Raw genomic sequence first — 576,716 nt, forward strand, 5'->3', positions numbered from 1 at the left:
TTTATTTTATGTTTTAGATTGTGTCTCACTGTCACTCAGGCTGGAATGCAGTGGCACGATCTTGGCTCACTGAAACCTCTGCCTCCCAGGTTCATGTGAACTTCTCACCTCAGCCTCCCAAGTAGCTAGGACTATAGGTGTGCACCACCATGCCAGGCTAATATTTATACTTTTTGTAAAGATGGGGTTTCCCCATGCCACCCAGGCTCGTCTTGAACTCCTGGACTCAAGAAATCCACCCACCTTCATCTCCCAAAGTGCTGGATTATAGGCATGAGCCACTGCCCCCACCCTTTCACCCTTTATTATTCTTTTGTTTGTTTCTTCTATGTATTTCCAAATAGCCTGTCTTTAAGCTCACTAATTCTTTCTTTTGCCGCATTAATTTTACTGGTAGGAGACTCTGCTGCATTCTTCAGTATGTCAGTTGCATTTTTCAACTCCAGAATTGAATTTCCGCTTGATTTTTTAAAAAAATTGTTTTAATCTCACTGTTAAATTTATCTGATAGGATTCTGAATTCCTTCTCTGTGTTATCTTGAACTTCACTGAGTTTCCTAAAAATAGCTATTTTGAATTCTCTAAAAGGTCATATCTCTCCCCAGGATTGGTCTCTGGTGCCTTATTTAGCTCATTTGGTGAGATCATGTTTTCCTGGATGATCTTAATGTTCATTAGTGTTTGGGTATTGAAGAGTTAAGTGTGTATTGTAGTCTTTGCAGTCTGGGCTTGTTTCTACCTATCCTTCTTATGAAGGTATTCAAAGGCACTTAGGTGTTATGATCTAAGTTTTTTGGTCACTGAAACTGTATCTGCATTAGGGAACACCTCAAGCCCAGTAATACCGTGGTACACTGTGGCTCTTGCAGACTCATAGGTACAACTTGGTGGTCTTGGATAATATCTGGATAAATTCTCTGGGTTACCAGGCAGAGATTCTTGTTCTCTTCCCTTTCTTTCTCCCAGAGTTTTTCTCTGTGCTTAGCTGCCTGGATCTGGATGGGGGTGGGAGTGGGGTGAAATAAACACCCCTGTGGCCACCACCAGTGGGGCTGTGCTTGGTCAGACCTGAAGCCAGCATGGTACTGGGTCTCACCCAAGGCCTGTGGTAACCATAGCCTGGCTGCTGCCTATATTTGCTCAAAGCCCTAGGGTTCTAGGATCATCAGGTGGCAAAGCCAGCCTGACTTGTGTCTTGTGTGATGAGTCAGTTTCCCCAGCCCCAGGTGCATCTAGAGATGCTGTCTGGGAGCCAGGGCCTGGAGTCAGAAACGTTAGGAATCTACCTGGTGCTCTATTTTACGCCAGCTGAGCTGGCACCCAACCCGCAAGACAAAGTCCTTCCTTCCCTTCCCCTTTTCACAAGCAGAGGCAGTCTCTCCTTGTGGCCACCCACTGTCTCATGTCTACAGGAATACTTCCTGGGTACTGACAATGTTCACTCAAGGCCCAAGGGCTCTTCTTTCAGCTTGTTGTGAACGCTGCCAGGCCTAGGACCCTCCCTTCAGGGTAGTGGGCTCACCTAAGGTCCAGGGCAGGTCTAGAAATGCTGTCAAAGAGCCAACGCCTGAAATTGGTGACCCTAAAAGCCCACTTGGTGCTCTCCTCCACTGTTACCAAGCTAGTGCTTAAAGGTGAAAGACAAGGTTCCCTTTACTTTTCCTCACCTTTCCTCAAGCAGAAGAGTTCGGCCCCATAGCCGCAACAGGTGGAAGTGTGATGGATCACACCTGAAGTCAGTTCAGCTCTGAGTCACATCTAAGGCCCACAGTGAGCTGCCTGGCTACTACTGCTGTTTATTCAGGGCCCAAGGGCTCTTTAGTCAGCAGTCAGCAGGCAATGAATTCTGCCAAGACTGGGTCTTTCCATTCAAGGCAGCAGCTTTCCTCTGGCCAAGGGTGTTGTCTAGCAATGTCATCCAGCTACTAGATCCTGAAATAGAGGCCTTAGGACTCTGCTGGGTGCCCTATCCTACTGTGGCTGAGCTGGTAACCAACTCTTCTTTAACCTTTCATCTCTTCTCCTCAAGCAGAGGGAGGAAGTCTGTCCTCGAACTGTGAGCTGTGCTGCCTGGGATTGAGGGAGGGCTGGTGCAAGCACTCCCTTGGCTGCCTTGGCTGGTGTCTCAGTAGGTTGTGTACCTCTCAAGTCCACTGGCTTCAAGCCCAGCTCAGCACCAGGACTTGCCCAGTAGTTGAAGTCCTTGTGGCCCAGGTTGCCTTTCAAGTTTATTTAGAACCCCAGGGCATGTTAGCCCACAGTGGCGAGCCTTGCCAGAATTGGGAAGGGCAATTCTTCTGTGGCTGGGAATGGTCTAAAAGCTTCCTCCATGTGCATCAGCTGAGCTCTGCCCAGTGTTGCTTTCTGCTGTGATAGGGCAACACTGAGTTCCAAGCAAAGTCCCATAGTCACCTCACTTTCCTTCCTGCAATTGCATAGATCCTCTTCCCATGCCATGGTTCCCATGCTGCTTGGGGGATCAGGGAGGAGTGGTGTTGGCAATTCAAGACTCTTTCTTACTCTCTTTAGTGACTCTTTCAGTGATAAGAAGTTAAAACCAGGTACTGTGATCTCTCATCTGAGTTTTAGTTCTTTGTTTAATTTGGTTACTTCAGGGAGGATGACTGGTGGAGCCTTCTCTTCTGCTATCTTGCCCTACCTCCCTTCGAATGAGGAAGCTCCTATATTTTTTTCATTGCCATTTCAAATGAGATATAGTCTACCATTATATTTTCTAATGGTTTTTACTGGGACACCTTTGGATTTTTACAGGGAGATAAAAACTCCTTAAATCTTTCTTTCTTTGATAGTTCCATTAATGTCAGAATCTACTTTTGTTTTGCCATTTTCAGTTCAAAAAAGAAAACTCTTATAGGAAGTGACTGACATTTATCTTGTTTAAGGATTAACCTCTTAACACTGTTCTCTTTTGGGCTGTTACCTTGATATAAGTGCTGGTCAATAGAGATACTTTTAAGAGTTACCAATGTCAATGTTGGCTTGTTAGCTGATTCTGCTGTAATGAAATGTCTGGCTCTTTACCTCAAAAGGCTTCTAATCACAAAACTAAGGCCATTTCAGAACTCTCTTGAAATTATATAGCCTCTGCCCTGGAATGAGTTCCTTCCTTAGTGAAGACAGTATTAAGGCCTTCTGGATGCATAATTTGGTGCCAGAGTGGAGAATCTTGCCTATTTGTTATTTCCATTCTCACCTTTTAACTCAGTCCACAGAACAGTGCTCTGACCATCAAAACCCATAGGATGTCGTATTAAACCATTGAGTCTCTGACTTTGTTTCCTTAAACTTGAATTTCTGCCAAGGCTTCTTATTTGGTGGCCCAGTTTCTCTAAAACTGGGGATTCACTTTGACTCCATTAGTTCTTCCAGAATCCACTGCTGTTTCTGAATCTGTGTCTCCACCATTGATTGCCACATACTGGGTGTCTTTGAGATCCTAGTTTGCTGCTGTTATATTTTCCTTATGTCATGCCTCACCCACTTATCTTGTCTTAGTGAAATGCAATGGTTCTCAATACTGTACAGTAAAATAACTTGAGAGACAGAGTTTCCAGATAGAATAAGATCTTCCAGTTAAGTTTAAATTTCAGAAAAGCAATAATTTTTTTAGTATAAGTATGTCTCATGCAATATTTGGGACATACTAAAAAATGTGTTGTTTATCTGAAATTCAAATTGAATTGGACATTTTGTATTTTTCTTTATAGAATCTAGCAACTTTACTTGGGAAACAGTTGAATAAGACCCATTCTTAAGGTCTACCACCTACTGTCATGTGCAAAGATTTTTATTTAATTTGCCTGTGGTGGGTCCTGAGTCAAGTATTTATATTAAACACTCCCTAGGTACTATTAATGTGTGGCCAGGATTAAAACCACTGCTCTAATTGCTCTAACCGGACTGAAATATACCCCTCCTACCGGATTCACCACAGTAGTAGTCCCATCCACTCTTTAGATACTGACTATCCCTGGCTATTTATTTATTTATTCATCCATCCATTCATTAAATACACTAGTGCCAACCCTAAGTCAAGTATATGGCTTTTGAGGCTTTGAATTAATTTCCTGCACACATTCTATGTGAAACAATATAGCAGTTTAGTAAAATTAACCCTCCCCAGAAGAAGTCCAGAAAAACTTCTGTATTTTGGCAGATGAGAAAAAAACAAAATCATGACTTCTATAGGTTCTAAAACCTTCCAACTCATCTTTAATTCAATTTAATCAGTTACTTAAAGACAACAGTTTATTGAATGTTTCCAATTATAAGTAAATCAAATGGAAATGCTCTATCTTGGTCATGGTAGATTTAGTCTTAAATTCCTATGGGCAGTCTTTGATGCAAAGTAATTACCCTTAAAGCACTTTGCCAATTAAACACATATTATTTATAAGAGATTCTCCTATGCAGTGTGTAAGTGATCATTTGTCATCTTGCCAGCGGGAGGAAATTAATCCCAACCTTGAATAATGACTGGCTCTCTTGTGCCTACCATAGATATAGTGCTATAGTGTTATTACAATGGAATGAAGATGACAACATACAATTTTACTTGAATGATTAAGCAGCTCTGCATCTTTCCTAGGGACTCTTCACAGATTTATGTCAAATTTTTCCCCAGAACAATAATTTGTAAATTTTATGATCACAATAAACATGTACTTTCACTTTCTAATCTGTTACAGTAAAAATATTGAAGGGACTTAAAAGAATTCTTAACTTTGTCAAGTATTCTGTAATGGAATATCAACTTCAATATAATTTCCTGCAATTAGTTGGTCACCCTTTGGAAAAGATTTGTGTGCATTTTAGAAGACTTTATGCATTTCACCTTAGAAAACTTGGTATATTTCAGAACATAATAGTTTATCATGTATAAGAATTTATAAATATATACACACCTACTATGTACTCACAAAAATTAAAAATTTAAAAAGTTTGTGGCTATGAACCTAATCTTTCATTTTTCACATTTTTCCCCATGTGGGAAAATTAGACTTGATGTATAATATTTTGAAAGATGGAAATTAAAAAGAAAATAGACCCATAATGTGAGGATGACTTTTATTTTATCTATGCCAGAAGACTACTCCTGCAATTATGTAGTTCTGAAATAGTATACTAGTTATTTGCATAAATGCAATAGCAATAATAACAAATCCAGAGATTAAGACTATCATAGAGTAAGAGGTTGTTGGTAGTGGTGGAGTTATATAATATAAAATTATTACTATAACACACACAAAAATCTGCAAGGAGAGAACAGAAGAGAAAATTTCAGGAGGAGTTCTCCTTATAGTTGTTAGTGTTTTCATCAGTTCAACTTGTGGATGTTTTCAGAATTGCACCTGTGTCCTGATACCTGAATGGGAGTGGGTGAGCTCAGTGAGTGGGTGTGCAGCCTCTAGGGTCAGTTAGGTCCTCCCACTGGCTCTACATTGGCCACGTAAGTCTCACAAAGTAGGGACCCTCTTTATTTCTAAGTTTTTCCATTTGAAATATAGGGATAATAATATCTGACTCATGTTTTTCTTTTGTTTGTTTGTTTTTGAGATGGAGTCTCACTTTGTCACCCAGGCTGGAGTGCAATGGCATGGTCTCGGCTCACTGCAACTTCTGCCTTCTGGGTTCAAGCAATTCTCCCGCCTCAGCCTCCTGAGTAGCTGGGACTACAGGTGCATGTCACCACACCCTGCTAATTTTTGTATTTTTAGTAGAGACGGGGTTTTGCCATATCGGTCAGGCTGGTCTCAAACTCCTGACCTTGTGATCTGCCTGCCTCGGCCTCCCAAAGTGCCGAGATTACAGGCATGAACCACCACACTCTGCCATGATGTTTTTGTGTGTGTGTGTTTTATAAGAGTTGAAGGAGATAATGCATGTCAAATGCCTAGCAGTGGCTAGTACTGAATTAAGGTGAACTATTGATATAAGTATTGTTTATGATACAGTAATAAAGCAAAAGTTACTGGGGTATCTTAGCATAAATTACTAATTGTTTATATCAGTAAGTTAACCCATCAAAATTTCCTTATATCCTCCCTCCCTTAAGAAAGTCTTAATTCCTTTCTTATTCTATACTAAAATGAACCCCTTCAGTGACCATTTCCATATCACCACTTTGTTTTACTTTCGTATCAACCAAATTGCATCTCAGTGGCTTCTGTTTATCGTGGGTTTTCTCTGTTTTCTTAAACATACAGTAAGAATCAAGTCATACTTCACTATCACAGCTCTGATCTTCTGGTCAGTGATGCTAGTATGCAGCACTTATATAATATTCACTACATGCCAGGCACTTTCCTAAGGGATCTGGGCATATTAACCCATTTCATCTTTGCAAGAACACCATGAGATAGGTGCTATCATTCTCCCCATTTTACTGATTAGAAAACTGAGGCACAGAGAAACTAAATAATTTGATCATGATCACACAGCATAGCAGAGGCAGGATGTGAACTAAAGTAGTCTGGCTCCAGAATGTATGCCCTTAACTATTACTGTATACTGCCTCTTTGGAGAAATATTAGGAGTTAGAAAACTGCAATACAGTGATGCTTAGACTCATAGGATTCACCCTACAGGGTGAGAACTCAGGCATCATGATTTTTCAAAGGTCACAGCAGGTTGAGCATCAGTGCTTCCTGTGACTATAAAACATGTTGCAGGAACATGGATGGAGCTGGAGGCCATTATCCTTAGCAAACTAACACAGGAACAGAAAACCAAACACCACATATTCTCACTTATAAATGACAGTTAAATGATAAGGACACATGGTCACATAGAGGGGAACAGCACACACTGGACCCTTTCAGAGGCTGGAGGGTGGGAGGAGAGAGAGAATCAGGGAAAATAACAAATGAGTTAATACTAGGTTTAATACTTGGGTGATGAAATATTTTGTACCACAAACCCCCATGATGTAAGTTTACCTGAACTTAAACCTGCACATGTACCCCTGAACTTAAAAAAAGAATTGTTTATCTATCCCAGGTTTTGTTTGTCTCCGGTAAAATGCAGAGCCCTGGTCAACTGACCTGAAGGGTCTGACGTTTTGCCTATGGTTTTGCTCTGTTTCATCCTTCATCAATTCTAGAAGACCTTCATGTTGTCTTTGTTCTTTTTAGCCATGTTGTGTGTGTGTATTTTTTTAAAAATCATTTTGATGCTGGTGAGTTTCTTGAACAGAACCAATGTCTGTACGTGGCTTTAAATCATCTTCAGAAAGACACAGGCACTCTGGTAATCTGCTCTTACTGAATTGAAAAACCTTTGGGAAGGGATGTTTGCGAGAAATCTCTATGTTCTGGTTTGTCCACGGGAGATGAGTTAGGAATTTTCAGTTCATTGTTTTGGAACTTATGGAACCCTGGCTTAGTGGAACCCCCACCAAAGTGTAAAGGATGAAGCATGTGGTAGCCGCATTCACGAACATGTCGATTTTCTGTAATCACTAACAACAGGAAGCGTGATTTTTGCCTAATTTCTTTTCATATTGTACCCAAACAGAGTGCCCTCATTAATTAAGAACAAGATTTTTTCATTTGCGTCTTTAGGTCATGGCTTCTTTTGGGCTAGGGGTTATATACACTTGGAATTTGTTGGCTAGAGTTTTAAAACAGATGGTCACATGCTTTTTTTTTTCTCTAAGAAACTTGCTTGATTGTTTGTCTTCTAGTTCTCATGGTAACCAAAGAGGGTTGTTAACACTTTTTTCTCACCAAGTAAAATCAGCAGAGCTGTCAGACAGTTGCAGCTGTTTGATAAAGGCTTGACCTTTTGCTGTATTTTTCTGTTTTCTGTTGATGAACTCTTATTACATTGAACCTTGTTTTTAGTGACATGTACTAAGAAAAAGACCCTAAACGGCGTATTTTTTTTCTTTTTTTTTTCTTTTTTTGCCTATAGCCTATTTAGTAATGTGGCATTGCTATCAGATAATAAAGATATTCCTACAATATAAGATCCTTGGTAATGAAAGCCAATGTTATATGTGGCTCACATAGATAAAACATGCCTAGGACCATTTAGGTTACCTTCATATGTTACAGATTTATCATCTCAGTTTCTGAAAATATTTAGTTGCATTGCATTTTAGTCAGATGAGATATGGAGTCAGAGTCACTTAAAAAGGATCTGGCTTAGGTACCAATGGTCAAATGTAAAATTTTACTAGTTGTGTATTTGCAGTTTTTTCACCATTATTCCTTGAAATGAAGTTTCATCTGCCACTGAATGACTGGGCACAGATTCTAGAAAGAGCTCCTTATGGTTCCACATGAATAAGCATGTAAAGTTGTTGGATCCTGGGAACCTACATTTAAATATGTTCATTATTAGAATCTAAATAAAAATCAAGAATTTACTGGAATCTCTTGATTTTGTTGTATTATCTTTTCCTGTAGCCATTAAGCACAGAGACTAAGCGGGATTGGAGAATCACTGCTGTTGACAGATGATAAAAATAGTGCTGCAACATAGCTAATGTCATGGGAAATCTTAAAACAGAATGGTCATTTGGAATAAGAGAAAATTCCTTGTGTACCCAATCCCATTTTTGGACTGGTAATTATTGTCACTCTTAGATTATCTACCACAGCCAACGTCCTTTTTGTTGTTGCTGTTGTTCTGGATACTCTTGTAACTTGCTTTGTTAAAAGAAAAGAATTATATTGTAAATTTGTGAGTGAAATCAGATTTATTTTTGTTCCCAAATCAGATGTCTGTAGATGAGACAGACCAAAACAGCGAGAAAGAAATAAATATATCCATTCTCCATGGTTATCTGAAAATATTGAAAGTGACGTTGGATGCGTTGTTTCCAAGGTGACTTGATGAAGCAGGAAACACTTTCTGGAGTGCTTTCCTTGAACCTGGGGGATACTATCTAAAGTCTCTCTACTGATATGATATTTTGCATAATCCATTATCACAAATAATACATTCTATGATAATATATAGGATGATTGTTACTATGGAGTTGTACATCAAATCTGGATGGAATTTTTTGACTGACCTGATGTACGTGGTGATTGTCTACGTTGTGTATATTGGAGGATATCTGCTATCATTTTATCACTTCATGTCACTTTGGGAGTTTACTTAAACCAAGCAGATATTTTCACGTTTTATAAAGACAGAATTGCAAAATGATTATAAGCTTGAGCTTTGGAGTCAGACTTGAATTCAAATTCTGGTTCTGCCTCTTAGTGTGATTTTTGGCGAGTACTTAAGTTCTCTAAGATTCAAGAAGTTCTTACGTGTAAAACAAAGTAGAAATTATGCTTCTTTCAGAAGGGTTTTATTAGGATCGAGGATATAACCCAAGTAAAGGGCTTAGTCATTGCCTGGTTGTTAGCAAGGATTCAATAAGGTGACTATAATGAAGAGAGTTAGAATTTAGCTCATCTGGTCTTTTCATCTTTCAGCATGAAAGATGGTGCTGATGTTAACAAAAAAATTATTCAGACATTTGTTAAAGACAGTATGAAGATTTTATTCAAGACAGTATGAAGATTTTATTCTATGGGATTACTGACTATAGTGGGGTTTTGCAGTAGGGAGGAGACTCAACTCAACTCAGAGAAAGGACAAGTGGAAATTTATCACCAGGGAGGAGAGTGGGGATCAGTGGATAGAAAATTATTAAGAGGAAATGGCAAGAATAGACAGGGATTCTTGCTAGACTGACTCAACTGTATTCTTGCTGAATAAAGGCAAGGGTGATAAGATAGAAAAGATGGGGAATGAAGAATTTGATAAGCTATCAAGAATGGGAGATTTTTGCTAAAGTGACCCAGAAGGATTCTTGCTAAAACGAGGCTAACTTGACAAAGACCCCAAGTTCAAGGCCTGGTAGAGAAGAGGGCTCAGAGGAGGCTGACTCAAGTTTGGTCAAGGAGAGAGTCTTTGTCACTGGCATAAGAGACATATGTACCATATAGGACATAAACACCAGCTAACATTTATTGAATACCTTGTGAGTATCAGGCATTGTGTCAAACACTTAGCAAATGTTAATTGTTTTATTCCATGCTTTCAACAACACTAAAGAGCAGGTACTATCAGTCTAATTTTACAAACAGGGAAATTGAGGTTCAGAATGGTGAAAGAGCTACCCAGGTAGACTACTCAGGTAGACTGACAAAGCTAGAATTGAAATCCAGAGTTTTCTGATTTTATTAACCAGCATTGATGTACACTGTTCTGTCTTGCACAAATATGGTTGTATGGATAGATGTAATCTCACCTTCAATGTTTAGCAAATATTTACAGTGAATGAATTAATGAATACTTGTAAGAATGGCCAATTACAATGATTTTCAATAGGTTCAGAGGAATTTTTAAGTGCTGCAAAAATTAACTTACAATGCCAAGATCAAGGCATAGACTACTTTTCAATCTCATTACCCCGAGTACCATAATGGCAGAAACCACAAGGTTTCATGCTTCTTTCAAATTACTGAATTGCCTGGGAGCTCAGGGCTTTAGTCTTTCCAGGTGCTAGTCATCTTTGCTTTTGATTTGTGTGAATCTGAGACTCATTTATTTTTGTTATGGCCACAATTCACCTTGAAAGCCAATGGGGGCATCTCCTTGAATAAGAAAAATGGAAATGTGCTTGGAGATGTGAGTCTGGCCGTGAGTATGTGTGTGCACAAGCACTTTCAAACAAGTGATAAAACAGGTTTGGCACATGTAAGTATATAAGTCATTGAGAAAACATCCTGGGTGTTTTTCCCTCTTCCCTCTATGGTATTCTGTGGGCACATATTTATCCTTTCATCAGCCATTTTCCTCTTCTTTTACAGATATCCTTGATCACCTGCTGCAGCACCATTTGAAAAAGTGTGGTCTGGTGCTGCATTTTATGTACAGCAAAGTATCTTAGGATAATTTAAAATAGACACACTATACAATTTTCAAGAGAGGGACTTTGAAGTGTTATTTCTAGAGTTACGGTCAAATCTCTTAAACTGAGTTTTATTTTAACTTATTTTAAAACTGGACTTTGAGACTCAATGCTTTTGTGAGTGATAGTGGCATTTCGCTGGACTGAATGTGCCATATTTTAATTTAAGACTCTTTTGTGAATAATTTCAATCTTTGTGATAACATAGGTGAAACACAATAATTTCTTAACTCAGTGGAAGTTACAGAAGAATACTTTAGGTAGAGTTCAAAAATTCTCACTGGGGAATATAGGGTTTTGATTTCTCTGGTTCTTAAGCATTCTCCCAAAAATTGGTATAGAGCCTGATTCACAGTAGATACTCAATAAATACTTGTGGATTCAACGAATACATTATTTTGGCTGTAAGTAAAATGATCCTGGGCCTATGACAGGGAAAGCTTTGTTTTTCCTTTGTTTAGGTTAGTTTAATGGAGTCACACTAAAGTTACATAAAGATCAATACAATATGAATGGCTAATTGACAAACATTTGTATTTCAGTGTTAGGAAATATGGTAAGATTAGGAAAACAATTAAGACAATGATTTATACAGAATTGACTAGTTCAGGCAATGAACTTCACAGATTACAGTTTAACAAGATTAAACATCACATATAACATACATGTATGACAAACAATGCTTCTGCTTTTGATATTAACATACCATCAATTATACACATGAAAAATATTGCTAGTTCAACTTTGGGTTATGAAATATATAATTTTTTGATAAGACATTTCAAATTACAACATATCTCAGGCAGCATGCAGGAAAAGTCATTTATTGGATGTTTGTTAGGACACACCTTGCAACAAGCTTCCAGTTTTTGGTAGTTAGATCAAGAATATAGAAACCATTGAAATGAGAGTATGGTTGAAATCAGCAGTTGTGTTTACTGGCTGAGAACATTTCTGGTAAAAATAAAACTCTGAAATCATTCATTAACAAAATGCACAGTGATCATAAACTCAATTCTTTAAAAATTGTTTTTCACAATTGTCATTTATTGATGATACAGCAGCTGCAAGAAGTCTGAATTCTGAGAGTTGGTTGTACGTAACAGCAGGAATTTATTCTTCTGTGGGCTCACATGATTACAACAGAGATGCTTACCCTTTGAAATCACATATAACAATGGTGCTATACAAACATCACAAATATTTGGTGTTTCAGAGTCTTAACAAATATTATGTTTTTTTTTTTATCACAAAGAGACTAGATTAACAGGCAGTGTAAATCACATATATCTTAAGATTTTAAAAATACATTTTATACAATAGGTTTCTAATTTCTTCACTAGCATTTCATTTTGGTGTGTTTTGTCTTCATACTTATAGTCCTAAAGGAAACTATGAATCTCTGGCTCATGCCATGAAAGTCAATAAGATTGATATTTCCTCACAGGAATATGGCTGAGTGTATATTGAATCACAGAGTCAACAAAGTAACATCTAATTTATAACAGATTACTTTTAAAATTCAAACAAAATCTAATTATTTTAAAAGACAGCAGTTTGAACAAAACTATAGGAGTCAAAATTTTTATTTACAAAACATTTGAGTATATTTTGAAATGGCTAGTTCTTGCTAACTGCACAACTTAAATATTCTTGGTGCACATAGTCTGTCAACCTTCTGTACAACATTGTTAGACTGCTGAGTTAACTTACATGGAATGATTAGGTAGGTGGGAAAATTTTATGGCAATTTTCATCCATTCAAAATGCTTGAAAGGGAATGTTTTGATGCTTTTCATGTTAGACAAGCTCTGTCATTAATATTGGTGCCTTTAATTTGAAAAGATTAGCTGAAATTTCCAAAATGTAATTTAGTGCAGTATAAGAATTACAGGAAAGATTGATAAATGTATCATCAAATGTTGGAATTCTAATCTAGCATTATGCAGTTGATCCAAATCATTGTACCTCTCATTTTCAAGGCTTCTGTGTACTACATTGGCTTAAAAAATATTTTCCTTAGTCCTTAGAAATACAAAATATTCATTTTCAAAAGATAAGGTGAGTGTTTCTTACAATCACATTCATAATAAAAGAAGATAATCTACATTTTACAGATCATTAAACAATGGTCTTTGGCAGAAGACTTTATAAATACCTCCACTTTCAACGTTTCATTTAGGTCATTTTCCTTTTTAATGATGTCAGGTATATGGTCACGTGTTCACTAATAGCAGTTAATAGGAAAACACCACAGATATAAAAATATTTGTTTAGTGCATATTTTTTGAACCTTAAATTCAAAGTGAATCGATTCATTAATACTAGAGAAGATATTTTATGCAAGCATTTCTAACAGTGTTGCTTAAGATCATAATTTCAACAGTATGGTCAGCAAAGAGGGTATGTGTACCTCTATTCCCCCACAAAATTATCACTGAAACACACTGAAAGAATGTGCTAGAATCTTTTTGATTATGATACATTGTGTTTCCCACAAAATGAGTAATATATGATGCATATACCATTATATGTGTGTGTGCGTGCACTCAAATGGCAAGTTGTAGAGATTACATTCATAGGCAGCAAAGAATAGAACCGGAAAAATTCAGTTAAGTATTACTGATATACCACCACTAAGGAATTTCAAAGTGTAGTGAAGTTATTTAAAAATAACTGTAGACATGGGAACAAACTTTAGGATCAACTACGGGAATATTAGGATTTCTTACGTCGTTTTTCAAGGTAACATCTTTTTCTCTGCATTTTTGCCTCCCTTCTACCCTCCCCCTGTCAGTCTTTGAAGGTCATTTGCGATGGGTCCTTCAAACTGTGAATACAGGATATGAATAGGCTATTCCCTTTTTTTTGCCCGGTATAGGAAATTCATGATCGCCTCTTAGGGAGAGAAGGTTTCTGGCAGTATGATATGCTACCCTTTTCTTTGTGGATTGACTGTTGTGCTGGCTCGGAATGAGTTCAGTTTACTATCAAAATGATCCACCAAGTTATTCAGTGGGAAACACGGTTGCCATCAGTAACCATCAAAGGCAAGAGAAGTTCTAGATTCGTTTCCTACCTGAATCTTCCCTCAGAGGGCCTGCCCCTCTGAGAACACCCCAGAGGCGCACAGATCAGTGTTCTGTGCATGTACACAGTACGTACAATATGCTAGTTCCTTCCTTTGCCCTTGTCCAGGAAGCTACCAATGTCTCCTCAGTGTGAGCTTCCTACTGTTTATAAAAATTAATAGATGGAACCCAGGCAAGTCCTGTTGTAATAACAGTTGTGCCAACAATTATTATTATGGCTTATTGGAAGAGTGTTGAATTGCACCACTGACCTACGAAAACCACCACGAATGATACTGAAAGGCAAAGCTTTTGTGGGATAAGAAACAATTTGCTGTTACCTTCCAATATCAAGACCTTTTTAATGGACCACACACATGAGGGTTTTGACAATGTGTAACTTTTTTTCTTAAGCTAAGAGAATATTTTAATTTGGGCTTGTTTCAAGATTTCAAGACTTGAACCAATACAGAAACCATAGACTGTAGACAAAGGCAAGTCCCCACTGTAATTTAGCCTTCAGCTTAAGAGTTTCATTAAAAAAGAGAAAGAGAAAACAAGAAACCAACCACTATGGATGGCAAAAGTTGGGAATGAGGTCAAGGTTCCGCCTTGTTTGAAATAGTCTGAGTGAAACCCTGTCAGTCTGATCCAGCTCCTTCCCCTGCAAAGATGTATTTCCCATCACCAAAGTGGCCAGAAGTGGGTGATTGTTCTAAGTACCATCTTGTTGGTGAGGCTTTAACTTTGATTAAAAAATAGGGTGTGCAAATGAAGATATACACAATGGTGGAAACACAGGAAGGAGTGACTGTGATTTCGTTGGAGCTATTTGGTAATTAGGGGTGAGTATGAGGAATGGGACAATGGGGAAAAGAGCCAATGAGAAAATGCTCTCAGTGACAGACAATGGACATTCAAATGCTGAAGATATGACCAGCAACAGGGGAGGGTCACAGATTTTAAAGCATACAGAACACAGTTATTCTAATTCCTGAAAAAGAGCAACCATTCCAAAATAGCTGACAAGTTTGTTTTCTCCTAAGGGAGGCCTGGAGTGACGGTTACAACATTTTTCTCTAGAACATCACTGTTACGCTTACATTCCAGCCTCCTTTTGCATACTTTGAATTGCTTTTCTGTATCAAAATGCAGGTATTTTAAGTATCCAAAAATGGGATATTTTCAGGTTAGAATTAAGGAAACATACATGCGTGTGCACACATACACACACATAACCCACAATCTTGAGTTCCTTTTCCTAAGCCATTTTTATAAGCAAAGTTACTTTCTGACTCTCTACTTCAGTTCTGCACCAATTCAAATGAGAGACCCTAGAAAGGAGCCTCCAGGGGACTCCGGCTACTGTATACATTATCTGTGGTTTTCAAGCTTCCTGAGCCTTGTGAGTCTTTGAAATGAATTCTAAAACTAAAAGTCACTTATAGCCAGCAATCCTTTTAGCTCAGTCAGTCGTACACAGCACCCTTCAAAACAGTAGACTGTGTCATTAAGTATAACTTAGTACTGTTACACAGTGGTTTAGCATTAAGGCAAATCAGCCAGAGCTAATCAATTAGAGAAAGGTGTCCAGGGTCATTTTCTAGGCCCTGGGGAAGTCAGGCAAAGTAGATCGGCTGTAGGGGTTTAAAAGAACTAGAAAAGCTGATTAGAAATCTCTCTGATTGGAGAGCCTGCCTGAAGCTGAGTTGTGCCAGAAAAAGACATAAGGATTAATGTCCCTTAACATTATATTTTAAGTCTGAATGGTGGACATATCTCCCATATATCTGAATGCATTGTCTCTATAAAGAACCTACTTTTTAAGCATTTAAACCTTTTCTTAAGGGAAAGCATAATTAAACAGTGGGTGACATTGTTTATTCTTGGCCATTCAGAATGCTGTGTCATGGATCAATGATTCTCAAATTTGAGCATGCATCAGAATCATCCTAAGGGCTTATTAAAGCCCATATTGCCGGGGTCACTCCAACATTTTTGATTCATAGATCTGGGCTGAGGTCTCAGGTGGGACTGGATAATTTGCATGTCTAACAAATTTCCAGTTGCTGATGCTGCTTGTTTAGGGAGAAACTTTAAGACTCACCAAAGCTGCCTATTTGTAATCACTCTAATTGCACTCTGGGGACAAAGCTTTTCCATGTGGAATGTGAAGGTCACTATTGGATTTCTCTCACCAGACATTCTTATAAAGTGGGTAAGGGACAGATTCTATTCCTGCTAGTTTTTAATTATAGAGAATCTTTAGGTTCAGAAGTTTATCAGTATATAGAGCAAAACTCTAAGTATAATATGATTCAAAGTGTGAGTCCCTACAAGCCTATTTATAGAAAATTCTATGGCCTCTATTCATAGAATACTATTTTAGTTATAGCGTTAAAATGATCTCTTGTCACATAGGTGATATTTTCTCTCTCAGCTCAGGGTTATTACCATAACAGCTAAATTTGGTCATAATTTCTTGAACGAACACAAACAAGGGTTTGCTGACTTGGTGTTTTTTTTTTTTTTTTTTTTTTTTCTTTTCTTTTTTAGTCAAATCCATTTTAAAGCATATCAAATGTAAGGACCTATATAAAAGAGTGAACAGAGGGAAGGAACATCAAGAGGCAATGCATGAAATTCAGTTGGTGAAAGATTAAGTTGAACAAGCTGTCAGGACATGTAATTAGAATCTGCAATTTGTTCAACTGCTAGGTGGATGTCGGTCAATCCAAGAGGCGGGATTGGTGGAAGAATTTGAGGCAGAAGAGATGAGTGTGTGTGAATGAGCAGCTGCCTGTGAGGAAGAAAGGCTAAATCTGTTCACAGGTTCTCTTCCTTAAACAAGCACCTGCCACCGATTGACAGCTCTACCAAGATTGCTTAAGGCAGACATCAGCTGAAAATGCTTATGGTGCATACTTGTTTTTAAAAAGATGGAAAACCCGCCTTCTCAATTTAGTATTTCCTAATCAAATCCGAAATGGAGGACAAATTCAATGTGAGGGATTTATTAAAATATGAAAATACAATCCTTACTGCAATAAAATAGCTCTATATAGAAATTTATAATGAGAGAAGGAAAAGTAAATTTATCCCTTGGCAGAAGTCTTAGCAATCACTGGAATTATAACAGAAATATTAGCTATTTGATTTCTTTCTCAATATTGAGTCTCACAAGATCACTTTATCTGTTGCAATGTCAGTAATTTTTGTTTACCTTTCCCCCTGACAAATTTAGCTTTGTGCCTCAGTGGTAATAAAGTTGGAATATATTATTGCTCTGATGCTGTAATAGTTTTACCATTTCCAATGACATTCTAACTGGGATTCCTTGAAGAGAAAGCTTACATTTATTCCACTAAAACATTTTTTGTTTATACAAGTAGAGTTCACTATGGTTGCTTTTTCTTTCTTCCTTTCTTCCCCCCATGGAAATGTCTACATTCTCTTGCCGTATTTTGTCTGTTGTGCAATTTCATTTTGCTAACGAGGCATTTGAGCTGTGGCCGACCGGTTTGATTGCTGAGGGTGAGATTTAAGTCTTTTGTGAAATCCTTTTGAGTAGTCATTTACTCCACGACAAGGGAGGCATTTAAAAGACAGTTGAATCTGTAGCAGATGAATTTTTTCTCATCTTCCTTTAGAATAATTATACCTTTAAATATCTTTCTGCCTGGTCATCGCACATCCTGTTTGTAATTCACATACTTTAGTAAAAAATAACTGGTTAGTTCTTTTTTTCCTAAAAGATTAAGCACAATGACTAAAAAATAAAAGTAGAATTACTATAAGAAACTGTATGAACTTAAAGTTTTCACTTAAAATAGTGGTTTTAGCCTTAAAAAGGTCACTGATTTGGAATCCATTCCAATCTCATTACATTTTCTACTGTACACTTCTTGAAAAGGGAGAAATTACTCATTCGTCTCAGGGAAGGAAGACTTTTTTCCCAACCATGCACATGGAATTATTTCAAAATAAATGTTTATATTTCTACCACACTTCATGTGGTTACATGGGCTTGACAAGTGCATTGATGACCCAATATGGGCAGCAGCTGGTCCACAACTTAAGGTACCTTCAACCCATACACATAAGTGGATGATAACAGGGAAACACTGATCATACAGGGCTTGATGTGTTCTGGTAAATCAAGCTAAAGGTAAAGTCCTCCCATTTAATGATGAGGAAAATCAAGTCTAGAGAGAGCCAAAGATTCATCGCCCTCTGAAACAATTAAAGATTCCTTTTCCAAAGAGAAAAGCCTTTGGGTCTTCTATCTGGTGACTTTTTGATGTTAAAATGAAGAGAACACTGTGTCCTCAGAGTTGGGGAGTGAGATCTTCTCTAGTTTGCTGTTAAAAGATGAGAGCTGGAGTTGTAGCTCACTGAAACAGAACCACATGCCTCCAAGTCCAAAAGAGCAACAGGCAGAGTTTAGAAAATCCAGTGATGAATTAGCATCAACAGCCAATAAAAAATTTCAGCAATGGTGAGGCAAATGATCTTTGTAATAAGATTTTCCCAACTTGAAATGTTGAATAAAAGGCCGTATATCAAACGTATATACACAGGTCTTGGCTCATGGTAATCTCTGGATATGTGTGTTGGGTCTGAATCCATTTATCTCATTAGTGGAAGACAATGTGAAATTAAGAAAATTAATATTTCTATTTCTTTTAGAGGAAAGTTTCTTGATAGGTTTCAAAATGGCCCCATTAAGCAATCTCAAATTGATAAAATGTCTGTAGACCAAAATGGAAGGTTAATTTAATTAGAATGCCATAACTGGACTCTTCCTGACTAAGGACTAGTGTTAATTTTCTTGTATTACTGTTTTGAATTCTTTATGCCATCTTAGGGTACCTAATATAACACTTTGTACAAAATTAATGCTTGATTTATTAAATTGTATGTCTGAAGAAATATAAAAGGCTCTAACTTTGATTTTAAAATTGTTTCACTCTCTTGACTGTATAGTTTGTGAGCCTATGATCCTGGAAGACACACTTGCTAAACTGACCCATTTTTTGCTTTTTTATTTGGGTTGATTTCTTTTTTATTCTTTTTCCTTAGGTATCCAGTTGATATTTATCTTGTTCCAGTCACTTTAAGGAAGCTGTTTGGTGAGTACAATGTTAATATAGAGACAATCAGAATGGTATGTGCTTTTGTACAAAACTTCTGGATCCATCTATGAAGCATCTGACATTTTTTCTTTTTTCTCTCTATATTACGCGCTCTGGAATGCCTGTTCTAATTCTCCAAGGAGAATTAGAAAATAAAAGGCCGAGTCTAGAGCTATGTCAGTATCCTCCCACAGAATGTGTATGGGGAATATTCCACTGGGAACCATGACAGATAAAATCTTGCCAGGAAGAGCAAAACATCAAGAGAGTCTGACAAAACCTCTGCCCTCCTCTGTAACCCAGCAGCCTCTGCAGAATCACCCTTTCTTCTTCATTGTTTTAAAATGTTATAAAATACTTTGTCAGTTGCTTTAAAGGGACCCAGGCCCATTCTGATTTTTTATTTTATTTTATTTTATTTTATTTTATTTTTTTACAAAATCCAGTCTTTGGATAAAGGTATAATAATACTATCCATAGATCTGATGTTGAGCAGTGGAGGCCTTAAGCTCTGAAGAAGTATGAACTAATTCTAAACAGTTATTAAGCAATTATTATTTTCATTTTACTAATGACATGACTTCCAGAGTTGGAGTGTCAGAATATTCTCCTGGAAGAAAAGAATGCAAGTGTAGACACCTCATCGCTAGGTCCAATCCACCTCACTGTGCTACTTTCAGTTTTGTAAAAATTGGCCATGGCAACACGTTTGAAATAATAGGTTCACTCTCAAATTGGCAACAAGCATGTGATTGAGCTGCATGAATCTTGAAAGGCTTGCCAAACAGAACAGGACGGTTCACAGCTGAAAGAAAAAGAATACTCCTGGCATTGTTCTAAATTCACAAACCGTATCGAACAAGGGGCTGAGCTGAGGTTGCGGTATGGCCCCAGTCCTGGGATTGGTCCCATCTACTCTGCCTAGTTCCTGACCACATCTGGTAATCCAGTGGTGATGTGATTATGACATTAACAGTGATAGGTTTCCCCTGTCCAGCTGCTTATTTGGTTGTCGATACTGTGTGAATGGGACAGGAGAGACAGTGGTTGGGCACTGATGTGTTAATGAATCCCATGTCTCAATAATTAACACATCCTCTGGATAGCTTTGCAAAAATGCAATCTTTGCTTCAGATTTGACATTTAAGAGCATCTCCCTTTGCTTTGTGTTTAAAGTTTAAACATTCAGTCCAAATTTTAAAGGTGATAAGCAAATTTAGTCTATTTTAAAGGAAGGAAAACTTTTTTCCTTTGGACTTTTCTCTCACCATGTACAGTTGTTTCTGAAGAATGTGTCTAGGGATTAAGAGTCAGAACTACCAGGCCGGGCGAAGTGGCTTATGCCTGTAATTCCAGCACTTTGGGAAGCCGGGGAAGGCAGATCACCTGAGGTCAGGAGCTTGAGACCAACCTGGAAAGAGATCCTAGAAGAATCACTGATACAAAACAAGTGCTCACAGCTTCTTTGGGTGCTAGACTCATTTAACAACCAGTTATTGGAAAAATTTTCAATCCTTTTTGATAAGAAAGGTTCTCATAAAAAAAAAAAAAACTGAATCTATGCAGAATTTGTGAGAACAACCTGAGAATATCAAGAGTATTTTAAGTCTCATACATATATTTATCAGACTTATCTGTCTCAAATAAGATCTGGAGTGTCAAATTTCTCACAGGATTACTGATGGCAACAAAAACCTTGTTCTCCTTAGAGTTTTGGACTGAAACTTCAAAGACAATATTTTCTTCTAAATTTAACAATAACAGTTGTAGTTAAAAATAACTTTCTATTATAATATGATGTTATCCTTTGCTTAGATTCAAGGCTACAAAAGTTCTGTTGATGAAATAGAAATAAAGTCTTCCCACTATTTCCAAGGGTAAGTGTCCTAGACGGGATCCAATATGTAATGCAGTGGCTGGTTAAGTAGTTTCCAGTAACTTGGCGTTAACATTACTGCCCCCTCTGCAATCTCACTCCTTATTCTGACATGAGTGCTCTGAGAAATCTCAGGTACCAACTGTTTGAAAGGGCTAGTTTGCCTGTTAGCAGGATCTTGAAGGGAAAATGCTAGGGACAAGATGATCAGTGTATATGAAAATTGGAGTTTAGCTCAGTTAAGAACATCCAAGCTAAACTATGAATGGCAGAGGATCCGTGTGGTCAGAGGTCCAGGTATGTGTGGCGGGACTGGGTGGGTCTCCTACTCCTCAGCTACGCCAAAACACGTGTTTAGAAAATGCCGATTAACAGCAGGCATGGTAACCTGCCTGCTCAGTGCTATGTTTGGAGGGAAAATATAAAAATCTCATGTTTTTAATCCCCCCGGGTTTGACCTTGACCAGCATATTTTTTTCAAGACCTTTTTTCAACACTTTCCCCAAAGGCAGAGGGCAATTAAAAGTCAGAAAGAAACTCAAATTGGCCCTAAAAATTTTCTGTCAGAAATGCTTGCTAAAAAAGAAAGAAAAATAAATCTATTTTAAAATAATACTTCCCTTTGTATTATAGAATATGTTTAATTAATATTATTCTAAGCCCTTTTCAAACAACTCTGAATTTGTATTTTTAGCTAAAGAGTGGGGAAATCAGGAATATGCTTCCTTCCATACCTCTCCAACTCTTTCTCAAAAGATACTGGATACTCACCTGATAGGAGCTTTTAGGACAATCCTAGACATACAAAAACGCAGCTGAAGTTTGCAGAGATCACCTGTTTTTACATGTGTGTCTCTGGGCTGTAGCAAGAGAGGGGATGGAGAAGATGTGGTGCTGACACAATGTCTGATCCTCACAGAAACAGTTTTCTAACTGTCATTATAAATCTTTTTTAAAATTTTTGCACCAGTTGCAATGGAAACTTTTAGTCAAAGAATATTGAAAACAACACTAGTATTTGCTGTGCATTAAAAAGCCAGTGTATCAGAGGCCTTCTGACTACTGATAGATCAGTCTTGGCCTTTTGGTTCATTTGGGCGAGACTCAAGCTCAATATCCCATCTAATGTATCAATTATTTACATATGAAAAATTCTGAAATGTAAAAATCAACATGGAAATGGAATCAGCTTTTCATAAATGAAATTGCTAAACTGCCAAGTTGTAAAATTTAGAAACTTTATGGCTTGAAGAAAGAGAAATTATTGAAGGTAATTTTAATGAGATACCTGTATAGGTCCGATGTATTCTACAAAATAATAATTTGGGAACGTGTGCCAAAAACATATTTTTCTTTGGTTGTCAAAGCCAAAAAGTATGTATGCCCAACTTCGATTTTCATATAAAACCTGAGAATATAAATTTAAATTTTACTGTTTCTGGGAACTGGGATTTCTTTCACTTAAATATAACTTTCATATATCTTAGGGCAATTTGTAGCAAAATCCTAGTTAACACATTTTTGTGCCAATTCTCTTGTTTTTAAATATGCTCTTATCAACAACACAGAAAATTCTCGCCCCAAATGCCATATTACTCAATTACATGAGCATTATTTGAATGTACAATCTTTCAAGATTTCTTCCTTGGAGTGTTTCTCAAAGTTGAACATTAGGATTAGTACAGGAAGGGAGAGCAAGGTACCTACAGAAAATATTATTTTTCTCAAAACTAGCTATCTGAATCATATCACTGTTTAATGTTTGTACAATTTAGTTCACTCTTTCTTTTTTAGGTGGAATTATGTCAAAAAGTGGTTAGTTGGTTACTTAATTGAACTGTTCTTTCCATTTGGAAAGAATGGGAAACAGAATCAAGTATCAGATCTTCACATTAGAGGGAGGGCCAAAAGTTCTCCTTAGCTAATTCATCTCTTGTTTTACTATGTGGCTTCAAGGGGTCTCATAAAAAGTTGTGTAAATTAAAAGAAGGTTGGGAATGTAAGGAAATGTCTCTGAAAATTTCTGGGCAGGATTCTTCTCGGTGAATAAGCAATTTCCAGTATGGAGGGTTGTATAATTATTCTAGTAAATTTATCTCCCCTGCCCCCAGTATATTCTTGGATTTAACTAGGTATATCTGTCTTTGCAGTCAACAAATTAGGAGGGCTGGGCTATGTTATTAACTGTCAAAGTAGACAGATTAACATTGAAGTTGGCTAATTTCTCTCTTGGTCTGTTTGGCTATTAATGTGAACTTTTCTACCATTTGCATATCAGAAAAATAATACCCACAGAGAAGCATTTGACCCACTCATATTTCTTAGAGGCATGGAAGCTATATATTATGTTTTTTCTAGGTTTACATGCTCCACCTTTGTAGACACTCTCATGAGCATCAGGGATGTGAATGTTGGTTCTCATTCGCAATCCACACCTACATATATTGATAGAATAGAAGGCTAGGTCGATGGGCACTGAAGCATAATAAATATGATTCAAGAGGTATAAAATAAACAACACTGTGGCAGTGTGTAACTGTAGGGTTTAATTGGTCCCGCTCATTTATAAAAAATTCCATACTATGTCCTAGTGACTGTTACCTGGGTGGAATGTCATTATATTTGATTTCTCCTATGATAAGTTCACTTTCAGAAAAACATGTCTTGAGCAATCACTTTATAGCATAAGCCTTTTCCCTATTGCCAAGAGGTAATAGTGAGGATCACTAAGGGTAGTTGGATATAACGGGAGTAGCCATCGAAGAACTGCAAAGGCTGAAATTAGGGAAAGATTAAGACTGCCTATTCCCAAGGGGAAAACTCTTCAACTCTTTGAAAAAAGGCTAGAGAAGCATGATCTAAAAAATTTGAACCACTGAAGCAGCTATGAATGACTGCATTGATAACAGATAGACAAGACAATTTTGGGCAAGCAAGTCTTCCTGAAAAAATATGGGTCATAATTTTAACTACTAACTCGTATTGCTTTTTGAGGTTGTAAAGTAATGCTCTTTCGTAAAAATAAAACAAAATAAATAATTTACATAACCACTGATTTAAATGTTTCTTATGAAATTAAATCAGAGAACCTTTGACAAAACTGAAAATGTGGACAGCCTCTGAGTACATGTGGACATCTTGACAGGCAGGGAAAAAGTCAAAGAAAGTGAAATACTTACCATTTTTGTGGGCTGGAAACCTGCAGCGCTTTTTCCCTTGGGAGTTCCACCTCTCAGTGGTTGCTCCTTCTATAGATAAGACAGTCTCTGCTTTGAGAGACGATTAATCATGGCCTAATTAAGCTCCCAACATGAAATATCTATTTCAATTGTTTACCCTTCCCATGCTGTCCTTGTGGGTGTAATACCATCAGGACCGCCCAACATTTCAAAATGTACTGCGTGATAGGAAGACAACGAGATGGTTAGGAGCAGTAAGTACATAAAGGTAAAGGGAATAGCAGAACTGCATTCTATTAGCAAAACTGTAGGTATATCTGAACAAAATCTAAGGATTCCACTTACAATAGCATGTCTCTTTTTCTGAAATAGGATTCTGTATCTTCTGCATAATGCACTCAAAAATTTAATGATTGGAATTGATATTTAACTTTGCTGAGTTTTACCAACTGCCTTGGCCAAGTGAAGTGATTACAATGATAAAAGCTGAATGTCAGTTGTAGGTCAGGGTGAGATCCAATATTACATGTTGTCAATCATAAAATGACCAAATGTTCTTGAAGTTATGAAACTACACTCAGAACTAGCTCTGGATGCAACTGCCCAAAATCATAGTCAGAAAGTCAGAATCAACAGAGAGACTTCATACCCTGAGCCCAAAAATATTAAAAGAAGTCTTAAAGGGGCTGATTTATATTCTTGAGAAGGCGAAGTTCTGCCACTGTTAGAGGATGGCGGGCATCATCATCTACCAGAGAAAATTTTCTAATTGCTTCCACAGAGTTATCAGATTTTTGACAGGTTAGGATCAGGGACCTTTTGCTGTGGAATCACCAATGAATCAGGACCGCTGTGGAAAATGCAATGTGAGTGGTGAGCTTTCATTAATAGTGAGGCCACAGGGGGAAGGCATGCATCAGAATCTTTGCTGCGGGGATTCTGAAACAATATTTTGTAACAATTTTATGTTTGAAAAGCAACAAAAAATTAGTGCCGTTAGGCTATGAAAAACAAAAAGCAAAATTTTATAAAACCCTCACTGGTTGAAGGATGGAATCAGAAAATTTGAACCCATTAAAATTTGCTTATAAGAAATTGATAATTATAGTCACAGAATCTTTCTGAAAGGTTGTTAGATGGTCAAGGAACTCTGGTCATTGAGTTATTCTTTTTGCTGTTTTGCTCATTTTGTTTTAAACCAAAGGCTGGTACTCAAGAGACATACTGATAGTTTGATGCAATAAAATATTTAAATAGTGCCTTCATTCATACATGAAAGTATACCATATATGACCACATAAGAATATAATGAGGAATACTAAAGAAAATTTTAAAGATGATCAGATGAATAAAGTAGCATTTACTTGTACATGTGGACAGATTATATTATAGTAAGAACTAAGTCCACTAATACTAATGTCGACTTCAAATAAGTACACAAATCTTAGAGGTCACAGTTTTCCCCCACAAATGCTTATTCCTTTTCTGATGTCACATCCTCCTATACTCTTTTGAATATATGATACATTAAGTCAATAACATATATTTAGACAGAAATTATTAACGCAAGGCAGAAGTTCTGCAAACCAAGAGGAATATAACATATGAAACTAAAAGAGCAATTTACTTAAGCATTCCCTTGGTGAAAAAACTGTACTACCATCAATTTTGGGATTGGAATTTTTTGGGATCGACTGATTTGATGTAATACCCTGCATGCTAAAACGTTGTCTGACGTATAGCTGTTTATGGGCTCATGATCTTGGATGCAAGAAAGGATGTAGATAGAGCGGTACTAAATAATGTAAAAAAATCAGTGAAATGGAGGAATGTCCAACATTTACCTCAGCACTGTAGGACAGACAAATATTCTGACACTGTGTTCTCTCGGGACATTATAAAGAGAACATTGCATGACCGGAGGGTTGACGTTTGCAAGAGTTTGAATACTTGGTGTTTGCTTTTTTCTGTGGATGATGATACCAATTGCACAATAATACCATTTTGGTTTTTATTTCTTCAAAACATGAAAACAAAAAATGAAGTAGATGACAATGAGAAAAGAGAAAACATTCCATACAGAATATGCTGTATCACTAGTGATTAAATCAGAAACAATTAGAAACTTTATTTGTCTGTGTCAGTAATGTGTACCATTTATAAGGAACAGCACAATTAGTGCACTTCCCCCCTAAAGCTGTGCACAATACACACAAAATAACAAATAATTTTACACAACTATAATAATCCTGAACAACCAGAATCATAGTTTGCTAGAACATGAAAATTTTAAAAGCAAACAAACCAAAAAGCTTTCAAATTGAAATTGACCAATGCAAGAATTTCTTAAAAGTTCTCTGTGAAAATTTGCTACAGGATTATCGACATTCCTAATACAGCTAAAAAATGAGTGCAAAAATTTTTCTAATGTTTAAACAACTTATATTCCTTGAAGATATTTACTTGGTGCTTCCAGGCTAGCTTTCCATTTAGCAATTCTAAAAAAAAAAAAAAAAAAAAAAAGGATGGGAAGGATGGATTAGAATGACAAAGAATTGTAAAGTATGGGCCATAGAAAAGTTCTATTGCCAACAAAGATAAAAGATGGGATACATTGGGCCTTTTCAGTGATCTGGATCACCAACATGATTGCCCTTCTTGGTTTAAAATGGAGAGATGTATTTATCTGCAAGTTGGTCAAGGATAAAGAGGGTGCTTTTCCAAACATATGCCTTATGCTCTCGTAGTTAAAGAAAACCTTGGGTATAAATACCATTTGGACAATTGCTTTGATACAGTTTCAGTGTGTTTATGTTAAAAGAGTTTCATAATTGTTTTTTCTTGCAAGATAAAAATCTTTCCATATGGCTTTCTTCACTTTTACTTATGAAAATAGTAATCGCATTAACTGTAACCCTTCTGAGGGCAGGGATAACTGTAACCCTTCTGAGGGCAGGGATAACTGTAACCCTTCTGAGGGCAGGGATCTAGACTGTTTTGTTCATGGCTTAGTCCCCAGAAAGTATCACGCTACCTGGCACATTAAGTGAGTAACCAGCATTTAATTCCTCATTCAGTCACCAAATGTTTATTAAATGATGGGTCATGGTTACTGAGTGAAAGAAGAAAAAATAAGTCTCAACAGATTTAATTTATTAAGTATTTTTGAATCAATACAGAGGGCTAGGGTTGGCTCCAGCCTGGGATTCCTTATAGACACAGAAGCCTCCAAGAGGTGACCAGTCATTCTATTTTTTTTTCTCATTAGTGGACTCACTGTTTTGGAATGTTGGGTTTATCCATGTTCTTTGGTATTTTAACATAGAAACAGCTATTCTTTTTAAAGGGTTAAAAACATCCCAGTCCAATCCTCCTGGGAGGTACTAATCTTATTTAATTGCCTTCTCTTTCAGCATAAGTAGAGGAGACACACTTTTAAAGGCCCGTTGGTCACCCTGGCTTCTTTCTTATTCAGGAACTACTGATACAATCAAAGGGGACTAGACTGGACAGTGAAAGAAACAGGGCTCAAAATAGCCTTTTACATAAAAAAAAAAAAAAAAAAAAAAAAAAAAAAAAAAAAGAACAAACCAGCACTATCTACCATCTGTGCCGGACAGTGCAGATGTGAAATAAATACTTTGCAGGGAGGGGTGTTGTGGAAAGGGTGGCTCTGAAAGCCTAGGCACATCCAACATACCCACGCCTCTATAAGGCCTTTCTCCTTGGCCTTCCTGAATTAATGGGTGATTTTTAGAGGCCTCTGATGTGTTCCACATGGCTAATTTTCCATTAAGGTCTTTGTAGTTTGCCTGCTATCCTCTCAATAACTTTAACTTCTCCCCACATGACAGTTATTGCTTCTCAGAAATGAATGTGCGGAACCATGAACAATAAGCCGTTTTCTGCTTTTATCCCTAGTAATTAATCAAACTCAATAACAACACAAAAGTAACAACTCAGGTGAAAAGAAAACTCACTTATGTCTTCAATGTCCAATCAACATTGCCGAATGGGAGAATAGTATGTACTATACTCTACTATATACAGATACTCTTTGTTTTATTTGTTTTTCACCATGCACTGTGTAACAGGTTATCACAACAACATTTCCGAACAGGCATATGAACAAGGAGCAAATGTTCAGTCATGGCTGGAACAGGATTGTGCAAGCCATGGATGCCTTTGAAAATAAAACTGACAGACAATCCCAAGCAACAGCAACATGGGACTGGGACACATATTAATGCAAATGGAAAATGATGATGTGTTTTTTGAATGGGGTTATTCTTACTGTTTGCATAGGGGATGGCAGGTGGACAGAAGGAACAGGGTTGGGATAGGGCACCTGGGGGCTTAGCTGGGCTGGATGCTAGATGAAGGACCTTGCTAATCATAGTCCAGAGCTAATGAGATAAGAAAGAAAGGATTTTGAATGTTTCTGGGAATCTAGGCACATTTTCCTTGTACCTGTTAACCGAGAGTGCCGGGTATCACATCTTTAAATACCAGACTATATCTAGAACCATCAGATTTCCTGGCTCCATTCCACTCTCATGCTTCTTCTTGGAGGCAGTTTCACCTCTGCTCACATTCCGGAGATAAGCATGAACTTTGGTAATACAATGAAGACATGCTTCTTTCTTCTTCCATGCCCAGATTTTTTTCTTAATCCAAAATACGTTTTAAAGTGATTGGGGGAGGTAAGGGAGAATATTAATGATTTAAATTTTTACCAAAACCCATTTACATTTGGATGGTTTCACTTCCCACAAAGAAAAGCAACAACCCTGACTCTCCCAACAAAACAAAACAAAACAAAACAAAATAACAAAAATAAAGCCAAACATTAACTACCTCCCCAGCCCCACTGAAAACAAAATCAAAAACAAGAAAACAAATCAAAGCCTGAAGGATTTATGAACCTGGTGAGAGTGCAGCCCTTCTAGACCGAGCTGCAAAGATGGCCCTGCCTCCATGCCTTGTTCAACATGATGATGCCCCTGGGAATGGGAGGTGATGGTTTTTGACTTCGGCCCTAGTACAGAGTATGCTCTTGAAGCTGGATTCCATCAGCAGGTAAGTGAACATGACAAATGTCAGTTTCCTCTGTCCGTTATACATAATTTTTATGTATATATATGTATATATATATATAAATTTTCTATATCTGATAGTTCCTTTAGAAGCCTTTTATGTGGCAGTAGGCCTCCAGGGAGGAGAAGAAAATGTACAAGAGCCATAGGAGCACAAAGAGGCAGGATGTGAGGAGCTTGGCAGTCCGGGGCCCACCCAGCTCACCTCCGATTTCTGGCCTCCGCCGATACAGCAGCACCCCCACATTGATGAAAGCAAAAATGGTGAAGAGAGTGACAGAGAAAGCTAGCGTGCCAGGGGACACTTTGAACTGTTCCCCATTGGCTGCATGGTAGATGGCAGCGATGGACCAGGCCACACCGATTCCCAGGAAGACGTTCACCGCGTTGCTGCCTGTGACGTTACCTATGGAGGCGTCTGCATACTGGTCCTGGGTGGCTGCCACTTTGCTGGCAAATGTGTCTGCAGAGGAAGAAGAGAAAGTCAATGACACTCATTCTTTTAGAGATGTCTTTTGAGTGCTGCAAGCTTCAGCTGTGTACTCTAGGATCCAACCCTTGATATAAACCCAGTGACCAAGAGATGGCTTTGATGTTCTTTTGAGTCAGACTCATGGGGTGGAAAGAACAGGATCTAGATATTGAGAGTTAAGGGTTCAGTGCTGGCTGTGTTACGGACTGAGAAAGTGATCTGGGTCAAGTTCTGTATCCACAGATACTGCAGTTCTTTGTAATATTGAGCTTGCAGGGCAGCATTTTTTCTGAAAGTAGTCACAGCTCACCTACATCAGAATCAAGTGGGGTCCTTTCCAAAACTGAGTATTGCAAGGTGCCATTCAGGTGTGCTGGGCATAATGACAGCGGCCCAGGAATCTATTTTAACAGTATCCTAAAAGATTCTAGGTCACTAAAGTTTGGGAACAGCTGCTGGAGGGTATTACTAAAAGATGCTGTATCAGCAGCTCTAGTTTATAGATGAGAAAGTTAAGATGTCAGGAGAGATTTTTCAAGATTCAAGAGCAAGCCAATAGTGGAACTGAAAAGAACTGAACTATAATAGTGTAGCTGACGGTTGCTTAGAGCCTTAAGAATAAGAAAGCAGATTCAGCTATAGTACTGCATGGATTGTGATGGTAATTTTATGAGGTGAGGGAACAAGGCTGAGGGATGAGAAGTAGTGGATGCAATATCACAACTAGGAAAAAACCATGTTAGGGCTACAGCTCCTGCTTCATGTCTTCAAGGCTAATACTTTCTCATGGCGTTCTTCTACCTTTCACTGTGCTGTGGGCACCAATGACCATTTTCAAAGCCCTTTATTTACTAACAATCCTGAGTGTATCTTTTTGTGATGATAGGAGAATCTTGGTCCACTACAGACGGTTGAACAACAGTGACTTAAACTTCTTGATGGGTAGAACACGGGGGTTTAGAGCACATTTGAGCCAGGGGACTTCAAATCCTGCCTTCGCAGCGGACTCTGTGACTCTGGAAGATGACTTAACTTCTTTGGGCCTCAATTTCCTAACCTGTTAAATGGGGATAGTGCTGCTCACTTCAGAGTGCTGTTGGTAAGCTGAAATATTACATGTAAATAAAATGCTTTTGATGCTTTTGGACACAAAGTAGGAGAGGCTGTTTTTGTTGTTTTGGAAACACAATATAAACCAAGCAGGCTAGATCAGTTTAAAAGTTGAGGTAGGATCTGAAGTAGCTTCCTATATTAAACATGTGAACAGAACTTGCAAGATACTAAATTTCTTGTCTCTATTATGCCTACTTACTGACATAAAAGTGCTGACTGGGCACAGCAGCTCATGCCTATCATCTGAGTACTTTGGGAGGCCGAGATGGGCAGATCACTTGAGATTAGGAGTTTGAGACCAGCCTGGCCAACATGGTGAAACCCTGTCTCTATACTAAAAATTCCAAAAAAACAATATAATAAAATAACCAGGCATGGTGGTACACACCTGTAATCCTATACTTGGGAGGCTGAAGCATGAGAATTGCTTGAACCTGGCAGGTGGAGGTTGCAGTGAGCTAAGATCATGCTACTGCACTCCAGCCTGGGCAACAGAGTGAGACTCCATCTCAAAAAAAAAAAAAAAAAAAAAAAAAGAAAATCAGACAAAGTCCTTTCAGCTACCTTGAACAGTAGGTTTATAGCAGATATTAATAACTGTCAAATTGAACTTATTTTCAAAGCCAGTAACAGCAAGCATTAAATGACTACAGGGTGTTGTGTTATCTGCTCTGGTCCTCCTGAGGTACCTGGACTAGTCTCTCCCCTCTGTTGTTATGCTATTGCCACCGTCCTTCCTCAGTAAACTTCCAGTGGGGAAGATATGTTCAGCATGTAAATTTAGGCCAGCCCATGGATTCTCCTGCTTTACAATGGCTAAGAAGGTTTTTAGGCTACTCAAAGGCTATTGCATCTGCAGTATCACATTCTTTCTGAAAGGGAGTTGGTCAGCTCTGAAGGCCTGTCTCATCAATTCTGCCCTCTGCCTGTGATGGAAAGCAGATCTGATTATCATTTCATAATTAAAAAAGTAGGCAAACACTGCTTATTCCATGCTAGGCACTGTGCTACACAGGCGACGTGTATATTCTCATTCAACTCTCTCACAAGCATTATGGGCTAGATGTCATTACTTCCTTTTCATGATATGTGAAACTGTGACACTGTGACATTATGCCTCTTGGATAGGGTCTTAGCAAAATGTGAATCTTTAAACCAAAGTTTGATTTCAGAGCCCATTCTCAGTCCACACCACATTGCCCCTTCCAGGAAGCCTGAAGTTTGTCTTTCCTCTTAGTTCATTTCAGGTGGCCCCTGTTCCTTTCACTCAGAAACTCTGAAGCAGGTTCTTTCCAATGCTCTTTCCTGTATCAGGAGAACAAAGATTGAAGAAGGTATGGGCAGTTTATGAATCCAGACTCCTGGATTTGTGCTGCTTTGTGCATTCATGATCACACATTCATGCAGCCCAATCAACTATCACACAGACTGGTGAGTAAAAGCAAAGTGAGACAAATCTTAATGGTTTCTTGTACTTCATTATTAAAAGTTAATAGAAACAGGGCAGCAGCAGTCTCAAAAAGAAAAAAGAAGGAAGTTGCTTTTTTTTTTTTTTTAAAAAAAAACGTCAGGCAGTGGAACAAGGAAAGTAAAAGAACAAGAGTCTGAGGCAGGAGAAAGCAGCTTCCACCTCAGCTAGAGCTGAGAAACACCTGAGATGTTATTCTAAGCTGAAATGACTGGTAGCACTGGCTGGTGGTGAACAGATGGCCATGTTAGGTGGGGCAGTTGCAGAGGTGGTAATTCCCTCTGTATGCTACAGGGACGGGTGACCTAGTGCTGTTCCATAGCATACACCTGCTTACCTCCCCTGGCAGCTGGTACATTGCACATTGGACTTCCTGGGTACCCCATATGTACTCAGAAACTCTGGGCTTTCTGGATGGCACCTTTGCTGCACCAGAAGGAAAGGAAGTTTAAAATCAAAGACTCCTGGGTCTGGGGACTCAAAGCACTCGAAACAGTCCTTTAGGCTGACATGGAGGGCATACCTGGGTATGCAGCGATTTCCTCTCCCTCAAGCCATTTATCAGTAGCCTATCAATGTGAATGTTGCATGAAGATTCTTACTTGTAATGATAATAGGTTCCTATTTTCAAATGTCTCTTTTTTCAAATGTATTTCTTTGAATTTCCTAAAAGTTAATAGCCAAAGTGACTAGCTTGTCACATACGTAAAACATGTTTTTGGCTACTTTGTGTCCCATAGGTTTTATTTCCTTGGGTTAGACATCAGACCTTTTGTCTGTTTTTATTTTCAATTCAAAAGCAATGTAAAAAAAATACTGCAGGAACACATGCAAATCCAAACCACTAACCTTAGCTCCAAGAGAGAGAGCTCTGTTTTCCAAATGAAGTGCGATGGATTCTCCCCAAATTACCTTTTATTGCTGCTTTGCTGCTCAACACATAGGGCAATACATCACATACCATATGTTAGGTGCTGCCAAGCCTTACCCTGAACACTAAGACTGTAACCTGCCTATGGTTAAACCAGGCAAATGCCATTTCCTAAAATAAAATCCAAGAAATAACTACTGCCTTGGGCTTGAAGGGGATATACTAATATTCAGAGGTTGGCCCATTAGATAAAAACATATATGGATCAGATTTCCAATGCGATTGACACAAAATATGTTGATAACAACATATGTATTTTTTCCTTCATATATGTCTCTGGCTAGGTTTTTAATAGTTTTTGTTATTAACTCCCACCTTGAATTCTATTTAATTTTAGATCAGTCATACCGTTTTAGACTTTTAGTCCTGTCTCCTTGATACATATGACTATAAATCAAGAAGGAAGACTGTCAAGGAGAGAGCATGGCTGGAATTAAACTACACATCACAAAGTCAGGACGTATTGTTCTTTGCAGGCCTGCCTCAAGTTCATGGTCTATAACCTTGTCCAAGTCATCTAGTCAATATGTAAAAATAGGACAATACTCCCCCTTTCCTACAGCAATTATTCTTTACCTAAATTTCTCAAACTTTATTGCTACTTATAGGCTAAGCATTAAACATCTCTTCTGTAAAAAAGGTCATTCTCACAGTCTCGCAGGATGGACTTACGGATAATGTGTTATCTGGAGCAAGGGTTTCTTTCACCCAAGATGGTTCATCTTATTCTTGGCTCTTAGAGTTCTTTGGAGACCAGCTGTTCAGCTCTCCAGTGCTTCATGCCCAGGAACTGACACTGGCAGTGGTTTTAATTGGAGTCCATCCTGGTTATGAAGGTCTGCTTGCTTCTCCAAGCAACCACACCTTGATGTATTCATTGACTGATAAAGAGGCAGCCAAGGCATACAGATCTTCATGGTGTAGTAGTGGAAGAAGCCTCATCAAAGAGACTCTAGGCTCTTCCAACTATCTGTATGTTCTTGGCAAGTCACTTCACTTTTTTAGATTCCAGTTTCCTCATTTAATTAGAGTATCTCTAAGACACTTTCTAATTTTACTGTTTGGGTGGTGCACAGAATAGACTAAAATACTAAATTTATATGCAATGTATGATTTTGGTGTTTTTTTGATAAGAGTTTGTACATATCCACTCTTAACAATAATTAACTGATGATTACAACTATCTTATTATGAAGAATAAATGACTTAAATGAAGTATTTGAAAATCCTAGGAAGATCTCAAGACCTGAAGATACTACCTTTGATCAAACTGTGACAATATTTATGGAATTAAACTGCATGGCACAGTCATTTACCTTTTAAAATTAGATAAGAAATGTTGGCAAAATTATCAACTTCACATCACTCTGACTGGCCATTCATTGATATGAGTGAAGCCAAGATGGCAGAGAGATGACCATGTTTCAAAGGCTGTGTCTAATGTTAATAAAGTCAGAAGTGCCTGGAGAGCTTTGCTTAAAAAATGTAGATTTGGGGTTTCACCCCCAAGCTTGTCCAGCCTGCCTTATTTTGTTGTTGTTGTTGTTCTGTTTTGTTCTGTTTTAGGTTTTTAGCAGCCTGAAGCCATGGTTTTTAGTTTGTCTCTAGTGATAAGCAGAAAAGAGCAGTGACGAATGGGTTTTACTGGCCCCACCAGAAACAGAAACTAAGAAGCCATGACTGTATTCTCTCTCGGACATCCCTGCTAGATCAACTTAATCAGACTCTCTGAGGACGGGATACAGAAATACGCTTTTTAACAAGTAGCTTAGGTTGTTCTTATTTATACCAAGGCTTGAAAACCATAGCTGTAAGACACGGGAAGGGGAGTTAGCACTCCAAGTGCCCAGTTTTGGGGGTTTTCCTGCGAGTAATAGATGTTTGAGTTTCAGGGAAGCAGTTAAACAGAAGTAAGGAGAATCTGGTTTCTCTTAGAAACATGGATGACCTTGGTTATTCTGCTGATAAAATGTGGGTAGGCATCTTGGAGATGCTGGGGCTGCTTAATTGTAGCTCCTTCCACTCACAATATGGTTATTCTCCTATTTTTCTTTTTAAACCCTGTTCCAGCTACCCTAAAAGGCCAAACGAGGGAGAATCTACCTAAATTGATTGAATTCTGCTGCTCTGTTTGCCAGGTTGGAAGCTTACCTACTTCATAGGGTTTTGAAGGAAATGAGTTAACATGAACAGAATAGGGTCTGGCACTTAATGGACGTTCAGTATTATTAGCTATATTTATAATACAACAGAGCCAGATCCCCAGAGAATCCATACATAGTAGGGAATTCTGACTATTGCCAATGATTCCATACTTTCAAGGAGTTATAACACCCTTGAAAAATTATTAACTTGACAATCTTTTGCATTTAGAAGGGTGATAGTGCTTAAAATTCTTAATTATTTTACTTAGAAAATTTCATACAACCAAAGTCATTAAAAGACATTAGAGCTCTTTTGATTTAAAGCCCAAATCTTACTAATGGCTGTAAGGTAGATGTCTTTGCTTAAACAGTGTATATATTCCTCTCTTTTTTCTTTCTTCTATACCCTCATCTGTCTTGCTCTTTTAGAATCAAAAGAGAAATATTGTTTACTTATGTACTTGTTCTTCTGCTGTCACTGAAGACCTTAAACAAGCTTTTGTCTTTGGTTGTGATATGTATTTACCCAAGTAAATAGAAAACCTCTCTCTCTCTCTCTCTCTCTCTCTCTCTCTCTCTCTCTCTCTCACACACACACACACACACACACACACACACACACTTCACTGTTTCATGTGAAAAGAATCACTTGGCTTCCAAGTGAAGTTCAAGAGGTAAGGGAATTGCTGATGTATGATTGATTAATAACCAGGTAGATGAGGAGTTGAAAAAAGGAAACATACTGAAAACTTCTGCCCATAAAAATTGTCCTTGAAGAGGGTAAAGAAGAAATGGAGATAGTGACATGACCTACTTTTAGAAGAGAAGGAAACAGAGATAAGTAAAAAGTTCAAGAGGACCTATATTGGCAGGATCAGGGCACCTGCTTCTAGTCACTTTTGTCCCCAGCTACAAATGAGAGTCAGCAGGATAACTTTTGAAAACACGAACTTATTAGCTCCACCTTGAGTTTCTGCTTAATCGGCCAGAGATATGACTGGAGCGTTGGTATTTATCAAAGCTTCCCCAACCAGATTGAGCTCCACTAACTGACCACTCCCAGCCCTGGTTTCTCTGTCCCTGTAAGGAGGACAATGATGCCTCCCTTGGATTAACTGAGGCAATGATGTATGGAATGAGTGACACGTAGATTTGTTTTTAAAGTAACCATTTTTGTTATTGAACAAATTAGCTATTTTTCATTTTTTACATGTTAACAGGAATGTTTGTACTTTGTGGGCTTAGTTTTCCTACTTTGTATCTGATACCCTGCTATATTTTAAGTTCAAAGAAAGAAACTTATTCTAATTAAAGGAGAGAAAAAATGGAGGTTTATTTTTCAGGGATCACAAAACAGAGAAGTGAAAGGATACAAACCAGCAGTGCAGCACGATTTGATCTGCTTTCCAAACTGTAATTCAAGTCATGTTCTCAAAGAAAATGATAGCACACTACTACACACACCTAGAATAGGATTATTTTTCAGTGTGATGTTCACAGGTGTCCAAGAGAGGATCCAAGGGGTGTTGACAAGGTCTAGATATCTGATACATTTGACAACGGACAGAGTCCAAGGAAAAGATCAAGAAGCTTCATCATGTTCAACTCCAACTGTGAATACACAATGGTAAAGCAGCTGATCGTGTGAAAGAAAATAAATACAATTATTCCATAGAGAAACATCAGGCTGACTCCTTTAGCAAATATGGATCAGAAACAGATTAAGAAGGAGCTATTTTCATGAAAGACTCCTTATTCTTTAATACCATTAATGGAGATAATTCTCTGATAAAGAAAATTACACTCTGACACTCAAGATACACACACTCACTTCACTGGTTCATGTAAAAAGAATCCTCATTTGGCTTCCAAATGATGAATAATTTTTTTTGATTCCTTAAATTCTTGGCTTCTCCTGGCATTACATTTAGGCTGTCTTTATAGTACTTTAAAATGGGCTGGAATGAACCTGCTTTTAAAATAGCATCAAGTTTTTGATATTTTCAGTTTTGAGCCATGATTCTATTACTTTCATAATAACCCTTATTTTAATAATGCAAAGTCTGTGAGGGCAAAAAAAAAAAAAAATCATAAGATTTAGTTAAGCAACATTTGGCTAATTTTGAAAAGGAAAAAAGGGCAAATTGAAGCTAAAAACAAATAGCTGAATTAATTGTCATTTTCCCAAGCCAGATGGTTTGTTATTAAATAGATATAACTGAAACTAACTTCCTGCCTTAAACACAATCTAGGGCTGCCCTGCACTGATCGGTGCCTCTGACTCCTCCCTTCCTAATCATCTCCCTCTTTCGGCTAATCCTCCTTGCATTTGAAGCCTAGTTCTGTCTTCTATGCTTTGTTCTATTTTGGGAACATCCATCTCCTATCCAAATCTCCTCAAATTCTCTTCTCTCTTATTTTAGAGATAGTAAAGACATAGGTTTTCCTGTTTTGCTAGAGCTAGCTGAGAAGGATCAGATAGAGAAACTGTAGTCTAAGTTGAAGAGAAATATAAAGAAAATAGAAACCATTCTCACAGGCAGGTAGCCTTAATGAGTTACAAGGAAACTTCGTTGTCAGCTGGATTATACTGGTGTGATTCTAAGTGTATGGATCTAGACAATATGCTGAAGACATGTGCCTTTCCCCAATGGATATCTACCCAGTTACTCATTCCACAGAGACATTTTTTGAAGGGGTTGCTTTGTGTATTATCAGTTCACAAAAATATTAACACTATTAAAAGTAGGCCACTGCATGCAACCTCAATCTAGCAAAGGAGGCAGCAGGTAACAGTTGAGGACAGGTGAGACTTGAATGGGTTCTGAAAATTTCTGATAATTCACTCATTTTGCCTTCCACCTTGCTGTGATTTGGTGTAAAATTTCCTCCATTAACCCATTCCTACAGATTAGTCATAGGATACAAAAAAGCATATATACCTATTAAAAGCCTGAAAAGTCTACAAACTATTTGGCCCAGCAATTCTCTACTTCTGAGGCTCTAGAAGCGATTTTACAAGCACACAAATTTATATCAGGGATTGCAGCAGAGGTTCTATGTTAGAGAAAAATTAGAAACAATTGTCTGTCATTTTAGAAAAAATAATTTGCAACTTGATATAACATGATATTGTGCAACTGTTAAAGTACACTAACAAAAACATTCATGACACACTGCTAAGTGAGAAAGCAGATTATATAACTATGCCTACTATCAGTGCATAGTATGGGTAAATATTTGCTATATATCTGTATACACATTTTTTGTGCAGTGTATTTAAATGTCCCAGGATTTCACAATTTTAAAGGTGCAAATGGCTGAATGTAGATGGTGGTGAAATGGCAGGATTTCTTTTTCTTGTTTGCTTATTAACATTTTCTATTTTACTTACAAAGAGCATGTATTGTTTATTGCTTGTGCTATTAAAAGCTAATAAATACAGGTTTAAAATAGATATATAAATACAGAGTCTATCTGGGAAGGAGTGAATGGTTGAATTTCAGCTTTTTCCTGGTCCTTTTGGTTAATTCAGCAGTCATAATTACATTAGACAAATCCTTGGATGAAAAGCATCCTACATACTACACACAGAACAGGTGCATCTCAAAGGGTGTAGCAGGGAGGAGGAAGGAGTGGAATGGAAGGGGAGGAGAAAACCTTGACATCAGGATCTGACCTGGGATCCAGCGTCAGGAGGGTGCCTAGGACAGTTCACAATATGGAACAAGAATCCTAAAACGCAACTTCACCCACTATGAAAGTTTGCCCAGCACCAGCTGTGAAGGAGAGATGATGTGTTTCTGTCTTCATTTTTTCCCATCTATTCCTGTTAAGCATTGAAGAACTGCAGAGTAGCACCAAAATCCTCTCAATTTTGTATTTTGTGCTACAAATACCTTATATTTTATTTACTAACAGTATGTTTCGGTGACTTCCACCCACAAAATTGCTTTGCATATTCACTTAACCTGACAAATACTGTTTACAAGCTTGTTAAGAGATTCATATCCTTGAGATGTTTGGGAAGGGGCTGCAATGCCCGTCTTTCATAATTTGCACTTGGGCTCTTACTAGATATGTAATTTGTAATGCAAAAAAAAAAAAAAAAAAAAAAAAAAAAAAACCCAGAAAATAAGGCATAGAGCTCTACCTAAGCTGCTAAGAATATGCCATTAGCCTGATTTCTCAAAATCTTCTCCTTTGTCTCTCTCCCAGGGATGTAGGACAGCTTCTTGTGGATACTTAACAAATATCTTTTGTTAAGTATCTCTTATTTTTATAGATTCTTATAATTTCCAGAGCACGTCCATGAATGTTATACTATCTGGCATGCCTGACAATTCTGAGGAGGAAGATGGGTGGGAACAGTTACCCTTAGTTTCATTTTGTCAGAGGAGGAAATAGAAGCTCCTTAGGGGTCAGAAGAAGGAGGGTACGAGGTGGGATTAGAACCCACATCTTGTAATTTCTGGTGTTCAGGTCCTCATGCTGCCAGTGCATTTCCAGGCTTCTTCATTAACTTGCCAGGTAACAACCCCATACTCTGAACATGATAATACATCTACGCTGAGTAACTCTCAGGGCTGCTGTGAGTATCAAAGAGATAAATTATAAAAACATACTTTTAAAATGATGAAGCTATACAAAGGTAGTTACTATTAAAGCATTTTTTTGTGTGTGTTAAATGCAAGGGGTCTGCCTTCCTGAAACCATCATTAACCATTGGGATCTTACTGCGATCATTTGTTGAATATTCCAAAGTCATCACTAATCCACTAATCCAGAATATTTAGAATGGGGGGAGAATATTTAGAATGGAGGGTCTGTGGGAGAAGAATCCAGGGCAGTGGGGTACCATCTGTTGAGAACAGAATTGGTAGGGGGGCTCATATGAGAGTACCAGGTGCCGGAGTAAGAAGAAAAAATAATTCAAAGCCATTTTTTGAAGTGGAAAGAAAATAACTTTTCAGTTTCTGAGACTAGACCTGCCTGAGTAAATCTTGGGGTGGGGGAAACACAGATTAGAGGTCTGAAGTATGATTTGTTAGAGATTAGTGGTGTAAAAAGTCAAAGCCCCCAATTAAAATACCCCCTCCCCCACATAAACACTCTCTATTCTGTGGCTCCATGATCTTGCTTTATTTTCTTCTTAACAATGTTCACCTTCTGTGCTACCTGAAAGTTTATCATCTGTTTATAAGTACCAGTCTTACTCCATGGGAGTAAGATGATGTCATCTGTCTTGTTTATCCCTACCTCTGCCATGCCCAACACTGGCCAGTACATAGCGGGGGCTCTTTAAGTATCTGAGAATGAATGAAAAGACATGCAGAATGGCTTGAAAGCCTATGCTTTGCCACTGGCTCATACTGCTTCCTTTGTTTTAATTTTTTAAAATGGTATTTATCTCTTTTTAAATGCCTTTATGAATGGTGTAGAGGAAAAACCACTTGAAAATTTGATGATCAAGAATGCCACATTGCTTTCAGAGACTCAGTTTGGGCTTCCGAGTTAGCTATTGGCATTATCAAAATACAGTGTTTCATTGTGAATATTTCTTGTCACTAGTATTCCACTGTAGACTCAGTTCAGTTATAGAAGCTATAGATGAAAGAACTTAATCTTTACTCTCAGGATAAGAATACTTGACATAGTAGAAATTATTGTCAGGTTCTTCTAAGTGGTTTGCCCCATTTCTCCCCAAAGCGCAGACTAAAGGGCAGGAAGCACCTCCAGAGACTTCCAGTGCAGCCTCATACTAAGTGCTGGTTCCCCTCAAGCGACCAGAACTGCAGTCCTCTAATGTGACAAGTGGGTTAGTTTTGGTGTTCTGATTTGCCATATTTCAACCATCTGAAGACTCATCATACATAGAATCCTTCACAGAAGGACATTTTCATGCTCACTTGGCATAGTTGTGGTTAGCTGTTGTTTTGCAACTATAACTCAGGAATCACAGGCTATGATAAATCCTCTGGTGGGCCCATCTGTGGACCCCAATGGGATCATTTTAGTCTGGAGCTGCAGCAAGCCTACTTGTTTTCTTGACCCAGGATTTTTTTTACAATGATAACCTAATAATAGCTTATAATTTACGGAGGACTATGCCAAAAAGTCCCCTGGGCTCCAGAGAGGCAGGATGGGGTGGGGAGCAAGCCAGGGAGAAAAAACAAACATGACACATAATTTCTTGATTGTAACTAATACAACCAAAATAAGCTGTTTTCTCCTTGAGCACAAAATACAGGATTTGTAGATGCTTAGCTGAAAAAGGTTATCAAATATGGGCACTAACGGAGTTAGTGTTTTTAGATCATGTGCTAGAAAAGATGGGTGAACAAAGCAAAGCATCTGATGGATTGAAATCCTTTTCTGGAATGAAGCAGAGTATAAACAAGTAATACAGAGCTTATGTTTCATTCCTGAGAAAAGGCAGGATGTGAGGTCTGTGTGCCGAGGAGCAGTGATGGGATTCCAGCTGGCACTGTGCATAAATGCCAAGCAGCATGATTTCATATCTATAATATGCACTACCCCAAACAGATATTAAAATTTTTTATGGCCACATGTAAGCTTTGCCTTTTAAACTGAGTTACCGTTTTATTTGTTCTTTTTTCTAAAAATACCAATGGGCTTAAATTCATTTTGTTTCTCACGCAGGGACCAGACATGGCAATGAAGTTTTGCTTTCTTATAGCCCCTATTTTCTTCTTTTGCGTTTAGCAACAATTTGTCATTCTTTATGTAGGGAGGTCATGCACAGAGCCTCTTATCAATAGGTCGTGGTCTCTGTGCTCTCTTTGCTCTCTTCCTAATGGTTGTGATGATCTGAATTGATTCAGGAGCCAACAGTCAGCACCTACAGTGTGACATGCTGGGCCATGAATGAGAGTAAGAAGCTGCATTTGTGACAGCTGCCTCCTTAGCACTGTGTTGTGATCAACTGACTGAACTGATCACGGACATTTGGCATTTATATATCATTAAACATATGTACTGCCCTAAGAGTCTAAGAGTTCACAGTGCTAATTCTAAGTGTCATTGTGTGATCCCCACCCCCCAGCAATTTGCAATGTATGAACCAAGATTTCTGTTGGGGGCAGGGTAGTGGAATTGTTTTAAAAAGGTGGACAAATCCATATATACACAAAGCAATGAACAAAAAATATCTCACTCATGTAATTGACAAATATGTACAGAGAGATTCTGTGATGAATAATTTGAAAATCTTACAAAATCCATGGTGAATTCTGACACTATCATGTAGAGAATCCTTGACATTTTTATATTAGCGTAGGTCCTTGTGAAAAATAGAGAAAAGACAAACCTATTGAGTCAGAAAGTACATCAGTGGTTGCCTGGGGCAGAGGGTGGAAATGAGGATTACCTATAAATGACTGTGAGGCATCTTACTGGGGTGATGAAATGTTCTAAAACTGGATTAGGGTAATGGCAACAAGACTTAGTGAATTTACTAAAAATCATGAAATTGTATGTACTACAAATGGACACATTTTATGGTATATAAGTGATACCACCCTAAAGTTGTTAAAAGATGCAGACTGAGATAGCATTTAATAAAAAAAAAAACACCAGAAAACAGTGGTCCTTGAGATGTTCTATTTATTTTTTTCAGACAGTGTCTCACTCTGTCACTGAGGCTGGGTGTAATGGCATGATCATGGCTCACTGCAGCCTTGGCCTCTTGGGCTCAAGTGATCCTCCCATCTCAGTCTCCTGAGTAGTTGGGACAACAGGCTCACACAACCATGCTCAGCTAATTTAAAACTTTTTTTTTTTTTTTGTAGAGACAGAGTCTCACTATGTTGCCCAGGCTTGTCTCGAACTCCTGGACTTAAGTGATCCTCTTGCCTTGGCCTCTCAAAGTGCGGGGATTACAGACGTGAGCCAGCACACCTGGCCACCTTCATTTCAAATGTGAAAAGGGACAAATAAAAGTCATCAACATTATTTACAAATCATTCCTTAGAGACTGACACTCTTGTGAATGTTTTTGTTACACTCGATGTTCATTCCCTTTGCTGTACCCCCTGAGCCTTGAGAAGGGGAAATTTACATTTATTCACATAACACATGCATAACACCAACCCTCCAAACACGAAACACACCAACACACATCTGTATGTTTGTGTTTCTACCAAGTGCCCTTCCTCTGGCCAACCTAGAGTATGTTAAGAAGGACTAGATAGACTAGGATAAAGTATTTTTAGCTCTCTTCTCTTATACTGTGACTTTTATGGGACTGAATAAAGTTGGCTGGTATGGGGTTGGGGCACTAATCCAAAGACTCTGCAGGACTTCAGATCGGGCAGGACACATGCTGAGCATCCCTGTTCCCTGGACCACCTCCTGATAGATGACATCATTGTTATCATCCTGGTTCCCCTCCAGCTTTGTACTCAATGCCAGGTGCCCATGCAGTACTGCCCTTTGAGAGAAATAAATCAAGGAGTATAACTACCAACAAATAACCCTTAAAACTATTTAATAAAAAATCTCTTCCTTTGAGGAGAAAGAATAAAAGATGCAAAGAGCTTTGAAATGGATCTTTCCCAGGTTTTTACAGATGCTTTGGGTCGGCCGCATGCAGCCTATTCCCCACTGTTTTTTTAGTATACGATAAGAGGCAGTTATGGTGCCATTTCTAGAGAAAATCTTGCAAATTCTGGTTTTTAGCCTTCTTTTGTTTCATTCTCGCCTCAAAAATGTTTGCCTTTGCAGGCTTCCTTTAACTCTAATGACATCATCTATTCGTGGGAAAGTGTGCTGGAACGTACAAAGCATTTAAACTCCAGACTGCTGCTTGCTGGAGTGAGGTTAAGATAAGGCCCTGTGGAAAGTCATTTGAGTGATTAGGGCTGTCCCGTGCTGCCCCTCTGGCAGTGTCCCTGGTTGGCCTTGCCTCTTGGCCTGACTACAGATCTGAGGGTCCATTCAGTCATACTGAACATTTTTGGTAGTAATTTGTTGCTTATTCGAGTATGTGAAAACAAAATATACTTGCCCTTTAGGAGCCTCTTGGGGAAACTGATACCATAGCCACTGGGAAATACTGGCTCAGGGTAAAGTAACTGTTTTCATTTCCATTTAAGCTGATGTGAAATGTAGCCATCCAATTAAATATGTATGCACACTGTCACAATGGCACCTCTCAACACTGTCTGTCTGACTTGAAATGTCAATGTTGACAGGAGAAAGCTCATGGTCAGTGAAATTGCAGGAAACAGAAGCACCTTTGGATGTGTCCACCTCACTAGAATTCCTAACATAGGGGAAAATGAAAACAGGCTGAAATTTACTTGGTTTTTCATTTTTCAATTGCTGCAATGTAGCTAAGGTAAATACCCCAGGAAGCTTACCTCGTTCATCAGTGCATTGAAATAGAAAGTAAAGGAGATCCAACATTTTTGAGGGTCTACTATGTGTGAGGCTCTGTGTTGGGTACCTTATAAATTCACTCTCATGTAATCCTCACTACAACCCTGTGAGATGGATTTTCATGTTCCTATTATTCTGGCTTAGAGGAGTTAAGCAATTTGCCGCTGGGGGTGTCATACATCTAGTAAGTAGAGGAGGGAGGGTTGGGTTTCAACACAGGTCTACCTGCCTCTAAAGCTCATGTTATTTTATAACCCCTTAGTGCATAGTCATTGTGCTAAGACTTTGCAGAACTTCTCTGAGACGGAGACTGTCAACTGTCAATCTATCTGTGAGCTTTGCACTGAGAACAACAAATCTGTTTGAAGTAGGATGGGATGAGAAGAAATGATGGAATTAATCTGATTCCCTGCTGTCCTTCAATGGAGCTCAGAATTCAGAATGACTGGACACAATTTCCCAAGGGGAATATGTTGTGATGAGTGGGCATTTTCGTGTTCCCTCCTGACCACATCTCTGCTGTTAAGTGAAGAGTAGACTGAGTGTGTTTACTGGTGAGCCCTTGGAATAACAACCTCCATGGTTCCCACTCCTACTTCTGCTCAGAGATCTAGAATACTGGAACGTAATTTCCAAAGCTGCCAGTAAGCCTTGGGAGAACATGACTGCTAGGAGGGTGTCCTCAACATGCCCTTCCTAGGCCCCACTGACCAGTACCTGGGTGGCTGTGTATCATAGCTATGTTTGGTCTAGCTCGGGAAGACCAAATCTCTCTTTGTGTTCAGATTCATTGGCAGCACAAGGCTATGCTGAGGAGGATTATCTTGGTATTCTATTTTTTTTTATTTTGCCAGCTGGGTCAGAACTGAAAATCTTTCAGTGGTCTTAGTGATTACATTTTTACATACAGGAAATGCTAATAGTTTATGGGTATAGAACTGGATCTTGATTCATTTCTGAATTTTTTCAAAGCATGGACTCCATTAGGTGTTTTTCATGCCAAATAGAATAATAACAGTTCCTAACCTTAAAGAGTTTAAATGTAATCTTACTGTTGCATGCCTTGAAAGTAAAAAATAATAAAACTGAGGTAAAGGGAGAAATTTAAAAAATTCTTAAAACGTTTGTAAGGCATATGGAAAAGAGTGTACGTAATACTTTAAAAATAAGTCCAAGATGGCACGATAGAGTAGCTAAGTACCAGATTATAAAAACAAGAGATAACATGGATTCCACAGTTTACCATTCATGTGAACTTTGACTAAATATGGACAAGTCATTTATTCTCTATGAGTCTTTTTTCTTCATGTAACATGAGGATACTAGTAGTTACTATCCTATAAGCTATTTAGTGATTTTAGAAAGGGCCGCTACAGTTACATCCAGGCATGTGGTACTCCATACATCTCCAGGAGGGTCACTCAGATTATGGGGCCTCTTGGAGTATGCAGTAACAACCATACAAGTTACTTTAGGGTCCACTGGGAAATAAAGCAACAGGACACAGTAAATTAAGTTGTAAAGTACTTGCTGTTTAAGTGTTCTACGGAATATCTTAGTTGTGAGAGTTAGAAGCCAGAAAATTAAAAACTGAAAAATATAAGCTATCAATAGCTGTTTTTCCCAATTACTAAAAATAATAAAATGTTTTATAGCACAGTGCTGAATAAACAGAAAAAAATCATTTTCAGGGGAAGGATCTAAGCATCAAAGCAAAAAAAAAAAGGTTGAAAGGAGGAAAAATCATTTCATATCACTTAATGACATAACCTAAGTAAGATAATAAAGTATATACAGTGCCTATGCCCAACATATAGTGGAGCTTTGTGGTAAATTTTAAAAATGTTCCCTCCCTGCTCAAAACTTTTCCCATTTATTCTCATTTTCTGGTGTTTTTTATTCATTTTGACTTTTTTTTAGAGTTGATCTTAGTGTAAATAATAATAGTTTCCTGTATTTTATGCCAATTTTCAGTTGATACATTCTCTGAGATCCATGCTGTTACTTAATCTTCTTGAAAACTTTGTTTGAATTGCCATGTATCATTAGGCTGATCTTACAGGCAAGAAAACCGAAGCTCAGAGAGTCACGAAATTGTTTAAAACCACACAGTAAGTAAGGGTTAGAAGTCCAGGTTCCTGAATTCAGCTCTAAAGCTCTCTTCTCTCTACCCTCTTGGTGCAGTCATTAACACCATGCTAAGAGAACATGGTGAATAACCAGGATAACCAGTTTTATCTATCAAGTTCTTCCTATGGAATTCAGAAGTCTAAAAGTGTTGTACTTTAAAAATGACACAATTTTCCCCCAACATGAGGTTTTATTTTATTAAAAAGGTTCTACATACAAAATTAGGGGGGATGGTAGAAACCAAAACTGTCTATCTTCTTCTCCTTCATGCCTTAAAATCCTTAGAGGGAAGTAATTCCTATTTGACAGAATCCAAGGGATAAAAGAATATTCAAAACATAGGAAGGACACAGAAAATCATGCAATGCCAGGGACTAAAGGACAGCCTAGTGTACCCAATTTTTAAGCTTTTCTGGCCAGGTAGCAACCAGCTGGTACCGGGAACTAGTGGTAGAAGTCAGCAAGCATCAGGTACAACCCCCACCAAGACGAGTGGAGAAAGATGAAGGTAAGACTTAATGGGGCAACCTCCCCCCCCACCACTCATCAGTATCTAAGAGTTCTCCCTGCAGTTAAAAGAGGATGCTTACTTCTATTTATTTGAACCCAATAGGAACAAGAGATGAAAGTCCATATTTTGAATCTGGGATATAAGCTGGAATGTCCTGGCCCAATATATCCACGGCTTATCCAAGTAAATAACTGTAAGCCAAAAGAATGTCCAATGACTAGGTGGCCCCTAGTCCAAAAAAAGACTGGGCTCCAAATACTCCTTCTTAAATTTCTTCCCTTTATTTTGAACCTGTTTTTCCATATAAATAATGTGATATATAACAGTTATATACTTGTGTTAGGTTACTGCAAAATTCAGCACTCCAGAGTATACCTAAAGGTTTTTGTTTTTTTGAAATGGAGTCTTGCTCTGTCACCCAGGCTGGAGTGCAGTGGTGTGATCTCAGCTCACTGCAACCTCTGCCTCCCGGGTTCAAGCCATTCTTCTGTCTCAGCCTTCTGAGTAGCTGGGATTACAGGTGCCCACCACCACGCCCGGCTAATTTTTGTACTTTTAGTAGGGACAAGGTTTCACCATGTTGGCCAGGCTGGTCTTGAACTCCTGACCTCAAGTCATCTGCCCACTTCAGCCTCCCAAAGTGCTGGGATTACAGGTGTGAGCTACCGCGCCTGGCCTACCGAAAGTTTAAAAAGGACTCGCCTGAGGTCTGGGTCTTGGAAGAAGAGATCATAGGAGAGAGAAGACCAAAAAAATACCTTGCTCCTCATCACAGTTCCCACCATAGCCAAAATTATGAAAGAGGAAAAATGTTTGTTCTGAGGGCCTCAGTTCTCTTAAGTTTACTTTTGTCCCCTCTTACGACAACAACCTTCTCAGATATGTCCTATTCGAGAATAAGCAACACTAAAAAACATCTATCTACCTCCCTCAATAACTTCAATTCTTAACTATCTCTAGAAGATATGAGGAAGAAAGCAACCTGATTGAACTAACTTGTACTAATGTGTAAATGACTGATTTGTACATTTATTTATATATACAACCCACAGACATACACAGATACACAATTCTGTGTTAGCTAGGCACCATTCTAGGTGCTAAAGAACAAGGTTTCTCTTCTCATGAAGTTTACATTTTAGTGGACAGAGTTAGAAAATAATAACATTCAAAAATAAAAAAATCTACAAAGTAATACATATATAAAATCGAGTGAAATGGTACATAAGAATGGGTTGACTACTTCACAGTTGGCGATTATAAAAGGCCTCTTTAAAGATATCATTTAAGACAAGATGTAATTGAAGACAAAGAGCCAGTCTTGTGTAAATGAAGGGGATATGAGACAGTTAGTACAATCCAAAGAAAGGAATGAGCTTGGTGTGTGGATAGAAAAAAAGGCCCACGGGCCCAAAGAACAGCAGGCAAGGAGGAGAACAGAATGGAAAGATAGGCAGGGTCCAAATCACGTTGGTCTTGATAAGACAGAATGATGCCTTTCAGAGTTTATCCTAAGTTAAATAAGAAGCCATTGGAAGATTGTAAGCTGTACTGTGGCCTGATTTACTGCTTAAAATGATCTCTAGCAGAAGCAGGGAGATGGATAGAAGGCTACTGCAGAGATCTGGGTGAGAGAGGATGTCTGTGTAGACTAGGATGGTGGTGGTAGAGACATAGCTAGATAGGCTCAATCAAGACACACTTTAAAGGAAAGGTCAACCAGGTGCAGTGGCTCACTCCTATAATTCCAGCACTTTGGAAGGCTGAGGCGGGGGTGGGGGAGATCACCTAAGGTCAAGAGTTTGAGACCAGCCTGACCAATATGGTGAAACCCTGTCTCTAATAAAAATACAAAAATTAGGCATGATGGCACGCACCTGTAGTCCCTGCTACTCGGGAGGCTGAGGCAGGAGAATTGCTTGAACCTGAGAGGCGGAGGTTGCAGTGAGCTAAGATTGCGCCACTGCACTCCAGCCTGGGTGACAGAACGAGGTTCCATCTCAAAAAAAAATAAATAAAATTAAAGGAAAGATCTGTAGGACCTTTGACCATGGTGAGGAGGAAAAAGCAATCAAGGATACCTGGATGGATGATGACTTGTTCTCCTGAGAAAGGCAAGATACAGAAAGTAGGATTGGTTAAAGGATAAGGCCACTGGGCAGTAGAAATCAACAATTCTGTTTTAGATATAGTAATTCTGAGCTACAAATTATATGTCTAGCTTCAGTACAGGGAAGGCAGCTAGTATATGAATCTAGCACTTAGGGGAAAATTGAGGCTGGGGATATACATTTGGCAGTCATTGGCATACAGATGTCATTTACACCATAGAGACTGATGTCCAGGAAGTGAGCATGGACCAAGATGAGAAGAAGGATGGAGACCAGTCTTGGGCTTACTCCAACATTTAAAGGTGGGAAGAGGCTATTTAGGAAGCCTCTTCCTCCAGACAGATAAGTCTGAAAAATGGTGATTCGGGAAGAGGAGGCCCTTTCTCTATTCACAAGCACGGGTCTTCAAGCTCTTGCCGAAATACCTAACAGTGAGGGTAAGTGAAAACCTTTATGAATCCTTCTCTGCCAGCAGATTATGAGCATTTGCTACTAGCTGGTACAAGGAAGAAGCTTTGTCTCACATGAAAATTGATAAGCTTTCCCCCATACACTTTGAATGGTATGGCAAAAACACTTTTGATGAGATACGTAGATACTAAATCCTGCCTTGAGGCAGGAGGACTAACAGGAAAGTTTTCAATGTCCGTCTGGCAATTAGAATCTAAGAATCCAAAAGTCTAACCTAGAAAGAAGCAGCAGAATATCAGACACTAGGAAGGGGCCCTTCTGTTTCAGGAAAAGTGTCAAAACATCAGCCTAGAGAAAACGCTGGGCGGCCCCAGGACCGCTGCTGACTAAATAGTAGGCTATAAGAGAAGGGAATTATTTTTCTTTATTCTTCTGCCTGTAGCAACTGGGCTTTGTCATCTAGAAACAATAGCATCATTTTTCTTAGGAGTCACGATATACAATAAAACATCGCTCTGAATCAGCGTTGAAAAAATCAGAAATACGATGTTCATCCAACAGCCTGTTCAATTTTCAGTTTTTGGAAAAAAATGTTTATATAGATATGATTATCTGAGATTACCTCTGAATATATTGTTTGGGGAGCTTGCTGCACAGTTAATATTTAGCAAATTATGGAATTCTCTCAATAACAGAGCAAAGAAATCTGTGTCCTGATGGAAAGCATTTATGGCAGTGTAGGGAAACTGTTTCAACAACGAATGATTCTGCTGTATTTTCCCCAAACAGATTTTCTTACCTCTTGATGTCTCCACCTGGGTTCTAAGTAAGTTTTAAGTGGCAGAACAAGTGACTCCTCTAAACATTAAAGTTTGCTGTAATCCATAATTCATGTTATAGGGAAAAATAAATTTTAATCATAAGGCTGCCACAATTTTCAAGAGTTTCTTAAGAAAGACACAGAGGCCTTTTGGAAGACTGACATTTAGAAAAAGCCAGCTTGAGGGTATTGGATAAGAGGTATTGGGGAATAAAAAACATTTTCAGGAACAAGGATTTCAGATAGGAAAAGCATTTTTTAAATCCTTTTGAGAACGAGATATATTTGGTTGGACAAACTGCTGATTTTGGACAATTGTTATGAGAGACATAATTTTTGCCTTTATGATCATTATTTGCACATATTCTCCTCAGGGACTAAACCCATGACCAACAGTGTGTGCTAACTTGGACACAATGTGATTCAGTGACTTAAACCTTAGGAAAAGTGGACTCCCAACACGTTTTCCTATAATTACCTCAGATAGAAGCAATGGACAACCACAATGTTTATTCCTTTAGTTTTATATATAGTCTCTAATCAAAACACCTTAAGAATATTTTAAGTTTTTATTTCTGCTTGGTAAATTTCTGGTAATTCTGGAAAAAGATGCAGAGAAAAGAACCAATATGGAACTGCTGGAATGTAGTTGGGATTGAGAGGAAGTCTGCTCTCCTCTAAGGATCAAGGGTCAACTGAAACACTTCAAACAGCCCTGCTTGCTAAGGTGAAAGTAAGAACCCTCTAGGTCTCCTAGCTCCTCCATTCCCTCAGTTGGTTACCAGAAGCATGTGGAGTCTTTAATCAGAACCCCCAGGCAGGCAGTCAGTTGCATAACACCATGCCTTATGGCTGATCAGTATAAATCGGAATACTTCATCCATGGTTAATGAATGAAGTGTCCAGATTTATACTGTTCAGATCATCCTAAATTATTCAATATAAACAATCACCAGAAATACAATTTTATTAATTTTTTTCTATGTCCCATATGCTTTACTAGATGCATAATTTGCAGGTATTTTTTCCAATCTTGACCATAATTCTGCATGTTAAGTATGATTATCTCTATTTTGCAAATGAAAAAACTGAGGCTCAGAGAGGTTAAGTAACTTGGCCATAGTCACTGAGACAATAAATAGCAGCCTGAAGAAGAATAATGAATTTGAGTAGAAAGAAATACATGATTTAAACTGTAGCTGTTTTCAGACTCAAACCAAAAGTCAGGCTTGCTAACTATGGCAAATTTTAGTAGAAAACAAAGTGACTATATCAGGACTGTCAGAAATATGGAAAGTGGAGAGTGAATAGCACCATTAGCACAGCTGTATTTACTTCTACTCCTGCCTTTTTCCAAGTCTACTGTACCGCTTTTTCCAAGTCTACTGTACCGCTTGTTGTTGGCCTGGTATTTAGTTAAGAACGTGGGTAGTGTTGTAAAGCCTATATATCTGTCAAGATGCTAATTAGTGCTGGAGAGTAGGTCCAGAATTTCAGTTACAATAAGCTCTGGTGTGTACCAGAGTCACTTGTGAGCTTTATAACCCACATTCCTGGGCCCTGTCACTCCTAGATCTTCCATAGGTTGTTGATGGTTTTCAGGCATTTGTATTTCTTGACAAGCTCTCAGGTAATTCTGATCACCACCAAAGTTTGAAAATTATTGCTATCAGTGTTGTTTGGGAGGATGATGTCTTATTCAGAAATCTGAGTGAACATAATAAACTACAGCTGTAGGTCAGAAGAAAAATTCAGCTTGTAAGGAGTGCATGAAGGGATGTTCATGAAATATACATTTGGCCTGTCCACTTTTGTCAGGATTACTTTTTCCTGTCTTGATCAATGTCTACTTTCTCTTTCCTCTCATTAATATTTGGGTCAAGAGAATATCAGGTCTCCAGTAAGTACATTTTCCTAGTTACCTAAATGAATACAGTTTCACAGAGATCATTAAAATGTTACCAAGTATATAAAAGACAGAAATTTGGTTCTTAAAGCTGACTCTATATTTTTGTTTTGTCTTTTCAAATGTGCTCATTGCAATGGGAAGCTGATCTGAAAATCTATCCATCAAATGAATCTGGTCTCCTACAGGCCATGGAGACCCTCTGGGGATCTGGGAATGCTTTCCTGTCATTGCAATGACACTGACCAGCTTCTGAACCTTGAGAAGGGCCATGACAATGTTCCGGCAGTGACACTGTTTATACCTCTGGGCTCTTGTCCTTCATAGGTCTTGGTTTGTTATCACAGCCCTTGAAATTGTAGGAAAGAAGGCGTCAAGAAGGCAAATGAACTTCTGCTACTGGGGGAATTATACATGAAAGTAATTTCTACCTGGCACTGATGTTCCAAGTGCGACGAACACGACTGCAGTCACAGAATCTTTCAGGCCAATGGTGCAGCCAAAGTGGGAAGCCAGGTCTCCAATGAAAGCTGTCAGTAGGCCAATCATGAGGATGGAGACAATGAAACACGCCCAGCCATTCCAGTATTCAGTAGGGGGGACGAAGGCAAAGAGGACCTTCCAGAACACAGTCAGAAAGTGCATCACGTAATCAAAACAGGAGGGCAGCTTCTCTTCCCCACATTCATCGTCGTCGTCATCTTCCCCTAGAGAGAACGGAAGGAAGCACATTTCATCACAACCTGTGCTACCGGGTCTTCCTCTCTCTCAGTCTCTCCTGTCTAGCCCGGTCATCCCTCAACTCTACATGGCAGGAGGCCATGAGAGGTGGGTGAAGTTTAGGGTTTTCCAAGAGTTAATCATAACTAACGAATTAATTATCAAGACACTGAAATACCTCTTACTTGTGGCTCATTGGTCAATGGCAAAAAAACTTAACTCCTACCCAGTTCTGCTTCCATGCAATCAATACACCCTTTCTACTTTCACATCTGGTGAGACTTGTCACTCGGAGAAATGAAAATGATTTCTTGCAAAAGGTTGGCAAGCCCTGTGTCAGCCTGAGAAAGAATGCTCTTTTGAAGAAAGACAACTGTAGACGGAGTTCTACCAGGGTTCTTTTCTTGCAACTTGAAGTTCAACTCTGGGTTATATAATCACCTACAGGATAATCAAACAGGGCCGTTAATCGTGGCTGTAAGCCTTGCATATTTCTCCAGCATCATCTCCTGTAACTATTTCAAACTCAAGCCTTGGAATTACCTGCCAAATAATTATATGCCAAAAAATGAAATTTATTTGCATTTTTCCAAACCAGATACACTTTCTCCTGCTTTTGATCTTTAGAACTAAATGTGCTTGGCATATCCTAATTGCTCCACCCTTATCCTTCCTCACCCATCCTTTAAGACTCACTTCTTCTGTGATGCACTCTCTGACCTCCCCTGAAACCCATGCTGGGAACTCCTTCTCAGAGGAACCTCCCAACACTTGTAACTCTGGATCAGTGGTCCTCAGAGTGTGCTTCCTGAGCAGGTGGCACAGAGAACGTGTTAGAAATTCAAATTATCAGTCCTACTGAAGCAGAAATTGGGGAGGGGCTGGACAGCAAGCTGTGGACAGCAAGCTGGGCTTGAACAAGCCCTCCATGTGACACTGATACATGTTCAAGTTTGAGAACTGCTTTTCTCAATTGTACATGTTCATGTTCCTCTGTTCTCCAGTTGACTGAGAACCCTTCCATGTCAGGAATTTATGCATTTCTGTGTCCCTGGTGTTTGGTACCATCTCCAGCATGTAAAGTAAGGTGGTTAAATATGTGTTAAATGAAGGAATGCATGCAGAAATTTCTATTGACTTTATATAACTATGCAATTACGTAATTATATATATATGTATCACAGTTTTGCCAATTAAGTCATACTATCAACATACAAAGAAATGCACAAAGCGTAATATTTAAAGGAACTAGGAAATCGATAATAGTATCCTAAAATGGAGATTTCACTTATAATGTGAAAGTAATGTCCATTGACATGTTTTAAAATGAGGATATTGAAAGTCATCTTTTCTTGAAGTGGTGGCAAACACATGTGTTATGTGGCCATTTTGGAAAGAAGAACATCTCCTTGAAGTCTTTGTTCACCCGTTCCAACCTTGTCATCAGGGTGCTACTTTACTTGGTCCCACTAGTGCAGCCGGCAGTAGGTGGGGCTGCAATTTTGACCTGAGATGGCCAGCATAGAGCACCTGTGTGTGGTCTTCGTGAGACACTGTGGTGGGCAAGCCATCGGGTGCAGATGATGATTGAGAAAACCCTCTGAAAGCACAAGAGATTTAAGGGAAAAACACCTCTCAGAAAACATATAAAGAGGAATGTCTGGATTTGTCTTCTGTCATTTTACAGGAAAAGAGAAGAGGCAATGGCCTGCTCTTCCGTGAGCACATGGTTGGAATTAAATAAATATACTTTGGAGGTCTGTGAAGAAAGCAGCCTCATCTTTGAGGGTTTAGATAAACTGCTGGGAGAAGCCGCTGCAGATGAGTGGAACTGCCTTTGCAGAACTCCCCAGTGAGGAGCTTGAGTTAGGTCAGCTCATCAGAATGTTTGTGAGTGTAAAAGCATTGCCGACCATTCCCTCTGCTGTTTATGCAGTATTTATTATATCAACTTTGCCTGGAAGCAGAAGATGCTTTTTAATAAAAACACCTGGTATGGGCTGCACTGTGCGCCCCCAGAATTCATATGTTAAAGCTCTAACTGCTAGCACCTCAGAATGTGACCTTATTTGGAAACAGGGCCTTTAAAAAGGTAATTAAGTGAAAATGGAGCCATTAGGGTGAGTTCTAATCCAATATGACTGGTGTCCTTATAATAAGAGGAAATCGGGATGCGCGAGAGACACCAGGGATGTGCGTGCACAGAGGAAAGACCATGTGAGTGTTCAGTGAGAAGACAGACATTTACGAGCCAAGGAGATTGGTCTCAGGAGAAACCAAACCTGTCAACACCTTGATCTCAGATTTTCAGTTCCCAGAACTGCCAGAAAAGACATTTCTGTTATTCAAACCACCCAGTCTGTGGCATTTATTATAGCAGCCCTAGAAAACGACAACAGCCCTTCGGAAGCCTCCCTATGTCATGACACGGAAATGTAGAACAACTACTGAGCGTTTCTATTACCTACTCTTTTTGTTCTTGTTTGTTTCCTTATACATTTCTTCTTTTTTCCTCCTTTTACTTTTCTTCCCACTTCTCTTTTACCCTACACTTTAGCTCCAGGTAGAACTTCATGTGAGAGAAGAAATTTTCAGGGTTTATTTGAAGGAGGAAGGAAGAAGAAAGCCACATTAATACATTCCCATTCCCAGCCTCTCCTCTTACCCACTCCCCATTCCAACTGGGGCTGGGAAGGGTACCTATACTCAGAAAAGTTGAGAAAAAACACTAGGTTTTCTAGTTGTATTTATTTTGGATCATATCCTTTTTAATTTCTATATTTGTGAACATTTTATAATTTCACAGGGCATATGAATAAAATGCTTTCGAGAACATTTTAATCAATCATTCACATGAAACATGAACTATGCTGCATTTTCTCCACAGAATTACCTAATTTGGGGCATCTAAATCTCTTAGTTTGAAGACGAGCAAGAAAACACATAAGCTTCTCAGAAGACATGTCACTTATAACTTGAGAGTAGACTTTATATTTGTCTTCAAGATGGAAATAACACCTTTCCCATGAGAGATGTACACAGGAATAATTAGATCATCTTTGTAAAGTGTCTGAGAATATTTCAAGGTAATGATTATCATGGTAGTTATCATTATTTCCCTCTATTTAAGATTGTTACTGTGTTTCTCCATCATTATTTGTTTAGTCAACATGCTGGGTCGTAAGGTTACATTCTAGGTTTTTAAAAACAAAAATTAATTTTGCCCTCTGAAATTACCTTCATGATCAGTTAATGCAAAATGTGTGTGTGTGTGTGTGTGTGTGTGTGTGTGTGAGAGAGAGAGAGAGAGAGAGTTCTTCCTGTAGGCTTCCAATATCACAAAGAATCTTAAATGTTTTAATGCATAAGTCTGGAATGGGAAGCCCATCTGCTTTTATAACATTTGAAAGGAAAAGTGGCCTCCCATCCTTTTCTCCCAGTGAGATTCTCTGGGATCTCACTGCTCTTTATAAATTTTAATCTCCAACTCAGACATCACTTAAATATTAAAAAACGACCACGGACTGCCATGCGTGATGCACAATTACCCTGTCTTGGGAAAGGACAAAGAAATATTATGTTCATCCATCACCATCTGGACTGCACTTAAAAGTCTGTTCTTTCTTTGGGAAGAGTAGTGAAACATTAAAAAATCCTAGGAGCATCTTTTGTGTGACAGCAAAAATGATGGTAGTATGCCTGTTCTGTGGTTGTGTATGTTCACCAGCCTGGGGTTCTTGGAGGCTACGTAATTCTTCCAAGTCCCTTCTCTGTGTTAGAAAAGAAAGACACATTGGTGGGTTTGCTTTTACAGAATATCGAGTAAATTCCTCATATCTCAGAATCATTCTTTTCAGCTAATGGAAAATAACCTATATTTGGTTAATCCTTCCTAGTGCCTTTTAAATGGCTTCCCTGATACACATGGGACTTCTTAAATATAACTACAAAATAACCAAATCATTAAAAATGCAGATAGTGCGCAGGGCGTCAGTTCAGCTATTGATGTAATAGTACTTGCATCGTTCCGGCTGGGAAGCATGAGAGCAACAGCATCATCAGCATGACTGACCGTGAAAGACAAACCCCTGGGCTTGGCACATATCTTTTAAAGTAAACAGGGGTTTCTTTACATCTCTCTCTCTACCTGCTCAGGGCTTGGATTCAGGGAGAGCTCTGAGAACCACAAAAAGAGACTGCTGGAAGGTAATGGACACTTGGGTCAGAAGGCTTAAGTCACTTTATAGTTCTGACAGCTTGTTCTGGGGCAGGACACTTAAATTTCCCGAGCCTCAGTTGCTCACCTGTCAAATGAGTTTCCTAACTCCCACCTCCCAGAGCTGTTTTGGGGACTGGAAGAAGAAATGCTCAAGTCCTTTATAAAACGGTATGCCTCTTTATAGACAAATGTGCCATATTCCATTATTGTTACTTGTCTGAAGGGAGGCAGTAAATCAATACAATGTGAGTATCCTGATTTCACTGAATCTATATTCTGTTCGAATGAACCATTACCATTCATTTCCCCAAGCTGCTTGCTTTTAAGAAAAGAAAGAAAAACAGGAAGGGAACCTGGTGGGGTGTCTCTTAAGTGACAGGCACTGAGCTAAATTCTTTCACACACCCGATCTTATTTTATCCTTAAAATAACCCTACAACGTGGGCATTATTAATCCCATTATACATATGAAGATTCTGAAGTTCAGAGAATTTATGTGACTTGCTAAAATAATCTCACATAGAATTTAAGTGACTGACTTGACATTTGTTCTAACAGTCCAGGGAAAATTTTACTGTAGAAAATGCCTTATGGAAGAAAGTTGGGGAGTTTAGTATCACATATTGATTCAAAGTTTGAGTCAGAATGTTTTTAATGCCTGGTGTTATACAGATACAGTGGTACCTTTTTTTTTTTTTTTTCTAGGAATGTGAAAATATTGAGGTGCCATAATTAGTATTTGTATTCTAATACTTTCTAGATATGATTTTTTGGGTTGTTTATTTCTTTGGCAGAGCCAGCCATATGCTCTTTCTCAGACTCCTGGGGACCAAGAAAACATGGGAAATAAAAAAATCAGGTAAAAGCAGGGGATCGTGGTGTGACTGTTTTGGAACCTCTATTTTTTATATTTAAACATTTGTTTAAAATTGTATACATTTGAGATTAACAATGTCATGTTATAGGATATATTTAGATAGTAAAATTATTATAGGGAGGCAAATTAACATCTATCATTTCATCTAGTTACTTTTTCCTGTGATAAGAGCAGTTGAAGTCTACTTATTTAACAAACATTTCTAATACAATTTCATTAGCTTTAGTCCCCATGTGGTCCATTCCATCTCTAAACATGTTCATCTTTCCTATCTGCTATTTTGTATCCTATGACCTATGACTCTCATTGCCTCCAGCAACGCCTGGCCATAGTAAGATGGTAACCACTGCTTCATTCTCTATCTCGGTGTATTTGAGCTCTTTTCAAACATACATATATTCCACATATAAGTGAGACTATGCAATATTTTTCTTTCTGTGTCTGGCTTTTTTCACTTAGCATAATGTCCTCCAGGCCCATCCATGTTGTGGCAAGTGGCAGAATCTCCTTTGTTAAGGTTGAATCTTAAGGAATCTCTCCTTTAGGGTGTGACAAGTTCTTATTTCCATTTCTGGTTGCCAAAGGTCAACCATCCAGTTCTGAATCAAACATCCTGGTTTGCCTCTAGCTTATCACCCTTGAATTTGGGAAAGTGGCCTGAATCATCACAAGTCTGTATGTAAAGCAGTCTGGAAAATGTATGCTGCTGTTCATCTGTGGATGTGTCTGACTTACAATTCTTTCCAGGCACTCAATAGGCTTTATCCTCCAGAATTATGACTTTTTTTTTTGCAACCTGACATACAGTAATTACAAATCAAATTCCACTCTCCTGTTATATATTTCTGTTTCTCTTTGCTTTAAAGGTTCTGAGAGAATCATAAAGCATAAAAGATGAAAGACCTTAGCAATCAGCTAAGAAAAATAAAACTGAGAATGGTGATTCAGTTGATACATTTTTGTTCCCTAGTTTGCATCTCTGTGTATCCGTTTGTGTATGTGTGAGAAACCGTGCATGCATGTGACACCGTAAGGGCTAGCGGTTTTTACTGTTTTGCCCATAAAATGATCTGAAACTTCTTTTATCTTTCTTTTCCCTTTTACATGCTTTTACCTTATGTCTAGTGAGAAAACAATTACCATCTCTTCCCACTCTTAATGGCCTCTGCCATTAAATTCAGTAATCCAAAGATTTATTCCCAAACAAGAGTTTATCTGTTGTTTTTTTTTTTTTTTTTTTTTGTATTTTGGAGATGTGCAATAAACATTTCTCTGTAACTTAATTGGTGGGAAGTACTTAACATATTCTCTGATGCAAAGTAGATGATGTGAACAAGTTTTCTTCTAAGTATATTGAAAGACACTTCCTATCAAAGACAGCTCAAAAAACAATTGGTTCGAATTCCTAGATCTATGAGTTGCCAGTGCACAGAACAAAAATGTAGGCATTTTCTTCTACCAACTGAAACGTGGGTTTTAGAAAATACCTGAACTTAAAACTTCAGGAGGGTTTTGGACTGTGCCAAGTTCAACCCCTGCTTAATGTGAATTTCTTTAAACATTCTCTGCCGAATGGTTACTTATGCCGCTTCTTAGAGTTTCGGCTATTAGGGAACTCATAATCTCAATCCAGGTTTAGAGTCTCTGGCAGTCAGCTTGGGCTGTTAGGTTCTACTCATTTGTCCAGGCCCCATTCCCTAGGCCAGTGGTCCCCAAACTTCTTGGCACCAGTGACTGGTTTTCTGGAAGACAATTCTGATGGTTTCAGGGTGATTCAAGTGCATTACATGTATTGTGCACTTTATTTCTATTATTATTATGTACTCACCATAATGTGGAATCAGTGGGATCCTGGAGCTTGTTTTCTGGCAACTAGATGGTCCCATCTTTGGGTGATGGGAGACAGTGAAAGATCATCAGGCATCAGAGACTCATAAGGAGTGCACAACCTAGATCCCTAGCATTGGATATCAATACTATTGTACATAAAATTTGAGTATTTGTAACTTGGACTACTGGACTGTTCTTGAATGGAGAAGACACTATACAGGCTCCATTAGCCATCCCCACCTGCTGCTTCCAAGCCACAGCTAATCTGTGGGCCATCCTGCTACTTCTTAAGGGGTTTGGGCCAGGTGATGTGTGACAGTATTGGAAAGGACCTCAAGAAGGCAACATCATTCTTAGCAAACTATCACAAGAAGAGAAACCAAACACCGCATGTTCTCACTCATAGGTGGGAACTGAACAATGAGATCACTTGGACTCGGGAAGGGGAACATCACACACTGGGGCCTATCATGGGGAGGGAGGAAGGGGGAGGGATTGCATTGGGGAGTTATACATGATATAAATGATGAATTGATGGGTGCTGACGAGTTGATGGGTGCAGCACACCAACATGGCACAAGTATACATATGTAACAAACCTGCACGTTATGCACATGTACCCTAGAACTTAAAGTATAATAAAAAAATGAAAAAAAAAGGCAACTCACTGTCTATTAATAACTTTTAAACCTGGCTGAAATGAATGAATATCTAGATGAAATCATCCACAAAGAACAGAATGCCTACCAGTTTAAGCCATTATGGTCTTTGTTGGGATGGTAACATAGCACAAGAAATATTTAATGTGACAGAAATATTTCTCAGCAAATGTAGCCAGTGTCAAAATGAAAAATTGATTCACTAAGGAGTTCTAGCTCCGTGCAAGTTTGATTATTACCAAAATGAATCTGTTTAAATCTGAAAACTGATTAGTGTCTCTTGTTCCTAAAAAAATTCCGCTATATGAATTGAATGCTCCTAATTAATTACAGTTTAACGTAATTAGTCATGTGTGTTTTTGCCCCAAGCTTGGTTGTTTGTAAAATAACTCCAAGTTAGGGTAAGAATCTTATCTTGAAATTCAGAGTGTTCTCTTACCCTTTACTAATTGTAGGATTGACAGAATTCCAAGCTCCTGAAATAGAGAAACATTCCCTGTATACTTGAATACCTAAGAAATAAGGCTTTGTCGAGTAGAATTGATACTCAGCAAGTGAAGATACTGCCTGCCAGTTTAGATGGTTTAGTTACAGTGGGTAGTATGTGGGCACACCAGGTTCTAAGACTGGCCTGAGGACTCTGATAACACTTTGTAAATATCAGCAGCTGTGTCTAAATCAGCCTCCTGTAGTGTGGGAAGTTGAGTCTTGAAGCAACTGTTTGGGCAGTGATAACCCTGTAATTTTCAACAAACATATCAATGTTATGTCCTAGAGAATGTTAACATGTATATAAAGGGTAGATGTATACCCAGGGCTGCTCCTCACGCAGAGGGGCATAAACACCGCCCAGAGCCTCTTAAGATGCTGCTGTGATTCATCTATGAATTCAGGTTCACTTACTGAGTGTTACTTTTACGCATGTAGGTAAAAGTGTACATCCCACTTAGTCTTTATCCTCCCAGGAGCCTGCTGCAGTAGGTATTATTTTCTCTGTTTTAGAGATGAAGAATCTGAGGCTCAGAGAATTTAAATAAATGACTTGCTTATGAGATCTAAAACTCTATCACCTCGCTACAATTACATGACCATTGTTTCCATAGAGAAAAGTCTCTGCTGTTTGTACAGCAAGAATTCATTCTGATAAAATGTAAGCTCATTTAGCATTGTTTTATGAAAAGTGTAACTGGGAAATACCTCTCCTCCTTAAATTAACTCTCTGGATATGATATAATACACAAAATATTATAGTGCTCTTTAAGAGAATGAATGGTTGGCTCAGTTTTATTCTTCCTAGAATTTTATTTTAAAAAATACATCTTTAGGCAAATCCTCTATTCATGATTTATTTCAGCCCCGCTGGGAAGTGGGATTCTCCTCATTTTGGTGGCAAACATCTGTCTCTCTGGGGAGCAAACGGAAAGGGCTCTGGCTCTTCAGCAATGACAGTAACAGTCTCATAACTCTTTTCCTGATCTCAGGATCACCTGAATGGACTCTGTTCTGAACATAGGGTTTGAAAGTTGATGTTCCAGCAAAGTGGTGGTGCAAATTGAGTAATAGTCTAATGATGACCTCGGTTTGCACAATACAAAGTGATGGCAGTTGCTCAAGGCACCCCTCATCTGCCTGTTCCTCTTTCCTTCTTTCTGTTGTGATTTTTAATGAGATCTCAGTAAACAGGGCCCTCCACTGACCGTAAGGTCCCATGATTTACTTGTTCTTGGCCACCTCACAGATTCTGTGTGCCTCAGTGTCTCCTTCTGGAAAATGGGCATAGCCAAAAACAACTTTCTCTTTTGTGCTATTGAAAAGGTATATAGTGGCCGGGCGCGGTGGCTCAAGCCTGTAATCCCAGCACTTTGGGAGGCCGAGACGGGCGGATCACGAGGTCAGGAGAGCGAGACCATCCTGGCTAACACGGTGAAACCCCGTCTCTACTAAAAATACAAAAAATTAGCTGGGCGAGGTGGCGGGCGCCTGTGGTCCCAGCTACTCAGGAGGCTGAGGCGGGAGAATGGCGAGAACCCGGGAGGCGGAGCTTGCAGTGAGCTGAGATCCGGCCACTGCACTGCAGCCTGGGCGACAGAGCAAGACTCCGTCTCAAAAAAAAAAAAAAAAAAAAAAAGTATAAACAAGACTTTTAAAAGAAGTTATATGCTTACCTATAGTCAATAGTATATGCTTATATACATACAAATAGTTATATGCTTATGTATTTTTAAGAGAAGTTATATGCTTACATGTAGTAAACTTAGTTTTGGTTTGAGGGAAATTAGTTGATTAGTTGATTAGGGGAATTCAGATGGAGAATCTCCTTCACTCACTGTGGGTGAACACTTCTTTTAGAGGGTAGGTAGGCTAAGGTGGGAGCTGATAATCTTGTTTGTCTGCTGTGGCTTTCTTGTCTCTCAAAAATAGTACACAACATGCATCATGATGTTGTGATGTTTTTCTTCAATATCAACCATTTGGAAAATCTCTCTTTCCCTCTTATTATCAATAAGTCAGTGACCTATCTTTTTTATTTGGTCAAGGCTTGGTGCATATTCTATTAAGTCTATAGGTTTGAACTCTAAAATATTTTGGGTCACTGTTTTGTACCTCAAGCCCAGGCTGAACCCCTAACCTGGAACTCTAGGAAATCTTCAAAGGGAATGGGGTGGTTGGAAGACTGACTTTCTTAGTGCCACTCATTTCTTTAGTAAGTATTTATTGCTAACTTGTGTGTCAGGCACAGTTCTTGGTATTGCAAATGCAGAAAAATAAGATCTCCAATCTCATGGAATTTCCATTCTGGCAAGGGGAGACGGTAATCAAAGTAAACAAATAACAAATATAATAATTTCAGATATTGATATGAGCTATGAATACAATGAAATCCGGTGACTGGGAGGGTGAGAAACCCCTCTGAGCAGTTGATAACATTGAGCTAAGCAGTTGAGCTAAGACTTCAGTGAGCAGAAATAACCAGGTATGGAGGGAAAGTATTCCATGCAGAGAAAATAGCTCATGCACTATTGTTTAGGGAACAGAAATATGCCTATGTTCTACTGGCATTAAACTTTGGGAGGCAAGCGTGACAAGATGGAAAGAGGATTGACTTGGGAATCAACCCTCATGGGTCAGCGTGGGAATCCCAACTTCTGTTTCTCCATTTGTCGTAAATGGGTTCATGAGTAGCTACTGCACCAGGCTGCTGTGGGGCTTGTGTGGATACGAAACAACTATTCACCAATTGTGAGACCATTCTCTCACTCAGTGCTGCTAAGGTGTTGGCCAGGAAAGCTTCAGTCTTTGCTTTGTCTAATCCTAAGGCATCACATCACCAAGAAGCCCACTGGTCAGTAGGTAACATCGGGGGCAGACATAGAGTGTCTGATAGTGAAGGCATTGGTTCTATAACTCCAGAAGAAAAATGAGCAATGTTGTATGGTGCAGCAGGAGTCCTGGGTTCTAAAACAGTCTCTCCGTGATCTTGGAGGAGACCCCTCTCCCTGTTCTCAGGTTCTTATTTGTTAAAAAAAAAAAAAAAAAAAAAAAAGAAAAGGCAAGGGGAGGTTAGAATCACAGCTCCTTTCCAGCTCGTTGCCAGGATTCTAAGATGCTCTGTGTAACAGGCCATAAGACACAACACCCAGCCAGACCTGACCAGGCAAAGGCAAGGCAAGGGAGAAGCATGGGGTGGGATGTATGAGCCAAGGTTTGTTCAGGCGAGTGGCTTTTCATTGCAGGAGTTGGAAAGACAAGGTCTTTATCAAGAGAGCAGACTGTGAACAGCAAGAAGTAATGCTGCCAGTCACTTTTATGTGGCTCCTCTCTGCCTATGGAAAGTGTTCGTATGTGGTGTTTTCTCCTTCCACTTCTTTGGATTAGGCTGCAGTGTTTCCCCTACTGAAAACAGTATACAAAGGCTCCCGACTGGGGATGAAAAGTCCCCTCATGCATTGATTTGCAAGCAACAACTAAAACTGTATTCATATTGCAGTAGCCCATGCCAACAAAAGAGCTCTTGGACCCAGTGATGGTGCATTGTTTGCAGAGCGGAGCTGCTGCCGCCCCAGACAAAGCCGCATTAGAGACACGACTTTGGGCTTACAAATAAGAGTGCTGAATCATTCCGGAACCCTTCAATACGGTGTTTTCCTCAAGATTTTATAATACGCAATTTAAGAGAAGAACAGCCCAATGAGCCAATATTCTTTTCAGAAATATCAGCTAAAGCATATCCAGGGGCCAGAAAATAATTGCTTTTTTTCTCCTACCCTCTCGTGCTCCCACCTGTGTTTCTGGCCTGCCTTGTTCTGGAAGTGGAAATTGTAGCTACCTGATTCAACATTCTCTCCTGCTACTGCTGCATTTTTAGATTGATAGATATCCTAAATTTGCTTTGCTCACCTACTAGTATGTCCCTAGAATATCTCCCATAAGTAGTTTCTCTCTGGAACTTACTCTCTTCTTACTCATGCCCTCTGCTTTTCCTCTTAGGATCATAATTATCAACTACATAACAGTGAAATTTTGCTAGGAATACTTAAGAACATTGACAGAAAATGTCATTTTATATTTGCATGTCCAATTTGCACATACACAGAAAAATATATCTTATGTGTACAAATATGTGAATGTTCACATCTCCATGTCAAGTGATGTGAAGTTTGATATAGAGAAAACAAATGTCTCAAAATTCTTTTGAAACATGGCGTGTGTATGTGTGTGTATGGATTTATGTAGATTGTTTTCTAGATCAGACACAGTATGATGATGTCTTTTAATCCAGTTATATAGGGATTGGAAAACTTTTATTCACAAATAAATGTATTCATTCTTTATAAAACAAAGACTTAGGATTGCCAAGCCCGTCTTATTGCCAAGCACTGTCTTAGGTGTTAGAGAAAAAGTGATGAAAAGGGCAGATTTGCTGCTGTTGTTTTTTTTCAAATTTAGATTCTTCCTATGTCTAAGAGGATTTGAGCAGATCTGTACCTATTAATAGAGCATAAGATATTTTAAGACAAAACAGGACCAAAAAAAGTCTGAAGCAGAAATAAAGGATGCTTTTAGTCACCTGAGTTGACTGAATTTTGAACACGTAGATAAAAAAAAAAGACTATGCTTTCCAATGGCCAAAGCAATTTAGAAACCATTGAATTATATAGTTACGATCTTCCAGTTGCAAGATGATAAAAATTAATTTTCTAGGGAAAAAAAACTTCTCTTTAGATTAGGAATTTATCATGTTTTCTTTAAAGTTTAGTGAGTGGCATTGTGAGGTTTTATAAAAGATAAAATGCTAGCTTTCAAATATTATACATTAAAGGTAAAAATTAAAATTACAGATAAGTTATACTCCAATGAGGGCAGTTTTAAGATTTACTTTGTGATATCCAATTCTAATCAAGGATGAATTCACTTAACGTGACCATTAAACAGTATATTTTAAGCATCAAATGTCTTAAGTGACATATTGTGAAGTCAGTATAATTACACACTTTAACATGTATTCTAAGGTAGGTATTGCATCTTGATTAAAGTTAGAGCCCTAAATTTCTCTCTTTTTATTAATAAAAAGGAAATTCTTTATTGGGGGTAAGACATTCACAGAAAGCATGTATTTCTTGAAAGGTACTTGAATCTTTTGTATCACTCTCTTACATAAATTCTGGTGAAGCAAACAACCTTCCAATATATAGTTGTTTATATGCAATGAATACAGGTTAGAAAAACCTCCAACATAGTAAAACAACAGATAAATAGAGTTAATGTGAGGCAGAAGAACAGGCATGAGACCTGTGGTTTGGATACTACCTCTGCAGTTTGGTTTTTTTTTTTTTTTTTTTTTTTTTTTTTTTTTGTTTGTTTGTTTGTTTGTTTGTTTTGAGACAGAGTCTTGCTCCATTGCCCAGGCTGGAGTGCAGTGGTGTGATTTCAGCTCACTGCAGCCTCTGCCTTCTAGGTTCAAGTGATTCTTGTGCTTCAGCCTCCCTAGTAGCTGGGATTTCAGGTGTGCACCACCACGCCTGGCTAATTTTTTTTTTTTTTTTTTTGTAGAGATGAGGTTTCGCCGTGTTGACCAGGCTGGTCTTGAACTCCTGGCCTCAAGTGATTTGCCAGTCTCGGCCTCCCAGAGTGCTGGGATTACAAGTGTGAGCCACTGCACCTGACCTCCTCTGCAGTTTTGAATAAGATGGGGTCTACCAAGAAGTGCAGGGTGGCAGCTTGGGTGGGACACTCAGCAAGAGCTAGACGTGTAATAATTAAATAGAAGCCAGGCATGGTGGTGCCTGCCTGTAGTCCCAGCTACTCAGCAGGGTGACACTGGAGGATCACTTGAGCCCAGGAGTTCAAGGGTACAGTGAGCTATGACATGCCACTATGATGTGCCACTGCAGTTCAGCCCAGGCAGCAGGGAGGAGACCCCATCTTTTTTTAAAAAAATAGAAGAGAGACTCTCCCTGAGATTTCAAATTTCCATTTTGTCAGTACATTTCAAACTGAGTAAATGTCCTAAATGAAATGAACTAGGTTACATTTTTAAAAAAATTATCATTGACAAGGGTGCACTGGATAATTTAAAGATATCTGTGAAGTAAAATAATTACTAATTTGTGTGATAAATTAGAACTGTAAATTTCAACTAGCAGTTACACGGAAAGCAAGTTGGCATTTTATTTATGGAACTGAAGGGTCCTTTAAGAGACCCTTTAGTATTTCCATGTCCCAAAGACAACTCACAGGGTCATCTCTTCTAATCCTATTAACTCACAGGGGAGGTTAGAGGTCTTGTCCGGAGCCCCATATCTAATTGGTGGCTCTTTGACCATTGAACTCAAGTATCTAGAGAAGCCAAAGATTCCAACAAAGAATTTAAACACTTTGTCATCTATGTTATATGCACTGTCTATCACAGAGAATGGGAATATTTTAGCTCTACACTGAAACAAGGAATAAAAGCTAAGTTGGATGGCAGCAGTGTTGTTCCTATCTCCTGTTGGTTTCAAATAATTGCTATTTGACCTTTGTTCCTACTTTTTTGCAAGCATGCCAGTGATTCTAAGCATGAAACAACCTACCTAGATAACTAATAACATCACAGAGAAAGACCAGGAGCTTGGAGAAAAGGCTGGGCATTGATTCCATTTTGTTTCATAAGACCTGACACAATTTCTAGCTCCAGATATAGATACAATTCCTACATCACAAAAACAATTTGGAAGTCCCTCTGCATTCTTTATGATGGGATTTAGTCTGGACTTTCTAGGAAATCCAGTAATGGATCCTGCCTGCTTTCTAGGACTGATTCTCTTCTTCCTGGTCTTTCTGCACTTTTGTCCCAGGCTTGCACACTCATTTCCAAACCCTTACCTTCCCCATGTGTAACTGAGATTAAAAGACTTGTTAACTTCATCCCTTTTGTCCTGAATTAATTCATCTGAAATGTGAGCACTTGAGACCTAAACTAAAGTTGTAGGAGGAACACCTAGGATCGAGTTGAAAGCCTGCTGGCATTGGACTCACAATGATGGGGTTTCATATTCCAGCTAACTGCTTGCTAGTCGTGTGACCCTACACAAGTTATGTAACCACTCTGGGCCTCAAGATCCACTGTTGTAAACTTTGGGAAAAACGACCTAGCTCAGAATATAGCTAGGAAAAACAGAAATAATGCCTACAAAGTACCAGCCATGTCATAGAAGCCAAATGGTAACATTATTTAAGCAAAAGGTGAGTCACAGTTTTTTTTTTTTTTTTTTTTTTTTGAGACAGAGTCTTGCTCTGTTGCCCAGGCTGCAGTGCAGTGGTGCAGTCTCAGTTCACTGCAAGCTCCGCCTCCTGGGTTCACGCCATTCTCCTGCCTCAGCCTCCCAAGTAGCTGGGACTACAGGTACCCGCCACCATGCCTGGCTAATTTTTTGTATTTTTAGTAGACACTAAAAATACAAAACAAGTTTCAACTTGTTAGCCAGGATGGTCTCGATCTCCTGATTTCATGATCCATCCACCTCGGCTTCCCAAAGTGCTGGGATTACAGGCGTGAGCCACCGTGCTCGGCCCTAGCAAAATTTTTAACTGCTTAAATTGGATTTTCAGATGACCAAAGGTTATCACAAGGGTTAAATAATGAGAATATCGCCCATAGTAATGATGTTCAGTAACAGAGGAGATGTTGAAAAGACTCCTGCTTAGACCAGATTTCATGGCAATCCCTTGAAACTCATTTGAGGTACCATTTTTATTAAGAGTTTTAGAGTAGATTAGTCTTCAGGCTGACAATTAGTCAAGTGAATTATTGTCCAGGGGACCACTGAGTCGACAGTATATTAAATAATTTAATTGAGGATATTAATCCACAGAGCATGCATGGATGGACTGATAACAGAAGCATCCTTTAAACTGGAACTAGTGTTCATATTGGACTGGTGGGCTAAGGTGACATGCCCTCTACTTATTATTTATTTAGCTGGAACTGGGTCACTTTAATTTGCTGTAAAGTGTAGTGAGTGTGGACAGGTCAGCTGCATGCACCAGCTGGGCCTCGTGTTGAATGTCTTTCCTTGTATTGTAGAAGATTCCACTGGTGTTCCTGAGTTCCAATTATGTAACAGGAAAATAGGCACTTCTGAATCATCATCATCTCACTTGGTTTTCTTTGAGGCTAAACTTTGACTCTCCTCTCATTCCATTCCTTCTAGAACAGAAGTGAAGTGTATGCTGCTATTGTGCTGAATATTTAGTTTAGGTAAGTCAGGGGATGGGCAAAGTGTGCTTTTCCATTGTCAAAATCAAACGGGCCATGAAGCACAATCCCCGTCAAGGCTACTGCAGGACTATAATGGGCATCGACAGAGCTCCCACGTTTCAGTATTGGACGGTATCTTAGAGCTAACCTAGTCCAACTCTCTCCTTTTCCTGATGATGAAACAAAAAATCGGAAATGTTAAATTCTTTGCCAAGGTTATACAGTTGGTAAGTGACAAAACCAAGACTGCTGGACTTTTTTTGGGGGGGGTCACTTTTGAGTATTCTTTCATTATAAAGATGCCAATACATACTATGTCTGATATGCAAATGAATATGTCAAAAGTAAAACAATTTCAGGAAACTCTTTAATGCTGGATATTTAATATTAGGTAAAAGAGGGAGGTGTGTGTTGACTTCAAATAATGTCACAAATTACTAGGCAGGAGAAGCCTATCAGTGCACCTAGGAAAACAAATTCTTCCCTTTGTTCTTTAGGGAACTGACTGGCATTCTCCCCAAGGAACTTATGTACTAGACTATAAGGAGACCTAACAAATACTGAGGAAAAAAACCCTTTCTATTTCAAGCTGCAGCTCCAATGTCCAAACAAATACCTACTATATAATGTGAATGTGAATGTCCACGTATGTGTATTTTGTGTATCTGTGTACGTGATTTGTATACATTTGTATGTGTGTGTCTGTATTCATGTGTGTTTGCACAATGCATGCATGTCTCTGTACCTGTGTATACATGTGTTCTACATATGTGTTTGTGCATGTGTGTTCACTCAGGCCTCAGGCACAGCAAGCAAGTGCACCCTTCATGCCGGAGAGCCTGTTGGGCTGATTTGTTCCCTGGCACTGCCCCTTAACAGTTTTCCTTCTTGAGCAAGTAGTTACATCGTTTTTCTGAATCTCAGTGTTCTTATCTATAAAATGGTATGCATAATACCATGAAAGAAAGAAGTTAACCAGTGTGTTTTTAGTCCCATAGCCATTTCACTAATTAAATTGAATTAACTGCATTTGCACAAAATTTGGTAATATTTTATTACAGGTTCTATGATAGATTTGCCTCCCAAATAACTAGCTTTGGTATTTCCATGTACAGATGGCCTTTGTGAAAATGTACACTGTTTAAATTAATCCTTATGGCAGCTCCATGAATGAAGCACAGTTATCTCTACCTTACATATGAGCAAACTGAGATCTTGAGGTGTAGTAATCTTCCTGGAGTCGCCCAGGGAGGTTTTGGAGGACAGGAACACAAACCCACATCTGTCTCTAAAGCCAGCCTTGCAGTCATTCTCTCCTTCGCCTCACCTCTGCCCAAAGCTGTTGTGAAGAACAATATGGTGGTCGTGGAATTGGCATCGGCATCCTGGTTCCCTTTATCCAGCTAATGTTTGCCCTTTTTTCTGACACACCTATTTCCCTTGATATCTCAGCTGGCACACAATTTTTTAAAGTCAACCCACCATTCTGCCCTGGTAAAAGGAGAGAGATTTGGGAAAAATTCAAACTGGACAGTGAATGCAGGCTTCGTGGAGAAGGGCATATTGCTGGCACATCTTAACAGCACCTCATGGTACTGGACTTGCCTTGCAAGCTTTTGACAGCCATTGAACTGCAGAACCCACTGCTCCTAGTGTTCAACTCAGGAAGAAACAGAAGGAGAACTGCCAGGATGTAACTGCTTAATCCCTTCCTAATCTCTGGATTCTCATAAATCCTTTAACTCTTCAAATATGGAATTATAAGAACTGGGTTTGCAGAATCATTATGGTCATAGGAGGCCCAAGTACTGAGCTATGAAATTCAGAAAAAGCAGAGGGCCAAGAAGATTGCCACAGGGTTGACTTTGAAACCAGTTTGAATACAGTTACTGAGAAAGAAAAGCAAACCCCTATTTACAAAATTATTATTTTTGTTTAGTGAGATATATTGAATCAATTTTGCACAAAAAATTGCAAAGAAACCTCTCAGCAGAGCCCTTTAAAAGCAATTTAATATTTGTAATAAGGCAAATATTTCTGACTCTCAACTATTTAGCCATGAAATTTTAAAATCCAATGAAAGTCTGACTTCAATAAATGCTGCTTTACAAATTTTATTGCCTATGTAATAGCCTAAAAATACTGACATTCTTTAGACACTTAAATTTAATCATAATGACAAATACTGAACTTTTAAAACTGCCCTTCATGTAATTGAGTATAATTTGGTGCTTTTAAAACATGGGTTTGTTTTTCTGGTACGTTGTCTCTCAAAATTGTAAATAAGGTTGATTTACCCAGCAGCCTGAGAATTTCTAAGCAATTGTGCCTTATTTCCAAGCAGTCTGTTAGAAACATAAAGCACAATATATTGTATGACAAGAAGACTTGAGAGGCTTCGCATCTCAGTTATTAACAATTCTTCAAAAGATCTAGGCAGGAGTTAGTGCCATCATGAAATGATGACACCATGGCCGCAGGTAATGTGATGTGGCCAGTCTCTCTGTGAGAGTAGGGAGCAGTTTTCCTCATTTTGGAATTTCCTTCTTTCTAAAGGGCAGTAGATAGCACACTGGACTAGTCTTCATTAGATATAGGATCTGAGCTATGTTCTAAGGACATGTTGCCTGTCTCAGACTCAGATTCTTCCTCAGTAAGACAAGGATAATTATAGTGTTAAAAGAATTTCATGAAACACAACATATGAAAGTGTTTGCAAGTCGAAATCCACCTCTTTGAAGTAAGGCAGTTTTAACGTCTTTATAGTTGTTTCTCTGTATACCTATTCTCACCAGAAGCAAATACGTGACACTGGCCTTGTTGGCAGCATAATCCCACTCACTGTTTAAAGCTTCCCTTTTCTATTGCCATAGACTGGTCATAAAATGCTTCCTTGTTCTTGAGAGTCACAGAACTCTGTGAATGAACCGAAGTAAACCACTCCACTGCTAGAAAAGCAAATTTGGCCTAACATGTCTATTGATGGGGTCATCTCGGCCATCTGTCTGAAATTGCAGACCCTATGCGTATTTCCTGTTCCTCTCCACAGCTTTGCTTTCCTCCATGACAAACTTATCATCATAAATACACTTTATTTTAATGTATCTGTCTGATTTACTGTATCCTCCAGTAGACTGTAAGCTCCACTTGGGCAGGGGTATTTGTTTCATTGGCTGTCATGTGCCTTGCACCAAGAACAATAGTTGACATAGAAAAACGAAGGAATGATGACCAGTTTATGGTTGTTGTACAGACGCTCATATACCTGCAGCTAAGAAAATCTAGAAATTATTAGAAATGGTTCACTATAAGGCTTAGGATGCTTTTAATGTTTCAATTCTAACATGTCAAGGCCCATAAAAGAGTTTGTTTAATATTTTCTACTATTGGCTTCGTCAGCAGTTTCTTATTCTAGCGATTTTTGTCTGCTTAGTTCTGTGAAGAGGGAGTATAGTTCATGCCTCACATATTAATCTTAGATTTACAGAAAAACATAAGAAATAAAAGGGAGTTTACCCCTCCTTCTATTAGAGCTTATATGCAAATTCCAAATCCACTCTCCTGAGCAGTTACCCACGATTTAATATTCATAAATTCCCACTGTCTACTCAATTGCAAGAAACCAAAGCAAGATTATAAACAGCACTAATAACAAACAGGCATAAAACTTTTACTACCCTCTGTTCCCACAGCACTTGGGAGATGTGTCAAATTACCCTGTGAAAGACTGGAAAGAGGGAGTTGGGGTAGAAATCATGGCCCAAATGATAGTGATGCAGTTTCCAAATTTTACAGCTTGGGAATCACTACATATTTAGGAAACTCTACCTTTGTTAATTAGTTGCAACTGTAGAAGATGAGCCTGCAGGGATCTTTAAAGAGAGCCAGTGTAGATGGAGCAGTAGAACAGGAAAAAAAAAATCCGAAGACAGCATTGCTTTCATGAATCTTTAAGAGGGACTTTCCTCTATCGTTATACAATCACACAAATAATGGACAGGGTTTGACAATACAGGAAGAGGACACTTCTCTCTGTATTTAATTCCCTCAGGTGTCTGACTACTTGAGTTTGAAAAACACTTCATTTTGTAGGATCTTCCTAAATAAAGCTCTGTACTTTGCTTGTGCAAAAAGAAACAGAATGTAATTCTATTTCTATTTCTAGAGCCAGTGCAAACATGTATTTGTTAAATGTTGTTGAAGAGAGTATAAAATGATGCAGATGGTCATGGTCAAGTGTCTTAATGTCTTCCCTTTCCACCTAGGATTTTGCTGCTTTCCTCTTGATCTTCACTTGGCCACCTTTGCGCTGCTTACAGGAAATTTTCCAGACAAAGCCTAGTGATTGGCTATTCATGAATTAGAGATACAAAATGCTTTAAATTTATCTTGTCTATTTCCAGAGAGAAAGATGCAATATAGATGGAGAAAAATGTCATGTTTGAAGACATTTGCTTCATCTAGTCAATTTAGTCTTTAAAATGTGCATACATGTAACAAATACACTTATTTCTCTCTTAATTTTGCCATGGAAGCCCTTTGGTGCTTTGCCATAGACCAAGTAGTCACAGTAGGAAAACTCAGCTCAGACTGGGCAATTGTAATTTATAATATGCAGAGAAAGGCACTCACCAGCACTGACAGTGATAGCTTCAATGAACTGTTCTCTCCAGCTGTTTGTCCCAACCACAAGGGCCAGGTTTGTCTTCTTAATGAGTTTGTCCACAGTACTCTAGAAAGATTGAAAAGAATAATATAATAAATGCTGGGTTTGTTAAGGCCTCAGGAAATCTAAGACCTTGTTGATTTTGAAACTCCAGAGTTATATAAAGGGTAGCAGATGTTAGGCTCAGAACAACAGTATTGACATCAAACACTGTTATGATTATGCAAACAAGCATGGTCCTTAGTTGGAAACATTCTGAAATGGAAACTTCTTTGTAGCAAATACAAGTCTCCTTCACTGACTAATGAAGAATAGCCTCAGTGTTTAGAATAGCAGAGGCTGCAAAAGCCCATCCATCCCCCCAAATGCTTTACCAACTTGCTTCTGAACTGGTTTTATCAGTAGTGTTTCATCTGCAAGTGAATTAATATATGCCCTATTCAGCACTACATATCTGCGAATAGCCGGAAGTGACAAACACATTATGAAGCTAAGAAATATTACTATTGTTTTTTGTTTATCAATGAAACGTAGCCAGATAATGGAGTCTCCAGGTTGCCTGCTGCATGGTCATTAATAAATGGATTTTTCTCTGGGTACTATTTTGTCAGCCTCTTGCCTGTTAGAGAATCCCATGTTCACCCTATTCCTATTGCAAACAAGAATAGACAAAAAGACAAGAAGAAAAGGTCAGTTCTTATGGTTTAGGGCACATTGCAGTTTACCTTGCCCTAAATCTACCCCGCTTTACTGGCGCCATGCTGCATACCCCTTATATTTCTTTGGAACTTTTTAAGCACCTTGTTTTGTACAATCAGCACTCTCTAGCTTTCTAAATTCAGTTAATGTAACAACAGGAGCAGCCAAACGTTCACTAGAAAACTAAGTAAGCAGATGCACTGAAAGCACTACCACAAGTCATGGCAACTACAGGGAGAAGGGGTCATTTCCAAGACACTAAGGCTGTTCTTCCCAAGAAACTACCACAGTGACTAGTCTACCAAACATCCACACTTATTGTCAGAGCATCCTCGAATTTCCACTAATTGCAAAGAGGCAGAAAACACATTGTTTGCCATAGGTCAAAATCTGTATGTGTTTTATGCAATGTACCTGAGTTGACTATGGTTTAAGAGAGCACATTTTCAGTTAACTGGGAGTAAGCAAAATGCTCTCCAAAGGGCTTGTATTAAGGCCAAAGCCAAATCATAATATCAAGTATGTTTGCTCCGTAAGAGTCATCGGAACAGACTTGAAACATTGAGACGATAATAAGCATGAAAGGGCCCATCTCCAACTGGCTCACTCTGTATTCGTGACATTATTCTTGGCTGAATTGTATGTCCTTAGGGTGATGAGCTTTTGGCTTCTAGCTTTGTGTCTAGAACTGCTGGTGCCCCTGATAACAGCTGTAACCATCACTGCTCTTGGCCACCATAACTTGAAGTACATAATCAGCATCCATCTTTCCTCTCTCAACTCAGCCACATCTCATCAAGTACTCTGACGATCCTCACTGATACAAATTCAAAGTGCCTTGTAGAATGTAGTAAGAAATGACCTCCATTTTTCCTAATGTAATGGAAACTTGGGGCAGTTCTCTCCAAAGAGGCACTCTTGGTGCTGAATCCATGACGGAGTATCCCATCACCTGGGAAACACACAATTGAACAGATAAACTTCTCTAACATTGAACACAGACTTTCCGCAAGAAATAGCTGCTAAAGAACAACTTTTTAAGATAAACTAAACTTCTCTGTGTAAAACCCAGGGTAGATTTTAAACTGTAGTTCATGTTAACCCTGGGGGATTATAGTATAGCCAAGGTTCTTCCTAGGACTTAATTTGTGTATGTATCCTTCCTTGACCTATGGGAAAAATGGGAGTGAATAAAGATATAGTTCAGACACCTGAGCTTGGACACTATTGTCTGTATTTACCTATGAGGTTCCTGAATGCTAGTGACCAGTTTTTCACTGCACTAGATTTTCAAAGGCTTCTGAAAACCTCACCCTCAGCCATGGGTGTTAGTAAAACCAGGTCCTCAGTCACACCATAGTAAACAAGAACTCAGTGGGTAAAGAAGAGTGGGCCATTGTAAGGTATCACCCAGATTTGGGTCTCTAGCACAGTTCTAGGAGCTCTGAGTAAGTTCTTTAAAATACCTATGTTCTAGTAAAAGAAATTTCTTAAATAATATAAAATCAAAGCTGATACTTAAGGGCAGTTCTAAAACATGCCCCTAACGTGCCCTATAGGTATTAATGGTAACTACACTGATGAACTTTGAAGAGATGACAGAAAACAGTCTATGGAAGCTATCCTACAAGGATAAGTACCCCAAGCAATTGGTTTCATGTAGAGACTCGGGGGACTTTCAAATGGTCAGATCATTGTAGTGGTTACCAGAAAGGACTTTGGACCCAAAAAAGCTTTGCTGCCTGGAAGACTGTGCCCTGCCTTATTTAACTTAATGCTTCTTATAGGAAGTCACTATGATTGCTCTTCCTGTCATGGGTGCATGGAAGGGGAAGGTTGGGGATTATCCCATAAGGTAGAGAACACACAATTCCCCAGGATAACCCAGGCAAAGGGCAGGGGCAAGCTTGCTTCAGGAATACCAATCCCTAGAATCTCTGCTGCAGAAAATGGCACCAGGCTCTCTGATTCCAAATGAAAAGAAGGTGAGTGAGGAAGAGTGAGGTTGAACACATGGAGAAAAGATGAGTAGATGGATCACCAGAAATGGACAGTCATATTCCCGACTTCTGGAATTGCAGGGAACTTGTGCACATTCCAGGCATGGTTGTGTACCAAGCCAAGTTCTGTGTCATATGGTGGGGTTCTAATGATTGGGATCTGCCTAGAAAGCACTGGTTCCAGTGTTTACCCCCCGACCCCCTCCTCCTATGGAAATTTGTGAAAGAAGAGTTAACAGATAGATTCTCAGTGGCCTAAAGTTTAATTGCATTTTTACCTTAAAATATTCCACTTTAATTTCAAAGACATTTTGTTTTCCACCTGTCTCCTATCAGGCACCTCCGTTTGTGAACTAAATTAAAACATAATTAATGGATCCAGCTAAAGGAAAAGAGGGGACTATTATGAGAAGTCCAGATAAAATCTGAAACTTCTAAATTTGTGGTCTGATTCTCTCTTTTGAAACCTTCATTCTGGTGTTTCAAACAGGAACAGTGTCTGCTTTTGAAAAGTAAGCAGGTAAAATACTGCTGTGCTTTGGGTGTGTAATTCTGGAAAGCAAGAGAAGGGATGCACCTTTCACATCCCACTGCAGAAGTGAGGTGTGGTCTTCCCAGATGCTAGAACCATGTAGGGGAGAAGGGATGGGAGGGGACACAGGGACAGAGGGAGCAGCTAAGGATCAACAGGAAATTTCACTTCAAAGTCTTAAGCTCCATCTCGAGGCCCACACATTCAACTTCTGCAAAAATGACTTTTATCATCTAGAGAACTGGGAATCCATTTTCATCAGCTCAACTGTAAGCTCTGGTTGCAGGCACTATACCTTCAGTATATCGACTGTACTAAATGTGCTTGGATCTGAAGAGGATGATTACATATAAATGAGAGCTTGTCAATGGGATGTTCCATAGGGAGACATTACTATCCCCATCCAAAACAAACCCGCCCCCTAATTTTCAGCAGTGTGAATGCCTTGTTCTGACAGATTTATTAGCATTTTCAAATAGAACTTGGTTTCTTCCACACATAATGATCTCTTAGGATTCACCTTTGCATCTTCCTTGCTATCCCCTCAGATTAAACCTTCCCTTTGGGGCACCTCTGATCTTGTGCAGTCATGGATGCCTCCTGCTGGGCCCTGGTTCTGATGCTGTTTGGTTTACAGGACTCCTCGGTTCCTGACTAACTCTATAATTCCAATTTGGCTCCAAAGGCTCTTAATTCATGAGCCTGTTCCTGAAATTACATCTACCATTCTTTCCATATGGACCTTATAGCTTCAGCCAACACCATGAACAGTTTCTGTCCCAAGATGAGCCTGGCTCCTGGTGGGCAGTGTTGGTGAGCATACCTTGAATTCATAGGATTCTTCAATGATCACTTCCAACTTGGTGTGCTCTCCCAGGATGGGGCGTCCCATTTCTGCAATGCGTCTCTCCTCTTCCTCTTTGCTGGTCAGTGGCTGCTTGTCATCATATTCATCTGTGAAACGGGAGTATCAAAGAGTGAGCACTGTGTTCTGTTTCATTTGAAAATCCCTAGATCCTGCCATAGGAAAGCCAAGGGGGAAGGAAGCCCTAATGACCTATTAAAGCGCCCTGGGTGAGATCATGATGCTGGAGGGAAGAGCTGGACAGACACTTGGCATGTAAGGCAGCATATCACTGTGACAGCAAGTGATTATAATAATGTCTCACAATCTAAGCTCATGCAAAAGTGCAACTGAGGAAAAGTAATGTATGGGGTATATCACTGAGAAAAGACTCTGCCTGTACGTTGTCTATGTTAAGGGAGTCACCCAGCTGTTCCCTGTGATGCTGGCTCAGTTGGCTGTTTGTACACATTCTTTCAGGATGTGACCACAGGGAAACACAATTGAAAGTGACCCTGAGAGATGGTGGAGTCTGGCCTCTTCCTCTCTACTTTCTAGGGACAACAGAAAATGCCTGAAGTCCAAAGAGATGGGGAATAGGAAATTCTGACTTTAGCCTCCCTCTTGCCAAGAGACCCTGTTGCAAGTTAAACAGCAAAACATCCATTCCATGTTTCTGTGGGATGCTTGGGCTCCAGTGCTGCTTTTATCTGGTGCAAAGCCAAAATTTGTTAGGAAAACCTTGTCCATGTTAATCTTAAAGTAAACAGGGAGGGTGAGGGTGAGGCCTTTTGGGAGTTAAAATACTCACTGACCATGTGAGCATAATTATTTCCAGAACCACCATGTAGCTTACAGTCCAGGAGAGGATAGTGGGTGCTGAGAAAATGTTAATGGAACCAAGAGCCCATTAATGAGGGGAAGCTCACAGTTGGCTCTCTCTGTGTGAAGGTCATTAGGATACATCCCAGACTGAAAAGGCCATGCACATAAGAAGGACAAACACTGGTCCCATAATTACCCTTATCCTTTAGGCCCAGAATGCTGAAACTAGACAAGCTACTACTTCTTAGATTTAAGTGGAAGGAACATTGTCTCCAATGAAACAGTGTCAGTGATATGGAAAGACCTCAGCCCTGATGGCCTCATTTCTAGGACCTCTGGACAAAGTGTCTCCAACAGGGGGCTGTTGACTGAAGAGACATCCAATAAAAGGGATGTTTGGTCCTGGCTTCCTGCCTGGTGCACTCAAACATTAGCTTCTGTAGAAGTCCATACCTCTCATTACCTCCAAAGACCCATGGCCTTGGACCGTGCTACGGTGGCTCCATTATTGCTTTAGCAACTGGTGCAGGGAATGGTTCCTCCTAGGCTAGCTGCTCACTGAGGGCAGGGAGCGAACGGGCTAGAGGCATTGCCAGCATTTACTATTTCAAAAGTCAAAACCAAAAGGCAAAAGCAGAATGTAGCATATTGATTAATTCTTTAGTATACATTTTATAGTGTCTTCCTAAATGCCCATTTTAAAATCTGCTTTCCTAGCCTCAGCGATTACAGGACACCAAAGAAATTAGACAAAGACTAAAAATAAATGATTTTGGACGGCCAGAAGCTGCTGAATGTTAGCAGAGGCAAAGGAGACGGGCAAGGATAAAAGTGGTAATGTTTTTTTATAGTAGGATTGGGAAGTTATGACCCAAGGGAGGGCAAAGGGTTCTGGTTCTCCAAGATTTGTCCTTGCAAAATTATGTGTGTCTAGTCAAGAGAGTTGACTGAGATACATGATGTGCAATTTATCCAGCACTGAAATTAATAATTTTGATTACCACTGCTTTCTGATCCTTGAACCCAGGATAATGTTATTGGTAGTTTTCGTAGCAGTAGTTTATGCTAGCATCTTTGTTCGAACCTTTGGCTGAACATGGATGAGTTGAAGATTTACATAGAACAAGAATGGTTTTCTCAGAAGAAGGAATATTACAACTTGGACACCTATTTAAACTGAAGCTATTGGGGGAGAATATTTATTATAGCCTTCTTTTTGTAGTTTACTTATGACAAGTTGCTTTTAATGGGACTCAAGGCAATCTGCATAGAAAAAAATAGAGAAATTACAAAACAAAGGTGATGTGGTAGCATTGTTAAGCGCGGCATTTCATAAAATTGAATTGGTTTTGATCATGGTATTAAATAACTGGATGTGGATTAAGTAAATGAAGTCAAATCATACAGTGAGTGAAAAGGTTCTTTCTTTTCCAAAAATCCTTCAGTCCTTCTGATCAGGAAGAAATGCTTAATTTGGTGCTGTTATGTCTGTAACTAGTTTCTAATATCTGGACTTGTACCTTTTAAGATAGACAGTCACAACAGTTCTCAGGTATAGAGCATTTGCCGTTATCTAGCTACAATTTAATAACTTTTTTTCCATTGTAAAAAAATTTTTAAATTTTACTTTGTATTTGTGGCAAACGATACCAGTTTTCCTGTGTTAGTGACTTAAAGTTTTCTTTTAAAAACAAACTCAGTGGCCGGGCGCGGTGGCTCACGCCTGTAATCCTAGCACTTTGGGAGGCCGAGGCGGGCAGATCACGAGGTCAGGAGATCGAGACTATCCCATCCCGGCTCACACAGTGAAACTCCATCTCTACTAAAAATACAAAAAAAAAAAAACAAAAAAAAAAAACAAAAAAAAAACTAGCCAGGCATGATGGCGGGCACCTGTAGTCCGAGCTACTCGGGAGGCTGAGGCAGGAGAATGGCGTGAACCCAGGAGGTGGAGCTTGCAGTGAGCAGAGATCGTGCCACTGCACTCCAGCCTGGGTGACAGATGACAGAGCGAGACTCCATCAAAAAAAAAAAAAAAAGTAAAGTACAAACATGAGGCAATTTAAAAAATTACATTAAGTAAATAGCATAATTAGTATGCAACCAAAGTGGTATGGGAATGACAAAAATTAAGGAAATATAGTGTTAACTTATTTCATATTAACCTAAAAAAGAGTAAGGCACACTGTTTCTATCATTTGCTACACTCTTGCTTCAAAGGGACTTGGATTTCTTAATTTCACACTTTTATCCCTTTGTGTATTCACCTGGAAAAGCTTCACAATTTTCATTTGGTTAAATCTTATCTTTCAAAACCCCACCACTTCTGGTATGAAATAACTATTTCCCTACTCATAAGTGTGGAGATTTAAGAACTGCCACTCTAACCTTATATTAATTCCTTAATATTCGTTGCATGTATAAAGCATGGACATTTTCATATACTGTTTTTAAAATTTTTAATTATCTTTACATATAAATATCCAGCACATAAACTCACTGAGATAGAACAGTAAGTTTCGTTTTGCTTTGAACCATCCTTGCATCCTCTGGCACCTGTTACACTATATGGAATATAGTAGGTGCTCAGTACGTATTTGCTGTGTGACTCTCCAACTCACTGTTAATAAAGCCTCTTAGTTGCTCAACCTATAAAAAAAGGATCCTTTTTTCATTGAGCACATGTCATTGTACTCCATACCTTGTCAGCACTTCCCCCTCTACTTTCCAGGAACTTACGATGTAAGGGGGACAGGAATATATGATGGACAACTTCTAGGCATGATAAGGACTAGGGGACCAGGGTTGGGGAACAACTCAGTTGGCCTAAAGAGAGTCAGGGAAGGAAGCCTTCCTTTTCTTAAGGAAGTTTCAGGGAAGAGGAGCTATTTGAAGTTGACCTTGAAGCACATATAGAAGATTGCCTGGTGAAGGTGATGGTGAGGATGGCTAGGAGGTGGTGGAATGAGGAGGTTCGTTTCAGGCAGAGAGAAATCAAAGTGCAACGGTACAGGGTCATGGAAGGGTCAGGGCCGTTTTGACTTTATTATAACTTTTATTTATATGTAACTGAGAAATGGCAGCTGTATAGATTCTATTATTGCTCTACAGTTATACTGATAAATTCAAATTTATGGTCTAGATTTTTTGACTGGCAAAAATGAGAGCTAAGTCTAGTTTTTAACAGAACTGTTTTCTGTCTTTAGATACTTTCTGTTGAATAGGGAAATGGTTTAACAGCATTTGTAAAATTTTAATCATCTATTTTGTTTCCTTTTCTCTTTGAGCATTGGATCAAAAACGGATCATTTTACTATGGTTGAGGTCAGTTTCATTTCTTTACTTCTGCAGAGTGAGATAACATGCTATGGTTTCAGTTTTGTTTCTCAGATGGAAAATATACTCTTTCTTCTCCTGAGTGTACATGCACACTTTTAAAATTCACCATATTTTATTGAGAAGTTGGGAATAAATTACATAACATCATAGTCTTAACCAGTCCAAACAACTTTCGATCAAATGCATAATTAACAGCCACTGTTAAAATCAATATTGACAGGACATAAAACAATCCTGGAGTAGAATCACCATTGGGGGATCTCCCTTCTCCTGAGTAATTGATTTTGCAAACAATAGCAAATAATGAAAGCTCATAGGTACCTGGCATCTGGGAAAACCAGCATTTTGAGAAAGTTGTTTCTAATGCTCTCTGGTTCAAGCTGCATTTTGAAGCAGTGTCAGTGTAAGAGATGAAGCGCTGGGAGTGTGAAAACAACACAACCCATAAGGTCCATCTCATTATCAAGATCTCTACCTCAGGGGACACTGCTGAGAGTCTTTAATGTAGTCACATTTTAAAACTGTACAAACAGTGTAGAATTTGGAGAAGCATACAAGACCAGTGGTGGGACAATTTGCTCCAGATCATTTTGATCCTCCACTAAGAACTAGGCTGACAAGTCAGAAAGCAGAGGTCTCTCTTGACAGTTTTTAGCACGTGGCTGGCCTCTTTGATTGGAGGCTAAAGTGACTGATGATATAGACCCAAATATCTCTAATGAGGATATTTGGGCTCTAAACCTATAATAGATCTGGGACAGCTGTGTAATCCTCTAGTCACCCCGTCAATGTCATTTATTTCCCCTATGGAGAAACCCCACAGATGTACTATCATCTGTGCATATCTGGCTAACATCATGTTGCCTGGGGGCAGCAAGGGCAGGCTCTGGGAAGAAATACAGCTCAGCTTTAAAAGAAACTTCATGGTTGGGCACTGTGACTCATTCCTGTAATCCTAACACTTTGTGAGGCAGAGGCGGGTGGATTGCTTGAGCCCAGGAGTTCCAGACCAGCCTGGGCCACATGGTGAGACCCCATCTCTAGAAAAATTACAAAAAGTAGCTGGGCATGGTGGTGCACACCTATAGTCCTAGCTACTCAGGAGGCTGAGGTGTGAGCATCCCTTGGGCCCAGGAGGTTGAAGCTGCAGTGGGCTGTGACTGATTCCACCATTGTACTCCAGCTTGAGTGACAGAGAGAATCCCCATCTCAAATAAAATAAAGAAACTTCATTATACTTTGGATAAAAACTGATGTGTAAGATGAAATGTTTGCAAGAAATCTGGAATATATTGAAACTCAGGAGAGAGAGGCCATGGGATCAGTCTTCTCTGCAGGCCGGTGCTGGCCCCTCCTCAGTGCTCCTTTTCTGCCCTCACGTGGTTGTGTTTTGTTGTGATCCACCGTACCACCGGCTGCCAGAGAAGCTGCAGCAGTATTTAGCAATGTTTTAGAGAGGAGAGGGGCTAAAATGCATGACTCTAATGTCTTTAAGATTAAAGAACTCTTGGAGGCTTTGGTTTTCAAGGATCATGATGAAATGAGTACCTGTAATGGTGATTACAGTAGAGAGAATCGGATGTTCTCTAGCATGAACCTTCCTGAAGACAGGTTGGCCTAGCAAAAGGACAGGCAGAAAAATCAGCAGAATGGATTGCATTGATTTGCGATCAGAGTTTTGTGGAATTAGTAAGCTAAACATTAAAACCAGATGCACACATCACAAGCAATGTTAGTTTGGGGATTAAATGGTCATAGGTCACCCCTAGGTAGGTCACAGAAGGGAGTTCTGGTGGAGGTTACTGATGGAGATCACTGTTCAGAGATGAGCGAGTATTTCATAAGCCAAACCAGATTATGTTAACAAACCACAAGCCCCATGGTAGTGAGTACAGCCAGATTCCTACAGGTATCTTAAACGATATACCAAGGTCCTTCAAGGTACCGCTTCTGGAAGCATCATGGAACATCAGAAGGTATAGTGGCACGTGTCTTGGTTGTGAAGCCGATTAGTGCCAACAATACAGCCTTGAGTAGGCCATTTCTCTAGTTTCTCCCCACGTAAAATGGTGATAATAGTACCTGCTCTATGTTACAGGTTTGTTTGAGGGTCAAGTAATACGACACCTGGGGATATGCTTACTACATTTATTTCCTGAGCAGTCTGAAGGGGAGAATGTTATGTACACCTTCAGGTTTTGCAAAGGTAGGCCATCATCACAGCAACTGTTTGGATAACCTAGGGTTAACCTAGGCCTACGGGGTTCTCATTGAACTCCTGGTTCAGCTGACTTCCAGATTCACTTGCTATTTGCCTCTACCAAGAGCTACCCATAACTGACCTGGGAATCATGAGATTCGGGATTCAGTGCCACCCCTGCCATATGCTTGTCATCTAAACTTGGGCAAGGCCTCTCTTCTCTCTCTCAGGCTTCTCAATTATAAAGTGAAGCTGAATTTGAAGGGGCTTTGTTCCTCCAGCCTACATACTGAAGTGATGAAAACATTTTCAACTGTCAGAATTTTCATAGTTTGGCTTCCTTAAAAAGGATTGTGTCTTATTAAGTCTATTATGTGCTGAGCATAATATGATTAGAGGAGTAATATTAAATAGGTATAACGACTGATACATAATTTTAATTAGAGAACTCTATAGTTATATATCTTAGAAGTTTTGGGGGATCAAACATACATTCTTCTCTCCATATTGAGCCAGAATACTTAATTTATTAAACTATTCATGTTTATATTGTCCAGTTTCTCCCTTCTGGGGTACTTCTCATTTTTCATTTAACTGGAATACATAATGATGGAATTTATTAGATATATGTGGGTTTTGAGTAGAAAAGGGGTTCAATGTATAATTTCAAGATGCAGGTAGAAATAAGCTAGAGGGGAAGAAACAGGACAGTGCTAATATTTAGAGTGTTATCTTGTCATATGACTGGAAGGCCAAGGGGGAATGAGATCATAGGCCAATGAGGCAAGATCTGGAAACAATAGGTAAAGATCTGCAGATTCTAAAAGCACCTCCAACACTTAATGTCCACCACTAATGAAATCTCTGAAATACTGGTATTAGGTTGTAGATCAGATGACTTTTTCAATTTCCATATATCCTGCTTCAAATTTAGATTTTCACACTCAGCTGCACAAGCCCATGTAAAAGCTGCAGGCAAACTCCCAGAGCTAGATTAATTCTTCTTACTGCCCCTGCATCTCAAAGCCTTGACTTCAAAGCCTCCAACTGACTTCAAAGCAAAGTTCTTTAGGGCTTAAAGCTGCTTTTTGCTGTAGACCTAAGTTTTAGAACTGTTTTCAGGGGCATCAGTAGAGAGTAGATTCTAAGCATTCTGGTTTGCTTTAGGAAAAGAAGGGTCATGTAAAGTGAGACAGTTTCTTAGAAAGTAGGAATGGACAGGCCAGTGTAGAAATTCCCAGAGTTTTTGAACATTCTCTTGTTCTAACTGCATTAATTTCAAGTCTTGGGAAGAGGTGATGGCAATAGGAAACTGCCATTTCAGATTAAAGTTTCAGCCGTAGGAAGAACTTAATGAACTACATGAAATGATAGAAACTTCTAGAGGAGGTGGATGCCAGATGTGGCCAAGGCAGGAAAAGTTGGACATTACCAGAGATATTACAGAATTTGATGCGAAGAAGTTCTGAGAAAAGAAAACTAGGATCCCATTACCTGAGATCCTAAAAGAGAGGATGGCTCAAATGACATAGAAGGAAGGCCCTTAAAACAAAATTTGGACCAGGTGCAGTGGCTCATGCCTGTAATCCCAGCACTTTGGGAGGCCGAGGCAGGCGGATCACGAGGTCAGGAGATTGAGACTATCCTGGCCAACATGGTGAAACCCGTCTCTAGTAAAAATACAAAAATTAGCTAGGCGTGGTGGCACGCACATGTAGTCCCAGACATTTGAGAGGCTGAGGTAGGAGAATCGCTTGAACCCTGGAGGTAGAAGTTGCAGTGAGCCAAGATCGTGCCACTGTACTCCAGCCTGGTGACAGAGCGAGACTCCATCTCTCTCTCTCTCTCAAAAAAAAAAAAAAAAAAAAAAAAAAAAAAAAAAAAAAAAAAAAATCCTGACATATTCAATAGTAAAGAAAACAAACATATTCAAACACGTCAACAGGTTTTAACAGAGCATCTTAGTAGCCACAGGTTTTTAGTTAAGGTCTCTTTATCAGATTTCACAGGATGGAAGGTGCTGTTGGATGGTATACTATTTCTATAATGGTTGACTTAAAAACATTATTACTTCAATTCAGTCATGAAAACTGGCTTGCCAAATTTCTACCTTCTTCAGATCTCCCAGGGATAACTAATTTATCTATCCTTGGGTGACAGAATTAGAGTATTTACAAGGGGATTTCAAGCAGTTAAAATGAAGGAATGAGAAAAAGGAGATAAAAGTTTTTTAAAAAAGGAGTATAAATTCCTGTACTTGATTTAAAAAAAAAAAAACTTTTAGTAGTGCAGAATTGGGGAGATCTGACCCAAAAGAGCTTCAAATGAATCAGATTTAAGAAATCCAACACAAAGACTTGTCCTGTTTAACATTTTTATCCCTTTCAACTTCTGTCTCTCTGAGAGTCTATGAATCATTTTGTCATTAAATGCCACGTCTGGAGAGAAGCAGCGGAGAGCAACAGCCCATGTGAAACTGCCCACATTTAGAAAATTCTACTTTGGACAGAATCAGATTGGAACTGCTTGTTCATGAGTTTACACTAACAGTGGATGAAGTTCATCCCAATTCCTAACATAGTATTTTCATGATCAGAAATTTGAAGTATATTTCCTTCTAAATATTTTTGTTCAGATCTCTGATTTCAAAATTTGGATATCTGCACAATATATTGGAAAAATTTGATATTGGCACAGTATATTGGAATATGTCACATACTGATATAGAATGTAGGCCATTAAAGACATCTTCAGCCTACAGCTTCAGACAAATCAGACCTACTGTTTAAATATTTATCTCTCTCTCTAAATGTGCACAGATGACTCTAAAAGGGTGAGAAGATATTTAGAGACAACAGAGGGTGCTATAAGGAAATATCTTTGCTTTGTACACAAGAACATAGTTTTGGAGTTGTACTAAATAATGCAATCAACACAGGCTGAGTATCATTCTAAATTTAAATGTTTGAAACTTTTTTTTCATTTCTTATTTTGAGTTTTTATAGAGATTTTGAGTTTTTATAGAATACTTTGTAATATACTTCAAATGGCAGAAATATTACTCATTACCATGTTATTAATACTAAAACCTAAGTCCCCAGAGAGACGCTCAGATTGGTGTGATGGGATGAGGGGAAGGCTCTGCTCAACATATTATATGATGTATTATAAATTATGCATTTACATACATAATTTATGAATTAAAATTTGTGTTAAAATGATGTATTTTTACGTATTTCCTCAACATGTATTTTTATGTATTTCCTCAACATGGCATTTATGTGTTATTAGGATCCTGAGCTTGGACCCTAGATCTATCTTGGATGTCAGCTCCTATGTTTCTCTGAGGCTAGCAATTGTGCCATCTTTATTCTGGTGCTCTTCGGAGCCTCTATCAGGGAACCGTACCTTATCAGCACTATGTGAACATGTGTAAATTGATCAGTGTCAAAATATGAACAATTACAGTTTCTCCATATGAAATGCTTATAAACACAACACATACACGTTATTAATTTGTAAAACGTTAAATGTGTAAAACCAGCAAGAGCACACCATGTGCCACAGTTAAATATTAATGCAAGTTATGTAAGGTGTGGGTTTGGATTGATGGTTTAAGGGTATTTGGGGAAAAATAAGGAACATTAGAAAAAGTCTTACCATACAGGTATTTTCCTTCATTAAAAGCAAATAAAAATGAGAAATGTTTTTTAATGTAATAACATCTCGTGAGAACAGACAATAAAAGTTAGATAGCATTAGACTTGAAAAATTCATACCTGTTATTGTGAAGCCACCTAAAAAGGAAAAAAAAAAACAACAACAAATGTTATAATTTAACTTACACTCTGCATAACAAATACCAGTGACATCAGACTGCCTGACAACCCACCCAAGGTACTTGCCAAATTATATTTACAATTAAGAAGACTAGGAAAACATTCATGACTGAATCACTAATCATTCTTTTAAGATTATGAGATTTAATGCACAAATTTAATTCTTGTGCATACCTAAGAAATCACTGATTTTTTAAAAGGTTGTACTAAATTAAAAATGCAATACCAACTATTTGACCTTGACAAAGTGAGGTCAGTGGCCCTAAACAACAATCTTGTTAGCAAGTGAAGAGAAGTAAAAGTCACAGAGCTACTATATCACCTGGCGGAAATGGAAAATAATCTAGAAAAATGGAAAGGAAATGCAAGAAATGAAATGCTTACCAAGCTCATTCAATAACAGGGCTGTGAAGGAAACAGACAAAGACAAACACAGAATAAGAGACCAGATGAATAATGAAAGTAAGAGGAATATCAGCAGAAAGAAATCCAGGCAGATCTGATTACAGTGGTAGGGAGCCACTGCTAAAAATGGGTATACCCCAAAGAAATACAGTGTTGGGAATATTTCCGAATAAACAATCCCAGCTGAAATTTCTGAAAATGTGTGTGATTGAATACGTATGTATATATATGTGTGTACGTGTGTGTATATATATATTTCACTTTATATTTTCTTTACGTTTCATAAGACATTTCTAGTATATATGTTTATACCTAGAATATAAATCTAGTTTACCAAATACAGTAGAAACATTGTATGAAATTCATTCTTAACTTGATATGAGTGAGGCTTCCTCATTAAATATTGCCTGGGATTTGATCAATCCAATGTATGGAAGCCTTAAATCATCCAGGATCTCGGGTATCACAAGTTTTATTCAGTAAGTATAGGTAGAACATCCTGGGAAATTCCATTTTAGGTTCCCTGCCTGGAAGGGTAGTTTAGCCCAAGGTAAAGCACTATCTTGGGATGCTCTATTTGGATGATACTTTGTCCATCAAGAATTGCTTATGTATTAAAATCCTTAAAGCTTCATGGTCCCAGGAATTAACACCTATGTGCGTCCTTATCTGTGACTTCTGTAAATTATTAGATAACCAGAATCCTTCTAGTGGACATATAATCCCAGGAAACTGACAGGGCGTTGGGTGGCGGAGAGGGGGATATATAATTTGTCTTTCAGGTTACGTGCTTTAAACCCAGAATGTACTGTAGCACTTTATTTTAGTAAAAGCAACCTTGCTAAATATATCAAATTATTTCCTGAGTTGAACATGGGAATGTTACAATTACTTTTTTGGGCCCAGTTTTCTCTCTAATGATAGTGGCATTAGAGGATACTTTCTAAAAAAAGTCAGTTATTTATAGTGACAATCCACTTGGAGGGTGTGAAACTGGATAGTGCTACTAAGGAATTTTAATTTGCTGTTACATGAGGGCATATTTTACTAAAATGGCAATTGAAAGAGCAGAATCCAGTGATGCTCCTCCTTGCGATAAAGTTCTTTGGTGGAATACATTTAGAAGAAAGTGCTTTCTCCTGTATGTTAAGGAGGCATTTTGGATCCCATCTTTGTAAGAAATCAGCACAATTTTCTGGTCTCTTTTTCTTCCGTCTACCAGCTATGGAGCAGATTAAATAGGCTACATTAAAACGGGTCTTGAGTGCTCCTTTTCCCATCACTCCAAAGACTCCTGTCGCCATCTTGAACTTGATTAACACAGAAACATACATGTTTTTTCCCACCATTGGACTCTGAGGCCACGAATGTGGGATACATTTTCCTATATGTCTACATAGCAATTAGTCCTATATATTTTATTTTTCCCTCTATATGTAAAAGCATATATTTCTTACAAAGTGGCCCATCTCATCATATCATACTGTCCTCACCAATTGTTTGTATGCAATTAATAAGAGCTATTAATATGTGGTCTGCTCATTTTACACAAGTAAATCACCAGAATTCCTTTTAAAATGGCCACTATTAGAGAATAATTATATGAAGCCCTATTAACAATTGAGAATAAGAAATCCTCTGTAAAACTGATACAAGATTGCTGTCTTTCCTATGAAATATAGGCCATATATTAATAATCAGTAAAATCAGTAAAATCTAGTTATAAAGGACACTATTTTTTTTCTATTATATAAGTATCAAGAGATTTTGGAGCATAAGGCTAGGTAGGTCTTCAGCAAGGATGAAATTCTTATTGAAGGATTAAATTCTTATTCTTCTGACCAAAGAAAATTGATATGACTGTGGTTTCATAGATATGGTGCCTTTTAAATGTCGTATTTGATGATACAAAAATATGCTAAAATGAGCACTAGAATATTGAAAACACTACTCTTTAAGGATCTTTGTTCTTATTATTTTTAAACTGTGTTCTCTAAAGAAGCCTGATGGTTGAATTCTGAAGTTTCCTGTTAGTTGCCATTAGGGTCATCTACTAATACTAATAGGTATTAAGCAGTTTCTTTTTTCCAGCTTTATTGAGGTATGATTAACAAGGTATCAAGCAGTCTTTATCACTAAAATTTTAGGGGAGATTTAATAATTGGAGTGACACTTTAGAATAAACCATGAGTAGTGAAAAACTAAACACATTCTTTTATATAATCATTTCTGAATTACAGAAATCCCTTTCAGTGTTATTAAATCTGGTTGCAATCAATGTTAGTTGGCATTTCCTGAAGAGAGTGGGTGTTGCCTGTTGCACTTGTGAATTAGGGAAGGGAAATGAAACTGCTAAAGCTTCAAAGGCAATGAAGTATAGTACTTGGAAGCTGAGGAAGAGGAGAGAGTTAAGTGTGAGAGTAGGGAGACACGGAGAGAGAAGAGTACAATTTCTCGCTGGTATGTCTTTGTTTACTCTCACACCTTTCATTCCTCTTCTTATCCATTTTGGTTCCTCAAGCACAAGGGAGAAACTGCACTCTTTCTCATATTCCTCACGGTCAAATATTCTAATGGTAATGATCTTCCTGTGGGAACACAAGACAAAGGCAAAACAAATGGTTGGAGTCACACGCTCATGCTCTTGGTGTCCACCAAGCTGAATGTTACTGTGATGTTATGGAGGGAGAACTGGCAGCACATGGGCCTCCTGAAGTATGTAAAAGGGCATCTTGGGTACTCTTGGCTGGCCCCCGTTAAGTTTTCTCTGCTAATTTATCACTTTCACGAATTATTCCTGCTTCAGTTAGTAGTCAGTAGGTACCCCAAAATAGGAAGATAAATCAGAACGTTGCCTTCCTTTTGGCATTGCATGGCATCTGCAGCAACTTTCCCAGAAATGGACACTTGATTGACTGCACTGAAAATTAATCTCTCAGACGTTAATGTGCAGCGCAACCAATGCTGGCTGATGTAGCTACAGGCCCGCCCACTGTGGCTCAGCATGAGATCTGTGCCCTGTTACATAGGTGGAGGGATGTGTGCATTGTAAGTCATGTTCTGAAGAGTGCAGGCATCCAGGGGTGGCACAGGCCAGCAGAAGCTGTTGGGCTCAGCCCTGGAGCAGCTCCCCCACCTTTCTTCTCACTCATCTCCACCAGGCGGGGCTCTCCAATCTCAAGGAAGAAGGTCTTGTTTTTCTCATATTCCTCATCATCAATTACCTTGACTGATATTGTTTTGCTGAAACAGAGAATAGAAATTGACGAACAAGGGGAAGAGGAAAGAGAAGAGAAGGAACATAGAAAAGAGGAAAGCAAGGTTAACCAGTTGCACTTTCAGACAAACAGTAATCGAGAAACTTCTGTACTGTGAGTTTTTTCTTCAAGAATGGATATCAGATAGGTATGAAAGATCAGAGATTTCACCCAATGCATAGCTCCCCTGCCCAGGGCCACAGAATTATTTTAGGCAAAATATAGCATTCAGTACTAATAGGTTTGTCATCATCATAAGGAGGAAAAGCAGAAAAACACAGATCACAATAAAAAGAGAAGAAAAACACATTAATTTAGTAAATACCTTAACCAGTGGATTGTCTAAGCTGTGACCTGGAACTTGCTACTTTAGAACAAGTCAAAAAATCCCATCAAGATATTAATAGAGTTATCTCTGGGCAATAGGCTTACAGGTCATTTTTTTTCCTTCGTTGTGCTTTATTATAGTTCCAAATATAATATTTTTATCATAAATTGTTAATAAATGAATAAAAATATCACAAAGAAAATACAGTCAAATTATCTCACCCCACCCAATGTCTTAGAATCAAACTCTTATTCAGGTTAGTCAGATTCTCCAGCTAGACCACAGCAGGAAGTTGTTCATATTTTGTTTGTCTTTCTAAAGATGGAAGCTGTGGCCTCGCAACAGCTGTTTTGAAAGTGGGGTGGCAGCAGGTGGGAGTCATGATGTTGTAGTTATTTTCATTCTTCCAAAGTTGAGTTTTAACTTTCTATGAAACATGCCATTTACACTACTTTCAAACGTCACCAATACACCAAGGTGTTTTGATGAGAATTCTTCCTGTAATCCAGCCTTTAACAGGTCTTGCCTTATGGTCCTATGGCTATGAGTGACTGACAGGCAGGGAGGACAAATGTGAATATGCAAATCTCAGGTTTCCATAAGCATTCTTGATTACTCTGAAAATAAACCAACCTAAAGTTACCTTTTAATTAATAAGGGCTTAAACACTTCATATACTACAACTTATTAGAAGCCTCTTAAACATTGATTTGTCTTGAAAAAATGTTTCCAATAACATTGGCCAAGAACAATTCTGATCAACGTTTTTGAAACAATGAGTGTTTGTAGACACAGAATTTTAACAGCATGGTCATTCTTTAAGTTTTTTTAGGTCTTCTGGAAGGAAATTGGTTTATAATCTTGTTTTTATTTTATTTATCCAAGCCATTAAGTTTTCATTCGAGCTATGCATACTAAAGAATATCAGTCTTCTTTCCTAATATGAAGGGGTCATAGGTAGAAGTTACTTTTAATTCTCTGAATTTCCCAGTCCCTAATGCCAAATGCTTAAGTCTTGCTTTTTGGCTTAGCATTGTAGACCTGAGACCAGATTATTGGTTCTGGTACCCTGAAGCCCAATAACGTACTCTCTGTTCCTCAGCTAGAGAACATCCTTGAATGATACTCACATTCCAACGTCTCACTCCTAAAAAGCTGCAGCTCATGAAACTCCTTTCCTTTCTCATATCTGTCCTCAAATACTGACACTAGATGAACAGTTATAAGTGACTAAAGCCACAATCATTTTTTAAAGAGTGGTTAGATATTTACAAAACTACCAACAGTATGATAATGTCCAGGTACATGTATACTATAAACAGCTCTTTCCTAACTTTTAGAATTATTTTTAAAAATCACCTCTTTATTTAGTATAAAAAATTAGCCTGCTGTGACTAAACTAGAATATTTAATTTTTCCCTAATATCCAAAAACTATAAAATATTAGAGAAGGCACAGGAGGATGGATGTATTAGAGAAGGCACAGGAGGATGGATGTAAGGAATGACGATTATTTGATCATTAGAACTGAATTTGATGTTGTAAAATAGATCAAATTTACCCCGCACAAAACTGCCATATGTCTATCCTCTTTGTCAACAAAATGTATGCATTTTGGGTATTCATTTCCATCTCACAGTCTTGCAATCTTAAACTTTAGTTGTACATTTCTACAAAAACAGCATGGTGAGAGCAAGGGTGGGAAAGTGTTGATGGACAATAAAAGGGCCATGCTACTGTTCTCTGGACTTGATGGCCCAACATCCATTATCAAGATGCTTCATTGTAGGGTACATCAAACTGAAATCCCTCATTGTGAGAGTCATGTTGCAATATTCTTGTTAGCATTACTTAAAAACATCTGATGTTACATTTCTCCATCTTGTAATTTGCAACCCACCCTGCATCTCATCACATATTTAATTGGATTATAGAAATAAAGCACAGTGGGGATGGTGGAAGGAGCCTTGCTAATAAGGTGAACGTTTGTGTAGAAAAGGTACCTGTTTCATGTTCACAAATCAACTTATTCACAAATAAATCAAACAACATATTGTTGCTAATCCTTGGTGAATATCATAAATATTTAAATCCTCTAATGGCTTTCTTTTCTTTCTTTCCTTTTTTTTTTTTTTTTTTTTTTTTTTTTTTTTTTTTTTGAGATGGAGTCTTGCTCTTGTTCCCCTGGCTGGAGTGCAATGATGTGATCTTGGCTTACTGCAAGTTCTGCCTCCCAGGTTCAAGCAATTCCCCTGCCTCAGCCTCCTGAGTAGCTGGGATTACAGAAGTCCACCACCATGCCCAGCTAATTTTTGTATTTTTAGTAGAGACAGGGTTTCACTATGTTGGCCAGGCTGGTCTGGAACTCCTGACCTCAGGCAATCCACCCGCCTCGGCCTCCCAAAGTGCTGGGATTATAGGGGTGAGCCACCACACCCGGTCTATTTTCTATACTCTGAGTAGCTGATGAGTGTGGGAAATACAGTTATATAGCTCCACACAATTTGTTTGCATATAAAATAAGCATTTATTATTTATCACTAGCATATCCCTATGCATAGGATCACAATTCTTAGAAAATTTTGAAGTACTTGATAACTATGACACTGAAAAAATCAAGGATGAAGAAAAAGGAAAAAGCACTTTTGTAAGTGCCTGGCAAATACATCTAAAATAGATGGAATTTGCATAATGGCATATCATTTCAAAATCATTAGTAATAGAATCAATAATGCTCCTGACAGGAAGAGCCACTAAATTATATATTGATTTCACTCCTCTTGCACAGTAAAGCTATTAATAGGAAACTTGATTATTAAAGGACATTTCAGTGGATCTAAAGTGGCAGGATGAAGTCAGTGCTTATGAATTAGCCCTTTAAATCAACAGAGGCAAAAATCAGAAGGCACTGGTAATGTTCACCTTTTGCTTCAGAACAGAACAATTTCTCCCCTTAGCAAAGGTAGTAGAGGTGAAATAAACCAATATAATTTTTAAAGGAACACATCCTTGGGATGTCTGCTTCTCACTTTCCAGAGCCTAATGCATGAAAGATATTGCCACCACTTCTTCCCTCACAGGGCATAGTATGTGAGACGGGGTTGGTTTGGTGAAGATGTCAGTTATTCTGGTTTGATAATCAGCAGAAGCATGTTCCTCACAGTTCTGCAGTAGAAAGAATCTCAAGGACTGACGGAACCTTGAACGTCCTCCAGTTGGCCCCATTGCCACACCAATACCATGTCCACAGGACTTTTGCATTGTCACAAGGACTCCAGCTCCCTGAAAACACACATCCATTTTGGCTATTCTGTTTACCAACGGGAAACATAGTTGTTGCTACTTCTTTTCTTTAAATTGACAGGTTAACAGAAACAAGACAGGAACTGTTGGGTAGACACAGCCCTTCATCCAAATATAATTCTTGCATTTTTACTGCACTGATAAAGAACAAAGAGAAAAACTGGTATCACACAGCTTCCAACTATTATAATTATTATAAAGACAGGAAAACTCTTTTACAACTTTTCAAATTTGAGCAGTATACTATAAAAACGGTAGTTTCTGGAAACTAGCAAAGCAGTTACAAATCTTACGATAGCATTAAAATATTTCTTATATGGCCAAAATTTTTATGGAAGTACATTTTGGTTTTGTTTCTAAAAAAAAAAAAAGAAAGATCAATTTATTTAGTGGAAAAATACTGATCATTCCTTTTGAAGTTTGCAGTGCCTTTTATTTGATGATACCAAACCAACATCTATACTTTACATCCCAGTCTCTCTCTCTCTCTTATCTTATGTGTCTCAAAGGACCCGAACACCTTCAAACAGACTACCAAGGAGTTCTTATATCTGGTTTTGACTCAGGCAGACAGTCAGAAAAGAAAGACATGGCTTTATTAACGAGGGTTGAAAAAGAAAGTCTCTTCGAAATATATTTTAGTTTCTCATTGTTAACCCAAAGTGGTACCACATTCTCTTTTTCAACTTAAGCCTCAATTTGTCCTTCTGTGGTTTCTTTTCTTCAAGACTGCCCTTGATGTTGGGAGAAGATGAGGAAAGGATGAACTGGAGGATTAAAGAGAAGAGACTCCTCCATTTTAGATCCTTACATAAAAGATTTTAGTGAGGATTTCACATATTTAGATGCTTACAGTTGCTTTTTGTCTTTTAAGATTTACCCTCTCCTTAGACATACTCAGAGACCAGTGGAATGATAGGCTCTTTGCATTTCTTAATTCACAGATCTTCATAACAGCCCAAGAAGTAATTCTTACTACCTGAGATTGACAGGGAAAACGACGACTCTCAGAGAAGTTGGTAACTTCCAAGGTCACAAAGTGAGTCTCCTGTGACTGGCTTCAGGAACCGAAACCTTTAAATTATATGACTCAAAATCAACCAGTAGGTCCCTTATTCATTCAACTGTGCAGTATTTTTATGGCCACTTTAAAGGATCTAGATCATTAATATCAAATTTTATTGTTTCATCTTTACATTAACAAAGAATGACTGTATGAACAATGATAGAATCTCAATTCTGTTTTTAAAAGGACTGCAGCACATGTTATATTCCATGATGGCTGCTTTAAAAAGTTAAATCATTGAGGAGATAAAAGTTTAATTAAAAAGAGCCATGAGCATGCAGTGGTTCACCAACTCTGAGAACTCTGAATAGTCAACCAGCAGTTTCAGTGTCAGCCTCACCTAAAGTGGGGGACTTGTTAGAATTGCAGAATCATAGGCTCCATCCAGGCCCACAAAATCAGAATCTGCATTTTAACAAGATTCCCAGATGACTCTTACGCATGTTGAAGTCTGAGAGGCACCAATCTAGAGTGGACAATGGGTTCTTGTTATTATGTTGGATGATAAAACCAAGAGGCTGGTAATAGTTGGGCTTGTGTTTTGGACCTGGCTGCATATTAGAATCACCTGCGAGATTTTGCAACCTATAAATGCCTAAACCCACTCCAGATCAGTTAAATCAAATTCTGCTTGTGGGACCCCCAGCATGAATATAGATTTTAAAAGTTTTTGGATAAGTGCAATGGCTCATGCCTGTAATACCAGCACTTTGAGAGATCGAGGTGGGAGCACAGCTTGAGTCCAGGAGTTTTAGACCAGCCTGGGCAACAAAGTGAGATCCTGTTTCTATGAAAAGTCAAAAAACAATACACATGCAAAAACAACAACAACAAAACCAAAAAGACCCCAAAAAGCAGCTGGGCATGGTGGTGCTTGCCTGCACCCCAGCTACATGGGAGGCTGAGGTGGGAGAATGGCTTGAGCCCAGGAGGTTGAGGCTGCAGTGAGATGTGATCATGCCACTGCACTCCAGAACTGCGAGACAGAGTGAGACACTGCCTCAATCAATAAAAATTTTTAAAAATCTAAAGGATTTTAGGTGCTTCTAACATGCAGCCAGGGCTTGCTTTAAAAAAATACATTAATAGTTTACAATCCCACCAACAGTGTAAAAGTGTTCCTATTTCTCCACATCCTCTCCAACACCTGTTGTTTCCTGACTTCTTAATGATTGCCATTCTAACTGGTGTGAGATGGTATCTCATTGTGGTTTTGATTTGCATTTCTCTGATGGCCAGTGATGATGAGCATTTTTTCATGTGTCTGTTGGCTGTATGAATATCTTCTTTTGAGAAATGTCTGTTCATATCCTTTCCCCACTTTTTGATGGGGTTGTTTGTTTTTTTCTCGTATATTTGTTTGAGTTCTTTGTAGATTCTGGATATTAGCCCTTTGTCAGATGAGTAGGTTGCAAAAATTTTCTCCCATTCTGTAGGTTGCCTGTTCACTCTGATGGTAGTTTCTTTTGCTGTGCAAAAGCTCTTTAGTTTAATTAGATCCCATTTGTCAATTTTGGCTTTTGCTGCCGTTGCTTTTGGTGTTTTAGACATGAAGTCCTTGCCCATGCCTATGTCCTGAATGGTACTACCTAGATTTTCTTCTAGGGTTTTTATGGTATTAGGTCTAACATTTAAGTCTCTAATCCATCTTGAATTAATCTTCGTATAAGGGGTAAGGAAAGGATCCAGTTTCAGCTTTCTACTTATGGCTAGCCAATTTTCCCAGCACCATTTATTAAATAGGGAATCCTTTCCCCATTTCTTGTTTCTCTCAGGTTTGTCAAAGATCAGATGGCTGTAGATGTGCGGTATTATTTCTGAGGACTCTGTTCTGTTCCATTGGTCTATATCTCTGTTTTGGTACCAGTACCATGCTGTTTTGGTTACTGTAGCCTTGTAGTATAGTTTGAAGTCAGGTAGCGTGACGTATGGCAATTCCTCAAGGATCTAGAACTAGATGTACCATATGACCCAGCCATCCCACTACTGGGTATATACCCAAAGGATTATAAATTAGTCTACTACAAAGACACATGTACACGTATGTTTATTGCGGCACTATTCACAATAGCAAAGACTTGGAATCAACCCAAATGTCCATCTGTGACAGACTGGATTAAGAAAATGTGGCACATATACACCATGGAATACTATGCAGCCATAAAAAAGGATGAGTTTGCGTCCTTTGTAGGGACATGGATGCAGCTGGAAACCATCATTCTTAGCAAACTATCACAAGAAGAGAAAACCAAACACCGCATGTTCTCACTCATAGGTGGGAACTGAACAATGAGATCACTTGGACTCGGGAAGGGGAACATCACACACTGGGGTCTATCATGGGGAGGGGGGAGGGGGGAGGAGGGAGGGATTGCATTGGGGAGTTATACATGATATAAATGATGAATTGATGGGTGCTGACGAGTTGATGGGTGCAGCACACCAACATGGCATAAGTATACATATGTAACAAACCTGCACGTTATGCACATGTACCCTAGAACTTAAAGTATAATAAAAAAAAAAAAAAAAAAAAAAAAAAAAAAAAAAAAATACATTAATAATATACACAAAGAACACATAGAATTGTAAGACAGTAATAGTCAAAACTAAATTTTAGATCTAATTAGCAAGGTAGGTGGAAACATGGGAAAATCATTTTGTTTTGTCTTTTACTCCTGTTCTTTTCTGGATTATAAAATGTACTTACAGTTGTTTTCCCCTCTCAGGAAATGATGGTCTCTGCAGGCAACCTTAATAGCACAGGTGAGAAAACACCTTTAGGGTTCAGGCATCAGAGTTTACACTCATGCACAGTGATTTCCTTCTCAAGAAAGTGATGGGAGCTCTGGTGAATGTTTTTACACAACAGTGATTATATCTGGGGAGTAGACATACTAAGCATTTCACTTTCCACAGAAGACAGTAATGCCTCATGTCCCCGCCACAGAGCCTCTGAGCCATGTCAGTGAAGGGCCATGTCAGGAACTGGAACTTTCCCACATGTAAGCCATCACACTCCCAGACTCCAGAAAGAACTGACCCAGGACTGACCACGCATGAACCTGGCAACTTCTCTGACCATAATGAGTTTGAAATTTGATCCATAGTATACTTGATGTTAAAAGCTTCAGGATAAACTTCTCCTACAGCTTAAAAAGACAAACTAACCAAAAACTAAAAAAAAAAAAAAAAAAAAAAAGGGCAAAGGATCTGAATGGCATTTTTCCACAGAAGATAAACAAATGGCCAATAAATACATAAAAACATGCTCCACATAATTAGCTATCACGGAAACGCAAATCAAAGCAACCGGGAGATAACATGTCACACTCACTAGGATGACTACGATAAAGAAGACAGACAATAACAAGTCTTGATGACAATGTAGAGAAATTAGAACCCTTGTACACTGCTAGTAGGAATGTAAAATAGTGCAGCCACTTTGGAGAAGCCCTCAAAAGTTTAAAAATAGAATTACCATGTGAACCAGCAATTCCACTATATGCCAATGAGAATTAAAAACATGTATTCACACAAAAACTTGTGCATGAATTTTCATCGCAGCATTATTCATAATAGCGAAAAAGTGGTAACAACTTACGTTTATCAAGTGATAAATGGATCAATAATATGTGGTGTATCCACAGAGGGGAATATTATTTTGCAATAAAAAGGAATGATGTACTGATACATGCTACAACATGGATGAACCCTGAAAACATCATTCCAAGTGAAAGAACCCAGACATAAAAGGCTACCTGTTGTGTGATTACATTTATAGGAAAAGTCCAGAATAGGCAAATCCAGATACAGAAAGCAGATTAGTGATTGCCTAGAGCTGGGGACTTGGAGATAAAAGGCTAGGTGGGGTGGAGGGAGTTGGTGACTGCTGATGGGTCACCTTTCCCTATATGACCATAATCATAAAGAGGTCTGCTGCCTTTGCAAAGTCAATAGCTCTGTTCATATTACCTTGAGCATTCTCTAGTTCTTTTGTTGGCATTTATTTCTTTCTACATACAAGAGATGATAAGCTTGCCATGGGTTGCCTTTGTATCATTTGGTTTAAATTCCTGGTGCATTTTAAGCCTTTTTTCCTTTCACAAGTTGATTGGTGAGTTACTTGGTGATTTGGGGTTAGGGAAAGGAAGGACCAGTCAGAGAAGATCCATGCATATATTATCATTTTCTGTTAAGTGACCCAAATCAACTCCTCCATCTAGTAAACATTTCAAATGGAATAAGGACAGGTTGCTATTCATATTATTTCCACGAATATTTTTACATCATTTTTAGATTACTGGTGAGATATTTTGGGCATGGATTCAACTGGGGATTTGCTCAATATCCCATACTAGGATAGTCATAGAAATAGGACTGAATCATGACTTTATTGTTTCCTTTCTCGAAATCTTGAGAGAATTAATCCTGAACTCACATTATCCAGGTTTGTAACTTGGCTCTGTTACTTTCTAGCTAAGGTATTTGGGTCACTTCTGGCATCTTTCTAAACATCAATGTTATAATCTATCAAATGAGGATAACAGAACTCATTTCACAGTGATTATGTTGTGATGATCAAATAATGGGTATCATCATTTATCAAACGTGGATAATGAAATTCATAGGTTGTTGCAAAGATTAAATAATATATTGTATGCAAAAATTATTTTGTAAAGAGTTAATGAAATGTTAGGTGCCGTTGTTGTTATTAGTTGAAAAGGAGTGGCTCGTTTTGCAGTTCTTACCTGCCTGTTTACCCAGTTACTAAAAGGGGCAATTGGCAGATGGTAGAGTTGGGGGTCAGGAAGTATTCAATGGAGTAATAAGCAATACCCTCAAATTCATTCTCATATATAACTTTGGATCAAATCTCATATAATGGGGCATCCAAGTCCAGAATCTGAAACTCAAGAACACAAGCAGCACAGCTCTGCCAGGTTCTCACTCACCACTAGCTGGATACACACAGGGATCTGAAGTCATGCTTTTCCTGGAGCTCCTGCTATGAAGCCTAGCCTGACAAATGGTGGTGGTGCTATTCTGAAATTTAAATAGACTCCAAGGACAAGAGTTGTTAAAGTAGCTAAACCTAAGTAATTCTCCAGGAGGCCTTGTCATCCATGCCCTGATCTTTTGGTATTGTCAAATGGTTATTGAAATCATCGCTTCAAGCAGAGCAAGAGACAGGGACAGCTAAAATCCTACTATTCCCAGGGAGACCAAGGGAGCTTTAGAGAGCTCTGGAGTTGGGGTTTTCTAACATAACTTTGCCCTATTTTATTTTCCTCTGCCCACTATGGAAACTTAGTGGCAACCAATTCATTTTGTCAAATGCAAAATAGGAATAAACTTAATTATTTAGTTTTTGTTTTTAGCAATCAGTTGTCAGCGTTAGTCTCAAAAAAATCTTTGAGCTACTTTTCTGTCCCTAGAAGACATTCTGGTTGACCACTTCAAAGAGATACTACAGGGATCCATAATGATTATTTCAATAAATAATAGGCTAGTCAGTCTAATATCCCCACAGTGTTCTATCCTATGATGGTAGGTTTCAGAGAAGATCTGGTGAGTAAGTTTACTAAGACAAAATTACATGGGTGTATTAAAAATTGACCATAATTTTGTGACATATAAAATGTATACCTTACCATTGCTTCACTCTTCTGCAGTTCATAAACTTCAGCCTTAAGGAGGGTAAAGCAATAAGGATCTTGGGTCTGTTACCTACACATGCCTGCTGAGACAATTTCTCTGCTCAGTGAAAATTAAAGTGGATCGAGCATAGGGTACCATGTTGAAATATGGCAAAATAGATGCAAATTTATTTTTTACAATTTAAAAATATTGGCATTGTGCAAATTCTGTGAGAGGATCACATTTAACAAAATGATTGCAGATTCTTGGCATCGTAAAACTTATTAGTTAACTTATAAGACTACATATTTGTCTATAATCTGAGATCTTTACTCCTTGAATGCAGATTCTCTAGAAAATAACATTTTAACAAAGTTTTCAAAGTTTAAGGTAACGTTCAGAATGATTTGTGGCAAAGAGCATCTTTTCTAGAAATGAAACACATCAACATCTTTGTTTGGTTCAGTTTTAGAAAGATCAGCTCTCCATTTGCCACTGCCTATTAGAATTCAGAATGACAATGAAATTGATGCTGCTGGATTTCAAACAGACTGCTGGTTGCCCATCCTTTTCAAAAGCTCTCTTCATCTTGAACATTTTAAACATTCCTGGATTGTCATCAGACTCGTTCCAGAGATTATTTCTACCTTTGGTCTTTCTTCCTACGTTACGTTTCTTTTTTCAAAGTAAAAAGTGTCAAGGAAAACACTGGAAGGACTTCACTCCTGGAATGTTATAGGACAGCAGCTAGAATATGCTGAAAGCATCTCTGTCAGAAAGAGGTCAGCTTTAAAATAAGAACACCAATAAATAAGCCGGGCTTTCTTAAGTTTTAAAATTCATATTCTCTTTCTCTCTTTTCCTTCCTTTCCTCTCTGTGTCCCTGGCCACAAAATACATAGTGGCTAATCAATCTCTGTCTGTATGTACTCTTGTAAACTATTCTTAAAGATGGGTACCAGATATTTTCTTGAACATGGCTAAAAGAAACCAATAATTCATAATTGATGCTGAGTTTTAAATTTCGCATTTTAATTTTATGTCTATTATGTTATTGTTTTTTCACATTAAATTAGGAGACAAGAGAATAGGACCTTAGGTATTAGTAAAGCTAATTTACTAATATCAAGGGGTAGACTAGTAGAAATCAATATCAGATTTTTCTTTAAGTCAAAATTTTGATGTATCCCTTTGGCTGTTGCTTTTCCTGATAACCTGGATTAAACTAAACTTGATTCTAAATAGACTTATGTCCTTGTTTATATGAAACATCATAAACTGCCAGAAGGAACAATAGTCCATATTAGCAAGCTTATATTCCGTGGGTTCTTTCTCACTAAATACAATTAAAATAATGTGGATTGCTTTAGGATAATGTATATTCTTTTAATGGATTTTCCTGCATATTATTATTATTACTTTTATTATTGAGACGGAGTCTCTCTCTGTTGCCCAGTCTGTAGCACAGTGGTGCGATCTCAGCCCACTGTAACCTCTGCCTCCCAGGTTTAAGCGATTCTCCTGCCTCAGCCTCCTGAGTAGCTGAGACTACAGTTGCATGCCACCGCACCCGGATAATTTTTGTATTTTTAGTAGAGATGGGGTTCCACCATGTTGGCCAGGCTGGTCTCGAACTCCCGTCCACCTCAGTCTCCAAAATGCTGGGATTACAGGTGTGAGCCCCTGTGCCTGGCCCATTTTAAAGTAATACTTGCTAATTGTTGAAAATTTGACAAATGCAGGTCACCCATAATCCTATCACTAGAAATTAACATTTAAAAATGTTTGGTTTTAGCTTTTAATGAAATTGCCAAGAATATTATGAAGTTTTGATATTTTTCTATGGATGAGCTACTTGGGCTTAGCTCTTTTAGAGACCAAAGTTTATTTTCCCTACAATCCTCCTCACATGCTTGGGCCCCACCCTGGACTCTTAATGTAGCAGGTAACGTTCCCCATCTTTTCTTTCTATTGGCTTGTATGGAAGTTCTTGTCTGAATTCTGCCATATGGAAAATTTGCATGTACATTTTTAAAAGGAGAAATTCTCTCCTTGGTCATTACTAACCTTTTGGCTGGTTTTGCTGGAAAAGTTTTCAGGATTCATCTGCCAACGTTGTTTCCCTAGAAGGCCATTCTGGCTACCTCGCTAAGCATCTTGTTTGTTCTGTAACAAATAATTCTTCACGCTAAATCACTCGCAAATGCCATGCTGCTTAGTGTCCTTCTGCTAATCACCCATTCCCAAGTTTGTCATCAAAATAGCATTAGTTATTTTCCACTCAACTTCAGCCATCATCTTCCCAAGCCCTCCACTTTTCAATCTAGAAGCACAGTCTCTCAATCCTTAATCACAGAAATCTCCCTGTTCACTTCTCATTATACACATAAGCAAACTGAGACTCAGTGAAATTAAACAATGCCTCAAAGCTAGTGGATGCCAGAATCAGGATTAAAACTCATCTTCAGACTCTGAATCCACATCTGTTATTTGTTTATTCTGCCATTATCCTAGTGTTTTTCTTCTTGATGCTGCTAAAATCAAACTCACCACTCTTCATAGAAAACTTTTCTTTTTCTCCTCTCTTTTGAACTAAGTAAAAACCAATGCTGATAACAGAAAGAAATGCATGATTTTCTTTGGTAACTCAGTACCATTTCATCATTGTCCGTCATGCTGAGGGATGCCTTATAAATTCAATGGCTCACGCAATGAAAACAAATACTTCCTTTAGTAAGGATGGCTGTGTTGAATCATGGCCTGAAGGATCTTTGACCTGAAACAAAACTAGGTAGGACATCCACAGAAACACTACATAAAGAGTTCAGGTAAAATAATAGCCAATCAAAATCAACCCCTTGTCTTATTATTATTCCCAAGTCTTCTGGGCATCACACTTAGCAGTTGCCCTTCTCTCCACTTTTCTTCCTTCTTCAAACAGAGTCATGGTATGCAGCCCCCTCTACCACTAGACGTGGTCAATGATTGTGTGTGTGTGTGTGTGTGTGTGTGTGTGTGTGTGTTCCCCTTAGAAAATCTATTTGCACTTTTAAGGGAATATTCGTTTTCTAATTCAAAAGGGGTAATTGTGAAAAGAACTGGCTCTGCAACAATGTGGTAAGCTTGTAGGCATGGTGAGTAGTGTGCCTCTATATGGTGAAATACTTCTTGAATGTCTAATCCCAAACAAGTAACAATTAAATATAGTATATACTACAAGTTAAAAGTTACTACCAACAAAATATCAAGGGTATCAATACGCCTCCTGTTTTTTTGCTGTTACTTTCTACTACTTGCAAAGTCCAGTGATGCACCCACTAACTGTGGACTCTCTGAATGTTTAAATCTTTTCTGGGTATTCCATTTGGCTTAAAAACATATCAGTTATCATTTTGAAGCTCATATTCTTGATAGAAGGGATCCAAACACTTTATAGGTAAGCATCACAAGGTAAAATCTGCAAGACAATTTAGCTATTTACTGGTACTTGCAATTTAAAGCTTGAAATTAAAATTAACCAGAACAGACTTTATTGGGTTTAAACTAAAATTGTGTTTTTCTTTCTTTCCCTTTTTTTGTTTCTTGTTTACGATGGAAGTTTCCCTAGTTAGACTTTATAGAACCAAAGCAGGTTTGCAGAATGCAAATAATGACACTGTTTAACAAAATTGAACCACTGGACCAAAGAGTGAGAAAGTACTTGGAGCAATTCCTGGATTAATTACAGGCCTCTGATGAGCTATATTTAATGTGCACATTGATTGCAGGGGAAAACCTGTAAATAAGCTTTGAAAAAATTTTTAAATTTTACTACGGATCATGTGTAATTCAGTTAGTGCTCAAAAAAGCAAATCTTCACCCCTATTTCAGCTTTTGACCCAGACATAATCTTATAGGGAAAGGTTGTTGTTTTGAGGATTTTTATTAGTTTGTAAATTTTGTAGGAAGTCTGTACTTTTGTTCAGAGAATCATGTAGGTAGAGAGAACCTATGGGATCTAGATTTGCATTTGCAATAGATTTATAGCTTTTAGCAGTATCATTTAGTCACTTCATATTTCAATTTAAATATAAAATAAGAGAAATTATATGTAACCCACAAGGTTAATATGGAAAACAAAATAATTTATATAAGAGATTATTTTCACACTTTAAGCATTTTCACATATGCTTTCATTATCTAACTTAATCTCATTCTTGCAAATGAGCAAACTTAGATATCTTGATTCCAACAATCTTTCCAGTAAGCTAAAGCTTCTTCAGCTGTAATTCGAAAATATATGTGGGGCATTAATATGAATATTAAAATATTCATTTTGGAAAATAAGAGTTTTCTGTGTGAATGAAAAAGCAATATCTGACACCTAACCATGGATCTCCTTTTAGAGGTTTTTTTACATTTATATAACTAAAGTCTTTCGAAATTGTAGCAGCAGATACAATCGACTGCTAGAACATGAACAAATGCTTTATTAAATATTTATAATTTCTTACTGAATTTTAACATTTCTATTAACTTTAATCATGGTGGAATTAGGTTTATCTTATAATATATGGAACACTAAAGCAAATGGAGAAATACGGGAAAGCTTTGCAGGGCATCTCAAGGGCAGGTCTATGTATAATGAATAAATCCTATTCAATAAAATATACAGTTTTAGTTTTTGTATTATTTAGACCAGGAAACCCTTAGAAGATTATTATATATTTTCCCCTACATATTAACTTGCTGTCTTGATGTCATATTTGTTGGTCCTGAATATTTTTTTTTTAATTGAGTTACTTTGAGTTTGTAGAATCATGAAAATCCTCTTAATACATGTAATTAAATTGCTTTCACAAAGTTAGACTTCCTGAGATAGAGATTCAAAGGCTGGTGAGACTGGTAATGGAACTGAAGAGAATCCATGGAATTCTATATATTCTATATATTCTATATATTCTATATAATTCTATATATTCTATAATTCCCTATAAGAGAATACAGTGCTGGGTCTTCAGATCCCCTAAGAATATCAACTGTTCAGGCAGTACTGTCTGTATTCAACAGTAACCATGCCGCCACGGGATAGGACAGCATTAACTATGGGTGCATTCCCTGTGACAGTGAGCACAGTGCTGGCACATAGTGTTTGCGTAATAAATGGTTTTGGTTGACTCACTGTCTGTACTTGAGTTTGTGCCAATCGATCAAGGTATCTTACATTTCTTAGTAAAAGGCAGCTCACATATGTTTTAGATAAAAAGATAGGGTTCTTAATGTTGATCTCACCATGACAGTAAACAAAATGAAGGGTGTGTAGGTGATTCAAGCTCATGACTTAGACATCATGAGGAAGGGCAAAACGAATTTATCAGACACATTTTAGATTTCTGCAATATGTTATTCCATTCAGCCATTCCACAAACCCTTACTGAGTATCCAATTTTTGTGGCAGGCCCACATTAGGCATTGGGGATAAAAAGAGGAGTACGAATTCACAGCTTAGAGAAGGGATAGGCATATAAACCAAAGATTATTGCACCTCCATGTGTGTTAATTGTAAGTATGGGCTCTGTGCTGTGTGAGCACAGTGGGTGGGGAAATAAACAGAGACTTGGAAAGGAATGGCATGTTTAAGAAGCATCAGGTTCTATCTGACTTATGTTTATGGTGTGCACATGTAAGTGGTAGAGGGTTGATGGGAGATGAGTCAAGAAAGAGAGCTTGGAGACAGGAGAAATGCTAAGTCATGTGGGCATAATTTTGTAAGAAGAAGCCAATGGGCCTTTTTGATTATGGACTGCTATTATCCAATTTAACTTTAACTTTTACTACAATCACTCTAACTCTGGAATAAAGCTTGTATTGTAGTGAAGGAGAGGGGGCAGGGAAGCAGATGTGGAGAAGATATTATCTTCTGGACTGGCAGAGCCTAAAGTCCCTGACTGAATAATTAGCCAGGTATCCCTCCAGCAGCATGCTTTAAAGAAGTGTCTGGCCCCCTATCTCCAGTCTAGATCTGTCAAAGCTGAATAAATAGAGAAAAGCTACTTTAATTTCTTTTGTGAAATTTCTTCTTCCTGAAAACTTGACTGTGGGTTAGAGAAAACAAGTTGAAATTGCATGAAATGCTTTCTCTGAATTCCTCTGCCAAGATCAATTTGTTGTAGCACGATGGAGGTAGTAAAATACGAATTCTGCTACAGAAAACATCATGAGATTGTAAAACTGACCTGATTTTCATGAAAAGAAAATCTATCTACCATAAATTCAGATCTGAGCACGTATTTCATTTTATTTTTATCAACCATGAGTAGGTTTGGCAAGCCTTATGACAAAATGATATCTGGGCATATATGTTAAGTTTTTAAATGAAATTATCAGAAACTAAGGTCTCAGGTTAATGAATTACATGGAAAATTGCTATCACATCACATTATCTTCTACAGTATTGGCAGGAGGACTGGTGAGAGAATTACAACCAAGATGATATAATGAAATGAAAATTTACAAGTTGAGGTGTGGGAAAGGGTAAGACAATATCATTCTTCTGATAACAATGAGCAATCACTAAGAAAAACGACTCAGGTTACTCAGTAAGCAATGTGTGTGTGTGTGTGTGTGTGCAAAGAAAATGAGAGGGAGAAGGAAAGACAAATTGAAAGGTAGAGATAGAATAAAATGTCTTGAGTTTTATGATGAGAAATAGCCACTTAATATTGGAGGCAAATGAGGTCTAAAAAGATTGGATGCATTAATAAAATTAATAGCACCAGTTCCTTGCCCTTCTTTGTGTTAAGCAGATAGGAGCAGTGAAAGGTTGAAGGCAAAGGTGATAGCAAGGGTTTAGGTAGCAGCAGTTATGCCATATCCTAGGGCCAGGCCTAGGACCACACAATGGGATGAGACAGGCTGGAAGAGGCCAAGACTGGAACTCAACTTGCCTGCTGGAGTACAGCAGGGAGTAGGATATCAGGGAGTCTGTACAAAGCCACTGAAGATGGAAGGTCCATTCCGAAGAAACAAAACATAGAACCCAGAAAATATGGAAATCTAGATTATATAGAAGCCAGGTAAACCACTGGGTGAGATGGACAAGAAAGCACGGGGCTGAGTGATGTAGAATGGAGGATAAAACAGGACAGAGGGCTGTTCATGCATCACGTAGCAGAGTTCTGTCATCATCTGTTCTCCAAAGTGACTGATCACAAGAAGAGTGTGCCTTCATTTAGGATGAACTGAAGTCTTGAAGTCAACACAGGGAAGCAGAAACCAGAGAGAAAATCAAATATGACTTTCAGGCAGATTTCAGGAATCTAGTAGTTTACTGCCTTTTTTTTTTTTTTTTTTTTTTTCCTGAGTATCTGGAAGAACATGTGGGATATGCAGAAATTTGACAGTAAAGTATCTGGTAAATGAAAGACTGGACTTTTGGAACTGGAGAATAGTTCAGAGACCGATGATCAACAGGCTCATTGTGATGCTGAAGCTCAGAGGAGAGCTCGGCTAGGGCTTGTGAAGTTCCTCCTGCTTAAAGTCACGGTGGAGTGGGGCTGAGAAAATTGGTTGGGATCAGTCCAGACTTGTGGAGAATCGGAGGAAAGGAATGAAGCTGAGAAAGAATTTGGAGAAAAATTGAAACTTTCTACCTGCTTCCTGTCAAATCTCTTCTGTATGATTATATCTTTATGATTATCTATAACTTCTATTAATAATTTAAGTAAATAGTGTTTGCAAGGGTCTGAACATGGGAGAAGGATAATATGGGAGGTGAGGGAATCTTGTGGGGAGAAGATAATTCTTATCTTGATATATTTAATCCAAGTCATGATGGGAAATGTCTTACAGAATGTATATTAATAGAATATTTGTGCATAACCGATCTGGAGTGAAGACGAAATATCTGGCAAGACTCTATATATTTTCATGCATTTTGAAGTGGTAATTGAAGGCATTGATGTGAGCTAATAGACTTTTTTCCAAAGGAGTGACCTTAAAAGAAAAATCTAAGAAATATGAAATCCAATACCATAATAATATCACTGGTTAGAGTGTAAAAGAGTAAAGGGAGGTGGGGAGAAGGGGAGACCGAGAGGGGTGAGTTACAGGAAGGCTGAGAAATGCTATGGTCCTTGAAGCTTAGGGTAGGATGTCTTTCAGCTTAAAGGAGGAAGTGCTAATATTTTAAAAGCAGGAGACTGACAACTTTATGGGGGGCGGGGGGAGAGTCACAGTTTGGGCTGAGAGGAGACTATTAGAAATAAAACCAAACAGCTGACTTGTGTTGTGATTTGAGGGGGGACAAGGAAACATTTTCAGGTAGTAGCGTTGGTGGTGATACGCTCAAAGAGTTTTAATACAAAAGAGGAGGTGAATGAAATGACACATGGTGGGGGCAGTTGTAGTGAGTGGTGACTTTCCAGAGAAGATGTCCTGAGGAAACTCAAGCATGCATTAAAACTTAAGAAGTGAATTCTCAGTAAATACAAGGCTCATTTCTCAAGGTGAAATGAGCCTCTGACCTTGTGAGGTCCTGAGTTTTATGGAAGGAACATAATATTAGACCAGTGGGTCCTTAGATCCAGCTGGCCACTTGAATTTCCTGTGAATCTTTAGAAACAAAGATTCCTTGTCCTTACCACTGAATCAGAGCCTCTGCATGTGTAGTGAAAGGTGAGCAGGGGGAATCTATAGTGATGGAAAGCTCCCCTAATATATCTAATGCAATGATCCATCAATCGGTGTTAGGGAGATATTTTACTAGACCTGCTCTTACTCCCAGGTTAAGAGGCTTAACAGCACTTATCATTAAGGGCCTTAAAAACAAATAAACAAAAACAAAACAAAACAAAACAAAACCCCAGTCTTTCATTATCTGTCTCACTCCCCACATTTAAACCACTCATGAAATTTACACTTTTCCATGACACTTTCTTAGATTGATCAGGTATCATATTCAGGGGATGAAAGCAAAAGGTAGTTCTTTGTGGCTCTTGTGGATGCTTTACACTGTATTTTAAGAGGTAAATTTTCTATCACGTCTACTCTCAGCGCATTGATTAGTGGTAAAAGTCCATTTATTATCTCACAGAATTACTAAGTCTGTAGCATATTCTGCAGAGGGGGTGTTCTTTATGGTAGATCGATTTGTTCTGTAACCTGCATAATTTTCCATTAGAAGATGTCATGGAAATGCTCCTGCTCATATCCCACACGTCAGTGGCTGCAAATCAAATGAAACCTGTCACTTATTACTATAGTACTGGACCAGATTTGTCTGATACTATTCCATGCCAAGCCATTTGCCCCAGGTTCCCATTTGGGGGCCAGAGGAAATTATTTTGAGTGCATTTCAATAGTGATATCCCTCCTGATAAATTTAGCATTTACTGAGGGGTCCACTTTCCATGCATGCGTGTAACTGCTATTTTCCCTGAGCTCAGAGATCATTGGCAGAAGTGACAGCTGGTGCCTCGGGATGGAGCTATAATTTTATGGTGCAGTGTCTACGGCTGGAAATGGAACTAGCAAACCACAAATGCCAAACACATCATAAAGGAAAATGTTCCTTAGGAAGTACTTGCCAATTTCTGAGCAATTAATTAGTCCCTAACATACACACTGACTTTTATGAATAAAACAGCCTAGGAAATTCATTTAATTAAGCAGACAGTTACGATAAAATAAGGTGCTTTCCCTCTTCAGCAAAAGATCTTTCTTTCATACCCTCTTCTGGCTTGCATCCTCACTCTCTGGTAGGTCTGCTTCCATTTTCCAAACTCTTACAAGGACTCTTAAGCAAATTCAGTGTTCTTAGAATGGGAGGAAACTGACTGGTTATTCCAAGTGAAACTGCCTGTCTCCAAGACGTTTTCCTGTTGAAATTTTCCCCATCTTGCTATACCTTTTATCCCCTTTCTGTGGAACCAAGAGAGTGGCAGTATCTGTGAGGTTCAAGATAGGATCTGTTGACAAAGCTCCAGGGAAGAATGACTGTCCAAAAATGCTCCTTGGGAATAGCTTTTGTGGAAAGCAAGCAGTGCCTCCACCCACATCTTTAGTTCTGGTAGCTGCCTATAGGACCAAAGTGAATATAGATCAGAAGGACAGGAGTGCATATCAGAATGGACCAGATGAGGAACAGCAGAGGAACGTAAGATTCAGGGCAGCTCCAAACTTCTAGAAGGATTTGCCAACTCTGGGCAGTCGAAAAAGTCATTATATGAGTATTTTATTTTTCTAAAATGAATGTGTGTTAGATTAAATGAAAGATAGAGGCAAGGGAACCATGTGAACATGGGTAAGATATAGGGATTAGAAGCAAAGGAGGGATTAGTGTTAGAGAAGATAATGGTAGCAAAAAACTCAAAACAATTGTGTTTGCAATCACATACATGCTGGTCTAATTGACCGGACATTCTTACATGGACTGCTACTAACCAGAGTTCTTGTTTGCATTTCCCAAGCCTAGAAAGATGATATATAAGTATCACCATTATACATTTATTTAGTGTGCTCTCTGAGATGCCCAAAACACTTGGTGACATATTTAATTAATTCATATCGCTTCTATAAAATATTTCAGGTATTTCAGTTGCTATAAGAAAATTATTGATTTCTTTTTTAAAAAAGACTGCATTTGATAAAACTGACCCAGAGTATAAATACAGAATGGAACCTGCAGTGAGAAATGAATTCCACAGTAATACAGATAACAAGGAGAATAAAACCCAAAGTCAGAGACCTTGATATTTGATTAACTCCAGTTGTATGGAATGCATGGTTTGCGCATGCTCATGAGAACACTGGGATGATACTGGGTAGGTTCCTTCTTTAAGGCAGTAACTACTCTGGAGAGTGACTCCAAAATGTGGTTTCCCACTCCCCATTACTATGACAAATCTCACATTAACTCAATTGTCAGACCCTTTCTCTGCCGATACAGGGCTGAAGGGTTGGCTTGGTCATCAATTCTTTGAGCTTCCAGAGAGATTGTGCAGCTTAATGGAAAGTAAATTGAAGGAAAAAAAAAAAGTTAAACTAGGATTTGCTCTAGGGCCCATAACATGAATGTTCTATTGTAAGTTTCTTGATGGAACGCATTATATTTTAAAATTCTATGGTAATACAATTAATAAATACAGAAAATGCCAGCTGATATAATAGAAAATTGTTCAAGACTCCAAAAATTAATCTGATCCCATTTCAAAGTAAGGCTAAAAAGATGTCCATGTTTTTAGTTGTGGAATTTAGAGTACGTGATGGGGCCTACTTGGAATCCTAGTAGACAGAGGAATTAAATAATAAAATTTGCATTACTCAGATCTATTGTAGTGGTGGAAGTAGACACTGCTCACCTTGGGAGCCTTGAATGAGTCAGTGTTGGATCACTGGCTTGCTATGGATGGAGCTTGGCAGGTGTGGTCTTCCTGAAGCAGCACTCCTCTAGAGCAACACATGATACTCTTATTCCATCATAATCATACTACAGAGAATAGATCTTCATACTGACCATAAATATTGTTTGTCTGTACTGTACTGCAGGTGATCCAAACTCTGGCAACCAATATGATTTATTTTCTAGAGGACAGATACTACTCCAAAACAATACTAGATCACAAAGGAAGGCTTTAAAAATTACACAGAAGAGTCTGTGGCAAAGATTCCTCTTTGTATGTCTAGGACTATAGGTATTAAGATTCGGAAGTAAGCAGAACAAATTCTGCTATACTATTTACTAGGAATCTATGTCCTCAAAATTCCTCTCCTCATTTAGAAAAACACAATTACAAAAACTCAGCCACAGAGTTTGCATTTTGACGTGTTGCTGATTCTACATGATAATTGATCACTTCAAAACTGACAGGACTTACATTAGGCTCTTGTTCTTAGTTTTAGTTTTAACAGGGGAACCAGTAAAGAAAGAAAGTATTGCTCATCAGTGGCCATATTTGGCAAAGGCAAGACTCTTCTCCCCACTCATTCATCTTGAAAGAGATGTGACACAGACCAGATGTCATTCCAATGTTAAAGTTACATTATTTTCATAACAAAGTCAGCTTATATCACTCTTCAAGAGATCACACTAATGCTCCTTTGTATACTGTTATGAGGAGGGTGAGTTAGATCTTTCCAGAGGACTTGCCAACCACAAACTATAGGAAGAGTAAAGATTTTCTAAACATTCACTAGCTGGCTTACAACCTGCATAACTATGTGTCTCTGCAGCACACAGAGGATTTCAAGTCATTGAGATACATATATTAAAAAAAAACCTTTTTAGTAATTTCTGATACTTGGAAGAAATTACAGGTACTTGTTCTTCAGGTAGGTTGAGAGCTAGAGATTTCATTGGCTAGAGCTTTTTTGTTGCTTATTTTCTTTGTCCTTTTCTCTCAGGTCATGGTGACCTTAAATTAATTTATGATTCCAATGCTTAAGAGCTTTATGTGTGCTATTTTTCCCATGTAACATCTGGAACTTGGAAGGTAAAAATTCCAAATCAAGGGCCAGAATCCATATGGGCTCAGCACATGTAAACCATAATTTTGGAAGCTTAGTCCCTCTTAGCCCCCTTATCGTTGCTGCATTCTCGCTTACTATATCACCTCTGTGGCCTTGATGGCGAGTATGGGAACTGAGAACTCCTGAAAATGCCAACAAGAAGTCATCTTCAGGGGACTCTAATAGTAAAATGCCAAATGAGGACATTCCTTGCTGACCAAGTCACCATAACTCTTAAACTATTGCTGTGAGCCAGAAGAAAGAATTTTTTTCTTTTAGCTTTAGAGACTGTCCTTAATTGACTTCATGCTTCTTATTACTCACAATATTCATTTTTATGTAGTCAGTTTATATTGGAAAAAACCAACCCACTTAAATATTTATATATGATAAAACCGGTGAGTATGAGTGAGATTACAAAACAAGTTAATATGTTTAATATTACAAAGAATGCTAATATTTCTTTATTTCCACACAGCACTCTCTTCTCTTTTTATTCTCTTTTTTGTCTTTAAGCAAAATAAAAAAGACTCAAAGTAAAGGTAGGCTGAGAATTATAATGCCAAAATACTCATGAATATCAGTCAAATCTTGAATGGAGACCCCCACTCCCTCAAAAAACAAAACAACCCCCCCTAAAAAAAACAAAAAAGTTAGCCATAAATAATGTACGTCTCCTCCAAGATTACTAGGTTATGTAAGATAAATGCCACCATTTTGTCCTCATGCTACTTAATCTAAGAAGTTTTAAGATTTTCTGTTTTTCAATTTCTTATGACTTGTCAAAGGTATGACTGGTTGGGGTCCAATCAGTATTTTGTACTCATTCAACACTAGTTGGCTCTAAAACCAAAACAAAACTAAATTTACAAATATATTATTTTTGTGGTAAATTTTAGATTGTCTATTACTCCAAACCAGAGATTTTAGTGCTAATGTTTATTTTGGGGAGAAATGGGAATTAAGCTTGATCTTGATGATCAACCACAGCAAAATTATCTCCAGTTAAGAAACACTGGTCTAGATTGAAGGTATGGTATGTTTTCACTTTCCCTGAATGACTGCATGGTATTTATTTTACTAAGCTTTGCCTTTGTAAATACACACAGAAGGGTTCTTGACTATTTTGGCTTGAAGAACTTATGCTGATATGAGTCATGTAAACCATGGCAGAGAGTCATAAAACTGGAAACAGGGAAGGCTGTTTGGTCATAGAAACAGCTTACCAGTAAAGTCCCCTGAGGAAGACTTCTTGTTAGCATTTGCATGAGTTCTTGGTTTCCAAACTTACCATCAAGGCCACAGAGGTAATAAAGCCAATGAGAAAGCAGCAATGATAAGGGAGTGAGGAGGTCATAATACAAACTATTGGAGGAGTTAAGATTTTCTCAGAGCATTCTCTAGCTGGCTTACAACCTACGTATCTATGTGCCTCTTTGCAGCACATGGAGGATTTCAACAATGAACATTGGAATATCTGACATATAAGAGCATGTGTATATGCATGCATGCTGGTGTGTGTACACATGCAGGTGTGTGCACCCTAGACCTTTTTTGCTATACTATCCTTAGAGGATGTGTTTCCAAACATTAGATCAGCACCATGGGGCAAAGTGCAAGGAATGAACATTAATCCAGTGTTAACAGCTTGATACAGTAAGAAGAATAGGTCAAAATGTTTAAAAATCTCATTGGGATCTATGAACAACTTTTTATGCTATAATGTCCTACTTCTACGTCTTTGCACGTCCAAGTCTTGTTCAATCCTTTAAGATACAGCTGTTAGGCCACCACTTCACAAACCCATCTATGATTTATCACTCAGAATTACCTCTTTCTTTTCTAAATTTACCATCAGAATTTTTCTGTAAATTCACATGGCATATATCACTTCCTGACTTATATGGTGATTATGCTTCTACCTGATTGTTAATACTGAACTATAAACATCTTCAGAACAAAATCCCTGTCTGCTTCAACTTTGCATTTCTGAATAGAAGAGGAAACAATCAAGAAATATTTACTGAATCAAAATATATAATGGTGGCCATATATTTTATCCTTTTCTTCTAAACTAATAGCATTTCTTCCACTCTTAAAAAGCATATGCAGAAATCAACAAGCGGGATGTGACAGCATAGCATTAGCAAGGTTTAAAAGTACAAAAGAGCTAAACTGTGGATACCCACACAAACAGGGAGACACCTGCCTCATGGTGTCAATGAAGTTACAGCTCTAAAGGCCAATATGTCATTTAATTTAAAAGTCACTGTTCATGAATTACAGTTACCCTCTGGCCTGCAAGCATGTGTTCATAGCCAAGAAATTTTCTCTAGGCCCAGGTAGAATATATTGCTGGCTTTTCCAGGGGAAACTAATGCCAAACAGAATGGCACCTACATAAGCAACTTTAGGCATGCTTTAAAAAGTGTCCCTGTGATAAGCCACAAGAAATGACAGACTATGTTGAGGAACTCAGTGACTCTACAGCCATGCTAGGCTTGGAGCCCACTCAGACAATATGGGTTTGTTGTTTTTAAGCCAATTGCTCACAGTCGGAAAAAAACAAGGGGATTAAACTTTTGACAGCCTTTCCCTATTCTCACTGGTTGGCTAATGCTAGTGCTGCTTTGCTCAGGCCTCCTTAAGCATGTTTACTTGCAATTCCTTCGTAAATGTCACTTACTAGAAACTCTGCGTTCCTGATGGTGGAGGTAATAATCCTGGAGACACAGCTTTCATCAGCTAATGGGAAATGACTGATAGTATATCCAGAGACAAACAAATTAAAGAGCATAGAAGATTGGAGCAAATGGCTAAAGAACTTTTTTGAGGCATATTTAGAAATCAGGCATTCCGTTCCCCAATAACATTATGCTATTATCGGTGCTTTCCATTTACTGGATTTGACTGCCAGCAAAACCTAAACAGAAAATGTTTTACATCCATAAACTATTCCCAAATCACTGGTCTGAAAAAATGCCATTCTGTAATATGCCTACTGCTAACACTTCCATTAGTTGCCCAAGAGAAATGCAAGAATAGCTTAGAGGAGTCTTAGCCAAAAATACATAATTCTGACATATGGAGAAAACCAATACAATACTTTACAAAAGATTAACTGTTAAAGTGCTGCTAAAGATTGGGGGGATTACTTTAATCAAATGCCTGCATTCTAACATGGTAAGGGTTATTTTATTTTGAGACAGGGTCTTGTCCTGTCACCCATGCTAGAATGCAGTTGCATGACCATGGCTCACTGCAGCCTCAACCTTCTGGGCTCAAATGATCCTCTCACCCCATCCGCTGGAGTAGCTGGGACTACAGGCATGAACTACCACACCTGTCTAATTTTTTAATTAAAAAAATTTTTTTGTAGAGATGAGGTTTCACTATGTTTCTCAAGCTGGTCTCAAACTCTTGGGCTCAAGTGATCCTCTCGCCTTGGGCTCCTAAAGTGCTGGGATTATAGGTGTGAGCCACTGTGCCCGGCTGGTGAGGCTTGAAAACAATTTTACAAACCACATTTAAGGGAGGAAGAAAAACATGTAGAAAGATCCGTGTGTTCTTCAGATGACATTTGAAAAATGCACATGTGCTTTTAAAAGCCATTTGTTGCAGTTACTCTTCAGGAGGTATGCTTAAATGTCTGTTCAGAAAACATCTTAAATTTGGGATACATTGTTCTGTCTTTTAAGATTGCTTTAGACTGCTACTTTATAAGAATTGTGAGATTACTCTAGGTGTATGTTTATAAAAAATTCAAAGGTCAGAAAATTCCTATAAGCCCATTAAGAGTATTTTAATTGTAGCATTTTTCCTATGATCCTTTAAGAAAATCAACTATGGGTTTTCAGATTATTTTTCCATCCCAGTTGAGAGTAACCACAATGACAACTATGTACTGCAATTTTCAGCAGAAATGACTATACAGTTCTGCCCTTAGCTGAAAGAAAAACAACCATATGGACCTTGTTCTTAGCCAGCGCTCCATTAGCTAATTAAATTTACAAAGCCCAACCAGTGAAAGAACATGGATTAGCCCCATTCTAATGACTCTATCCCTTTGGCGAAGCTAATGTTGTCTTGTTTCAGAGTAGACTAGAGAAACTTGACTTACTGTGAACAGGTCAAACAGGTTAGTCCAACAGAAATATAATGCAAGTCACATATATATGCAAAAAGATAAAGGTGAAAATTTAATAATAACTTATTTACCCAATATATCCAAAATATGAAATATAAAATTTGTTAAGATATTTTATACTTTTTTATACTGAATCTTTGAAATCTGGTATTTATGGTTACAGCACTTCTTAATGTGGGTTAGCCACATGTCAATGATTTAATAGCTACATATGATTAGTGGCTACCATATTGAATGGTACAGGACTGTGGTGAGATGTGCCATTCCATCTTCTTTCCATTGTTCACACTCATGATCTATTTCAAGAGTTAAGTGCTTCACTTTTCATACCTGCATGTCAGCTGGGCATACAGTCATTTTAAATTGTGAATTAACCTGAAGATGAAAGAACAGCAGCAGCCAGCCTATTTCCTCTTAAGAAAAACTCTCTCTAGTTAAAAACACAACATGCATAAATATGTGAGGTAATGTATAAGTTAATTATTAATAGCTTAATTTAACCTTTCCATAAGGTATACCTATTTTAAAACATGCACATCATAAATATATAGTTTTTATTTATCAATTTAAAAATAAAAATAAATAAAAACATAATTTATAAGCCTAAAAAGTGCTAGGGGCAAAATAGGGCCGTTCTCTAGCCTATTAACCCATTTTGAACTGAATGATTACAGCTGTGGAATGTTTCAAGGAACTTAAGGTATGATGTGACAGCTTGAGTTTGAAAAAGTCTTCTCTCATTCTTTTTTATGACTGCATGGTATTCCATGGTGTATATGTACCACATTTTCTTTACCCAGTCTATCACTGACTTTGCAGGGATGTGTATGGAGCTGGAGGCCATTATCGGTAGCAAACTAGTAAAGGAACAGAAAACCAAACACTGCAGGTTCTCACTTATAAGTGGGAGCTAAATGATGAGAACACATGGGCACAGAGTGGGGAATAACACACACTAGGGCCTTTCAAATGGTGGAAGGTGGGAGGAGAGAGAGGATCAGGAAAAAAAACTAATGGGTACTAGGCTTAATACCTGAGTGATGAGATAATCTGTACAACAAATCTCCGTGACACAAGTTTACCTATGTAACAAACCTGAACTTGTACATCTGAATTTAAAAAAGAAAGAAAAAGTCTTTTCCTAAATTTAGGCAACATTCGGTTTCAGTTCAGCTGTGTACAACTGGCCCATGGGTGCAGTGATCATGTTTTCCTACCTAGAAAGGGAAACATGATCTTACAAAGGACTTATATGTCCTTGTATGATTTGGTGACACAAAAATTCTCATTGAGGCATGAAAATAAAATATATTTAATGAAAAGATTTGATTGGAAAAAATAAAGTTATAGAAAATTAGGGTGAATAAACACTAAAGTTCTACTTCACAATTATAATTGAATCAACAAATGGACGGAAGCCATGAAGAACCAACTAAGAACCAATTAGGTTGTGTCCTTACCTAATTTCTGGAATGCTAGTGTGAGTAAGTCTGTGCCATGACAAATATCAGAACTATGGACAATTATTGGTCTTAAAATCAGGGTACTTTCCTCAACATCAACTTCTAGAATCAAAATATGTCACTTCATCACCTTGGAACATTTATTTTAATCTGTCCTGAATGTAATTATTTGATCAAGCTATTGTCACAAAATCCTATTAACTCAAAGAGTGATTGCATTATTCACTCCTTACTCATTTCTTGATTTCAGTGCTTATTAAATGAAAGTTTTCAGGCAGCCAAAATGAAGGATAAACTTAAGGGATTCTTCCTTCTTTTTAATTTTAGGAATTGTATACTGTAGTTTATCATAACAATATATCTAGGCTGCAGAAATTCAGGGAAGGCCTGAGGGTTTTAATAAAAATAAAAAACAAGACCTATCAAATGATCCAAACACTTCCTTTGCTTATCTTAGAACACAAGAATCAAAACAGAGCGTCAGAACCAGCAGAATGAGTTTTAGGCCTGGGACCAAAATGTCAGAGATAAAATTGGTATACTATTTTCACCCCTAGGATCTAACTGGTTGAGGGGGTTTGAAGGAAGTGAAGAATCAGATATGTTTCTGAACCAGGACCCAAAACCAAGTTTTATACTTGCAATATCTTAAGAGCTTCACGCCAATATTTTTCATTTTTTTCTTAGATTCTTTTAAGAGGTGCCACATTGTCAATGATCACAATGAAACAAAATGTGAATTCGTGTGGAAAAAACAGGCATTAATGATTCTGAATTGCAAAGTAATACAGAAGAGCTGGATTCTGAAAGGAAGAAGTCTTAACTAATTTACTTCAAAGTATTTTCCTTATTATGTATGAAAAAGAATAAGATAAAAATCTATTTAATTAAGACCAAAAAAACTCTGTAGGTTTAAATAAAATTGGTATGTGATAAGAAAGCATTGTATCATAGTCAATTATGGGCATTTTTTCTTGGTTAGCGATACATAAAATAATGGTATTTACAATCAATGCTGCCTTAAGTTCAATTAAAGATGATGTGACTCCTACATCTACTTTATTTTCTAGGGCCTTTTTTTTCCAAGTGATATGTTCCATCCACTGGGAGCAATTTTCAGCTGGCCAGACACCTTCCCATTATCCCTGAGGCTGTGTGATTTTATCCTTTTACATGAACAATGCCCTTAGGGAGAATGACAAAGATGCTAGCTCTCTGAATGGCAAGATATTGGATGGTCTTATCTGTAACTTTCTCATTTTTCCTACACAAATATTGGGTTCTATTTCTTGAATAAGTTCTACAGAAGTCATGATTACAGTTTCATAAAAAACTAATGATCTAAGGATAACAAAATTTTTTTTTAATCTTGGGTTTTCAATATAATTACTAGAAATGACTTTAAATGCTACACAAAATATATTTTATAGTAAACATTAAGAAGACGAAAATAATATAAAATGATAGCTCAAAAAATATGGGCATAATGTCCCCATATTATAGATTCTGGCTCCAAGTTTCTAAGTCATCTCATGGGCATCATGTCTTCTGGAAGGTTTGGTTTAATGGTGTGTAGTGCCAGGGCTAGAAAATGTGTTAAGCTGGTGAAGCAACTACCCTTTCCCTCTTTTTAGTATTTCTAGAGTGTTACCCTTTGGGGCTCCCACCAGTTTGGAACCGGTTTTACTTAGAGTGTTTTCTAAACGAAGGCACCAAAATATGTGCTAGGGCTCCTTTCAAAGTATGCTACAGCTCTGGGACATTGGGCAGATTGAAGTAACCTTAGGGCCCATGAACCAGACCTCCTTCACAGCCACAGCACTGCAAGAGTTTCCTCTCTCCTTGTAATCCAAGCAATCGAAGGTAACTGTTACATACATGTGTATTCACCTCTGACACCCACAGCCAAGGAATGAGATGAGAACATGAAGGAAGAAGTTGGGTGCAGGAAAAATAAAGGGTGTTAGTAGTGTCCAGCTTGCAGAAAGAACTCAAATTATGCCTCAGTCCAGTGAACACTGAAGACAGTTCCTCAAGTTTCTCTCTGGGCCTCTTGCTTTCTAGTTCCAGCTCTCTTTCCATAGTTAAGGTTCTAAAGGCCTACCTCCTCTCCTCATCAAATTCTTTTTGCAAAAACAGATCAAAAATCTCAGATATACACATGACAGGTAACTGCTTGAATTTCTTTTAGAAATCACTAGATACTTGTAAATCACTGCAGAGTCAACCTGAAGTCAAATGAATATTCCCTGAATATTAGCCTTTCAGGTACCACTGGCAGGAAAGGGAGGGAATGGAGAGAGATTCTGGCCCGTGTGTGTCAGAGGGAGGGCAGCTTGTCTGAAAACCCAATAGGAACTCCTTTTTTTCTAGGCATCGTCCAAAGATTTTGGTTACAATACTTGGAGGTAAAATTATATAGAGGGTAATGGTTTTCTCTTTGGCACATCAATCAACTCTGCTCTATGATCCTATAAACAGGAAAGAGTTGACCAATTTGGGCACCAGAGGAATCCTTGGGGCTCTCTGCAGTCTCCTCTTCTTACCACAATGCAAAGCAAACAAGAGTTGAAATGAGAAACCAGAGGGCAATTAGTGTCCTTTTTTTCTTTCTCCTCTCATGTATCCATTTAGGCTTTAATGCACTTTAAAGAATTCAGAACACTGAGCACCAATAAATTCTTATTTTTCAAGGGAAAAGAATCGAAGGATGTCAAATTTAGAGGCCTTTGAGATGGTTTAGTCCAGATGTCAGACATCATTCATTTAGTAATTATTTACAAATTCAGTAATTATTTACAAATACCAATTATGTGCCAGACACTGTTCTGAGGACTGGCTATAGATCAGTGAAAAAAAGACGGAAAAAAAAAAAAATTCCTTGTCCTGTCCTTGAGATGAGACAGGTGCATACAATATATAATTAAAGTATTTAGTATGCTAGATGTGCTACGGAAAAAGTAAAGGACAGCTAGGGAGATGAGGAGTAATGAGGTGAGAGATGGCAGTTGAAATCCGAAATAGGATCATCAAGGCAGGCCTTTCTGAGAATGGGACATTTGAGAAAAGACTGCAAGGAAATGAGCAAGTTAGCCATCTGGATATATGAAGCGGGGGGCAGGGGCGAAGACAGTACACATATGTGCTAAGGCAGGAGAGCCTCACCTGTGTAAGGTTTAAGGACATTTCTGTGGCTGTAGAAAAATAATCCTGGAGGAAAGGTGAGAGGTAAGAGTAGAGTGAGGGGAAGGCGGTTGGTGGGGCCAGATCACGTGGGCCATGTAGACTCTTGAAAGGATTTCTGAGCGAAATGGTGAGCCATTGGAGGATTTTGAGCAGAGAAGGGATATAATTCGACTTATGCTTTAGAGGATCACTCTAGCTACTCTGTGGAGAATGGATTGTAGAGATAAGGGTGCTATCAGGGAGGCTACTGTGGTTCCAGGCAAAGTATGATGGTGCCTCAGGACGGGATAGCAACACTTAGAAAGGCAGAGTGTAGAGTGACAGACGCTGGCCCTTGGGTAGATACGGTCATGGGAGTCTGCGGAAAGTCTCTTCTGATTGCTTCTATTTTCTCAGGGAAACAAAGCATAGCAAGATCATCAGCTGACAGTAAGACAGAGGAGGGGAGGAACTGGACATCTGAATGGGGAGAAGAAGGCTTGATTGAAATAGCTAAGATCGTGGCAGAGGAAATGGACTAGGGAAATACAGACTGACTTATGACATCATCAGGTTCCTATTACTTAATATTGCTTTTGTATCCACAGCTCTCAAATCTCCAGGCAGCCTCTATTGATTGATCCGAGTTGGCAGATGAGTTGGCAGGTGAGACAATGTGTATTTGCTAGTTCTGATCTAATCTAATTCTGCTTTAGTAAACTGAGACCTAGGGAGTGCCTTTTAAACATCTATCTATCTATCTTTGGGAGGGTTTAAATTACAAATTACCAATCAGCTATGGCTCCAGTAAGGAAAACACGTACAGTACCTATTTAAATATCATGCACCAAGAGGACCTGATAACTAATGCTCTTGGGAATTTATGCTGTAAGAGAAGGATATGAAGAGCTGCAAATGAGTGCCTGAAACAAGACCTTTTATTAACGCAGCAGGAAGAAGATACCTGCTGGCTGGATTTTCACTTAACTCATAGCTCTTTGCATTTGAGCTCAAGGTCTTAATCATCTACAAGTACTGACTTCAGTTTCCAAAGGTTTCAAGGAGATCATCCAGGGCTTGTCTTTTGAATAGATTGGCATGACTTTTAAACAGGACCCAACCAAATCACATTTGATTTCAAGAAATTGAAGGGATAATTAAGAAAGTGTTAGTCACTACTGAATGTAGTGTATATGCTTACTTTGGAAATTTAAGGGGGAAAAAAGGCCCATTAAGTCATCTTAAAAGGGCTCTTGCCGTAAAATGAAAGGTGGAGAAATGCAGATGACTTTCCTATTTCACCAGAAATTCAGTATTGTCTAATGAATGCTGAGTAATCGAAGCACTTATTGTTATTTCTGCACCCACACTGGGAAATGGTTTTTGACCTTTAGATTCCCTACTCTTCTGAATTGCTTCTCATTAGCTCTCTCTCTGCTCTCATTCCCACTCAGTTTACTTCTTGGAAGGCCCGTTGACCTTTACCTTTTTGTCATGTACAGAATACAGAATATGTATATATGGTATCATTAACATCATAAGGCTGCATGCAATTATAAAATAAGATGAGGGATAACTTACACAGGACACAGTCCCTGCTAGATTTTATCAAGACCTTCATTTTCTAGTGGTATATCATCTATGGAAAAGCCAGGCCATTCTGAAGTAGGTGTTTGTCTTTCCACTCTAGAAATAATTGTTAAGTTCAATGATAAAATGAATGGCTGCCATTGGCTGTGGGGCATGGAGCTAGTGGGCATCTCTCCAGTCATCTCACAACAACCTTGCTCGTCTCTTCCTTTTAATTATTTTACTGTGCATACTCATGAGATCTGAAACTCATGTAGTTGTCACCTTTAACATAACTACAGTAGTTCTTCCTATAAAGTTTTCTAATGATAGCGGAACTGTTAAATTCAGTTTTTGACATTTTATTGTTTTTTTGAGAAGCCAGTAGGACTTCAAAATGTTGGGCTTTTCCAATAGACAGCTAAAAATGTAGACCTGAAGTTTACAAAAATGATTAGAGCTAAAGGTATAGATGGGAAAGTCATCATTGCTGAAGTGATAGTCATTATGTGTAAATTTAGCAAAGGAAAGATACTCAGAGGCATACTAAGTGGCTGAAAAAGGCATCTTGGAAGATTTTCATGTCTAGATGGTGGGAAGAGAAACACAAGCCAGAAGAGAATCCCTCAGGGGCAATGAGAAAAGCCGAGCAGCAGACCCTCTGAAGTTATGGAAGTGAAATGAATAGATCCTGAAGGTATTTCAAATGGTTTGGGCTATTAGGGTCAAAAAAGAACTCCTGGAAATCTGGGCTTGGACAAAATCAGTCATCCTTAAGGGGCTGGATTCAGCAAAGAGGTAGGTGAAAAACCCAGGTTCTAGCATCCTCTTTTATTTCATGGGAGCGATACAGAATCTGAGTACAAGTGGAGGAGTGTTAGTCTTAGAAATAAAGCAAAATAATTTTTCTGAAGATATGAACAGTGAAGTGATGTGAGTAACACACTAAAAACATAAAAGATGATGCATGCATAAAATAGGCAACAGCATCACTAGTTAATGCCCGCATACTATCATAATTCTATACCTAATCCAAATTTGATGAACAAAATATATAGCATAAATAAAACATTTTCAGTGATTCATAATACTTTCTCCAATGTACTATATTTGTCTTGGTTTTAAAAATCCATTAAGATTTTATGCAATTTAAATAAGCAATGAAAAGAGGAAGAGGAGGAAAAGGATTTTAATATGGCCCAGAGAGAGAAAGAGACATAAATCCTAGTTCATCTAAGGGAAGACTTAAGTCATAGTTCCTCATTCTGGCGACTTATTTGTTACGTATTGCCAGGTGCTAAACAGAAGAGATGCAGTATCTTTTTTTATTTTTATTTTTTCCCCGAGACGAAGTCTTGCTCTGTCAACAGGCTGGAGTGCAGTAGTGTGATCTCGGCTCACTGCAATCTCTGCCTCCTGGGTTCAGGCAATTCTCCTGCCTCAGCCTCCCATGTAGCTGGGACTACAGGTGTATGCCACCATGCCCAGCCAATTTTTGTATTTTTAGTAGGGACGGGGCTTCACCATGTTGGTTAGGATGGTCTGTATCTCCTGACCTTGCGATCTGTCCACCTCGTCCTCCCAAACTGCTGGGATTACAGGTGTGAGCCACCATGCCTGGCCGAGATGCAGTATCTTGGAGGCATCAGGGACCCTGTTGTTTCTCTTCAGATCTTATACATCTTCTGCCTTCTGAAGGCATTAGGAACACCTCAGAGAAAGCAAGATGGAGCATTAAAAAGTGAAGACCCTCTTTCTTTCCTTTCTTCTTCCTTGCTCTTTTCTTTCTGTATCAAAAATTTCAAATTCTTGGGCAGAGTATAGCTTGAACTCAGAGTTCCTCTGTATGCAACAGTACTGCCTTCTGCCATCAACCACATGCAGACTTAGTTGAAGAGTCCTATGTGTAGATTTATAAATTTAGGGCAAAAAAGTGTATGTGTGTGTGTTTGTGTAGGGGGTTGGGTCAGAGAGCTAAGGCTAAGTTAGGGCCAGAAGTTGCCTATAAGCAGCTCTGTAGAGCACCCATGTCTGATTTGTGGAGGTGACATCATCATTAGCTAATGATGATGTCATTAGCTAATGATGATCAATTAATACTGACCAGAGTTTAAGTACTATGGTACTTAAATTAATAAAACTCAGATCAATACTGACCAGAGTTTAAGTACTATACCATAGCTTCAAGTCTTCATAATTTAAAAATAACTAAGTTGTCTCCTCTCTATAGGTCTCTACTCTGAGTTAGATGACTCCACAAATGAGCACAGTTTCATGTCAAATGTCCAGCTCTCAAATTCCTGTTCCCAGTGATATTGGTACCCATAGATAATTTACTAGTAAGATCAGAGAGTGACCCAGGAATGAAACCTACCATTGAAGATGTTTAGAGCTGCATCCACTGTCCACAGCCAAGGGAAATAGCCTTTTCTAGAATGGATATATTTGACCAGTAGATGGAGTAAGTGGATCCCAGAACCACTAACTAACCACCCAGAACCTGCTAATCAATGCTGTTATCTTTCAGTATTCTATCAAAAAAGGACAATGCCATACCAACAACTAAATCTTGAGCTTAAGGTGCATCTTCGGCAGGTGAATGTCATGGGTGACAGTTATTCATGGATGTATGAATAACTGAACGGGGCACTAGCCGTAGCAAAGCACTAAGATACTGAAGAAACTTGGGATACTTAACCAAAGTCCCTTCATTTCTTCACAATTATGCTTAATACCAACCAGCCCAGCATCTGAGAAACAATCCCAAGCATATTTTTTTTCCCTTCATCTCAAATATTTTTTTCAAAAGTGATCATTTTACTCTGTGTTTTGGTAGAAAGGGGCGAAGTCCACTTTGCAGCTGGTACAACAGAAAATAGAGCTGCATCAGTTCTCTCACACTGCCAAGCCTTTCTTTTGGCAGAAGTGCTGGGGATATTACACTGGGGATAATTCATCACACTTGCTTTGGTTGTTCCAAATTTGTAAGCTGTGGCTAATTTCCAGAGACTTCAGGGCAATAATCTCTGCTTTCCTAAAAGAAAAACAGTAACCACATCACCTTTCAATTACATGGGTCATGGAAAATGAATAGCCACAGATGATCACGGATATTCAGAAATCCTCAGAAAACCTAAGTGTGTAGCCAGTGGTAGAAATGATGACTGTGCGGCTGAGGAAGCCCCCTTTGATGAGGGCTAGGAATCTGGCATCTGCGTCTGCCTCCACATTTGTTTCTCCCTATACATTTTCCATGCATGAATATGCACATGTGAAGCCTCACATGTTCAAGACCAAAACATATTGCTGGATATTAACAAAAGGAATTATAGCCTCTTCAGTTATGAATCAGGTGAAGTTTTCCTCACAGTCTCTGGAGTCTGCTTTGCCCACAGAGAAGCAGACTGACCTCCTTCCCAGGTCAGTAAGCCATGCTGGAGAGTTGTCCTCAATGCTGCAACTCTCCCCAAATGTATCTGCTGTCTTTTATGCTTTCCAGCCCCGTGTTCAGAAGCTGTTCAGCAGATCATTTAGTTGTACACTATCTTTTTCCCTCCTCTTTTCCGAGACAGAGTCTTACACTGTCGCCTGGGCTAGAGTGCAATGGCACGATCTCGGCTCACTGCAACCTCTGCCTCCTGGGTTCAAGTGATTCTCCTGCCTCAGTCTCTCAAGTAGCTGGGATTACAGGTGTCCACCACCACACCTGGCTAAATTTTTTTTTTTTTTTTTGGTATTTTTAGTAGAGATGGGGTTTCACCATGCTGGCCAGGCTGGTCTTGAACTCCTGACCTCCTGATCCACCCACCTTGGCCTCCCAAAGTGCTGGGATTACAGGCGTGAGCCACTGCACCTGGCCTATTTGTACATTATCTTAACTCATATAATGGATCAGTATTTCATTGAGAATTTCCAGGCCAACATTCAGAATAACAACATATGGTGGGCATTTTAAGCAATTAGTGGGTAAAGGAAGGGATATTTGAGGGCTGTCTCATCCCAAGCTACTACCTTAGTTTTTTACTCCAGATTTTCCTTTCTATGGCTATGTCAGTGATTTTACCAGATCAATTAGTTTGGGATGGTCCCTACTTTCAATTTCAGGAACACTGTAAAGTCAAGAAGAACTTTGAGTTTTATATTTTCTAGTTCTTTTTGTGCTATGTGTTTATTATGTGTAATTTAATAGTTTCCATTCTTTTCTCTGTTAAAGTATTTATGAGTTGTAGCACATAGAAAGAGCTCAATATATGCTAGTTATTATTATCATTATCTTTAGAGACAGGGTCTCACTCTGTCTCAGGTTGGGGTGCCATGACATGTGCAGGTTTGTCACATGATCTCATTCTTTTCATGGCTGCATAGTATTCCATGGTGTATCTGTACCACATTTTCTTTATCTAGTCTATCATTGATGGGCATTTGGATTGGCTCCATGACTGCTATTGGAAATAGTACTTCAATAAACATACGTGTGCATGTGTCTTTATAGTAGAATGATTCATATTCCTTTGAGTGTATACCCTGCAATGGGATTGCTTGATCAAATGGTATTTCTAGTTCTAGATCCTTGAGGGATCACCACACTGTCTTCCACAATGGTTGAACTAATTTAAATTCCCACCAACAGTGTAAATGCGTTCCTATTTCTCCATAGCCTTGGCAGCCTCTATTGTTTCTTGACTTTTTAATAATTGCCATTCTGACTGGCATGAGATGGAATCTCATTGTGGTTTTGATTTGCATTTCTCTAATGACCAGTGATGTTGAGCTTTTCATATTTTTGTTGGTTGCATGAATGTCTTCTTTAGAGATGTGTCTGTTCAGATCCTTTGCCCACTTTTTGAAGAGGTTATTTTTGTCTTGTAAATTTGTTTAAGTTTCTTGTAGATTCTGGATATTAGCCCTTTGTCAGATGAGTAGATTGCAAAAATTTTCTCCCATTCTGTAGGCTGCCTGTTCACTCTGATGATAGTTTCTTTCGCTATGCAGAAGCTCTTTAGTTTAATTAGATCCCATTTGTCAATTTGGCTTTTGTTGCCATTGCTTTGGACATTTTCATCATGAAGTCTTTGCCCATGCCTAGATATTGCCTAGGTTTTCTTCTAGGTTTTTTATGGTTTGGGGTCTTACATTTAAGTCTTTAATCCATCTTGAGTGAATTTTTGTATCAGGTGTAAAGAAGGGGTCCAGTTTCAATTTTCTGCCTATGGCTAACCAGTTTTTCCAGCACCATTTATATTGAATAGGAGATCATTTCCCCATTGCTTGTTTCTGGCAGGTTTGTCAAAGGTCTGATGACTGTAGATGTGTGGTATTATTTCTGAGGTCTCTATTGTGTTCCATTGGTGTATATATCTGTTTTGGTACCAGTACCATGCTGTTTTGGTTACTGTAGCCTTATAGTATAATTTGAAGTCAGGTGCATGTTATTTCTAGACCTGAATCTTTCTTTTGGGCTTCAGGTTTTATTAGGCTTCTCCTCTGTCCTGTATATTTTCTTGGATGCTTCTCTTCTCTACACACAAGGTTTTCTTTTTGTTGTTTTATAGGCAACACAACAGGTGTCATCTTTTGGGAGGCTTCCTAATGTGGCTTTTGGTGTTCTTGTGAGCTCAGAGGATTCCTACTTTAGAGTGAACTGTAATGTTAACCTCTACCCTAGACAATGAGTAGAAGCCACATTCAATAGAATAAGAAGGTAAGGCTTTGCTAAAATTATCCCATCTGTCAGTCTGTGAAACCACCAGTTTGAAGATTGTAATCACAACATTGACACACATATTGTTAATTTCAAGTAGTTACATAATTTAATTGATAAGTCAATCTAAATCATACCTGCATGGCAACAGAACTAGGGTTAGAAAGTGAAAAATATTATTAAGTAACCATATACTTCTCTTAGATTTGATCTGGCTGCAAACATTTCTGTATTGTGAGATAAAATAGCTATGGTAAACAGATTGTGTGAAGGCATATGTTTGCATCCAGACCTACAGGACCAATATTAAGAGAAAAGGAACAATTAATTTGTCTCATTGGGGTAGTAAAGAGACAGAGCCTTCAGAATACTATGGGAGGTTATATTTCAACTTCTTACAGTTAGTTTGCAAATCTAACTGTAAGACTGGTGTTGTTATTAGTGAAAGTTTCAGCTAAGAACGAACTAGATCTAAGTTTCACTTTATCAGTATTTGTTCTTCCTGCTACCTATTAGGGCACCTGAACTGCTAGGCTTACCTAAGATTGTCCCATTTCCTGTTGCTAGCTGTGCTTTGCTTTGATAAACTCATTATAAATTGCATGTAATTACTGTATTGTGAAGAAGGGAATGGCAATAAATTAGGCACAGCATTTTTGAATAAAATTAGGCAGCTACAAAGACTGTTTTTAAATGACAAAAAATTTGATATGACCAAGTAGGTTAAAATTACCATTACATATTTGATTGGTACAAAATTGTTTTTTATGATTACTTTTACTTTTAATATTTTGCCATTACTTTTAATATGGCCCACTTTCAATGGCAAAAACTGCAATTAATTTTGCACCAACCTAATATCGTATATTGAACAAAGGGAAAAAAAGGAAGCATATCATAGACCTTAACTTATGTACTTTTCTGATTATAAATGATTACATTTATCTAGTAACCATAATGCTTTATGAAAGATGAAAACATTCTTCTGGGGAAAAAAACAACTAATTAACTTCCTTGCTTGCAGACATTGGTAGCCCTGTTTCTTCTATTTTAGATTTCAGCAGGACACCCCCATTGTTGGATGAAAAATGCTGACTCGTGTGTTCTGGGAATCTTGGCTCACCCCGAGGCTAATAGCACAGTGCCCTGGCTGTGTGCCCAACTTTTGTGGCAGGGAGTTACCCCCGAGTGCTTTTTTTAACTTACACTAAAGTTTTAACTTCGAAAGCAGGATCAGCTAGTGCTTCACAGGAAACTAGGCTTTCCCTCTGTAACACTCAAAGTCAAATCCTATTTCTACATGCAACCCTTGCTTGGCCTCCTTGGTCTGACATAATCTCCATATTCATAAAGATCTTTGTTGGAGAAGTTAAGCAGGGAAGACTGCATGTAGGATTCTCCTAATTTGGGGGAACCCAATTTATGTGCCCCTTTCAATTGGGATGCTGGAGAGGAGTTGGGTCACGGAAAGTAATCTTTAGAGGTGTGAGTTTACAGAGGAGAAACCATTGAGAACAAGGAGAAAGGGAAAGTGGAGAAGCACAGCTCTTGCTTGACCTTGCAGGCTTTTTACATGGAATTAAAATTCAGAAACTAAAATTCAGAAACTGGCTGAGGTTTACAAGGAATAATTGTGGCAATTGCCTTATCCTTGCTGTCAGCACATGACAAAGTTTGCTATGGACAGAATTGCAGGGAGTTCTTTCAAAACAGTTCAAAATATTGTCAAGATTTTCTTCAATTTCTCATCAACCCTTAAGAGCTCATTGAAGACATTAGATATTTTCTGCCCAACTCAATGTGGTAGAAAATTTCAGGGCAAGAGAAATAGAAATGAAGTCAAAATATACCTATATAGTTTCCTTCAGTGGATACTATCTGGTATATAAGAAAACTTCTCAACATTTTTTAAAAGGCCTCAGGCCTTTAAAATGACAATTATGTTTTATTCTTCTCTTCAGACTTTTATTCTAATAAATTGTTAGCCAATCAAACAAGCAAAGGTGTTTTGAAATACTTCAGTTTATAGCAATTATGATTTTTAAGTTTGAGAAATAGAAAAGAATTAAATCAGAACTAAATTAGCAATTCCTAGTTGATGAGAAAGATGTGATTTGTTTGCTATGCATGAGATTGACTGAAAAATGTGATTTAGCTCCAATAGAGCCTCCCTACTATAGGATTTTTTTTTCTTTTAAGAAAATCAATGTATCTTTCTGGCAAAATTTGACTGAAATTATGCCAAGTAAATAAGATTTTTTCTTATTTGAGATTGATAGATCTCTATTTCTTATGTATAATTTTTATCTCAGGTTAATGAGCCCAAAGTTTCTTGGCTCTTGTTATATCTGTGAACCTGTAACCTTTCAACTGGCTAGCAGTGGGCATGAAAAGGAGACTAATTTTTACTAAAACAGAATAGACTTTTTTTTTTGAAGAAAAAGAAGAAACAAAGGAAGGAGAAAGATGAGAGGAAGAAGCAGGAGGAAAACAGTGGAGAGAAGAAGAAAATGAAAAGAAAAAATAAATTACAGCTATCTGGGCTTCCATGGGAGTGCCAACTCTGACAGCTGAGACATCTCTGACTTGGCTCTTTCACCTATTGTGCAAGGGAAGAACAGCACTATTTTTAAAGGAGGTCATTAGTGAGTCATATTTAAGCTCAATGCTTAGCCATCATCACCATTTGGGTGCTTGTTGGGAAGGTCCTAAATTGAGCAGCCTTTGGGCACAGATCTCTGCGCACTTTGTTTGCCACTTGCTGGCCAGCTAGCCAGTTGATCTGGAGACTAGTTTAATTTTGCAGTTTTTCTGTTTTATTTTCCTGACAAAGCAGTAGTTCCATTAAGAAAGAAGCACTCAGCTATTAATTTCTGCTAACTCTTAACCTGGCCAATGAATTATAAGCATGTGCAGTTTTATGTCTATTTTAGGGCATGGATGTGGGGGCGGTGAAAAGTCTTCTTGGCTTGGAGCTCTCTGCATTTGTCTCGCTCTTTCTAGTTCTTTTTTGTTCATCCTTTTCCTGACAGGCTGCTTGATGCTTACAGAATGATGCAAGATTGCCACAGGTTCAGACTAGATGAGGAAGAAAAAGAGCTTAGTAAAAGCCCACTTCTTAATAGTTTAGAACTTTTTTTTTTTTTTAAACAACCAAAAAAAAGCCCAGGACCAGAGGATTCACAGCTGAATTCTACCAGAGGTACAAAGAGGAGCTGGTACCATTCCTTCTGAAACTATTCCAAACAACAGAAAAAGAGGGACTCCTCCCTAACTCATTTTATGAGGCCAGCATCATCTTGATACCAAAACCTGGCAGAGACACAACAACAAAAAAAGACAATTTCAGGCCAATATCCCTGAGGAACATTGATGCGAAAATCCTCAATAAAATACTGGCAACCCAAATCCAGCAGCACATCAAAAACCTTATCCACCACAATCAAGTCGGCTTCAAGGGATGCAAGGGTGGTTCAACTTACACAAATCAATAAAAATAATCCATCATATATACAGAACCATGACAGAAAAAAAAAAAGATTATCTCAATAGATGAAGAAAAGGCCTTTGATAAAATTGAACACCTCTTCATGCTAAAAATTCTCAATAAATCTCAATAAACTAGGTATTGATGGAACGTATCTCAAAATAATAAGAGCTATTTATGACAAACCCACAGCCAATATCACACTGAATGGGCAAAAGCTGGAAGCATTCCCTTTGAAAACCGGCACAAGACAATGATACCCTCTCTCACCACTCCTATTCAACATAGTATTGGAAGTTCTGGCCAGGGCAATCAGGCAAGAGAAAGAAATAAAGGGTGTTCACATAGGAAGAGAGGAAGTCAAACTGTCTGTTTGCAGATGACATGATTGTATATTTAGAAAACCCCACAGTCTCAGCCAAATCTCCTTAAGCTGATAAACAACTTCAGCAAAGTCTCAGGATACAAAATCAATGTGCAAAAATCACAAGCCTTCCTATATAGCAACAACTGACAAAAAGAAAGCCAAATCATGAGTGAACTCCAATTCACAATTGCTACAAAGAGAATAAAATACCTAGAAACAAAACTTACAAGGGATGTGAAGGACCTCTTCAAGGAGAACTCCACTGCTCAAGCAAATAAGAGAGGACACAAACAAATGGAAGAACATTCCATGCTCATGGATAGGAATAATCAATATCATGAAAATGGCAATACTACCCAAAGTAATTTATAGATTCAATGTTATCCCCATCAAGCTACCATTGACTTTCTTCACAGAATTAGAAAAAAACTACTTTAAATTTCATATGGAACCAAAAAAGAGCCCATATAGCCAAGACAATCCTAAGCCAAAAGAACAAAGCTGGAGGCATCATGCTACCTGACTTCAAACTATACTACAAGGCTACAGTAACCAAAACAGCATGGCACTGGTACCAAAACAGATATCTAGACCAAGGGAACAGAACAGGGGCCTCAGAAATAATACCACATATCTACAACCATCTGATCTTCTACAAACCTGACAAAAACCAGCAATGGGGAAAGGATTGCCTACTTAATAAATGGTGCTGGGAAAACTGGCTAGCCATATGCAGAAAACTGAAACTGGACCCCTTCCTTAGACCTTATACAAAAATTAACTCAAGATGGATTGAAGACTTCAACATAAGACCTAAAACCATAAAACCCTAGAAGAAAACCTAGGCAATACCATTCAGGACATAGGCATGAGCAAATACTTCATGACTAAAACACCAAAAGCAATGGCAACAAAAGCCAAAATTGACAAATGGGATATGATTAAAGAGCTTCTGCACAGTAAAAAACTATTATCAGAGTGAACAGGCAACCTAGAGAATGGGAGAAAATAACTGCAATCTATCCATCTGACAAAAGGCTAATATCTAGAATCTACAAAGAACTTAAATTTACAAGAAAAAAACAGCCCCATCAAAAAGTGGGCAAAGGATATGAACAGACACCTCTCAAAGAAGACATTTATGCAGCCAATAAACATATAAAAAAGCTCATCATCACTTGTCATTAGAGAAATGCAAATCAAAGCCACGATGAGATACCATCTCATGCCAGTTAGAATGGTGATCATTAAAAAGTCATGGAACAACAGATGCTAGAGAGGATATGGAGAAATAGGAACCCTTTTACACTGTTGGTAGGAGTGCAAATTAATTCAACCATTGTGGAAGAAAGTGTGGCGATTCCTCAAGGATCTAAAACTAGAAATACCATTTGACCTAGCAATCCCTTTAGTGGTTATATACCCAAAGGATTATAAATCATGCTACTATAAAGACACATACACATGTATGTTTATTGCGGCACTATTCACAATAGCAAAGAGTTGGAACCAACCCAAATGTCCATCAATGATAGACTGGATTAAGAAAATGTGGCACATATACACCATGGAATACTATGCAGCCATAAAAAAGGATGAGTTCATCTCCTTTGCAAGGACATGGATGAAGCTGGAAACCACCATTCTAACACAGGAACAGAAAACCAAACACCACATGTTCTCACGCATAAGTGGGAGCTGAACATTGAGAACAGATGGATACAGGGAGGGGACCATCACACACCAGGGCCTGTCGGGGGGTGGGGGACTAAGGGAGGGATAGCATTAGGGGAAATACCTAATGTAGATGACGGGTTGATGGGTACAGCAAACCACCATAGCACATGTATTCCTATGTAATGAACTTGCACATAGTGCACATGCATCCTAGAACTTAAAGTGTGTATATATATATATATATATATATACATGTTTAAAAGTCTGACTGTCTTAAGTATTAGTCATTGCTATTTGGATGATTTCTCTTCCAGGGGAAATATTAAAACTCTCTTGTACCTCTCTATTCCTTTTCTTTCTCCCTAGGTTTTGGAAATCACTAGTGGGTAAAAAAGACCAATTTGCAACTAGTTTCTCATGCTCTGTTGAAAACTATGTCACAATATCACAATACTAGATGTTGGGCTCAGGACAGCAAACAGAAAGCAATAAGTCACACATACAAATGACAAATATCTGATTCACTTCAATTAAGTAACTTTTTTTTTTAAATCACAAGAACTGCTTTTTCCCTAATCTGCTGGATTGTCAGTGATCATCTTCTAATTTATAATAGGAGGAGTTGGGGAGGATAAGCAAGAGGTTTGCCCTGTTTCTGTAACCGTGAGAGACAAAGCAGGAGGAGCCTCCAAAAATCAGAGCAGACCTTGCCCTAAAATGACCTAAGTAGCTATGTAAGTGATGTGGGCCCAGCATGATGTAGCCATGACTACATCCACCACAGCTATATCAAAAGGCCTGGAATTTTCACTTCGTAGGGACTCATACATGATGTTATTCGGCAGGGAAATGATAGCTGATTGTCTAGTGAGGTGGATTACTTTAGCCAATTACTTAGCATAAGTGATTCTGATGGTTACAGAAACAGGGCAAACCTCTCTTAATACTATGCTATATTTAAAACCATACTCTTTTAATTGAATAGCAAAGGTATATGCTTGGGATGAGATGAGGCTGTCTAGTATGGGTTGGAGTCCTGGGGAGGTTTGAAAAGACAGAGGCCCTATTAAAAGGCTTCAAGAGGCAGAGTCAGAGAGGCCAACAATGTACTTTTTCTCTCATAAGATTTTCTTGGAATCTGGTCATCCCCAAAGCCCCTAATTATTAAACTATTTAGAACTGGAGGTTCCTAAGCGATACATTTCCATCATTTTGTGAGAAAAGAGGCAGAATACCAGGGAGATAACACAGACGTCATAGCTGGAGAGTAAGAATGGTTTAATGTGTTCTTGGCACTATGCTAAGTGGTTTGAGGTTCACATACCTCATCTGATCCATGGTTACCATGGCTGTGCAGCTCCATCGTCCATGGAAATGAAAGAAACACATAACTGCCTACCTACTTCAACCCATCACCCACTAGACAAACTGATTCCTTAGGCTTTGTGTTGGAGCTAGGCAAGTGACATTTTTAAAGCTGCACAAGTGATTCTGAGTTATTATTAGGCTTAAAATTTGCTTAATTTTTACAACTCCTCAAGTAGGAATATTGCCCCATCTTCTGCGGAAAATGAGCTGCAATCTGTCCATCTGACAAAGGGCTAATATCCAGAATCTACAAACAACTTAAACAAATTTACAAGAAAAAAACAACCCCATCAAAAAGTGGGCAAAGGATATGAACAGACACTTATTATCAGGCTTGAGATTTGCTTAATTTTTACAACTCCCGAAGTAGGAATACTGTCTCATCTTCTGTAGAAGGTAAGAGTAAAGTTTATGTTTGACTGATCAAGGGATAGAACTCGGACCTATCATTTCTGGTTTCTTGGTTTTTCTATTTAACACAACAGCTTTCCTGAAGGGTTGAAGTCTTAGGTTTTGAGTATCTATAGGATTTCCAACTGTATCCCACTTTATCCTCTGAGTGACTGGTCCAAAAGAAACCAAGGAATCTACTTACTGTCAGCAGGGTATACAGAAAACAGCATAGGAGTTTGCATACTAGTGGCTTTAATGTGGGCTAGTCATGTGACTGTGGGCATACTACCTTGCTAAGCTTTCATTTCCATATTTGTATAGTGGGAATGATAAACAGTATCTCACATTGAATTTGAATATTCAATAAGGAAGTATACATAAGGTATTTAAAATAGTATTTGGCACACAGTGGGTACTCATCTATGAGCTAGTTCTTTTTACCATATTAATGGCTACTAATAGTTTTCTCTTGGCTAGACAATGGCATTTGTCCTATTCTCTTCTTTCTTTTTTTCTTTAAACAAAAGAATGTGGTAACTGGGGAGAAGGCACTAGAGGTGGGATGGAGTTAAAGACTATAATGAATCTTGCAGAATCTCTCTTGCACCCAATAAAAGATGCCTGATTTCTGTGTAAAGGGCTCAGGATGGAAATCAGGTTAAAACAGGGAACTTAATCTTAAAGCTGCGCTTGCCTATGTCTATTAAATCCTTTATTTTTTCTTAGACAGTGTTCTAGTGGGGGTTGGGGTAGCTGATGGAGACAGATGGGGAGGTGAAAGCCCCTCCCAAAGTTGCCTTTTGGTGACACCACAACTTAAGCATCACACTTTACCTTGGCCTCACTTGGATAAACAGATTCCTCTGGTGTAATTTTATGAGCTGCTAGACACAGACAAGTATGTTTATCACTTGAATGGCAAGCTTCAGCGTTAGAGTTGCTCTATTTATACATTGCTTTGCAGACAATCCTGATGCTTTTACATAATTGGTGAGCTCTACTAGCTTAGCAAGCAAGCAAATAAGATGGTAAACAATACTTTTTTCCACACAGGCTTATGATGAATTCTCAAGCCAGCTTTGCTTCCAATTAGTCTGAATAACTTGCCTATTTTACATTACATGAGATGACAGTTGGTTTTATTGCTTTCCCTCTAAAAGTCGGGCCTTGCTATGACAGCTACTTCACAAGCACAGGGGAGCCTGCTGGGCAATGGGAAGGGCAAAGGATGGCAAATTGGTCTGGTTCCATTATTGCAGTGTAATTACTCAAACTTAGCCTTGCTGGATTTGTGCAACTTCTCTGTAATTACATAATGCTCCAAGGCTCAAGAGAGGCTAGAGGTTTGGATGCATTACATGGCATGTATATTCATTGTGCTGCAAACTTCCATGATTTCTAGGGTCAGCATTGTGGTCCATAAGATACAATAATGAAGGCTTGGAAATGTATAGACTCCATGCAGGAATCATGCATCTGCTTAGGCACTGGGAAAGTCTAGAATGCCAAGGCACTTGAGAATAATCTGGCTTCTGTACACAGATCTTACAGATCTGTAAGATCTTGCCTCTAAATCCTTCTTCTACAAAGGAGTCAACTACAGTCACTCAGGATTCTGGAAAGGGTCTGGATTCTTCCACCTTGCTCCCCACTTTGCTCCCCTCCACTCTAGGGGCAGAAGAGAAGAGCCCACAGTGTAGGTATTAGACAGACTTACATTTTGTTTCCTTCAGAGATGAAGTGGAAGCATCTTTGACTAATGTGTACACACTTGAATGTCCCTAAAAGTAGCAAATGCAGGCATCCAACTGCTAATGAATGATCTAAAAGATTACTTGGTAGCTTTCAGTATAATCCTGAAATTAGTTAATGGAAGTGCCACTAATGAGCATCTATTAATAGAAGGCAAGTGTAGTAACACTGCTAATGTAATGGCCTGGAGCTATAATAAAACATGTGGTCAAAACAAATCTAATACTGTTCTATGTCAAAATAGCTTTCTTGAAAGATACAGAGCTAGAAAATGATCACAACTAAGAGACATTTTAACAACAGGGACATTACGTGATGGGGCTCACCATCAAGTTTTATATGGGGCAGTGGACAGTAAGTAATACTTCCAGACCCTCTTTCTCCAGGGGATTTTCTTCATTATTCTGGCTGGGTGTCAAAAGTTCTGATCTTTTCTCAGAACTCTTTATATAACAAGGAACTCCTATTTAAAATTCAACATTTAAGTTTGTACTTCTTTACAGTTCCTTGTTTTGTGGGTTAATACAGTCTCCACAGCAAAATTATTTGCAACTAGAAAACAGGGGCCCTATCTATAATAGAATATCTTCCCTACTGTTTTTCTTTCTCACCACTCCAGCTTGCGGCTGAATGAGTACTATACTCTGTGATCTCACAGAGTGTTCTGTTTTCCTTTCTTTATACCCTAGTCATAGCGTATGCAAATAATCACATCCTTTGCAGGGACATGGGAGAGCTAGAGGTCATTATCCTTAGCAAACTGACACAGGAACCGAAAACCAAATACGACACTCATGATGAGAACACATGAACACAGAGGGAAACAACACACACTGGGGTCTGTTGGAGGGTGGAGGGTGGGAGGAGGGAGAGCATCAGGAAAGAAATTGATAATAGGCTTAATACCCAGGTGATGAAATAATCTGTATAACAAACCCCCATGACACAAGTTTATCTATGCAGCAAACCTGCATTTGTACCCCTAAACTTAAAAGTTTAATAATAATAATCTCCTTGATGAGGTTCTTTGGAATTAGGGGTTGTGCCTTTCTGTCTCTACTCATATGCCCAGGACTAAGGCACTCAACAATGACAGCATGGTGCTATATATTATGACCAACAAGTTCGTTGTGTTGTTTAGATTCAGTTTTTTCCTGTATCTTAGGAGAAACTCAGAGAACAATGAGCTACTCCCTGTCTTCAAAGGGCTTCAAGTCTAGAAATGGTTATTACCCATGTTTTACATATGTAAAATTCAGATTGTGCTGATGAATGAATACCCACAAGTGGAAATGTAATGAGATTATTCATAATGTGGGCTTAAATTTACTTTTTTCTAATGCAATTATTTATTTAATTAAAAAAACAATTTGTCTTGATGACTGTCTTTCATCAGTGCGAGTGTTGACAAAGTCCTGTCCGCTGCTATTGAATATAGAATTATGAAAGTCAGTCATCCCACATATTTTCATCGCAGTGTAAAGGTTATCCAAGCTTTGACATCATATACATAATAATTTTACCTTCCTGCAGTAGACATTAGCTTTAAATATGCCTATGCAAAGATCACATATACACCACAAGAATCAAATATGCTTATGTGAGAACTCTTATACTTAAAGCAGCATAGATAGATTTAGTTTTCATGTTTAGGGCTACATGATGCGGAAATGCTGCTGTCTACATTGGCATGACATTGGAATTAAAGCCAACTGGAGGCAGCTGCAGCTGTCTACGAAACAAAGCTGGGGAATTCAACAGCAGAAGCCAACGGCTGCAGCCAAAATCCCACAGTGGCAAAAGCCCTGCTGTGGGACCTGGCGTAGGCAGTCATGTGTTGGCATCACTGAACTTCATTTAATGAAAGACTCCTAGGTCTTCACTGTGGGCCAACTCCATTATTGCCATATTCTAGTCCTCATTAAAGGTTTGGGTGGCTGGGAGCTTTTCCATGCAGATATCTGCTGCCATCTATGTTGAACATAGAAATGGTAGGTGAGCCTCAAAGCAGTTTAAAATTAACCTGTTTTGATGAACAAAGAGTCAAGTAGCTTGACTTTATCACCGATCCAAGGTGAAGTGTCAGGGGTGGAGTAGGGTGGAATCAAGCTATACTTACTGTTAAAGGAATTTGCAGAATGTTTTGATTATATGGAAGGTGTTCACTTTACAGTTCTTCTTGCAAATAACATATTTTGCTAAATTGCCTGCTTTTATTAACCATAAGAAAGGAAAAGCAAGCATAATCTCTTCACACACCCAAGCCATCATTATGGTTAATTTCATAATGGTTACATGCAGTGCCAAAATGTTCACATGCTAGCAAACTATACTTATTTTATACATAATCTAATAACCATAAAGCTGAACTGATTTCTAGCCTTCATTTTGACCATGGCCCTAAAAGCTGTTTACCTGGCTGCTGATCACATGTGAATTGAATTGGTTCCTTAACAAAGGGATGAAACTTGAGTGGAAAAGGTACCACTTAGAGATACTGAAGGACCTGACCCTACTAAGTTGCATGAATACTATTTTCACAATTGTAATGATAAAATGAAAATGCTACTGTTCAACAGAAATATATTTTCCTATAAATAAATATATTTGTAATTACAGATACCAATCACAACTTGGGAATTAATTAAACAGAGAAAACACTTCAAAAAAATCTGTTGTTAGAGAATCTCCTTAATTCTTCTCAAAGCTGAATAGAACTTGTCCTTGAATTAAACTCTCTTCTGTGTTATCTGTGCAGCTGCAAAACGTTATTCATTCAGTCAGTCAAAAGTTGATACTGTTTGCAAGACTCTCCAATGACAAATCTTCTAAATAAGTCCTTATAGCTCTTCATATTTTTACACCACCACATCAGTGTTGTTAGTGTGCATCATCTCCATGTTCCATCCTTTCCTGGAAAGGTTCATTATGATCTTCCCAGCATAACCTAACAAGTATACTTTTCTAGAGATGCTTCTGGAACTAGCCTGGCAAGATTTGTGTGCTATATCTTATACCTTACTTTTTGCCTCCTTGTGTTGTGTGTTTGGTTCTTGAAAAAACGGTTATGCACATGTAAAAAAAGTATTAGGCAAAAGTATGTAGGTTAAGCTAAGTCTAGTTACTGATGATTATAACAACAGTAGCAAAATCTAAAGAAGTTCATATCTTATTTGATGGAATCACATATCTTTTATGTTGTTGTTCTGTGAAAAATCTTAGAGATCAACTAAACCAGAACTCTTATTATTCAAATTTGAAACTGAAGAAAGAACTGATTGGTTACAAGTTTCAGAGCTGGCATCATCAGAGCGAGGGCTACAATCTATCTCTAGATCCCCACTTGGGAGCTTTTTCTTAGACTCCAGGCTGAAAGACAAGCCATCCTATGATGATAAGAGTACTGGATGATAGGAAGGTCCCGGTAGTCCAGAAACATTATAGGTTCCTCTAAAGATTTTAGTTTTACTAGGTGTGTCTTGTCTTCCCCTACTTTTGTTTATAGAAATCCTTGGCTCCAAACAAAGCCTGTGCCACACACATAAGCTTCTTGCTGTTATCACTTTTTTCATCCCTTTAACACTTCCTAGAATGCTGTGACCTTTGCTACCTCATTCTAATTCCATCAGTGCTTCTCTATAAGCAGCCCAGAGGATGGCTTTCATTATAACAGCCACATGGTGCACCTCGGCTCAAGTGAGAAATGCTGCTTAGATCCACAAGGTAAAACAAAATAAACACTTGCCTTCACCTGTTTCACAGTCTTCATTCAACAAATGAGACAATTATGACTTTCTACTTTAACTCTTAATCACTATAAAGGATATACATGATAGATGCGTGCAAATTAGAAATGTTTCAAAGAATACAAATGCTACTATGTGATCAGCTTTTCTTTAAAACTATAAATTATCATTTAGAATTAATGAACATATATAGATACTCATATAAAATTTAATGCAAAATGTTGTAAGCAAATCCAGTTCTGTTCTATACCATATTTACTTACAGCTTACAAGAACAAAAAATGTACTTTCATAAACAGATTACTATGATGGTTCTGTGCACTCTACATTTAAAAGAGCCACTTTGTCATTTTTTGAAAACTTGCCTCATATGGGAGGGAGTTCTCCACATGCAGATATCTGCTGCCATCTATGTGGAAAGCATAAATGGTGTGGTTTGAAACAAGGCTGTTTTTGTGTGATGCACAAATAGTCAAGTGTCCAAACTTTATCATCAAACCGAGCGGAAGGTTGGAAATGAAGCCCAGTGTTTAGTGACCTGCCACTTCTCCTAGGCCTTGCTTCTCAGAACTGGACTCATTGCTTCTACATTCTCCCTGGCCTGCTTTGTCTTAGGGCATAAGATAAGGAATGCTCAGTTTCCAGAAGAATGAGAAATGCCACTTCCACAAAAGGGGTGCTGGTTCTTGGCACAATTATTTTCTGAGCTGAAAAAAGTGCCATGACAAGTATAGAAGTAAAATGGAGTTAACTTCTGAAGAGTGTAATATATGTATATGAGACATGCACATATATTAAACATGGAAAATGTGCATATGTAAGAAATGGAAAATGTTCACTGCACTTTTGGCATTCACATCTAATTGTCTGGGGATATACCTGATCCACATCTACAGGTCTTCAGGGTTGCTCAGGATTTCAAATCTTCCCATTTAATCTTTATAGGTGATACTTTGGAGGGTGGCTGCCCATTTCTCTCAAAATAGCTACATCTAGTCCCCCTCTTTTCACCCTCTCCTTTTTTATTTTCTTTGAGTCTAGGTTGAACTACTTATTCTTGTCTTCCAGAACTCACTTCATATGGGTTTTCCATCTATCATGAGTTGAGTGTTCTCACCTTTGTCTTACAATGAATTCTTCTGCAGATCTCCTTATGCTGATCTCCTCTCCTGAGCTTTGGACAAATTATATTTTCTCATCTCTTTCACATAAATCTCACTTGGAAGACAAACCCCTCAGGTTAAGATACCATCTGGTGTGTGTATTTTTCATTAAGAACTAGCAACACCTACATCAATAACATCCACCTATATAAGCAACTTACTTTGGGAACCTATTTTCTTATTTCAGCATTCTCATTTGAATGAGTCTAGCCTAGGTTAGGGCCACTGGAACCAAACTCGGCTGTCCCTGGACTGGCCTGGAATACCTATAATATACGAAGTACTCCACTAGGAACTGGAGGTGTGAGAGCAAACAGGAGTAAGATAAAGTTTCTGAGATGAAGAATCTAATAGAATGGGCTGTGTCCTAAGATTAAACAGGCCAGGAAGTTCAACCTGGACTCAAAGAAAATAAAAAAGAGGGTGAAAAGAGGGGGACTAGATGTAACCATTTTGAGAGAAATGGACAGCCATCCTCCAAAGTATCACCTATAAAGATTAAGCAGGCCAGGAAGATTTTAGCAGACAATGGGTCCAGTTCAAAACGTTAAGCAAGGCGTGGGACTGGTGGTAGATCACTGAAGGTCAAAGTACACACTGTTAGGATCTAGTTAAGGAGCTTTGGAAACGGAAAACCTTAGGAGACTTTGAACATTTCAAAAAGACATTTGTGCTCTGCCTTCTTTTAAACTCTTAACTCTGGGCACCTAGGTTGTAGGGATGTAATGGAAGGCAGAGGAAATCAGGGGCATACAGGTGGGTGTGTCATCTTTTGGTTGGCACATAGCTGTTCTGATTACAGAGAGACTGTATTATTTTAAGAGAGATGGAGTATGGGAATATGGTGCCAATTATTTATTTATTTATTTTTTGGTCTAGTTTTTTTTTTTTTTTCAAGGGATAACAAAGTTTATACAGAGTGGCGTGCCTTTTGAATGGCCTCTATTTACTCAAAGAGATTGGGGATTAGGGGAGGATAGGGAAGGGAATTTAACCTTACATCCTCACAATGAACGGCCTTTGTGCAAGCAGTCCTAGTAATTTTCCATTACTGTCCAACTTTGTCTTCTATTTCTTACTGGCAATATTCCCCAATCTAGAGCTATGCAATCAGTCTTTTATATTCCTTAAATCTGTATAGTCTATTATAAAGTTAAGTGTGAGTTTCTATTATATAAATTAACTCAAGTATTGTTCAGGGATTTTACTTTTATAATTTCTTTTTTCATCCGGAGGAAATTAATGTATATCATTATATATAGAAGCCATTTTCTCCTAAAAGTAACAATGTAGGTACTTGGATATTATTTGCAGTGAAATTTACCTTTACAGGGATAACTGCAGTAACCTTTGAAATGAACATAAGCATATATGAGAACTTGCACCTGTTACTGTTGTCATGGAAACAGTTCCAAAACATAAGATACAATTCTATTAGTGAAGCAGTGTAGTTCCCCAAATGAATTTTAATGAAATTGTAGCAGAAAAAAAAAAAAAAGAAATTTATGGAGGCTTCTAAATTATTTAGTGAAATTTGCCAACTAGAATCTGACTACATCATACCATAGTAATCTTCATCTAAATAGGAAACAACAGTCAGCAAATGTCAAGCGTGGAGAAAGGGGTATAAAGTAGGTTTATTTAAAAAGTGAACACAGTACCCTAATTCTAGCTTTTTAGTGTTTATCTTTAATATTGTCCAATCACAACTCCTATTGTTGATGGAAGTATATTTGACCATTAGCTGTCTAAGTGGCACACACCAAGATCACTGAGTTATCTGGAGATTTTTCCTGATTTCTGTCATCTTTGGGCTTTCTATTGACATGAGGTGAATAGATTTAGGGCTATAATGTTTTAAGAGCTAAGAGACATAAAGGACCTGTATTTCAACCCATTGCGTTTACAGATTAGGGAACCAATGCCTAAAAAAGTTAGGTGATTTGTCTGAGGTACACAAGTAAATGTGGCAGGGCTGCTTTGGAGGTTGGGTTTCTGACTGTCCTCCCTCCATGCACAGTCACTATGCTGCCTTGTGAAATACAGGCTTCTCTGCTGCCAGTTAAAACTGGGGCATTCTTTCACAAAGGAAAGAAATCAAATTCTGAATGTGAATATCTGAACTTTTATTCCCCACTTACATTGTCACAGGAGTGAAGTACAATTTGCTAAATGAAATAAAATTTCAGTATCCTCCTTAGTGTATGTATCTCCTCACTAAATATGTTGATTGCATGTAGATTACTACTTTTACCCATGGAAACTGAAGTAATATCTTAATGTAAGAAGAGTAAGTTTTCTTGATTTGTAACCATTGCTTCACCTCTTCTGTAATCTGAAGTCATGCGAATCAAATGTCCCAGGCTCATAATGAAGCCAACTGTGAAACCAGTGCTTACCTCCAAGTCAAGAGCCTGGGAAACATCTATGGAGCTTAGCTTAAAACTATCTGATGATGAATTGGGACTCCAGTGTATCATTTTGTGCACATAGTTATGGCATAATATTTGGGGAAAGGAAGCCTTCACAGTTATAAAATATGAGTGGGAAATGATTATCCCTAGATTCAGAGAGTACTTATTATGTAACTGTCGTTAAGGGCTGACGACGTGGCAGGCTCTGTGCCAAGTCAAGTCTCTGGTGGAGCGGAGGACTCTCCAGGCTCTAGAAGGCCCCTGAGACGGTGTGTCATACAGTGATGATGGGCAGAAAATACTCTAACCATTCAGGATGTGATTGTTTTGGCTTCCTCTCGGCTGAGCTTTTGGCACTTGAACTGGACCCAGTGCAATACCACAGCTGGGAAATGACATTATTTGGATTGGTTAAGAGGAGTTTTTGAATCAAACTCCACTGCAGTATTAGAGAAATAAAAAAATTCCTGCTATATCCAACAAGTCCCAGAGGGGCTATCTCTCTATTGTTCACGTGTTTGGACATGAATGTGCATTTATGAACACATTTTGTATAAATATACAGATATATAAGCTATGCAAAGCCATATAAATTTGTATTACTAGAATAATTCATTCCATAAATATTTTTGAGCATTCGCTATGTACCAAGCACATTTTTCTAGTTTAAAAGTGAAGTCGAGCATGGTAGCTCCTGACTGTACTCCCGGCTACTTAGGAGGCTGAGGCAGGAGGATTGTATGAACCCACCTAGGAGTTCAAGGCTGCAGTGAACCATGATCATGCCACTGCACTCCAGCCTGGGTGATAGAATGATACCCTGACTCAAAAAAAAGTGACCCACATGTATATTTGTCACTTTTAAAATAGAGATAATAAATTTCTTCCTTGATTTTTAAAGAACTCAAAACAGAGGTCCTATTCAACCCAGCAATCCCATTATTGGGTATATACCCAAAGGAAAAGAAATCATTCTACCAAAAAGGCACATGTACTTGCATGTTCAACACTGTGCCATTCACAATAGCAAAGGCATGGAATCAACTCAGGTGCCCATCAACAGTGGATTGGATAAAACTAATGTGGTATATATAGACTATGGACTATTATACAGCCATGAAAAAGAACAAAATCATGTTTTTTTTGCAGTGATATGGATGCAGCTGGAGGCCATAATCGTTGGCGAATTAACACAGCAACAGAAAACCAAATACCACATGTTCTCACTTACAAATGGGAGATAATCACTGAGCATACATGGACATAAACATGGGAACAACAGATACTCTGGACTACCTGGAATAGGGGGCATGGGTTGAAAGACTACTTTATCAGTACTGTACTCACTACCTGAGTGACAAGATCCACACCTCAAACCTCAGCATCACACAAACCCGCACATGTACCCCCTCTATCAAAAATAAAAGTTGAAATTTAAAAATAAATAATAAGTTCCTTCCTCACAGGTCTTGAAAAGCACAACGTGAGCAAAGTACCTGATGTGTGACCATAAATACCTGTTCCCCTTTGACCTCTTTGCCCTCCCCTAACCTTGAGGTGTGATTAACCTTTCTGCTTTTTCAAATTCTGAAGACCACAACAGAATAGGGAAGGAAGGGTGTGAAGGTGGTCCATCTAATCTCAATTCGGAGCCTGGGACAGACACCTGAATCCTCTACTTTAGAAAAGAACCCCACAGGCTTTGAGAAGGACCTGTCATCCATAGCCCATAAGGACTATGAGTTTTTCACCATAAGCATTGCCTGTTTGTTCTAATCTAGTAAGACCAGATTGATTAACAGACAGAAAAACAGATGTAAGTTTTTTTCTTATTCTAAAAACAGTATGTTTATGTTGTTGAATACTGGGATAAAATATAGAAAATATTATGCATAATTCCTAATCCAAGCAGTGTTCCACTCAATAATCTGATCTATTTCCTATAGTTTGCTGCTAACTTCGGGGCAGATCTGCAGAAAATAAATATAATGCTGCTATGATGTCTCAATTTTGACTAAATATATTGTTATATAAAGTGGTAATGCCTTACAATTTAAGTGAGAAGGATGTGTTTGAGAGAGAGGGAGGAAGAAACACACACAGAGTGAGAGAGAGAGAGAGAGAATATGAATATGAGAATACTTAGGAGAAATGTGTCCACTAGAATTTTACCACGAGCCAGACTGAAAACATCACAGATGTTTAAGTAAGCCTGTTTAGTTGTGAATGTAATTTTGGAAAACAAACTAAAACATAAAGATAAAAGGTCCACATTTCATTTCATATTTGCAAATAAGGCTTATTTCGTGAATGGTGAAATCGCTTTGTATAATTTGTAACCTCATTGTTGTCCTGGACTGCCTGCCATGCTGCCTGTGTTTATGTTGCTTCTCCCTATGGCATGTGCTCTGAGCAGACAAGGGTATAATTATAAATCTCCATCCACTAACAAGAACAATGGTTGCACCCAGCAACTCGACTCTCCCTTTGTGAGTTCTACATGGATACCGTTTTGAATGTTAAAGGTCTGCAAATGTCATAAAAACAGCTGCCACCAGTTCTCTGCATTAGGCACCTCTTTCAACATTTACTCATGGCATTGCCTTATCCATCCAGGCAGAAGTAAACCAAAACCCAGAGACTTAAAAATATGGTATCTATAATTACAAGAAATAACAAGAAACCAAAGAGGAATACAAATACAACCATGACTTGTGTTTCAAGACTTTCTAGACTTGCTTAGATAAAAAGAGACTAAATTTGTATCTCTGGGCAAAGTTAGCCCGATGAGAGAAACTTGACATGCAAGGTATACTTTTTGCTATCTCCATTTTTATAAAAGCAAAGTTAATGAGGCTTTGATCTTTATTCCATACTTAAGATTATTTTCCTAAATCTGAGATCATTGCAGAGATATACAAGTTAGTTCTGCCAAATCATTCATTCGTTCCTTCACCAAACATGGATACGAGTGCCTACTGAATGTCCAGTAAAAGCAGGAATACAGACATTGAAGGCTCATTTCATTGCCCTTAGTTTCTACATAACATAGCTGTGATGCCTGGAATATTAAGGAAACCCCTACATCTTTAACTGAGTTAATTCACAACTTCCTAGAGCTATTTTCAATTCATGAAAATAAAGACCAGGCGTGTAATCCCAGCACTTTGGGAGGCCAAAGTGGGTGGATTGCTTGAGCCTCAGGAGTTCAATCCCAGCCTAATCAACATGATAAAACCTGTCTCTACCAAAAATACAAACAACAACAACAAAACTGGGCGTAGTAGTGAGTGTCTGTGGTCCCACCTACTTGACAGCTGAGATAGGAGGATCACTTGAGCTTAGGAGGTAGAGGTTATAGTGACCAAGATCACCCCACTGCACTCTAACCTGGGTGACAAAGAGAGACCCTGTCTCAAAAAAAGAGAAAAACAAAAGAAAGATTTCTCAAGTCTAAGTTCAGTATTAAAAAAAAAAAAAAAAAAAAAAAAAGTAACATCATGGCTTTGCGCTTGATTTTACCTCTGTTTTAGACTAAGAAATCCATTCAAATGGAGCCTATGGCCCTGTAACCTGGCTCTGGGAAAATGAACAGAGGAATGCAACATCACATCAGCACTGTATATTTTTGGAAGGGTATTGCATTTTTCCTTTGTGGTGGATTGGTCCGTGCACTTGAAAATACATTCACAGTGGGAAGGCACCAACTCTGCTGCACATTTATAGTTGAATCTATTTTTTTTCCTGACAAATATTCAAGAGGGGGAGGAATTCCATGTGAATGCTCTAGTGCCTCCCTCCCTCTGATGAGTCTAAGTGCTGGATAAACAAACAGTATTTCTAAAACCTCAAGGGGAATACTTGAAACTGGAGCAATATAAGAGGAAAGTGGGTAGAATGGATAGCTTCTAGGCAGACTGACATTTCTGAGTAATTAGGGGTCTAGGATCTGGGGGACAACGCTCCATCAGCAGCCCCTTCGTTATTTAAAAAAAATGAACATTTGAGCAATTTAATGGAACGTGCTGTGAAAACACAGCTGCAAGCCTTACATTCTTACCAGATCACCTCCTCTAAGCTTTCCTCTGTAGAAAATTCAAAGCTTTCCTGGTATCTCCTCACTAGGGGGTTAGGAAGTAAGTAAATACACTGGACTCTTGATTTAGAGGTGGGAGATGCATCAGGAAAGCGTCAGTGCCCATGAGGAGACCCACAGGCTAACAGCCATCATTTACTGAGCATATACTATGTGAGAGTCTCCTTCTGAGCTTTTCCACTTCTATTATCTCTTTAAATTTCCCAACAACGCTAAGGTAATAACAGCCTTTCCTGCTGACCTACGAAGCCCAGGCTGGGAGTTGTCGGATGACTTTTCCTGTATAATCTCACCCCAAGGGAAGACGTTACTCTGATTTTTCCACCTCATGTTTTTCCCTGCCAATTGCTGTGACAGAATGTTGTTTTTGGAGCTGAGTAGGCAAGTAGTGTGCATGATACGAAAAACTAAAAAAAAAAAAAAAACACCAAACCCCACAACCTTTCTGACACAAAGCACTCATCAATTTTAGTATGTCTATGCAATGATTGAGACCTTTTCCTACCGCTGGATATTTCTAAGTGAGAAGATCCTACCTCAGTTTTCAGCTGGGCTTTAGCGGTGCAAGAAGTGCTGCCCCAGTCAGCCTTGGGGAAATCAGTAGAGGATTAGTTAGACAGCAGGTCAGCCACTGGAGGGCACTCCTGAAATCTAGAGGCTTCTTCCTCCCAAGGAAAGGGTTGCTGGAGTCCCTGCCTGAGACATTTAACAAAGAGAAGGAATGTCTAGGGGATAAGTCCCAGTACATTCTGTGGAAAAGGTCTGCTGTACATATTTGCCAAGTGATAAGCAACCTAGGAAATCAAAAACCATTTGACAGTTTACAGTGTTCAAAGGTAGCTTCCTGGCTCTTGAGTTATATAAATGGCTATGTTAAAAATACGCAACCAATACAACTGAGCAACCTGAAATGTCCTAGGATATGCACCATATGTGATAGCCATGAAAATAATCAAAAGAATAATTCAGTATAAATTAAGAATCATTCCCACTCCAGTGGACTCAGTCTTATGGAAGTGGCACATAGGAGAAGCTAGGGATTCTATTTTTTTGTGCTGTTCTATGTACAGGTCTCTCTCTCCCTAGTGAAACCCAGCTCTATAGTTTGGGAGCCTATACCTGATCTCTCTGATATCCCTCTCCAGCTCTCAACATATACTATGTAGTCATACGGATTGTCTGTTAAGAAATAAGTTCAAGTCATTATTTTCCTTATGACAAAATTCACAGTGAAAGGCCAAATGTCCACCAGAAGAATAATGTGCAAATCTACAGTGGGTTAGTGGCATTTTCTCAGGACAGAATGCGTGGGAGGACAACATAGCAATCCTGGAATTTGACAGGGTAAAACTTTTGGACGCTCTGACTCTGTGCTGTAGGTATCTGTTTGCTTCTGCTTTGAAAATAACTAGTAAGCTACAAGATCCACTTGAATCACTGAATTTAGCAAAATAAACTAGGCAAAACCAGACACGTCTTTGCGTTAATATTGTCATTTTGTTTTATATTACTTAAAAAGTCAGACCTTTTTTTTTTTTTTTTTAATCATTCCTTCTCTGGACTATCTGCTGCTCTCCTGTGATGTATATTGTGAAAAACACATTTTAAAATCATGACAGATATCTCAAGATTGACATCATGTCCAGTTTCTAAGCTACAATTAAATCTCGTAGAATGGTAAGAGGTTTCTATCAGAGACTGCTAATTGCTTTATATACATTACTTTCATTTGAGACTCATTTCATGGATGAGAAAATTGATGTTTATATAAGTCAAGGAACTTGATCTAGGTTACATAGTTATAAGAAGCTGAGCTAGGATCCTACAGGTCCATCTCAGTGACCTATGATTTTAATCATTATGCCATATGACCTGTCTTGGACTAGTTTAAAAAATAGCTTTTCAATTAACCTCTCTTCTTTTAAAAGTGTTCATAGGTTTTAATTGCTTCTTTCTCTGCTTAGGCAATACTTAATTTTTAAACTGTGCACACAGAAGATCAAATAAAAAAAAAAAGTATTCCAGATGTAGGTTTTATAGTTGCACATCTTGGATATGGGTGGTTACACACACACTACAAGCATGTGGTACACATCTATCTCAGTTTTACTTTAGAATTACATTCTCAACAGGGGAAATTTGAAATATGCAGACTGTGGTCCTGATTCCACTTCAAAATGTCTGCTTTTATTGGGTTTACCCTGCAATCATGCAGCTTTTGGCCAGAGTCAAATAGGGCAACTAAATTTTTTTTCTTGAGTTTTACTTGGTATGGTTCACTGTAAATGCTTCCAACTAGTCCTGAAGACAGACTTTGTTCATTTGTTCTTCCATGAGTTTTATTCAGCAGAACCTTGGATAACAGCAGCTTAGCCAGACACTATGGGGTAATCAGTCTGCTCAGGACTGATTCCTGTGCAGTCAATTCTGCACATCTTGCCTTCAAGGTCTGCCAGTTGAGTGCACTGTGTTTCCAACACTGCCCTCCAAACAGACCTTTCATAAGGAAAAGTCACTGCTACTTCATTAATTCCAGAAGATGGATGGTGAAAAATATTGCTTTGATATGCTTTCAGACTAAGGTTGTTCATGGGAGGCTAGAACTCTCAAACAGAAAAGTTTTAAAATTCTGGCTACTTTTTCCTGGGATTCTATTATGACACCTCAGAGGAATTTTTTTAAGTCTGTCACTTTAAAAGAAAATGGTTAGATGTGACTAGGGCTGTGCAAACACAGTAGCTACCAGTGCTTGGTAAAGCTTGTATTCTAATAGATTTCTGGTAAAAAAAAAAAAAAAAAAAAAAAAGTATATATATTTATATATATTTTGTTCCATTATTGCCTTGGATTCTTTCATCTTTTCTTACATGTTAAGAAACATAATATCTGAAGAGTGAGGAATAGCCATTTTAGTGTGAAATCATGCTGAGGTGGAAAGGCCAGCATATTTCTTATAGATTAGTATTATAGGAGAGTTTGGCCATTTTCCTGGACAGAAGCAAGGAGATGGCACCTTGGAATCAACTCTTAACCATGTGAAGCCTTTGAGCCTTGGTGAGTTTTCCAAGCACAGGGTATTAGCTTTCTGCAGCCTGGAATGGAGCGATTACTGTCCCCAGAGAGCTGTCATGGGTACAGGCAAGGTGCTCAGCTTTTCTTAGTTCTACCATGGTCCTGAACAGCCAGGTTCTAGGTTAAGCCAAATCCAGAAATATCTTGTTTTATTTCACTTGCCACAAGTCTGAGAAGGCTTAATCGCAGAATATGGAAGAAGCCTTAGCAAAGAAACTTTAGAAAACAGCAAATGTGTGTGTGTGTGTGTGTGTGTGTGTGTGTGTGTGTGTGTGTGTGTGTTGTATGTGTGTGTAGAGAGAGATCTGAGGCATGGATTTTACTAATGTTATTATTTAAATATACTCTTCCTTATGCTAGAGCACCAGAGGCTACTACAAAAATGAGGAAAAAAGGCTCAGGGCATGTAAATCACGTGTCACATTAGCTGTATTGGCCTTTGTTCAAATAATAAACATTTTAATCACTGCAGTTTATAACTCCATTTTAAATGTTTTGTTAATACATTAAAAGTAACTGCATATGTATATGCAGTTCTAATAAAAATGCATACATAACTTACAAGAGGAAAGGGACTTAGGGATTATCTCTGGCAGCCCTCATTTCAAAGGTGAGACCCAGCAGAAACCCAATATGCACAGAAGTTAAGTGACTTTCTGATAGGTCTTGCAGGTAATTAATTGTAGAACAGTACTCCACGTTCAATGCTATGTTCACTATTACCTGAAATAGAGTTGGAGGCAAAAACTTATGTCAGCAATACTCAATGCTCAATAAAGTGGCAGAGCAATATTTTGTAAGTGTGTGTTCCCTGAACTCAAATGTGATGTTAGGTAGTGATTCTGAGTCCCGTAAAACAGATTGCTCGATTTATTTAAGGTGTGTTCTCTATTACACCAAAAATTGTTGATGGATTTTTAAAAAACTGCACACCATGGAATAAATACAAATTTCTACATTTTTGATGACATTAAGATATATTAAGAGGCCTGAATGTTCTTAACTATGGATTAAAAATAAAATACCAACTAAAGGGGTCAGTTTTCTATAGTTATTTGAAATTGATTTTAAAGCTTCCCTATTGCTAATGGCTGAATGTTTATGTTTCCCCAACTCCAAACTCGTATGTTGAAATCCTAACTCCCAGGGTGATGGGATGAGAAGGTAGGGACCCTTGGGAGGTGATTGGGTCACTCTGAAGAGTGAGATTAGTGCCCTTATAAAAGAGGCCCTGGAGAGCTCCCTTGCCCTACCAGCACACCACCAGAAGGCACAGTGAAAAGATGGCTGTCTATGAATCAAGAAATCATACTTCACCAGACACGGACTCTGCCAGAGCCTTGACCTTGGAGTTTCTAGGCTCTGGAACTGTGGGAAATACATTTCTGTTGTTATAAGCCACCTAGTCTATGGTTCTTTGTTATGGAAGTCCGAATGAACTAAGGTATCTACTGAGGTTTTGTTCAGGGAGGTAATAAAATATGTCATTTTTTTCTAGGTTTGACAATCTATATTCAATTCCCCTTTCCGTAATCTATGGTATGGGCATAAACAGACTGTCATGTGTATCCAAATTAAGATGACGATAGCCAGGAGAAAGACTGAAGGTGGGACTACTGGCTATTGATAGCCAAGATCTAATTCTGATCTTCTGGGATTTAGGTTCATTTCTGGCTGGAAGGAGTTGTATTATTTATCTATGCATGGTGAAGTAACCTTGTGATCATAAACAATTTCAGAACAAACAAAAAGTCTTCACCTGGTGATGTCTTTTAATTTGATTCCATATCACCAGGGGCAGAATAATTTTTATTTCTAGGGACATTCATTGAGAACAGGATGACTTGCCGAGTTTCAGATGTGATCAGCTTGCCAACTGTCCCTGGGTCCTTTGTGTCTTGCTACAATATCTTCTAGGAAACAAACACAACGGGGAAACCAACTTTCACAAAGTTCCATTGCTCTGGAGATGGAATTATGGCTCCTTCCAATTTTCTTCATGATGTTATAAGCAGTCAAATGTAAGCAGTCAAATTTTACTTCTTTTGGAAAGAACTCAATAACTTTTGAAGTTCATCAAGTTCATGAATTAAGCTAAGATCTGCACTACGATGTCGAAATCTTAAATAGAACAAAAAAGTTTGATGTTATATCAACTGTATATGTATACGTATGCAGAGCTGAAATTAACTGATTAAAAATGTCTCTGTTATGATGTCTATCAAGTAAAAAATAGGGGTTTGATCTAGAAATGCCTATCCATTTTTGAGGTATATACTCTCAAAACCTTTTGAAATAAAGAGAAGAGTGGTTGCAAAACTTGTAGGTATTTTTACTTTTTAAAAAAAAGGATAGACCAAAGCAATGTGTCCCATTACATCAGCATTTTTCAAAATTTAGTCTCTGTACTTTCATTTGCATAATTTTCCACTTTCTGTATTATTTTCATAACCCTAAGTGCTTAAATGGGTGGAGAGGCCTATGCCACAGTCTCCAACAAGGTGTCAAGGGAGAGGAGGTGTTTCTTTTCTCCCAATTCACACCATATTTAGAAGCACTATTCTAGATGATTCCTCTAAAAATATTCAAGCTTTTAGAATCTTGGCTTTGTTTTTCGTAAACTGTACTTAAAGTCAGTGTGACTATTACCATCAAATTGAATAAGTGAAATGTATTTCTCATGTTGCAGGTAGTAAAAATTGCCAAGGAATCACTTAAATACTGAGAGTATTGACAAGCTCTAAATTTTTACTTGGCTCAAAATGTGTCTCTACTCTGTATTATCCCTACCTAGATCTTACTTAAAACAGGAAGGGTGAAGACTTCAATGTAATAACTAATTGATGCGCAATTTGGAGATTTTAATAGAACAAAATATATATTTTGATAAGTAGCAATACTTGTTTCCAAGAAAGATATTGACGTTATATTAAAAAGTAAACATCCTAATCTATTGGTCCAGGTCTTTACTCAAAACCTTCCAGGTGTATGTATGTGTGAGATATTTTAAAGTAATTCTAACCAAGCCATTGTTCTGTAACCTGACTTAACAAGCTACAAAACAATTCCTTAGCTTAAACTGTTAAAGGGACATTGTGATGATAAATAAATACAACATGTTAGCAGAATAAAAGTTGTCTGGAAATAAGTAAATATTATTTTATAATTTGGGGGAAAGAAATTCAATACAGGGTAAAGAGAATAGGATTTTGGAATTAAGCTGAGTTAAAATTCTTGCTCTGGACAATAGACAAATTACTTAACATGTTTGAATTTGTTTTTTATCTACAAGTTGGGAATAATATACGCATTACAAAGAGATTACAAGTACTAACACAAGTACTAACTGGAGAAAACAATCTGAGACCTTGGCAAATAATAGATTATCCAACTTAATTCCAGTATTATTAAAATTCATGATCATTAGCTGGCACTTGACAACAGAAATTATCTGAATAAATGTTCAACATACACATGCTCTGATATCATGACAGGAAAATGTAAGTGCAAGCGTAGGGGGTGTCAAGAGACTTGTGTGTTTTTAATTCTGATGCCTATCTCTGAAGAGTGACTCTTCTAGTTAATTTTAATCTTTTCAATAGATGTACTTATGGAACATTATTTGGTCATATCATAGTAATCTGCTACTAAAGAAACTGTCCCCTAGCCAAGGGTGAGTCTCTCTATAACCCACATTTACCCATGAGTTCTGTTAAATGTGCCTTCTGTTCCACTGGTTTAGAATTTGGGGTTTTGGAAAATGGGATGTTTCCTCAGTGTACTTTAGCACAATATAGGTGAAATCGTATATGTATATGCAAAAACGTGCCTGTAACTGTTCTGTAGTTCCAATGCTTGGATCACAAAACTAAGGAGGGTCAGAATTTGATGATTACTCTGGCTTTTTGGTTGGCCCCAAACTTCCTCCAGCTATTAAATGAAGGCATCAGGTTGGAGAATATATACAGTCTATAGAACTCATGAGAGTTAAATAGTAGCAAGTTCTAATCAAGAATAAATGTTTTATTCAGTAATTACTTTGAAGAATTTTTTTAAGAGTCCCTGAAAATATTGGATTTCTGCAGGGGATATTGCTAAAATACTAAGGTGTAAAAATGATTCTCTTTTTTGAATTAATAAAATAAAACTCAATAGAAATAATTCAGTGTGTGAGGTAGATAAGCTTCAGACAAAGGGGAAAACCAAACCTGCTAGTCAGAGATATAAAAAAGAAAAATCAACTTCTACGTTATGTTGCCAAGGAGACTGTGTAAACAGACTTACACAAAGAGAAGTGGCTGGCTGGCAATACTGCTAATGTGGAAAATCTCTTCATTGTTGTGTGGCATGCTTCATCTCAGAAGAGCAGGAAAAGGTGGCAGGCAGAGAGGGAGAAATAACAAGAATGGAAGAGTCGTTCTTCCAAAGAGGGCCATCTGTGACCCTGAGAGAAAAGCCTGGCAGATCAAGGCTCACATCTTAGTAAATCACCTGTAAATAAAGCTTGTAAGGCCTGTGCATTGTCTCATGATTCTTTTCTTAATAACACTTTAATCCTTGCACTTTGATAAGCTGTGCAAGGTATTCTTATAGGGGATCTTTTCATTCAGACGTTCAACTTGTTTTGTGCTTCCCAGGCAAGGGCAGTGACTGGAAGCTGGGGGAGAGGCTGAACAGCTGAATCTCAGCCTGACAGAGGCCGCCATTTAATAAGTAAATGCATGCACAGTAAGCCTCATGTGACTTTCATCTCTCTGTTCTTTTAGAAGTTTATCTAATCCAACCATATATACAAATGCAATTATTTCACCTTCAATAATTTCATTCATTCAATACACATCGGGTATTATGAATAAATTCAGTGTAGATACAAGTAGTCTCAGTTCCCCAAAACGTTTAGAGTGTATAATAGCAAAATATGTTATTATAAAGTTTAGTGAAAGTTTGTTTTTATATAACCATATATGCAATATGATTACAAATCTGTTAAATTGTTGAGCAAACTATGAATTATTTTTCTTTTAATTTTCATCTCCAAATTTTCTATAACGTGGTTGTATGAATTTATTCATATAGAGAGAATTTATAGGTTACTGAAGTGAATCTGGGTTCAGATGTTGGACTTCATTGGTTTATTCTTTTACAGAGTTGAAGTTTGACAAAATCAAGATATAAAGCAGCTCTTTCTACATTTGCAAATATGTTTACAGTTTTTTTCTTTAGATAGTACTTTTGTATTTTGATTGATTGACTGAGACGGAGTCTTGCTCTGTCACCCAGGCTGGAGTGCAGTGTAGTGATCTCGGCTCACTGCAACCTCTGCCTACTGAGTTCAAGTGATTCTCCTGTCTCAGTCTCCCAAGTAACTGGGATTACAAGTGCCCGCCACCATGCCCAACTAATTTTTTGTACATTTAGTAGAGACAGGGTTTCATCATGTTGGCCAGGATGGTCTCAAACTCTTGACCTCAAGTAATCCACCTGCCTCAGCCTCCCAAAGTGCTGGGACGACAGGTGTGAGCAATCACGCCTGGCCAAGATAGTGCAGTTTTAAATGTTTCTCTTCAGACCTGTCATCATATAAGTTGCTTGCTTAGAAGGGGGATAAAATAAGATGCAAACCAGCTCTTCTTTTATTGGAGAGTTTCAATTTAATCAGAAGGTGAATGTTAGCATCTGTAGTCATACGATAAAGAAAATCTATCAATAAATGAATGAGTAAAGAAAACGTTATATATACACACACACACGTGTATATATATATATATTGTCTCAGCCCAAAATCTCCTTAAGCTGATGAGAAACTTCAGCAAAGTCTCAGGATACAAAATTAATGTGCAAAAATCACAAGCATTCTTATACACCAGTAAGAAACAGAGAGCCAAATCATGAATGAACTTCCATTCACAATTGCTTCAAAGAGAATAAAATACATATATATATATACACGTGTGTGTGTGTGTATATATGTACATATACATATATAAATTTGGCTCAACATATCTATTTGAATCAAAATGTGTGTATATATATGGAATATATATACACACATTTTGTGTATATATTGGAATATTGTCCAGCCATAAAAAATAAAATCCTGTCATTTGCAGCAACATGGATGGAACTCGAGGACATATGTTAATTTGAAATAAACAAGGCAGAGAAAGACAAATATTATGAGTTCTCACTCATATGTGGGAGATAATAAAGTAGATTTCATAGAGGTAGAGAGTAGAATGGTACTTAAAAAGAGGCTAGAGGGCCTAGTGCAGTGGCTCATGCCTGTAATCCCAGCACTTTGGGAGGCCTGAGGCAGACGGATCACCTGAAGTCAGGAGTTGGAGGCCAGCCAGACCATGGTGAGAGCCCATCTCTACTAAAAAATACAAAAAGTAGCCAGGCATGGTGGCTGGTGCCTATAATCCCAGCTACTTGGGAGGCTGAGGCAGGAGAATCACTTGAACCCGGGAGGCAGAGGTTCAGAGGTTGCAGTGAGTGGAGACCATGCCATTGCACTCCAGCCTGGGCAACAGAACAAGACTCCGTCTCCAAAAAAAAAAAAAAAAAGCTAGGAAGGATAGTGGGAGGGGGGATAAAGAAACGGTTTATGGTACAAGAATACAGTTAACTAGAAAGAATAAATTCTAGTGTTTGATAGCACAATAGGGTGACTACAGTTAATAATAACTGATTTTATATTTCAAAATAGCTAGAAAAAAACTTTTTAATGTTCCCAACACAACGAAATGGTAAATGTTTGAGATGATGGATATTCTAATTACCCTGATTACACATTTTATGCATGTATCAAAACATTACACATACTCCAGAAATATTTACAATCGTGTCAAAAAAATTAATAAAAAAGAAAATAAGATCCAGCAGCACATCAAAAAGCTTATCTACCATGATCAAGTGGGCTTCATCCCTGGGATGCAAGGCTGGTTCAACATATGCAAATCAATAAACGTAATCCAGCATATAAACAGAACTAAAGACAAAAATCACATGATTATCTCAATAGATGCAGAAAAGGCCTTTGACAAAATTCAACAGCCCTTCATGCTAAAAACGCTCAATAAATTTGGTATTGATGGAACGTATCTCAAAATAATAAGAGCTATTTATGACAAACCCACAGCCAATATCATACTGAATGGGCAAAAACTGGAAAAATTCTCTTTGAAAACTGGCACAAGACAGGGATGCCCTCTCTCACCACTCCTATTCAACATAGTGTTGGAAGTTCTGGCTAGGGCAATCAGGCAAGAGAAAGAAATCAAGGGTATTCAGTTAGGAAAAGAAGAAGTCAAATTGTCCTCGTTTGCAGATGACATGATTGTATATTTAGAAAACCCCATTGTCTCAGCCCAAAATCTCCTTAAGCTGATAAGAAACTTCAGCAAAGTCTCAGGATACAAAATTAATGTGCAAAAATCACAAGCATTCTTATACACCAGTAAGAAACAGAGAGCCAAATCATGAATGAACTTCCATTCACAACTGCTTCAAAGAGAATAAAATACATAGGAATCCAACTTACAAGGGATGTAAAGGACCTCTTCAAGGAGAACTACAAACCACTGCTCAGTGAAATAAAAGAGGACACAAACAAATGCAAGAGCATACCATGCTCATGGATAGGAAGAATCAATATTGTGAAAATGGCCATACTGCCCAAGGTAATTTATAGATTCTATGCCATCCCCATTAAGCTACCAATGAGTTTCTTCACAGAATTGGAAAAAACTGCTGTAAAGTTCATATGGAACCAAAAAAGATCCCGCATTGCCAAGACAATCCTAAGTCAAAAGAACAAAGCTGGAGGCATCACGCTACCTAACTTCAAACTATACTACAAGGCTACAGTAACCAAAACAGCATGGTACTGGTACCAAAACAGAGATATAGACCAATGGAACAGAACAGAGTCCTCAGAAATAATACCACACATCTACAGCCATCTGATCTTTGACAAACCTGAGAAAAACAAGAAATGGGGAAAGGATTCCCTATTTAATAAATGGTGCTGGGAAAATTGGCTAGCCATAAGTAGAAAGCTGAAACTGGATCCTTTCCTTATTCCTTATATGAAAATTAATTCAAGATGGATTAGAGACTTAAATTTTAGACCTAATACCATAAAAACCCTAGAAGAAAACCTAGGTAATACCATTCAGGACATAGGCATGGGCAAGGACTTCATGTCTAAAACACCAAAAGCAATGGCAACAAAAGCCAAACTTGACAAATGGGATCTAATTAAACTAAAGAACTTCTGCACAGCAAAAGAAACTACCATCAGAGTGAACAGGCAACCTACAGAATGGGAGAAAATTTTTGCAATCTACTCATCTGACAAAGGGCTAATATCCAGAATCTACAAATAACACAAACAAATTTACAAGAAAAAAACAACCCCATCAAAAAGTGGGCAAAGGATATGAACAGATACTTCTCAAAAGAAGATGTTCATACAGGCCACAGACACATGAAAAAATGCTTATCATCACTGGCCATCAGAGAAATGCAAATCAAAACCACAATGAGATACCATCTCACACCAATTAGAATGGCAGTCATTAAAAGAATCAGGTAACAACAGGTGCTGGAGAGGATGTGGAGAAATAGGAACACTTTTACATTGTTGGTGGGATTGTAAACTAGTTCAACCATTATGGCAAACAGTATGGCGATTCCTCAAGGATCTAGAACTAGAAGTACCATATGACCCAGCCATCCCATTACTGGGTATATACCCAAAGGATTATAAATCATGCTGCTATAAATACATATGCACACGTATGTTTATTGCGGCACTATTCACAATAGCAAAGACTTGGAATCAACCCAAATGTCCATCAGTGACAGACTGGATTAAGAAAATGTGGCGCATATACACCATGGAATACTATGCAGCCATAAAAAAGGATGAGTTTGCGTCCTTTGTAGGGACATGGATGCAGCTGGAAACCATCATTCTCAGCAAACTATCACAAGAACAGAAAACCAAACACCGCATGTTCTCACTCATAAGTGGGAAATGAACAATGAGATCACTTGGTCTCGGGAAGGGGAACATCACACACTGGGGCCTATCATGGGGAGGGGGGAGGGGGGAGGGATTGCATTGGGAGTTATACCTGATGTAAATGACGATTTGATGGGTGCTGACGAGTTGATGGATGCAGCACACCAACATGGTACAAGTATACATATGTAACAAACCTGCACGTTATGCACATGTACCCTAGAACTTAAAGTATAATAATAAAAAATATATATATAAAACAGTATTCTCACTAAATTTGTTTCAGAAAATATAATTCTTTTCAAAAAATATTATGTTGGCATGTAATTAGTTTATTGCTATTTTAAAAGAAAATATGTACAAATTTTTAAAAACTTTTTCAATTTCTAATGTATTAAATATTGATAAGTATAACTCGTAGAAAATTTAAAAAAAAAAGAAAAAGCTAATTTCAATGGCTAAGTCATTGATAAATTAAAAATAGAAATGAGATTGGGGTCTTAAGTAATTTCCTTAGACTATTAAGGATCAAAATGAATGCCACACTTTGTAAGACGGCATGCAAAACTCAGTTTCAGAGCTGGCATATTGAATTAATAACATACCCTTTTTCTATCAAAATGCTCCTAAGTTGTAAATCATGTTTTTTTTTTTTTTTTTTTTTTTTTTTTTTTTTTTTTTTTTCGGGCTATTTAGATCCTGCATCAGACAGCTTCTTCAGAAAGGTCATCAGAAAACATGAAACTAAATGCAGTAAAGAGTTATGCTCTTGAACTGTTGAAAATATCATTTTCAAATAGAAATGTTTAAAAATTGCTTTTTTATTATTTCAAATTTTCCTCCATAATATTGTTTTAACCTACAACATATACACTCCAAGGTAATGCCACTCTAATGCTGTCTAGTTGATCTGAACAACTGGTAAATTATCAGATCCACTAAACTCTCTGGAGATTAACTTCTGCCAGCATATTGGTTACTGTTCATTTTCACAAGATTGACAGGCTCATTATGGCAATATTAACATCTTTGAGTGTTCATACTGTGCAATTGTAATTTTGCATATGTTGATGAGTAGGCAATTATATCAAAGAGTAAACACTGGGCTGATGTGCAAGGCACTATTCAATTATAAAAACAGTATAGGATTTAGCCCTGTCATTGACTCTTCCATTCCTTCTATCTCACCTGTTTCTAATTTATTTCTCTATTTTTTCCTTGACTGTCTTCATTCTCTGCTTTTTATTCCTTTCTCCTTCACTTCCTCTCCATAAATGACAGACCTTTTCTTAGATGCCATTTCTCTATATCTGCACTTAAAACAAGAATTTTTTCCTCCTAGTTGTTGGTTAATGTCTGCAAATGTGAGAGAACGTTAACATGACAAACAACAAGGAATTCGAAATAAACTTAAATGAAACAGTGTCTTTTCTCCCCCTACTCTCCCCCACCCCCCATGGTGGAAATGATGATATCCTCACCATCTGTACACTTGCAGGCTGTGAGTGGGCAGAAAACCAGCTGGAGATGCAGCCCATGGCAGGGATACAGATCCTCAGCTTCTGGGAGGTCCTAGAAGCTCACAATGCCACCCAGCTATTGGACTATCTCTCATCATGTACATTCAAAGGGAGAATGTACAGCATTTCTTCTAAACTATTTTGTACAGAGAAGATCTCCACTGTTAAAAAGAGGCCGATGTGGAGTAGGGGGAAAGTGTTCTGGACTGAGTGTCAGGAAACCTCAGTGCTTCAGGTTCTTTTGCAATTATGAGACTGGTTCTGTTACTTCACCTTTTCTTATCTGTACAGTGAAGACCTCTAGCTTTAGCATCTCATAATTTTGTTGTGGAAAATACGTGCAGAATTAAGAGAATAATGAGAAGAGTTTGAGGGTATCTCCTCTGCCTTAGTTGACAAACTATGTTAAGAGTAGACTATCACGGTATCCTTCAAACATATCTATAAGGCAAGGCTTGTGGCAGAAAAGTAAGCAAAATGCTATACTTGTCACATCAATTAGTCAAGGAAGTGTGATTACCCTGAGCCCAAGAAACTTCCACTAAAAAGATGGAAGGAAGGACTGCGTTTGGTGCTCTCTGGCACAATCCTTGTGTCCAAACGTGTATCAGAACTGAATTTAGGGCCATGGTACAGAGGTGTCGGTCTGCAAACTAGAAGATCAATGCTGACAGGCCCTGGGACTGTTCCTAGTGCTGTATGGGAACTCAAAAATCGAACCGAAGCCACAGGATGGGTAACAACAATGAGACTGTGACCTGGCAATATCTGCATATTCTTGCAAGAAATTTCTAAAACCATAAGACACACTGCATTTTTACTTGACTCCTAAAATGAACATCCGGTGATATTGGTCCTTCCCACTCCTAACTGAATGACGTCAACACACTCTTAAGGACACATCACACACTCTGTGGAAGAGGGTAGGAGAGGTGTGGAATATAAAATTCCTTTTTGAGATGGCTGCCTGGGTTCTAATGGGGTTACTCTAATGTGTTTTAAGACCAAGGCTCACTGACCAAGATATACTTTCATGAATTCAAGAATGTATGATAATTACGATGCATACATATACATGTATATGCATTTACATGACAAAAAAATGCCAGAAGGAAAATGTAAATGACAGTCCTCTTTTCAAAGGGTGCATGATGGGAGTGATTCTATCTTTACGTCTAAAGTGTTCTACTGGACGCATTTAATGTTCTTGTTTCCTCTGTCTTAAATTATTCATTCCCTATTGGACACATTATTGCTCCATAAATAATGCTTAGTAGCTTTATTTTGTTGCTGTTTTTTAAATCACCCGACCTTTCCTAATGCTAAGCCAAGCAATGGAGGGCAGGAAAAAAAAAAAAAAAAAAAAAAAGTCTTTAGAGAAGGCTGCAGGCCTATCATCAGATTTTGAGCTGGGCTTTCCCCAGAACACACTTTAGGCCTACAGGATGCCTGAGGCCAAGGGTACTTCCTGCATCCACAGGGTTGGGGGTGTGGAGTGCATCTCTCTAATCTGCCACCTGGGACAGCCTTTTGCATCACTCTCTGGCTGCCTTCCCTTTTCTGAAACTTGAGAAGGGAGAATGTTGCTTCCCTTTACAACAGTAGGTGAGCCCACCAGCAACTCAGCCTCAAAAGTCTCTGCAGTCTCATATGACAAATTAAAAGATTGAGCCCATCAAGTAAGTAAATAAATAAAATTAAAATGAATCATCATAACAAATATACACATCTGTGTATGTATTTATTATATATTGTCAAAATTCTCAGCCTGAATCTAAATATACAGTCTACTACAATCTTTTTAATTGGGCTTTAGCTAAATGCATGATGAAAATCATTTTCAGATCTTAGCTCGCTGGAAAAAATAAAGATAAAAAATAAATAAAAAGATCTTAGCTCACTGGTGTACTCTAGTGCCTTCCTAACACATAAGCATACTTCCCATGTCCCATTCACTTGCAATCAGCTACTGGTGGAAAATTAGATGGGCCCAAATCAGAGGAAACTGAAGACATGATAATGAAACTCCTGAAAAAATCAATGGTAATTATGGAAATGAGCTGTTTACTACCTTTTTTTTTTGACCTTTCCTTCTCTTTTTGACCTTCTAGGCAGCCTAGTTTATGGCAGGAACATCATCAGTGAGGTCCCAGAGAAAGGAAAATGATTGCAGAGATAGCTACTATTTCCAGCCACTATTTCCAAGAGCATATCAGATCACTCAAAGCACATTATATCAACACTCCCCCTGTGACAATCTAGTCTTTACTGGAGTTAATTAAAGCAATTAATTCCCTTCCCTTTCAAAGCAGTGTGATTACATAAATAGATAATTTCCCAATCCAAACCCATAAAGCAAGTGATTTCTCTGCATGTCCCTCAGTGTGCAAAGGACCTAACTGAACTAAATTGTCCTTTTTCTTAATTTGACCTTCATGAAATTCTCCAGTAACTTTTTCTGCTCTGTCTTCCTATCTGGTTGGGTGGCAGAACCACATCTCCACATGGACACAGGACTGCAAGATTAATAAAGCATTTCCTGCAGCAAAGATGGATAATGCCCAAACTGTAATCACAACGACAGGAGTAGAGTGAGGAGGAAAGGAGAATGGCGGGTGCCTGCTCTGACAGGCACTACAGTTCCCTTCAACAATATACCAGCGTGGGTGTTGCTGACAATAATTAGGCAAACAGAATGCCAAACAATTGTAAGAAAAGCTGTCAAACATGTTGTGTTATTATCCCCTGCACGAGCCTGTGATTTATCGTCACAGAAAAATCTCTAAACTGTGACATTTTGTTCAAATTACAACCCTTGTCTTCCTTGACTGCCTACAGACTGACATCTCTAAGGTCGGATGTAGTGCTCAGCAATTTGTTCCTTCATTAAGTGAGTTTGTCTCTGGGATGGGTTCTAGCCACTGTCTGTGAGTGCTGGCATGCCAAGAGCAAGAATAAAGTACTTTCCAACATGTGGGAAGCCACTTACCTTCAGACATCAAAATGAAAGAAAATAATTGACATTCGTATTTCCTTCTCAGATTGGTCCTAAAACTTGAAATACGATCTCCTGCACCAAGGCTCCTACCTGTCATTTCTTCCTCCCTCTCCACCCAAAACCCTGCTTGGGGTTCTGGACTTGGCTAAAGTGTAAAGGCTTTGATCTTGTCGGCACAAAATCACTCTTCCTGGCAGGGTGCAGTTGCTCACACCTGCAATCCCAGCATTTTGGGAGGCTGAAGACAGTGGATCACTTGAGGCCAGGAGTTTGACAGCAGCCTGGCCAACATGGTGAAACCCCGTCTCTACTACAAATACAAAAATTAGCCGGGCATGGTGGCAGGCACCTGTAATCCTAGCTACATAAAAGGATGACACAAGAGCATCACTTGAACCCGGGAGGCAGAGGTTGCAGTGAGCCGAGATTGCACCACTGCACTCCAGCCTGGGCAACAGAGTGAGACTCCATCTCAAAAAACAACAAACAAAAAACAATAAAAAACCAATCTTCCTGATGATATCCTCCAACGGTTGTAATTGAACCAGAAAGAAAAAAAAATGAAAATACTTTTCTCATCCAGTTTCTTTAGAGTTTGGCACAGTTCTATAGATTAATTATTAAAAATTGTGAGACCTCGGAGATGCTAAAAGACCTCAGAGATGCTAAGCCAATGAGACAGGTGTGAGGTATTACTATTATTACTTTGGAGAAAGTCCACAGGCAGTCTCTAACTTGGATTTCTGGATGGCTCAGAGTTGAAATAGACCCTAGAGGTAATAGAATCAATCTTTTCAACTAATGAGAGAAATGCTGTCTGTTATATTCCTAACTGATGTTCTGAGCTGGACCACTTCCAAGGATGGAGATACAAGAAGCCTTCTATTACAAATAGGTGGCTGCTGAAAGACCTAAACGTTTGGATCTTCACTGTTTTCAACACCCCCTTCCACACCTGTCCAACACAGAGATCCACTTAACAGTAGAAGTCCTACCCTCTAGATATTGCCTTATTTGAAAAGGTAATATCTTTTAATCCCATTTCTTTCTATCCCATTGTCAGAGCTCTTTCCCATTCCTTTCTTCACTTTCTTCATAATCTTTTTTTCTTTTTTAATTTTTAAAAATAGGGTCTCATTCTGTGCCCAGGCTGGAGCACAGTGATGCAACCAAGCTCAGTACAACCTTGAACTCTTGGACTCGAATAATCCTCTGGCCTCAGCCTCTCGAGCAGCTAGGACTACAAGCATGTGCCACCAAGCCCTGCTAACCCCGTCTCAATCTTTATACCCAAAAGAGAACCTTTTCTTCTCAGGATCCTCTTTTCTTAGGGTTTGGAGGTTGATTTAGTATTGCCAATATAGCAAATCTTGATTTTCCTCAGGTTTATTTTGATTTTTTAAAACAATAGTCTTTTTACTCAAACTTTGGCAAATAATTTGGGCTAGCATACCAAGTAAATAAGCTTTAATTTCCTCTTGGCCATGTATCTTCTATTAGTTTCTGCATAAGACCCTCAATACTTCCATGTTTACTGCTGGCTGCCCAGGCGCCTCTCACTAGATGGCATTTAGGATATTTTTCAACTATCTTTCTGACCAAAACTGTGTGTGTTCTGTGTCTCATTCCTAAGAAAGTTGATAGTGAACTCAATTGGCTGATTAGAAGTACAGTGTGAACAACTTATACCTGAACACTTTAAATATATTGCAACCTAACACATTTACATATTAACAGTGACTCATTTCCTTAGTCCAAGAAAGTGAACAGAGGCTTGATTCTCTCTCCCGCCACCCCCCACCCTCCTTTTTTCTCTTTCATTCCTTTTTATAGACAAATGTGAATTGTCCTCACAACCTGTTCATTTAACTCTGTCAAGCTATTCCTCAAGGACAAACCACAAAAGGGAACCAGAGAGGGCTGTTCAGAGCTCACGGAAAATCCAGATCAGCTACAGAGGTCCTTAGCCCATAGAAGACAGGTGTGTGGTCTCAACATGGAAGATAAACAACAGCTTCTTGACCAACCTCACCAAATCGACTTTTAATACCTTTTTGTCCCATGCTTCCAACCTACTCTGATCGACTTAGGCTGATCAGAAAAAAAGTTAACAGTAACATCTAAAATAAGTGAACTTCCTTTTATAAGTCTTCCTTCTTGCCAAAGCTGATGACAAAATAAGTTCAAAGACATTTAAATTAATGTCAGTTATACCCACAGTCACTGGAGGAGAGGTAATAGGAATTCAAGCTTCCAGTAAAGAAAAAGAGGAAATGAAAAAGAAAAATAGGTGTCTTTCAACTCTAGTTGTGATAAAGTCTGCTGAATTATTGACCTTTCCTTTCAAAGATAAGAAAATGTGTATGTGGGTTTTTTCTTAAATTCAGATTTCCTACATGTAACCACAGTCTCTAAAACCACGTGGCTTATTTTACATATCTGCAGAGAGGCATGCAATTTTCCCTTCCTCATAGTCCGACCTAAGAGTATATGGTAAACTTTGTAGAATTCTAAGTTTCTTTCAAAAACTTTTCATCTTATTTCCATCCACAAATTAAAAGGGGTAGAATTACTCAATGTAGCCACAGCTGGGAATACAGTTTAGTTGAAGAACAGGAAGGAAGAGAGACGGAAGGACTCCTACAGTTTTTCTTTACAATCTAAGTATGTTAAACGCATGATGGAAGCAATGGAGGCAGGTCAAAATGGCACTTGCTGTGTTTTGAAAAATCCTGACTGTGAGAATCTTCTGTAGTAGGAAGGCAGGTCATTCTATCACACTAACTGGAAGGCCAGTCTGGGGCGTGCTTGCTGGATGTGTGGAGATCAATTTACCCACAAGTCCCTGTGGAGTCTCCTCCATAAGAAATCGGGGAAGCCCAGGCCATCGGTATTCTGCACACACACTAACAGCTGGTGCTTGCAGAGGCAATCCTTTTTTAGCTCTTTTCAGATTCTATTTATTGGTTATTTTTCCCTCTTGGCTAAAGAGGTTTCACTTTTGTACCAAGCAGGGGCACCACTCTAACAGAATGTATTAGAAACTGCTCAACTGGGATTTTGCTGGAGTTCTACTGCGGTTGAAAATCTCAAACAAAAGTGATGAAAATTTTAGGTTGTTTTGGGTGACTTCAGTCCCAAGGTCTCGCTTGGCTGACTTGAATTCCTTCTTTCAGAGATTTATCCCATGTTAGTTTCAGGTGAGAGGTCTGGTAGATCCTAAAAATGAGGCAGCTCTATGTCAGCCATTCAGTGGAGAAAGAGCCCATGCTACTCTGTATGACAAAATACTATGCCTTTATTTGCATACAGGTGTGAATGAATTATTTAAAGAGAAAAATGTATGAGTGGGTACTACATAACTGCTACTCACAGTCTTTGCACTGTGTTTTTCTATAAGTGTGGACATTTTCCTTCTCACGTCTTTTTAAGAGAAAGAGAAAATGATGATGGAAAGGATTTGGGGTAAGAGAAGATTACTTTTCTAACTATTCTTATCAAAATTTACAATTTTGTCTTCCTTTTTTGTAGTACCTGTGTAATATTTGCTCCTCAATTTTAAGCTCCTTGAAGACAGGACATGTGTCTTCTCTCTTCACTATTTTTTTTTTTTTCTTTGAGACAGAGTCTCGCTCTGTGGCCAGGCTGGAGTGCAGTGGTGTGATCTTCACTCGCTGTAACCTCTGCCTCCTGGGTTCGAGCAATTCCCGTCTCAGCCTTAGTAGCTTGGACTACAGGCATGCACCACCACACCCAGCTAATTTTTGTATTTTTAGTAGAGATGGGGTTTCACCATGTTCCAGGATGGTCTCAATCTCCTGATCTTGTGATCCACCCACCTCAGGCTCCCAAAGTGCTGGGATTACAGGTGTGAGCCACCGTGCCTGGCCCTCTCTTCACTATTATATTGCCAATATTTATGATAGCTTTTGGCTCACTGCAAGAAACAATGAGTAAGTAGTTTGTCTCTTTAAACCAATGCTTTCCATTCTTCTCCAGGTGAGAGGTTAGTATAGATTTTTATGAGGCTTTATCATAACTAAACCCAGTGGTGGATTGAATAAGATCAGCTGGTAAATATAGTCTTTGATCCACTGGAAAATGCAGCAATATGTAACTTAAACATCAAATGAGCAAAATTCTAACATTTCTAGTATATTTGATCTATTGGTTTGTAAATCATCTTGAAGCCATGATACAGAAACACTAACTCTGTATTTTTATAAAAACAAAACATAAGAGTATGCATTTATTCATTCAAGAAACATTTCTTTAGCCCCTAATTGCACTAGGAACTGTTCTTGATTCATGATAGAATGTGACAGACAGGTTGTTCATGGAGCTTTTGCTCTAGTAATGCATATATGGTTGGAACTGGTGGGCACGGAGTCCAAAATAGCAATTCTAGGCCAGCTTGCCCTAAACAAATGATACAGATATTATATGAGAGACTTGCTAAAATTTTGATCATATTTAGCTCTCCTCCCACCTCTTTCAACCACTTACTAAGTTTAGGGAGAAACGTGGGAACATAGGATGAAGTGGCCACAGAGGTACCCAAGAATCAGTGCAGTAACGCTGTCCTTTGCAAATGGCCCTCGTGTAATTCCCAAGAAGGTAAAATATTTTAGCATTGAAATAACTTCATGACATGGCCATGCCCACTCTAAAGTGGTTTCATCATGTAAACAGTCCTTCAGTGAATGACTTAAAGTTTGAAAAACCTACAGAGCAGAGTCAAAAGCATAGACTGAGGAGTCAGTTGATGAGGATGACTTAAGTCATGGCTCCACTATTTGCTGGTTGATTCTTGAGGAAATCACATAACCTTTCCAAGCCTCAGCTTCACCTGCAGAATGGCAATAATAATGGCCAGCTTGTAGAGTTGTTGTGAATACAAAAATAATACAGTGCATTGTTAGCACGGTACGTAACATATAATAGCAACTCAGTGCTAGCTGTAATTCAACATAGATAGAACACACATTACATTAATGACCATTAATTATAGCAACACCCAGAGGAGAGCAGTACTGTATAATTTTGCAGGTAAGAAAATTGAGGCTTAGAGGCTGTTTATGAGCACAGGGGAAGATACACTTCGCCTTTCTCTTGAAGTTATTATGTGGCCATGACTTGCTTTGGCTAATGAAATGTAAATGAGAGAGGAATGTGTTGCTTCTTGGTGAAAGTCTTTAAGTCATCTTCTCTTCACTGTGCCACAATGAATTACGATTCAGAAGGAGGATTGTCCAGGATCCTGTATCCTGAAGTAAGGACAATGTAGATGATGGCCATGCAGCATGAGTAAGAAATAGATCTTTGTTATTTTAAGCCACTGCAGTGTTTACAGTTGTCCATTACTGCAGCATAACATAGCTTATTCTAACTTTTCAAAGACTAAAAACTATTACGATCTAGCATTCAAACTCAGGTCTTGTGGTATTAAGGCCAATGCTTTTTGTACTACCTTATAGTACACTGCTTATTAGAAATAAAACACCCTGTGAATGTACCTTCCACTTCAGAAGAAAATGAACTTTTCTGTTGCTCTTTGACTTAGAAAAAAATTAAAAATTCTCTGAGCAAAGGTGAATGGAAAGGTAGCAAAAAAGTTGGTAGAGGTGGACAGATAATAAAACTGATCGAAAAAATCCATTAATTTAGCAGAGCCCTTTATTTCCCATAGGTTCATGACCTGAAGATTACATAGGATGGAGGGAGGCCCTTATCAAAAGCCTGCAATTCTGTGGCTACAAAATCAATTTTTAAATGATTTATGTGATGTTGTTCAGGACCAAAGGCAGTAATTCATTTCCCATGTGGCACTCGGAGCTGCTGCTTAGATGTTGAAAAATGATTAATTTTATTTACAGCATGGCTCCCTTCATATATTACTGGAAACAAGATTTGAGCGTGCAGCATTTCTATAGCATGCAATTATTTGCTGAAGGAAGTTCCAGGCATAAAGAAAAATAATCTACTAGCAGCCAAGGATCTGAACATGCACTGAAATAACCACTGTGAAAACCTTCCAAGGCCAAATGCTTCCAATCTATTCAGTCTGACCCACTTAACATAAAAGAGCCACATTAATTTCCCAAGGGGAGCCATTCTTCTATCAAATCATACTAACTCCTAACTTCGACAATGGGAGAAGGAAGAATTTAGAATTCTTAGGTTTTTGTTCCCCCAGAAGACTGAGTTTAAAAATTTTTTAGAAATTGGTGCACATAACTTACTTCAACTTAAGTTGAAATATGTGTGCATTTTTAAAAATTGCTATAAGGATGCCTTTTCTGGGCCACCATATGTAGACATTTCTTTCTTTTAAAACTACAGAAGTACTATATTCTCAGGCCTCCTATTCTCCAGCTTGCCAACCTGAGCCTAATAGGTCCTCTCACATCTAAGGAACAGTTTCACCTAGGGTAAAGTTCACATTTTTATGACCAGCTATATCACTCTGAAGCTCCTAGTTTAGGGCCCACAATAACTTGATAAGGAGAGGTAAATTTCCATGTCCCTTGCATCTTGTGATCATTAAGGTTGGGGTGAAGACCTTGGATACCAAGGAGATAGAGTAGAGACTATTCTCAGACCACTGGAATGAGCTCTGCCCATTGCTTCTGGACACAAGAATGTCAGAGGGCTGTGGAGAATGGTGCATGATGATGCTTGCCATTTTCTCTCATCATTTTGTAGGACAAATTTTCCCAAGGAAACAGTTAAGAGAGCCAGACTGTCAGGTACCCTAACCACACTGGAGACTACTCACATGCACATTGTGTACCTCATCCTTCTCCAGGGATCATTGCTTTCTTTCTCTTTATTGTGCTAATGATATTGGTTAAACCGTAGGCTGATGACTATGGACCACTATTTTCTGTATCATTAAACATGGCCATATCCCTCAAGTGGGTTGTGAATAAAATTGATACTCCGCTTCTACCCTCACTAAGTTGGATTATTTAATAGGCATGACTGGCTTATTAGGAAATAGCCTGAACTGGTATGACTGAGGATGAAACATCTTGTCAATACAGGTTAATTGTTAGGCCCCACAGAACTGGATGTACAGGTAAATGAGGGGGTGAGGGCTTTCCCTCCTGTTTGTAATTTGTATGTGGGGTTCATCAGCAAACTTGTGAAGCCTGGTTTATTAAGTTTCTAGGGCAAAAGTGTAGGCAAAGCTGTTCAAAATAGGGTAGGGCTGGTACCACAATAATGGTGAAACAATTTCATTAACTAGAGTATAAACAAGAAAACAAAGTAACAAGGAGTCTGTTGATGTATTAGCAAGTTCCTGGATCCTTACTTGCCTGAGTCATCTGGATGAGTCTTGTCTGTGGATAAGATAACTTCAGTCATAATCCTTATCATTTATAAGTAACAGAAGGACCTGTGCTGGGAAAATATGGACCAATATCCTAGAAAGTTAATATATATTTAGTGAGTAAGCTTGTAACACATATGAGTGACCAATTTTTTCATTAATATTTTCCTGTCATGCCACTATTCTGTGTACTATGCTTTTCTTCTTCTTCAGTCCTGTAGTTGCCTCTAGGAGTGCCAGTCCTGGGAAAGACACTAATTACCCAACAGAGTATTTAATTGCTTATTTGCCTCAACTCAGTTGTAAGCTTTGTGAAAGTGGGAAATATGTGTATTGACTGTCTATCCCAGCAACCATTGCCATGCCTGGTATGCAGTAACTATTTGTGGAATGAATGAATGAACGGGAAAAAATTATAGATTCTGTCATTTATTAATCCCTTACTACAGAGTATGACAGGGTGAGGGTTGTGCTAAGTGTTTCACTAATCATATTTTTGAATCCTCATAATTCTACAAGCTAGATATTATTTTCCTGATATTATAGGAGAATAAAGAGTTTCAGTGAGTTTCAGATGTGCATCTAGCACACAAGGAAATGTTTTGCAGAGAGTCCCTTCTCTGTGACAGTCAGGGCCCTTCCCACGTATTTCCTTGAGTATCTCCCTCATTGAGTATGCAGGATGACATGAGGGATATTTGCTGACAGCCAGCCTTTGCTGTTGAGCACTTATCTCTTGGATAATGGGATGAGAAGAACAAGGAAAAATTTATTCCTGAAAAGAAATCTCTGATGAGTGATCAAAAGTTAGGAGATATAAAGTGACTTTTTCTACAGTGAAGAGCCAGAATTCCAGTTCCACTCCATTGTGTGTGTGTGTGTTTGTATGTTTCTTTCCCCTCCAGTGTCCTTTGAGTGTAGCACAATTAAAAATTTACAATGCTTGCTAACAGCAGGGACCAGGTGGTTCCTAGTCCCTGCACCATACTCACTAAAGTGAAATTCCTGAAAAAGGCTCTAGGAAACTCCATTTTCAACAATTCACTAGGTGGTTGTAATGCAAAGTAAAGTTTGAGAAACATTGAACTAGGTACAGTTGCCTCTAATATTTTTCATGCACTTGGATAATACTGGGAGCCAGATGGTCTACAAATGGAAGAAATCTCCCTGTACCAAGCACTGGTGGTGCATTTGCAGCTCAGGATATGGGGAATGCCTTGGTACCCCCACCCATTAATGTTAATAGGAATCATGTGGATAATTCTCTATACTCCATGCTGAAAAGTGTTCCCTTTAGAACCAGGAGAGGCTATATTTAATCAAACCATCTGGATTCCTATGTACATGTATAAGGGCAGAAAATAGGTCACAGTTGGTAGGCTACTTTCTGGGAATTATTTCATTGTATCAGCAAACTCCAAAGTCCTGAAAGGGCTCCTGCTCTCCTGGCTCTCTCAGCGAGTGACAGCTCAAGAACTAAGAGAGGTCAGAGAAAGTCCAACATTTAAGGGAAAAAAGTTTCAATCACAAGAAAACATATAAAACAAATCATCCCCAAAAGACAAAGTGTGGAATAAACTTGTTAAAAGCTATTAACCTCTCAAAATAACACATTTCGACTCCAGAGTAACCTCAGTTGCAGTTTGGCGAGCAGCATGAAATTAAGGAACACAATTCAGAGAACATAAGGACTCCAAATATGAACTCATGATGTCCAAGAGTTTTACAGGCACTCATGCTCCTATGAAAACCATGAGGACGGTGGGTCTATGAGACCTGAGAGAGTCAGATAATCTGGTGTTAAAAAGTAGTGTGTTCCTAAGGCTTCCAGAACTCAACTCTGTTATAGACTAAGAACTTTACTTTGTCAATCAATCTAGGTTTTTGTCTTTATTATAGAAATTATAGGACTACATGAGGAATCTTAAAGCAAGAAGAGGACTTATCAGGCTTAATCTGGATTTGAACCTTGGTCAAGTCTTAGAGGAGGAAGCCACTGATTCTAATGGAGCATGAAGTGTCCACACAGAGGGGGTTACTGTGCTCAGGAGCATTTCACCTTGTTACTCCCCGTCACTGTGTTGCCTTTATCATGGATCACTTTGACTGTTGCTGTTTATGTAGGACAAAGTAAGCAGAGACATAGAAAGGTGGAGAACTAAAGTCTTCAAGGACATGTGGCATGCAGGGTGAATGGCATATTTTACACTATTTGCTTTTTGGTATGTCTGAGATCCTGATAGCTCCTTAATTATCAAAATCCGTGGTCTAGGCCGGACGCGGTGGCTCACGTCTGTAATCCCAGCACTTTGGGAGGCCGAGACAGGCAGATCACGAGGTCAGGAGATCGAGACCATCCTGGCTAACACGGTGAAACCCTGTCTCTACTAAAAAATACAAAAAAAAAAAAAAAAAAAATTAGCCGGGCATGGTGGCAGGTGCCTGTAGTCCCAGCTACTTGGGAGGCTGAGGCAGGAGAATGGCGTGAACCCGGGAGGCGGAGCTTGCAGTAAGCCAAGATCGCGCCACTGCGCTCCAGTCTGGGCGACAGAGCAAGACTCTGTCTCAAAAAAAAAAAAAAAAAAAAAAAAAAAAAAAAAAAAAAAAAAAAAAATCCCTAGTCTAGAGTGGGCAACTGTACAAAATTCTTTTTTTTTTTTTTTTTTTTTTTTTTTTTTTTTTTTGAGACGAGAGTCTCAAACAAGACCCGCAAGCCCCTTTTCATCATGGCTGACAGAGAGTGACATAGTCTGGCTCATGACTCCTCTCTGACCTCCCCTCCCCCAGGTGTTATCAGGCTCCAGCCACATGGCCCCCTTGCTGTTTCTCAGACTCTCTAAGCCAGATTGTGTCTCGGCTCCTGTTTCTCCCTCTGCATGGAAGGGTTGACCCCGGATCTTTGCATGGTTTATTTCTTCCCTTCTTTCCAGGCCCAGATGAAATACCACCTCCTCAGAGAACTTCTCTGACCATACTCACTAAAATACCAACCCTTTCTTTCATTCTCTACCCCCTCACTGAACCTATTTTTCACAGTCCTTGCCACGACCCGACATTACATTATACATTGATTTGTTTGCCTATTTTCCACATTGATTATTTGTCTCTGCCACTAGAATGCAAAAGAAAAAGTTTCTTGAAGGCAGTGAACTCCCCAGGAGCCAAGAACAGTGACTTGCACACTGGAGGTATTCAAATAACTGCTGAATGAATACATTCAGTGCCTATTTGATGAGCCTCTTTATGTGAAAGACACCATGATATAAATAGTGAAAAGACAGACATGGTCTACCCTTCTTTCCCAAGTGTCCCATGCATTGACTAATTTTCTTTCCAGAGTCAACTTTTACTGATGACCAAAGGTTATTTTTATTATTTTAATTAGTTTTTTTTTTAGAGTCAGGGTCTCACTCTGTTGCCCAGGCTGGAATGCAGTGGCACCATCATAGTTCACTGCAGCCTCGATCTCCTGGGCTCAAGCAGTTCTTCCACCTTAGCCTGCTGAGTAGCTGGGACTACAGGCATGTACCACCATGCCTCGCTATTTTTTTGGTATTATTTATAGAGATGGGGTCTCACTATGCTGCCCAGGCTGGCCTGGAACTCCTGGTCACAAATGTTCCTCCCACCTCAGCCTCCCAAAGTGCTGAGATCACAATATGAGCCACTGTACCTGGCCAAAACTTATTTTTTAATTCCCAATTCCATCTCACGGCTCTCATTTGTTCTTATTCACTTATTCATTAATCTACTCAACACGTGCTTATTGAGAACTTAAGCTAGGTCCATAATAGATCCCAGTCCCTAAAACAAGAACATGATCAGTTTGGGAGGGTTCTTTTGCTGGTGGCCATTACGTGAAGGGAGATAAGGAGGGAGAAAGGTTCTACCCACACTCCCACTACTCTCTCCCTCCTACCCTACAGACCTCCTCTTTTTTTTGTCTGAATTCATTTGCAGACAAGGATGAAAGCCCCTTAGAGTAATAACAGAAGCTCCTTAGGTAAACAAAAGATTTCCGTAATCTAGGAGTCCATAGGGGGCTAACACTGCACAGCCCGTGCTCTGAGGACTGGGTCAGGTCACTGCACCTGTGCAGAGCCTGCCATATCTGTTGAGAAGGTCCCATGAGCTCACAACTAACCAAGTCACAGCAAGCACACAGTTCGAGTTCCCAGGCAGGCTGAGCTGGCAGTGCATCAGGCAATGCCCTTTTAACATTTTTCACTTTTTGTTCACCATTGTTCTTGCAATTCTATGTTTTACTTACAGAAGATATGCTAAATAAATGGTTCTAAATTAGCCGGAGCTAATTTCAGCCTTGAGCTCACTCTGCTGCCACAGACTATGGCAAGTACAATTTGGAGCATTGACACATGGCCTGTGTACAAGACAAGATGTCTTATGCAAAGTTAGTTTGGGCTATATGTAGGGACATGGGCACACTCCAAATACTTTTTTTTTTTTGAGATGGAGTCTCACTCTGTCATTCAGGTTAGAGTGCACTGGCGCAGTCTAGGCTCACTGCAACCTCCACCTCCCAAGTTCAAATGATTCTCCTGCCTCAGCCTCCTGAGTAGGTGGGATTACAGGTGCGTGCCACCATGCCTGGCTAATTTTTGGATTTTCAGTAAAGACAGGGTTTCACCATGTTGGTCAGGCTGGTCTTGAACTCCTGACCTCATGATCCGCCTGCCTTGGCCTCCCAAAGTGCTGGTATTACAGGCATGAACCACCATGCCTGGCCCTCCAAATACTCTTAATAAATTAAGAAATCTAAGATAATGCTTTCTACAAATGGATGAGTCAAGAAAAAGCTACACAAAGTTCACATAACCTAGTGCTGCTCATTAATTTGGGAGAAAAAAGCTTGATGTGAGGAGCTTGATTTGAAGGACAAGTAGTATGGAAAGCCCCAAAATACTTTACAGGATGTCCAAGATTAGATGCTATAATTTATAAGGTATAATAGGGCTTTTAAAACTGAAACTCATACCTCTCCACATTTTAAAAGTGTGGCCTATTAATCAGCAATTAACTAAATAAGGTTGTTAAATGACACTACAGCAATTCTAGGTCAGTTTGATTTTATTCTCTTTCTGGCTTAATACCTCAGATGGAGTGCAATTCCTGATAAGGCACTCACTAAGGGGCACTTGCACAATAAAGAGGAGAAGGAGGAAGGAGGAAAACATAGTTAATATGCCAAGTCCCCCCACTTTTTTTTTTTTTTTTTTCATTTTAGTGGAGATGTGCTGTAAGTCTCTGTCTTGACCAGATAGGGCATAGAGAGGTGGTTCTACTTCAGCCAGGGGGCTCTGTCCCCCAAGGCTGCTGCATATTGGAGCTTATGCAATGGACTGTGCTCCTCTCTCCACAGCCCCAGCTGCAGCCTCTCTGTCCCCTTATAAAGTCATCGAGTACTGCTTTTAGGTCATTTCATCATATTTGCTCATTTCCTTGGCTGAAGAGTCTGGAGTCAGAGGGCCACCAGAAGAAGTGGAACAGTCCTCGTGGGTGGAAGAGATTGGGCACTGTTGCTTTCTAGCTGTTTGTTCTCCATGATCACATCCGCATACTAGATTTCTACCAAGGAAAGCTGGGCACAGCATCTTATCATATTTGTAGCCCCACATAAATGTATTGAGTAATCCGAACTTGCTTATTTTGTAAATAAACACATAATTTCTGGGTTAAAAATAATCTAGTAAGAGCAAAACTAGGCTGTCCAGTCCCATACTGAAGGGCAATGGAAGTTGTACTCTAAAATTTTCCAGCAATGTCAGATGAAAAGCCATGGAATGGGGCTGTCTCTGGAAAATGAACATGCCAGAGAAACTGTTTAACGCTTGTGTGTAGGATGGGGATCTGCCTGTGTACACTTATGCAACTCTTTTGATCATTTGATCTAAATGCTCATTAACAGACATTTTGCAAAAGATCACATAATGATACAAGCATATCAACAGGCTTCCATTTATACTGTAGGAAACCCAGAAATGAGGATTGTTGCTATTTTCTTTAGAAAATTCATTTAATTGCTGATAGTAAATCAAAATTCTACATTGCTACTAATGTAAATATAACTGACAAGAAGTTATATATCCCCTAGAGAAAGAACAATAAACATTTCTAAAATTTCCAAGTGCTCCTACATATAATCTGGTTGTTACAAATGGAGGCGGCTTGTCAGAAGGTCTCTCTCTGTAAATGGATAAGGATTGAAGCTGTGTCGTGTATCACTCATGTTGTTTATCCTTTATATTAAATGGAAGCTATATATAGATACAAAATTATAATGGTCCAGACTGCCCATTTCCCACCAGCAGTAGGTTCACTAGGAAAATATAAGTTCTTTACTGCAAAAGTGCATCGAAGTTGAAGCATTTTTATTTAAAATGCAAAGCTAATCAAATTAGTGTTAAAATAGTTGACAAATGGTTACATTTTCCTATTTTATTTAATTTGAAGTGAACAGAATTATATGCTCACATTTTATAATTGAGTTGAAGCTGTTGTTTTGCAGTTTTTATTATTATGGAACAATCAACAGAAGTATAGACAGATGACTGAGGAATCTGTATATACCATTGCAGGTAAGTAACTATGACCATGAGGCACCTACAGGACAGAGAGGCTGTAAGACTCAAATTTTTGTTATTATCTGACCAAAGGAGAGAACTGTGTTATGTTAAGGATCCAAAGAGTTAGCTGTTAACTACAAGTGTCATGTGAACCTTAAAGAAGTATGTTAGTTTTTGCAAACAAACTGCTCTACCTATGAGGAACAACTCTGAGGTTTATCTCTAAAAGCAAAGATCAACATATTGTGTGGTCCTTAGGGTAGAGCCTGCTCTCATCACATTAGCAGGTTGCCTTGGAGGAATACTGGATTGAAAGCTGAAAGGGCTGGGTCTGATGATGCTTTTTTCTTTACCTGGGTTTTACATGAGCTTGAGTAACCCACAGGCCTCTGCAGTCTGAGTTTCCCTGGCTTTAAAATTAAGATAATGAACCTAGTCCTGTCTACCTGGCAGAGCTGTTGTGAGCATCACATGGGATAATTATGTGAAAGGTGCTTTGTAAACTGAAAAATACTATAATGAGGCAGGGCACCAGGCAGCACTGACTCTTGAGGCTGAATGCTCTGCTGCAGATCGGGCTGGATGGATGTTCTTGGTGAAGTGGGGCACGGTGGTTCCCTATTCAAGGCTTGAGGGCTGACTCTCCTGCATGTGGGACCCTGTACCCGGAGACTTCACTTAGTCTCCTTGAAAGATTCATTTGCCACAGCTCCTGAGTAGTCTATCAGTAGAGTTAACGAAACACCAGAGATGTTTATATTCTAACTTTCAAAAAGAAGTAAGCAGCTACTTGTAAAAATCAAACGTGTGAAATCTACTTGTCTATCTAAATTTTGCCAGTTTGATTGGCATATTTGGCAAGCTTTTGGGAAGCCTGGCAAATTGGGCAATCGTTTGGGAAAACTGGAATTTGAGAGCTAATGATCAGCTGCTTTATCTTCTTCTTCTTCCCCCTGTTACAAAGCCAGGTCAAGAAGACAAGACAGAGGACCTTCTGATGTGCTGCCTGATCTCCACTGGCTTCTCTTGGTGACCATATGTTCCTTAGTCGAATGTCTTTATAAGGGAAGTATTGTTGAAGTATGTGGTGAGGGACTGAGAAAACAAGCACTGACATTGTTACCATTCACATCTCACAGGCTTAATGAGAACAACAAGCAAACCCCAAAGGGTGTTAAATAGATTTGGTATATTTTCCTCATTTCAGAGAATGTCTATTCCTAATGCATTATTCTCTAGCCAATAGAAGAAAAGTACCCAGCTTATTCCTTCCTCATGGAAACTACAGGTTTAAAGGACAGAGACTCTCATCTATCAAAGCAATTGAGTGACTTCTACTTACATCAAGGCCAGCAAAGTAGATGATACAAATATTCAGGGAGGTTGCAGTGAAGGGCAGTACTCTTCTTTCTTTGACTTATCTGGTGTGTTTATGGTTTCAGGAAACTATCACTTCTTTAATCTTTCAAAATACATTTTAAGGAGGCCATTCTTTTTATTGGACATTTGTATTTTAGGTTGCAAGAATTCTTTATTTCTCTGCTTTTAAAAATCTATACTTGACATCCATGACCAAGATGACTTACATTTGTTGTGGACACTGACAAGGCCCAACTTACATTCTATGAGAATTTTGTGGGAAAAACTTCACCTTTTGTGATGGTTCAACTTAGAAAGGCTAGAGTCAAATGACCAAGGTTAGAAAGTATAAATAGAAGGACAATGAGCTTCTACGCATTAGCCTAAAGATATTCATCTGAAAAATATGCCATATGCAAATTAAAAACAATGATGGAATCCTGCTGTATGAATATCACAGTTCTAGGTGCAAGAATAGAGGAAGAGAAAATTATTATAATAAAAACCATAATATATGGTTTATATTTATAACAACACATATTTACATGGTATGGTTATACCACTTGCTTGGTCAGTTTGTCACTCTGACAAGTTACTTGCCCTCTCTATGCCTCAGTTTTTTTATTTTTTAAAATAGAGACAGCGCTGGTCATGGTAGCTCATGCCTGTAATCCCAGCACTTTGGGAGGCCAAGGCGGGCGATCACTTGAGGCCTGGAGTTTGAGACCAGCCTGGCCAACCTGGTGAAAAATTGTCTCCACTAAAAATACAAAAATTAGGAGAGGTGGTGGGTGCCTGTAATCCCAGCTATTCAGGAGGCTGAGGCAGGAGAATCACTTGAACCCAGGAGGCAGAGGTTGCAGTGAGCTGAGATAGGACCATTGCACTCCAGCCTGGGCCACAGAGTTAGAATCTGTCTCAAGAAAAAAAAAAAAAAAAAAAAAAAAAAAAAAAAAAAAAGATAACAATAAAATAATAGCAAAAGTAACTACCTTATAAGGTTTTCATAAAAATTAAGTGAAATAATTACTACGAAGACCTTAGCACAGCATCTGAAATGTCATAAACACTCAACAAATAATTGTTGTAATAAAATCAATAATACTTATCATTTGACTACAAAAATAAAAAACTAGAAACAGCAATATATATATATATATATATATATACATGTATATATTTGTAACATATAGTTGCTTACTATGTGCGGGACAGTGTCCTAAGGATATAAAAGCATTACATCTAAAATGTATTTAATTTTAACACCAACATCTCAACATAAATATGTTATTATCCCCATTTTACATACAGAGAAACTAAGGCAAAGTAACTTATGTAAGTCTACATGATAGAACTAGGATTTGACCAGGTTATCTGTAGGTATCTCAGTATTTCCTGAAGTGACTGAACAATTTTTTTGTTTTTATAATCTTGTTTATCACATCACTGGTTTTTAATCCTTTTAATATACAATGGTTATTTTTGTAGCCATTAACTCCATAATTTATTTATCTGTATCTCTAAAAAAGGGCATCACGGGCTGGGCGCATTGGCTCATGCCTGTAATCCCCGCACTTTGGGAGGCTGAGGCGGGCAGATCATGAAGTCAAGAGATTGAGACGATCCTGGTCAACATGGTGAAACCCCATCTCTACTAAAAATACAAAAATTAGCTGGGCATGGTGGTGCACACCTGTAGTCCCAGCTACTTGGTGGGCTGAGGCAGGAGAATCGCTTGAACCCGGGAAATGGAAGTGGCAGTGAGCCAAGACTGCGCCACTGCACTCCAGCCGGGTGACCGAGTGAGACTCTGTCTAAAAAACAGGAATCACAAAATGATAAGGGGAGAGTAGAGTAACTTTGCATATTATTCATTCACATGTGCAAATAAAAGGATCTAATGCCAAATGTGGGTAAAGCAACATACTTCAGTGTGAGAGAGTAAGTGCTGGAGGCTAAGGACATTCTGGTCTCTCCTTCATTTTCTCTTATGAGGCACACTGATGGGGTACGTGGACTTAGGACAAGATGGCACTTCATCTCGCTTTTCTTTCTGCATACCTTGCTCTTATTCTTCTACTAACGCCACAATAAGAAAATAGAAACCCCCACTTGACATCTAAACTCTTTAAAAACATGTAAAATTTAAATCAATATTACTTATTAAAAGGTTTTTAAAAATTATTATTTGGTAATGATTTACCCTAAAATTTTTTGACTTCTCTTCAAAGCCCAGATGCTTAAATATTGCTTACTTTGGGTCTTAATAGTTATTCCAGAGCCACGGAATTTTAAATTTGATCTCAGATTTTTAAGATGTGACAGCTTGATTATTTTACAAGGCCAAAATCCTGATTCAAGTCTGTAATTTTAAGAATCAAAACTGTTTTCCCATTGATGAAGACATTTTGAAATGTGTGGTCCACAGCTATTTATGAGTAGTTTACAGCTGTTGTCTCTTTGTGCCCAAGACCATCAAGAATCCAGGAGCTGATCAGATCCTCCTGGGACTGCTATTAATATCACTTTCACTTTAGACAACTTTGCCTTCAAGGAGCAATTTTCTGGCTCCCTTATACTACATTGTAGCCTCACAGCATTCAAGCAGGCACAGGGCACTTGGACAATTTAGCAATAATCTATAACACAGGTTTTTGAAACAAGTGATTTATTCAAATGCTGGTAAAACAGAAAATGGGTGCCAGAAACTGAGAAAAAATTCCTTAAACTAGGATCTTTAGTATAATGAGAAATGATTACAAGAATATCAATATGGGGCACTGTGACATCTGAAACAAAATGGAACAATTCCTAATTGTTATTGAGGAAGAAAGTAAGACCTATTAAGGCAAACTAACCAAGTTTCATTGCACAGGGACATAATTTCAGAGGTGTTATATTTGATTCCATGTTTGATAGGGTCTGGCATATCTCTTCCCAAGTGTGCTCTGGAAATACTCTTTCAATCCTTCTTTTAGGGGAAGAAGTCATTACATCAGCCTTGTCAAGTACACTGGCATGCAAAGTAAAGTCTGTTTACCAGGGTGAAAAGTTGGTACGTTCTGTTTTTTTGAGGGGAGGTGAGCTCTAACGCCCCCCCAACATGCACGCTTCACTAAAAATCTCTAGCTCACCAGTCTCCTCTTGTGTGCATTTGTTATTTAGTCTCAAGCTCTCCTACATTTTGTTTATCTGTTAAACTTTTAAGAATTGTTCCCTGCCTCTTTTCCATTCTGATTTTTAAAATTCTGATTAATATATAATTGCATCCATATTGGCAGACCATGTAGATGCCGCATTTGTGAATTGCAAGCTATGGAGAACACTGAATACCATATTAAGGAGTTAGATGAAAATGAAAAGAACTTTAAACCCTAGCCTTTTAGATAGATTGCTGCTTTTAAAGATTATCTCTGGATTGCAAAAACACACATGAATAATGATAGTGTAAACCTGACTAAAATATGACTCTAAAATATGAATGTCTGCCATTATAAAAGAATCTAATGATAAAACCTGAGGAAATAGACACTAAAAAATAACAGGTTATTTTCTCTTCCTTAAAAGTCCTGAAATTTAATTTTACCATTCTGTCACAGGATAAAACATCTATCCTAATGGAAAAATAACAAAAACCCATTTTCTGAAAAGCCCTACAGATAATTTTTCACATGAATACATGGAAATATCTGTTTCATTTTTGGATAACTATTCTTTCTTGATGTAAAACACTGGTAGTCAAAATACACACATACACATTTGCCTTCAATCATGAAACTCTGATAAGCATACAAATTGCAATACCATCATGCTAAATTAACTAATTCATTTATTAATCATTTTCTTTGAAAGCAGAGTGACAGTCAGGCACTGGGAATGCTGAAATTAAAGACTGAATACCTGCCTTCTGAGGTCTTACACTTCAGCAAAGAGGTCACACATCAATAATTAATATATGATGTCACAGATATAAATACAGAAGTGAAGTAAAAAGAGACAATCCAAACCAAAAGTTTCAAGAAAGGCTCCTAAGAAGAGGTGACATCTGAATGGAGTCTCTGAAGACCTTGTAACAATAGCCAGGCAAAGGTGCTCTAGACAGGAAGAATGTTTTGTGCAAAAGCAGAGATGGGTAAAACATTATTTCAGTTTTCTCAAATAGAATTAATCAGTCTCTTTATACAGTAACTCAGCATGCCGTCTGTACTTCTGCTAGCATGAACAGAATGAATTTTTATTGCTCATCTTTCCTGGTGGACTGTAGCCTACTAGAAGCAGGCTGATAGATCTTTGCACCTCCCATTTGTCTTGCACTTATAATTTGCCTGCATAGTTTTGATGGAATGAGCAAATGAATGACAGTAAGATTTCACAAGAATCACCTGTGAAACAGACTTCACCAAAGCACCAATGGTACCACTCATTAACAAACAGTTAACCAGGGATGGGGCAGAATAAAGTCTTAGCTTTTCAAAGAATTTCATTCCTGAGACATTTTTGTGGTCATGTAAAAAAAAAAAAGGGTTGAGGGGAGGTGCTCTGAGAAATGTGCTCTCAGATGGCACAGCTGGAATGAGAGAAATGGGAACTGTTTTCCATTTTACAGAGTTTCTGGAAAGGGCAACAAGAACAAAAAAAAAGCAACAGTGTTGGTCAGCATTCTCAGTCCCTGAGTTGAAAGGTGCTATAAACAGAGAAAAGTCTCATAGGCCAACTCTATGCAGGCTGCGTGCCAAGAATAGCTACAAAGTGGCAAGTTAAATCAGCCAGGGCTTGTGAGCTGTCTCAGGACTTGAGTCCCAGCTTGCACTTGTGAAAGTTATGCTGCAAAGGGAGCTACCTTTCCCCAGCACCGCCTGGGGCCTTGGCAAGTCTAATGGAGAATGAGTTTGATTTCAAGCCCTGCTCCCTTCAGGCAACTTACGAAGAAAAGCTGTAAGTCTATGGAGCTGGGAATGTCTGGAAGGAGTGAAGACCCATCATTTAAAACTGATTTCTTTTTAAGGAAGTAGAGCAGAGAGCAGTGATTATTTCAACACCCATTCTCAGGGGAATTTCTGTAAGCCGGAATCAGCTAATGATGGTTAATAAAGGTAAATGTTCCCGGATTCCCGGGAAGTGATTCTTCATCCTGGGGCTTTCTGAGACTTTGTCTTCACTTGAATTTCGGGTGGAATAAAGCCCTCCTGGATTTATCCTAATCTAATACTCAAAGTTGGTAGTTCACAGGAGTCTGTCTATTATTCTAAAAAAGTGTAACAGTGGATTAGCTACTGGCTTCTATCCCTCCAGCACAGCTCCCCCAGACGAGTGAACCTTTTATGACTGATGCTGATGTATCAAATTTTGTCCTCTCCTTCTAATAACAAAACAATGAAATGCAGTAAAATGCCACTTTTTTCTGACTTTTTTTTTTCTTCTAGGACATGTATGTTTCTTATCTCATTCAGAGGCATGCCAGCACATTTAACTAAATCTGAAAGAAAAACATTCCATAAACCCTTAGGACTGGATTAGTAATAAGGAGTAATTTCTCATCTGGAATAAACTCCAGAATTCAGCTTGCTCACCCCAGACACAAAACACAATAAAAAGAATCGTTGTTACAGTTACTAAATGAAGGATCTTTTCACACTCAGCAGAAGGTAAAGACTGTCTCTTCTGTATCTCTGTATTACCCAAGACATTGAGCATCCATCTTACAGATACAAAGGATGTCTAGTTTGAAAGTTTGCCTACGTACATTTGTTTACGCACTCAGGTATGTACAGACTGCCAACTTTACTATTACCCAAGAGTAAAAATAACAAAATAGACTTTGCTCTCAAGAGATTTCCTTTCCATTAACTGCAATGCTAGGTGAGATGCATCAGTTTCATTTTTGCATGCTCCTTTGCTCCATTCAGTTTAGTACTGAAATAAAAACATGACGTAGCTTTTGGGGTTGGGGTGGAATCTCATTCTTGTAGGAATTAATTGCCAGGAATTTTAAAGAAGGTCATCATCTTCTCTGTGTTCAGTCCTGCCCAGTAACAGAGAACAGCTACTAAAAGTATCCAAATGCTGGCTGCAAGGGGAAGTTGAACTCTGAACCAATATAAGCCCAATCAGATGCAGACATCCTTCCCATCCCATACCCCGGACTCCCAGTGAATCTTGAAGACCCTGGGGTTAGCCTTATCATTTATTTGTCTGTATAGTGATGGTCTGTGCTAATGCCCAAATGATCCTGACTTATTAAAGGTTCTTCCTGGAAAAATATGATTTTTATTAGTTCATCACAACTTATTCTCAAAAAATCATTTATTCTTTATCGAGCCACAAATTTTACTTTGTTAACTATTTCTACTAGATTCCAAGACAATTTAGAAGCTATTGAGGTTGTAACATGACATCAGAACAACTAGTCCACTCTGTTAAAATAAAACAAAATAAAATCCATAAACCTTAAATGTTTTCCTTTTTGTTCTCTAATGAGAGGAAGAGGATGTGAAAGTGAAGATACAGTAAGGCTAGTGTTTCCAATGGTTTCATGACTTCTCTTACAGCTATGCTGGTGTCATAGTAAGAGCCTGATGCTATTATTATCTCTGATTTTTTGATAAAGCTGAAAAACAAGTTCAACAAATGGTAAAACATCTGGATCTTTGACAGACAATGGCTTATAAAAGAGAATAACAAACAGTTATTTGGAGAGTATTAAGATGCAGATGGTTCATCAGGGATCACTTTAAAGGTGTTTGTCAGAGCCTCCCTCTCAAAGACACCTACACGAGAGTCATCAGCTGCCAATAGCACTGAGGAAGATTTTCACATACCCAGCACTGTTTCTGTGACAGCCCTTTCCAAAATTACAAAAGAAAAACAAGCAAAGCACAATGAGGAAAAATGAACATTGCTTAATTTTTTCTTGCACCCAGTGCTTGAAACGGATCAAAGTCAGAGCTTCCACGCTCTTTATCTCAGCTCACTGCAGCTGTCCTTTCTGCCAAATGCAAAACAACTCCATTCTCTGGAAGAATCTGAATGCCCACTATATCCTTGACAGCGTTCCTAACAATAGACACCCAAGATAGAACACAGTTAGGCTTTCATTGACAAGAAAGGCTGGAGAATAGAGAACTGTGATCAGGCAGAAGAAAAATAAAAACTGGAACAGTCAGTGGTCCGGCATCTGTCTCTACTACCCCCCATCTTTTATTTTTCTGAAAACCAAAGCTGTATTTTGGCAGAGTCCAGAAAAAGCAGGCTTGTAATTGTTAATGTAGTTCTAGTGGTTTAGGAGAAGCAGTGGGCTTGGCCGTATTATGGAATGACTCTGCAAATACAGCTCAGACCCTCAGGAGGGTAATTTCAAAAACCATTTCTTATCTGTATAAAGTCTTGCACACGAATTACATTGTTTCCATTTTCTCCAAAAGCGTGCTTTCTCTCTCTCTAGATATCTGTATCTATAGATATAGCTATCTGTAACAATATATCTCTATAAGTTGTTTATATCTATATTTATATGTCAATATCCATAACATATTTCTCTAAATATATAGAGAGATCTCTGATCGCTCTATATATTTAGAGAAATATGTTATGGATATTGACATATATACATGTATTTATGTATGATATATAAGACATATACATATATAGATATCTATATATCTATAAATATCTATATAGAGATCTCTCTATATATATAGCAACAATATCTATAACATATCTCTAAATATTTATATATGTTGTTATAGATATTGCATATCTATATATAAATATTTTGTTATTACATCATATATAAATTAAATGGAAAGCTTTTGGGAAACATATATATAAATAAATATATAAATACAGGATTTCTCATTTTTTGTTGCTTGGTCTTATTCAAAATTCCTAAGTGTAGTCTGCCACTATAATCTCTTCTCCCATGAAGTTCGTCTTAGAAATGTCATCCTGGCCAACAACTGCTTACCAAGGACTAGTGCTGGTTTATGCAATTAAACAGTAGAGGATGCTGTATCCACTTCTTCAAGAGGTAAAAGGGGCTGATCCCTGTACTCCTAGGGTACTCCTAGGGATGAGCAAGCTTCATGTTCAGCTGACAGTTATCTGAGCAGGCACTGGGACTGCCACGGTTCTCGCTCTTATGCATTTTGATGCTCTAGTTTTACAACCAGAGAATGTCAGTGTCAATAACATGATTATTAGTCTTATAAGCCATAGTACAGTCTCTCACAAAATCATCTTTGAAAAATGGTCAGCTGGACTCCAAGAACAGAGAGATGGCAGCATTGTTTCCTTCAAGAGACATTTATTAAGCTTCTGGTAGCAACTCTGTGAATTGGGTATTATTGTCCTCATTTTACAGATGAGGAAATGGAAACTTGAGAAGATCACAGTTGAGACAAAGTGAGATCTTTAACCTAGGGCTGATTCCAAAGCCTTTATTTTTTGATCACTACAATATACATCTGACAGACGTTCTCTTTAACCCTTTCAAGACTATAAGACAAGGGTTCTATGTAAAGACAGACTGATGTTTTCAATAGTAAACACAGTGTAAAAGATAAGAGCATCATAAACTATGAGGCTGATTTAGGCAGCCAATTTCTAGTGTTTTCTTTTTTTTGTTGTTTGTCTGGTTCTTTCACATTCTCTCTTTCTCCAAAAGTATAGTAACAATTGGTGTAAATATTAAGCTTTATCTATGTCACCCCACAAATGCTGAGTGTGATTCATCCAAGTCTATAACAGTGGTAGGGTGGCCCATTACCACTGACAGACAAGAAGAAGATAGCTGTGTTTAAACATGAGATAATTTGACTTTTCTGCTAAGCCTTGTGTGCCAAGTTAAATAATTACTCTCTCAGTTAAACAAGGTGTTTTGCTCATACAAGGTAAGGAAACTTGCAGTGCTTTTGGTTTTGTTCATTTCTCTTCACTAGTCATTGATAATGTGGTTTTTAACAACAAAATAATTAGTTAATTGAGACAGAAATGAAAATCACACTGGTTCCTGTGCATAAAAAATATATATTATAGATAGAACTTTGTACTTTCCATTTCTTTCATGTTGTTTAATAACAGAATATTTTGCCTGAAGTTCCTTACCTGATCTTCTGATTGGAGAATAACTGCCAAAATAATGTTTGAAATGCAAGTAGTATGGCAGAAAACTCTTGAGAGGAAAATGTTAGGGCCGGGAGAAAGGCTCCCTAGGCGCCAGAGTTCAGAACTCTGGGCTGGTTCTCTGTGCTAGTTATTGCTCAGTACCCAGTACCTAGAATAGTGTCTGGTACATGACAGACAATAGTAGCCAATAGATGTCTGTCCAGTCAATGAATATAATTCCCTACTCTGGTGCTTTCTGCAGCTTCTAGAGGTGGACTCTTTCATTCAAACTGTTTTTACTCCATTTTATCTTCAAGAGAAGAGGCTTCACTATAGGGATAGCCCCAGGTTCATAGGAAGGCATCTTCTGTTCATTTGTTTCTTATTCAAGCTTCCATACTGTAATCTATACAACAAATCAGACCAGGATATGAAAGACAGAGGGCACCTCCTCAAGGTTGCCATTGCCTTAAGACCATTTATTTTGAGAGGTAACCATGCTTGAAACATACTTATGTTAAGACTACAACATGAATTTTATTTAAAATGCAATCCCTGATTGTAGAAGACAGTTTTGTGACCAGTGAACTCTGTGGATCAGCTTTTGATGGACAAAGAGAAAAGACTTGACTTTACCTTAATGACTGGTCTGTAAGATGGGAAGTTTAAGTTCTAAGGTAAATGGACTAAAGGCCAGCCTAAGAAACAAAGCAAATCCCTTACACTGGTGTTTCTGTTCCACTGATGACTTTCTCCATGATCCTGAGCTGATGGACAACTATATTCACACACACTGTTCACAACCATTCTGGAAGTAATTTTCAGCTGCAACCAAACAACCAGGGACTTACTGTGTGGCACATGGAGCAACTAATACCGGTGGTCTAGGGATCATGTTGTCTTATACATTACATGTGCTTGATGGGTCTGATCAATGTTATGATTGAACCAGCTCTGCACCTGTATTCTTCCTTGCACCTTCACGTGAAAGGTGATGCAAGCAGGACAGGTTGGAATCAGGCCTTTGAGCCACCTGAGTGCAATTGGAGACATGGAGGTAGGCTTTAAGAATGACTTTGAGGGTCCTCAAGTAATGTCCACCCTCTTTCATAGGAGTAACAGGTCATCTACCTCCCATCAAAGGAATTTAAAACAATTTGGAACTCAATAAGCAATGTTACACTGAGCCTGTTTGTCTGGCAGAGAATACTCAAACATGTATCAGACTCATCATGTTAGCAGTCTGTCAGTAAATATTTACCACCTTGAGACAAAAGTATAATATTCAGTATTGTGATGTCTAAATTAGTAGAAAAGACAAACACAAATATAATAATTAGAGAACAATACAAGCAAGTTTAGGTGTAGAATTCAGTGGCCGGTTGAGATGTCAGTGAATCAAGAGCTTAGAAAACAGCTGTGTTTCCAAAATATGTTGGCAGCAGTCTATATGTGTTCTCAGAGATGTAACGGGAGTCAGGCACTCACAGAAGCTGACATACCATAATGACCCTGAATCATAGACTTCAGCATACAAACTCATGATGTTCTATTGTTCCAATAAGAATAATATCTGGGATGCCAGACATACACCTGCCCAAATCTCCCTGCAGAAGGCAATCCAATTCCTCATTCTTTCAGCTGACTTGGCAGAGGAATGGTGTGTGTGTGTGTGTGTGTGTGTGTGTGTGTGTGCGCGCGCACGCGCGCATGCGCGTGCAGGGTCAAGGGGGCATCTTAGTTCAAGCTTACTATATTGGGAGGATAGGGCCATGAAGGCTGGAGTGAGGAACAGGGGAGGATGAAGGATAGGGACTACAGGATGGGAAACTGGCATGGGGCTCTGCAAGCAGCGATAATGAAGAGACATCCTGGTCCTAGAGGGCAGAGAGGAAGTGTGGGAACTGAAGGCATTTTTCCCTTTGCTCTGCTGCTGGTCACTGACAACACGCTGCCTCACCAAACCCCAGCTCTAATCATAGCTCCTGCAGGGATTCTGGAAAGAGGAAGAACACACACATTATGAGACTTTGATGGGTATTGTCCTGAAGCAATCAGGAAAATAAAAAGAAGTAAATTTTAGTGTGAAAGCAGTTCCTGGTCCTTTGGCTTGGAAACCACTTCTGCTTTCCCCTTCTGCTGTCCTGATCCTTGCTGCTTCCCTACAGACTCTGCAAACCTTGCATACTGCTTCAGGCAAGAGGGTCTGTTCTGGTAATAGAAGTGCCTTGGGGTTTGCATTCATGATAGTGTTTTCATGACTTTTCATCTAAAAACAAATAATAGACCCCTCAAGAATTGTTCCTAGGATTTCACACATATGACATGAAACTTTAAAATCAACTTTTCACCTGCTGTTTTTATTTAACAGAATCACATTTTAGGAAAGCTAATCATTTGCTATTTAAAAATCTGAAATAGAGATAAAGTTTTACAATAGGCTTCAGAGGGAATACTTGCTCAGCTAAAGGAAAAGAGAAATGATAGGAGTTCCCCCAGGGATGATCTGGCTCCAGTGCAACTCATTAGTGTGAGATATTCTTGCTGGCCATGGCTTGGCTAATATTCTCCCCAGCCCCTACCCCTCTCCCCTCCACTTCTACCTCAGCTGAAACACCCAAGCCAAGGAAAACTTCACAGGGAGAATAACTCCTGTGTTGCGCTGCAGCCAGTTCATCCTGGGAGTCAGTTATGTATACCTCTCCCCAATTCCGTGTTTAGTGACTTCATATTGGAGGCTTGAAATCATCCACTTAGTATTTACATCATGGGTATAGGCAAATGCTACAAATCGGGACTTTTCTTTGAGGATGGATGTTTGGAGCTAGTTTACCAGTACACCACTGGGTAAAAGTGAAAAAATACTTTTCTGATTCCACAGAATCATAAAAAGTACTTTACTTGGAAAATCTCTCTACTAAGTAATCATACCTTTTTTTTTTTTTTTTTTTTTGGTAGAAGTGGGAATCTCATTATGTTGCCTGGGCTGGTCTCGAACTCCTGGCCTCAAGTGATCCTCCCAACTTGGCCTCCCAAAATGTCAGTATATTGGGATTATAGGCCTGAGCCACTGTGCCCAAATGACCATATCTTTTGACTGGACAATATTATCATATGTTCTATAAACCGTATTAGTTTCAAAACTAATTGTAATGCTCAAATACAATGATTCTTTTTTTTCAGTCAAATGTATTATAAAAGTTTTATGCAACATCATTTTCCCCCTTTGGGGAAAGTAGAGGGATATAAACTACAAAAGAATAAAAAAGTAGGTAGAGTAACCAAATTCTGTTTTTTAAAAAAATAAGTTACTTTGACAGAGTCTCCTGAAAAATATTGTTGAACTATTTGTAATCATGTTTCTGGTTGGAAAATTTATTAGTATAGTTTATAGTACAATGCAAAGGGAAAAAATCCAACTTCTCTATTCAGGTTACAGATGTGATTTCACATTTGGGAGTTGTGAGAGAAACGAAAAGAACCCTTAACAAGTTTCTTGCCAGATTGCTTTGAGTTCCTAAATGCCTCATTTTGTAGCCAGTCATTGGAATTGAGCTACTGTCTCCAGACAATCCCATTAGATATATATTGGTTCCCTAGAAAGGTAACAAAAAAAGGTTACTAAAAAAATAGGAAACAGCCCAGTGCAGTGGCTCACACCTGTACTCCCAGCACTTTGGGAGGCTGACGCAGGCAGATCACCTGAGTCAGGAGTTGGAGACCAGCCTGGCCAATATGGTGAAACCCTGTCTCTACTAAAAATATAACAATTAGAGGGGCTTGGTGGTGCATGCCTGTAATCCCAGCTACTCAGGAGGCTGAGGCAGGAAGAATTGCTTGAACTTGGGAGGTGGAGGTTGCAGTGAGCCAAGATTGTGCCACTGCACTCCAGTCTAGGTGACAGAGCAAGACTCAGTCTCAAAAATAAAATAAAATAAAATATTAAATTAAATTAAAAATAAAGAGGAAAAAATGATCAGATTAGCAGAAAGGAATGGGAGATGAGGAAGTAGATTGGAAGACAAACATATTTTTTAGGTAGTTGGTGCTAGGAGAAGTCTTGAGCAAGTGTTTTACTGGAGAATTAAAAGGACTGTAATAGTGAATTTAAAATGACATAAGTCAATTTGGCAGGGATACAAGGGAGGAGGAGTTTTTGCTTATTATTTAGTCTCAGGTTGGACTGCCACCTAAACGGTTGCATTAAGTCAAGGAGACCCCATATCCTCTTCATTACTGTGCCTTGCAAGGTGCGTAGATGAAATGAAAGTGAAAGAACGGGAAACACAGTATGAAAGGCAAAGAACTGCAGCTGGAAAAAAAAAGAGTTCCTTTGTTTTTATCCCAGTTTAATAGTTTGACAAATTCTACATCTTCTAGTTGATCCATATATAGGTCAACTCTATATATAGCACTGATTCTCACAAAGTTTGGAGATAGCATTAGATTTTAAACTTTATTTTCTTTGCACAACAATTTCTTCATCCCCTTTGATAGAATATATGCTTCTATAGAAGCAGATGCATTGTCAAAGAAAAAGACGGCAGCAGAGTCTGGGCCAGATTTACCATAATGTAAGATCTTGCTTCTCTCACATTCGCCTGGTTAACTATCCATGAGTCCATGTTAAATACTCAAAAACAGAATTACAGTAGAGAAAAATGGATATTTTAAAAACAATGGTATCTTGTTTTGGACCCAGTAAACAAAAAGTAGTTTAGTTGACATAGGTAATTGTATGTGTTAGTCAACAGGATTTGAAGGACCCTAAAATACCCTCTACTATAGCTATAATAATGAGTAATAACAACTTTCTTCTCTTTATTTCTTAGATGTGTGAAAGTCCTATATGCATATCCCACATGGATATGCCAGTCTATATAGGTATATTCCTGCCTTCTGTTTTGATACATACCAGTTAAAAAACTGAACAGAAAGTTTCAAGCAAATTGGTTAAATTCTAATTGATTCCCCTGGCAACTTTGATGAAAAGGTTTATGCCTATGACAGAAATGTCTAATCAGTGGGCAAACTTTCTAGACATAAAAATTCAACGTAATCTACAGCAGACAAATTTTGTCAATTGAACATCAGGATTGGAATTTCTGGTAAGTGTCAAGTGACAATAGTACAAACTATAGTTTTATTTATAAGGGAACTGGATGTAGGCAACTTCTTTCAGTCTTTTTATCACAATCTTTCTAATAAGACCCTTCTTCTCTTCAGTCATGAAGAAGCTTTGTGCTGTTGATTATCAGGAGTGTTTTCTCAAACAAACTTCCCAGTCTAAAATGTCAAGCCACAGATGAATATCAGGAAGGCATGTCCAAAGTGTTCAATCAGTGATTCTGAGTTTATGGAAGTTACTGGTATGATGACATAGCTTTATAGCTGAGTTTCTCACTGTGTTCATAAAATAAAAAATTTCAAAAGTAGATCAATGCTCTGCATCCGCAATAGAAAGATAAGTTCCCCTGCTCAAATTCCCAAAGTTATCTAGGTTTCAAGCTGGGAGTTCCCTGAAACACCCAGGGCGCCAACAGCATAAGGTGATCCACTCCCATTTGTAGATAAGTCACTAGGATAGTTTTAGTTAAAGAGGCAGGGGTTTGTGTAAAGAGGAGAGGACTTCTATAAATGGCATAATCTGAATGTGCATTTTGAAAGTGCCACATGAGCAACTTTGCCCACCTGCCAGTCCAGAGAAGTACTGCTAAAATCACCTCTGAAAGAACCACATGACCTCAAATATTTCAAGAATCACTTCCGGCCGGGCGGGGTGGCTCAAGCCTGTAATCCCAGCACTTTGGGAGGCCAAGGCGGGCGGATCACGAGGTCAGGAGATCGAGACCATCCTGGCTAAGACGGTGAAACCCCGTCTCTACTAAAAAATACAAAAAACTAGCCGGGCAAGGTGGCAGGCACCTGTAGTCCCAGCTCCTCGGGAGGCTGAGGCAGGAGAAAATGGCATAAACCCGGGGGGTGGAGCTTGCAGTGAGCTGAGATCCGGCCACAGCACTCCAGCCTGGGCGACAGAGCGAGACTCCGTCTCCAAAAAAAAAAAAAAATAAGAATAATTTCCAATGTCTCTTAACGCACCTTTTATTATTTTATGTTAGTGTATTTATCCATTGAATTTTTCCGTTAATATAAACATTTTAATCATATTTTCATTAGATGAGCTAAAATGGATGTACTCTTAAATTTTACTGCGAGGTTGCAGTCATATTCAGTCATAACACCCTGATTGCTGGACAAGACATCTTTACTTTTTTATTTTTTTATTTTATTTATTTATTTTTTTTGAGACAGAGTCTCGCTTTGTCGCCCAGGCTGGAGTGCAGTGGCACCATCTCGGCTCACTGCAAGCTCCGCCTCCTGGGTTCATGCCATTCTCCTGCCTCAGCCTCCGAGTAGCTGGGACTACAGGCATGCACCACCACGCCCGGCTAATTTTTTGTATTTTTAGTGGAGACGGGGTTTCACCGTGTTAGCCAGGGTGGTCTCGATCTCCTGACCTCGTGATCTGCCCGCCTCGGCCTCCCAAAGTGTTGGGATTACAGGCGTGAGCCACCGTGCCTGGCTGCTTTTTTTTTTTTTTTTTTTTAATACCACCAGCTCTTAATCCTTACAAGATACAAACCATCAAAAGCACCCTTATAATCGACATATGTCAGAGATCTAACATCATATTAACTTCAAGCACATGCAGGTAGCTAATTATTTTATTTTTAGTCTTTACAAGTACATGGTCAGTTAAATAGAAACCACATAAACAGCTTGACATGTGGTATGGTGGAAAGAAATTTTAAAAAGAGGAAGGAAAAACTAAACCAGGAGACCAATATATAGGGTCTTTTTCTTTCTATGACATACATGCTCTCATTAGGGCACTGACAAAAGAAAATATATTTTTCAGAACTTTTCTACCTCTGATGCTAACAAACACAAGAGAAGCCTTCAAAAGCCTACTGCTGACACTTCAGACCATTGATGCATCCTGTCTCTCGTGATGTCCCCTGCTTCATAATTTGATGGCCTTTCGGAGGGGTGGGCAATGAAACTGCCATGTTCATTGACTCTTATGATTCCATGGACTCTTACATGGAGCTTTGGGCTTTGTCTCCAGTGTCTGAGCTAGATTTTGGGTTATGCTGCTGTGGAACAGCTGTTTCCAGAGCCACCCCTCTAGAGACATACTTGGTCACCTGCCAGGATTTACATGATTATCCATCATGGGGACAAATCTATCCCAGGAAGACTCATTTCAGAATATAATACAGTGTGGATGGAAGACCTAATGGAGAGAAGTGCACCCACAGGAGTGACTGTGATCTATCAAATCATTAAGACCTTGGAAGCCTTCTGTCAGTTGACTTCAGAGAACAATGGTTCCCCTCTCAACACAACACTGTACTTTTAATTTGTCTTTTGTTAAGTCATCCTGAGGAAAAGGCTGCTGGACTGGGAGATTTCAGATTTTGAATAGTGCTAACAGAATAGAAAAATAAAGTTCTATTATGCTGCCTATTCTCTTACCAAACTCTGTAATAAGAGCATCTATTCCTTCATCTAGTGAACTGTCAAGTAGGGCACAGAGAAAAGGCATTTGGAAATTGATCTCAACTGCCTTTGAGAAACCACAGATCATGGGAGAAGAGGACCTGTGTGCCTTTCCATCTTAACTCTGGATCACTCTGCTCCTCATTTCAGAGGCCTTCTTTCCCTTCTTAGAGTAGATCTTATTTTGTTGTTGTTGTTTTCTGCCAGAAAATCTTTATACATGCTGTTTCTTCTTCCTTGGAATGCTTCTCCTCCACTGTTCATTTGCCTGAACACCTCACTTAACTCAGGATTCTCTTAGTCAATCTCTATTGACCTCGTTAATTTTTAAAGCATTTTCTTACAATCTGCATTCGTACCTTTGGTTCATCTAAAAGTCTCACGGCCGGGCGCGGTGGCTCAAGCCTGTAATCCCAGCACTTTGGGAGGCCGAGACGGGCGGATCACGAGGTCAGGAGATCGAGACCATCCTGGCTAACATGGTGAAACCCCGTCTCTACTAAAAATACAAAAAACTAGCCGGGCGACGTGGCGGGCGCCTGTAGTCCCAGCTACTTGGGAGGCTGAGGCAGGAGAATGGCGTGAACCCGGGAGGCGGAGCTTGCAGTGAGCTGAGATCCGGCCACTGCACTCCAGCCTGGGCGGCAGAGCAAGACTCCGTCTCAAAAAAAAAAAAATAAAATAAATAAATAAATAAAAAATAAAAATAAAATAAAAAAATAAAAAAAAATAAAAGTCTCACAAAGGCATGAAAGCCTCACAAAGGCAGGGAATATGGATGCTAACATGAAGTAGGAGCTAAGTAAATATTTGCCATATTAAAGAATTTTTAAAAATAAGAGTAAATAAATGAAGGCTCTGCAAAAAATTGACAGCCAGAACTCTGGATTGTAAATAAAGTTGTATTGATGCTGCTGTGTTCAGTTAAAGGAACCTTAATCTCAACTTGGAGCTTTAGAGTTTGTACTAGTCACTGGAAATTTCAATCATTCATGTTTTAAATCACATTTTTCTCAATAGGAGCATATCCTTTAGGTAAAATTTAAACATTGCTCTCTTCCCTTAATATGAGAGACTCAATATCTAGCTTTACAGGGCTTTGTAAGAGCAAGGAAAATCACTCTATTGATGCTAAGTGAAGGGTAGAGAAAGCAATTCTATTAAGCTTTTGACCTAGTTTCTCTCTGGTTACTTCAAGGCAATTGAAAAGTCCTCGATTAGGTGCAATTTGCTAGTGACGGCTATCAGCACAGAGGCATATAGATGGAGTAGGTTCTGTAGACTTATCTATGGCATATTCATTTACATAATTTTCTGTCATAAAAAACAAAAACGTCAAACTTGTAACATTACTGAGTCAGTCTTAAAACAGAGTATCCAGATGTTATTTTAGAAACAGCATTGATTGGGCGCAAAGATCAAGGCATTTTTGACGATTACATAAAGGTGTATATGGCAGCTTTAGTGAGTTTGGAGTATAGAAAGTGTTGGGATGAATAGAATCCATAGCAACCAGTTTAAAGTTTTCAGTAAAGCACTGAATGGTAAAGGGAAACCAACTAGAATTTGCTGCTCATTCACCTCAAACTGCACTGAGATATCTTTATGCTGAAAATGGACAAGGAGACTATTATGTATATTCTTTGATCCAGCAATTTTACTTCAAGAGTTTATCTTACAGATAAAGTTTTACAAGTGCATAAAGATTTTTAATGCAGCATCATTTTTTTTTTTAAGTTGGAAACAACTTAATGTCCATCAATTTGAGGTTTCTTTTTTCCTATCACATTGATTGTTTGCTATCTGCCAGAAATTGTTCTAAAGCACTTTTCACATAAAAACTCAATTTGTCTTCATAACAACAATCTTCAGCTACTCTCCCTACTTTAAAGATGAGGTAAAGTAACTTGTGGGGGACCACAGAGGTATTTAGTGGCCAAGCTAGGGTTTGAATTCAGACAGGCATTAAAAAATGAAGTAGACCCAAACTTACCGATAAAAAACCTAGGGCATATTTTTACGTTGAATAAAAGCAATTTGTGTATATATATATACACACACATACATTACGAAGGTCTAGAAGAATCTGTGCAAACCAACCAAGGGCAGGCACCTCTGGCTTGTAAGCAGATGCTTGAAGAGAACTTTCCCCTTTTACTTTTTAAAAAACGTCTCAATTGTTTTAATTTTATATTTTTAAATGTTAAAAAGTTATGTATGTCTGGTTTTAGAAAATAAAGTTAAATGCAATTTCACCCCCACCTTTAAAGAAACAACTAAAAAGGTATAGCACTTACTGTTCATCATTTTGTTTCCTAACAATTAAAACATGTTATTAAGGAATTCAGTTTAATACGGTCTATAGTCACATGTACATATAATACAGTTCTGAATACATGGCTTCTGCTGGGGGGGAAAATGGAACAGAAAAATGTTATAATATGTTAAGTTCAGAACTTTCCCAAATATCTTTAGACACACAGCATAATACATGAGAAAAAAGATAACTATAGATAATCCATAAAGATAACAAAGTTGTTTAATAAAGAATGGATTGAAAATTTATTTAAGAAACAATTAATTTTTTTTTTGATACAAGGTCTCACTCTGTCACCCAGGCTGGAGTGCAATGGTGCAATCGTGGCACACTGCAGTCTCAAAGTCCTGGGCTCAAGTGATCCTCCAGCTTCAGCCTCTCGAGTAGCTGAGACTACAGGCATGTGCCACCACGGCCCAGCTAATTTTTAAAAATTATTTTGCAGAGCCTGGGTCTTGCTAAGTTTCCCAGGCTAGTTTCAAACTCCTGGGCTTGACAGATCCTTCCGCCTAGGCCTCCCACAGTGTTGAGATTATAGGAACGACCCACCATACCCGGTCAAAAAAGTAACACACTGAAAGTAAAAATCATAATAAAAGTTGTAATGATTTGGTGTATACTATGTCATTCTAAAATAATGTATGCATTTCCTTCTAAATATCTATCTATAAACATTAGTAAAGAAGTGGGAAAATTCTTTCTCCTGAAATTCATGTTACTTATTTAGCATCATAAGGAGAGTCATTTATGTGATGGATGCTAAAAGGGAGGATTACAGTCCAGCAGATATTGATCATAAAAATGAAATGAGGCACAAGAAACACCTGTGGATCATGAAATACTGACGCTGGATTTTATTAACTCCTATACAGTGATAATGTGATTGAAAGATTATGAATCCTATAAATGAAATATATTTAACAAGCCCCTACTAACACAAACACTTGACTCTCAGACCATCCACAAATAATCTACATTTAGAATTCACTATGTCTAAAGACAGCTATCATTAAAACTTAAGGCCAAAACTGCCCTCTCTGCCTACTTCTGAAAGAGCTTGCCTTTGTGAGCAGGAGGGGAAGGGAAGAGAGACAGTGTACCCAAGGAAAGGAAGGTGGTGGTGGTAGAGAGAGAAAGGCGTTTCTAGTGCCCAGGCACCACAGTGCGAATTTGAGAATTGCCTTTATTGTCTACAGAACTTGTTATTGCTCTTGGGTTTTTGGCTAAAAAACCTAATAATTGACTCAGTTTTGCGAGGAAATAAGAAATTGGCCTCAATTCACTCTCCTTAATTCATTTAGTTGGATCTGATTTTCAGTGTGTGTTAGGACTCCCTCTGTAGCAACCGAAACATATTAAAAATGACTCTAGAAAAAATATATGCTAGAAAGTGCTTCAGTCACTTTTTCCTTAACTAGGAGAGCCCAAGGCAAAATGACTAGGTCTCAAAATTTCTAGGAATGACATTTCCTTCATCTGAGAAACTTGAAGCTGCTACAGACCAATGGAATATAAGGGATTCATTATTTAATGCACAAAATTCAGGCTGCTGCTTTAGGGCAAACAGAAAAAAAGTCAAAATTTGCCTCTATATAGAATGCTAAAAACACCTTTAAGAAATAAAGTAAGTCATAGGAAACTGGGCATAATTGAAGTTCCTAAAGCCAAAATTTTCACTTTTTTATTTGTAATCCAATTTGTGGTATAACTTTCCTAAATCCTACTTCTGATTATTTTTAAATTTTTCTTTATGCCAAATAAAACAAAGTTAAAGATAGAACTCTGCTAAAAATGTCAATGTAAATAAAAAACTAAATCATTTTAATAAATTATATTTGTTGTCATGCTAGTATTTTGTTTACTCTTGTTATATTTTATCATTTTATTTTTGACTAGTCCCTCAGTCTGTGGGAAATGTTTGTTGATGCTGAAATTGCCACGAGCTATCTTTGCTCTATTTCCTTCACCTATGTCATCATCAAGTTCACCAATTACCCTATATTTTCACCCAGGTAGTTGATAAAGCATTGAATGGGTCTAGCCAAGGACTGTTCTATGGCACTCCACTAGAAACTCCCTCTAGACCAGTCTGACATCAAGCCATATACATTGGTTTGGTAATCAGCTACATAATCCAGCCTTCCTTGACCTCATATTTCTACATCTTGGTTACGTGACTGTAATTAATTTTTTTTCTTATGTCTTGGTGAACTGAAGGCATGTGATATGGTATTCTCCTGATCTTACCACTAGGGACTGTGTCAAAAGACATAGAAATTGAAACTGGGTTCCTCAAGAGCAGACATTATATCCTATTCATCCCTTAATTCTGTTTCAAAACCAGTGACTACAAGACATAGAAATACATGTTCAATAATAAATACGTAATACATGTTCAAAAACTATTGGGAGAGTCTCAGGATTTTGAAAAAGTTGTTTTGTAGTCCTAGCTATGACACAGTCTTGCTCTGTGACTCTGAACACATTTCATAGTCTCCAAGAACCTGAGTTTTAAGTCTGAAACAAAAATGTGCTGAAACGTTTTAAGATTCTCTTTCAGGTATAGATTCTACCTAGATTTATCATTTCCACTTTGTAACAAAGTGGGACGATGACCCATTGTTTTCTAACTCAGTAGTTTTCTGGAAAAAATTTAAAATGCATTTTTTCAGCACATCAGTACATCCTGAGATAAAACATTGTATAGTCTCTACTTTGTGTAAAGCAAACGTTTTCATCACTTATCTAAAGACTTAATCTTTTTTATACCAATCATCTGTAAGTTTAGAAAAATAATGCAATTGAATTTTTCATCCAGCTGTTTACCATACATAAACTTAGAAATCCTAAAATGCCTTATTGAAAGTGCAGCGATTTTTGCATTGGTAGAGTAACAGTCTCAAGAAATGAATGAAGCTTCAATGACTCATCTTCAATTCAAGAGGAGGGGCTACTATTGTAAAATATTAAGCTGAAAAATTCCAAACATAACTGAGATAAAGATATGACTTAACATTCTGTTTTTTGTTTTTTTTGAAACAAAATCTCACTCTGTCACCTAGGCTGGAGTGCAGTGATGCGATCTCGGCTCACTGCAACTTCCATCTCCCAGGTTCAAACTATTCTTCTGACTCAGCCTCGTGATTAGCTAGGATTACAGGTGTGCACCACCACTCCTGGCAATTTTTTTGTGGTTTTAGTAGAGACAGAATTTCACCATCTAGGCCAGGCTGGTCTTGAACTCCTGAACTCAGATGATTCACCCACCTTGGCTTCCCAAAGTATTGGGATTACAGGTGTGGAGCCACCATGCCTGATCTGTACATCCTAAAAAACCCCAGTGTTCTTTCTGCTGACTGAGGCTAATTAGTGTGGGTAATAAAAATTGGGCACACATATCAAACACAAATTGGCTGCTTTGTCCAGCAAACTGCTTCCACCAAAGCTCTGGCTAGGAATTGGATTACACTGACTACTTGGCTCTTTTCTTTCCCTAAATGGATTTGGTTATAGAATTAGAAAACCGGGTATACTTTGTTTTCAACAGATTAAATTTAATGGGTTTTATGAAGACAATTTTTATGTTTTCATGTAAAAAAGGTAATTAGTTAAGGGATTTTGGGGCTAGGAGGATGAGGCACACAGGGGATGAAGGGGAGTCCTCATTTCAGGAAAAATAATATGCAACAAAATATTCACAAATATTTTGCTGTCCCTCAGGCTGATGAATTAAGTCATTTCGATTAGTTCCAGATAAATCCTACCATTTAATCTATTTTGAAAGAAATTAGAAGGCTATGGTTTCAACATTATGTTCAAGTTTTTGCTAACTTGTAAAATGGTAACATACGTGCTCTGGAATACTGCTGTAAGGATGACATAAGAGATGGTACAGGAAAGCATGCAGAAAACTGTAAATACTTATAGGATTTTAAATGTAATTGTATAGTAATTCCTGATGGTGAAATAAAATAGATGTTCCTTTATTGATAACTCATGGATGTTTGTGAAGCAGACATAGAATAAACAATCTAGATGTTCACACTCTAGCCTTGGCCTTGTCACTTCTCCTTGCCCTCATTGCTGACCCCACCCCTTTCATCTACCTCCCCCAAAAGTGGCCAAATACTGGGAGTAAAGAGAGTGGCAATGAACCTGGATCTACTTGGGGAGGAGGCCTCTGCTACTCAAAGAGTAAGAAAAACACAACGTTCCAGGCTCCTGATTCTCAAGCAACACAGTTACTTGGGGTATTTCTCACCAAGTGACCTGGATTTGAGGCTGGCAAGTGTTGCACACCCCATGTTTCTGGGTGACAGAGCCATGTGAGGCTGTTGGGCTGCACCTACCAGCTAATGGCTCTGTGGCTCTGTCACAAACAATTTGTTTCTACATCTCCACATCTCCTGGCATTAGGATCCAGGAAACGATGTCCACACTCATTATCCATGAAGGGAGTTGATGGCCTAAGTGATTTGCCTACATTCTACAGAGTGGAGAAAACACTTGTTAAAGATAGGCTTAGTCACAAGATTGCACTGTCAGCAGTCAGACTCTCCTTTCTTGACTTTTCTTTCCCTCATTCTCTAATAAAATTGTGGCTGAACTCATCTCCTACTTGGATTATTTGTCTTGAGATGGAGGAGCCCTGGAAAATCTGTTCTGAAACTGAATGTGACGTGAGGAAGGGAAAGGAGATGTAAGAAAGTGACAAATTGCCGGCTCAATTCTCAGGAAGAGGTGCTGCAGAGGTGATTTGGAAACATTTGGACTTGTAAAGGTGATGATCCAGGAATTTGGGGACTGTGCTCTTTGCCTACATCCTCCCCCACCTTCAATCCCAGTGCTCTATACTACACCTGCAACAGCTTCCCATCTGACTCTGCCCAAATAGCCTCCAAAGTGGAAATGCAGTTCCGTGGAAGAGAGTTTTAGCATAATAATCCCTGGGCCTTTTTCTATGCTTATGACAGAAATAAAGTGAACTGCCAAGGAGTAGACCTCTCTCCCCACTAATCAATTTAGAATTGTGTTGACAAAGTAGTGGCAAAATCTCCAGAAGAATCTCCCTATGAGCCTCCTAAACTTCTGCATCCCATGCATGCATAGATACCTCTACAACAATTCTGGCTTTTGGGAAAGGAAGTGACCATACAGCACCAATACTTCCAAAGTATTTAGACCTTCAGGCTATCACTGTTCTCAAAGTTTCAGGTTCCTTATCCATAAAATTCTGAAACTGGGCCACAGGATCTTCTAAGTCTGCCAACCCAGCCTTGAGGGCCCATGAAGATCAATGCTTCTTGCTTTGGTGACAAAAATAAAAATAAAAAACAACAGTTGGGGCTTGATTTTTAATTCCCCATGAGCCAACTGCTCTCTCAATAAAATCTAGGACCCTTAGTTCCTCCAGTATATGCCAGGCATATATTAAATATATGCCAAGTATATACTAAGTATATGTTAAGTATAATGCTTAGTATTATCTTGTTCCATTCTTACTGCAATCCTATAAAGTTATTCTTGTTATCACACCCATCTGACAGATGAGAAAGCAGATCTAGACAGGTTACATACCTAATACAAGGTCATGTGACTAGTAAATTGTGGAGCCAGGATGTGCTTCACTGCTTTAGAAGTTCTAGTGTTTAAAATCCAGAATGTTCCATTCCATAAAAAAAGACATTCTACGTTTCTTATTTGTTTCCTAGGCTGGCCCATAAAAACAAAGTATTGTTTAGTGTCTCAGCATAAGTCTGAAACAAGACATGCATGGTAAACTAGTTTCTTGAGCTCCACTGTGTCCTTCTGAGCCCAGGAATTCTCGGCAGTTCAAACCTCAGACTCATGCTCTGAGGCTTCCATTTCACCACAGACTAGAACTTGAGCTCAGATTCTGGAGACCAGAAACCTAGCCCTTCTGGCCTTAAGAATGACAAGCCTCTCCAGAAGCAACGTCAGGAAAAGGCTGAAGACACTAGCAGCCGTTGAGAAATTAATCCAGCTGCAGCAGTCATTTATTTTGCTTTATAGAGTATCCTTTTTTGCAGAATGATCTTAAAAATCCAGGAAAAAGTATGTAACCAAATACGCAGAGCAAAGATCTGTGATGAGTTACCAACACATTTCTCACACTAGTAGGTTAAGACAATTTACTTGATATTTAGTAATAATCTATATGTAATTCTCCTTTTTTTGAGGATAGGGATATTTCAAGGTGAAAAGAGGTAAGAAAATGTGGTTGATCCCCACAATTTTTTGGAAACAGAGGAATAAAAATGGTCAAGGAAGCTCAGAGCGCTGAAGATAGGTGGTCTTCAGCTTTGCATCTTGATTTTTGCACTAACTAGCTCCATGATCTGGGATAATAACAATGATAAAAATAGTGATAATAATCTTCATTCACTGAATTGTATGTGCCAAGAATTTGCTAAGTGCTCTATATGTATTATTTCCTTTAAGATTTAAAACAACACTATAAACTGGAAATTATAAGTCCCATTTTAGACATAAAGAAACTGAAGTTGAAGTTGTGATAACTTGTCCAAGGCCACAAAGCTGTTAGTGGCTAAGTTAGTATTAGAACATAAATATGAATCCAAAACTCATCCCAACTGAATCCAAACTGATTACTTTCAGGCTATAACTGTCTTCAAAGTTTCAGGTTCCTTATCCATAAAATTCTTTTTTAATGTTTTTTTTAAATTTTTCATTTCCATAGGTTTTGGGGGAAACAGGCGGTACTTGCTTTCATGAGTAAGTTCTTCAGTGGTGATTTGTGAGATTCTGGTGCACCAATCCCCCAAGCAGTATATATACTGAACCCAATTTTTTTTTTTGAGATGGAGTCTTGCTCTGTTGCCCAGGCTGGAGTGCAGTGGCACAATCTCAGCTCACTGCAACCTCTGCCTCCTGGGTTCAAGCAATTCTCCTGCCTCAGTCTGCCAAGTAGCTGGTATTACAGACACCTGTCACCACGCCAGGCTAATCTGTGTTTGTGTGTGTGTTTGTGTGTGTGTGTGCATGTTTAGTAGAGAAGGGGTTTCGCTATGATGGCCAAGCTTGTCTTGACCTCCTGACCTCAAGTGATCCACCTGCCTTAGCCTCCCAATGTGCTGAGATTACAGGTGTAAGCTACCTCATCTGGCCCCAATTTGTAGTCTTTTATCCCTCACTCCCCTCCCACCCTTTCTTCCAAGTCCCCAAAATCCATTGTATCATTTTTATGCCTTTGCATCCTCATAGCTTAGCTCCCACTTATGAGTGAGAACATACGATCTTTGGTTTTCTATTCCTGAGTTACTTCACTTAGAATAATAGTCTCCAGTTCCATCCAGGTTGCTGCAAATGCCATTAATTCATTCCTTTTTATGGCTGGGTAGTATTCCATTTTTTGTGTGTGTATATGATATATATGATATACATCATACATATATATCATATGATATATATCATACATCATATATGTGTACATATGATATACATGATATATGTATATATGATATATATGTATGACATATATCAATTATTATATATATCTCATATATAACAATTTCTTTATGCACTTGTTGATTGAGGGCATTTGGGCTGATTCCATATTTTTGCAGTTGCAAATTGTGCTGCTATAAACATGCATGTGCAAGTATCTTTTTTCTGTAATGACTTCTTTTCTTCTGGGAAAATATCCAGGAGTGGAATTACTGGATCAAATGGTAGTTCTGCTTTTAGTTCTTTAAGGAATCTCCACACTGTTTTCCATAGTGGTTGTACTACTTTACATTCCCACCAGCAGTGAAGAAGTGTTCCTTTCAAAACCACAATGTGATACCACTTTACTCCTGGAAGAATGGCCTTATCCATAACATTCTAAAGCTAGGCCACAGGATCTTTTAAGTCTGCCCTTATAAGCAAGCCCTGGGAGCCCATGGAGATGTAAACATTTAGAAGGCGGAAAACTATTGAGACATTTTCAATTCTTCCTTTCCTGTAGACTGTAAGCACTAGCAAAATGAATTGAATCTGTATACAGTTATTACACACTGCCAAAATCTGATTTATTTTGGATAAGTGATGATTTCCAGAAGTACAATTCTCAGCTAACCATACGCTGCTATGATCATTCAATTTAAAAACCTTGAGCCATTCTAGGTTTTGAAGTCCCTCACCCTGCCCTGCCACACCCCCATAGCAGGAAAGAAGCTTTCCCAAAGAGGAGATTTTACTTCAAGAATTATTACCTGCTTAGTTGCACACACACTTATCACATTCTGAGTCTGATTGGTGGCTAGAGTTCTCAGTGGGACAGCACTGGCTGGGGAAAGTGGAAGGAAGAGATATATTTTAGGCACGCATCGATAGCGTTGCTACAAAACGCACTGCATGGGCACAACACACTGAGTTCTGGCAAGTGCAGTCCATGTTAAAGACAAAATACTAACTTGACTTTGTCTTTCTTGGACCATCTCAAATTTGGGGAACCTCTAGGTATCTGATTACATATGTTCCTGTGTGCTCCTAAAGGTGCTAGGGGAAGAGAAAAACATACGGCAATTAAGTTGACTTGGAAGGCCTAGTTATAAGCTGAAAGTTTTAGGTACAATCCAGATGTATAATTTGCTATAAAAACAGACTCAGAGGAATCCTTGGTGATTTCCCAGAAGACTGAGCCACTTGTCCTGTTTTCAATACAAGGGGAATTCTGGGTTTTCCAGACCTCACTTTGTTCAGGTCTGAGATAAGCCTGGGACATATACAATTGCTGAAGGTAACTTGGGGCAGGAAAAGGAAGGCCAGTTGCTCTCTTAAAGGAGCTTGAGTCTTCCTCTAACCACAATCTGGGCAGCTGACAATTCTCCTTTTTCTTTCAGAGCAAGTAAAATGTTCCAGGTCATGGTTAGGTTGTGAAGAGCACCCGGATCAACAAGACATCATTTACCAAGATAAGCTGAAGGTCAACATCTCCTTATGAAAGGTCTCCAGGAGCTGTTGAATAAATGCAAAATAACAGAAGCACAATATTTGAGTACTGTAATATGTCTCATAAACTTTAATAATGTGATAATATTAAAACACATGGTAGTATTTTAATGGTAACTACAGAAGGGCCCCTGGAAAATCTGACAAATGCTATCAGAACTGGCCCTTCAGAGATGTCCTTCCATCTAGTCCATATTTGCCTTTTTGATTAGATTTTTAGTCCACTTGATCCTTCTTGAAGGAAATAAGGAGGATGTTGGAATAGCAATTTTCAATATCCAGATTCCAGACACATCACCCTGTTATAGACAGAACTCAAATCCAAGGCATTTCTGGAATCCCCATGTTAATTACCACATTATCAAGTCCTGGAAGGACTATTGTATAAGGATTCTGAGTAACTTGATTCCCCTAATGAACCTGAGCCACCCAGACGATGGAATGAACAGCCCGTAGCCAGTCTGGGCTGCTGCCTCTCACCCCCGCAGTCTCAGAGCTTTGGCCTCTCCTGGGTTTGGCACATGGCCTGTCCTTTCCCATTGTCAGCCTCCTTTTCAGCGCTGTTTGGCATCCTCTTCAACATGAACTGCCTAGTCTCATTGTGCCCCTTTTCTTCACCCAGCCACTGCCTCTTGTGCTGCCGTGCCTGCTCATTCATCACCTCCACTGTCTTCTAATCTGTTGGTGCTGCACTGTTTTACCTGAGTTTGCAACTGGAGTTCTGAGATTCCCAACTCCAGCTGTTTTCTGGGTTCAGCTATGCTCATCTAGACCTTGTGCATCCGCCAGAGATAAATCCAAGTGGAATTCCTTTGCCTATTTTTGTCAGGTGAACATGGACTTCTGCTTTGGAGAATATTCAGCCTACCCACCCCATCCATTTGATGCTAACACGTTTAGGTCAGTGCTTCTAAACTTTAGCTGGCATCTGCATCACCTAAGAATTTTGTTAAAATGAGGATTCTGATTCAGTAGGTCTGGTGTGGGGCTTCAAATTCTGCATTTCTAACAACTTCCCAGGTGAGAGCCATTCTGCTGGTCCATGGATTTCATCTGAGTAGCAATGAGGCTACTAGGAAAGGGGCTCTAGGAAAGGGGCTTTGTCCTATTCATCTTTGCAGGCCTGAAATTTCCACAGCAGTTTCACTGCCACCACTTGGGAAGACCCTTCTATGTATGAAGTAGTGAAGATAGAAGGATGACCATGACACAGTCCCTGCTCCCTAGGGTTCATAGCCTGGAGCAGTTTTCAAGCTCAGCACTGGATGTTGGGGGCTGATAATTCTTAGTTGTGAGGGAAGTCATGTGAAATGTGGGTTATTTAGCAGCATCCCTAAGCTCTACCCACTAGATATCAATAGCATCTTCTCAGTTTTGAAAATCAAAAATGTCTCTAGACATTGCCAGATAGTTAAGAATCAGTGGTATAGGGACTGAGACAAATATGTCAATTAATAACTGAGAAGATGTATCAAGTTATAGAAGGTATGTACACACTATTCAGGAAAATGCATTATTAATATTTCAGAGGCTGTCATGAGCATTTGATACACAGTATGTGCTCAATAAGTTTGTTAGATACACAAATGCACTGTGATGTCCCCACACTTCCTATAACAGTTTACCTTTCTTACCGTCTAATAGAAAAGATAGTTTTACATTCCAAAGATTAGCATCTACTTCACTGACATAATTCACTTTCATGGACATGTTTGCCAAGTATATTACAAGAGAAAGAAGCACGCTTATTTTTTAGGATAACGCAGATAGAGTATAGACATCTGTAAGAAAATAAGACACTTAAAATAAATATATTTTGTAAAAGAGGCAGTTTGTACTACTTTTTTGACACTATATACACATTCCTATTAGACAACAACTAAGAGGAGCATTGTACATATTACTTGGTAAATGAATGCAAGCAGGATGGTGCATTTTGTTGCTTGGCACATCTTAAATGCATGCTCCTAAGCAGCTGTTTCTTTTCACTTACAGATTTTGGGAGGATGAATGCATTTCCAAGGAACTGTCTATTCTGGGGTACTCATGCTCTTATACAGATGCATTTGACATCTGACCATGCATAAATAGAAAGGCAAACCAGTAAGCAGATAAGCTTGGGGAACCCAAATAAGAGGAAAACCAATCAGCATCCACATTTATGAAATGGAAAGCAGATGAGGAGCAGAGCAGTAGCTCAAAATCCCAGTCTCAAATGGCAGGGCTGAGAAAAGAAATAATGTCAGCACTGGACTTACATAACAAGATGGCAAGTTGAACATTTTTTTGGTTATTTATCTTAATATAGAGGCAGGAATTGAGAAGGGGCTGATTTTGAGGCAGAACAAAAGGGCTGTGAGAATACTGAAGGTGTAAGGGCATTTAAGGATAAATAAAAAAAGGAATGGTTGCGGGGGGGCATAGCGTGAAATATTTGAGTGCAAACTTTCAGACATGTACTTGGTAAATGTTATTATCCCTTAACATTTTATAAACAGAATCCAAAATAGGCCAATGGGAAACATTCTTGGAAATATATACCAACTGAATGAGAATATTCACAGTTGCCAAAGGAAAGTGTGACACTTGGTTCTGGTGCCAAAGTCAACAAGCCTTTGCCCAAATAATGGCAAATCTTTCCGTTTGGAACACAGTTTCTTAATTAAGTCCCAATGTCAATTACTGCACATAAGTAGAAATCAGCAGATCTGAAGTCAAGACCAGGCTCCATGGCTGGTTGGCTATGTGAAGGAACATTTCTGCTCCAGTTTTCCTATCCAGGGAATAGGGAAGGTAATACTTTCCACCAATCTATGCTGAAGGAATATTGTGATGAGTCAGAGAAGAAATCTCTGATCCTTTTTGTTTGCTTAGTGAAGAGTATCACTGCATTTACCATAGTAAAAGCTTGTTCTGTTTTAGTCCATCAGTTGAAAAAAATCAATATATAGAATTCACATATCCCAAATAGTCACAAGAAAGGTCTTCAAGAGCTATTTGCACATCCATGTTCATAGCAGCACTGTCCACAATAGCCAAGAGGTGAAAGCAAAGAAGTGTCAGTAAACAGATGACTGGGTAAACAAAATGTGATATATATACATACACCAATATAACTGAATATTATTCAGCCTTAAAAAAGGAAGAAAACCCTGTCACACGGTACATGGTTAAACTTTGGGGACACTGTGCTAAGTGAAACATAGTAGTCAAATAAAGGCAAATATGATTGCATAATAGGAAGGATCTGAAGTAGTAAAATTAATAGAAAGCAAAATGGTAGTTATCAGGGGCTGGGAGAAGGGGAAAAGAGGAGTTGTTTAATGGGTACAGTGTTTTAATTTTGTAAGATAAAAAAGTTCTGGATATCTGTTTCACAACAATGTAAATATACTTAACACTATTGAACTGTACACTTCAGATGGTCAGGATAGTAAATTTTATATTTTTTACTATAATAAAGTTTTTAAAAAGATATAAATAATTCAACCAAAGGAAACAAAAGCCTCAAAATAACATCCCATTTTGGTTTTAGCATTAGAATTTGGCTAAAGAGGTACAGTCTCTGATGAGATTTCTTTGTATGAGTAGCCAAGCTCCTGGTTACCAGAGGTGTGTCTGGTCAGTAACACGCTTTGTTCACAGAAAGGAACCAAGTGTGCAGATGTCCCCCGTTCTATCTATTTTGTGCCTTTCAATGGCATAGGATAACAGCAAAGGCATCAGAACCTTCCAGGGGGAAATGGTTAGTACTTAATTCTATGTAAGCTGCCCTATATAGGAAGCACTTTTTGACCATGTAACATTCTAAACAGCCACAACTGAAGATAATTGCCAGTTCTGCATCATGAAGAGCAGGAGAAGACCTGCTAAAAGAGTCAGAAAAATACATACATACATACATACATACATACATAAATAAATAAATAAATAAATAAATAAATAAATAAATAAATGAAATACTGAGATAACATGAAATGGAATGAAATAAAAGAATATAAATAAAAGTAAACAAACACTTCTAAAACAGGTTTTGTTTCTCAAGCCTAAGAAACCCCATTTTGACCCAATATAGACTATTAGAGAATTTCTGGCCCTTAAAGCACCAAGTGCTTAGTGTGGCATCTGCTTTTTGCTAATTTCTGAGAAGAAGGTGCCTCATGATTTGCAGCAGTGACATTATCTTTCCTAATATGGAAAAAAAAAACCATGAATCAAATTGGAATGACATAAACTTAATAGAATAGAGCCTTCAGATCTGCATTCTCAGCCAAAAACTACTTTACTGGGTTATCCTGGGCAAACCTGTACTTCATTTTCTGCAAAGGTAGACACTTTTCAGATCTGCCTCGAGGGACAGCAAAGGTAGACTAGAAGGGTCCCTGGATATGCTGATACAACATGCTACAGAAAGTAACCAGAGACTTCTTGGTTTGAGGGAACCTGGGCCATTTCTGCTACGCAATAAACGACAAGAAGAAGCTTGGAAGGTTTTCTCTTAAGTGATGTCTAAGGCTCTGAGCTACCAAGACTTCTGGGAATCACCACCAATATCCTAGCGCTATACTTTACTCAGTAAGCAGAAGGAATTTCTCTTTTGGAAAAAAAAAAAAAAAAAAAAATCAAACAAAATAAAAAACCTCTAAAGGTGTATTGGGCTCACAATTATTTCTGATAGGGGCTCAGTCCTATGGGGTAAAGGGAGTCAGGTAGACGCCGTGGGGATCAGACACCTGGCTGATTAGCTCCACCGGGAATGCTGCAAAGGGCAAAACTTTGTCATCCCATCTCTTTGTAGAAGCATCTTCTCTGGAGGCTTTTAAAAATAGGACTTGCTCTCAGCATTTAGAGAAGACAGAGTATAAATATTCCTGGGGAGGCGTGGAAGAAATGATAACCTTCCAAAATATTTGGGGGATTGGGTCCTGTGGACAGTTGGTCTCCATAGTTAACTGGAGATGTCAAAATCACATTCATGCAACCTAAAATGCTTAGACATGGTGAAATAACTAGTTGAATCAATTATTTTGCAATGAAAAAAAAATCTCACCAGTGAAATCCAACCTGTTTTGTTACTGTTGATGTTTCATTATTTTTACTGCATTTAGCTTTTGAGGGGACATATACCAAAGTGACAGTGCTTTAGGTAAATCTTGTTTCTTCCTTATCTATCTTCTTAGTCAAGAGGTATTTCTAACATTTTAGGCAAGAGCTACATTTTCAACAAAGGAATAAAGTTTGTAGCTATTTACTGCAGCTCCCTGTTGCTGCTATCTCTACAATAATCATCATAGTTTCTTCCCTAGGGAAAGAATGCTTTAGGCTTTGGAAGGTACACAGATAAAATGGATACGTGTTTCTGGCTGGAGCTACCTGATTCTATTATCTCCCTAAAATTGGTTATTGAAATATTCTCAAATGTCTAAGCACGTCATATTGTATAAATGAATGATCACCTGAATATTTTACTTACTTAACTTTTTTTTTTTTTGAGACGGAGTCTCGCTCTGTTGCCCAGGCTGGAGTGCAATGGTACAATCTCAGCTCACCATAATCTCTGCCTCCCAGGTTCAAGAGATTCTCCTGCCTCAGCCTCCAGAGTAGGTGGGACTACAGGCGTGTGCCACCATGCCTGGCTAATTTTTGTATTTTCAGTAGAGCCTGGGTTTCACTATGTTGGCCAGGCTGGTCTCAAACCCTTGATCTCATGATCCGCCCACCTCGGCCTCCCAAAGTGCTGGGATTATAGGCGTGAGCCACCATTCCCATCCAAACCATTTGTTATTGATATATAATTTACATATAATAAAATCCAACATATTAAAGTGTATAATTCAGCGGTTTTTAGTATATTCATAAGGTTGTGCAATCATCACCATTCTCTAATTCCAGAACATTGTATTCAGCCCCAAAAGAAACCCTGTACCAATAACCATTCACTCCTACCTTCACTTCCCCGTCAGTCCCTGGCAATCACTAGCCTACTTTTTATCTCTATGGATTTGCCTATTCTGATTATTTCATATAAATGGAATCACACAATATGGCACCTTTTGTGTTTGGCAATGTCATATATGTCATACATGTATCTGTACTAATATCTTCCAAGTAATTACTGTGTCCAAGGCAATAAGGTATTGAAGCTTTTCTTTTCTTCCAGATGTATGGAGTTGGTGCAGACCTAGTCCAATCTTATGACCAACCTTGGATGCCATGGTCACAGGCAGGCATCCTGTGTAGCATTTATGGTGCAGCCCTAAGGGTTACGGGAACTCCAAATAGTTGGGTTAACCCAGTGAGACATGGAAAACTGCCTGGAACACAAGCAAGAAACAGATAATTGAGAATTGAGGAAAGAAAGTGCAAGACAAAGACGGTGTTCAGGGACACAGTTAAAATCTGAGTGCTGGGTCAGAACAGAATCAATTAAGAGAGAACAGTGGGTAAGAAGAGGTCAGTGGCCAGGGATGTACACCAAGCTGCCAAGGATCTGTAGTATTTGGGTCTGTAGCAGCTGCCCTGACTCAGGCCATGTGACTTTAGAGTTCTCTGTCACAAAAGCATAGAATATTTGCACTGGAGAAAAATTTAGAACTATATTCTTTAGCATCATGGTTTTGAAGATGAACAATCTGAGCTCTGGAGGGGCTAAAAGACCTCCCCTCAAGCTCACAAACCTTAGTGATCACTTCTTTCATCTCCCTCCTCTCAGTAGAATACATTTTCCCTGATAGCTCACTGCCATGGGACCATGGCATGGGATCCCAACAGATGGATCTGGTCACATGTTAGTGCCAAAATGCAGTTTAGCAACCATTTACTCACATAACCTTATGCTAGGTGACAATCAGCAGAAGTTCTTATATATTTTTATATTAGCTTAAAAGAAAAGTTTGATGTTCTTTGACCTAATTTTTATTGGTTTAATTGTCTAAATACCTGAAGCTCCTTTACATTTTAAATAAATTTAATAGATTAGTATCAATCTATAGGTTTAGAAACTGAGAGAAATAATTTTTATTGGTTAATTGTCTAAACACCTGGGGTTCCTTTACATTTTAAATACATTTAATAGATTAGTATCGATCTATAGGTTTAGAAACTGAAAGAAATGAAGGAGGTCCCCAACAAGTCAGTCAATGGGAAATAGAACAGTGATGCCCAAAATATGCACATAAATATCACATAAACACTTGTTGTTCAATAGAATTGTAAAATTAATAGGTTCAAAAGGCATGACTTGAAAACCCTTTGTCATTTAACATTCAGAGCATAACTTTTAAATCAGTTTCTTCTAGCATCATTGTATAGAAAAAAAATCATTTTTCTACAGAAAAAATAAAATTAAAAATAAATTAAAAATAGTCTTCAGATTAGTCAAACAATTTTGATGCATTCATATAATGAGAAAATTGAAGGCATTGAAATGATGGTATGATGTATATTTACTAAAATCAAAAGTTTAGTAACATGTTAAGTGAAATAAAAACTATAGAAGAACATTTAAAATTTGATGTCTTTATATATCTTGCAAGTGTATATATTTATATTTGGGTGTATATACAAAGAATATATCTGGAAGGACATCCATAAAGTACTGACAATTGTATCTCCAAGTAGTGGAATTATATAAGAATTTAGTTTCCGTAATTTTTTGTTGTTTTTGTTCTCTTCTATTCTATTTTCTTTTTCTGGAATGAACATGGATTACTTGCATATTAAAATATTAAAAATAGACTTTGTTTTGAATATTGTGTTTGCAAGACTGGTTCATTATCAGTTTCTATAACAATTACCATTTTAGAATCGGTAACAAAAATAAAAGCAAGTTGTTCTTATCTCCACAAACTCAGAAAATACTCAGTTCTACATCAAATATAAATCAGCACAAAGAGGTACTTGTGAAAGGAAACAAACGTTTGGGGACTTGACCTATTCCCCTTCCCTCCTCCCTTGCATCTCAAAGAGGTACAGCTGGTTCTCACTCCTTTTGATTTATTAAATCACCATCTTCTCTCCAGGCTAGATACAAAATTCATCCTTAGGATTTACCCTCAAGCTTCAGGCTGACTACATTGTATCTGAAACAAGCAAGTCATCTCTGTCTTGTTGCAAAGTTTACAGTAACATCACCTCAATCAGCACACGTGCTGAGCTTATTGTTATCCACCTTTACCTCATAGGAAAGCCCTATTAGTAGGGGACTTTGGATCACCTCCTTTGTTTATTCATGAAGTTGAAAGCTACAACAATAGATCATGTTCATTTTCCAATAAAACAAACTACCAGTGTCATCATGATGCGCAACTGTGAGAGGTACTGTTTTCATCATAGGTTATATTAACGGTGCCTCTTTGCTCATCACACATCCACTAACGGTGGTCCAGGAAACTTCATCCCATAACATTTTAATCGAATTCTGTTTTTATATTCAGTATTTGACTCTGAAGGGCATTTTCTCCACAAATTATAACAGTAGAAAGGGTTTTAGATAAGTACAAGTATAAATATAAATAAAATATATAGGTATAAATATGCATATGGAAGCACATTTTTCTATATATCCTGTATATTCCATAAGTTTCTATAAGGATGGACTTCTGATTCTAAACCAATGGATCACATACATTGGAAAATACAAGGTAAGACTGGATACCAAGTTAATCACATTAAATAGAAGCAGCAGCTCCTACTTTTAGATTTGGAATCATAGTGTGCCAGATATAATGCCGAACTTTACCAACTGTAGAAAACTATAGATTAGTTTTACATTGTATATTCTTTTCACAATTACTCGCATGTTCTAGAAATCTATTGTTCCAGTTTTTTTAACAGCTTTATTTGATGTATCACTGACATATAATAAACTGAACATAACGTGTTCAATGTGATCATTTAATGAGTTTTGAAATATATACACATATATGTATGTATGTGTATAAAATATATATATACACTGCATATATTACATATATGCACACACACATGTACCACCACCATAATCAATATAATAAACATATCCATTACCCCCCAAAGTTCTCTTATACACCTACCTATCCCCTCCCCAAGTAATCAATAATCTTATTGGCACTGTGGATTAGTATGAATCTCCAATAATTTTACACAAATAGAATAATCCATTATGTACTTTTGGGAGGGGAAGGAGGAGAGTCAGGCTTTCGCTCAGCCTAATTATTTTGAGTCATTCATGTTGTGTGACTATAAATAGTTCATTCCTTTTTATTGCTGAGTAGTATTGCTGTGTATGGAAATGGTACAATTTGATTACCTATTCACTTGCTAATAGATATCTAGGTTGTTTTGAGTTGTACAAGTCTTTATATAGCTATATGCTTTCTTTTCTGTTGGGTAGATACCAAGGTGTAGAATGGCTGGATCATATGGTAAGTGTATGTTTAACTTTTTAAAAAACTGTCTTCTAAGGTAATTGTACCATTTTACATTCCAACCAGCAGTGTAGTCAAGTTTGGGTTCCTCCACGTATTTATAAATATTTGGTATGGTCAATTATTTTTTAATGAGACAAGTTCTCCCTATATTGCCCAGACTGGTCTTGAACTGATGGGTTCAAGCGAACCTCCCACCTTGGCCTCTCAAAATGTTGGGATTACAGGCTGAGTCACAGTACCCTGATATGATCAATTTTTAATTGGAACTACTTTATTCAGTGTGCATTAATATTTCATTGGGGTTAATTTACATTTCCCTAGTGACTAAATGATGCTGAGCATATTTCCATGTGCCTATTTGGTAACATATATTTTCTTTAGTGAAATATCTGCTCAAATGTTTGATCAATTTTATGGTATGTTTTCTTGTTAAATTTTGAGCATTCATTAAATATTCTGATATAAATATTTTGTTAGATACACTATTTGCCAATATTTTCTTTCAGTCTAGCCTGTGTTTCCCTTCACTGAACAACATATCTCAGAGTAAAATGTTTAAATGTTATCAGTTTTTAAAATACATAATGTTCGGGAACCCGGGAGGCGGAGCTTGCAGTGAGCTGAGATCTGGCCACTGCACTCCAGCCTGGGTGACAGAGCAAGACTCCACCTCAAAAAAAAAAAAAAAAAAAAAAAAAAAAAAAAAAAAAAAAAAAAAAAAAAAAAAAAATACATAATGTTTTGGATAAAGTATCTAAGAAATCTTTGCCTAACCTAAGTTCTCAAAGATTTTCTTCACTGTTTTTTGAAAAAAATATAATTTAGGTTTTTTATCAGGTTTCAAATATATTTGGAATTAATTTGTGCATATAGTGTGAAGTATAGATCAAAATTCATTTTTTATTTGCTGAATAGACAGTGTTTCTGTAAGCATTTGTTCTGCACAGAATTGCCTTGTGAATAACAACAACAAAACCCAAAACCAGTTTATTCATATATGTGTGGATCTATTTCCATAGTTTATTCCATTCTAATCACCTATTTCTATGTTTATGCCACTACCACATTATCTTGGTACATGAAACAATAAAATAAATCCAGAAATCAAGTAGTGTTACCCTTTTGTTCTTTTTTTTCCTCCGATGGTATTTTAGCTATTCTAGTTCCTCTGTATTTCCACATGAACTTTAGAAAAGCTTGAAAATTTCACACCAAAAAAAAAAAAAAAAAAAAAAAAAAAAAAAAAAAAATGCTTACTGGAATTTTCAATGGAATTATGTTGAATCTCTAGATCAATCTGGGAAGAATTATTATCTTAAAAATATTATGTTTTCTGACCTGTGAAAGGCATCTCTCTCCATTTATTTAGGTTTTCTTTAATTACTCTCAGGGATTTTTTAATTTTCAGTGTATAAGTCTTGCCCATCTTTTGGTCAGATTTATCCCTAAGTATTTTGTATTTTTGATGAATTGTAAACAGTATTGATTTTCTAATGTCTGTTTGCATTTGTTTCTAGTATTCAGAAATACAATTAACTTCTGCATATTAATTGTGTCCCTGCAAACTTGTTAAACTCCCTTACTAGTTTTAATGGTTTTATAGATTTTTATCAAATATTTATATAAATAATCATGTTGTCTATGAATACAGAGGTTTATTTATGTCTTTCTAATCTGGATGTCATTTTTTTTCTTGCTTTATTACACTGGCTAGCATCTCCAGTACAATGTTCAATAAAAGTGATGAGAGAAGACACCCTTCTTTATTCCCAATATTAGGAAAAAAGCATTCAGTCTTTCATTGTTAAGTATGATGTTAGTTTTAGTTTTTTCATATTATCTCCTTTATTAGATGGAAGAACTTCCCACTATTCCTAATATTTCTGAGAGTTTTTAATATCAGGGATAGATGCTGTATTTAGTTGATTGCCTTTTCAACATCTATTGAGATGATCATGTTTTCCCTTTTTTAGTTCACCATTTTTAGTATGGTGGTTATCAATACAGTAATATGGTTAATATTTTATTATTATTAATGTTGAATTCCAAAACATAATGATTTCTAGAAAAACAGAAGGTTAGTCAAAGTCGTGCCTCAATGACACAAGATTAGACTGAGTAAAGTAAATAACCATTTTCTTTCCTAAGAATTTTTTTTTTTGAATTTCAGTTGGTGAACCCTGTTACAACTGCTTTTGTATCTACATTTGCTAAACCCAACTGGGTTAGTATTGAACTAGCATTTAAAAAGGGAAAAAGAACAGTGAATTTTAAAGTTGATATGTAACTTAAAATGTGACCCCAAATCATGATCCCTGCTTGAAGAATTGGTCAAAATAAATAAAAATGGATCACATGTTGTTTAATGTCACTCTCTTGTCTGAAATCAACCTTCAGGAATATTTATCTGAAGTCTTTTCATGTAGCTAAAGTAGCAATCATCTTGGAGACCTATTTTCCAGTAACATGTCCCAGAGATAGAAATTTATCTAAATGTTATCTAAGTTCTTTGTAGCCTTTGGCACATGGTGATAATATATTAAGAAACAAAAGGGGGGAAATACTCAAAAGCTTCTTGCAATGAAAACATTTGTCACTGGTCTGTGTCATGAAATGGACCTGGGCATGCAACCAAGTTGAGGAATTACACTGGCCTCAGACCAATTTAAATTATGTACTATAGACCTTCTATATAGAAAATAGTCCATAGGTTCTGCATACAAGCATCACATGCAAAAAACATGAAGTCTTTTGTTCCCCAAGAAGGACCTGAATGTCTGTTGACAAGACAACCTCTGTGGGTTCATCATTGACACAGTATACATGGTGAAAAAGAAAATGTCGATTGGTTGTGATCATGATCAATAAAAATCTATTTGGTCTATGAGCCTGGATCCAATCACACTGACATCATTCTGTACTCAGCTGTCCTTTGTTGCTCAAGGACATAAGAAAACTGAAGAGTAGGCTTGCAACTTGGAAGTTGAAAAAACATTTATTGAAAGGAACACTACCTGATTAAGTTTTACTACCTCCAAAAAGCAACATGCTCTCTCTACTGGAAAAGACCTAAATCCACTCAAAAAACTTACTGGAGGCCGGGCGTGGTGACTCACGCCTGTAATCCCAGCACTTTGGGAGGCCCAGGCAGGTGGATCACGAGGTCAGGAGATCAAGACCATCCTGGCCAACGCGGTGAAACCTCGTCTCTACTAAAAATACAAAAAATTAGCCGTGCACTGCGGGGGCGCCTGTAGTCCCAGCTTCTCGGGAGGCTGAGGCAGGAGAATGGCATGAACCCGGGAGGCGGAGCTTGCAGTGAACTGAGATGGCATCACTGCACTCTAGTCTGGGTGAAAGAACCAGACTCCATCTCAAAATAAAAAAGGATAATTTTTTCCTATTGAGTTTTGTATATGAACACAAAATTTGGTTTAAATACTGATAAATAAGTTTGGTATTAAAAAGTCCACTTAGTTCATCATAAATATTAAAATTAGGAGCATGTGTTCTTTGCTTAAGCCTGATAAAGCTTTAGCTGAGATCATGAGTTTTCACAAAACAACTTTTCATAACACAATAATGTATTAGGTCAGGGTCAATGGCCCTCCTGCAGATTTTGCCTGATACCATTTTTATACAAACCTCATCACTCCTGCTTTTTCTCAGAACTTCTCTGAGCTTATTTCCTAATACAAATCTTGATTTATATGCAGGACCCTAACCTGGCTGTCCAAAATACCTCCCTCCCCAAATGTGTATTTTATCTCAATACATTACCCAGTGGTGGTCCAGCATCTCAGAGTGCCCAACATGTAATCTCAGTCTCATAGGGATAAAGAAAAACAACCACAGCTCGGGGCATTCATCACCCCGGAAAGTCCCTCTCCCCCTCTTACCATGCTTTATGTCATCATCTGGCTCATTTATTTGTTTATAAATAGCCTTCCACTCAAATAATGCTCCTGAAGGGTGGAGAATTTTTCTACTTTGTTCACTAGTATGCAGTAAGTGCTCAAAAATTGTGTTAAACTAATAGCATTCAGTTTTAGTAGGATTAACGGCATTAAAATACATCTTCTAGAATTAAGATTGTAAAATATGTTACTGAATAGTTCAGCTTCTTTGAAGGAATCCTTGGCAGAGACAAGGTTAGTTCTCCCTGCCTCAAGTAGAGATATTGTTTTCTCAATTCTCTTGTTCAACTAACTCCTCTCTGTTATTTATTCCTGGCTGGAGACAGACAGTATCCATTACTTCTCAGATTGATGCAAGGCAGTGGTAATAAAATAAGCTACATACATCATGTAATCATATTGGTTTTATGAATCACATTTTTCTGAATTAGGGAAAATAGTTGTTTTGGTTTAGGCTGGAGAAAAATTCTGACTCATGTCAACAAATCCCTGACAAGGCAAATCACTGATAGAAATAAAGCTTAAAGCAAGTTTTATTAGAGAAAACTTGCAACAACTCTACACAAACATTGATTAATTATAGACTGACTTGGTCTTCTTTAAAACAAAAATACTTTTAAAAAAAAGACTATATGTCAACAACTAAAGAACAGAGTATATAACTAGAAAAATAGGAATATGTATTTAAAATGTTATACTGCATTGTGCTTTTTTTAAAGGTAATAGCTATTTAAAAATGAAGCAAGCTCAATTTGTAATTAGGACACACAATCCCTCAAACTCTAAGTCTATTACTTTAAGTAGTCCTTACTTAAAAATATTCTTATTTGAAAATTATGGCAATGTTGAAAGAAAACAGTAAATTCGTGATATTTCCCCAATTTTTGAAATTTGCATTTTATTTTCATTACACTGAAAACCTGATGCTGACCTTTGCTTCACTCTTCAATGTGGTATCTAGAGTTCTGTGAGGTCACTGCTGTGGATATTCAGTATGCACTGACAGTGCAGATTTCCTAGTGGGTCAGGGCTGAGAAGATTGGAGAGCAACACTGAAGAGTATAAAAAGAGACCAGTGCAAGCTTTGATTTGAAAGAAGGGGCTAAATATGGATTCACAGGAACAAGCACTATCACATGAAACACTAAATTATTTTTCTTTCTCTCTTTACATCTTAAGCAGGCAAAGTCAACTTGCTGGAACTGAGCTAAGTTTGGGAGTGGTAAAAACAAAAAGTCATAATCATCCAGTGATTTTTTAAATTCTGGCATGCATCAGAATTTCCCAGAGAAATGGTTCAAAATATGATTATCTGAGCCTCATCTCAAAACTACCTAGTTAGAGCCTCTCCTGAAAGAGGCTGCGCATCTGTCTTTTAAAAACCTCATTCCAGGATATTGTTCTACTCAACACTATTCAAGAGCTGTTGGTTTTGACTCACGCTTACTGTGTGCCAAGAATCATACTAAACCACTACTATGTACTACATTAGCTAATTTAATGATCCTACAATTCTAGGAGGTAGGTATTATTTTTGTATCTATTTTACAGAAAAGAAAAAAAAAGCTTTATAACTTTTCCAAAGCCGTGTGACCAATAAGTGATTAAGCCAGAATCACCCGACTTCAAATCACACACTGAACTCTTATACAAACTGCCTCCAACCATATGGAGTATAGTGCCCCATATAAATGTAGACCAATGCTGTCTAAGTGGAACCTAGAGATATTTATGAAACTCTATCCCAAAACAGTGCTACCATTTTTATTTACTAAATGCAATTGATGAGGAAAATATATGCACCGAAATTCAGTCTTTTGGACTCTGGAAGTAACACAAGGCTCTATCAGACAAAAGCCTACCAGCTGTATCAAGTACCTACTGTGTGCAATGCTTAGGAAAGTTATTCTCTGGAATTTGCTCTCTTTTTTTCCCCTCAACTTTTCAGTACGATGTTTGAGTGTAAAATTGGTGTCTGGGGCAAAGGATTTCTGCAGATGTTACTGTTACTAGAATGTGAACAATGATTCTATGGATTTGCCACTGTTATAAATACACCAGCTGGAAAGCTTTCAACTCCCAGGAAACAGAATTTGGAAAGTAAGACAGGAATACCCAGCTGAGAAGGTAATTTAGGTAGACACAATGAGACAGCCTTAATTCCTGGCATATTTCTGTTAACAGGCAATGTGGGAATGGCTTTATTTCACCTCTGAGAGAAATCCAAGTGATGGATTGTTTTATGAGATGCGTGTGATCACAATGAGAATTTCCAATGTCCTAAACAGAACACTTAGCAAGTGTTCATGAAGCTTCCAGCAAGTCACACCATTTGAAATGCAACACACACAGCTCAACACTGACTTTCTTTAATTTTGCTTTCTTTCACTATTCTTGGAGGTACAGGACTAAGGGACCCACTCTGCCTCACTTAATATCATCAGGGTTTTTATTCTTCTCACTGGTTTTCTGAAGCATGGCTATTTGCAGTTCCTAGTCAATTAATTCTTGGAGCTTCCTTTGTCAACTGGTTGATCCAGCTTCGGTAGTATTGAATTCCTCTTTAGGCCCTATGTTCTTTATCAGAGATGTTCAATACACGTTTCCTGAACAAATGATTAAGTGAATGAAAGAGTATATGCCTCACTAAGCAGCACCTCTCATACTCCCATATATTATATATGAGCAGTTCTGCCTGTCACAAAGCTCTTCCTTCCATATGTTAGGCATGACAGTAACATGAAATCTCCATTTGACTCTCCTCCATTAGCCATCATTCTGCCTTTGGAGAGCTCTCCAAATAATTCTTCCCAAGGACAACACTTTTAGTAGCTGAAATAAGTTATTATGAACTCCTAAGTCTTAATTATTCTTCCACTTTCTTATCTATTTCTTAAATAATATGACTTCTAGATATATCCCAACTTTGCTCCTCCTTCTGTGGAGAGAGCTTGCCAATGTCCTTATTAAAAAGTGACCCTAAAAACTGAACACAATATTGCTGATGTGAGCAAGTGGATGGTTCTCCATCTTAAATAGAGATTATGGCACCTCTCTTTTAAAGCTGTTACATCGAAATAGAATGATGGTCAAATGCCAAGGACACGACAGTTTAAGAGATGGGACTCAATAAATATTAGTATTTGTCTCAATTGTCATCATTATCATCATTACCATCACCATCATTTTCCTATTACCTAAGTCTCTCACAGCCTGTATATTTGCAGGTGTTTTTTATTTAATGTAAGTGCCACATACTACATTTGAAAATACACATACATTGTTTTTTCCTTTCAGAAAAATTTCAATACTTATTTTTTAATGCAAAAATAAACATCCAATGTCTTCACTAAAATATAGATTAAAATATTAGCCAGAGTACAGGGGTCAACCTTGTCCTCCAACATGACATTATTCTCCAAACCATGATGTCCACTGCACCTAGTTACTGGTCCAGTTTACCACAAATTAGCTGATGGATTTCTGAAAATATAACTTACTTTTTTGATGAGTTGTGCATGTTTCATGTTGTGGATAAACCTAAACAAATAAATGTCAAACTACAATTTGATATCAAAAATAAGGAAGACTGGGATTTGCCCAAGATCAGAGGTTTATTAAATAACAAGGAAATAGCTTTCAGCTATATTAGGTATCTTAAAACTCTTAACATTGTTTTGAATTCACTTTCATGTGTGTCTTGTTGTTAAGAAAAGTGTTAAGACAAGTGAAGAATGGTTTGATGTTAAATGGATCATGTAACATAGGGGATCATATTTAAAAGGGAGCTTTTCCTCCATTTTCAATATTTCCTAAACTTGATCTTTTGAGTCTTCTCAAAAGAGCAATTTATGAACTCTTTAATGAAAATGCATTAAAATAAAATGTGGCTGACCTCTTCTTTCCTTGTGGCCTCAGAACATTCTATCAGTCACTACTCAGAACAAATTAGCCAATTTGGCTGTGAGCTACCAACAGTTTTCATTCCTTCACTCCAACAGCCTGGACCCCTGGGCTGCCCACTCTAATCATGCAGGTGGGGGATTGTGTGTGAGAAAGAGCCATGCAAGCCACAGGGAAAAGGCTGTAAACTCCCTGAATTGGGAGTTAAAAACCCTTTGTCCAATTTGGCTCTGTATATTTTTCAAGGTCATACATCTACTTATGATGCCAATGAATCAATTTCCTTACAAATTAAAGGGGATATGAGACGTCTTTATTTGCAAAGTCTTTCTGTCATACAAATCCAACAGCTGTATATTTTCCTTTTCAAATAATGACTTTAACATCTCATGGAAAACATCTGTTAAGGAATGTAATTGTTTTTTCTGAAATCTTGGTGTATGGTTTGCACAAGTAAATATCTAAGATGTTTATAACCAGTATAACCATGCATATCATTTCTAACTGGGATTCTATTTTTCAGAAAAGAAACTAAACCTCAAGATTTGCATGCTAAGGCAGACAGTGATCTAAAAACAGACCAAAAGGCTCTCAGTAAGGCATGGGGTCTGCGGGTCCTAACCATCTGTATTAGTCTGTTCTCATGCTATAATAAAGACATACCCGAGACTGGGTAATTTACAAAGAAAAGAGGTTTAATTGACTCACAGTTCTGCAGGGCTGTGGAGGCCTTAGGAAACTTACAATCATGGCAGAAAGGGACGCAAACACATCCTTCTTCACATGGTGGCACTAAAGGAGAAGTGCCGAGTAAAAGAGGGAAAAGCCCCTTATAAAATCATCAGATCTTGTGAGAACTCACTATCGCAAGAACAGCATGGAGGTAGCCACCCCCATGATTCAATTACCTCCCACCAAGTCCCTCCTATGACACGTGGGGACCATGGGAACCACAATTCAAGGTAAGATTTGGGTGGGAACACAGCCAAGCCATATCACCATCCATGTAACACATCACCTGAGATACTAGTATGTAAAGTATTTTCCACTCATTTAATCAATTCACAAGCATTTATTAAACTTCTACTCTCTGATTTAACTAAGAAATTCTGCTGTCACCCATTAGTCACCTTAGGGTATGCTGGTGAATCTCTAAGCGAATGGAAAGGGCTATGATGACTCTCAGTATAATTGACATAGCAATTATTCGCAAAGTTCACATATTTTTAGCAGTAAGTCAGTTCCTTTGACCTTTTTTACCCATATTATACTTCACTGGATGAACTTAAGAAAAGATTATATCAGTAATAATTTTAGGAAGGCTGCTCTGTGGTTTTGCATAATAAGAAACAGGTTTTCCGGGTATCCATGGGTTCATCAGCTAAACTTCTTGAATCAGAAAACTAATTTATTCACCTCTTTTTTTGTTCCAAGGAACTACCCCAATATCTTCAACTCAGTAGGTAATCCATATATAATTTTTGAAGGAAAAGGACACCATAATTTTTTTCACATTTAATGCCTTCACAGGCTGGGCAACGCAGTTCACACCTGTAATCCCAGTGCTTTGGGAGCCCATGGTGGGAGGATTGCTTGAGGCCAGGAGTTCAGGGCCAGCTGGGCTATATAGAGAGACCTCATCTCTACAAAAAATAAACAAAAAAAAAGTTAGATGGGCATGGTGGTGCACACCTGTAGTCCCAGCAAGTCAGGAGGCTGAGGCAGGAGGATCACTTGAGCTTGGGAGTCTGAGGCTGCAGTGAGCTATGATCACATCACTGCATTTCAGCCTGGGTGACAGAGCAAGACCTTATCTCTAAAAAATAATAATGACAATAATAAAAATAATAATAATGCCCTCATAAGTATCTATTAAACCAAGTTTGAATGCTATCAGTTTAATAAGAAATAATACGATTATAATAAATCCCACTTACATAGTGCCTAACACCATTTATTGGGTAAAACACACACATATACACAGTCTCTCATTTAATCTTTAGAGTAACTCTCTCTGGCAGGCTTTACAATTCATATTTAAAGATAGAGACATATTTCATATCTAGCACTGTTCAGAAAATAAGAGGCATATTCAATTTCATTGTTGTTAAAATTTTAGTTCATGAATTTTTATAATTTAAAATTCAAGGATTATATAACACTTAAACTAATGATGGACAGAGAGATTACTGACAGATGATAGGAATATTTACATAAATATTCTTAATTATTTGTAAAGCAACATCATATAGGCAACTATAATGCTTTTGTTCCTGAGCTTCCAGTGTCTTTATCATAGAAAAATTACAAGATTGATAATAATTTTTCTTAAATGGCTGTGAAGACTGACATCCATCGCAGTGTTTCCTTGATAAATAATCATCCTGGATTTTATTAATATTTCCCTTTCATAATTTGATATACAAATGGAAGTAACTTAAGCCTTTAAGACACTACTGTCCATAAAAAGCTCACAGGTCTTGCAAATAGAATTGTCATGTCTGAGTCTCAAATTATTTCTTCACCTGGTTTTTAAAACAGGTCAATTTCCTTAGCTAAAAATAACTCTGAGTAATTAATCTATTCAACATAAAACAAATCTGGATTCTGACTTACTTGCCTGTCCTAATCTTCTTTTTTCAATCCCCAATTTAAATTTCTATTAACACTCATTCCATAAATATTTGTATGGCAAAATTCAAGTACCAGGAAACAGCATAATACAAAATCAACAGCACTATAAAGAAGCATATGACCAAAACAGCTGCAACTCAATGATTATCTGTCCCAATGCCCAGTTTTTAAAGGGGGAAACACAACAAAAACAAACCCTCCTACCCAAACAGCTTCCGAGAGTATTTAACTAGGTCCGAAATCCATTGCTGAGATTTAGAAATATTTTTAAATGCTTAAGTGATGTGAAGTATGCCAGAAAACTCGGTCTCTTATCAAGGTGTATATTTCACTTATGAATAGATATGAAAATAGTATGAGAAAGGTGTTTCAGGAGTTTAATCAAAAAAAATTATAAGAATTTTTTGAAGTCTGTACAAAATTTTGCTCACTTCCATGCATACTTAACTTTGAGTTACTATGCCATTTATATTCCAAATTGCAATGCTTAGCAAGTAAAATTGGGGGCTGTTAACAATTATAATATGTGTAAACCAAGATAGTCTCATGAAAAGTGGGACATATAGTCCCCCTATTTATAAATAAATTTGTGTAAAAACGATTATCCTAAACAGAAATCCATGGAATTGAAATATGATGAGCCAAAAAGAATTAGTGTAGAGCTTTTAACTTCTAGATCAATACTGGGTTGAAAGTAAAGAGGTAGCATGAATTGATACTCTAAGTGAGAAGGTAAGAAGGGCTTACATTTTTAAAGAGGGGAAGTGCTCAAAAAAGTCAAGGAGTGGGAATTACATCTGGTTTTGAACAGACAACTATAAAATGGTTTTCAAACAAAGATGGGGCTATTTCAGAGGCACTTCCTAAACCTATATAGCAATATTATTTAAATTTCCTGTTGTACACTTAAATAGGATCAAACATTCCATTTCTTTCCTAACTCAGAAGTATTCTTCCCCTTGTCATCACTGTGAAGGGAAATGTCACATATCCCTGTTCTAAATATGATTCAAAGTGAAGTAGCTCATTTATTTATTAAAAATGTAGGGTTTGAGTCTCCACAAAGTGGCCATTTTTGTTTACCCACTGGAGGTAATTAAGTTATTAATTTCTCTCCCTTCCCTTCCCTTCCCTTGCCCTTGCCTTCCCCTCCCCCCCTCCCCTCCCCTTCTCTTCCCTTCCACTTCCCTCCCTGCCTTTCTCTCTCTCTTTTAATCAGAGGCATCAATGTCTCAAATCTCAGTTTATCAGGAACATACTACTTTTGATTCCCCACAAAGGCTGCATCTTGACAAGTTCTTGGTTGAACTAGAAATGTTGCAGTAGCATGTTTTGCTGTCAAAGCATACCTAGGGGAAAAGAACATCTTCTGATGGTGTAGTTGTTTCCAGGTCACCCCCTTGTAGTGCAACAACCAAATGACCACAAAGATAAGGTGGCTAAGATACAGCCCTGGATCTCTCCCCTCCATGTGTCCTTCTGCATCCTAACAGCACTTCCACACTCTCTTCTTCTTCAAGGAATCCCCACTACATCCCTTCTCACTCTTTCCTTAATAATGACCCAATTTATTTATGTAAAGGCCCACTTCGTCCCCACAGAGAGTCTGTGAAGAGAGAGAGAAAAAAAAAAAAAAAAAAACTACAATTAATTCTTTAGAGAGAAAATAACTTGTATTTTCTCTTTCATGACCAGAAAAATAGCAGACAGTTTTCCTTGTGAGGCTTCAGATTGATGCTTAATGATGTAGAAAAAGCACAACTCTGCCAGCCCTAGTGCCATGAAAAATGCTTGGCCTTTTGAAGTAGGGCAGGAAGAGAATGTTTCTTGAGAGGGCTGCCAGGCCCCTGGAACCAGGAAAAAGTCCTAGCCTGGCCCGGGCACGCTGCTTTTCCCTTGCAAACCAGTGGAGCAGATAAATAACTGGGCTAATGATATCCCTGAGAAAGGCTCGGCATAATGTCCACATTTTCAAGAAACTCATTATTCAATTTATGAGCAACCTAAGCATATAAGAAGGCTGCACCTTTTCATATCTTATATTTCATTGTTATATTACATGTTATAATACCATTAAAAAATTGGGTCAGTTTCTTCCAGATTCAGTCTTAAAAGCTGAATCAATACAATGATGTCTGATTTCAGTCATAAAAAATAAACACCTCTTGGGCCGGGCGCAGTGGCTCATGCCTGTAATCCCGGCACTTTGGGAGGCCGAGACGGGCAGATCACAAGGTCAGGAGATGGAGACTATTCTGGCTAACATGGTGAAACCCCGTCTCTACTAAAAATACAACAACAACAACAAAAAATTAGCTGGGCGTGGTGGTGGGCGGCTGTAGTCCAAGCTACTCGGGACTGATATTTGATATTTAAGTTTTACTGTCCTTTATAGGTTACCTAGAATGGGTAAAGAGGTAAAATGCACATTAATGTACACATGAGAGCTCACTGCTGGGCCTCCATAATGTCAACAAGTATGAGCTGCCTTCTTCACTCGCACACAGGGAAGGTCAGCAACTCACCTGTCCTGAGCTGATTGACAAGCAGATGTACTGAACCTTCCATCAGCAGCTGTGCAATCTGTACGGTGGTGAAATTGAGGATCATCTCGTCTGGATTTTTGAGACAAGCCTAGGTAGCAGAGCTATAGGACTCACTCATCTGCACCAGCCTCTTTGAACTCAGAGCTAGGGACTGCAGTGTGGAAAAGGCTACTGGGGTGCCTGCCCATATTCTCTGTATTCTGTTTACCACTTAGTTTGTACTTGTCTTTGCCTGTGATGCTAAAACTCCCACTTTTGGTATAGTGTGCTATGCAAATCAAGAGAACAGATCTCCTTCTGGCCAAGACCACCTCATAATATAGATTAGAGGAAAGATAAAAAACAGTTATAGCTTTTGAAACCACAGTGCTTCTATTTCAAAGGCTTCAATGAGCAGCAGGGAAGAGATTAAAAAAAAAGGTGAAGAAAAGGAACATCAGAGAGGAACATCAGAGAGAGGTAGACACACTTATCTTACTGTTACAAACCTTTCTTCTCTGCCTTGGTCTTTTCTTGTCACAGCCCACTCATCTTGCTTCCCCACCTTCCTTCTTAGCTATCCTCTTCTTCTCTTTCAACTTTCGAAGTGCCAAGAGTTAAAGGACAAGGTGGTCCCCTTGTCCAAAATTAAGAGATGAAACAAATTGCTGGTATTGATCAATAGTTATGGTCATCACTACTATGGGCTACTAATGGTTCTGGACAGCCTGACTTGCATATTTAAAGAGGACTCCTTTCAGTCACTTCCAGGAGGGCCTGTGCTTTAAGTATTCCCTTAATCTAATCTATTTGATCCATTTAAACTAACGATGTAAATTTAAAGATGATTGTATGGAAACAAGAGAAGGATCCTAACCAGACTGCAGAGGTACTGATCCCAAGGTCAGGGCTCATTAGTAGAAATCTCTAATGTTCCAAGTAATCTTCCAAACTCAATGCACAGTATTAGGTCCTCCATAGGAAACAAAACATTACTTTTGTGTAAAACAACTTGTAACAATAATAGTAATATAATATAGCTCTTTTAAAAAGAAAAGAAACTACCTGCAATTCTACTACTGTCTTAAAATGTATAATTTTAATTTATTCCCTTTCAATATTTCTCATATGCATGCTATACATTTGAAACCTATAGTGCACAAATAATTGTATGACCTGCTTCTTCTTAAATGATAATTACATTTCTAATTTGATAGTCTTCATAGTTTTTAAAAGTTTCATGATTCCACCGAATGACATACTTATACAATTCACATAAACATTCCACTGTTACAATACTGGACCTCTGAATTGTTTTGAAAAAACTCTGTGAAGTATGTTTGTGCATATGACATTTTAACATTTCACATTATTCCCATAGAATAAAGTCCCAAAAGAAGCATTATGTGTCAGAGGAAATAATTGTTTCATTACACTTAATACATGTTGGCAAATTTCACAGCATAGCTTTTTAAAAAACGTTTTGAGCATCTTCTTTGTGCAAATCACTTTGCTAGACTGTGAGGCACAAATGAATGAGTTTAAAATACAGTGTTTCATCACGGAATACTATGCAACCATAAAAAAAAAATCATATCCTTTACAGCAACATGGAAGCAGCTGGAGGTCATTATCTTCAGTGAATTAATGCAGGAACAGAAAATCAAATACTGCATGTTCTCACTTACAAGTAGGAGCTAAACATTGGGTACACATGGACATAAAGATGAGAATAATAGACACTGGGGACTCCAAAAGGAGGAAGGGAGAAGAGGGCTGAACAACTACTATTGGATACTATGGTCACTACCTGGGTGATGGAATCAGTCATACCCCAAACTTTAGCATCATGCAATATACCCATGTAACAAACCTGCACATGTACCCCATGAATCTAAAATAAAAGTTGAAATTATTTAATAAGTAAATAAATAAATATATGCAGAAATAAAACTGAAAAAATACAGTATTTGCCCTGAAAATAATATAATACAGTTGGGAAAATAAGACATATGCATGTGAAAAGAGAACTAACTATACCAACCACAGGAATTCAGGGAAGAAAGAAAAAGATCACATCTAGCAGAAGAGGATAAAGCGTTAGACTTTTGGGATATTCTCAGGTTTGAATGAGTTGAGGTAGAGACTATTCATGTGGATAAATAGAGTAATAAGAAAGGAAATTAACCATTCCAAGGAATTTTCTGGGACTCAAAAGCACTATGTGATTAAATTTAACATATTATCATGGTCCACACAGACTCCCCAAGGATCATTCCATTATTAGAAATAGTTATTCTTTCACCTTTGTCCCTGAAACATCCACTTGCCCTGTTCCATTTGATGTGATACTATGGAGGTTTATCTCCTCTGCCTCTAATCAGTCCTCTTCTTTCTTTTACATTCATCTTCCTCCAACCACCATTTTGAGAACATTTGTCAAAGTTCTCCTGCAGTTTTCTCCTTCTTTATATATTTCTGTAGGTAATGTCACCTGATGACTTAGCTCTTGTCCTTACTTCTTGCTGCTAACCCCCAATCTCTATTTTCAGCTCTCAATTCTCATTTTTGGTCTCATACATACATTTTCCACTGCCTCTGACAGCAGTTTAAACTAGATATCCAAAACTGAACTCTTTCTGCCGTCTCTAGATAATCTGAAAGCACCACAGTTCGCAAATGTGTCATCTTTCAGGTCTCTTTCATCTTCATAGCTCACATTGAATCAGTTTCCAAATTTGGTCCAGGCTTCCCAGTGACTTCCAATTTCCTCCTATTGTAGGTGATCAAAATCTCCCACCTGGACTATTGCAAGAGCTCCCATCTGATCTGCTTGCCTCCAGCTTCAGCCCCTTCAATCTGTGCTCTACACCATTACCAGTTGCCTTTTAAGAGCACAGAGTAGATTATGTCACTTGTCTGCCCAAGGACTTCCAGCAACTCTAGAAACCAGCAATGCCCAATCCAGACACATTAATGTATCTCTCCTGGTCCCTTATGGTTTGAACTCATGCTACTTCTCCATTTTCATCTCCTCACACTATAACCTTATACACACACACACACACACACGCACACACACACACACACACACTGGACTATTTAAAATTCACTGAAAACAGACATAAACTTTCACTCAGTCAAAACTTTATTCCTGCAGTTTCCCTTGAATGAATACTCTCATATTCTCTGGCCCATTGAAACCTTATACAACCATTAGGTCCAACCACATGTTATCAGTTCCAACAATCCTTCCCAGATCGCTGTCTCCACAGTCTGAAGTACTATTAACTTCCTGTATTCTACGGCACTGAGTAGTTAATTTTCTTGCTGCCTGTGCAACTATAATGTTCTCTTTCTGGAGGCCAAGTTAATAAATTCAATACATCCAAGTGTGTTTACATTTTTTAATCTCTTTGGCCAAGGGCTGAATTTCCTCTTGCTGTTTGTTAAATGGCTATTGGAAGATCTCTTGCTAAACCCTAAAGTGTTTAAGATGTTCGACAGAATCCTCATTCACAGATGTGAAGAAGAGTAAGAGATGGAAAGAGAAAAGCGTTTAAGTTACTAATGATTTTTCTTTCCAATCAGCCCTATGACATATCTTCAAAACCAGGCCAAGAATTCTCATCACTTGTCATGATGGGTTCCTTAGCAAGGACAGGGTGCTGCACATTCAAGTTCTTGTTTTAGGCTCTTGCTCCCATCCCAGGCCCTTGCTTAGGTTTAAAGTGAGAGCTTTAAGCAGGGAAGACTCCCAGGTTGCAAGTATTCCTCAATCCCATCCCACTGCAAGTGATACTGACTGGAGTCCTGGCACACTGTCATAGATCCTAGCATAAAAATAACCTGAGGTAGGATAGAGGGGAAAAAGAGGAAGGGAATTTATGACCAATCCTCTGGCTTTATTTATCACTTACCCTGGGAAAGTACTATGTAATAAAAAGGAAAAAAGAAAAAAAGACAGTCAAGCTATTTAAAGAGCAGGAGCTGAAACTTCAGAAGCATAAACTAATGTTTCTAACTAAAAAAGGGTGTGGAGAACAAGACTTTTCAGAAAGCAGATGCTAGATGCATATCTTAATAAAACTGAATTTTAAATAATATTTTTTGAATGGACCATCCTACCCTATTTATTAGGACTAAGGGTTATTCCCAAGACCTGTTCTAACTTCTTGTCATTAGAAGGCACCATATTTTTCCATTTGCATAGTGGAGGCAGGATGATAATGTATGTTTTTGCCTGAAGTGAGACTACTAAAGGAAACACATTAAAATGAGGATAAATGGTCATGTCTCATCAAGGCCAGTCCTTCCTGTCATTCTTTAAGCTGAATTTCCATAAAATTTAGTTTTACCTCTTTGAAAACTATGTGTGTTGTTGGACTAAATGTAAGAAAAGAACAAAAGCAACCAGTGAATAATAAAGGCAATGTCTAAGGCTGACTACATTTGGTATATTAAAATGAAGTGGAAAACTAGAAATACAAGAGTAGTATTTCTTTATGTTTTCTTATTAGTCATTTCTGATGTTTTCCCTAAATTTACACATCAGTCCATTATTCCAAGCAGGGACACACACACACACCCATCAATAAATTACAATTATAAAGACAGGTAATTGTCTATATACAAAATAAATATACTACTAGTTGCTTATAGTTGCAAAGGTGAATGTGGAAATCCTCATCATTTTACCAATTACCAGCTCATAAAAGAAAAATAAAGTTAAAATATATTGTCTTGTTTGCATAGACTGCTAAATAATTGATCATGATTAAGTAAATTGAGGCATTTTGGAAAAATGACAAATGGCAAGATTTACTGCTTTTGAAATCTACCGCATTTGCTAAATATAACTTGCTTGTAACTACAGATAAATATCTAATCTAATACAATCAGGTTACCTGCAAACCAGAGCCACATACAAAATTGAATGAATAAAAATGTCTCAAAAGACAATAAACACTTTCTTTTTCCAAATGAAATAAAAATCTTATGATAGGTTCTGAGGAGTATACGTACATGCTAGGAGCATCGGCTTTGCAGGCCTGCAGATAAGGGTTCAAATCTTGGCTCTAAGCCTCTGATTCCTCCCTCGGGAAATGAGGGTGATATTATCTATGGTATGAGATTGTTATAAGAATTTATTGAGATAATTCAGTAATTGCCATATAGTGTGCTAAGCTTACTGTCTGGCACATAATACATTATGAATAAATGTGTCTTATCATTACCATTGTCATTATTCATTACAAGTGAGAGGCTAAAACGTGAAAAATCTAACTAGCACTTTTAACTTCATTTTCTACAGAACATTCATAGAATCATCTAATTAAAACACACACACATAATGCCGTACTGTATCTGGTACTTCTCTGATTCACTTCGATGATCCATTTTAATGTATATGCAATCTTATAGGAAAGAACCCTCCCAGGAGAATAAAAAAGTGCCCTTTATGTTAGCAAAATTTTACGTGAGTTAACTGCATTGAATAGGATGAGTTTTGTATTAAAACTCAGCAATTATTCTTCATTAGGGTGGCTTTTTATTTATTTATTTATTTTCAGACAGAGTCTCGTTCTGTCGCCCAGGCTAGAGTACAACAGTGCCATCTCGGCTCACTGCAACCTCCGCCTCCTGGGTTCAAGCGATTCTCTTACCTCAGCCTCCCGAGTAGCTGGGATTACAGGCGGCCACCACTGTGCCTGGCTAATTTTTGTATTTTTAGTAGAGATGGGGTTTCGCCATGTTGGCCAGGCTGGTTTTGAACTCCTGACCTCATGTGATCCACCAGCCTTGGCCTCCCAAAGTGCTGGGATTACAGGCATGAGCCACCGTGATCAGCCTAGGATGGCTTTTCTAAATATTTTCATCTATGATAATTTTTCTTTCCATGTCTTTATTTATTTTGAGACAGTTTGAGGTTACAGTGAGCTATGATCACACTGTCTGGAATGCAGTGGTGTGATCTTAGCTCACTGTAACCTCAAACTCCTGGGCTCAAGTGATCCTCCCACCTCAGCCTCCCAAAGTGTTGGGACTATAGGCATCAGCCATAGTGCCTGGCAGTGAGTTTTCTAAATAGAGATTTACTAAAAGGCTTGTGTAGTGACTTGGCAACATTGTAAGTATTTTATTTCTAAACTTTGAATGCCTTTCTAAAGGTCACAGGCTGGGTCTATGTAATTCCCTTTACAGCACCACATGCAATTGGCTGTTTAGAAAATGCTTTTTGAGGATGGTGAAGAGCTCTGTTTTTCATTAAGTGGCTTTGAACTTTGCGACTGCAAGTCCTGACTCTGGATTTACCCTTCACTTCACTACATAATTCAATTCAAACAGCCAAATGATATCCTCTTTCTGCAACGTGTGTGTGGGGGGAGGGCGGGGGTGGGGGTCGGTGTTTCCCCTTTCTAATGTATCTTTATCCAGTGAGTTCATTTTAATGAAAGAACTCCAGTCTTCCCTCAATTTCCTTATCCTGACCTTGTGCTCTAGTACTAAATAGTGACTCTAGGGAGAAAAAGGCTGGTGAGCCAAAAATGACTTAGGAACATAATTCTCTACCAAGCTGCAGAAAATAAATGACAGGGTTGGCTGAAATCCAAAGGTCAAATATATACAGGCTTTCTTATGGGAAAGGAATGTCAAACCTGTTTAAAAATCCTGTGAAGTGAGTTTATAATCCCTGACTACCAAAATTAACCATCCAGCTGCATCATTTTAACATTTCCATGAATAAAGTAGATTGATTAGCTTTTCCAGAGTTATCTGTCATCAGATAAACAAACCAATATATTTTAAATAAATACTTTTGACCCAAATGGCATGGTGGAGCACAAAATGCTTAAAAAATGCCCTCTGGGCCTCCTAAGGTTTTTCATAGTCAGAAACAGTAAATTAGCTAGATTATTTGCCTTTCTGCACAATACAAGACAAGCTGAAATAAATATGTAGCCTTCTCTTGCTTGGTCTTCTTTTTGAATGCTTCTGAATTATGTTAGAATTTTAGAGCTTCCAACTGGATTAAAAATGGGCTCAGTAGAATGGAAAATTATGAAAAAAAAAATCTCTTATAGAAAATACTTGCTGCACTCAGTTAAAAGTGTCTTTTAGGCCAGGTACGGTGGCTCACGCCTGTAATCCCAGCACTCTGGGAGTCCAAGGTGGGCGGATCACAAGGTCAGGAGATGGAGACCATCCTGGCTAACACGGCGAAACCTCGTCTCTACTAAAAATACAAAAAATTTGTGGGGTGTGGTGGCCCGCGCCTGTAGTCTCAGCTACTCAGGAGGTTGAGGCAGGAAAATCGCTTGAACCCAGGAGGTGGAGGTTGCAGTGAGCCGAGATTGCACCACTGCACTCCAGCCTAGGCAATAGAGTGAGACTCCATCTCAAAAAAAAAAAAAAAGTGTCTTTTATTCCCAAGCTAACATAAGAACGTTGAGGTAACCAATGTTATTGGGGAAAAATATGAAGTCTATTCATTTTATTCAAGACCTAGGTATCCCATTGAGCTTATTCTACTTTGTGGTGGAAAAAATATACATTTTTCTATCTCTCATATCTTCTCAATAGTATAAACAAGAATAAATAAAACAATTTCAATTTTAAGGGTCTCCTTAACTTATCATTATTGTAGCATACCATCACTTACTTGCCCCTATTAGTTTGGAGTCAATAATCATCACACATAAAATACCAATATTGGCTGGGCGCAGTAGCTCATGCCTGTAATCCCAGCACTTTGGGAGCTGAGGCGGGTGGATCAGGAGTTTGAGACCAGCCTGACCAACATGGTGAAACCCTGTCTGTACTAAAAATACAAAATTAGCCGGGCATGGTGGTGCACACCTGTAATCTCAGCTACCTGGGAGGCTGAGGCAGGAGCATCGCTTGAACCTGGGAGGCAGAGGTTGCAGTGAGCTGAGATTGCGCCATTGCACTTCAGCCTGTGCAACAAGAGAGAAACTCCATCTCAAAAACAACAACAAAAAACAATCAATATACATTAGCATGTATATCCATTTTTTGGCAACATCATCAACATATCCACAGAAACATAAGTGTCAGAATTAGCTAAAAGGAGCCTTAGAGACTATCCACCTGCCTTGTTTCTGAAGTAAATAAAACGAGGTTTAAGAAGTTAGTAATTTTCTCTGCATTCCAGTCCATTGTGATGTCATGGATGGGGGAAAGAAAAAGTACCATGTACTGAATATTGTATTAGGCTTTTGATGACTTTTAGCCCGAGTCAAATACCCAACGACTTAATATCAAAGGCATCACCATTTCAGTTTTATATAGATCTGACTTAAATGTAGTTTAAGGCCATATATATCTGGACAATGACAATGGATTTTATAGCCAATGAACATACTTTTGAAATCATACTAGAAAATGAAATGTATTAATACAATTTAGATTATAATATATATGTGCATTAGAATTCTTTATTTTTTTATTATACTTTAAGTTGTAGGGTACATGTGCACAACGTGCAGATTTGTTACATATGTATACATGTGCCATGTTGGTGTGCGTGCATTAAAATTCTTAAAAGCTTATTTTATTGGTACCAGTAAATTTAAAATCATTATCTGTGATTCTACTGTGGAGAAAGAAGAAGGGTATGTCCTGCAATGCACTAAAAGGGCAGGAATCATGCCCTTAAAATGTCCTGAAAACACTTTTTTCAGCCATAAATATGAATAACCAAAGTTGAGGGTTACGTACTAATGGCAAAATTATCAGATCATTGATCAAATGACGTCCTATTTTCAGGTAGGCAATACCATAATAGCAAAGCAAAGACAGATCTAATTTGCATCTGGGACATTTAAAATAAATATATTAAAGAAGAACTGTTGAGCCAGTCCCTCGGTCATACTGTTCTCTCATTCTCAGCCTAAAACTAGTCCCTCAGCCTTTAGAGGTTGAAGGGGGACCAGCAGGCTTCATGTCACCTACTACTGTCCTTGTCTTCCCCCTAACCTGTACCAAGGCCTTCAGTAAATTTGCTCATTCCTCCTTTAGCCAAAAAGTCAAAAACTCCACTGATAACAACTCATGGATCTCACCCTCCTAAGAGGTCATTAGTGCTCCCATTTTGTAAACAGACATATTCTGAATCCCAGATAAATTTCCTGTTAAGATAAACAGGTATAAATAGTTTGGATGTGGATATAATATATATATATATATATAATATCTGTATAATTATCATCTTACAAGTGGCTTTTGTTTCCATCATTTTAGAAATTTAAATATTGTAAAGACAAAGCAAATAGACGTATACCCATAAAGTTTAGTAATGTGCTCATATATTTTTCTAAATTCCTAATATCAAAATATAAAGAAGCACTGAAAGAAGTAACATCTACCATATACTGATGTATTTCAAATTCAACTATGTCTTCATCAGGAAACCACATTCCCTGTAAATTTTTTTTTTTTTTTTTGAGACGGAGTCTCGCTCTGTAGCCCAGGCTGGAGTGCAGTGGCCGGATCTCAGCTCACTGCAAGCTCCGCCTCCTGGCTTCACGCCATTCTCCTGCCTCAGCCTCCCGAGTAGCTGGGACTACAGGCGCCCGCCACCTGGCCCGGCTAGTTTTTTGTATTTTTTTAGTAGAGACGGGGTTTCACCGTGTTAGCCAGGATGGTATCGATTTCCTGACCTCGTGATCCGCCCGTCTCAGCCTCCCAAAGTGCTGGGATTACAGGCGTGAGCCACTGCGTCCGGCTCACATTCCCTGTAATTAAGCAAAAGTGGTTAGTCTATAACCGTAATTAAATTTATATGGTGTTGTCAGGTTGAAACTGTGAATACTGTGTATAACCAGGAAAACTGGATGGGAATGACTGACTTAATAAACTAACTTCTTTTGAGAAACACAATCCTTTCCATTACCGCTACTTTTAAAAATCATGTGAATAACACAAAAATATCTATGCTATAATATGACAGCCCTAAAAAACCAAAAATGGGTGTTTTCTATGGCCCACAAGGCCAGTCTAGGAACAGCCCTTTGCTATAAACTACATGGATCATGAAATTGACAAGGGATTGAAATAAGATAATCCTTTTATTAACAGGAAATGAATGTGTTTTGAGGCTGTTTATCATGATTAGCTGGCTGTATGTGAATACAGGCTCTTTGGGAACCTGATCCAATTTATATCACTGGAATGAGCCTATCAGAGAAATTCAAGAGAGAGATAAGTGAATTAAGTTTAGAAAACACTACACTACTAGTTGGTATATTAACCAAGTACTAGAAAGTGAGTGGGGAGAAAGGAAGAGTTCCATGAAGTGGGTAATGCTAGAGCTACACCTCAAACAATTTGGGATTTACAAGGCAGACAAGATAAGGTGGCATAGTTCCTTATGATGTCATGCCATGGCTTAAAAACTAAATCCCTGCCAGTGGTGAAGAGCAAATGGCTGTTCTCTACAATGCTCCACTCCTCTCCAATCTCAAGGATGACTTTGGCCATTCTAATTCCACTTTATGTGGAACCTTAAAGACATCTGAGCATCACTGGTACAGCAACTATCATATTGCATCGTAATTGTCTGTCCTTCACTTGAAGGAAGGAAACATTTATATCACACTGCACCAATGCCCAGTATACTTTATATACTTCAATGAGTAAACAAATTAATGAATGAATAAGGATTTAACCAAGACAACAAAGGCCTTGCAGGGGCCTCTCTTGTCCGCAATTCACAATAATGTCCATTAAAAATCTCAGAATATCCATTTTATACATAGTCAGGCCTGGGTACTCCTGAGAGGCCTAAACTAGTACAGAGGGCTCCTCAGAGTTCCAGATAAATCTTATTTTACCATATCGCTCTTTCCTGAAAAAAAGTGTCACATCCCTTTGGGATGTTATCTAAACTGACCCTTTCCCCTGGGAATCCAACCACTGGTCTAGGTTTCATTTCTGAAGACACTATGATAGGCTATCATAGATACAGACTGTTAAGTTCACTTTCGTTCACAAAACTACAGGCATGAACCTCTGTGTACTGCCAGAGTGTTCCGTTTTAGGATACCTTTGTATTTTTATTCCTGTTTTCTTTTTTCATGAAAAGAATCATAAAGTCCATGGTAATATTATCGATTGTGGTGTCAGAGATGTCAGATTGAATCTTGACTCTGCCACTTTCCATTTAACTCTGGGTGAATTACTCCCTGAGCCACAGTTTCCTAACCTGGAAAATGGGGATAATAATGCTTACTTTATAGGGGTGGTGAATATAAAATAAGATGCACCTGGCATAATGCACCAAATTGATATTCAATAACTACTGTCCTTAAAGATGCCAAAAAATAGGAACCTTTTTGAAAAGTGCTTCTAGAAGCCAACCAATTTTTCTCAACATGGTTGGAAACAAGGCAAATGTTGCTTCTTTTTACATATAAACATGGTAACTGTGTAAGCGTTTTAACTAATGTACTGACCATAGTTTACAGCTGCTGTGTAACTTCAAAAATGTCAAATATATTTTTTTATGAATGGGGGAAATAAATAAATTCACTGTTTTGAAATGGTATTTTGATATTTATACATCAATTGTAGCATTTTCTTAGGTATAAAATTTTAGGTATGTTTATGCATCATCATAAACAGTGATATTGTTTTATAAATATCATACTACTACTCCAGACAGCTGAATCATACAGAATAGTTTTGCTTTCTCACCCAATGATCCTAAATTCTATAAACTTTAAGAAAGTACCTGATTCTACAGGGAACCCGTGAAGGAAGTCAGGTAAAAAAGCAAGAAAAACAACTACTCACCTCCATAGTGCACTCAGCAATGCAATGGTAGTTAGCAGATCCAATTACCAGCTACTCAGTGGCACTCAATGGTATTACTTGGTATAGATCAATTTCTTCATTTTCTGTTTTGCTTTTCTCTGTATACTTTAACCACAGTCTCCTAAACCTTTCCCCCTACGTTTCCATTCCATTGATTTTTCTTGTGAGTTATACTCCTGTATTCCTACTTATGTCTCTAGGAAAATACAAAATAATTCCTTCTATTCATGGAGAAATATACTATCCTGATGATTCTAGGAAGTTTTCTTATTTCAGTTATTGTACATTTTCCAAAGTATAGCATAAACATTACATTCCTTGATTCTTCTTTTTCACTGTCAGTTCTACCTCCCATTTAATAATAGTAAATCATGTAAGTTAGATGTCTTACTAGTATTTAGTTCAAAAAGTCATTTTAAGGTGTGAATGTAGAGGAAAGGGTGTTGAGACACAGAGAGAGACAGCAACGTGGACATCATCACCCAGCTCAGGAAGCAAAGCCAGCATCTGAACTCAGGAAATAATGAGGGTCTGAAAGTGCTCTGTCTTAAGTTTCTCTCTCTCTCTCCCCGCCATCTCCCTCTTGTCCCTCTTCCCTTTCTCTCTCTTCCTCTATCCAATAAGGCTACAATTTAGCCAATAGATAATCTTAGTGGGGTAGCATCATGTATCGTTTTCAGCAGATAGAGATCTTTAAGGAGTCATAGCAAGAGAAGCCCGGACATCTTGCCTGTAACAAAAGTCTTGACATACATCAAAATAAATTTGGCACCTGGTTTCACTAATCTGTAAACACAAACAACTGTGTGTGGGTGTATATATGTGTGCATGTATACACACATGTGTGTGACTGTGTGTGTATGCATTAAAGCTTCTTTTCTGTAACTGGATAATAGGGAATGAATACCAGCTATTCTGAGAACTCTGAGCCTGCTGATTGAAGATAACTCTGAGAAAAAACGCAGTACAAGTCAACGCTCCTGGCCCACAAACCATAGTCTTAGATTTTATTTCTGCTCTATAAACATCCTCATATGGCATCAGACCCTACTGAAATCATTCAACAAATGTAAGCCAATGATTACTGAGACTAAGCAAAATCAACAAGACTATAGGTTTGTTTTTCATCCGTGACAACAAGACAAATTTCATCATAAAAAAGTTATTAGTGATGATTCTTCCTTTGAAATTAGATGGCAATTATCTTCCGTAATTGGATTTTCTCCTTTTAGAAATATCCTAATAGGTCCTGAAAGGTATATATACTACCGGAATTCAGTAAAATGCTATGTTAATTACACACAGCTGTTACCTGAAATATTTGAAAACATCATGCTATACCTTATATGTGTGAGAATAACTAAACTAAAAATCAGAAATTAAAATTTAAGTTACAAATTAGCATATGATCTACTAGCATCTCTCCAAGCCAGAAACAGTGAACTTCCCTGGAAAACAAAGTGTTGGGCTCAGATGATGGGCTGCTCTGTGCTATTGTGTCAATGAAAATAAGACACCCCACAACCCAGACCACATAAACCTAGGATCTATCTGATTTTCAAGAACCAAGATGATTGATATTATTAAACAAATACCCACTACGTGCCTCTGGCTTCTTCTCTCATGTTTCTTTGTTTAGTTCTTAGTAAGCATTGAAATGATAGGTTATTCATTCCTAAGATGTCATTATCTGTAGCAACCACTGTCTTAAAGTCTGCACTTGCTTCATGTCAGATCAGAGTATCCTGTTTAAAGATGGCCAGCGATTAGATAAAGGTTTGTACCTTCTCTCATTACATCTCATCTAGATAGTGGCAGGAGGAAAGGATATCGGAAGACAGCAGCACTGTAAGCCTCTCTCATGAGCTGTGGCAATCCAGTTACAGAGAAGTTGAGGGCTCTCTAAACTGAGGCAGTGCCAGAATTCACTTTACCATTTTTATGTACACTTCGTTTTAGAACTTGTTCTAGAAACATATATTTTACCATTTTCACTGTATCCAATTGTGAAAAGACAGTAACTGAAGTGCAAGGTAAATAAGTATACAAATAAGTATACACACGTATGAAAAACTGCTCAGTTAATATTGTTAATTTTTTTTTTTTTTTTTGAGACGGAGTCTCGCTCTGTGGCCCAGGCTGGAGTGCAGTGGCCGGATCTCAGCTCACTGCAAGCTCCGCCTCCCGGGTTCCCACCATTCTCCTGCCTCAGCCTCCAAGTAGCTGGGACTACAGGCTCCCGCCACCTCGCCCGGCTAGTTTTTTGTATTTTTTAGTAGAGACGGGGTTTCACCGTGTTAGCCAGGATGGTCTCGATCTCCTGACCTCGTGATCCGCCCATCTCGGCCTCCCAAAGTGCTGGGATTACAGGCTTGAGCCACCGTGCCCGGCCAATATTGTTAAGTGAATAATGCAGGTTATGCAATAGAACTCAATTTATGATTCCATTGTGAATATCACCAATGAATGTCTGACACATGCATAGGAAAATTTGATTACGTTCTCAGTTCTTAGTGGAGAATTGAGGTAAGGGAGTATGAGTTGGGCATTGTGAAATACTTCCAATTTCTAAGACATATCTAAATGGATGGATGGATAGAAAGACAAATAGATGTTACTTTGTAACTACAAAAATCATGAACATACATCATTACGCAGAAAACAAGTATTCAAAATGCAATGTATCCTATTGCATACCTATTGTGTATACTTTCACAAATTCAGGTGACAAACCTAGGTCAATGAAGCGCAATACATTTCATCGCTGCATGACTTTTCAGAGCTTTTGATGTGCACTGTGGATGTCCATTGACTATAAGTAGTCATATGAGGCGGAATACAAATGTTCATATGCAAAAAAGCCAAAAACTCCCAATGGTCATTGCAGCCCATATCCTCATTAAAATTTGACCATTTTTAAGTCGAGATATATTGCATGCTCTTTGGAGATTACAAATGGTGGTTTGTGATTTTGATCACCATGGAACCTCTGAAAACCATAAGAAACACGTCCATTTCAGACTTCTGGTCCTATTTCTGTGAGTTGATTTAGCAAGCTGGTCAAGGACGGAGTCAAGGCCAGGTACGGTGGCTCATGCCTGTAATTCCAGCACTCTGGGAGGCCGAGGCGGGTGGATCACTTGAGGTCAGGAGTTTGAGACCAGCCTAGCCAACATGGTGAAATCTCATCTCTACTAAAAATACAAAAATTAGCTGGGCATGGTGGCAGGCACCTGTAATCCCAGCTACTCAGGAAGCTGAGGCAGGAGAATCACTTGAACCTGGGAGGTGGAGGTTGCAGTGAGCTAAGATCGCGCCACTGCACTCCAGCCTGAGCAACAGAGCGGATGCTGTCTAAAAAAAAAAAAAAAAAAAAGAAAGAAAGAAGAAAAAAGAAAGAAGGAAGAAGAAGAAGAAGAAGGGAGGAAGGGAGTTGGGGACTAGGCATATCAAACACGGTTACCCAAGCCCGTCCCAGGCTTAGGGTTAGGATTTTTGATGCAGAACTCTCTTATCAGAAGGAGAGCCCCACAAAGCTCAGGATTTTCAGAGTTTAATTCTTAAGTCTGGTCTGGCTGAACCCATTTCTTTCTAAATTGGAAGCTGGGTGTGAGAGTAAGGAAAATGGAAATTCATCACGCAGTTAAGCCTTAGAGGCCTGAGGGGAGGAAAAAGTTTGAAGGAGTTAGAGACAATGAGAGAGCACGCACCCCTCTCTCTACCCAAATACACTGGAGAATTGTACTAAAGGCTTTGATTCCTACACAAATATACATTCCCATGAGAGAGTTAACCTTTTGAGCTTTTATCAATCATTTCATCACCTACCATGAAGTGCTTTATGAGATCCATACGGGAGAAAGCATTTGAAGGAACGGATGCTAAGAGTAGAAAGGAATGGAGTAGTAGAGAGAAGAGGGATTTTATTTCCCAACCAGAAAGTAACTCACCCTATTGCCTTGTTTGGTGTGTACTAGCTTTGCTTTGTGTACTCCCTGGTTCTCTGTGCCTTATTTTTTTACATACAGGAGTGTGAGACTGAAAATTATTTAGCTTCGTCAAACAGGTCAATTCATCTTCAGAAAAAAATCTCAAAGAGCACTAATGAACATTTTCAAATACATGTCTCAGATTTGGATAAGTAAGTAAATAAGTAAATAAATAAAGCAAATGGTAGTGGCTAAAAACAGATGTCTTCTTACTTGGCCCTGACTAACTTCTAGTTGGAACCATAACACCATGACTCATTGAAACTATTGTGGAGTCTAAATCAAGTAAATGAGATAGTAGTAGATCTGGGCATCTTTGCAGGTTATTCTATAAAATGACAGTTATTTCTGTGGCTTTGTTGATTTTGCAAGGTCTTTCTTTGGCCTATCTTCTGTGCATTAAGGATCTTTTTGCTAGCAAAAAGGTTTTATTGTTTTCAAAATATAAAATAAATCATGCCTTTTGGAAAGTTTCTTAATTACCCTAAGCCTCACTTCTTTTAATGCAAAAAATTGCAGTTAATGTACCTGCGTCTCAAGGTTGTTTTCAAGATTATATAAATGTGTATGAATGCATACTTTTAAACTCTGGGTCTCTATAAAAGCTATTATTAGTTATATTCATGTTTTGCAGGACTTCTGTTTCTAACTTTCACAAGACAATAGTGATAATGGGTCAAATTCCATTGCATGGACCATCAAGGAAGGACATTAATTCTTGTCTTTGAAGTAGATTTACCTTTAAGCAAATCCTTCCAAAATTATGTATTCTATCTGCCTAGAGTATGGATACCACTTGGATATTAAGAGAAAGTATTTAAAATCTTATTAAAAAGTAGGTAGCATGTCCTTTCAGCATCATATGGGAGCTACAGACCTAGTCAAAAGTTATTTAGTTACTGAGAGAAGGTGTATTTCATTTGATACACTTTGTTTATTATTGATAAAGATCCAAGAGTTAGTAAAGTTTCTTGTTAACCTAGTGAAATTTGCCTAGTAGAGATACAAATAACTTTTGTCTGGTTGAAAAGATAACTCCAAGGGTTTTAGTTTATGACCCTGTAGATATTAACTACTCATATCTAACATTGCAATCTTATTATAAGATTTATTAAATGGCCTATATATACTTAGCTCTGCAAATGCTCTTTAAACTGGTCTTACCGTCTTACTGGATCTCTAATAAATGACTTGAATAAACTCGTTGACATTTGTTCATTTGATGTAGGCAAATCATATTTTTCATGCTTTAAAAATTATCTTAATAGTGATACAGAAATTTGGTTGTTGTAGAGATAATTATAGTGGGATTTGTTAGATGGTAGAATATCTTCTGATATTGAAAAGAATAGTAGTAAAAAGTAAATGGGAAGAAAGATGGATGAGTAAATAGTTAGAAACAAAGAGTTTCTGGAAATTTTAAATTAACAATGTTAAAATTTGCTTTCTTTCTGTATTTCCCCCAGGGGTCAACATGCTGTTAGATAGTTTATGGTGACAAGGAAGTTAGGGAACTTATTTAAAAAATGGATCCTTCTAATAATTGGAATATACACTATTGCGATTGTATTCAACGATACTAAGGTCTCACAGAGTAAGCTTCAAGGTGCACTGCCATTTACTTACACTTTGTATCTCAGATGATGGAGACCCAGAGAATCTTAGTTGTTACTGAAGAGATCACTCACTGTAAATATGAACAAACTTGAACTAAAATCGAGTATTCAGGTTCTTGATACTGTGTTAAATGTACTGACCACTTTAAGATTTATAACTGGGTAAAATGTGTCTGCACAGAGGTCCCTCACAGTGTACAATAAGAGATGGTAACCACAATTGCAGTCATAATCCGAAATTGCTGCATAAGCCTAAACTTAAACTTTCAGAATCTTATTTTAATTATGAGTAAAATGAGGATATTGGAATAACTTTTTTTTTCTTTCTCTGGGTGATATTTTATACAAAAAAAGAAGATAAAAGATACATGAGTCAATGTAAAACCTGGACAACAATTACCTAAAAAAAGAAGCAGAGTAATTAATATATAGTACAGCCTCTAAGAGTTTTTGTTGTGAATAAATCTTTTAAACTCTGTTTAATTATGCATTTTCTCAATCTATTTGGCCATAGGATAACTCACTTCCACCCCATCTTTTCTTGCCCATCACCTATAAACATGTCTATGAACATCACCGTGAACTTAAAACTCAAGTTATCAGTAAATCTTTGGGAACTTCTCGATTAATCATCTCTGAGGTCATTTGGAATTCTAACATCATATTATCACTTGGCTAATATCACAAATTACCCTAAATTTACATAGCACTTACTATTTGTAAGGCACTGTTCTATTCACTTAAAAGTGTCAACCTATTGAGATCAGGTGACAGTGCTGGAGCTCATGAATGTCAGCCTTGTATGTATAGGGTCCATAACATTAAACATCTGCAGCATACAAAATGGTTCCTGGTAATTATGCAAATGTGGCCACAATTTTTTAAAGCATAGATTATTAGAAATTAAAGGCAGACATATCGTAAGTTCTGCAGTGTAAAGGATAAAGATGTTCATGACAGATTGAGAAAAATAGGAATGGGAAATATAGTTTGAAAATTACATTGGGAAATGTGCTGAATTTTCAAACCACTGTATTTGTAATTTGGAATCAAAGACTAACTCTAAACTTCTGCTAATGATTGGATGAGTCTCACAAATACCCTTTTTCCATTTTTTATAATAAAATTTTAAGTGATGTATTTATAATATATAAATCTATCCAATAATCAATTAAAGGTGAAACTACATGCCAGTACCCATGTCAGGTACAGGGATAGAGGTCCCAGAAAGTTCACAGATTTATGAGAAAGAGAGTGTGTACAATGGCAATATAATGAATCAGCAGTATGGCAGCCAGACGAGGGGAGAGATGGTCAAGGAAAGCTTCCAGGGAAAATAATTGAGGCCATAAAGAAGTCATTTTTTGAGTAAGAAGGAGGTCAGCTGAGGGCATGGCATGAAAAACATATTCCACTAGAACTATTTAAAATATCAAGATGTCAAGAGCAAAGAATCTAAATTAACTCCCTTTTCCTGAGACAATGCAAAGAGGCCTGGCTGATTCCATGCACTATTTGTCTGGAATTTTTCTGCATTGTTCTTTTAAGGTGTCAAGCACTGGGTCTATGACAATGTAGACGAAGGAACATGCTTTGGAGAGAGAGATTCAGCCTAAACTTGTGAAGAACTTCTATCCAACCCATCCACTGTCCCTAAAGACACAAAAAGAAAGGGACAAGAAACCAGATTACCCCAGGTGTGTACTACAAACATACAATAGTGGTTTTGGTTCTGGGAAAGTTCATCTTTGAGTAAGACACCCAGACTCACTGTTTATTTTAATGTAAACTATTAGAGAGAAAAATGTCTGGGAGAAATGCACTCAAAAGGCCTCTGTTGAGAATAACCAGTCCTATGAAGTAATATTTAAATGCTGTGAAAAAAAATTCACAGAGCTTCAGGTCTCCCATTGACCTTAGTCTTCATCAATCTATTCCTATGTACACAAGTTTAAAATGTTGAGGACAGCCCTCCTAGGAAGCTCTCATTCAGAGCTGGCATTATGTCATGTACCTAGCAGCAACTGAATTCCCAGACTAATTTTAATAATTCATGGACCTGATACTCAAAACTGAACATTCAGCATGGTAATCACAAGAAATCACAGGGTACATATACTTCCCCACCCAATCTCTCTTCCTCTCACACCCACATTAGGAACATATACAGGTCAGGATGGACAAATTCTAGAGAACTCTGGGAATCATCTTCCATATTTTGTCTGTTTGTTTTCAAAAAAGTGACAAGAGGTTATAAGTCATGGATTTTCTAATTTTATAACTGGTTAAGTCCAAGCTTGGAATGCCAAGAGTCATCATTTTCATTTTTCCAGTCCTGCTTGCTACTCCAGAGTGAAGAAACTCTGTACATGGTGGTTGCTTATGATAGGAGTGAAGGGTAGATGTTTTGACACTCCATCTCCCATGGCCACAATCAAAGCATAGCAAGAAACTTCACTATGGGCCCTGCTGCTCCTCTCACTATACTCCTACCCCATCAGTAACAACATCTGTACTTAGTAATAAACATGCTAGGAAAATGTTAAAGTGCGTCATAAATTATATTTCCATTTATTTGCAAAGGAAATTGAAGTGTGATAGGGTAGAAACCATGTTTTATACCATACGTAGGGAAGCAGTCAGAAGACTCACGTGAGCAACATAGCCCAAGGAGATTGTCAGAAAAAAAAAAATCATACCGTTAACAACATAGAAGATTCTACCTTTCAACTGAGATTGACAAGGCACTGATTTATTCCCAGAGCTGTTAATAAATGAATAAAAAAAGAAACAGGAAATTTGTGGTAAAGTATCCCTGACTCTGAGCCAATATGCTTTATAATGACCAGAAAATCTACATTTTGAAAACCCTCTATGCAGTCATAGAAGAGAATAAGTTCATGTCCTTTGCAGGGACATGGATGAAGCTGGAAACCGTCATTCTCAGCAAACTAACACAGGAACAGAAAACCAAATACCGCATGTTCTCACTCATAAGTGGGAGTTGAACAATGAGAACACATGGATACACGGAGGGGAATATCACGCACTGGGCCCTGTCAGGCGGTGGAGGGCAAGTGGAGGGAGAGCATTAGGACAAATGCCTAATGCATGCGGGGCTTAAAAACCTAGATTACAAGTTGATATGTGCAGCAAACCACCATGGCACACATATACCTATGAAAAAACCCTGCACATTCTGCACATGTATCCCAGAACTTAAAGTAAAATTTTAAAAAATAAAATAAACACACTCATCAACATTAATAGTAAAAAAAAAAAAAATAAATAAAAATAAAAAAAAACAAAAAAAAAAAAAAAAAGAAAAGAAAAAGAAAAAAGAAAGAAAAAGAAAACCCTCAAGTTTCCTGTGGTCCCCTCACCACACTGCCCAGAACCAGAAAGAGTTTAAGACTTTGAATGGATTCATTCCATTCAAATATACAGTCAGAAAACCTGGCTGTATATCTCTATATTTAGGGTTGTTTGATTTCCTTTATTGCACACAGTAAGAAGTTGATGGGAGGAGTGACAAGATGACTGAGACTTTCCTTTCCTAAGCTTTTCTTGCCCTTTGCAGAGCTTTGATGGGCAATTTCTTACCATATCATGAGAAAATGGACTTGAATCCATGTTACTCAAAGTGGACTGGCATCCCTGGGACTTGTTAGAAATAGATATGCTAGGGCTCTACCTGATACTTAGTGAATTAGCATCTCTGGGCACAGGACTCAACATTCAGTGTTGTGACCAGCACTGCTTTATGGCTACAGTACCATTCCTCCTAGGACCACATTGCTATCAGAGTTATTTTGACCCTCTCTGGGAAGAGAGTAAGCCTGAGTCAAGGTTTTACTCTATTCCACAAGAGCTTGTTCTCTAATGGAATTTACAAGTCTGGCCTTTCAAGTACAGTCTCAAAAATGGAATGCAAGACACAGGAAAGCAGAGAGGGGAAAAAGTCTGAGTGCCAAACAGAGAATGACCTCTATGGCTAAATTGTTTTGTCTGCATCCTGTCTAAAGGCACCAAAATTTACAGAGAATAAACTAAGGGAAGGGGGAAAAAGTCTTGTAGCTCAATGATCTTTCTAGGTTGGAATAATTTTAAATTGAGCAATAATCTGAGCATATTTTCAGCCAGCATCTGTCTGTGTTCCACTAAGTTTCAGTCTGACTTTTACTCCCCTGGGTAATCAGCCCACATACAAGCAGGTTAGGAATGAAAAGAAAACAAAAACAAAACAAAACAAAAAAAACAAAAACCCTGCTTATTTCATTTTCTGTTTTCCACATCTCCTTATGTATATACATTAAAGTACAGCATGTGACAGGAATGCTTCCATAGCACCAAGGTAATAGGTGGCATTTTGTATAGAAGGTTGGTGTATCTTCTGTGCCTAGGTTCAAATTTTGGCTTTGCTATTTACTGGCTATTTGAAATGTGTTGACTTACTCTCTGTAGGCTGCCACCCAGGCTAGAGTGCAGTGGTACAATCATAGTTCACTGCAGCCTCAAACTACTGGCCTCAAACGATCATCCCACCTTGGCCTCCCAGAGTGCTAGGATTACAAAGGTGAAGCACCATCCTGGGCCCCTTGCTTCTTCTAAACTATCAACCTAATCATGTAAAAGGTAGAATCCCTTTGAGAACTTCATATGCCATGCTTCTTCCCATCACAGGGCCTTTGCATGTACTATCATAGAAGTCAGCATAGAAAGAAGAGAATCCAGGGTTCAGAGCCAGACAGCTTGGGCTCAATGCCTGGCTTTGGCCTTGCTGTGTATATGACATACAAGTTACTTAGTTATCTTCTCTGACCCTCAGAGTTCCCGTATCTGCAAAATAAGCATAATAGCCATTACACAGAGGTGTTGGGAATATTCCATGAGAAAATCCATAACTTACCTTTAGTGATACTAAGACTACTAATTGTCTATAACATCTATTGGCTTTAATCAAATGTTATACTAACAAATTTTTAAATAAAAGCAACGAAATACTTTCAAAATACTGTGCATTAATTTAGTTTATGACTCTTGAAACAAAGTCCAAGTTTTATTGGCCAAAAAAAAGAGATCTTTAGTGATTAATACTGAATTTAAAGCAAGATTTCTCTAATTTCAAAGTCTATATATTTTCATCTTGAAATCAACCATATCGTTAACAAAGAAAATAAGAAAATAAAACAAAACAATGGCTTACGGTCCACATATTCTTTTCTGTCTTAGATGGCCCACTTGAAATTATAAGCAACATAAATTAGAATATTAAAAACATATTCTCAGGTTTTAAAAAATCAGCTGTATTTGCTCCAGTGCTTCTATATTTACTGAAGGAAGGAGGTCAGTAATTTGGGAGTCAGAGAAGCTGAAGTGTGTTTCCTTCTTAATTTTCACATGGGCTGAAATGTTTTCAAGGGCTGGAAGACAGCGTGGTGACAGGAAGACAACGTGGTGTGCAGAGAGAAGGTTGAACTGCACATGAAGAAATCTGAGTTTAAACTGCAGTTCCCACCAGCTGGAATCCACAGGGCAACTCATTTAACTGCTCTGAAAGCATAACCACCTCCTCTCAAAATGAGGGGTTGGCTTAGCTGACTGCACACGCTCCTTCCAGCTTTATATTTTGCTGGTCTTGAGAATTGTTAGGGAAGATCACAGTGACTTCAAAAAGAGAAGATCAGATCTCCTATCCCATCAAAGAACTATCTATCGTTTCAGACATTTTAAATTCCAGACCCATACATCTAATAAGAAAGTTTTTTTTCTTAACCCTGGTTTTTAAAATGTATAACTTCAAGAAAAAGGTAAATCTGCCCAAGAAACATAAGACACAAATATAATGCATTTCATCAGCATATGTTCCATCCTTACTGGTCTTTTTTTTTTTTTTTTTTTTTTTTTTTTGAGACGGAGTCTCGCTCTGTCGCCCAGGCTGGAGTGCTGTGGCCGGATCTCAGCTCACTGCAAGCTCCGCCTCCCGGGTTCACGCCATTCTCCTGCCTCAGCCTCTCGAATAGCTGGGACTACAGGCGCCCGCCACCTCGCCCGACTAGTTTTTTGTACTTTTTAGTAGAGACGGGGTTTCACCATGTTAGCCAGGATGGTCTCTATCTCCTGACCTCGTGATCCACCCGTCTCGGCCTCCCAAAGTGCTGGGATTACAGGCTTGAGCCACCGCGCCCGGCCACTGGTCACTTTTATTAGAGATTTAGGCTAAGCAGTGCGAGTTGTGTTCTCAGAAGAATGGGGATGGCTCTTGCAGATCCTCTGCACTCTGGGGTCTCAGGGCAGCTAGTGCTGAAATGCGACCAGAAAGAGTGAGGGCATGAAGAGAGCCATGTCTTGCCCTTAATGACTCTTGGTGGTTTCACGAGAAAGACAGAGGGATGCGGTATTCAATCTGCAGGAATGAAGTGGGTCAGTCTCCCCACAGTCATAACACATGCATCACAGTCCTCTCATGCTTTCAGCTGTCAGGAATAGGCCTTCATGTTGTTGTTACACATTGACCTAATGAAGAGAAAAATGACTCAGAATAAATGAATCTTCCCACTAATAAATGATTTCTTGATTTCGTGGTGCCGTGGGCTTTTGTGAGAATCTGAGGAATGTGGCTCTTCTTCTCCTGGAAAATACACAAAAGCACAAAATTGTGCACACAGCTTCAAGGGCTTCCTGGACTCCTTCATGCCCATTCTCATTCTTCAGGGGCTAACAAGGCAAGAATCTTTCATTTAAATGAAGGAAAATTAAGTGTCTATGAAAATAGACACGATTTGAGCACACCACAAATGTGTTCTAAGCCTGTTTTTCTATTAAATATGTCAAGTCTGAAAAAATCAAAGCCATGTCTTAATCAAATCTGTAGTCTCAGCAGCGCGGTGCCCTGCTCACTGGGCACAGTCAACACTGTGAATCATGGTTGTTGAGGAAAGACAGAGTGGGCAGGAAGAGAAAGAGGCAAGGAAAATGAATGATTTGAGGATGTCCGTGGAAAACGTTATTGCAAAAAAATACTTCTGAGGTTAAAGGGAAGCAGAATAAAAGACTTTACACTCAAAAATGAAGTCAGAGAGACACAAATATGAATCCTGCTCCTTCCCGATAGCAGCTAAGTGACCTTGGGTAAGTTCCTCTCTGCACCTCAGCTGTCTTCTCTGTGAAATGGGGATAATAAGAGTACCTACCTCACAGGGTTATTATGAGGCTTGAAGGAGCTAATAGCTGAAAAGCATTTAGCACAGTGCCTGGCATGTAAGAAGTGTTCAGTAAGTGAGGTATGTATCAAGAATCAAAAGCTATGGCCTACTTAAGATGATACTTTCTGCAAAAGTACCAGTCTTAAAAAGGATTTGAAAACTAAACCAATTTAGAAAAAAATCATCCTTTTAATATTAGAATTATACCTAATTCTGAATTAATTCACAAATCAAAAAAGCTTGAAGAAAGACAAAAAGAGAAATATGATATTTATCCAAAAATATACCATTGTTTCTATTTCCCTAAGAGGGGAATATGAGCTGTAATATTAACATTAAAATGGAGCTCCAAATTAATGGCAAGTATTCATTTCCAGAGATCATTAAAAATCAAAGATTAGAATTCTGAGTTTTGCTCTAGACTATGCATTTTCCTAAATTCATAGCTTAGCCACCCTTTTTACTAGCTGATTTTTTTATTGTTTTCCTTACTAGGATGTTTGTATTTACGTGTTGCATCTCATATTTATATGATGTTTTAAAATCCATTTTATCTAACCAACTCAGAATTCTCTTAAAACTATCAACGATGCCATTTATCAGCTGGCTATGGTGGCTCATGCCTACAATCCCAGCACTTTGGGAGGTTGAGTGGGAAGGATATCTTGAGCCCAGGAGTTCAAGACCAACTTGGGCAACAAATGGAGACTCTTATCTCTACAAAAAATTTAAATATTAGCTGACTGTGTTGGCGCAGGCCTGTAGTCCCAGCTACTCAGGAGGCTGAGGTGGGAGGATCACTTGAGCACAGAAGGTTGAGGCTGCAACGAACTCAACCGTTCCATTGCAGTCCAGCCTGGGTGACAGAGTTAAACCCTGTCCCCCTAAACAAATGCCATTTATCTATTTTCAATAATTATTTGTGCATTTAAAATAGCCCCAAGCAAGCACTACTTCTCAAGCACCCAGACAAGAAGAAAACAAAACATTTCCGTATATGGCTGAAATATTTCTCTATATGTAAATTTGTCTTAACATTAACCTTATGTAAGTATTAACCATAACATATCTCTTATTGTAAAAGCTAAAAGATGTTATAAATTATAAAAGCACAAAAACTACCTGGTACTTCACTAACCTATGGAGCATAAGCTGCCATCTTTTGAGTACCTAGAATGAGCCAGAATGCGTAGTAGGCACTCTATATAAATTGCCTATAATTCTCAAAATAATCCTGTAAAGAAATTATTATTAATGTTGCCATTTCATAGATAAGAAAATTGGGGTCTTAAGAGGTTATGTGACTTGTCAAAGGGCATGGGGCTAGTATATGGCAGAGCTGAGAAACGATGGCAGCTCCTTGTCTAAACCTCACATTCTCATCCTTATTCCATTGCCTATAATGCAAGATTAATATTATTCTAAGTAATATCTAATAAACTTTAGACAATCTCAGGTAAAGCATTATAGGTGGATTTTATCTGGGAATGGGATCTCCCATCATACTTTGTATATTTTATAACATTTGTATGTCAGTTATTTATATTAAGAACCATATCTTATCTAAGGCAGAGACTGAGTGTGAATTTTATTTCTGTACAGAGTAGACATCTAAACTCTCACTGAATAAATGAACAAATACTACAGATTTGAAATATGCCGTGGATGATACATGATTCTGGACACCTCACCTCTTCCACTCCCCACCTACTTTCCCATCTCGCTGGTGAGTGAGTTCAAGGGATGGCAAATGTGGAGACAGTATTTGCAATGAGAAATCCTGAAAAGGGGAGAACATACCAATCACTAGGGCTTCATCATACTACTACTTTATCCACAGAGACTTCCTTGTCTGCCCTTCCTGAGATGCCTCCAGTATTCTAGTCTCCAAATCTAACATCTGTCCTTATCAATGCATTAGAGTCAAGTAGATTGGCATACTGAATGTTGCATCCAAAAAAAAAAAAAAAAAAAAAAAAAGAAAGCTGGAAAACTCATATTCTACTTTAGTTTCCAACCAAGACAGACCAAGACCTCATGAACAAATTTTTGCATGCACTAAAATCTACCCCTTTTTAAATAAATTGAAGAAAGGTGGTGATAGAGGAAAGAGCTTTGACAAAGACAGTAAAGAGCTCTATGTATTACAGACAATAGCTTGCCTAAGTATTTGAGGTTCTAGAGATGGTAGGAATGAAAGATTCAAACCAACAAATTGAAGGGACTCCCCATGACCTAGAATAAGAAACAGTACTGATCCTAAGGTGATATACAACAATTTCAAATCAAGTGGTTTTCTGAGCAGATCAGTCCTACATTATTTAAAACAGGGTATATGTGCATTCATAAAGAATCCAAATCTTATCCAAAAGAAGCAAAAAGCTAAAATAAGGCAACATTATAAGGTTTTTAAAACCAATGAACATTGCTTAAGTCAATCTAGATAATAACTATGCCTAGCAATTGTAACAAGCTATTTCCTATGGAAATACATTAATGTTTCATATTTATCCAGTTTTCTTTTTTTAAAAGTATTCATAGGAGTTCATAGAGAAGGAACTTGTAGTTGTATTGCAATTCGGAGCCAGTGTATCATGTGAACAATTCAATTTAGGAAATACTCATTTAGGAAATTAAAAAAGCAGAAGTTAAATTTAGCCCAGAAAATTAAGAACATTATCTCTGAAATAACATTTTCCAAAGCTAAAAATATGCCATTATGTTTATTGAGGAGTGTCTGATTTCAACGAATGTCTCAGATGGTTACCTGTGCTTCCTGTGTTATTCCTTTTACTGGGAAATGGATGTTCTATTCATTGTCCAAAGGCTTGTTAAGTTCTCTTTCTATAATCCTCAGGAATTCAAAGAAGCCTGTGAGTCATCAAAACTCATTACCAAAACTGAGTGTGAAATTTAATTTCCTAGAGATTAGGAAGAATATAGCACAAATCTTTGGTCTGTAAAACTCTGGATGTAATTTTGGCTATAGGCAAAGAGTGGCTTAAGTGACCTTTGAAGGAGACTTCAATGTGTACTTAGGATTTAGCCTCCAAGATTTGGCCTACTCAGCCTCTTTTGAAATGTATTACTGATGCAGTCACATTTTAGTCAGTAAAATGATTTTTGTCCAAACAATTTGACTGTTTTCAGAAGTACGATGTTGCCTTAAATTAATACCAGGATTCTACGTTACTAAGGAGAGGCTTCAATATGTCTGTTGCATCCAGGTGGGCTACTCCCCATTTTCCAGTCACGTATGTATCCAGTAAGAGCTTTCCAACTCTTTGTGGCTTATCTGGTACATCTATGCGAAACCAGGGAGGGTTTTAAAAGCTGGCAGGGCATAAAGCTCATTTACGGAAGGTCCACACCCCAGCCTTATTTTTAAGGCCTTATCTTTGATTTCCTGAAGGGGTGGAGCTCTCACAGCCTTGCTTTTGTGTTCAACTTGTGACTTACTCCTTGTGCACCTATAACTTTCCATTGTCAACTGAAATTACTTGGGAAAAAAAGGGGTAAATTGTTTTCAGCACTGGTTAAAGAAATTTTTGAGAATAAGAACTTTTTCTGGAAACATTCTCCTGCCTGCTCAAATTTTGTTCCTCAAATATGTGCTTGCTGTCATAACTACGTCTCTGAGCCTCCTTAGGAGCCAACTCTTGACAGCTAAAGAAAAAAATGGAGCAAAGAGAGCAATCTTCCTACAGCCCTCACTGCCGGGGGCCCCACCCTTCTCCATCACTCAACTTTAAAAACTTGGCCTCATCTGTGACCCTCTCCTGTTCTCCACAGGCTCTCCAAGGCCTGTTGATTTTTCATTAAGGAAAATGGCTCTGACCCATTATTAAGCAATTTCCACCTTAACCTCCCTCCTCCCATGCCTCATTACAACATCACTAACATCAAGTCCAACATTCTAATATTATAAGTGGAAAAATAATTATCTGGGACTGTGAACTGTGAGAACTGTTGACTGTGGTAAACTTTGAGCATGTTATAATTCTAGGCCTGAAAACTAAGAGATAACAAAAGAAATGTCATCCACAGATGTCCCCTTCTTTATGCTGCTCCATGCCATTCTGCTCCTTCTCCCAAAGTATCCTCTTCTGCATATCCTTTTAGAAATTTGTGTCCCATTTTCATTTTCCCAATCCATCCACGAAGGCGGTGAAGGGCTCTACCATCCTGCTACCTGCACACCCTTCAATAGAGATAAACCTCTTAAGGAGAGGAAGGCATCAGAATGGAATCTCCTTCCTCACTGCCCTGTCTGTCTTCCTTGGAAAAGGAAAAGGGAAGTAGATATTGAATAAGCATACCATTTCACCTACAAGGCACACGGTAAGTAGTTGATCAAATCGACACAATGCCAGGTTGAAGAACCTTATACACAAGTCATTTTATTCTTGTGCAGGTTTTTATAGGTAAGAGCCTCAGAAATGGGGTTGCAGGTCAAATAATAAATCCACATGTAATTAGGTTAAGTATTTTCAGATCTTCCTCCATATGGACTATACCACTTTGCACTCTCCCTAGAAATGTATGAGTACCTTTGTTTTCTCCCAACTTTGCAATGAAGTATGATTTTTAAGCTGCTGGATTTTTGTTAATCTTATGAATGAGAATTGTTTCTTAGTGTGATTTGAATTTGCATTATTACAAGTGAGGTGATCATATGCTTAAGGGCCATCTGGATTCTCTCTTATATTTCTCCATTTGGCAGAAGGCATTTTGTAATCCAAAGAACTATTTCTTTACCTTCAAGTCACAGTCTGTGCACAGCCCACTCATCTGCTGACCTATGTATGAGGTCAATGTTGCTTACACGTGTTTTGGGACTAAACGGGGGTGGTTGTGGCATTTGTGTCAATGGAGCAAAGGACCTAGAAGGCATCACAATTCACACAGTTAATCTTTAGCTAATGGTTTGGCAGAAGCTGAATGAAGTGTGTGAAGGTGACTCTACAGAGCACAGTAGTAAGGAGGGGTTGCTTCTTCTGTAAGTTTACATCTCATGCTATTTTGGGATATTGCCTAGATGACTTACCTTCTCCTCTAACATGTAATATTCAGAGTGTTGTAAGTTGTATAAATCTTAGAAAAAGGGAGAAAAGAAAGGGAAATAGTAGGAAAAAGTTCTCACCTTTGACAATGTGATTTATAGAACTATTTCTAGGCACATCTTATTACATCAAAGTGGTAGTGTTTATTTTTTTATAAACGTGTGATAATAAGGACCTTGATAATGCACCCCTCCCTTTCAGATTACCTCTAGAAATATCCGTGGAAAACTTTAAATGAGGCAATTGGGGCATAAAGAACAGGCATAGAGAAATGCTTTTTGAAGAGTGTTTGACATAAAATTTCTATTAACTGTTAATAAGCACTTTAAAAAGTGTTATGTTCTCAAATACGTACGCGAAATGCTGCATGAAATAAAGATAAGCAAGCTCTTGTATTGCAAGAACTCAAAAAGCCTTTACTATGGGGAGGAGTTAAAGTAATCAGTGTCCCCCACCATAATTTGGCTGCAGAAACCCCTTCTCTCCCAAAAGCAATCAAGAGTCTAGTACTGTGATAATGTTGGAAAATGCTGATGCAGAGGGAAAAGCATCTAACAAGGTGATTCAGATGATTTTTTGATTCTGACAACAACATGCATGATATGCTCAGTCACAAAGCCTCTCAGTGCTCAGGTTACTCATCTGTTAAGTGGCGTACTCTAAAAGGTCACCTTCACTTTCCATTTTTACTTTGACCTATAAGGAGAGATGTCCTGCAGAAGACAGGTCTTCCTCTTAGCTCAGCCAGTGGCTTTCTTGGTTCATTTCAAGGACACTGTTGGAGGGGTGGGAGAGACAGCACTTCTATCATGCCAAGATAAATATCCTGAGAAAGATCAGGGGTTTTCTCTTATAAAATATAATAGAGACCTTGACATGAATCCCCTTTCTGTCTACAGATGTTGAGCCCACACTCTTACTGATCACCACAAACTGACACACCTAGGGAGTGGTTTACCCTGGGGCCAGGTCACTAAGCCAGTCAAAATCCAGCTCGCTTTAATTTGTAGTTCATGTGTGTAACAAACACTGGCCTGTTGCTCTAGGTCATCATTCGAATGTCAGTATAAACTCACCAGTGGTTCCAAGAGTTCTGTTTCTTTGGCATTTGCTTTTTCTGGCATTATGTGCCATTTTACAACAATAGAGATCCTGCTCTGTCAATGTCACTCAATTATTAACATTTCCTGGGGTATTCTACAAACCCCCATAAGCGGAATTTGCTGAAAAGGTTGATGCTCTGCTTTGCCCCTTGGCCCCTTCAGGCATAACATGGATTGAACCTACAACACGCCAAGCACCTACTGAGGGCTAGAGGTAGAGTCACTGATGGTTACGCACATGCTGTTCTTTCTGAATGCTCTGCCATGCTGTCCACAAAAATGGAGCTAAGATGCCTCTTCCTCCAGGAAGCCTTACTGAGCTTCACCTCATCTCAGTCTGGATTATGTGTCCTACCCACCCCCAGTTAAACAGTTTCTTCAACAGATATCAAACATTACCTTCATATTCCTGCATAACTGCCGCCCTCCTTGAGGGTATCTCTGCTCCTTAAGGGCAAAGACTAATTCCTTAATCTTCATTTCCTCAGCATCAATTGTAGTGACTGCCACATGGGAACTACTCAGATTTATGACTGATTGACTGAATCAAGGTATGAAAAACCAATTCCTGCTTTCAAAGACCACACAGAATCCAGTTCAACTTTTCTACATGGCTTTAAAACAATTTGTAATGCATTTATGATGCTTTAAATAAAAATTGCATGAATACTTCCAAATATTTTTGAATTATAAATATATTTTCAAATTTGTCTTTCATTAGAAGATGCCAAGAAAAAAAAAACTGCCTTTCAAAGATATTGGATAATGTTAAGATGTTGGTTTCAAAATCACTTATGGTCCAGGATACCAAGAAAAAAAAAAAAAAAAAAAACTGCCTTTCAAAGATATTGGATAATGTTAAGATGTTGGTTTCAAAATCACTTATGGTCCAGGATACCAAGAAAAAAAAAAAAAAACTGCCTTTCAAAGATATTGGATAATGTTAAGATGTTGGTTTCAAAATCACTTATGGTCCCATGCAGAGAAGGGCCCAGATGTAAGAAAGACTAAAACACGGCTAAGAGAGACAAGCACTTATTTCTACTTGAATCGGCCTGCTTTTCCAGGCTGTCAACTCTCCCAGCTCTGCACCTTCCACATACCTTGTTAATGTGAGGAGAAACCAATGTGAGACAATAGCAGTCATATTTCCAGTTTAATTACAGAAACACAAACTTTACATCTCCTTAAGCCTCCATTATACAAAAAAAAAAAAAAAAAAAAAAAAAAAACCACAAGGCACATGCCATGTTTTCTCTTCTTGTCACCAACCATCTTGCCCTCTTATAAACAAGAACACTCCATGAGTATTCAGAGTATAATTATAATAAACTGCTCTCAGTCTGCCAGTTACATCTGCAGAATACAGCAACAAGAACTTTTACGAATGTAGGTATAGTAGGGTAGGAGGCACATGAAAGAGAGTTCCAGCTTCATCAGAGCAAATAACCTGCAGAGTGTATTTTTATAATAGTCACATACCATGGAAAAAACATTAAAAATATATTTATTTTTCTTTAAGGAATGTAAACAGGTCAGCTGGCTCATACCTCTCATCTCAGCACTTTGGGAGGCGGAAGCAGGAGGATCCCTTGAGCCCAGGAGTTTGAGACCAGCCTGGGCAACATAGTGAGACCCTGTCTCTACAAAACATTTTTTTTTTTTTTTAATTAGCCAAATGTGGTGGTGGGTGCCTGTAGTTCCGGCTACTTAGGAGGCAGAGCCCAGGAGGTCAAGGCTGCAGTGTGCTATGATCATACCACTGCATGCCAGCTTGGGCAACAGAGCCAGACTCTGTCTTGAAAAAAAAAAAATGTAAACTAATATTTCTGTGCTCAGTGTATAAGTAATCTCCTCACAGAAATACCTAATGTAGATGACGAGTTGATGGGTGCAGTAAACCACTATGGCATGTGTAACAAACCTATGTAATAAACCTGCACACTCTGCACATGTATTCCAGAACTTAAAGTATAATTTTTTTTTAATGTAACTTCCTTACATTAATAACCAGCATATAGAATGCTGAGCTACATCACTGGATGCTAATCAAATGGATTCAAAGTCCTGGCTTATATGACATTTCTTTAGTGCATATCACCTTCTTTAAGGAGAGTACAGTTGATGGCTTCTCTCTTTCCCTTTTCATCTTTCCTGTTTCCTAACTTTAGGGAGATGTAAGCTGCTAGGAAGACAGATCATTGTTTTTGAGTTGCATGGTTCCTCTGTGCTGCCAGATATTTTATCCTGATGTGTTTGTATAAAAGGGGATAAAGGGAAATCCATCGCAAAATTATTTTTGCTCAGTGAATGCCAAACAATACATGCAACTGAAGCAAAAAAAGGTGGGGGTGCTGGTGGTGACCTAGCCGTCATTCCTGTTATGAATGGGAAACTGAAGAAAGGCTAAGAAAAGCATTTATCCATCCACTCATCCACCCATTCATTCATTATTCATTCAAGAAAAAATTCAGTAGCTATTTGAGGGTTTTAGATAATTTCTCAAATGCATATAATTTTTCAGATTAAAATCTGGGCAGATTAAAACAAAAAAAAAAGACCCAACACATTGTGCCTATATTTAAATATGTTCTAAAAAATGTCATTGTAGAAACATCTGCAGCCCACATAGACATTTTCATAGACATCCTGACAGCAAAAGAACAGTACTATCGTTTCAGGTACTTAGGAACATAAAAGGCAATGAATATATCAGAAATCTCTCAAATTTTGTTTTTTTAGTTCATTGAAGCATCAAGGAAAAAACAAGGGATTTGGAGTAAGAACATCTTAATTTAAAAATCTAATCCAGTCTAATCCTATTTATTCTCTTTATTTTGTGGAGCTGAACTGAGGATCAATTCAATTAATGTGTGCATAACCATTTGATTCTTGCATGTTGTCTTTCACCCATTCAATTGATTCATTCATTCATTCACTCATTCAACAACACTTACAAATGGCTTAGGTACAGTCTGAGGTGCTGCTAGGATTGTAAGTTTAAGAAGAAACAGGCAAGACTCCTACCCTCATGGGGTTGTCTATTAAACAGCCAGAGGCTGATAAATAACAACACTAATGAATTTACAATGACACACTGAAGTGTGCACTCTGAAGGAGGGATATGCTTCTATAAGACTGATCAAAGAACCACACAAACACAGGGATGTAGGAAGGACTTCACTGAGCAGCAGACACTTTGTACCTGAGAGGAAAATGAGAGCTTACTGAGAGAAGGTGTGGGGGTGGATGGGGGTGGAATGGCTTGTGCAAAAACCTCAGAACAGGAGACAGCACAGTGATCAGTGATTGGAGGAACTAAAAGAAGGTCAACATACAAAGCTGGGTAGGAAAGAAGTGAAAGTGAAGCTGAAGGTGAAGAAGGGGTGTCTAACCATACGTAGCTATTGAGCACTTGAAATGGGGCTAGTTCAAAATATATGGGCTGTAAATGTAAAATACACACTATTTTGAAGACTGAAAAAATGAAACTATCTCAATTTTGCACATTGATTACATATTGAAATGACATTTTGGATATTTTGGATTTGATAAAATACATTATTAAAATTAATTTCACCTATTTCTTTTTGCTTAAGACTCCTAGAAAATGTAAAGGTACATACATGACTCATAGTTTTCTTGGACAGTGCTGGTAGTAAGTACGTGCAGAGCCTTTTAAGTCTGAAAAAGGGTTTTTGTCCTGAGTGCAATGAGAAGCATTGGGAGGCTTTATGAAGAGGGATGATGGGATCTTTCCAGCTTCTAGGTAGAAAAGAGATCAAAAGGCACCAGAAGAGGATGGAGAAAAACGATCCGTATACTGCATTATAACAGTTTGGTTTAGGGACAAGAAGGAGAGATAACAGGAGTGGAAAGATTTGAGAGATATTTAGGAAGAAACACATCAATAGGCTCTAGTAATGAATTGAATATATTATTGAGAAACCACAAATGGCAGAAATTGTGATGGGAAAACAAAGATACACAGTATATGGAAATATACAATGTAAGTCCTATACTAGAGGCATAGATTCAGTACAGTGGGGATACAAAGTAAGAAGCAAGTGTGTGCTTTACATAGGATAAATTACTGCTGCTGCAGCTTTTGTTTTAAGGTAGGCTTCATTAAAAATCAACATCTCATCAAAAATTTGCATTCTGGTTTTAAATATCTTTTACCCAGATTTAAAAAATCAGATACATAATGAGTAACGACTGTGCAAGTCTGTGGTAGAGTCGCTCTTGAAATGGAAAAGAAAGAGAACATTTCTTTAGTTCCCACTAGCATATGCCATAAGTTTTATGTGTTTAATTTATTTAATCATCCCAAAATCCTTACAAGGTCATGTTACTATTCCCATTTTAGAGATAAGTAAAATGAAGCTCAAAATTGACTGAAGTTCCATGAAGACAGGAACCATTTTGATTTTGCCCCTCCACTCTATTCCTAATGCCCAGTACACAGACCAGCATATGCTAGGCACTCCATAAATAAAGGTTAAAACAGCTCATAAGAGGTAGAGCCAAGTGCCAACCTTGCTTATCTAAATTTGGTATCATCATGCTACTATTTTTTAAAATATGTTGGATAGCAAGTACATTTAACTTAAAGCTTTTTAAAAATAGAATTAGGCATAGTTTATATATTTATATGAGGTTAGGCTAACAGGTATTTACATAAGAGCCCTTTATCTGTGACAGGTGGTTATCCTCTACCTTATTGAATAACAAGAACACTTAACACTTCCTGAGAATGTACTGTGTGCCAGCCTGTTCTAAGCACTTTGCTTGCATTTATGCCTCATTCTCAGCAACTCTACAGGATAGATATTATAATTTCTCTCATTTTAGAGACTGGGAAACTGAGGCACACAACTGAGGCATACAGAGGTTGAGTCACTTACCTAAGGTCACCTAGCTGTAAAGGCACCAAACCCAAGGAACCTAATTTTAGAATCTGCATCACACTCTCAACCACTATGAGACACAGCTCACTACTCCATGAGACTCTAGTTCTTACAAAGATCTCCCTAGCATTAGGGCAAGGTCTGCTTTCTTGCCGCTGGTCCAGCACCCTCTCCTGGGGCCATATTATAGTGTGATGGTTTATCAGAGTACCTCCTTATAAATCTAGGAAATCCTTCAAGGATAAATTGTGAATCAGACATTTGGAGAGTCAGACTAAAATGAGCACAAAAAGAGCCTGTGGATCTCATGTGGATCTCATTCCATGAAAAGAGCAAATTTACCCTGAGTCTTTAAATGTCCAGTAGCAGGAAGCTATCATTTGTCTATGTTGACATCAGATAGAGTAGAGAAAGGAGGTGAAGCAAGGGGCTTAGTAAGTTTAAGATTTCCCAGCAGCAGAAATCATGGCAGTCGGGTGTTAACAGTGAATTCAAGAGACCCTTGTTCACGAATGGAGTTTAATAGTTAAGATACTTTCTAAGCACACTAGGCAATAAGTGCTTGCTAGGAGTTCACATAATGAATGGGACGGTTACAACCAGACATCCAGGCATTTGATGTGTGCCAGTTACTTCGAGTGTCAAATTACTTACAAATTTTCAATTGCAATATGTAAGAGGGCTTATTGCTATGATTTGGAGTATCAGTTGGGCACATGTGGGTCTATATATGAACACTTCACTTCTTCCAATACTTTACAATTGTTGTGCACATTAGCAGAGTTCCTGAAGGAACATTTTTTTGGGAATAGTCTTAATATTATTGTAAATACTTCAGAACATGTTCAGTATCTGGTCATTTGATACAAAGGGACCTCATCTGGTGCCCCATCGAGACAATCTGAAGTGCAATCAAGACCTCATTATGAGGTGACCTAATCTGTAGGGTACCTCCCCTGCCTATAAACTAAGAGCAGCATGATGCTTCTCTACTGAGTGCTGTCATCTGCATCACTGGGAACACAGAGGTAGACCAAATGCTCTTTGTGCTAAGTGGCCACACATAATGGGTAGGAAGGACTGTACCTGCCCAACTTATAATATAAATGAGAAACAAATTCATTTACAAGAGAATATTATGCACTAAAATGCGTAATTTTTCAATAATAATTATGCTAGTCAGATGTTTATATCTTTTCTTTTCTTTCTTTTTCTTTCTTTCTTTCTTTTTTTGAGACTGAGTCTTGCTCTGTTTCCCAGGCTGGAATACAGTGGCACATTCTGTCTGCAACCTCTGCCTCTGGGTGCAACTGATTATCCTGCCTCAGCCTCCTGAGTAGCTGGGATTACAGGTGTGCACCACCATGCCCAGCTAATCTTTGTGTTTTTAGTAGAGACGGGGTTTCACCATGTTGGCCGGGCTGGTCTCGAATTCCTAGACTCAAGTAATCCACCTGCCTCAGCCTCCCATAGTGCTGGGATTACAGTCATGAGTCACTACGCCTGACCTATATCTTCTTATAATGACTAAGCTTGGATGTAAGAGAAAAAACTGAAAGCCATTCTGCCTAATAGGTACTGGAAAATGGAAAAAAAAAAAAAAAAGGAACAAAACAACAACAACAAAAAAAAGGTAGATAGATAGGTTCCAGGGAAACAAAACCAGTGCTAGCATAACTCATGACAGCCCAGATTTATTTGTACTTAAAAAGGTATAAAGGTAAATAATCTCAATTTAAAGTAGGAATAACACATGCAAGACAAATTACCAACTATCAAAATAAAGAAAGGAAGAATTGATCATTGCGCTACTACTTTTTTAATATATAGGGTAGCAAATTCAAAATATTTTAAAATGTTACGCAACTTACCATTTAATCATTAATAATATACTATGTTAATAAAATTATTTATCTTCATGTGACAATTACAGTTGCAAATCAATACAGAGGTGTTGTCTTGGTAACTCAAATATCACAAAATGGTGTTGCCTTGGGTGGGTATAATATTCCAAAATTGTGAATACATTTTGGTAAATGTATAAACCAAGTAAAGTATTATCTTTCCTCAATTTATATGATAGTTGCATTCCTCAAACATTTAGTACAAATTAAAACATTGTAAAAACTACATCTTTTTTGTACAAGTTAAATTCTGTGTTCTCATAATTATAAACTGAACTTGTACTTCTGCGGATTTCTTGGGAACGCTCAGAGTGACCTAGAACTCAAGGAAATTTTTTGTTATTTGAGACCACGCCACGTAATACAGTTCATCTAGCACCTTAGTTCTGACTAAATGTCCGTTCTGTTCCTCCTCAGTCCCTAGTACAACCATAACATGTCCCCATAAAGATCCATAATCATTCCCCCACCACCCTTAAAGGTACTGCTTTCATTCAGGACTACAGCTTACAAGTCTTTTGTATCAGATTTGTACATCTGATCTAGAGGAATGAGATAGGTTTTACTACTGAAGGTTGGTATTAGATGAGTGTTATAATCATTTTTCTCCATATGAGTTAAGCTCAGAGATGCAAAGCCCTGCTTTCAGTCCATAAAATAAGTCATTCATTCAACATGCTTTATTATTATTTTTTTAATTTAAAGTTAAAGCTCATTGCCAAAAGACTAAGAAACTGCTGATAATAAAAAGTGCCTCCTTTCACTTTTTCTGGAGTGGTTTCTAAAAGAACCACTGCAGGGATGATGGTGATGATAGCACTAACATTGACTTCAACAGTTATTTTGTGCCACTACTAAATTATGTGCTGTAAATGCAAGTAAGCTACACAACAGGCCTCTGAACTCACTTGTGAAGCACTTGTGAAGATTAGAGATGATCAATGAGAAGTAAACTGGCACATGGTAAATGATTAAAACCAAAAGCTATCATTATTATTAAATCCCAAGCTACCCTGAAGCAATAACTCAAAAACCCATGCCTTACCATTATGTCAGTTGTTCAGTATTTATTTATTTATACCACAGACAATATGTTTCTTAAAATATGCATGCAAATAAGCCCATCAGAGCAAAAGACTTCCTTTAAATTTGCACCTTTGTGGCAGGTAATAATGACATCGCCTCGCTTAGATTATTAATAACCAGTTGTTACGAGGACTGTACCTACTGCCTCAAATACAGTATTGTATTTGGGCCCAGAGATATAACATTTATTTCTTTAAGGCTGATTGATTCTGGACAGTCACATTATTTGCTTGTTGAGTTAGGCAAGATGTTTTTCCAAGGGAGGTTTGTTTATTTATTTAGTGGTATTTACTAAATGTGTGCCTGTGACGCTGGGGAGAAAAAAAATGAAAGCACAATGTAAGTCGTCTAAAAAAAGGGCTAATTAGAATAACCCTGGATTTTTTTTTTCACCATGTTACCTCTTGACTCACATCACTATAACCAGTTTTTAATCAAAAAGCTTTTATTTTCTTTCAATAGGACAGTAAAAATGTAAGTAACTGGTAAAATGTGACTGCCTGGTAAGTATTTGCTCTTAGTATAGCACACTTTTCAGATATTTTTAAAGAAGATATTTTAAAAGAAATATCAGATAATTAAAACAAAACATATCAAAACATATCAGCTGATATTATTTTCTCACTGCTCAATATATGAATTAACTGATGGGAACATAGAGAAACAAAACAATTTAGAAGAAAAATAGCTCTTAAGCCATCAAGTTTCAAACACTTCAAACTCACTGGAATTGTGCAATCACTACAAGTTGTGTGTGTGTGTGTGTGTGTGTTTAGGGTAATACACTTTATTGATTCATTAAAAATGTAAATACAGTAAGCTGGAAAGTATGGCAAGTAAAACAAAAAACAGAAGATTTCTATGAAAACTTTACAATCTAATAAAATTGAATCCCCCTTTTTTTTTTTTTTTGTTCTCTCCCTAGGCAATTATTTTGCTCTGTTCACATGTCCACAAAATACTTTCAATTTTATTTTTCCACTCTCAGAGAAACAGATTACTTTGGTTTGGCAGATGAGAAATGTACCAGCTGTTAGTACCACTATCTCCATTCATTTACTAATATTTAATGAGAAAAAATTTAACTCAATTTTCAGTCTTTCTTTCCCTCTGCCCATTAAAGACAAGCCTGCCCTCCAGGAAAGCCTTTACTTGCCAGCCCAGTTCTTGAATTACTTTTAAGAAAGTAGAAAGTTAGGAGAAAATAATACAGTGATGAGAAAGTGAAAGTGATGCAATTTTTTTTTTTTTTTTTTTTTTTTTTGAGAAATGACAGGGAACAGCTTGGGAGTGTGTGCAGATAACAGATGGAAGACAAAAAGAGGGATTTTAAGATTTGTTGCTGGGGCACATGTCTCTCTAATCAAGAAATCAAGTAAAGAACTGAGTTATTTTATGGTATTACTGTACTGCATGGCACGTATTCTTTCAACCCTGATGCCTCTCTGGGACTGGCCCACACTGGCCATGTTCTCCATGAGTTATTTATGGTACTTCACCATTTTTAGAGTGCATATAAATGCTTTACCTTATTTGAACCTTTGAAAACCACAGGGTAGGCAGGAAAGATATTATACCCACATTTTACATATGACTAAACCAAAAAAATGAAAGTGGGACAACAATTCAGACTTTCTACCATACAATTTGGTGGTCCTTATATCAGCTATACATTGACATATCATATTTTTATACTTAATTTATTGTGCATTTGCTTCAGGGCTATATCTGTACATATCCACACATCTAAATAACCTGTGGAAAATAAAATCAGTGATTTATGTGTTTACAATTATCCGAATATTTGGCATTCACACATAACAGAGAAATAACTGCCCATTTAACTTTTCACCTAACAATCTATACTTTCTGTACTCTTAGAAATAACAGCACTGCGCAAGAATCACTATGGTTGGGGGCAGGGTGGGCAGTTCTGAATCCCATTTGGAAGCTTTCTTCAGAAATATTCCTTCTTGTGCAGAAGGCATGGGTCAGGTTTTCTGTTGGGCCGATGACCGGTCTACACATACATTTATACACACAAACATGTCATTCATTTGCATTTAACTTTTGAGTGTTTATTCGGCCAGGTGTAATGGCAAGCACCTATAATCTAAGCACTTTGGGAAACTGAAGTGGGAGGATCGCTTGAGGCCAGGAGTTCAAGACCAAACTGGGCAATACAGTAAGATCCCATCTCTACAAAAAATTAAATATATAATGCATGCTGGTGCATGCCTGTAGTCCCAGCTACTGGGGAGGCTGAAGCAGGACTGATTAAGCCCAGGAGTTCAAAGCTTCAGTGAGCTATAATGGCACCACTGCACTCTAACCTGTGTGACAAAGCAAGACCCTATCTGTAAAAAAAAAGATCATTTTTAAGAAAAACAAATTTGGATCCAGAGAACCAGGGCTTCATTCTTCTTCTGTACATTATGAGCTACCTGAAAACTGGTGATGAATATGCTTCCTTTATCTCTACATTCTCTATTTGTAAAATGGGGATAATAAGATCACCTACCTCATAAGGGCACTGTCAAATGGGCTAATACACATGAGTACTTAGAGCAACATATAGTATGCACTCAACAATGTTAATGTTTTAACATTATTAAGTTTTATTATGTTACAGTTGCTAGTGCTTGCTAAAATAGTGCTGACACATGGTAGTCACAAAATAAGTGTTTCTGTGGTACATGTTAAATGAATCTCAGTTTTGCCAATGTGTGATCTTGGAAGAAGTTACTTCACCAGAAAAATAAGAATATAAAACCAACAATAATGATAGCTGCCTGACAAGGCTATCGTGAGGAACAAATGGAATAATATGTCAGAAATGCTTTATAAATTATAAGGTGTGAAATAAATGCTAATTATCCTGTTTGTTCTCTAACTTTATCCTCACAAATAGGCTGTTCTGGAGATGCAATTACCCTCATTTTATAGAGGAGGCAACAGGCTTAAAGAGAATTATATAACTCATTCAAGGTCATTTAGATGGTTTAGAGGAAAACACAGACCAAATTGGTCTCTTTTTATCCCTTTAATTCCAGTGTCTTCTTTACTATCTCTGTTCCATACAGAGATATGATCTCCCTACAATGTTATTTCTGAGTATTCTTATGCTTTTTTTTTTTCACAAATGACATTTGAAAACGTTGATGAAAATATACTTTACATTTTATGGATATTTTGCCATCGCCAAGAAATTAAAAAAAGAGAAGGTGGCAGCAATCTCATGGCAGCAACTAACAAGTTGAATCAATCCAACATCCTCTGAACAGGATTTCATCTTTCAGTTTTAGGTTTGGTATATTAAAAGCAAGCATCTTAAAATTCCACCTGAGATTAACCTTCAGCATCTGATTTTTAAAGTTTTGAGGGTGTGGTTGTCAAAAAAAATGAATTACTGAGGTTCTGGGTGATTACATAGGGATTTTTCATAAAAACCAAACAGTCATAAGATCTTCTTAAGAGAGCCCAGTCCCCAACCTGCCACTGTGCTGATCCCCAAAGACAAACTTTCATTTTGCAAACGATTCATACTAACTCTTGCTTAATCAGGCAGATGGCATCCTTGTTCTGCCTCCTAGTCTCTGCTTCCATGTCTCCTAGACATCAAATACTGAGTCTGTCATTCAGAATCTGCTTCTGCCTATGTTCCCTAGTCAACCTGGAATTCCCTGACACTGACTGAGTGACACTTTTTCATCCACTCTGCGATAATATTCTAACACTTCACCGACCTTTGCTGCACCCTCTGCATCCATGGTACCCATACATCCCGTTTTTCCCTGAGTTACCACCTATATTTGTCCCTTCTCTGCTCCTTTATAGTAAGTATTGGTAAACTGTTTCTTCCAATAGAAACACAATGTACCAAACTATACAGTAAGTCTTTTCCTTGCCCTGTTGAAAACCGACAACCCACACTCAAGTGAGACAAATGTACATGTGTCATCAGTGTGTGCTGCTCTGCCATAATTGTTTGCCATCTCATCTAGATACCTCTAGACTGTCAATGACATTCGAACATGAAGGTCCAAAATGGAATCTAATACTCAAGCTGTGGCCTACCCAGTACAACGTGTAGTGAGACAATAACATCTCAGGATCTGAATACTCCCCTTCAGTTAACATGTAGTCTAGGATTACACTAGCTTTTTTCACAGCCACATAACACCACTGACTCACATGAAACCTGAAGACAACAAAACCCCCCACATCTTGTTCACAAAAACTGGTAACATGCCAGGTCTTCCATATTTTTACAGGACACTTGGTATTTTTCAAAAACTTAAATTCAGGCCTCTGTATTTCTCTGCATTGAATCTTAAACCTTTGGTTTAGTCAAGTGTTTCAGCCTGTTAAGAACATGTTGAATTTTTAATCTGTCATGCACATTTACATATTCCTCCCAACTTTTTGTCATCTGTAGCTCTGATTAAGCAGTTATCTTGTTGCTTCTTTTAATCATTGATAAAAATGTTGAATATACTAAGGATAAATCCCTAACACTTTTTCTAAGAACCATTCATGGTTTGATGGTGAACCAGTTATCAAAACTTTTCATGGATGTCTAACTACAGAAAATCCATATCAACATCTAGGCCACAGGCTCCCTTTTTATTCACAATAATATCATAAAGAGATTTTCTTAACACTTTTGCAAAAATTAAATTTTTAAACAAAGCTATTTCTTTAGTAACCCTACCAAAAATAAAAATAAATTCATTTTAACATGGAGTTTATATAAAACCTATATTAGTTTCTTCTGAACCCCTAAGTCTTTCAGTTATCTGTTTCATGTTTTGTATGTAAACTTTATTGGGAAGAACTGGGATTTACTACTCTTTATTTACAAGAATTGGGATTTACTAGTTTTATTGAAAAAAAACAGAATTATCTTCCTCTTATTAAAACCAATAAATATTTTCAATTACTGTGTTTTCTTTTAAACTTTTAGTTCAGTGGTGCAAGTGTAGCTTTGTTACACAGGTAAACTTGTGTCATGGGAGTTTGTTGCACAGATTATTTCAAAACCCAGGTTGAACCTAGTACCCATTAGTTATTTTTTTCTGATCCTCTCTTTCCTCCCACCCCGTATGTGTTGTTCCCCTCTATGTGCCTGACTTTATACTACAGGGCGACAGTAACCAAAACAGCATGGTACTGGTACAAAAATAGACATAAAGACCAATAAAACAGAATAGAGAACCCAGAAATAAGACCTACAACCATCTGACCTTTGACAAACCTGACAAAAAAAGCAGTGAGAAAATGATTCCCTATTCAATCAATTGCGCTGGGATAACTGGCTAGCCATATGCAGGAGATTGAAACTGGACCCCTTTCTTTCACCATACATAAAAATTAACTCAAGATGGATAAAGACTCAAATGTAAAACCCCAGGAGACAACCTAGGCAGTAACATTAAGGACATAGGCTGGGGCAAAGATATAATGACAAAGATGCCAAAAGCAATTGCAACAAAAGCAAAAATTGACAAATGGGATCTAATTAAACTAAAGAGCTTCTGCACAGCAGAACAAACTATCAACAGAGTAAAGAGACAACCTACAGAATAGGAGAACATTTTTGCAAACTATTATTGCATTTCTTACCACTTTCACCTTGCCATGATTTGAGCTGGTTGTTTCTAATGTGTCTGCAACCTCAGTGTTAAGGGATAGGAAAACCATTAGCAGAATACATAAAGCATTAAGTTGGAAACAAGTATCAACACAGAATCTGTTAATTGTTAATATGCATGAGTTTCAAGAATTCCACTCTTCCCAGCACTAGGGGAGGCTGAGGCAGGCAGATCACAAGCTCAGGAGATCGAGACCATGCTGGCGAACATGGTGAAACTCCGTCTCTACTAAAAAAAATACAAAAAATTAGCCGGGCATGGTGACAGGTCCCTGTTGTCCCAGCTACTCCAGAGGCTGAGGCAGGAGAATGGGAGAATGGTGTGAACCCGGGAGGCAGAGCTTGCAGTGAGCTGAGATAGCGCCACTGCATTCCAGCCTGGGCAACAGAGCAAGACTCCGTTTCAAAAAAAAAAAAAAGGCGGGGGGGGATTCCACTCTAAGAGAAAATGAATAGATTTAGCATTGCTAATGTTAAGAGTTCTGTCTGTTTTTCATCCGCCAATTATCTGTGGATGTTTCACTGTACTCCAGTCAAATCTTAGTTGTTTAAGTAATGCTTATTGGGTTGTGGATTAGCCAGCTCTAATGTCCTGTCCATGTCTATCAGCCGTTTCAATACCTGTTAGCACCAATACCATGGAGTATGCAGGAAGCAATGTTCTGGCAAGTAAATTGGATTTTCTTTAGCAGATACTGTAAATGTCTTTCCAGTTAAATTGTTGAGCCATTGGCCAGAGCCAATTGAGGAATCATCTGTAGTTGGGCCTGACAGCCAATTTTGAGAACTGAATATCATGAAAAAGAATTTGCTATGATCACTGCTGGTGTAGAAAAGAAAAAAGACCAAAAAAAAAAAAAAAAAAAAAAAAAACCTCATTAAATACACTGAAGACATAATTCAAACTTTATTCTTTGTTTTTGATATCTTTGTAATACTTCTGTAAAGATAAAGATGTATAAAATGAAGACACAGAAGATGGAGAGAAGTTGAGATAACTATAAAACCTTATGTGTTGCTGTTAGTCTGAGCAAACACAATACACGGGGACATGGCATTTTAATAGCTTCACATATGTAAATTCTACATAATCTAGGCAACAGATTCAACACCAAATACCAATTAAAATTAAGGAAAAAGGTCTCATTTCTGCATGCTTGTTGATGAGTCATTCATTGCATGGGCAGGAGTGATCACCCTTACAGATTTTCTTGTAGAACCATAACTGACTCAGTTGGTGAGTTCTGAGGGCTCAGACATTTTTCTAGAAACTAAACAAGGGACAGGACACCAGATCCCTAGAGAATCAACTTACATTCCCAACTTTTCTTCCCGCACCCACAACACCTTCTTCCTAACTTCTTTTATAGCGAAGGCTGTCTGGTGCCTCTTTTCTCTTTTCCCCTTCATCTTGCCTCAAACTTGTATGTTGGCCTCACTTTCCTAGTGTTGTTTTAAAGTGACTTTGCTTTTTCTCATGTAATTGACAGGCTAACCTATCCTTGCATCTAACACAACATCCTGGAAAATACTGTATTTCTTAGATATCTTATCCTCATCAGAATGACTTGAGCTTTCTGCCAAAACTATGTTTAACTTGAATAATGAATTATAAAATATGTTAAATTGACAAATGACACTAATTCAATAAATATATTACAAAAAAAGCAAAGAAAGCCTCTACTGTAATTCTTGAGTCAGTATCTCATGAAACTAATACCAATTCCAGTATTTTACAATTTACAAAGTACTTTCGTACCTGTATTCTTACTTACGATATCAGCATTACCAATACTGTCTTGCTATTATCATTTCTGTTTTACAAATAAGAAAATTGAAGGTTTATTGAAGTAACTGCAGACACTGAGAAAGTAAACCCCAAAGCTCATGATGCCAAGGTCAATGCATTTCCTTTAGTATATTTAGTACACTAGTTGCTATTTGAAGGCACCCCTAGACATTCATTGCTATAAAGACCACCTACATTTCATTTTCTGACTTGGGATACCTAAGAGGTTGTCTCTCTTACTTACAGAAAGGTTTGCTACATGGGGACAAAAACTAGAAGGGATCTTTTCTAACAAAATTACGCCTAAGGTTCAAGGATTTCTTAGTATGATACTGGTCGTCCCTGGCCCAGTCCCTGAAATGATCCCCACATGGATTCATTTCAGGTCTTCACAGGAATGTCTAGATTTAGTACAGGGTCACATTTTCCTTTCAGTGTAGGGGCCGAGATTTTGATAAAGTAGAAGAAAATTGCTCAAGTTAAATTCCTTCATTGTTGCCTTTCAAATGTACATTACAGCTTTCAGAAATAGGGTGGACTTTAGGTAAGAAAAAGAAGGGGGAGAAAAGGCTGTTAGGCAGAGGCCAGGGGCAGTCCTGTGGACTCTCAGGGATCTGACAGGGAAAATCAGTTGTTTCTCATTGTGAACATAGGCTTTGTTGTCTAGCAAAGCTTGACTACAATGTTACCAAGGCTCAGGGTACATAGTCAACTTGCACATAGTGAATGCTCAATAAATCCTAGCTCTTGCTATTATTATGAGATTTTATCTGATTTTGGAGATAGAACCAAAATCAGTTTGTTTAAAGAGGAAACGAGAGAACAAAGGTTTAAACTGTCTTTGAGATGGGATGTGCAAAATTGTCTCCCAGCAGACAGAGTTGATCATATCCTCTGGAAACCCATTCTCTGGCAGGCAGATGCTGAGCCTGTGACATCACTGATTCTTGTTGCTGTGGCAGCAGCCCTGCAGCCAGACAACACGGTTTTACAACAGAACTAGGTCCCCAGTTGGAATCCTGGGCCAGGCACTGAGACCAAAAACCAGGACTATATTCGTACATGGAATTGGGATGTAACATCCTACCCATGTCTTAATTTATAAGCATTGTTTATTCTCTTTGGAGCAAATGAAATGCTTTTCCAAGGCGCAGCTGCAAAGGCCAAGTAATTTGAAAAGAAGAAAATTATGATAAGCCCCTCTTAATGCAGGAAAGATTAGCTAGCTTGCTACCAGAAATCAAGAAATATTTATAATAATCACATTCAACGCTAGACTTTCCTCTATGAATCTAAACAGAAAACTTTAATCCTCCAGAACGTAAACTGATGTCATGGCTATATATGGTCACAGAAATCCTAAGGGGAAGAAAAAGAAAAGAAGAGTGGGAGGGAAAAAAAAAAATACCCAGTTGCTGTGTCTCTTAAATTTGTGACTGTTCTACCATAGAGATCTGTTAACCTTGGAAAAATTTACAAGTAAGAAGCATTAATCAACTTTACACAAGTACATGTGACACTTTCCTGTTTAAGTGGAAGCCACAAACTCCTCTCCCTTTGAAAAATCTTACTGTTTGCCATGCTGAGGATTTTTCTTCACAGATACTACTACCATGGCAAACATCAAACACAACTGGATTCCATAATCTGTGGGCTTGACCACCCCATGAAGGCAAGAGATATTAACTTTTCTTGTGGTTGACTTCTTTTTATTCTCCTTTCTCTTCCTCTTTTGGCCTTTAGGCAAGACTGTTTCTTCAAAGTGTTCAACTATTCTTGGAAATTGCAACATTTTCCTGCATTCTTTCTATGTTGAAGACACTTCCAGATTAAGTTTGGGTTCTAGGGAATCTTGCAGAAGATACTTCCTCCCCTGTAGTTAATAAGCCATCGTTTATACCATGATATTTTTTTGTTTGACTCATGTCTCCAGTGTAACAGTGGAAAGTCATTATCTCTGGCTTTGATCTTAACATAGGAAGGGATAGCAAATTGCCTCACTCTACTAGTGAATGAATGGAAGGGAAATCCCTGATGGTTTATCAAGAGAGGTGTTTTGGGAATACAAAGGAAAAAAATAAATTCTTACAAAATACTAACAGCAGCCTTGCAATCCCCATCAAAATGTACGCAACCAACCTAAGGGGGAAAAAAATAAAATTATGTCCCTAGCCATAAATTGAAGAAAGAAGTCCAGAAATGTTAAAACGTTTATAATCATCAAAATTATTATTTTTTGCCTTGAAGGATGTCTCTTTAAAAGGCTGTTCTTACTAGGTTTTGTGTTGTAATATTAAAAGTGGCTTGTAAAAGGGTGAATGTCAATTGCAAAATTAAATTTATCTCTGGATATGTGATTCTATCTCTTTACTAATATGCAAAGCGATCTTGAATGATTTACACCTACTTTCCACCCACAGGTCCTCTGCCAGGGTCATTCTCAGCAGAAGCATGACTCTTCAAAAATAGATCATCACAGTTGTGATTAAATCTCCCATGTTCAAAATTTACAGCCTATAATTCACTGCCGATATGAATAATGTCTTAAATAAAAAGTTATAGTCGCCCTCTTTCCCCTTCCTCCTAAAATGACCCCAAGACTAATTTACAGTTGTGGGAGGTGGGGACTAAGATCTCTTGAGTGTCTATTTTAAGCTAGGCATTTTTCAAGTTTTTTAACTTACATAACCCTATTTAGCCTGCTGAATAATCCAATGGAATAGTACTAATTTATCTAATTTACAGATAAGGAAATGGAGGCTGAGAGAACTTGAGTAACTTAACCAAATAGCAGAGTCAGATCTGAGGCTCAGAATTCTTACTTTTTCCTTCCTACAAACAGTAAACAAAATATTCGTGTAAGGCTTAATGGCAGGTGGCATGAGAGTACTGAATTTCACTGCATGTATCTGCACCCTCCATTCCCCTATCTTTTGCCATTTGTGCTCCATATTCCCTGACAGTGCACCTAAAAGAATAGACTTAGGTATTCTCTTTCAGATATCTTCCAAATGAGTGTGCATAAAATGGGCTGGAAGGCAACCTGATAGAGCAAATAAATTCATGTGCTCTTCTCAAGAAATCTGAGAAGAGTTATCAGATACACTCCTTGCCTGACCCAGTGTGAAACACAGGATGCAATGAAGCAAAGTTTGGACTTTTCCACCCTCAGAGCACCCACAAATCCATTGAGGATTAAAACCACACATCCAGGAAAAAATGTTAAGTTACAGAAAGAGCTCTTTAAAGCCAAAAGTCATACAGCTCATGAGAAGAGGGAAGTCACTTTGTGCTCAAGTGAACAGGAAAAGTTTAAAGAAAAGATGGAATGAGGCCAGGCACAGTGGCTTATCTCTGTAATCACAGTACTTTGGAAGGCCACGACAGGTGGGTTCCTTGAGCCCAGGAGTTCCAGACAAGCCCGGGCAATGTGGGGAGACCTTGTCTCTATATTTATATTAAAAACAGAAGCAAAATTTTTAAAAAAGAAAAGAGAATGAATAAAAATAATTTATATATGGAAAGGACTTAAGGCTATTCAGGGGTGTGTGTGTGTGTGTGTATGTATTTGGAATTATGTACTGTACATTTTGCAGAGGGGTGACTTGATTACAGCAAGGGAAATTAACTTGCCCCTGAATAGGCTAGTAAAGGAAAGAACTAGGTAAAGAAACCATTTAGTAAGTTATTACCCAAATCCAGCTTTGCAGGTGATAAAGTGAACCAAGGTGATGGTGGCAGACAGAACAAGAACAGTAACTTTCCCAGCCTGGCCTGATACACACAAGATTCTTCTAGAGACTGATCCCATATGGTAATAATAAACCATTTCAACAGCTTTGTGAATGACCAGAGATGATATATGTTTAAGGACTTTTTTAAAGAGTTGAGACACTGAAAACACAGACTAGCCATTTTTAAAAGTACTCATCATTATCCACTAAAAAGGAGCCCCTTATATTTTCATCTTCCTTATTCACCAACGCTAGCTTAATCAGTATAAACTAGAAAGGTAATTCCAGAGTAATAAATCTTCCATGGAGTGCTCTCTACCTCTGGCTGCTTGATAATGAATTTAATCAGTAGGGAGAACAGCCCCGTCATTATGGATTAATCACCAAAGACTCTGTTTTGGTAAGTTAATTGATGCTGTGTTTGCAGCTGATGGTGGTCACACGACACACTTGATGTTTTAAAGAAATTTAGAGATTGAAGGAATGCTCAATCAGTTAATTAACCACAAAACACAACAAACAAACAACAGAAACCCTAAGAACAGCATAAACACAGATATTAGTACCTTTGGCTTTGATGAATTCAAGACAGAACTGACTCCAAATATTGGTAATATTTCTCTTCCTGTTGGTTTGTTTGGTTTATTTTCCAATCCAACTAGGGAATTTTAAGCCAGTGGATTCTGGAGCTGGGTGAATTTTCCTAACAAACTTACTTACAATACATCCAATTAGCAAAGTGCAGCTCATTTTAAAAATAAACATCTTAATTTGATAGTTTTATTAGAAGAATTTTATGTTTTATTTTCAACATGGTATCAAATACTATGAAGTCCTCATTAAACTTTCATGTATATGACTCCAGGATCATTACCACAGATAGAATTAAGTAAAACTGGCTAAGAGTGGTCTAGCCAATTATTCTCTTAAAAGGTATTATGGATTTCAGATAAGTTAAGACCCACTCCCGAAGAAACTGAAGCAAGTTAATCACTCGACAACTATATCAAGTTATATGCTTAGGCTGGGGGCACTGACTCACGCCTGTAATCCAAGCACTTTGGAAGGTCAAGGCAGGCAGATTGCTTGAGCTTGAAAGTTCAAGACCAGCCCAGGCAACACGGGGAAACTCTGGCTCTATAAAAATACAAAAATTAGCTGGGTGTGGTGGGGCACTCCTATAGTCTCAGCTACTCAAGAGGCTCACAAGGGAGAATCACTTGAGCTCAGGAGGCAGAGGTTACAGTGAGCTGAGATAGCACCACTGCACTCCAGCTTGGGTGGCAGAGCAAGACTCTGTCTCAAAAAAAGAAAAAAAAAAGTTGTAATTTGTAGGCTTTTTTAACAGTGTATTTAGAATGCTGAATAAAGAGGTAGACTCTCAAACCTAAAATTTTCTTCCAGAATATTTTTTCCAACATCTTTGTCATTCCTCTTTTAAGTTTCACTGATTGCAACACACGTTTGTGATTAAACTGTGGTTTCTGTCTCAGATAAGCTAACCTAAGCCAATTTTGCTTGTCAATATTTTGGTAAATAATCCTGGTCACCTGGGATTAGAGATAGACAGTAGCTATGGTCTATTCGCCTACAATTTCACTATCAAATGTTCTGTTCTATGAAAGCAAGCCTCAGACTAAATTCTGCTGAACCTTCTACATTTGTTTACAAACAGGCACAAAATAGACATTGTAAATTTGAGGTCTCACTCTCTGTTGTCAGTCACTCTGACATTTGCCTCATAGGAAATGTTCATGCATTTCCATCAAGTTCAAAATGGTGAAAAGAAAAGAAAGAAAGGAATAGGGAAAGGGAAAAAGAAGGAAAGGAAAGCTCACGCTGCGGCAGATGCAACCAACTGACAAGAGGACCAGGCAACCATACAGTCACTTAGCCAGTGGTGGCCCCAATGAAATGGGAAATAAGGACCGATGATACTTTGACTCTGTGTACTAACTGCCTCCAAGGTATTGAGCAGCTGGGCTAGCAGATTCTATATGTCCTTAATGCAGGAGCAGTGGGGCTTATAAAATCTTGCCTATTGACTAAATAATCTCAATACTTGTAATTTCCCAAATGGAAACTTATTCCATACATCTATTATAACTACTATGCCCTCTATTATGCTATAGGTAGAATTCTAAGATGACCCCCATGAGCCATGACCATGTATATAATTCCCTTCTCTTAAGTGGGAACAGTACATACAACCTGCTTCTTATCAATGGAATATGGCAAAGGCAAGAGGATATCACTCCTAAGACTGGGCTATTTTGTATGGCAAAAGTGAAGAAAGTGTGCAGATATAATTAAGGTCCTTAATCATTCGACTTTAAGTTAATCAAGAAACAGTTTATCCCGAGTGAGCCTGGCCTAATCAGATAACCCATTAAAAAGAGGGTCCAGGGCTTCACTGAAAGAAGAAACTCAAAGAGATTCTCCAGTTGGCTTTGAATAAGCAAGCCACCATGAAGTCTATGAATTCTAGAAAGTGAATTCTGCCAAAAACCACATGAGTTTTGAAGAAGACCCCAAGTATCAGATAAGACCCCAGCCTTGGCCAATACCTTGACTACAGGCTTGTGAGATCCTGAGCAGGGAGCCCAGTTAAACACTGCATGGTCTTCTAATCCATGGAAACTGGGTAACAAATGTATGTTGTTTTAAGCCACTATGTTTCTGGTAACTTACCATGCACCAATAAAAAGTTAATACATATGGATAATAAAAATATTTGAAGTGCTTGAAGTCTGACTTCTGAACTGTGTACTTTGGATGCTAACTCACAGCCCTAGAGCACAGTTCTATGCACCACCTGTTTTTTTCTCAAGTATTTTAAAATAGATTTCCACCATAGATAATAAACTCTGGTCCACACACCTGGTCTTAGTCTCTAGATATGATATCATAGAGTATGAGTGGGAGCTGGAAGCACTGCAGATATTGTTTAGTCTTCTCCTGCCTCTCCAATCAGGTCTACTTTTACTACCTTCTCCCTATTATAGATGACAAAGTAGAGCCCTACAAAGTTTCTGTGGCTTCCTCAAGGCCATTCAGTTGCAGAGTAAGACTGAAATCTTGTGTCCTATGGTCATCAACTCAAAATGTTTTTATTTCACCCTGTTGTAACTAACTCTTCTTATTGTCTTATAATTTCTACCATAAACTCCAACTTCATTTCACAGGTTTTAAAGAAAATTATCCTGTACTCTTTGTCATCCATTCATTCATTCATTCATTCATTCATTCATTCATTCATTCATCAAATATTTATTAACCACCTGCTGTGTGTAATGCATTGTTCTAGGAGCTGGTCATAAATCAGTGAACAGAACAGGTAAAAATCCATGTCTTCATAGAGCTTAAATTCTGGTGAAAGGGAAATAAGCAATAAGCAAAATCATTGAAATGCCTAGTATATTTGGTATTGATAAGTGCTCAGGGGAAAAGCAGTACATGGAAAGACATGGGCGCTGCAATTTTCTACGTTTTCAGGAAGATCTCTTGTAGAAAAGTGCCATCCGAGTAATAGCCTGAAGACACGATGGGAGTGAGTTAAGTTGATATTTGGAAGAAAATTGTTCCAGGCAGAAGGATGAAGAAATGCAAAGGTTATGTGTGAGTAGAAACCTTGGCGTACAAGACCTAGAAAAATTGAAGGAAGCCCAGATGGCTGAAGTAGAGTAAGTGATGGGGAGAATGGGTCTGAGAGGTAACAGGAGGCTAGGCTTTGTGGAGTTTTTACTCTCATTGAAGTGCAAAGCTAGTGGAGAATTTTGAGCAGAGGAGTATCTGGGAAAATCAGCATTATTTCTTGGGAGTTTTAAACTGGAACCAAGTCAGAGTGTTCATATAGCTCATAGTAGTTTGTACCCTTCCTGTGGAAGAGAAAGCTGCCCGTCATCTGCAGAGAAAGAGGAATGAGTCAGACACATGGAGAGAAGTAGAGGTCAGAAGCCAGAAAGAATTCAGTCAGGTGTCACACACATGCTCCTCTTCCTGTTAAATTCCTATTTTGGCCCAGCAAACTCACTTCTCTCTTTAAAATGGCCCTGCCCCTCATTTTGCTGAGGCTGAGCTCAATGCCACCTCCTAGAGAGGCCTTCTCTGACTGTTTTCTAAAGTAGCAGTATCAAACACTCTATCTCCTTATCCTGCCTAACTTGTATTCATGCTAGGCATTTATCACCACTTTACATCACATTATTTGTTTACTGTTTTGTTCCCAGACTGGAATGTTCACTCTATGAGGGCAAGCTCTTTGTCCATCTTTGTCACTGTTTTTCTGTCAGTTTCCAGAATAGCATCTGGCTCATAATAGATGTCATTTTAATAATTTTTTAGTGAATAAATGCAAATACCTAAAATCCCCATTGTTATTTACTCCACTTGGAAAGCTTGTTAAAACATGAATTACTGGACCCTCTCCTGAGAATTTCTGATTCAGTTTTGAGGTGGTGCTTAATCATTTGAATCTCTAAGTTTCCAGGTCATGTCCTTGCTACTGAACCATGGACTACACTTTGATAACTACTGTTCTATACCTCACTAGTTTCTGTTACAATTAACAAGTTTTAGCTAATGCAGATGACTTGAATTCTTTTATCTTCAATCTTTCGTATGATTTTTGTCTTCTTCCTTCAACTATAATAAGATGATACTTAAATTTTGTCTTAACTAGGAGGACTATAAATACAGGCCTGTCCATCCCACTTACAAGCATGGCAAATGGTGCTTCTAGAAAGGGTGCCCCATGAACCGTCTGTTCACCTAACGCAAGTCGCCCCCTTGCCTGGCCTTAGTTTGACTATGTTGTGCAGCCATTTCACTGAATCTCATTCCAGATTAATGTTTCCACAGCCTTCATGATTTTTTTTTTTTTTTTTTTTTTTTTTTTTTCCTGTAGAGAATGTGTCTGTTTACTGTTTACTGCATCACCATCACCTTTGGGACCCTGTGCCTTTGTGTCAGCACTGGTGTGCTAAGAGGCTTCTCTTCTTTCCCCAATTTCCCAGAGCCACATTTTCCTTGGGGCAGCATCTTCAAAACTTGCCATTGAAGTCTCCTGAAGTCTTTTAAAAAATCTATTAAAGTTCTCAGGCTAAACTTAATGTAAAACATATACTCACAGTAAAAAGTTAATGGCTCACTCAAATATTTTGACAATCTGGAGCCATTGGGAAAGAGTTCTAGTAGGTCTCATACTGTTACAGATGTGAAAATTAATAAAATGCTTCAAGTCTTATTTATGTCACTTGATACCACATGTCAGCACGTTTTCTGACATAATTATAATGTCTACAATGAAAATCATGCAAAATTTTGACTTACTACATTTAGCTTGATCAGTGCTTTCCAGTTTACAAAGCACTCTTTGTTGTTCTATCTCAACAACAATGCCAAGAGGTAAACCGAATGAGTATGCTTGTACTCATTTTCCATATAACAAAGCTGAGGCTTGAAGAGTTCAAGGGCTTGCCCCCAGGCCATGCTGATAGACAGCAAGAGTCACACTCAAATGTATGCCAAGGATGCAAGGCCCTTGCCTTCTATTTACAAAACAACCTGGAAGGATAATAAATCAATCCTGGGAATTTCTATGACATGCCTTTAGCATAGGCATTAATGTGCAATGGATGTACAGCCTATTCAATTTCTTCATGAATCTCTATAGTCTTCACAAGGAACTTTCACTAGAAAAAAAGAAAAACTTAGATCTGTTTCATTTCATTTTTTTTTTTAACACCACGGACTATTAGATGCAAAATAATTTTTGATTCATTGGTTGAGGATTGACTGAAATCATTACTAATTATTCGGCACAAGTGGGTTCTGCCAGCTGCACTTGAAGAACACTTCATCATCCTAAAGCAAAATAAAGTAGCTTAAGGCAAGTGATGAGTGCCTTAATTATGTTATTGCTACACTTACTGGGATTTCAAAGATTAAACTTAACAGAATTTCCTGAGCAATGAGGGTCCACACTAGATCTGAGGGGACTTTTCACAAAGGAAAAGGAGAAATTACTTACTAACCTGGCTACAGCTAGATCTGGCCTCCCTACTAAAATGAGGGTTACCAGGTGTCCTACTTCTTCAGGGAATGTGCTACTTTTCAACAAATCACCCTGCGTATGGGATCCAAAGTAGGGCAGTAAAAATGTCTTGCTTTCTGTGACATGCCAGCTTCCTCTCCTCTCTCTGACTCACTGATTTTCCACACCTTTCAGTGTCTGAGTTTGAAGTTTTTCTTAGACTGAAGAAACTCAGGATTGGTCAATTCCCCAAACCTCTTTATTTCCTATAGCAGAATGTGATTAAAGAAAAATTTCCACCAACCAGGCAAGACAAATTTTCTAGATTGGATATCCACATCAACAACCTCAGCTTGTTGCTCCAGACATCAGAATCGGGGGTTGGCTGCACTCTGCAATACCACCGGCCCTGCTTGAAATGGTTTACTGCATGATGAATGCTGAAATGTCACCTCTTCCAGGAAGCCTTTCCCAATCCACCACATGCTTCACCCACCCACTCACCCACATCCTTGGCTGAAATTAACTTTTCCATTTCCCTGACCTTCCACAACACTCCTTGTCTACTTCTCTTAAAGTAATTATTACAGGATTCCTAGTATCTTAGAGATTCCCATGGGACAAACTTCACAACTCCTTTCTCTTCTTGTATCTCTCCATGAATTCATGAACCTTCAACTCATATCTCTAGAACAGATTTCTTTCTCTTCACTTCGTCAAAATTCTATTCATCTCACAGAATTCAGGTCAAATGTTCTTTACCCGGCCCCATTCTTCCCATCTCCATAAAGTTAGTCAAACCTTCCTTCATGATCTCTGATGACTATGAAATGGACCCAGCTGTTCTATAGAACAGATGTTTATGGTTTCTCTTAAATAAACATAGAAGTTGACTCTAGTAGTCTTAAAATTGGAGAAAGTTACATTTGACTTATCTGAGTTCCTTTTGCAGGAAACCAACCATTGGGCCTCCTAGATATAGTATCAAGGAACTGAAACTTACCAGATCACCATCTGGACAAAGAGAAGCCACACCCCTCACCTATCATGACTGCCTAATTGACCACCTGCTTCCTGTTGACCAACTCCTCTTCCTTACCCCTCCCTAATTCCTGTTCTCCTCATGTAGTTACATTTCTTCCCTGATATATAAACCCCTGATTTTAGTCAGTCAGGAGGATGGATTTGAGACTGATCTCTTATCTCCTCAGCTGCAGCACCCAATAAAGCTTTCTTTCCTGGCAATAATCATTGTCTCAGTGATTGATTTTCTGTGCAGTAAACAGCAGGACCTAACCAGAACCCCTGGCATTTCAGTAACACACATTTCTCTATTGTAGCACTAATGTTGTAATTAGTTTAATTATTACTTTACATATCTATCTTCTTCACTAGACTGTGAATTCATCCAGAGTCCAAGCTTAATGACCTGCCACAGAGTCTAGCCATATTATAGCTCAGAAAGGCATGACAGCAGAAGTTCTCCTAACCAATCTCTACTTAATGATGACTAACTGGTGAACTGAACATTCTCCATAGCACAGTGAGTACATACACCTATTAGATTGTCCTCAGGTACATCCAGGGGGTAGAATTGCACAGTTGCCAAGGGTGTTTTTATTCCGTAACCTGTTTACACCACTTTTGTTACTGTAATTCCCATAATTTGATTAAATATATGAATCAATAAAATGAATGTTTTAGAACAGTTATTCATATAAGAAACAAGCAGAATGCCTTGTAAATACTAATAAACACTCAGTAAAGCCTAGTATTATTTTCCTCTAACTGTCTGATTTGATGTAAGGAAGACAATCATACAAGACTGGGAAAAAATACGAATGAACTCTGCAATTAGATGGCCTTGCAACCATCTTAAACTAAAATTGAAAATTGCACACTATAGGTATGGTTTAAGCAAATCAGAAAACACAAATGTACAACTGGTGGATCTTTGCTTAAAGAAAAGCTTTAACTATTCTACTAAAATAGAAGTGAATAAATGTACATTTATACGTTTTAGTTAAAACAAAATGCCTATTTTAAAGTGATTTAAAATTCCTACTTTAATTGACATTTTGATTAACTACCAGGAATATGATAAGACGGATTCTATTATAATTATTTTATGTCGTTCTTGGTTGATTCATTCCTTACTTCATCTGAATAAACACTTGGCGAATACCATACTTTATTTGCTTTTATATTATTTAATACACAATCTATCTTATGGCATATATTGTTGACATATAAATGTGGCACATAGTGCTTGGCAAATTAGGTACCCAATGATTAAACAATAAATGAATCTGGACCTATTATCCTTACTTTGATTTTGTTTTTTAATAATGTTTTATCTTTTGACACATCCTTGTATTCAAAAAATGGCAAATTAAAGATGACAGACATGTTGTAGATAATAAATATAAATCATGGAACAAAGATCCATACAATTTTCACTGTTTTTTGAACTTTGGAGAGGGGAGGGTATTGTTTGTATATCTCACTTGTCACTTAATAATTTTTATATACTTGAACAAATTTGATATATGTTTTTTGTCCTTAGTTGAACAACAAAATAACAAACATTGTATTTTAGAATTGCTCTTATCCTTCACCATGTTTATAAGAAGCATTTGACACAGGAACCATCCCGAAGACATGTGGTGACTGTCACTCTGCTTCATATTTTGGTAGAGAGCATCACTCAAGTTTAGTAATGAAAATAATAGGCCAGGCGCGGTGCCTCAAGCCTGTAATCCCAGCACTTTGGGAGGCCGAGACGGGCGGATCACGAGGTCAGAAGATCGAGACCATCCTGGCTAACACGGTGAAACCCCGTCTCTACTAAAAAATACAAAAAACTAGCCGGGCGCAGTGGCGGGCGCCTGTAGTCCCAGCTACTCGGGAGGCTGAGGCAGGAGAACGGCGTGAACCTGGGAGGCGGAGCTTGCAGTGAGCTGAGATCCGGCCACTGCACTCCAGCCTGGGCGACAGAGCAAGACTCCGTCTCAAAAAAAAAAGAAAAGAAAATAATAACAATGACCATATTTGCCACGTGACAGGCCTGTGTTAAATACTTACATAAATTATGTCTTTCTAGATTTACAACTATGATAGTACTCACCAGATAAATAGGTACTAACAGAGAAAAATATTAAACCTTAGATAAAATAATTTGCTCAAGGTCATACCAACTAAGTATTATTAATACTTAATACATAAACAAGTATTAAATATTGTCACTTAATAAATTCATTTGACGGATTTTGTCAATTTATGTGGCAAGACACTATTTAACAAATGTACAGATCCACAGAAGTCACAGACTGTGGTATATTAGATGAATAGGAACAGTAGGGAAATTGTCATATTTAATAGCATCTGTAAACATTATCCTTAACAGAACTTTCAGAGATAAAATGTAGTCCTATATCCAAGAGTCAACCTTCCTTCATCACAGATCTGGTAACAGGGCATCTGCGAACTTTAAAATTCACTACAAAGTAACAAATGGTAAGTGCTGGCCAGTTGCAGTGACTCACACCTGTAATCCCAACATTTTGGGAGGTTGAAATGGGAAGACTGCTTGAGGCCAGGAGCTTTAGACCAGCCAAGACAACACAGCTAGAGCCCATCTCTACATTTTTTTTTTTTTTTCAATAGCTAGACATGGTGGGCCTGTAGTCTCAGCTACTCAAGAGGCTGATGCATGACGATCATGTGAGTCCCAGGAGTTGGAGACCACAGTGAGCTCAGAATGTGCCACTGCACTTTAGTCTGGGAGACAGAGCAAGACCCAGTCTCTAAAATCAATCAACAAATACCATTTTTAAAAATGTTAAACATTATTCAACTGTTTGTTATTTATTGTATTAACCAGAAACTTTCTTGATTCACTCTGTATGTTACTGAGCACAGTCTTTTGTAGATTGCTGAAATTTGATGAAAATACAATAAGACAGTCTCAGGCAGAACAGAACCTTGAATCATGAATCCTGAGTATAGAAGGCAACAGTCTCTTATTTTTGAAAGAAGGTACACTATACATCAACATCATCGTCATTCAAAAACAATATAGAAGACAGAACTAAATTCTTCTATAAATAAAAAATGGACTCACTTGGCCATCATTTCACCACCTATTGGTTTCTACTATGCTCATTTCTTCATGATATTATGGTTGTATTTTGTCATGATCTTTGGGGGAATATTTTATATTTTTTAATTATACAGCAGAGAGGTTTTGTTAAAAAATTTCAAGGACTGATAGAAGCCTTTTGACACCAAAAAATATTTAAAAACCTAATTTCTAATTATTTTCACATTCGGGCATTTAAAAATGTATTAGCTTTTACATTTTTTTTCCCCAGCATTTTATCTTCTATTGCAATTATTGCCTTTTCTGTGGTCAGATTAGTCAAGGCTTTACTTGTGTAGATTAACAACTGTTACTTATAATAACACTTGTAATTTCACAAGGTTGTGTAATCAAGGTCAAATCTCTTTCCTAATGCCTGCCACCACTTCTCCTTATATAGAGAGAGTTTTTCTAAATCCAAGTGGTATAGTTCTTTCCAGCAAAATATATTTCTGATATAATCATAAATGACATGCCACTATTCAATTCCTACAGTACTCAAAAATTCAGCTCCTATTGTGCTTTTGATCCTGTAGTGATGAAAAGTTAATTGCAAACAGTATAGTCATTAATTACTATCACCTTCTTAAGGGCAAGTATGTTCTTAACTATTTCTGCAAACAGAAGATGCAACAGGAATAGTCCTAGTCTCAGGAGGAAACTCCTTTTTTCTAATCAAGTTTTATAAGTAACAGTTTTTGAGACATATCACTGTAACTCTGGGCTTTTCTCCTTCTCCTTCAGTGATCAGGCACCCTTAAAGAAAGTTGTCTTGAATACTGGATTTAAAACATTCATTTAGTTTTTCCTACTTTTCTCTTTTAATCTCTCTCAAATCACCAGTTTTCAAAGTATCTGTCTCTTTGGAAACTCTGTATCAATTACTAAGAAAAGATAGAAGTATAAATAAAGGTGAGGAGAGTTATAATAGAGATAAATGTGGGGTTATAATAACATCAATATAATGTAAAAGTTATATCAACAAGGAAAAAATGTACTATGAGGAACAACATAAAATAGAAAGTTTAAACTTTGGTAGGCTGAAGTCAAGAAAACACCTTAAGATTTAATGTACCACTTTTCAGATGTCTTTCTGGAGAGTAGTTTGCTGAAGTGTACTAAAAAGTTTTAAATTTTATGCTTTTTGATTCAGTAAATCCCCTTATAGGAATCTATTTTAAAACAGAGGCTTGGCAAATATGAGTGTAAAATATGTAATGACAATGGTTTTAAAATTAAAATAGTCCTGGAAATAATAAAATGTTCAAGTAAAAAAAATTGGACACAAAATGATAATCCATTTTATGGTAGAATATTATTCCACCACTGCAAAGATTTGAGAGGTAGAAAGAACATTCACAAAAATGTAAACCTAAATTATAATAGGTGATTTTCATTTTTATCTTTATAAATTTTTAAATTCTCCAAGTTTTCTTTATTGAACTGGTATTGCTTTTGAGCTCCAAATAAATGTTACCATATGTTTTAAAAGAATATCTGATAGCATGGAGTGTGCTTACAATATAATCAAGATATAAAGTATGATTTTAATTTTGAAATATAAGTGTACATATACTCATGGACAAAAACAAAAAGGACTGTTAGGAAATACCTGGAAATCTTAAATGCTACCTGTTATTAATAGAGCTGGAGATAATTTGTATTACTTTATTTTAGTTTAGATATTTTCCAGAATTTTATGAGTCTGTTTTACTTTTAAATGGTAAATATGTGTGTGTGTGTGTGTGTGTGTATAACAGAGCAATAAAGGTCAATGTAGTGGAATTCCTTTCCTTGGCTCAAACCTGAGGCTTCTTCTCAGACCTTGGGACAAAGGTCTGAGAAATAGCATAAGGCTTTTACATTATTTAATCTCACCAAAAAATGAATGCATGAAACATAAATCCTATAAGGTATTTTAGATCAGAATTTTTATTTAAAATAAATGACAGAAGAGATAATAATGAATAATGTGACTACCCTTTTATGATATACAAAGCAAGGTGTTGAGTTTAATTACTTCATGAAATTTAAAAATCAAAAGAAAAAAATAAAGGGAAAACAATGCAGGTAAGTTTCTAACTATATTGTTAATAACTAATTGTAGGAAAAGTCAGTAAATCCATATATTCATGTATGGAAACAGGACCCATGATTGATGAGCATTGGTTACTCTTCATTGCTGGAGGTTTAATAAGCAAGCAGGCCAATTTTCTTCTTTTGTGGCTCTGTGAGTTTTGCCCCTTGACACAAATAATGTATCTCTAAAATACCATGAGTGACAACAAACAACCATTTTTTCTTCCTTGTCTATCTTCAATATGTGGTGGTTCTACTATACCAGATCACTTCAACCCAAATATTATCTTTAAACTCTCCTATGGTGTACACTGGAATAAAGAGAGACTAGAGTATCTTAAGTAACTTGGATCCTAAAATTCACAGGGATCAAATTGTACATAAGTATAACAACCTTTACGAAGATCCAAAGAATGAATGATTCATTGGAAACAAGTATGTTCCAAAGGCTGACCTCACAGAACACTGGACCTCAGAATTCAACTTCCATCTCAGTCTTTCTTTCCTTGTATTTTATTTAGGTTTATTCTGCAGTAATTATATTTCCAGGGTCTACATCTTTCCTTTCATGTTTTGTTCCTCTTTGTGTGCCTTCTCTCTAGAAAAATGCTGCAACTATGGATCACCACTTTATTTTAGCTTCCCATTACTGCAGCAGGTAGAAGAGAAGCAAAGGAGATTAAAAAGAAATTGATATATTCTGTTCACACAGGGGTAGGCTAGGAAGATACAAGGTTTTAATGAACTGGCTAAAGTTTCCAAAATTCAAATTTTTTTTCCATATTTTTTGCAAAGCTAATTGAAACCAGATACAAAACTTTGCTGTCAAACTACCTAAGAGTACCTTGATTATTCCTTCTGCATTGTTCTCACTGTTATTTATTTGAAGAAAGGGGCATCCTAGACCTTATAGCTATGTTTTCATAATAAACTATCTATGCTAATTATGTTGAATTAGACTTACCAGCAGGATATTAACTTGGGGTAATTAAGAATTAGTTGAGACAAGAGTGGGTGTGGTAGCTCATGCCTGTAATCCCAAAACATTGAGAAGCCTGGGGGGTGGATCACTTGAGTTCAAAAGTTTGAGACCAGCCTGTCCAACATGGTGAAACCCTGTCTCTACTAAAAATACAAAAATTAGCTGGTGTGGTGGTTTGTGCCTGTAATCCCAGCTACTTTGGAGCCTGAGACACTAGAATTGCTTGAACCTGGGAAGTAGAGGTTGCAGTGAGCCAAAATCACACCACTGCACTCCAACCTGGGCTGCAGAATGAGAGACTGACTCAAAAAAAAAAAAAAAAAAAAAAAAAAAAAAAAAAAAAAAAAAAAAAAACCTAATCATTTTAGCCACTTTGTATCTCAGATTGGCATCTCTAAATTGTGACTGAAAAGTATATAATCCCTTTTCAAAGAGAGTCATGGTGAAAAATGCTCCCTCTTAAGCCAAATAAATAAATGTTTATGCCACTAATGAGTAGTGCCCCTTAGAAATAATCAAAACCTGCTTTAGGGATTCGAGCAGAACATTTAAGAGTATAATTAAATGCATAAAAGTGCTTAAACTTGAATTGCTACAAAATATAGAAGCCATTTAAAAATGTTTCATGGGTCACATTAATGTGTGTGTCCCCAGTAAACATAAGATATATATTTGTTGTTGCATGAGTTCTGACAGCACGCTTCCTAGAAGATGATGTTCACCTAAGCGATATCTTACTTTTCATTCCACAGCATTGCAAAAAGTGACTAATGATAGAGAAAATACTGAAGAGCATCCCCTTTGATACTAACTTCAAGCTTCTAAACCATGAGACGGACCCATTGAAAACGTTAGGCTCATTTACTGATGAGAGTGAACCAAAGAAAATCACTCTATGCATCTAAGCAACAGAATGTAGTCTCATCACTAATTTATGTCCTTTGGGCAAATGTTCTTGTTAAACACACTGGTTTCTGACAATTTTGTTGGGAATTTTCTGTTTCTACATTTCCTCTTTTATTCAGCAGCTTGGACCAAATCAAATAATCCAAAGTGAACAATGCTCTTTTGGTGAGGCGCAAAACAAAGAGAACCGTAACACATTTTGTTAATTTTAATAACCAACGTGACTTAGAAAGAAAAGTAAATAAATCGAGAAGCATATAGAATCCAAATATCCAAATAATGGGTGTATTCGATAAAACCATTAAATAGGAATAAAATCAGATAAGAAAATTGTTTAAGACTTTGAGTTTACTATTAAATAGTGAATCTAGGGAATAACATAATAAAGCTGAAGTTTAGGAAACATAAGTGTTCACCAATCACACTGTCTTAGAAATGTGTATATAAATACACATGTATATATGTGTGTATATAAATTTTATTTACATGAATGTGGATATATATTTTTTGCAGGTTTTCATACATACATTTGAGTGCGTATGTGTAAATAAAGTTCACAGGGATGGCCTGAAGCTTAACCTAAAATATTTCTATTTCAAATTTGATCCTATTTATAGGCTTATTTAACAGAGAAACTATATGGACAATTTGTAGAGATCGATAGTCGGCTGTATAGAAAGGATTTTTTTTACCCTTTATATTATAGCTGTCCAAGGGTTGTGAATCCCTGATCCCCAATCTCATGGTAAGTGTCCTACATACTAAGTAGAGGGTGATGTGAACACTCCATTTTTAAACCCTTCAGTGTCATCCTTAAGCCATCAGTTTGCAGTATTTCATGTTTACAATCTAATCTAAGCTTCCAGGATTTTCCTCACTCTGAAAGATAAAACAGACATTTTAAAATGTGTATCATTAATCGTAACTTTAAGCAAATGAAATTGCTACACTGAGACAAAATGTGGTTACAAAAATCATTGTGTCAGTTACCAAAAATCCCAAATCTACCACTTAGCCTTTTATGTCCCACCAATAAAAACTATGACCCCCAACCATCCAACTGAATGAGCCACAAAAATTACCCCCACTCCTGTGTTACTCCCTTTCCAACTCCCATGTCAGCTGTGGGCCTCCTCCCTAGGTGTGGACAAGCAAAAGAGAGTTTAAATTATGAGAAATTATTTTCACATACATCTTTTATTATGGACACTTAAAAATTTGGGGAAATATATATACTAAAGCTAATCAATGTTATAATCAGCCAGGCTCCCAAAATCACCAAAGCTAATAAGATACTTTCTTCCAATTTATAGACACACACACACACACACACACACACACACACACATACAGAGTCAACTTGGTATTCTACCAATTAACATGTTATAAACATTTTCCCCTCCTCATCGAAAGTTCCTCAATCATCCTGTTGCTAATGGCTGTATAATATTCCATAATATAGATACATTGTAATGTATTTTTAGGCAATTGTAGTGGAAGAAACATTTTACTAGAAAATCTGGATTACACAGCCTAGTCACTGTAGTAAAGTAAGAGCATTAGTAGAAAGTGTAATTGTTTTAGAAGCTTTTAGAAGTGACAGATTGAGCTATCTTTTCCTGTCCTCTTCACCGACATTCCTTAATGGGCAGCTTCTGTTCAGCTTGCAATTGTCACTTGGCTTGGAAGCATATAATTATTCACCACTTTTTTTTTTTTTAACTTTTCAATTGTGGACAAAATGTTTATTAAATGAGGCTGATTCAACTCAGCTCCAAAGTCTGTGGCAATTTCTCACATGATTCCTGCTAATTATTCTAGATAGTTATAGAAACATAATTATGATTCAAGTGGTTCTCCAATTAGGGCCCCTGGACCACCAATTTCAGAAACACCTGAGAATTTACTAGAATGTCAATTCTTGCATACCGTCTAGGTCTACTAAGTCATAAACCCTGAGGATGAGGTTCAGCAATCTGTATTTTAACAAACATCCAGGTTATTCGGATGCCCCATCAACTTGAAGAACCACCATCTTGTCCTGTAGACAGACCATGCTGTTGAAGTGCGCCATTTTCACATACACATAGTCCACCGAGGCTTCTGTCACTTTTTTTTAACAACCTGATATGTAACATTTGTCCCAGGAACATTTTAACATCAGTGGTCTGCATCCATTTCAATCCGAACACTTTTGTCCAATCACTCCAAGTGAGCTTCTTAAGAAAATGTAGAGTAAATTTTTTAAAAGATCTGTGTACCCAGTTTGATAGACATTTTACCTCACTTTGGCATTTCTATTCTCAGGTAGCAAATTGCCTGAAAGGGCAAACAATAAATATGGAAGCTAATGCATGACTCTTTGTGGATTTATTTGGAGGCAGTTTAAGCTGTGGGGTTATTTCTAGACAGATGACTACAAGACAGACCATTTTATGAAAGTTGCTTTTATTACTTTTGGATTTTTTCTAACTTGAAAAATATTACTCTTAAAGTATACTTCTCTACTAATCATTCCTGCTGAGCATTCTGTTCTCCTTAAAAAAAAAAAAATATATATATATATATATATATATATATGTATATACACACACACATCTATATGTAGATATGTGTGTATATTTATGTATACACACATATATGTCTGTGTATATGTGTGTGTGTACATATACACATATGCACATTCACAAATATTTAAGTAACTCCATTCTGGGAGAAAGGCTTTGAAGAAAGAAAAGTAGTTTGTTACTCAGAAAGGGAAGGTGATGCTCATGGGACATAAAGGGATTTGAATAAATAGGAATAAGTGTCCTTTTAAAAAAGCAGCATATGGAACTAGAAATAATCTCCTATTTGAAGAAAATCCAATTGTTCTGGCTAATGGCAAACTAGGAGCTTTCAGCTGAATTCTTCTCCCTCCATTCAATGTGAGGTAGTCATACAGTCATAAGGAATTTGACACGAACCATAAATACTTCTCCTGTAAATCCCTAAAAATTTATAAGAGCATTATGACTTTCATGCTCTTTCCTTCCTAGAGTCTTTACTTCAAAGTCTTCTGAAATTAGAAGAGCCCCTGGAGCAACCATTCTGCTTCCATATCCAAACCACGGAACTCTTAGTTCCAGACTCTCAAATTATAGAACCTGGGGGAGAATTTAGGGGGCACTGAAACCAGGTATCTTCATTTGTCAGATGACAAAACAAATCAGGTAGACAAAAAGTCTTACTCACATCATGCAGAGCTCAAACCCAGAGCTCCACATTTTCAGGCAGAGCCCTCAGCCTCATGTCACTAGGCTTCATTTCTACCACTATCACCCTAGTGACTAAATGTCTTTTGTCACTAGAATGTGTTTCTGCAGAACTAAAGTATCGATGATCAAATTCAACTTTATTTCTTCTTCTCATTCTGTCCTTAAGTGGAAACAGCAAAATCCTGGTTGCCTTCTCTTAAAAAAACAAACAAAACAAGAATTGAGGAAGGAAGAGGAAGGAAGGAAGGAAGGAAGGAAGGAAGGAAGGAAGGAAGGAAGGAAGGAAGGAAGGGAGGGAGGGAGGGAGGGAGGGAGGGAGGGAGGGAGGGAGGGAGGGAGGGAGGGAGGCAGGCACTAAGGAAATAAAAAAAAAGCAAGAATGAACAAAGAGTGAACAAATGAACAAACAGAAGAATGAAAAAGAAAAGGAAGAAAGAAAGAAAAGAAAGCAAAGAAAGAAAAAAGTAAAGAGAAGAAAGAAAAAAAGAAAAGAAAAACCTAACGATCTTTTATCATCACATTCTAGAGTAAATCTCAAGAAACCATCTTATCTACCCCTTCCCACCAGGCATTACTCAACAGAGAACCAATAGCTAGGAAATTCCTCTATTCCTAAAGATTTTAAAGAAAGGGAGAGAAATATCTCAGGAAGTTTAGGACACATAAATGTTTAGGCTCATTTATTGATGAAAGTGGGCAAAATGAAATCATCTTATGCATCTTAGTAACACTCTGTGGTGTCACAAGTAGCTTGACATAACAGGCTGGCATCAATTGTCGTAGGTAAGTGCTAATTGCTGAAGATGTACCAAATTTACTGTGTGCTTTTACTAAAAATATCTTTGAAAGTTCCACAGCCTTCCAAGATTTTGTATTCCCTGATATAACCTTTAAATTGCCTTCTTCACATTCCCTCTTGTTTGTTAGTAATGAAATGCCAGTGATCACAGTATTGGAAAAAAGACAATGAAAAAAAGGACAACAAAAAAATCATGGTTATGATTTGTGGAGCAAAGGAGGGCTTTCAGCATTAATATTTACATTCATGTTTACATTAAAGTGGGACAGGTTACACTACTTTTTACCCACTTCACTTATTCTTACCCTGCATAGAGTTAAATACTTACTGTTTGTGCCTTATGAGAAATCTAAAGATTATAGTGTACTAGTAAATCTGCTTTATTTTGCTGTCACGAGTCAGCAAACGGGAGCAAGAGAAATATGTTGTCAAATCAATGGTGATACTTACTGAATTTTATCAGTCCTTCATCTTTAGCTGAACTATATGAACTCATTCAGACTTTTAAAAATATGTAAACTGTCTAATCTCCTATTTTATAGCTTTTTTTTACAGATGTATAACATGTCAAGAACAAAGTTACAAAATCCACAACACGCAAGTTAGCATCACCTCTATTTTTTCCTGAAAATTCCAAAGGTGCAATGATTAGAACACACTTCAAACCTCACAGCTCTGTATTACTCAGGAAAAAAATCCCAACAGCTACTCGGTTGTGCTTTGAGGTCATTTCTCAAAACATGTGCATTAAGAAACCTAGCAATCTATGTTTGTGGTTACTTTATCTGGTAGTACAATACAATGAAAAACTCACATATAAAATTTACATTGTGACATTTACAGGTTCAAGGGAGGAATTGCTATGTTCCAAATAATTTTCTGTCATCTTTTAGTTCACTGTTTAATCCTTTAAAACAATCTGTACAGTCATTTGCTGTAAAAGATTATTACATTCTTATTTCCACTGTGTAGTCATAATTTTGAATGTACTCTCTAACTTACCAAAATCATTTCCAATTCCATATAAACCCATATGAGGGTGCTCCCAGAAAAACTAATTAGGGGGATAACTGTGTAATGCAAAGAAATAAAGATTTGGAATATTATCCTTGTGTTTTCTGATTTGTCAAGATTAGTGATTTTATTTATATAATAGGATCAGTCATAAAAGAGCCAAACTGGCAAAATCACTAATAGTCATAACCTAAATCACCCAATCAACTAAAATATTATAAACTTCAGCTTTTTTTTTTATGCCTATTACTCTTGTCATGGCAATGAGTTATTTCAAATATTCCACCACAAGCCCTGATAACACAGCTGGGTTACTTGAAACCAGTAGTTCTAAACCAGCCCCCTAGGTGACGTGTGTCAATGTCTGAAGACAGTTTTGCTTGTGACAGTTTGGGGGATGCTACTGACATCTTGTGTAGGGCTCAGGAATGCTGCTAAACATCCTGCAGTAGCGCACAGGACAGCCCCCCCAAAGAAGAATGACCTGGGCTAAAATGTCAACCGAGCTTAAAAAAACGTTACTAGTCTAAGTGAGCTTAAGTTGAGAAACCCTGCACTAACATTAAGAACTATGTGTCCAACACGGTTGCCACATGTTATGCAAATACCTGTATTTTGTGGGGTGGGGGGTGAATACAGCCAGTCTAGGGAGAGTAATTTGTTCCAACTTGGGTATTTCTGCCCAATAAGCTAGTAAGATATTTGCTTTTTCTAACATGGTTTCATCAGGGCAGTGCAATTTAATTATTTTATTTAAAATATGGTATATACTCTTTCTTTGTGGTTTTTCTGTGAGTATGTGTGGTGTGAATGAATTTCTGAAACAGAACCACAGCAAATGGCAGATTTAGTTTTATATCATCAAGTTTCTGTTAGACATTTTGATAAGATTATACAGAGCATATAGTGGATGCCTATTACATATTTATTGATTTTTGAAAAAAAAAGTTTGTGAACCTGTTTTTGCTATCTTCCCCTATAGAGAACTGTGATTGCATTTTGCTTTTTTTTTCTAAGATGTATAGAGTGCCTGTTGCCATAGTAATCACTGATTTAGCACAACATGTTTTCTTCCTTCTTAAAAAAAAATTAGTTCCCATTCCTGCCAAAAAGGAACGCATTAATCTACCCATCATGCTAGCTTGGGGAAGTTGAAGGCCACAGAAGTTGTCATTTGTGCAAAGACTTCCAGAAAGTCAGTTGTTAGCATCTTCTGTGCCAAGAACTCTACCCCAATCCCAGAAAGGAAATGAGACACTGAAGTAAAAGATTCTGGAGCTAAGGAGGTAAGGTCTCTCTTCCACGAAGTCCCACAGGAGATGTGAACAAATGCTCATGTCTGTCTAAACAAATTCGCCTACTGATTATAGATTTAACAGACCACTGATGTCCAGAAAACAGGGACTAACTAAACAGTGCTCTTTAAGACAAAAGTTTACCTTAATCTACTTACTTCTGAGGGGAGGGGAAAAACAACCACCACCACCAAAGAAACTACAACAACAAAAACCTTTTGAGAAGTCTAAAAGAAGAAGTAGAGAAATCCTGTTGAAGAAACCAAAAGCAACAGTTTCATTTCTTTATCAAATAAAATGTCCTGCCTGAGTCTCCTGACTGACTACATTCTTTCTAGTATTAGGTAAATCAGATCTCACATCTGATCTAGCCATGCTATTCAGACCACAAATTTCCTGTAAACATACATATGTAGAACTGAGTGCAGGCCTGTCTTACGACAATGGTCTGTGCTCACTTGGATTTTTATCACTGGCACTCTTAGCCAGGACCACCAGATTCTTCCTAATTTCTCAAGTCAAATCCAAAGGCTGCTCTGCTTGTGGTGTTCCATAAATTTGTCTGGCCCCTCATGGGAAATGCCACCTACTTGGAAGAGAGAGAGCATTTAAGTCAGAGGAAGACAGCACAGAGGTTGCCTTTATGTTCCCATCTGACATATTTACTGCTCTAAGAGAAGAAAGGCAGTGGAAGAGAAAGAAAAACTAAAGTGGAACTGCAGGATTTTTGATTTTCAGAAATGTCTGCTTATTACCAGAGTGGTAAGAACTCAAAATTAAGACATGGGAAAGGAAAAGATAGGGATATAGAGTCAAAGCTGTTCCTTAACCAAAGGCTTTACAGAATTAGAACATAGCTTGCATAGAAACTTCAATGCAAGAAAGTCCTGCTCTAAATAAAAACAGATGAGGAGAAAGTCCATTCATATTTACTACTAGTATGCATGGAGAATTAACACACGCTGCCTTTTACATAGACCCTTATAACTATTCATATTGCTCTCTAAAAGCATATTTCTTATTATTTTCTTCTGGGAACAAAGACTTGGCTATGCATCTCCTTTTAACTTCATGGAAATGGGTAAAGGGTAAAAGGAAAGAAAGATAATACTTCATGAAACCTGGAATGTTTTGCTGAAAACACCCTTAAAGGAATGCATCTCTGTTAGGATAACAAAAACGCTTCATAAAATATTTTTAAAGCAGTTGGTCGGCCGGGCACAGGGGCTCATGCCTGTAATTCCAACACTTTGGGAGGCCGAGGCAGGCGGATCACGAGGTCAGGAGACTGAGACCATCCTGGCTAACACGGTGAAACCCCATCTTTACTAAAAATACAAAAACAATAGCGGGACATGGTGGCGGGCGCCTGTAGTCCCAGCTACTCGGGAGGCTGAGGCAGGAGAGTGGCGTGAATCTGAGAGGTGGAGCTTGCAGCAAACTGAGATCGCACCACCGCACTCCAGCCTGGGAGGCAGAGCAAGACTCCGTCTCAAAAATAAATAAATAAATAATAAATAAATAAAAACCAGTTGGTCTCTAAGAGAAAATGTTAGGTATATGTAACTAGTAGCAAATATGCATTCAATTGCACTAAGCATGACTACTCTTCCCCTTTAAATCCTCAATCCATGGAGTGTGTTAATTAGGCAGCAATTTGAAGAGCACCACTTTTCCCATGGAAGGCAGGTGCTCAACTACTCAACCATGAATCTCTATGGTTACATGAATCTATGAATGGTCTGCAAACCACTTATACTCCAGATTTCAATTCTGCTGCCAATAATAATAGTAATAATACCATCATTCTATTCTGGTAGCACAGTGCAAATTTAAGATCGCTAGAAGATGATAGAAATTTGAAAGCAATGGATTACAAAATAAGACTGCATCAAAGCATAACGAGTGACAAAACACTTTTTCAATTATGTAAATAACCTGAAAAAACTAGTTGGCAATGAAAAAAGTGTGTTGAGAAATATCTTATTAATTCATTAAATTTTTCTGTAACCTTATGTTTCTTTACAAAAATTTACTAGTCTAAGTGAGCTTTTATTTTTGTTAAGCAGCATCCTTTTAACCCCCATCATCTCTAATAACTAAATAAAACGAGAAGTTAAAGAAGCACACCAGCAAGAGAAACTGTAGGTTGCTATATCAATGACAATGATTCCAATGATAATGACCTGACTTTCTGGGTTGGTCTTCTAGCTGCTAGTCCACTGTTGAGCACGGTGTTAGGGGAGGTGGGGTTTGTCAGTCTGCACAAGGTTTGACAGGTTTTAGGGTTTGAATCTGCAATTTCCACAGCCCTGAAAAAGTAATGCCTACATATTGCTTACCTGAAAGTTGTTGATGAGAATATTTCAGTGCTCTGTGTAAAGAGTGGGTCAGTGGATCAGTAAATTTTATCGAACAGAAAACAGGGGGAGTATTGTTGTAGGGACTGAATAAGAACAGATACACCATGTTTAAAGTAATTCCTGGCACATAGTAGATATCCAAGAAGGTGTCTGACTCCACCCCTTCCTTTCCTCTCTTTCTGAATTGTATTCCACAGTTAGGTGCTAGTGTATACATGTAATGAGCTAATGTGCCCATTGATGGTGTTTAGCTTATGACTTTCAGGTCAGTTTTCTAAGTTGATAAAAACAAGTATTATGGATAACAAAATTGAGGGTCAGTTCCAACATGGAATAATTGGCTTGTCTCATTCCATAGTTAAAGCTCATTTCAACTAAGTTTCCCACTGCTCACAGTGAAGACTAGGGAAGAGGATTCGCTGCAAATCCATTTTCACAGGTGGGTAATCAATGCAACAAGCATGGTCAACTGATTGTGGGCGTGAGTACCATCTATGCACTTCAAAGTTTTCGTGTTATCATTACTATTTATCCAGATATATTTGCTGAGCCTGACCATTCCAAATCAGTCTTCTGAACACTAGCTGTATATCAGAACCATGTATGTATAGTTTCATAAATATGACAATATGCAGGCCCTACCCTGAGACAAGTGGCACAAAGCATTCAGAAGTGGAAAGGATTCTCACCAGGAGAACCACTCTGTGAATCAATAGAAACAGATCCAGGTCAAAGAAAAATATTATCTTTCTTCCCTGGGAATCACCAGCATTTGCACGGATTTCTACAACTAGCTACATGACCCAGGGCAATTTCTTAAAGTGGGACACAGTGTGCTCTGAATGCAGACCTGACACTAAATTTATTATGGTTGGGTAGCTGCTGCCTTATGGAGAATGGCCTGTGGGACACTGAACTTACACATTAAACAGCTGAGCCAACGGATGCTTCAATTGCCGGGAAAATAACAGAATGGGGAGACCCTCTGTTCATTTGACACCAGTGCCAGCTTGGAAAAACAGCACTATTCTGCAGTTATTGAAAGAAAGTAACCCAGAAGCACCCACAGTCTTTTAGCTCTTAAAATATGGAGGCACTTTTTCTTTTCCAGCTTATTTTCAATGCAAACCTGATTTCAGGCTCAAAAGAAGTACAACGTGCCTTGGTCCCTTCTCCCTAGTCTTGATCAGCTTCTTCAATCCCTCTTGCTGATCTGACCTCCAATTTGGCTGGATTTTTAGAGGAGTCTCTCAGCACTATCAGCACAGGAATCTTTTGACCTATGTTAATAACACGTGTATCATATCTAGATCCACCCCCCACCATATGTCATGTTACTGTCTTGTTCCTGGTTATTGGTGTTATATTCTTTTTTCTACTGTATGTTGTTAAATTTTAAATAACTTAAACAATTATAATAGCAATACAATTTCATTATATAAACCAGAACATACAGATAAAAAGAAAGAAGAAAATAATACCACTATCATACCATTAAGGTTACCAACTAACACAATTTTCAAATACATTTCCTATGTACATATTCTTTTTATTTTTATAAAAATGCAATCACAGAATACTCAATATGATTTTAAAAAGTCCCTTTTATGAAATAAAATATGGGAACATCTTTCTGTAAACAATTATTCATTTGAAACATTCTTTTAAAATGGCTCTACGGTATTTCCTTGTGATTTTCATAACCATCCCCATATTGATAAATATTTAGCTTGTTTTGAATATTCAGTTGTAATAAACTCTGCTATGATGATAGTTACAGCTCTTCAACTGCTGCTACCCAGTTTGATTGATAAATGACACACTTTCCTTGTCCCAGGAAGAAGCAACAGATTCTGATGTTTGCAAGATCTGTCAATGTGGTTTATCAAGAAACAGACTATCTATCTATCTATCTATCTATCTATCTATCTATCTATCTATCTATCATCTATATATTTGATACAACATTTTGAAAAATGGCTTTTAAAAATGAAAAAAGGAATGTGAAGGCACAAACAGCCCAGGGTCCCAAGTGAGAAGGCATCTGTCAGAGATTCATCAGTCAGGATTACCTATTATTTTAACATTTTCATGGTCATGTAACAGGAAAGAACAGGTAAAACAGCCAAAGTATCATCTGATTCCCATTGATATAGAACAGAACTTGAGAAATGTTGAAAGATTTTCTATTAGATTTAGCTTCCCAGCAAGAAATCTAGACAGCAATCTGCAGTTAACAAGATGCCTTCGGGAAACCAAATATGAGATTCACTGACACTATTTTGTGAGGGCCTCCTCTACCCCTCGTCTTCCCTTTTTCACATACCCCACACTAGGATCAGAGGGGTCTGGGGAAAAATCCACAGAAACAACATGCCAGGTAGGTTTTGACCACTGTAACCCTGCTGCAGGTTAGGCTAGGCTCTTAGAATGACCTCAAAACCCTTGAAGGAGAAGTTGGCTGAAGGAATTTTATATAGGTCTGGAATGGTCTCGTCTCTAGAGGTCTAGATCCAAAAAATAAAAAGACTGCAATTTTTAATCTGACTCTCACCAGAATGAAAAACCATCTAAATGCTCCCTAGAGGCCTTAAGTTATTATGTTACCAAAAATGCTATGCTGTGGGAAATACTAATATTAAGTAAATAGCCCCTGTCATTTTTACCAAGGACATTTGGGGGGGAAAAGTCACTGATGAAACCATCTTAATAACTGAAACTGACATAATAACTGAAACCATCTTAAGTTGCTAAAACTGACATAATGAAAACCACCATCTTTCTAAATTTCTTAGCCAATTAACAACTTGTATCATTCATCACTACATTCGTTTCCATTAAACAAATGGATACTTTAAGTTTAGGAGAATGGTGTGGGAGGCCGAAGGCCGATCCTAGAACCAAAAGATGAGGGTACATAATTGAAGGGAAGACTCACCCAGGAAAGAAAAAGAAAAGGAGTCAGACTGGGCTATCTGAAAATTCACAAAGGAAACTCGAAGCTGTGTAGTCAAAATGTTCCTGGTAACATGGCAAATTTATTTCAAATCAAACCATGCATTCACTAGACTCTTCTTTTCTACTCTTTTGTTTTCTCTTGGCCTGAGTCAAAGTCCTTTGTAAAACCTTCATGGATCAGATGAGGAGGAAAGGGGAGGAGGAGAGGCAGGCAGACAGGGAGGAAATGAGAGGGTGTTCCTGCGGCAAACTCAGTGGGGAATGAACTACCTCCTTCAGAGGGAAAATGAGGTGGGAGGGACAGAGAGCCATGAGAAAGAAAGGTGCCAGTTCCCTTTCAAGATGGGGGCAAGGGAGGGTTCTTCTCAGAAAACTAGAAGAGATTTTGGTGGTGATGTCAGAATTGGAGCATCTGCCTTTTAAGGACTTTGTTTGCCAACTGGCATAGGGAGCACTGCCCAGAGAGCCAATTCTCCTTGTAATAAGGAAAGGCAGGAAATGGGCAGGGAGCAGTAAACTCAGTGGGAAAAGCCACATTTGAAAAACTTGGGAGACAGAAGGAGAAAAAGGAAGCCACACAGAATTCTGGTGCCATGAAGAGAAGGACATCTGCATCTTGTATTTGCATGGTATTTCACAGTTTAGAAAACAGACACCATCATAGGTCACTGTGAGGTGGGCACAGTTATCACTATTTTCCAGTTGCAGAAATTATCACCCAGAAATAAGGGAAAAACCTGATTGCAAGTCTTCTTATATGGGTCTAATGGTCCTTCTACTACATCTGAGACATTTCTCTGTGGCATGCCTGCACTTTGCAGTGTTAACTTCCAAACACTGTCTACTTTCAGAACCCTACATTTCAGAGAAACTGTACTTGTACCATTCTTCAAACCGGCTACAAGTTTTCCTGCCTCTATGTATTTGTTCATACTATTTCTGCCACTTAAACTTCTTTACCCAACTTGGACTGTTAGAATGTTGCCCACACCTTTCAAGGTCTAAATCTCCATGTTACCTGTTTTTCTTCTATGCTATTTTTTTTTAAACATGATTCTTTGTATTACAGATATTTACAAACATTTCTTCTCCCATACTAAATTTAACTTTGTATTCATTTTACTACCTAGTAAAGCTCCTTGCATAGTAAGGAAATTAGTTTTGAATAAATAGATCAGTCAAAAAAGAAAAGAAAAAACCTTTGTGAGTTCTTAATATGTACTTTTTTGTCACATTAAGTGAAAAAAAAAAAAAAAAAAAAGTTCCCCAAAGTCATGAAACCAAAGCAGATTCTATTTACATTTAGTGTAAGATTTTGCTGACTGAATACTATATCCCAAGTTTATGGAGAACTACCTATACTTATTTTTATATATTGATCTTATATTTTGGGTGTGTGGTTATGAGGTTAATTCATTAAAATGAATAAAGGCTCTTAATGATTCTCTCTTTCTTGAGTTTATGGGTCATGTGTCTAAGTACAGAAGTTAGTACTCATAAAAAACTGTAATTGGTTTCTAAAAAATACATGTACAGATTGCCCCATATCTAATTTTCTAACTTTAAGTGTACAATTGTCAGAGGCATTTGAAGCAGAGCAACTCCATCATGAATAGGGGGTGGGTAAAATAAGGGTGATACCTACAGAGCTGCATTCTCAAGAGGTTAGTCACAGGATGCGACAGGAGGTTGGCACAAGGTACAGGTCAAGGGCCTTGCTGATGAAAGGATGTGGTAAAGAAGCTGGCCAAAACCCAGCAAAACCAAGATGGTGGCAAAAGTGACTTCTGGCCTTCTTCACTGCTCATTATATGCTAATTATAATGTATTAGCACGCTAAAAGACACTTTCACCGGCGCCATGACAGTTTACAAATGCCATGGTAACATCAGGAAGTTAACCTGTATGGTCTAAACAGGGAGAACCCTCAGTTCCAAGAATAGACTGCCCCTTTGCCAAAAAACTCAGGAATAATTCACCCCTTGGCATTTGATTAAGAAGTAACTATAAGTATAATCAGTTGAGCAGCCCATGCTGCTGCTCTGAGTATAGAGTAGCCATTCTTTTATTCCTTTACTTTCTTAACAAACTTGCTTTCACTTTATGTACTTGCCCCAAATTATTTCTTGCGTGAAGTCCAAGAACCCTCTCTTGGGGTCTGGATTAGGAGCCCTTTCCAGTAACACAACTGTAGGCTTTTATTGATTGAAACACAGGTGATAAACAGAACTTCAAATTTCCTTTGATTTTTTTGTCATGGCCTGGATTAATCTCCACATTTTCCCTAAATATGGCCATCATCTTTTCCAGTGCAAAAGAAAAACTCTTCACCATGTCTTTCTGCAAAGTTTCCACCCAATCTTTTTTTTCCATCACAGGAAAGAAAAAAAAACAAAAAACAAAAACTTGCAAGTGTCTTGTAGTCATCATTCAACTACTCAACTTGACTAGACCATCACCACTTACTCCTTTAACTTTGTGCTTAGTAAACTGTCTCTCTCAGATGAAAGCCATTGCTATTAGCTACTAACACAATTGTGCCATTTGATTTTTAATTTGTGACTTATTGTTCCAGAGCTGATCCACAGTTAACAAAAATTAAAGCCATGAATTTTTCCCCAATTAGACATTTGTGCCTTCCATAATGACAATTCCATACAAATGACAGTCAAATGTATACGATGTAGGCTATATGCACAATATACTTCAAGAGCACCACATGAAACCATTTTGGAGTTTAAATTTAGATTAAATTGGTATTTAAAGTTAATCCTCATTGAATATGAAAAAAAGGCAAGCTTTAAAATACCAAGCAATTTGGCATTATTCAGTACAGCACATCAATTCACTTTATTCAAAAGCAAACCTTTTGCAAAGCAAAAATTCTCCCATTAAACCCAGGCATTAAGAAATGAACTCTTAATTACTTAAGCAGGAAATGCTCTTGCTTCATGGTTAGCAGGTTATCAATGTAAACAGTTCAGGGAGCTTTCTCAAAGGCTCCTGTTTGGAGAGTCCCAGTCTCTACTCCCCATTCTCCATCCCCCATCCCCCATCCCCCACCCCCTTTCTACACAACAGGAGCTGATGTCTTTATCCATACCAAAAAAGACACTATTGACCACAATAGGACAGCTTAGGTCTTTGCCCACACTTTCCCTGCAGGAGTAAATTCAGTAGAACCCTATAATTCTGAAACAGTCAAGTCATGGACCATCTGACTCATTAAATATTCCAGGCAGCGTTGTCAGTAGTCTGGAAGACCTTGCAGTTATAATTTCTTCCCTCTGTCATTCGTCTATTAATACTCAGCTAACTTAAATTTCAACATGAGCTTTAGACTAGCTGAAGAACATTTATTGTGCAAGATTCATAAGGTACAGAACCTATTCATAGAAAGCATTCTGGCATCCAAAACATATGTGTAACTAATAATGAATAATAATAGCATTGTCTCTGAAGGCAAGAGCACAAAAACACAGCTATGAAGTAAAAATAAACTCCTGACAATGCCATAGGTACCCTAAAGGAAATAAGCAAAAAGCTTTTTTATTTTTTCAGAATGTTAGTTGTCACTATTTCATTTGATTATTTCAAAATGTAACTTTTCATTAACTTAGGTTTATCATGGATTTGCAGATACACTGGTATCTAACAGAGAATATTAACCTTAGACTATCAAGATAAAGCAAATCCATGAATTTCAGCATATTTCTCTTTAAGATGTGTGGTCTCACTATGTTGACCAAGTTGGTTTTGAGTTCCTGGGCTCAAGTGATCCTCCCACCTCAGCCTCCAAAGTATTGGGATTATAGGCTTCAGCCATTACACCTAGCCTAGCATAATTCTCTATAGCTTTTACACTTGTCCATCTTTAATGGAAGAAAGGCTTCTTTGTACACATATCGGACAACATATATTTTTTTCTTTAGTTGTGTATGCCTATGATGGTCAAACTTTGGACTATTAACATTTTTATTCTCACTTGCAAACACTAAGAACCATTTACATTTCCTCTGTAATGCATCAATTTTCCTGATGCCTTCAGTAATTATGACAATAGCTTTTTTTGCAATAGATATGGTGATTTGAAAAGAACACATTTAAATACATGGTTTTATGCAACAGCTATCAAATATGTAAAATTCAATATCCCAAGAGCTTGTGCATGTTGAGGAAAGAAATCCAAGAAATATTTAATTAAACTAATGAATCATCATTCTCTCACTGGTCTTCCATGCACTATATTTATTAAGAGATAGAATACGAACTCTAAAGACCATTGGTCTGACTTAGGGTGCCATTTCTTGCATTTTCATGATCTGAAAGTAGAACTAGAGCATTTCAGCAGTTTCAAGTTGGCATGAGTGCATTGCTTCCTAGCTTGAAATGCATAATTAACCGGGAAGCTAGTTGTTGAGCAGTTAAACAGGCTGTCCAAAAAGACCCCCATTGCTCTTCAAATTAATGCTGAAAAGTAGGGTACCACAGTGATTTTTTTGTTTTATAGACAAGCTACATCCAAGCAATTGACAAAGACTAATTTTCCTTTCTTTTCAAAGCCCATGAAAGCTTATGGGTAACAGCAATTATTTATGTTTGTCAAACACTTGTATCCAGAAGTGGATTTATAATCCCATGAAAATTCTGTAATTTACTGAACCACTGAGCAAGTCCATGCTACTCCCCCTCCCCAGCCCCACAGGATGTAATTCATTTCAACAGAGGATTGGAGGCAATGATGTCAATGAAGCAGTCCTCATAAGGCAGAAGGGGAAAAGTGTCAGGGGAACATACTTAATTCCCATAAGACATACCCCAATTATTAGACAGAGTGCCAAATTTCAGAGCATAAATTAATCCCATTCTTATTACTGAGTGGAGAAGATACTAGGGCATGACTAGTGGCTTAGAATTAGAAGGAGACATATACCTACACTTGCTAAAGCAACTTCTGCAAGAAAAATTTAAATGAACATGGGAAACATTATGGATCAAATCCACGTAAGGTCTTAAATATACAGTGCTTAAGAAAAGTGCATGAATGTTTCCATACCTCAAAAATGGTATTTTAAAAGAGCTTGCCTTTAAAATACAATGGATGTGTAATGATCTAACAGTTGTCCCCTTTTCCAGCACATCCTACTAACTAGAATTCTTGGGAGATCCCATGCCACAATTCAACTTCCAATTTCTAACAAAGAGAATGCACTTCACATTTTTACTTTTGCATTCCAGCACTTACTTGCATGGCGGTTTATGGTTGGTTTGCATGTGTTTCTTTTTTAGAAATGTTAGAATGGGAAAAATGAGGTAATTCTTCAACTGACTCCATCTTTAATGATTTTAATGAGTTCCAGTGTTTACGCTTGAGCTAACAGGTGCCTTATTTTTTTTCCTTGGCTATTCTTTCTTTCTTCCCTTTTCCTCCTATTCTGGGCAATCCATGCAACACTCCAGCTGTAAATTATTCTGACGGTATGAATAAGCTTTGACCTGAAATCAGATTAGCATCTAACTGAAATCTAACTTACATTTCCATAAATTTGCTTGTTTTGAAAATGATTAGCATGACTTTGAAAAATCTGTTAGCTGAGTCTTCAAAGACTACTATAATCTTCACAAAATCATTTTATGTAATATGTCTTCCATCACTGTATGCTATACATACAACATCCTCTTTCTATAGCACTGAACTCCCAAACTGTTTCCACTTTTGGAAAAATGCAGTTAATATTGGATTCATCTGTTGTCAGTCACCTTTACAAAATATACACATATTCAAATGCACATGGACACAGGCTCTGGGTTTTAAATTCTGCATTTTCTCAAAAATTTAAACATATAAGCCAAAGGTTATGCAAAATATGATCGCCCTATAGAGCATTTTCTTTTTGTTAGGCAATGTAAAAGTAATAGAATATATCACTGTTCTTGGAACTCTGTGGATTCCTGGACTTTGTAATTCTTCATGAATGCACAGTTATTTTTCCAAGATGCTAGAAGATTCCCCAGGCATTTTTAATAGTTCTATTATTAAATATATAATAAATACGATTACTTATTATATAATGGATGTATAATAAATGTCAGAAAATTTTATAACTTCTAAATGGGTTGTTGAACTATCAAAGTCTACAGCTTTTCACTATCAGACAGGTGAGGGTAGGAAAATGTGCCAACACACGGTCTAGGGTGAGGGCTAAGGGCAGATGGTATACTAGCAAGCTACAAGAGGGGAGTACCTTCCCAGGTGGACTGATAAGATCAGTGTGGCAGAGCTGTGGGAACCCAAGGCCCTCTGTTACTCAAGGCTGTGTGTGCAGTGCTAAGAGGTCAGCCACGAAGACAGCAGCGTGGTCCTGCCTTTCCAACCAAGCCTACAATCTAACCATTGTCAGCTTATCCCGTTTCACGTAAAAGCAATGCTCAGAGACATCTGCAGAGGGACCTAACTTCTCAAACTTGCCAGTATGGATTGAAACCGTATACGATATGCATTTCCCCTATCTACGTCACATGCATATACATAGCACAGTAACAAGGCAATCCTCTATGTTGTGTTCTCTCAATTCCTTCTCCACAATTTTTTTTTTTTTTTACTTCACGACAACAATGCAAAGAGTGGACTGAGGACTAGGCTTACCAGGTCTAGTTCTGCCCCTTTCTAACTATGTGATCTTAGTATGTCACTCACCAGACTTTTTTTTTTTTTTTTTTTTTTTTTTTTTTGAGAGGGAGTCTCACTGTCACCCAGGCTGGAGTACAGTGGTGTGATCCCAGCTCACTGCAACCTCTGCCTCCTAGGTTCAAGAGATTCTCCTGCTCAGCCTCCTGAGTATCTGGGACTACAGGTGCCCACCACCAGGCATGGCTAATTTCTGTATTTTTAGTAGACACAGGGTTTCACCATGTTGGCCAGGCTGGTCTTGAACTCCTGACCTCCAGTGATCTGCCAGCCTCGGCCTCCCAAAGTGCTGGGACTACAGGCATGAGCTACCACACCTAACCCACCAGATTTCTCATGGACTGGTTCCTTATCTGTAAAAATGAGATTATTTAGTAGATGCTATCTATACTTCCTTCACTTCTTCAAACATCAGTGGTTTCTTTTTTATTGGTAGTTTTCTGTCTCCTTGCCTTTTTCCTGTGTCCATTTTTCTATTTTCATTTTATGAATTTTTGATCCTCCACCTCAGTGAAGCCTTTCCTTCCAAACCGACAGGTCCTCTGTCCTGAAAGAATATCACAGCTCTGTAACTGGAGCTCCCACAGCTCTTGGTGTGCTGCATTTTGATCGCTGTGCTGCATAAACTATCAATTTCTTTCAAAAAAGACCTCCTCTATCTTGTTTACCCTTATATCCTGGCACTTTGTGAATATTCAGTGAATATATTCTTAATACGTGACCTTCCTAACCTTTTCTTGGAAGGACCCTCAGGTAAAGGAGATGGTTAAGAGGAGTTGCACATTGCTTTTCTGGCCAACTCTCTTTACAAGGAGTCAGCCTCCTGTTCAATCTCTTCTCAGGTGACTTTTCTGTCCTGTGGATCTTCATTGGTGACTGTAACTACTAACCAGTTTGCATTTATTCACTCACAAATGCAGGGACTCACATATAACCATGTTAGGCATCACAGAGTATATCCCATAAGTGATAAAGTCACAAATATGTTACCCCTATAACAAGTTAATAATCTTCCAGCATGCCAGAATGTGAGTTTAGCCACAAAAACAGCCCTATATATTCTACTACAACCTCTAGTTTCTTTTCTACTCTTTCTTCCCTATCATCCAACTCCTAACGTAGTTTGGGGCATCAAATATAGTTCAATGCATTTTTTGACAAAAGTTTCTTTGGAATTGAAACAGATACACATGATCTAAACTTATACCTTCAAAAGTCTTTAAGGTGTTCTCTGTATGCAGGTACTCAAATAATCCTCCCAGCCTTATCAACAGTTTGATAAATTAGTGTAGACTGTGGATATCCTCACTGCAGCACACCTCTGCAGATTCACACAAACAAAGGCCAATTTGGAAGCACTAAGTGAAGAGATTCTCTCCTGTTTTATTTTCTCCATTCTCCTCCAAAAACCACAGGAAATTTTGGCACTTTGGACATTCCCTTTACACAAGGGACACAGTAAAACATAATTCAGCTGGTTGAATCTAGGTGAAGGGAGAGAGCAATTAGGATAGCTTTGGATAAGTAAGAGTAACAAGTAGGTGGCCCAACTGGGGGCACTGAAACTACAATGACATAGCTTCTAATGAACAAGTTTCTACACAGGGAAGCATGCCTTCACATATGCAACAGTGGTAAAACAGCACGAAAGAACTGTATTTTGAAGGGGCCCCAGTTAGATATTTAAAACTCGTGAGTATAGTAGAGATTTAGTCATACAAATTTGTTATCCCTTGCACTTGACTAATTCTGCTATGCTGAAAGATAGAGCACTTGAGCACATTTTAAGTATTGAATTCAAAGATACTGAAATAGAAAAAAAAAAAAAACTATAGCCATAAGAACCATAGAAAAATGGAAAAGAAAGATAAGAAAACCAAAATTTTTTTGATAACTGTAACTACATAGGAATGGAAAAAAGTTGTATTTATATAACATATTTTAAGTCAATGATTATATTTAAATATTGCTTTTGACATTATTACAAATATACCAATTCAAGACAGACCTGTAAAATGCTGCTTTTTCTATAGTCATTTGTATTTTGAGACACAGAGCAAAGAATACAAGGTCCTTTTCTCAGAACAAATTTCCATGAAATAGTCACATCAGCACAGCTTCTGATATTCATGTGAAAGAACCTATTAGTTGACTAAAATACCCCTGTAAGTTCCCAATCATATTTTGTTACTAGGGTATATTCTAATTTTTTTCCTATTGGAGAAAACAGATCTGTACATTCAGGCTTCAGGAATATAGTTGGAGTCAAGAGAAAAATCAGGATTTCTGTCCTGCATTATAGCCAAAAGATAATGGATTCTTAGGCTCTTTGTCAAGAACTTCCTACTTTAGAATTGTCCAGAGCAAGCTTCTGGACAGAAATAAATTTGAACCCCCAAAGATTCTTAAAGTCACATATCAGAAACATTCACACGTAACACCACATCTGAGCTTCCATTTATCAAAAGCAGGTATGCAGTCATTCCTTGAGAATACCGTAATTCTTACAGCCCAACCTGCATTTACAGTCCAACCTGCATAGCTTGCTGAATAGGAAAAGTGTTGGAGGTGGTGGCATATAATGAGGTTGGAGAGTGGAAAGGAATAAGAGCAATATAGCAAGCTCAAGGTTTTGGAAATAATCACAGTAGAAATCAACTTGCTCAAAATATAGTGGGACTTATGCATTCCAGTGCCACATCATCCACCATTTTCCATCTAAAACACAGAAATGGCAGTGAGAATGTAGTCATTTACGTGTGGTCCCCTTGATCCTGCTTTGCCTTCAAATTCACTACTATCTATCAACCAACCAATTAATCTGAAAACTTATTAGTGGTGCTATTGCATATCTGCCACCCCCGCCCCATCAAAATTGGAGTTCTGTGAGCTACTTTAAAATAAGCTAGTTAATAGGAGCAACCATGGATTAAGAGTGAGAAGAGAGGCCGGGCGCGGTGGCTCAAGCCTGTAATCCCAGCACTTTGGGAGGCCGAGACGGGCGGATCACGAGGTCAGGAGATCGAGACCATCCTGGCTAACATGGTGAAACCCCGTCTCTACTAAAAAATACAAAAAACTAGCCGGGCGTGGTGGCAGGCGCCTGTAGTCCCAGCTACTCGGGAGGCTGAGGGCTACTCGGGAGGCTGAGGCAGGAGAATGGCGTAAACCCGGGAGGCGGAGCTTGCAGTGAGCTGAGATTTGGCCACTGCACTCCAGCCTGGGTGACAGAGCGAGACTCCGTCTCAACAACAACAACAACAACAACAACAACAACAAAAGAGTGAGAAGAGAAAAAAGGGGGTGGGGGAGGAGAAGGAATACAGTGAGAAAGGGGGCAACTTCTGAAAGCAAATACTAAAGAAAACCTATTAAATAAAAATTTATGTTTTAACTTTTAATAAATCATGGGGCAAGTGATAGAACACATGACTCTTTGAAGTTTTAGACGATAAATCCTGGAAATGGGTTGTTTGATTATTATAGTACCCCTCTGAGGGCAATGAAAGGATGTAATGAAAAAAATCAGGCCATCAGAACACTAAATTATCCTGACTTACCAGAAATACTGGCAAAATCTTTCAGCATGACCTGCTATTGGCCAAACTAGGAGGAAAATAACATCTACTAGAGCTAGGGATCACATTGAAAATAATTTCATTTGATTTTCATTCAAAGCTTTCTAGATGATGACCAGTAAAAGAAGTCCATATATTCTATCTATAGTTTAATAATGTATATGAGTATTACAGGAAAGAAGAAAACTTTAGAGATAATCTATTTTCAAATATTTCAGGGGAAAAACAAAATTGTAAGATTTTCCTATGATGAAAATATAGTAATTATAATTATTCTTAAAATGTATTCATTTATTTTTTTAAATTAGAAAAAATATTTTACATGTATAACATATTTTGAAATATATATACACTATAGTTAAATCCAGCTAATTAACATATGTATTACCTCATGTTATTTTTTGTGGTGACATGCTATTTAAACCTATCTTCCCACTCTGTGAGCCCACCTATAAGTTCTCTTCAAAATTTGATAAGAGTACATTGCATGTCATTTTCTTATTAAGAAAGCATTTTCACATACCTTATCTTGTGATACTCAACATAGCACTTTGAGAATTATTTTCACCATTTCTCAGTAAACAAAGTTCAAGAACATATAACTAAATTAGCCATGCATATAACACCATCAAATGGGATTCAAAATGGGATTTTTTGACCCTAAGAATGTGCCCTTTCTATAATACTGCAATACAGCTGCAGGCTTGATAAATGATTTTGAAAAATAATTAATTTGTTTAGATTGGATTTGATTTTGGGGCCAGCCTAAAGTTGTTTGGCACTAACACTGTCATATGAAATAAATGATTAGGTGAGATAATGCCATTAGGAACTTTCAAAAATAGGTATTATTTATGGCTCTGAAGATAATTTCAAAGAGCATTTTAAGAAGAGTTTTGAACAATAATAATTATGCAAATGCAGGCACATTTCAAAGGTAACTGATTTAAAGTTAATAGCTAGCATAACACTTTGCACACAGAATACACTCAGTAAATATTAGCAAAAAACTTTAAAGTACTTCCATATATAAGCACTGGTAAGGATTTCTAACAACCAGTCTCATCAGAAAATTACACATGCACATCAGGAATGTAAATTCAGGCAAATTCTCTTTAAATAGTTTGTGAAAGTTATTATAAGCCTTGCCATGTCTATACATTTTGGTCTATTTATTCCAACTTGAGAATTTAGCCTAAAGAACTAATCTAAAATGTGAGCCAAGATTTTTTGCTTTCTCGAAAATGTTTACTATGATATTATTTATGTATAAACATTTGTCTCTTTAAAAAAACCTAAAAAAAAAAAAAAAACAAAAACAATGTCAAAACAAAAACCAACAATGGGGCTTCATTAAAGAAATTGTATTCATTTAATGAAATAATATTTAGATATTAAGACTTTAAAGACTTTTATTCATATAATGAATACTTCTAACGCAAACCTTCACATAAAAGCAAGAGTAAAACAAAGATTATACCTGTACATACTAAAATGTAAAAAGTAGCCATCTCTGGTTTTTGAAATTACGATTTTCTCGTCTTTTAAAAATGTCTTATATTGGGTATCCTATTTTTATACAGACATCTAAGTTATTTTTTAATCAATAACTCAACAGTCAAAATTGAATTTTTACCATGTGTCAGGCATAATTCTAACCTTTTTGTACATACTATGTAATTTACTTTTCACAAATACCATTGATACAGAACAATTTATCTTGTTTTTATATGTGGAAACAGGAAGAGGTATATTAAATAACTAGCCCGATATTACCTTCCAAATAAATATTTGAGCTGGGTCTTGAACCAAATGGTCTGATTCCAGAACTCATGTTCTTTATGGCATTGCTATACTCTTCATATTAGACAGGCTGCTTAGCGATATGTCAGAATATATTAATGTCATGGAGAAAGTGATTTCGTGCAATTGTGACCATATCTATAAAATGTTATAACCTTTTTGGTGAGATGACCTGATGGTGTATTAAGTGTACTTAAGTTACCTCACATACAACTAGTTTTCATAAATGTGTTACTTCTCCTTCCCGAGAATAGAAAAGCTCTTTTACATAGAGGGATATTGCATCTATTTTGTAATCATACATTTACAACCATTTATGGCATATTAGGCACTGGATTAAAAGCTGGAAATAACTAGCAAGTTATAGCATTCACTGCCATAAATTTAACACTACCTTGGAGGAGGCATGCGGTTTTAATCGAAACAGATTCTTCACTACGGGAATGGAGGCACTACCTTAAGAGCAAAGAGATTCAGATTGTTTCCTTGCTAGAATATGCTTCTTAGGCACTACTGACTGTTTAGATCAAAGACAGTACAGGTAATGTTACTGACTTCAGAAATTCCTGCTAAACTCACTGGCTAATATTATGTCCACAAAACCACAGCTGCTAAAATTGCAAAGGCATGAGTCAGTCATGATAATAATTTAGAGTATTATCATGATAAGCTCAACTAGGAAGACACCAACCTAATTTTACTATAGATGAAAACTATTGATGGATATTTTTGGTATTATTGATTTCATCCAAATGTCCTCTGAAATGTTGGAGTGTAATTTAGGTATTTTTTCTGGTTATCATTGCTGACTTTTCAAATGATCTATTTAAGAATCTTTATAAGCAGAGCCCTTTTTTCTTAATAAAGATAAAGGAGGAATTCAGAAGTTAATAACATTGGTCTGCTTTACACGCTATACTTGTTTTCCCTCCAAATTATATGAAAGTCTTATTTCAAATGCAAGTGAAAACATTCATGTCCTGTAGCTTGAGACCTTACTACATATAATATCATTGCACAGCATGATACAAATTAATGTCCTTTAAGAGGGAGTTCAAAGGCATACAAAGGTATAATACATGCCAAGAAGTTTCATTTAAATTTCCTTTGTTCATAAGGCAAACTTTTATATTTACTAATCCGTGGATAAATACAAGTATAACAGAAATACATAGAAAAAGCAGCATTATATTCTCTTAAACTATGGGTTGACCCGTTACAGGCACACGATGATGTGTCTCACTAGGTGTGCATGTAGTAAAACAGATGGATTTGCCAACCAACAGTTAAGAAAATGTATTTGTTGAGCATCATAGTTTATAGTAATAGAAAAAAGAAAATTTGTAAGAATTATGTAAGAGAAATAACCTAACATTTAATGGCACCATAATAGCATGAACTATCAGGTTATAGAAATAACCTAGATATTAGGTTATAGAATTAACCTAACATTTAATCGCACCGTAATAGCATGAAAATTTAGAAACAGAAAGTCAATACCTTGGTTTCTCTAATATAAACATATGGCTCATGTGATTCAAGCATTTTATAAAATGAAACATGAATCAAAGTCGTTAGAGAACAACTAGTGAGTGAAATTTTATTATTTGCTGTCTCTTATTTTCAGTGTTGATTTTGTTAGAAAACAGTATCTTAAGACCAAAACTCTGGGAACTGTTGAGATTCTGACCACTAAGGCAACTAGACCATGGGGGAAGCAACCATCTGTATACATCTGCAGCCACATATGAGGTCCCTCATGAGACTTAGCAACAAGGTGTGTTTTAATGTGACAGCATGTCTGCTGTGTCCCTAGCACATTGGGACCAGGACACTGTTATTTGTACATCTGCTGAGTAACATTGAATGTGTGGATAACTAAAGCTCTCAGTAATTGTTTCACTTAAGAATATTTTGAAGCTTAATTCTGATTCTCTACTTGCATGATTGATTTTTCCTCGTGCTAAATTCTTCGTTGTTCTTGACTTGATTGATCTTTCAGTGTCTATCACTTTATTAATTAAAATATTAAATTCTTTAAGTCATGTTTAAATGAGGATGTGTTTTAGTCTCCTGGAAGTTTATTCATTGCTCAGGTACTTTCTCAATAACTCTTCTCCTGTTTAAAATCAGCAAATATGATTAATTTGCCATACATTTATGATAGGTCAATATATTTATTATGGAAACATATAGCTAACTTGATTTGAATTAAACTGGCTTAGCCTAAAGATCAATATTGTTCTGTTCCTACAAAATCACCTTGAAAAAATACTACTAGTTAAAGAAAGACGACAATGGTGCATATTTATAAGACAATAGGTATCAACTGGAGAAAACTCTCTGCAGTTGGCAATATTGGGAAAGAAGGACACAGACAGATTTATGTCATCTGGCTACCAAAGAGCATGAAATATATGGCTCAGAAATTCATTGTAAAAAGGAAAGAAAGTGTATTTAAGGACAAGACTGAGGACTATTCATGGAATGCATGAAGAAGGCTGAGGAGGATAGCCTGTAAGGCACAGTAACTCAGAAGTGTACCAACTATTTCTCCAGGCTTGAACAACCAAGTCTAAGAGTAAGAAAAGGTAAGACAAGGTCAGGAAGTCTCAGGACTGGAGAGGTGGTGATGTTGCTGAATAATTGCTTTTTAAAGCTGGAGGGGACTTCAGAGAGTCTCTCATTGAAAAAGAAAAATTAGACATAATTGTAACGGTTTGACTGCTGCAGAGTTAACACTTTACTCAGTCCTACATATCTACATCACCTGTAACTACAATTTTCCTGAAGACATAGAATAAAAATCAAATGTTCTAATCCATAAGGGGAAAAAAAAAAGAAAACTGCCAATGTGGTGTGACTAGCAAACCAATGGAGTTATGGCTTAAGCATAATGGATTACCTCTTCCATTGCCACTTATCTAATCACTTTCCCGTCTCCATTCCAGCAGGCATGTTTACTAGCCAAGCTGTATTACAAAAAAGGATAGGATATGGGTAGGCAAAGCAAACAAACAGAAACATCAAATGCAAAGTCTTTCATTTCAGAGGACTACTGCTCTCATATTCCACGTATCTCCAAAGAAAAGCAATCTCAACCGGGCGCGGCCTGTAATCCCAGCACTTTCGGAGGCCAAGACGGGTGCGTCACCTGAGGTCAGAGTTCAAGACAAAGGATGCGTCACACCTGAGGTCAGGAGTCCAAGACCAGGGTGGCCAACATGGTGAAACCCCATCTCTACTAAAAGCACAAAAAACAAAAAAAAATTTAGCTGGGTGTGGTGACAGGTGCCTGTAATCCCAGCTACTTGGGAAGCTGAGGCAGGAGAATTGCTTGAACTCAGGAGGCGGAGGTTGTAGTGAGCTGAGATTGCACCACTGCACTCAAGTCTGGGTGACAGAGCAAGCAAGACTCTGTCAAAAAAAAAAGCAACCTCTCCACTTTTCTGAGACAGCAAGCACAGAGATGTTCAAATTAGGTTGACTGTGCCATACTTCTTAATTATGTATCTGCATAATTATTAATAGTGCCCTCTTTTACTCACAAAAGTGCTCTGATTTGGACAATAAGTTATACTGTTATCCTAAATACATTGTGACAGGAATGCCAACTTATATAAGACACTAAAACAAATTTGACAAAATTCACTTTAGTAGATCATCTATTTAACATATATAATTCTACAACTTTATAACCTACCAACACTTGCTAAGAAACAAGGATTTAAGCTATTTTTATATATTTGTTGTCTTTCAAAATGTTTCTTTTTGGCAAATAACTATATTTTAAAAAGGCAAAGACTAATTTAGAAAACAAAAAAATATATAATTTCCTTATACTTTACTCTAAATCTTATTCAGTGTTGTATCTTTTTTTTAAAAATTTTGCTCTCAGGACAGCAAACATTTTTGAGATGGAAGAAAACCCGTAGATCGTTTACTTCAATGCCTTAATTTTACTATCAAGAACACTGAAGAGTTCAGAGAAATGAAATGACTCACCCAAGGCTGCTGGTCTAGGTAGCGACCAATTAACCAGACCAGTTGCCTAATGAGACAAGTTGGTTCTGGAACTCCTGATTCCTAAATACTTGTTTCCTTCTGCATTCCGTTCTGTCTCCTGGATTATATTCTCTATTTTATTAGGTTGGTGCAAAAGTAATTGCTAGTTTTAATTCAAAAGTAATGACAAAACCAGCAACCACTTTTGCACCAACCTAACAGAAGCCTCCTATCAGGAAGAGCTTCATCAAAATCTAGTTTTGCCCTAAGCATCACGTTTTCCCACTGGAAAAGGGTAGATAAAAAAGCAAAGCGCCAAAAATAAAAATGATAATTTACCAACCTTTCTCTCAGGAGGCAAAGTACAGAGGTCTCTGCAAATGAGCATTTTAAAATGTCTTAAGCTACTGATATTTGATTGCTTTTTAAAGATTATGCAGAGTTCTCCCATCTCTCAGTCTTGTGATTGTCTTCAGTATGACCAATTGTTATTTTTATTTATTTTTTATTTTAGGTTGCAGGTACATATGTAGGTTTGTTATATAGGTAAACTGCATGTCATGGGAGTTCGGTGTACAGATTATTTTATCACCCAGGTAATAGGCATAGTACCAAATAGGTATTTTTTTCTGATCCTCTCCCTAATATCAAAGAAGAACAAGAACTTTGGGAAGGCTGGCCCATGAGACATCATTGAGAATTGTAAACTAATGTAAGAAAAACATAATCAAGACATGTTTCTTAATATTCAACTTAACACTTTATTTTATTGGCTCTCAAAGCAAGTGTTAGGATTAGTTTTGCTGAAGAATTTGAAGTTTTTGTTTGTTTCTTCTGTTTTGTTTTTGTTTTTCTGAGACAAGGTCTCGCTCTGTCACCCAGGCTGGAGTGCAGTGGTGTGATCACACTGCAACCTCAACCTCCCCGACTCAAGTGATCTTCCCACCTCAGCCTCCTTAGTAGCTGGACCACAGGCATGAGTCACAGAGATAGAATGAGGATTTAAACCTAGGCTAGTATGGTCTTAAAAGCATATGCCTTTAGTCATTATGTTAACAGCAAAAATAGCCTTTGGATGGCAATGTGTCTACAATGAACATCTACCATTCACTTTTATTCCATATTCATGTTTAGGAAGCAACATGTTTAAAATGAAGATAGCTGGAGTCAAGCACATGATAGCTTGGATGGAAATATATAAATATATATATATAAATATATATATAAATAGACACACACACACACACAAAAGGTAAATGCACAGAGTCACAGAGTCATAAAACAGTAAGCTGGAAAACTTCAGGGCCAAAGACCCAGATCTACTTCAAAATGTCTCAAGTGCTTCATATGCAAGAATTGACCATAGAATTAATAACCAAATAATCAAAAACAGATCGATCTAAGAGAATATAGTTTACAATAGCTACAGAAGTCAAGATATTGGGAAAGATGTTCCTTCCCTAAAATTATTCGAACTTAGCAAAGACACTTAAGTTATCCAAACAAATAACAACCGCAGGATAGTTTAGCTCTAGATATTGTCAGATAAATATCTGGACTTAATATTCTTTACATTATTTTGTTTTATGTTTACTTCTACATTTACATATTCATATTAATGTTTATATTATTATATTATATTAATATTATTCCATTTTACTAGACCATATGTAGGTCAGATAAATTACTTCCTAGAATGTATCAACTTATAGCATCCCAGAAACCACCCACATAGGGTTCTTTTTTGCATAACAACAACAGCTCAGAAAGACTCGCACATCTAATCTTTTGTCTTTTCTCGGTAATCTCTCTGGCCTCTTTCAACACCATGTCAGGATATTCTGAGCTACCAGGCCACCTGAGCCTAAGACCCCAAAAGCACTGAGCCCAGCTCATCAGATTCCTGGCTAAGTAGTTTCAATGTATGTAGTAGCCTCATTTGTTTATGCTTAATGAACTCATACCATTTAGAGAAAGGACTCAGATGTGAGTAACGTATGCTTCCCCTAGTAATGCACAGGATTAAGAAGCAAAGTAGAAGACAAAACTCTCTCCCTACTTCACATTTTTCTGAGTTCATTACTGCTATGAAAAATGCATCAGATTTGAGTTGTTCCTAATCTCTGCTCTTCTGGTCTCCATCAGAGAGGGCAGCCAAACTGTGATAGGAGCCATCTGGGATGGGGACAGGAGACGAGAGAGAGCCCTGTAGTTTTCTTCTGGGGAAAAGCAGGCACAGGGGGTGGGTTGCTCCTGGAGCAAACAGCAACAACACTGACAGCTCATCATTTATTCTCAGCCTAAACACCAGCGGTAAGAGCCCCATCAGGTGGCACTGACAGAAGGAGGCCAAGGAAGGCACAGAGAAGCTTTAGGGGTGACTAAACATACACACTGTTGTATGACTGAACACTTGTACGTCCATCTCCTCTAGTAAAGCTTGAGGTTTTCTATGGCCGAGGCTATGTCTTAGGTACCACTGTTGTCCCAGCATCTTGCAAGGGGCTTGGCATGGGATTGATGCTCATTGAATATTTGCTGGAAGCAGGAATCAACGAATAGGGCCCAGCCCTTCTGGATTCCACAGGCTACTTCTGGCTCTTCAAACACACTCAGGCACATACACTTGATTTCAAGGACAAAGTTGCTGTCTATTTTTAATAAAGAAGCAGCTTGAGTGAATCCCATTTCTATTTCCTTACTCTCATACTGTCTTCTGTTTGCGTGAGCAAGAGTATGGACTAATTCCAGGCTTCAGTTCATTTTAGCTATAGCTGAAATCTAATCAGGGCTATATATTCTGTCTCTGTCCCTCCGTCTGCCTCCTTTCTTCCCCTCTCCTTTCTCTGCCTACCCCTCCTTCTTACTCACCCTGCCTCCACCTCCTTCTCTGCCTCCCTCCATCTTTGCCTCTCTCTTTCTCTCTCAGGTGATATACGAATCCCAGGAACACAGATATACACATGGAACTGAATAGTACATTTTTAAAAACTGTGTCAAGTTAAGATTGTAATGGTTAGTGTGCAAGAAGGAAACTTGTCCTTGTAACGTTAGGATTTTTCTTTTTCTTTAATTGTGCCCTAAGAATTAAAATCTATGCAAATAGGACTTAATTTTGCACTTTTTCCTTAATAATTATGTGTGTGTATGTGTGTGTGTGTGTGTGTGTAAGACAAATGTTCTTTGTTGAAAGCTAACAGTTGCAGCCTTCTGTTAAAGGTTATAATTATATTTAAAAACATATTGCTATCAGGCTTACTCCAAATAGACCAATAATTTGCCTGCAAAAGGTAAAAAATTAAAATAAAACCACCTTGTTCAAAAACAAATTTGTTACAGAAACACCTGAACATTGGTTTTGTATAAAGTTTATGCAAGATATAACTGGATATTCATGTCGTTTTAGGTAGAATTTTTTGTTTGTTCTTGTCCTCCAGAGAGAATTTAATTCAGAAATAAGAATAACTTGGAATTGGGCATTTAAAAAATATATCTAAAAATTCTATGTGCTGCGGAGGTTGGAATTCTAAGTTTTTTATAAGATGAACTGCCATGCAGGTCACTTATTCTAGGGAAGTCTCCTAATAAATAATTTTTACTGTTAACCACCTCCAGGGTCACGGAATATGTTTTAATTTAACCTTTTATTAGGGCTGACACAAGGTAACGGCATCCACTGATACTAATTCTTTGTTGTCATTAATTTAGATTGTCTGGTAACACATTAAAAAAAGACCAAGAAACTCGTATTTCAATTATGAAGAAAAGCTGCATTCATTATTCAGCCGTATAAGGAAGTTAAATGCTACAGCGCCAAAGCAGGCAATGACAGAAAACTAGGAATAAAGAAGTTTCTTTTTAAAAACTAGTAACAAAGGGAAATAAATATTGTGTGACAGAAAACAAACCAAACCCAACATTAGGTAGGTCAGCTACACGGAGGGACTACAACATTTAGCATTCCCTTGCCTCTCCAACTCAGCTATTCATGGTCTTCTAGGTTAATGGAGAGTGGGGCACGGGGTGCAACGTGGTGAGTACACGTTCTAGAATCCCAGAAAAGATAAATGACTGCTCTAGTTTCTCATCTTCCGAGCAGCATGAGCCTATGTTGAGGTTAGTGTCGTTGCACCACAGCCTGAAACATACTCTTCCCTGTGTATGGAAGTCATTCAAAGGAAGAAACAGCCCTGAATAAGATTCTACGGGCATTAGAGTCAAGCAGTCCCGCTCAATTCTAGATCCACCCTTTATTAGCTGTGTGACCCAGAGAAAGTTAAATCTCTAAGCTTCAATCTCTTCATCTGTAAAATGGGTATAACAAGAGTAGCTATTTGATATAGTTGTAAAGATTAAGTCATATGTATACTTTAAGAATAGCAGGAAACTTGTTTAATAAATCTTAGTGCCATCACCATCATCATCACCACCACCGCCACCACCACCATCACTACCACCTCCAACATATCCAGAACCACCAACATTCCAACCACAACCGTCACCACCACCATTACCACCATATCCAAAATCACTATCACCAACAACACCATGACCATCTTCCTCATTTTACAGGTGAGAAAGTTGACTCAGAACCTAAGTAACTGGCTGAAAGGCACAATGCTAGTAGGGGACAGAGACAGAGCTCAGATTTCCAAGTTGAGCGATCCCCCTAAGCCCATCTTTATCTCAGGAAATCTGTCATGGAAAAATGGTGTGGCCTTGGTTTCAAGGGTCACCACAAGGCTTCAGAATACCTAGGATCCCAGATATCTCATATGTAAGCATAGAAAAGCAAAAATAAAATAAAATAAACTGTATCTGGGAAATATCTTAGGGTATTTTATTAATATGTGAATTGCTAAGTATACTCCAACAACCCGGTTGCTCTGTTATGAGCACCGGCCTGAAAGGTGAGGGACTCAGGTTCTGCTTTTCATTCTTACCTTCATATCTTCAACTGTCACCAAAGAACACAATGCCTATTCCCATATTTAGCCCTGTGGAGACACTGTAGGAAAGAAATAAATTGTCATCTACAGCACCAAGTCCTCAGGAGAAAGGCAGGAAATGAAAAAGAATTGTTTATTTAGCCTGGCTCTATAGTGAAACAGCTGTATAAGTCTGTGAAAAGAAAGGGCCCTGGCTTGGCTCAACCTTTGGCAAATAGATGGGTATTATATAGGCAGCGTGTCGAGCCAGGAGAGGAAGCAATGGAAGAGATTTCTTATAATTCTTTCCATATTGTTAATTGCTGCTTTCCCTCCCAGGGCCTTCTGGACTTCCCACCAGAAATCCAGGGCAGGAACTGCAAGGCCCTGTGGGAAGACAGCAGCTTGAGTCCTGCCTGCCCACTCAGCACCTTCCATTGGGACCCTCAGCGGGCTCACCCAAGGCAGTTACGAAGATTATCTCAAATGCCACTTGCCCACAGTACATTCAGCTATCTTCTCACCCTTTCCTGCCACTGGCCCAGAGTCATTTAACTCTACTGTTGCAAGGCTAACCTTCTGAGTTTCATGGCATTTATATTGTAAAAAGGGACTAATCGATGTTCTGCCCCAAACAATAAATCTCCGATGGTCAGATTTCAGCCATGAAGGGAATATGATGAAGATATTTTATATGAAAACCTCAGTTAGTTACCATGATATTACGATGTTTCCTATAGGCAATTTTCCACATCTCTGCTTTGTTAGCTGACAGAGAAGCAAAATAACAACAAATAACCTCTTGTATATCTTAGACCCTCAAGGTTGCTCTACTCAAAAGAATTAAGTATGCTGAAATCTCCTTCCCTTGGTTAATGGTATCCTAAGGAAAGTAAAGCAAAGAAAACCTCTTCCCATTTCACAACTTAGTGTAAAATCCACTCAGATTTTACAAGATGATGGCAGAGTAATAACTGAGAAAATGACGTGACAGTAGGTAATTGTCAATGGCTAAGGACTCCTCAAAAGCTGCTCAATGGCCATAGGATTAAAGTAAAGCAGAACCATTCCTAGAAACCCAAGGACTAGTTAACACAGAGAAAGCTAAGGTACTAAGAATATTTTACTACAAATCTATTAAATTCTCTTTAGGACCTTCAAGAAGCAAAGTGGTATGGAAGAACAAGCACATAAGCTTTTATTTCAAATAGAAAAGGGTTCAAATCCTAGATCCATAATTTATTAGCACTTTGAAGAAATTACTTAATCTCTTTAAGTTTCAATTTTTCCTCTGCAAGGTCACTTACTTCATTAGGTCATTATAATATCACATGTATAAAAAACATTTGAGAAAGTGCTTGGAAAACAGTACACTAATACCATTAGTCTTCTAAATTTTGTTTCTACACATTCCACAAACAAAAAGGGTTCTACAAACAATAATCCTTTAAAGGATGTACTCAGATTGATTTAAATACCCTCATAATGATTTAAAATCCCGTTATACAAAATGTACTTTCACTTAGGCTTTCATTAATTTTGATAATGGTCCTGTCTACTGAAACTGCCCATACTCTTAGATTTACCAAGGTTTGATTCCATCTTACAATGCACATCCTGTTTTTCTTTTAAATTATGCTTTTGTCCTCCAAAGGCAAATGAAAATATTTTGTCTAAAATCAAGGCTTCCTATAGTTTACAAAATGTCTTTAAAATGATATTTCTCCTTATCAGAATATGCACCATCTCATTATCTCCCATTTTAGAGTATAAGGAGCATATTTTTTTCTATTTCCTTTATAATTCTTAGCCCACTGCTGGCCACAAATCCGTAGCTTATTAAATATGTGCAGATTAACTGATATATAAATTCTCCTCTGCCCCTAACCCAGTAAAGCAATCAGCCTTTTATGTAATGGTCTTGGATGATGACTAAGAGAAGAGCCCATAATTTAAACACTTCAATATGGCTGAACTATGAAATCTCAATTGCTAAGACAAAATTCCTTTACATAATGATACTATAACCCCAAGCCTTAATTAGTGCTGGAAAAATAAGATTATAATAGCAAATGTGGCAATCTGGTTGCCTCAGTAAACAACCTTTCTGCACATAATAATTTTAGGCTCCTGGCAGCACTAAATTCAGACTCATGTTTTTGGCTCTTATCTTATTTTTATAATAGCTATGCATTCAGAAAACATGCATTTATAAAAACTTGTAGTTATCATTTAGGTTTGCAGATGATACTATATGTGATTTGGCTCTAAAAAGAGATAAATATTCTGGTCTGAAAAGATAATCCACTAAAGAAGAAATCCATTCAAATGCTAAAGTTATTCCATACAAATTTCTTACATTAGCACATTACCTAGGAAAATTCTATGTCAATATGAAAGTATGCTCTAAAGGTAGCAGATAAAATTCTACTGCTATAAAGTAAAGCTTGAATATGTTGGACTTAAATTAGTATATCCTAACAGCCTTTCTTGTCTTGTGATATTTTTTCTAATATTTTTCATCATTTCTGATTTCTCCATACAATTATTATTCTGTTCTGATCACTTCAAGTTTTCTTAATATCTTCATTTCACCTTGTTTACATCTGGCTGTCTTAATGTATTTTGTTTTACTCTCAGAATTGAATTGCCATCTCATAAAGCTAAGTCTATAGAGAATTCTATAGAATTCTCTAGAACAAGAATTCTATAGAACAAGAAAAGAACACAGGTCCCATAAATAGCAAAAACAAAATATTTATTTTCCCTGGAATATAATAATTCTGTAGAACCCATATGATACTGAAATTTTATTTCCTTTCTAGTCTTTTTTCCAAAAAGAGTAAAATGTGATATAAATATTGAGCATCAGACAGCTATATTTGTTGAGACATCTTATACATACTATTTCCTAAAGTTAATGAAGTTAAAACTACACTTAAAAATATAATAATTGTTAAAGTAAAATTAAGTTTGGGTAGGCCCGTTGTTTAATATATTATACCATGATTAGGAACCTCTGCTAAACTGATATTCTAAGGAGTATATTAGGTAAATATTCTAACTTATATACTCTTTTTTTTCAACTCTGTATTTTAAGTAGATAATACTAAATGCTCATAATCTTTTGAATTGTCTTCCAAAAATAATATTATCATTGGACTATAACTAAGTAATTAAATTTGATTTGTATCTACATTAGTTAATTAGCCTTAACATTTTTCCAAAACAGTTAAGCTAATGTTAGACTTGAAATACCAAACAATATTTTGTAATACTTATTACCATTAAACTAGAATCATTAAAGAACAATCATTAACAGCACTTCAAATTTGTGGATATTACCTACCAAACCACAAATCAAATTAGCATATTCTTCATTTATTTTTTATTAGCTGTTAACATTAGACAGAATTCCCTGTTGTAAGTCAAAATTAGTTGGCATTGGTTTATTATGTGTCATTGACTGAGTTTATAGAAAAGCATGTGCTAGCTGTTAATTACATCTATTTAATGGGATTTTGCTTTGTAATTTTAAAATGTTTTGCTGAGAATATATTTTATTAGAAATTACAAGCATCACTTACACTTATCAAGTTGAAATAATTCAACTTATTTATGAGAAAATATGAATAAATATGTATAGACATTTTTATATTATAAATTTAAATGATGACTTCTACACTAAAAACAAGATCAAAGATTAGGAATCTATCTTGTTTTTGGAATCGAACAATCAAGTAAAGCTGTACTGCCTCTTATTCTCCATCCTTGATCAGATTGGAACTTATTTCTACCTTGGTTAGGGGTTTCTTAAAATTAGCCTTTATATTTAGGCTTTTCCAGGAATCTCTTTATGGTGCTCTGGAAAGAATCATAAAGTCTGGCTTTGTGCACAACTTTAAACCAACAAAATTTTTCTTCAAAGTACTTAATAAAGCTTAGTGGTGCCATCAGCCTTGTTTAAGTACTGTAGGTTTTGAAGGAGGACATCTTTCAAGATTAACTATGTAATTTGATGAGATATAAATTCATTCTGCAAGATAAGTTGGGTTTAGTCTCCATAGCCTGGCTCCATTGCACGATGACAAACTCTTTCACTTGGATCTGACTGTATGGAAATAAGAAGACTGACAAAGGAAAAATGATCCATTAAAAAATAATGTTTTCTAAGCTGCTAACAGAGCCCCACAACTCCATTTGACCCAGCAATCACATTACTGGGTATATACCCAAAGGAATATAAATATAAATCATTATTATTATAAAGACACATGCACTTATATGTTCATTGCAGCACTATTCCCAATAGCAAAGACATGGAATCAAAATATCTTTGATAATACGTTTTTCTAGAAAGCTTGTGTTTGAATCCTGGTGCTTAATTTAAGGTTAAGTCCCAGCCAAACAAATTTGTACAATCAATAGGCCTATTTAGCATCTACAAAGCTTATCAGTAAAAAAACTCTATGAAGTCAAGATGAAATCTCTTCAAAATTAAAAATATATATAAAAAAGTAGGTCTGTAATTTCATTCCACTTATAAATTAAATGCTTTGACATTTCTAAAATTTCACATTTCAGTTGAGCAAATGAAGTATAGTAACAATTTTATAGAGCAAGAAACTTGCGATTGATCTTGAATACTCCTAAGAACAAATATACAGAGATGGCATGAATTATTAGCCAATTTTCACCAACTCCACCAATGTTTACCAATTTTCACAAGAAATCTAAATTTCTAAAAATGGAATTTGGCAATATTCCTTCCTTAGCAAGAATAAAATCAATTTAATTGCATAAGATGAATGTTTTTTAAATGGAGCTTGGCAGAATAAGTTATTCTATCAAATCAATGTCAATCCTCTTTAAAAATCCTTTTCCTTATTCTTCTGCATTGTACCACCCAAAAGAAGGTTATTTATGGTTTGGTAAAAGTCCCGAACAGCAGAATAAATAGGGAAAAGCTGCTTTTCAAATAAACCAGCATAGAGTCCTTATTCTTAAGAAAAGGTAAGATTAAATTTTCAAAAGAAAATATGCTTAGTCAAACAAACAAAACAAAACACAGATTTAAGGTGTTTTAAGGGCTACCCTTATGAGTTCATTTAACAACATGAAATATACCTTTAACAATATGCAATACACTTTTACATGGATTACAAGTGCTATATACTACAGAAGCGTTCAATAACTGAAATGATGAGAAAACATAATTGTTAGGGAAAATATAATCAATAGGGAAAGAATTCCTAGCAAAGGAATAAAGTTCATTTGTGTTAACCTGAGCATATGTGAACTTTCCAATGCAAGACCATTGAAAAAATTCTTTATTGGATATAAAGGATATTAATTTCTACTAGATCACTATCTTTCAGTAAAATAAGTATCCAAACAAAACACATCTCAATAAGTGGAACACTAACAACATAATTAACACAAAATAGATATTAATCAAAACACTATGCTCCCTACACACATCAGAAGATGGATATTAGAATCCCTATTTTGCTTGATTTCATTGTGATATGGTACTTGACATTACTTATCACTATAGTGTAACAACGAAGAGATTTAAGGACACTGGAAGGCTCTTTCAGGAAAATCTGTTCTCTCTGCCCATCCCCTCCCTTTTTGGTTTGTTTTCTCACTTTCAGTAGGAGAAATTTCATATTTAAAGAGCATACATTCACCATTTGGCATATCATATGCCATTATCATAAGAGTTAACTATTTTAGAAGTATATTTATATATTTATTTTTCTTCCCTGAAATTTCTAAATGTCCAGTGCTTCAACCAACATAATCATTCATTTCAATGTCTTTTGTTGTACTGCAGATATTATAGGCAGCCTCCCTGCCAGTCTCCCTCTCTCCCTCCCTCCCAGAAATTGTTCATAGAGTCAAATTTTCTGGTTTGCTTTTGGTGAGTTGAGTGCAACACACCTTCCTAGGCAAAGGGGGAACAGCCCTCTAAATACCAACTCTCAGTGGAAGAATCACTTAACAACTGGGTACTTCATATTACTACACGAGCACAGTGCCACTGTAAAGTACCAAGAGGAAGAATAAATTATTCCTTCTTTTCTCTGACCTGCTCCCTGACAACTAGACACATGGACAGAACCTTATTTCTCTATCACTGTATCAGCGGGGTAGAGGGTTTGTTTAATAAGGATGTAAAATAAAACCAGACTGGAACTACAAAAGGGCTGGATGAACTTTCCCATATTGGTTGGCATAACACTGAAGAAGCAAGATTGGTTATGAAGTCATAATTTAGCATTGGCATTTAAGCAGAAATGTTAACTTATATTGTCACAAAACACAATGTCACATAAAAGCCACAAAAATATTCTCAGTCAGCCCTGGTAGCCAGGAAATTCTTTTCAGTGGTGTTACCTTTTCGGGTTTTCCCAATCTGTACTCAGAAATGAAGTTAGAGACCTATTGTGATGTTTTAAATATTCCTTTTCTGAGCATATACCATGTAATTCAAAATAGAAGACAAATTTTTCAGCCTAAGTTATCTGATAAATCGTGTCCTATTACTCATTTTATCATGGTCACAATGTACTTAAAATGTGTGAAAGTATAAAAGTAAAAATAAACTTCTGATGTAAATAAATTTAAGATCTCTATGTGTAGAGCATATTGGCAATTGGTACCCAAGCAAAGACTGATATTTTGAAAGAGATCTTGCATAAAAGCTATTCCATTCCTTGTATGCTATTTAAAAAATGATGCACAGACTCACATTCATAAACACACTGAAACACACACACACACATATAATATAGAACTTACACAATTTCATCATTCTGGAATTCAAGCTCTCCACAAGTGTCCTCAAAATCCTCCCCTCCACCTCTGGCAGTTCCTTCGATGGTTTTATATGGAACGATAACATTTCCTCGAGCTCCAGATGTTCTCAGTACTTTCACCTCCATGATGCCAATGCTCTCACTCACATGAGTCACAGGTTCCTCAAAAGTAAAAATGCCTGCGTGGTCATCATCAAAAATAGTTACAGTGGCAGTGGAGGGAGATCCGAGGCAAGCAAGTGTAGAAACATGATTGGCTTCGAGTATGCCATCTTCTGAAGCTTCAGAAGATACTTTGACATTGCTGAGATGCACAAGGAAATTTTCATCCTCCTCAAATATATCATCATCTATGATACCCACTCTGATTTCCTTCTGGGTCTCACCAGGCTTAAACACCACAGTTCCTTCAGTAAATTCATAATCAGACCCAGCATTTGCGGTGCCATCCTCTGTTCTGAAGTCAACAAACACAGTGTTGGTCAAATCACCACCTCTGCGGATAATGGTAAGGGCCACAGTACCACAGTTCTCCAGACACTGATATGTCCCTTGTTCAAAGAAGATCTTACTAACGGGGTCATTTTCAGTCACTTCAGTGTTGACCTCGTGCATGCTGACAGCCTTCCTTGCTTGGTCAGCTGCATGCCTCTTTAAAATATTGCCAGCTCCAGTCATCAGGCGAGTAGCTTGAATGCGGTAAAATGCTCTACTTTTTTGCTGCTGACTTAGGACTTGGTAGTTAGCTAATTCTATTAATTGCTCTATTTCTTTCTCTGGATGCTTCTGCTTAAGTTCCTTCAGAATCCTAGCCATTTCTCGCCTAGCTTCTTCATCATCTTGGTCCCTCTCATCCACCTCCAGAACCAGAGCACCATCTAAGAAATTTTCAACATGAGAATTGACCACTTTCCCATCCATTTCAATTTCAGTCTTGGAAGATGGCCTGTCTCCTTCATGTTCAATAATCATCCCCCTCTGCTTGCCAGCTCGATACCTCTTGTAGACATACTTGTAAAACAGAAGTCTCCTATCTGCCACCCAAGCGAACACAACACAGATGGGAAAGAAGAAGAAAGTAAGCAAACCTTCCCAGACCTCCACAATGCCAGGAGAGATGACAGACAAAATAATGTAAAGCCAGGTGTAGGCAAAGATGCTCCAGGCTGCCGTCACAAAGAACACACGCAAATGCTTAATCTTCCTTGTCTCTCCGTCAGGGACCACGTAAACACAGAGTGCAATAATGATGAACATGTTGAATGCAGCACTTCCCACGATGGTGCTAGGACCGAGGTCTCCTGCAGTAAAGTTATGGCCGCACACTTCAATTACTGAAAGGAGAATCTCAGGAGCAGAAGATCCCAGGGCCATCAAGGTCAGGTTAGAAACTGTCTCATTCCAGATCCTCACAGTTGTCTTGGTGGTCTCTCCATTGGGTTTCTTTATGGTTATTTCTTTTTCTTGGGATGTGATGACTTCTATAGAGGACATGAACCGATCAGCTATGATAGAGACTCCAAGAAACATGTAGACCATGGCCACAAAATACACAGTAGCTCTAGCAATTTTGTCCCCAAAAGAAGGGTCTTGGGGTTCCCAAATGGGCAAAATTACCCCTTTCTTACAGTAATATGAGCCAGTGCATTCACCAGTTTCATTTCCTTCTCCTTCCATTTCTGTCTCGGCAATTACGTAGTCCACATGGGAAAATAAGAGAGCCACAATAACTAACAGATGAAATCCCATTGAAAAGGTGGGTGAAAGACTTAATCGCCGCATGTTGTACACGACACTTCCAACTGTCACAACCTACTGGTAAAAACAAGATGGGGGAGAGGGCGGAAAAAAAGTCATGTCATTAGAGCTGCATCCAAAGCATTACTAATTATTTTTATTACTCTTACCAAAATTTGTTTATATTTGACCATCACAAAATCTATGATGAATGATTGCATTCTAAGACTCCATCAGTGACTAAGCAATCCTTTGTAAAGTTTACAATTCAATCTTTCTGTGAATGTACTACATGGAGTACCCATTCACTGAGCAAGATACACAATTGACTCATTGGAAAGGAAAAGTTCAATTTATATAGCCTTGCCTTATTAAACACACGTTTATGCATGCTAATAGCCAAAAAACACAGGACTTTTGAAGCATCAGATAATTTCCTCCTTTTTACTAAAGCAGATTTTCTTCTAAATTTGTGTTAGTACATCTTCTTCCAAAAACAGTTTCAATGCCAAAAGCACCTTATTACAATTGATGTTTTGAAAATAAGACCCTGAAAAAATCCCACCAATACAAGGCCTGGTGATTATCTTAAACACTAGAGAGCATCTTACACTGTATTTCATGAAATCATGTCCTATTGCTCTACACTTACTTGGAAACAGAAAACTTCAAGCTTGCCTGAAATCAAAGCTCAATGGCATTTGTTCTTGAGGAGAAAAAAATTCTGCTGGAATGCAGTATTTCCACACATTAAGTACAGTTTTTAAAAGCATGTTTTGATCAGAGCACATTTCTTCCTAATTTTCAGCCAGCCCAGGTCTGCTAATACATTAGTAGCTGGGCATCTGGTTCTTCAAGCACAGCTCTTCACATCTGTGTACAGAGCCTGTTTTTCTGCAGGCTGGAAAGGGAGATAAACAGGCCAAGGCCTACTTGTGGGTAAGAGCCTGGCAGCCTGTGGAATCAGCGTCACCAACCTTAAAATGTTCCTTCTCGGTGTCGGTCATATTTTCCATGGTCATTCTAAAATACATATTAGTTCTGTCGAGGGTTCAAAGTGACCAAAAAATGCAGGACCAATAATTCCATTTAAATTAGCTCATGTGGCATGACAACAGTGACCACAAAATATACACATGATGAAGGGCTGTAGGCAAGGAGGGCCATGGCAACAGAGTCAGTGAGCGGCACACAAAGCTTGGTGGGCATAGTGGTGGACTCGGCCACAATGGCCTTAAGTTCACCTACCACCTCAAGCAAAACTCTACTCAGACCTTACGTCCCCTCTGCTTCCAGAACCTGGAAGGGAGGTGAGCGGAAACTGAAGTAGAGGAAGGTCTGCTCCAAGTCAGGTTAACTGTCTCCCAGGCCTTGCAGGAGGGACCAGCTATAACATCAGATAAAGCAGCAATAGGAAGAAGCCCTGAGTCAGAACATACCCTTAATGTCCTGGAAAAAGTTAAAAGAGGAGCTGGATTAGAGGCTTTCATAGCTTCAGGCTGGCTGAGAGCCACCCTACGTTTGCCTACACTCTCTGGCTCATGTTTGCTCCTAATGGCTTATTCTGCAAACTGCACCAGGGCCCAGGAGAACACCCCTGCCTAGGACATTCTGGCAGACCCTCAGAGATCCCCCCATAGCCTAAAGCCCTTTATAGCTCATCACTACAGAGAGATAAGTTTCTTTGACATTTTTCCCATAAGAATTTGAAACTAAGTAAAAGGCTGAAAAATAGAGGCAGCACATTCTCAAAATATGCAAAAGTTCATGGTCAGTATGTCTGCTTGTTCAGTCTTTGAAAGGTTTGGAGATTTCTGTTTTAAACAAGGTGAAATTCAACCATCCCGCAAGAATGGTGGAAAATCTAGTTCCAACACCCTTGTGTATCCATTTCATCCACAAATATTTATGCATACTTAATATGTATTCTAGAAAGACTTGCTAGGCTCTCTTCCCTAGATCCTGAGAATTCACCAGTGATAAAACAAAGTCAATGTTCTCACAGAGCTTATATTCTAATGGTGGAGGAAACAAACAAATATAAGTATCAGAAGGTTAAAAAGTCCTATGGTACATGTATGTGCAGAGCAATCTAAAGAGGACAAGGAGTGTGTGTGTGTGTGTGTGTGTGTGTGTGTGTGTGTGTGAGAGAGAGAGAGAGAGAGAGAGAGAGAGAGAGAGAGAGAGAGAGAGAGAGAGTGTGTGTATACACATGGCATGCATGATTTCATACTAGATGGTTAAGGAAGGCCTCTCTGATAAGGTAACACTTGAGCAAAGTCCTAAAGGACACGAAAGATCATGTCTTGTGGATATCTGTAGGAACAGAATTCCTAGCAAGTGCAAATGTCCTAATGGGAACCATGCTTGGCACAGTCTAGAAACACAGAAAACCAATGTAGCAAGAGGGCAATGCACCAAGGGGGCAGGGCTCAGGAGTGGGAATGGATCATGGAACACTGAGTTGCCATAAGGCATGAGCTTTGATGGGTTAGAAGATGAGAATCACTGGGAGGTTCTAATCAGAGGGTGATATGATCTGATTTTTCTTTTAGAAGGATCTCTCTGCTGGTTCAGTGCAGAATAGACTGAAGGGACAAGGGTGGACACAAGGAGACCAGCTTTTGCCTACTCTATAAAATCTAATTTATAAGTGATCCCAATACTTGGCAGGTATACAAAATGATATAGAATATATCTAACATTTAAAATGGTGAAAGAAACCTCTGTAGTGATCCTTTTGGAAGATATGCAATTTAAAATGTCTTGGGGACCTGAAAGAATCAGAAAAGTGAAATATTTGTAATAAATAGTAGTACTGAACATAAACACTGAAGAGAGATTCAAACTTGTGTCTGCCTCCAAGACTGATACAATTAACCACTCCCTTCAATTGACTGCCAAATCACATCATTCCATTCTTCACATTTCAGCCAAAATGAAATTCCTAAAGTGCAGATCTGACACTCTTCACTTCCCTTAAAACTCTTCACTGGTTTTTTGCTTCCCTGAGGACAAACCTCAAAACCCTTAACAGGCTTTCTAAGACCTTTTATAATCTGGCATCTGAGCTCCAGAATATGGAAATTATTCCCATTCCCTGAACAACATAACAATTTCTTATATCCAAGTCTTTGCAGATTATTCTGTATCCAAACGATTTTGCTTTTTCCTTCTTAGAAGCAAGTTTCAAAAGAGCTGAACACCAAATTATAACCAATTTCCTGAGAGAATACTAGATTCCATTCTTAAACAGTCATGGACACCATGCTAAATTCTCTCTATACATATCAATTATATTTAATATTTACATTAGCCAGCATTGCTATGTTACAAAATTCCTAGTGTTGCTATTTCCATTACAGTCCATGAGAACAGCACCCCTAGAGTTGTGCAATGCACAGTACCCTAACAACAATCCTAAATAGAGGGTATTATTAGCCCATTTGGAGGTGGATAACTGAGGCTTAGATAGGTTAAGTACTTGCTGAATGTCATACGGACAGTAAAACCCTCAACTAAGACTCAACCCCTGGTCTTTTTCCAAGACTGATATAATTAACTGCTCCATTACATCATCCCTGATAGTGTGTGAAGTAATCTTTGAGAACTATTGGGGTTGGCTTGGACTAGCCCATTGGAAAGTCTCTTGGCTTCCATGCAGAATCAGGAGGGCCTAGTTAGCAAAAGTCTTGTGGAAGGTTTCCAATAGCCTGGCTTTTATCTTATGGATTAGACTCAGACAAGCATCAATAACAGTGATGTAACATGAGGGCTAGCACGCTCCTAGAGACAGCTGCCCTTCAATCTGGTCTTTTAGCAATTGCCTGGCAACCTCTTCCTGCATGCACTCTCAGGGCAATCTCCTAGGCCAGCCAAGAAAAAGCCCTGCCCTTTATCCCTTCCCTAGTCCACATCCCACAATATGTTCTTAGCCAAAAGGTCACCAGATTTCTAAAGGTAGATAGATCTGCAAAAATCCATCATCATTTTCAGAGAAAAAGAAAGGGGGCTTCTGGTGTTAACTAAAAACATTACAATTACATTCAAAAGAGGGGAGCATTATAATTTGTGAACAGTGGATACAACACACTGATGTAGCTTATTGGCAATGAAGCAACTGGAAAGAACTCTCTGGAGTTGAATTTCTTTTTGTATTAAATTAATACCAAATCCAAATGCCCATGAAGATGTGGAATAGGTGTTATCTAAATGCAAGTTCCTTCTTCGTCCTTTTGTTTCCTTTCTTTCAGGGTCTTTCCTCTATCATCAGATTCAAAGTAGTTCTATGTAATTCTCCCCATTTTCCCTCAAATATACATTTCCATACAAATTAAGCAGAAAGATAAGAATAGAGACTGTGGATATGTTGATTTGCTGCCTGGCTTTCTTATATTCTGCCTTAATTTACCAATACAAAGTATAGGCTGGTTCTTATGGTGGATTCAGATCAACTTGTACAACTATGAGCAGCACTAACTTAGGAATATCCATTACATCATCCAAATGAGACTTCAGCACAGTATCAAGAATACCCAATTTATCTTCTGATCACTGTTTATTTTAAAACAACACACAACCCATCACCTACAGATTGCAGACCCAAATGGCACTGACAAAGGATGGTAAAAAGATATCCAGCTGTGAGTAGTCCAGCCAGTTGTGTTGGAGGAAGAGGTCACAGCTACAAGGAATAGAAACCAACATCTGCAAGAGATAGATCATTATCAAACTGCTTTCGTAAAGGATGAGGGAAAGCTTTTGGAGCAAAGAGGCCTGAAGAGTGGTTGGCAGCAGTGACCACTCCCTGCTGGAAGCTATAGCCAGTTTTGGCTACCAAGGAGGACTTGACTCAGAGCAAAGGCACATGCTGGCATTCCTACCAGTCCAATATATTGGACAGTCAGCATAATGGCATCCTCTTGATTGGCAGCTGGGGTTATTCCAAGGAACTCCTTGATGGCCTTCATCAGAACTTGGAATTCCCTTCTATGTAATTCTTGCTGACTTAAAGCCTCAAAGGTAAGCAATTAATCTGTTTCTAAGGCAACATTAAAGCAACCATAAATCCTTATCCACTACCAAGGCAAGCACTTCCAAATGCTTCTAGACAAAGAGATGATGCCAGAGGATGAAGGCTTTTCTCATCTGACCATCCCATCTAAAGTGAAAATTACTGCCCTGGCTCCAGCCTCAGGCTATCAGACCATGGCCAGACTTCAGGAAAAAAAAAAAAAAAAACAAAAACAAAAAACAAAACCTCATTTACACAGAGACTCTCTGCTAATACCTATTTTTCCCCTCCAAAGAGAGAGTTTCCTGTCTGCTCTTTAATACATTGGGACAAGTCCTAAAGGGGATGGTCTATGAGCGGTCACATCATAGGCTCCAGCGTTTCTCTTAAACTCACAAAACAGAAGTCAGATCCCTGCCTTATGTCTGAAAATACCTGCTGAAATTGTTCAGGAAAGGAAGAAACTAGGGTGAGGGTAGGCAACGTGGTCACAAAAGGAAAGACAGGCATAGGATACAAAATAATGAAGTTGTTGAAAACTCATGAGAGGCACTGTTGGCCCTTTCCTCTACTTTATTTTTCTAGATATCACTTATTACTTTTTGTTTGTTTGTTTTTGAGACAGAGTCTTGCTCTTGTCACCCAGGCTGGAGTGCAGTGGTGTGAACTCGGCTCACTGCAACCTCTGCCTTCCAGACTCAAGCAATTCTTCTGCCTCAGCCTCCCAAGTAGCTGGGATTACAGGTGCCTGCCAAGCACACTTGGCTATTTTTTTTTTTTTTTTTTTTTTTTTTTTGTATTTTTAGTAGAAACAGGGTTTCACCATGTTGGCCAGGCTGGTCTTGAACTCTTGACCTTAGGGAATCTGCCCGCCTCACCCTCCTTAAGTGCTGGGATTACAGGCATGAACCACCGTGCCTGGACAGCTCTTATTACTTTTTACATGTTTTATAGTTTATTCAATGGTTCTATTTATTGTCTTTCTCTCTTTAAAAGATGCAACTCTCTAAGGGCAGGGATTTTCGTTTCTTTTTTTCATTGATGCATTCCCAGTTCCTAGAGCACAGCCTGGCACATAGAAGATGCACAACATCTGCTTATTAAATGAGGAAAGTAATGCTCATAGGGTCATGTGCTGATTCACCAAATCTCCGGTGGTAAATCAGAATCTGGGAAATGGGCCTAAGCATTTGCAGTTAAAAATGTCTATGTGAAATGGTTGCACCCTAACATAAGCAGAGTTCAAAATCAGATTGTAAATCAATGTCAGTGTTAGAAAGAGAAGAAACACATGATTCAGACTCATGAGCAAAGACTCTTGGGCTGGAAAGACTGATCTCCAGCATAAAGAGAGGCCCTGACATTTTCCCCACAACCTGGGTGTGTGTCTTCCAACATCAGCCCTGGTTTGCTTATTTTATTTGCTCTGTTAAGAGGGCCCTAACACTTTGGACATACTCAAGGAAGTAAATCTTCTCATCCTTCCAATACAATTAAAAGACACATATTGAAGCACAACAAAAATCCCCTTCATTGTAGAGGCCCTACAGAATGGAAAGAACACCAAGCATTTATTAATCTGCATGCTAACATGGAAATATGGATAGAAAGAAGACAGCTGGAGAAGAGTCTTTTGATAGAAAATAAATAAAAGAGAATTCAGAAGGAAGATGCTCTGACAATCTTGGGCTCCATGTGAAGTTAGCGAGGTTTGTCCTCCAATTCATTATGCCAGAGCCACAGAGCAGGGTTTAACGGTCCTACTCAGGGCACTGATGGCAATAATGACTGAAATCATGGACTGAGCATCTACTTGTCCTAGGTACTGTGCTAATTACTTTGTATTCACTTTCCCTAACTTTTCTGACGATACTACAAGGACATATTATCATTCCCATTTTACAAATGAGAAAAATAAATGGTTCATGAAAGTAAGCTGGCTAGAGTCATTTAGACTTAAGTGACAGAACTAGAATTTTAATTCAGGCATTTTGCATTAAAGTATAACGATTTCCAAAATGGCAGAAACTTTCTGTTTTCATGACAATAAGTTAACAATGTTTTCTGGGGACAAAGAGCTCAAGATTTAGGTACTTAACCTCCCATGCTGCCCCTTCTTTCCACCTGAATAAATGTGTGTAGGTTGCATTATTTCATCAAGGAGCCTCACATGTTTTCCACTCCTGTCTGATGCCTCCCCACTCCCCAAGTAAGTTTTGTAAGCACTTCTATTCATCACATAGCAAGCTAAAGATGATCCATGTGGAGGATCATCAGCTGAAGACAGAGGTCTGAAATCACTCCAAACTCATGTAGTAAACTCAAGGTTTTTCCATTTGGTCAGGAGAAAAGCAAATGGAGAAAGAATCCCTAGCAGTAAGCAAGCAAAACTAAAATAAAAGAGGGGAATGGATAATGAATGGGAGCCAGGGAGAAAGATACAGAATTTTGCTATAACAAGTAAGTTAACACTTTGCTCTGATAACAATAATTCAGTATTTTTTTTTTTTTAAAGAATTTCATTGCAGCTCAAAAATGTACTGTCTTGGGGGTCAATTTTTTTTAACATCTTAGATTTAAGCCGATAAGTAATCCAAAGAAATGCAAAAACAACACATTCATTTATGGTTTTTATCTGCCAAGTTTTTCTTAGCCACTCACATGTGCCAGACACTGTGTTTCAAAAATAAATAAAACATATATCCAAAGGAGCTTGTATTCTAGTGGGGCATTGCCAGAGTCAAGGAGTGAGTCCCTTCTGTGGAAAACAGGACCCTTCCATTACTAGAGATTCACTGAAGAGAAGAGACTTTCCTGGCATTTGAACAGTGACACTGATCACTCAAGTGGACTACCTAGTCCCCAGTTTAATGTACCTTGGATCTTGAGTTAATAAACCCAGCATTCTAGAAACCTCGGACTGCTCAGACTATGGTCCTACAACCTAGAGATTTCAATTATAATGAGATCCCAGAGGCAGGACCTTGGAGCATCTCCCTTGTACTCTGTAAATCTTTCAGAAGCCTCCTGATAGACAATGGTAATTCTTTTACATAATAGTTGTTCACCACTAACGCTGAAGAGAAAGAGCAGCCTTTCTTTGATGTTTGACCTTAAACACTGAAACAGAATGAGGTCATATACATGCTTTTACATCTAGGTCACCAAAAAATGTTTTCTACTTAAAAATATTTCCCCAATAGCCTGTTGACATTTAATCTTAAAAATCCATATATATAGTGAGCCCTTCCTATGTTTCTACTTCTGGAAGGAGTGAATCCTTCATTTATTCATCAAGCCTCTATGGAGTAGCTTCTATGTGCAAAGCACCATTAACAGACACTACAGGGACTGCAAATATGATTGACAAATGGTCCCTGTACTTAACTAAATTTATAGTCTCCAAGTGACAGTTACTCCAGTGACCATTAATACTAGGAAGAATGGGCAAAATTCCATAAAAGGAAGGGATGGGAAGGATGACAATGTCTAGAGAATGTGAGAGGACATTCTAAAAGGAAGAAATGATATGGACAAAGGCATAGAGCAATGATTCTCCAACTTCAGTTCACCTAAATATCACCTGGGAAACTAATTAAAATGCAGTTAACTGGGCCCTATTATCAGATACAGTTGAGGAACCTCCAAATTTGAAGTTTAACAACAATCCCAGGTGATTGTGATGTAGGTGGTCTTGGATCACCCTTTGCGAAGTATAAGGCAGAAAGAGCAGAACTGAGTAGAAGCATAGAAACGGCACACAGGGCATGGGGCTTGTTTAACAAACAGACTGGAAGTGCGAGCCTGAAAATCAGAAAATAGTGTTTGTTCTAATATCAGTAAGATGTTGATGTTAAGTAATATGTCAGCTGTGCTTTCCCTCTCACAGATTGGGTATCCAAGCAGGATAAAAATATGAAGCTCCTTAGCGAATATGTGTCCAGGAGGTGGGGGACTAGAGGGTAGAGGAGGATGGATCTTAATAGGAGATAAGAGGGGTCCCAAGAGAGGAGATTAAAGCACTGGAGGTAATATGAAAATATGAAGTTCCTACTTCATGATGATGTTGCTGCAGGTGTTTTGCCTTCTCTAAGAAACAAGCAAGGATTGCTAGGCCACTACATCAGCAGGTGACAAACATTCAGGATAAATGGACATCTATCTTCAGAGACCTATTCAGTTTCTATACCCAAGCCCTAAGTAGATGTAGAAAACATGCAGAAACATGAACCCCAAAACGAAGTATTGGTGGTAAGGAAAGCTGTGCTCTTTAAATTACAGGTTCTTTAGGGGGCAGCCCCTACTCTCTATCTTCATTTCAACTCAAGAATGAATCTCTGTGGTCACTCTTTCTTCTTTCTAGTCTGTCTCTTGGAACTGGGGATGTTTAATATAGAATCCAATTTCAAGTTGAATGATAGTCAGTCCAGCAAGACTTTTTTCTTTTTTAATCTTTTTTTTTTTTTTTTAACAAGGTAAATGCTGGTTGTGTGAGCAGAGGCTGGTGAATTTCATCAGCTTTTTCCCTGAGTCATTAGGATTCATCTTCAAGTAGATAGCATTTCAGAAGAGAAAATCCTATCAACTTGAGGCTTGTAAGTCTTACATTTTCCTGCATAGTTTCAAATTTCAGTCCTTGAAAGAATAAGCTGTTCTTGAAAACAGCGGAAGTAGGAAGTAAAAAGAAACATATTTTAAAAAGTCAAGTTGATGGGTGCTCACATAAGGGTGACTCTCCATCAGTATTGTATGCTACAATTTTCTAAAGTTCCTGACAATATCAGTGACAAGGTTCTAACACCAAGTGTATATTTACATATTACAATATTATATATTGTATATTACATATTACAATACACTTTAAAAATGAAAATCATCTTAGAAACTAGTCAAATCTTATTATTTAGAGGACTAACGGGAGTGTTGGTGACATGGGAAAACACAACATTCTTACGGAAATCTGGTAGAGAAATAGACAGTTTTTCTCTACTAGATAGGGCATCTAGTGAATATGTTCTTTAAACCAATTTTATATACCTGTGCTTGAAGAATTATTAAAATTGGCTTAAGTGGTATGGTTTTAATGTTAGTAACTATGCTGACACTGCTAAATTATTGTTTTTTGGTGATAGATGAGGATTATAATAGATGTGAATTTATCTATCACGAAGGTGGTCATGAAAGGAGTCATTGAAAAAGGTAGAGAAAAAAGTCACCGGAGGAAGAAATGCTATTTAATAATTTAATTAGCAAGTGAAGATAACTTCTATCTATGAAGCCTTTGCTAATGCAACAATTATTTTCATCAATATCAATGATTAATGAGAGAACATTCATTCATTAAAAAATATCAAATGTCTTTCATGTATCTAGCAAAGTGCGAGGCATTGGGGCTAGAATCATGAGATAGACAGACATAATCTCTCTCCTATTGGAACTTATCTAGCTGAGAAGACAGATGACAGCTGTTCATTTAAATTACTACCCAAAATCCATTATTATATCCATCACATAAACAAAACCAATGACAAAAACCACATGATTATCTCAATAGACTCAGAAAAGGCATCTGATAAAATTCAACATCCCTTCATGTTAAAAACTCTCAATAAACTAGGTATTGATGGGACATATCTCAAAATAATAAGAGCCATTTATGGCAAACCAATAGCCAATATCATACTGAATGGGCAAAAGCTGGAAGCATTCCCATTGAAAACTGGCACAAGACAAGGATGCCCTCTCTCACCACTGCTGTTCAACATTGTATTGGAAGTTATGGCCAGGGCAATCAGGCAAGAGAAAGAAAAAAAAAGGGTATTCAAATAGGAAGAGAGGAAGTCAGATTGTCTCTGTTTGCAGATGACATAATTCTACATTTAGAAAACCCCAGTGTCTCAGTCCAAAAACTCCTTAAGCTGATAAGGAACTTCAGCAAAGTCTCAGGAAACAAAATCAATGTGCAAATATCCCAAGCATTCGTATGCACCAACAATAGAAAACCAGAAAGCCAAATCATGAATGATTTTCCATTCACAATTGCTACAAAAAGAATAAAATACCTGGGAATATAGCTTACAAGGGACGTGAAGGACCTCTTCAAGAATTACAAACCACTGCTCAAGGAAATAAGGGAGGAAACAAATGGAAAAACCTTCCATGTCCATGGATAGGAAGAATCAATATTGTGAAAGCAATTTATAGATCCAATGCTATTCCCATCAAACTACCATTGACTTTCTTCACAGAATTAGGGAAAAAAACTACTTTACGTTTCATATAGAACAAAGAAAGAGCCTGTATAGCCAAAACAATCCTAAGCAAAAAGAACAAAGCTGGGGGCATCACGCTACTTGACTTCAAACTATACTACTACAAGACTACAGTAACCAAAACAGTACAGTACTGGTACCCAACCAGACATATAGACCAATAAAACAGAACAGAGACCTCATAAATAACACTACACACACATCTACAACCATCTGATCTTCTACAAACCTGACAAAAACCAGCAATGGGGAAAGGATTCCCTACTTAATAAATGATGCTGGGAAAACTGGCTAGCCATATGTAGAAAACTGAAACTGGACCCCTTACCTACACTTTATATAAAAATTAACTCAAGATGGACTAAAGACTTAAATGTAAAATTAAAAACCATAAAAACCCTAGAAGAAAACCTAGGCAATACAATTCAGGACATGGGTATGGGCAAAGACTTCATGACTACATCACCAAAAGCAATTGCAACAAAAGCCAAAATTGACAAATGGGATGTAATTAAACCAAAGAGCTTCTGCATAGCAAAAGAAACTAGCGTCAGAGTGAACAGGCAACCTACAGAATGGGAGAAACATTTTGCAATCTACACTCTGACAAAGGTCTAATATCTGGAATCTACAAGGAACTTAAATTTACCAAAAAAAAAAAAAAAGAAGCCATCAAAAAGTGGACAAAGGATATGAATAGACACTTCTCAAAAGAAGTCATTTATGCTGCCAACAAACATGAAAAAAAGCTCATCATCACTGATCATTAGAGAAATGCAAATTAAAACCACAATGAGATACCATCTCACACCAGTAAGAATGGCAATTTTTAAAAAGTCAGGAAACAATAGATGCTGGTGAGGCTGTGGAGAAACAGGAACGCTTTTATACTGTTGATCAGATTATTAATTAGTTCAACCATTGTGGCAGACAGTGTGGCGATTCCTCAAGGATCTAGAACCAGAAATATCATTTGACCCAGCAATCCCATTACTGGGTACACACCCAAAGGAACAGAAATCATTCTACTATAAAGACACTTGTATGCATATGTGTACTGCAGCAATATTTACAATAGCAAAGACTTGGAACCAACCCAAATGCCCATCAATGATAAACTGGATAAAGAGAATGTGGTATACATGGAATACTATGCAGCCATAAAAAAGAGTGAGATCATGTCCTTGGCAGGGACATGAATGAAGCTGGAAGCCATCATCCTCAGCAAACTAACACAGGAACAGAAAAGCAAATACCACACGTTCTCACTCATAAGTAGGAGTTGAACAATGAGAACACATGAACACAGGAAGGGGAACAACACACACTGGGGCGTTTTGAGGGGTGGGGGGGGAAGAGGAAGGAGAAAATTAGGACAAATACCTAATGCATGCAGAGCTTAAAATCTAGATGACAGGTTGATAGGTGCAGCATACCACCATGGCACATCTATACCTATGTAACAAACCCGCACATTCCACATGTATCCCAGAACTTAAAAAAAGAAATCCATAATTACTAACTCAAATAAATGCTATGGAAGTAAAAATGTGACTCTGTAAAACTAAGTAACAGAGGACTTTACCTATCAGAGTATTAGAGAAGCTTCAGCTGAAAAATAACATCCAAGCTGAGATTTAAAAGACACACTGCAGGAAACCAGCCAAAAGGTTGTTGAATTTTAAGGTCTTAGGTGGACACTTTTGTAATTACCCTTCATTGTAACAGGATTATTCACAGACCTACCTTCTTAGATATGCTGGGGTATGAGATCACGTTTGGAAGAGACAAAAAGTAGCTTCTATAATTTATCCAAGACTTTTTCTCTCTGAGGTCAGAGTCATGCAACTGCATTTAACTGCATTCTACCACACTTATAGGGTCAATGTGGTAGATGGAAGGTTCACTGGTCTAGGAACTAAAAGAAATGAGTGCTGGTCTCAGCTGCACTGACCAGTCATATGTCCTTAGAGAAGTCATTTTCCCTCTCTCAGTATCATCTGCAAAACCAGGAAATTCTGCTAACAATCTGCAGCTATGATATTCAAATCCTACACTTTGGCATTCAAGGTCATCTATAATATAACACCTGTCCATCTGTGCAGGTCTACTGTTAGCCAATATATCAGCTAGTAGTCAGCTGAGCTACTAAATGAAAATTACCCAAATATGTACCACATCATCCTTTCTAATGTTTTTATGGTTGTCCTCCATTACCCATCTCAAATGTCAAATTTCCCTTATAAAACTACTTTGATTGCCAGGAAGTTCCTTAAACGTCATCTGGGCCAGGTACAGTAGCTCATGACTATAATCTTAGCACGTTGGGAGGCTGATGAAGCAGGATTGCTTGAGCCCAGGAGTTCAAGGCCAGCCTGGGCAACAGAGCAAGACCCCCATCTCTACAAAACACTGATAACTGAAAGAGACATTTCAAAGCTACATATCTCAGAAGTGATGGAGCTAGGCTCCAGAGCAAATTCTGTGAATTTCTAGGCCATTTCTCTTCACACTACACCAACACCAATTGCTAGGATTCCCCAAGCCTATGAATGTTGCATTTGTGTCTCTCATAATCTACAGTGTGTGTGTCAAGAGTTGGCCAACTATGGTTAATGGGACAAATTCAACCTGCTACCTGTTCTCAAAGGGCCCACAAAAATTAAAATGTTTTACCATTTAAAATTACTGGAAAATAAAAAAAAAAGAATATTTCATGATGTGAAAATTATGTGATATTCAAATTTGTGCTCATAAATAACATTTTATGGAACACAGTCGTGCCCATTCGTTTACATATTTTGATTGCTTTCTCGCTACAACAGCAGAGTTGATAAATTATGACAGATCCTATAGTTCTCAAAGCCAGAAATACTGACTATCTGGCCATTTAAAAAATCAGCTCTCTGATCTTTGGCATATGTCATTATGTGTGTACTAATCTTCCTTTACCTTCCTGTGGCAACCCCTTCACCACACCAATCAATGTATTCACATGGGAGCACACAGGCAGGAACAAGGCCCTCTTTCACCATTTATATCTTCAGTAATGAGCTAACAGTTACTGAGCACTCAGGTATCAGAAACTGTTCCAAATATTTTACTAATATTAATTTATTACTCCTCACACAAATCACAAGCCTTTTTAATATTTTTATTCCCATTTAATAAAGTATAATAGATGAAGAAAGTAAACACAGAGAAGGCTAAGTAACTAGCACAATGTCAAATATACCACCTTTTGAATTCAAGCAAATGTTATAACTATCATGAATATGTCTGCTGACCTCAGAGACCTTTAGTCCGAGGACCCTAGGGTGGTTCATTTTGTTAGTCAGTATTCTCAAACTAGATGAGAAGTCATAGTTTCCTTTCCACCCTTTAGAATCCTTGTTAGACATTTAGGAATTCCTGAGGCCCAGAAAACACTGGCAAATTTCTGGAGGCTTTCTACACAGGGAAAGAAAAAAGAGGTGACTTGGTTGAAATGATTTCAGAGTCACAGAACTGGATTCTACTAGCTCCTATTTCAGTCTTATCAAATCATTTAATTTTATATGGCCTCCATTTGCTTATTTGTAAAATATAAAAATTAACACAAAGCAAAACTAGGTGATGTCAGATGTCTCTTCCAGTGCTAGCTATGGTATGAAGCAACAGAAGGACTGATAACGAGAAGCTCTTAAAAAAAAACTTCTGACAGCTAGCTGCATGTCCAGGGGAAGAAAGGCAGACAGGGAGGAGTCAGGGGGAAAGAAGCATTGACTGTGCCCAACACCGACTCACATATTTCAGCTTTGGAGGGTCCACATCCCCCAACATTTGAAAGAGCATTTTGGATGAGTGACTTGAAACTTCTGAGACACATTTGATGGGCACCTCTCCAAACTGTCTGATGCCACCCACAGTTGGGGCTCTAACACAGCCCACAGAGGAAGTTAAAGCTTGGGTGTAAAGTAAGTTGTCTGATTCTCTCAACCTGCTACCAGGATGGGATGCTATTCATGGAGCACAGCAGAGAACCAAAGGGTGGCCCTGGGTCCTGAGCTTTAAGGGAAATCTGAAGAAATTGGAAGCTAGAGAAGTTCCAGAAGCTCAAGTGTAAAAGCACCAGCATAACCATTTGGTGCTAAACAGATAAATTAAAACCACCTACCCTAGTAGAGGAAACAGAATCATCACCTTTAATAAAGGAACCAGTTAGCAAGTGGTCTATCCCTTGCCTCACCTCTGACTGGTACAGCGTCTCTCCTCCAAGGCCATGCTGGAAGTTCATCCTACATTTTGGTTTCAAGTGTAAAATGCATTTGTGCAATAGTTTATGTTATTATTTGTTTCAGATCCTGTTTCTGTGGCATGGTCCTGACTGGGACACAGAACAGAATGAAAGAGTCTAGAAACTGCCCTAACATTTCTCCACGGTTGCCTTGTCATAAATAAGCTGGGGCTCTTTGACATGTTTCAAAAGTGGCTAGGCCTTATTTGTTTCCAAAATCCTTTTCACTCTTTCTGAATAAATTAAAATGCCTCCTCCTCCGTGAAGCCATGTCCAATGTTCTCTTCTTCCTTTCAACTCCTTCAGCATTTTGCTCAGTTGCAGTGGAGTGATCTTTCTTGCTCAGCCTTGTACTTCAGTATACGTGTTCTAGATCATGATATTCCTGGAACAGAGAACAGTGTAGAGCATGGCTTTTGGAGAGCCTTCCTTATTAACCATTGCTTGTTAGCCCTTGGCCAAAGTTATTTCACTGAACCACAGTCTTCATCCTTAAGTCAGAATAACGATGCTTCCTTACCCTGCAGGATACTCATAAGCATCCAATGAGAAAACGTGTGTAAAGCATTCAGACTAGTCCCTGGCATATAAAAAGTGCTCAACAAATGTCACTAACTTTTCTTCATCATCTGCATTCTTTGAAAAGCCAAGCACAGGGCCTTGTATACACTGAGTGCTCCATAAATATCATGGTTTGAAGAAAATTGCTGGATCACTACCTTGTTTGACTTCCTCTCACATTGGATCCAACCAGGAAATTATTATTCTCACTTCCCATGCAATGACATCAAAGTAATTATTCTTTCTTGTCTTTTTTAAAAAATTAAGATGATCTTTAATATTTACATCTAGTTTCCTAGATCTGTTACATGTGCAAGAAACCATTTGTCTGAACTGGTATCACATTAGCATTTTCTAGGTTACGGGCATTAATACATAAAGCAAAATGATACAGTCGAATCTATTCAAGATTTTAAGGATATAAGCTCACTCTAGGGAAAATATTTTGCCCATTCCTCAGAGGACTTAAACGGTTAAATCTTCAAGAAAGCATCAAATTGTTATTACCCTCGTTGCTCTAGAAGCCAAATTTGGAGAGTTTATCTTTGCCTTTGTCTGGCTACTCTCTATCCTTCCATCAACATCCCCATTCCTGGGCACTCATATCCCCCAAACTTCCCCACCAAAACGTCCCTCTGAGTGCACTAACTGGGCAGCAACCTAGTTTTAAACTTCACATTCTCTGTATTTTCCTGTGTTCCAGGCCCTCAGGACTTTGTCTGCCAGCTGACCTGATAAACCAATCCAAGTTAAAAAAAAAAAAAAATGAACATATGCTAATGATTTGTGAGAATTAATGGTAGCTCCTTCTCGGATGGTATTTCATTTTCTTAGGGTCTACTAGATATAATTCCTTTATTCAAATGAATGGTTCTAATTGTGAAAGTTTCAGATCCTATTTTGCCCAAGAAATAAATGCTTTGAACCTGGGAATGTTTTGCCCACCCTCAAATCCCTGTATAGACTGCTGCCTGCAATGCACTTGCCCTTGATCACAAAAGCATTTTCTTGCTTCAGCTGCCAGAGCTTTTCCTCTTCCACGTGTTCCCCTCCTTATACAGAAATTCACTAGAAAGTTTCAGATAAGGGGGAAATGTGATTCACTTAAACTTTTGTCTTGTCACTGTCTACACTCTTGGCTAGGCAGATCAAAGGACAATCTCAAATGTAAATGTAAACACCTACTATTCAATATAGTCTCTGCAAAGAGAACCTACAAAAATCACTTGAGGCAGCAAGGACTATAAGCAACTGTCTTATAAGTTAAGTCAATACACTGGAAAAATACATCAGAAAATGGACTGTTTGATTAATACATACTACTGAGAACCTAATCATTGATTAGGTCTTCGAAATATGTATTATGTAAAATGTATTTTGTAATGTATATGTGTGCATGGAGGGTTGGGGATGGAGGATGACAGAGTGGGGAGGCCGGTGAGAGAGAGACAGAGAAAGAAAAAGAGATTTTGGAAGATGAAGAAAGAAAACTGAAAGTAATCCCACCGTACTTAATTAGGCCCCACTGGACTAGTCCTGAATCCAAATCCAAATCTCAAAGGCAGACCTTGAAAGCTCACATTCTCAGAATCTAGTCCATTCCAATGGGTCAGAAAACACCTGATATTTATTTCCACTAAATCTCAGCTATATCTCTAGGGAACAGAAATACCTTCATTTAAAAAGAAAAGTGGTAACAGCTAGTACAGAAATCCACTGGTTTTGTTAGCCACCATTACTACCAAGAATTAGAGTCAAAGTGATAGAAAGCTAAAGGAGCCATAAGTGATGTCAGATAGGATTCAGGAACCCAGAGAAAGTCAGGGAGAATGTTTGCCACAAGAGGGAGCAGTAGAATGTGGTCAGATGGGAGACCATTTGGTAGGGGTTATGATGAGGGGTCTATGAGGTATGGGAGGTTATGATGAAGGATTTAACTACAAGTATGAGTGACATTTGGATAATATTTTAGCAAAACACATTTATCCTTGGGGGCAAAAACAAAGAAAGGGACCAGAATGAGTAGAGATAATAGCACACTGATTCCTAAATTCTTAGCAAATACAAAGTGACAATTTAATGTTTACTTGAAAGCAACATACACACATACTACAAAAATATAAAACATGCAACATGTGTGGTTTCATAGCCTCTTTTAGAGGCTGCATTTCTTTTCCAGATTTAATTTATATTTCGGTTTGAATTTTGTTTATTTCCATGTTTTTAGGGCAGTCTCCTTCTTACCTATATACTATCCTCCCTGTACCTAAAGGCATCACAAACAAAGAACTTGTCTCACTGAATTGCAACATAAAAAAACAGACAGACATTAATGTCCCAAAATGCACTTACTTTGAGGCAACCACATCTATGGCTTGCTTTTTAAAGGGGAATTGCAACTTCCTTGGATCTGCCGAGCTTTTCTCATCATTTATTTTGTCAAAGAAATAGATTGAATACTAAGAGGAAAGGAATCGTGCTTATTTTGCAAGTAAATAGAAGTCTATTTTTGCCTGGCAAAAGCATGTTAAACATAGCTTTTTAACAAATGCTGAAGTTCTCTTGGAATATATTTTATTTTTTCAAAACATAGAAAGCTTAATGGAGCAATTAACATAATTCCTGCAAATAGTCCTATAGGTGTTACTGACTATATTGCACCTTCCTTTTTTATTTTACTGGGAGTCAAAGCACTGTTACTCCCAAGCTCTTTTCTTCTCCTGGCCAACAAAAGGACTATCTAATTCTTAATCTGAAACGTTACAGTAGAAACCATTATATAATAATAATAATAATAAAGTAGACAGGTAGATAGATACAAAGAAAATACAGCCTTCATATTATTTTAGTTCATTACTCTCCTCTTTCAGCCCTGTTAAGCTTTCAAGACAGAGTAAATTAACTCTGATTGTCATGACACTCTTACATCCTTTGTAGCCCTATACAGCTCAACAATAAATAATGGTTTATCTCTGCTGCTCAGTCCTTTCTGTTGCTGTTGTTTTTCTAGGAATTAATCACTCCATTTTTTAAAAAAAGACAACAACCATTTTAAGGGGGCAAAATCAGGGCTTCTTTTATAGGAGGTGTGAGAAATCTTAGCTAGAGAGCTGTGAGATCCCAATGGAATTCTTCAAGCAGGCAGAATTTGTAAAATGAAAAGCATTAAAGAGCACACATCTTGCTTCTTGATGAAATAAGTAGGTCCTCCCCCACCTTCTCACTCAGAAGGCCCGAAAGATGGAGCTAGTTTTCCCTTCCTTCCTCCTGCTTTCACACCCGCCTAACCTCCCATTTAAGCAAGTTTAGCAAACCCAGAGAGCTCAATCCAAGTAACACAGGATTTGAAAGAGGAACCTAAAACCAATCATCCCTCTTCCGGCTTTGTCTTCTTACTTGAAATGAATGAAACATCTAGATTCATTTTCCTTTTTTTTTTTCCTGACTGGCTGCAGGAGTAGCTTCGAGAGAGAGAGAGAAAGCATGTGAGTGTGAGAGAGAGAGTGTGTGTGTGTGTACGCGCACACGCGTGCACGCTGGTGGGGGCATGGGAAACAGATATACTTTCAGAATTCTCTCCTGGTGGCTCCCTCTTTCTCTTGGGAAATCTTTGCACAAGTCTCAGATTGTGCATGTTCAACTGCTCATATCTGGAGATACTCCAGCAATGCCTTTAACCAGACCTGATCAGAAATCTCCACCTACTCAGCTAGAGGCTCCTCCATGATCAGGACGCTTGTACTGTCTTCACCACATCTGTCATTTTTAAAAAAGCTTCTTCCACTACACCTCCCACTGATATCCTTTTTTCTCTCTTTAGTCTTTACACCTCCAGCAGGACAAAGTTTGTATTGTTATATTCACAACCACTAGTAGCTGACTAGCAGGAGAGATAGAGAGCGGCTTCAGGGGAGGCAGGATTGGGGTCTTTAAAAGGATACCTAGTGCAAAGCATGACTTTCCAATTACTGCGTACAACACGCACATTGCTCTCTTCTAAAAATGCTTTGTTAAATATCATCAACCCTGCTCTCAACTCAACCACTACCACTTTGGAGAGGGAAATACGAATTGCCAGCCCAAGCCATTCATCAAACAGCAACAGCATCCACGGGGTTGGGGGGGGGTGGGGGGACGGGGGTGATGCAGGGGGTGGATTTAAAGAATCAAGGATGCACACATACTGTATTTTCAAGAGCATCGCCTGGGCAGATTTGGTTTCTTTGGCCGGCTGTCCAGCTATAAGACCGCCCTCTTCTTCATTAAGGAGGAGCCAAAAAGGATATCTTCACATTTCAGAACACAGACCACTTCCCCCAAGAGCCAGCAAAGCTCCAGAGGCAGAGAATGGAGCTGCAAAGTTCCCTTCCAATCTCTTAGGGAAAGATGCCTCTGTGTGCAGAATCCCCAAAGCACACCACGGCACAGTGCCCAGAGACGGGGACCTTGCAGCCCACTCCCTGCTAACCCTTACATTTCTTCCTCGTCTGTCTCTGCCCCGCCACACCTCCCTCCTCTCCGCAGTCCGTGAATGAGCACCCAGCGCCCGCTGGAAAAGAGAGGGCTCGGAAGTGTGGCCTTGGTGAAAGACCCCAGGGATTACCGGGAGGAGGGATGACCGCGGAGAAGAGTCCAGTGGGTGGGGACGCCTGATCCCCAGCAGCTCTGCGTTCGGGGTGGACTTAGCTCTTCGCGCCCTGAATCCTCAGAGCCCAGCGCGGTGCAGGGTGCAGCATCTCTCCTTAGCAGCCCTTTCTTCCTCCGGCAGCCTGCACTGGCAGGCAGGCACCCTCACGCCCAGACGCACCAGCCCGAGCAATTTCACTCTGGGAAGCGCGGACACCCAGAAAAATGTGCAGGCGCGCACCACCACATCACACACACACACACACACACACACACACACACACACACACACATTTAGAAGCCGCTTGTTTGCCAAAGCAAAGGGAAGTGTAGCCTTACGAGCAGCAAATGGAAAACAGTTCTCGGTCTCTGACCAAATGCCTTCTGCCTGCCCATCATAAGATCCTACCTGGTTTGGGGAGTGTGAATGGATTCTTCCTCCGTTCCTCCACGCTAGTAGGAAATACGGCGCACTCCCTCGTTTTAAACAGCTCCCGATCAGGAAGAGGTCGCTCCCATCTTCTGTGGGAAGCACAAAGCAGGCGGCGGCGGTAGGCTGACTCCCGTGCAGCGCCGGCGCGAGCGGGAGCGGCGGCGGCGGGCAGCGGTGCGCGCGGGCGGGAGGCAGGCGCGGAGGCCGGGAGGCTGGGAGGGCCGGGGCCCGGGCGGCGCGCGCGCTCCCCCTGTCTCCCGCGCACACTCGCCCGCCCGCCGCCCGCAGTCTCGCACTGGCTCACACGCGCGCTCGGCCCCGCGGCCGCCGAGCACCCCAGGGCCCCCTGCGCGCCCCTCAGGCTCCCCGGGCGATCGCGTCGGGGCAGAGACGGCGCGTTTCTGGAGCACGGAGAGGGTGGGGAGCCCTTCCAGCCTCCCAGCCTCTGCCGGCGAGCAGCTTTTCCGATTTCCTGCCGGCTCTCGGCCCCGCAGTGCGTTGTGGCCGCGCGCTAGCGCTGTCTCCCGCACCCAGCCCATCGATGACACGGGCACACAGGCACTGCAACTTTTCTTTTGAACCCTCTTCGCCTCTTCCGCAGACAGAACCCTGACCCCCAATTCGCCTACCCGTTTCTCACCTCTGAGTTTGTTAATCCAACTATCTTTCTTCCCCCACTTCCTGCCCTTCTGCTAAAGGAAGCTTTCTTTTCGCAAAAGGGTCTGAGCATATATCAGCGATTTTTTTTAAATCCTCACCCTGTGTTTTTCTACATACCAGACATGCACAACTATACGTTGTGCATACTAGATGCTGACACAAGCTAACAGGTATATTGGGGGGAGGGTGTCCTCCGGCCAAGAACTGGAAAAGAGTCTCTGTGTTAGTGTTTCCCTCAAAGATGCAGCTCACCTGGGAATAAAGACCCTGAGGCTGTTTCGTGTGAAAGCCGTACTGGTTTTAAACTACAGTGAGGAGTAAAAGCCTAGCATTAAGGTTGAGTTGGGAAAGACCTAATGCAGCAATCGACGAACTGTTCTTTGCCCTTTCCAAGAGAAGCATTATCATTGCCAATAAATCACTTTCCCCATAATTAATAAAGGAGCACTGCACCAGGCCTTTCCTCTCTTGACAGCTCATTCATTCTTACAAGCCCTTAATGACTTCACGTGGTGAAAGGCTAGACCTGCTGTGGAGTTCACTAGCTCCCAAACCTGGCTGCGCATCAGACACACCTGGGAATGTAGTCAGATGCTGTAGACTCTGAGGCCGAATCTGATGCAGACTCTCCTGTTGTAGCTCTCAAATGGGGCTCCAAATTTGTATTTTTAAAACACCAGTTGCTACTAGCCACTGATGTCGTTTGCCAAGGTGTGGGGGGATTAGGAGCAGCTACTTGGGGAAGGTGGGAGAAGGGACGTGCAGAGCACCAGGCAGAAAGTTTTTTTCGGTGGAGACGTTCCCCCTGTACTTACGGTGCAACCGGGGCAGTCACCACAAATGATTCTGACTCCAGGAACCTCAGTTTGCCTCTGCAACAGAGGGACGGAATGGAGAAAATAGCCTCTTCTGCCTCTGCACCAGTGGCTCTCAATCCTCCTTGCACCTCAGAATCGCCTGGACCGCTTTATAAATCCCAGTGCTTAGGCCACACCCCCAAATTGATTAACTTTGACTCTCTGCAGGTGGGCCCCAAACAGACTTAATTTGTTTGTAAGATGCCTGGTTGATTCCTATGTGCAATGAAGGTTGAGAACCACTGCTCTAGGTCAATACTCCTCAAACATGAATGTGAGTATGAATCACATGGGGATTGCAGTTTCTTTTTTAATACACTTGGAGTAGTCCTGGGGTAGGCATGTGTTCAAGTGATGCTGATGCTGTCTGAATAAGGACCTCACTTTAATTAGTCGGGTCTGTTGCCAGCAGTCATGGATACTGACTTTGTAGAGGATACTGTAAACTGCTTCGTGTCGCATAAATTTGCAGGAATCGTTCTTCCCTGAGAACATTTTTCTTTCCTTGCTATAAGTTAAATTTTCTTGGAAGCTACTTTCCACACAAACTTGGTTACACTGCACTTACTAGTGGATATAAACAGAGTGACCTGTGGGAAGAGACAGAAGGTCACTGTCTCTTTTAGAATATGTCCTCTACCAAAAATTACTTACAGTCCCTGAATTTAAGGGAGTGTCAGTAGCAGATATTTGGATCACACTCAATGAAAGGGGCTTGGAGAGAAAAGTAGCTGCCTTCTAAATGACACTAAGGAAAGCATATAACTAAAGACTCCACTCATAAGAAATAGGACACAGCTGAATGAAGGAACAAAGAGAAAGCTAAATAAAAATGTGAGTGGGCCATATCTCATTGGAATAGATTTCGTGGAAAGAATCTAGCCTCTTTTTGCTATCATGGGCCACTTAGTGAAAGCTGAGATTTTCTTGAAATTGTAAGCATGTTTGTGACATGGAGTGACAAGAACCCTGTTCTTTAAATGTCTATATTCCAGTGATGCCCAAAATCTGTCTTATGACTTTTTTTTTTTTTTTTTTTTTTTTTTTTTTTTTTTTTTGCTTTGACCATTGAAACTGAAAGGCTACCTCTTGGCCTTTTCTTCCTCTTTTCCAATCAAAACTGCTTTTAGACTGATTTGGATTCTTGGGGAAAAAAAAATGGTCTTCTGTTTATCTAGAACTATTGAGAGGCAGCCTAGTGCCTAGCGATATGGCATCCTTTTTGGTTCAGTCAGTTTCTGAGCTCCTAATTTTCTTTGCCTTTCATTTCTCATTAAAGACATTTTTATAATGGTTCCAGGGCCCCAAGGCAAATCCAACCTTTTGCTCCCTCCTAAATGTCATACATGAGTGGGTTTTTATTGTGAGAATTATCAAAGGCTACATCACAGACACAAGGCTGAGGAAGACTATGGTTCTGAGAAAGGAAAAAATGAGGCTGCTGCAGTCTGTGGCTTTGGAAAGAAGAAACGTTCAATGGAGGAAGGTGATAATTTACATTCTAATAGCAGTAATGTTTCTTAATGGCAGCCTTCCTTATTGATTGCCATTCTTTCCTCTGGACTTGGAATTAAGTCACCGGTCTCCACTGTTATCTAACCAAAGCAGTATGACACAATCATTCAGGGGACTCCACAGGGATATCACTAAGATTTGATATATTCGAAAGATGGTTCTGATGTTCATAAACTATTTCCTAGGAAACCTTCAGGGGATCTGTTAGCAAACTCATTTTCAGACCAAGTGTAAATATTGTGAATTAGGCTCTACTTTTAATCTAGTCTATAGAAAATTTAGACATGTGATCAGGTTACCAAGGTTTTTAAAAATATTTTATAGTTTACTAAAGCACTCAATATTTTTTCATCATAGGGAAAACAAGCACAATCCTCTGTTGAAATTCTTTTCATTTTTACTTTGAATTACATAAATCAGAGGTACTTCTATTGTCTCTTCCATTGCTCGGAGCTTCTGAAGTATGTTAATATAGTCTTAGTCATCCCTCACCTCATTTCTTACTCTGCCAGTCTTCACTAGTCACCTATCTGTTCATTCATAGGCTCAATTTCATACTGATTTCTACATAAGAAAATGTTATTATATAATAGCACCCCTAGCCTGGCCAGTGAGTGGAGCTTAGAATTAGTCATTTTTCCATACCTAAGAATCTCAGGTGAACCATTGGGTTCCCAGTTTTGCTCTTTAGGTTTTCTTTGCTGATGAGTAGATCTAAGGTTCTTTGCTTTGGGGACAACTTTGAGAATTCTTTGTTGACTTCTAAGTGCTATTCTTCCTCCTCCCTGGAGACTTGTTCCTGCAGTTAAACTTTTACTTCTCTGTTTTGTTTTGACCAGTTGAACACCACTCTTGTACCTCACCCAGTTGTAAGCCCTGCTCCTGCATAACAGTCCACAGACTGGGACAGCCTTCCTGGCAGACTCACAGTCACAACCCTCCTCCTCTCTGCATTACCATGGGGTCAGCTACTTCCTCTGAGTCGCCAATGAATTTGTCATAGTCTTTGGACATCAGAGGCCTGCAATTCTACATTTGAGCAACTGATATTAAAGAATTAGGTTTGTACAAAATCCTGACACTTCTGTTTTCCATTTCTGCCCCTTATTAAATTAAGGAAATATCTAGTCTCTATCCCACAACTTTATCAATGGTAACTCAATGGCAGAATCATTAGCTAGAGCTATTAATTAGTGGGTCAGAAAATAGTAGCAGATTGGTTAAGAGCCAAGGCTTTAGAGTCAGAATATCTGTGTTAGATTCTCAAATCCAGCTATGTGACCTAGGGGAAGCTTCTTAACCTCTGAAATCTCAGTGTCTTTGTTTGGAAAACATGGATCATAAACTCTCCTTCAAGGTGCTATGGGAAGGATAAAATGTATATAGGAAGCTTGGCATAGTTCCTGATCATAGTAATTGCTGAGCAAATGATATTGCTGTTATTATTATTGGTAAATATTATTGGTAAAGTTTCATGAACATATTATCAATGTAAATTTTAAAATTTATATATAATTAGATTCTACATAATCAGGTCATCCATTATTGATATTGATTATGCTATTGTTTTTGTTATACAGAGTTCTATGCAATGAATAACCCAGAAAAAAATATATGTTTCTACATCAAGACAGTACCTTTCCTCTCTGTAATGAAAAAAAGCTGCTTGTGCATTTTCTGATTTTGTAAGTACAGAGTGTGGTTAGTGATTGATTAAAAGGGGCAATAAATTCTTCTCTCCTTCACAATAATTCTTTTCCCTTATGTCTGGGTATCAATTTAATCTTATCTCTATTATAAACTGAGGGTAGAATTTCAAAGACAGCCATTTTTAGACAAATCCTGCTACAACTAAAATTTTGATTGTCACATTACATTAATTTTATTAACTAGGAACTTTTTCTGTAGGGCATAAACTTCTTAACTAAGTTTATACAACATACTTTCCTCAACATTGATTCCAGGACTGTTCATCAAATAGGGACTCAAGATAATCTCCCTGGGGTGCCTTGTACCGGGCAATTGTTCCCTACAATCCAGTTCTGAAGCAATGTCCCTGCGAGATTACACTTCAGTCTTTTTCATAAATCTCTTTTCCAAGCCACCGTTTATGATATACAACTCCCTTGCTGTATCTTCAATTGCTGTTCACTGATTAGACTCTTCTGAGAGCTGCCAATGTTTTAGTGCTTACCACAATGCTCAGACAGTAGCCCTTGAAGATGAAACCTAAGGGGAAAATAGACTAAACTTACAGGTGTTGTATTCCATGATTTTAATGATGCTGATTCTGCTACTACTGCAAGTGTCTGGAAATAATGAAACTGTATGCTCTCGTCTCTTTAAAAATTTAGACTCATACAGTGTGACCTACAGAATCCTTAGTAATCACAAACAAGTAATATTCAGAAACTGCATTCTATTTCCCCTTTTAAAAGTATTATCCAGTCACACAAAAGTCACCTTTGGGTTTATTTCAGCAGTCCTAAGAATGTCTTTATCAAACCAAAGTATAAATTGTTTGTGTAGACATTAACATTTTTTGCCACCTCGAATTTAATTTTTATGTGAGAAATCCTTATGAACTAGTGGGGGCCGCTGTGATTACTCTCATTTTACAGACTGAGAAAGAAAGCACAAAGAGATTTGCCAAATCCTGGCTGTATGCATGTATCAGCTGGGTTATTTTAAAAAATACTGAAAGCTGGGTCCTACCCTTAGACATTCTGTCTCTATTGTTCAGAAGTCGAGTCTGGGCACTGTTTTGTTTTGTTTTCAAGTTTTTGGGGATGGTTCTACCATTCAGTCAGGGCTGAAAACCACGGGCCTAAGGTCAAATAGCTAATTTGTAGCAAAGACAAGTGATAAAGCTCTTTTACATCTGGCACAACTCAGTTTCTTTTCTGCTGCTCTATCGAATTTCACTATTTAATATAATATAAAAATGAGGACTTTTCTTGGAAATTTAAGAGGACTTGCAAATGTTTAAGGGCCTTTTTGAGTCCCTAAGGGGCAGAAGTGGGTAATATAATTCACCTGACATAGGCAGATTGGAGGATATGATCTAGAAAGTCCAGTCCATTACCATGGGGCCCCCTTCTAGTTGAACATTTATTCCTCAGCATCTAGAGCAGTTTTTGGTGCTTGGGACATGATTAGTAGAACACGTATTGTCCCCTGTAAGGGGACTGGTGTAGATGGAAAGAAGGATTCTGGTGATAGGGTAAACTCTTTGGCCTCTCTCCAGTGCAAATTGCAACTTAATAGCAATCATCTCCTTGTAGCTGCAGTGCAGGCTCTGGTTAGCTGACACAGTCACCATATCTACACCGTTATTCTGCCTGGCCACCTGCTCTGCAATGACAGACAGATTGTCTGTGACATTGCAGGAGGAGGAACCACACGGAGGCAGCAATCTGACCCAGCCTCAGGCTTGAGTTTGTAAACTAACCCTTTGTCAGTTATCTCAGGAATTACTTGTAAGTTCTTATTTGGCCCAATTTGTGAATAAGTCAGAGAATCTCTTATTTCCTCTATTAAGAAGGGTTAACTAGGCATGGGATTTATGAGCATTATTCTTGTATTCTTATTTATTATTTTTCAAGATTCAAGGAACATGTAAGTTTTTTCCAATGTCGGTCATCTGGTAACTCTGATTAAAGGAAAAAAAGCTGGGTAGAACAGAGAAAAATAAAACACAGCTGAGAGTGCCATGAATTCATTTGTTCATTCATTTCTTCATGTATTTTTTCGACAAATGTTTGTAAGGATGGACTCTGGGTCAGGCACTGTCTCAGACACTGGAGAGACATCAGTGAAAACATCAGTAGAAGTTTCTACTCTCCTGGGACTCACATTCTAGTGAAAAAATGACAGGCAACAAGCAAAATAAACAAATTAACACATTGTAGGGTGTCATATGGAGATACTCCTATGAAACCCATAAAGCAGGAAAAAATAGAATAGAAAAGTTTAGGGAAAGTACTAGTTTAGGTGGTCAGTTCTGCAGAGACTTGAGTGAAGTTAAGATTTCCTGTTGATACCACCATCCCTTTTCTGAGAGTCCCAAGCAGATGAAATGATATAGGACAGTATTTTTTTGTTTGTTTGTTTTGAAAATTTGTTTCTGCCCTGTATTGAGTTTTCTTTTGTTTTTAGGAATTCCTTCCTCAAAGCCATCGGACTTAATCAGGTTTAGCAGCAGAGGCATGGCCGTATGACTTGTACCACTGTGTTTTGGAGCATATTCATATTAAATAAATCCAAGAGTTGTTTCAAAAAGACAGACTGCCACCAGGGGTTGCACATAAAAATAACTGTTCCTTCTAAGGCAGAGTTGCCACAAGAATTCTGAATGCTTCTTTGGTTTAAATTATAACATCTTACTAATGCACCTGGATGACCAACTTTATAAGTAAGCTCTAGTGGGTGAACCTCTTGTCACAAAGTCAACAGCATTGGTGGGTGGTGTTGGGGAAGGCCATGAGAATCATGTATGTGTAACTTAATGATGGTCCCAGTGCTGCTTTCTATGGGTCCATCATACCTCCTTTTCCTTTTTCCTGAATTCTTACCTGAAATTATACTATACACAACACACACACACTGTTACACAAACTCACATACGCGTTCACGTATATGGCTTGTAAATATGTCCAAATATTTAATTATTGAAAAATCATCAATTGCAAATTTGCAAATACCCATGGAAATCATAGCTGACCTCTTGTTTTTGTAAATTTTATTTAACCTCAATGGTTTTTTATTTGCAGAGTTTTGTATACTTAGTTTCCAGTCTACTTAGAGACTAAGGGCCTAAAGCAGATTACAACTCATATACTGTGCTTTTCTGAAATGAATGATATCAGATTTGAAGTCTAAAATAGATATATGAATTATGTATCTCATGGATCTTAAGAGAGGTTTTTAATTTTTCTCTTATTGTTTCTTTTGTAAAAATGAAATAAAAATCTCTTAATGTTGCTTAAGGAAAAGCAAAACTTGGATAGAAAATTATTCAACACAGCAAAGCGCATACTTCACTTGTAACAGATGATCAATAAATATATGTTGAATAAATGACACAATTTAACAGAACATGCTACTTTATAGGGTAATTGTTTATATTTTGTAGCAGATCACTGGTTTAATTTTTAAGGCATTCTGGCTGCAAACAGGGAGTGACTACTCCATTCAGAGGCATGAACTAAGTTCTGTGGTGATTTAAAAAAATGTATTAGACACCATCCATGGCCTCTAGGAATTTAGTCTTATAGGTAAAATCAGACTCTAAGGATTTTTTTTTTTTTTTTTTTTTTGAGACAGAGTCTTGCCCTGTCTCCCAGGCTGGAATGCAGTGGCATGATCTGCAATTCTACCTCCTGGGTTCAAGTGATTCTCCTGCCCCAGCCTCCTGAGTAGCTGGGATTACAGGTAGGCACCACTATGCCCAGCTAAATTTTTTATATCATTTGTAGAGATGGGGTTTCACCATGTTGGCCAGACTGGTCTCGAACTCCTGACCTCAGGTGATCTGCCCACCTCAGCCTCCCAAAGTGCTGGGATTACAGGCATGAGCCACCGTGCCTGGCCAACTCAAAAGGATTTTTGAAGAAGTGAGCGCTATGGCCAGGTATGTACTTTATGAGGATCAGTCTTGACAGTGTGTCTGAAATGTGCTAAAGTGGGCATGACCAAGGATAAAGAGACCAGAGAGGAGATGATTAAAATCATCTCAAAGAAGACTCACATAAAAGGACTCTAAACAACTACTGAGGACGAAAAGGAAGAATATAGCCGTTTTTCTCTTTGGCCCAATTCTTAACAGAATCCTATTACCTCTCAGCTCAATCTTTAAAAAAAAAAAAACTGAGTTTTCATTTTGAGAGGAATCATTCTGGATGGTTTCAAGTGGAACACATATAATTTCTATAAAGTCGTTACTATTATAGGAAAAGAAATCCTTTTTAAGACTGGCATATCAAGGTGGGGATGGAGGGTGCTAGTCTGCTCTACCAGGCAGAGAGGATATTTTAGCACTGAGATGATGAATGGTGGCAATAAAAAGCAGACAGACCCTTCGTTGGTTTTATTATTGTGTCTAATTTCTCTACAGACAATGCATCCCCTGATCCTTTGCAACATGGATTTACTGCTCCCACTGCCTGTCCCTCCTGGTATGCCAGTGTTTCTAAAACAGATTATAGTAATCTGAGAATATCCGGTCTTCTTTCTATGACATATAACTGACTTGCAGGTAAGGAGCAGGTGAAAAAATCCTTCCCCACTCCATGCCCCTGCACAGCCACCAGACATTTACATTTACTGTGAGTGAAAGCCAAATCTGACAAAGTATAGATTTTGTAAAGAGCCTCTTAGTTCCCTTAACTACCACTGATTTTACTATTATTTCAGACATATACAAGACTAGTGAAGGAAATCTAATATACTTGTAACCTTTAATCAAATCTTTTTGTCTTTTGATCATATATATTCAGAAGAACATTGTTTTGTTAAAAGCAGTGTTATTTGTTAGATAACAAGTCCAAAGATAAAATAAATTGTTTTGATTTTTCATGCGTATTTTTGACATCTTTCTGACACTCTTAATCTGACACAAACTAAAACACTATACATTCATCGTTATAAAAAATCTAGTGTTAATTTAACAGTACTTAACATTATAAGATATATTTATAAAATGAAAAGAATATGCTAGATTTTTTAGATGTTTATCCTCTGATTTTAAAGTAAAATCCTCCTTTTTTTTTTTTTTTTTTTTTTTTTTTTTTTTTTTGAGGCAGAGTCTCACTCTGTCACCCAGGCTGGAGTGCAGTGGCATGATCTTGGCTCACTGCAACCTCCGCCTCCCAGGTTCAAGCAGTTCTCCTGCCTGAACCTCCTGAGTAGCTGGGATTACAGGTGCCTACCACCTTGGCTAATTTTTGTATTTTTAGTAGAGATGGGGTTTCACCATGTTGGACACGCCGGTCTCAAACTCCTAACCTCAAGTGATTCACCCACCTCAGCCTCCCAAAATGCTGGGATTACAGGCATGAGTCATCATGCCCAGTCAAAATATCCTATTTTTAATTAAATAAATCTAATACTTTTTAATTCTTAATCAATTATAACTAAATAAATTTAATTATACTTGTTTAAATAAATAACATTCTATTTATATATTAATCCTAGTGTTAGAAAACTACCTAATGAACATCCTGACAAGTTGGGTTTTTTTTTTTTTTTTTTCTGTGAGAGGCAGTGTCTCATATGAGAGAAGATCAGAGCAGGCTGGGCATGGTGGTTCATGTCTATAATCTCAGCACCTTGGGAAGCCTGGGTGGGAGGATCACTTAGCCCAGGAGTTCGAGACAAGCCTGAGCAACATTGTGAGACCTCATCTTAATAAAAAAGTCAAAAATTAGTCAGGTGTGGTGGTGCACGCCTGTATTCCCAGCTACTTAAGAGGCTGAGGTGGGAGGATCGCTTTAATTCAGGAGTTTGAAGCTTCAGTGAGCCCAGATTATGCCACAGCACTTAGCCTGGGTGATAGAGTGAGACTCAGTCTCAAATAAAATAAAATAAAATAAAATAAAATAAAATAGCAGGAATGAGTTTGAGTTTTGTGGGAATAAACTTGAATTTTGGTAGTTGCCTGCTAGCTGTATTATCATAGATAAAAATTATTCATTCGTTCACTCATTTGTTTATTGAGTAGTTTTTGAGTGACCACTAAGCAAGATCGGGTGTTAGACATAACGGAATCATCAGTGGGAAAAAAATGGGACTTTCATCGTGGGGAAGAAAACTAACCAAATTACACAATTCATTTTTTAATTAACATTGTGGTATGTAGCAGCAAGAAGACACAGAGAATGGGCTTAGACATTTTCTGGGAGAGAGCTAACCTTTTTTAGTAGGCTCTGTAAAGGTCTAAAAGATAACTAAGCACTGGCTAGGAAAGGAAGGAGTAAAGTGAGTTCAGTACAGCCCTGGACAGAAGCAGCTTTGGACACAAAGGCCCTGAGATGAGATGCAGTTGAGGAACTGAAAGGTCAGAGGTTCTAATGCACGTAGCCAGTGAGAGAGAGAGGGATGACAGCAGGGGCTGCAAAGTAAGCAGAGTCCGTGTTGAACTTATAGGACTTAATTTTTGGCTTTTGTTTTTCCTAAGATCAAGGTGACCCACCTGCTTCATTCTTAAGGATCACCTTAGTTCCACTATAGAACAATTAGACTTACAGTAACTAAATTGTCTGCCTTTTTTCACTTCTCTCTCTCATACAAAATTTAGCAGAGTTCCTTCTAACTTAATTATTAAGGGGAGAATTGACAACTGGAAAATTAAAAACAAACTAAATCATATTTTCTAGGCATGTTTTACTTTCATCGCTATTCCTTGTCTGGGGTCTCCTATGTGATTATCAGTAATTGCCACAATGACCAGAATTATCCACCAGATCACTTTTCAGATTGCTTGGTGGAATCTTGTTCTTTTTTTGCCCATATCGCTTATTGATATGCTATTCTAAATTACTCTCAGACTTACAGACAAGGGTGGATGATTAAAGAGGATACACACGCACACACACAAACACACACATATATACGTGTGTGTATGTGTATCTATCTATATCTATATCTATATCTATATCTATATCTATATCTATATCTATATCTATATATATAGAGAGAGAGATGGTGTCTCAGCTCTGTTTCCCAGGCTAGAATGCAGTGATGTGATCTTGGCTCACTGCAACCTCCACCTCCCAGGTTCAAGCAATTCTTCTGTCTCAGCCTCCTGAGTAGCTGGGTCTACAGGCGCATGCCACCACACCCAGCTATTTATTGTATTCTTAGTAGAGACAGGGTTTCACCAAATTGGCTAGGCTGGTCTTGAACTCCTGACTTCAGTTGATCCACTCACCTTGGCCTCCCAAAGTGCTGGGATTACAGGCATAAGCCTCCACACCTGGCCAAAAGAGGATATATGCATATATATTTCAGGTAGTTCCCTGAACCAGATAGGTTCAGAGAGATTCCCTGAAGAGGAAATATTGGTAGCCAATGTAAATAAAAATAGCCCTGGCTCAATTATAGCATAGAGAGAATGCATTTCATAATTTTAAAAGATTCCTTCATTTCTACCTCTTTTGTTTACAGTTAAGGTTTCTCCACTGTGGCATATAAACAAAACATCAATTAGACCCAGTCTACTGTGCACTCTGTTGGGAATTGTGAAGGAGAGGACCCACTGATTTCTCCTCTTTGAGGTAAAGGGAAGAGGTTCCAAAAGAATTGCTTGAAAGATTGTAAGAAGGAGAGACTGGCATCTGATTCCCAATCTCAGCTTCCAGCTTTCTTCTGTATCATATACCCCTGGAGTTGGTGAAAGACTACAGAGGAGGAATGGAGTGGTGTGGGGTTTGTCACTGGAGAGGTATTTAAAACAGTCTGAGAAGTGGGGCTGTGGTGGGGCATGACATTGGAGGTGCAGACCTGCCAAGGACTCTATTATAGGACACAGGATATATTTTGAGTGAGGCCACCAGTTGGTGGGGGTCAACCTATAAGAATAATCCGGTCACATGTAAGTTCCCCCAGTGCCTGGAGGAGATGCTGAGTAAAGAGTCTATCTCAATGGGAACAGTTGAGTATTTGATCTAACCACACTGATTAGATAATAAATGAGATTGATCAGAAGCAGGTGCCAATATGAAGGAGCTGCAATCTTGTCACGAGAGATGTTCTCTCCTTACTCCTCTCCCGCCCCCGGCTGTGAGAGAACACTATAGAAGCACACAGGAAAAAGGGTGGATGAGAGGGTAGATAATATCTCTCTTCTTTCCAAGTCTCTAGAGAAGAAGTCCTCAACTAGGGTTGTACCACTCCCTAGGGGACAATTTGAAAATTCATGGGGTATTTTGTGGTTGTCATAACAATATGAAAGTTGTTATGGATATTTATTTGGATGCAGCCAAGGATACAACACATCTTGCAATGTATGGGACAGTCTCCTACCATAGACAATTGTCCTTCATGCCATATAGCTTTCAAGTGTTTTACAGGGCATTCACGTAGGTGAAGAACCTATTTATATATATATACACACACACACATATACACACACATATATACATATATATGTGTATATATGTATATATACACACATATATACATACACATATATATACTCTATACACACACTATATGTATACACACATACTATATATAATATATATATATATATATGTATATATAAAGTATTTTTGGTATGCTTACATTTACTGATTTTTCCAGGAATATAACTACTGTGTATATTGAAGAAAAATTGTACTTCATTTTACTTGAAATTTAACAAGAGTTCACAATTTTGATAAAAATCACTTCACTGATGGCAATATTGCCCATTAGCAAGCATTTATAGCTGTTGCATTTGGGGTAGTTCTACATAATGGCACAATGCATCTGATTACTGCATCTCTTTTAATGTGGTCCTATCTGAGTGTTTATACATTAATGCATTAATTTATTATAAAATCTTACCATTTATTTCCCTTGTATATTATAGTTAGGTCATTATAAAGAATTTTAACTATATATACATAGAATATGTTATATTCTTAATTTTATTTCAGAATAAGGTGTGATAGCGTGTTTTTTATAAAAGGAGTACTATGGTCTGAATGTGACCCCTAAAGTTTATTTTTAAAATAAAATGTGTTGGAAAATTTATCTTCAATGCAGCCGCACTGGGAGGTGGGGCTGCATTGGAAGTGTTTAGGTCATGAGAACCCTGTCCTCATGAACGGATCAACACCAATATAGAATGGTCTTTTTGGGGGTGGATTTTCTCTCTTCTGCCCTTCTGCCATGTGAGGACACAGTATTCATCTTCTCTTGCCCTTCTGGCTTCTGCTATGTGAGGACACAGCAAGAAGGCCCTCACAAGATGCCAGCACTTTGACTGTGGACTTTCCAGCCTCTATAACTATCAGAAAATAAATGTCTGTTTTTTATAAATTACCCAGTCTCAGGTATTTTTTCATAATAGCACAAAATGGACTAAAACAAGGGGGAAATTGAGTCCAAAGGAATTGATACCCTCACATTTATAACTCTCTAGAGTTAAAAAATATAGTCCACTGTGGCAAGGGCAGGGGTTGGGAAAGAAACTTGAACTGATTATGACATTGACATTTAACAATAAATAGGACTGAGTCAATTTCAAAAATGGGGCTCTTTCAATCAAAAGTGATTGAAAATTTTCTGGAACGATATACCTATCAGGAAACTGGGGCAGCAAAGAAGCTTCACAGGGGCTACACTCAAGGATATTATTAAAACATGTCCTAAAGATCCTGTACAGCTTGCACATCCAATAAGATGATCAGCTGCCTGCCATAAGTCTGAGGTGTATGAAAAGAAAATGTATAGTTTCAGTTCTGCTACTAATTCGGTGCTGGTAAATCCACAATTGCTCGGAGCCTTGCTTCCCTTGCAAATTGAGGGTGCTAATGTTCTTCTTTCTATATTATGAGGATCTTGTAGTGCAATAAGTATAAAGTGCTCTGTAATGACAGGAAATATGATTCTTTACCCTCTTGCATTACACAGTACCCAGGCCCATGCTGTGCATATTATAATACCTAATAATTCATGTTGGTTAGTTGAATGTGTCCTCTTTTTTCTCCCTAAGGAGCATAGATGCTGAAAATTGTGACTTGGACTCTATATTTCCAATAAATGTTGCTTAATTTTTTCATTCACATGTCCATGCACCTGAAAAACTATTTACAATGACTTGATATCAACTCATTAGAAATAGCCAAGAGAGCATTAAATATAAAAGTGCCTAGATATTGAGATTAGTAAATTGTATACCTTACAGAAATGAGTTATCTAAAAAAAAAATGTGCAGAGAATGGAAGAGGAGTGACACAAGAGCTTTAAAAGATGGATTAATTTGAGAGTGAAATCCCACCTGCTGCACACCAGCAGGACAGTTAATTAAAGCCTCTGTAGAAAGGACTAGAGAGGATCCCCAAGGCTGGCTGGAGGCTAAGCTGGTTAGAGCACAGGGCTGATGATGCCCCTTAGTATATGGATCTGACTCCCAGAAGGGTTGCTCAGCTTCAATTTTTACCTGTCCAAAGACTCCACTATTAACCCCAAGCTGCCTATCTGAAAATGCTGTCCATTTGCATAGAGCAGAGAGTGTGTTGGGGCATTGATGTGTGTGAACTCAATTTCTTTACTAAAGGAACAACTCATAGTGAAACGATTTGCCCTATAAAGCACTACCCTATAAAGCTGCTTCTGATGGGGGTGGGGGAATGAAGGTGCTATTAACTGTATCAGTACAGATGGAGAGAGAACAAAAGTCAAAACCATTTTATTCACTTCTCTAAATTATCTTTCTCTCAATTAAAAACATTGGCAGATGCTGTTGTTGTCTCCTTTTATGTTCCTTCTACAGAATAATTATTTGCTACCTTTTTGTTCCTTTTAGAGACAATTTCTTTCTTAATTAAAGGTCATATAATATGTCTTTCTATTTGACATTCACATAAATAACTGCATAGTGTTTGTCTTGTTATTCCCATCAGAGTGCTGTCCACTTTAATTAAATCCCAATTAATTTCCTCTTTTCCCAAAGAAAACAATGGTGGTTTTCTCTAACACTTTTGCATTCACTATTATGTTCACCATCTTTATCTATTACATTAATGATATTAAATTTTATGGTTACCACCTTTGCAATCTTCACAAAGTGATTTTTGATAACAAAATTGGAGTAAAGAATTGTATCATACATGATCATAAGACTGCATATAAATAAGCCAAATGTATTCACGATTAACTATGGGTATAACTTTAAGCAAATCACTTAAGCTTCCCAGATCTCAGTTTGGTTGTCTATAAAATGAGAATGTCGAACTGATTTCAATCTCTTTTTCCATTTAAACATTGAGATATTATGATATAAAGTCTGTCTTTAATCTTTTGGTTTCAATGTTTACTATACATAATATACTATACCATTTGATCTACGTTATACCTTACACACAAGGTGACACAGAATTATTATTATTTCCCCCCACTACTGACAATTATTTTATCATGTACAAAGTATAGTCATTTATTTTTCTCTGGAAAAATAATTTTGAGATATTACTAACTTTAGAAAGCATTTACTTATTTAAAAATAAGTGGCGTTTAGTGGTGTTTATGTATATTCTACATATTACTATTATTGGCCTCGATAGAAATACACTCTTTTCCGTCCATTTAAACAGTTTCTTCTAATTGACAATTACTCAGTTTATTTTAATTATGAAGACTTTTTATGTCTTTCTGCATAATTCTTAGCACTGCTCATTAAGTTTAAATAAGCACTTTCTGAAACATGAATAATTTTTCAATTATTACAATTTTCTATTTTTAATTTCTGCTTAATTAAACATTGCTTTTCTTTTCTGTATTTTGTGTATTCCCAGTGTGCATAAATATTAATTATATAGTAATCTATGTTTAAATACTTTTTCCCTTTTTTATCATAGTAAATTTCAAACATATGCAAAGTAGAAGGAATAGTGGAACAAACCCCATATACCTGTCTTTAGTTTCACCAGTTGTCAACTGGTACTCAATTTTGCTGCATCTAGGTCTCTTCTTCACCCTTCACCTTCGATGACTTTAAAGCCTATCCTAGGCTGGGTGTGCTGGCTCATGACTATCATCCCAAGTATTGGGGAGCCCAAGGTGGGAGGGTTGTTTAATCACAGGAGTTTTATACCAGCCTAGGCAATATAGCAAGACCCCATTTCTATATTTAAAATAAAGAAAGAAAATCAAAAATGAAAGTAAAGCCAATCCTGGATATAATATTATTTCATCAGTAAATATTTCAATGTATACTTCTAAAAGAAGACTGCATTTCCTAAGTACAAAAATATTACCACACATAAAAAGTTAGTAATAATTCCATAATCTCATCAAAGATCCCTGATGGTCTCATTAATAATATGTGTGCAGTTGGTTTGAAAGAATAATGATTCAAGTAGCATTAAAGCATTAAATATGTTTGCAATGCTATTTAAACATACATAATGATATGTTTTGACTCTGTGCCCCCAGCCAAATTTCATATGGAATTTTAATACCTACATGTTGGAGGAGAGGCCTGGTGGGAGGTGATTGGATTATGGAGTGAATTTCCCCATACTGCTCTCATGATAGTGAGTGAGTTCTGATGGTTTAAAAGTATGTGGCACTTCCCTCCTCACTTTCTCTCCCATGACACCACGTGAAGAAGGTCCTTGCTTTGCCTTCCATCATGACTGTATGTTTCCTGAGGCCTCCCAGTCATGCCTTCTGTTAAGTCTAAAGAACTGCGAGTCAATTAAACCTATTTTCTTCATAAATTACTCAGTTTTAAGCAGTTCCTAATAGCAATGTGAAAACAGAATAACACATAAAATAATGTTTATAAATTCCACTCCCTCGTCCTTTTTATTTTTATTTTTATTTTTTGTAATTTAATGTTTGAAGAAATCAAGTTTTTGTTCCATCAAGTTTCACACATTCTAGAATTTGCAGATTGCATTTCTGTGTTTTCTTTTCATGTATTTTTCTGTCCCCTGTCTTTCCTATAGATGTTTATAAGCCATGAATGTATCATGTATTTTGTTGTGTATGTATCTTTTATTTTGTCATATCAAGGAGAAAATAATGTCTGCTTACACTCTGTGTTGCTAAAATTGTCAATGTGTTCAGGTATTTTCAACTTGATTCGTTTATTATAAACCTTCCCATCGAATGTTTTCAGCAACCATTGCTAAATATTGCCTAATCCTTTATTTTCTTGGTGATTTCAAAATGTTAATATTCTAAAACTATAATTACTTTATCATTTATTAATAAGATTTTTAAAAGAACTTTCTCTCATCGACTATTTGGTTACCCTAAAGTTCAATTTGAACATTGTTTTAATACTTTCACTGAATTCTACTTATGCACACTCTTTCCCTATTTTTCTGCACACTCTTCTTATTTTCTCTGTTTGGAACTAATCCACATTTTAATGTATCTTTTTCCCTTTGGATAACAGCATTAAAACTCAGTGTCTTTCAATTAAAACTCTACACTTTAGGAAAACTTAAAAATGTCCTGTTGTGTTTAAATCAAAATAGTTTCTCAGAAGGGCAATCTAGAAAACTTTACAAAATTTTTAATAAGCATAGCCTTAGAATAATTCTACTAGAAATAAATTATCTTAAGAAAATAATTGAAAAGTATGCACAAATATAAAGGCAAAGAAGTTCAAAATGGCCTTATTTATTATAGCAAAAATTACTGAAAACAATATAAATGTCTAAAAGTAGGCTAAGACATTGTGATAACCATGGAAACCCATTAAAAATGGGATTGTAAATCTATATTGACATGAACAGAATGATGTATTGATTAATATAGTTCTATATTGACATAAACACATATTGTTAAGAGAAAGTTATAAAACATTACATATAATATGATCCTAAATTTGTAAAAAGAATAATTTTATATGTATAGCTATAGATATATGCATAGAAAAAAATGAAAGACTATCCCTCAACTGTTACCTATGTTTGTCAACTTCTGGATGGTGGCTTTTGAATAATGTTTTCTTTCTACTTTATTTACTTTCATTAATAATTAATTTTTCACAATGAACAATAAAAATAAAATTAAAACTTTATCTTTTATAATTAGGGAAGTGTTTTCAATCAACAATTGTTTAATTGCCAAATAAACAGTAAAATCAATTTTCAATGTGGAAATAAAAAAGGTCCTTGTCACTTAAATGTAACACATACCACTGTATCTTCTTCCCTTAAATCTCATGGTACAGATTACAAATACGTATGTGGTTTTGCTATTACTATGAGCTCTACAACCCAACTTTTAAAATGGGAAGACTTGCTGCTTTTTAGCATTCTATGAAATTGCTGATTTTACACTGAAGTGGCTGCTGGAAGTTTTTCACTGAAGGCTTAGTTTCTGAAACAGCAAACCTCTGCCACTGCTAATGGAGACTACATATTATGCAATTTAATCTTTAGAACCACCCTCTGACATAAGTATTGATAACTTTATTTTATAGGGAAGAAAATAGTTCATGTTCACTCAACTCCTAAGCAGGGTCTTGGACCCATGATTTTTTATTCCAATGTCCGTTCTTTACCTGCTTGACCACTGCTTTTCCACCTCAGCTGCATTTCCTTCTTTTCTACCTTGAAAGTCCTACCTGACAAGCCTGTGTGACAATCACACAGACAACATCTTACTTAATTCTCCGTCACCATATGAGATTGGAATAGATTACCTCATCCATCAATGTCTAAACTCTCATGGCATTAGCACAGTTTCAGTCCCTGTGAAATAGGGGTGTACTACCTTCCCCCCACCTCCATCCTATGGACTGAGACAGTAATAAACTGTAAGCTAAGTACACTGACTTGCTTTTGCTGCCTAAAAATAATGTTTCTCCATCAGTCATACAGAGGAAGCACACCCTTCATTAGAATAAGAAGTTACTGACCTCAGGCATCTGTCTGGAAATACCCTATTCATATAACTCAAGGAAGTAAAGTTGACAGGAAATCTGAAATGATTAACGCAATTGCAATAAATGGAATTTTTTTTTTTTTAATTACAAATAGTAAAAATGTCAGCTACCTTCGGCAAGATAGGACAAGGTCCATTTTTTAATCAAAACTTTCTAAGACAAAACTTCAAAACATATATTTCTGTATCATGCTGGCAAATCTTAAAAAAGTAAGAAATTTAAAATATGTTGATCCAGCTACAATGCATCATCTAATAGATGTAAAAGGCAGGGCATCAATCATATTAGGATAGATAACTCTCCCAGTTTGGGAAAGGTGGAGACTGTGGTTGACTATGAACAAACTTGACCTATGACTGAACGAGGGCAATTGTAAACATGGGACATGGAAGTGGAGGAATCAAAGTGGTATGGAAGGCCAAATGCTGCCAAAGGTGACCTTCTAACTTTCATATAAGGAAATGTCCACTTTATATGACAACCTGGCAGTAAACTTACACACCCATATTGTGGAGTAAAGAAAAAACAACTTGAATTGGAAGATGTGGAATTAAGCCTAACAACTTCTATGTCTCAAATTATTTCTTTAATCTCTGTGAGTTTTGTAAAATTGCCCCTTTTATAAGATGGAAATGAAACATTCCATCTTCTCTACTCCAGGGAGTTGGAGATGACATTAGAACATACATGACACTTAATCAAATATAAAAGCACTATATTAATGTGTCTCAATTTTTAGAATTGTTTGCCAATTATCACAACCCTGTCTGTTGCAACTGAACACTCATCTGGCTGTTTCATAGATGTACAGTCCTTCAACCAATGTAGGTTTTTTGGTTAAAAAATATTCTTTTAGAGACAAGGGCTTACTATGGGCCCAGGCTGGTCTCGAACTCACTCCTTGCTTCAAGCAGTCCTTTTGCCTTGGCTTCCCAAAGTATTGGGATTATCGTTGGGAACTACCATGCCCAGCCCAAATGTGTTTTCAATTGCCTACCATGGCCCATGCCCATTCTAGGTGCTGCCGACATATTAATAAACATAATAAAACTTTCTGTCCTCATGGAGTTAACCAATCAGTGGAATCTAAACTTATGGGTTACTAGATTTGTGAGAGATAATTCATGCAACTAAGTCTACTAGAAGCACCTACTCTGTGTCAAGAACAATGATGAAATAGAATATACTGACTATCTGTTATTGTGGAGCTCATGGCTTAGAATGCTCCCTGGAGATTGTCAAGTTTAAGGTGAGTTACAATATAGTATAATACAGCACAGATAATACATAGAGGAGGCAGATAACTCAGATTTGGAAGTCAGGAGGGTAACCTGAGGGCAGTGCTGCTCATGTTAGAAGTCAGAATAGTGGTAGGGGGCGGGAGGGTCACAATTTTCACATTCTACTCTGTTTCCAGAGTATAGTGTTCCTGGCTGGGTATGTCCAAGGGAAAAAGGCCTGAGATACAGAGGACCTAAGAATCATAGCACATGGAAAATGAAGAAAGAACTGAAGATATTCAGCCTGGAAAATGAAAGACATAGAAAAATACCTAACTATAAATAAATTAAACTTATTTGGTATGATTCCAGAAAGCAAATTTCTATCTATGGCCAAGTAAAATGTTTCCAAAATCCCCACTTCTGTCTCTTCTATTGCTTCTGGGAATATCCATCCCTCACTATTTAACCAGCTATTTATCTCCTCATCTCCATCTCAACATTCCTTTTTCCTCTCCCCTGCTTTATTTTTCTCCATAGCACATAACAGTTTCTGACATACATAATATTAACTTATTTATTGTTAATCTGCTTTTTCCCCAAATAATATGTCTTCTAAAGACAAACATTTTACATGTTTTGTTGATTGCTATATTTCAACTTCCTAGAAGAGTGTCTGGCCCATAAATATTTGTTGAACAAATGAGTGAAAGTTGTTCAGAATATGAAATTGGTTGCCACATAGAGGCTTGTCTGTCAAAGACAAAGGATAGTGGGCTTGTTTATTACAGTATTAATGAGATGGGTAAGAAATAGAATTAAATGGACTTATGATTTTTTTCTGATAGAAATATATAGACTTTTCCTTTTACACACCCAGTGGTGGGGAATTCATTTCCTCAAGCAACTTGGGTACACAACTCTATTTTGAAGTTTATTGTTACATTGAACCAAATTCTTCCACCTTGAAAAACAGATTTAGTGATCCTAATTTTAATATTATTTGATATTCAGTATAAATATAGACATAAACTCATTTAGTATCAAAAACTTACCAAAAATGTAACTTCCACAAATCATAGTCATAGTGCAAATAGAAAAATAAGTGATCTAGAACATTCCATCTAAGATTATTCTCTCTGCTGTCCTTTCTGTAGTGCAAATGTTGAGAAATGCCTCTCTCAATAGACTATCTCTTTACAAGACTGGCTTTCATTGACTCTCATGATACTGTGTCAGAACAATTGTTGTCTAGGAGTATGATTTTAAACATATGGCATCCTGGCTTAGGAAACATGAGGGCATGATATACTTAGGAATTCACAGATTGTCTTTCCTGTGAATACTAATTTTCATAAGTTCAGTCTTTGTTTTCTTCTTTGGGACACGTATTTAATCTGCGTAATGTAGCCTTATCACGTGATTACTGGTTAAAGTACCAGAAAGGGAAGTTTACTCTTAGACAAAAACATAAATGGTTTCTCAGAAAAGGAAACTGCCTCAATGGCAAGATTAACTTTACCATTCAATTTCTAATTTTTTTGACACCTCACTACTTCCTAAGGTTTTAATGCCAGCTTCCCCTTTTTCTTCCAGAGTTCCTGCTAGTATCTTGGTACTATTCTCAGTAATGGTGGTAATAGTAACTAACATTACGAAATTAGCTATGATAGTCACTAACAAATATTAATGTGCTTAGTACTGTTCTGAATATTTTTTAAGTATGAAGTTACTTAATCTTGCCAGCCCTTTGATTTAGATTCTAATATTAGTCATACTCTATACTTAAAGAATTTGAAGCACAGAAGTATTGAGTAAATCCAGACAGTTTGGTTTGGGAGCCTGTGCTCATGGCTGCAATGTTAGATTATGAAACTTTTCATTGGTTTTCATAAATTCATGTTTGTAAGGCTTTATTTAACTGTATACGCAAATAGTTTGGAGCAATCATCTGAGTCTACATTAAAAACCTTTGCTGAAACAATAAAGACATAACAAATGCAAAATAATTCATTATTTGTTTGGAGTCCTGATAAAGATATATAACTAAAGCGATCGAGGTTACTAATATGTTTTCATTGTTTTAAGTTTAACTTATAAAAAAATTATTTAGGAATTGATTTGTTGGAATCTTAATGTCTTGGAGCAGCAGTTCTCAAAACTTGTGAACTTCTTTCTGGTATAAAAATTATTGAGGACCCAAAAAACTTTTGCTTATATAGGTAATATCTATAGGTATTTATTGTATTTGAAGTTAAACTGAGACTTTATTAACTATTTAGTTTTTAATTCATTTTTAAATAATAATATACCCATTATGCATTAACATAAATATATATGCACATGACATATGTACATGTACATATACATACATGTACACATACATGTACATACACATACGTGTATGTTTATGTAAATATATAAATACGTATTTTTTACAAAAATAACTACATTTGCCAAAATAAAGCTATTTAGTTGCTGAAGAGTCTCAAAATCACACTTCTGAGAACTTTCATCTTAGAATGACTGGCTAGAAAAAATGAAATAAACCCTAGGGAATTCTCTTAGATCATTTACCTAAGCCCTAGATTCTCCTATTTTTCAGTACTATTTTCCCTCAAAAAACATAACTTTCTATGATGCATCACATCATAGAAAAGGATTTTGAGAGAATTTGTCTGCTGTAAGTAGTTTTCTGTTCAAAAGACAATAACCTCAACATATTCCCAAACTCGTTCTTTTTTCTTTGAGAGGTATGGTTTTGGCACAAAGCATGAAAATAAATAAATAATGACAAATAGAAAGCATTATTTTTAAGTCAATTAAAGCATTTTGAGGTTAGTTGTGGAAAATCTTGATTTTTCTATGCGAGTGTAAAAGTCTTTTAGAGAACTATGACTCCTTCCTATTCATATATTCCTTACATTATTTTACATTACATTAATTTGCAACAACCAATTTTCACTTGTCTTTCTCAAAGGGGAGCCTATGGAAACTCTGGACCCAAGGCCTGAAGCAGTGCTGTTTCAGTTTCCCAGGGATGCTTCGGACCTTTATCCCTTCTTCATACCTGCTGGATACCAGGCATTCTTGATACCTGCTGGAGTTAATTCATTCATTTATAGAGAGAGAGAGAAAGTCTTAGCCTTCAGCTGGGAAAGACTGAAAATAAACAAAGATATAATTCTAATGTTAGATACTAATAAAGCATATGAAAAAGAAAAGCAAGCTTTGGGGAAATAGAATGACTGAGAGGAGGTTTAGGTAAGGTTCTCAGTGAAGGCCTCATTGAGCGGATCACCAGAGACCTGAATAAAGTAAGGGAGAGTCCATTAAGGGGCAAGATTAGTCTGAGCAGAGGTCATGGAAAATAGTAATTTCCTGAAGTCAGAAGAAATTTGAGCTATTTCCTTTAGAGGAAATAGTGGGAGCAAATGTGTTTGGTGCCAAATAAATGGTAGAGATTCAGAAGCGAAGGAGGGTGGCATAGCTCAGGGATAGATCATATAGGGCCTTGAAGACCATAGGAAGTCATTCCAATTTTATGAGAGTGCAAAAAGCCATTGGCAGAGTATCTAGGAGGAGTGATCATCCTTTCAGATTTTTCTGATATAATCACCTTTCAACAGTGAGTCTTGTTGACTCCTTTATTTATGGCATCAAATTTAATGCCTACTGCATATTTTTGAAGCAGTGAATGAATTAGTAAATCAATGAATAAGAGTTATTGGATTATTGTCTATAATTTTTTTGGGGGCGGGTGTTCTGGAAAATACAGGAATGATTGTTCTGTGGGTACATTTTTCCTATAGCAAACATAATATTGTCCATGACGATGTGATGCATTATTTGTCAAGTTTAATGTTTAAAAACATTTAATACTATTTTCTGAAAACAGAAACAGAAAGTCCATTAAATAATCAATTTCCTGGACAACATGATCTTTTTCAGTTTATTTTTAGTATTCTGAACTACCATGGTATCTGAAGAAAATGTTGTTTCTCTTAAAAGAGAGAAAGTCTTGGTGTTGTAGTCCTGGATTGAGAGCTGAAGTGTTGCAGTTCCCTGTTTCTAGAGCCTTCTGAACACATGTGAGTAAAAGAAACAGTTCAATCCTATGTGCTTCTGGTTATTTGTCTGTAAAATGATCCACCTGCTCCTTCTTCCAGCTCCCTCCCTATTTCTTTGTCCTACATGGTTGAAAAGAAGATAATTTATTGTCATTTAAACAATGTCTTAGATAGGAACCCTCAACTCTTCAAGCACCACCCAGATGCCAAAGATTCTTGATGTTTTGTGGAAGGAAGAAAAGCGGAGGTTTGGCATAGAAAGTTTTCCTTCCTCTAGCTGAAGATGAACTTCACAGCATTTTTCTCCGCTTTGTACACATAAACCACATGAGTAATTTTCCTTCAAGTTGAACTACTGAATTTCAATAAAGAGAGTGTGTGTTTGTGTGAGTTATATGAGTATGTATGCCTGTGTGTAGTGTGTATGTGTATGTGTGCGTGCCCGTGTCTGCAGGGGGAGATTTGACCAACATGGGGAATGAATGCAAAGACATTGATTAATCAAGTTTCCAGCCACCCCTGAATTAGCATAGCTTGATGTGGCTTACTTTCCAGAATAGTTGTGACTCGGTACTTTTTAGGAGCTGTTTGGACTGAAGCTCAGGGGATAACCAGATGACCATAATGTATCAAGAGCTTGTCAGAAAAAGGTACTGTATAAATAAATGGCACTTTTATTATTCTAGTCTGCCTCCTTTGGCTATAGGTTTTGACATCAAACTGTGAAAGTCAGTAATACAGTTTCTGGCGAGCTGTTTTACTTTCTTTTTTCTCTTTTTCTTCCTGTTCTCTAATATCTCTATTCTGTTTTCTAAAAATATTCAGCCATGCCTTGACTGGGGATGATAAAACCCTTTTTCACCCAGTTTTCCTAATCAACATCTCCACATAAGCTGATACACCCACCCACCCCTACACACAATCAGACAGAATCCATTACCGTTTTTCTGAAAAACAAAACAAGTTACCTGTTTAAGGAAGTTCTACCTGTCATGGTGAGACAACTCTTATTTGAGCCTTAGTTAGCAGAATATTGGGCTGAACCATGTGTCTTTTGTGTCCTGTTTGCAGGTTAAACTCAGTATGACCTTTATAGATCTAAAGGTCCTAACACATTGCAATATGCAATCATTTTTGTATCTATAAACCCAAATATTTAAAAAATAACTATTTAAAGCAGTATCACTTAGCTAGTCAAATGTGCTATCCATTTAAAAGTCTATGATTTTCTTTGGTAAAAAGCTCAGGTAGCTTTTTTCACTGAGTTTTTTTCGTTAAAATATTCTCCTATAAATACAGAGTGTATTTTTCTCTCCCTTCTGAAAAATCAATATCTGATGAGTTCCCAAATCGCTCACAAACATAAGTTTTTAATTCTACTTTTATACTTTGATAGACTTTCCGAAGGAAATTTATATCAATTTTCCTGGATGTTACATTTCATTTTCAATCACCTAATTTTAAACTTCAGGAAAACATATAAATTTCACCAATTCACACCATTAATTCAGAATGTACAAAGATTTTGACATGTAACTGTTGTTGAATAAACAGTTAACATATTTTTGAGTGAATGTTGGGGCTCCTTTTTGGTGAAAATTCAATTTTAAATTAGTATCTTTTTCAAATAAATATTTAAGAGCTGTCAAAATTTGTATCTTTTGTATGTAACTTCAACTTCTAAATTTAAAATTACTGTCTTTGTTTAATTATTTTTACATTTTAGCATAGTCACAGTTAATTAATTGTTCTACTAGAATTGGAACCCAAATTCTTGATTTGCAATTTATCTTCTGATCATGCATTTTCTCAAGTTTAGGTAAAAAAATAAACATTTTTAAGCTCATAACAATTTATATCTTGGTCATCTGGTTGGATATTACTTTCTCAAGATATTCTCATTTGGACATAATAGTAGTAGGTATTTATATATTCTATAGATGAGGAAACACAGAAGTTTCTTATCTTGATTAGAAAGAAAATATTTCAGGGGTGGTAACTGAGCTTTTCATGCTCCTATCTCTTAAAACACTGGTTTTATCTCTAATTGGGGAAGGTTAGTACCAAAGTATTGACAATGAGTGTTTCCATCTCAGCTTTGGCAACAAGGTACTTTGGCATCTTAACATTCCTGGATTTGTGAAAAACATTTAAAAAACCATTAATACTGGGAGAAAAATATAAGCCCAGTTAGGATCCCTTGCATTGTTTGTCCCTTCATAGTGATCCACTTACTAGCTGTGCAGTTGCCTACCCTCAGCTCCCATTCCATGGGCCAGTAATTAATGTACCAGGGTAATTTCTTCCTGACGCCACAATCTGTTGATATAGCTATGAAAACTAACTGAGGACCTGTGATAAGGTTTCCACAGTGACTTGATTTTACTGCAGGATGGGACCAACACAGGACAAGAAAAAAACTGTAAAATTAAAAACAGTGCACATTTATTATTTTTTTTTAAACTTAGATTCTGTTTTCTCTGGTGCCAGTAGAGAGACCAGAAGCATTTAATCTTTAGAACTAAACCCAAAAACCTCATGAAACATTGAAAGAGGAAGGCAAACGTTGCTCTCTTCCCCAAATATGAACTACTTATTGCATCAAAGATTAAGCTGTCTGCTATGGTCTGAATATCTGTTCGCTCTAAAATTCATATGTTGAAACTTTAACCCCCATGGTAATGTATGAGGAGGTGGGACTTTGGGAGGTCATGCGGGCTCTGTCTTCATTAAAGGGATTAGTGTCCTTATAAAAAAGGCCCCAGAGAGGCTCTCATCCCTTACATCATGTGCGGACACACAGAGAAGGCACCCTTTACAAACCAGAAAGCAGGTTCTCATCAGATATGGAGTTTGCTGGCATTTTGATATTGGATTTCCAGCCTTTAGAACAGTGATAAGTAAGTTTTGATTGTTGATAAGGCAGCCAGTTTATGGGATTTTTTTGTTGTTATTATGACATCTTAAATGGACTAAGACACTGTCCTAACTTTGCTCAGATTAAGGAAGTTGAGTGTATCAGTTGAATCCTGACGAAAAATTCTTGTTGGAGTGGAAGGGACTCAAGGACATAATTTAACAAGTTGTGCTGGGCGTGTCAGGTGCTCTAGAAAATACGTCTCCTCCCAGCCCACATGTTGTCAGGAATGAATGAGCTCACTAATCTGCTACAAGATGAAGACCATGACATTGTACAGATTAATTCTGAGTCACTGCATCATCTGAGACCAGCAGCCGTTGACTTACAAACACAATCCAACTTACTTTTTGAAGAGATTTGTAGTAGCCAAAAATCTCATTGCTGTTTAAACACAAATGCTTAAGAATATAAAAGATCACAACCACAACCTTTCAATTATAATGACATCCTTTAATGTGGGACAGGAAGAGAGGAGTATATTATTTGACCTTAGATATAGCCGTATAGAAAAACGGCATCATTCACAAAGTCATCTTACAAAAGGAAGCATATTTTCTTGTGTGTGTGTGTATGTGTGTGTTTAAGTGTGTGCATATGTTTGTGCACACATGTGCACACTTGCTCATACACCCTAGTATTTTAAAGAACATAGATTACCATAGGGAAGAATGGATATAACAAAGGTGATTAATTAGCTCTGTGGCATATCTTACTTTAGCTTTCTAAGGTTCACGCTTTGTATATCACCTCACACACAAATTAATGCCATATTTATTTGAAAGCAGCACAGTGTTAAAGAAGACAAAAGAGACATTGAATTCAGCCATATCTGGCTTTAAATTTCTGTCACATGTTAACTGTGTGATTTTATGCAAAATTATTTAGTCTGCTTGATCTTTAGTTTTCTTATGTATAAAAATAAGAGTGTCACTTTTCTTACAGAACTGTTGTAAGAATGCAACCAGATTTGTTAGCTTCTAGTAGGATGTCTGATAACTATTATATCATTCTTCTTTCTCTGTAAGAACCATAGTTTGATCAGGCTAATACAATCTCATACTGAATAGAATTATCATAACCTCTACCATTAGGCTTGTGAGTAGGGGGAGAAAATAGAATCATAATTTTTTATTCCTGAAAATATACCAATGGAAAGCTAATGATTTATAAGTCTTAACTCTTTCAGACAAGCTGTTTTTTTACATGCTGAAAAGTGAGATCCCAGTTCTTCATGTCTCCATTCTTTCTGTCTCTTTAACAATTCAGAGCATTCCTTTCCCTGGACACATTCTGCAAAATGAGGTTAGGTTTCCAATTCTTCCATACCCTTTTAGTTGGTAATTTTTGAGTCAGGATTATATAGAACAAAATTTGAATTTCAGAGATGGAAGAGATATTATAGAATAGTTCAAGTTTTAAGGCACATTAGAATCACCTGAGAAACTTGAACTTGATAAAAACAGAGATTTGTAGAACCTGTCCCAAAAGATTCTCTTTCTGGAGGTAAAGGTCCCAAGCTCCTGCATTTTTAAAAAATATATATTTTATTGTGGTAATAATGTTTAACATGAAATTGATCCTCTTAACAAATTTTTAAGTGTGCAATAAAATATTGTTGACTATAGCTTCACCAAGTTTCTACATTTTTAAAACAAATGTCTCAAGGGTCTCTGGTTTAGTTGGGCCACTCTCCGGAGGGAGCACTACTGTCTTAAGGTCTTTCTAATCAACTTTTCACACATTGCGGGGTCATTTATAGCTTCTGACTCGGTGCAGAACTGCCAGGGGAGACTTTCGGTTTTGTAAGGGCCGAAATTTATGCAATATGTGGCCTACTTTAAGAAAACAGATTTTAAAAATCTTGCATTTGTAAATTTTGTCAAGCATAGGGCCATATGAACATATTGCTAGGGCTTCTCCGAGGGTCTGAGAAGGAACTCATGTCTTTACAGTCCCTGAAGCATAAGCTTCATATTATATACACTTCTGAGTACCACCTATGACAATTCATCCCTGTTATTATTTCTATTTTATGGGATGAAGAATTGAAGGAACGGAGACTTTAAGCAACTTGCCTGTGGTCACACAGCTGGTAAGTGGCAGAATGGGGATTTGAATCCAGACAGCCTGTCTCCAGAACCTTTGTTCTTTTTGCCATGACAACGTAATACCACTTGTAGACACTTCCTGTTTTCTGAAACCCATAGAGAGACAATGTTTTTCCTTATTTCTATTACAGAAGCCACAGTTAGCACTCTTGATGAATGAACTAAAGTGCTAAAGACAACAAATAAAAATACAGTGATTAACTGAATATTTTTGCATTATTAATGTTATTGAATTACCCTATGCATTTATGTACTTTTTATATTTTAAAATCTAAATTTAAAATTTACAATCACGGAAAATATGTATGTTGAGAAATATATATATATATATATATATATATGAGATAAGGAATTGATAAAGTCTCTAGGTGATTAAAAGATAAAGAAGATACACATCTGGCCCCCAGAAGCTTATAATCTAATACACCAAGGGTGCGAGTAGAGGGAGAGGGTGGGTGAGATGGGTATAAACTTATAAACAGCATGAGGAAGTATTTGAAAGTTTCAGCACTTGGAGAGGAGAGAAAGCACAATCCTAACCTCCACAAGAGAATAGCTACAGTCAACAAAGCCAAAACAGAAGAAAAAACTAACAGAGACTGCTAATTGTCTAGTCCAATATTTTGTTGGTAACAGATCCTTCAATTTTATCTGCTTAGAATAAGGACTATATTACGGTAAAGTGAGGCCACATGACTAGGTTCTACCTGATAGGTAAACAGAGGTGTCATGTGGCAATTTTCAGAAAACCTTCTTAAAAGATGACTGACATACTTTCTTTATTTCTCTTCCCTCTTTGTCTTTTCTGCTGGATGGAATGCAGGCTGATGGCTGGAGCTTGAGCAGCCATCATGGTCCACAAGACAGTATACTAAGAATGACAAAATATCAAGATAAAATAAATCCTGGTGATTATAAGTCACTGTATCAGCCCTGAACTGCTTATCTCCAGATTGTGACCATCAGAGAGACACAGACCACTATCTAGTTTAGAAAGCATTTATTGTAAGTTTCTGTCATTTGCAGCTGAACTTAGTCCTAATGGATACAAATCTTTATTGAGAATGCTGACCTCAACCATCATTCTGTTAAAAAGGGTCCATTGCATAGAGAGGGTATAACTGTGACTTATATAACATGAGTATATATTTTAAAACAAATGTGTTAAAATGCATCCAAATGAAATTATCCCTCACAGGTTGTCCCTTTGGGAGAAAATATTATTCCAATCACACTATCATTAGTCAGATGGGTATTACAGCTTTTCCTTTGGGATTATGTTGACAGTGATAGTGGGAGCAGCAGCAACATCCAATTGCCAGCTAACAGCAGTGATGATAGTGCCATTTGGAAGGACTAGCATTATCCAATGCCAGAGGAACTGTGGTGCAAGCTTTAGCACCCAGGGATCTGTGATGGATGTGATCTGATTGCCAGTCCTTGTTTCTGCCCATGCTCCAAGCCTGCTGCTCCACTCTTCTCAGGGATGCTGTGAGCTTTCTTGCATCTTTACAATAGATTATGTTTATGTATCCTTTTCAGGGAGGCCTTCCCAGATGATTCCACACAAATAGCACCCCCTAGCACTCCCTGTTGCTATCACCCAAATCTAATGTGAGAGGTTTGAAATTTGAGAGGTTGAAATATGTCTTCTGGAATATGGGGAACAGTGTTTGACATACCTTTAAAAACTTTAAAGGTGAGGGTTGATACTATCAGCTGAGTTAGCAAGGAAGAAGGAAAGGAGGGCTGAGGCCAGCATTTAGGACTAAAGTAAGAAACCGTAGGTGCATTCCAAGGATGCGATAAGTGCTTCTTATGGACTAGATGTGGACCACTAACACAGGGGAGCTGGTGGAGGATCATGTTAAGTTCTATACATGAGGGTCACTTGATGTGTAATGAAATCTCAGCAGAAGGATACTGGAGGTGGGAGGGCAAGCCAGAGAGAAGCGTATTGCTTGCATCCTATACTTTTAATTTAATGTTCCCTGATGAAGTCTCTGAAGAATTCAAGAAAATTTTTACAAAAGAAAGAGTTTGGCATCTGCTAAATTCTGAGAAGTCATCATACTCAAGAATAAGAGCTTGCTGGCCTTTTCTTATTTCTATTCCCTCTTTTCCTTCCCCAGCCACATTCAATCTGCTTGGATTAGCAAAAATAGAGGAGGAGGAGTAGAAGCAGGCAGGCAAGGAGAGAACAACCATCCCCCGCCCACCTTCACGCTGCAGACAACCTCAAAAGCGCCAAGGGAAAAGGGTTTAACTATATTTCAAATTAATGTGATTATTATATGGAACCGGACATTCTGCTTTCTGAATTGGAACTACATCAATGTCTTAGGTGATTGTAGAACTTCCCCTAACAACAACATTTTACTACTGATTGGCCAGGTTTATATCTAGGTAAAAGAATAGTAGACATTTAAAAATAACTGATTTGAACAAGCAGGACTCATAGGAAATAATCATAAAAGCAACATGCTTTTTCCTCCCACTATTCTTTTATGACTATTCCCTATGTCTCTTGCTTGCTCAAGTGCCAGTTACTTTTAAATGCCTGGGGATGTTAAGCAAACAATGCGCCAGGTGATATGTTCTTCCTCACCCTGGTTATTTCCCCCTTTCCTGTAATTCATCTTTATCTCAATAATCATTGTGGTCATTTTGCTCTTATTTTTCCCATCAGATGAAAACACACACTAAAAATTTCCTACTCTTAAGTACTTTATTCGTTGATAAAACTCTTGCCTTCTAGAATAATTACCACTTCAAAGAATTCCTCAAGAAGACAACTTTAATAACAAGAAACTTCACCAATCATGGAATTTCTAGCAAAAGAGAGAGCACATTTTATATGTAGCATCTTTCTGGCAGTGCTCAAAAAATACTATGTAGAAAATTTCATATATGATTTGGTCACATTGGACACTCAATATTTGTTTAAAGAATAAACTGATAAATAAATTGCCCTCATACAAACTTATTAAAATGATGTGAGTGTCCCCACTCAAATATCATCTTGAATTGTAGTTCTCATAATCCCCACATGTTGTGGGAAGGACACAGCGGGAGTTAATTGAAACATAGGAGCAGTTACCTTCATGCCGTTGTCCGGACAGTGAGTGAGTTCTCATGAGAACTGATGGTTTTATAAGGGGCTTTTTCCTCTTTGCTCAGCAATTCTCCTTCCTGCCGCCTTGTGAAAAAGGTGCCTTGCTTCCCTTTTGCCTTCTGCCATAATTGTAAGTTTCCTGAGACTCCCCAGCCATGGGGAAGTACCTCTTCCCTTTATAAATTAAATAAAGGAAGAAGTACATCTTCCCTTTATAAATTACCTAGTCTCTGGTATGTCTTCATTAGCAGCATGAGAATAGACTAATACATGATTAATGTCTTCTGAAAAAATACACTTACGATACAAGAGAAATAGTATGCTGTGAAAGAGAGTACTGATATCCTCTGCTTCAGTATGAATATCAAACACAGTAGAACTTATTTCGGCATGTCCTTGGATCTGGATGCTTAATCAGATCATGTACCCTGAAACACAATTCTGCCATTAGGCAATAAGATATATTCCTCTTTCTAACAAATAACTTTCATACTCCATAGTGTGTCTTATAAATGTGACACTTTGTATTTGATGTTTAAAATTACACTTTTTAAAACACACAGATAATCAATGAGTAAAAGTAGAAAGAATAGGTAGAAAATGGGAAAATACGTCTAACAACACCATGTTAGTGAAGTTTCCTATTAGTAGTATCTTAATATGTTTTTATGTAATACTGCCCTCAATGAAGTGCATCAAATTCCTTTTGAGCAGAAGTTGGTATAAATAAACCAAGTATTGCTTAAATGTCCACTTCATTTTTCAGTTATTCAGTCTATAATATGTATGTATAGGAAATATGCCTGATTACCAAGTCAGCTGTGGTGAAAATCATACTGTTAGGCCTTCCTGCGGAGGTACCATGTGAAGTAAAATAGGTAAGATGTAGAAATCCATACTTTACTGATTTACTATTACTTAGATTTTTCTCCTTAATATTTGAAATGTTAACACTTTTGATATCTAATGTGCATTTCTCCTAAGAATTCTAGAATTGTGTGTTACAGAAGATAGATGATTGAGAGGAATATTTCACATTTCTTGCTTTCTTTTTAAAAAATTCTGCAATTAAGACAGAGCCTAATTGGATTTCCTTTATGAAACCACTGTCTCAGAGCTCTTAGTTACCTTCTTAAAAACTGCTTTTGTGAAAGCAATTTTATCAAAGTGGCATACAAAACCTTTACTAATCCTATAGTTTTGGAAAAAATATTTGGATATATTAACACAGTAGTCGGGGGAAAAATAGTTAATTCCTACTCAACAGAGAAACAGCAGCTCTACCAAGATACTTCCTTAAGAATAACCAAAACTGTCTACTCCCACTACTTTAGTGTTTACTCTGACTCCAAGAGAGAGGAACAGGAGTGAAAGAAGCCCATTGCGGAACCTGCTGACTCAGACTGGTTTTCTCACTGCTGCTGAAAAGGCCAAGCTGGTTTGCATACTTGAGAGAACTTAATGGTCAGTCATGGCATTGAAACAGACACATGCTTAATCACTTTTTCATGCTCCAGTAAGTAAACTGTTAATGGACAGATAACACCATCTTAATCTCTGATACCACTTCATGGAAAAACGATACTACTAGCCACAGGGAAAGAGAATTTTAAAAATAATCATAAGTGGGGTTAAAAAGTTTAAAGCCAGCTGACTGAATATCTAGCTTTGAGTTTAGCATTAACTTTCAGATAGAAATGAGTATCTGAGTAAAAGTTTACCCTTTTAGAAGCAAGAGCTAAAAGGTGGATAGAATACTAAAGGTCTTTGTCCATGGATGAAATTTCACAAGATGAGATGAACTGCCAGTTCAGCTTTTTCTATAACCACAAGGGGGACACCTTCTGTAGACAGAAAAAAAAATAGACTGAAAAAAAGAGTAAAGGAATTGAATGCATAATCCTCATCTCCCCTCCTGCTAGCTCACCGAGGAAGCTGGTGAAAGACTCTAAATGCCCGGGAATTACCATGCCATAGAATTTGGGAGATTCAGGCCCATTCGTATTCTCTCAGGATTGATTTTTGCCATCTTATTTCATAGATGTGCAGGCCAACTCTCTTGAAACATGATTCCCAAGCTAGGCACTTTCTAGTTTGTGTGTGCGTGCACGTGTGTGTGTGTGTGTGTGTGTATTTTAAGCCCATTCAGCACGTGGAGACAATGACCATGTTCCCTTTTAACCATAAAAAGGGAAGTCTCATATGACAGTGTGCTTTTGAACAAAACCAACTCTGTGTGTGTTTAAGTAAAGTGACCAGAGTTGGGGGAAGGAAAAGAAAAACAGACATTTTTGTACTAAGCCACTAATCTCCTAATTCTTCCCACCCAAAATCATCTCAGCTTTTAAAGGTTATTTAAATTCACGTGAGTTCTTTCTTTGTGCCATTTTAGTATTATACACCATTTGACTTCTTTGCTTGTCTGAGATTTTTCAGGACTGTGTTTATGTCTTATAATTCTTAGTATCTTCATTGAAATAGTTCAATGGGAGTGAAGAGAGCATATGAAATGCTCTGCGACTGACGTCTGTCTTCAGAGAGAGAGACTTACACTGCTATATGAAACTGCATCCCTGGGACAGAGGAAATTATGTTGGATTTGGAAGTAGCAGATCTGTGTCAGAGTCCCACAAGGTAATCCTAACTATAGTAACAACCATACTCTAACCATAAGAACTGTCATTGATTGAGTGCTTGTTCTGTGTCAGGAGCAGCATTAACTACTTTACCAATATCCTCTCAGGTAACTGTTGCCTCAACTCAAGGGGGCTGCCTGAGTTTCTGTTTTACAGATAGCACATTGAAGTTTACAGAACAAAAGAAACCTGCCTAAGGTGACATGTTGCTAGCAATTTATAGCAGAAACATAATTAATAATCAAGGCTGTGTGCTCCATTTCACAATCTGTAAGACAAAGGTATAATCTACCTCAAATTTTGCCAGGCTTAAATGGGATTCCACGAGCCCCATAAACCAAAAAGCATATGTGCAAACGTATGGATTAAGGTGAACATGCCATATAGACGAGGTGCAATATCAAAAATGGACTCCGCACAAAGCGGGGTGCGAGGCAGAAGAAAGAGAAAGGAACTTTTCTTCCCATGGTCACAGTCTGTGACTTTTCACCCACTGAAAAGTCTGTTCTTACTTTTCTGACATTCAGTGTTACTCACTAGAGATACCAGCACAGCTCTTCCCTGCTGGTGTAATGGGACTATGACATACCATTAGACGGGGAGTAGAGTTTCACTTTCACTTTGGGATTAGAACACTTTAGTTGGAGAAGGAGAGAAGAAAGCAGAAAGGTTGAAGACAAAAGAGCAGGCCCACTCAGTTCTCTCCCTTGATATAGATTTGATACTTAACCTGGAGGCTTCAGCTCCATCAAGAACCATTAAGTGGCTTCTTGACCACCTTCCCTGGGGTTAGTGTCTGAGCATGGAAAAGGATCAGAAGATTTGCTGCCACAATTCTTCCATAGGAACAATCCCCAAACTTTAGCCAATAAAACACTTTTCTAAATCCCCCTAAGCCAAAACAATGTCACCTTATCAAAAAGCCATTAGTCAGATTTTACAGCCTGATATGAAGAGAGGGAGCCCCCTTGCCTTCACTTGACGATACACTGCTAACATTTTTACGTTGTGTCACTAAGTATGTGTTAAGCAAACACCAAAAACTATCTTTTCCCTCTCCTATCAAGAAACACTCCTGACAATTTTGATGATATTAAGCATGTGTAAGATTTTCTTCTACCATGAAACCAGTGAAATTGTGTGAATATCTTACTTATTTTCAAGGAAGCTATGCATAATCTAAACACCAATCACTTGGAATATGCAATCACGTATTTATAACGGCAGACACAATGTACTTGATTTTGAAGCATGTGGTTTATTAAAATTCATGGCAAGGTAAGTTTCTTGTTATTGTTTTAACTTTGGATTTTCGATGTGGATTTTAAACAGACATTATAGTATTTCAAAATGAAATAAGCAAAGAATAATTGTGTTGTATAGCTTTCAGATCACTTAGTCCTCATTTCATATGCTCTAATTATTTTTCCAAATTTTCCACTAATATGTGGAATGCATAAACTATGTTTCTTTGTATAAGTATAAATATATTAACTTAATCAAAACTGGTTAGAACCCAGTATTTCAATAAGTTTCGAGGACACAAAAGTGAGTGTCCTTTAGGTATTAAATAAATCTTATATACATTTAAAATTTTACATATATGCTGAAGATGCAAAGTTGAATATAACATAATAATGGTTTTAGATGATTTGTGGGGATGGGTAGGAGTAGTGGATTCACAAATATCTATTTGGATAACCAGGAGTGTCCAAGAATAAAACTCAATATGAAAGACTTCTAATGTCAACTTGCAAATATATTGAATACAAGGTATTAATAACGCTAGTGAAAAGAAGCAAAAATTATAAAGTGCAGTAAAGTTTTACAATGACTGAAATCCAGTTGGAACATATGGGAAAAGATGGTGATTATATTATAGAGAAATGTATGCATTGTACTTAGATACAGAGTAAAAAGATCTGCAAATCAGGAATAATGAAGAACTGACAAGCAATATTTTCTGAAATCTCAACTTAAAAACCCTGTCATTCACTGTACCTTCTATGGAATTTATATTCCTTTAACATAAGAATGTTAAAACCAATACGGAAGTGGCTCTCTCTATATAAAAAGGCCAATATTTCAAAACATTACTTGTTTCATACATCTACAATTTAACAGTTGTGAAAGCTTTAGGAAGTCATCTAATTCAAGATCTTATTTTATAGTCAAAGAAGCTTAGGTTCAGATATGAATAAATTTACAAAGATCACAAAACTTGAAAGTTGGGAAACCAAGCCTAGACCACAGTCCTCGCTCTATTACAATCCGGAAATCTTTCCTAAGTTTTTTTTTTTTTTTTTTTTTTTTTTTTTTTTTTTTTTTTTTTTTTCCAAGACAGAGTCTTGCTCTGTTTTCCAGGCTGGAGTGCAGTGTGAGATCTCAACTCACTGCAACCTCCACCTCCCAGATTCAAGCAATTCTCCTGCCTCAGCCTCCTGAGTTGCTGGGATTACAGGCATGTGCTACCATCTACGTCTATTGACAACCAGTCAGTAGCTATGTTCCATCTTTGTAATGGGTTTTCATCTTTCCTCTTTCCTTTTCTTTCCCCAATATTCCTTTCTTCTCCTCTCCTCTCTTTTCCTTTCCTTCCTTCCTTTTTATCTTTTCTTCTTTCATTCTTCTTCTCTTGACATCATTTCCTTCTTCAGATACTAATGCAACTTGGATAAACTATTTTTTTTCCTGATCTACCTGAAAGTGTGTGCCTTTTCCCCTTTACAGGTCTCTGCAATCACTACAGTAAAATATTTGAATCATTTGACCTCCATTTTTTAGTAGTAGTAACAATAATAATAATAAACCCTGACAGGTCTGGCTGTCCCACTTCCATGTGGTGACTCCCCTATCACACTTGCAATTGCTTTTAGCTACCTGGACATTTTTTTGTCCTCTATCCAATAGCTTTTAAGAAAACCCTGTTTAGTGCAATCATTAAAAATAAACTCTGGCTTCCAAAGAGGAAACACAAACATGAGAGGTTGCTTTTGAGATTAAATAAATGATAAACATTTAAAACCAAATGGAATCTAAATATTATTTTGTTCCATTTTTTCTTTTGCTGATGTTCAGAAATATTTATATCATTCATTAATGGATGTAGTTTGTGTCAGCTATTGGTAGAGCTGGCATTTGAAGCAAGTGCTTCTACCTGTTGGATGATCTTAGTTATATTTCTAAGGAACTGAGGGACAACACTTTATCATGTACCATGTTTATATGCTTTCTCATTTACTCTCGTTTGCCCCTATAACCCTAAACCTAGTGATATTTTTATTATTATATTAAATTTACAAATGAAGAAATTGAAGCTAAAATTGAAGTAAAAAAAAATCATGCTTCTGGAGGAAAGTTTTGGTACCCCAAAAAATCATACTGCTGGGAGGTGAGGTTTACTACTAGGTTTGTCAACTTCGTAGTCTGTGTACTTTTAATATAAGCCCTACAGGTAAATACAATTTAAAGGATGTCTCAGTTGATGCATGATTTCTTGTGTTCATAATAACAAAAATCATTATGAATGATGATTATCTGAGTCACAAGACATCATGGAATGAGTGTAGATTTTAGTGTCAGGGGATACATTTAAATTCTGGCTATTTTGCTTACAATGTAGTAGGTCAACAAATGGAGTCATACTAATTATTGTTGTTACTAATTTCTCTATGCCTGAAAGCAAAAGTGTGTTATGAGGAAAGTGTATCCCATATTAAAAATGTAGGAAGGAAGCAAAGGATCCAAATTCAGGACAAACTTTTAGAGAGTTTTTTTTCCTCTTCTCCAACTATGCCTCCTTATGTTTTCATCAGATGAGAATGACTAGGACAATTTAAGTAAAATTGATAAGAAATATCAGGGAAAAATGTGTGTAGGAGCAAGTCACAGATGTATCTGTTGGTGAGTTTAAAATCAACATGAAAAATGAGAACTTCGTTACAAAATCTACAAATCTTTTATCTTGCACAACTGTTGATAGTGAACTTTACAATAAGAAGTCATTCCAGTGGTTATAAAGCCCAACCTCCTCATTCCACAGGAAAAACAGAGGTATGGAGAAGATCAATGACTGAATTTACATATCTTGTGACAGGATTGGGACTTGTAGCCAGGACTCAGGATTTTGGATATGGTAGTTCCCCTTATAGTCTCCAGGCAACGAAATTGATCCCCGTTTAAAGAATTACCTTCTTTACTGGTAAGATTAAACTTCATCATAAAGAACTACCAATTATTCAGTTGGTAGATCCAGAAATTAAGTGATTCTCAGGCGACAAAAAGTTATCTATCTATCTATCATCTATCTATCTGTCTAATCTATTTAGATAAATAAAACAGACTCATTCAGGGGCTCCATTTGAAGTGTTCTTGGGAAAACTCAGCAGTTATGAGGTGCACACTCATTATCATTGCCTGCCCACTGTCAGGAAACACTTTGACTCTAATAAATGCAAGAATACAAAGCCCAGATCAAACTTTAGATGCCATCTGAGCATACGACTCTGGTTCCTTTGGGATGTTCACACTGCTCTAAATAAACAGATTACTTGGCTAGATTTACTTGGCATGTCTGCTCGTGCACACTGGAAAAATGGGACAGGTTTCCAGATCCAAATGGGTGGAGGAATCAAGCAGTGCCTGATGTTATCTGATTAAAATTCATTTGGAAAAGTATTATTCAAAAAGATTTCAGAACTACCTGAAAAGACAACACTGCTGTATGGCAAGTATTTTAAACAGTTGGATCAAGATCTGAATAATTTTGCTAAAAATGTTAATGGAAGCTTCTCGGTGGCACCATGTGTGGATTTTGCCCTTGATAACCAGATAAATGAGAGCTTGACTTTTAAAAAATTATTCTAAGGATATTTGTGCATATTAGAAGATGAAATCATTACAAGTAGGGTATTCGATTAAAAGGGGAAGATTCCAATTACTTTATCTTCTGTGAATGCCCCCTCACTTTGAAATGCCCCCTCACTGGTAAAATTGACAGTTTTTGAGATTGATGAGTTCAGATAGTCTTACAATAAATAGAATGCATATTTTGCAGTTAGTCAGCCACAGCCTACATATCCTTCAAAATGTGCATGAGTAATGTTAAAAAATCTGTTTAGAATTTAGTCAGGTGGACTTTAGAATGTAAAGAAAAAAATAGGATTATTAAAATTAGTTTAACAGTATGGAGTTAAATAAAGAAGGGAAAGACCTCCTGCTTGGGGCACGTGAAATACAAAAGAAAAAATTAACTTCTAAGCATCCATTTTCTTCTAGTTTCTCATCCAATGAGAATTACTTTGACTTATTAGCTATGTTGTTCAATAAAGATTTGTCAAGCATACCCACTGTATGTCAAGTCCTGAGTATATCAAGATGAGTAAGATTGATATACACCCTCAAGGCACTTAGAGTCTAATGAAGAGATAGAAAAATGCATGTTGACAATGTTAAGTACCATTACAGAGATATCCACAGGGGGCAGAGGGAGCAGAAAGGGAGAATATAAATCAATATTGGGTAATGGGGAGTGGAGCCTCACAGAAAGAATGGTTCTTTAAAACTCTATTAAGAGTTCATCAAGAGAAAAAGGAGAGAAAAAAGCACTCAAGAAAGAAGGTGTTCAACATGTCAGGAAATGGAGATCTGAGCCACTCTGACTAGTTCAGTGAATCATAAGTAGTTTGGTGTAACTGGGACAAAGGGTGCTTATGGGGAGACAGTGAGAGACAAACTTAGGGTTACTAGCAATTGATAATAATGGGCAGAACTACAATTTCAGGGGTCTTTGGTATTAAGTTAATGAATTTGAATTGTATCCTGAGAGTTATAGGGATTTATTGAAAGATTTTTACATGTGGATGTGCTTGATAAAAATTGTGTTTTAGCAAATCACTTCGGCAACAATGTGGAGAATAGTAGGGAGCAGCCAGGGTGGAGGCAGGACATCTCTTACCATGCTATTGCAATAACTTATGTAATATAAGAGGCAGATGGTAATGGATATGAGAGACATTCAGGAGGTATGAATTATCAGATTTTGGGACTGATTTGATGTGCTGTGCACACTTAAGTAAAAAAGGGGATCTAAGCTGATTTTTAGTTTACAGTTGACCAAAGAGATAAATCAGAAAGATCAGTCAGATGTATAGTAAAGCTGATCAGTTTAAATCACGACATGTTAAATTTGAATCTTTAGGCTCTGCGTAAATGGGCTGAATAGACAGTTGCATATATTGGTTGGAGGGTGAACAATAAACATTAATAAAGTGAAACTAAAGTCAAAGATAAAAATGATGGTAAAACAGTAACTGACTGCTCTAAATTTATTCAGACATTTTGCAAAAGTAAATTACATGCCAATGTATGAAACCTTTTTACAAGAGAACATTGAACCAATCAGTAGTCTTTAAGGGACTCTAGAGGTTGGAATAGGAACCACAAGATTGCAAGTATAATTTCAATGTTCAAATTAAAGCCATTCTAACTTCATGAGCTTTAGGGATCTAAAACCTGTCAGACAGATAAATACTGTTGGTTTCTGACCTTCACTGGGATTTTTAACATAACTACATAAAATTACTTAAGGCCAAATGGAGAAATGTGGACTGAACAATACAATTTAGTGTAATCCTCACTAACAACTGTGCTCAAAGACTGCCGACTCTGGATGAACAGTAGTGAGTGGGTGATATGCTACAAGGCTCTGTCCTTGGTTTTGTCCAAATACTTTGTCAAACTATTGAAGATTTAAAAAAGCCATTTTCACTATGTTTGCAATGGATATCAAAGTTGAAGATTGAAAGCAGGCTGGATGACATGTGAAATCCATAAAAATCTTAATAGAGGGACTTTAATAGGGGTAGATCTGAAGATCCTGCACCTGAGCTCTCAAAATTATCGAAAAACTATTTCTTGGCTGAGTTGTGGCTGTCAGCTCACTCAACATACAAACTAAATTAATAATAAAATAGAAATAAGAGCACATTTGAAGAAAAATCTTCAGGCACTAATATAAGCCAGAATCCACTTACACGATAAGAGGATAGACTAAAGAAACTGGAGCCACAGAGAAAATTTGAGAGAAACATAAATAATTGTTGATCTACAGAGACTTCAAAGAGTGTCACGTGGAAGAAGAATCATGTTATATATAATTGTAAGGACTGGAACTAGTGGTATTGGACAAAAGGAAGATACCTTTCTCAGTTCATCTCTGCGCTGCATTTGCTTACAGTGGAGTGGAGGAAAACACTGACTTTGGAGTCAGACTTTTCCAGCTCTACTGTAATTAGCTGTGTAATGTTGGACAGATTTCTTTAGCATTTTTCTGTCTCATTTTCCTCATCTAAAAATGGGGATGATAATAGGATCCAGCTCGTAAGGTTATTGTTAGGATTTAGTGAGTTATTATATGTAAAAGCACGGAGAAAAGTGTCTGGTACATAGGAATTGCTTTTGTGCTAGCTCCTATTGTTACCAGGAGCAAAAGGTGAGTTGTTCCCCAAGGAAATACTAGGAAATACAAGAGAATTAGAGAGATATTCTTCAAGCAGCTTTTTAAAATGTATTGTTCATTTGTAAGCCAGGGTCTTTGAGTTGGTGACAGTTCCCAAATGTCCTAGAGTCTGTCTGCCCACACACTCTTCCCCATTAGAGTTTATGGGGGAGCCAGGTGCAGGCAACAGCGTTCATCCCAGAACCTAGGACAATCTTCTGGTTGGTAATTGGACTAGCTCAGGCACTCCTGTCATTGCCAAACTCATCTTCTAGTCTTCATACTTTTATTTTCCTTACATGTTTCTGGCTTCTGTGTCAATAGCCGAGTCAGAATCTGTTTTTCTGGACCACAGTCTTTGACTCTGATCCCAAGTGCTTGCTGGAGGATAAGGGCAGTGCAACAAGAAGCCTTTATTTAAAATATTCCCAGACATAAACTGAAGTCCATGGAGCCAAAAGCACAAAGCAAATATTTGATGTTTCATAAAAAGTGGAAAAAGCCTTCTTTCTATCTCATGATCAGAACAACCTTGGGATTTCACTAGCAGCTACATTAGTGTGTTGTTCTTTCTAGATAGTGGTTTGTGTACACATGTAACAAATCATGTTGCACACATTAAATATATACCATCTTTATTGGTCAGCTTTTTAAAAAACAAACAAACAAAAAATAAAACAAAACAAAAAACCAGGATTTGGAGTACCTCATACTTCTGAGTTTCTTCCCAGCAATCTAATTAAAATTTCTGGGTCAGATCTTTGAATCATGTTCATCATCCTTTCCACCCTGTCTATGGACCATACATCTCTCATATTGAGTTCCACTCATATTGAGTATCATTGTTTCTTAAAACAATGAAATCCATGGACAAATGACCTTGAGAAACACTGCATTACTATAACAAGTGGCTTCAATATTCCCAAGACAGTCCTCCAGGATAAATTTATCTGAATTTAACCCAGTAGTTGCTAGTTTATTCATTTATAAAGTTATTTTTAGCCTGTGGTCCATCAGTATCTTATAAATCTAATATTTGGTGAAAAAAATGGAACTATTAATTTTAGCAGACTTTATTTGAACTAAGTATTCATTTATTCTTGAAAAGAGCCTTTTAATTAGGGAAAACATATGTCTCCATTTTCTTGGGACATTCCCAGTTCACTGGTGTTGATCCAGTGTCATTATTAATAGCTCCCTCTTTCACTCTTAAAAATATAATTGTTCTGATAATCAATTACATAGACACTGAACCTATAAGGTAAGGTATTATCATCTGACTTTTGTTTTGTTTTTCTGCTTTTGCCTCTCTAGTGTCTTTTCTGCCTACTGCAGCCAGGAAGAACTTTTACGAAGGTAAACTAGATCGTTTATTTCTCAGCTCATAATCCTGCAGTGGCTTCTAGGCCCCTCAGCCAAATCTATAGCTCTCAAAGACCTAGTGATGTAGCTGCTGGCTATATCTCTGACGTAGTTTGAGAAACTCTCCTACCTGTTCTCATGGGGCTGCTTACTGTCCCTAGAACACATCAAATTGTTTCTACTTCAAGGCCTTTCCTTCGCTGCATTTTCTCTGTCTGGCAGTCTCCCCAGTTATTCACATGACTTGTTTCCTTACTTCATTGAGTTTTCTGCTCAAATTTTATTTCCTGTGATCACCTTATCTAAACATACTTTCTTTTCTCTACCCTTCTCTATCTCCTTATGCTTCTTTACTTTGTATTTGTTTTCCATATTGTTTGAGTTGTATATCTAACACCCCAGTGACCTTAACACTCTGGAACCTTCATTAAGATGTATTTATGTACTCTTTGTATTTTCAGTTCTTCAAGTAAATTAGCAAAATAGTTAGGAAATAATTGCATATATTTGCTCATTTTAGAAGACTGTCATTTTAAATAATGTTGTCAAGTTTCATTTATCTCCCTTATTTCTAGATATTTTGATTCAAAAGCACTCTCTTTTGACCTGTATGCTTGTTTTGATGAATATGAATGCAATCTACCTTCACTTTGGGAAATGTATCTGTAACTAAATCAGTAACTTAGAGGAAGAGAGCTTTCTAGAAATCACCCAGTACACCCTCCTGGTCAGATAGGGAAATATACTAAGGAATATAAATGTTTCTTTCATGTACTTCAATGTGTGGATGGACATCTATTTTGGTTTGTGCCTCATCATGTCCTTTTGGGAGTTGCCCCTTGCCCACCTAGTAGGTATCTTAATCCAAGGCTTCATCTCATTTACCAGTCATGTGGGATCTGATAAAAGCTTTACAACAAGAATATGTCATTCCCCTGTGGATGCAGAGGGTGTCCCAGGTCTCAGATTATCTTATAACTGGGGAATCAAAGTGTCAAAGGAACTTTTCCTTCTTTCTTTCCACTCTGCTGTACTCTTCACCCTCAATCAAGACCTTACCATGAAGCATCAAAGACTGTTGTCATCATCTCTAGATATCTTAATATCATTCTCAGAAGAATTTAAATCTCCCCTTGCCCAGCATCCATAGCAATCCTCCAATAGGATTCTGATATGTTCCATTTAGTCCTTTCTAGGCCAATAAATATAGACAGAAAAGCAAACAAAGTGAATATAATCCTAGAAATGGATCTAATAATATTGAACTTATAGTCATTACAAAACATTCTTTAGAAAAATTTCTACTCATTGCTACATGGTTTATTTTCTCAATTAAGCTTTCCTTTCATCATGTCATTCATCTAACCCACTGAAGAAAGCACAACTATTTAGCCAGACTTCCATCTTTGCTCCCAGGTTAATGGACTGTTGTCTAGTTTTCAACCTCTGCAATTTTCTTTCTTTAGATTCTCAAATTTCATTAACAAATTATTTGTGTCTTAGTCATCATTTTATACACCAAAATATAGGGTTTGAAAGATAGCAGATGTGCAATAAATGCTTGTTGAGTGACTAATAATAACTAATATTTATTGGGTAATTACTAGGTGACAAAAACTAAACATATACTTTATCTCATTGGTTCTTACAATAAGAATATAATTGCATTTTAAAACTACCTTTATTCCTTTAGCACAGTTGTGAAGATTTATTAGAACATTCAAATACTTTCATGTGATTTTGAATAACAAACACATTACTTAGATTAAGTAAAGAATACTCATTTATTCACTTGATTATTCATCAAACATTAATTATCTACTTTGGGTCAGGAAATAGCAGTCCATATGCAGTATAAGAAAGATGTCACAGATCTGATCACATTCCTGGTTAGACCGCTTACCTCCTACTCTCCAGCCACTGATTTCAGAACAAAGTTCCAACTTATTAGCAATATATGGGATTCTCATCATCGCCTCTTCAATCTTATTCCTGACTATCTCATACCTAAAAGCTAGAGCAATAGCAAAACCCTAATAAAGATTAGGCTAGTGGTTATCCTTGAGAGGAAAATGGTCCGGAAGGTGGCATAAGGGGGACTTCTGAAGTGCTGAGGATAATTCTGTTTCTTGATCTATTTGATGGGTATATGGGTCAATTCCATTTATGAAAATTCCTTGAGCTGCATAATCACATGTTTCTGTAGGTGTAATATACCTCAATAAAGAGTAAACAAAAGAAAACAACAAAGTACCTTTTGTAATAATGAACTATTTCTGGTTTCCCATCCATAATTTGTCTTAATTTCCCTTTTCTGTAGACTTTGCATATGCTGCTCCCTCAACCCACATCTCTACTGGTCTGTGCCATTAACTCTATCTCATAGTTCTCACTCAACTGCTTTGCAATGGTCCATTTTTATGTACTCTGAGTTCTTCAGAACCATGTCTCCAGCTACTAAATGAACTTGGTATAGTGAGATAGTCACACAATTACACTAGTGTACTTTTTATTCAACATAGTGCTAGAAGTCCTATCTAGAGCAATCAGACAAGAGAAAGAAAGAAAGGGCATCCACATCTGACAGGAAGGAGTCAAACTGTCCTTGTTCGCAGATGATAAAATCTGATATTTGGAAAAACCAAAAGACTCCACATGAAAGCTATTAAACTGATAAACAAATTCAGTAAAGTTGCAAGACACAAAATCAACACACAAAATTCAGCAGCATTTCCATATGCCAACAGTGAACAATATAAAAATGAAATAAAAAGTAATCCCATTTACATTAGCCACACATAAAGTTAAATATCTAGGAATTAACTTAGCTAAAGAAGTGAAAGATTACTATAATGAAAACGATAAAATATTGATGAAAGAAATTGAAGAGGACAACAAAAAATGGAAAAATAGTCCATAATCATGGATTGGAAGAATGAATATTGTTAAAATATCTGTATTACCCAAAGCAATCTATAGAATCCATACAATTCCTATCAAAATACCGATGACATTCTTCACAGAAATAGAAAAAACAGTCCTAAAATTTATGTGAGACTCATAACAAGACTCAGAATAGCTGCAGCTATCCTAAGCAAAAGAACAAAACTGGAGGAATCACATTACCTGACTTGAAATTATACTGCAGAGCTAGAGTAAATAAAACAGCAGGTTACTGGCATAAAAACAGACACATAGACCAATGGAACAGAATAAAGAACCCAGAAACAAATCCACACACTATAGTGAACTCATTTTTCACAAAGTTGCCAAGAACATACACTGGGAAAAAGTCTCTTCAGTAAATAGCCCTAGGAAAACTGAATATCCGTAGGCAGAAGAATGAAACTGGACCTCTGTCTCTCGCTAAATACAAAAATCAAATAACAATTGATTAGAGACTTAAATCTAATACCTCAAACCATGAAACTACTACAAGAAAACCTTGAAGAAAATCTCTAGCACATTGGTCTGGGCAAAGATTTCTTGAGCAATACCCCACAAGCACAGGCAACCAAAGCAAAAATGGATAAATGGGATCACATCAATTTAAAAAGCTTCTGTACAGCAAATAATACAGTCAACAAAGTGAAGAGGCAACCCACAGAATGGGAGAAAATATTTGCAAATTACTCATCTGACAAAGGATTAATAACCAGAATATATAAGGAGCTCAAACAACTCTACGAGATAAATTCTAATAATCAGATTTTTTTAAATGGCAGCAGATTTGAATAGACGTTTCTCAAAAAAAGACATACAAATGGTAAACAGGCATATGAAAAGGTGCTCAACACCACTGATCATCAGAGAAATGCAAATCAAAACTACAATGACATATTCACCCCAGGTAAAATGGCTTATACACAACAGACAGGCAATAACAAATGCTGGTGAGGATGTGATGAAAAGGAAACCTTCGTACACTCATGGTGGGAATGTAAATTAGTACAACCACTATGGAGAACAGTTTGGAGGCTCCTCAAAAAACTAAGAATTGAGCTACATATGATCCAACAATTTCACTGCTAGGTATATATCCTGCAAAAAAGGAAATCAATATATGGAAGTGATATCTGTACTCCTATGTTTGTGACAGCACTGCTTATAATACCTAAGATTTGGAAGCACCCTAAGCGTCCATCAACAGATGAATGGATAAAAAAAATGTGGTACATACACACAGTGGTGTACTATTCAGTTTTGATGTTTCTAAACATCAAAATAATTGAACGTATGGACATAGAGAATAGAAGGATGGTTACTAGGGGCTGGGAAGAGTAGTTGGGGGATACGGGGAAGGCTAATGGGTACAAAAATATTTGATGGGTATAAGACTTACTATTTGCTATCACAGCAGGGTGACTGTAGTCAATAACAATTGTACATTTTAAAGTAATGTAAAGAGTCTAATGTGACTGTTTATAATTCAAAGGGTAAATGCTTGAGGGGATGGATATCCCATTCCCCATGATGTGCTTATTTCACATTGCATGCCTGTATCAAAACATCTCATGTACCCCATAAATACATATATAGTATGTACCGACAAAACATTTTTAAAAATTACAAAAATAGAAAAAAGTAAAAAAAAAAAATCACATTTGTGTAAAATGCTCATAGAGTGCAATTCTAGGTGCTCTGGAAACACAATAAATGTGTGCATGCATACACACCTACAAATACTCAAACGTCTTCTATATCACTGATATATAGGCTTCTATATAGGCTGAATCTCAGTCAAAGGACAGCAGTTGTGCAATTGTCACTCCCCAACAACAGCAACAATAACAATATTCAAAAGACTTTTCTGTACTTTTAGAATCACTATACGTACATGTTTGGAGTGCTGGTATTGAAGATGTCAATGGAGCTTAAATAGGCATTCTGTAAGTTAGGCATCCCACTCTTTTCACATGTAGGCATTTCCCAGATGTTAAAACCATAGGTCCATGTCAAATTAATTCCTTTAGAGGAATGACTAATCTTGAGTTAGCCTAATTTCAGTACTGAGAGGTTAAGGAGCATACCAAATCAGCTACTCTTCATCTGGATTCTAAACCATCATTGAACATAACAAGCTTGTGCTCAGATTACCTTCTGCAGAATTTCTCAGAGCTAGTCATGTGTTAGTGTGCCCTCTGACACCTGAGATGGGGATAAATTTTATGCAATATTTCATAGATCCTTTTTTTTTTTTTTTTTTTTTTTTTTTTTACCATGGAAAGCTTTACTTCACCAAACATGCAAAAAGACAGTCTTTTTCAACCAAATTTTGAAAACTGTGATTTGGAAGGTTACAACCTTGGTGAACTTTTGGAGGTCTGTTTCTCAACCTATTTAATGAATATTTACTGTATCTTTCCTCTTAAAGTAGATACAATTATCCAGTAACTTGGACATGATAACCCAAATGGATTATTGAGAAGAAAAAAACAAGTTTTGGGGGCATATACTCCTTATAATGGTTATGTATTTAGTCTGTGTTCCCCAAAAGAGCATGGGCCTTTACCTTAGCTCAGGGTCACATGTATTGAACATAAGCTAAATTCATAAATGTTATGTAAATTTAATTTCTTTATAACAAAACTTTGGGATTTGGTTTTTAGCATATTGTGTTCTTATTTTGTCTTCCAATTCCTCACATTCCTCAAGAAGGTATAACTTTATAAATTACCACAGTTTATTGTTGACATGGTTGTTGATAATTTTAAAAAATGTAATATATCAGGGTTTATGATTTATGGGACCTGAAGGAATTCAATTTTGTGTTTAAATCTCTAATCTCATTTGTTGTTTTTCCTTTCCCCTGCCTGTAGTAGCACAGTAGATATTTATCTTTTTAAGCAAAATAATATTTAAATATTAATGATAGCAAAATCATCTCTGGGAAAATGATTCAGTAAGTGTTCTTAAAAGTGTGGTAGAGTGAAAATAGTGTTAGAAGGTGGATGTGACCTCTATTCCTCCACACATCTGATAGAAAGTGAGGAAAGAAGAAGTAAGCTTTCATTTCATTCCCTTTTACAAAAGTACAACTGACCAATTTCCCTACACCTTATATGTAAAATAATTTCTTCATAACTCTTACAAAACTAAATGCACAACTCACAAAATTGGTAAAAATTGTATGTTGAATTTCCAAAAGTCGTATGCTTATAAGCAAGTGTAAGTGAATTGTCGAGTGGATTTCTTATTGTTCATTTTAGATTAATGACTTGAAAATTAAATGAAATTTATCATGTATGGGTAATAGGTCCCTCAATATAATACTAACTTTCATTTAAATGATTCTTATCTCATTTTCCAATCATCTTTGCTTACAGAATGTTGAAAAGCGAAGGGAAGGGTGTTAAACATTTCAACATCCATTGATTGAAACATGATTAATAATGATAGGCAGGGAGACTGCAAGGATGAAATATGGCCACAAAATAATAATTTAACTTTGATTTTCAAAAAATGTCTACTCAACACTTTGGAAATGTTAGTTTATAAGAGTGTTTAATGTTAACTTTTACAGGGCTGGTATTCACAAAAACTTTTTCAAATGATTATTTATTGAACTAAGTGGACAGTAATCTGAGAATAATATTAATATTATTTTGCTCTTACACCTTGCCATAACACTACTGAATGTCTTTCACAAATTAATTTTATTATTTGTTTTTCATTTTAAAAGGCAAGGAAATGACTGTGGAGCAGTGTAGCACAGAGGTTAAACGCAGGCTTCAAATCCTACTTCCTCTTTTTACTAGTTGTGTGACCTTGGGCATATTATTTACTTTTCCGTGTGTCAGTGTTTCCATCTGTAAAATGGGTGACTATATCATAGGGTTAATTGTCAGAATTAATAAATTAATACCTGTAACTTGCTTAGAAGTGTGCTTGGAAAATAGTAAAAGCTCCATACATATCAAGATAGTTTTTAGGTGACATGCCCAGCATGGCAGAAAGTAGCATAGTTGGGATTTGAACATAGATTTGTCTGAATCTAGAACTTAGGATTTTAACTGCAACAACAAAAAGACTTTTTATTTCATAGAATGTATTTTATCTATATAAGTGAAGCAATAAAATTAGTAAAGATTTAAAAATAGTTTGCTATTTTTGTGTTTCTTTGCATTAAATTCAACAATAGCTTGTGTTTCTTTGCATTAAATTCAACAATACCTTGCAACTGGTAATGGTTCTTAGAATCATTTCATATATAACTGCACTTCGTCTCTCAGAAGGCAAGCTGCTGGGCAGATTAAGGAACTAGAGTTATAATGATTATTGTATATTATTATTATTAATCGGAATCTAACACATTGCTCAGAATAAATATTCACTGGAGTCTTCTTTCTCATTTACCTAAAACACATCTGGTTCAGAAAATGATTCAAGACATTTCCTGGTCCTCATCACTTCTGTTAAGGTATGATTTCATTTTTAAAATTTAGGAAGTTCGTAGCACTTCCTAGAAAGGTAAAAGTAAAAAAAAAAGCATGATTTTCCTTTTTTAGAATAAATGTGCCAATTTTTTTAGAAAATTATTGCTATCCAAAATTAACACTCCCTTTCAAGATGTCTGTTTGATGATTTTTTTTGTTTTGTTTTGTTTTTTTGAGACGGAGTCTCGCTCTATCGCCCAGGCTGGAGTGCAGTGGCCAGATCTCAGCTCACTGCAAGCTCCGCCTCCCGGGTTCACGCCATTCTCCTGCCTCAGCCTCCCGAGTAGCTGGAACTACAGGCGCCCGCCACCTCGCCCGGCTAGTTTTTTGTATTTTTTAGTAGAGACGGGGTTTCACCGTGTTAGCCAGGATGGTCTCGATCTCCTGACCTCGTGATCCGCCCGTCTCGGCCTCCCAAAGTGCTGGGATTACAGACTTGAGCCACCGCGCCCGGCCTGTTTGATGATTTTCTAAAACAATAGAAAATTTCATTCAGTATCTGTTGTTAAGAACCATAATGTCACATATATATATATATATTGTAGCTTTCAATAATCGTGGGTAGCATTCACATAGGATTCAGGCTAAGGAGTATGACAGATGTCAAATAGATATATATCAATCCTTTATTGTAGAGAACACTTCCTTTTAAACATGCTGAAACTTTTAAAATAAGGATTCTCTGTTAGCAAGATTATATCGATAAAACTTCCAAGGAAATTATCCTTCTGGGACAAAGTACATTTTTTTCCTAATCTTCAGCTGTGGTTTTGTTAACTCCTCTTTTCAAATAAATTAGACTGGCAACAACTTTTCTTTAATTACACAAAGGGAATGATTTTTAATCTTGGTTGCATATTAGAATTTCATGGACTGGACTTAAATTACCTTTGTCTGGACCCCACTAACATATTTAATTCCTCAGGGGTGCAAAATGGGCATCACCTACCCTAAGTGATTTTCATGTGCAGTCAGAGTTGATAACCATGGCTCATATCAGGGAAAGAAATCAGTGGGATAAGAGAGGCCGTTTTCTCCTCAACAGTACCAAGTGCCTCTTGAATTTGTTTCCCTTGTATTACTTCACAAACCTTAAAACTACTATCAAAAATTCTCTGGCATACAATTTTCTTCCAATACCTTGCCATGAGACTTGAAAATGTCACATAACTTTAAGATAAAAAATTGAAAAAGGATCTTCATGGGCAGATCATGTCTGATCAGAATACCAGGTGATCTGGATCCTAGGAAACCTTCACCTTCCAATGATTGAACTTGGAGAAATCCTATAGCCTCTCTGGCCTTCAGATTCCTTACCAGCACCTTTGGCTAGTCGCTGGCCTTTTGTGTCATTTTTAACATTCTTAAAATCGTTACTATTCTCTCAGGGACCACTCAGTGTATCACAGTTTTTAATCACCTGATCAAGGGGATTTGGATTTTTTTTTTTTTTTTTTTTTTTCAGAATTGCCAGTGATATCTTTTCCCTTGAAACATAATGACCTTTTCTGTGGGCCAAAATTTTCCAGACTTCTGGAGGAGTACATTGCTACTCTTACTTTCATACAAACTCTCTCCCAACATTCAGAAATACTCTTCCCCGTCAAATCCTCTAGAAAGTGCTTGCTCCTCTTGTCATTGTTGCACCATAGACCAGGCCCACAGGTATCCAGACAGGTCTCGTCATGTAGACAGAAGCTTCCAACCTGTGCTCTATACTATTCAGAATTATTTCAAATTTTTTCATCATACTTAGCCACCATGAATTTGCTTCATATCTCAGCTAACTATAACACAGATCATTAACAGCCTATTTTTTTTTTTTCTTTTATTTTGGCAGAGTCTCTCTCTGTCGCCCAGGCTAGAGTGCAGTGGCATGATCTCGGCTCACTACAACCTCCGCCTCCCAGGTTCAAGCAATTCTCCTGTCTCAGCTTCCTGTGTGGCTGGGATTACAGGCATGCACCACCACACCCGGCTAACTTTTGTATTTTTAGTAGAAATGGGGTTTCACTATGTTGGCCAGGATGGTCTCAATCTCTTGACCTCATGATCTTCCCTCAGCCTCCCAAAGTGCTGGGATTACAAGCGTGAGCCACCATGCCCAGCCATCTTTTTTTATATTTATTTAATTTTTTACATAAGACTACCAACACCTTCAATTTTCCTCTCAAAATATTATTTCTTTAAGATTTTCTACATGTATAGTCATCACTAAATGCTTAAGAAGTCATGAGTTACAAGGGCAAGCAACTTGACTGTCATGAATTTTCTTCCATAAATGTTGACAGTATATACAAAATTAGCAGTAAGTCATTCTCTATTACTTATATTATGCTTCTTGAATTAGTTTTCAAAAGAAAAAACAGGAGCAGACATTTCTCATGAGGAGTGCACACTTGAAATGTACTTGGCAGTAGGCAAACGAGAACATAGTAGCTGATATCACATATGCATTGCATCTGTTCACAAATACTAGTGGCATCATTTATGTGAACCTTTTACATTTTGAAAATTGCAAAGACTCCTGCTGTGCTGTTTCTTTTGAGAAGCCGGCTGGTATGTAGTGTTTAATTAAGTATTTTAAAGCCATCTTTTCGTAGGCCTGTTTCACTTTAGCAAAAGTTATGACAGCTTGTCTCTGTTAGTTTAAAAAAAGAAGGCATCGTTTATTCTCTCTCTCTCTCTCTTTCTAACTCTCTCACAAATACAGACTATTAGTATTTTTAAGTAAAGTAAAATAGCCTATTTTAGAAATACAGAAATGTGTTATTTTAATGTGCTCTCAATGTAAATAGACATATAAAAGAATAATTTGATGAAAATAATCTTTTAGTATTGTAATTATTTTAATAATTATAGTGCATTATTGAAATAAAAAACACATTTCCTCTTCTTCTGCCACTTTTTTGGTGTAATGGGACATTCACAGCTTGAAAGAAACCACCACATAACTAGTCATTTCATCTGTATCTGTTAAATGAATTGCATTTCCCAGACATCTAATTTATCCAGAGAACATCTCCTTGGTCAGTATTACAAATTATTTTTATTTTCTTTCACTTACTTATTAATAATTTTCCATGTCACATCTGTCATCAGAGACGGAAAGTCACATTCAATATTTCTCCATTTATCTCTTTTCTTTTTTTCTACTCATACTCTGCATTGAAAACTTAGCTAAGCAAAAAGAATTGGTTCAAATCTTATTTGAATTATGGACACATTATTCTCAGCAAAATAAGTTTTGAGTTTAAATTCCATTATCTTGTGTAAATTTTCTTTAATTTAATCTTGGCAAAACATGCATATTTTATAGATAAGACCTATAATTTTTTCTCTTGACTTTTGTGTTTGGCAGCAGTTCACAGACTTTGCTAACAATTTTAACAGATGTGCTTTAATTTAATAACTACAATTTGGTAATTAGCTGGAGTTGCATTTCAAAGTGCAACTGATATGATTTGGCTGGATTAATCTGTATTCTGGAAAATATGGGACAGTCATATAGATACTGGTGTTACTCTGTTCATATTCACACTTTTACCTTGCATTCCTGAGACACATAATTTTTGATATACTGCCACAATCTACTCCCAAAACATCACTGATGACGAAACGATAATAATCTTTGGAAACATTTCCTCTCAAGTTCCAAAGTTTTCAGTCAGCAGAAAAAAAAAAGAAAGAAGACGAAATTTCAAAGGTGCTGAGAAAAGCCCAGGGCTCACAGCTGGTTTCAGCAACTTCAACTTGCGTAAGACCCCATGTTTGTGAAAACAACCCAAGAATCTTTGAACAGGATGTAATCAACCTCCGATCTGCTGAGAAATACTGCAAAAATGACTTCAGCTGCCAAAAATAATAATGTCGTTTACAAGCAGCTCTTCCTATGTCTAAGGAAGAACTAGTCACACATGCGAGTTTTTGCTGGCTTGAGGAGAACAAGCAAGGAAAAAGACAAATTCCACCTACCCTAGCCTAAAATACACAGTGAGTCTCAGAACCCCGCGGAAGCTGTGGCTCATTTCTAAAGGTGCTGGCAATATCGAGGAAGACTTGCATCCACAAAATTCCAAATGGTAAGTGACCCAGGGCAGAGGGATTTTATTTGGCAGCAAATGTGTGCTGTCACTTTCCTTCCGTAGCAAAGCTTCCTTGTCTTGTGGAGGCAGAGCTGTTAAATATCTCTTAGTCATTAGCCCCAACCTTTTTTTTGTTGTTGTTGTTTGTTTGTTTTTCTTTTCAAAATATGATCTGGCACCTTCCCTTAAAGGACATCAAGGGCTCTGGAGGAAATATTTTCAAATGATCCTTTATATAAGTTGCATCACAAAAGCCCGGCACCTACCTCTGTCAAGCCTTGGCTGCTCAGTCCGCATGGGCTGGATGTGAAAAAAGATCCCGGTATGATGGCTTCTCTAAATTTACCAGAAAGAAAGGACCTGGGACGCTTGTCCTTTAAGTGTCTCTAAACATGGTTTGCATAGCTGGATCTCAGCTTATCTGTGGCTTTCGGCTTTCGCTTCCATACATGGATCTGTTCCCAACAGTAACTCCAAGCTGTCGAAAAGAAGCTATCTGGCAGCTCTCCGCTTCATCCAACACATGGATGATAAAAATACACATATAGCGATTCTTCCAGCCAGGCCCATTTCCCACCCCATGATCCTGCCACTACGCTTTTTTTTTTTTTTTTTTTTCCAGAACACTTTTGAGATTGGCATTTCTACTCTCCAAATATTTAGATCATAACCAATTTTTACCTGATTCCCATATAAAGCTTTTATGGTATGGATTCACCTAGCTTTATGAAAACTGAGAGACAATTATGGTTCCTTACTAGAGTCTTCATCCTTAAAGATTCTAGTGATAGCATGCATATGGGACCTGTGAAATGTTTAATGAATGAATGAATTTATAAACGAATGACTGAACAGATGAATAACACTGTAAGTGAATGAATAAATACATACTTTATATATTTATTTAATTAGAAATAGTGGTTAACATTTTGGATTATTTGTCTTCAAGGAAAAGATAGCGGAGGGTAAAAGTTATCAATATCTGTAAGACAGAAGAAGCCGTTATTTTAAACAGCTTCTCATGTAGGGTATTGTGGCAGTTCCCATTAAGCTACTTTCTAGAACATGGTTTAAGACTTATAATATTTTTTAAAAGTTAAAGAATGTAAATATGAATAGAATACTAATTGTTACATTTGTTAATTGTCAAGGATAGTTTAAATGACAGATATCTGTGACCTAAATGTTAGGTGGAGGATAAATACTGCTCTGCAAAGTGGAGAGGTACTCCCTTAGGGGGTTGCTGAAGCTCTGCTTAACACCCCAGTTCTTTAGAAATTTAGCTTCTCATTTTTAACATTTATTTCTCTTATTTTTTCCAACTTGTTAATCTTGTGGAACAGGAGGTCAAAATATAGAGAGAAAGAGAAGAGAGAGAATTTCAAAATAATAATTTTCCATTGATTATTTTTTTTTTCGAAACCATGTTAAGACCCTTGTAAGTTCTTCTGTTTGAAGAAGCAAAAATAAATCAGAGGCATACATACAGACATAACTCATTTTGGTGTGGCAGAAATGAAATGAGTTTTCTTAAAATATTCAGGAGGGATAAAAGGAGGGAATAGTCAAAGCCAGGCTGGCAAAATGATCATTGGTGCAGGTGGTTGATAGGTACATAGGGGTTCATTATATTATCCTCTCTATTTATAGGTATATGCTTAAAATTTGTATTAAAAATTGAAGGAAAAGAGAACAACAAACAGATTTGTGAAAAAAAGACACAAAGTACAAAACGGATGTATTAATGGCAAATGCGAGGATTCCTAGATTTGAGTAATTTCCCTGCCAAAGCATTTAGGTCAGAACAAGAAGGGATGAGATTGTGTTTTTTGATTCAAAATATTCTGACATTCCAACCTCCTTCTTGCTACCTTCGATTATTCTATGTAATAATAATTTCTATCTAGTGAAAATTAAGACATGATATTTAAAAAGCCAATCTAATACAGCTCAGTTCTAGACATGGTAGATGGGTTCTTACCCAGGAGTCATTCAATACCCTCTCTTCCCTTACTTTTTCTACTTTAGAAGTTCAAAAGCAAAACCCCTTTTCCTATTGTCCCTTGCACCTAGAGATGACCAGGTAGCAGAATACTGTCCAAATAGATATCAACAGGAGTTCCCTGAGAGGGACTTCAGGAAAACTCATATTTCTTAAAAAAAAAAAAAAAAAAAAAAACAAAAAACAAACAAACAAACAAAAAAAAACAGGCTCAGCTTTTGCCCCTCTTGTTCCTGCACCCCTTCCACCTCTTTCCTTCCCAGAGAGTAAACTTGAAGCCTGAAATTGCACCACTCATTTGCTCATTTTGTGACCAGGAGTGGGCAAACACAAGGACAAAGGCCTACAAGGTAAGGTAAATGGAGCAGATGGAAAGAACTGCAGTTCTTGCCAGTATTATTGAGTCACTACAGCAACACTAAATTGCCCCTCTAAACTTTTTGTCATGTGGGAAAAATAAAACGATAATTAATACAAAAAGTAGATTCTACATTATGAACTCGGGAACCAAAAAGCTCTGCTCTGGATCTGACTCTGTTACTTACTACCTGAGTGACATTGATCATGACACAGAGTTCTATTCCCTCCTCGTTACTCAAGAGAACAGTTGACTTCTTTAGCCAAGAGTTATCCTATGAAATAATGCGTGTTATATATCTTCATACATGGTAAGAGGGTACATCAATGGAAGACGTTGCTTATTTAATATGCCAGGTGATTGATACATAGGACACACAGTGACTCCACAGTTAAACATAGCAGTGCTCAGCAGTCTGCTTTCTGTTCAAAGAAGAATTTGCAGACACTTTCTTTGAGTGGCTTAATTTCAAACTTCTTGGGAATTCTGTTCTGAAGTTAGGAATTTACAAGATAGGGGATGTTTGTGTTTGTATATTCCAAAATGCATTTGCCCATGTTGGGTTGGTCAGATTGAGTTGGCATGTTCTTGGTGAGGTATACAGTGGAAGTGGGCCAGTTTCCTGCTTCACTTAGGCTAGGCTTTCCTTTTCCCTAGAAAAATGAAAGGCTCAGGAAAGCAGCCATGCTCACCACTATACCACCATCACCACCAAGAAGGCTCAGGAGATTCATTCCCAACTCTGGAGGATGCTGTGGGGTTCATGTGCAGGAAAAGATCTCCTGATAAAGAGGTTAAAGACCTATCATATCTCCAAAGAAAGAGGTTAAATGATTTTCTGTGAGCTTTGTAAATGTGGAAGTCAGGATTTAATGTATTGACATTGATTTGCTTAACTCTGTGGGGAAGGACATAGTCATCTGGGCATGCTATTTTGCTGTGGGTTACAGGATGATTCTTTCAATGAAATAATCTCCACCTCCTCCTAAAAGTATGTACACCACTGTACATGCACCCCACCTTTGTCTGCTGGAAGAACATATCCTCAGTTTTTTAAGATTCAGCTCAGTGTCTCTTCCTTTCTGAAATTTTTACTGACCTCACCATTATGTATTCTGAAGTATATATAGCATATTGTTGTACATTCGCCCCCGTCTCCTCTTTGCATTTGGGCATTAGACAGTGAGCACCAAAGGACAGGGGCTCTGTATTATTTGCTTTTGTATCATCGGCATCCATTATAGTATCTGTCCTATAGAAAACAAACCTTAAGATTGTTGAATAACTAAATTCATTGCTAAGTGATCGAAAAATGGGATTGAAAAATGGGTAAATGGTTGTGTCTCTCAACTAGTGACTATTAGCCTGGCAGTTTTCCCTGTTGTATAAGGCTCAAGAATCTCAAGCACCCCACTGCCCTGTGGGTAAAGACTGTCAACTAAAAGGAGACAGAAAACGGAGTGTGACAAAATATTTGTATCATTCTAATTTAACTGAGCAGATTACCTAAGGTTTCCAGTTATCCAAGGTAGAGGACCATTATATTAGGACAGATCATTTAGAGTGGATATCTGACTCAGATTTTTAGTATGAAAGAGAAGGGTAAGGATTGTAATCTTTTAAAAGATTACAAATATTCAATCCTTGGTAATACAATTTTTTTATTCCTTTGTCTAAGAATATGGGGGACTCTTTGATGAAAGACTTGTTAAAGCATACAGCAAGTTTTGAAAGAATTTGAAGGTGAATAAATAAAGAAATATTTATTCCCTCTTTTAAGATTAAAAGCAATTATATTTAACCAACAAGGAAAAAATTCAGCTAAAAAATTCCCATGTATATTTTTCTTTTTGAATTTAATTTCTACTAATATTATGACTCAGAGGCTGAATCCAGGATAAAGGTAATCTATCGTCAGGGCTCTCTTTCAGGGCAGAAAGAGAACATATAAATACTAGAAATGAAAAAAAAAAAAAAAAGAGATTAAACAAGGCTTCCACTTAATCTCTGGATTCTTTCACTTAGCATAGTGTTTTCAAAGTTCATTCATTTGTATCATGCATCAGTACTTCATTCCTCTTTGTGGCTGAATAAAATCTCGTTGTATAGATGCAACTTGTATTATTTGTCCATTCATCTGTTCATGAACATCTGAGTAGCTTCTGCCTGTGGACTGCTATGAATAGTGCTGCTAAAAACATCCATGTACAAGTTTTTGTGTGGACATATATTTTTGTTTCTTTGGGTATATACCTAGGAGTGGAAATGTTGGGTTATATGGAAACTCTATGTTTAAATCATTTGAGAAACTGTCAGATTATTTTCCAAAGCAGCTGCACCATTTTATACTCACATTAGCAGTGTAGGAGGGTTCAATTTCTCCACATACTCACCAACACTTTTTGTTATCTGACTTTGATACTTGCTATCCTAGTGCCTTTGAAGTGGCATGTGATTGTGCTTTTGATTTGCATTTCTTTTGTGACTAATAATGTTGAGTAGTTTTTTTAATGGCTCATTGGCCATGTGTACGTTTTTCTTAGTGAAATGTCTATTAAGATCCTTAGCCGATTTTTAATCAGGATATTTGTCTTTTTATGATTGAGTCCTAAGTGTTTTTTTGCATAGTCTTGATACAAGACCCTTATCAGATATGTGATTTACAAATACTTTTTTTCACTCTGTGGATTAGTTTTTCACTGTCCTCATGCTGGCCTTTGCAGAACAAAAGTTTTTATTTTTATTTTTATTTTTTCTTGTAGCCATTGCAATTTTGGTGAAGTTCAGTTTAATTTATTGTTTCTTTTGCTCATGCTTTTGGTATCATATCCAATAATCCATTGCCAAAGCTAAGGAAGGTCATGAATATTTACTCCTATGTTTTCTTCTACGAGTTTTATGATTTTAGCACTTATATTTAGGTCTCTAATCCATTTGGGGTTAGTTTTTGTGTGTGATATGAGATAGGAATCCAACTTCATTCTTCTGCACATGAATAACTAGTTGTCCCAATGCCATTAGTTGAAGACTATTCATTTCTCCATTTCACAAACTTGCTACCCTTGTTGAAAATCAATTGAACACAGATGCAGGGGTTTATTTCTTGATGCTGAATTTATTTCTGGATGTTTATTTCTGGAATGGAATTCTGAATGGACGTCTATTCCTTTGATCTGCAGGTCTACCCTTATGCCATTAGCATATTGTTTTGATTACCATGGCTTTGTAGTAAATTTTGAAACCAGGAACTATGAGTCCTTCAACTTGGTTCGGTTTCAATATTTGTTGGCTATTTGGGGTTATCTGAAATTTAATATGAGTTTTAGAACCAGGTTGTCAACTTCTAAATAGTATCTATGTTGAATCTGTAGATGATTTTAGGGAATAATCTTAACAATGTTAAGTCTTTTGATAGATGAACATGAGGTCTTTTCCCATTATTTAGATCTTCTTTAATTTCTTAATACATTGTATTTTTCAGAATATAGGTTTCACACTTCTTTTATTAAATTTATTCCCTGGTATTTTATTCTTTTTGATGTCATTATGAATGGAATTTTCTTAATTTCATATTTAGATCGTTTGCTGCAAGTGTAAAGAAATAAAAACTGATTTTTGTGTATTGATCTTGTATTCTGCAACTTTAATAAATTCATTTACTAGTACTAATAGTTTTAGGTGGATTTCTTAGGATTTTCTATACATAAAATCATGTCATCTTCAAATAGTCCTAATGTTACTTCTTCCTATCCAATCTTGATGTCTTTTAGTCCTTTTTTTTTTTGTGCTAATTGGCCTATGTAGAACCTCCAGTGCAATGCTGAATACAAGTGGTAAAACAGACATCCTTATTTTGTTCCTGAACTTAGGGAGAAAGCATCCAGTTTTTCACCAGTAAATATAGTATTAACTGTGAGGTTTTCTTATATGTCATTATTATTTTGAGGATATTTCCTTTTATTCCTAGTTTGTTGAGATTTTTTCTTGTCTTCTTTTTTTTTAATCATAAAAATGTGTTAAATTGTGTCAAATGCTGTTTTAGCATCCATTGAGATGGACATTTTTTTTTTTTTGATATGGTAGAATATATTAATTGATTTTTAGATGTTAAAACAAACTTGCATTTCTGGGATATATCCTACTTGGTCATGGTGCAAAATTATCTTTATATATTGCTGGGTTCAGTTTGCCAACGTGTGAATGAGGATTTTTGTGTCCATATTCATAAATATGTTGGTCTGTAGTTTTCTTGTGATTTTGTTGTCTGTTTTTGTATCAAGGTAAAACAGGCTTCATGAAATACATTGGGAAGTGTTCTCTCTAGCACATTTATTGTAAAAGTTTGTAAATAATTTCTATTGATACTTTTTTAAATGCTTGATAGAATTCGTCCAGGAAGCAATATGGACTTTGGCTTTTTCTTAATGGGTAGGTTTTGAATACTGAATTAATATTTTAATTTGTTGTAGGTTTATTCACATTGTTTATCCAATTTATGAGTCAGTTTAGGTACTTTGTATCTTTCTAGGAATCTGTCCACTTCATATAAATTATCTAACTTGTTTGCATATAATTGTTTTTTTTTTTTTTTTTTGAGACGGAGTCTCGCTCTGCCACCCAGGCTGGAGTGCAGTGGCCGGATCTCAGCTTACTGCAAGCTCCGCCTCCCGGGTTCACGCCATTCTCCTGCCTCAGCCTCCCGAGTAGCTGGGACTACAGGCGCCCGCCTCGTCGCCTGGCTAGTTTTTTTTTTTTTTGTATTTTTAAGTAGAGACAGGGTTTCACCATATTAACCAGGATGGTCTGGATCTCCTGACCTCGTGATCCGCCCGTCTCGGCCTCCCAAAGTGCTGGGATTACAGGCTTGAGCCACCGCGCCCGGCCGCATATAATTGTTTACAGTATTTGTTTTAATTCTTTTTATTTCTGTAATGTCTGTAATAATGTCCCCTCTTTCATTTCTCAATCTTGCAATTTGAGTCCTCTCTTTTGGTCTTACTCAATCTAGCTAAGCATTTATCAATGTATGCTTATAGTCATGATATCTCCTCCAGTATAATTATAAAATGCCTTTCTTTATCTCTAGTAACATTTTCTGGTTTAGTCTATTTGGTCTAAGTTTTTAAAACCACTTCAGCTTTCCTACAGTTGCTGTTTGCAAGATATGTCATTTCCATCATTTTACTTGTAGCCTATTTGTATCTTTGAATCTAAAGTATATCTTCTTTTCTAAACATACACATGGATAGTGTTTTCTTTATTAAAAAAATCCAGCCTGACACTCTCTGCCTTCTGGTTGAATTAATTCACAGACATTTAATGTTTTTATTCATATATTTGAATTTACATCTTACGTTTTACTTTTGTTTTCTATAGGTCTGTCGTCTTTTTTGATTCTCAATTCCTCTCTATGATTTTCTTTTGCTTTAAGTGAGCATTTTCTAATGTTGCATATTAATTTCTTTAATAATTTTTTCACTATATTTTTGACTTAATTTGTAGTGATTACTCTAGAATATACTATATACATCCTAACTGATCAAAATTAGCCTTAAACTAACCTAATTCCAGTGATATATAGCTTTATTTCATTTTCCTCTTTTTTGTGGTGGTGTTCTATGTATTACATCTATTAATATTACAAACCTCAAAATACATTTCTATAATTATTATTCTACCATATGTAGTCATTTTCTTAGCCCATTACAGCTTTACTCTCCCTACCTCCTTGGTACTATTATCAGCAAATATATTACGCATATATTACAAAAAGGATGTTATATATAAAAAAAGAAAAGTTTTTACAATTTCTCTTTAAATCCATCAGGAGAAGAAAGGAAAATATGCATTTATAGTGTCTTTTATACTTGCATAATTACTTTTACTGGTACTCTTTGCTTGTTTGTGTGACTCCACATTGCAATCTGGTGTCAATTGCTTTTAGCCTGAAGAATTTCTTTTAGTAATACTTACCAGGTGAATTTGCTAGAAACACATTTCTTCACTTTCTGTTTATCTGATAAAGTCTTTATTTTGCCTTATTTTTTAAAAGTAGCACACTATTTTTCTCTTATTGCTTTGAAGAGTTATCATTATCTTTCACTTTTAGCATTTTTACGTGATATGTCTGTGAGTCTCTGTGTTTACCCTACTTGAAGTTTGTTGTAATTATTGTCAATAAATGTAAGAAATTTCAGTCACTATATCTTTAAATATGCTTTTATCCTTTCTCTCTTTTATTCTGATCATCCCATTATATGTATATTGGTACACTTAATGGTATTCCATATTTCTCTGAGTATCTATTCATTTTTCCTCATTCTTTTTTCTGTCTATTTTTCAGCTTGCCTAACTTCTATCAATCTAAGTTCACTAATTCTTTCTCCAGTTCAAATCTAATATTAATTCTAATAAATGTTTTATTTCAGTTATTACAGTTTTCTGCTCCAGAATTTTCATTTGGCCCATTTTAATGATTTGTTTGATATTTGTTTCGACCTCAGGAGCATTCCTTCAAGTTGTCAGATTGCCCGGTTTTCTCCTGCAAACTAGTTGGCCTACAAACTAGGCTGTATCTTTATCAGATCATAAAACTTTTCCCAATATTTTTTCACTGCAACCTTCACTGTTCTTGAGATTGTCCTTTGGCTTCAACTTCTTCACGTTTTGTTGAAAATAAAATCAGCCCTTTTGGGAAGAATTTAGAGTCACTTTGTGGCCTATTTCTCCTACTAGGCAAAATCTCTGGGTTAAGGGCCTAGAACTGAGAATTGGAACACTGACAATATTCTCCTGGAGTGACTTCTTTGTTTCAGCAACTGAGAACTTGATGCAGGGAGGGAGAGCTGCGCAGCCTGAGGTCACTTTAGCTCTCCAGTTGTAGAACAATTATCACTTCAAGTTCTGGAGCCAGGGCTATAAGGATCTCAGTATTCTCAACAGGCAGACTGTATATTCCATGAGTGGGGATTGAGCAGAGAAAGGGAACTGCTATTCTTGACCATGTTTACCCAGGTCTTAGCCTCAGCAATAGGCACTTGGAGGTAGGATGAGAAACACTGAAGTACTGCTCCTCCTGAGAAGAAATCCCTCTAGATGGAGAGTGGGAATGGTAGAATCCCTGTATTCTTGGCTCCCGAAGTCTGGAATGGAGACTCTACCCTGCTGAGCTGGGTAGGGGAAGAGATGGGACTTTCTTTGTTCAAGTACCACAGACTTGCCTTTCTTACTGAATGTTTAGAAATTTCTTTGAATTGATGTTTCTTCATTTGCTGTCTGCCTTTAGCACAATTTTCAAGAGGCCTTTAAAAACATAATTTTTATCAGTTTCATTGGAGTCAGTGGAGCTCCAAATATTGTCATGCCGGAAGTTGGTCTTTAGCCTAAACTTCTTTTATAACCCATAGCAGGTTGTATATATGGTGTGATCTCCTCAAGGTATTAGATCTTAATGCCTAGGGTAGTCCTTGGTATGCATTAGATAATCAATTAAATTTTGTTGAGTTACATTTAAATAAAGCATAATCATGTCCTTATTTATACATTTCGAAGTCTTCAGAGTGGTTGCATTTTTGCTGTTTAATTTTGTCACCAAATCTTATTTTGATTTACAAATTAGAATACAGAGTCAGAGATGTAAAATGATTTACCTATGAATGCATGGTAAGTCAATGAATTTTTCAAAAGACAGCATACTAATTTTTTCCCATAGCTGTTAACTTTTCCTTTTTCCCCATTTATCTTAAAGATAAGTCATGAGTTAGAGAAATCTGTTTCACAAACAGCAGAAATATTAGTACTTGCTGTAAGTATCAAGGCCTGAAATTTGATCTTCCCAGTCCAAAAATTATAAGGAAGAGATGTTTTCTATGGCTCTCAACACACCTGGTGCATAGGTAAAAGCTGTACATCCCTAAAACTGGAAGCAAGAAGCTTTTCATTAAAGAGTTTGCTAAGCTAAGCATATATTTTCTCTGTCCACTAACATATTTCTACAAATTTTACTTGTCTATATTGTTCCAAAAAAGCTTGGAGAATATAACTAAAGGGAGTTGCAACCAAGAATCCCTCTCAATCCAGGGAAAATGATGAAAGTATTAGTTGACAAAGCCAATCTAACTAAGGATTTATTTTGGCCCAAACTGACCATTTGTCTACCTCACAAGTGGAGTGAAACGACGAATCAAACTGGAGGCCACTATTTTCAGCAAAACAATGCAGAAACAAGAAGTCAAATGCTGCGTATTATCACTTGTAAGTGAGAGCTAAAAAATGTGTACACATGAATATAGAATGTGGAATGATAGATATTGGAGATTTGGAATGGTGGGAGGGTTTGAAGGGGTGGGAGATGAGAAATTACTTGATGGGTACAATGTAATTATTCAAGTGATGAATGCACTAAAAGCCCAGGCTTCACTACTATGTGATTTATTCATGTAAGAAAACCACACATGTACTCCTTAAATTTGTAAAAAAAAAAAAAAAAAAAAAAGGAAAAAGGAAGCAAACAAACAAAAAACAAAACTGAACTACAAAGGCATGCATGGTCAGACCCCAGAGCTGTTCTTGGGATCACCTGGGGAAATAATGCAGCAATTATCATATCAGCCTTCATGCTTACAATGGACAACTAATTTTTAAAAATTATCCTATTTCCAGGATAAAGTACACATCTCTGCCAGTTTAAGCCTCCAAAGACATGCTTTTATCAAGCACCTTCAGCTATCCAGACTTTAGGGTTACATCATCTTCTCAATTTTTGCTGTAATTCTTACTTTTGGAAATTTCCACATCGTTGTTGGTAGTATTCCATTATACGGGATATACCATAGTCTGTTTAACCATTCACCTACAGAAGAACATGTGAGTTGTTTTCAGTGTCTAGCTATCACAAATAAAAGTACTGTGGACATTTGTGTAAGGTTTTTATGTGAACATAAACTTTTCATTTCTCTAGGACAAATGTCCAGGATTATGGTTGCTGGGTCATATGGTGGCAGCATGTTTAATACTTTAAGAAACTTCCTGTCTTCTAGACTGCCTATGTAATTTTACATTCCAACCAGAACATATAATGGATCCAGTTTTTCTATAACCTTGTAATCATTTGGTTAAAAGCTATTCTGGTTAGTGTATATCTCATTGTGGTTTTAATTTGCATTCTTCCAGTGGCTAATAATGATCAATTTTTTATGTGCTTATTTGCCATATGCTCTTTGATCAAATGTCAATGTTTTTCACTCGTATTTTAATTAGATTCTTTAAACTGTTGATTTTGAGTTTTTAGATATCAGTCCTTTGAAAGGTATATTACTTGCAAATATTTTCTCCTGTCTATAGAGATTACCTTTTTATTTATTAAAGAGTCTTTCGGCCAGGCATGGTGGCTCACACTTGTAATCCCAGCACTTTGGGAGGCGGGCGGATCACGAGGTCAGGAGATCGAGACTATCCTAGCTAACATGGTGAAACCCTGTCTCTAGATAAAATACAAAAAAAAAAAAAAAAAATTAGCCAGGAGTGGTGGCGGGCGCCTGTAGTCCCAGCTACTCAGGAGGCTGAGGCAGGAGAATGGCGTGAACCCGGGAGGTGGAGCTTGCAGTGAGCTGAGATTGTGCCACTGCACTCCAGCCTGGGTGACAGAATGAGACTCCGTCTCAAAAAAAGTCTTTCACAGAGGATCAGTTTTAAATTTTGCTAAAAATTCATCAATTTTATCATTTATGGATTATTTTTGGGGTTTAGTTAAGAAAAACCTTTGCCTAGCTCTAAATCCTGAAGATTGTTCTTATTTTTTTCTAAAATTTTTATATTGTTATATTTTACATTTAAGTTTATGGTCTATTTTGAGTTAATCTTTGCAGAAGTTTTGAGACTTAGGGTGAATTAGCTTCAAAATATTATTTGGAGGTGTTACATCTTCTTCTGTTTTATGACAGAGATTGTGTCGAATCGGTGTGAATTTTTCTTTAAACATTTTGTTGAATTTTCCAGTGAAACCATCTGTGCTTGGAGATGGTTTGGGGGAGGAATTTTAAAACTATATATTCAACTTTATAGAGTTATTCAAGTAATCTGTTTTGTGTCAGATGAGTTGTGGCAATTTGTGTTTTTCAAGGAATTGATTCTCTTTGTCGGTGGTATTTTTAAGTGCTATCTCTTTGCTGATATTATATCTAGTTATTCTATCAGTTTTTGAGAGGGGTGTTGAAGTCTCCAACTGTAATTGTTGATTTGTCTGCTTCTTCTTTCAATTCTAAGAGTGAGTCTTGGCTTTTTGTACTTTGGTGATCTATTGTTAGACGTATACACATTTAGGATTGCAATATTTTCTTGGTTGATTGACCCTTGCCATTCTCTGTCTCTGCTGCTTTGCTTTGCTTTGAAGTCTACTGCATATGAAATAATTATAGCCACACTTGCTTTTTTTTTTTTGACTAATGCTTGCATGATGTGTATTTTTCCTTCATTTCTTTTAACTTTCCTATATTGTTGCATTTGAAGTGAGTTTCTTGTAGACAGAATAATGTCTTTTAATCACCTCTGCCCATCTCTGGATTTTAATTGATGTATTTAGGACATTTACCCCATTAAAGCAAGTATTAATATGCTAGAGTTGAGTTTCTCTTTTTTTGTTGTTTTCTATTTGTTTTCTTTGTTTTTCATTTACTGTTTTTTTCTGCTTTCCTTTACATTTATGAAACTTTCTAAAAATTCCATTTTTATTTATCTTTAATGTTTTGAATGAATCTCTTTGTATTGTTGTTTTCATGGTTATTTTAGATGTTATTATATATTATATATAGATAACATAACAGTTTACTAGTGTCATCGTTTTATTTGTTTGAGTGAAATTTGGAAGCTCTACCTTTCTTTATACCTTTTTACACTCCCATATTTATTTTACAAATATCTTAAGTATTTTTTTCTACATAGATTTAAAATAATACCAGACAGTTTTATAATTTTTACTTCAATTATCAAACATAATTTAGAAAACAGAAGAGGAGAATAAAATTGTATTGAATTTACTTGTAGTTTTGTTTACCATGTTCTTCCCTCTTTCCTGATATTTGAACATTCCTTTAGGGAAAAAAAAAAACTATTTCCTTTCTGTTTAAAGAACGTCATTTAGCTGTTCTTTTACGAGACGTCTACCAGCAAGCATTGCCTCTGTTTGTCTGTTTGTTTTAGTCTACTAATGTATTGATTTCCTGTTCATTTCTGAAAGATATTTTCACTAGGTATAGGATCCTGGCTTAAGAAATTATTTCCTGTATCACTTTAAAAAGTATCTGCCACTTCTTTCTATCTTCCATAATTTCTGGTGAGAAATCCACTGTCATTCAAGTTTTTTTCCTTGGAAAGAAAAGTGTTATTTCTTTCTCACAACTGTTGAGATTTTCTTCTTTTCCTTTAGTTTTCAGAAGTTTCACTATATAGCTTTGTTTTGTGTGTGAGAGACTATCCTGTTTGGGATTAATTCAGCTTCTTGAATTGTAGATTTACATCTTTTTCAAAGTTGGGCAGTTTTTTGGCCATTATTTCTTCTATTTCTAATTTCTCAGCATCATCCTTTTTCTCCTCTCCTTCTGAGTCGTCAGTGACCCAAAGTCAGATTATAGTTCCACATTTCCATGAGGGTATACTGTTTTCTAATCTATTTTCTCTTTGTTGTGTAAATTTGGTAATTTTTATATTTTTCTTCTGATTACCTTCTAATTTACTAATTTTTCCTCTGCCTCCTCCATTCTGCTGTTGAGCTTATCCATTGAGCTTCTTATATTATAATATTTTTCAACTTTAAACTTTTCATTTGTCTTCTTTATATCTTTTATATTTTTGCTGAGACTTTGCATGGTTTAATTTGTTTCAAGCGTGTTTGTAATTGTTCATTGAAATGTTTTCGTAATGGTGGCATTAGATTTTTTGTCGATTATCCTAATATATTTGTCTTCTCATTGCTTGCATCTTGGATTGTATTTTCTTTACTCAGAGATCTTCCTAGTTCTTGATACAACAAGTGATTTTTTACAGAAATATGGACAGTTTGAGCTTTATATTATAACACTGAATCTCACATAAATCTCTCTTTTAACTCAATTCCTCTGACATGATGCTGGTGGGGATGGGGAATTGCTGACTACTTATTACCAAGTGGGAGTAAATGACAAGGTTCCCTACTAGACTTCCATTGACACCAGAGGAATGGGTCTTCATTACCCTGATTGTAGGTAAGAGAGTTGGCTCTCCAATAGGCCTCTACTGATACTCCCTAGTGGGAGAAGTTATAGTGACTTATTGTACTAAATGCTTCTCCTATGGTATCCATGACACCATGAGGGAGAAGTAACACCATCACCATTGGGTAATGGTGAAAGTTCTGCCTCTCTCTATGCCTCCACAATTACCCCAGTGAGGAGAAGTAGGGATGCCTCATATTACTTGACGGGTGTGTTAGTTCATGCTCTCCAAGTGGTCTGTCTCCATTGACCCTCACTGGGGCATGAGATGGTTACAGCTGGTGACTATGAAGGTCCCAACACCCTACTCAGTCTTCTTTGGCAGCACCTTGGCAGATGTTATGGGACCTGTCATGACAGACTGGGGACAATGGAAGTCTAAGTGTTCTACTTGGCCTTTGTGGGCATTTGTTGAGGTGCTAGTTAGCTGAAGTAAGAAGTTATTGTCTAAAATTTTTCTGTCTTTCCACTCAACTCCTTTATTTGTCCTTTGACCAAAGTGAGCAGATTTGTGTTAGGGCTTTTTCTCTTTTTTTTTCTTCTTATCTCTGGCTTTAAGTTTGGGATATATGATGTGAAGAGAACCGAAGGGAACTCATTATCACGTCATTTATGGGTTTTAAGACCCCCTTACTAGCCCGCTTTCTTCTCTCTACTTCTCAGAGTTTTATGTTCATTTTTGTATAGTGTCTTGGGTTTTTAGTTGTACTTAGTGTGAGAAATAGGGAAAAGTATGTCTATTCCATCTTTTTGGAAGGAGAAGTTTCAACCACCGATGTCTTCAGAAGTATTTACTCATTTTTCTACCAAAAAGTACACCGTAAAACAAGTGGTGTTTGCCCTATGGCTGGGGGAGTCAAACGCCTCATCCCTTTAATTAGCATTGGGTTTGATAAATACTTCCAGGAAGAAGACAAATGAGAAAATATAAACAAAACAAACAATCAAAATAGATTGCAACTTTAAAGGATGATATAAAAATTTGAGCATAATAGGTGCTATTTAGAAATTTAAGTTAAAAATTATTTACAAGCTTTTTAGCTTTTTAAAATTATGTTGTGCTATGTTTTGTTTCTCAATCCAGGGGTTAAGAAAATATTGAGAATCCTGGCACTGTGGCATGCACCTGTAGTCCCAGCTACTTAGAAGGCTGAGGTAGGAAGATCACTTGAACCTAGGTATTGGAGAACAGCCTTGGCCATATAGTGAGACCTTGTCTCAAAAAAATAAATAAATAAAAATAAATTTCAAATATGAGAATTCCTGGACATAGCTGTAGATTTTGTGTCAAGTCAGAAAGATTGTGGAAGCATCAATATTATAACCAACCCTATGATACTTAAAATTTAATAGACTTTGGGATTTGGTAATCATTTCCACTGGAATGATTTTATTAATTACCTTAAATTTATTATTAAATATTATTATTTATTATTTTTATTAATTACCTTAATATTTTATTAATTACCTTGAACTAATTAAAGTTTCAATAAAATATTTTAATGCTCACATTTTTGTATGCTAACATTCAAAGTTGAATTTCACAGAAAGTTAAGAATTGTCAGTTTACTTGAATTATCTCCTTAGATAACATTTTTTGTTAAATGTGGCCAAATCTATGTCATTATTTAAAAATACAGTTAATCTACAAATTACAGGTCCACACTTTCTTATGGCTTTCTTCTAAAAAATATAGGCCTGTACTTTCAATTTTAATATCTGACTTGAAGATCAACTAGGTGTCAGGTACAAAATTCAACATCTATTCTAGCTTCTTTTCTATTTTTTTCTCTGCTCTTCTTATTTCATTAATTTTCATGATCACAACTACAATGAATAAGCTTTGAAGTTTTAAATCTCTGTTTCTCTTTACAACACTCTTCCTTGTGTACTCTACAGTTCTGACTGTATTTGACGTTTTCTCCAGGAACTACTGCAGTAGTCTCAAGTAAAACAAATCCTAATCTAAACTTCTTAGCTCTCTCCCAATCAAACCATTTATCATTGTATTATTGATTCATTCATTACAAATTGTGGTACCACTCTTTCAGTCTCTCAAACTGGAAACTTCAGTGACATTGGTTCATTCTCTACTCACCAAACATTTAAGTCACCACAAATTCCTTAAGCTCATTACAAATATCTCTTGAATCCAGTAGAATTTTTTTTTCCAACACTGTTCCCATGATGTCCATTGTCTCTTTCTTGGAAAGAGTTTCTGCTCTGATTTTTCCAATATATCCCAAATGAATCCTATATAGGCTTATTTTCCCATTCATCTCCATATATTTTCCTATTCATTCCAAATGAATCCTATATAAGTTCATTTTCCACTTGAGTTACATTTCTAATGTATGAATTCATAATGACATCATCAACAATAGTAAATCTCCACATTTATTGTTCTCCTGAAAACATTTCGATCAAGGTTAAATTTCCTCTGCATTGATGTACCATGCAGTTACGTTTCTTTATAGTATAATGCTTTATAATCCTTTGGGAATATACCCAGTAATTGGATTGCTGAGTCAAATGGTATTTCTGGTTCTAGAACCTTGAGGAACCACCACACCATCTTCCACAATGGCTGAACTAATTTACACTCCCACCAACAGTATAAAAGCGTTCCTATTTCTCCACGTCCTCTCCAGTGTCTGTTGTTTCCTGACTTTTTAATGATTGCCATTCTAACTGGTATGAGATGCTATCTCATCATGGTTTTGATTTGCATTTCTCTAATGACCAGTGATGATGAGCTTTTTTTCATATGGTTGTTGGCCGCAAAAATGTCTTCTTTTGAGAATTGTTTGTTCATATTCTTCGTCCACTTTTTGATGTTTTTTTTTTTTCTTATAAATTTGTTTAAATTACAGGTAGATTCTGGATATTAGTCCTTTGTCAGAAGGATGGATAGATTGCAAACATTTTCTCCCATTCTGCAGGTTGCCTGTTCACTCTGATGATAGCAAAGATTTGGAACCAACCTAAATGCCCAACAATGATAGACTGGATAAAGAAAATGTGGCACATATACACCGTGGAATACTATGCAGCCACAAAAAAGGATTAGTTCATGCTCTTTGCAGGGAAATGGATGAAGCTGGAAACCATCATTCTCAGCAAACTAACACAGGAACAGAAAACCAAACACCACATGTTTTCACTCATAAGTGGGAGTTGAACAATGAGAACACATGGATACAGGGAGGGGAACATCACACACCAGGACCTATTGGGGGGTGGGGGGTAAGGGGAGGGATAGCATTAGGAGAAACACCTAATGTAGATGATGGGTTGATAGGTGCAGCAAATCACCATGGCATGTGTATACCTATGTAACAAACCTGCAGGTTCTGCATATGTATTCCAGAACTTAAAGTATAATAAAAAAATAAAAGAAAGGCTCTATATGACAGCTTAAGGGGATTAGAATTTACCAGAGCCAATGGGGAGCCAGAAGGTTTTTTCAAACCAGTAAGTGAGAAATTTGAGGTAGGAGGGGGCTTGCTGTTGTTATTGATACTAATTTGTGATTTAGTCAATATTTTGGTTACTTTACTGTTAACCATCATTGTCTCTCTTTTCTCTAATGGAAAAATAAACTACTAGCCTTGTAAGACTGTAGTTTTCTTTGATGTATTGAAAGATTTCTTTTCCTAAATCCAGCTAGGTTTTAATAGTCAAGATAGCTGTCATATTTTCCCTTAACAATGTCTTTTTATGTTAATTTATTCTCCATTTTGATTGCTACTATTCTATTTCAGGCCCGTATCTTACATCCAAATAGCTGCAGAAAGAGAGAGAAGAAGAAAGGAAGTAAAAATGAAGGAAGGAGGACTGGGACTATGTTCAGATGCCCTCCCTAGACCAATTAAATCAGAATTTCAGAGAAATGGTCAAGGTATTCACAATATTTCTATGTGCCACCAGGGTTGAGAGCCATTGCCTTTTGGTCCCTTTTAATTAGATTAATTTTACCTCTAAACCTTAACATCAAAACTCAATTAACTTTTTTAAAACGCAACTTTCAGTGCATGTTTTACTCCTAAATTTCCTCAGCCAGAGACTGTAGATAATATGCCATTTTTTTCTTTCATTATCTTTCATGGGAAAGATAGCTCTATTGACAAAGCTGTATTAATTTAATCTAGTTCCAAGGCTGGTACTTTCCTGACTTGGCTCAATTCTCTTAAAAATCTAAGCATGCTGTAGAGAGTAGGCTTCTCCCGCCTCTGGTGTCTACAGTGAATATTTATGGAGATAAACTTCCAAAATTTTCTTTGATTCTTCTTCTGACTTTCAATTTTCCCTCATGTCAACCTATGTGCTTTTCTATCTGACCTTTCTCCTTCAGATTGACTGAATGACATTTAATCACATCTTTCTCTTTTCTGTGAGGTCTCCACAGATTGATGGCTACACAACCATAGCCCTAATTTTGCAGGGCTACACAAACACCCTCATCTGTATACTGCTCTTATAGACAACCCCAAAGCAAGGGTACCTGAAAATAGTCAAGAAAGATTCCAGGCATGGAGCTAGGGACAAGGCACAAAATGGCAAATGAAGCATCATTTCGTTTATATATTAACATGAGTGGGTCTAAAATGTAGCTTCTTTGTAGTATGTGAGATTGTGATCTCGTCTTCCATGACTGCGTGCCATGATTCTAACAACATGTATCATCCTCCAATACCTGCATTCATTTTTAGGAAAACAAGTTTTATTTTATCCCAGTGGCATACTAGCTGGTGAAACTCTGAAGTCATTTTCTTCTACTCTATGATTAAGCACTGAGGTACCTGGAAGGAAGTGGGACCCTTCGACTTTGCTGGCATTCTTAGATGGAAGCTTTACACATTTAAAACACTAAGCTTCTCAGTCCACTAACTGGTGCTACTTGGATCACCAGTCCTTGGTGAGATCCAGTCCTATATCCTAACACTGGGCATTATGTTTTTTTCTGCATCCTATCCTTCTATTTAGATTGGACATCCTTTAAACTGGGATCTTGCTATGTTCCTTGTTACTTGTTATTCTTCAACTCTCTGTTGTGGAGGAGCGGACAATTATGCCTTTTATTATTATTTTAATTCTGTAATAAGCCCAGTGCTATAAATATATTCTCCAACTCTGTGGCTTGCTTTTTCACGCTATTGATAATGTCACTGATTTTTTCCCTAGTTCTTTGAATAGCATCTGTAAATCTTGTGGGTCTCATTTTAGATGTAAAGTTCTTAGAAGAACCTTCTTAGATTATTTAGGATTGTGTCGATGAAGCATTTTAAGCAAAGGCACAATATGAGATTTACATTTTTAGAGGATCATTCATGCTGCTGTCTTAATGATAGATATAGGAGAAAAGTTAGCATTCTATTGAACAATTCTGAAGATATCTTGGTTGATTATGACTTAAGATCATGGCAGCAGAGGTAAAAAGAAGTCCGTAGATCCTAGATATATTTAATGAAGAAATTTGAGAGTTGATGCATTAAATGTAAGAGATTGAGAGAGAGTGGTTATATACGTGCCCCATAGATTTCTAGTTTCAGTAAGTATTTGGATAGATAATACAATACAATCACATGTATGACTAGGACTGAGTACACAATAGGATCTTGGCTCACTGCATCCTCTGCCTCCTGGGTTCAAGAGATTCTCCTGGCTCAGCCTCAGGAGGAGCTGGGATTACAGGGCATGTGTCACCATGCCCAGCTATTTTTTTTGTATTTTTAGTAGAGACGGGGTTTCACCACATTGGAGAGGCTAGTCTCAAACTCCTGACTTCGTGATCCACCCACTTTGGCCTCCCAAAGTGCTGGGATTATAGGCATAAGTCACTGAGCCCAGTCAACAGTAGGTTTTTAATATAATATTTATTTGAATAAGTGAGTGAATGGATAGATGAATAAACCATTTCTGATCAGAAGAATAAATGAAGATTTCATGGGGTAATTTCATTGTTTTGAATAAGATTTCTAGGTCTTGAAGCAGGAGTAGGATTTAGACAGGTATGGATCCAGTAACAAATACACAAGCCCTGAATTCCTGAGTGAATGAATGGTAAAAGGGAATGCAGTGGGGCCAGGCGCGGTGACTCAATCCTGTAATCCCAGCACTTTGTGAGGCTGAGGTGGGCGGATCACAAGATCAGATTGAGATCATCCTAGTTAACATGGTGAAACCCTGTCTCTACTGAAAATACAAAATATTAGCCGGGCATGGTGGCGGGAGCCTGTAGTCCCAGCTATTTGGGAGGCGAGGCAGGAGAATGGTGTGGACCCAGGAGGCGGAGCTCACAGTAAGCCCAGATCACGCCACTGTGCTCCAGCCTGGGTGACAGAGCGAGACTCTGTCTCAGCCTAAAATTTCCTTAAGCTGATAAGGAACTTCAGCAAAGTCTCAGGATAAAAAATCAATGTGCAGAAATCACAAGCATTCTTATACACAAATAACAGACAAACAGAAAGCCAAATCATGATGGAACTCCCATTCACAATTGCTTCAAACAGAATAAAATACCTAGGAATCCAACTTACAAGGGATGTGAAGGATCTCTTCAAGGAGAACTACAAACCACTGCTCAGTGAAATAAAAGAGGACACAAACAAATGGAAGAACATACCATGCTCATGGATAGGAAGAATCAATATCGTGAAAATGCCCATACTGCCCAAGCTAATTTATAGATTCAATGGCATCCCCATTAAGCTACCAATGACTTTCTTCACAGAATTGGAAAAAACTGCTTTAAAGTTCATATGGAACCAAAAAAGAGCCCACATTGCCAACACAATACTAAGTCTAAAGAACAAAGCTGGAGGCATCACGCTACCTGACTTCAAGCTATACTACAAGGCTACAGTAACCAAAACAGCATGGTACTGGTACCAAAACAGAGCTATAGACCAATGGAACAGAACAGAGCCCTCAGAAATAATACCACACATCTACAACCATCTGATAGTTGACAAACCTGACAAAAACAAGAAATGGGGAAAGGATTCCCTATTTTTAAACGGTGCTGGGAAAACCAGCTAGCCAGAGGTAGAAAGCTGAAACTGGATCCTTTCCTTACACCTTATACAAAAATTAATTCAAGATGGATTTGAGACATAAATGCTAGACCTAATACCATAAAAACCCTAGAAGAAAACCTAGGCAATACCATTCAGGACATAGGCATGGGCAAGGACTTCATATCTAAAACACCAAAAACAATGGCAACAAAAGTCAAATTTGACAAATGAGATCTAATTAAATTAAAGAGCTTCTACACAGCAAAAGAAACTACCATCAGAGTGAACAGGCAACCTACAGAATGGGAGAAAATTTTTGCAATCTACTAATCTGACAAGGTTAATATCCAGAACCTACAAAGAACTCAAACAAATTTACAAGAAAAAACAAACAACCCCTCAAAAAGTGGGCAAAGGATATGAACAGACACTTCTCAAAAGAAGACATTTATGCAGCCAACAGACACATGAAAAAATGCTCATCATCACTGACCATCAGATAAATGCAAATCAAAACCACAATGAGATACCATCTCACACCAGTTAGAATGGCAATCATTAAAAAATCAGGAAACAACAGGTGCTGGAGAGAATGTGGAGAAACAGGAACATTTTTACACTGTTGGTGGGACTGTAAGCTAGTTCAACCATTGTGGAAGATAGTGTGGTGATTCCTCAAGGATCTAGAACTAGAAATATCATTTGACCGAGCGATCTCATTACTGGGTATATACGAAAAGGATTGTAAATCATGCTGCTATAAAGACACATGCACACGTACGTTTATTGCGGCACTATTCACAATAGAAAAGACTTGGAACCAACCCAAATGTCCATCTGTGACAGACTGGATTAAGAAAATGTGGCACATATACACCACAGAATACTATGCAGCCATAAAAAAGACTGAGTTCATGTCCTTTGTAGGGACATGGATGCAGCTGGAAACCATCATTCTCAGCAAACTATCACAAGAACAGAAAACCAAATACCACATGTTCTCACTCATAGGTGGGAATTGAACAATGAGAACACTGAGACACAGGAAGGGGAACATCACACACCGGGGCCTGTTGTGGGGTGGGTAGAGGGGGGAGTTTTAGCATTAGGAGATATACCTAATGTAAACAATGAGTTAATGGGTACAGCACACCAACATGGCACATGTATACATATGTAACAAACCTTCATGTTGTGCACATGTACTCTAGAACATAAAGTACAATAATAATAATAAAAGACATGTCAACTAAAAAAAAAAAAGGAGAATACAGAAATTCTACCTGGACAGAAGAGTTTGAGTAATAGCCACAAAGCAACATGGTACAGAATCTGTTTGGCAATTGTGAAGAGTTTACTTTGGCTGAAGCCTGGGGTAATGGAAGGGAGTGGTAGAAAACCAAAGTGCCCAGGTAGCAAGCTCAGCACTTTGACTTTGGGTGTGTTAAATGAAGGGGTTGTGACATTATCAAGATTGCTGTTTTCTATAAGATTTAATTTTTCTGGTTGATGAGATCTGATGATGATAGAATACTGGAGTAATCATAAAGTCACATGTTTGCAGAGACAAGTAGTCTGTTGAGTTCTCACTTGGCGCTCTCTGGAAGAAAATACCTAACAGTTTTGTTTTTCCTAAAGGGACATCTTACTTTCCAAGTTAGCTACTCAATCTAATATGAAACATATTAGACAAGAAGGAGGAGAAAGAGAGATATAGTGGTGTATAATCACTGGTCAGAATGAAGTACTCAGGTTGCAGATAGTCATGTTTATATGATCACTTGCATTTTAAATTCTGCCCAAAGCATTGGAAACCGGAATCATCGTAGTTACCGTAAGAGATAACATCCAGGAGTCTCTTAAATAATTCTAATAGCCTTAAATAACAGGAACATTTAATTCATGTATTGTTGGTATTGTTAAAACATTTGATAATATGCATTATGTATTTTTGTATTTCAGGTTAAATGATCAAGTCATTATTGGGAATTTGGATCTAAGTGACCTGGCAGAAACCATGGAGATGATCTTGGTAAACTCACCTAAGTTTTAAATTTCTTCACAGAGTTTAATTTTGCCCTTTTGTGTCATGGTAAATGAGAGGCTCTCTTGCCTCCACTTTGTTCCAAATTCATGTCCCATGATCTACAACAAGTATTTTCTTTTTATTTGCAAGGATATTGCTCAAGCTTCTATTTATGAGCCCCTGAACAATAGAATAGACAGCCCTACTGAGACTCTTTTGCCTTTGTGTGGTACAAAGGGACCTCCCTCTAGGAGAAGACAAAAAGAATTTAAGTCTATAACTCATTTTAAAAAATCGAAACAAAGCAAACAAAACAGAAAAACCCCAGCGTTCAGTTATTTCTGCTCTCTATTGGAACTGGAGATCCTCCCTTTTAACTGAATTAGCATATTCCTGAGCTCAGGAACTGCAGCTATTATGAAATTTATAATCTGTTTATAGTACCCAACATAGTATTCTTATTCTTAAATAAGTTCCTAAATATTTGTGAAATGATATTTCCCTTAATTCATTCATATTGTGTAGTTAATGAGATTATTTGTCATTGGATATTGACTATAAAAATCAGTGCTGAAAGCCTTTACTAATCATTTATACTAATGTATCATTTAACGTTTATTCTAGCTTCCTATGCAGACAGCCTAGTTAGGTCTGATTGTGTCCATGGGCCTATCTCTATAGAACAGGCAGAGACATTCATGCTAAATAAAATACAATGAAGAAAAGTAATTTTTTTGCATGTTAGTTCTTTGTTTTGCATTTTGTTTCATTGAGTTGTAATGGAAAGAGCTTGAAGAGATGAGCTAAAGAAAGGTAGGCAATTCAAAGATATTTTGATTGGAACTGTTGGGCAAGTGAGTGGAGAGAAAATGTTGGAACACCTGAGCATTCTCTCTCAGTGGCCTAGTTGAACCCCAGGGAACATTTTGTTCTGAGGGTGATTTAAAGACACTGATAAATAAGGAGATATCCTGTTAAGCTAGTTAAAGCTAGACTGAATAAGATAGGTTAGTTTGGTACTAATTTGGGATAGTTGAGTAGCGATGGTGAGCCCGATAAGGCAGGGTAGCTCTCAGTACTCACTCAGCCATTGGTACCAAAGGAAAATCAAAGGCTAAAAAATGCCATGTTATTAAACATGTTTTAGGAGCTAAGCAGGTCTGGAGACTCATCACAGCCACCTAAGCCCATAAATTATTAAACATGACATCTATGCTATTTATCAACACAGGAAAAAGGTACAAATGGTTTCTTTAAAAAATGCACAGACATTACATGGAGACACATATTTTTCCAAACCAGTGCTTATCTTGAGAGAGTTTAGAACTGTCAACAAACTACTCTAGTGAGGCTGCTTTCTGAGGGAAAACAAGCTCAGTAAATCACTCTGTTTTTCTTTGTTTTTTTCATCCTGCATGTAAAATTTTAACCACATTTGACAGAGGAAGTGAATCTCTGGGCCAAAATATTCGACAATTTTCTTTTCCACAGATAGAGGTAAATGGCAACTATAGCTCATCAGTGACAGCATTAGTCATTGTGATTTGTTTTTAACTTGTTACAGAGTGAAATAACACTGGTAAGTTCTGGAAGGTGTTTCATAGTGTTCCAAAATGTGTCATACCTGTGCACATGCATTTGTTTCAAGGATGTAAAGAGGAAAAACTCAAAGCAATGTGTGTTCTGATCAAGAAATGACTGGAAAAGGCAGCTACCTGATATGGAACAATCAAGAACTGAAGGTTTATTTGGACTGAGAGGTGTTGTCCAACTGCGAGACTGAGTGATTTAAGCTGAGAATAAATGGAAACACAATCAATAGTCACTTCAGGTATGCAGTTACTGACAGCTGTCTTGAAAGTTTCATCTCTCTTCTCTTTTTGCAGCCATGTTTACACTGCATCCACAGATTGTGATACTGTTTATGAAGGAGAGAAAAAGTCCTTCCATTTATTCTTGTTCTTAATGAAAACTTCTGAGCTGTTATGCTTTGAAATTACAATGATAAAGTGGCTCTTTGAGAATAAAAGATTCAATATATTACAATTGAGAATAAAAGATTTAATATATTACAAAGCCAGCTTGTATATTGGACAGGTAAGCATGCCTCCTGGTTAAGTATTCTTTATTACATGTTTCCTCTATGGTCACCCATCAATGTTTATGTTAGTTGTCTTCTCTTTTCTGTAGTTTTATGGTTATGGGTTAAGTCATTGTATTCTTCCTGGTCTCTACCAATGTAGTTATTTTATTGATATAGACATTAGGAACTACTCAATAAATATGTGTTGTAGGACAAACTGTAATTGCAATGTGTCATATTTGGATAATACTTTACAGTTTGCAAAGCACTTTAGCATACTTTATTTAGTTAAACCACACTGACACACAAATGAACTGTCCAAAATGTGTGCTTTTTTAAGCCTCCCTATTTTATAGTCATACCTCATATGTCACACACAAATATCATAGACATAGAAAGATAGACAGACACATAACTACGTAAGCAGTATTCCCCAAACTCATATTTTGTGCTTCATTTAGGATTTCTTACCAGTATAATTTTCATTTGGAAAACCTTCCCTCCTCTTTATATTACAAAAAAGACAATCTGATGATTCAGAAATAGTTTTTTATTTTTTTTAATTTTTCTGTTTTGGTTCCTGTAACTATGTAAGACACTGATGAGACCCATCACAACATGGAGTACAACCGTAAATAAGATGAAGTTCTTGGCTTCTGGGAGATTAAAATCCACTTATTTTCTTCACCCAATCCTCCCCAACTACTAGCATTCTCATTAGACAATGCCATTTTTAAGCACTTATTTTAGAACCTTGGGAGGCAAGCTGGAGACTGGGAAGCCTTTACACTTGTTGGAACTCTTCTATGCTTAGATGTAAGGCTCTTTTTCATCTAGTTGCTTTTATAATACAAAAGCGAGGCCAATTATTCAGAGCACAATCAGTAGGTCCAGAGTATTGAAACACTCCTCTTAACAACAATGTCAAGTTACTTTATTTGTTCATGAAGCACTTGAAAAATGAGAAAGAACAGCAGGTCTTCAAGATAGAACAGAGAAAGAGTTGGTCTCGAGTGTTTTATTACTAAAAGAGGGTGTTAACATGCATAGAAATGTCAAATCGCTACTTAAAAAAAAAAAAAAAAAAAAACCAATGAATGACACATCCAGTTGCAGCTCACTCAACCCAGATTTAACAATCATTTGAGATCTTACAAGGGAATGATTCTGAAGAATAAAATGTATTTCAGTTTCACCTGCTGAGTATTAATGCATTTGAAACATTGGAGAGAAGACATCAAAAGAAAATAGAATATCTGTACTACCACCTACATTCTCTCAAACATAAAAATATAATGTAGTTGTATGAAAGTAAGTTCTATAGAACACTACTTTTATTAAAATGTGTGTAATCCTGTAGGCTTGAAAAGTGCAGATATTGCCATAAGATAAACTGATAATGTCACTGCTTAGTATTCATACAGCATTTTTCTTTTCAGAACCCTGAAGCAATTATGGGTCTAACTTAGTCTTCATGTGTAGACATTTGGCATTGTAGTCAGTGTGCTTTAACAAGTCAAGAAACCTGGAAAGTGACCAGGTCTCACTGTAGGTGAAGTTTTTAGCAATTTGACTAACTTCAGTTTCTTATTGTGAGCCTGAAAAATAACAGGGGAATGGTCCCTAAACCTAGGGAAATGAGGCAACTGGGCAGTGTCTCCATGAAGTGTTGCTACATGTGTCTAGGACACCATTAAAAGCCCCAGCCCTGACATTTCTATACTCCATTGAATGCTCTCAGTAACACATTAAAAGGGATGACTTTAATTGAATCACTTCATTGAAGGGTCCAGTGACTTTTACTCAGAAATGGCAGAGGGTTTATTCCAAAATGACATCTGGTGAAGAGACTGCATAAGACTCTCTGGCATTATAGTAATATTTTATTTAATAATATTCTATGGAAGCATTTATATTTCACATCAAGAGTTTTATTTTAGGGATGAGATACTGTACTAAAGTACAGTGGAGTTCTTAGGATATTAGGCTTTATGCAAGATAAAGCACACTGTTGCCACAGGGATCAGTAAATAGTCCTGGTCTGAGACACTAGTTCCCACTGCTAAGACATGGGTGGGAGAAGGTGGTTCCCACAGACTGTTTTCTCTAGATAAAAATACAGTGCAGTTTCTATTTACGGGCAATTTTTAAAAATTCTCAGTAATTTGACCCAAAAGGAACATACCCTATCATTTTCTGAACAATTGAGCAGTGAGCCCGCTTCTAATATTCTGAGATTATATTTGTATGCAGTATTAATTATGCTCATGCTCTGTCATGTCAATGGTGTTGTTGCAACTGCAGTTATTTTTTTTTTTTCTTTTGAGACAGGGTTTTTCTCTGTTGCCCAGGATGGAGTGCAGTGGCAAGATCACAGGAGCCTCAACCTGCAAAGCTCACATGATTCTCTCACCTCAATCTCCCAGTAGCTGGGGCTACAGGCACATGCCACCATGCCTGATTAATTAAAAAAATAATAATAATGTAAAGACAGCATCTCACTAGGTTGTCCAGGCTTGCAGCTCTTTTTAAAAATTGTTTTTTTTTTCACATGGTCTTAAGAAATAAATTGCTTGTGAAGATTCATGCATTACAGACTCAAATTACTTTTTAACAACGTACAATATATACTTAATACATTGAAGGTAACTTTAAAAAAGTTGTTTTGGCTTGCGAAGCATTACTCCAAGTGATGGTTATGAACTTGAATTCTATGAATACTGCTTTTATCATCTCTAGTAAGGAAATTCAAAGCATTACATTTCTCCTAGTGCTCATTATTAAATAATATGTCAACATAAATATAATTGGCCCTTACATTTATAGGATGCTGTATAGTTTCCAAAGTGATTTTACCACCAATAATTTTGCCTGACTTACTTCACAACCCTGTGAGATAGGCAGGGCTAGTAATTATTTACTAGTCTCCATGTGTATGAGGAGATTAAGGATCAAAAAGGCTAAAATGCCTGCTTAAAGCCAAATAGATAATAAGTATATAATTGAGTACTAGGCCCCACAATGAAAATACTCTCTCTACTGTGGTGTTAGGAAAATGGCATACTACTCATGCAATTACTCTTATAAACTCTATCATTGTATCATAAAGGCTTTTGGATTTAATTCTATGACAATACCAAAGCATCAGCAAAATTACTGTCTGAAATTTCTGTTGAAGTAAATAGCAGTTAAGTAAAATGATCCATTGACTAGGGTTGATTATCGTCATAATCCAGTAAATGTTATTCATTTTAATAAGATTTCATACACATCAAAAAGAATTAATTTTGAGTTCATTTGAAATTCTGACCAAAGCAAGTTTTATTTTTCCACTTACAAGCTAAGTTTGCTTCTTCTACTTTTCCACCAGACACCTCTTGTAGCTTGCCAGCCTTAGTAAGTTTATCATTGCACTCTACCTGCCTGTTTGCATTACTTTGATGAATGTAAAGGTAGTATATCCAGGTTTTTTTTAAAAGTATTATTATTACTCCTCATGCTGCCTTCTTTTAAGGTATGTTTGTGTATGTGTGTGTGTATAGTGTGTGTATATATATATAATATATATATATATATAATATATATATATTTTAAATCAGAGATATGGTATTGTCCTGTTGCCTAGGCTGGAGTGCAGTGATGTGATCATAGCGCACTGTAGCCTTGAAATCCTGGGCCCAAACGATTCTCCCACCTCAGCCTCTTGAGTAACTAGGACCACAGGCATGTGCCACCATGCCCAGCTAATTTCTATTTTTTTTGTAGAGATGGGGTCTCACTATGTTGTCCAGGCTTGTTTCAAAGTCCTGGCTTAAAAGTGATCCCCTCTCTTGGCTTCCCAAAGTGTTGGGATTACAAGAGTGAGCCACCATGACTGGCTGGTATGTTATCTGTATAGAATACTCATTGGACTGTTTCCAATTTTGTATAAGTATAATTTATTAAGGAATCAGTTCTAAATACAAGCATGTTGATCAACTCTGCTTCAGGAGTTCTAAAGCACATGTTTTCCCTTTCTTAAGTACCATTCTTCTTCATGCAGGGTCTTTCCTTTTTTAATATCCTTGATAAAAGCTGTCACTTGACTTAAAAAGAAGCTCGTTTTACTCACTGTCTTCCTGTGAGAAACTTATGTCTGGTACCACTACTCAGATCTCTAGAGCTAAACGTTGCATGTCTCTACTCAGCTTCCTCATTGTCTTACCCTTTATTCCTATAAACCACCCTATGACTTTCCACAATCTTTATTTTCTGCTTAGAGTCTGCTTCTCATGCTGCAGCCAAAGAACACTGCTTGCTACAGAAGAGTAAAAAATAAATAAATAAATAAAAAAGTGTTATAATTGGTTGGTACTGTTAACTCATTTGAGTCATACCTTAAAATAACCATTTTTAACGTTTTTGTCATCAAGCATTGTTTATTACAACATTATTATATTTTCTTCAAATTGCCATACATTGTTTACTGAGATATAACATTTTGCTTGATTCCACATATTTTTCCTGGGTTGTGTTTATCCCCCCTTTTTCTGGCCAAATGAATTACATGCATTTAAAAAGCTTCCTATGATCTATATTTGTACCGGTGGTTCTCAAACCACATCAGACTCACCTAGGTTTGGGACTCACTCATTTAAATAACACATCACTCACCACCAGGCTTATTTATGATAGAAACTGAATTGCTGGTTGCCTAGGTAATTTCTCTAGATCAAAGACAAAAGTCATTTAGCCTTTTCTCCAGTCTAGAAATCTGTTTGCTCTGCTAATTGAACTACCCTAATAAAATCAATAATGTCCCTTATCTTCAGTGAGGTAGGAAAGAAATCCATTCCGAAGTGGCAGAGAAGCTGCTTTTTCCTCCTGCATGCTGCCTGCTAGTGTGGATCTTGGCATAACAGACACTACTTGACAAAAGGTAAGTGTACCAAAGTAAAAACTATACTCTTGGTGAGTTCATTCATTCCTAATAAAGACTTAGGTCTCTTTTCCTGCAAATATTGTCACTAAGTGAGTATGAAGAGGTGCCTTCTTATTTTTGGACATCGTGGGAGGTGGGATTAGGGAGCAAGAGGTGAGAATGGGTGACTATCACCACTCTTGTTGCTAAGGGCTAGATTGGTTCATCTCTGCCTCTTCTGTGCATGTAAATAAATGCAGTTCTCTGGGAGCCTATGTTAGGTTCAGGGCCAAAAAATTAACATACCACAATTATATATACTCTTTATTAATTATATATATATATATATATATATCCTTTTTTATTTCTTAACATGTTATAGGAAAGAGGATGAGAACTTATGGGAAAATAATTAAGTTGAAATGTCCTTATTTTATCTAATTCAGCCTGCTCCTATTCCTCTGTTCCCATATCAGTAATTATCATAACCACTTACACAATCACTCAGGTTTGGAACCAGCCTATTCAACTGGTCTCTGGGCCTTCTGCCTGGAGCTCCTCCTTGCTCCCTTTCACATTGCATCCAATGTGGTCTTTACTAAGCTTGGATCTGATTTTATCTTTCCTCTGGTTTAAATCATTCAGCCACTTCCCACAGATTCATGGTTATGGTCAGATTCCTGAGCAAAGTATGCAAACCCCTTCAAGATCTGTCATTGCCTGCTTCTCAGGGTTTATCTTCCATCCCTGTGCCATAAGCACCTTCCTCTCCACTCATATCAAAATGTTTGCCTCTTCCAGAACTTGTTGGAGTCTTTAATGTTCTAATACTACCATACATTTCTGAAAGAAGCATAAGGGTACAACATTCCTCAAATATATTTACCTTTGGAACATTTTATAGTAGATGTTGTATAAGAAACACACTGAGGTAAATGGCATTTCACATATTATAGTATATATTGTAATGTGTATCATGCCATTAAGTATCTTTCATTATTTATTTTATTTATTTTAATTTATTTTTTGAGATGGGATCTTACTCTCTCACCCAGGTTGGAGTGCCATGGTGCAATCTTGGCCCACTGCAGACTCTGCCTCCCGGGTTCAAGCAATTCTCCCACTTCAGCCTCCTGAGTAGCTGGGATTACAGGGGCCCACCACTACGCCTGGCTAATTTTTGGATTTTTAGTAGAAACAGAGTTTCACCACGTTGGCCAGGGAACTCTTGACCTCAGGTGTTTAACCCAGTATTTCCCCAAATTTTTTGACTACATTTCTTTTTCTTCATGGAATACTTATTAAAATCTTGCAAAACTAGAGTTCACATAACATAAAGAAAATCTTGTTGACTGGGCATGGTGGCCCATGCTTGTAATTTGAGCACTTTGGGAGGCTGAGGTGGGAGTATGGCTTGAGACCAGGAGTTCAAAACCAGCCTAGGCAACATAGCAAGATCCCACCTAGATATATGTTTTTTAAATTAGTGGGGCATGGTGGTGTGCACCTGTCGCCCCTGCCGCTCAGAAGACGGAGGTGGGAGGATCACTTGAACCAGGAGGTTGAGGCTCCAGTAAGCTGTGACCATGACATTGCATTTCAGCATGGGAGACAGAGAGAGAAACTGTCTCAAAAAAAAAAAAAAAAAAAAAAAAAAAAAAAAAAAAAAAAAAAAACAATACCCCGGGCTGGGTGTGGTGGCTCATGCCTGTAATCCCAACACTTTGGGAGGCTGAGGCCTGTGGATCACGAGGTCAGGAGTTTAAGACCAGCCTGGTCAACATAGTGAAACCCTGTTACTATGAAAAATACAAAAAACTAGCCGTGCATGGTGGTGGGTACCTGTAATCCCAGCTACTCTGGAGACTGAGGCAGGAGCACTGCTTGAACCAGAGAGGCAGAGGTTGCAGTGAGCAGAGATCGTGCTGCTGCACTACAACCTGGGTGACAGTGTGAGACTCTGTCTAAAAAAAAAAAAGGCCCCATCTCACACTATAAGATCTTTCGCATACAAGACAGCTATCTGTTTCGTCTTGTCATTTAAACTTTTTTTTAATTTAAATTTTAATTTATTTTATTATTTGAGATAAGGTCTCACTCTGTTGCCCAGGCTGGAGTACAGTGGTGTGACCTCGGCTCACTGCAACTTCCACCTCCTGATCTCGGGCAATCCTCCCACCTCAGCCTTCCGAGTGGCTAGTACTACAAGTGCTTGCCACCATATCTGGCTGATATTTTTGTATTTTTGGTGGACACAGGGTTTCACCATGTTGCCCAAGCTGGTCTTGAGTTCCTGAGCTCAAGTGACCCACCTGCCTTGGACTCCCAAAGTGTTGGGATTGCAGGCATGAGCCACCGTACCCAGGCTAAACTTCTTAAATATATTCATTCACATAAAGTGGCTCGCACAGAAAAGTATTGATGTTCTTTCAAAACCATCAGGAACATCAGCTTTTATTTGAATGAATAGAAAATAGAAACTGATTGCTATTCTTTGAAAACAGGACTCTTTGGTATACATACCATAGCCCCTGTTAGCTATTCAGTAAAAGCCTTTGAGGTTTCTGCAATAAATCAAAGTGATTCCAAAAAAAAAAAAAAAAGAAAAAAAAAAGTTTGCTTCTGTCCTCAAGGCCTCCACAGGTGTCATTCTTTCTACTTAAAATTGTATTTTTTTTCTCTACCCAGTTAATTTTCATCCTTCAAGGTCTTTAAAAGGAATGTTCCCAACCTTTTAATGATAAAGATTTTTTTTTAATCAGTACTTCCAAAGCATCCTCAGCAAATATCCTAGCACCTGTCATACAGGATTACATTTGCTGGGGCATGACTCTGTGTCTCTCACCAGATAAAAACTCTGTGAGGTGAAGGAGTGTGTTATTTTGACTGTATATCTTCCAGAACCTACAAGTGGGCTTGAGATGAAGAAAATTTAAATTAAATAAGGAATTGTATGAGTCAATAAAACAAGTAGGTAAATAATGCAAATAAATACCTGAGGTTTCTGGGAAGGGAGACTTACAAAGCACACCTTCTTAAGAACAATTGCTCATGGCTAAATAGCTCCTTTTACAATCTCACCACCAATCTTTCCATTCTGTGGAAACCACACTTTTCAGGTCCAGCCTGCTCTCCCAAGTACTCTAGGTGAGGCTTATCTCCCTCTGTAATAAACACCCATTGGATATCAGGTATTATTGCCTAACCAAGCTATCTCATTTCCATAAACCAATTAGCTCAACATTTCCATTTCTTCTGATGTTTTTGCCAAGCAATTACGAAATTCCATTAGTGTTCTTATAGCTAAACATAGAACTCATCAATATTACTTCTTTAATCTATAGGCAGCTCCATTGCTTCATTAGACTAGATATACAGAAGAAAGACTAAGGGCAGCAGAGTCAGAGACTTGGGTGTAAACCCTGGTTTTTCCACTTTCTATTTGTGCCATGTAGGGTGTGTTACTTGTGTTATGTTTCTCTTTAAGCCACAGGTGCTCTTCCGGAAAGTTGTGCATTACAATATCATCTATGTGTTGTTTTTATAGTATGAGACAGGGAGATCTATAAAGTCTCTAATCTCCCCCAACAAAGAGTAACTTATCTGTAGACAGTAGATTAATAGTAATTATGTGTATTAATATGAAGAATCTTTCAATTGATATTGGATATACCAAATTTCATTTGGTTTCATACTCCTAGATCATAGAGTTTTTGTAACTGCCTGAAGGGTTGACCTTGCCTGCTGCCTAGACAGAACTGATTTATCCAAGACAGGGGAATTCATGCAGAGCCAACTGTGTGGGACACTGGAGTTTTATTATTACTCAAATCAGTCTCCCTGAGCATTTGGGGATCAGAATTTTTAAAGATAATTTGGCAGGTAGGGGCTTGGGAAATGGGGAGTGCTGATTGGTCAGGTTGGAGATGGAATCATAGGGGATTGAAGTTAGGTTTTCTTAATGTCTTCTGTTTTGGGTCAGATTACTGGTCTGGGTGGTGTGAGCTGATCCATGGAGTGCAGGGTCTGCAAAATATCTCAAGCAATCATCTTAGGTTTTACAATAGTGATGTTATCTCCAGGAGCAATTTAAGGAGGTTCAGAATCTTGGAACCAGAGGCTGCATGACCCCTAAATTGTAATTTTTAATCTTGTAGCTAATTTGTTAGTCCTGCAAAGGCAGAGTTCACCCCAGATAAGAAGGGGGTCTTTTTGGGAAAGGGCTGTTATCAATTTTGTTTCAGAGTCAAACCATGAACTGAATTTCTTCCCAAAGTTAGTTCGGCCTATGCCCAGGAATGAGCAAGGACAGCTTAAAGGTTAGAAGCAAGATAGAGTCAGTTAGGTCTGATTTCTTTCTGTCTTAATTTCCTCAGTTATAATTTTGCAAAGGTGGCTTCATTTTCAATAGAGTATATGAGACGTGAGTCTCTGAGTTGTAGTGATAGAAAGGTACCTTACTACAGTTACAATAGCATTACATAAACTTATGTTAATATTGAGGTCACTTAAATTTTTGACTGGAAAGGTTTTTATTGCTCTTCAAATATAGATGTGGACATAAATGTGAAAGATGGCAAAAGATTCAGGCCTGAGCCTCTGGCAAGACTGTCTTTCCCTTTGCTCAGTTGCTTCATCCTTTCTTGCCATTATTTCCATGATTCTGTAATCCCCTGTCTCAGTACTCCATGTTCTTATTTTTGTTCATATCTGGCCCACATTATTATTCATTAGACTCACTTCTTTGGTCCACTAAATTCAATATCTCATGGTTTTCTTGAAGAGTTAGTTGTATAAATCTTTTCTTTCTTTCTCATTATTCCCCATTTGCCTCCCTAGATCCATCCTTCCTTTTCCTATACTTTGCTCAGTCACCTGGAAGACTGACCTCAAAAGCAAAATCACCTGTATTTCCTTGCCATTTGGCTTTCAAATGTGCTCAGCTAACGAGAGGCTGGAAAGAAATTGACAGCTGGGAAAAGAGGAAGATCGGTGTACAAGAGGAAGATTGGTGTACAAGAGGAAGATCGGTGTACAAGAGGAAGATCGGTGTACAAGAGGAAGATCGGTGTACAAGAGGAAGATCGGTGTACAAGAGGAAGATCGGTGTACAAGAGGAAGATTGGTGTACAAGAGGAAGATTGGTGTACCTCCCACTCACATCTCATTACCTGCCATGGTCCTAGTAGTGGCTGTTCTTATTATGGCCACAACTACTCTTGGACAGGCTCATATCCACAGCTCCATCCCTTAACTAGGCTTCATGAACACTGTTCTCTGCCCTTATTTCTTTCTGGGTAGGGGTGATAAAGGTTTCCTGACATCAGAGTTCCTGAGTGCCTCATATATTGTTAGTCCCTGAACTTTGTTGGTCCCTGAACCTTGCCCCAATATCAATAAAAAGTTCCTTGATTAAATACTTTTCAGTTGAATCTTTCCTGCTGGGACCTGTCCAATTCGACTTTAGTATACCTTTCGTACCAAGAAAATGATATTTTCTTGCCAGGATTTGGCTGAAAGGGCTCACAGTGGGTGAGGGGATGAGATTACTTATTAAGTGATAAAATGGAGATCTACAGAGGTTAACTTGCCTAAGATCACATGGTTGGTCAACTCATGGTCAGTTCATTAAAATATTTATTAAAACATAGAATCAGTCAAGCAGTGGAGATAAGAGATACATAAAACACTCATGTACCCTTAATAATTTATATTCTAGGCCAGGTGCAGTGGCTCACACCTGTAATCCCAGCACTTTGGGAGGTCAAGGCAGGTGGATCACCTGAGGCTAGGAGTTCAAGACCAGCCTAATCCACATGGAGAAACCCTGTCTCTACTAAAAACACAAAATTAGCTGGGTGTGGTGGCACATACCTATAATCCCAGCTACTCAGGAGGCTGAGGCAGGAGAATCGCTTGAACCCAGGAGGCGGAGGTTGCGGTGAGCCGAGATTGCATCATTGCACTCAGCCTGGGCAACAAGACCGAAACTCCATAAAGAAAGAAAGAAAGAAAGAAAGAAAGAAAGAAAGAAAGAAAGAAAGAAAGAAAGAAAGAAAGAAAGAAAGAAAGAAAGGAAGGAAGAAAAAATTATATTGTAGTATAGGAGAAAGGTGTATAACCAATATTTAAAATGTAGCAATAGTAAATACTCAATGCTAAGGAAACCCTGAATTTAACCTAGGCATTGTGGATGAAACCATGAGAGAGATGGGGAAAAACATGATTATCTGAGTAGAATGAAAAGCATATGTTCAATCTGTCCTCCCTCAACATTTTTCTTACTTCCACTCTAATGTGTAAAGTCTAACCCAATCACCAGCTGTTTTCTTCCAGGCTGCTTGCAATAGCCTCCTGTAAAGTAGTACATCATCTGTGCTTTTCATCATCTAATCCATTCTCTACACTGGGGTCAGAATGATCTTTTAAAATGCAAATCTGAGACAATTCTCTGCTTACAACTATTTTTTCACTCCCAATTTTCCCTAGGATAAAGCAAAAATATGACTAACAAGTTCTTACATAGACTGCCCACTTCATGAACTTTATCTCTAGCTACTGACTTTCTCTTTTTTTATGTTAACTTATATAATCTACTTTTACTTCATTGAAAAGTTATTCTTCTTTGACTCCAAGACTTTTGCACGTTCTATTCTCTGTCTTTAACATTCCTCCCGCCTGTCATTTATGTTGGTGATTTGTACCCATACTTCAAGCATTAGCTCAAAAATTACTTCCTTGAGAAAGCTGCCCATGAAAATTCCTAGACCAAATGAATTCCCTGTTACATGCTCTCATGACACCCTATAGTTACTCTTTACAGTATTTATCTCAATTCTAAGTTAAATGTGTTTGTTGGGTTCTTACGTTTTTCACTTCTTGAGAACTGGCATGATTTCCATCTCTTCACTACTTTAGTCTCAATGTTAGATCCAGTGCTGTATAGGTGGTAAGAGTTCAGTAAATAATTTCTGAAAGAATATGTGAATATAAGAAAACTCAGACTCTGAGAAATCATTTTGCATTAGGGGAAAGTGCAAGTCATTCTAAGTGATGAAACTGTGGTGGGAGAAGACTGTAAAGGGCAAGTCTTGAAATGGCCTTAAATGCACCATAGGAAATTTAGACTTTTCTCTGTTGTGATAAACAGTCATTATCATGATCATTATTATTACTTTTAACAAACTTGTTAAGATTTGTTGACTGGATGAAGAATGAGTTGATGCAGAAAGAAACTGTAATCAGAATACCAATTAAAAGAAAATGAAATGATCTAGAAGTCAACATTAAGAGTATGCACTAAAGTAGTGCTTCTCAAATTCGGTGCCTATCGTAATCACTGATTGAGGTCACAAAGCCCACAGAGGCCCAGCCTTCTCGAAGTAGGATAGAGCCTGAGCTTTTTTATTTTTATCAAGTTCCTCAAGAAATTCTGAAACCCATACAAGTTTAAGGACCCCTGAAGTAAAGTTAAGACAGTGAGATATACTCTTGATCTGGCTCAATGATAAAAAGTAGAAGAGCACAACAGAGGCGTATATTTTAATTATTAGGTTATTAGCTAATGTGGGGAGGTATAACTAGCCCTACAGCTTTATGACTGGCATGAAACTCACTTGTATTCTCCCCAGATTCTGTGTTTGGACTCTGCAAAATCTATCTCAGTTTGCCACTGAAAGGTAAAGTCAGGCCGGGCGCGGTGGCTCACGCCTGTAATCCCAGCACTTTGGGTGGCTGAGGAGGGCGGATCATGAGGTCAGGAGATTGAGACCATCCTGGCTAACACGGTGAAACTCCGTCTCTACTAAAAACACAAAAAATTAGCCGGGCGTGGTAGCGGGCGCCTGTAGTCCCAGTTAATCCGGAGGCTGAGTCAGGAGGATGGCGTGAACCCGGGAGGCGGAGCTTGCAGTGAGCAGAGATAGCGCCACTGCACTCCAGCCTGGGCTACAGAGCAAGACTCCATCTCGAAAAAAAAAAAAAAGTTAAAGCCAGAATTCCTCCTGACATGATATGTAACAGATTATAAAGGATTATAAAAGAACTTGGATATTCTAATTCCCAGTCTGTCTATGATAAGGTCTTAAAAATCACAAGTGAAAAATTTATGACATTTTAGAATATATATAGATATTTAGAATATCATATATATCTATGCATATATATTCAGAATATCTATGTGTATATATTTATATGTGTTGTGCGTGTGTATATATACACATATATTTCTACATGCATTATTGCTGCATTTATGATGCATCCATGAAAGAACACATGTGAAATTCACTGTGGTGTTTTTGAGTTTGCTAGGGTAATATTTGCCCATTTCTTGCCAAATCTATTGTGATTCATGGAAGTTTAGCACTGCATCCAAACTCTGGATAATGTTAAATCTTGTGAATGTCTCAACTGTGAAAGTGTTTACTTATTAACTGAATTTTAAAAGGTACCACCCACATGCTAGCATGGTGCTAATATTTGCTGATCTTTGGTACTACTGAAATTTTGTTAATGTGCATTGCAGATTTAATATTAGTCTGACATCTGTTTGATGTCTGGTGAATGGTAACATTCCTTGCCATTTGGACTTTAACAGAAAATATAACATTGGGCAATTTTCAGGAGCAGGAATCAGAAAAGATCCAAATAATGCAGTGGTTCATTGTGTTATTATTCCTTAGTTTCACACTGCCACAGAATATAATATATTCTAAATTTTTGAAATGGAAAGAAAATATTTCTTCATTTGTTGCAAATGAGAGACAACCTGTGATAGCAGAAATAACTTCAGTTCTGATTCAAATACTGCTAACCAACTCTGGGACCTTGGGCTAAGCACTTAACCTTATTTGACTGTGAGTTTTTTCACCTTTAAAACGATGGGATGACTAGCCTCTAAATATTACCACTTGTTCTACCATTCTGTGATTCTAGGTTCTACTGATTGAATATCTCAATAGATGTTAATAAAAATATGATTTAATTTGAGAACATCTGTTATAATCTGTAACATATTCTGCCAAGTCCTTGACCTTAATTTTACTATAGATATCAGATGTTCCTTCATAGACTCTACCTTGCATTTTACCAAAGGAACATAAATTATGCTTGTGTCTAGAGTAGTGTCAAGCTGACTGAAAGATATGCCATATTTGTTAATATTATCATTAAATGATTTCTTAAGGTTTTATATACCACCAATGATATAGTTCAGTGCTATTTTAGCATTAGAAATTACATAAGCATCATTTTTGCATTTTTATTTTTATACTTATTGCAAAATACAAGTGTTTTTGTTAAAGGCATTAGACTTTCTCAAAATAAATGTGGATTCAAAAATAATTCTGTAACATATATATTAACATATTAATTGATTAAATATGCTGCTGTTTCATTTCCCCTAATAAATATTTCCTTACTAATAACAGTAACTATTTCCATCATTTATCTAAAATTTGCTTTGTTGGATTAAACATTTTATTTTTATAATTTCTTACCTACAATAAAAGAGTTTGGGCTATAAAAATAATAAAGTTGGGGGGCGGAGCAAGATGGCCGAATAGGAACAGCTCCAGTCTCCAACTCCCAGCGCGAGCGACACAGAAGACCGGTGATTTCTGCATTTTCAACTGAGGTACTGGGGTCATCTCACTAGGGAGTGCCAGACAATCGGTGCTGGTCAGCTGCTGCAGCCTGACCAGCGAGAGCTGAAGCAGGGCGAGGCATCGCCTCACCTGGAAGTGCAAGGGGGAAGGGAATCCGTTTTCCTAGCCAGGGGAACTGAGACACACAACACCTGGAAAATCGGGTAACTCCCACCCCAATACGGCGCTTTAAGCAAAGAGGCACACCAGGAAAATATATCCCACACCTGGCCCGGAGGGTCCCATACCCACGGAGCCTCCCTCACTGCTAACACAGCAGTCTGCCGCGATCTATCCGCAAGGCAGCAGCGAGGCTGGGGGAGGGGCGCCCGCCATTGCTGAGGCTTAAGTAGGTAAAAAAAAAGCCGCTGGGAAGCTCGAATTGGGTGGAGCTCACAGCAGCAAGCCTGCCTGTCTCTGTAGACTCCACCTCTGGGGACAGCGCACAGCTGAAGACCAACAGGGGAAACAGCAGGCCGGTGCAGACGCGAACGACTCTGTCTGACAGCTTTGGGGAGAGCTGTGGATCTCCCAACTCGGAGGTTGAGATCTGAGAACGGACAGACTGCCTGCTCAAGTGGGTCCCTGACCCCTGAGTAGCCTAGCTGGGAGAAATCCCCCACTAGGGGCAGTCTGACACCCCACACCTCACAGGGTGGAGTACACCCCTGAGAGGACACTTCCAAAGGAAGAATCAGACAGGTACACTCGCTGTTCAGCAATATTCTATCTTCGGCAACCTCTGCTGCTGATACCCAGGCAAACAGGGTCTGGAGTGGACCTCAAGCAATCTCCAACAGACTAACAGACAGTCCTTCTGACTGTCAGAAGGAAAACTATCAAACAGGAAGGACACCTATACCAAAACCCCATCAGTACGTCACCATCATCAAAGACCAAAGACAGATAAAACCACAAAGATGGGGAAGAAGCAGGGCAGAAAAGCTGGAAATTCAAAATATAAGAGCGCATCTCCCCCTGCAAAGGAGCGCAGCCCATCACCAGCAACGGATCAAAGCTGGTCAGAGAATGACTTGGACGAGAGGAGAGAAGAAGCCTTCAGTCCATCAAACTTCTCAGAGCTAAAGGAGGAATTACGTACCCAGCGCAAAGAAACTAAAAATCTTGAAAAAAGAGTGGAAGAATTGACAGCTAGACTAATTAATGCAGAGAAGATCATAAACGAAATGACAGAGATGAAAACCATGACACGAGAAATACGTGACAAATGCACAAGCTTCAGTAACCGACTCGATCAACTGGAAGAAAGAGTATCAGCGATGGAAGATCAAATGAATGAAATGAAGCGAGAAGAGAAACCAAAAGAAAAAAGAAGGAAAAGAAATGAACAAAGCCTGCAAGAAGTATGGAATTATGTAAAAAGACCAAATCTACGTCTGATTGGGGTGCCTGAAAGTGAGGGGGAAAATGGAACCAAGATGGAAAACACTCTTCAGGATATCATCCAGGAGAACTTCCCCAACCTAGTAGGGCAGGCCAACATTCAAATTCAGGAAATACAGAGAACGCCACAAAGATACTCCTCCAGAAGAGCAACTCCAAGACACATAATTGCCAGATTCACCAAAGTTGAAATGAAGGAAAAAATCTTAAGGGCAGCCAGAGAGAAAGGTCGGGTTACCCACAAAGGGAAGCCCATCAGACTAACAGCAGATCTCTCGGCAGAAACTCTACAAGCCAGAAGAGAGTGGGGGCCAATATTCAACGTTCTTAAAGAAAAGAATTTTCAACCCAGAATTTCATATCCAGCCAAACTAAGTTTCATCAGTGAAGGAGAAATAAAATCCTTTACAGATAAGCAAATGCTTAGAGATTTTGTCACCACCAGGCCTGCCTTACAAGAGACCCTGAAGGAAGCCCTAAACATGGAAAGGAACAACCAGTACCAGCCATTGCAAAAACATGCCAAAATGTAAAGACCATCGAGGCTAGGAAGAAACTGCATCAACTAACGAGCAAAATAACCAGTTAATATCATAATGGCAGGATCAAGTTCACACATAACAATATTAACCTTAAATGTTAATGGACTAAATGCTCCAATTAAAAGACACAGACTGGCAAATTGGATAAAGAGGCAAGACCCATCAGTCTGCTGTATTCAGGAGACCCATCTCACATGCAGAGACATACATAGGCTCAAAATAAAGGGATGGAGGAAGATCTACCAAGCAAATGGAGAACAAAAAAAAGCAGGGGTTGCAATCCTTGTCTCTGATAAAACAGACTTTAAACCATCAAAGATCAAAAGAGACAAAGAAGGCCATTACATAATGGTAAAGGGATCAATTCAACAGGAAGAGCTAACTCTCCTAAATATATATGCACCCAATACAGGAGCACCCAAATTCATAAAGCAAGTCCTTAGAGACTTACAAAGAGACTTAGACTCCCATACAATAATAATGGGAGACTTCAACACTCCGCTGTCAATGTTAGACAGATCAACGAGACAGAAAGTTAACAAGGATATCCAGGAATTGAACTCATCTCTGCACCAAGCGGACCTAATAGACATCTATAGAACTCTCCACCCCAAATCAACAGAATATACATTCTTCTCAGCACCACATCGCACTTATTCCAAAATTGACCACATAATTGGAAGTAAAGCACTCCTCAGCAAATGTAAAAGAACAGAAATTATAAAAAACTGTCTCTCAGACCACAGTGCAATCAAACTAGAACTCAGGACTAAGAAACTCAATCAAAACCGCTCAACTACATGGAAACTGAACAACCTGCTCCTGAATGACTACTGGGTACATAATGAAATGAAAGTGGAAATAAAGATGTTCTTTGAAACCAATGAGAACAAAGATACAACATACCAGAATCTCTGGGACACATTTAAAGCAGTGTGTAGAGGGAAATTTATAGCACTAAATGCCCACAAGAGAAAGCTGGAAAGATCTAAAATGGACACTCTAACATCACAATTAAAAGAACTAGAGAGGCAAGAGCAAACACATTCAAAAGCTAGCAGAAGGCAAGAAATAACTAAGATCAGAGCAGAACTGAAGGAGATAGAGACACAAAAAACTCTCCAAAAAATCAGTGAATCCAGGAGTTGGTTTTTTGAAAAGATCAACAAAATTGACAGACCGCTAGCAAGGCTAATAAAGAAGAAAAGAGAGAGGAATCAAATAGATGCAATAAAAAATGATAAAGGGGATATCACCACTGACCCCACAGAAATACAAACTACCATCAGAGAATACTATAAACGCCTCTACGCAAATCAACTAGAAAATCTAGAAGAAATGGATAATTTCCTGGCCACTTACACTCTCCCAAGGCTAAACCAGGAAGAAGTTGAATCCCTGAATAGACCAATAGCAGACTCTGAAATTGAGGCAACAATTAATAGCCTACCCACCAAAAAAAGTCCAGGACCAGATGGATTCACAGCTGAATTCTACCAGAGGTCCAAGGAGGAGCTGGTACCATTCCTTCTGAAACTATTGCAATCAATAGAAAAAGAGGGAATCCTCCCTAACTCATTTTATGAGGCCAACATCATCCTGATACCAAAGCCTGGCAGATACACAACAAAAAAAGAGAATTTTAGACCAATACCCTGATGAACATCGATGCAAAAATTCTCAATAAAATACTGGCAAACCGGATTCAGCAGCACATCAAAAAGCTTATCCACCACGATCAAGTGGGCTTCATCCCTGGGATGCAAGGCTGGTTCAACATTTGCAAATCAATAAACGTAATCCAGCATATAAACAGAACCAAAGACAAGAACCACATGATTGTCTCAATAGATGCAGAAAAGGCTTTTGACAAAATTCAACAGCCCTTCATGCTAAAAACGCTCAATAAATTCGGTATTGATGGAACGTACCTCAAAATAATAAGAGCTATTTATGACAAACCCACAGCTAATATCATACTGAATGGGCAAAAACTGGAAAAATTCCCTTTGAAAACTGGCACAAGACAGGGATGCCCTCTCTCACCACTCCTATTCAACATAGTGTTGGAAGTTCTGGCTAGGGCAATCAGGCAAGAGAAAGAAATCAAGGGTATCCAGTTAGGAAAAGAAGAAGTCAAATTGTCCCTGTTTGCAGATGACATGATTGTATATTTAGAAAACCCCATCGTCTCAGCCCAAAATCTCCTTAAGCTGATAAGCAACTTCAGCAAAGTCTCAGGATACAAAATTAATGTGCAAAAATCACAAGCATTCTTATACACCAGTAACAGACAAGCAGAGAGCCAAATCAGGAATGAACTTCCATTCACAATTGCTTCAAAGAGAATCAAATACCTAGGAATCCAGCTTACAAGGGATGTAAAGGACCTCTTCAAGGAGAACTACAAACCACTGCTCAGTGAAATCAAAGAGGACACAAACAAATGGAAGAACATACCATGCTCATGGATAGGAAGAATCAATATCGTGAAAATGGCCCTACTGCCCAAGGTTATTTATAGATTCAATGCCATCCCCATCAAGCTACCAATGAGTTTCTTCACAGAATTGGAAAAAACTGCTTTAAAGTTCATATGGAACCAAAAAAGAGCCCGCATTGCCAAGACAATCCTAAGTCAAAAGGACAAAGCTGGAGGCGTCACGCTACCTGACTTCAAACTATACTACAAGGCTACAGTAACCAAAACAGCATGGTACTGGTACCAAAACAGAGCTATAGACCAATGGAACAGAACAGAGTCCTCAGAAATAATACCGCACATCTACAGCCATCTGATCTTTGACAAACCTGAGAGAAACAAGAAATGGGGAAAGGATTCCCTATTTAATAAATGGTGCTGGGAAAATTGGCTAGCCATAAGTAGAAAGCTGAAACTGAATCCTTTCCTTACCCCTTATACGACGATTAATTCAAGATGGATTAGAGACTTAAATGTTAGACCTAATACCATAAAAACCCTAGAAGAAAATCTAGGTAGTACCATTCAGGACATAGGCATGGGCAAGGACTTCATGTCTAAAACACCAAAAGCAACAGCAGCAAAAGCCAAAATTGACAAATGGGATCTAATTAAACTAAAGAGCTTTTGCACAGCAAAAGAAACTACCATCAGAGTGAACAGGCAACCTACAGAATGGGAGAAAATTTTTGCAACCTACTCATCTGACAAAGGGCTAATATCCAGAATCTACAAAGAACTCAAACAAATATACGAGAAAAAAACAAACAACCCCATCAAAAAGTGGGGAAAGGATATGAACAGACATTTCTCAAAAGAAGATATTCATACAGCCAACAGACACATGAAAAAATGCTCATCATCACTCGTCATCAGAGAAATGCAAATCAAAACCACAATGAGATACCATCTCACACCAGTTAGAATGGCAATCATTAAGAAGTCAGGAAACAACAGGTGTTGGAGAGGATGTGGAGAAATAGGAACACTTTTACACTGTTGGTGGGATTGTAAACTAGTTCAACCATTATGGAAAACAGTATGGCAATTCCTCAAGGATCTAGAACTAGATGTACCATATGACCCAGCCATCCCACTACTGGGTATATACCCAAAGGATTATAAATTATTCTACTACAAAGACACATGCACATGTATGTTTATTGTGGCACTATTCACAATAGCAAAGACTTGGAATCAACCCAAATGTCCATCTGTGACAGACTGGATTAAGAATATGTGGCACATATACACCATGGAATACTATGCAGCCATAAAAAAGGATGAGTTTGCGTCCTTTGTAGGGACATGGATGCAGCTGGAAACCATCATTCTTAGCAAACTATCACAAGAACAGAAAACCAAACACCGCATGTTCTCACTCATAGGTGGGAACTGAACAATGAGATCACTTGGACTCGGGAAGGGGAACATCACGCACTGGGGCCTATTATGGGGAGGGGGGAGGAGGGAGGGATTGCATTGGGGAGTTATACATGATATAAATGATGAATTGATGGGTGCTGATGAGTTGATGGGTGCAGCACACCAACATGACATAAGTTTACATATGTAACAAACCTGCACGTTATGCACATGTACCCTAGAACTTAAAGTATAATAAAAAAAATAAATAAATAAAGTTTCCCCAATTTTAACTTACTAGAATGGAGATATATATACATCTCCTTGGTTTATAGTAAACCTGTGAAGAAATAGATACATATTTCCATATATGATATAGAATTCTATATATCATATTATATAGAATTTTTGCAATCTATGATTTTACTATTTGTGAAGAATATAGATTTTTAAAAGCAAAAGTGTATCCCTCTATGGTTAATCATTAAGCAAAGGCAAATCTTTGACTTCAAAAGGAAGAATGGATAATAAACACGTAATTCATTAGACTCAGCACACTTCAGTGCTTTGCCTCTCTAAGTTTCCCAATATGCAGATGCTGGTGGGGAAAGGGCAGAGTAGTGATCACTTTGAGAGATATAGTGGATTATTTGAGATAACAGCAGAACAGCTCTTGCCCCATAGTTATCGGTTAGTGGACAATAACCACTATTTAATGATGAATTTAATATGCAGAATAAAGCTACAAAGAAGAAAATTCCCTGGGCTCATGCTGTTTTATGACTGTACGTTAGGAACATACTTATTTTATGTTGCCTCAGGCTCTTTCCTTTAGTCAGACAAATGTCAATAAGCACATTGGGCTTCTTACTGCTGTCTTCCTGATCCTGTACTGTTGGTCAGAATTTGCCAGATATTTACAGAATTTGAGGTTTAAGTGTTGATTTTTTTCTCCCAATATAATTTAGTATTTTAAAATTAGCTTTTTCATTGTAGCCTTTTAAATAGCCTTGTCCCTGATTTTCCCTAGAATCCACTGATTACTCCGTAAAGAAAAATTCAGTATCATCAAGCATGTATCCTTATGAGAAATAAATAATTTTAATATTTTGCAAAAGAAATTCTAGAAAGCATAGTGGGGGTATGCATTAACTTCCTCTGATTGTTTTACCCCACGATACCATGATCTTCTCTGGTCCTTTTATCCCAGTTTACTTCTAGTCCCAGACTGTTTGTGCTGGGTGCCTTGCTTGTCTACTTGGGGTCTTCTGCTCCCACAGAGCTGCCTGTGGTGTTTGTGCTTGAGAAGTCCAGGTACCTCATGGAAAGGAGTGGAGAAAAGGGACAGAGAGAAGAGAAAAAAAATTCAATTTTCATTGTGCTTTGCGAAAGTACAAAATGGCCTTGTAAAGATGGCCTCTTACATATACTCACTATACTCGTTTGTGGACTGGCTAGGACAGGACTTACTATCTCCTTGGTAAAGACATTGGGGCTTACAAGGGTTAAATAACTTGCTCAAGGTCATGCAATTTGGAAACATTCCAATCCAGTTAAAGCCTATATCTTCCAAATGAGCTCCAGGATTCTTTCCATTAGTTCATTCCAACATCTCTATTCTGGGACTATTATCGGTAGTGCCTGAACTTGTCTTTGGGAATTCCCGTCATTCATGCAAGGGTTTCATGAAGTACTTTGATTATGAAAAAATGAGAAATCTTAAAGCTTTACTATGATGACAACTAAGAATGTTAACAGCTAATGTATTAAAATAAGATGTAAAGCTTTAGCGAAGATATGTATCCCCTCACTGTATCTTCTCAAAAGCAGAGTGATTAACACTGTCAGAAGCTTCCCCCATAGCAGACATGAGAAGAATAGTAGGAGTAGGTAGTTATGTTTCTGCCAGAATAGGCAAATTTTCTTCTGTGAATTCAGGAGAAAAGGATGAGATTGCTATGAGATCAATATTGGCTTATTTCATTTGGTACAAACAGCGCAGTATCTACCAGTGGTAGGGAGCAGGGTAGTACGATGCCTTGAACATGTGCTCAGAACAATTAAATAAATTGTTTTTATGTTGTCAGGTGAATGAGATCAAAGCATTCAGAAAATGCCCCTGGATTTCAAGAAAATCAATATTTCATAAGATTGTTTATAGTTCATAATAGTTCAGATTAGTTGTTTTAGCAATAAATAAGCCAGCAGCATATTTTTTGAATTTTTTTCTTTTGTAAGATGGTTCTAAGCCCCACATCACATTACAATCATTTAGAAATTTAAAAAAGTGAAATAAAACAGCAAATCCTATTTCAGACCAATTAAACCCCTCTCTGAGGGAGGCGCCTGGATATATATTTTTTAAAGCTCCCTAGGTGATTCGAGCCTGTGGCACAGTTGAGAAACAGTGGTTTGTAACATCAATGGTCTTGGGGAACCTACCAAGAAAGCTTCTTTTGGTCATGAAGTTTTATGTGCATCTACTTCAGGGTTAGTGATAATGCGCCCTTTCTTCTTTTTCACAGTAGCTCTATTCATAATCCTTCAGTTTTCTGAAGGGGATCTAAGGTAGACACACCAGCCTGCAGTGTGCCTTGCAATGGTAAGTGAAATGTAAGAAGAGTAATGTGAGAGCTGATTCAGGGTCCAAGTCCTCTACAGGCTTCTTATTGCTTGATGACAAATTACTATGACTGCTTCTTGCTTTTTCCTTGTCTTGTTCCATCATTTTCTTTATCCTTTTTCTCATTTCCCATCTTATTTATTTCTTTGGGTTTCTCAGTTTTGTGTGTGTGTGTGTGTGTTTCCACTTTCTTTTTTGGGGGAAAATATACTTGCTTGAGGATAAGGAAGGGAGTCTAAAACCAATGCTAATGGGCATCCATTGTAATACCAGCTGATTCTGCCATATTCACTTTAATTTTTGATTCAATAATCATTTTTCAAATGGCTTAGATATTTGTATGATTCCCAGCTGTTCTAGATGATCACAGCACAACTTAGCTTTTGCTTTAAATGTCAAACATGAGGAATACTTGCAAAGTATTAATTGGTTAAATTTACTGGTTTTCAATAACCATTAATTCATTATCATTTTTTGTTATGAATAGTTAATCTACAATATTCTCAGTGAAGACCATATCCTATTAATTAATTTAGCTTTCTAAAAACATGATTGATCTGGAATTCCAGGGAAGAAAAAGTTAGAGATGTCTGATCATTTCAAAAGCCTTTCTTCAGTCTCCATTGTCCAAAACCAAAGCTATATTGGAGAACAAATTGTACAGTAAATGTTTACATGTTTTCCTTGTGATCTAACATGTATTAATTTAAAACTCATGCACAAACATTATGCACTACAGATGATTAAAAATAAAGAGCCTAGAGAATAATGTGTGATCTTGCTTTCTTTAATATGTGTATTTATGTCAATACCAGTGACTGAGTGGTATACAATTTCATTTTTCTTTAGCTCCACAGTAAACTCAAGATCATTTCTGGATGCTTCTCAGCTTTTCTAGCTCATGTTGAGCTATAGGTAGGGAGGGTAGAATGTTTCTGCTTCAACAGAAATTTTTCCCAATCCACACTGAATGAAATATCCATGTGTCTAATAGTTCATTAATCTTTATTCTGAGTTCTTGTTACAACTAGAATTTTTAGTTCCTCAGCACAGTTCAGCAAGTCCCATTTCTAATGAAATAACCTTTAACTAAATCCTCATTTCACTGTCAGGTAAAAGTTAAGAACACTAAGTTAGTCCTAGACTCTTCTCAAGGAGCCTTCAGACCATTGAGTGAGAAGGATATAAATGATCAATTTCACTGAAGCACAGTAAGTGCCTAATAACACAGAAAAGGGAAAGACACATGCTGCTTAGAGGAAGAATAAAAGAACACCCCCCAAATTACACATGATCTCAGCTTTGAAAGATAATTAGCAGTTAGCTAGGAAAAGAAAACGGTGACTGTATGCAAAGACACATTGGCATATTCAGAGATCATGTGGAATTCGGAGTGATTAGATCAGGACATTTATCAAGAAGTGGTGGGTGGAGGGAGGATTCTGAAAAATTTAATGAAAATCTGATCTTGAAAATTTTTATTCTCTGAGGACTTTGGACTTGATTCTGTCGGCAATAAGGAAGTAAACGGAAATTTAAAGCAGAAGTGATTTGTGAATATTTGTTTTTTATGAAGTTATTTCTAGCATAAGAAGATTAATTAGGAATCAGTAGCAGGTAAAGCAGTACAGAAAAAAGAGATATCCCTAGCCTTGGAGAGAAGATGGAGAAGAGGATTAATGCTTGCCAGATGTTCATGAAATGTAATTGACAGGGCTTGCTATTGGTTGGGCTTAAATTGTGAAGGGGTTTGCTTAGGAGGTTAACTCTGAAGTACCTGAAATCACTAGGGGTAACTAACAAATCACTATAAATTCATGCTTGGCATTTGAGAGAGTTGAAGTAACATTGATATACTAAACAAAGTGCAGAGTGGTTAGAATGAAAAGATAAATTCACCAAAGGCAAAACTCCAACAGCAGGGGTTTCATTGTCAGATTGTAGAAGGTGCTATCTTTAGTAGAATTCTCCACTTTCCAAGTTTAGTAAGATTTCTACACATTCAGCTGAATGTGAACTATCTTATGACTCATCCAATATAAATTATATTTTACATGCCCTTTGAATCTCTGAGAAAAGAATTGGCTTAATTGGTAGTTTATTATCCTTTTTTATTTTTAAAGACATTTAGGTATTAGAACAGTAGTGATATGTTTCTTCATAATAATAACAGTAGTGATTACTAATTACTTTGAAATGTTAACTAGAAGTACAATGCTAAGGGTTATATTTACAATTCTATAAAGTAAAAACAATTCCTAGCCTTATTTTATTACAGATGAAGAAAATGAAATTTGGAGAGTTCCATAACTAGGATTCAACTTTGGGTTTCATGTCTCCAAGATCCCATGCTCTACAGGAGCGGTTTTGAAATGTTACTGATGCCTCTATCCACCTCGAGATTTTAGCTTAATTGCCTTGAGTGAAACTCAGTCCTAAACGGTCCACTGATAGTTCTACTTACAGCCAGATATGCAAACCACCGTTTTAAACCTTATCATTTCACTACCTTCTGCTTTGGAAGATACAATCCCAAATGCTCCCCCTGGAGCTCAATGCAAATAGTGCATTATGGAACTGCACAGTGTGGCAGCTGTGCCTAAACACAAATTCATCCTCTGGAAAACCCTCAAATCCAAGAGTTTTAATAAGTATAATTAATTTAAAGCCTTTCTTTAGAGTAAAAAAAAGAGAGTCTGGAAAAATTTTCTAACTCACTAGGATTATGTGATACTTTTAATCACATTGTTTTTATATTTATCAAGAAAAGATATAATCAATATATTTATTTGATTGAATTTAGGTGTAACCAATAAAATAATCACAGATTGAGAATATTTTAATTTTTGAAATGGAGGGCAAGGTCATGATGTGACTATTTGTGGCTATTTTGTTTGAGAATGATAGAAATGATACAACCATGAAATGAGGGGGACTAGAATGAACTGCCGATCTCAAAACGTGCAGTTTTCTCACGGCTTTGGAAAACCTCTGGCTTTATTTACTTGTTTGAGGACTTCACAGAGCTCCTGACCAAGTAGAAGGGACGAAGAACCTATGCAAAAATAACAAAATCAAGGAAGAGGCAGGACAGTGCTAGACTGAAGGTCTAGATAGAATCAGCTCTGTTATGGTGCTGGGAGGGTGCACTGTGATCCTCGGTAGCAGGAGGAAACTTTTATGAATGAAGGCAGTGGGAATGGAAGGAGAACAATACAAACATTTGTTCTTACGGAAAGAGAATGAGCATTGGAGATAGATCAGTCTACTCTCATACTTCACTAGCTGTGTGAACTCAGGTCAAATCATTAACAACTCTGAAGGTCAGTTTGCTTTTCTATAAAAAGAGGTGGTAATGAACTTATAAATGTGAAAGTACCCAACCCAGAACCTTGTTACTGATTTTTTTCTCCACATTGGCTTCAGCTGAGACATGGTGGTAGGGAAAGCAGGAAACTCCAGGGAATGGCGAGGTGGTGGTGGTAAATCAAAGAGAAGGTGAAAATGAGGTGGGCTAGAGATGGAACAGTTTCAAGAACAGACACATACAATCAATTCCATCTGCTTGCAAAGGAAAACCCACCACTGTAACACAGCAGCCTCTTATCCATCCTGGGATAATTCAGCTTGCCATGCTTTTGGCAGCATGGGCTAGATACTCTGTAGGGTCCCCTCACAAAGAGCACAGGCTACAGTCACTTCATTTTCTAATGCTGCTGCCTGAGTTTTCATTTAATTAACAAGGCTGACCTTTAGAATCAGAGTTTTATTTTTCTTCCTTTAGCTTAGCTTTACTATGATCCTAATGGAAGCTGAAAATCCGACAGTAAAGAGGTCCAAGGTTTCACTGATAAGGCTAATGTGTTGTTTCTGTATTTACAGAAAAAAAAATTAATAGGCATAATTATAGATGCATATGCCAAAATCCCTTCCAGATAAATCTGACCTTAAGTAGGTGGGAACAGTAGGAAATGAAAGATAAGCCCTGGATAAGTATATATCAAAAAAGACATCCCATATACCAAAAAACTGAGGCCCTAACAACACATGTCCTTGTAATTAGCTGTATTAAGAGCATATTAGAGTTAGATTCTTACTCAATCCTCTAAACCTCTGGATATGGAGAAGTAGCTACTTTAAGCCTCTGTTGTGCACAGCGTCTGTGGTGCTCTCTAGACAGAATGGCCAAATGAACCGAGAGAAAGGGGAGAGTGACCCGCTATGGTGAATGCTATGGGGCCGCAGCCCTGCGTGCTCTGTCTTTGCCCATGGTTGATGATGTTGTCCTTTGTCCTTTATAGTATTAGCAAGCAGATGGTGGCCCTCAAGCACCGGCAGAGTCTAGAGAATAATGCGTCATTGGCTCTGCCCTGGATTTATCCACAAACTCCCATGAGAGAGTTAGTAAGATCTGCCTTGATCCTAAGTATAAGAGTCATAACTGTTATGCTTGTGTTTTCTTCTTGGGTGCTCTTTTCTCTTTCTATTAGGGAATACTTTTTGTCGGCTCTTCACGGAGACTGTTCACATGAATGGAATTCTAAATGGAGATTCTGTTACTAAACTAGAGCTAACTCTGACTGTTCCTGACTGTGTCTGCGGACTAAGGAGTGCCTCGTTGTCATTAAGTGCGTGGCTTCACACTAGGATCACTCATTCGGATGATGGTGAGGTTTTTTTTTTCTTTTTTCTTTTTTTTGACACTGAAGATAGCAGTGAGTCTTTTCCCAGCTTCGCCCCATTGGTAAGCAACCAGCTATCATTGGTTTATTGACAGATTAAACAAAATAATACCAGGACTATTATAACTAACCCTTGGGTCCAGAGAAATGCTGAAGTTTGTGTTTCCCCCACTGTGAGCACCTTTAATCCTGTACCCTGACAGCAACGAGCAAGTATTGAAGGCAGAGTAGCAGATTTCAATTTCCTTCTCTTAAAGGTTTGCCAAACATCATTAAATACAAAATAGAGCAAATAAACAAGTCAGCTATGACTGGAGTCTTAGGGTGAACACTCCTAGGTAAGTTCTATGCCACATTATTATGTCCCCTAGTGTTCTCTGATAGTGGTAGTACAAATAGCAAATTAACATTACTTTCCTGGGTATATTTCCACTGAATTATAAGAGAATAGTTCTTATGTTGCTCATCTAGCAGCCTTGCTCCAGGTACCAACACTACTTTAAATGAAGAAAAGGTCAAAGACCAATGAGGCAGGAAGTACTGCTGCACTTACAGCATCTCCTGCTATCTTCCCAGCAGTCTTCCCATCTTTGGATATTTTCAACCCATTATAAATGAGTTCACTGGAGGTCACATGATTTGCCACATACCTGAATGAACTGTAGAAAAGAAGTGCTATAAAATTCTTTTTGTGTACCCATTGGTACTCACTCCTACACACACAAATACACACACACACACATACACAAATACATGTATATGCTCTTATTTTAACATAACCAAGATTTAAAAGCTATTTGTCATCTTTAAGCTCTACTATATGATAGATTTCTTTTCAACTTAGCTCATTATATACCTTATGCAAAATTCGGGGCCAAACAGCAATTTTTATAGCATACTAGTCATTTATTCTAACAGCAGTGGTAGGAAAGAGTCCAACTATTTTAATTTGAGCTGGCATGGCATTTAAATGTGTTCTCATACAGGATAATAGCAGTCATTGCACATATCACAGTAGAAATAAAATTCTTCTATAAAGAGAATACAAAGTGGAGGGTCATATGACCTTTACAAGGACCTGTGTAGAAAATCCTGTCCTAGCTTTAAATTCTATTTTTAGTAGGACAGATATTCTCTGACAAAAGGTTTTTTCCTTTCTTATTTTTTTCAGATATTAACAACATCTGCAATATTTCCTCCCATTGATGTTATCATCCATATGGCAGATTTAACATCATGCCTGTCAGTTTTCTAAATCCTCCCAGGGAAAAGCAGTTTTGCACTCACCTCCTTATGTATCATTCTAGCTCTTACTTGTTTTTACAGATAAAAGGCCTGTGAAGCTAAATGAAACTAGAAGCTACAACTGTTATCCAGAGCTAGTGACACTGGACTCCTCTCCAGGGAACCAACTGCATCTATTTAAAATAAACTTTCAGGTGAGCATTTGGGAAATCTTTACTGAATAGAAGGGCTCTTGATAGAATGCAGGAGTCTTTACAATAGAAGATTGACCGTGACTATGCAGGACAACTTTGAGGTTTTTGCAGCATTGTAAATGAGGGTCCAGTGATCTAATATGGATATCCAGTAAAATACTTTTCTTCAGTATTCATATAGTTGTCAAACTAACAATAGACAGGGGAGAGGAAAAACTGCTAATGATGATTCCTTTTTTCTTCCTCGGTAATGGCTGCAAGTGAGCTTGAGCATGTGTAGATGGGCACATAGCTAGGAAATCTAAGTCCAAAATAAAGTTTCTTTAATTAATTTCTAATGAATTATAAATATTAATTATTCATTTATAAAACACAAACATTCCATTTTCTATCTCCACTTTTCCCTATTTCTTCCTGCATTGAAATAAAAAGAAACGAAACTAGCTTCATCTCTTAACACGTGCCTGCTACTCTTGGAGTAGTGGGAAAAGAGAGAGAAGCAAAAACAGTTGTGTAATATGAAGTGTGGCAATATGATGTGAGATCTAACTCAGGGTGTGGTGACAAGGAGAAAGAAAGGGGTGTGGTCAAAGGTAGATACAAATAAAAAAGGTCATCGGATGGAACGGAACAGAAAATGTGATGCTGGCTCTTTTTTCTAGCAAATCTGTATCAAATGATTGGCAGGTGCTGTCTGTAACTTTGTGTTATAAAGAGCCAAAACTGATTCATGGGCCTTACAAAGGCTAGAAGCATTTGTTTCCACAGCACTCAATTGGCATTGGCATTGGAGCACTGAGGTCATATTGTGTGGTGTGTTTGGCTGCCTATCTTCCTCAGTAGGCCACCAGAGTGAATGGTCTTTTACTTATTCATCTCTATTTTCTCAAAGCTAGCAAAGAGCCTGGCACATAATAGTCACCAAAAATGTTTGTTAAATGTTTATTTGGAACCTGAGTCAAAATGAATTGTAGTGTCTTGCCTTTGATAATAACGGTTTTGCATGAATGGACAAGGAATAAGGGAAGAAATTATACTTCCTGTTCAATGTAAGGAAATAGAAATAAAACGTTAAAAAGAAAGCACAAGAGTTTGCAGAAAGAGAGGAAACAAGGACATGCAGGAGAATAGAGACATCACTTCTTGAGGGTGCAATTTGAGAAGAAACAGCTTCAAGGAGACGATGATAGAAGGGAGATCTGGGAAACTCCTAACTGCAAGAAAATTTGAGGTGCATTTTACAAACGTGTGGCTCTCAATTGCAGAGGACAAAAACACCTGTTTAAATATCCACAGCTACATAGAATGACCATGTAAATAAGCTATAGTGCCATATAATAAATTGTTCTACACAAAAGTACTTAAATTTGAGTTTATTAAAAATACAGATGATAGGGAAACACATGATCAGATCCCATAAGAAAAAAGAAAACTTTTAATGCGAGTCCCTTTAAAAGACAACTAAGTCAGTTGTTTACAACAAATTTTTAAAAGTGGGAAAAAAAGGTGGAGGGGCCCTATTCTCAATTAAAGGATATTCAAAAGACATAACACGTAGAATTTATTTCGATCCTCACTTGAAGAAATCAGCTTCAAAAAGACATTTTTCAAAAAAAAAAAAAACAGGGAAATTTGAATATGGATTAGAAATGAAACAGTGTCAAGGAATGACTGCTAATTTTTGTTGATTGTGATAATGGCACTGTAGTTATATAAGAAAATACTCCTCTATTTTAGAGAAACATACTGAATACACCGGAGTGAAATGACATGACGTCTGATATTTTAAAATATTTCAGTCCAAAGAAGAAAGAACAAAATTTGAAAAAAACAAAGATTGGGCAAGAGTAGCAAACCTAAATAATTATTATTACATCTAGGTGATGAATTTATGGTGTTTCTAGATTCTTCTCTCTACTTTTGTGTATGTCTTAATGTTTTAAGTAAAAAAAAAAAAAACCTTTAACATTATATATATTAGCATATATTTTATGTTATAAATAAGTGGAGAACCATTGTTATGTTTTGTGCAATCTGTTTACCCCTGGATATAGACTATTTACTGTGAACTGACATCCTTAAAGTATATATTTATGATGTAAATTTAAGTTAATATGTACTCTTTTCTTAAATCTTCTTCAGACATAGGGACTACCAATAAAGTCAATTTTTTCTTATGCTAGTCAAATGAAAACCTGTAATTGTAAAAATTCAACTGTATGTTTCACAACTGACTGATGTGATAGAAGAAAAATAATATATTTGCTACTTCTGAGTGAAGTAAGAAGAGATATCTTTCTGAAGGGTCTTTCAATGTATCAAAAGGCCTGTTTGCCTCACTAGTGGCTTCTTGGGTTAATTTCTGAAAACAAACAAACAAAAACATACCTTTGTGACAGAAGTAAGATAATGTATATTCCAGGAATGGTTAACATGGTAGTTGGTCTGAAATCCATTATCACAAATCACAGACGAAAAATTGAGAAAGCTATAACAGATCATGACAATTTTGGCATTGGAGGTAGAAGCCATAGATTAAGATAGGAAATAAGAGCTTTTGGAAGATGCTGAACACACCGTATTACCCAGAGTTTTCTGCTCTGGATGTCTAAGAGGTCACAGTAAGACCTTGAACACAGGGAGTGAATCATTGAGGTAAAGGTGGTAGAGAACTTGGTTAGCTAGGATATAACTGTGGATTAAAGTCAAAATAAAAGAAACTAAATTACATTTCTCACTCCCACTTCCCATCTTCCCTCTGAAAACATTTTTCATGAAAATATGTTTGTATCAGGAAGTTAGAATTTGAAGTAAAGGAAAATAGGGATTGTGACTCTTAGACATAGCTCTGCCTTTTCGCAACTAGGAGCTCAATGGTTACACAGAAATGCATCCCTGAAAAGCAAAGTGGGCGCCCACAGAATTGTCATGGTTCCTCTTTCCTCTTGCCCCACTAGGGCGTTGAAGAGGGAGGTCTTAATTGTTAAGAGGAAAACATGAAGAGAAAAACTGAATGGCTTCTATGTGTAGACATTCTTTCATTCAGAAATATATTAATAATATGTAGGGTCCGAAAAATACAAAAGGAAATAAAATTAGTTTTATTATGTTATAGAAATTGCTTGAAGGCTCATAAAATGGAGAGGTTTGAATTAGATACCTACAGTTTTTATAATGTATGTTTGGTTATGCATGGGAGAGTGGGTGGAGGTGGATATAAGGAGAGTGTCTAGAAAGGGAAATTTGAAATTGGATCCACATATTTTAAATTGCAGTACCATATCTTTAACCACTTCTGTTTTTTCTTCCAATTGTGTCAGTATTTATGTATTTGCTTCTATGTATATTCAGTACAATTTTAAAGCAATTTTGCTATTTTATCTCCTTTCCATATTAAAAAAAAATTCCCCTCATTTCCTGAAACACAGATTTGAATGAACATGAAACTGTAATAAATCATTATTTGGATTTTTCTAATATAAAAATATTTTAATTTGCTCATTTAAACATTTTTATTTCTTTGCTCTTAAGAAGTTTTATTTCCTTCATTATATAACACTGCTTTCCTTGCTTTCTTTTAAATGATGAAGTTATAAAGCTTTCATTTTGGTTCGGAAAATCACAGCTCTACTGAAAGCAATCTAAACCATATCACCTTAGTATAACCAATTTAACCTTTTAACATTATAGACCAGGGGAGACCAAATGCCAAAATAAATTCTTCATTTTTTGAAGAGAAGTTGATGGCATGCCTTCCTACTATGTACTCAGGATAGAAAAAGATGACTAATACAGTATTCTGGACTGATTTCAGATCATGAGTTTTATTAACAGGATAAAGGTGTACTAAGTTCTGCCTATATTAGCAGACCTGAATTTGGCGTCATAAAACATATTAAGGGAATAGCCAATGGTCTTTGCCTAAAGCAGTTGTTCATTTGAGAAAAGAAAATCCGTTTATATGGAATGTAACATAAAGCACTGTCAACAGTAATAATAAGGCAGCCCAGTTTTTAGGTACAGGGTGGGAAAGTTCTATGTTTTGTCTGAAATGGTCAGGCAAGAAGTAGACTTGAGCTGCATCAGTAAGAAAAGATAAGTTTTGTATAGTTGTCCTGAATAACATTTTAGGCTGAAAGAATACTATGAATAAGGACAGGGTAATAAGAATGTGGATGACAGGTTTGGAAGGCTGTTTCAGTTAGTAACTTTGGAGCAGAGGATTCAAGTACATGAATGTAGGGGAAGAGAGCAGGGTATTGGAACATTGGAAAGAGGCAGTGTCTGACTGTGGAAGGTGGACATTGAACTTTATTCTATAGATAATGCTGGGCCTCTAAGGGCTTTACAGAAGCAATTCCAGTCCATTGCTTGCCTGACCATTTTAGACACAACATAGGACTTGCTGCCCTGTGCCCAAAGTTGGCTTATGTGAAGCAATTTTCAGAAATACGAATCTGGCAATATTTTTCAGATTGCTTTGGAAAGGGAAGAAAAACTCAGTGAGGAAAGGATTCAATAATCCAAGCATAATAGATACAAACCAAAAATAGGATAGCAAAGTAGAAAAGATAAAAATTCTAAACTGTGATTTTGAATTTTCAGTTCAAGATAAAACAAATAGCTACCTTATGAGCTTTGTCAGCTGTTTTTAAAGGTAGCATCCTTCTTTTCTTCCTACCAGTTTCCTGTTTATATTCTGACCTGATAGTCTGATAGAGAATGTATTTTGGGATTTTTCTCTCTGCCTTTCATCCTTATTACAAAGCACTGTCCCAGTGATGTTTGTGACGCCCATAAAACTCTTAGCCGAACTGAGGACAAAGAATCTGACTCAGATAATGAAAAATAGTCCTGTCTATCTGAATGTGACAAAGTATTCCATTTTTAGTGGTCTTTGAACCTATTGGGAAACCCATATTATAATTTATTTCCAAAAGATTGGAAGTTCAAGAGTTCTAAAGTCAGACTACCTGTGTTCAATGTCAGATTTACCCTATTTTATTCTAACACTGGAATGATAAAAATACATTATGAACATTGTATAAGATAGCATATTCTTCACATGGTGACATACACTTATTGAGTACTCAATAAGTTTCAGGAATTGCTAACTTTCAGAAATTTATTTTTGTTTACTTTTATGTAGTTATTTTGCTTTGTATATAAATGCAGCTACAGTTCATGATGATTATATAATCACGGATGACCATATTCAGTTTGGGTTTATAAATTATTTTTAAGTAGATATTTTAGTTTCTGCAGTATCATTACTTCTCAATACCACTTTATGTTGATGTAATGCTCATAGACTCTGTACTGACATTCATGCAGATTAACCACAGGATATAGAGGAATACTATCTGATTCCATTTAGGAAGCGTTCATTGAAAACTGTGTACTATGTTAAGTATATATGTTATGGTCCCTGACTTCAAGGGGCTTGTAGGTAAGTAAACAGACACACATGTAAATAATAATTACAGTATAGTGCACAAGTTCACAGTAAGTGTAGACATATGGCTAGGATTAGCACAACTAACTGTCTTAGGGAATGGAGATGACTTTGCAAAGGAAGTGACATATGAACTATACATTTTAGCTATTCATCTACTGCATGTCAGGATTATATTTGTGCAATAGGGTATAATGGGGTGAAAGTTAAAGAGGAAGAACAATTGTAAAACGTGAATCAGAACACTGTTTGCAAAGTACTGAAGCATAAATCCATTGCCAAGGCAATAAGCAGAATATGACTTCAAGTTGAGGAGCAAGATATACACCAGTTCTGTCCAATAGAAATAAAATGCTAGCCACATATGAAACTTTAAATTTCCTAGTAGTTATGTTTAAAAAAAGCAAAAATAATTGGATTTTTATATTTTATTTAACTCAATGTATCTAAAATATTACCATTTCAACATGTAATTCATATAAATAATATTCATGAGAATTTGTATCTTCTTTTTTCATATTAAGTCTCAAAAATTCAGTATGTATGCTACATTTACAGCACATCTCAATTTTAAGTGCTCAGTAACTACATAAGGTTAGTGATCACTGTGTTGGACAGTACAGGGCAGATTCAGACCATGAAGAGCTTGAACATTCTATTAAGGAATTTGGACTATATCCTATCAAGTTTTGATAATATGTGAAGTGTATTCATCTGATGAATGTCGGCATTATATTTTCTTTCTAAGGCATTGAGGATGTTCATGGGTAGCAAAAATATTTAACCAAGAGACATAGGAATATTTGTATTCTGCTGTTGAACAACCACTTCTCCTCAGGAGGTCTTTAAGGAAGGAAAGGAAGACAAAGTCATCCTTAATGACTAGACGGAATTTTCACCCAATTCCCCTGGAGCATTCCAAGGAGCTACATTGGACCCCATGAAGAATGCCATTACCAAAGCCAAATCATTCTGAATGGTCTAGAAGCAAAGCAGCCTCAAGGACCACTTTAAATTTCCTTCCAAAGCTCAGACTTGGAGCCCATTACTCTACAATGAGAAGAGGGATGAGAGCATAAAGTAACAAGAGAAACTGAAGGAAAGATTGATGTCTAAGAGGGTTGGTATTGGGGAGGGGGGAGTGAGCAATTTTATTAAGTTCCTAGGCTTTTGGTAGAAAACTTCTTAAATAAAAATATTAATATCTTAAGTGAAAAATATACCAGAGACCCTCCAGTATCTTACCACTTAACCCATATGACTCAGGACACTCAACTTTTTGTTCCTACTGTTTTAAAGAACTACACCTTATATTTGTTAGCTTGGCACCTGGAACAGTGGCTTCAAGTATAAGCATAATGACCAACAACTCTTGTAAAATCAGAACACTGCCTTCTCTCACATAGATGGAATGACCTGACCCATTCTTGGGAAGAAGTAATGAGACCCACATAAAAGATGTTTAAACTTCAACCTAGAGGACAATGTAAGTTTCCAGCTGCTTCTCTAAATTTTCAAAGAATTGGAGAGCATTTATTGGTTTACATGGATGAGAGAAGCATTTTTTAAAAAATTTGGCTTTACAAATTATGTAAATTTTTACAAATTGTACAAATTCTCTTTTACATGTGGTAGTTCTAGTTCATGCCCTCCCTACCCCCAGCATCCTGTTTAATTTTGCATTTATCACATTTTAAAAAGCTAAAACTACATTGTTAGTACTGGTTACATTAAAATACATCAGAATGGATTTATTCTTGCATTTTGTACTTCTAGCTTCTGTCATGGTCTTACCTATTAGCATGTTTGAGGTGCATATACCTTGAATAGAGTTCTTACTCTATAGGACTCTATAGAATATAACTCATTAAGTCTTAAAGAAAATGAATGATAAACCCAACTTTCCTATCCCAACCCTTTCCAGAATTGAACACACATCTCTTTTTTAGGTATTACTCAGCAGGTGCTTGTTGATGAAACAGTGTATATTGACAGGGAAAGCTAGGGAGTACTATATCTTTCTGGTTTTAGTTTGTATTAGAAAAAGTGGGCAATTCTGCTGCTTCTGCCAGGCACTTGGTGCTAGAGCCAGTTGTGCCATGGCCTACGTTGCTGGTTTCAAAAGTGTGAAGCCTCCAGATTGTCAGTTAGTAAGTCATTGGAAAATGTGGGAGATTCTAGATTACTTATATCTGAAATACATATAGGAAACAGAGGTTGGTAGTTCTGCCACATGGTTTATAGAGAAAAGTCTGAAATCTCTTATTATGATAGTTTTGTGCTATAAATCTACAATATTTACTTGTGTTTTTGAAAGATATCCTTTAAGCAGCAATGAGTTCAAAAAGGAAAGTGCATGTACAATAAAAAATAAATACTACATTTCAATTTCTCAAGAAAATTGATAATGATTGTAAATTGAATAAACTCTTTGTTAACTTTTATCATTTTTCATGGGGGTTGTGGTAATGTCATTGTAAACATGAAATACAAGACAAAAAGCTACTTAAGAAGCATTTGCATCTATTTCAAAAGCTAATAATCATTTTCAGAACACTGTAGAAAATAATAATAACACATGCGGCTGCAGAAAGTGCATTTTCACACCATTGCATATAACTTTTTATTTATATAAAAACATTGTTCTTTATAAATTTTATTGATTTTTAATTTCAAATTTTCTTATGCATGTATGAAAAGTGTTAGAATGTTGACTCCATTAGCAGAACTTGGCAGAATTAAATGATGTCAGTATTTTATCAGTGTCAGCTGATTCCAAATAGAAAATTAATTAATTCCAATAATAATTTAATTTTTAATCCAATTTATAAAATCATAGTAATGCTTTGGAAGTTAATTTAGTAAAAGATGAAATGTTTGACAATTATTTTAGATAAAATTGTTAATTTTTGAAAACAAAACTTCTAAACTGTGGCTGAATTTGTTGTGAAATTAATTGATGACATTTAAGCAAAGGATTCAATGAAGAGCATGTGCCAAATTTTCAGCTTTTGAAGCTTCAGTGAATTTTACTCATTGAAAATAAAGCAAACAGGAAGGTATGGAAATAAATCCCTACAAAAGCAAGGAGGAATGGAACAAATTAAACACAAAGAGCAAACCATATGTAAGATTTAATATGATAATTATGTAATTGTGCTTGGTTATACTTTGACTTGTTGGAAAACCAATCTTTAAGTGGAGCTTATAGATATAGATTGGATTTATGTATATTCTGAGGAGGGTTTTCCTTTTGTGGTAACTACCTTTGACTGAATATTCAAATTAATCAAAAATAAATAAAAATCATTTGATGAGCTTTGACATTTAATCATATTTGTCAGAAAATAGTACTCTGCATGGAGGTTAAAAGGTAATACCTGTGAAAATATTTAGAGTAAAATATTTACATATTTTAATTAAAGATTGAATTGAGGATATTCTTCCTTTAGTACAGTTTGCTCTGAGCTTACTAAGTATTCAGCACCTATAGTGAAAGGATTTACATTAAGAAATAGTGTGCTCTCTACTGAGGATAAAAACTGAAGGTGCCAACAAACAATCTCATATTTGTTACTATAAAATAAAGCGTGGAAGAGGATTGTATATTTAATGAAAAATTATAAATAATAAAACCATATTTAAAAAATGCATTCTTCAGAAAATATCCCAGTGTTACAGTTAAAGTAAAGAGATAAGTGAGGAATTGATTTAGAAGGATTGTGATTAAGTGCTACTATTAATTATTCTGCTTATATATCTTAATCAATAAAAATAGTATTTTGTTATATGCTGTTTTTTAGAAGGAATTTTATCGTTGAAAATAGTTGTTGATTACATCATTTTATAAGGCTTTTGATATAATGAAATTAATTTCCTGTCAAAAATGTGTCAACAGTTGACAATTTTTATTTTTTAATATATCCTTTTACTCTCAAAATTGTCCTGGTTCAAAAAATAAAATTATAAGCAGCCTTTGGAGCCCAGTTTCCTGGGCCTAATATACTGCTCTGCCTTTTACCACCTTTGAGAACTTAAAGTCATTTAAACTATATTGCCTCAGTTTCCACCTGTAAAATGAAGATGGTAACTACCTATGTCTCATAGGGTTGTGAGTATTAAATAAACAACTAAGTGAATGCCAGTTGTTATTATCATCATCATCATTGTCTCAAAATGTTTGTCTAGGTATCCCAATTTATAACTTATTTAGAATTCCTGAAAATCAGCAATGAACCCAATGTGTACGGTAAAAAGAGAGAAAAGCAAGCTAAATAAAGACGAATAAATTATAAATAGAAAATAGAAAAAAATCATTTGACACTTTTACAACTTGCTTTAACAAGTTAGTATTTTCAAAATACTGGTGGTTTTTATTTAATAAAATATAAATGGAGTTGCTACTTTTCTGTACATATGTGCCAGATAAAATGGTTTTATAACCAAGTAATCTATAACTATGATAAAAGAGAAGTCCAGTGCTGTAAGAAAATGCAAATATTCTAACAACTGTTTTAAAGCACCACTTATCAAAAAAATTAAAAATAGCAACTCCCACATGGTACCTGGTAGTCTTTGCCTGCAGGAGGATTGCTTGAATAGTAGAGATTTTGGACAATAGTTACTATTTCTGAAAAGAGGCATATGATTATGAAAGTTATATGTCTTCTTTATACATGAAACAGTTCAATAAAATACTGTGGGTTACTCATTGCAGTAAAATGGAACACTTAGCAAAGTTATTCCTTGTGATGCCTCAATTCAGAGTAATCATTTATTTTTTTGCTTAGAGTCTTGGTTTATCTTTCTCCATTACTAAACAGAATGGTATTTGCATAGAACATCTAATTGCTAACTAAAATATATTAAGTCATCTATAAAACAAATTAAACTGGTTTTCAAATCAACATCTGGTAGAGTGTTCTTTTCAAACAAAGGTTAATTCAAGATTCACAAATTTCACCAACACGATATATTTGATAAGCACAAAATATTTATAAGCACAAAAGAGCCTCTGAATATAGCACAAAAATTTATTTCCAAAGGTATGAATTTTTAAAAAACCTTCTATAATTTATATGATTACCTACCTAAAAAGAGAATTTATTTAAAACAAAGTTTAAAAACTAAGACTGGCCAGACGCGATGACTCACGCCTGTAATCCCAGCACTTTGGGAGGCCGAGGTGGGTGAATCACAAGGTCAGGAGATCAAGACCATCCTGGCCAACAGGGTGAAACCCTGTCTCTACTAAAAATACAAAAAATTAGCTGGGCATGGTGGCGCATGCTTGTAATCCCAGCTACTCCAGAGGCTGAGGCAGGAGAATCACCTGAACCAGGGAGTCACAGGTTGCAGTGAACCCAGATGGCGCCACTGCACTCCAGCCTGGCGACAGAGCAAGACTCTGTCTCAAAAAACAAAAACAAAAACAAAACCGAACCAAAACAAAACAAAACAAAAAAACACTAACACTAAATGTTTTATTTTGATATCTTTGATATAGGTATTACAACTTTCTATTTATCAGTAATATAATTTCAGAAAAACAAAAGTATTTTAAAACATACTACATTTCTAGTAACAATAAAAATCAATATTATTTGAATTAGAGGGGACTTAAAAAGATATGTATTTGGGCCGGGCGCTGTGGCTCAAGCCTGTAATCCCAGCACTTTGGGAGGCCGAGACGGGCGGATCACGAGGTCAGGAGATCGAGACCATCCTGGCTAACACAGTGAAACCCCGTCTCTACTAAAAAATACAAAAAACTAGCCGGGCGTGGTGGCGGGCACCTGTAGTCCCAGCTACTCGGGAGGCTGAGGCAGGAGAATGGCGTAAACCCGGGAGGCGGAGCTTGCAGTGAGCTGAGATCCGGCCACAGATCCGGCCACTGCACTCCAGCCTGGGCGACAGAGCGAGATTCAGTCTCAAAAAAAAAAAAAAAAAAAAAAAAAAAAGTATTGTTGCATATAGTAAAAACTGCTGAAACATTTTTAGGATTACAAAAGAAGAAAATAATAATCAACACACCTTATTACAAAACAAAATAACTGGATATCTGAGATGTCAGTTATTATAGATTATTACAATAAGTTATAATAAGTTTTTATAGCTTAAGATTCGGTAGGTATCTAGATGGTTGTTTGCATGTTTGGTGGTACTTCATAGAATATTCTACAATTCATGTAATGAGTAAAGTCATCAAATACTCTTAGGAAAAAATATCTAATGGGATAAAATGAAGATTTAATGAATAAAAACAATACTGTTTTACTTAGGTAATTGACAGAAAGCTGTGTCATAAGGGAAATTATACAAATTATTATTAGTAAAGAATGGATTATTGTTAACATTGCATCAAAAAACAGTGAAAAAAGATTACTTAGAAACTGGTATTTAATTAATTGGCTATTTTGAAAAAAAACTTTATCTAACTATTTTTCCTTTGCTATGCATAGCAACATAACTTTCAGATGTATTGAAGTTCTAATATTTAGAGACTTGAGCATCCCTGGATTTTGATATCCACTGGGGTCCTGGAATGTATCTCTTGTAGATACCAATGGGACAACTGAACAAGCAAGAGCTAAATCTAACAAATAGCGTGTCAAATAAAAGTAGCCAAAGAACAATATATACTGTGTAAGTCAATTTATGTTAAATTCAAATCAAAGAAAATAAAGCTGTGGTATCAGAAATAAGGATAGTTATTCACAACTTTTTAAAAATCTCAATGCTGAGTCTATGGGTATGTTCAATTTAAGAAAATCCATCAAGCTGTGCAAATCTGATTTCTATATTTTGGAATGTTATCCCAGTTACATTAAGTTGATATTTTCAGTGTTAATGAAATATGAGCTTTTTCATATGTTATTATATATTCTTGGAAGCACTGTTTCAGTTGCTTCAAATGTTATAGAGGCATACCTGGTTTTACTGTGCTTCACTTTATTTCATTTGGCAGGTACACTTTTTACAAGTTAAAAGATTGTAGCAGTTCTGCATTGAACAAGTCTATTGATGCCATTTTTTTCCAACAGCATTCGCTCACTTCATGTCTCTGTGTCACATTTTGGTTAGTCTTACAATATTTCAAACTTTTCATTATTATATCTGTTACGGTGATTGGTGATTAGTGATCTTTAATGTCACTACTGAAATTGTTTCGAGGCTCCACAAACAACACCTGTCTAAGGTGGCTGAACTTAATCAATGAATGTTTTGTATATTCTGACTGCTCTACCAAATGACCATTCCTGTCTCATCTCTCTTCCTCTCTTTGGGCCTCCCCATTCCCCAAGAACAACAATATTAAAATTGGGTCAATTAATAACCCTAAAATGGCTTCTAAGTATTCAAGTGAAAGGAAGAGCTGCATGTCTTTCACTTAAATACAAAGCTAGAAATGATTAAGCTTAGTGAGGAAGCCATGTCAAAAGTTGAAGTAGTCTGAAAGGTAGTCATCTTGGATCAAACAGTCATGTTGTTAATTCAAAAGAAAAGTTCTTGATAAAAATTGAACTTACTATTCCAGTGAACATACAAATAATAAGAAAGGGAAACAAACTTATTGCTGACAGGAAGAAAGTTTTAGTGGCTGGATAGAAGATCCAACCAGCCACAACATTCTCTTAAAGTAAAACCTAATCCAGAGTCAGACTTTAACTCTCTTTAATTCCATGAAGGCTGAGAGAGGTGAGGAAGCTGCAGAGAAGAGTCTGACAACAGTAGAGCTTGGTTCATGAGGTTCAAGAAGAGAAGCCATCTCTATAACATGAATGCAAGGTGAAGCAGCAAGTGCTGATGTAGAAGCTGCAGCAAGTTATCCAGAAGATTTAGCTCAGATAATTGATGAAGGTGGTCACCCTAAACAACAGATTTGCAATGTAGAGAAAATGGTCCTATATTGGAGCCATCTGGGACTTTTATAGTTAGAGAGAAGTCAATTCCTGGCTTCCAAACCTCAAATGACTGGCTGACTCTCTTGTAGTGGCTAATGTAGCTGGTAACTAATCTGAGGCCAATGCTCATTTACCATTTCAGAAATTCTAGAGCCCTAAAGATTATGCTAATTCTACTCCATAGTGCTCTATAAATGGGGGAAAAAAGCCTGATGACAGTACATCTGTTCACAGCATGGCTTACTGAATATTTTAAGCCCACTGATGAGACCTAATGCTGAGAAAAAAAAAAAAAATTCCTTTTAAATTATTACTACTCATTGACAATGGACCTGGTCACTCAAGAGCTCTGATGGAGATGTACAATGAGATTAATGTTGTTTTTAGGTCTGCTAACACAACATCCGTTCTTCAGCCCATGGATCAAGAAGTAACTTTGACTTTCAAGTCTTACTATTTCAGAAATACAGTGATTCCTCTGAAGGATATGGGCAAAGTAAATTGAGAACCTTCTGGTAAGGATTTATCATCCCAGATGCCATTAAGAGCAGTCATAACTCATGGGAGGTGGTCAAAACATCCACATTAACAGGAATTTGGAAAAAGTTGATTGCAACTTTCATGGATGACTGAGAGGTTCAAGACTTCAGTCGAAGAAGTAGCTGAAGATGTAGAAATAGCAAGATGACTAGATTAGAAGTGGAGCCTAAAGACGTGACTGAATTGCTGCAATATCATAAAACTTGAACAGAGGAAGATTTGGTTCTTATGAATGAGCAAAGAAAGCATTTTTTTTGAGGTAGAATCTACTCTTGGTGAAGAGACTATGAGCATTGTTGAAATGACAAGGGATTTAGAACATTACATCAACTTAGATAAAGCAATGGTGGGTTTGAGAGGATTGACTCCAATTTTGAAAGAAATTCTATGGGTAAAATAATATCAGACAACATCCCATGGTACTGACAAATTTTTCATGAAGAAAAGAGCTAATCAATGCAGAGAATTTTATCATCTTATTTTGAGAAACCTCCACAGCTATGCTGACCTTCAGCAACCACCACCCTGATCAGTCAGTGGCAATCAATGCGAAGGCAAGAACCTCCACCAGCAAAAAGATTATGATTCACTGAAGGTTCAAATGATTATAAGCATTTTTAGCTATAAAGTATTTTTTAAATTAAGGTACATATATATTTTTAGATATAATGCTTTTGCACATTTAATAGACTATACTGTAGTGTAAACATAACTTTTATATGCACTGGAAAACCAGAAAATTTGTGTGACTCACTTTTTTGTAAAACTGTTTTATTGTGGTGGCCTGGAATTGAACATTCAGTATTTCTGAGCTATGCCTGTGCATACATCTTCATGTTTACTTAATGCTTTTCTTATTATTGTTGAATTTGATTATTTCTAATATTGAGACATTATAAAAAACTTTGACGAAAAATCTCCATACATAAATACACATCAGTATATCTGATTGAGGATTTCTTTAGGATAAATTCCTACAAGAAAAAGAGCTTAGCCAAAATATATGAATATTTAGAAGACTCTTGACAAAATTACCAAGTGTTTTTCCAGAAAGCTTAAGCTGATTTAAAATCCTATATTTAATATGTGAGATTACATTTCTACCTCACTCTCAACAACCTAGACATATTAATTTGAAAAAGAAAAAAAGAGAAGTTACATTGTTTAATTTTTAATTACTTGCTGTATTAAACCTACTACACGTTTATTTGTCCATATAACTTGTCTACTTGCATCCTTTGCCAAATTTTATATAAAATTCTTGGTGACTTTCATCTCAATTTTTAGCACTCTTTGTATTTTAAGGATGTAGCATTTCTGTCAAAGTTCCTGAAAGCATTCTCACAATATGTTGTCTTTTAAGTCGAGATGTTTTAGCTATCTAAATATGTTTAATATTTATCATTATTCATTTGCACATTGGCTGTGCATAATTGAACTTTCATCTCTTTCTTTCAGTCCTTATGTCATTTAAAATTTTTTTCTTGTCTTACTCTACTGACAAGAACTATCAGGATATTGTTGATTTGCTGTGGGAATAATGGCATTTATATTTCATTACCAATTTCAGGCAAACAACATTCCATCTTGTACCAGTAATCATGATGTGCTGTTACTAATTGAATGTATGTATACCTCTCAAATTCATAGGTAGAAGCCCTAATGTACAATGTGATGGTATTTGCAGATGGAGTTTTGGGGAAGTAATTTAGCTCAGATGAGACCATGAAGGTGGAATTCTCAAGATGACATGAGTGTTCTTACTAGAGGAAGAGAGACCAGAGCTCTCTCTCTACCATGTGAAGATACAGTGACAAAGAGGCCATCTTCAAGTCTGGAAGAAGACCCTCACCAGGAACTGAATCTGCTGTCATTATGTTCTTGGACTTTGCAAACTTCAGAACTGTGAGAAATAAATGTCTATGGCTTAAGCCACCCGGTATGGTATTTTGTTATAGGAGCTCAAGCTGATATGCTACAAGTATTTTTTCAAATTTCTTTTATATCTGTACATTCTTCTTTATCCTAGCTTTCATGCATTAATGTTGAGTTGTGTCAATTATTTTTCTACCTATATTAAAATGTTAACATAATTTTTCTCTTTTTTATGTTTTTTTAATGGTTAAATTATACTGATTGATTTGGTTGTTAAACCAGCCTTGCATTCCAAGTATAAACCCACCTTGAGCATGACGTATTGTTATTTTTAATATATTCTAATAAGAGTTTGTTAGTTTTTAATTTTTAAATTTTTAATGGTTTTTACATTTATTTTCATGGGCTATTGTCTATAATTTTTTTTTCAATTTTTGGCATCAAAATTATTTTGACCACATGAAATAAATTGGGTAATATTTTTTCTTTCTTCTGGAAGAATTTATATAATAGTGGTATTTTTCCTTAAATATTTAAGATAATTTACTGGTAAAGCTATATTGGCATTGAATTGTCATTGAAGAAAGCTTTAATCAGTAGTGATATTTCATTATTAGTTACAAGTTTATTCAATTATTCAGTTTCTTCTTGTGTCATTTTGTTGTTATGTTTCTTGTATATTTTACAAATTTTACCTAACTTCCCTAATGTGTGGGCATAAAGTTGTTCATAACATATTCTTACATTTTAGTGGATTTAGGATCAATATTTCTGATATTTATTATTTATATTTATTTTTCTAATTAAACCTCTCCAAGGTTTTTCATTTTACTAGATTGTTATATTAACTTCTGATATAATAGCTATACTCATGTATTAAAATAAATACTCTCTTCTTTTTATATGTTCATTTTATATATTATGCTGATTTCACTGATATTCTTTGGAATATTTTGAGTTTTAAAAATTATTTCACTGTATAGTATATATTCTTCTTTGTGTGAATAGATTTTCTAAATTTAAAAAGTTAGTAAATTGGTTCTATAATTTTTCTTTATAGATATAAATTAACATAATACCTAGAGATTCCTATTTCTTCTTATAGCATCCCTTGGATCCCTGCTCAAATGAATCATATATTCATGTGCATATTTATATCCAGTGATTCTATGCAATTAAAAATATATTTAAAATATGTACAAAGTTTTAACGTTTTATTAGTTAGGGTCCCAGGTTGAAGCCTTATAAATTGATGATTGCTATATTTGGCAGAAAAATTGATTTATTTGAAGGATATTATGTATCTCCAGGAGAAGTCTGAATACTAGGGCTCAGGAAATAGCCAGGAATTAAGAGAAGGTGTTCATCCAGAAACAGTCACTGTTGTACCACAGAATTTATATATTTAGCAGGCTGGTGCTGATGCTATAAATAGACATAGGAGGCCATTCTTGCTCCTGATGCCATTGGATGCCATATTCCACCATCAACTGAAAGAATGAAGTATAATCTATTCTTAACATCACTGTTCCTTGTCTTGTATTCAATGTCCCAGGCAAAAGCGTATCATCAGCTGAACCTGATACTTGCCTGCCTCTAGGTGCCAGGGAATAGAGAGAACAAACATTTAGCTTTTTTGATTCCATGAAGACTCACAGAGTGTAAGAATCCCTTTGATGGGGATTCAGATTCTGTCAGTCAAATAATGTTAGTAAATGACCATTTTGAAGGGCTATCCACTGGAATGATAAAAATATGATGTAAAATGTCAAACTGCTAAAGGGAAACATATATATGTCACAAAGTTTAATCTAAGACAAGAAAGGAGATAAATAAAATAATTAAGGAAAAATAATTGTGGTATATGTAGTGGACATTTTCTGTTTTTGACTACCTAAATCAATTTATTCTGATTTTGATAACAGCATCTGGATTTCATCTTGAGAACGACCCTATTTTCCATGATTCAGGTAGAGATAACTCAACCCGTGTGTGGGCTCAGGCTTGGGCTTGACCAGTCAAGACATTCTATCTCACTGGTGACTGAGATTAGCTCAGGGTTGGGTATGCTACTCGTGTTGGAGCAAAGGAGACCCTGACAAGCAATTTTGAAAACTGCTGGAACAAATGCATATGCCCATTTCAGAACAGCTGCATGTTTGTACCAGAATCTTCCAACTGCTTATAGCTATCTTGACCCTGTGTAGGAAGATGCTGACTGAGAAGGAGGAAGGAGCCCAGTGAGAAGAAACTAGACACCAGAGATGGAAAAACAGATCCCTGACCATGATCATTACAGGTAATTATAGTCCTGCCTAAATTGGATAATCTCGTAAGAAGAAAACTCTTTTAACTTACTAAAAGATATAAAAGAAGGCTCAAATTCCCAATTGACTTATTTTTCTTTTTAAATAGAATCATATAAACAAATTCTAAAGTTGATTCCAAAAGAATTTTGATAAAAATAACCCAGAAAATTTGAAATCCCATATGATGATTAATAAATGTTAAATAAAGCATGAAGTAATGCTGCAGGAATTAAAACAGTATGGGTTTGGTGCTGAGACTAATTAATTAATGGGAAAGGAGGAAGTACAGGATATTTCATGCATGGATGAAGTTATATGACAAACAACTTCTTAGCGTGACATTTACATCCCTTTGTGATCTGGTCCTTATCAACTCTTCATCTTTTCTCTCCACAGTCTGTCAAGAGAGGTTGTAGTTGGACCTGACAATGAAGAAGAGGGTAGCCAGCTGGAGATTTTCAGTAGAAGTTCCAGCTGTAAACTGTGTTTCAGCAGGGAGGGAGCTGGGGAGTAGAGAATAAGTAGCTTGACCCAATTGTCCTCTGTTCTTTCAATTGCCATCATATTTCTCATTGGCAGAGTCCAGTTGGAAACTAGAAGGCAAGGAGACTGATTGAGACAATCCCTGAGGTAGTCCAAAGTTAGCTCTGGGCCACAGAGCAGAGAGGATAAAGAAAGTGTAGAGATATGGAGTAGCACAAGTGAAATGATCTCTCAAACCACCATATATCCAAATGATTTCAACCTTTCTGTGGTACTTCTTCTCATCCAGGAATGGTCTTCATAGATCTACCCCTATATCTGACTACTCATCTCTCAAAACTGAAATCAGTGTTCCTTTAAATATGACATCAGGACCAGAAGTCAAATAAGAGAGTTCCAGGTCTTGGTATATTTTTCTAATTGCTTCACACCTAGAATGAAAGGTTTTTATTACAGCTCCTGAAAGACAAGCAAGTACCAAGCAAAAAACCTAGAATTTATACTTTGGGGGCTACAAAATAAGATAAACTTGTGGAATATTGTCAGTGTCCTCAAAACTAAAATAAGCAACCTTTATAGGCAGTCAAAGCCCTAAATTTGAAGGTAACTTTGCAGTTATTAAGGAGGAGAGGGGGATTGCTATAGATTACATTTGAACTCCTCAAATGTTTCTGATACAATATTTAACAGTCTATAGATAAAAGACAATCCCTCAAACCCGGTCTCCAGAAAGCTTGAGTGTTTGCACAGCTCCTGGCCTGGACTGCCCTGTTATTTCTTGTGGGTCTCCCCTCTGCTGATAGTCTTCCAGTGGGCATGTTGGCATGACTCCTCTGGTTTTTAAGGGGAGGACCCAGCATCCAAAAATAGAGTGACTTTATAGGTAAATAGTGAAGTAATAGTTCTGGGAACATGATAGACAATTCAGTCTCCTAAGTTTCTTTATATTCCATTATTTTACTTGCTAAGAATATTATGGAAACTATGCCAGTATTATTTAGCCAGAAGCTCATTAACAATGAATGAGTATAGTCAATAGAGATATTGTTATGTAAGCAAATAGAACAAATTTTGCTAGGTATAATGCCAGGATACATTGTTTATTGTACAACATATGTCTCAATTAAATTTTCATGTGATATAGTGTATGCAGATTTTCTAGGATAAACAGCGATGTTTCAGAAACTAAAGCCTTAATATAGCGGGCTAGCAAACCCTGAGACAGCAAATCAATAGAATATTCAAGTCAAACAGGGCAGTTTCAGACAAGAACAAAGTACTAACCTTAAATGTGAATGCACTTGCATTTATAAATTTAGCTTAAATCGTTTGTGTCTAATTTCCTTGTAATTATATCCTGATATTTAGAAATCATAAATATATTTTAAAACCCTTCTATTGACATTGTAGTGATCTAAATTGAATTCAGCTTGTCTGGCCTTTATTATAACCTCAGCGATGTGATATTACATATGAACATGATGACTACAATTTATTCAGACTACAGTAGCAAGTATTAGTGATAAACTCCCGATTACCAAATTTTGAACTCCCTATATCTATATTTTTTGTTTGGATTTCCAAAGATATCCCTTCAGTTCTTTTACTCTTAATTGAGATATAATGTACATATTACAACACTCCTCTTTTTAGTGATTTTTAGTATGTTCATAATCTTGTGCAACCATCATCACTAATTCCAGAATATTGTCATCATCCCCAAAAGAAGTTCCATACCCTTGAGCAGTCACTCCACACTATTCTCGGCCCCAACCCCTAGCAACTGTTTAATGCTGATTGATATTCTATGTATTTGCTTACTTTGGATATTTTATATACATGGGATCGCATATTAGGTAGCCTTTTGTGTCCGACTTTTTTAGTTAGCATGATTTTGTCAAGTTTCATCCATGTTGCACCATGAATCAGCACTTTATTTATTTTTATGGTTGAGTGATATTCCATTTTATGGATATATCGCATTTTGCTTATGCACTTGTCAGTTGAACATTTGGGTTGTTTCCACTTTTTGGCTGTTATGAATAATGCAACAGTGAACATTTGTGTAGATGGGATGCTTTCAGTTCTCTTGGATATATGTCTAAGGTGGAATTCCTGGGTCATATGATAATTGTATATTTATAATAACTTCTGTGGAACTCCCAGAGTTTTCTAAAACACTGCATATTTTGTATTCCCATCAGCAAAGTATAAGGATTCCAACTTCTCCATTCCTTGCCAATACTAGCTATAATGTCTTTTTATTGTATCTATGTATTCTTCATTCTTAAATTTAAAATTCCAATTAACCCATTAGAATATCCTTTTTTATAACGAGTATTGACTATTCTAGATAACTGTTTGCGATTAAAGCTTTTCTCTCAACTATTTTTATTAGTTTGAACAGCAAAAAATGATATAACCTTATTATATTTATGTTTAAATTATTTATTTGGCTAGTTTAGCCATTATTCTGACTTAAGGATAGTATATGACTTAATTTTGCATCACACATAAAAACACGTCATTCTGAAAGGATCGTCAATTACCAATGCCCTAGATATTAAGTCTGGATTTGCAATTGGCTACTTATGTCATCTTTGACAAATTATATAAACTGTTATTTGCCTCATTTTTGATATCTATAAAACTAAGAAAATGCTAAACAGTTGTCATGAAATTGTATGAATTCATGAGTATGTTAATCTTACATTGATTCTATAGTAAGTTACCACAAACTTGGTGGCTTAAACAATACAAATGTATTATTATTTTATAGTATTATACATGAGTATTCTGACCAGACTCTTACCAAATTAAAATCAAGATGTGAGCATAGTGCATTCTTTTGTACAGGTTATGGGCAAAATATGATTTCTTGCCCTTTTCTGTTTTTCAAGACTTCTCACATAACTTGGCTCATTATCATTGCCCGCCCATCCTTAATTTTCAAAGCCAGCAAGGGTAGATAGAGTCCTCATTACACTTTCCTTCCTCTGAATTTCTTACAACCCCAGAAAAGATTCTCTACTTGAAAGAATTTGTGGTTAGAGTGATCCCACCCAGATAATATAGGATAATCATTCCATCTCAAGGTCCTTAATCTTAATCACATCTGCAAAGTCCCCTTTGCCATATATATAAAAGCAAGAAGTTTAATTGGATTCACAGTTCCACATGGCTGGGCAGGCTTCACAATCACAGCAGAAGGCAAGGAGGAGCAAGTCACATCTTACATAGATGGCAGCAGGCAAAAAAAAAAAAAAAAAAAAAAAAGAGCTTATGCAAGGAAACACCCATTTTTTAAAATCATCAGATCTCATGAGACTCATTCACTATCATGAGAGCAGTGCAGGAAAGACCTGGCTCCATAATTCAATCACCTCCCACGACACATGAGAATTGTGGGAGTTACAATCCAAGATGAGATATGGGTGAGGACACAGCCAAACCATATCACCATGTAAGGTAACATATTCACAGGGTCTGGGGATTGGGTTGTGAAGAGTTTTGCAGGGCCATTATTTTGCCTATCACAATAAGATTATGTATGTCTCATGACAAATACAGGTCTGGCACCCAGTTAATTCTGGATACATAATAGTACTTTTACTATTTAAAATAGGTACTACATGATAAAATGACAAATGATTATGTTTCAGAAATGCCAAAGAGATAGATAACCAAATCTGAAAAGCTTTACATAAACTAAATATATAAATATTAATATTATTCCTCCAAAATAATTTCTCTCTTAGGATATTAGTTCAGCCAGGTAGGCTTCTATGTGCCAGATGAATTTCTTGGTATGAAGCTGTTAAAATATACTCATTACCAGCCACAATTGTTTCACCTTTCCTCTGGATGGGCAGTCAAGATATCTCAGTGCCATTTGGATAGATTTCATTTTTGTGATCATCACAATTCGTACTTAAAACTGAAGAAACACCAAACAGACATAAAGGAAAATATTATTGCTATTGCCATATTTTAAGAAGTAGATTGTTGGCTCTGTTCTCTGTGATAAATCACATTTTTTTCTTTTATTAATTCACATCAATATCTGTAATTTCTGTATCTCTAAGACTTGATGTGTACCTATAGTTTTCTCTTGAAATGGGGATAGTAGGCAGTAGATTTTAGGGAGCAGAGACATCACTTTCATAGTTGCAAAGTTCTCTGTTACAAAGTATGAAATCATTCTAGTTTCTGTCTTGCTTCTCTGCTGCACACACAACCAGGTGCAAACATTAATACTTTCTTCAAAATAGGAGCAATGGCAGAAATTTCACTCATTGACAACTTCTGGAATTAAAGAAGATCAAGTAGAATTAATCTAGTAAATGTTAATTGTCTTAAAAATAGCAGTCATTGCCACTACCACCACAGTGAAGAGTTTTCTGCTAATAAATTCCCATGTGCCACAGGAAAATAAAATGCCATCTAGATAGTGGAGACCGGGGCCAAAGCAAATCACTTTATTAATGACACTGGAAATGCCAATTTCTACTTTAAGATTAGCTTTTCTCTCCTGTAGCTTTTGCCTAAGGGAATTACTTCTGAAATTAGGATTGGCCATACTGTATCAGTTCTTGTTTCTTTGACCAAAAAAATTAAAATACAGACTTTTGAATGGTAAGTGATTCTTGATTTTTTCTGGCAATTCTGGCCCAGTTTGAGCTAGGACTTTCAGTCTAATGCCACCAAATTATCAGTAAAGTAATTGTATTGTCAAAAATGGCTACAGAGGATGTTTTCTCCATTTTGTGGACATTTTCAAAAGATTTCTAAAAGTTTTGTCAGTACTTGCCCATTTCATAATATATTCTGGTAGAAACGTAGCCAGAGGTATTTTAAGCAAATCCTAGTTAAGGACCATTTACATGTCAGTGATCAAAACACAGGAAGATAAAGTTGGTATTTAATGATGATATGACACATCTATATACTACCTTTTCTTGGGACAATCAAAACAGATAAGCATGAAGTATAAGTATCTGTTTAACACTGAGACTTGGAATTGGGCACATAGGCTTTGAACTTTCTAGATGGGGCCAAAGAGTGTTGTATATTTATTTACCTTGCACATGTGACAGTACAAGGAACAGGCTTATTTAATTTTAGTGGAGAAAAAGTGTGTAGCCAGGGGTGAATTGACATAGAGAAACAGAGAGCCTTAGTTCAGGTACTGTTTGCCTCTGAAATCATTGTTGCTACATGATGTTCTGTCCTTTGCTAACAATCTCTGAAATAAATTAAGGATTTTGTTCCCTCAAGAAAAGAAAGCTATAATCCATGCTCCTCGTAAATTAGCAAAGAAGTTTCTGCCACAGGTTGAGTCTCTGAAATGTTTCAGTCAAAAGATGTAAATCAAAGAACAAAGGAGGAAACTTCATATAAAACTGGCAACGCCATATTTTACTGCCAGAGTCAAGTTGAAGGGATAGATGATACCTTAGAAACTTAGAAAGAAGATATGTGTTCCTCTCTGCACTACTTTTTCAGTTGGTTATTGACAACCGACTTTTAACACGGAATGTAAGTAAAGTCAGAGAAAAGGAAGCAAGTAAAAAAATAAACTTCAAATACAAGAACAAAGTAGCATTAATATTTTCTTGTATTTACTTCTCCATTTCTCTGAAAATTATTTTTGTTTATAAATTTTGTTTTAGTATTATTTCAAATTTATAGAATATTTGCAAAAAGCATCTGTAAATACCCTGATACTAGAGTCCAAATTTATCAACTGTTAAATATTGCCCTATTCACCATGTTACTGTCACTCTCTTTCTCTTCATAAGCATACATGTACACATACTCACACACATCTAATCTAGCTATATATATTTGTTATCATGTGTATGACAACATGTTATTTTTTTCTGAACCACTTGAGAGCCAATTAAATGTATTATGTCTTTACTCCCAAATATTTATAAAAATCAAATACTTCAACATCATTAAAATATATTATCTAACCCACAGTTCATATTTAAATTTTGTCAATTGTCCCTGTAATGCATTTTATAGTTACTCTTTTCTCAGTACAGTATCTAATCAAGATCACACATTGTGATTACTTGTCTAGATTATCCAGGAATCTGATAAAGTTCCCCACCTTTCCTTTGTCTTTCTCAACCTTGACACCTCTTAACAGAACAGGTCTATTATTTTGCAGATTGTCCCTCTCTCAATCTGAGTTTGTCTGGTGTTCCCTCAGAACTTGGTTCAGCTTATGCAATTATGCCATGCCCTTCTCACTTCTCATTCCAAAAGGTACATCATGTCAGTTAGTTCCCACTTCAATAACATGAGCTTTGGTCACCTGGTCAGGTGATACCTGAAAAGATTCTTCACTGTAGATTATTTCTACATTCATAATTCATCCATAATTTGTAGGTAGATGCTTTTTAGATAATATAAATTCCTCAGAAAACCTTCATTCATTAATTTTAGTAAACATTAATGATTTTAACCATATCATCTCTTCTATTAATATAATAATCTATTGATAGAGGTTGTCTCCCCTATTTATACATTGATCAATTTTTTCATGTATATCATACAGTATCACAGATTTCTATTTTATTCAATGAGTCATAATTCATTATTATCAATATTCCTATAATTTTGATGCTCAAGATGCTCCAGATTTGGCCAGTGGGAACCTTTTCAATCTTTTTGACTCATTCCCATGATTTATTGAGCATTTCTGTAATTTATGTTACAAAAATGTTCCAGGCCAGTGTTGAATTTTCTCTACCTTAAACTTTATATTAGTCTTTACTTTAGTGAGTCTTGGTTCCTTTTAGGGCAGCATGGTATTTAAAAACCAAAGTCTAAGGGCTAAGTATACTCACTGTCACTGATGTGTCATTTCCTCTAGGCCCACTCAGCAGACAGAGCTAGAAAATATATGCATGTGTGCATGCTCTCTCACACACTCATGTCTATACATATATAGATACACTTATATATACCTATATATTTCTTTATCAAGTAATAACTGTGTGTTCATACTGACTCATTAGTATGGGTTCATACAAATCCCAATCCAACACCATAGGGAACATTCTACTCTTTCTTCTTCCCACTTTTGTAATTCCCCTTTCCTGTAGTATGTTATTTTTTACTAACTGTTAGAAAAGAAAGAGTAATAAATGAAAATAAAATAAATAAATTGTATGCAAATATATACACATTAAAATATCATTCACATACCATAACATTTACTCTTGTAAAGTGTACAATTAGGGGATTTTGGTACATTCACAAAGTTAGGTGACCATCACTACTAATTCCAGAACATTTTTATCACCCCCTTAAAAATCCCATAACCATCACTAGTCACCCTTCATACCCCTCCCTCGATCCCTGGTGAACATTCATTTTCTTTATGTTTCTATGTATTTACCTATTTTAATTTCACGTAAATGGAGTCATACAATATGTGGCCCTTCGTGTCTGGCTTCCTTCACTTAGCATAAAGTTTTCAAATTCATCCATGTTGGAGCATCAATTAATGTTTAATTCTAATTTTATGGCTTAATGACATTATAGTGTGTGTGTGTGTGTATATATATATATATATATATATATATATATTATATTTTGTTTATCTTTCATTAGTTGGTATGAGTGTGGGTTATTTCCACCCCTCTAGCAATTTTGATAGTGCTACTATGAGCATTTGTACAAGATTTCATGTGAACATATGTTTTCAATATATGTTGTATATATACATAGATGTGGAATTGTCGGGTCATATAACAAAACTATGTTTACTTTTAATAGAACCACGTTTACTTTTTGTAGAACTTCCAAACAGTTTTCCAAACACATCACTGTACATTCCAATCAGCAATGTGTGAAGATTCTAATTTCCTTGTATAACTAATACTTGTTATTATCTACCTTTTTCATTATAGCCATGCTAGTGGATATGAAGTGGTAGCTAACCATTTTAACTTGCATTTTCCTAATGATTAATGATGTCAAGAATCTTGTGCTTATTGACAGTTTCATATATTCTTCAGAGAAATGTCTATTCCCATCTCTTGCCCATTTTTAAATTTTTCTGTTTTTATCAAGTTGTGTTTTTTAAAATATGTGTTGAGTACTAGACTCTTATCAGATATATTTGTAAATAGTTTATCCCATTCTGTGGGTTGTCTTTTCACTTTATTAATAGCATCCTTTTAAGGACTATAGTTTTTAATTTGGAAAGGATCCAATTAATCTATTTTTCTTTGGTTATTTGTGATTTTAATGAAGTGTCTAAAAATCCATCACCTTATTCAAGGTCACAAATATTTGTATCTGTTTTCTTCTAATGATTTTATAGTTTTAGCTCTTAACATTTATGTCTTTCATTTTTTGAATTAATTTTTGTAAATGATATGAACTTCATTACTTTGCATTTGTGTAACCATTTGTCCTAGCTACACGTGATGAAAAGACTATTCCCTGCACACTGGTCTTGGCACCCTTGTCAAAACTTAATTGGCCATATATGCATAGGTTTACTTGTGGACTTCCTATTCTATTCAGTTGATTTATATGTCTATCCTTATGCCAGTACTATGGAGTCTTGAACTGGACATATATTTATAGATTTACTTCTAGACTTACAATTCTATTCAGTTGTTTTATATGTCTGTTCTTATGCCAGTACCATGGAGTCTTGATTATTGCAGCTTTGTAGTAAGTTTTAATATCAAGAAATGTGAGCTTCCAACTTTGTTCTTTGACAAGACTGTTTTGAGTTTTGTGGGTCCTTTGAGTTTTCATATGACTTTTAGGATTGATTTGTCAATTTCTGCAAAAACCAGTTGCGATTTGTATACAGATTGCATAGAATCTACAGATCAGTTTGAGGAGTACATCATAACAGTACAAAGTGTTCGAATGTATCAACACAGAATGCCTTGCCATTTATTTAGGGCTTTGTTAATTCATTTCAATAATGTTTTATGGTTCTCAATATACAAGCATGATACTTTTTTGGATTTTTTTCTAATAATTTTATTACTTTTGATGCTATTGTTAATAAAATTGTTTTCTTAATTTCTTATTAGGATCATTCATTACTAGTGAATAAAAATGCACTTTTTTGCTTTTATTATTTGTAATTGATATATGTTAGTTGTTCATCTTTATAGGGTACAGTGTGATATTTTGATACATATATACAATGTGTAATGAAATCAGGGTTACAAGTATAACTATCACCTCAAACATTTATTATTTGATATACTTGATTTCTGCATATGGAATTTGTATATTGCAAATTAGCTAAAATCCTTATTAGCGCTAATATTCCTTTTGTGGATTATATATATATATCTGTGTGTGTGTGTGTGTGTGTATATATATGTATATATATACACCTCACCTATAAATGGAGATTGTTTGTGATATTTGCATGTCATGATTTGTAATAGTAATAAAATACCATTGTGGGTAAAGCAACACATACAAATATTCAGGAAAGTCACAACACTTACCTTAAATAGTTACATTTCTTTTCTTTTCTTTACTTTTTTTGAGAAAAGACCTCACTTTGTCCCCCAGGCTGGAGTGCAGTGGTGCAATCATAGCTCATGGCAGCCTGGAATTCCTGGGCTCAAGCTATCCTCCTGCCTCAGCTTCCCTAGTAGCTGAAACTACAGGAGTAAACCACAAAGCCCAACCAGGTATTTTGTTCTGAGAGAGATTTTAAAAGTTTCTGAGACCCTTAAAAGTCAGCATACAGACAGAGGAAAACTCATTCTTACAGATTAAAAAAAAATTTTATAGTGTACTTATTTATAATCATAAAAATGAAAAAGCTAAACTGTTCAGCTAGTAAAATTATAAAATAAGCATGCTATATAAACATGATAGAATATAATGGAGTTGTTAAGCTATGGTAGAATACATTTTAATATGCAGGACACATAAACCATAGTAATAAAAGAAAGATATGTATTCGCTGTGATGACAACAATGTAAAACTGATAAAAATTCCAAATCTATGAAATATAGAAATATTAGACAGAAGTAAGGAAAATATTTATAATGTCTATCTTTGATTGGTGGAATAATAGATATTTTTCTTGAAATTTTTACACTTTTAACCACAATTTCAAAAGTTATGAACTGCCATATAGTAATAAAAAAGCATGTATTTAAAAATTAATGTACAAATAATAGCAAATGTACAGTTTTCAGAATGACTATATATGTGATTGGTTAGACTTAGTTAATCCATGAAGCCCTTTAGCAGAGTTGAGTTTCATTTAAAATATGAAAGTGGAATGACATATAGAGGCATGAAAATTTCAAAATCAACAAGAGGACACCAAACATTCTAAGTATGTATTTGATGCTTGCTTAGTAGTTGTCCATATGGACATGAGGTGTGCAGTATAGATTGATTTGCTTTATTCTTTTATGTGGAATTTTAAAAAATCCGCACAGCTCCGGGATCTTTCTAGTCATAATTATCAGTTTTTATTTGCCCTTGTAAAATTTTGTTTACAGCTTTTTTTCTATTAAATTTGTTATTTCCTTGAGGACTTGATTAGTCAGTCACTTGGAGGAGAGAAATTAAATATAAACAGAATCATCTTAAGGCCAAAAAAGAGGGTGATTTACATTCAGTAGAATTATTTTTCCTAACACATGTGGAGTTAAGAATGAGGATTCTTAAATGCTACAACTCCTAAAGCACTGACCACTACCTAAAATATATTTTTAAAAGAACATACTCTTTTGGAACCTTCATCCACTGTTGGTGGGAATGTGAATTAGTACGAACACTATGGAGAAAAATTTGGAGACTCCTCAGAAAATAAAACTATAGCTACCATACGACCCAGCAATCCCATTCTTAAGTATATACCCAAAAGCAAGAAAATCAGTGTATCAAAGAGGCATCTGCACTCCCATGTTTACTGCAGCATTGTTCACAACTGCCAAGATTTGGAGGCAACCTAAGTGTCCATCAACAGATGAATGAATAAAGAAAATGTGGCCCATATACACAATGGAGTACTACTTAGACATAAAAAAGAATGAGATCCTGTCATTTGCAACAACATGGGTGGAACTGGAGGACATTATGTTAAGTGAAATAAGCCAGATATAGAAAGACAAACATCACATGTTCTCGCTCATCTGTGGGAACTAAAATTTGAGACAATTGAACTTATGGAGATAGAGAGTAGAAGGATGATTACTGGAGACTAGCAAAGGCAGTTGGAGGGTGGTGTGGTAGGGGGGACTGATTAATGGGTACAAAAAAAGAGTTAGAAAGAATAAATAAGACACAGTATTTGCTGGCACAACAGAGTGATTACAGTAAAAACTAATTTAATTGTTCATTTAAAAATAACTGAAAGAGTTCAATTGGACTATTTGAAACACAAAGGATAAATGCTTGAGATGATGGACACCCCATTTACCCTGATGGGATTATTACCCATTGCATGTCATTATGAAAATATCTCATGTAGATTGCACCATTGCACTCCAGGTTGGGCGACAGAGTGAGACTGTCTCAAGAAAAAAAAAAAAAAAAGAAAGAAAAGAAAATGTCTCATGTATCTCAGTTACATGACATTACCCATGACATGGGTATACTTATGAGTTACCTATTATGTACCCACAAAATTAAAAATAAGAAAAATTTAAAATAATATGCTCTTTTGATAAATAAAACATTTCCAGCTATCTCTTTCTTTCCCTTTTTCTCTTTATATATAATCTTCTTATTTATTTTGTTGATTTAAAATAATGAATGAAGGTTTATTATACAAGTACAAATAATACAATAGGGCATAAAATATTGACAAAGTACTCTATAGTATCACAACCTAGAAATAATTTTTACATGATATGGCAACCTTATATAATACAAGCATATATATATATATATATATATATATATATACACACTATATTTTATATATATATATATGTTCACTTAAAATAATTATATTTAACTTAAAATATCAATAGTATTATAACATACATGTTTTTCTCTAAAATGTTTTTATTAACATTTTATTTTTTATGTCAAAGTATATAGAACATTCTCATCTTCCTTAAAAATTATATTGTGTTCTATTGTGTGAATGAACCATAGTTTCCTTCATTTTCTATTGATGATCATTGAGATCATTTGCAAATTGCAGCTTTTTCTTTATTATAAACAAACTTGTGATCACTATCCTGGTATATATGTCTTTGCTCTGAATATGCTTTCAAAGCAGAAACATTAAATATAATTGGGAGGTAGTTATATTGATTTAAGCTTGCCCTATACAAGAAAATAATAGGCAGCATATCAGATGACAGTAAAGACAGGGCAATATACATTATTCTATCTTTAGGCTTGTACTTATAATGATGAGATCATAAGACAACAGTCTAATTAGAGAACTAAGAATTGTCTCTGTGATTATCAATCAAGAGAATAATGGTAATGATAGTGATGGTGACTTTTATTGAAAGCTTAGGATATGCCAGTCAGTGAGTTAAATCAACTTACATAGTTCCTATAAAATCTCTATTAGGCAAATGATATTATTATGCTCATTTTGCAAATGGAAAAATTAAAGTGAATTAACTCAACTGAAGTCACATAGTGGAATCCATTTTCAGAGCAAGAATTCAGTTGCATTATGTATAATCTCATAAGAAGCATAACAATGTAAGTAGAAAGACCATTGAATAGAAATCTCTGCTGCCCAGATCCTTATTGAGGTTGACCTCTAATTACTGAAATTACTTTGGCCACTATAATAACAAATGGCATCATGTGAAACAAAAACAAGTCCAGGCTTTATGTCAGGGCTCCTCTGCCCCTTTACTTCAGCAAACATCCAATTCAAGGTGGTATTTTGCAATTTACATGAGTTTACATGTATTAAAATGCTTTGTAATATATTAAATGGCAACGTGAGAAAATAATAAGAGATTGTGGTACATGCCATTTGGAACTGTGAGTTCCACCAGCCGTGGAATTCCCCAGCCATGTGGAACTGTAAGCCAATTAAATCTCTTTCCTTTATAAATAACCCAGTCCCAGGTATTGCTTTATTGGCAGCATGAGAACAAACTCATATAAGTCTTTTACTCATATCTGAATACATGAAGGCTAAAATATAGGTAGGCAGGTAGGTAAGATAAAAACATATTGGATATCTGAATCATTACTCAACCTTTCTTTAATTTTACATATACTATTAATATCTAATGACAGTTTCTTTAGACTAGATCAAATGTATTATTATTTTAAAAATTTTAAAAGTATTTTTTAAAAATTTTGTGGGTACATTATATATATACATATATATGGTACATGAGATATTTGTACATAGGCATGAAATGTGAAATAAGCATATTGTGGAGAATGGGGCATCAATCCCCTCAAGCATTTACCCTTTGAGTTACAAATAATCCAATAACATTCTCTAAGTTATTTTAAAATATACAATTAAGTTATTAACCATTAAGGGAATTTTGCAATCCACCAATAATGACTGAAGCGATATTTTTAAAAAAGCAAAATGCATATATTATAAAATTCCACAAGACCACTTAGGTATTCACATCAAAATATTTGATTCACTGTTGATTTCCTTCTCTGTCACCTCCCACAGTTGCAGGGTCAAGTATGGTTAGTGTTTTAACTCAGAATAACATTTTAAATCTGTCCCTTCTTTTCAACCTTAATTAAGAATTCTACACTGATGACAAAAGATGAAGAGTATTCTCCCCTTCTGGGGGGAGACAAAGTTAAACTAGGTAATTTGAGGTAGGAATAAGGTAAAGGGTATGGCCTAAAATTAAGAAATGTGATGGTTGAAGCTGGTAGAAATGGGAGAAAATTACCTGAATAACTTTCCAAGTCCTTCTCAGGGTCTCCAGGTGAGGAAGGGGCAAAGAGCTTAAAAGTATTAGGCATGGACTTGTGTAAAGTTTGTTATGTTTTAAATTCTTGGTACTTGTTATCTACCACTAGTAACATTTACATAGACTCTATAAAAATACATCAGATTCAGGGGCCCTAAGAAAAATGTGTCCTAGAGTATGAAGCTGCCTGTCTTTCTCCACATGTATGATATATTTATATCTCTATATTTATATCTCTACCTATCTACCATTTCTCTAATTGTTTGTTGGTTTTCTTTTCATGCTGCTGTTATAGTATTAATAGTAAATATATTGCTTCTTTGAGGTGCAATAATATTTTTGGAGCTGGGAAATAGGTGGCAACATCAAAAGAACTGATAAAAGCAAACTGAGTAATCACCCTAATGTTTTGGCATATTTCCCTAATCTAAATACAGAAAGCAAGTCCTTTAAAGGATGAGAAGTAAAAGCATGAGAGGAACTTTCCATGGACTCTCTTTTTATCAGCCACATTTTATCTGTTGGCTATTTATATTTCTGCTTATTGTAGCATCAAGAAGCTGCAGTTTGGGAAAATGAATCCTTGAAAACGCATTTGGAAATCACTCAAACTTGATTTTACGCATAGAAACCTCAGCAAATTTTTCAGGTAAGAGCAAATTAATACTACTACCAAAATAACAAAAACAACATTTTCAAACAACTGATAAAGTATATTTCCCATTTTCATAAAAAAGAGTTATACCTGTAACTCTCAGTTATGTCAGGAAGAGAACATTGAGAATAACTTCTTGATTTTGATTTTTGTCTCTAGTCAGAGCTGTGAACTTGTCCTATCTGCATGGACCTTCTCTAAGTTGCTATGGCAATACCTACCATTCCCTTTTGTGTGCTTGCTAAGTTCTCTGCAAGGAGCTTAGAAGCATGTGTTTGTCAGGAGAGTGTGCATAGGAGTGGTGGAAAATAAAGATAAAGAGAAGAAAAACAGGGAGAGGTGGTGGAGGAAGAAATCTGTGTCTAAAATATTCTCAAAATGATTTTATTGAAATTAGTTTTCAGGAAAACAATGTATTAAAAATGAAACAAAACCAAAATGTTTTATTGGTTTTAGTTAATCTGAATGTTCCTGGGAGGAATTTTAAACAATTTATGAATACCAATGATTATTTAAAGTATATTTTTAAAAGATACACAAAAGTAATATTTAAATAACCTAATTTTCCAATTGAGTCTACAGATCCTGTTTATCCTCTGTGTGTTTTACTTCAACAGAAATAAAATTATGCTTTTAAAGAAATCCTGCCTAAGCATCATCTGCTTACTCTTTTATCCCCTTCATTGCCCACACAGGGTGTTCATTTTTTTTTTTTTTTTTCCCCACTTCCCACTGCTTTTAGAAACTGACTGGAGTTGTAGCAGGGACACATCCAAGGTGAGGAGATGCTTGGACAATCCTACAGCTGCAGCTCTGGGATGCACCAGGCCATCTGTCCCAGGATGATGCCTCATTGGCCTAGAAGAGGCTTGATAAGACTGTAGCTAAGAGTGCAGTAGAGGTATAGGGCATTGCAATTCAGTAAGAAAACATGTGATTTATCATGAGGCAATAAAATACATACCTAAGAATCTTTACATTGTTTCTCTACTAGATGAGTAGAGAATATCTACTAGATGTATTATATCTACTAGATATCTGTTACAGCTCAAATGAGAATAAAATGGGTATAATTTTATGACATTCCAGTCTGCTGTTTTGTATTGAAAAAAGGAAGACAAATTGAAGCAGAGGAACTGTGAACAGCTCTGCTCATAGACCTTAATTATAGACACTATTCTATTTGTGCCTCCTAAAAACAGGAGGCATCTCCAGTTTTGGTCATACAATTGAAAGAGTTAAAAAGAGAGAGAAAGAAAGGAAGAAAATGAGCTCATTAACAGACCACTAAGAAACATAAGCAAGTAATTTATTTCTTGATTTTATATTGAGTAGAAATAAATAAATTTTACTGAAAAAAATGTTTGAGTCACTCTACCTTTTAGAGTTCTGAGAATTTCACCTTCATTATCTAAGGAAAAAACCTCTCTAGTTAATTTGGGACCTAATAAAGAGAAACCTTTTCTAAAAAATAGGCTTCATATATACTTTTAATAGAAGAGTGGTCTTTCTCTATCTGAAAAGGCCATCCTCACCACTTTTATGATGGAAACCTAAGAAGGAAAAAGGGATAATGAGAATAATCTCCGAAAAAGGTTAGCTGAATGATTAAAATGACTTCGGTTGCAAATAACCTATTTGTACATCCTCTCCTATTTTTGTTATTTCTGAAACATAACAAAATCTTATTTTCTGAAGTGTGAACACTAGATTTTAGAAGTATAAATGAGAGAAAATTGTTCAAAAAATCTGTTCTTTCCTGAACAAATATCTTTCAGCATATTATAAAATAAACCTTTGTAAAGAAGATAAGCAATTAGAAAACCATTTTCTCCTGGATTGAACGCATCATATAAACAAGTACATTTTCACTTTTTTCCCCAAATTGTTCAATGGCATGACGAAACTTCATTTGTGTATGAATATATAAAATAGAAGCATCTAATAAACTCAAATAACCAATCAATGATTTATTAGGAAGGATTTTTTGCTTAGATATTTTATATATGAATTTGTCCTTCTATTATTCTATTATCCAAGTTTTCAATTAATCATTTGTTAGTTTTCTATTGTTTACTTATTTAGAAATGTAATAGGTTGTTTACGGCAGCAAAACAACAACCCTGTAACAGAACCATTCACAAATATAGACACTGTAATGTATTTTTGAAATATAATTGTGGAAAATGAAATGAACTGCAAAATAAACAGAAGACAGTATGTGAAAAAGCAGACAGCCTTGAAAATCTTATACAAAAGGAATTATTTACTCTATATGGGTAGCACAGAGGGACTTTGCTTTTATTGACAGCCATGACAACTACATGCCTAGCATACTTGTTGAAGTCTCTAGATCCTGTTACTTTCTGGTGGAAAAGTCCAGAAACTCTCAAGAAGGTACCTCTATGATGTGGGGACAGCAGGTAAAAGGTGAAAAATAAAATCAGAGAGAAGAATGGCTGGTGTGCAGTGTGTATTTCTACTAAAATTTGTGTAGAGCCCATTCTAAATTAGAGCAATGTTTAAACGTGGATTTTTAATGATGTTGTAAATTCTGCATGGTTGAGGCCCTTGAGCAGTCATACAGGTGTGTGCGTGTGTGTGTGTGTGTGTGTGTGTGTGTGTGTGTGTGTGTGAATGAAAAGGAACCAGTATTGAACGTTCCCTTTATTTCTCCATTGGGCTTTGTTGTCTCTCAGGCAAGATGGACAGATGGTACCATGAAAATAATGAAAAAATCCACTGGACCTATCTTTCAGGGATGGCTACTCATGTCTAAGGTCTAGGGCATGGCTTCACAATGAAAGACCCATTATTTTATAAAGTGTCTCACTGAATTCATTTCCAAGGGTAGTGTCCTTGCATTGTAGAATAGTATTATAAATTTAGTTTAGAATGACTCAGAGACATTGCTTTGACTTCTAGGCAGATATGGTTTGTAGTAAGAAACATGTTAACTATGAACTTTAATTTATTTGAAAGTGGTATAACTTGATATTTGTACCTTGTTTCTCAAAGACTAATAAATTTGGAGGTAAATAAATGATGTTGAGAGATGTGTCACAACTCAGGGGAGTTTGCAGTGGGCACTTACCAGAGATAGATGTAGAGGGATTCGAGTTCAAAATTTAGATGGCTGGCGTAATGTAAGCTATGATAAATGGCATGCATTGATTTAATGACCACATCCTTGTTCTGATCAATTTTCCTCTAATCCTGTGATTAAGTTAGGAAACACATTCTGATGACCCTTGACAGAGGTTTTCTCTGACATTATTTGAACTTTTTCAACTTTAATAGTTTTTTCTCCCTATTTTGCCATAGAAATTATGAGATCTGCTCAAGGGTAGAAATGTCTATTCATTACTAAATCTGCCAAAAAACTAGTATAAAGAGGAGTGGGAAAAGGAAAAACCTTCATCGTTTGAGAGTGGCTGGAGTTTGACCTAGTTGCCTTCAAAGAATGGAAGATCTTCCATTAGGACAGCACTTCAGTTTTATTTAGAAAAACACCCTTTCAAGTATGAAAAAGATGTGCCTTAGAGCATTGTGCAGAGAAAAAAAAGAAGAAAAAGAATAACTAAAGAAACAAAGACTTCATTCAGCAAAAGGAGGAAATCGCATGCAAGTTTTGGCTGGCAGGCCAAAGGACTGGAGGATTGAGGAACTAGAATGAGGAAGGTTTGGTGAAAGATCTACAATGGTAATTTTCAACCTGGCTGCATATTGAAATTAACAAGAGGAACTTCATCACACACCGGGGCCTATCATGGGGAGGTGGGAGGGGGAGGGATGGCATTGGGAGTTATACCTGATGTAAATGACGAGTTGATGGATGCTGACGAGTTGATGGGTGCAGCACACCAACATGACACAAGTATACATAGGTAACAAACCTGCACATTATTGACATGTACCCTAGAACTTGAATAATAATAATAATAATAATAATAATAATTAATAATAAATAAAACCTCTTGGTTCCACTTCCCAAAGATTTTCATTCGTTTAATATGAGTGATCTTGCATAACAACATTTTTATAAAGCATTTCCAGTGACTCCAATTCTCACCCAGGAGAGAATCACTAGAGAGAAGGTCTCCATGTCTGTCCCAGGATGGGTTTTATGGGAAAGATGGATAGTGTATAGTAAGATAACGTCAAGAGTGGAAATAGGAGCTTGGTAATATTTAAACTTGAATTATTTCTGTTCTAATTATTTCATCCTTCCTCTGTGCTAATGGCCTTACTTTGGTGAACTGTATCACATGTACCCAACCTGGACTGATGGAATTTGGGGGAATGGGAATGAGGGTCCAGTCCTGGTGAGAAGAGGTGCCCAAAAGAGTAGCAATAGCCAAAAATGAAACAAGAATCTGCAGAGGTTGGCTATTAGGAACCAGAGCTAATCAGAAGAATGCAGTGTGCTTGATATGCCTCAAGAATCTCGTTAGGGTTCTGGGCGTTACACTAAATGTGGCATAGGGGTCTCAGGATTTATTATTTGGAAATAATTATCTCAAGGGGCTGGAGGAATTGGACTTCACCTCTTGATTGTGTCAAAATTCATGCGATGTGTGCACTTCAACATTTGTTAGGAGGGTAGATCTCACTTCAAGTGTTCTTGTACCTGCATATACATACACACATACATACACCTCCAAAACAAAAACAAAAGAGCACAAGGAAACTCTAGGAATTGTTGGATATATCTATTTTCTTGATTGTAGTGATGATATTATGTGTGTTTGCTTATGTCCAAACTCATTACATTTGAAATTAAGTATGCGCATCCTTTGTATATCAATTATGCCCCCACAAAGCTGAAATTAACAAAGTCAATTTGTGTTTAATAAAAATTTTATGTACCTGTTCAATGAGATTAGTAACCACCTTGACTAATCCTTGTTTGAATCCCAACTTCCATCCTTTTAATAGCCATGAGCAGGCTAATTCCTCTCAGTTTTCATGTGTTACATGGGGATAAATTGTGCATTTCAGGTTAGACATGACGTCTGTCTGTAGGGCAAGTATGTTTCTGAAATTAAAATTTTGGCCAGTTTTCTTTTTAGAAATTTGTTTCAAGGAAATAAGCACTTAGGTATGCAGAGATATATGCATAATGAAGTTACTGATGCATTGTTTATTACAGCAACAAATGAGAACTATTAATATCTTAAATGCTCAACAGAAGATATGTTAAACAAATTGTATGTCAACATAATGAAATGCTCTGTATTAATGAATAACTATACACATTCATATTTGCTGACAAAATTTCCATGTCGCTGCCCATGTTGTTGTTAAATGAAAAAAGTTTATGAAATAGTTCAATATCTTCTGTGTGTGAGTGGGTGGGTGTGTATGTATATGCATGTACACAGAAAACTATCTGGAGGATATATACAGAAATTAAAATCTAATGATTTGTCAGTTTTATATCATTTTTCATTTTTTAAAATTTCATAGTTTGTTTAAGGCAGCAGAACAACTTAGCAAGAAACTATTCAGAAATAAATTAAAACACAAGAAATTGGCAATGTATTTTATGAAATGTGACTGCAGATGTGAGTTTCTCTGGGTCATAAAATTTTGATGAGTTAGTTTTCTTCTTCATTTGTTTTATGTTTCTTCTTCATTGTTTTATATTGTCTGTTTTTAAAAACAATGAACATGACTGCCTATTATTTTTATAATCAAAAGAAACTTTGAAGTATTTCTATTTAGAAACTATATATATATATATATATATACACACACACACACAGACACACACACATATATATTGGTTATATATATAACAATACCTGGCAAGACACCAGACTTCTCAATATATATTTTTGTTATTATTATCATACCTAACTAGTGAATACAAGATAATTTACATTCCTGACTATCAACACATAGAAGTAATGATGTTAACGCGGTGCACGGATTTTAAGGGTGTGCTAGCAATTTTTATTATAGCTAAATTTTATGACAGCTTGTAGTCATAAAATTTAAACAAATGGGTATCATTTGAGTAGTATGAATATGTATTTGTATTTTCTTTTGTCTAGAAAAATAATATAAAATTTTGATTTTTACTGCACTGAAAATGGCATAGTTAAGGTTCCAAATCATCTTTATATTTTCCAAAAAATAATAAATTTTCACAAAGAATCATAATAAAGTTCTCTGGTGGCACTGTAAAGGGTTGGTGTTATGGTTCCAGTGCACTCCGTCATGAGATAATTCACAATTACAAGTCCGGCACACAGTGTCAGTAGCCCCCCTGTTGCCTTTCTATGTTTGAGCTCCACGTGTACTCACTGAAGAAACCAACTTACTAAAAGAAAACAGTCTTCTTGTGCTCAGTGGACAGTTGCCACAAACTCTGGAAAATGCATGAGAGGGGTGGTTATGAGGAATGGTAGCTTCTTAACTGTGTGAAGGCTAAGGCTGAAGAGGGATGAATCTCAGAGAAAGTGGGTGGCTGCACCTTTATCTAGAAAGGACTCCTTTTCAGAAGACTGGGCTTGAAGTAGAGGCTCTGCAATCATAGTCCACTTTTCTCAAAATTGCATCTCTGGGCAGGAGACCCAATGGCGATTCATCTTGCATTCATCAAAACAGTTAGAAACCAGAAAAACATGCACCATGGAATCTGTGCTGAGCCCACATGCTGTTTGGGGGTTCAGAGAACAGGTAGATTCCTGGCCTCTATATGGGAACATTTCTTCTGAGGTAGCTGACGCACTAATTTTTCATTTTAGGGGTTCTTACTTTGAAATAACCAATTGAAAGTTAGCTAAAGTAATTCAGAGAATGTAAATGAAGGGTCTTTAAATTTGACTGCAATTATCATCTGGTAAACTTTTTATAAATACATATTTGAAAACGGCTGATTTTTATGGCCTAGTGAAGGCTCGCTGAATCAGAGTCTCCTGGGGTGGGACTCAGAGGTAGTTATTTTTAATAAGATATTACACTGATTCTGATATAAACTCAGGTTTCAAAATCATTTCTTTATCTCTTAGATAAGTAAATTAAAAATTGGTAGAAGAATAGCAAGATGGAAAGGAATGGGGGAACCGAGAAGAGAGGGTGCAAATAGAAAAGGAAAAAATATTGCAAAAAATCAAAACAAGAAAAAGAATGAGAGACATAAACTTTAGACAGAAGGAAATATTAAGCTCTGCAACAAGCAGCTGCCAACTGTGATTTGTGCTGGTCTCGAAGAAAGGAACCAGGAGAACAATGTTTCTTAATCCACAGGGGCTGCAATTACTCTTGTATTCACCATTTATATACCAAAAGTAAATTAATTGTAATAAGACATTGTCACTGAATAAATGTCTCCTGCTTGGAAAATCAGTGCTTCCGCTTTGCCCCTTCCTTTATGTTCTGGCAGGAGAGCTGAACATTACTGTGGTACAATGTTCTATTCTACTGACGTTATCTTTTAATTATATCTCCATCAAACCCAACTTTCAAAGCACTTAATGAAGTATTTCCTAAAAATGTTTGCCTTTAATAGGAACATGTACAATAGAAAAGCAGAAATGTTTCAAATCCATGATTCAAAACATGTTAATGTTGCTGGACTCCCAAGGGTGACAGCAAAAGTTATCATTTAGACTTCTATTAAACACAATCTAATTACAGTCCAAAAATGCTAGGGAATAGGGAAAAAAGTTTTGGGGGGCGGTTATAAGATGTGTAAGATGTGGAAAGGTTAAATGTTGAAACGAGATAAAAAATATATGCTAATATAGTTTTCTAAATAGGATTAGGCAACTCTCATATAAGAAATAAAATGTACCTATTTTAACTTTCAAATGTTCCTTTCTGCTGTTGAAAGTTTTATTTCCTTTTCATAAAAACTCTTCCTTGAGGTCTAGGGCTACCATTGCAAACACTTCTGTCTGTTTGTTTCCTTCTTAAAAGCAAGACCCCTTCTACCCTCTGGGTCCTATGGTCTCTAGGATAAGACATTAGTTAGACTATCCTCATCTATAAAATGGGAAAATAATTGTATCTACCATGAGTGAGTTGATATGTGTAAGGCATTAGAAACAATATGTGGCTCACTGTAAATGTTGTACAAGTGTTTCATACAACTATTATTAAGGATAAGATTCTCCTGAAGCTTTGGAAGCTCCAAAAACAAGTTTTCCATTCATTTTCCCATATTTCTTTCTATAACATTGGTTGCCTTGTAGCAACATATTTTAAGCGTCATAACATCATATATAGTGAAAATTAACCAGTTGTCTGTTAGGGCTAGTTCCAGAGATCAACAGTCTCTTGTTTTTAACATCCCCTGTTTATTTATGCCAAAAACATTTCAAGTAGAAATCCTCTTATATTCTTCAGTATAGAAGATTAAAGATAACAACAGCAAACAAAGAGAGGAGAAAATGGCTTGAGAGGGAAAGAAAGAAAATGTATCTGTGCTGAAAGAAGGGATACCCTCTTCTAAGGTGGAGACATCAACGGGTCTCAAAGACAGAGGAGGGACCTTTTCCTTCACATCAACAAAATTAACCACGTCAACAATGCCAAGACAGTGACAGTTGTTGCAACCAAACCATTTTCCTCTTTCAGAGGTTGCAGAGTTTCTTTGGATTCTCCTCTTCATCCCCTGTGTTTTTGTCTGCTTTGCTCTCCTGTACAGACTCCCCCCAATACTACCCCCTTCGATAATCTTATCTCACTATCTACAGTACCTATTGACTTCTTTCTTCTTTAGTTGTTGGTATATCAAATAACACATTATTTGTGCTAAAGTTCGGTCAGAATATCCACAATTGTGTGTCCCAAATACAGAATAACTGTTTCTGGATAACACACATTTATTTCCAAATAATGTTTGCCTAGCTTCTTTCCATTTTTTTTCTTTAAAAAATTAACATCCTACTGTGATATTTTACCTTCTTTTGCCATGTCTTCCCCTCCCATATGACTGCCAAAATTTATGTTCATTTTATTTTTATCATTTTAAATGTCATTTGTCTTCCCAAAAGAACATCCTCTTTGCTTAATGGCATCAATTAGGAAAAAGAAATGTAAGTAATACATATGCATCACAGAGACAGATACAGAGTGAAAGGAGTGAACATAGAATTTTAAAGGAGTGACTGCAACTGAACTGAAAGCTCCCTACATTTCCATAAAAGAACGAGTGATTTCTTCATCAAGAATCAAGACAGTACTAAATGTATGACTTTTATTTCAGCATCTGTATTTCTAAAGTCACCATAATTATAAGACAGAAAAACTTCCAGATATTTATGAAACAAATAAAATGAACAAATTATCTTCAAAGTATCCAATGAAAGAGGGCTTGAATGTGAAAAAGAATTTCCCAAAGCACTAGGTCTATCTTTACCACGGCATTAATGCCAGGATCCATTTACAACATATTGTGTAGGGGCAGATTCTTGATTCCCCATTTTGCCTGGCGTGTCCTATCACCTGACAATCAATAAGTTCACAATTCATATCCTAGATCTATTTTTACATAATTTCTTTCCCACATATGCAGTATTTAACACTTCCAAATAATCAGAATCCTTTTCTTTTCTTTTTTTTTTTTTTTGAAGTCAATCAGTATTAACAGACCTTTTCTTCTGTTAGTCGAAATAACAGAAAACGTAAATGAGGTGACAAAAAATATACATGGCTCCTATTGGAGATAATAATAAATGGAAAATCTGGAGCTAACATTCAATTTTGCTTATGCAAAAATCCAAGTTCACACACTGTCCACACAGCCTATTAAAAGGGGATTATGCAGATAATCATCATTTCCTGGTCTACACAAATTCAATCTTGATATTTAGACTGTGGTATTTGTGACATTTTATAAATCCATGTTTTCTGATTATATACTTAATGTGGGTTTATGTACAAAAGTGTTGTTGAATCCTTTGTCTTGTGTATTGTCTAAGGTTTATTATATAAAAAACTATTTGATTAATATTTAAAACCACTTATTCATTTATTATCCATTTAAGCAACACATATTTGAAAGCCCAGGTGGTACGTGTTCCTTAGACAGTGGGTAACTAGGAAACAAAACAGGGAGAATCCTTCCTCTAATCAATCTTACAATCCAGTGGGAAAGAGAGTCAACAAGCTAGTGAACAAATAAATAAGAGCAGTAAAAATATTTCTCTCACTTGATATGTTCTATCAAACGTCCCTTTTATCAGGTAGTAAGAATTACATGGTTTATTGTGTTATTTATTTTATGTGTAATTTTATTTCACATTTATATTTAAATTTTATATGATTCAATATCATAATTATATTAATTAAAAGCTTTTAACAGGAAGAATGACATAAAACAGAAAGGGTTGGATATCAAAAGATCTGAGTTTAACTTTCACAGCTTCAATTTTACCTGTGAGATTTCTGTGTTCAACTTCTGGTTTCTTATCTCAATATGAAATTAAATAACACCTGCTCTTTTTATTTTATTGTTTTCAGAAACAAATAAGATCAAGTATATGAAGGTTAACATATGTAATTACTATGATCTGAAAGTTTGTGTACCCCCAAACCTAATTCCCAATGTGAGGGTATTTTGAGGTGAGGTTCCTCAAAGGTGATTAGGTTTTGAAGTGGAGTCCTCATGAATGTGCTTAGTGCCCTTTTTACGGAGACCTCAGAGAACCCTTTCCCCTTTCACCATGTGAGGACACAGCAAGAAGGCACGGTCTATGAATCAGAAAGCAGGGACTTACCAGACTTTAACCTGCCAGTGCCATGACTTTGAACTTCTCAGCCTGGAGAAATGTGGGAAATAAATTTCTGTTTTTTTCAGAAGCCACCTAGTTTATAGCATTTTCTTATCGAAGCCCAAATAGACCAAGACAGTAATCTAGGAATATAAGACATTAAGGAATCTTTGCTCAGTTAAAGAAAGAAATTGAACTAGATTTATTTTCTCTCTTAAAGCTATGATGGATACATTCCTGGATATATAAGAGCAGATATATTTTATGTATCATGTTAAAGTTTCACTAAATCATTTTGAAATAAAATATTAAATTATAGAATTGGAAAAAAGCTTAAAGATTATCTAATCTATCACCCAGCACTTAAAATCTTATCCATAATTACCACATAATATAAACCAAGGTTTTTTTTTTTTTTTTTTTTTTTTTTTTTTTTTTTTTTTTTTTTGAGACGGAGTCTCGCTCTGTCGCCCAGGCTGGAGTGCAGTGGCCAGATCTCAGCTCACTGCAAGCTCCGCCTCCCGGGTTTACACCATTCTCCTGCCTCAGCCTCCCGAGTAGCTGGGACTACAGGCGCCCGCCACCTCGCCCGGCTAGTTTTTTGTATTTTTTAGTAGAGACGGGGTTTCACCGTGTTAGCCAGGATGGTCTCGATCTCCTGACCTCGTGATCCACCCGTCTCGGCCTCCCAAAGTGCTGGGATTACAGGCTTGAGCCACCGCGCCCGGCCATAAACCAAGGTTTTAATAACTCCAGTGATGGAGAACTTAGAACTTACTGGAAATAATTCATTGTGACCATTCAAAACTATGTTAATAATTCTTTCCTAATTTGGAGCTGGATGTCTCTTATTAGCTTCTGCCAAATGGACCTAACTTAAAATACTAGAACTGTATGTCCAGGTTGCACAGTATAGAAGGGTACAGAGTCATGGACCATGGTTCTGACTGTAAACATCATAGATGTGTATGTTTATTGTGACAATTCTTGTGGCCAATAAAAGTAAAATAAATAAATAAATAAATAAATAAATAAATAAATAAATAAATAGCTTTTTCAATTTTTTGTACAAGTATGACTTGATCTAACAGTAGCGCAGTTTTATTATTTGTTGTCATCCAGATAAAAGCCCATTCCTCCTCCCTATGATTATTTTTCAGATATTTTATTCTGACTAAGAAGGTTCCCAGAGCCTGTAGATTCTCTCTTTGAAAGAAAATCATGTTTTCTCTCTCTGAATTATGTACACATTGTTCAATATAAAATTAAATGTAGGCTGGGTGCGGTGGCTCACGCCTGTAATCCCAGCACTTTGGGAGGCCGAGGAGAGCAGATCACCTGAGGTCAGGAATTTGAAACCAGCCTGGCCAACATCGTGAAACCTTGTCTCTACTAAAAATACAACAATTAGCTAGGCATGATGGCCCGTGCCTGTATTCCCAGCTATGCAGGAGGCCGAGGCAGGAGGATCACTTGAACCTGGGAGGTGGAGGTTGCAGTGAGTCGAGATTGTGCCATTGCACTCCAGCCTGGGTGAGAGAGAGAGATATGTCTCAAAAAAAAAAAAAAAATGATAAACCAATTAAAAAATAAATAAATGTAACAATTGTTAAAAGCATTTAACTACTTATACAACATTCAAATTTTTTCTCCATCTTTTTTTACTGTGGAACTGCATTGGCATTGTAACATGCCATGATATTTTGAAGAAGCAATTATCAATAAACCACAATAAAATGTAACAGTTTCTTATACAATTTCAGGTATTGTTCAGTTGATTAAAAAAAAGGCACTTCTTATAACACTCCATGTTATTCCCTACAATTCCATATGAACCTCCATTGTCTGTTAAAAAATCCAAAATTTCACCTTCTAAAAAATATTCTTATTGAATGTGTATAAATCAGCAACATTTGGTATAATTCAGTTCAATCACATTTTTGAGTAAATGATTAACTAGTAAAATGCAATCTTTATATATGTCTGATTCTAAATAGATGGTGAATGTGGCAGAATAATTGAATTTTATCTAAAACTTAAAGCATAAATGGAAGAGACATGGAGCCAGAATAACTAAAAGGTATGGTCATTAACAAATCTTTTATTGCTCTCTGCCCATCTATCTTTAACCAACCCAAGTCTGTTCTTCTATTTCTAAATCAATTTCTATATATTTTTTTTCCTTAGAACTGGACTGTACTTCTAAAACTATATATACATGTTTGCTAAATAAGAAAAAATAATGCAATTTTTACTGCAGATTTTAAGATAGTTCCAAAACACATGTCTTAAAAGTGCAAGTTTGCTTTCTAGCCAGGAAAATTTCCCAGCACAAATCACCAATCTTTTTTCTTTATCTCTTAAGTCAATTTTGGGTTTATTCAAGAGCCATGTTTGGATACATTGACTTAAAAAAAAATACAAATGAATTTTGTTAATTTACTCAACAAATACTAAGAGTCTACTCTTTCTAGGCAGAAGTGGTTCCTATACTTGGAAATTAGTAGACAATGAAGCAGAAGAAGAAAATATCAGACAGTAACATACTGACAATAGGAAAAATGAAACAAGAAAGTGTGGCAGTGAAGAAAGTTATGGTATTTTATTAGATAAAGTCAAGGAAGTTCTCTGTGAGAGATGGCATGTCAGATGCTTACCTGGAAGGCCCGGCAAAACAGGGGACAGAGTATCTGGGGACACCGGAGTAGTTAATGCAAATGAACTGAGAGAAGGTGTCAGTATCTCTAGGGCCTTCTAGGTGAGGATGGGGGAGTCTGGATTTTATTTTTAAGTGTGACGTGAAGTCATTGGAGAGTTTTAAGGAGAAAAATTACATGATCTTATCTTCATTTAAAAAATATCGCTCTGGTCACAATGTGATTTTAGATTATAGATAAAAGCAGAAATCAATTAGGAGGTTATGCCAACCCTATGAATGATGGAGGAGTGAGAGTGGAAGTAAGGAGATAAGTTAGAAGAAGATTATGGGTGTCTGGAGTAGAATGGCAGTTGTCAAGATAGAATTGAGCAGGTTTAGGGAAAGAGCACCGGGGTGTGGTGAGGTGAGGGAAGGAGTAGAATGTTTTCAGGATAAATCCTAGAAAACTTTGACTTGGGCAAATAAGTCAATGCTTGGCTTGGGCAAACTGTGCATTTGAGGGGTGTGACAAAGATTGGGAGAGGGGCACATTTTGGCATGCTAAATTCAAACTGTCTCTCAGTAACACAAGCACACATGTTTAGTTGATAGTTGGCCATAAAAATTAAAACCTGGAGTTGAGGGCTATTCAGTGAGTAAGGTTAGAGGCATAACTTTGCCAAGGAAGTAACCAAAGAGTCATAGGATATATTTTAATGTTAATGCATATTTTGCCTTCCGTCTTGCTCTGTGGTTCTTATTTTTTTTCCTCTTCACTACTCCTATTTGCTGTATTGTTGAAAAGTTGAGTTTTGACACATTTATTTTAAAATATATTCTTAAATAAGACACATATATGGTAAAACAAATGTTTTTATGTAAGTAAAAAGGTACACAGAGTGAAAAGTAAGCCCTTCTCCTTACTCCGTCCTTAATCACACACTTCCTCTCAGGAAAAACAATTCAGTTTCTAGTTTTTACATATAGAAAACTGTGTAGAAGTGTCTGAAATATTTATTATTTATTTCACTGAATAGATTCAAAAGTTTTCTGCATAAGGTGGATTTTGTGGTGTGCCACAATTTATTTATCTAGTCTATTGAAGGACATTTGGGTTATTCATATCCTGTTGTTATTCTCCCCTATTTCTACATTATCGGGTTTTTTGCTTCTTTGTTTTTTCTTTACCGTTAGCTACAACCCCATCTTTTGGTTCCATTTTATACCATACTCTTTGGAAGTACTGACCATAATTACTAAAATTATTCTTTCTCCTTTTCTCTCTCTTGCTATGTCTAATGTGTTTTGGTTCATTTCTGTAATGATTTTATTGTTACCTTCAATGTTTTTCTGATCCCTGTCCCTTCAGTTGGCTTTTGCTTGCTATGTTCTTTTTCTCTTGTTTGCTTTACATCAACTCTGTACATATCCATTTTGATAGGAGCACTTTTCATGTGCATTTCTCATTTGTGAATGGAAGCCATCCTATTCTGGCCTGCTCTTTGTACATGTAATGGATAGAGACACTCAATAGCTTCTAATAGGGATTGTTTTCTCAGAACATTTTCCAAATGGGTAGACTGGGTTCCCTGCCCTGAAAGCACACCCCTCTGTCTCCTCCAGAGGAAGCATATGCTCTTCACTTCTCCTATTTGCTGTATTGTTGGAAAGTTGAGTTTTGACACATTTATTTTAAAATATATTCTTAAATAAGACACATATATGGTAAACATGTGTTGTGCATGTCTTATCTGGATTTCTCAGGATGACAGTATTTATGTCTGTTCAGTTGAATTTAGCTAGCTAAAGCAAGGTAATTTCTGCTTTTTCTCTCCATTTTGTCTCATTTACAAATTATTTATAATGGTAGGAATCACGGTTGGGGGCATAAATGAATCATGGTTGGGGACATAAATGAGACATGTTTGGCATCACTCTTTTCTCCCCTACTCCTCTGAAGCACTGTGGTGTAAAACCAAATTTCCAAGTCACTCTTATTCTGGCCAGCCCACATCCCCAGCCTTCACCATTCCAAGAAATGAATCACTGGGTGATTCCTCGGGATGCTACCAATGCTTTCAGAGAAATAAGCACCTTGTTTGAGATCTGGAGACATAATATAGGCTTTTAGCTTTTTCCAATTTTGTTCATTAAAGGGATTTTACAAATTATTTCTGTTTATTGTGATAATTTTGATTATTTTCATGAAAATAACAGAGCAAAAACTACTGTTCTCTTCAGACTTTTGTTCGTTTTCAGTAATCTACAATTCTTCAGTAATTCAGATATTCTTTCTCAGGAAATGAGCTCATTTCCTACCAAGCAGAAGAAGCTAATTTCAATTTCCTGACCTCCTACTTATACAAGTATCCCCACCTGCCCCTTCTTCTACAGAATCTGTGCTAACATTTTGCATACATCACTTCATTTAATCATTACCTCTGTGGAGTAGGGATTATTATTACTATTGTATAAATAACAAAATTGAGACTGAAATAAATTAAGTATTCTGAAGTTATACAGACAGTTACTGGTGGAGTCCAGTAAATTGAGCCCAGATTTGACTCTAAATACTATGCACTATGCACTATTTAATCATATGAATTAAATTATTAGATTTAACTGATATTTTATCATACAATTGACTATTATACAGACCAAACATTGGAAGCCATTTATACAAGAGGGTACACTAAGAATTTGGACTCTCATAGATACTATATTTAAATACTTGTTTGCTTTCATGGAGAATGATTTGAGAACTTAATAACAAAGTTGTAAAAGTGCTTAGTTGTGTGTTGCATGAAATTATAGTAGGTGTTCAGTAAATGCTTATTTTTCTTTTGTTAACATCATGCCAAACATCACTGACCAAGCAAAAGTTATCAGACAATTGACTCAGGATATCAATTAACACCATTTAATTGTACTAACAGCGTAGCTGCCTACCCAGTTCCCCAAGAGGGGAAATTTAAAATTTTCTTGATATTTAAAAACCTTTGGCCCCGTCTCTACTAAAAAATACAAAAAACTAGCCGGGTGAGGTGGCGGGCGCCTGTAGTCCCAGCTACTCGGGAGGCTGAGGCAGGAGAATGGCGTAAACCCGGGAGGCGGAGCTTGCAGTGAGCTGAGATCCGGCCACTGCACTCCAGCCCGGGCGACAGAGCGAGACTCCGTCTCAAAAAAAAAAAAAAAAAAAAAAAAAAAACCTTTGGTTTACTTTCTTATATCTATACAACACAATCCAAAATCACCAAATTGTTTCCTGAGGCTAGGGAGCATGCCTGAACTTTGAAAGTCAGTGGAGTGTACTGGTCATAATAAGGATTTTGATATTAGATGCATGTGGGGTTGAATTCCACATTTGGCATGTATTTGTTATTTGACTAAGAAAAGATACTTTATTTCTCTGAGCTCATTGTAAATTATCTTTGTAAAGAGAAAATTTAAGAAAAATATCATAAGATTGATGTGAGAATTAAATTGTATAAAGGGAGAGAAAGTACATATGCATAAAATAGGGTTTCAACTAGTTTCTGTTTCTTTTCTATATACTTACATTGCATCTTTTGCCACCCAAACCAGTAGGTGTTTCTTTTTAATTTCTACCACCCAATAAGCTGACAAAATACTTGAGATTTTATGGTCATGAAATAATACAGAAGAGATTCCTAAAAGGCTGGGGAAACATCATATAAGAAACATTTTACTGTATGAGATGTGTCCCAAACACTATGCAATGTGCAAAAAGATTCTCAAACTCTTGATAAAAAAGTGCAATGGTGGCCGGGCGCGGTGGCTCAAGCCTGTAATCCCAGCACTTTGGGAGGCTGAGACGGGCGGATCACGAGGTCAGGAGATCGAGACCATCCTGGCTAACACGGTGAAACCCCGTCTCTAAAATACAAGAAAACTAAAAATACAAAAAAAAAAAAAAAAACTAGCTGGGCGAGGTGGCGGGCGCCTGTAGTCCCAGCTACTCGGGAGGCTGAGGCAGGAGAATGGCGTAAACCTGGGAGGCAGAGCTTGCAGTGAGCTGAGATCCGGCCACTGCACTCCAGCCTGGGCGACAGAGCAAGACTCCGTCTCAAAAAAAAAAAAAAAAAAAAAGAAGTGCAATGGTAAAGACACCTTCATAGGCATACATTCAAATACTAATACATTTTAGATACTCACACACACCCACACACTAACTTTGCCAACAATTCAACTGAATTGTCCAATAAGAGATTTCTGAAAGAAGATAAAAAGATAGCATTAGAAATACTTTTTCTAGAAAAAATAAAATTGCCTGAAGCTTTTCAAAGGGCAAATCAAGGAGCCCTTATCAAGGAAAGCTATTTCACTGCTTGAAGAATTTGTTATGAGCTCAGTAAAGGAGAAAAGAAAAGAAGTGTTAATACATATGGGCTTGAAAGAAAACCTGGGCAATAAAGGACATTTCAATATTTAATTTACTATTTAAGTGAAAGCTATGTCATATTCATAACCCTGATATGATGGAAATCAATACTTTCTCAACTAGCAAAGAATTCTGCATTTGTTTTTTTGTTTTGCCTTTATATGTAACTGAGATCAGAAATGCACTGGGCACAAAGCGACATTCAGTTTGCAGGCATCCCAGTTCTCTTAACACAAATCCCTCATGGACAGTGGAGGAGCCACCTCCACTGGATTATCCAGGCAGCTCATACCAGTTCTCTACTTGCAAGCCCCTGATCCACAGTATAGCAGAAGAAAGTTGCATTAAATGCAAAGAAAATTAGCACACTGAAAACGTTCCTCATTAAGCAAAAGTGCATTTCAATAGCTCAATGACTCATATTAAACATCCCCCAATATCATGAATACATCTCTTGCTGGCATCCTCCATCTCTAGGTCCCATGACATTTGCTACTAGATCCTCTCTTGCTTGTGTCCATATCTCATCTCAAGCCTGGATGTACGACTGATATGCTCAGCTACACTGGCCTCTGCTAATGCATTTGGAGCACTTCTGTCCCAGTGTTTCCTTCTAACAGACCTACATACTCTCTCAGCCATCCTGGATGCCCAGAACTTTCTCTGAGTACCTTTGTGTTAGTCAACTTGCATTGCTATAAAGATACCTGGCTGGGTGCAGTGGCTCATGCCTGTAATCCCAGTACTCTGGGAGGCCGAGGTGGGCAGATCACCTGAGATTGGGAGTTCAAGCCCAGCCTGACGAAAATGGAGAAACCCCATCCCTACTAAAAATACAAAATTAGCCGGGTGTGGTGGCACATGCCTGTAATCCCAGGAGGCTGAGGCAGGAGAATCACTTGAACCCAGGAGGCATAGGTTGCAGTGAGCTGAGATCCTGCCATTGCACTCCAGCCTGGGCAACAAGAACAAAACTCCATCTCAAAAAACAAAAAAACAAAAAAGATACCTGAGACTGAAATCTAGGTGGAAGCTGCCAAACCTCCTTCACTCTTGAATTCTGTGCACCTGCAGGCTTAACACCTGGTGGAAGCCATCAAGGCTAACAGCTTCTGCCCTCTGAAGCAGCAGAGGCCTGAGCAGTGCCTGGTGTGCTTTGAGCCAGGTTGAAGTTGGAGTGGCTGGGATGTGGGGAGCAGCCTCCTGAAGTGGTGCAGGGCAATACACCCTAAGTATGGCCACCAAAATCATTCTTTACTCCTAGGTCTCTGAGACTGTGATGGGAGGGACTGCTTGGAAGATCTCTGAAATGGCTTCAAGGCCTTTTACCATTGTCTTGACTATTTGCACGTGGTTCCCTTTTAATCATATGAATCTCTCTAGCAAGTGATTACTGCACAGGCTGCTTGAATTCCTCTTCTGAAAATACTTTTTCTTTTTATACCATATAACTAGGCTGCACATTTTCCAAACTTTTCACTTTGCTTGCCTTTTGATTATAAGTTCCAACTTTAAGTCATGTATTTGCTCCCATATCTGACATAGGCTCTTAGAAGCAGGCATGTTACATCTTGAATGCTTTTCTGCATAGAAATTTCTTGCACCAGATATTCTAAATCATCACTCCTAAGTTCTAACTTCCACAAATCTCTATGGCATGGACACAATGCAACAAAGTTCTTTCCCAGGACATAACATGGGTGACCTTTGCTCCAGTTCCCAATAAATTCCTCATTTCCTTCTGAGACCTCATCAGCCTGGCCTTCACTGTCTATATTTCTATAAGAATTTTGGTCACAACAATTTAACAAGTCTCTAAGAAGTTTCAAACACTCCCTCATCTTCCTGTCTTCTTCTGAGCCCTCCAAATTCTTCCAAATTCTGCTTGTTACCCAGTTCCAAAGCTGCTTCTTCATTTTCAGGTACCTTTATAGTGACACACCACTCCTTGATACAAATTTTCTGTGTTCGTCCATTTGCACTGCTATAAAAGTATCTGAGACTGAGTAATTCATAAATAAAAGAGATGTATTTGACTCACAGTTTTGAAGGCTGTATAAGCAGCATGTTGCTAGAATCTGCTTCTGGAGAGGCCTCCAGAAACTTACAGTCACAGCAGAAGGCAAAGGGAGAGCTGGTGTATCGCATGATGAGCGCAACCAAGAGAAAGAAGAGGAGGTGCCGGGCTCTTTTAAACAATCAGCTCTCTCGTGAAATAACAGGGTGAGAACTCACTTATCACCAAGGGTGTAGCACTAAACTATTCAGGAGGGATCTTCCCCCATGACCCAAACTCTCCCACCAGGTCCCACCTCCAACCCTGGGGATTACATTTCAACATAAGATTTACAGCGAACAAACATCCAAACCGTATCAACCTTATGTATTAATAGGGAAAATAATTAACATTTCTTCTGTTATCTGGCCAGTAACGGAATTTAGAGTAAGTGAGAAGACTCATGGGCTTAAGCGATCCTCCTGCCTTAGCCTCTCAAAGTTCTGGGATTACAGATGTGAGTCACGGTTCCTGGCCTACTCATAAACTTCCATTTTTATGTTTAATCTCTGTTACTTTTGTGGTTACTTTTGTGGTAATGTTAGATACCTAAAATTCTTAGCTCATTAATCTTCAGCCTTTTAGCTTTTCTAATATAATCTGTATTGTAATGCCTCTAAGTTTTCCTCTCTGTACAGCTTTAGATGTATATCATAAGCTTTGAGATATATTTTATTATTTAGTTTTAAGTTATTTTAAATCTTTATTATAAGTTCTTCTTTGGTCACTCAGTTATTTGAAATGCTTTTGTGAATTTTCAAATGTATAGTTTTCTTTTTTACATTTTCCCTATTGATATCTAGGCTAACTTCTCTGTAAAGAACATGGTACAGATGAGACAAGGAAACATGAGAACATGTTTATGTGATACTAGTGTTTCTTGTGGTATAATCCAGAATGTAACAAATGCTTGTTCATTTACTTGTATGTGTGAAAAAATATATATTTTTGAACCATTTGGTACAAGGTTTTATATATATCTACTAGATTATATTTGTTAACTATATAATTTAAATATTTTATATTCTTTCTGTTTTTCCATTTGCCTTGTCTATTATAAACAAAGAAAAGCAATACAATCTCCGGTCATACTGTCACGTTTCAAATTTTCTATTGCAATTTAATGTTTTATTGCTTAGTATTTTCAAATATTTTTGTTAGGTTAGTGCAAAAGTAATTGTAATTTTTGCAATTAAAAGTAATGACAAAACAACAATTACTTTTGCATCAACTTAATGATATTTTATAAAACACATATATTTTAGGAAAAATCCAGTTTAACAATTTAATCTTTTTATTGAAGAGTATGCTACAATAATTTGTTAGATTAATGATACTAGTTTTTTTCATCATCTTATTTTTCTCCTTTATTTTTCCTACTATTTGACTTCTTTCTCTTTCTTTACCTGTCTTCTTTTGATTGACTGTACTTTTTTCTATTTAACTCAAATAATCCCCTCTACTACTTTGAAAATGTAACACTTTATTTTTATTTTTTCATTGTTTAGGTTAGAAACTTTACATACGTATTTAATAAAGTTTAATATCCAAAGTAGGGATTGCTAGCAATCAGGAATTTGATTAATTTATCTGCCACCTATTAATTATTAAATGTTTTCAGCATAGCTCTAACCTGTCATTTCTTTCAAGGTTTGTTGTTCCATTCTTTTAACAAAACAGAATTGTTTTCTCTTCTATTGATTTCAAATGGATAAGATTCAGCATGTTTTGAGAATTAGTTCTAAGCATATTCCCCTTGGTCAGTGGTATGATTGAAAGTTTAAGTGCATAAGTTGATACATTAAAAAAAAAACAAGCCTAGATGACAGGCATTACTAAACCTAGGGCAAAACAAAAAGGTACTAGTACTGAAACTTCTTCCAAATAAACATTTAAGTAGGTTTTAGAATTTTTCACCTTAAAGATAGTTAGATTTTTTTTCCAAAAAATGAACATTACATGTACTTAATAAATAAATATATGCTCAAAAACTAAAAACTCTTCATAAAGGAGAGGAATAAAACCAGAAAGGATTAGTAAGGTAAAGAGGTAAAGGGATGCTTCAAAGCTAAACAATTCAGAAGAAAAAAGACTACAATAGTTGTTTATCATAAACCTGTGAAACTAGACAACAAATTTGATTGCCATTTGTATCTGCTAGAAAAATAAACAATTTATTTTCTCTTATAATTTTCTGAGGTCAATTACTAGGCTTTCAAAATCCTCAGTCGTACTGGGAGGCACATTGCATATAACTCTTCAGTCTTATTTTTCCAGCACAAATTATCTCTCTAATAAAGTAAATCAATGTTCTTCCAACTTACCTTGGATCAGTTGACTTTGCATGCCTGGGATGTCCTTTTCGCTCTCCATTAAAATTATTTCTATCTCCAGGAGCTTGCCCAAGTTCCACTAATTTTATACTAATATTTCTCTACTTTGAATTATTTTAACATCTTCAGTTTGAATGACAAGAGAGCACTTAATAATAGACTATCTTCTAAGGGTTGCTACTCCTTTATTCACAGCAAAGAGTGCTTTTAACGGAGATGATGGATGTCAAAATTTACCTCTGTAGCCTTGGGGAGATTTTCCAAAATACTTGGCCTCAGTTTATACATCTGTTAACTAGGTACTTAGAAAATGGTCCTTATTTTGTAAATCTCTGAGACTTTAAGTATCTCTTCTTTGCCAGTGTTTATCTCCTTTTTACTAAATTTCAAATCTTTGAGATACTTTATTATATCCTACTTTTAAAGATTTCCTCTCATTTTCAGGACAAAGCACAGCACATAAATGTGAACTATAACTAATTAACTCTGGCATTACACTGGTTAGGGTAAAATTGTTTAGTCAGTTTAACATATTTATTTCACACGAATGCACACAAATGATACTGGGAAATATATATCCACTGAAATGTCAAAATTATTTGTAACTGCCAATTAGACCACTGTATTCTTGCTGAGCGATGTGGTTGGTTGTGGGGATAGGACTCTCTTCTGTTTAAAGCTGGGGAGTATAGTTAAATATACCACCTTCCACCAGGACATGAACCTCTGACTTCCATTTACTGGATGCTTTCTGGGTAGATGCTGAGTGTCCTAATCAGTTTGGGTTGGTGTAACAAATACCATGGACTGGATGACTTAAACATTTATTTCTCATAGTTCCAGAGGTTAGGAAGTCCAAGTTATAGGTGCTGGCAGATGGTGTCTGGTGAAAGCTCCCTTACTGGTTTGCAGATGGCCTTCTAGTTGTAGTCTCACATGGAAAAGAGTGGATATCATCTATCACATACTTCTTCTTATAAGGGCATTAACCTCATTCATGAGAGCTCCACCTTCATGAACTGATCACCTCCCAAAGATACTACCTCCTAATACCATCACGTTGTAGGTTAGGATTTCAGCATATGAATTTTGTGGTGACACAAACATTTAGAACATAACACTGAGACAGCAACAATTTTTTGTTGAATGCTGTGTTAGGCAGTTCTTACATTGCTACAAAGAGAAACTGGGTAATTTATAAAGAAAAGAGGTTTAATTGTCATGGTTCTGCAGGCTGTGCAGGAAGCACTGTGCCAGCATCTGCTCTGCTTCTGGTGAGGCCTCAGGGAGCTTTTAATCACGGTGGAAGGTGAAGTGGGAGCAGGCACTTTACATGGCAGAAGGGAGGCAAGAGAGAAGGGGAAGATGCTACACACTTTTAAGCAACTAGATCTCTTGAGAACTTACTCACTGTCTCGAGAACAGCTCCCAGGCGTGAGGGATCCACCCTCAAGACCCAAACATCTCCCACCAGGCCCCACCTCCAACACTGGGGATTACATTGTAGCATGAGATTGAGGTGGGCTAAATATCCAAACCATATCAAATGCCAATTTGAGTGTTATAAGGCTTGGTGATGAAATCGTGCTGCCACACCAACTAGCGAGCACCTATCTTTACTGATACATTTAATATAACATCGTGACTTCTGAACTAATTCTGTAACTTTGGGCAAGTTGTTTAATCTGTCTGTGCTTCAGTAACTCCTTTTCTCATAGTATTTTTATGAAAATAAAATGAAATAATATACGTCAATTTGGTCAGTGCAGGTCTGAGCAGATAAGAACTCAATTGATACATATACTGCATGTACTTAAATTTTAACATACACTGTATTTATACAAATTTGAACATTTCAAAAATATATTACTCATCAACAAAGTCATTTAGGAACACAGGAACATGGGACCAAAATCAATTTTTAAATATGCTACCAAAGTTATTTCCAAAATCTTATAAATATGTGCTGCTTAAGTCAGAGTACAAGACCATATAAATCCTCTGGCTTATAATCATTGAAGGCAGCGGTGACACAAAATCACATGGTGTAATAATGTCTGGGGAGCTGGATAGCCACTGTTCCCAAGGCAGGTTCATGCACTTCATGTTTGGACCAGAGTGTTGCCCAGTACAGCTGCCTAGAAAATGTTCATTAGGGCATCCTGGACTGTGTGATGAGAATGAGGTGGTCTCATTCTACCAGAAAATGAAACAGACTTCCTGTATCACTCCACCATTTGGCTGAAATATATTATTATTGTTACCGTGTTCTCAAATAAATAAATAAAGATCATTGCAGCAATGAATTGTGTGCAATAAAAGACATTCCATTTTTGCAAATCCCTTATGTGTTCTTTAGTCACAGTAACAAATTTTATAAATGTCCACACAACAACACAGAAAACTGGAATTCAAAGGGCAACTCTACAATTTGGTGCTGATTACATAGCTACATACAGAATTTTTTTTTTTTTTTTTTTTAATGAGACAAGGTCTCACTTTGTCACCGAGGCTGGAGTGCAGTGGTGCAACCTCAGCCACACAGGCTCAAGCAATCTTACTACCTCAGCCTCCCAAGTAGCTGAGACTACAGGAGCAGGCTACTTGGGAAGCTACTACATGTGGCTAATTTTTGTAGTTTTAGTAGTGACAGGGTTTCGCCATGTCACCCAGGCTCGTCTCGAACTTGTGATCTCAGGAGATTCGCCTGCCTCAGACTCCCAAATGATTACAGGTGTGAGCTACTGTGCCTGGCCTACACATCTACACATAACATTAGTTCTGAGAAATACGTTCTGAAGGTAATTTAGAAATATATCATGAATGGCTATTTACTTCAAAGTAAATAATTACCTCTCATTGAAGGGGCATATTTTTTGAGATTTTCACCATTGGTTTTGAAAAACTAAAGAGAAGAAGGACATCTATATCATCTGGCAAAGGTACAAGAGTATATTCTAAGTTCTGGACCTAAGGTATTGAGAGTTGGGTAAGAATTAGGGGAAAAGGCCTGTGAAGGTGTAGTTTTCTCTAAGAATTACAAGAAATTAGATATAGGGATGCTATGTCATACCCTTAATGAGGGATTTAAACAAGGGTGGTCATATTTGAGGTGAGGTGGTTTCAATGAATAAAGGAAAAATCAAACTGAACTGTGAAGGTGAAAGATTCAGAAGTCATTGGCCACTTGGAAATAGGACCAGGGCTTTGGGAGTGACAACACAAATGAGAGCCCTAACTGGAAAATAGTACTTTTTCCTCTCTCATTTCTCATACAATCCACTTAAAATGATAGTGAAGACGTAGGATAGAATAGCTATGGTTTTTAATCACTGGTTTACAAGACTACCTCTTCTTTCACTCTTCAGTATTGTTTGAAGAAGGAAAAATTACATGTAAACCCTATTTGTATTTTCATATCCAAAAAATAAAATCTACAAGTCCCTCTTTTCTCCCCAAATAGATCAGCTTGTATTTTTATTAACATCATTTACAGTTCTCAGTTTTCTAGTCACAATTCACATTTTCGTGTTGTTATATTGTAAGATTATTAGAAGGAATGAACTAAAGTGGGGCTTTGATCTTGCCCTAAGGGTTCTGAGAGTAATTCCATTTTATCCTTTTTCTTTGTTTGGAGCTCCTCGGCCCTGCTGCTGCTTCAGCTCCAGCTGTTTCTTATCATATCCCTATTTTAAAAAAAGTCAATTTTCTGTCAGTGTCTGAGATGTAAGTTATTCAAATGCTTATGACAATTTCAATCTTGGTTTTCTCACCAATTACGATGTTCATAATTCTATCTGAACACCAATTAAAATTTGTATAAACTCTGTTATAATTTCAGTAACTGTCTTTGAGATGTGTTTTCAATTTTGTTAAAAATTTTGCATTTTGCTTGCAAGAATTTCCAGGAGTCCTTGCTATGCTGCTTCATTTCTCTTTTAGTTCACATATTTGGTTGTCATTAATTGCAGAATGAGTTATCATTTTTTAAAATTTTATGGGTACATAGTAGGTTTATATATTTATGGAGTACATGAGATGTTTTGACACAGGCTTGCAATGTGAAATAAGCACATTAAGGAGAATGGATTATTCATCCCCTCAAGCATTTGTCCTTCAAATTCCAAACAATCCAATTACATTCTTTAAGTTATTTTAAAATCGTGAAAGTTATTGTACAATTAAGTTATTATTGACTATAGTCACCCTATGGTGCTATCAAATAGTAGGTCTTATTCATTCACTCTATTTTATTTTGTACCTGCTAATCATCCCCACCTCCTCCTGAGCCCCCAAATACCCTTCTAGTATGTATTATACTCTTATGGTTCAATAGTTATGGACTCTTCTCCACATTCTATTCCACATTTTAAGACTATCAGACTAATTTAGACTAAGAGATTTCCTTCATTAGTCATCTGAACGCTTCAACACGTCTTTATTTCTCTTCTATCTTTTTTTTATGGGTATATTCATAATCCTGCTTTCAGTCATGGCTTAAATGTGCTGAAACCGTGGCTTACTATATGACATTTATGCTCTATCATCTCCACATCACATTACCAGACATTGATAAAGCCTTAAAACCACAACTGTTTTTCCCAAAGTCTACTTTATGACCATAAAAGCTACCCAAATATTGAAAGGAAAGGTAATGAAACAATATTCTCTTCCAAGACTCTTCCCTCTCACTTTCTCCCTTCCAATTACACAGAGTATTTGTGTTAAATATGAATCTTAAGGTTGTCATATTATATTAATGATAATCTAGCCTATGAGGACCTCAGAGGTTTGAGCAAGAGAGGGAAGTCCAGTGTAGTATCAGTTATGTGAGGAAAATAAGAACACCAATGATGAACTGTAAGCATGGAAACCTATGACTTTGAAGCCAAAGACTTGTGAATGGTAGAGAATAAATGGATGCTCTGCCTAGTGGAAGTAAGGGTGTGGTAGGAGGAAGCCATGTATTTAACAATAGACTGGAAATGAGAAAAATACATATTGCAAAACACATATTCTAGACTTATGTTACCCTGTGTGTGTCTTTTACTTTGGTTATCCTTTAGCTTTCAGAGAATTCTTTAAATGAGTGCCTTTCCTCAACAACATTCTTGAATTTAGAGCACCATATACGTTTAAACAAAAGAACAAGAGTTGAAGATCTATGAAATAGACAGTAGGAATCAGTAACATTCATCCAGAGATGGTGGATCTTCAGAGAGAAATTGGTGTTGTATAATGTAGCTTTCTCCACATGGCGATTACGCTGCTTATTAGAAGTTCTGAGGCTCATTGTTACTAAAAACAAACAAACAAAACTTTAATTTGTAGAAAGACCCAAAGAAAAGGAAAAAGGATCAAATTACAGACAATGAGTTGTAGCAGAATAAAATTGTAGCAGCCATGTGAATTTGCAGTATGTTAGAGGACCAAGAACCTACTACCTTCAACACGCACGAAGAAAATGCTGCATCAATGTTTGCTGACCTGCTTCTGAAAGACCTCTAATGTCCCTTTGGCCTCTCCTTGTTCTTCTATTTGTCTCGTGGAATCTCTCTTCACACAGAACCCTCTCTGGATACCAGCTTCGCCTGGATGGAACAAGTGATATTTGCAGTCAATTCTCCAGTACTAAAGGTCATATATCCCACTTCTGCTTTTACCTCCAATGCCCCATGTAGTTATAGGTGGCTCTAAAAATGTACTGTCATGTAGCCTTGCTGGCAAGTGTCTTTCCAATGAAGAATATGATGTCTAAGTTAAAGACATTTGTAAAACACTGCCCTTGTCAGGATATTTACAGAAATCTTTAAAAAAAAGTCAATATATAGAATATCAAAACAAACAATTTTTTGGTGAACTACACAACACACACAGTATTTTCTTATTTTTCATATAGCATCATCTCTTCTTGATAGCCCTGGAACTCCATCGAGCAATTATTTTAACATCAGACTAGATATGAATGGTTTGTGATTTTTGTCTTAATTTAAACTGATCTGAAAACATACCCTAGAACACTCTTAATCCATTAACTAAAATCTTCATAGCATCATGATTAAAATGTAGGCCTTGATATTAGTTCCTCCTCACCTCTAGTCCACAGACTTATCAGTTTTCTTGGGTAAGTTACTTAAACACCTGTGTTTTGCTTTCTTCAAATGGGTTACAAAAATGCTGCATACATGGTAAGTGCTCAATAAATATTTGTTGATTTCATATAATAGCAGTTAAATTTCATGTCATTTTCCCTCACATATGTAACTTCATCATGGCTATGTAATAAAACTATGTGCATAAATAATTGCGAAGCACCAAAATGATCTATTCCTTAGCCTTCTTTCATCCAAAGATGTAAATTAAATTTTGACCTATTGATGTGTTATTCCATGAGAAGGGGCTATGTAGGCTTGTTTGAAAAAAACACAGGTTACCTGGACTATACAAAGGTTAGCTGTGGGTGTCCTCCAGATACCTTAGTTATGTGACACCTACTTTTGGAATAGTTGAAAGTGAGGTCTGGCCGGATGCCCGCTATCCAGAGATGTATACATTGGAATCTAAACTCCTAAAGGTAAGGTTTTTTTCTCTTTATTTTCACTGTCCTCCAACAATGCCTATAAAATTGTCTGGTTTATAATGGTACATAAATACGTGTTGCATAAAGGATATGCAATATCATTAAGACTGTGTACTGAAAAGATTGTCATTGATTTTAAATAAGAGCCACAAATGAAAGTCTTACAGTCAGATGCTCTGTTTTTGAAAATTGCTTCTTAAAGGAGCAACTCTTAATGTAGTACATTCCAGGTGGAAGTGCAGTGGGTCTCCACTGATTAGACAACTGTTAAGTAATATTTTTCCAAAAAGACACTATTTGCAGATGATATTACTGTATTATGAACTATATAAGAACCTTTAGCAGTACCTCGAATTTTTAGTAAGGTCATCAAGAAAGTCAGGAAAACACCCTTACATTCTAAGAAATAGAACAATAAAAGCAAGGCAATATGATTATTTGAGACAAAAATACAAGTATCAAAATAAAGGGGGGAAAGATTTTTATATCAAAAGAAGAAAAAGCTATCTAAGTGGGGATGGGCATCACAGTAACAGAATTTTCCTGTTGCATGACTGCCATTCTTCAGCCTTTCTCCTCTCGAAAACTGGCTCTCTGTTGTAGAAATATAAAACTTTAGAAAATAAGAAGCTTAGACATTTTCCACTGTGCTCTTTCAGGCAAATAGAAGTACAAACAATCTTGGACCATGAAGTTTCATTAATATTTGTCTTATAGATTTGTAAGTACTAATATTTTCTCAGAGTGTTACCTTTAATTTTCCTTTTTTGTGGACAACCCAATTCAATCCATCAATTAATTTACCTTAATAGAAATAAAAGAGAAAGGGTTAGAAAACCTTTTGCAGAAGACCCCGAAAACATATAACAAAATTTATCATGATCACAAATAATAGGAGAAATGTCTGTAACAATCATGTTTCCTATTTATAGAACTGACAAAAACAATATTTACTGTTAATGAGGGATAATGACACAGAGGTCATTATAAAACCTCTGTAGGAATGCAAATTGGTACATACTTTCTGGAAATCAATTTGATAACCTGTTAAAATCTAAAACACTATACTTCCTTTTATCCAGAAAATTCATTTATATTTATCCATATACTAAGGAAATAATCAGGAATTATGTCAAAGATTTTTGCACAAAGATGACCATAATAACTTTACATTGCAAATATTTGCATATAATCTATAAAATGAAAATTAGATGTTATATTTATTTTTTAATATTTATTGCCATATCATGTTTAGAATGATTCTAATTCAATCATTGAAAGCAAATGAATAATTAAATTAAACATAGCTCATATATATAAGAAATAATGTGTATGTTGAAATTATATAAAAATTTATATGTACTTATCTTGGAAAATGCTTTTATTGTTAAATTGAGACAAATGTACAGAAGAAAAGAATAGATGATTAATTATGGAATGTTGAAAGCTGTTGCCTTTGGGTGAAAAGAATAGGAATAATCATTGAGAGTACACTCCATAGAACAAGAGCATAATATAGACTATGTATATTTTTAACAGAATTTTTACGATGATAGACCATATTTTGAGCTATAGAGTAAATTAAACTACATTTCCAAATGATTTAAGCAGTAAAAATATAACATACAATAATTGTTAAATAATAAAATAGAATATTAGGAATGCATATTAGAAACACATCTAAACATTTGTAAATATTAGAAACAAATAATATATTTATAAATAATCAACAGACTAAATTGAAAATAAAAAGTAAAATTAGAAAGCATTTGGAACTGGATATAAAAACTTAACATTCAAAATTTCTAGCATACGGGTAAAGCAGTGGCTACAAGGAAATTTACAGCACGTAAAGCCTCTGTCAATAACCAAGAAAAATTTCTAGTCAATTACCTGATCATCCACCTAAAGAAACCAAAGAAGCCAAATGAAATATGAAATAAAAGAAAAAGGATATAATATAATAAAGATAAAAATGCAAAGTAATGAGCTATAAATCCAAAAAACAGGAATATCTATGAAGCCAGATGGTTTTTTTCAGAAGATCAGTAAACTTGATAAGCCTCTAACCAGACAAGTCAGGAGGAAAACTAGAGAGAAACACAAGTTATTAATATTAAAAATGAGAGAAGTAACATAATTACAGATTCTACAGATATTCAAAGAAAGACCTAAATAAACGGAGAGAGAGAGCATGTTCATGGATCAGAAAATTTAATATTTTTAGCTGCGAAGTCTCCCCAAATGACTTGTAGATTCAGTGCAATCCTAATCAAATCAAATCAATTTTAAGATGAGTCAATACACTGATTCTAAAATTGATATGGAAATACAAAGGATGTAGAATAGGTAAAACAATTAGATAAAGTTTGGAAGATTTATCCTGTGGATTTAAATCCTTATTATAATCAAGATAGACAAATAGAGCTATGGAGGTGAAGAGAGAATCCAGAATCATAAAACATTAATTGATTTTGATAAAATTGCAAAGTCAATTGGTGAAGAAAGTACAATCTGGAAAAAAGTGAACACTTACACATATTTTGTAGTATACATAAAAATTAAGTAAAATAAATAACAGATCTACATGTAAAATCTAAAATTATAAAACATATTGAATAATAAATAGGAAAAAAATTTGTGTCCTTGGGTTAAGCAAAGATTTCTTAAGACACCAAAAGCATGATCCGTTAAAGAAAAAAGTGATACATTAGACTTCATCAAAATTAAGAATTTCTGTTCTTCAGAAAATGAAAAGACAAGTCACAGGCCAGAATAATACAATTACAAATTATATATCTAATAAAGAATTTGTATGAATAATATATATATTTTTAAATCTCAAATATCAAGAAAAGAAGCAATTTAAGAAATATGTGAAAGACTTGAATGGATACTTCATGAAAGTAATTTTAAAGCCAATGAAAAGATGTGTAACATCATTATTCAGTCGAAAAATGCAAACCAAAACCACACGTTACCACTACATATCAATTTAAATGTCTTAAAAAGATTGACCATAGCAAATTGTCCTAATGATGTGGAATAAATGGAACTCTTTCACTTCTTAAGGGAATATAAAATAGTACAACCATTTTGGTACAAATTTGACAGAGTTTTTACATAGTTAAACATATCCTCATTTTATTACTTGGTATTTACTCAAGAGGAATTGAAGTACATGTCCATGCAAAACTTATAACTTGAATGTTTATAGCAACTTTAATTGTAACAGGCAAATATTCAAAACCACAAAAATGTTCATCAACAACTGAATGAATAGCAAACTGTAAAATGTTCGTAAGTTAATACAATATTCAGCAATAAAAGAAAATGACCGTTTATATGCACAACATATATACATAAATGAATCTTGGAATAATTATACTGACTAAACAAAGCCAGGCAAAAGATAATATATAGTATATTATTTTATTTGTGTAAAATTCAAGCAAATGCAAATTAATTTAAACTGATTGAACACAGATTACTTATTGCCTGGGGATGGAGAGTACATGGAGGGAAGGGATAGAGGGAATACAAATGGGCACAAAGGATCTATCTTGTGTGATGGATATATTTATTATCTTGATTTGTTGTTATGTTTTTATAGGTATTTACATATGTCAACCTTATGAAATCGACACTTTAAATATAAGCAATGTGTTGTAATTGCATTATACCTCAATACATCTTTTTTTTTAAGAAGCCATATTATGCTTAGAAAAGAATAGAGTGGGCTGTTCCAACCAGACTTTTTATAATGTTACTCTAAATAAGACAGTGTGATATTCCTGTAAAGATAGACAAATAGAGCAGTGGAATAAAATAGACAGCCCAGAAAAAGACCTGAGCATATGTGGCATGTTTATTTATAAAAAGAGTGCTACTCCAAAGCTGGGTAAGGGAAGTATGCTTCAATAAATCATGCTGGGACATTTTATATCCATAAAAGTAAAAATAAAATTTGGCTCCTGCCTCATGTCATTCAAAAAATCTTTTATGTAGATAATAAATCAAAATATAAAAGATAAAACAATAAAATATCTGGAGGACAATACAGGAGAATATGTTTATGACCTAAATAAGTAAAATATTTATCAAACAAAACAAAAACACTAATAAGTTCAGATGAATGAATTAGACTATAAGACTGTTCATCAAAAGACTCAAAAGTTCATCAAAAGGATAATGAAAAGTTGCTCAAACTCACCCGTAATCAGGAAAATAAAACCACAATGGGATACTATCACATACCTGCTAGAATGACTGAAATTTAACAATCTGACACGCAATGGGAAATTCATATACTGCTGGGGAGGGCTGCACATTGGTATCATACCTTTGGAAAAGTATTTTACATTATCCACTAGAGTTGAGTTGATTAGGTACATACTCTATAATTTAGCAGTTCCACTTCAAAGTATATATGCTCAAGTTGTGGTGTGCCCAAATCAGCTAGTACTGCCTTCTGAGAGCCAGCTGTTAAATTTTCAGAAAGTTTTTGATCCTACTCTTGAACTAGTGGTAGCTTGAAATTGGTCACAGTGATAGTATTTACCTTAGAATTTTGAATACTATAAATGAAGGCTCTTCCCCAGCACCTGGAGAACCAGTATTTAATATGTGTGCCAAAATACTTTAAAGTGATGCTTATAGTAATATTATTTGCAATAGCCTCAACCTGGAAACAACTCACATGTCCATCTAAGGAAGAACTGATAAATAAACTGTAGTATATGCACACATTGGAATATTTCATGGCAATAAAAACGATGCACTACAACTACATATAGCCATAATAATGATTATAATAAAAACAAGCTAGTAATATCAGGTCTTAATATGTGACAGGATACCTCTTGCTTTCTCTCTCTCCCTCCTCCTCATTTCTCTTTATATATCTGTATCTATATTTGTGTATGTTTACCTTCAGAAAAAAATAATGTAAGACTACATACTAAATGTTATCTTTGTGTGATGGCATTATGGGTTATTATTCCCTTTTTCTTTATATAATATTTCTTTTATACTGATAAAATATTGCTTTATAACCAGGAAAAACATGATACTGTGGACATTTAGCTAATAAGCACAAGTAATGAAACTCTTTATTAGTATTTGAGGGCCACCAAAAGTGGAAGGTTTAATTATAATTTGCTGTATTTGAGTTTATTCAGAGAATTTTTCACAATTTTATGTGTGTGTTTATTCACCTGCTTTAAGTCTTTGAAATGAGGGAACATTGTGTTCACTGACACTTATATAGAACTCTTAGAGAAATAATTAAGGTAGGTTTTTCTATTAGATTGGCAACTTCGGGTAATTATCTCCTTTTTATCTATTTTCTCTAGCTTTCTATTTTGAACAGACACAGCCCGTTGAGTGAGTTTACTATGAAGGGAAAGTTACTCATCACCATGTGTGCAATTTAGGTTCTGTAAGCGTAATCTCTGACTCATTAAATGCCACATCCACGTTTTAACTGAGAGAGTGCCTTTAACTTTATTTAGTCAAGAAGTTGCTAATTAAACCTCCTTGATCTTTGTCATAGAGATATCTCACCAGAGTGCATAAATACAATTTTGAAGGCTTCACATTCCTTCTTATATTATGTATAATACTCCACTCATTACATTAAAAGAGAAAAAGAAGTATTCTTTTTCTTTTACGTATGTATTTACGTATGTCTACCTATCATAAAAATGAGAATTTTGAAATCCTGTCATAGAAGCAGATTTTGAAAGATTTCTCTTAATGTGCAGGAAATATGGTTTTGGTTTTTCTTTTATTTTGATTTGTTTTCCGATAGTTTATTTTTATTATTATTATTTTTTGTCCATAGAATCATTTAGGACTTCAACGACTATATTTTAAAGAGCATGAAATCTCAGAGACTATGATACTAATAATTTTTAAAAAAAATAACAAGTGTTAGGATGTGGAGAAATTGAAGCCCTCATATACTTCTGATGGAATGTAAAATTGTCCAGCTGTTTTGGAAAACAGTTTGGTGATACCTCCAAAGTTAGACAAAATTACCATATGATCCTGCAATTCCATTCCTGGGCATACACCCCAAAGATTTGAAAACAGATGCTCAAAAAAGCACATGTGTGCATATATTCACAGTAACACTATTCACAGTCAAGATATAGAATCAACCTAAGTCTCTCAACAGATTCGTAGATGAAAAAATGTGGTATATACACAAATGGTGTACTATTCAGCCACTAAAAAGAATAACATCCTGAGGCAACACGGGTAACCTTGGAAGACATGTTAAGTGAAATAAGCCAGGCACATAGAGTCAAAACCAATTTTGCATTTAACAGTTTAGATTTTTTCAACATTCCACTTTAATATATTATTTCGAGACTATTTAAGCATTATTGTTTCTATTTCATTAACCATTTTTCTTACATTATTATTTGAAGGGTCACAAGAGTGTAATTTGATTATTTATCTTTATTTTATAGTTTACATTGTTTAAATGCAGATACTTACTAGAGTTTAATGGTTATAAGGCCACCTTCAGTTTCTGAACTCTCTGTTCAAATCCCAGCTCTGTATCTTATAAACAGTGTGACTTTGATAAAGTTACTTCACCTCTTTGTGCTTCAGTCACTCATAAGTAAAATAAGAGCTGTATTATAAGAGCTGTATAGGGCTGTTGTGATGATTTTATACATATTTTATATATATATATGCAGTTAGTACAAAGAACATATACATGAAGGTAACAAGAATAATAGAATAAACTGGTTTTCAACAACAAGCTGAAACATAGAGTATTACTAATTTCAGCATTCCATAGATTAACATTGTCTCTCTCCAACTCAATTATAACTCAAATTCTGTTTTTTCTTAATTTTCATTTTAGTTTTGCTACATATTATATATCCTTATTGTTTAGTTTGTGTATTTTTGAAAGTTGTATAAATAGAAAAATGCGCTAAGCAATTCTGTCTTGTTTTTGGCATCCAGTGACATGTTTTTGATATTCATTAATATTCATGTTTGTAGCACTCTATTCCTATGCTTATAATCATTTTACATTTTTGTAACTTGGGGCCCAGTAATTCCATAAACATTTTATACAGGTCTCCAGGCACACATGCTCAAGAGTTCTGTAAGTTATTAACCTAGAAATATATTCTGAGTCTTGTATTTACACATTGGTAACTTCACAAGATAATGCTAAATTCTTTTTCAGAATATTGTATTAATTTATTCTCTTGTCAGCCATATAAGAGTCCTAGTGGGTCCATATTCTAGCTCACATGTGGTATTATCAGACTTTCCTTTCTTTTTTCCAAATGATGGGATAAAATGTAATTTTCTTACGGTTGAAATTTGCATTTCTCAGATTACCAATAAGGCATAACTTTTTTTCTTTTCATTTTGCATTGCCTCTGAAAGAGTTTTCTGTGAAATATTCTGTATATGAAATCAGGATAACATTTATATTCAGTCATCTCTGTTTTTCTAGATTATATGATATGTACTAATTTACTGGTATACCACCCTAAAATTCTAAATCACAAAGCAAACAAAATTTTACAAATTTTGCAAAAATATGCAAAATTTGAATATGTTGTGTTTTTTTCATTACTGAAGGATTTTTAGCTTTACATGTTTATAATTTTAAGCAGAACATCTAAGCTTCAGATTATAGTGTTGAGGTATGACTAGGTTATGGTAAGTTCATTATTTGCAGAAAAGCTTCTTGAATTGCTCATACCTTAATCAACTCTGAATTCCCACAGGGATTGACATATAGTAGTAGCTCAGTATAAATATTTTTAAATAAATCAGTTCATTCTGTTAATGTAAAGCATGAAGAGCTGTAAAAGCATAAACATAAATGAAATTAAAGTTAAACATTCATACATAATATCCATCCATAGGACAGTATTTTTCAAGTTGTGTAAACACTGTGTTTAGCGGAAAGAGCTAATATTACACAGTATGTGGTACCCTGATGAAATATCCTTGCTCAAGACTATGGATAGATTATTTCACAGTGAATAAAACACACAGCTTTTTTTCTGGTTCCCCATCATGTGCATTGGAGAATATTTCCTAAGTTGGAAGTAGACAAGAACTTGACTTTAAATAGCACTTTCTATTTTCCAGTATTTTTAAGGTACTTCCCTGAGCAGTGACTTAATGTGATGGGCTTAGAATGACTAAGCAAGTAATGGGAAAAGACACTTTTACTTACTTGGACAGTAAAATCATTATATTGAAAGAATAATGTGAGGACATCACATCAAGATTCATATCTACAGGACAGCCAATTCACATATCCTCAATTTTTCTTCTGTGTAGCATGAACCAATGCAAGCAGTATTTGGATATATTAAAGATCATCTTTAAAATTCTCATATGTTAGCAGTATATTACCTATAGTCAATCATTTGATGGAATAAAGTTGTTTCTGCATCATTTGGTGTGACCATAACCCAGAAAAGAAATCCCATTGATACGGCTTAGCATAGAAATTGTAGTCATAAATTATTTTATTTTACATTTATTGAAACAATTTCTCCCAGTACATTTTATTTCTAGTTTGACAATGACAACTGCATTTGGAGATTTAGCAGAAAACATCATTTGAATTATCACTTTATACTACTGGAATTCTTTAAGATAATTGATGAATCTATTTTTATGTTCTTGTTTCAGTGTCTATAAATGTACTATGCAAATAATATTAGTAATTTCATAACTTTTTGAGATGTTTGGAGAATACACATGTTAATATTCTTTATGTTTTCCCAACTTTTATTTTAGGTTCAGGAGGTACATGTGCAGGTTTGTTACATGGGTAAATTGCATGGGGGTTTAGTGTACAGATAATTTTGTCACCCAGGTAATTGGCATTAATATTCTTTAAGTATCTGGGAGCTAGGTAGATGGTATGCAATTCAAATTCATATACTAATAATAAGACAGATAATCCTGGTAAAAGCTACAACAAACTTCAGGGGCTTTTAAACTTGCTCCCACTTCTCAGAAAATTTAAAACTGGTGACAAAGAATTTCTTGGCAATTGATAAAGGGAAAACTAATCTTAATGTTTTTCTTCATGAAGGTAATAGTCAATAATAAAAACCAGGCATTAACCAAACTTTCCCACCATGATCTAACTACCAGAAAATAGCTTAAGGGAGGTTTTGCTTTGCTAGTTCTTTTAGAAGATATGAATTTGCTTATAGGTCTGTGAGAACCTTTTTGAATATGACATCTTGCCGGAAGCTCAAAATTATTTAGTGCTGACTGTAATTGCATCTTGGAGGAGGTAACTGACAGCATCTTGACTCGTTTTGCCAAAAATAAAGCTTTTAGGTTTCCTGAGAACACATTTAAAAATACTGGTTTTTGCTTGAAGATTATCTAGCCTGCCAAAGAATCCCCTTGGTTTTTCAATATAGAAAAATATAAGTGTGAGCTGTTGAATTTTCTTAAAAAGATTTCCAATAACCTGGAAGCTAGAAAAATCAGAATAATCAGAGTTCAAAGTAATTTGAAAAGTTGTGATAATGCTAAGATGGTAGTCCTCCTTTAGTAACATTCCCGACAAATTCTTTTGCAAACAAAAATTGCAAAGTCATCAGAATATTCCAGATTTGTGCAAATATAAAAATGATGCCAACTTCTTATTTTTGGCATATTACATCCACCATTTCTTCCTATATGTCTCAGGAAACCTATCAATGTCTTATGTGAACTACCCTTTGGTAATGGTTTCCATCGCATACTCATATAGGGAAAAATAGCATTGTCCATCAGTGTATACAGTATGAAGTTTTTGTATTTTTTTAAATTCTATTTTATTTGCTTCTTTTTTTGAGACAAGGTCTCACTCTTTCACCCAGGCTGGAGTGCAGTTGTATATTTTATTTTTATTAACAAGGCCAATTATGATCAATGAACTGGTAGGAAAATGAATAAATCATCTGTCATCAGCACTTTCATGACAAATTAGTGTATTTCTATCTTGAATTCATTTATTCAAGCTAGCTATTTCAATTTTTTCCTGTTAATTTTTTGATGGGTAGGAAGTCACAGAGATAACTTAAGCTTTTTCTATACAGTCAAGCCCAGGACTGGAATTCATCACTAGAGAGCTATGATGCATTTCTGTACTTTATGTTTTTTTATAATATGAAATTTATTTTATTTTATTTTTCTACATTGGCTCTCTGTACTTTGCCAATGCTATACATAACTCCTATATAACCCACTATCAACAATAAGTAGAAAACTTTGACCTTTTTTTTTTAGTTTTCAATAACTCTTGACCTTGTTGAATTCTCTGTAATCTGAGGGGACATCTCTTTCACAGTTACATAGCATGGCAAAAGGGAGTTTGCAGGTGGTACTATGGTTACTAATCAGTTGACCCAGTTTTTGTAAAATATGTAGGTTATCAGATCCAGGCCTAACTATGTGAACGCTTTAAAAGCAGGAAGTTTTCTGTGACTAATGGCAGAAGAGAAAGTCAGAGAGATTCAAGTCATGAAAAAGACTTGATGGGTCAATAATAAAGGGTTGTAAGATGGAAGGGCCACATGAGAAGGAATGCAGATGACATCAAGGAATGAAGAATGACTCCTAGCCGACAGCCAGCAAAGATAGAGGGACATAAGACCGACAGTCATCAGAAAGTGGATTCTCCCAACACTCTGAATGAGCTTAGAAATGAATTTGCTTAGAAATGAATAAGCTTAGAAACGAGCCTCCAGGTAAGAGCCCAGTCTGGCCACAGCTTTGATTTTGGCCTTGTAAAACCCTAAGCAGGGAATCCAGTTGAGCTCACCCTGAATTCTGATCTGCAGAATTGTGAACTAATAAGTGGGTTTCATCTTAAGCTGCTTAATTTGTGGTAATTTGTTATGTAAAAATGAAAGGTGAATACAGGGTACATTCAAGACAGTCTTCTGGGAAACCTGGAAGGCACACATTTACCCCTATAGAACTATTTTCATGCTAGAAAGATGTTAGATATGTACCAGATTTAGAAACCAGCTCCCTTTTCCATGGTGACCCCATTTACATCTACTGATTGAACCCTTTACTGATTCTGTGAAAAACTCTCCCCCACCTGGCTCCAACTATTTTCTGCCATAATCCATCAACCTCAATTTCCATTAACCCTCTGATTGAATTGGTAGCTCACTAGGAACTGGTCCACATTCTTTCTCCTTCCTTTTCTGGCCCTACCCATCATTCTCTCTGGAAAAAAAGGGATATTTTTTTCCCTTTACCATGGCTCTGATGAATAAAGAGAACTCCTATGTTTATCCTGTTATATTTCCATAAGTTACTTTTATTTTAGAAATAGTCTCCTACAATATATACAAAATATCCATAGATATTTAAAGAAAATTGAAATGAAGTCCAGCACATATTACTTCTATAAACAAGGCAGAACTTACAGTTTAAAATAAAATGTCTCTAGCCATAAATACATAGTCAATTTTATTCAATGAGAAAATATTTAAATTCTTCAAATTATCCAAATTGGTATTGAGAATGCTCCATGAAACACATATCATGATTTCCTATGTCTGTTATTTAGTTACATAACTTTAAAAAAAAACAACAACAACAACAAATGATGCAATCATCATATTCTACAAAAATATTTTTAAGTGGGAAATAAATTATAATTAAAATAAAACAATGGAAACAGTAAATTACTGCATCCCTGACCCCTTTCTTTCCCTTTCCGCCAATAAAATTCACATCATTGTTTAAAGACGGAGTACAGATCACAACCAGATGTATGGGAAAGGGAAAAACAAGTTTGCAGGAGAAAATAGTTTTAGTTACTATCAATTGTTTTACCAAGTCTCAGGATTAATCCTTAAGATACAAAAAAGTTTAATAAATAAACAGATGTATGGAAAAAGTGAGGTTTCTGACAGCGAGCTCATTTTCTCAATGTTTACATAAATAAGTGTTATTTGATGTATCTTTGAGTCTTTAAAATTAATTATATCTTATTCGCATATAAGAATGGAATTATATCTTATTTGCAGATAAGAATGGAAATAGGGATCATTTAAAGTAGCATAAGTATATGTTACAAAAATAATATTAATTTATTCTCTGTTTTCCATGATTATAATACTGTTGGAGTCCCAGAATATTATAAACGAGGCATTAATGGAAATATTTTATAGGAATGCATACTAATGTTCTGATTTCTACTCAATATGTCTTGTATTAGCCCAATACCAGTCTGCAATAAAAATTCACAAAGATAGATTGCATTGCTCAAATGGTACTTGGGAAGGAAATTTAGACATATGAAGCACAATTTGTTTGGAACAAAGACATTTTGCAAAATAATTTTAGTTGATATCAAAAATGAGACAAACTGACAAACTTACTGGAAAATGTTCTGTCTTAGAACTATTGATTATTGAATTTGGAAACCTTAAAAATCATTAAGGTATCACTTCCTCTATAGAAGGAAATCTAAATTACATTCAGCAGACCTCCCACAAGATAAATTCTTCAAACCCAAAGTAATGTATCATTTCACACATCCCAAAATTGCTTTCTAGCATTCCTTAAAGGTCTTTTCAAAGTCATAAGCAAACTCTCCTAAGCCAGGGAACACTAGAGAGAACTTGTGTGCCTGCAACTGCAGAAGACACTTAGCATCTATATAAAATAAAATAATTTATATATTAACCTCATTTATCTGGCACACCATCAGGCACCCAGGAGATTATATGAGTAGTTGTGTCATAGTGAATTTAAAAATTTAGTATAAGTTAAATGTGTATGTTTTATTTTCCCCTTAGATTAAAAACTCATGAGAACAAAAGTCGGTTGATTCAGGTTTGTTTGGACACAAAGCTAAAGGGGTGTTTGATGAATGTGTGTGTGTGTGTGTGTGTGTGTGTGTGTGTGTATGTGCAAGCGTGTGTGTGTGTATTTACTTACTTTTGTAGATCTTTAATTATTTGCTTGTAAGTTATTCACCATAAATTGTGAACCTGTAAAGGGCAGAAAACACATTTCTGTAATTCTTTAACATAGTATCATTTTTATAGAACCCCACATTTAGACTTATGTATCTGATGTGCAGTTAACACCAAACACTGATAAACAACTGCTTGGAGAAAAAGCTTTCTGCAATTTGGCCAACGTGAGAAGGCAAGGTCTCTCAAGCCCCGCTAAACAAAAAGAAGTGGGGAATTTTTATGTGGCTAGAGAGTTAAGGGAGGGGGAGTTTCAGTGAACTGAGGAGAAAATCTGTGTGCCTTCAGTCTCAGATAACATCTTGAGCAACCAGACTCTTGAGTGTCAGCAGCTGGTTGCCATGTCCATTTCTTCTGCAAATCTTTTCCATGACCCTGAAGTCACCTCCTCCTGCTTGGCAAAGAAACAGTACATCAGCAGTTTATATTGTGGAAACAAGGGATGTTGGCTTTTATGCAGCAAGCAAGCAAAGCTTAATTAGAATTTTCATTATTTCAGCCACTAAAAATGCTGGAGTGCTGAAATCTCAAGGGAGCTGGTTACATTATGATGATATAAGAGCATTGTAAGAAATGTGATGGTCATTGTTATCCTTATAGTTTTTGTTGTTACAGTTTTAGAGGTAGAAAAAAAAACCTCAATAACTGAAAGGTTGCCATTCTTTGCCTTTGGGTAACAGTCAAGCTTTTACATAGACAGTCTGTCTAATTAAAATTACTGGAGATTTTCACCCTTCCTAAATAAATGTGTAGCAACGTTTCTAACATCTACTTGTGTCTCTTCTTTAGCCACATCTGATGGCTATAGACATAGGAATAGTTTCCTCAATTCAGACCTAAATTATTTCTCCTTTAATAAGAAGTACATAAAAGTAAATAGGATATGGTTGCTGTCCTTGAGGAGCCCATACTCCAGTAGAGAAGATAAACAATTTAGTGTAATATTAAGCAAAAATGAACGTTTACCATGGTGGCCTTTAATCTTAGCACAGTGGGGCTAAAATTTGAGTCACATGTGTTTTGGGTAAAAGAGCTACTTTTCTACATAGCTATACATTATTCCACTGATTTTAAATTTATTCATATATATTAATATATTCTTTCATCTAGGAACGTTTCCTTGATAAGTTAGGAAGAAACATATTTACCCCTTTTAGACTTTGTATCCATTTTTAGTGTGCCTCACAATTTATTTAGCAAAATATTGTATTTCTTAGGAAGACAATGACATGTAATGGTAAACTCCTAACGTATCACTGGTTATTCTGAATGTGGAAGCATTTTTCAAATTAAAAGATTAAATCAAAAGACTATAGCAGAGCAAAGCTCATATAAAACTACAGAGATAATTTATATTAGTCATAAATGTTTTGTCATGTTACTTTGATCTGTCATATTACATTAATATTTAACCAGGATTCTTGGTGAAGTTTCAGTCAACCTATTGCTGATGAGGCTGATATCAAGGAAATAAATCAAATGCTTTTCTCTCTCTCTCCTTTTCTAAGACAAGTTCTCTAATTCTGGGCAAAACTCTGCCTGCCCTGGCTCCTTTATAAATTATAAGCACTTTCCCCCTCTTTAACATAATTATAAATTAAGCTCCTTTGTCTTTCTCCACTACAAATCTGGAAGGTTTCTAGCACCTGAGAAGTAGTAGAAATAAAATTTTACTGGGGGTACAAAATGTGGATTTAAATCACAACTCAGTTACTATCACTGTGAGAGGCAGCAGAGTGACTGCTTAAGCATCTACATTTTGAATACAATCTTACTGGGTTTTAATTCTAGTTCTGCAATCTCACCAGTTAAATGACCTTGGGCACATATTTTCATATGCACCATTTGCTCCATCAGTAAAATGGTATAGTAAGAGTTCATACCATCAGAGTTTTTATGAGGATTAAATAAATGGACACATGTAAGCTACTTAGAATGATGTCTAGCATAGAGTAAAACTGCTACATACATTTAATATTAGTAGGCTATTACTTCATCTTTAGTGAGTCACATAATGTTTATGTCTCTAAAATGGCATATTGTGCTATCTACATTGAAAGGTAGCATTTCAATAATTTTTAGTTGCTTATAGTCAAACTCCTGACTGATGGCATAAATGTCGTGTGAATTGTAGACTATTGGTATGTTAGCAGTGCTTCTTACCTAGTAAACTGCCTCATTTAATATCTTTTACCAGCACATTGCTTATGCTACAGATCAAACTTTTACACAAGTTTATCTGAAGTGAAGATGTATGCGTTAATTAGTTTTTGGGCTCACTGATGTCTAGTTTAAGTACTTTCATTAAAATTACATCACCTCTCACTGAAATGGCTCTTTAAAAAGTGTGCAATGACCTCTAGTTTGCTAAATACAATAGAACATTTCCTGTCATTGTCTAACTTAACCTATTTGCGATATTTGACGCAGTTGACCACTTGTTTTTTCTTTATTTTTTTGGCTTGGCAGAAATAATCTAACCTCTTTTTAACATTTTAACAGACTGATCTGATCTGTGGGATTATAAGCTGATTACAAGACAGCTAATTTTATTGTCGAACCTCTCTAACACTGAAAATGCTCTTTTCTTAATTTAAATTAAAATCTGTTTTCTACTACAATTTCTTTTCAATGAAAAGGAACAGTCAAATACTCTTAAATAAAGTATTTGAAACCAACTTCTCTCACTTACAAAATAGTTGTTAAGCATATTGGATTTACCACATACCCAGTTCACTTTTCCCCAGGGTAAACAACCCACTTCCTTAAACATTTATTATTATACAACAGTTTCTACCTTCATAGTCATCCTCTTTAGGATGACAAATTTCAGTTCTCAATATCTGCATTTCAAATGTTTCAAAAGCACTCAAATGTAAGTATAGAGATGATTGTTCAGAACTGGCATATGATAGGTCATGGCCAAACCTTCTGTACAAGACTCTGGAATCACGTAACATTTTATTTCTGCTAAATGAAATACAGAAGTATTTTCTTTGAAGCAGGAACAAATAAACTGCAAATATCCCTCAGGACATCAAAATCCATCTCCCTAAATGGTAATGAGTGCTGACGTAACTCCTCTTCTAACCTAATGGTTTAAAATAATGAGAGGACAAGAAGCCCACAGTTCTGAGGTCCTCTGATCTGGGAGACTGTTCTTTACACCAAAGGAGCAGCAGCACTGAGAATTATAATTGTGTGTGCATTTCCATGAAGACCTAGGAAGCAACAGAGCACACACTGGCTTGATTGCTTTTTTTTTTTTTTTTTTTTTGGTCTCTTTTATGTCCTTTGCATTGCTTATTTGCTAATTCAACTGTAATTGAGTCCAGAGTTACCATTCTAGTCTTCTCACATAACCTGATTTGGCAGACTGACTTAACGCAGCTCAGTAAAATAAACTGGAAACTTATTTTCTAAAACTACTAGGCTAATATATCTACATAAACTGTGTTAACTTTTTCCTTTGAGCTACAAAGTTTCTCGCTTTTTAAAATGACGCTATTGTAAGAGAAGAGTATGTATCCTCCTCCTCATCATCATCATCACTAATGGGTATTTCTTAAATTGGAATTCTATTTTTCTGGAATATTATTTGAAACACTTGATTCCCCAGTCCCATATCAAATTGGCCAAAGCAGAAAGAACAGAAAAGTTGAATGCCTAATGTTGAGCTTTATGGTGAAGTCTTAGTGAATCAGATAGACTAACATTTTCAAATTTGCCTCAATTAGTCATGCTTATAAACCACTAGGAGATAATGCAAACTCAAGAAGCAGTTTGGAAGACTCTATGGACAATAACTTCATTTGTTACGTATTATATAGTTGGTCCACAAATACAGAGCTCTGTACCAATGTCTGTTTTTTTCACAAATGTTATAAACAATTGACAATACAGCAATAGCACTCTTTAGTTTTACACTATGATAGTTGCTGAAAATAAGAGATAATCTGATTATCAATGTCAATGGAAGATGGAAAAAGGATAGCTGTTTTAAGCGTATGTTGTGAGTGTTTTAAGAGAGCTGGAGCTCATAGAAGAAAATTATGAGAAGGCATATTTCACTTCAGTGTAGAACATACTTTTTGTGAAATCAAGAGCTTGCCCTAGCTGGGCATGCTTTAAGCATGGGCTTGGTGGCCATCTCCATGATTTATAAAGATATTTCTGTAGTGTGCTAAGGACTGGAATATAAAATCTTCCAAAGAACTTTCAACTCCAGCATTTGATGAGTTTATGCCTGTAATTTAATTTAATGGATAATTTAAATTGAGAACTAACATATATCTGGCATCTTTAAATGCTGAACTTCTAAATGAACCAGATATGGGAAAGGAGCTAAAAGAGTCTCATTTATCCCAATAATGTCAAATATTCTTTTATTAATTTTTATTAATTTTGTACATTGATTTGTAATCATACTAGTGAGCTATAGGTTTTCAGTTTAAAACTGTGTGTGTCTACAGTATGTGTTTTAAGAAAAACAATTATGTTTTTTTCTTTTCTATGGGTTATTACAATTATTTTATTTTCCTTGATTCATTTACTGTTGCTAGAATATCTAAAGCAATGTTAAATAATAATGGGTATAAGCAGAAATTATTCCTGTTTAATTCTGAATTTTAAATGAAAGTATTGTAGTGTTTATCATTTAAGTGTAGTACTTACTATATTTTAATAAGTAGTTTTGTCATATTTATATAGCTTTCTTAATTTATTAAGCATTACTGCTAGATTTAGGCAAATTATTTTTAGCATCTATTTGGATAATCATATGTTTCCTCTTATTTTGAATGATGTATTTAATACATTGTATTAATCAATTTTTTTTTTTTTTGAAGATAAGGTCTCGCTCTGTTACCCATGCTGGAGGGGCAGAGACATGATCACAGCTCACTGCAGCCTTGAACCCCTGGGCTTAAGTGATCCTCCCATCTCAGCCTTCCAAGTAGCTGGGACCACAGGTGTACACTGCCTCAACCAACTAATTTTTAAAACATTTTTCTGTGGAGATGGGGTCTCACTATGTTACCCAGACTGGTCTTGAACTCCTGGGCTTAAGCCATCCTCCTACCTTGGTTTCCCAAAGTGCTGGGCATGAACCACCATACCCACCAAATCAATTTACTGGTTTAGTCACTCACCTTCTTGGAATTAACTCTCCCTGACTCTATTGTAGTGATCTATGGACACTTTGCAGAATTTTATTTACATTAAAACAATTCTGCTTTTATATTCATAAGAGAGATAAGTGTATAGCTGCAATCTTATCTGCATTTGTTTAAACACTTCCAAAAGGTTTTGGTTCTGAATATATGTTGACTTTATAAAATAAATTGGGGAGCTTTTATTTGCTTTTGACTGGAAGAGCTTTAATAACCTTGGGATGACCTGTTATTTAAAAGTTTTTAATAAAGTTCAGTTGTGAACATACCTGATTCTCATCTCTTTTCCTATGTTTAGAACTTGATCACCTTTCCAAATTTTTTAAGGAAATTGTCATATTCAAGTTTTTTTCACTTCTTGGGTTAATTTTGATAATTTGTTGCTAGAAAACTAACTATTTCTTTTAGACTTTCATGTTCTGCTCTAGTCCTATTTTTTCCAGTATTCATGTTATGCTTTCCAAAAGTTTGTACATGTTTGCCTATTTTGTTATTTTCCTTGATCAGATGTTTAAGAGGTTCATATATCTTATACATTTAATTTAAATATTCAAAGAAGCAGTTTTTAACTCACTTGCTTTTTGCTTTTTATTTCAGTTCTTATCTATCAATTCAATATATTTTGGCTTTTTAATATTATTTTTCTATTTTTTAATAATAAAGGGTAATCACTGTTTACTCCATAGATTTTAATAGGAAGTATTAATCATTATTTATTCTTTTAAATTTCTTTATAAATATTTTAAAATTTCACATTAAATTTCCTTTTTAATTCAATAGTTATCAAAATATTTCTTGATTTCCAAATAGTTAAGCCTTTAAAATGTTTTTAATTTTTAATTTTTAATGTATTGAATTACAAGAAGATAATACATTTTGCAAAATCTCTAATTTTTACATTTGCATCAAGATTTAATCTCCATCTAAAACTTTCATTTTTCTGAGTATCTGTCTTGATTGCATCATATGATTACTATCATATGATCCCTGTCAGAACCATAGGCTGACTCAGGCATGGTGACTCACACTTGTAATCCCAGCACTTTGGGAGGCCGAGGCAGGAGGATCAGGAGGTCAGGAGTTCGAGACCAGCCTGGCCAACATGGTGAAACCCCGTCTCTACTAAAAATACAAAAATTACTCAGGCATGGTGGCAGGTGCCTGTAATCCCAACTACTTGGGAGTCTGAGGCAGGTGAATTGCTTGAACCCAGGAGGCAGAGGTTGCAGGTTGCAGTGAGCCGAGATTGAGCCATTCCTCTGCAGCCTGGGCGATAGAGCGAGACTCCATCTCAGAGGATAAAAAAACCTGTAGACTGAACTTGTGTCTTTGATTTGTTTAAGCAATAAAATCTTGCCTTGTTCCTTATTCTGTGCTCCTGAAAATCGCTCTGCTTTTTTCCTGCTAAGATTTAGTTCAAAAGTCCAGCATTCTCTTAGAGTCCACTATAATCCAAACTCTCCCTATTTCTTGATTTTTGCACATTCCCACATCTTTTGACAAATCACTTTATCTTTCTGTGGTTGACCAATCACTGGGTTTCTCTTAGGTAGATCTACTTCATTCTGATTGGGACAAACCTGCAATAAGGCCTGAGTATGTGGCCAGCATCTATACCAGGAGGATACTTTCCGGAAGAAAATTACATTTCTTCTCAACTGTTCTCTTTTGTAGATGCTTATTTCTTTTTCATTCTTAGCTATCAATCTCCTCAGTTTACTGTGGTATTTAAGCAAGATGAAATTAACTGGAAATTTTTATCTTACTCTCAAACAAATCTCTCTGAACTTCTTTTTTTTCCAGGCAGATGTTGATCTTACTATACCTGTATGCTATGGGTCTTTGATTTTGACAAATGAAGGGGAACAAAACCCACAAGCAAAATAGATTTTCTTATTATAATATCAGATTTCATTATGAGGCCGAAAATACAGAAAAACTTATTTTTTTCAATTGTCTTAAGATTTTAAACATGGATATATTACCTTGAGGATAAGTGATTTTGATGGGAATCTGTTTTCCCCTACATCTATTTTTTTAAAAAAAATCCTTTGAATTCAGTAATTACTTTTTGAAGAAAGAAGGTAGTTTCAGATGTTACTTTTTGAAATGACCTTTGCTCCTTACATTTTATATATAATACTTTAATTTGAAAAATTCTTCAAAATATCAAAACTTTGGCCCAGTTCATGCATATTTTCTGACTCGGAAAATCTGCCCTGCAACAATAATAAGCTGCATTGATAAAAGCACTTACAGCAAGTTTAAAAAACACTGCCATATGGTTAAGCTGACCTGGTTTTATTTGATCTGAGGTTTCCTAAGGTAATAGAATACATGTTTGGTCATGATTCAGAAACAATTAAAGCTTATTCCTGATTTTGGTTTGGGTCATGATGCAGAAGATAAAGTAGAGGAAGGTAGGAGGATGAGCCATGCACTGGGAGACCATAATAAAATATTTTAAACCTTTAAATTCTGGTGGCATAATTTTTTATCTTTTTACTTATCTAATTTGCTATGGTTTTCAAAAGTATCTGCTATTGGGTTGAAGTTATTCATTCCCTTCCAACTTCTCCAATTATCAGTAGCAATTTCCTTTACAAATGCAATTTTTGTCTCTAAATAACCTATATAGCCAATTAAATACATGATAACATATTTATATGAGATATACCATAATTATTAATATGATTACATCTGTCTTAAGATTATAGATTGTTTTTATTTTCTTTATTGAAAATGTTCACATTTCCCAAATTTAAAAAAATTATCATGTACCATTTTTGTTATCAGAAAGGTATGGTGTTTTGAAACACATTTTTTGAGAAAGATAGAACTTGGTTTCCAAATCTTTATAGTTTCAAATGGTATTCAAGGAAATATATGAGAAAAAATATGCAATTAATACATCAAAAGCAGTTCAGTTTGCTTATAAATTTTTATGGTGCCAACTTCAATAAAGTAATCATTAGATACAGGTTTACACGAATGACTCTTTTCTTACCTGTGCAGCGATAATCTAATATTTTCCAGAGAAATTTGAATAAATGTGTTTCAAGAGCAAATGATTGTCATAGAATAATCATAAAACAAAATGTTTACAGCAGAACCAATCTTATCTGCATTTGTTTAAAAAATATTATTTTTGGTTGGAAAATAACATTCAAATACATTTTTATACCACTTGCTATCTATACTTAAATTGTGATTCCCCAGCATATCATCTCAAACGGTTTCCTAGAACTGCCTTTCAATCCTATGACATTTCCCAGGCAAATCACAAGCCCAAACTCCAGAATTATAATCCAATAAATAGAGAAGATACTATATATTCCCTTCCCACCTCTCCTCAAAATGTTAACACTTACCTCCTATCTCTTCATTCTTATATGATAATTCATTTCATTCAGCAGATAGGAGCCATGAGACGAGAATTTCCCATTCTTCCCACTACCAAATGGTCTGCATTAATATTCTCTATTTTCCTCCTCTAATAATGGACATAGCTCTCCTTCCTCCTTTCTACTTATCACGTTTTTTACTGAATGCCACCAGTTTTTGGATATACAAACATGTTTTCCTCCAATTATCTATTCCTTTTACATACATATCATAATTTTCCCCTCATTTTTATTAGAAACAAACATATTTTTTTTATCATTATATGCCTCCTTGCAGGGCAAATCTCTCTCTAGTTATTATCCTATTTCTCTTGTCAAGGGAAAAAATAGTTTATGTAACTCAAGTAGAGATTAAAGTTCTGCTCACCTAATGCACATCGGGGAACATCTGAAGATCAGGTAACTCCCTGAGTCAATGCAGGGTTTTATGGAGAATGGATAAGAGAGGGAGAGACATGTGGTTGGACTATCATAGCACTTCTCATCTCAAACTGCTATAAAACTTGCTACTGGAATGGTTGACGTTTTTTAGTTTTCCATTCCGCCTACTTGGGACTGTTGGCACAGTTACATCTAGATGACTGTCAGAACAGTTTTTATCAAAAGCTCTTTTGATAAGTCCATGGTTTGTTGATTAGACAAGGTCCAAGGGAGAGTTAACCAAAAAAGGTGGGAAGGGAAAACAAACAAAACAAAACATGAGGGCAAGGGTTACAGCAAGAGAAATTGGGAACTCTCTCTCATTTCTCTTTTAATCCTTTTATACTCTATTTCCCTTTATAGAAACATTTCAGGAATTCATTTTTCATACTCTTTATTGTTTTGCATGTCTCATCTGCGATTTTCTCTTAAATTAATCAAGCTTTATTCCTCAACACTCTAGTGAAAACCCTCTTGCCAATGTCTTCAGTGACGGACATCTTATCAGATCTGATATTAAATACCCAATTCTTATTTTACCCAAAATTGCAACAGTCATTTGATGGTATACAATCTCTGCCTTTTTAAGAAATTAAGATTTATCTGGCAGATGATTTTAGTTAAAATTATATATATAGTCCACCAGAATAAATCTTTGGATTACCAATTACCTCATCATTGCTAAATCCAGTGGTAAATTCTTAGTCCTTGTCTGATGTAATATACTTCCACTTGATAATCTGACTCAGTCGATTACCCTCTCCTTCTGGAGATGGTTTCCATCTGTCTTCGGCAAGACCTCACTGTCATGGTTTTCCTAATCATCTACTGGACTAACTTACTATTTGATCTCATCTCTTTTAGCACCTCTCCATTTCTTTCTAACTTTTACATATTGTGGAGCTCCTAGACTCAAATTTTCTCCTTCTTCCCCTGTCTGCTTTCCCTCACTTGCTTGATGATTTTACCTCGTACTGTGGTTTTAAATAAAAATCTATATGCTGATGACTCCAAGTTATATCCCTAGGCCCCAAATTAAATCTGGGATCCAGATTCAATACTTCCTCTTTTCTACTCAATATTTTCACTTCTTCAGAAGGTCCAGGGGCTCAGACAGTCTGCTTCAGAACTCTGTTCTCAATGTCTGAAATGGAGACTGATACATGGTATGCATTCCATAAATTTTTGTTGAATAAATGATAGAATTAATCTTCTGTTATTCCTCCAGCACACAACCTATTATTCATTTATAATGATTTAATGGTGAAGTGTTCTATCTCTTACCCCGGGATAGTAATTTTCAACTGTTTCCTTCTGAGAAGTCTTCTACATTCTTCTGCAAACATATGTCAAAATGAATTGATCATTCCTCTGGCATTCTGCAACATCCACATTATAATTATTAGATTGGAAAACTTTATACTAGTCACTACGGTGTACGTATGTGTGTGTGTGTGCGTGCATGTGTGTGTGTGTGCGTGCATGTGTATGTGTCCTATTAGGATGTGAATTATTTGAGCGCTAGAGTCATGTTTCATATATCTTTTTGTTCCTACCATCTTACATGATGCTTGACACACTGCACATGCAATAGCATTTTTGTTAACTTGGTAAATATAATTTTCTTCATTTACATAATCAGAACCTAAATCTGTTTAAAAACTTCTTAAAATTTCTTTTGTTCCTGGTGTATAAATACACTGATTTAGTTATCTCTCCAGATTTCATGGCCAATTCTTGGTAATTTATTTTATAAGACATTCATTCTATTCTACTATTGGACAAAGGAGTCCTACTATAGCCATTTATATCACTTCCTAAGAGAAGAACAACTTCTTTGTCTTGAGTTCAATCCTAATTTAAAGGCTTTTTACATAGAAATGATCACAACAATCAAAATACAGTATAAAAGTAAGTTTGGAAGTTTTAGATTTTTCGTAAATACAAATTAACTTATTTTAAAGTTCCATGGCATATTATTTTATAGCAAGTGTTATCTCTCTTCTGGAAACAGAAAAAAAGTAAATATAAAATAAAATACAGCCTGAGTGGGCAATGGTATAAAATTTAGGGCCAATAGGACATAATGTATTATATAACAAAAATGTATTTAAAATGTATAAATCTATGGGAAAATGCTCATAACCAAAACTAAAAAAAAAAAATAAATGTACAAAATTATTTTTCCATATCACTTCAGTATTATTTATATGTTTACACATAAATATCTATGTAAATATATTCACACATGATTATGATAGAAGAGTGAGAGAGAAAATTGGAAAGAACTATATCAAAATAAGATAGGTTCTCTCTGAGAGGTGATTTTCACTTTTTTTTTTTTTTTTTTTGGTATTTTCACATAAAAATATAAACTTCCACAAGCAATTGTAACAAAATCAAGAGTAGGCAAGTGGGGCCTGATTAAACTAAAGAACTTCTGCATAGCAAAAGAAACTATCAACAGAGTAAAAAGACAATCTACAGAATGAAAGAAATTATTTGCAAACTGTGCATCTGACAAAGGTCTAATATCTAGAATCTATAAGGACTTAAACAAGAAACAAACCTATTAAAATGGACAAAGAACATGAACAGACACTTCTCAAATGATGACATACACATGGCCAACAAGCATATGAAAAAATGCTCTATATCACTAATCATTAGAGAAATGCCAATCAAAACTACCATGAGATAACATCAGAATGGCCATTATATAAAAGGCAGAAAATAATAGATGTTGGGGAGATTATGGAGAAAATGAAATGCTTATACAAGGCTGGTGGGAATGTATGTCAGTTTAGCCACTGTGGAAAATGGTTTGGAGGTTTCTCAAAGCTCTTAAAACAGACTACCATTTAACCCAGCAATCCCATCAGTGGGTATATACCCAAAAGAATACAAATTGTTCTACTAAAAAGACACATGCATGTGTATGTTTATCACAGCACCATTCACGATATTGAAGGCATGAAATCAACCAAGATGCCTATCAACAGTGGACTAGATAAAGAAACTATGGTACAAATACACCATTTAATGTTATGCAGCCATAAGAAAGAATGAGATCATCTCTTTTGCAGAAACATGGATAGAGCTGGAGGTCATTATCCTAAGCAAATTAACACCAGAACAGCAAACCAAATACTGTATGTTTTCACTTCTAAGTGGGAGCTAAAGATCGAGTACACATGGATACAAAGAGAGGAACAATAGATACCAGGACCTACTTTAGGGTGGAGGTTGGGATGAGGGTGAGGGTTGAAAACTACCTATCTAGTACTATGCTCTCTGAGTATCGAAATCATTTGTACACCAAATCCCAGCACCATGCAACTTACCCTAAAAAATTGCACATACACCTCCAAACCTAAAATAAAAATTGAAAAAGAATACATATAAATCTAAAACAAAAGAACCCCAGAGTTTGCAAATTTTAAAAACAAATATTAAACATAGTTGTTTTAGGTAGAGCGCAGTGGCTCACACCTGTAATTCCATCACTTTGAGGGGCAGAGGCTGAAGGGTCACTTGAGCTCACGAATTGGAGACTGAGAACAGCCTGGGCAACACAGCAAGACTCTGTCTCTACAAAAAAATTAATATAAAAAATAGCCAGGCATAATTGTGCATGCCTGTATTTCCAGCTACTCAGGAGGCTGATGTGGAAAGATTGCTTGAGCCTGGGAGGTTGAAGCTGCAGTGATCTGTGACCACGCCACTGCACTCTATCCTGGGCAACAGAGTGAGACCCCGTCTCAAAAAAAAGAAAAAAAAAATCATTGTTTTGGTTTAATATTAAATTTTGCGTTTTCATTCATGAATTGTCCTACTCCTTCACAAAATCAGAATATGGTCATTGAAGGAATACTGAAATGAAAATCCACTAAATCAGAGAAACCTGATTGGGGTACTTACTTTCTCACAAATTGTGTAACATTTAGAAGGGGCTTCATCTCCTGGTTATTAGTTTCTTCATCTCAAAACTGAAAGGAAGGTGGCAGATGACCTAATAATCCTGTTCTCATGGACATAAGAGTTCATTATATAAAAGCTGATATAAGAACTATTGAACCATGCTGTTTAACTCCCATGAATAGGAGACTAACTTCATTATTTCTCGATGCTGTTCGAAATAATCATCTCAAAGTCTCTGAAATTTAGAAAATACCTGTTTCCACAAGCTGCAGTGTTATAAAGAAACATGGCAGAGCTCAACATCAGTCTTACGTCTTTTGTAGGGAATATCTCATTTCATAGCTCGTTGTGAGAACCAACTCTTATTGGCATATTTTTCCTATGTCGATATATGCTTCAGTTATTATTCTGAACCTTTTAAGGTGCAAGCTACAATTTAAATATGGGTGGGAGGACATAAAATTTTGGACACCATAAATGTGATTTCAAATGCTTCTCTTCAGTGAAGAAAGAAAAGAATATAAAAGTTTCTATAAGATGGGCTGCCTTGGGTATGTAGAAGTCACACATGTACCAAATTGTATATTAATAAATTAAGACAGGACACAATTGATAAGTGATCATCTTGAGAGGCAGCTGGAGGAATTGTAAGGGTCTCTAAGGAAGATTTAAGCTCCTTGTCAGCTGATACCTTTGGACAAATCCAGTGTGTAGGAGACATGTACAGTAATGAATGTGTGTGCAAGGCCAGCTCTGTAAAAAGCCATTTTATTATGGGTTAAATCCAGCTATTTTTACTAAAATTGCTACTTTGACTCGTTCTTCTGAGATTTACTGCACGATTTTCTCCCTCTCTGGGGACTGACCTTCTGTGAGAAGCAGGGAGGGTGAGTTCCTTCAGAAAGTGAAGAAATAAAAAACAACAGAACTAGATTCAGTGCATGGAGAAAGTAAGAGGATGTTCATGCTTCTAGTAGAGCAGTGAAGCAGGTTGTTACCACCCACTGCCTCCAGAAACGCATCAGCTAAATCCAGGGTGCAGCTTTAATAATAGCTTTAATAATAGTAGTATTTATAAAACATTTCTCTGTAAATAACTTAAAGCATTTCCCACTCACAATCTTATTGTGCCTGGGTAGGCACAGCTACACTACCCCAGTTAGGCAGAGAGCATAATTTAGTGAGTTTCAGCTTTGAGGACCATTGTTTATTTATTACTGTAGAGTGCAGAGAACAAAGGAGCAGAAAACACACAGAGCTTTAAAAGCTCATGATGAACTTACTTCCTTATAGTTTGCCATTTTTCTTCCCGTCATGTGTGAAAATAAACTAAAAACTCCACAAACCTTTTCTCAAATTTTGAACTAAATTTTGCAACTTTGAAAGTAAGTTTTAGTAGTTTCTCAGCCTTTTTCTCCTTTGCCATATAACTTCTTTTCCTGCTGCATTTTAAACGACCTTAGATCACAGCTGTGCTTTATAGGCTGTGTATTTTTAAAAATCACTCAGATTTTTAATTTCAGTTCTTAAATATCAGGATTCTCATACATACTCTATCATATCCACTACTTTTCAAGCATGAGGGACTGATAGAATCAAAGAAAAGAAATCAATCTTTAAAAATTTCTTAATTACAAGCAGTACTAATAATACAGGTATAAACATGACCTCTGAGTTATTTTTCAATATGCACACAAACTTAAAAAATCATCATATATAATTTTTTACATCCCTCCTCTAACACTCACTAACATGCTGTGACATTTCTTTGAAATTCAGCATAAATCTGTCTGTTTTCACCTACTGAAGTGTTCCTTTCCTCTCTTCTCTGCCCACCTTGGCAGTGTGGAATTCAAAAGTACCCAAGATAGGAAATCAGTTCAGTGACTCATTTTCCAAATTTTCCAAAGATGCAGCAAGGCGTGAATACATTCAGTGAAGAATGTTGACTAATAGATGATGAGTACAAGATGATTAACTTTTAAAAAATATTTATCATGTGTGTACATTTTAATGCAGGAGGTTCTATCAATGGGTGGTTTGGAAAAGAAACCATAACAAGTGTGGAATCCTTCCTAACAGTTTTATTTGTTATGACAACAAGTGTGGAATCCTTCCTAACAGTTTTATTTGTTATGACCTTTCATTTCTTCACAAGGAGATGAAATTTTGGAGAACACATATACTAAACAAGATTTAAAAATCTGCCTGCTCATAAATAGCTCATGCCTGTTACTCAGCTATTTTCAAATTATATATACTATTACTATCTATAAACATGATTTAAGTTGATATAAAAATGCAAATATTATATCTAAATAAAGGAAACATCACTTCGGATCTTGAAAAGGTTTTGAAGAGCTCATCAAATGACCTAATTTTATGGAAACTTTAATGTGTTGCACAGAAAATTGCTCTTGTGATAGAAATTTCAGCTTTACCACATGCCAAGCTTCTCTACTCAGTCAACATTCTGTCGTTCAAGCAACCACAGGAATGTTGGTGTGAAAATATATAGTTATATAATGTGTGATGAACTGTGCCATCCTGAGGCATTTTATAACACACCCTTTATTTGTTTCTGAACATTTTCCTGGATGCTTTACAGAACTCATTGCTAGAGCCAAAGTTGTCTTTCTCCTTAGACAGACCTTGACCCATGTTCAATAAAAAATCATCTAAATGTGTGCCTGATTTTTAAAATTCTAATACCCATTTCCTTGAATCAATCTGGATGGAAAAGAAAAGTGAACAAAATTGTTCCAATATGTTATAAACACTCTCAACTTCATGTGGAAATTCTTATTTAAAAACCCTGTAGCCATATTTTTAGCGGAAAATAAAGAAGGAGCAGATGTATCATAATTTTTTCATCTTGGTTATTACATTAGAAAATATAAGTAACTTATTTTTTAAACTGAAGATTGAAATCATGATTCTTTAATTGAGATTAGAAAAATATATTTTCAGAGTTCAGAAAGAAGTGATCGTATTTTTTTCTTGAAAATAATATGGAACGTTCAATGTGATTTTCCAAACAAGAATGCAATAATTTCTTAGCTTTCATCACATTAATACCACTGTGTCAATAATAATAGGGTGATTTGCAGCAGGGCTTAAGAGAGTAACTATATTACCACTTTTTTTCTTATTTGTCTTTTTGTTTTCTGTTTTCTTGGATTTCTGACACAAAGAAAGATATAATTTTCATTAATAATTTTTTCTCTACATCTCTGTCAGTCTCTTGTTTTCTCTGCATATATGTGTGTGTGTGTATGCATGTATAATGTAGGTATTATATGCATGTATACTTATAATTATTTTAATTACTCTATATCTTACATATATTACAAGTATTTTTATTACAGAAAATGAATAATCTTCTTAGAATTAAGTTGCCATGGCAGTTTTAGAAGAGTTTGACTGATTCTATTGACACACATAATTCTCGTGGTTTCATAATTGTTGGTTTTCTGGCTAAGCATGTAAAATTTGAAAATTGAATGATGTATCTTATAAAGAAGGCAGCTTTTAACTAAGACTAAACTGTGTTCTAAAATTCAATGGCATAATTTATGCAGTTCGTTGATTAAATATGTTTTACTATGCTGTGTTTTATTCCTGGATGGAAATCACCCTCAAATATTTATTTCTGAAAATAATCCTAGGGAATACTTTAGGAGAAATCCAAGCAAACACTAGAAGGAGATCACCAAATCATCCATGCGTGTGATCATTATATTACATAATATGACTGTGGATAACATAGAGTGACTGTTCCTTCAGTTGATTACTACATTTTTTGAACTTTGACTTTCCCAACTGTGAAAGTAAATTTGCTGGCACAGATAAATACTAAGAAATATAAACATGTTTATCTCTCTCATTAATACTCTCAATAAACATTTACTGAATACTGTATTAAGATGAAAAAGTTTCAATTTAATCTTGGTTTAAAAAAATTCTCCCTTAGTAACTTTAGCAATAATATAAAAAGGAGAAGGTATAAAGTTGCACTAGATGGCAACCAGTTCCTTGACGTTTAAATTTATGCCCTCTTTCCAAGTTCCCCACTTAGGACCGAATTTTAACAACTGTAGAAGTTGAGCAAAACTAATTATAGAAAAGAATGGAAGTGCTGATTAAATTGTGAATTAAACTGTACAATGTGCATTGAATAACAAACTCAGTTATAATACTTCAAATATACATTTTGTAATAAATCTGAATTTTATGAATAATATCCACTTTCAGTAGAATATTCTCATTTAAAATTTTTCTAATCCCTGATTAAAGACGGAAAAACATTATTTTTTCCCTCAAGAAGCCCTTCTCAAAAGTCAGAAAGGGGAAGAACTGTTGCAAAATGAATAAATAATCAAAGATAAAGAGAATGTGAGAGGATACAAGAGTCACCAAATTTCAGATCCCGGCAGTTCAAGGCTGCAGTGAGCTATGATTGTGCCACTGCACTCCAGCTTAGGTGACAGAGGTAAACATCCACTCAAAAAAAGAAAAGAAAAAAATTAGGTGGCCAAAATGTTCTTGACTCAACATACTTAAGAAATAAAATCTCTAACGCAGCAGAGGAGAAAGCTAAGATGCAATCCGCTACATACCATTATATGACACACACAAAAGTTGATAGTACTTGTCACTTTGGAAATGACAACACAACTGGTACTGAAAAAGGGAGAACTGATCAAGCGATTATTGAAGAATAGATTAAAATGAAGCTAAGAAGAAATCCCCAGATGATCTTTGACACTTGATAGTAAAAGTCACAGCACCAAAAGCCCAAAGTTTAGCTTCTGGAGAATGTGAAGAGAACTATTCCTGGGATCAACATTGAAGGTAGAGACATACGCTGAACATTGGGAAATCAACTGAACATCTACACCCTGAATACAGAGGCCCTTCTTACCCCTTCCCCAGCTGTTACAGCTGACTTGTTTTCCCCCAAAATTAATATATTGAAGCCCTAAACTTCAGTACCTCAGAATGTGATTGTATTTGAAAGGCCTTCCGTGAGGTGATTAAGTTAAAAATGAAGCCATCAGTGTGGGCCCTAATTCAACCCAACTTGAGTCCTTGTGAGAAGGGGATATTGAGACACACAAAGAGACACTAGGGATGTGTGTGCACAGCAGAAAGACAAGGTGAGAATACAAAAAGAAGGTGGCTATATGCAAGTGAAGGAATGCAGCCTCAGAAAACCGAAATCTGCTACACATTGATCTTGGACTTCTAGCTTCCAGATCTGTGAAAACACATTTCTGCTCTTTAAGCCATCTTGTTTGTGATATTTTGGTATGGCAGTCCCAGCAAGCCAATATACCAGTGAACTTCAATAACACTGACAACTTCTGGGTGAAATGATTAGAAGAAACTTCTATGGGGACAATGTTTATTGCTATAACCACTTAATTTCAGTTTTTAAAAATCATGGAGCTAGATATTCAATTGCCATAACTTGGGTCACACATTCTAGTACTTTTAGAAACGGCAGATGTATGATAAATATATTAAACTCAATAGAGTTAGAAAGTTACAATTTTAATCCAAGTTTGCTTATCACTACATCATTAATTATATTACTATTTTCTAAAATTTTTGAAATGCATAGAAAAATATTTCGCAAAATTTTAAAATTATAACCATGTAAACATTTTATTCTATTATTTGGGTGTATTCTTTAGAAATACAGGTTTAAAATATATTAGAACTTTAAGAACTTCATGTATCTGATGATCTGCCAGATATCACAGTATATAATTGACAAATATTATTAACAGATATATTTATAGGATACATTTTAAATCATAGCACCGTGGCTCATCTAAACAAAAACAGAACTAATAGATTTTCAAGTCTGAATTTTTCAATTTAAAGAAGAAAGCTGAGATCAAAAGAAGCATGCAGGCAATGAGTGACAGAACAAGATCTAGCATTCAGGCCTTTGGAATATAAATTAAGAACACTGATCTAATCACAAGGAAAAAGTACTCAGTGTGTTGTAAAAATTCTCTTAGCTTTTCTCCATATTGGGTCTAATGTAGATTTCACATGATATATCTTTGGTATTTTTAAGGATTTATGGCTTTGTCACAAATGGTTAAAGATGTTAAAAATAAAAATATATGAGAATGTCAATTTTGAATAGTAATTCTCTGTACCTTTGTGTGTAAATTTTTCAACTGCTTTCACCTTCTTATGATATTTGTTGTTCTCCCAGAAATGTATACCTTTAGATATCCTGAAGTAGTATGGATGTCCCCTCCAAATCTCATGTTGAGATGTCATCTTCAGTGCTGGAGGTAGGGGGTGGTGGGATGTATTTGTGTCATGGTGGTGGATACTTCATGGCTAGGTGCTATACTCACCATAGTGGGTGATTTCTCATGAAATCTGAACATCTGGGGATTTAAAAGTGTGTGACACCTTCCTACCCTCTCCCTGCATTGTTCCTGTTTTCCTCAAGTAAACTGCCTTCTCTTGCTTTGCATTCCACCATTATTAAAACTTCCTGAGGCTTCTGGAGAAGCAGATGCCAGCACTATGCTTCCTCTACAGCCTACAGAACCATGATCCAATTAAACTTCTTTTTTTATAAATTACCTAGTCTTACTTATTTCTTTATAGTAACGTAAGAATCGCCTAATACATGACCCCACATAGCAAAGTTTGCATATTGCTCCATTCTTTTTTTAAAAACTTAGTGCCATCCTCACTTAAAATACAGTAATCTGTGTGGATGTGTTATTATATATACTACAGTATATATTTATTCAGAGTAAATATCTAGTGTTATTTATAGGGATGCTCTCAATACTTTTAGCACAGTATTCTTCACAAATTATGTATTTGACAAATTACACAAAAGAGAGTAGACTAATGAGGTACTTGAAGACAACTTATTAACCAGATAAATGAAACTGGAATTCAAGGCAACTGGGTGAAGTAGTTGTAACTGTTAATCAAGGTAGTAGGATTCCAACTACCTTCAAGGGGCCAGGAGAATGTCAATTTTCATTGTCTGAGATGAGTGAATACATGAGCAATGCCTCTCCAGCAGGACCATGGAGAGCTCTGTGGTTTGCAGTACATTTGCTCCAGGCTGCAAGCAGTTGGGTTGGCTTCACCCTTCTGGAGTTAGACCCTACAGGCTTAAAGGCATTCCAGCTAAATAACGAAGTTACTGGTACTTTTGAAAAAGATAACAAACCCCGGACTCTTAAACTTCAGGGGGTGCTCCAGAGGCCATCTCTGTTTGATGAATTTGTGTGTAAAATCTATTAAAGAGCTGAAGGCAATCAATCAGTACACAAGTAAAACTATTTAAACCTAAAGACTCTCTGTGTGTGTGTGTGTGTGTGTGTGTGTGTTTTGGAGGGGGGAGGGGTTTACTTAAATAGAGCAATAAAAAAGCACATACACTAAACAGCAACTCATACATATAAAGACAAAAAACTGAGTAGTATCACATCCATAAAAAAGAATTAAACCATGTATTTTGCAGCAACATGGATGTGGCTGAAGGCCATTATCCTAAGCGAATTAATGCAGCAACAGAAACTCAAATACTGCAATTTCTCACTTAAAAGTAGGAGCTAAATATTTGGTACTCGGGGACATAATGTTGGCAACAGCAGAAACTAGGACTACTAGAGGCGGGAGACAGGGAGAGGCAAAAGGGTTGACAAACTACCTACCAGATATTGTGCTCAGTACTTAGGTGACAGAATCATTTGTACCCCAAACCTCAGCATCACCCAACATACCCAGGTAACAAATCTGCAAATGTAACCCCTGAATCTAAAATAAAACAGAAAAAAATGAGTAGTATAAAATATATTTTACTTATTTACTAGAAATTTTTAGTATGTCCCTTTTTTAACTTAAAAAGATGATTTGATTTAAATTACTTTTTATTGTTGGAAAAATATATTATGAAATATTTGTATGTGTACCAGATACTTGACCCTCCACCCCTGCCTTATATGTAGCTATGCCTTCTCTTCACTCTTCCAAAAGCAGATAATTTGTATTAGAAAAAGCTTTGCACGACCTTTTAAAAATATATCATCTCCACTTGTACCATAAATAACTCTTACTTCTCCCTTTCCATTACAGAGATATATATCATACCAGAAAACATAAGGAACTTAAAGGATGTGGATGTCAGTCTTTATTACACATGATCTTTTTTCCTGAGTGCTCAATAAATGACTTGTGCTGACTTTCAACTCACAGAATATTTATTGAGGATCCACTCTAACAATCCTTGGAAAAACAAAACAATCTTTCAGAAGGGGGTGACAATCATATTTATTAAACACTTATCATATGCCTGACACTGTGCACGACATGCCCACTTTATTATAGCCTGTGAGAATTGAACTTTTTTTAAAAGTGAGATGAAACCCATTGGAGAATTTTAAAAAAGAAATAATATGGTAAGAGGTTGTTGGTATATTGCTTAATGATATGAGACCCAGAGTTACATTGCCTGGGTTTGAAATACTGACTGTTTAATTTGGACAACTACTTAACCTCTTTGTGGTTCAGACTTGATGCAAATAGAATTAGACTTTTTTATAGTGTTGTTTTGAGGAGTAAGTAAAAAAAGTAAAATAAATGGTCGGGCGTGGTGGCTCATGACTGTAATCCCAGCACTTTGGAGTGGATTGCCTGAGGTCAGGAGTTTGAGACCAGCCTGGTCAACACAGTTAAACCCTGTCTCTACTAAAAACACAAGCATTAGCCAGGCGTGGTGGCACACGCCTATAATCCCAGCTACTTGGGAGGTTGAGGTAGCGGAATTGCTTGAGCCCAGGAGATGGAGGTTGCAGTAAGCTGAGATCGAGCCACTGCACTCCAGCCTGGTGACACAGCAAGATAAGTGTTTCTAATGAAATAAGCGTTCAATTATTATTTACTATAAAATATAATCTAAATTTTAATACATACTTCTGACTGCTGTGTAGAGCATGAATTATATGGGAAAGTTTGACATAAACAGACCAGTTAAAAAAAAAAAAAAAAACTGCTGTAGTAGCTCAATCCCAGATGATAGTAGCTTGGAAGCATAGTGAAGAGAGAAACATTGAAATGAATTAAAATGTATTTTGAGTTACAGTCCACAAAACTTGCTTACAAATTAGATAGAGGTCAAGAGAAGAAAAGGGAGATAAATGTTGGATACTATATTTTTGACTGCAGGAACTGTGTGAATGATGGTTTCATTCTCCAAAATAGGAAGGACAAGGGAAGAAACAGATTTTTGGGATAAATAAAACTTTCTTTTGGACATAATACAGGTGAAATGCCCATTAAGTATCAAAGTGAAGATAATGCCACATACATGTTTTCAACTGTGGAAATACAGACACACTAAATAATAGCATTGGGTGTGGTTAGATTGCAGAAAAAATTGTCAAAAGTCACTTTTTAAAATTTCTATCTGTGTGTACATTTTTGCAGAAGGATAAGAAAAATGCTTTCTTAATCTTATAAGCAAATTTAATAATGTTTTAAACAATGTGTCTTTAAGAAAAGTATAGTATGAAGCATTTATCTTAGCTATTATTATGTTTTCTGATTTAGGGCACTGTTTCGTGAATGTTTGAAGCAAACGTATCATATGAAAGGTATTAATGCATATAAAGAAAATAAATCATCAACTTTATTACCACTAGAAGAATTATATCTTATTCTTTGGTTTTCCAGCGTGTAAGAACAGTAAGAATAAAGGAAAAACAGGTGACTTCCATTCTTAAAGGCAACATTAATAATTCTGATACTATATTTTCTTTCTAGAGAGAGACTTACATGCATTTTTCCCAAAAAATATGATTTTAAAAATAGGGCACAAAGACTATTATTGTACTAATACTAGTATCTCAGTCATTGTACTAAGCATGTTTATAACTTTTAATATGAATTCTCACTATTAATTAATTAAGCACTTTTATTTTCCTTATTTTATAGGTAAGAGAACTGTGGCTCAAAGACCTCAATGAAATTGTCTAAGACAGTAACATTAGAGATTCAAACTAAGAATTCTTGGACTCTAAAACTTGAGGTCTCTGTTAGTAATTCTAACAATTTATATTTGTCTTAGAACTCGCTTTAGAAGATCAGATGTGTTATTCCTTGTTATTCCTTTAGGATCAGCTCTCCCAAGAAGTTTCTCAGTTTGACATATGAGATTTTATGACGTTGGCCCAATGTAACAGAATGTATCTATCAGTTCTTCATTTAGTCAACAAATAAATAGGTACTTCATATATATCTTTTAATATACGTGAAACATATGTGTGCATATGTATATGTATCTGTATATGTATACATATATACACACACATATATACATATATTATGTATGTATATGAATCACCTATTTGTGGATGCAGTATTGTAGATGCAATGAATAAAGCAGTGGAAAAAACAATGTCCTCCTGCTGCAATACTGGGGAAGACAAAAACAGATTAAAAATAAATATTTAACATAATGTCAAGTAGTGATAAGAGCTATGGAGAAAAGTAAATCTAGATAACTTGTGGAGAGGAAGAGGGATGCTACTTGAGGTTGGTGGTGAAGAAGATTTCTATGACTGGTTGAACAAGAACCAGAATGAATTGTGGCAGTAGGGTTAGGGATATTTGGAGCAGAGACTCTGAAACTTGAGTTTACCTCAGAATCAAACAGAAGGCTTTATAAATCACAGATTTCTGGGTTTCTTATGCAGTAGTTCTGCAGCAGTGGAGCCTGAGAATTTGCTTTTCTAATGAGTTCCCAGGTGGTGCTCATGCTGCTTGCTCAGGGTCCATGCCTTGAAAGACACTGACCTATGGAACGGCCTGCTCAGGGAGAATGACCAGATAATCATGTGCAAGAAGGTTTGATGTTTCTGAGAAATAGTAAAGAAATGAGAATAACTCTATCTTGGTGATAAGCTGGTTCATTCAAGGAAATGTAAACACTAGAGAGCTTTAGCTTTTTTGGGGAAAACTTGAGGTTTTTGGAATGAGAAACGACATGTTAAAAACATTACTCTGACTTTTATGTGCAGAATAGTCAGCAGTGAAGCAGAACAAGAAACAGAAAAATCAGCTGGGAAGTTATTTTAGTCCAGGCAAGAGAAGATGATGCCTTATTCTAGGTGGGGAACTGGTGGAGGTGGTAAAAAGTGGTTCTATTTTAGATATTCTTTAAAAGTAGAACTGATAGGATCTGCTGAAAAACTACATGTGGTTGGAAGGATTGAGAATGGCTCCAATTTGGGGAATTTGAGGCATCAGTGAATGGTATTATAATTTAAAACATACAGAAAGTCAAAGAGAGCTATGGTTATATATAAAAAAATAAAAAATAAAAAGCAACTCAATTTAAAATCAGACTCTGTCATTTACAAGAACAGCCCTGTAAGAAGTCAGAGGGCAAGGTGTACTAGTCAGTGGCTGGAAGCCACTGCACCCTAGTTCTTAACACATCAATGTTACCACCTTCCTCTTATAACTGATTTGCTCAGCAAGGGAAGATAAGTCTTATAAGAATATGTAGGGACAATGAGCTATCCTGATACTCAGCATAGAAGGAAAAGGTGGACATTACAAATTAGCATTTTTTAAAGAAGTATTTTAAAATGGTGTTGAGATGTCTTTGAAAGAGGGTGAAGTATGTTTGAAAACAAGGGAAAGACAGCATTTATGAAGAAAAACAGGGAAGTGTCATATTGAAGATCTTTGAAAATGTTATGATGTTTGTTTGAAGGAGGAAAAATATCTCTTGGATTTTGAACTTCTAGATTGCATGACTTAAAGTTTTCTAGATTATTGAGGGGCTGATTCTGTTCTCGAAATGTGATATGAATAGAGATTTAAAAAATAACCCCAAATATTATCCTTTTAAGTTTTTTGGTATATGTAATTTTAAAATTTCTATTTATTTCAATATATAACATTCCCTTTGCAGAAGGCCATGACACAGTAATAAATGTGGGTGTGTAGATCTATGTTTCAGCAGGGCAACAGCTAATAGGATGGAACCCTGAGTTTCCATGTATTCTTGCAATGCTGCTCACATTGAAGTTCATGAGGCGAGATTCTGCACTTCTAAGCTGGGACCTTTAACAGTGGGGGCCAGCATCATTGCTCATGAACTGCAGGTTTAAAACCATCGGGAAACAAGGGAGATCACGCAGGGCTGCATCCATGCATGCTTACCTTGAGCTGAATCCAAACCAGCCCAGATCTGTTCTAGATCATCCTTTCTGATATCTACCTTTTAATAAAATATTTACAAAATATATAACTGAAGATTATACAAATAATCATTCATGTTATGCTTTGGTACTTTCATAGCTTTATTTTTACCCTTTTAAAAAAATACCTCTGAATGTATTTTACTGTATAAGAATCTAACCTTTTTTTTTAATGATTAGACAATTGTTATAACATAATGTATTGAAAATTGATCCTTTTTATTTTTATATTAAATAAGTTGATTTAATTATAAATCTATATGTATTATTGCAATCGTTGGGGACTTTATATTCTGTCCTGCTGCTCTGCCTGTTATATATTACATCTGTACTATAATATATAACTTTGAAGATCTTGAAATGATACCTACTGAACTCTTATGACAAAGAGTATAGATATTCTTCATGGCTCTTATTTTTAAATACTAGCTTGTTTTCTTGGTTGTATACTCATTTTTTGCTAAGCCAAAGTTGGCAGAAAAAATGAGATTCTTTGTGTTAATTTATATTAAAATACTCTCCAGGTATATTTACAAGTAGTTTTAAAATACACTAACTTAGGTTAAAGCACAAATACTATTATTACTTGTGATTTATTGAATTATGTCCCATAATCAGCATAATAAAAATCTATTATTTTTCAGTGATGACTTCCACATTGCAAATTTTGATGTAGCTTCTCTTTCATTTCATATAAATCTAGATGTAGAAACAGCTACAACAAAAACTGGGGATTAAGTTATTGCAAATAGATTTTTAATAATTTGATGAGTACTTTAATGGCACAGCATTTAACACAGGTCTAGAATCTGCTAATTAGAAATTCAAACAAGTTCAGCCTTATTATGGAAAGAAAAACAAACAGATTGCCAACTGTTCTACAGATAAATTTTAAGTACTTATTGATACTTTTTGGTCTTTATCTTATGTGCAGTAGAATAAGATACACAAGGGTTTACATTGTTACTTTGTATTATCTTGGACAATTTTCCTGATGTCTCAGACTAATTTTAGGCTTCCAAAAACCAAGGATAGGTATATTCAACCCAAACATCTATTAGTGGATATTAAATGAGAAAACATGAGAGAAAGTGGGAGACCGTAATAGATGTTCATCACTTACAAATTAGATTCCTACACACAACCTCTCATGCTCTCTGGTAACAGATCTAGATGTAATAGTAATACTGTTTATAATAATATACTAATAATAAAGTATTAAATATACTTTAAATATAGTATTAAAATACTATAATAAGATAATAATACTGTTTACTCTAAGATAATGCATCTTACTAGGTAGACTTACAGAATGTGAATGAGTCTTTCCAAGGTACAGAGTTGTACCTCCAAAATGTTGTGAAGTGGGTAAAATTTGTCTCAGTTTCCCTCTGCATTTCACAATTCCTTGCCCTCACAGGAATTCAATCTCTTCCTCCTTCTCAGGCACACACTGGGATCCTTCTTCTCCATCCCTACTCTATCTAGGTGGATTGAGCTATTAACAGTGATGGCGCCACAGTCCGGCATGTTGACGTTTGAATAGGGAGGAAGACATCATGCAAGTCCATCTTCAACTGACACCTGTTATTCCCAATGCCTCAGTTTTCTCATTATTGGAAAAAAATGAGTCCATAGTAGAAGGTGTGGGTTGGAGGTATGATTATATTACATTTCGTTAACTTAATGGAAAAATAGCTAGACAGAAAATAAGATTATTTTAAAAGATTGGACAGGAATGTGGAAAACTGATCATGATACCTTAACTGACAATACAACTAATAAAATATGCAGTCACTTCCTTAATGTCTATATTTGTCCTAAATCATGACCTCTTTGGAGGAAGGTTTTGTATCTGTTTGACTGACAAATTTACTTCCCTAAATGGGACATGTAGGCACAAGATACACAGTTGTGGAATGAACAAACGTGGTTAAATACACATTAGGTGTAAATATGTATAACCAGTAAAACAATGTGAAAAATAAAAATAATGTGGGATAATGGATATTTTGCTCTTTTTGCAAAATTTAAACAGTTGTATTTTTTATTTTTAAAGATAATAAAATATGAGATGAGATTTAAAATATACTCCAGCTCTAAAATATGAGCTAGATAGAGATAATTTGGAGAATAGAGGCCTGTTACCTCCAAAGTCCCATCATTGGTAATCACTCCAAGAACTTGCCTTTAAAGCGAAAACAGGGCTTTCTGCACCAGTGTCCTAGTTGTCCTTCATGAAACATGGTGTGAGCCCTGCCTTGCAACCATGAGGATACACTTTCCCCTAGGCTGTTTCCACGATGAACTTACAATTCTAATTTGTTTTCTTACATCTTCAAAACCTCAGCCTCGCTATTTCTTCCCATTAAGCTTGTGCTGATGCAATCTGCTTGATGTTTTATGTGGCAATAAAATGAGCACATTTAGATGATCATTAATCTATTTTAAAAGTTGAGGAGTGCCAGGGAGAACACTTATTTCTGTCTCATTTGGTATGTTGTTTAAGGCCAGGAATTTCTTGAATGTTTCTACAGTAACATATTACCAAGAAAGGAAAAAAGCATTGGTGTAAGCCTCACTTCATCTCGTGAATTACTGGCCTTGTAAAAATGATTGATTCTTTGAAATTAGATTCAAGTTCACAAAGAGTTTATCATTTTTACTTTAGAAATCTGCTTAACAAATAATATCCAAAATAAGAAAACTGAAATTTATTAAGAAAATATGTTAGTGAATTTATAAAATTGCTTCTTAAAAATAGTACAGTAAAATAATTTATCTTTTCTACAGGTGCCTGACTCAAAAATCATGTTTTTTTTTCTAAATAATTCATACCACTGTGTTAAAGATAGAGAGTATTTTTTAAAATTGTTATAATCAGATAACCCATTTCTTTTAAATAAATACTATTTATAAAAGTAAGATCATCAAAAAATAAGATATTCATTAAAATGATTAATTTAAAATGCATTTGAAATTAAATTGTGTCACATTTAGAAGAAAAAATAAAAGATGTCAATTTGGGCTTTATCAAATAATGACATATTATCTTAAATGTTACAATTACAGAGCTATAAAGTGCAATTATTCTGGAAAAAATTTACTTAAATAAAATGTGAATATTTTTTACTTAATGGATGACTATTAAACAGATTGAGGTATGACAGTTTTGACAAGACTTTGGTTTTATGACTACTATATGCTTACATTGACCAGTACATCATGTGTTTAACGCTATCTTATATTAAGTGTGTACAGTCTTCTCTATAGGGAAAAAGCTTATGGTCTCTTCAGTAATTCCCTCCTCTATTTCTTTAAATTCAGAAGATATTGAAGTAAGAGAAATATAGCACACCTAAGTAGGTTAGTGTGGAAAATACGTAATTATGGTCAGAATAAAAGTCACTCTGATCTACTACTTTTAATTTAGAGGAAGCCTATTGGTGAAGAAATTCAGTTATTGGTGTTTTATTAGAACATTTAAAATCTAGTAAGCACAGTTTATGCCACGTTTATGTTTCTTGACTGTATAGAGAATTATAAAAAGAAGTTGAAAGAATAAAATTGTTATTAAGTATTAATTCTTTTATTTTTCATAAATGGATCACTATGAAGTAAGCAAATTTCATTAAAGTTCTTAATTCTTTGTTGCTTAGAAAAACATTATGAAACAAAAATTTGTAAAGCCTCTTTTTTTCATACCTTTTCCTCATAAAAAATCTACATAAAATCTTTCATTCAGCGTAATGTTGATGCTGCAAAGTATTATTGTTCCATAATAATCATAGAGAGAACTAGAGAGATGTTGTAATTTTTTAACTGGACTTTATTTTTAGTGAGAACTTTTGTTAGTACTCATTAATAGAATCAGAAAGCTAAGTTTGTTTTTTATTTAACTTGAATTTCTATCACATTGATTGGGTGGGTGGAAGCCTTTACTTCTTCCCTGTAAACTTTATATTTAAATGTTTTATTGTTAATAAAGTGAATTTTTAACTTATGGTGGCTTATCCATTTTAAGATCAATTTTAAGATATGTCTTGATATAAGAATGAGAGTGTGTGGTTTTCTGTTATTCTTCTGATCTCTATGAACAATTCAAATATTCTTTTAAAGGGTCTAGAAGAGTAAGCTAGGCAGTAAATAGGTAGAAAAATAAACAACAAAGAAAGTAAAAACGAATCTCAGGATGACATGGAAATAATTCATTCAAAAGAAAATTAAATGTTGCTGTGGTGAGAATTCCCATCACCTGGACCACATCTATAACTGAAGTTTTCTGTTGACCCGCCAAGGCTGAAAGGCAGCATTTGAGTGCTTTATCTATGCGGCCTTCTGCTCTCAGGAAAGGCTAGTGTTGTCTTAGCAACTTTCACAATTATGTTGCCAGCAGGACCCTCCCAGAAACTGAGAGATAAATTATAAGCCCCTTCTTTCCCCAGAGACAGCAGTAATTGTGAAATGTGTTACACAACACACATGCTGAAGTTCTAAGGGAGGTCACCTCAACAATTTAGTAAAATAAGTTGAAATTTGATATATATCAGATATGAGCACAAGAGAACACTTAGTTACCAGATAATGTAGTGAGAGTTGGAGATGATTCTCCACAGATAACTAGTTTTATCTAGAATAATCTAAAAGCCTTTATTTGAAAGAGCAGGCTTTGTTTGTTAAATAAAAACTCTTCATTATATTGTCTCTTGAAAGGTAAGTAGGAGAAAACTAAAATTCTACTTTGCCAATTTAAAGTATTTTCTTCTAAAAGGTTTTATTTTACGGCCAAAAGATAACTGTGAAATAGACAACTCTATGTTTATTGAGGGTGAATCTCCAGCCTGGAGATGCCTTATGAGGTCTGCAGGCAAGTAAGTCAAAGTAGGAGTGTATACAAGAATTACTGATTTCCAGATAGTGTGTGAGTGTGTGTGTGTGTGTGTGTGTGTGTGAGAGAGAGAGAGAGAGAGAGAGAGAGAGAGAGAGAGAGAGAGAGAGAGAGAGAGAGAATGAGAGAGAGAGAGGACACACACAGAGAGTGACTGCATGGGCAAAAACTGGAGAAATAAAAGGAACCTCAGTGCTTATTTGCACGTGTTTTATGAAGAGAAGAGGAGAAGAGGAAAAATAAGGAGAAATTAGACAAAAGTTAGTGTTTTCACCTTAACACAAAGCAGAACTGGGGACATAAAGAGAGTGGAAATATCTCTTCCTACTATATCTAAAATTACAGCTGAAAAGAGATACCATCAGCCTTATAGCACATGGTAAGCTTCAAGACATTCAGGACTGACCTAGTTCCCAAAGAAGGGTAACAGACAAAGAAAATGTCCACAGAAAATGCATGCAG

The 576,716-nt window shown here is 36.9% G+C and overlaps 1 protein-coding gene and 1 long non-coding RNA gene across 13 annotated transcripts; one reads left to right on the plus strand and one right to left on the minus strand.

Annotated features, from left to right (window-relative positions):
• Nucleotides 1-26,197: 26,197 nt before the first annotated feature.
• On the minus strand, nucleotides 26,198-416,857 carry SLC8A1 (solute carrier family 8 member A1). Of its 11 annotated transcripts, XM_030921332.1 has the most exons (12): nucleotides 412,809-412,841; nucleotides 412,340-412,445; nucleotides 337,472-339,303; nucleotides 92,246-92,352; nucleotides 89,089-89,109; nucleotides 88,645-88,662; nucleotides 88,526-88,540; nucleotides 84,214-84,282; nucleotides 78,481-78,611; nucleotides 74,393-74,492; nucleotides 53,147-53,422; nucleotides 26,198-29,759 (listed from the first exon to the last, which is right to left on the minus strand). In XM_030921332.1, the coding sequence occupies exons 3-12, from the start codon at nucleotides 339,268-339,270 to the stop codon at nucleotides 29,383-29,385; spliced, it is 2,913 nt and encodes a 970-aa protein (XP_030777192.1). In that variant the 5' UTR covers nucleotides 339,271-339,303; nucleotides 412,340-412,445; nucleotides 412,809-412,841; the 3' UTR covers nucleotides 26,198-29,382. The 11 variants fall into 11 exon arrangements, with proteins under 11 accessions (XP_030777192.1, XP_010362453.1, XP_030777191.1 ...); XM_010364151.2 differs by lacking the exons at nucleotides 412,340-412,445; nucleotides 412,809-412,841 and adding an exon at nucleotides 416,771-416,857; XM_030921331.1 differs by lacking the exon at nucleotides 412,809-412,841 and having other exon boundaries at nucleotides 412,340-412,567.
• On the plus strand, nucleotides 415,843-452,529 carry LOC104663032. Of its 2 annotated transcripts, XR_004054386.1 has the most exons (7): nucleotides 415,843-416,501; nucleotides 434,874-435,010; nucleotides 440,091-440,160; nucleotides 442,041-442,251; nucleotides 444,569-444,882; nucleotides 447,049-447,155; nucleotides 451,977-452,529. It is a non-coding gene; the product is annotated as an uncharacterized LOC104663032 (long non-coding RNA). The 2 variants fall into 2 exon arrangements; XR_004054385.1 differs by lacking the exon at nucleotides 434,874-435,010.
• Nucleotides 452,530-576,716: the final 124,187 nt, after the last annotated feature.

The sequence above is a fragment of the Rhinopithecus roxellana genome, chromosome 17 (assembly GCF_007565055.1).
Source record: "Rhinopithecus roxellana isolate Shanxi Qingling chromosome 17, ASM756505v1, whole genome shotgun sequence".
Taxonomy (NCBI): Eukaryota; Metazoa; Chordata; class Mammalia; order Primates; family Cercopithecidae; genus Rhinopithecus; species Rhinopithecus roxellana.

Excerpts from the sequence above, each read along its gene's own strand:
- SLC8A1 (XM_010364151.2), bottom strand. The coding sequence starts at position 339,270 with ATGCGGCGATTAAGTCTTTCACCCACCTTTTCAATGGGATTTCATCTG. Across the intron at positions 78,612-84,213 it reads TACTGTAATCACCATTACAG|ATGAATATGATGACAAGCAG; the intron begins GTACTCATTTCA and ends CCCGTTTCACAG. Across the intron at positions 74,493-78,480 it reads AAGAATCCTATGAATTCAAG|AGTACTGTGGACAAACTCAT; the intron begins GTATGCTCACCA and ends CAATCTTTCTAG.